This window comes from Podarcis bocagei, assembly GCF_964188305.1.
Source record: "Podarcis bocagei genome assembly, chromosome: 15".
Classification (NCBI taxonomy): Eukaryota; Metazoa; Chordata; class Lepidosauria; order Squamata; family Lacertidae; genus Podarcis; species Podarcis bocagei.
The window spans coordinates 333,707-851,573 of NC_138141.1; the positions used below are offsets into that span (position 1 = coordinate 333,707).

The 517,867-nt window shown below is 46.9% G+C and overlaps 6 protein-coding genes across 21 annotated transcripts; 1 reads left to right on the plus strand and 5 right to left on the minus strand.

The window, feature by feature from the left end:
- Window positions 1-97,077: 97,077 nt before the first annotated feature.
- LOC308573991 (indoleamine 2,3-dioxygenase 2-like) lies at window positions 97,078-165,817 on the minus strand. Of its 5 annotated transcripts, none has more exons than XM_081171457.1 (10): window positions 165,028-165,817; window positions 157,467-157,562; window positions 155,560-155,679; window positions 154,468-154,586; window positions 152,776-152,790; window positions 150,710-150,809; window positions 113,827-113,944; window positions 112,852-112,903; window positions 98,633-98,781; window positions 97,078-97,501 (listed from the first exon to the last, which is right to left on the minus strand). In XM_081171457.1, the coding sequence occupies exons 2-10, from the start codon at window positions 157,530-157,532 to the stop codon at window positions 97,149-97,151; spliced, it is 1,092 nt and encodes a 363-aa protein (XP_081027583.1). In that variant the 5' UTR covers window positions 157,533-157,562; window positions 165,028-165,817; the 3' UTR covers window positions 97,078-97,148. The 5 variants fall into 5 exon arrangements, with proteins under 5 accessions (XP_081027583.1, XP_081027580.1, XP_081027581.1 ...); XM_081171454.1 differs by lacking the exon at window positions 165,028-165,817 and adding an exon at window positions 162,862-163,448 and having other exon boundaries at window positions 157,476-157,562; XM_081171455.1 differs by lacking the exon at window positions 165,028-165,817 and adding an exon at window positions 162,862-163,447 and having other exon boundaries at window positions 157,467-157,539.
- A 685-nt stretch (window positions 165,818-166,502) lies between these two features.
- LOC308573981 (disintegrin and metalloproteinase domain-containing protein 2-like) lies at window positions 166,503-221,955 on the minus strand. Of its 3 annotated transcripts, none has more exons than XM_081171420.1 (21): window positions 221,628-221,955; window positions 220,998-221,065; window positions 220,014-220,075; window positions 219,014-219,092; window positions 217,574-217,650; window positions 214,326-214,503; window positions 213,018-213,074; window positions 210,459-210,530; window positions 209,390-209,556; window positions 204,416-204,497; window positions 203,029-203,162; window positions 190,362-190,542; window positions 188,583-188,678; window positions 186,860-187,058; window positions 185,985-186,090; window positions 184,499-184,682; window positions 182,886-182,966; window positions 173,221-173,332; window positions 169,811-170,018; window positions 167,602-167,634; window positions 166,503-166,681 (listed from the first exon to the last, which is right to left on the minus strand). In XM_081171420.1, the coding sequence occupies exons 1-21, from the start codon at window positions 221,683-221,685 to the stop codon at window positions 166,675-166,677; spliced, it is 2,241 nt and encodes a 746-aa protein (XP_081027546.1). In that variant the 5' UTR covers window positions 221,686-221,955; the 3' UTR covers window positions 166,503-166,674. The 3 variants fall into 3 exon arrangements, with proteins under 3 accessions (XP_081027546.1, XP_081027544.1, XP_081027545.1); XM_081171418.1 differs by lacking the exon at window positions 221,628-221,955 and adding an exon at window positions 221,187-221,376; XM_081171419.1 differs by lacking the exons at window positions 190,362-190,542; window positions 203,029-203,162; window positions 221,628-221,955 and adding an exon at window positions 221,187-221,378.
- A 1,599-nt stretch (window positions 221,956-223,554) lies between these two features.
- Window positions 223,555-345,686, minus strand: LOC308573980 (disintegrin and metalloproteinase domain-containing protein 2-like). Of its 9 annotated transcripts, none has more exons than XM_081171409.1 (22): window positions 345,499-345,686; window positions 341,655-341,734; window positions 335,090-335,151; window positions 331,656-331,734; window positions 319,863-319,939; window positions 306,827-307,016; window positions 306,483-306,548; window positions 295,662-295,733; window positions 291,179-291,345; window positions 288,558-288,639; window positions 252,013-252,152; window positions 250,602-250,800; window positions 247,389-247,478; window positions 245,647-245,845; window positions 244,178-244,286; window positions 240,033-240,216; window positions 238,423-238,503; window positions 237,142-237,259; window positions 235,709-235,868; window positions 230,855-230,899; window positions 229,239-229,323; window positions 223,555-223,657 (listed from the first exon to the last, which is right to left on the minus strand). In XM_081171409.1, the coding sequence occupies exons 1-22, from the start codon at window positions 345,542-345,544 to the stop codon at window positions 223,589-223,591; spliced, it is 2,400 nt and encodes a 799-aa protein (XP_081027535.1). In that variant the 5' UTR covers window positions 345,545-345,686; the 3' UTR covers window positions 223,555-223,588. The 9 variants fall into 9 exon arrangements, with proteins under 9 accessions (XP_081027535.1, XP_081027539.1, XP_081027538.1 ...); XM_081171413.1 differs by lacking the exon at window positions 229,239-229,323 and adding an exon at window positions 229,901-230,181; XM_081171412.1 differs by lacking the exon at window positions 345,499-345,686 and adding an exon at window positions 344,780-344,882.
- A 1,406-nt stretch (window positions 345,687-347,092) lies between these two features.
- Window positions 347,093-459,021, minus strand: ADAM9 (ADAM metallopeptidase domain 9). Of its 2 annotated transcripts, XM_081171385.1 has the most exons (22): window positions 458,866-459,021; window positions 419,524-419,621; window positions 418,474-418,538; window positions 417,076-417,154; window positions 413,390-413,466; window positions 409,411-409,600; window positions 408,577-408,642; window positions 407,554-407,625; window positions 405,647-405,816; window positions 402,368-402,449; window positions 401,600-401,733; window positions 399,851-400,022; window positions 398,136-398,228; window positions 395,987-396,182; window positions 395,306-395,411; window positions 393,813-393,996; window positions 379,319-379,399; window positions 373,473-373,578; window positions 367,722-367,860; window positions 353,767-353,866; window positions 351,668-351,807; window positions 347,093-349,925 (listed from the first exon to the last, which is right to left on the minus strand). In XM_081171385.1, the coding sequence occupies exons 1-22, from the start codon at window positions 458,951-458,953 to the stop codon at window positions 349,844-349,846; spliced, it is 2,520 nt and encodes an 839-aa protein (XP_081027511.1). In that variant the 5' UTR covers window positions 458,954-459,021; the 3' UTR covers window positions 347,093-349,843. The 2 variants fall into 2 exon arrangements, with proteins under 2 accessions (XP_081027511.1, XP_081027512.1); XM_081171386.1 differs by lacking the exon at window positions 379,319-379,399.
- A 20,467-nt stretch (window positions 459,022-479,488) lies between these two features.
- On the plus strand, window positions 479,489-483,501 carry TM2D2 (TM2 domain containing 2). The gene is made up of 4 exons (XM_081171473.1): window positions 479,489-479,726; window positions 481,770-481,857; window positions 482,063-482,178; window positions 483,003-483,501. Exons 1-4 carry the CDS (start codon window positions 479,506-479,508, stop codon window positions 483,214-483,216), a joined length of 639 nt encoding a protein of 212 aa, XP_081027599.1. The 5' UTR covers window positions 479,489-479,505; the 3' UTR covers window positions 483,217-483,501.
- Window positions 483,502-485,124: 1,623 nt separating this feature from the next.
- HTRA4 (HtrA serine peptidase 4) lies at window positions 485,125-496,061 on the minus strand (the record flags this gene model as incomplete). Its single annotated transcript, XM_081171523.1, has 9 exons — window positions 485,125-485,472; window positions 488,218-488,313; window positions 488,888-488,945; window positions 489,343-489,457; window positions 489,665-489,697; window positions 490,761-490,955; window positions 491,264-491,468; window positions 494,196-494,295; window positions 495,638-496,061. 9 exons carry the CDS (start codon window positions 496,059-496,061, stop codon window positions 485,307-485,309), a joined length of 1,392 nt encoding a protein of 463 aa, XP_081027649.1. The 3' UTR covers window positions 485,125-485,306.
- Between the last annotated feature and the right edge of the window lie 21,806 nt (window positions 496,062-517,867).

Below are 517,867 nucleotides of genomic sequence, written 5' to 3' on the forward strand. Positions count from 1 at the left end.
TACACAACCAAAGCAAAAAGGTATTTTGGCTAACATCTGCATAAAAGAATAATATTGGATTTCGCTTATTAAAAAGTAGTGTTCTTTGGTGTTAATGCACATTTACCCAAAAATCACAAAGTGAATGTAATGCGACCAAAATAAAGAAACACCATATTTCCGCTTCCACATGGGTAGAAAGAAGACGAATAAGCTTCGAGAGGGCTTATTTGAATTTGCATGGTGTTTTTTGGGTGTATACCAGAATCACCACCAAAGAAAGCAATAAAGTATTTTGCGTTCTATCTACGTAGGAGGAAGATAAAAACGCTCTGATTGGGATTATTTCAAATAGGTGTTTTGGGGGTTAGAATGCACATTCAACCAAAAATCGCAGAGCGAAATGTTTGTTATCAGCCCAAATCAAGCATAGACGTTTTAGTTAATCTCAATAGAAAGAGGACGAATAAGCTTGGATTGCTCCTTAGGTGTTCATTCACCCACAAATTCCAAAGCCGAAAGAAAGCAAAACATTTTGTTTTGGTTTCCATCTACATAGAAAGAGGAATCTTGGATTTCGCTTATTTCAAACCCAGAACACCTTTTTGCTTTGGTTAGGTAATTCTGGTGCACACCCAAAAAACACCACGCTAATTTCAACTATGATTCTATGATTCTATGAATTGAAATAAGCCCAATCGAAGCTTATTCGTTTTCTTTCTACTCATATGGAAGCGGAAATATGTCGTTTTGTTATTTTGGTCATTACATACACTACGATTTCTGGGTAAATGTGCATTAACTCCAAAGAACACGATTTTGAAATAAGCGAAATCCAAGATTCTTCTTTCTATGTAGATGGAAACCAAAACAACCTGTTTTGCGTTGTTTATGCTTATGACGCTTTGCTTTGCAGCTTGTGGGTGAATGAACAACGAAAGAGCAATCCAAGCTTATTCGTTCTCTTTCTATTGAGATGAACATAAACACCTATGGTTGATTTGGGCTGATAACAAACATTTCGCTCAGTGTTTTTTTGTTGAATGTGCATTCTAACCCCAAAAACAGCTATTTGAAATAATCCAAATCAGAGCGTTTTTATCTTCTTCCTACGTAGATAGAACGCAAAATACTTTATTGCTTTCTTTGGGGGTGATTCTGGTATACACCCAAAAAAGACCATGCAAATTCAAATAAGCCCTCTCGAAGCTTATTCGTCCTCTTTCTATTATTAACTAAAACACCTATGCTTGCTTTGGGCTGATAACAAACATTTGCGATTTTTGGTTGAATGTTCATTCTAACCCCAAAAACAGCTATTTGAAATAAGCCCAATGAGAGCGTGTTCATCTTCTTTTTATGTAGATTGAACCCAGAACACATTGCTTTGTTTGGGGGTGATTCTGGTGCTCACCCAAAAAACACCATATAAATTCCAACTATGATTCTATGATTCTATGAATTGAAATAAGCCCAATCGAAGCTTATTCGTCTTCTTTCTACGCATATGGTTGCGGAAATATGGCGTTTTGTTATGTTGGTCTCATTACATACACTTTGCGATTTCTGGGTAAAAGTGCATTAATACCAAAGAACCCGACTTTGAAATAAGCGAAATCCAAGATTCTTATTTCTATGTAGATGGAACCGAATACAACCTGTTTTGCTTTCTTTAGGCTTATTACACTTTGATTTGTTATTTGTGGGTGAATGAACACCGAAAGAGCAATCCAAGCTTATTCGTTCTCTTTCTATTGAGATGAACTTAAACACCTATATGGTTGATTTTGGCTGATAAAAAACATTTCACTCTGCGATTTTTGGTTGAATGTGCATTCTTTTTGCTTTGGTTGTGTGATTCTAGTGCAAACCCAAAAAACACCCTGTGAATTGAAATAAGCCTCGAACCTTATTCTTTCTCTGCATATGGAAGCGGAAATATGGTGTTTTGTCATTTTAGGCTCATTACACTCACGGCGATTTGTGGGTCAATGTACATTAGAACCAAAGAACACGACTTTGAAATAAGCGCAATCCAAGATTCTTCTTTCTATGTAGATGGTATCCAAAACAACCTGTTTTGCTTTGTTTATGCTTATGACACTTCGATTTGCAGTTTGTGGGTAAATGAATACCGAAATGCAATCCAAGCTTATTTGTCCTCTTTCGATTGAGATTAACTTAAACACCTATGGTTGATTTTCGCTGATAACAAACATTTCACTGCGATTTTTGGTTGAATGTGCATTCTTTTTGCTTTGGTTGTGTGATTCTAGTGCAAACCCAAAAACACCATGCAAATTCAAATAAGCCCTCTCGAAGCTTATTCGTCTTCTGGAAGAAGTATATGGAAGAGGAATGGTGTTTCTTTATTTTGGTCGCATTTTCACTTTGCGATTTTCACTTTGCGATTTATTTTATTTTGGTCGCATTCACTTTGCCATTTTGGGGTAAATGTGCATTAACACCAAAGAACTATACTTTCTATTAAGCGAAATCCAAGATTCTTCTTTCTATGTAGACGGAACCCAAAACAACCTGTTTTGCGTTGATTATGCTTATGATACTTCGATTTTCTATTTGTGGGTGAATGAAAACCGAGAGCAATCCAAGCTTCTTCTCCCTCTTTCAATTGAGATGAACCAAAACACCCATGCTTGATTTGGGCTGATAACATACATTTCGCTCTGCGATTTTTGGTTGAATGTGCATTGTAACCCCCAAAACACTTATTTGAAATAAGCCCAATCAGAGCGTTTTCATCTTCTTCCTATGTAGATGGAATCCAGAAGACCTTTCTGCTTTGGTAGTGTGATTCTGGTGCAAACAGAAGGGGAGGGAAACGGGCGGAAGAGCCTGTGCTGCAGCCATCTTGGGCGAGGGCAAGGGGGTACCCGGAAGGAGGTGCCACCGGAGGAGAGGCAAGAGGACAGGAAAAGGAGGGAAACGGGCGGAAGAGCCTGTGCTGCCGCCATCTTGGGCGAGGGCAGGCGTACCGGAAGGAGGTGCCACCGGAGGAGAGGCAGGAGGACAGGAAGGGGAGGGAAACGGGCGGAAGAGCCTGTGCTGCCGCCATCTTGGGCGAGGGCAGGGGTACCGGAAGGAGGTGCCACCGGAGGAGAGGCAAGCTGACAGGAAGGGGAGGGAAACGGGCAGAAGAGCCTGTGCTGCGACTTTGGGCCAGCAGAGACGTGCCGAGCCAGGCTGGCCCTCTCTCTTTCCCCCGCCCACTCTCTCTCGACCCTGCTCTCCCCAGGGGGCAGCCCTGCCCCCCGCCCTGCCCTCACCTGCCTTTCTCCCCCAGTGGTCTTCCTCTCGTGCCCCTTGGCGGAGGGATGGGGCGGGTAGGCCGCGGAAGTTTATATACAAGAATATACATACCTAGATATAGGTGTCCGTTTGTAAATAAATAAAAATAAAACGGATATATGTTGTCAGGGGTTCAGGAGCAGAGACGCAGAGAAGGGAGGAGACAGAGAGCGAGGGGGAGGAATACGAAGGAAAGATGAGTGGGGATGACGAACCGAGATCGCCGAGCTTATCCAGTGAGTCCGAGGATTCCCAGAAGGGAGCGCCAGCGGTCAGAGCAAGGGGGGAAAACAGGGGGTGTCCGTTTGTAAATAAATAAAAATAAATCGGATATATGTATATGTGTGTGTGTCAGGGCTGCCACTCAGTCCCAGCTCATATAGGACCACGCTAGCCAGCGTTCAGGTTAAAAGAGTCTTTATTGGATTACAGGTTCCATTTCCAAACTGCAATGTGCAGCCCTACTTCTTCTATGTCAGACCGGCGAAGACCCGTCTGAGTCTCCGCCTCTAGCACACCAGCTTAATACCCTAGCCTTGCTCCACCTCCTGCGCCTTTCCTTCCGTCTCTGGGTCCTTCTGCCCCCCGGGGTCTCTTCTTTCCTACTCTCTTCTGATGCGGACCCCCCTGACCCTTCCGCCTCCTTGCGGCGGGCTTTGGGACCTGGCTCACTCTCTGGGCTGCTTACTGCGCCAGCTTCCGCTACATTTGAACTTGGCGCGCGCGCCCAACTCTCCACCTTCCTCTTAATCGTTTCGTCGCTCCCCGAGGTGGGCGTGACTACTCCTGACTCATGCCCTCCCTCCTTCTGAAAGCCTCCGGAACCCGATATCTGGTCCCCTTCCTCCCCGCTGCTCCCGGCTGGGTACGTGGGTCCCGATCTCCAACTGCTGCTCTCTGATCCCTCTCTGGACCCTTCTTCCTGGGGTGTCCCCCTGTTTTCCCCCCTTGCTCTGACCGCTGGCGCTCCCTTCTGGGAATCCTCGGACTCACTGGATAAGCTCGGCGATCTCGGTTCGTCATCCCCACTCATCTTTCCTTCGTATTCCTCCCCCTCGCTCTCTGTCTCCTCCCTTCTCTGCGTCTCTGCTCCTGAACCCCTGACATCCATCCCCCCCTCGAAGCCCCCCCCTTCCCCCCTCCCCGCTTTCAAGGGTGGTTGCTGGGTGCTCCATCATCACAGGAGTGAATGCCGGATACAGTTCGCTCCTCGTCGCTGGCCGCCAACTGAAGATCTCCGAGTCTTCCTCCTCGCGTTCGTCAACGTTGAGCTGCTCCGCCTCCATTTCAGTGCCGCCGTGCTCGAAACCGAGATCCTCCCCGCACACGTCCATGTCAGTCTCTGCGTCGGTCGCTTGACCTGGCATCTCCAGCCACCTCCGGCGCCACTGCTCCTCTGGCCGATCGTCCCACCAATACGAGGTGTCGGACGCCGAATCCTCCGGTGACCCCTCTGGGGAACGTGTGCGCTGTGCGGGCTCCCCGTCCGAGTCGAAGCCATGGAACGTGCTGGAGGAAAGTGTGGGTGTGAACAGCCAGTCGTCGAAGAAGCCTGCTGGCATGGGTCTGTGTGGGAAAAGGGCATGAAACTCGTCCTTGAGCAGGGGTTCCTCCAAAGCGTAGTCTGGCACCCAGCTATTAGCACTGGCCCGGGTGCCCTCTCTGGCTAGGAGGTATTCCACTCCGTCTTCCCCCCATCTGGAGTCCAAAATCTCCGTGACTTCGTTGATGGGGTCCTGCTGTGGCAATCTCCCCGCCTCTGTCCGCTCCTGAGACGGACTCGGTGCTGTTCCTGGTTCCTGGAACCTGTGAGGTGTCCTGTAGGGAGTGAGCACCGACCTGTGGAACACCGGATGCATCCTGGAACCCTCCGGTAGCACCAGCCTGAAAGCTACTGGGTTGATCTGCGCCTCGACTTGGTATGGACCGAGTTGCTTGTGCCCCAACTTCTTTTTGGCTAACGATCTGGTCGGCACTGCGTGGGCTGCCAACCAGACCCAGTCTCCCACTCGGATCTCTTCGCCAACCCGCCTGTGCTTGTCCGCTTGCACCTTGTAAGCGTGCTTCGCTAGCTCCAGCTGCCGTCGGAGTTGATCGTGGACCTCCTGCAACTCAGACGCGAAAGCGTCCGCCGTCTGCGGTTCCCCTTCCCCCACTCTGTCCAGTCCCGGGAAGGTTCTGGGATTCCTCCCATTGTTGGCGAAGAACGGCGTCACCCCTGTGGACACGTGCTTCGTGTTGTTGTAGGCGAACTCGGCGAGCGGCAGGTAATCCACCCACGTCGCAGGCTGTTGATTGGCATAGCATCTCAGGTACTGCTGCATGATGGCATTGACCCTCTCCGCTTGCCCGTTGGTCTGCGGGTGTCTCGCTGATGTCAGGTTGATCTTGACGTTCAGGAAGCCCATCAGCTTCTGCCAGAAATTCGAGATGAACTGGCGACCGCGGTCGGACAGTATAGACCGCGGCAGCCCGTGCACTTTGAACACGTGATCTATGAACAGTTTGGCTGTTTGTTCTGCCGTGGCCACCTTCGCACACGGTATGAAGTGTGCCATCTTGGTGAACAAGTCCACCACCACTAGTACAGCTGTCTTGCCTCTCGAGCTGGGGAGATCCGTGACAAAGTCCAGGGCCACCCTCTCCCACGGTTCAAACGGCGTTTGCAGCGGTTCCAGCAGTCCCGCCGGTGGTTTGTGCACCGGTTTGGCCCTCTGGCAGGTGTCGCACCTTGCGACGTAGTCCGCGACTTCCCCTCTCAGTCTGGGCCACCAAAAGTCCCTTGCGACTAATTCCACCGTTTTTTCCGTGCCAAAGTGCCCGGCCGTGGGTGCGTCGTGCAACTGCTGCAGTACCTTGGCGCGAAGTTCATCTCCCGGCACGTAGATGGCCCCTTTACGTAAGAGCAAGCCGTCCCGTATCTGGAACTCGTCGCTCTTCGCTGTGCCCTTGTGCACCTCGGCCATCTTCGCCTGCGCGAATGAGTCGTCCTGCAACGCCCGCCGCACCGCATCCAGGTCTACTGTGGCTGAAGCGCACGCCCACGCAGCTGGCGCGAAGATGTGCATGGCTGCCGCTGGCGTCGCCTCTTCGAGGTATTGCGGTTTTCGGGACAGTGCATCCGCCATGATGTTGGTGTCGCCTGGGACGTACTCTATTCGGAAATCGAAGTCAGCAAAGAACTCCGCCCAACGTATCTGCCTCTGGTTCAGGAACTTCGCCGTGCGCCAGTGCTCCAGATTCTTGTGGTCCATGCAGACCTGCACCGTGTGCTTGGCGCCGATCAGGAAGTGTCTCCACGCCTTGAAGGCTGCATGAATGGCAAGCAACTCCCTGTTCCAGATGGTGTAGTTCTGCTCCGACTTGGTGAGCTTTCTGGAGTAGAACGCTCCCGGCCTCCAGACCCCCTGTGGGTCCCTCTGCAGCAGGACAGCTCCCACTGCTCTATCGGACGCGTCTGTCTCTACCCGCATCGGTCTGCTGGGGTCGATATGCAGCAGTTGCTCTTCCGACGCGAAGAGACGCTTGAGTGCCTGAAAGGACTGCTCCGCCTGCTCCGTCCAGATGAATTTCTTTTTCTTGGAGCTTAGCGTGTCCGTAATAGCCGCCGTCTGCATCGCGAACCCTTTGATAAACTTGCGATAGAAGTTGGCGAAGCCGACAAACCGCTGGACCTCCTTCCAGTTGCGCGGGCTCTTCCAATCCAACACCGCTCGAACCTTGGCGCTGTCCATGGCTAGCCCCTTGTCCGACAACTTGTAACCCAAGAAATCCACCTCCGTCGTGTCGAACTGGCACTTCTCCAGTTTGGCGTACAGTCTATGCTGCTGCAACCTCTCCAGCACATCCCGAACGTCCTGGTCATGCGCTTGCTGCGACTCGGAGAATATCAGGATGTCATCCAGAAAGCAGACGCACTTCTTGTAGAGGAGTCCCGCCAACACATGATGCATGAAAGCTTGAAAACAGTGAGAACCGTTTTGCAATCCAAACGGCATCACTCTGTACTCGTAGGTTCCCAGAGGCGTGAACATGGCTGTCTTCCACTCATCGCCCTCCCTCATGCGGATGAGATTGTACGCCCCTCGCAGGTCCAACTTGGTAAACACGCGTCCCTTGCGCACCGTCGCCAGTAGGTCATCAATCCTGGGCATGGGGAAATCAGAGGGCTTGGTCATCTTGTTCAAGAGGCGAAAATCCACCACCAGCCTTTTTTGGGGCGTGTCCTTCTTCTTCACAAAGAAAACAGGACTGCCCCCTACTGCCCTGGACTCCCGGATGAAACCACGCTCCAAATTGTGATCTATGAACTGTTTGAGTTCCTGTAGTTCATCCTCCGACATGGAATACAGCTTCCCCTTCGGTAGCGTCGCCCCTGGTAGGAGGTCAATCTTGCAGTCATATTGCCTGTGCGGTGGTAACTTGTCTGCCTCCTTCTCGCAGAAGACCTCCAGAAAGTCTGCGTATTTGTGGGGGACTGCTTGCAACGTTCCCAACTGCAGTTGTGATTCCTCCTCCTCTCCCTCCTGTTCGGGCAGGATGCAGTGTTCTGCGCAGTAAGAGGAGCCGAAGATCAGCTGTCGCTGGTACCAAGCCAGTGTCGGACTGTGCCTGTCCAGCCAACTCATGCCCAACACAATGGGTGTGTCCGACAGGCGGGTGACGTTAAAACTGATGACTTCCCTGTGGTTGCCAAGGCGCATCACCATTGGCGGCGTTTGCTTCACCACCTGCCCCCCCCAGCAACTCTCTACCATCCACTGTGACGACTTGCAGGGGCAGAGTGGCCGGTAATAGCTGTATAGCGTGCTGCTCCACAAAATCCTGTGCTATAAAGTCTGCGTTGCTTCCAGAATCCACAGAAAGCGGCACTTTGATAGTGACGCCATCGGGCAGCTGGAGAGATGCTGTGAGTTGCACTACTGGTTTGGGTGGGAGGGGGTCCGTGGGTTGCAAGATTGCTGGGGACTGCTTCAGTGATGCGTCTGGCTGGGCCCCAGTGCCTCTGTCTCCAGCCAGACATCGTCGTTTCCCTGCTGTTGTTCGCTGTGTTGCGTGGCCGCTTTCACCGTTGCGGAGGCTGCAGTGTGCTTGGAGCTCCTCTGGGGACACTCTTTCGCCAAGTGTTGAGAGCTGTCGCATATATAACACTTCCTGGTCCCTCTAGGAGGTTTAGTCTTGACTGCCGCCGGTGCAGGGGCTCTGGTAGCTGACTGAGCCCTGGCGCCTCCCACCTCCATAGGTTCCACTCCCCCTCCTGGCGGAGGTGTGGATTGCGCACGCGCAGCTTCCCTGGGAACGAAAGAGAAACTTCTCGCTGCTTCGCGCCCTCCACGTCCTTCGTCTCTGCACCATGGACGTTCTTCCAGCCTCACCCCCACAGTCAGCGCCCTTTGGACCACCTCCTGCGTGCTCCGGGGCCTCTCCCCCCTCGCAATTTCGTCTTTAACAGCACTGCTCAAACCTTCCCAGAAGAGGTCTCTGACTGGGGGTGAATCCCGGTCCCATTCTAAGGCACTGACCAGCGCAAAAAAGCGGGCGTGATACTGGCGTACGCTCGCCCTCCCTTGTTTCAGTCCATGAATCTCCCGTCGGGCAAGATCCACGTCAATGGTAGATAAAAAGCACGCATCCATCGCTTTGATAAAGGCATCTGCATTCTGAAGCGCCGGATCTTTATCCCTCCACAAATTGCGTAGCCACGCTTTCGCATCCCCATGCAAATGGGATAGTATAAACCCCACTTTCTCTTCCTCATCCCTAAAGTCTTTCGCCAGCAGTTGCAGTGCGCACATTACGTCTGCTCGAAAATTGGGGTACTGTTGTAAATTCCCATCGAAGTGAGCCACAAGCCCTCCTGCTCTCCGTGCCAACCCAACCCCCTCCGGTCTGGGTCCTGGCTGCCCATGCTTAACCAATGCTTCAAACCTGGCGTGGAGATCTCTGTAGGCGGCTGCCGCATCCTCCTCCCTTTTCTTGGATGCCTGTACCTCCGCGTTCAATTGGGTCACTGCCTGTTGCAGCGCTGAAATTTTCTCTGCTTCCGTCATCTCTGCCAACCGTTGTGAGCTCGCTCCCAAACACCAATTTCCTCCTCTCGCTGCTTCTGCCTCCGCTGCGAGGTATCAGGTGTCCGAAGCTTTAAAGAGACGGGTCTTACTGTCAGGGCTGCCACTCAGTCCCAGCTCACATAGGACCACGCTAGCCAGCGTTCAGGTTAAAAGAGTCTTTATTGGATTACAGGTTCCATTTCCAAACTGCAATGTGCAGCCCTACTTCTTCTAGGTCAGACCGGCGAAGACCCGTCTGAGTCTCCGCCTCTAGCACACCAGCTTAATACCCTAGCCTTGCTCCACCTCCTGCGCCTTTCCTTCCGTCTCTGGGTCCTTCTGCCCCCCGGGGTCTCTTCTTTCCTACTCTCTTCTGACGCGGACCCCCCTGACCCTTCCGCCTCCTTGCGGCGGGCTTTGGGACCTGGCTCACTCTCTGGGCTGCTTACTGCGCCAGCTTCCGCTACATTTGAACTTGGCGCGCACGCCCAACTCTCCACCTTCCTCTTGATCGTTTCGTCGCTCCCCGAGGTGGGCGTGACTACTCCTGACTCATGCCCTCCCTCCTTCTGAAAGCCTCCGGAACCCGATATCTGGTCCCCTTCCTCCCCGCTGCTCCCGGCTGGGTACGTGGGTCCCGATCTCCAACTGCTGCTCTCTGATCCCTCTCTGGACCCTTCTTCCTGGGGTGTCCCCCTGTTTTCCCCCCTTGCTCTGACCGCTGGCGCTCCCTTCTGGGAATCCTCGGACTCACTGGATAAGCTCGGCGATCTCGGTTCGTCATCCCCACTCATCTTTCCTTCGTATTCCTCCCCCTCGCTCTCTGTCTCCTCCCTTCTCTGCGTCTCTGCTCCTGAACCCCTGACACCTCCCTTCCCCCACTATTTCATATTAACAATATTTCTCTATTTTTACAGTGCCTCTTGAAATCCCACTAGAGTTGTGTTCACGCCTGTCAGGGGTTTAGGAGCAGAGGCAAGGGCAAGGGAGGAAACAGAGAGCGAAGGGGAGGAGGCAGAAGAAATGATGAGTGATGACGACGACCCGAGATCTCCGAGTCTTTCCACTGAATCAGAGGATTCACAGAAAGGAGCACCAGTGGCCAGGGCAAGGGGGGAGTTTAGGGGGGCACCCCAGGAAGATAGAGCCAGAGGGGACTCAGAGGAGAGCAGTTGGAAATCGGGACCAGCGTCACCGCCAGGGAGCAGGGAGGAAGAAAGGAGCCAGGGGGCAAGCGCTGGCAGCTCACCACAGGAGGGAGGGCATGAGTCAGGAGTGGCCACACCTCCATCGGGGAGCGAAGAAACGGTTAAGCGGAAAGTGGAAGGTTGGGCGCGCGCGCCAAGTTCAAATGCAGAGGAAGGCGGCGCAGTAAGCAGCCCGGAAAGGGAGCCAGGTCCTAAAGCCCGGCGCAAGGAGGCAGAAGGGTCCGGGTCAGCGTCAGAAGAATCCCGGAAGGAAGAAACCCCGGGGGGCAGAGGGACCCAGAGGAGAACAGTCAGGCGGAAAAGGTGGAGCAGGGCTAGGATATTAAGTTGGTGCACAAGGGGCGGAGAATCAGACGGAGCTTCGCCGATCTAGCTACTAGACGTAGAGTTGCACGCAGCAGCTTGAAAATGGAAACTGTAACTCAATAAAGACTTTTACTTAATGATCGCTGGCTAGCGTGATCCTCTGTGAGCTAGGATCTTCGAGCAGCTCTGACAACGCCGCATACGTTTTTCAGATAGGAACTTTCAGTAGGAACTTTCCCCAGTCTTCGATGAACTTTTGGTCTTTGCTGTATCTGATTTTCCCAGTTAATTTGTCCAATTCCGCATAATCTGTCAATTTCAGTCTCCATTATTTTATCGTCGGTATTTCCTCTTGCTTCCATTTCTGGGCCAACAAGATTCTGGCTGCCGTTGCTGCATATTGAAAGAGTTTACAGTCTTTTCTTCTTATGTCCTTTCCTAAGATCTCTAAAAGAAAAGCCTCCGGTTTTTTTGCAAAAGTCAGTGGCGTAGCGTGGGTTGTCAGCACCCGGGGCAAGGCAAGTAATTTGCGCCCCCTAACCCGTGGATTTGCGCCCCCTAACCCGTGGATTTGCGCCCCCTAACCCTAACCCCCAGATGTTGCGCCCGGTGCGGCCGGCCCCCCCTGCACCCCCCACGCTACGCCACTGGCAAAAGTATATCTTAACAGTTTTTTCATTTTATTGTATATCATTTCCCAAAAGCTTTTCACTTTCTTATTCCCACCTGTCAGGGCTGCCACTCAGTCCCAGCTCACATAGGACCACGTTAGCCAGCGTTCAGGTTAAAAGAGTCTTTATTGGATTACAGCTTCCATTTCCAAACTGCGATATGCAGCCCTACTTCTTCTAGGTCAGACCGGCGAAGACCCGTCTGAGTCTCCGCCTCTAGCACACCAGCTTAATACCCTAGCCTTGCTCCACCTCCTGCGCCTTTCCCTCCGTCTCTGGGTCCTTCTGCCCCCCGGGGTCTCCTTTTTCCTACTCTCTTCTGACGCGGACCCCCCTGACCCTTCCGCCTCCTTGCGGCGGGCTTTGGGACCTGGTTCACTCTCTGGGCTGCTTACTGCGCCAGCTTCCGCTACATTTGAACTTGGCGCGCGCGCCCAACTCTCAACCTTCCTCTTGATCGTTTCGTCGCTCCCCGAGGTGGGCGTGACTACTCCTGACTCATGCCCTCCCTCCTTCTGAAAGCCTCCGGAACCCGATATCTGGTCCCCTTTCTCCCCGCTGTTCCCGTCTGGGTACGTGGGTCCCGATCTCCAACTGCTGCTCTCTGATTCCTCTCTGGACCCTTCTTCCTGGGGTGTCCCCCTGCTTTCCCCCCTTGCTCTGACTGCTGGCGCTCCCTTCTGGGAATCCTCGGACTCACTGGATAAGCTCGGCGATCTCGGTTCGTCATCCCCACTCATCTTTCCTTCGTATTCCTCCCCCTCGCTCTCTGTCTCCTCCCTTCTCTGCGTCTCTGCTTCTGAAGCCCTGACATCCATCCCCCCCTCGAAGCCCCCCCTTCCCCCCTCCCCACTTTCAAGGGTGGTTGCAGGGTGCTCCATCATCACAGGAGTGAATGCCGGATACAGTTCGCTCCTCGTTGCTGGCCGCCAACTGAAGACCTCCGAGTCTTCCTCCTCGCGTTCGTCAACGGTGAGCTGCTCCGCCTCCATTTCAGTGCCGCCGTGCTCGAAACCGAGATCCTCCCCGCACACGTCCATGTCAGTCTCTGCGTCGGTCGCTTGACCTGGCATCTCCAGCCACCTCCGGCGCCACTGCTCCTCTGGCCGATCGTCCCACCAATACGAGGTGTCGGACGCCGAACCCTCCGGTGACCCCTCTGGGGAATGTGTGCGCTGTGCGGGCTCCCCGTCCGAGTCGAAGCCATGGAACGTGCTGGAGGAAAGTGTGGGCGTGAACAACCAGTCGTCGAAGAAGCCTGCTGGCATGGGTCTGTGTGGGAAAAGGGCATGAAACTCGTCCTTGAGCAGGGGTTCCTCCAAAGCGTAGTCTGGCACCCAGCTATTAGCACTAGCCCGGGTGCCCTCCCTGGCTAGGAGGTATTCCACGCCGTCTTCCCCCCATCTGGAGTCCAAAATCTCCGTGACTTCGTTGATGGGGTCCTGCTGTGGCAATCTTCCCGCCTCCGACCGCTCCTGAGACGGACTCGGTGCTGTTCCTGGTTCCTGGAACCTGTGAGGTGTCCTGTAGGGAGTGAGCACCGACCTGTGGAACACCGGATGCATCCTGGAACCCTCCGGGAGCACCAGCCTGAAAGCTACTGGGTTGATGTGCGCTTCGACTTGGTATGGACCGAGTTGCTTGTGCCCCAACTTCTTTTTGGCTAACGATCTGGTCGGCACTGCGTGGGCTGCCAACCAGACCCAGTCTCCCACTCGGATCTCTTCGCCAACCCGCCTGTGCTTGTCCGCTTGCACCTTGTATGCGTGCTTCGCTAGCTCCAGCTGCCGTCGGAGTTGATCGTGGACCTCCTGCAACTCAGACGCGAAAGCGTCCGCCGTCTGCGGTTCCCCTTCCCCCACTCTGTCCAGTCCCGGGAAGGTTCTGGGATTCCTCCCATTGTTGGCGAAGAACGGTGTCACCCCTGTGGACACGTGCTTCGTGTTGTTGTAGGCGAACTCGGCGAGCGGCAGGTAATCCACCCACGTCGCAGGCTGTTGATTGGCATAGCATCTCAGGTACTGCTGCATGATGGCATTGACCCTCTCCGCTTGCCCGTTGGTCTGCGGGTGTCTCGCTGATGTCAGGTTGATTTTGACGTTCAGGAAGCCCATCAGCTTCTGCCAGAAATTCGAGATGAACTGGCGACCGCGGTCGGACAGTATAGACCGCGGCAGCCCGTGCACTTTGAAAACGTGATCTATGAACAGTTTGGCTGTTTGTTCTGCCGTGGCCACCTTCGCACACGGTATGAAGTGTGCCATCTTGGTGAACAAGTCCACCACCACTAGTACAGCCGTCTTGCCTCTCGAGCTGGGTAGATCCGTGACAAAGTCCAGGGCCACCCTCTCCCACGGTTCAAACGGCGTTTGCAGCGGTACGAGCAGTCCCGCCGGTGGTTTGTGCACCGGCTTGGCCCTCTGGCAGGTGTCGCACCTCGCGACGTAGTCCGCGACTTCCCCTCTCAGTCTGGGCCACCAAAAGTCCCTTGCGACTAATTCCACCGTTTTTTCCGTGCCAAAGTGCCCGGCCGTGGGTGCGTCGTGCAACTGCTGCAGTACCTTGGCGCGAAGTTCATCTCCAGGCACGTAGATGGCCCCTTTACGTAAGAGCAAGCCGTCCCGTATCTGGAACTCGTCGCTCTTCGCCGTGCCCTTGTGCACCTCGGCCATCTTCGCCTGCGCGAATGAGTCGTCCTGCAACGCCCGCCGCACCGCCTCCAGGTCTACTGTGGCTGAAGCGCACGCCCACGCTGTTGGCGCGAAGATGTGCATGGCTGCCGCTGGCGTCGCCTCTTCGAGGTATTGCGGTTTTCGGGACAGTGCATCCGCCATGATGTTGGTGTCGCCTGGGACGTACTCTATTCGGAAATCGAAGTCAGCAAAGAACTCCGCCCAACGTATCTGCCTCTGGTTCAGGAACTTCGCCGTGCGCCAGTGCTCCAGATTCTTGTGGTCCGTGCAGACCTGCACCGTGTGCTTGGCGCCGATCAGGAAGTGCCTCCATGCTTTGAATGCTGCATGAATGGCAAGCAACTCCCTGTCCCAGATGGTGTAGTTCTGCTCCGACTTGCTGAGCTTTCTGGAGTAGAACGCTCCCGGTCTCCAGACCCCCTGTGGGTCCCTCTGCAGCAGGACAGCTCCCACTGCTCTATCGGACGCGTCTGTCTCTACCCGCATCGGTCTGCTGGGGTCGATATGCAGCAGTTGCTCTTCCGACGCGAAGAGACGCTTGAGTGCCTGAAAGGACTGCTCTGCCTGCTCCGTCCAGATGAATTTCTTTTTCTTGGAGCTTAGCGTGTCCGTAATAGCCGCCGTCTGCATCGCGAACCCTTTGATAAACTTGCGATAGAAGTTGGCGAAGCCGACAAACCGCTGGACCTCCTTCCGGTTACGCGGGCTCTTCCAATCCAACACCGCTCGCACCTTAGCGCTGTCCATGGCTAGCCCCTTGTCCGACAACTTGTAACCCAAGAAATCCACCTCCGTCGTGTCGAACTGGCACTTCTCCAGTTTGGCGTACAGTCTATGCTGCTGCAACCTCTCCAGCACCTCCCGAACGTCTTGGTCATGCGCTTGCTGCGACTCGGAGAATATCAGGATGTCATCCAGAAAGCAGACGCACTTCTTGTAGAGGAGTCCCGCCAACACATGATGCATGAAAGCTTGAAAACAGTGAGAACCGTTTTGCAATCCAAACGGCATCACTCTGTACTCGTAGGTGCCCAGAGGCGTGAACATGGCTGTCTTCCACTCATCGCCCTCCCTCATGCGGATGAGATTGTACGCCCCTCGCAGGTCCAACTTGGTAAACACGCGTCCCTTGCGCACCGTCGCCAGTAGGTCGTCAATCCTGGGCATGGGGAAATCAGAGGGCTTGGTCATCTTGTTCAAGAGGCGAAAATCCACCACCAGCCTCTTTTGGGGCGTGTCCTTCTTCTTCACAAAGAAAACAGGACTGCCCCCTACTGCCCTGGACTCCCGGATGAAACCGCGCTCCAAATTGTGATCTATGAACTGTTTGAGTTCCTGTAGTTCATCCTCAGACATGGAATACAGCCTCCCCTTCGGTAGCGTCGCCCCTGGTAGGAGGTCAATCTTGCAGTCATATTGCCTGTGCGGTGGTAACTTGTCTGCCTCCTTCTCGCAGAAGACCTCCAGAAAGTCTGCGTATTTGTGGGGCACTGCTTGCAACGTTCCCAACTGCAGTTGTGATTCCTCCTCCTCTCCCTCCTGTCCGGGCAGGATGCAGTGTTCTGCGCAGTAAGAGGAGCCGAAGATCAGCTGTCGCTGGTACCAAGCCAGTGTCGGACTGTGCCTGTCCAGCCAACTCATGCCCAACACAATGGGTGTGTCCGACAGTCGTGTGACGTTAAAACTGATGACTTCCCTGTGGTTGCCAAGGCGCATCACCATTGGCGGCGTTTGCTTCACCACCTGCCCCCCGGGGTCTCCTTTTTCCTACTCTCTTCTGACGCGGACCCCCCTGACCCTTCCGCCTCCTTGCGGCGGGCTTTGGGACCTGGTTCACTCTCTGGGCTGCTTACTGCGCCAGCTTCCGCTACATTTGAACTTGGCGCGCGCGCCCAACTCTCAACCTTCCTCTTGATCGTTTCGTCGCTCCCCGAGGTGGGCGTGACTACTCCTGACTCATGCCCTCCCTCCTTCTGAAAGCCTCCGGAACCCGATATCTGGTCCCCTTTCTCCCCGCTGTTCCCGTCTGGGTACGTGGGTCCCGATCTCCAACTGCTGCTCTCTGATTCCTCTCTGGACCCTTCTTCCTGGGGTGTCCCCCTGCTTTCCCCCCTTGCTCTGACTGCTGGCGCTCCCTTCTGGGAATCCTCGGACTCACTGGATAAGCTCGGCGATCTCGGTTCGTCATCCCCACTCATCTTTCCTTCGTATTCCTCCCCCTCGCTCTCTGTCTCCTCCCTTCTCTGCGTCTCTGCTTCTGAAGCCCTGACACCACCACACATGAAAGAACGTCCCTTCTTTTTCTTTTCATTTCCAACATTTGTTACACGTCTTATACATCTTTGCTAACTTTACAGGTGTGATGTACCATCTGTAAAACATTTTCATAACATTTTCTTTCAGTGCCGTGCATGCAGTAAATTTTATATTCTCTTTCCACAATTTTTCCCATTCATCAAATTGAATATTATACCCAAAATCTTTGGCCCACTGTATCATTACCGATTTAACCTCTTCATCTTTCGTATGTGTCAGGGGTTCAGGAGCAGAGGCAAGGGCAAGGGAGGAAACAGAGAGCGAGGGGGAGGAGGCAGAAGAAAAGATGAGTGATGACGATGACCCGAGATCTCCGAGTCTTTCCAGTGAATCAGAAGATTCACAGAAAGGAGCACCAGTGGTCAGGGCAAGGGGGGAGCCTAGGGGGACACCCCAGGAAGATAGAGCCAGAGGGGACTCCGAGGAGAGCAGTTGGAAATCGGGACCAGCGTCACAGCCAGAGAGCAGGGAAGAGGAAGAGCGCCAGAGATCAAGCGCTGGCAGCTCGCAACAGGGGGGAGGGCACGAGTCAGGAGTGGCCACACCTCCATCGGGGAGCGAAGAAACGGTCAGACGGAAAGTGGAAGGTTGGGCGCGCGCGCCAAGTTCAAATGCACAGGAAAGTGACGCAGTAGGCAGCCAGGAAAGGGAGCCAGGTCCTAAAGCCCGGCGCAAGGAGACAGGGAGTTCCGGGGGGTCGGCGTCAGAAGAATCCTGGAAGGAAGAGACCCCGGGGGCAGAGGGACCCAGAGGAGAGCAGTCAGGCGGAAAAGGTGGAGCAGGGCTAGGATATTAAGTTGGTGCACAAGGGGCGGAGACTCAGACGGAGCTTCGCCGATCTAGCCATTAGACGTAGAGTTGCACGCAGCAGCTTGGGAATGGAAACTGTAACTCAATAAAGACTTTTACTTAATGACCGCTGGCTAGCGTGATCCTCTGTGAGCTAGGATCTTGAAGCAGCTCTGACAGTAAGCTCCGTCTCCAAATTGTGGGCATCTACAGCCTCGAGGAGAGGAGAGAAGCAGGTGCCTACTAGCTAGCTCACGAACGGCAGACAACATGACGGCTGAGCAGCAGATAGAGGAACTCAGAAAAGCAGTGTCACAACTGAATGCCGAGGCTCTCGCATCCAGGAAGAGAGAGGAGGAGGCAGCTGCCGCCTGCAGGGATCTCCAGGTCAGGTTGGACATGCTTACGAAGCACGGGCAACTGACACCCAAACAGGAGGGAATTGGGTTGGCGAGACGAACAGGCGGTCTGGTCTCTCACTTCGATGGGAACCTGCAGCAGTACCCCAACTTTAGAGCAGATGTAATGTGCGCACTGGAACTGCTGAAAAAAGACTTTAGAGATGAGCAAGAGAAAGTGGGGTTCATCATGTCCCATTTGCATGGGGAAGCTAAAGCATGGCTGCACAATTTGTGGAGGGATAAGGATCCGGCGCTCCAAAATGCGGATGCCTTTATTAAAGCGATGGATGGGTGTTTCTTATCAAGCATTGACGTGGATCTTGCTCGGCAGCAGATACATGGACTGAAACAAGGGAGGGCCAGCGTAAGGCAGTATCATGCCCGCTTTTTCGCTTTGGTCAGTGCTCTGGAATGGGACAGGGATTCGGCTCCTGTAAGAGACCTGTTTTGGGAGGGATTGCACGGCTCTGTTAAAGATGAAATTGCGAGGGGGGAGAGACCCCGGACCACGCAGGAGATCGTTCAGAGGGCGCTAGCCGTGGGGGTGCGGCTGGAAGAACGTCCGTGGAGCAGGGACGAAGGGCGTGGAGGGCGCGAACCAGCCAGGGGCTCCTCCTTCCTTCCCAGAGAAGCAGCGTGTGCGCAATCCACGCCTCCACAAGGAGGAGGGGTGGAACCTATGGAGGTTGGAAGTGCAAGGGCTCAATCAGCAGCCAGAGCCCTAGCACCGACAACAGTGAAAGCGAAGCCTCCTAGAGGGAACAGGAAGTGTTACATCTGCGAGGATCCAGGGCATATGGCGAAAGAGTGTCCCCGGAGGCTCCACAAGCACACTGCAGCCTCAGCAATGGTAACTGCAGCAACGCAACAAGGAGGACCACAGCAGGGAAACGACGATGTCTGGCTGGAGGAAGAGGCAATGGGGCCCAGCCAGACGTGTCAGTGAAGAAGTCCCCGGAGATTTCACAGCCCATGGACCCCCTCCCGCCCAAACCAGTAGTGAGGCTCACCGCATCGCTCCAGCTGCCCAATGGAATCACCATGGACGTGCCGCTCACCATTGACTCGGGAAGCAATGCGGACTTTATAGGGCAGGACTTTGTAGACCGGCACGCTATACAGTTGCTGCCGGCCACGCTGCCCCTGCAGGTGGTCACGGTGGATGGCAGGGAGCTGCTAGGGGGGCAAGTGGTGAAGCAGACGCCACCAATGGTGATGCGCCTTGGGAATCACAAGGAAATCATCAGCTTCAACGTCACTCAACTATCGGACACGCCCATTGTATTGGGCATGAGTTGGCTGGACAAGCGCAGCCCAACGCTGGCTTGGTACCAGAGGCAGCTGATCTTCGGCTCTTCCTTTTGTGCTGAACACTGCATCGTCCCCCGGCAGGAAGGAGAGGAAGAGGAGTCACAGCTGCTGCTAGGCACGCTGCAAGCGATTCCCCACAAGTACGCAGAATTTTTGGAGGTTTTCTGCGAGAAGGAGGCAGACAGGCTACCCCCCCCACAGACCATATGACTGCAAAATTGACCTGCTGCCGGGGGCGGCGCTGCCTAAAGGGAAGCTGTATTCCATGTCTGAGGACGAACTGCAGGAACTCAAAGAGTTCATAGATCATAATTTGGAGCGCGGTTTCATCCGGGAGTCCAAGGCAGCGGGGGGCAGTCCTGTATTCTTTGTTAAGAAGCGGGACACGCCCCAAAAAAGAATTGTGGTGGACTATCGCATCTTAAACAGTGTGACCAAGCCATCGGACTTCCCCATGCCCCGAATCGACGACCTCCTCGCAAAGGTACGGAAGGGCAGCGTGTTCACCAAGTTAGATCTGCGAGGAGCGTACAACCTCATTCGCATGCGGGAAGGGGATGAGTGGAAGACGGCCATGTTCACGCCTCTGGGCACCTACGAATATAGAGTTATGCCTTTTGGATTGCAACATGGCTCCCACGTTTTTCAAGCGTTCATGCATCACGTGTTGGCCGGGCTCCTCTACAAGACGTGCGTCTGTTTCTTAGATGACATCCTGATCTTTTCGGAATCACAGCAGGAGCATGACAGACACGTCAAAGAGGTGCTAAGCAGGCTACAGCAGCATAGGCTCTACGCCAAGCTGGAGAAGTGCCAATTCGACGTGACGGAGGTGGATTTTCTGGGCTACAAGTTTTCTGACAAGGGGCTCGCCATGGACAGCGCCAAGGTTCGAGCGGTGTTGGACTGGAAGAGCCCACGCAACCGGAAGGAGGTCCAACGGTTTGTCGGCTTCGCGAACTTCTATCGCAAGTTTATCAAAGGCTTCGCTATGCAGACAGCGGCCATCACGGACACGCTTAGCTCCAAGAAAAAGAAGTTCATCTGGACAGAGCAGGCGGAGCAGTCCTTTCAGGCACTCAAGCGTCTCTTTGCGTCGGAAGAGCAGCTGCTGCATGTCGACCCCAGCAGGCCGATGAGGGTGGAGACAGACGCCTCGGACAGAGCCGTGGGAGCAGTCCTGCTGCAGAAAGACCCGCAGGGGGTTTGGTGGCTGGGAGCGTTTTACTCCAGGAAGCTCAGCAAGTCCGAACAGAACTACACCATCTGGGACAGGGAGTTGCTGGCCATTCATGCAGCATTCAAAGCATGGAGGCACTTCCTGATCGGCGCCAAGCACACGGTGCAGGTCTGCACGGACCACAAGAATCTGGAGCACTGGCGCACGGCACAGTTCCTGAACCAAAGGCAGATACGTTGGGCTGAGTTCTTTGCGAACTTTAACTTCCGAATAGAGTATGTCCCGGGGGACACCAACATCATGGCGGATGCTCTCTCTCGTAAGCCACAATATCTGGAGGACGCCAAGCCAGCGGCCGCCATGCACATCTTCGCGCCAACAGTGTGGGCGTGCGCTGCGGCAACAGTGGACCTGGAGGCGGTGCGGCGAGCGTTGCAGGATGACTCCTTCGCGCAAGCGAAGATGGCAGAGGTGCACAGGGGCACGGCAGCGACCGACGAGTTCCAGCTGTGAGATGGATTGCTCACTCGTAAAGGGGCCATCTACGTGCCAGGAGACGAACTTCGCGCCAAGGTACTGCAGCAGCTGCACGACGCGCCCACTGCCGGGCACTTTGGCAAGGAGAAGACGGTGGAATTAGTCGCCAGGGACTTCTGGTGGCCCGGAATGAGAGGGGAGGTCGCGGACTACGTGGCGAGGTGTGACACCTGCCAGAGGGCCAAACCGGTGCACAAACCGCCGGCCGGACTGTTGGAACCGCTGCAAACTCCGGTCGAACCATGGGAGAGGGTGGCCCTGGACTTTGTCACGGATCTGCCCAGCTCGAGGGGCAAGACGGCCGTGCTGGTGGTGGTGGACTTGTTCTCCAAGATGGCACATTTCATTCCGTGTGCCAAGGTGGCCACGGCGGAGTAAACCGCCAAACTGTTCATAGACCACGTGTTCAAGGTTCACGGTCTGCCACGGTCTACTCTGTCCGACCGGGGGCGACAGTTCATCTCGAATTTCTGGCAGAAGCTGATGGGCTTCCTGAACGTCAAGATCAACCTGGCGTCGGCGAGACACCCGCAGACCAACGGGCAGGCGGAGCGGGTCAATGCCATCATGCAGCAGTACCTGAGATGTTATGCGAATCAACAGCCTGCGACGTGGGTGGATTACCTGCCGCTCGCCGAGTTTGCCTACAACAACACGAAGCACGTGTCCACGGGGGTCACGCCGTTCTTCGCTAACAACGGGAGGCACCCCAGAACCTTCCCGGGACTGGAAAGGATGGGGGAGGGGGAGCCGCAGACAGCAGATGCGTTCGCGTCGGAGTTGCAGGAGGTCCACGATCAGCTGCGGCGACACCTGGAGCTGGCCAAACATGCATACAAGGTGCAAGCGGACAAACACAGAAGGGTTGGCGAAGAGATCCATGTGGGAGACTGGGTCTGGTTAGCAGCCCACGCAGTGCCGGCCAGGTCGTTGGCCAAGAAGAAGCTGGGGCATAAGCAACTGGGGCCCTACCAAGTCGAAGAGCAGGTCAACCCGGTGGCTTTCAGGCTGGCGCTTCCGGAGGGTTCCAGAATGCATCCGGTGTTCCACAGATCGGTGCTCACTCCCTACAAGGCAGCGCACAGGTTTCAGGAACCCGGAACGGCACCGAGTCCGCTCAGAGAAGGAACTGTGCACGCGGGAGTGGCACAGAAGGAACGCATCAACGAAGTCACGGAGATTTTGGACTCCAGATGGGGGGAAGAAGGGGTAGAATACCTTCTCGCCAAGGAGGGCACCCCGGCCAGTGCGAACAGCTGCGTGCCAGGCTACGCCTTGGACGAACCTCTGCTGAAAGACGAGTTTCATGCCCTCTTCCCACATAGACCAATGCCAGCAGACTTTTTCGACGACTGGCTTTTCACGCCAACGCTTTCTGCCAGCACGTTCCGGGGGTTCGACTCGGACGAGGACCCGATACGAGACGCCCGTTCCCCGGAGGGGTCACCCTCGGGATCTGCCTCAGAACCCTCGTATTGGTGGGACGATAGACCAGAGGAGCAGTGGCGCAGGAAGTGGCAGGAAGGTCCAGGACGAGCAACGCCGCCAGGAGGAAGTGAGGGAGAGACGGACATGGACGTTTTCGGGGACGACCCTGGTTTCGAGCACGGCGGCACAGAGATGGAAGCGGAGGTGACCGTCGTCGACGAGAGCAGGGAGGCAGAACCGGGAGACTTCAGATGGAGGCCCGCCACGGGAAGCGAACTGTATCCGACGTTCGTCCCTCTGAAACAGCAGCACCCAGTTCCCGCACCGGAAGGAGGGGAGGGGGGAACGGGGGGCTTCAAGGGGGGGATGGATGTCAGGGGTTCAGGAGCAGAGGCAAGGGCAAGGGAGGAAACAGAGAGCGAGGGGGAGGAGGCAGAAGAAAAGATGAGTGATGACGACGACCCGAGATCTCCGAGTCTTTCCAGTGAATCAGAAGATTCACAGAAAGGAGCACCAGTGATCAGGGCAAGGGGGGAGCCTAGGGGGACACCCCAGGAAGATAGAGCCAGAGGGGACTCCGAGGAGAGCAGTTGGAAATCGGGACCAGCGTCACAGCCAGAGAGCAGGGAAGAGGAAGAGCGCCAGAGATCAAGCGCTGGCAGCTCGCAACAGGGGGGAGGGCACGAGTCAGGAGTGGCCACACCTCCATCGGGGAGCGAAGAAACGGTCAGACGGAAAGTGGAAGGTTGGGCGCGCACGCCAAGTTCAAATGCACAGGAAAGTGACGCAGTAGGCAGCCAGGAAAGGGAGCCAGGTCCTAAAGCCCGGCGCAAGGAGACAGGGAGTTCCGGGGGGTCGGCGTCAGAAGAATCCCGGAAGGAAGAGACCCCGGGGGGCAGAGGGACCCAGAGGAGAGCAGTCAGGCGGAAAAGGTGGAGCAGGGCTAGGATATTAAGTTGGTGCGCAAGGGGCGGAGACTCAGACGGAGCTTCGCCGATCTAGCCATTAGACGTAGAGTTGCACGCAGCAGCTTGGGAATGGAAACTGTAACTCAATAAAGACTTTTACTTAATGACCGCTGGCTAGCGTGATCCTCTGTGAGCTAGGATCTTCAAGCAGCTCTGACACATTCCAACAATATCTTATACATTTTTGACCGAGTTTTATATTAATTGTTTATTATGTCTATTTGAAATTTAGATTCTTTTTCTACATAACCCCTTTCTTTTAAGTCTTTTTTAAACATTTCTGTCAGAGCTGCTTCAAGATCCTAGCTCACAGAGGATCACGCTAGCCAGCGGTCATTAAGTAAAAGTCTTTATTGAGTTACAGTTTCCATTCTCAAGCTGCTACTTGCAACTCTACGTCTAATGGCTAGATCGGCGAAGCTCCGTCTGAGTCTCCGCCCCTTGTGCACCAACTTAATATCCTAGCCCTGCTCCACCTTTTCCGCCTGACTGTCCTCCTCTGGGTCCCTCTACCCCCCGGGGTTTCTTCCTTCCTGGATTCTTCTGACGCTGACCCGGACCCTCCTGCCTCCTTGCGCCGGGCTTTAGGACCTGGTTCCCTTTCCGGGCTGCTTACTGCGCCGCCTTCCTCTGCATTTGAACTTGGCGCGCGCGCCCAGCCTTCCACTTTCCTCTTAACCGTTTCTTCGCTCCCCGATGGAGGTGTGGCCACTCCTGACTCATGCCCTCCCTCCTGTGGTGAGCTGCCAGCGCTTGCCCCCTGGCTCCCTCCTTCTTCCCTGCTCCCTGGCGGTGACGCTGGTCCCGATTTCCAACTGCTCTCCCCTGAGTCCCCTCTGGCTCTATCTTCCTGGGGTGCCCCCCTAGACTCCCCCCTTGCCCTGGCCACTGGTGCTCCTTTCTGTGAATCCTCTGATTCACTGGAAAGACTAGGAGATCTCGGGTCGTCGTCATCACTCATCTTTTCTTCTGCCTCCTCCCCTTCGCTCTCTGTTTCCTCCCTTGGCCTTGCCTCTGCTCCTAAACCCCTGACAATTTCATTTACTTGAAAGTAATGCAACCAATCATATACATAATCTTTAACTTGTTCAAATGGTTTCAATTTCCATTTTCCTCCTTCTTTAATTACCAATTCACCATATGTACTCCAATTACCTCTCATATTAATTTTCTTAACACTCATTACCTCCAGCGGAGATAGCCAATAAGGGACTTTTGGCTCCAATATATTTTTGTATCTATCCCATACTTCTATTAAAGAACTCCTGAAAATGTGGTTTCCCGCTCAGGCTTGTGCGATTTTGAATATGACACCTGAAGCTGGAGGATGCCCCACGGCGATTGGTGGAGCTGGGATTGGGCTGAGGTGGGTGATGAAGGTGGGGCTCACACAAGGCACCCCTAAGTGTCCGGGTCAGGAGGGATGACCATTGAGTGCCTCCAGGTCACAACCCTGTGTGGTGGGCTGAGGGGATGGGAATGAATCATCCCAATAACAATTTACACCCGGCTGGGTGTGAACGGAGCTGATTCAGCCCTCTCTTTCTCTCCCGATAAGTATTTTCTATTTTCTAGGGTGCTAGTCTCCGTCCAGGTGGGCGCCGTGCCACCCGCCTCGCAAGCGAGACTCTTCCGCTACCACTACCAGCTTTCCAGGGAGAAAGTGGCAAGTCAGGGTTTGCTTGGGCCAATGGAACTCCCTGCCAAAGGAAGAGCCTCCGGCACTTGAATCCACTGCCCACCTGACTCTTCTTTTCATCTCTCAGCTGGCACCGAGTTCTGGTTGGGCCTGGCAAGAAGAGAAGCTTCTGGTCGACAGCGGTGGCAAGTTTCAGGCAAGCCTTCTCAGAAAGTTTGGGGGCTGTGGGACTGCCTGCCACTGGAGTTGCTATAATAATGAATTTTCCTTATGTTATTCCTGTTAAACTCCTTTTAAAGGTGACAGTGTTTGTCCACTTTTGGGACTGCCTGCCACTGGATGCCCTATAAAGATATGGGGCTTTTCAGCATGAAAAAGAAATCCCAATGACCCTGTCAGGGGTTCAGGAGCAGAGGCAAGGGCAAGGGAGGAAACAGAGAGCGAGGGGGAGGAGGCAGAAGAAAAGATGAGTGATGACGACGACCCGAGATCTCCGAGTCTTTCCAGTGAATCAGAAGATTCACAGAAAGGAGCACCAGTGGCCAGGGCAAGGGGGGAGCCTATGGGGACACCCCAGGAAGATAGAGCCAGAGGGGACTCAGAGGAGAGCAGTTGGAAATCGGGACCAGCGTCACCGCCAGAGAGCAGGGAAGAGGAAGGGCGCCAGGGATCAAGCGCTGGCAGCTCACAACACGGGGGAGGGCACGAGTCAGGAGTGGCCACACCTCCATCGGGGAGCGAAGAAACGGTCAGACGGAAAGTGGAAGGTTGGGCGCGCGCGCCAAGTTCAAATGCACAGGAAAGTGACGAAGTAGGCAGCCAGGAAAGGGAGCCAGGTCCTAAAGCCCGGCGCAAGGAGACAGGGGGTTCCGGGGGGTCGGCGTCAGAAGAATCCCGGAAGGAAGAGACCCCGGGGGGCAAAGGGACCCAGAGGAGAACAGTCAGGCGGAAAAGGTGGAGCAGGGCTAGGATATTAAGTTGGTGCACAAGGGGCGGAGACTCAGACGGAGCTTCGCCGATCTAACCACTAGACGTAGAGTTGCACGCAGCAGCTTGAGAATGGAAACTGTAACTCAATAAAGACTTTTACTTAATGATCGCTGGCTAGCGTGATCCTCTGTGAGCTAGGATCTGGAAGCAGCTCTGACAGTAAGCTCCGTCTCTTAATTGTGGGCATCTACGGCCTCGAGGAGAGGAGAGAAAGCGGGTGCCTACTAGCGAGCTCACGAACGGCAGACAGCATGATGGCAGATAGCGGAACTCAGAGAAGCAGTGTCACAACTGAATGCCGAGGCTCTCGCATCCAGGAAGAGAGAGGAGGAGGCAGCTGCCGCCTACAGGGATCTCCAGGTCAGGTTGGACATGCTTACGAAGCAAGGGCAACTGACACCCAAACAGGAGGGAATTGGGTTGGGGAGACGAACAGGCGGTCTGGTCTCTCACTTCGATGGGAACCTGCAACAGTACCCCAACTTTAGAGCAGATGTAATGTGCGCACTGGAACTGCTGAAAAAAGACTTTAGAGATGAGCAAGAGAAAGTGGGATTCATCATGTCCCATTTGCATGGAGATGCTAAAGCATGGCTGCGCAATTTGTGGAGGGATAAGGATCCGGCGCTCCAAAATGCGGATGCCTTTATTAAAGCGATGGATGGGTGCTTTTTATCAAGCATTGATGTGGATCTTGCTCGGCAGCAGATACATGGACTGAAGCAAGGGAGGGCCAGCGTAAGGCAGTACCATGCCCGCTTTTTCGCTTTGGTCAGTGCCCTGGAATGGGACAGAGATTCGCCTCCGGTAAGAGACCTGTTTTGGGAGGGATTGCACGGCTCGGTTAAAGATGAAATTGCGAGGGGGGAGAGACCCCGGACCACGCAGGAGATCGTTCAGAGGGCGCTGGCGGTGGGGGTGCGGCTGGAAGAACGTCCGTGGAGCAGGGACGAAGGGCGTGGAGGGCGCGAACCAGCCAGGGGCTCCTCCTTCCTTCCCAGAGAAGCAGCGCGTGCGCAATCCACGCCTCCGTCTGGAGGAGGGACGGAACCTATGGAGGTTGGAAGTGCAAGGGCTCAGTCAGCAGCCAGAGCCCTAGCACCGGCAGCAGTGAAAGCGAAGCCTCCTAGAGGGAACAGGAAGTGTTACATCTGCGAAGATCCGCAGCATATGGCGAAAGAGTGTCCCCGGAGGCTCCACCAGCACACTGCAGCCTCAGCAATGGTAACTGCAGCAACGCAGCAGGGAAACGACGGAGTCTGGCTGGAGGAAGAGGCACTGGGGCCCAGCCAGACGTGTCAGTGAAGAAGTCCCCAGAGATTCTACAGCCCATGGACCCCCTCCCGCCCAAACCAGTAGTGAGGCTCACCGCATCGCTCCAGCTGCCCAATGGAATCACCATGGACGTGCCGCTCACCATTGACTCGGGAAGCAATGCGGACTTTATAGGGCAGGACTTTGTCGACCGGCATGCTATACAGTTGCTGCCTGCCACGCTGCCCCTGCAGGTTGTCACGGTGGATGGCAGGGAGCTGCTAGGGGGGCAAGTGGTGAAGCAGACGCCACCAATGGTGATGCGACTTGGGAATCACAGGGAAATCATCAGCTTCAACGTCACTCAACTATCGGACACGCCCATTGTATTGGGCATGAGTTGGCTGGACAAGCACAGCCCAACGCTGGCTTGGTACCAGAGGCAGCTGACCTTCGGCTCTTCCTTTTGTGCTGAACACTGCATCGTCCCCCGGCAGGAAGGAGAGGAAGAGGAGTCACAGCTGCTGCTAGGCACGCTGCAAGCGATTCCCCACAAGTACGCAGAATTTTTGGAGGTTTTCTGCGAGAAGGAGGCGGACAGGCTACCCCCCCCACAGACCATATGACTGCAAAATTGACCTGCTGCCGGGGGCGGCGCTGCCCAAAGGGAAGCTGTATTCCATGTCTGAGGACGAATTGCAGGAACTCAAAGAGTTCATAGATCACAATTTGGAGCGCGGTTTCATCCGAGAGTCCAAGGCAGCGGGGGGCAGTCCTGTATTCTTTGTTAAGAAGCGGGACACGCCCCAAAAAAGGCTTGTAGTGGACTATCGCATCTTAAACAGTGTGACCAAGCCATTGGACTTCCCCATGCCCCGAATCGACGACCTCCTCGCAAAGGTACGGAAGGGCAGCGTGTTCACCAAGTTGGACCTGCGAGGGGCGTACAACCTCATTCGCATGCGGGAAGGAGATGAGTGGAAGACAGCCATGTTCACGCCCCTGGGCACCTACGAATATAGAGTTATGCCTTTTGGATTGCAAAATGGCTCCCACGTTTTTCAAGCGTTCATGCATCACGTGTTGGCCGGGCTCCTCTACAAGACGTGCGTCTGTTTCTTGGATGACATCCTGCTCTTTTCGGAAGCGCAGCAGGAGCATGACAGACACGTCAAGGAAGTGCTAAGCAGACTACAGCAGCATAGGCTTTACGCCAAGCTGGAGAAGTGCCAATTCGACGTGACGGAGGTGGATTTCCTGGGCTACAAGTTGTCTGACAAGGGGCTCGCCATGGACAGCGCCAAGGTTCGAGCAGTGTTGGATTGGAAAAGCCCGCGCAACCGGAAGGAGGTCCAACGGTTTGTCGGCTTCGCGAATTTCTATCGCAAGTTTATCAAAGGCTTTGCCATGCAGACAGCGGCCATCACGGACACGCTCAGCTCCAAGAAAAAGAAGTTCATCTGGACAGAGCAGGCGGAGCAGTCCTTTCAGGCACTCAAGCGTCTCTTCGCGTCGGAAGAGCAGCTGCTTCATGTCAACCCCAGCAAGCCGATGAGGGTGGAGACAGACGCTTCTGACAGAGCCGTGGGAGCAGTCCTGCTGCAGAAAGACCTGCAGGGGGTTTGGAGGCCGGGAGCGTTTTACTCCAGGAAGCTCAGCAAGTCCGAACAGAACTACACCATCTGGGACCGGGAGTTGCTGGCCATTCATGCAGCGTTCAAAGCGTGGAGGCACTTCCTGATCGGCGCCAAGCACACGGTGCAGGTCTGCACGGACCACAAGAATCTGGAGCACTGGCGCACGGCACAGTTCCTGAACCAGAGGCAGATACGTTGGGCTGAGTTCTTTGCGAACTTCGATTTCCGAATAGAGTATGTCCCGGGGGACACCAACATCATGGCGGATGCTCTCTCCCGTAAGCCGCAGTATCTGGAGGAGGCAACGCCAGCGGCCGCCATGCACATCTTCGCACCTGTCAGAGCTGCTTCCAGATCCTAGCTCACAGAGGATCACGCTAGCCAGCGATCATTAAGTAAAAGTCTTTATTGAGTTACAGTTTCCATTCTCAAGCTGCTGCGTGCAACTCTACGTCTAGTGGTTAGATCGGCGAAGCTCCGTCTGAGTCTCCGCCCCTTGTGCACCAACTTAATATCCTAGCCCTGCTCCACCTTTTCCGCCTGACTGTTCTCCTCTGGGTCCCTCTGCCCCCCGGGGTCTCTTCCTTCCTGGATTCTTCTGACGCCGACCCCCCGGACCCTCCTGTCTCCTTGCGCCGGGCTTTAGGACCTGGCTCCCTTTCCGGGCTGCCTACTGCGTCACTTTCCTGTGCATTTGAACTTGGACCGACGAGTTCCAGCTGCGAGATGGATTGCTCATCCGTAAAGGGGCCATCTACGTGCCGGGAGACGAACTTCGCGCCAAGGTACTGCAGCAGCTGCACGACGCGCCCACTGCCGGGCACTTCGGCAAGGAAAAGACGGTGGAATTAGTCGCCAGAGACTTCTGGTGGCCCGGAATGAGAGGGGAAGTCGCGGACTACGTAGCGAGGTGTGACACCTGCCAGAGGGCCAAACCAGTGCACAGACCGCCGGCCGGACTGTTGGAACCGCTGCAAACTCCGGTCGAACCATGGGAGAGAGTGGCCCTGGACTTTGTCACGGATCTGCCCAGCTCGAGGGGCAAGACGGCCGTGCTGGTGGTGGTGGACTTGTTCTCCAAGATGGCACATTTCATCCCGTGTGCTAAGGTGGCCACGGCGGAACAAACCGCCAAACTGTTCATAGACCACGTGTTCAAGGTTCACGGTCTGCCACGGTCTATTCTGTCCGACCGAGGGCGACAGTTCATCTCGAATTTCTGGCAGAAGCTGATGGGCTTCAAGAACGTCAAGATCAACCTGGCGTCGGCTAGACACCCGCAGACCAACGGGCAAGCGGAGCGGGTCAATGCCATCATGCAGCAGTACCTGAGATGTTATGCGAATCAACAGCCTGCGACGTGGGTGGATTACCTGCCTCTCGCCAACTTCGCCTACAACAACACGAAGCACGTGTCCACGGGGGTCACGCCGTTCTTCGCCAACAACGGGAGGCACCCCAGAACCTTCCCGGGACTTGAAAGAATGGGGGAGGGGGAGCCGCAGACAACAGATGCGTTCACGTCCGAGTTGCAGGAGGTCCACGATCAGCTGCGGCGGCACCTGGAGCTGGCCAAACATGCATACAAGGTACAAGCGGACAAACACAGAAGGGTTGGCGAAGAGATCCATGTGGGAGACTGGGTCTGGTTAGCAGCCCACGCAGTGCCGGCCAGGTCGTTGGCGCAGAAGAAACTAGGGCATAAACAACTGGGGCCCTACCAAGTCGAAGAGCAGTTCAACCCAGTGGGGTGTCCCCCTAGGCTCCCCCCTTGCCCTGACCACTGGTGCTCCTTTCTGTGAATCTTCTGATTCACTGGAAAGACTCGGAGATCTCGGGTCATCATCATCACTCATCTTTTCTTCTGCCTCCTCCCCCTCGCTCTCTGTTTCCTCCCTTGCCCTTGCCTCTGCTCCTGAACCCCTGACATCCATCCCCCCCTCGAAGCCCCCCGTTCCCCCCTCCCCTCCTTCCGGTGCGGGAACTGGGTGCTGCTGTGTCAGAGGGACGAACGTCGGATACAGTTCGCTTCCCGTGGCGGGCCTCCATCGGAAGTCTCCCGGTTCTGCCTCCCTGCTCTCGTCGACGACGGTCACCTCCGCTTCCATCTCTGTGCCGCCGTGCTCGAAACCAGGGTCGTCCCCGAAAACGTCCATGTCCGTCTCTCCCTCACTTCCTCCTTTCGGCGTTGCTCGTCCTGGACCTTCCTGCCACTTCCTGCGCCACTGCTCCTTTGGTCTATCGTCCCACCAATTCGAGGGTTCTTAGGCAGATCCCGAGGGTGACCAATCCGGGGAACGGGCGTCTCGTATCAGGTCCTCGTCCGAGTCGAACCCCCGGAACGTGCTGGCAGAAAGCGTGGGCGTGAAAAGCCAGTCGTCGAAAAAGTCTGCTGGCATTGGTCTATGTGGGAAGAGGGCATGAAACTCGTCTTTGAGCAGAGGTTCGTCCAAGGCGTAGCCCGGCACCCAGCTGTTCGCACTGGCCGGGGTGCCCTCCTTGGCGAGAAGGTATTCTACCCCTTCTTCCCCCCATCTGGAGTCCAAAATCTCCGTGTCAGGGCTGCCACTCAGTCCCAGCTCACATAGGACCACGTTAGCCAGCGTTCAGGTTAAAAGAGTCTTTATTGGATTACAGGTTCCATTTCCAAACTGCAACGTGCAGCCCTACTTCTTCTAGGTCAGACCGGCGAAGACCCGTCTGAGTCTCCGCCTCTAGCACACCAGCTTAATACCCTAGCCTTGCTCCACCTCCTGCGCCTTTCCTTCCGTCTCTGGGTCCTTCTGCCCCCCGGGGTCTCTTCTTTCCTACTCTCTTCTGACGCGGACCCCCCTGACCCTTCCGCCTCCTTGCGGCGGGCTTTGGGACCTGGCTCACTCTCTGGGCTGCTTACTGCGCCAGCTTCCGCTACATTTGAACTTGGCGCGCGCGCCCAACTCTCCACCTTCCTCTTGATCGTTTCGTCGCTCCCCGAGGTGGGCGTGACTACTCCTGACTCATGCCCTCCCTCCTTCTGAAAGCCTCCGGAACCCGATATCTGGTCCCCTTTCTCCCCGCTGCTCCCGGCTGGGTACGTGGGTCCCTATCTCCAACTGCTGCTCTCTGATTCCTCTCTGGACCCTTCTTCCTGGGGTGTCCCCCTGCTTCCCCCCCTTGCTCTGACCGCTGGCGCTCCCTTCTGGGAATCCTCGGACTCACTGGATAAGCTCGGCGATCTCGGTTCGTCATCCCCACTCATCTTTCCTTCGTATTCCTCCCCCTCGCTCTCTGTCTCCTCCCTTCTCTGCGTCTCTGCTCCTGAACCCCTGACACTCCGTGACTTCGTTGATGCGTTCCTTCTGTGCCACTCCCGCGTGCCCGGTTCCTTCTCTGAGCGGACTCGGTGCCGTTCCGGGTTCCTGAAACCTGTGCGGTGCCTTGTAGGGAGTGAGCACCGATCTGTGGAACACCGGATGCATTCTGGAACCCTCCGGAAGCGCCAGCCTGAAAGCCACCGGGTTGACCTGCTCTTCGACTTGGTAGGGCCCCAGTTGCTTATGCCCCAGCTTCTTCTTGGCCAACGACCTGGCCGGCACTGCGTGGGCTGCTAACCAGACCCAGTCTCCCACATGGATCTCTTCGCCAACCCTTCTGTGTTTGTCCGCTTGCACCTTGTATGCATGTTTGGCCAGCTCCAGGTGTCGCCGCAGCTGATCGTGGACCTCCTGCAACTCCGACGCGAACGCATCTGCTGTCTGCGGCTCCCCCTCCCCCATCCTTTCCAGTCCCGGGAAGGTTCTGGGGTGCCTCCCGTTGTGAGCGAAGAACGGCGTGACCCCCGTGGACACGTGCTTCGTGTTGTTGTAGGCAAACTCGGCGAGCGGCAGGTAATCCACCCACGTCGCAGGCTGTTGATTCGCATAACATCTCAGGTACTGCTGCATGATGGCATTGACCCGCTCCGCCTGCCCGTTGGTCTGCGGGTGTCTCGCCGACGCCAGGTTGATCTTGACGTTCAGGAAGCCCATCAGCTTCTGCCAGAAATTCGAGATGAACTGTCGCCCCCGGTCGGACAGAATAGACCGTGGCAGACCGTGAACCTTGAACACGTGGTCTATGAACAGTTTGGCGGTTTGCTCCGCCGTGGCCACCTTGGCACACGGAATGAAATGTGCCATCTTGGAGAACAAGTCCACCACCACCAGCACGGCCGTCTTGCCCCTCGAGCTGGGCAGATCCGTGACAAAGTCCAGGGCCACTCTCTCCCATGGTTCGACCGGAGTTTGCAGCGGTTCCAACAGTCCGGCCGGCGGTTTGTGCACCGGTTTGGCCCTCTGGCAGGTGTCACACCTCGCCACATAGTCCGCGACCTCCCCTCTCATTCCGGGCCACCAGAAGTCCCTGGCGACTAATTCCACCGTCTTCTCCTTGCCAAAGTGCCCGGCAGTGGGCGTGTCGTGCAGCTGCTGCAGTACCTTGGCGCGAAGTTCGTCTCCCGGCACGTAGATGGCCCCTTTACGAATGAGCAATCCATCTCTCAGCTGGAACTCGTCGGTCGCTGCCGTGCCCCTGTGCACCTCTGCCATCTTCGCTTGCGCAAAGGAGTCATCCTGCAACGCTTGCCGCACCGCCTCCAGGTCCACTGTTGCCGCAGCGCACGCCCACACTGTTGGTGCGAAGATGTGCATGGCGGCCGCTGGCTTGGCGTCCTCCAGATATTGTGGCTTACGAGAGAGAGCGTCCGCCATGATGTTGGTGTCCCCCGGGGCATACTCTATTCGGAAGTTAAAGTTCGCAAAGAACTCAGCCCAACGTATCTGCCTTTGGTTCAGGAACTGTGCCGTGCGCCAGTGCTCCAGATTCTTGTGGTCCGTGCAGACCTGCACCGTGTGCTTGGCGCCGATCAGGAAGTGCCTCCATGCTTTGAATGCTGCATGAACGGCCAGCAACTCCCTGTCACAGATGGTGTAGTTCTGTTCGGACTTGCTGAGCTTCCTGGAGTAAAATGCTCCCGGCCGCCAAACCCCCTGCGGGTCTTTCTGCAGTAGGACTGCTCCCACGGCTCTGTCCGAGGCGTCTGTCTCCACCCTCATCGGCCTGCTGGGGTCGACATGCAGCAGCTGCTCTTCCGACGCGAAGAGACGCTTGAGTGCCTGAAAGGACTGCTCCGCCTGCTCTGTCCAGATGAACTTCTTTTTCTTGGAGCTAAGCGTGTCCGTGATGGCCGCTGTCTGCATAGCGAAGCCTTTGATACACTTGCGATAGAAGTTCGCGAAGCCGACAAACCGTTGGACCTCCTTCCGGTTGCGTGGGCTCTTCCAGTCCAACACCGCTCGCACCTTGGCGCTGTCCATGGCGAGCCCCTTGTCAGACAACTTGTAGCCCAGAAAATCCACCTCCGTCACGTCGAATTGGCACTTCTCCAGCTTGGCGTAGAGCCTATGCTGCTGTAGCCTGCTTAGCACTTCTTTGACGTGTCTGTCATGCTCCTGCTGCGATTCCGAAAACATCAGGATGTCATCTAAGAAACAGACGCACGTCTTGTAGAGGAGCCCCGCCAACACGTGATGCATGAACGCTTGAAAAACGTGGGAGCCATTTTGCAACCCAAAAGGCATAACTCTATATTCGTAGGTGCCCAGAGGCGTGAACATGGCCGTCTTCCACTCATCCCCTTCCCGCATGCGAATGAGGTTGTACGCCCCTCGCAGGTCTAACTTGGTGAACACGCTGCCCTTCCGTACCTTTACAAGGAGGTCGTCGATTCGGGGCAAGGGGAAGTCCGATGGCTTGGTCACACTGTTTAAGATGCGATAGTCCACCACAAGTCTTTTTTGGGGCGTGTCCCGCTTCTTAACAAAGAATACAGGACTGTCCCCCGCTGCCTTGGACTCCCGGATGAAACCGCGCTCCAAATTATGATCTATGAACTCTTTGAGTTCCTGCAGTTCGTCCTCAGACATGGAATACAGCTTCCCTTTAGGCAGCGCCGCCCCCGGCAGCAGGTCAATTTTGCAGTCATATGGTCTGTGGGGGGGGTAGCCTGTCTGCCTCCTTCTCGCAGAAAACCTCCAAAAATTCTGCGTACTTGTGGGGAATCGCTTGCAGCGTGCCTAGCAGCAGCTGTGACTCCTCTTCCTCTCCTTCCTGCCGGGGGACGATGCAGTGTTCAGCACAAAAGGAAGAGCCGAAGGTCAGCTGCCTCTGGTACCAAGCCAGCGTTGGGCTGTGCTTGTCTAGCCAACTCATGCCCAATACAATGGGCGTGTCCGATAGTTGAGTGACGTTGAAGCTGATGATTTCCTTGTGATTCCCAAGGCGCATCACCATTGGTGGCGTCTGCTTCACCACTTGCCCCCCTAGCAGCTCCCTGCCATCCACCGTGACCACCTGCAGGGGCAGCGTGGCCGGCAGCAACTGTATAGCATGCCGGTCTACAAAGTCCTGCCCTATAAAGTCCGCATTGCTTCCCGAGTCAATGGTGAGCGGCACGTCCATGGTGATCCCATTGGGCAGCTGGAGCGATGCGGTGAGCCTCACTACTGGTTTGGGCGGGAGGGGGTCCATGGGCTGTGAAATTTCCGGGGACTTCTTCACTGACACGTCTGGCTGGGCCCCATTGCCTCTTCCTCCAGCCAGACATCGTCGTTTCCCTGCTGTGGTCCTCCTTGTTGCGTTGCTGCAGTTACCATTGCTGAGGCTGCAGTGTGCTTGTGGAGCCTCCGGGGACACTCTTTCGCCATATGCCCTGGATCCTCGCAGATGTAACACTTCCTGTTCCCTCTAGGAGGCTTCGCTTTCACTGTTTCCGGTGCTAGGGCTCTGGCTGCTGACTGAGCCCTTGCACTTCCAACCTCCATAGGTTCCACCCCTCCTCCTTGTGGAGGCGTGGATTGCGCACGCGCTGCTTCTCTGGGAAGGAAGGAGGAGCCCCTGGCTGGTTCGCGCCCTCCACGCCCTTCGTCCCTGCTCCACGGACGTTCTTCCAGCCGCACCCCCACGGCTAGCGCCCTCTGAACGATCTCCTGCGTGGTCCGGGGTCTCTCCCCCCTCGCAATTTCATCTTTAACAGAGCCGTGCAATCCCTCCCAAAACAGGTCTCTTACAGGAGCCGAATCCCTGTCCCATTCCAGAGCACTGACCAAAGCGAAAAAGCGGGCATGATACTGCCTTACACTGGCCCTCCCTTGTTTCAGTCCATGTATCTGCTGCCGAGCAAGATCCACGTCAATGCTTGATAAGAAACACCCATCCATCGCTTTAATAAAGGCATCCGCATTTTGGAGCGCCGGATCCTTATCCCTCCACAAATTGCGCAGCCATGCTTTAGCTTCCCCATGCAAATGGGACATGATGAACCCCACTTTCTCTTGCTCATCTCTAAAGTCTTTTTTCAGCAGTTCCAGTGCGCACATTACATCTGCTCTAAAGTTGGGGTACTGCTGCAGGTTCCCATCGAAGTGAGAGACCAGACCGCCTGTTCGTCTCGCCAACCCAATTCCCTCCTGTTTGGGTGTCAGTTGCCCGTGCTTCGTAAGCATGTCCAACCTGACCTGGAGATCCCTGCAGGCGGCAGCTGCCTCCTCCTCTCTCTTCCTGGATGCGAGAGCCTCGGCATTCAGTTGTGACACTGCTTTTCTGAGTTCCTCTATCTGCTGCTCAGCCGTCATGTTGTCTGCCGTTCGTGAGCTAGCTAGTAGGCACCTGCTTCTCTCCTCTCCTCGAGGCTGTAGATGCCCACAATTTGGGGACGGAGCTTACTGTCAGAGCTGCTTCAAGATCCTAGCTCACAGAGGATCACGCTAGCCAGCGGTCATTAAGTAAAAGTCTTTATTGAGTTACAGTTTCCATTCCCAAGATGCTGCGTGCAACTCTACGTCTAATGGCTAGATCGGCGAAGCTCCGTCTGAGTCTCCGCCCCTTGTGCACCAACTTAATATCCTAGCCCTGCTCCACCTTTTCCGCCTGACTGCTCTCCTCTGGGTCCCTCTGCCCCCCGGGGTCTCTTCCTTCCGGGATTCTTCTGACGCCGACCCCCCGGAACTCCCTGTCTCCTTGCGCCGGGCTTTAGGACCTGGCTCCCTTTCCTGGCTGCCTACTGCGTCACTTTCCTGTGCATTTGAACTTGGCGCGCGCGCCCAACCTTCCACTTTCCGTCTGACCGTTTCTTCGCTCCCCGATGGAGGTGTGGCCACTCCTGACTTGTGCCCTCCCCCCTGTTGCGAGCTGCCAGCGCTTGATCTCTGGCGCTCTTCCTCTTCCCTGCTCTCTGGCTGTGACGCTGGTCCCGATTTCCAACTGCTCTCCTCGGAGTCCTCTCTGGCTCTATCTTCCTGGGGTGTCCCCCTAGGCTCCCCCCTTGCCCTGACCACTGGTGCTCCTTTCTGTGAATCTTCTGATTCACTGGAAAGACTCGGAGATCTCGGGTCGTCATCATCACTCATCTTTTCTTCTGCCTCCTCCCCCTCGCTCTCTGTTTCCTCCCTTGCCCTTGCCTCTGCTCCTGAACCCCTGACAGTCGTGTTCTTTGGTATTAAGGGACTTTTACCCAGAAATCGCAAAGTGTATGTAATGAGACCAAAATAACAAAACGCCATATTTCCGCAACCAAATGCGTAAAAAGAAGACGAATAAGGTTCGATTGGGCTTATTTCAATTCATAGAATCATAGAATCATAGTTGGAATTTATATGGTGTTTTTTGGGTGAGCACCAGAATCACCCCCAAACAAAGCAATAAGGTGTTTTGCGTTCCATCTACGTAGAAAGAAGATGAACACGCTCTGATTGGGCTTATTTCAAATAGCTGTTTTTGGGCTTAGAATGAACATTCAACAAAAAATCACAGTGCGAAATGTTTGTTATCAGCCCAAATCAACCATAAGTGTTTATGTTCATCTCAATAGAAAGAGAACGAATAAGCTTGGATTGCTCTTTCGGTGTTCATTCACCCACAAGCTGCAAAGCAAAGTGTCATAAGCATAAACAACGCAAAACAGGTTGTTTTGGTTTCCATCTACATAGAAAGAAGAATCTTGGATTTCGCTTATTTCAAAATCGTGTTCTTTGGAGTTAATGCACATTTACCACGAAATCGCAGTGTATGTAATGAGACCAAAATAACAAAACGACATATTTCCGATTCCATATGAGTAGAAAGAAGACGAATAAGCTTTGATTGGGCTTATTTCAATCCATAGAATCATAGAGTTGGAATTAGCGTGGTGTTTTTTGGGTGTGCACCAGAATCACCTAACCAAAGCAAAAAGGTGTTCTGGGTTCAATCTACATAAAAAGATGATAACGCTCTCATTTCAAATTGGTGTTTTCTGGGTTAGAATGCACATTCAACCAAAAATCGCAGAGTGAAATGTTTGTTATCAGCCCAAATCAAGCATAGGTGTTTTAGTTAATCTCAATAGAAAGAGGACGAATAAGCTTGGATTGCTTTTTCGGTGTTCATTCACCCAGAAATAACAAAGCAAAGTGTAATAAGCCTAAAGAAAGCAAAACAGGTTGTTTTGGTTTCCATCTACATAGAAAGAAGAATCTTGGATTTCGCTTATTACAAATTCGTGTTCTTTGGTGTTAATGCACAATTACCCTGAAATCGCAAAGTGTATGTAATGAGACCAAAATAACAAAACGCCATATTTCCGCTTCCATTTGCGTAGAAATAAGACGAATAAGCTTCGATTGGGCTTATTTCAATTCATAGAATCATAGAATCATAGAGTTGAAATTAGCGTGGTGTTTTTTGTTATTTTGTTCTCACATACACTTTGCGATTTCTGGGTAAATGTGCATTAACACCAAAGAACACGACTTTGAAATAAGCGAAATCCAAGATTCTTCTTTCTATGTAGATGGAACCGAAAACAACGTGTTTTGCTTTCTTTAGGCTTATTACACTTTGCTTTGTTATTTGTGGGTGAATGAACACCGAAAAAGCAATCCAAGCTTATTCGTCCTCTTTCTATTGAGATTAACTATGCTTGATTTGGGCTGATACAAACATTTCACTCTGCGATTTTTTGTTGAATGTGCATTCTAACCCAGAAAACACCAATTTGAAATAAGCCCAATGAGAGCGTTATCATCTTCTTTTTATGTAGATTGAACCCAGAACAATTTTTTGCTTTGGTTAGGTGATTCTGGTGCACACCCAAAAAACACCACGCTAATTTCAACTCTATGATTCTATGATTCTATGATTCTATGAATTGAAATAAGCCCAATCGAAGCTTATTCGTCTTCTTTCTACTCATATGGAAGCGGATATATGTCGTTTTGTTATTTTGGTCTCATTACATACACTGCGATTTCTGGGTAAATGTGCTTTAACTCCAAAGAACACGATTTTGAAATAAGCGAAATCCAAGATTCTTCTTTCTATGTAGATGGAAACCAAAACAACCTCTTTTGCGTTGTTTATGCCTATGACACTTTGCTTTGCAGCTTGTGGGTGAATGAATACCGAAAGAGCAATCCAAGCTTATTCGTTCTCTTTCTATTGAGATGAACATAAACACCTATGGTTGATTTGGGCTGATAACAAACATTTCGCTCAGTGATTTTTTGTTGAATGTGCATTCTAACCCCCAAAACAGCTATTTGAAATAATCCAAAGAGCGTTTTTATCTTCTTCATACGTAGATAGAACGCAAAATACTTTATTGCTTTCTTTGGGGGTGATTCTGGTATACACCTAAAAAAGCTCTGAGCTTCTTTCCAGAGGGTTGGACTAGATGACCCTTGGGTTCCCCTTCCATCTCTACTAGGATGCTCCCTGTCTCACTCTCACTCACTCACTCTCACTCCTCCTCTCCTTTTCCTGGCAGTTTCACCTTTTTCTGCACTCCTAGCTCGGAAGGGCAGAAGAGGCTGTGCTACCGCCATGTTGGGCGAGGGCAGGGGTACCGGAAGGAGATGCCACCGGAGGAGAGGCAAGAGGACAGGAAAAGGAGGGAAACGGGCGGAAGAGCCTGTGCTGCCGCCATCTTGGGCGAGGGCAGTTGTACCCGGAAAGCGGTGCCACCGGAGGAGAGGCAAGAGGACAGGAAGGGGAGGGAAATGGGCGGAAGAGCCTGTGCTGCCGCCATCTTGGGCGAGGGCAGGGGGTACCCGGAAGGAGGTGCCACCGGAGGAGAGGCAAGAGGACAGGAAGGGGAGGGAAACGGGCGGAAGAGCCTGTGCTGCCGCCATCTTGGGCGAGGGCAGGCGTACCGGAAGGAGGTGCCACCGGAGGAGAGGCAAGCTGACAGGAAGGGGAGGGAAACGGGCAGAAGAGCCTGTGCTGCGACGTTGGGCCAGCAGAGACGTGCCGAGCCAGGCTGGCCCTCTCTCTTTCCCCCGCCCACTCTCTCTCGACCCCGCTCTCCCCAGGGGGCAGCCCTGCCCCCCGCCCCGCCCTCACCTGCCTTTCTCCCCCAGTGGCCTTCCTCTCGTGCCCCTTGGCGGAGGGATGGGGCGGGTGGGCCGCGGAAGTGTATATACAAGAATATACATACCTAGATATAGGTGTCCGTTTGTAAATAAATAAAAATAAATCGGATATATGTATATGTGTGTGTGTCAGGGCTGCCACTCAGTCCCAGCTCACATAGGACCACGCTAGCCAGCGTTCAGGTTAAAAGAGTCTTTATTGGATTACAGGTTCCATTTCCAAACTGCAATGTGCAGCCCTACTTCTTCTAGGTCAGACCGGCGAAGACCCGTCTGAGTCTCCGCCTCTAGCACACCAGCTTAATACCCTAGCCTTGCTCCACCTCCTGCGCCTTTCCTTCCGTCTCTGGGTCCTTCTGCCCCCCGGGGTCTCTTCTTTCCTACTCTCTTCTGACGCGGACCCCCCTGACCCTTCCGCCTCCTTGCGGCGGGCTTTGGGACCTGGCTCACTCTCTGGGCTGCTTACTGCGCCAGCTTCCGCTACATTTGAACTTGGCGCGCGCGCCCAACTCTCCACCTTCCTCTTGATCGTTTCGTCGCTCCCCGAGGTGGGCGTGACTACTCCTGACTCATGCCCTCCCTCCTTCTGAAAGCCTCCGGAACCCGATATCTGGTCCCCTTCCTCCCCGCTGCTCCCGGCTGGGTACGTGGGTCCCGATCTCCAACTGCTGCTCTCTGATCCCTCTCTGGACCCTTCTTCCTGGGGTGTCCCCCTGTTTTCCCCCCTTGCTCTGACCGCTGGCGCTCCCTTCTGGGAATCCTCGGACTCACTGGATAAGCTCGGCGATCTCGGTTCGTCATCCCCACTCATCTTTCCTTCGTATTCCTCCCCCTCGCTCTCTGTCTCCTCCCTTCTCTGCGTCTCTGCTTCTGAAGCCCTGACATCCATCCCCCCCTCGAAGCCCCCCCTTCCCCCCTCCCTGCTTTCAAGGGTGGTTGCTGGGTGCTCCATCATCACAGGAGTGAATGCCGGATACAGTTCGCTCCTCGTCGCTGGCCGCCAACTGAAGATCTCCGAGTCTTCCTCCTCGCGTTCGTCAACGTTGAGCTGCTCCGCCTCCATTTCAGTGCCGCCGTGCTCGAAACCGAGATCCTCCCCGCACACGTCCATGTCAGTCTCTGCATCGGTCGCTTGACCTGGCATCTCCAGCCACCTCCGGCGCCACTGCTCCTCTGGCCGATCGTCCCACCAATACGAGGTGTCGGACGCCGAACCCTCCGGTGACCCCTCTGGGGAACGTGTGCGCTGTGCGGGCTCCCCGTCCGAGTCGAAGCCATGGAACGTGCTGGAGGAAAGTGTGGGTGTGAACAGCCAGTCGTCGAAGAAGCCTGCTGGCATGGGTCTGTGTGGGAAAAGGGCATGAAACTCGTCCTTGAGCAGGGGTTCCTCCAAAGCGTAGTCTGGCACCCAGCTATTAGCACTGGCCCGGGTGCCCTCTCTGGCTAGGAGGTATTCCACTCCGTCTTCCCCCCATCTGGAGTCCAAAATCTCCGTGACTTCGTTGATGGGGTCCTGCTGTGGCAATCTCCCCGCCTCCGTCCGCTCCTGAGACGGACTCGGTGCTGTTCCTGGTTCCTGGAACCTGTGAGGTGTCCTGTAGGGAGTGAGCACCAACCTGTGGAACACCGGATGCATCCTGGAACCCTCCGGTAGCACCAGCCTGAAAGCTACTGGGTTGATCTGCGCCTCGACTTGGTATGGACCGAGTTGCTTGTGCCCCAACTTCTTTTTGGCTAACGATCTGGTCGGCACTGCGTGGGCTGCCAACCAGACCCAGTCTCCCACTCGGATCTCTTCGCCAACCCGCCTGTGCTTGTCCGCTTGCACCTTGTAAGCGTGCTTCGCTAGCTCCAGCTGCCGTCGGAGTTGATCGTGGACCTCCTGCAACTCAGACGCGAAAGCGTCCGCCGTCTGCGGTTCCCCTTCCCCCACTCTGTCCAGTCCCGGGAAGGTTCTGGGATTCCTCCCATTGTTGGCGAAGAACGGCGTCACCCCTGTGGACACGTGCTTCGTGTTGTTGTAGGCGAACTCGGCGAGCGGCAGGTAATCCACCCACGTCGCAGGCTGTTGATTGGCATAGCATCTCAGGTACTGCTGCATGATGGCATTGACCCTCTCCGCTTGCCCGTTGGTCTGCGGGTGTCTCGCTGATGTCAGGTTGATCTTGACGTTCAGGAAGCCCATCAGCTTCTGCCAGAAATTCGAGATGAACTGGCGACCGCGGTCGGACAGTATAGACCGCGGCAGCCCGTGCACTTTGAACACGTGATCTATGAACAGTTTGGCTGTTTGTTCTGCCGTGGCCACCTTCGCACACGGTATGAAGTGTGCCATCTTGGTGAACAAGTCCACCACCACTAGTACAGCTGTCTTGCCTCTCGAGCTGGGGAGATCCTTGACAAAGTCCAGGGCCACCCTCTCCCATGGTTCAAACGGCGTTTGCAGCGGTTCCAGCAGTCCCGCCGGTGGTTTGTGCACCGGTTTGGCCCTCTGGCAGGTGTCGCACCTTGCGACGTAGTCCGCGACTTCCCCTCTCAGTCTGGGCCACCAAAAGTCCCTTGCGACTAATTCCACCGTTTTTTCCGTGCCAAAGTGCCCGGCCGTGGGTGCGTCGTGCAACTGCTGCAGTACCTTGGCGCGAAGTTCATCTCCCGGCACGTAGATGGCCCCTTTACGTAAGAGCAAGCCGTCCCGTATCTGGAACTCGTCGCTCTTCGCTGTGCCCTTGTGCACCTCGGCCATCTTCGCCTGCGCGAATGAGTCGTCCTGCAACGCCCGCCGCACCGCATCCAGGTCTACTGTGGCTGAAGCGCACGCCCACGCAGCTGGCGTGAAGATGTGCATGGCTGCCGCTGGCGTCGCCTCTTCGAGGTATTGCGGTTTTCGGGACAGTGCATCCGCCATGATGTTGGTGTCGCCTGGGACGTACTCTATTCGGAAATCGAAGTCAGCAAAGAACTCCGCCCAACGTATCTGCCTCTGGTTCAGGAACTTCGCCGTGCGCCAGTGCTCCAGATTCTTGTGGTCCGTGCAGACCTGCACCGTGTGCTTGGCGCCGATCAGGAAGTGTCTCCACGCCTTGAAGGCTGCATGAATGGCAAGCAACTCCCTGTCCCAGATGGTGTAGTTCTGCTCCGACTTGGTGAGCTTTCTGGAGTAGAACGCTCCCGGCCTCCAGACCCCCTGTGGGTCCCTCTGCAGCAGGACAGCTCCCACTGCTCTATCTGACGCGTCTGTCTCTACCCGCATCGGTCTGCTGGGGTCGATATGCAGCAGTTGCTCTTCCGACGCGAAGAGACGCTTGAGTGCCTGAAAGGACTGCTCCGCCTGCTCCGTCCAGATGAATTTCTTTTTCTTGGAGCTTAGCGTGTCCGTAATAGCCGCCGTCTGCATCGCGAACCCTTTGATAAACTTGCGATAGAAGTTGGCGAAGCCGACAAACCGCTGGACCTCCTTCCGGTTGCGCGGGCTCTTCCAATCCAACACCGCTCGAACCTTGGCGCTGTCCATGGCTAGCCCCTTGTCCGACAACTTGCAACCCAAGAAATCCACCTCCGTCGTGTCGAACTGGCACTTCTCCAGTTTGGCGTACAGTCTATGCTGCTGCAACCTCTCCAGCACCTCCCGAACATCCTGGTCATGCGCTTGCTGCGACTCGGAGAATATCAGGATGTCATCCAGAAAGCAGACGCACTTCTTGTAGAGGAGTCCCGCCAACACATGATGCATGAAAGCTTGAAAACAGTGAGAACCGTTTTGCAATCCAAACGGCATCACTCTGTACTCGTAGGTTCCCAGAGGCGTGAACATGGCTGTCTTCCACTCATCGCCCTCCCTCATGCGGATGAGATTGTACGCCCCTCGCAGGTCCAACTTGGTAAACACGCGTCCCTTGCGCACCGTCGCCAGTAGGTCGTCAATCCTGGCCATGGGGAAATCAGAGGGCTTGGTCATCTTGTTCAAGAGGCGAAAATCCACCACCAGCCTTTTTTGGGGCGTGTCCTTCTTCTTCACAAAGAAAACAGGACTGCCCCCTACTGCCCTGGACTCCCGGATGAAACCGCGCTCCAAATTGTGATCTATGAACTGTTTGAGTTCCTGTAGTTCATCCTCCGACATGGAATACAGCTTCCCCTTCGGTAGCGTCGCCCCTGGTAGGAGGTCAATCTTGCAGTCATATTGCCTGTGTGGTGGTAACTTGTCTGCCTCCTTCTCGCAGAAGACCTCCAGAAAGTCTGCGTATTTGTGGGGGACTGCTTGCAACGTTCCCAACTGCAGTTGTGATTCCTCCTCCTCTCCCTCCTGTTCGGGCAGGATGCAGTGTTCTGCGCAGTAAGAGGAGCCGAAGATCAGCTGTCGCTGGTACCAAGCCAGTGTCGGACTGTGCCTGTCCAGCCAACTCATGCCCAACACAATGGGTGTGTCCGACAGGCGGGTGACGTTAAAACTGATGACTTCCCTGTGGTTGCCAAGGCGCATCACCATTGGCGGCATTTGCTTCACCACCTGCCCCCCCAGCAACTCTCTACCATCCACTGTGACGACTTGCAGGGGCAGAGTGGCCGGTAATAGCTGTATAGCGTGCTGCTCCACAAAATCCTGTGCTATAAAGTCTGCGTTGCTTCCAGAATCCACAGAAAGCGGCACTTCGATAGTGACGCCATCGGGCAGCTGGAGAGATGCTGTGAGTTGCACTACTGGTTTGGGTGGGAGGGGGTCCGTGGGTTGCAAGATTGCTGGGGACTGCTTCAGTGATGCGTCTGGCTGGGCCCCAGTGCCTCTGTCTCCAGCCAGACATCGTCGTTTCCCTGCTGTTGTTCGCTGTGTTGCGTGGCCGCTTTCACCGTTGCGGAGGCTGCAGTGTGCTTGGAGCTCCTCTGGGGACACTCTTTCGCCAAGTGTTGAGAGCTGTCGCATATATAACACTTCCTGGTCCCTCTAGGAGGTTTAGTCTTGACTGCCGCCGGTGCAGGGGCTCTGGTAGCTGACTGAGCCCTGGCGCCTCCCACCTCCATAGGTTCCACTCCCCCTCCTGGCGGAGGTGTGGATTGCGCACGCGCAGCTTCCCTGGGAACGAAAGAGAAACTTCTCGCTGCTTCGCGCCCTCCACGTCCTTCGTCTCTGCACCATGGACGTTCTTCCAGCCTCACCCCCACAGTCAGCGCCCTTTGGACCACCTCCTGCGTGCTCCGGGGCCTCTCCCCCCTCGCAATTTCGTCTTTAACAGCACTGCTCAAACCTTCCCAGAAGAGGTCTCTGACTGGGGGCGAATCCCGGTCCCATTCTAAGGCACTGACCAGCGCAAAAAAGCGGGCGTGATACTGGCGTACGCTCGCCCTCCCTTGTTTCAGTCCATGAATCTCCCGTCGGGCAAGATCCACGTCAATGGTAGATAAAAAGCACGCATCCATCGCTTTGATAAAGGCATCTGCATTCTGAAGCGCCGGATCTTTATCCCTCCACAAATTGCGTAGCCACGCTTTCGCATCCCCATGCAAATGGGATAGTATAAACCCCACTTTCTCTTCCTCATCCCTAAAGTCTTTCGCCAGCAGTTGCAGTGCGCACATTACGTCTGCTCGAAAATTGGGGTACTGTTGTAAATTCCCATCGAAGTGAGCCACAAGCCCTCCTGCTCTCCGTGCCAACCCAACCCCCTCCGGTCTGGGTCCTGGCTGCCCATGCTTAACCAATGCTTCAAACCTGGCGTGGAGATCTCTGTAGGCGGCTGCCGCATCCTCCTCCCTTTTCTTGGATGCCTGTACCTCCGCGTTCAATTGGGTCACTGCCTGTTGCAGCGCTGAAATTTTCTCTGCTTCCGTCATCTCTGCCAACCGTTGTGAGCTCGCTCCCAAACACCAATTTCCTCCTCTCGCTGCTTCTGCCTCTGCTGCGAGGTATCAGGTGTCCGAAGCTTTAAAGGGACGGGTCTTACTGTCAGGGCTGCCACTCAGTCCCAGCTCACATAGGACCACGCTAGCCAGCGTTCAGGTTAAAAGAGTCTTTATTGGATTACAGGTTCCATTTCCAAACTGCAATGTGCAGCCCTACTTCTTCTAGGTCAGACCGGCGAAGACCCATCTGAGTCTCCGCCTCTAGCACACCAGCTTAATACCCTAGCCTTGCTCCACCTCCTGCGCCTTTCCTTCCGTCTCTGGGTCCTTCTGCCCCCCGGGGTCTCTTCTTTCCTACTCTCTTCTGACGCGGACCCCCCTGACCCTTCCGCCTCCTTGCGGCGGGCTTTGGGACCTGGCTCACTCTCTGGGCTGCTTACTGCGCCAGCTTCCGCTACATTTGAACTTGGCGCGCGCGCCCAACTCTCCACCTTCCTCTTGATCGTTTCGTCGCTCCCCGAGGTGGGCGTGACTACTCCTGACTCATGCCCTCCCTCCTTCTGAAAGCCTCCGGAACCCGATATCTGGTCCCCTTCCTCCCCGCTGCTCCCGGCTGGGTACGTGGGTCCCGATCTCCAACTGCTGCTCTCTGATCCCTCTCTGGACCCTTCTTCCTGGGGTGTCCCCCTGTTTTCCCCCCTTGCTCTGACCGCTGGCGCTCCCTTCTGGGAATCCTCGGACTCACTGGATAAGCTCGGCGATCTCGGTTCGTCATCCCCACTCATCTTTCCTTCGTATTCCTCCCCCTCGCTCTCTGTCTCCTCCCTTCTCTGCGTCTCTGCTCCTGAACCCCTGACAGTGTGTATATATGCAGTGCTTCTTTTCTAAAAAAAATGATTGGGGGTTGTCAGAGCTGCTCGAAGATCCTAGCTCACAGAGGATCACGCTAGCCAGCGATCGTTAAGTAAAAGTCTTTATTGAGTTACAGTTTCCATTCTCAAGCTGCTGCGTGCAACTCTACGTCTAGTAGCTAGATCGGCGAAGCTCCGTCTGATTCTCTGCCCCTTGTGCACCAACTTAATATCCTAGCCCTGCTCCACCTTTTCCGCCTGACTGTTCTCCTCTGGGTCCCTCTGCCCCCTGGGGTTTCTTCTTTCCGGGATTCTTCTGACGCTGACCCGGACCCTCCTGCCTCCTTGCGCCGGGCTTTAGGACCTGGCTCCCTTTCCGGGCTGCTTACTGCGCCGCCTTCCTCTGCATTTGAACTTGGCGCGCGCGCCCAACCTTCCACTTTCCGCTTAACCGTTTCTTCGCTCCCCGATGGAGGTGTGGCCACTCCTGACTCATGCCCTCCCTCCTGTGGTGAGCTGCCAGCTCTGTTTCCTCCCTTGCCCTTGCCTCTGCTCCTAAACCCCTGACAGGGGTACTCTCATTTTGACTCAAGAAAATCGCCATTTTTTAGTTCAAACCGGGAAAAATAAATACAGTAAATGGACAAAAGTACATTCACAAAATGTTTTATGCATTCCTCTGTGCCCCCCCCCCAGAAAAAAGCACTGTATATGTTCTGCCAAGGCCAGGGTTATTTCTGGATCTGGAGCCAATAAGCACACCAGTGGATGAAGAATAAGCAATGCTTTATTTGCATAAGGTTTTTTTGTTTTTTTATAATAAATTTTATTGATTTTCCATGCAATTATACATTTTTATCCAAAATACAACCAATTATCTCCTTTTTTGAACTTCCTTCAGCGTCTCTGATAATCATCCATATTTATAACTTTAATTACACATTCCCTTCTTTCGTATTGCCATTATACCTCCCTTCCCCCACTATTTCATATTAACAATATTTCTCTATTTTTACAGTGCCTCTTGAAATCCCACTACAGTTGTGTTCACGCCTGTCAGGGGTTCAGGAGCAGAGGCAAGGGCAAGGGAAGAAACAGAGAGCGAGGGGGAGGAGGCAGAAGAAAAGATGAGTGATGACGATGACCCGAGATCTCCGAGTCTTTCCAGTGAGTCAGAAGATTCACAGAAAGGAGCACCAGTGGCCAGGGCAAGGGGGGAGCCTAGGGGGACACCCCAGGAAGATAGAGCCAGAGGGGACTCAGGGGGGAGCAGTTGGAAATCGGGACCAGCGTCACCGCCAGAGAGCAGGGAAGAGGAAGGGAGCCAGGGATCAAGCGCTGGCAGCTCACAACAGAGGGGAGGGCACGAGTCAGGAGTGGCCACACCTCCATCGGGGAGCGAAGAAACGGTCAGACGGAAAGTGGAAGGTTGGGCGCGTGCGCCAAGTTCAAATGCACAGGAAAGTGACGCAGTAGGCAGCCCGGAAAGGGAGCCAGGTCCTAAAGCCCGGCGCAAGGAGACAAGAGGGTCCGGGGGGTCGGCGTCAGAAGAATCCAGGAAGGAAGAGACCCAGGGGGGCAGAGGGACCCAGAGGAGAACAGTCAGGCGGAAAAGGTGGAGCAGGGCTAGGATATTAAGTTGGTGCACAAGGGGCGGAGACTCAGACGGAGCTTCGCCGATCTAACCACTAGACGTAGAGTTGCACGCAGCAGCTTGAGAATGGAAACTGTAACTCAATAAAGACTTTTACTTAATGATCGCTGGCTAGCGTGATCCTCTGTGAGCTAGGATTCTGGAAGCAGCTCTGACAGTAAGCTCCGTCAGCATAAATTGTGGGCATCTACAGCCTCAAGGAGAGGAGAGAAAGCGGGTGCCTACTAACGAGCTCACGAACGGCAGACAACATGACGGCTGAGCAGCAGATAGCGGAACTCAGAGAAGCAGTGTCACAACTGAATGCCGAGGCTCTCACATCCAGGAAGAGAGAGGAGGAGGCAGCTGCCGCCTACAGGGATCTCCAGGTCAGGTTGGACATGCTTACGAAGCAAGGGCAACTGACACCCAAACAGGAGGGAATTGGGTTGGGGAGACGAACAGGCGGTCTGGTCTCTCACTTCGATGGGAACCTGCAACAGTACCCCAACTTTAGAGCAGATGTAATGTGTGCACTGCAACTGCTGAACAAGGACTTTAGAGATGAACAAGAGAAAGTGGGATTCATCATGTCCCATTTGCATGGGGATGCTAAAGCATGGCTGCGCAATTTGTGGAGGGATAAGGATCCGGCGCTCCAAAATGCGGATGCCTTTATTAAAGCGATGGATGGGTGCTTTTTATCAAGCATTGACGTGGATCTTGCTCGGCAGCAGATACATGGACTGAAGCAAGGGAGGGCCAGCGTAAGGCAGTACCATGCCCGCTTTTTCGCTTTGGTCAGTGCCCTGGAATGGGACAGAGATTCGGCTCCGGTAAGAGACCTGTTTTGGGAGGGATTGCGCGGCTCGGTTAAAGATGAAATTGCGAGGGGGGAGAGACCCCGGACCACGCAGGAGATCGTTCAGAGGGCGCTGGCGGTGGGGGTGCGGCTGGAAGAACGTCCGTGGAGCAGGAACAAAGGGCGCGGAGGGCGCGAAACAGCCAGGGGCTCCTCCTTCCTTCCCAGAGAAGCAGCGCGTGCGCAATCCACGCCTCCGCCTGGAGGAGGGGCGGAACCTATGGAGGTTGGAAGTGCAAGGGCTCAGTCAGCAGCCAGAGCCCTAGCACCGGCAGCAGTGAAAGCGAAGCCTCCTAGAGGGAACAGGAAGTGTTACATCTGCGATGATCCGCAGCATATGGCGAAAGAGTGTCCCCGGAGGCTCCACCAGCACACTGCAGCCTCAGCTATGGTGACTGCAGCAACGCAGCAGGGAAACGACGGAGTCTGGCTGGAGGAAGAGTCACTGGGGCCCAGCCAGACGTGTCAGTGAAGAAGTCCCCGGAGATTTTACAGCCCATGGACCCCCTCCCGCCCAAACCAGTAGTGAGGCTTACCGCATCGCTCCAGCTGCCCAATGGAATCACCATGGACGTGCCAATCACCATTGACTCGGGAAGCAATGCGGACTTTATAGGGCAGGACTTTGTCGACCGGCACGCTATACAGTTGCTGCCTGCCACGCTGCCCCTGCAGGTGGTCACGGTGGATGGCAGGGAGCTGCTAGGGGGGCAAGTGGTGAAGCAGACGCCACCAATGGTGATGCGACTTGGGAATCACAGGGAAATCATCAGCTTCAACGTCACTCAACTATCGGACACGCCCATTGTATTGGGCATGAGTTGGCTGGACAAGCACAGCCCGACGCTGGCTTGGTACCAGAGGCAGCTGACCTTCGGCTCTTCCTTTTGTGCTGAACACTGCATCGTGCCCCGGCAGGAAGGAGAGGAAGAGGAGTCACAGCTGCAGCTAGGCACGCTGCAAGCGGTTACCCACAAGTACGCAGAATTTTTGGAGGTGTTCTGCGAGAAGGAGGCAGACAAGCTACCCCCCCACAGACCATATGACTGCAAAATTGACCTGCTGCCGGGGGCGGCGCTGCCCAAAGGGAAGCTGTATTCCATGTCTGAGGACGAACTGCAGGAACTCAAAGAGTTCATAGATCATAATTTGGAGCGCGGTTTCATCCGAGAGTCCAAGGCAGCGGGGGGCAGTCCTGTATTCTTTGTTAAGAAGCGGGACATGCCCCAAAAAAGGCTGGTAGTGGACTATCGCATCTTAAACAGTGTGACCAAGCCATCGGACTCCCCCATGCCCCGAATCGAAGACCTCCTCGCAAAGGTACGGAAGGGCCGCGTGTTCACCAAGTTGGATCTGCGTGGGGCGTACAACCTCATTCGCATGCGGGAAGGAGATGAGTGGAAGACAGCCATGTTCACGCCCCTGGGCACCTACGAATATAGAGTTATGCCTTTTGGATTGCAAAATGGCTCCCACGTTTTTCAAGCGTTCATGCATCACGTGTTGGCCGGGCTCCTCTACAAGACGTGCGTCTGTTTCTTGGACGACATCCTGATCTTTTCGGAATCGCAGCAGGAGCATGACAGACACGTCAAGGAAGTGCTGAGCAGACTACAGCAGCATAGGCTTTACGCCAAGCTGGAGAAGTGCCAATTCGACGTGACGGAGGTGGATTTCCTGGGCTACAGGTTGTCTGACAAGGGGCTCGCCATGGACAGCGCCAAGGTTCGAGCAGTGTTGGATTGGAAAAGCCCACGCAACCGGAAGGAGGTCCAACGGTTTGTCGGCTTCGCGAACTTCTATCGCAAGTTTATCAAAGGCTTTGCCATGCAGACAGCGGCCATCACGGACACGCTCAGCTCCAAGAAGAAGAAGTTCATCTGGACAGAGCAGGCGGAGCAGTCATTTCAGGCACTCAAGCGTCTCTTCGCGTCGGAAGAGCAGCTGCTTCATGTCAACCCCAGCAGGCCGATGAGGGTGGAGACAGACGCTTCGGACAGAGCCGTGGGAGCAGTCCTGCTGCAGAAAGACCCGCAGGGGGTTTGGAGGCCGGGAGCGTTTTACTCCAGGAAGCTCAGCAAGTCCGAACAGAACTACACCATCTGGGACAGGGAGTTGCTGGCCATTCATGCAGCGTTCAAAGCGTGGAGGCACTTCCTGATAGGCGCCAAGCACACGGTGCAGGTCTGCACGGACCATAAGAATCTGGAGCACTGGCGCACGGCGCAGTTCCTGAACCAGAGGCAGATACGTTGGGCTGAGTTCTTTGCGAACTTCGACTTCCGAATAGAGTATGTCCCGGGGGACACCAACATCATGGCGGATGCTCTCTCCCGTAAGCCGCAATATCTGGAGGAGGCAACGCCAGCGGCCGCCATGCACATCTTCGCACCAACAGTGTGGGCGTGCGCTGCGGCAACAGTTGACCTGGAGGCGGTGCTACGAGCGTTGCAGGATGACTCCTTCGCGCAAGCAAAGATGGCAGAGGTGCACAGGGGCACGGCAGCGACCGACGAGTTCCAGCTGCGAGATGGATTGCTCATCCGTAGAGGGGCCATCTACGTGCCGGGAGACGAACTTTGCGCCAAGGTACTGCAGCAGCTGCACGACGCGCCCACTGCCGGGCACTTTGGCAAGGAAAAGACGGTGGAATTAGTCGCCAGAGACTTCTGGTGGCCCGGAATGAGAGGGGAAGTCGCGGACTACGTAGCGAGGTGTGACACCTGCCAGAGGGCCAAACCAGTGCACAGACCGCCGGCCGGACTGTTGGAACCGCTGCAAACTCCGGTCGAACCATGGGAGAGAGTGGCCCTGGACTTTGTCACGGATCTGCCCAGCTCGAGGGGCAAGACGGCCGTGCTGGTGGTGGTGGACTTCTTCTCCAAGATGGCACATTTCATTCCGTGTGCCAAGGTGGCCACGGCGGAACAAACCACCAAACTGTTCATAGACCACGTGTTCAAGGTTCACGGTCTGCCACGGTCTATTCTGTCCGACCGGGGGCGACAGTTCATCTCGAATTTCTGGCAGAAGCTGATGGGCTTCCTGAACGTCAAGATCAACCTGGCGTCGGCGAGACACCCACAGACCAACGGGGAAGCGGAGCGGGTCAATGCCATCATGCAGCAGTACCTGAGATGTTATGCGAATCAACAGCCTGCGACGTGGGTGGATTACCTGCCTCTCGCCGAGTTCACCTACAACAACACGAAGCACGTGTCCACGGGAGTCACGCCGTTCTTCGCCAACAACGGGAGGCACCCCAGAACCTTCCCGGGACTGGAAAGAATGGGGGAGGGGGAGCCGCAGACAGCAGATGCGTTCGCGTCGGAGTTGCAGGAGGTCCACGATCAGCTGCGGCGGCACCTGGCTAAACACGCATACAAGGTACAAGCGGACAAACACAGAAGGGTTGGCGAAGAGATCCATGTGGGAGACTGGGTCTGGTTAGCAGCCCACGCAGTGCCGGCCAGGTCGTTGGCGAAGAAGAAACTAGGGCATAAGCAACTGGGGCCCTACCAAGTCGAAGAGCAGGTCAACCCGGTGGCTTTCAGGCTGGCGCTTCCGGAGGGTTCCAGGATGCATCCGGTGTTCCACAGATCGGTGCTCACTCCCTACAAGGCACCTCACAGGTTTCAGGAAACCGGAACGGCACCGAGTCCGCTCAGAGAGAGAACCGGGCAAGCGGGAGTGCCACAGAAGGAGCGCATCAACGGAGTCACGGAGATTTTGGACTCCAGATGGGGGGAAGAGGGGGTAGAATACCTTCTCGCCAGAGAGGGCACCCCGGCCAGTGCCAACAGCTGGGTGCCGGGCTACGCTTTAGAGGAACCCCTGCTCAAAGAAGAGTTTCATGCCCTCTTCCCACATAGGCCAATGCCAGCGGATTTTTTCGACGACTGGCTTTTCACGCCCACGCTTTCGGCCAGCACATTCCGGGGGTTCGACTCGGACGAGGAACCGACACGAGACGCCCGTTCCCCGGAGGGGTCACCCTCGGGATCTGCTTCAGAACCCTCGTATTGGTGGGACGATAGACCAGAGGAGCAGTGGCGCAGGAAGTGGCTGGAGGGTCCAGGACGAGCAACGCCGCCAGGAGGAAGCGAGGGAGAGACGGACATGGACGTTTTCGGGGACAACCCAGGTTTCGAGCACGGCGGCACAGAGATGGAAGCGGAGGTGACCGTCGTCGACGAGAGCAGGGAGGAAGAACCGGAAGCTTTCAGATGGAGGCCCGCCACGGGAAGCGAACTGTATCCGACATTCGTCCCCCTGACACAGCAGCACCCAGCTCCCGCACCGGAAGGAGGGGAGGGGGGAAGGGGGGCTTCGAGTGGGGGATGGATGTCAGGGGTTCAGGAGCAGAGGCAAGGGCAAGGGAGGAAACAGAGAGCGAGGGGGAGGAGGCAGAAGAAAAGATGAGTGATGACGACGACCCGAGATCTCCGAGTCTTTCCAGTGAATCAGAAGATTCACAGAAAGGAGCACCAGTGGCCAGGGCAAGGGGGGAGCCTAGGGGGACACCCCAGGAAGAAAGGGCCAGAGGGGACTCAGAGGGGAGCAGTTGGAAATCGGGACCAGCGTGACCAACAGAGAGCAGGGGAGAGGAAGGGCGCCAGGTATCAAGCGCTGGCAGCTCACAACAGGAGGGAGGGCACGAGTCAGGAGTGGCCACACCTCCATCGGGGAGCGAAGAAACGGTCAGGCGGAAAGTGGAAGGTTGGGCACGCGCGCCAAGTTCAAATGCACAGGAAGGTGGCGCAGTAAGCAGCCCGGAAAGGGAGCCAGGTCCTAAAGCCCGGCGCAAGGAGACAGGAGGGTCCGGGGGGTCAGCGTCAGAAGAATCCCGGAAGGAAGAGACCCCGGGGGGCAGAGGGACCCAGAGAAGAACAGTCAGGCGGAAAAGGTGGAGTAAGGCTAGGTTAGTAAGCTGGTGCACAGGGGGCGGAGACTCAGACGGAGCTTCGCCGGTCTAACCCATAAGACGTAGAGTTGCACGCAGCAGCTTGAGAATGGAAACTGTAACTCAATAAAAGACTTTTACAAGTGACCGCTGGCTAGCGTGATCCTCTGTGAGCTAGGATCTGGAAGCAGCTCTGACAGCAGCAGTTGGAAATCGGGACCAGCATCACCAACAGAACGCAGTGGAGAGGAAGGGCGCCAGGTATCAAGCTCTGGCAGCTCGCAGCAGGAGGGAGGGCATGAGTCAGGAGTGGCCACACCTCCATCGGGGAGCGAAGAAACGGTCAGGCGGAAAGTGGAAGGTTGGGCGCGTGCGCCAAGTTCAAATGCACAGGAAGGTGGCGCAGTAAGCAGCCCGGAAAGGGAGCCAGGTCCTAAAGCCCAAAGCAAGGAGACAGAAGGGTCTGGGGGGTCAGCGTCAGAAGCGTCCCGGAAGGAAGAGACCACGGGGGGCAGAGGGACCCAGAGAAGAACAGTCAGGCGGAAAAGGTGGAGTAAGGCTAGGGTATTAAGCTGGTGTACATGGGGCGGAGACTCAGACGGAGCTTCGCCGGTCTAACCCATAAGACGTAGAGCTGCACGCAGCAGCTTGAGAATGGAAACTGTAACTCAATAAAGACTTTTACAAAGTGACCGCTGGCTAGCGTGATCCTCTGTGAGCTAGGATCTGGAAGCAGCTCTGACAATTTCATTTACTTGAAAGTAATGCAACCAATCATATACATAATCTTTAACTTGTTCAAATGGTTTCAATTTCCATTTTCCTCCTTCTTTAATTACCAATTCACCATATGTACTCCAATTACCTCTCATATTAATTTTCTTAACACTCATTACCTCCAGCGGAGATAGCCAATAAGGGACTTTTGGCTCCAATATATTTTTGTATCTATCCCATACTTCTATTAAAGAACTCCTGAAAATGTGGTTTCCCGCTCAGGCTTGTGCGATTTTGAATATGACACCTGAAGCTGGAGGATGCCCCACGGCGATTGGTGGAGCTGGGATTGGGCTGAGGTGGGTGATGAAGGTGGGGCTCACACAAGGCACCCCTAAGTGTCCGGGTCAGGAGGGATGACCATTGAGTGCCTCCAGCTCACAACCCTGTGTGGTGGGCTGAGGGGATGGGAATGAATCATCCCAATAACAATTTACACCCGGCTGGGTGTGAACGGAGCTGATTCAGCCCTCTCTTTCTCTCCCGATAAGTATTTTCTATTTTCTAGGGTGCTAGTCTCCGTCCAGGTGGGCGCTGTGCCACCCGCCTCGCAAGCGAGACTCTTCTGCTACCACTACCAGCTTTCCAGGGAGAAAGTGGCAAGTCAGGGTTTGCTTGGGCCAATGGAACTCCCTGCCAAAGGAAGAGCCTCCGGCACTTGAATCCACTGCCCACCTGACTATTCTTTTCATCTCTCAGCTGGCACCGAGTTCTGGTTGGGCCTGGCAAGAGGAGAAGCTTCTGGTTGACAGCGGTGGCTAGTTTCAGGCAAGCCTTCTCAGAAAGTTTGGGGGCTGTGGGACTGCCTGCCACTGGAGTTGCTATAATAATGAATTTTCCTTATGTTATTCCTGTTAAACTCCTTTTAAAGGTGACAGTGTTTGTCCACTTTTGGGACTGCCTGCCACTGGATGCCCTATAAAGATATGGGGCTTTTCAGCATGAAAAAGAAATCCCAATGACCCCTTTGGGACTCACTGCTACAGTGCCGGGGGGGCTTTGGAACTCACTGCCACTTTGAAATGCCTCTCTGGGCGAGGCGTTCAGCAGGTGGTGGGTTCGAATTCCTCCCTGGCAGGAATGCAGACTTAAAGCTGCTAGTCTGAACCCGTGTCTTGCGGTGGACAACATAGCGTACGCAGCCGGAGGTGGGTGCGAGGAGCAGTGCCAGGGGAGCAGCAAGGAAGGTGAAGAAGCCCAGCAATTGGTGGATCCAGGGTTTGAGAGACAGTATTTTTGCACGGCTTCTTTCCGGCCAGAGCAAAGAAAAGTGACCATGAGAGTAGAGATAATTTATTAAATTTATCTGCTTTATCTGGTTCAATAATTATAATAATTATAATTATTATTTAATTATTGTCAGGGGTTCAGGAGCAGAGGCACAGGAAAGGGAGGAAACAGAGAGTGAGGGGGAGGAATCCGAAGGAAATATGAGCGATGACAGCGGCCCCAGATCTCTGCGTCTTTCCAGTGAATCGGAAGATTCACAGAAAGGGGCGCCAGTGGTCAGAGCAAGGGGGCGCCTAGGGGGACACCCCAGGAAGAAGGGACCAGAGGGGACTCAGAGAGCAGCAGTTGGAAATCGGGACCAGCTTCCCCACCAGAGCGCAGTAGGGGGGAGGGGTCCCAGGTATCGGGATCTGGCGGCTCGCCGCAAGCGGGAGGGCATGTGTCAGGGGTTCAGGAGCAGAGGCGAGGGCAAGGGAGGAAACAGAGAGCGAGGGGGAGGAGGCAGAAGAAAAGATGAGTGATGACGACGACCCGAGATCTCCGAGTCTTTCCAGTGAATCAGAAGATTCACAGAAAGGAGCGCCAGTGGCCAGAGCAAGGGGGGAGCCTAGGGGGACACCCCAGGAAGAAGGGTCCAGAGGGGGCTCAGAGGGCAGCAGTTGGAAATCGGGACCAGCGTCACCAACAGAGTGCAGTGGAGAGGAAGGGCGCCAGGTATCGAGCTCTGGCAGCTCGCAGCAGGAGGGAGGGCATGAGTCAGGAGTGGCCACACCTCCATCGGGGAGCGAAGAAACGGTCAAGCGAAAAGTGGAAGGTTGGGCGCGCGCGCCAAGTTCAAATGCACAGGAAGATGGCGCAGTAAGCAGCCCGGAAAGGGAGCCAGGTCCTAAAGCCCAACGCAAGGAGACAGAAGGGTCCGGGGGGTCAGCGTCAGAAGCGTCCCGGAAGGAAGAGGCCACGGGGGGCAGAGGGACCCAGAGAAGAACGGTCAGGCGGAAAAGGTGGAGTAAGGCTAGGGTATTAAGCTGGTGTACAGGGGGCGGAGACTCAGACGGAGCTTCGCCGGTCTAACCCATAAGACGTAGAGCTGCACGCAGCAGCTTGAGAATGGAAACTGTAATTCAATAAAGACTTTTACAAAGTGACCGCTGGCTAGCGTGATCCTCTGTGAGCTAGGATCTGGAAGCAGCTCTGACAGTAAGCTCCGTCCCAACTTGTGGGCATCTACGGCCTCGCGGAGAGGAGAGAAGGCGGGTGCCTACTAGCGAGCTCACGAACGGCAGACAATATGACGGCCGAACAGCAGATAGCGGAACTCAGAGAAGCAGTGACACGACTGAATGCCGAGACACTTGCATCCAGGAAGAGAGAGGAGGACGCAGCTGCCGCCTACAGGGATCTCCAGGTCAGGTTGGAAATGCTTACGAAGCAAGGGCAACTGACACCCAAACCGGAGGGGATTGGGTTGGGGAGACGAACAGGCGGTCTAGTCTCTCACTTCGATGGGAATTTACAACAGTACCCCAACTTTAGAGCAGATGTAATGTGTGCACTGCAACTGGATGACATCCTGATCTTTTCTGAATCGCAGCAGGATCACGACAGACACGTCAAGGAAGTGCTGAGCAGGCTACAGCAGCATAGGCTTTACGCCAAGCTGGAAAAGTGCCAGTTCGACGTGACGGAAGTAGATTTCCTGGGCTACAAGTTGTCAGACAAGGGGCTCGCCATGGACAGCGCCAAGGTTTGCGCAGTGTTGGATTGGAAAAGCCCGCGCAGCCGGAAGGAGGTCCAGCGGTTTGTCGGCTTTGCGAACTTCTATCGCAAGTTTATCAAGGGATTTGCTATGCAAACAGCGGCCATCACGGACACGCTCAGCTCCAAGAAAAAGAAGTTCATCTGGACGGAGCAGGCGGAGCAATCCTTTCAGGCACTCAAGCGTCTCTTCGCGTCGGAAGAGCAGCTACTGCATGTCAACCCCAGCAGGCCGATGAGGGTGGAGACAGACGCTTCTGACAGAGCCGTGGGAGCAGTCCTGCTGCAGCGAGACCCGCAGGGGGCTTGGAGGCCGGGAGCGTTTTACTCCAGGAAGCTCAGCAAGTCTGAACAGAACTACACCATCTGGGACAGGGAGTTGCTTGCCATTCATGCAGCATTCAAGGCGTGGAGGCACTTCCTGATCGGCGCCAAGCACACGGTGCAGGTCTGCACGGACCACAAGAATCTGGAGCACTGTCGCACGGCACAGTTCCTGAACCAGAGGCAGATACGTTGGGCTGAGTTCTTTGCGAACTTCGACTTCCGAATAGAGTATGTCCCGGGAGACACCAACGTCATGGCGGATGCCCTATCCCGTAAACCACAGTATCTGGAGGAGGCGACGCCAGCGGCTGCCATGCACATCTTCGCACCGGCAGTGTGGGCGTGTGCTTCGGCAACGGTTGACCTGGATGCGGTACGACGAGCATTGCAGGATGACTCCTTCGCGCAAGCAAAGATGGCAGAGGTGCACAGGGGCACGGCAGCGACCGACGAGTTCCAGGTGCGCGATGGATTGCTCATCCGTAAAGGGGCCATCTACGTGCCGGGAGACGAACTTCGCGCCAAGGTACTGCAGCAGCTGCACGACGCGCCCACTGCCGGGCACTTTGGCAAGGAGAAGACGGTGGAATTAGTTGCCAGAGACTTCTGGTGGCCCAGGATGAGAGGGGAAGTCGCGGACTACGTGGCGAGGTGCGACACCTGCCAGAGGGCCAAACCAGTGCACAGACCGCCGGCCGGACTGCTGGAACCGCTGCAAACTCCGTTCGAACCATGGGAGAGAGTGGCCTTGGACTTTGTCACGGATCTGCCCAGCTCGAGGGGCAAGACGGCGGTGCTAGTGGTGGTGGACTTGTTCTCCAAGATGGCACATTTCATTCCGTGTGCGAAGGTGGCCACGGCGGAACAAACCGCCAAACTGTTCATAGATCACGTGTTCAAGGTTCACGGTCTGCCGCGGTCTGTTCTGTCCGACCGGGGGCGGCAGTTCATCTCGAACTTCTGGCAGAAGCTGATGGGCTTCCTGAACGTCAAGATCAACCTGGCTTCGGCTAGACACCCGCAGACCAACGGACAAGCGGAGCGGGTCAATGCCATCATGCAGCAATACCTGAGATGTTATGCGAACCAACAGCCCGCGACGTGGGTGGATTACCTGCCTCTCGCCGAATTCACCTACAACAACACGAAGCACGTGTCCATGGGGGTGACGCCGTTCTTCGCAAACAACGGAAGGCACCCCAGAACCTTCCCGGGACTGGACAGAATGGGGGGGTGGAGCCGCAGACTGCAGACGCGTTCGCGTCAGAGTTGCAGGAGGTCCACGATCAGCTTCGGCGGCACCTGGAGCTGGCTAAGCACGCATACAAGGTACAAGCGGACAGACACAGGAGGGTTGGCGAAGAGATCCATGTGGGCGACTGCGTATGGTTGGCAGCCCACACAGTGCCGGCCAGGTCGTTAGCGAAGAAGAAATTAGGGCATAAACAACTGGGACCCTACCAAGTCGAAGAGCAGGTCAACCCGGTAGCCTTCAGGCTGACGCTGCCGGAGGGCTCCAGGATGCATCCGGTGTTCCACAGATCGGTGCTCACTCCCTACAAGACACCTCACAGATTTCAGGAACCAGGAACGGCGCCGAGTCCGCTCCGAGAGGGAACCGAGCAAAGGGGAGTGCCACAGGAGGAGCCCATCAACGAAGTCACAGAGATTTTGGACTCGAGATGGGGGGAAGAGGGAGTAGAATACCTTCTCGCCAGAGAGGGCACCCCGGCCAGTGCCAACAGCTGGGTGCCAGGCTACGCTTTGGAGGAACCTCTGCTCAAAGACGAGTTTCATGCCCTCTTCCCACACAGGCCCATGCCAGCAGACTTTTTCGACGATTGGCTTTTCACACCGACACTTTCAGCCAGCACGTTCCGGGGGTTCGACTCGGACGAGGAACCGACAATGGACACACGTTCCCCGGAGGGGTCGACCGTGGGATCGGCCTCAGAACCCTCGTATTGGTGGGACGATAGACCAGAGGAACAGTGGCGCAGGAAGTGGCGGGAGGTTCCAGGTCGAGCGACGGACCCGGGAACGACTGAGGCGGAGATGGACGTGGACATGTACGGGGAGGATTTTGGGTTCGAGCACGGAGGCACAGAGATGGAGGCAGAGGTGACCGTTGTCGACGAGCGCAGGGAGGGAGATCCGGAAGTCTTCAGTTGGAGGCCCGCCACGGGAAGCGAACTGTATCCGACATTCGTCCCCATGACACTGCAGCACCCAGCTCCCGCACCGGAAGGAGGGGAGGGGGGGAGGGGGGCTTCGAGGGGGGAATGGATGTCAGGGGTTCAGGAGCAGAGGCGAGGGCAAGGGAGGAAACAGAGAGCGAGGGGGAGGAGGCAGAAGAAAAGATGAGCGATGACGACGTCCCGAGATCTCCGAGTCTTTCCAGTGAATCAGAAGATTCACAGGAAGGGGCGCCAGTGGCCAGAGCAAGGGGGGAGCCTAGGGAGACACCCCAGGAAGAAGGGTCCAGAGGGGGCTCAGAGAGCAGCAGTTGGAAATCGGGACCAGCATCACCAACAGAACGCAGTGGAGTGGAAGGGCGCCAGGTATCGAGCTCTGGCAGCTCGCAGCAGGAGGGAGGGCAGGAGTCAGGAGTGGCCACACCTCCATCGGGGAGCGAAGAAACGGTTAGGCGGAAAGTGGAAGGTTGGGCGCGCGCGCCAAGTTCAAATGCACAGGAAGGTGGCGCAGTAAGCAGCCCGGAAAGGGAGCCAGGTCCTAAAGCCCGACGCAAGGAGACAGAAGGGTCCGGAGGGTCAGCGTCAGAAGCGTCCCGGAAGGAAGAGACCACGGGGGGCAGAGGGACCCAGAGAAGAACGGTCAGGCGGAAAAGGTGGAGTAAGGCTAGGGTACTTAGCTGGTGTACAGGGGGCGGAGACTCACATGGAGCTTCGCCGGTCTAACCCTTAAGACGTAGAGTTGCACGCAGCAGCTTGAGAATGGAAACTGTAACTCAATAAAAGACTTTTACTAGTGACCGCTGGCTAGCGTGATCCTCTGTGAGCTAGGATCTGGAAGCAGCTCTGACAGTTAGCTCCGTCTCTCGTTGTGGGCATCTACAGCCTCGCGGACAGAGGAGAAGGAGGGTGCCTACGACTCAGCTCACGAACGGCAGACAATATGACGGCCGAACAGCAGATAGGAGAACTCAGAGAAGCAGTGACACGTCTGAATGCCGAAATACTTTCATCCAGGAAGAGAGAGGAGGACGCAGCTGCCGCCTACAGGGATCTCCAGGTCAGGTTGGAAGTGCTTACGAAGCAAGGGCAACTGACACCCAAACCGGAGGGGATTGGGTTGGGGAGAAGAACAGGCGGTCTAGTCTCTCACTTCGATGGGAATTTACAACTGTACCCCAACTTTAGAGCAGATGTACAGTGTGCACTGCAACTGCTGGACAAAGACTTTAGAGATGAGCAAGAGAAGGTGGGATTTATCATGTCCCATTTGCATGGAGATGCTAAAGCATGGCTGCGCAATTTGTGGAGAGATAAGGATCCAGCGCTCCAAACCGCGGATGCCTTTATTAAAGCGATGGATGGCTGCTTTTTATCTAGCATAGACGTGGATCTTGCCCGGAAGGAGGTGCATGGGCTGAAGCAAGGGAGGGCCAGCGTAAGACAGTACCATGCCCGCTTTTTTGCATTGGTCAGTGCCCTGGAATGGGACAGAGATTCAGCTCCAGTCAGAGACCTATTTTGGGAAGGATTGAACAGTGTGGTTAAAGACGAAATTGCAAGGGGGGAGAGACCCCGGACCACGCAGGAGGTCGTTCAGAGGGCGCTGGCGGTGGGAGTGCAGCTGGAGGAACGTCCATGGAGCAGGGACGAAGGACGTGGAGGGCGCGAACCAGCGAGAGGGTTCTCCTTTGTTCCCAGGGAAGCTGCGCGTGCGCAATCCACGCCTCCGCCAGGAGGGGGAGCGGAACCGATGGAGGTTGGCGGTGCCAGGGCTCAGTCAGCAACCAGAGCCACAGCACCGGGAGCAGTCAAAGCGAAGCCTCCTAGAGGGAACAGGAAGTGTTACATCTGCGAAAATCCGCAGCACATGGCGAAAGAGTGTCCCCAGAGGCTCCACAAGCACACTGCAGCCTCAGCAATGGTAACTGCAGCCACTCAGCAAGGGGAACCACAGAGGAAACGACGGAGTCTGGCTGGAGACAGAGGCACTGGGCCCAGCCAGACGAGTCAGTGAAGCAGTCCCCAGAGATTTTGCAGCCCACAGACCCCCTCCCACCCAAACCAGTGGTGAGGCTCACCGCATCGCTCCAGCTACCCAATGGACTCACCATGGACGTGCCAATCACCATTGACTCAGGTAGCAATGCGGACTTTATAGGGCAGGACTTTGTCGATAAACACGCCTGTCAGGGGTTCAGGAGCAGAGGCAAGGGCAAGGGAGGAAACAGAGAGCGAGGGGGAGGAGGCAGAAGAAAAGATGAGTGATGACGACGACCCGAGATCTCCGAGTCTTTCCAGTGAATCGGAAGATTCACAGAAAGGAGCACCAGTGGCCAGGGCAAGGGGGGAGCCTAGGGGGACACCCCAGCAAGATAGAGCCAGAGGGGACTCAGAGGAGAGCAGTTGGAAATCGGGACCAGCGTCACCGCCAGAGAGCAGGGAAGAGGAAGGGAGCCAGGGATTAAGCGCTGGCGGTTCACAACAGGGGGGAGGGCATGAGTCAGGAGTGGCCACACCTCCATCGGGGAGCGAAGAAACGGTCAGACGGAAAGTGGAAGATTGGGCGCGCGCGCCAAGTTCAAATGCACAGGAAAGTGACGCAGTAGGCAGCCCTGAAAGAGAGCCAGGTCCTAAAGCCCGGCGCAAGGAGACAGGAGGGTCCGGGGGGTCGGCGTCAGAAGAATCCAGGAAGGAAGAGACCCCGGGGGGCAGAGGGACCCAGAGGAGAACAGTCAGGCGGAAAAGGTGGAGCAGGGCTAGGATATTAAGTTGGTGCACAAAGGGCGGAGACTCAGATGGAGCTTCGCCGATCTAGCCACTAGACGTAGAGTTGCACGCAGTAGCTTGAGAATGGAAACTGTAACTCAATAAAGACTTTTACTTAATGATCGCTGGCTAGCGTGATCCTCTGTGAGCTAGGATCTGGAAGCAGCTCTGACAGTAAGCTCCGTCTCTTAATTGTGGGCATCTACAGCCTCGAGGTGAGGAGAGAAGCAGGTGCCTACTAGCGAGCTCACGAACGGCAGACGACATGACGGCTGAGCAGCAGATAGCGGAACTCAGAGAAGCAGTGTCACAACTGAATGCCGAGGCTCTCGCATCCAGGAAGAGAGAGGAGGAGGCAGCTGCCGCCTGCAGGGATCTCCAGGTCAGGTTGGACATGCTTACTAAGCAAGGGCAACTGACACCCAAACAGGAGGGAATTGGGTTGGCGAGACGAACAGGCGGTCTGGTCTCTCACTTTGATGGGAATCTGCAACAGTACCCCAACTTTAGAGCAGATGTAATGTGTGCACTGCAACTGCTGAAAAAAGACTTTAGAGATGAGCAAGAGAAAGTGGGATTCATCATGTCCCATTTGCATGGAGATGCAAAAGCATGGCTGCGCAATTTGTGGAGGGATGGGGATCCGGCGCTCCAAAATGCGGATGCCTTTATTAAAGCGATGGATGGGTGTTTTTTATCAAGCATTGACGTGGATCTTGCTCGGCAGCAGATACATGGACTGAAGCAAGGGAGGGCCAGCGTCAGGCAGTACCATGCACGCTTTTTCGCTTTGGTCAGTAGCCCTGGAATGGGACAGAGATTCGGCTCCTGTAAGAGACCTGTTTTGGGAGGGATTGCACGGCTCGGTTAAAGATGAAATTGCGAGGGGGGAGAGACCCCGGACCACGCAGGAGATCGTTCAGAGGGCGCTGGCGGTGGGGGTGCGGCTGGAAGAACGTCCGTGGAGCAGGGACGAAGGGCGTGGCGGGCGCGAACCAGCCAGGGGCTCCTCCTTCCTTCCCAGAGAAGCAGCGCGTGCGCAATCCACGCATCCACCAGGAGGAGGGGTGGAACCTATGGAGGTTGGAAGTGCAAGGGCTCAGTCAGCAGCCAGAGCCCTAGCACCGGCAACAGTGAAACCGAAGCCTCCTAGAGGGAACAGGAAGTGTTATATCTGCGAGGATCCACAGCATATGGCGAAAGAGTGTCCCCGGAGGCTCCACAAGCACACTGCAGCCTCAGCAATGGTAACTGCAGCAACGCAGCAAGGAGTACCACAGCAGGGAAACGACGATGTCTGGCTGGAGGAAGAGGCACTGGGGCCCAGCCAGACGTGTCAGTGAAGCAGTCCCCAGAGAATTTACCGCCCATGGACGCCCTCCCGCCCAAACCAGTGGTGAGGCTCACCGCATCGCTCCAGCTGCCCAATGGAATCACCATGGACGTGCCAATCACCATTGACTCAGGAAGCAATGCGGACTTTATAGGGCAGGACTTTGTCGACCGGCACGCTATACAGTTGCCGCCTGCCACGCTGCCCCTGCAGGTTGTCACGGTGGATGGCAGGGAGCTGCTAGGGGGGCAAGTGGTGAAGCAGACGCCACCAATGGTGATGCGGCTTGGGAATCACAGGGAAATCATCAGCTTCAACGTCACTCAACTATCGGACACGCCCATTGTATTGGGCATGAGTTGGCTGGACAAGCACAGCCCAACGCTGGCTTGGTACCAGAGGCAGCTGACCTTCGGCTCTTCCTTTTGTGCTGAACACTGCATCATGCCCCGGCAGGAAGGAGAGGAAGAGGAGTCACAGCTGCTGCTAGGCACGCTGCAAGCGATTCCCCACAAGTACGCAGAATTTTTGGAGGTTTTCTGCGAGAAGGAGGCAGACAGGCTGCCCCCCCCACAGACCATATGACTGCAAAATTGACCTGCTGCCAGGGGCGGCGCTGCCTAAAGGAAAGCTGTATTCCATGTCTGAGGACGAACTGCAGGAACTCAAAGAGTTCATAGATCATAATTTGGAGCGCGGTTTCATCCGGGAGTCCAAGGCAGCGGGGGGCAGTCCTGTATTCTTTGTTAAGAAGCGGGACACGCCCCAAAAAAGGCTTGTAGTGGACTATCGCATCTTAAACAGTGTGACCAAGCCATCGGACTTCCCCATGCCCCGAATCGACGACCTCCTCGCAAAGGTACGGAAGGGCAGCGTGTTCACCAAGTTAGACCTGCGAGGGGCGTACAACCTCATTCGCATGCGGAAAGGAGATGAGTGGAAGACAGCCATGTTCACGCCACTGGGCACCTACGAATATAGAGTTATGCCTTTTGGATTGCAAAATGGCTCCCACGTTTTTCAAGCGTTCATGCATCACGTGTTGGCGGGGCTCCTCTACAAGACGTGCGTCTGTTTCTTAGATGACATCCTGATCTTTTCGGAATCGCAGCAGGAGCATGACAGACACGTCAAGGAAGTGCTGAGCAGGCTGCAGCAGCATAGGCTCTACGCCAAGCTGGAGAAGTGCCAATTCGACGTGACGGAGGTGGATTTTCTGGGCTACAAGTTGTCTGACAAGGGGCTCGCCATGGACAGCGCCAAGGTTCGAGCGGTGTTGGATTGGAAAAGCCCACGCAACCGGAAGGAGGTCCAACGGTTTGTCAGCTTCGCGAACTTCTATCGCAAGTTTATCAAAGGCTTCGCTATGCAGACAGCGGCCATCACGGACACGCTTAGCTCCAAGAAAAAGAAGTTCATCTGGACAGAGCAGGCGGAGCAGTCCTTTCAGGCACTCAAACGTCTCTTCGCGTCGGAAGAGCAGCTGCTGCATGTCGACCCCAGCAGGCCGATGAGGGTCGAGACAGACGCCTCGGACAGAGCCGTGGGAGCAGTCCTGCTGCAGAAAGACCCGCAGGGGGTTTGGAGGCCGGGAGCGTTTTACTCCAGGAAGCTCAGCAAGTCCGAACAGAACTACACCATCTGGGACAGGGAGTTGCTGGCCATTCATGCAGCGTTCAAAGCGTGGAGGCACTTCCTGATCGGCGCCAAGCACACAGTGCAGGTCTGCACGGACCACAAGAATCTGGAGCACTGGCGCACGGCACAGTTCCTGAACCAGAGGCAGATACGTTGGGCTGAGTTCTTTGCGAACTTCGACTTCCAAATAGAGTATGTCCCGGGGGACACCAACATCATGGCGGACGCTCTCTCCCGTAAGCCACAGTATCTGGAGGACGCCACGCCAGCGGCCGCCATGCACATCTTCGCACCAACAGTGTGGGCGTGCGCTGCAGCAACAGTGGACCTGGAGGCGGTGCAACGAGCGTTGCAGGATGACTCCTTCGCGCAAGCAAAGATGGCAGAGGTGCAAAGGGGCACGGCAGCGACCAACGAGTTCCAGCTGAGAGATGGATTGCTCATCCGTAAAGGGGCCATCTACGTGCCGGGAGACGAACTTCGCGCCAAGGTACTGCAGCAGCTGCACGACGCACCCACTGCCGGGCACTTTGGCAAGGAGAAGACGGTGGAATTAGTCGCCAGGGACTTCTGGTGGCCCGGAATGAGAGGGGAGGTCGCGGACTACGTGGCGAGGTGTGACACCTGCCAGTGGGCCAAACCAGTGCACAGACCGCCGGCGGGACTGTTGGAACCGCTGCAAACTCCGGTCGAACCATGGGAGAGAGTGGCCCTGGACTTTGTCACGGATCTGCCCAGCTTGAGGGGCAAGATGGCCGTGCTGGTGGTGGTGGACTTGTTCTCCAAGATGGCACATTTCATCCCGTGTGCTAAGGTGGCCACGGCGGAGCAAACCGCCAAACTGTTCATAGACCACGTGTTCAAGGTTCACGCTCTGCCACGGTCTATTCTGTCCGACCGGGGGCGGCAGTTCATCTCGAATTTCTGGCAGAAGCTGATGGGCTTCCTGAACGTCAAGATCAACCTGGCGTCGGCGAGACACCCGCAGACCAACGGGCAAGCGGAGCGGGTCAATGCCATCATGCAGCAGTACCTGAGATGTTATGCGAATCAACAGCCTGCGACGTGGGTGGATTACCTGCCGCTCGCCGAGTTCGCCTACAACAACACAAAGCACGTGTCCACGGGGGTCACGCCGTTCTTCGCCAACAACGGGAGGCACCCCAGAACCTTCCCGGGACTGGAAAGAATGGGGGAGGGGGAGCCGCAGACAGCAGATGCGTTCGCGTCGGAGTTGCAGGAGGTCCACGATCAGCTGCGGCGGCACCTGGAGCTGGCCAAACATGCATACAAGGTGCAGGCGGACAAACACAGAAGAGTTGGCGAAGAGATCCATGTGGGGGACTGGGTCTGGTTAGCAGCCCACGCAGTGCCGGCCAGGTCGTTGGCCAAGAAGAAGCTGGGGCATAAGCAACTGGGGCCCTACCAAGTCGAAGAGCAGGTCAACCCGGTGGCTTTCAGGCTGGCGCTTCCGGAGGGTTCCAGAATGCATCCGGTGTTCCACAGATCAGTGCTCACTCCCTACAAGGCACCGCACAGGTTTCAGGAACCCGGAACGCACCGAGTCCGCTCAGAGAAAGAACCGGGCACGCGGGAGTGGCACAGGAGGAGCGCATCAAAGAAGTCACGGAGATTTTGGACTCCAGATGGGGGGAAGAGGGGGTAGAATACCTTCTCGCCAAGGAGGGCACCCCGGCCAGTGCGAACAGCTGGGTGCCGGGCTACGCCTTGGACGAACCTCTGCTCAAAGACGAGTTTCATGCCCTCTTCCCACATAGACCAATGCCAGCAGACTTTTTCGACGACTGGCTTTTCACGCCCACGCTTTCTGCCAGCACTTTCCGGGGGTTCGACTCGGACGAGGACCCGATACGAGACGCCCGTTCCCCGGAGGGGTCACCCTCGGGATCTGCCTCTGAACCCTCGTATTGGTGGGACGATAGACCAGAGGAGCAGTGGCGCAGGAAGTGGCTGGAAGGTCCAGGACGAGCAACGCCGCCAGGAGGAAGTGAGGGAGAGACGGACATGGACGTTTTCGGGGACGACCCTGGTTTCGAGCACGGCGGCACAGAGATGGAAGCGGAGGTGACCGTCGTCGACGAGAGCAGGGAGGAAGAACCGGGAGAATTCAGATGGAGGCCCGCCACGGGAAGCGAACTGTATCCGACATTCGTCCCCATGACACTGCAGCACCCAGCTCCCGCACCGGAAGGAGGGGAGGGGGAAAAGGGGGGCTTCGAGGGGGGGATGGATGTCAGGGGTTCAGGAGCAGAGGCGAGGGCAAGGGAGGAAACAGAGAGCGAAGGGCAGGAGGCAGAAGAAAAGATGAGCGATGACGATGACCCGAGATCTCCGAGTCTTTCCAGTGAATCAGAAGATTCACAGGAAGGGGCGCCAGTGGCCAGAGCAAGGGGGGAGCCTAGGGAGACACCCCAGGAAGAAGGGTCCAGAGGGGGCTCAGAGAGCAGCAGTTGGAAATCGGGACCAGCATCACCAACAGAACGCAGTGGAGAGGAAGGGCGCCAGGTATCGAGCTCTGGCAGCTCGCAGCAGGAGGGAGGGCAGGAGTCAGGAGTGGCCACACCTCCATCGGGGAGCGAAGAAACGGTTAGGCGGAAAGTGGAAGGTTGGGCGCGCGCGCCAAGTTCAAATGCACAGGAAGGTGGCGCAGTAAGCAGCCCGGAAAGGGAGCCAGGTCCTAAAGCCCGACGCAAGGAGACAGAAGGGTCCGGGGGGTCAGCGTCAGAAGTGTCCCGGAAGGAAGAGACCCCGGGGGGCAGAGGGACCCAGAGAAGAACAGTCAGGCGGGAAAGGTGGAGTAAGGCTAGGGTACTTAGCTGGTGTACAGGGGGCGGAGACTCAGACGGAGCTTCGCCGGTCTAACCCATAAGACGTAGAGTTGCACGCAGCAGCTTGAGAATGGAAACTGTAACTCAATAAAAAATTTTTACAAGTGACCGCTGGCTAGCGTGATCCTCTGTGAGCTAGGATCTGGAAGCAGCTCTGACAGTATGTAATGAGACCAAAATAACAAAACGCCATATTTCCGCTTCCATTTGCGTAGAAAGAAGACGAATAAGCTTCGATTGGGCTTGTTTCAATTCATAGAATCATAGAGTTGAAATTAGCGTGGTGTTTTTTGGGTGTGCACCAGAATCACACAACCAAACCATAAAGGTCTTTTGCCTTCCATCTGCAAAAAAGAATAATATTGGATTTCGCTTATTAAAAAGTAGTGTTCTTTGGTGTTAATGCACATTTACCCAAAAATCACAAAGTGAATGTAATGCGACCAAACTAAAGAAACACCATATTTCTGCTTCACCATGCGTAGAAAGAAGACGAATAAGCTTCGAGAGGGCTTATTAGAATTTGCATGTGTCAGGGGTTCAGGAGCAGAGGCGAGGGCAAGGGAGGAAACAGAGAGCGAAGGGGAGGAGGCAAAAGAAAAGATGAGCGATGACGACGACCCGAGATCTCCGAGTCTTTCCAGTGAATCAGAAGATTCACAGGAAGGGGCGCCAGGGGCCAGAGCAAGGGGGGAGCCTAGGGAGACACCCCAGGAAGAAGGGTCCAGAGGGGGCTCAGAGAGCAGCAGTTGGAAATCGGGACCAGCATCACCAACAGAACGCAGTGGAGAGGAAGGGCGCCAGGTATCGAGCTCTGGCAGCTCGCAGCAGGAGGGAGGGCTGGAGTCAGGAGTGGCCACACCTCCATCGGGGAGCGAAGAAACGGTTAGGCGGAAAGTGGAAGGTTGGGCGCGCGCGCCAAGTTCAAATGCACAGGAAGGTGGTGCAGTAAGCAGCCCGGAAAGGGAGCCAGGTCCTAAAGCCCGACGCAAGGAGACAGAAGGGTCCGGGGGGTCAGCGTCAGAAGCGTCCCGGAAGGAAGAGACCACGGGGGGCAGAGGGACCCAGAGAATGACGGTCAGGCGGAAAAGGTGGAGTAAGGCTAGGGTACTTAGCTCGTGTACAGGGGGCGGAGACTCAGACGGAGCTTCGCCGGTCTAACCCTTAAGACGTAGAGTTGCACGCAGCAGCTTGAGAATGGAAACTGTAACTCAATAAAAGACTTTTACAAGTGACCGCTGGCTAGCGTGATCCTCTGTGAGCTAGGATCTGGAAGCAGCTCTGACAGCATGGTATTTTTGGGGTGTATACCAAAGACCCCCAAACAAAGCAATAAGGTTTTGCGTTCCATCTACGTAGGAAGAAGATAAAAACGCTCTGATTTGGATTATTTCAAATAGGTGTTTTGGGGGTTAGAATGCACATTCAACCAAAAATCGCAGAGCGAAATGTTTGTTATCAGCCCAAATCAAGCATAGACGTTTCAGTTAATCTCAATAGAAAGAGGACAAATAAGCTTGGATTGCACTTTAGGTGTTCATTCACCCACAAATTCCAAAGCCTAAAGAAACCAAAACAGGTTGTTTTGGGCTCCATCTACATAGAAAGAAGAATTTGGATTTCGCTTATTTCAAAGTCCTGTTCCAGGGAGTTAATGCACATTTACCCAGAAATCGCAAAGTGTATGTGAGAACAAAATAACAAAACGCCATATTTCCGATTCCATATCCGTAGACAGAAGACGAATGGTTCGATTGGGATTATTTCAATTCATAGAATCATAGAATCATATAGTTGGAATTAGCGTGGTGTTTTTTGGGTATGCACCAGAATCACACTACCAAAGCAGAAAGGTCTTCTGGATTCCATCTACATAGGAAGAAGATGAAAACGCTCTGATTGGGCTTATTTCAAATAAGTGTTTTTGGGGTTACAATGCACATTCAACCAAAAATCGCAGAGCGAAATGTATGTTATCAGCCCAAATCAAGCATGGGTGTTTTGGTTCATCTCAATTGAAAGAGGAAGAAGCTTGGATTGCACAAATAGAAAATCGAAGTATCATAAGCATAATCAACGCAAAACAGGTTGTTTTGGGTTCCGTCTACATAGAAAGAAGAATCTTGGATTTCGCTTAATAAAAAGTATTGTTCTTTGGTGTTAATGCACATTTACCCCAAAATGGCAAAGTGAATGTAATGCGACCAAAATAAAGAAACACCATTCCTCTTCCATATTCTTCTAGAAGACGAATAAGCTTCGAGAGGGCTTATTTGAATTTGCATGGTTTTTTGGGTTTGCACTAGAATCACACAACCAAAGCAAAAAGAATGCACATTCAACCAAAAATCGCAGTGAAATGTTTGTTATCAGCCAAAATCAACCATAGGTGTTTAAGTTAATCTCAATCGAAAGAGGACAAATAAGCTTGGATTGCATTTCGGTATTCATTTACCCACAAACTGCAAATCGAAGTGTCATAAGCATAAACAAAGCAAAACAGGTTGTTTTGGATACCATCTACAGAGAAAGAAGAATCTTGGATTTCGCTTATTTCAAAATCGTGTTCTTTGGAGTTAATGCACATTTACCGAGAAATCGCAGTGTATGTAATGAGACCAAAATAACAAAACGACATATTTCCGCTTCCATATGAGTAGAAAGAAGACGAATAAGCTTCGATTGGGCTTATTTCAATTCATAGAATCATAGAATCATAGAGTTGAAATTAGCGTGGTGTTTTTTGGGTGTGCACCAGAATCACCTAACCAAAGCAAAAAGGTGTTCTGGGTTCAATCTACATAAAAAGAAGATGATAACGCTCTCATTGGGCTTATTTCAAATTGGTGTTTTTTGGGTTAGAATGCACATTCAACCAAAAATCGCAAATGTTTGTTAGCCCAAATCAAGCATAGGTGTTTTAGTTAATCTCAATAGAAAGAGGACGAATAAGCTTGGATTGCGTTTTCGGTGTTCATTCACCCACAAATAACAAAGCAAAGTGTAATAAGCCTAAAGAAAGCAAAACAGGTTGTTTTCGGTTCCATCTACATAGAAAGAAGAATCTTGGATTTCGCTTATTTCAAAGTCGTGTTCTTTGGTATTAATGCACTTTTACCCAGAAATCGCAAAGTGTATGTAATGAGACCAAAATAACAAAACGCCATATTTCCGCTTCCATTTGCGTAGAAAGAAGACGAATAAGCTTCGAGAGGGCTTATTTGAATTTGCATGGTCTTTTTTGGGTGTATACCAGAATCACCCCCAAAGAAAGCAATAAAGTATTTTGCGTTCTATCTACGTAGGAAGAAGATAAAAACGCTCTGATTTGGATTATTTCAAATAGGTGTTTTTGGGGTTAGAATGCACATTCAACAAAAAAAATCACTGAGCGAAATTTGTTATCAGCCCAAATCAACCATAGGTGTTTATGTTCAGCTCAATAGAAAGAGGACGAATAAGTTTTGATTGCTCTTTCGTTGTTCATTCACCCAACAGCTGGAAAGCAAAGTGTCATAAGCATAAACAACGCAAAACAGGTTGTTTTGGTTTCCATCTACATAGAAAGAAGAATCTTGGATTTCGCTTATTTCAAAATCGTGTTCTTTGGAGTTAATGCACATTCACCGAGAAATCACAGTGTATGTAATGAGACCAAAATAACAAAACGACATATTTCCGCTTCCATATGAGTAAAAAGAAGACGAATAAGCTTCGATTGGGCTTATTTCAATTCATAGAATCATAGAATCATAGTGTTGAAATTAGCGTGGTGTTTTTTGGGTGTGTACCAGAATTACCTAACCAAAGCAAAAAGGTGTTCTGGGTTTGAAATAAGCGAAATCCAAGATTCCTCTTTCTATGTAGATGGAAACCAAAACAAAATGTTTTGCTTTCTTTCGGCTTTGGAATTTGTGGGTGAATGAACACCTAAGGAGCAATCCAAGCTTATTCGTCCTCTTTCTATTGAGATTAACTAAGACGTCTATGCTTGATTTGGGCTGATAACAAACATTTCGCTCTGCGATTTTTGGTTGAATCTGCATTCTAACCCCAAAAACACCTATTTGAAATAATCCCAATCAGAGCGTTTTTATCTTCTTCCTACGTAGATATAACGCAAAATACTTTATTGCTTTCTTTGGGGGTGATTCTGGTATACACCCAAAAAACACCATGCAATTTCAAATAAGCCCTCTCGAAGCTTATTCGTCTTCTTTCTACCCATGTGGAAGCGGAAATATGGTGTTTCTTTATTTTGGTCGCATTACATTCTCTTTGTGATTTTTGGGTAAATGTGCATTAACACCAAAGAACACTACTTTTTAATAAGCGAAATCCAATATTATTCTTTTATGCAGATGTTGGCCAAAAGACCTTTTTGCTTTGGTTGTGTGATTCTGGTGCACACCCAAAAAACACCACGCTAATTTCAACTCTATGATTCTATGATTCTATGAATTGAAATGAGCCCAATCGAAGCTTATGTTAACCAAAAGACCTTTTTGCTTTGGTTTTGTGATTCTGGTGCACACCCAAAAAACACCACGCTAATTTCAACTCTATGATACTATGATTCTATGAATTCAAATAAGCCGTCTCGAAGCTTATTCGTCTTCTTTCTACGCAAATGGAAGCGGAAATATGGCGTTTTGTTATTTTGGTCTCATTACATACTTTGCGATTTCAGGGTAAATGTGCATTAACACCAAAGAACACGACTTTGAAATAAGCGAAATCCAAGATTATTCTTTCTATGTAGATGGAACCGAAAACAACCTGTTTTGCTTTCTTTAGGCTTATTACACTTTGCTTTGTTATTTGTGGGTGAATGAACACCGAAAACGCAATCCAAGCTCCTCTTTCTATTGAGATTAACTAAAACACCTATGCTTGATTTGGGCTGATAACAAACATTTGCGATTTTTGGTTGAATGTGCATTCTAACCCAAAAAACACCAATTTGAAATAAGCCCAATGAGAGCGTTATCATCTTTTTATGTAGATTGAACCCAGAACACCTTTTTGCTTTGGTTAGGTTTTTCTGGTGCACACCCAAAAAACACCACGCTAATTTCAACTCTATGATTCTATGATTCTATGAATTGAAATAAGCCCAATCGAAGCTTATTCGTCTTCTTTCTACTCATATGGAAGCGGAAATATGTCGTTTTGTTATTTTGGTCTCATTACATACACTGCGATTTCTCGGTAAATGTGCATTAACTCCAAAGAACACGATTTTGAAATAAGCGAAATCCAAGATTCTTCTTTCTATGTAGATGGAAACCAAAACAACCTGTTTTGCGTTGTTTATGCTTATGACACTTTGCTTTGCAGCTTGTGGGTGAATGAACACCGAAAGAGCAATCCAAGCTTATTCGTTCTCTTTCTATTGAGATAAACATAAACACTTATGGTTGATTTGGGCTGATAACAAACATTTGGCTTTGTGATTTTTTGTTGAATGTTCATTCTAACCCCAAAAACAGCTATTTGAAATAAGCCCAATCAGAGCGTGTTCATCTTCTTTCTACGTAGATGGAACGCAAAACACCTTATTTCTTTGTTTGGGGGTGATTCTGGTGCTCACCCAAAAAACACCATATAAATTCCAACTATGATTCTATGATTCTATGAATTGAAATAAGCCCAATCGAAGCTTATTCGTCTTCTTTCTACGCATATGGTTGCGGAAATATGGCGTTTTGTTATTTTGGTCTCATTACATACACTTTGCGATTTCTGGGTAAAAGTGCATTAATACCAAAGAACACGACATTGAAATAAGCGAAATCCAAGATTCTTATTTCTATGTAGATGGAACCGAATACAACCTGTTTTGCTTTCTTTAGGCTTATTACACTTTGATTTGTTATTTGTGGGTGAATGAACACCGAAAGAGCAATCCAAGCTTATTCGTTCTCTTTCTATTGAGATGAACTTAAACACTTATGGTTGATTTTGGCTGATAAAAAACATTTCACTCTGCGATTTTTGGTTGAATGTGCATTCTTTTTGCTTTGGTTGTGTGATTCTAATGCAAACCCAAGAAACACCCTGTGAATTGCAATAAGCCTCGAAGCTTATGCGTCTTCTTTCTCCGCATATGGAAGCGGAAATATGGTGTTTTGTCATTTTAGGCTCATTACACTCACTTGGCGATTTGTGGGTCAATGTACATTAGAACCAAAGAACACGACTTTGAAATAAGCGCAATCCAAGATTCTTCTTTCTATGTAGATGGTATCCAAAACAACCTGTTTTGCTTTGTTTATGCTTGATTTTGGCTGGTTGAATGTGCATTCTTTTTGCTTTGGTTGTGTGATTCTAGTGCAAACCCAAAAAACACCATGCAAATTCAAATAAGCCCTCTCGAAGCTTATTCGTCTTCTGGAAGAAGTATATGGAAGAGGAATGGTGTTTCTTTATTTTGGTCGCATTACATTCACTTTGCCATTTTGGGGTAAATGTGCATTAACACCAAAGAACAATACTTTTTATTAAGCGAAATCCAAGATTCTTCTTTCTATGTAGACGGAACCCAAAACAACCTGTTTTGCGTTGATTATGCTTATGATACTTCGATTTTCTATTTGTGCAATCCAAGCTTCTTCCTCTTTCAATTGAGATGAACCAAAACACCCATGCTTGATAACATGGGCTGATAACATACATTTCGCTCTGCGATTTTTGGTTGAATGTGCATTGTAACCCCAAAAACACTTATTTGAAATAAGCCCAATCAGAGCGTTTTCATCTTCTTCCTATGTAGATGGAATCCAGAAGACCTTTCTGCTTTGGTAGTGTGATTCTGGTGCAAACAGAAGGGGAGGGAAACGGGCGGAAGAGCCTGTGCTGCCGCCATCTTGGGCGAGGGCAGGGGGTACCCGGAAGGAGGTGCCACCGGAGGAGAGGCAGAGGACAGGAAGGGGAGGGAAACGGGCGGAAGAGCCTGTGCTGCCGCCATCTTGGGCGAGGGCAGGGGGTACCGGAAGGAGGTGCCACCGGAGGAGAGGCAAGAGGACAGGAAGGGGAGGGAAACGGGCGGAAGAGCCTGTGCTGCCGCCATCTTGGGCGAGGGCAGTGGTACCCGGAAGGAGGTGCCACCGGAGGAGAGGCAAGAGGACAGGAAGGCGAGGGAAACGGGCGGAACAGGCGCTGCGACGTTGGGCCAGCAGAGACGTGCCGAGCCAGGCTGGCCCTCTCTCTTTCTCCCGCCCACTCTCTCTCGACCCCGCTCTCCCCAGGGGGCAGCCCTGCCCCCCGCCCCGCCCTCACCTGCCTTTCTCCCCCAGTGGCCTTCCTCTCGTGCCCCTTTTTAGTTCAAACCGGGGAAAAAAATACAGTAAATGGACAAAAGTACATTCACAAAATGTTTTATGCATTCCTCTGTGCCCCCCCCCCCCCCAGAAAAAAGCACTGTATATGTTCTGCCAAGGGCAGGGTTATTTCTGGATCTGGAGCCAATAAGCACACCAGTGGATGAAGAATAAGCAATGCTTTATTTGCATAAGGTTTTTTTTGTTGTTTTTTTTTAATAATAAATTTTATTGATTTTCCATGCAATTATACATTTTTATCCAAAATACAACAAATTATCTCTGTGTGATTCTAGTGCAAACCCAAAAAACACCATGCAAATTCAAATAAGCCCTCTCGAAGCTTATTCGTCTACTGGAGGAAGCATATGGAAGAGGAAATATGGTGTTTCTTTATTTTGGTCGCATTACATTCACTTTGCGATTTTTGGGTAAATGTGCATTAACACCAAAGAACACGACTTTTTAATAAGCAAAATCCAAGATTCTTCTTTCTATGTAGACGGAACCCAAAACAACCTGTTTTGCTTTCTTTAGGCTTATTATACTGTATCTTACACCTACTGTTAACCAACCAACAGGCTGTCTCTGGGCAGACTACTATCTCTGAGGCAGACTTCTCTTTTCTGGGCAGGCTTCTTGGGAGAAGGGGGCGAGCCTGTTAGTCCACCAACGGGCAGCTCCACAATCCAGACCCGGTCCTACAAATGCAAAGTGACGGCACCCCCCAAGGCAGGGTGGGGCCTCTGCTCCCTGGGGGCAGAAAGAATCCATTAGTATGTGCCTGTGTGTCTATGCATTGCAGGGGATTGGACTGGATGACCACCAGGGTCCCTTCTAGCTCTACCATTCTGGGCTTCTACCTGTGTCTGTGTGTTTAGAAAGAAAAATTGCTATCGTGATTATAATTATAATAATGATTGCAATTTTTCTTATTGTAATTTTGATTACTTTTCTTATTGTAATTGTAATTATTAAAATTAGAATATATAATTAAATAATAATTATAATTATTATAATTATTGAACCAGATAAAGCAGATAAATTTAATAAATTATCTCTACTCTCATGGTCACTTTTCTTTGCTCTGGCCGGAAAGAAGCCGTGCAAAAATACTGTCTCTCAAACCCTGGATCCACCAATTGCTGGGCTTCTTCACCTTCCTTGCTGCTCCCCTGGCACTGCTCCTCGCACCCACCTCCGGCTGCGTACGCTATGTTGTCCACCGCAAGACACGGGTTCAGACTAGCAGCTTTAAGTCTGCATTCCTGCCAGGGAGGAATTCGAACACACCACCTGCTGAACGCCTCGCCCAGAGAGGCATTTCAAAGTGGCAGGGAGTTCCAAAGCCCCTCCGGCACTGTAGCAGTGAGTCCCAAAGGGGTCATTGGGATTTCTTTTTCATGCTGAAAAGCCCCATATCTTTATAGGGCATCCAGTGGCAGGCAGTCCCAAAAGTGGACAAACACTGTCACCTTTAAAAGGAGTTTAACAGGAATAACATAAGGAAAATTCATTATTATAGCAACTCCAGTGGCAGGCAGTCCCACAGCCCCCAAACTTTCTGAGAAGGCTTGCCTGAAACTTGCCACTGCTGTCGACCAGAAGCTTCTCCTCTTGCCAGGCCCAACCAGAACTCGGTGCCAGCTGAGAGATGAAAAGAAGAGTCAGGTGGGCAGTGGATTCAAGTGCCGGAGGCTCTTCCTTTGGCAGGGAGTTCCATTGGCCCAAGCAAACCCTGACTTGCCACTTTCTCCCTGGAAAGCTGGTAGTGGTAGCGGAAGAGTCTCGCTTGCGAGGCGGGTGGCACGGCACCCACCTGGACGGAGACTAGCACCCTAGAAAATAGAAAATACTTATCGGGAGAGAAAGAGAGGGCTGAATCAGCTCCGTTCACACCCAGCCGGGTGTAAATTGTTATTGGGATGATTCATTCCCATCCCCTCAGCCCACCACACAGGGTTGTGAGCTGGAGGCACTCAATGGTCATCCCTCCTGACCCGGACACTTAGGGGTGCCTTGTGTGAGCCCCACCTTCATCACCCACCTCAGCCCAATCCCAGCTCCACCAATCGCCGTGGGGCATCCTCCAGCTTAAGGTGTCATATTCAAAATCGCACAAGCCTGAGCGGGAAACCACATTTTCAGGAGTTCTTTAATAGAAGTATGGGATAGATACAAAAATATATTGGAGCCAAAAGTCCCTTATTGGCTATCTTCGCTGGAGATAATGAGTGTTAAGAAAATTAATATGAGAGGTAATTGGAGTACATATGGTGAATTGGTAATTAAAGAAGGAGGAAAATGGAAATTGAAACCATTTGAACAAGTTAAAGATTATGTATATGATTGGTTGCATTACTTTCAAGTAAATGAAATGTTTAAAAAAGACTTAAAAGAAAGGGGTTATGTAGAAAAAGAATCTAAATTTCAAATAGACATAATAAACAATTAATATAAAACTCGGTCAAAAATGTATAAGATATTGTTGGAATGGCATACGAAAGATGAAGAGGTTAAATCGGTAATGATACAGTGGGCCAAAGATTTTGGGTATAATATTCAATTTGATGAATGGGAAAAATTGTGGAAAGAGAATATAAAATTTACTGCATGCACGGCACTGAAAGAAAATGTTATGAAAATGTTTTACAGATGGTACATCACACCTGTAAAGTTAGCAAAGATGTATAAGACGTGTGTCAGAGCTGCTTCCAGATCCTAGCTCACAGAGGATCACGCTAGCCAGCGATCATTAAGTAAAAGTCTTTATTGAGTTACAGTTTCCATTCTCAAGCTGCTGCGTGCAACTCTACGTCTAATGGCTAGATCGGCGAAGCTCCGTCTGAGTCTCCGCCCCTTGTGCACCAACTTAATATCCTAGCCCTGCTCCACCTTTTCCGCCTGACTGTTCTCCTCTGGGTCCCTCTGCCCCCCGGGGTCTCTTCCTTCCTGGATTCTTCTGACGCCGACCCCCCGGACCCTCCTGTCTCCTTGCGCCGGGCTTTAGGACCTGGCTCTCTTTCAGGGCTGCCTACTGCGTCACTTTCCTGTGCATTTGAACTTTCCACTTTCCGTCTGACCGTTTCTTCGCTCCCCGATGGAGGTGTGGCCACTCCTGACTCATGCCCTCCCCCCTGTTGTGAGCTGCCAGTGCTTGATCCCTGGCTCCCTTCCTCTTCCCTGCTCTCTGGCGGTGACGCTGGTCCCGATTTCCAACTGCTCTCCTCTGAGTCCCCTCTGGCTCTATCTTCCTGGGGTGCCCCCCTAGACTCCCCCCTTGCCCTGGCCACTGGTGCTCCTTTCTGTGAATCTTCTGATTCACTGGAAAGACTCGGAGATCTCGGGTCGTCGTCATCACTCATCTTTTCTTCTGCCTCCTCCCCCTCGCTCTCTGTTTCCTCCCTTGCTCTTGCCTCTGCTCCTGAACCCCTGACAACGTGTAACAAATGTTGGAAATGTAAAGAAAAAGAAGGGACGTTCTTTCATGTGTGGTGGGAATAAGAAAGTGAAAAGCTTTTGGGAAATGATATACAATAAAATGAAAAAACTGTTAAGATATACTTTTGCCAGTGGCGTAGCGTGGGGGGTGCAGGGGGGGCCGGCCGCACCGGGCGCAACATCTGGGGGTTAGGGTTAGGGGGCGCAAATCCACGGGTTAGGGGGCGCAAATTACTTGCCTTGCCCCGGGTGCTGACAACCCACGCTACGCCACTGACTTTTGCAAAAAAACCGGAGGCTTTTCTTTTAGAGATCTTAGGAAAGGACATAAGAAGAAAAGACTGTAAACTCTTTCAATATGCAGCAACGGCAGCCAGAATCTTGTTGGCCCAGAAATGGAAGCAAGAGGAAATACCAACGATAAAAGAATGGAGACTGAAATTGACAGATTATGCGGAATTGGACAAATTAACTGGGAAAATCAGATACACCAAAGACCAAAAGTTCATCGAAGACTGGGGAAAGTTCGTAGATTATCTGAAAAACGTATGCGGCGTTGTCAGGGGTTCAGGGACAGAGGCACAGGTGAGGGGGGAGACGGAGAGCGATGGGGAAGAATCCCAGGACTGTGAGGAAGAGGAGGACAATGACTTGAGGTCTTCCATGAGTCTCTCAAGTGAATCGGAGGATTCCCAGAAGGGGGCGCCCCTAGTCAGGCCAAGGGGGTTCACAGGGGGGACAGGCCAGGGGCAGGGAAGCAGCAGGGAAACCCCGAGTGGGAGTGGGAGATCGGGGCCGGCTTCCCAACAGGAACGAAGTGAAGAGAGTGGAGTTCCCAGTGTGACACACGGAGCAGAGCAGGAAGGAGACAGGGGAAGGAGATCGGGGCAGAACGTCCTGCCGGAAGAGGCGGAGAGTAGTACAGGGAGTAGTGTAAGTGTCAAGAGGAAGGTCAGGGGTAGCGAACGCGCGCCAAGTTCAAATGTGGAGGCGCGCGGAAATGGAGAGAGCCCGGAGGAGGAGCCTGGCCCCAAAGCACGAAGGAGGGGGGAACAGGCATCTGAGGAATCCGCTTCAGGAGAGAGCAGGAGAGAAGGGACCCAGGGGGGCAGAAAGACCCTGCGGAAAAGGAAAGACAGGAAGAGGTGGACTAGCACAAGCCTCTTAAGCTGGTGTAGGGGCGGGACCGATTCAGAGGGGACTTAAAACGTCTAGGCTAAGAGACGCGGGGCTGCGCGCCTCGGTTGTGAAAGCAATAATGAACTGCAATAAACATCCTTGTATATAAGAAGAACCTGGCGTTGGTCTTTTGTGAGCTGAGACCTGAGGCAGCCCTGACAGTAAGTCCCCTCCCAAAGATACGCAAAAATTTTTTTTGCAAAGCTCACGAAGTTTGGCAGCCATGAGTATGGAGCAGCAGATAGCTGAGCTACGCAACACAGTCTCCCAGCTTACCACTGAGGTAGCGATCTCCCAGAAGAGGGGGGAAGAGGCGGAAAAGCGGTGCCAAGATCTGCAAGCCAGGTGGGATCATGCATGCCAGGTGGGGTTCCCGGGGGCCAAAGCTGCTGGAGTAGCACTGGGCAGAAGAGGAGGCAACTTGGTAGCCCACTTCGATGGGAACTTGCAGCAGTACCCCAGTTTTAGAGCAGACGTAGAATATGCGTTGCATTTGCTTCGCGACGACTTTAAAGATGAGGAAGAGAAAGTGGGTTTCATTGTGTCCCACTTGCATGGGGAAGCGAGGGCTTGGCTGCGCAATCTGTGGCGCGAGGATTGCCCTGCTCGAAGGGACTCTGATGAATTTATCAAATGCATGGACGCTTGCTTCCAGTCTAGCGTGGATGTGGATGTAGCACGCCAGCAGATGCATGGTTTAAGGCAAGGCAAGGCTTCAGTACGTCAGTACCATGCTCGCTTTTTCGCCTTGCTGAATGTGCTGCGATGGGAGAAAGATTCTCTGGCAGTCAGAGACTTGTTTTGGGAGGGGCTCTCTGGCCCTGTGAAAGACGAAATGGCAAGGGGGGACAGACCTAAGACCCTGGCAGACGTGGTGCAGCGGGCGCTTGCCATTGGAGTACGCCATGAAGAACGCCCTTGGCGCAATGAGGGGGGTAGCCAGCTTCACGCACCGTCTAGAGTGCCTCCCTTCTTTCCCAGAGATCCAGGACGTACGCGTCCCTCCCCTCAGCTGCAGGCAGGGGAGGAGCCGATGGAACTGGGGACTGCAAAGGCTCAGTCAGCAGCCGGAGCCCCAGCGTCCGGAGCAGTCAAGACAAAGCCTCCTAGAGGGAACAGGAAGTGTTACATCTGTGACAGTGGGACGCACATGGCCAAAGAGTGTCCCCAGAGGCTCCAAAAGCACACTGCAGCCTTAGCAACAGTAACTGCAGCAGCACAACATGAGGAGCAGTTTCAGGGAAACGGCAATGCCTGGCTGGAAGCTCAAATGCTGGGGCACAGCCAGGCGAGTCAGTAGGGCAGTCCCCAGCGCTTTTGCAGCCTACAGACCCCCTGCCACCTAAGCCAGTGGTGCAGCTCACTGCAACTCTCCAGCTACCTAATGGACGCACCCTAGAAGTCCCCATTACAATTGACAGTGGGAGCAACGCAGACTTCGTAGGGGTGCACTTCGTCAAGCAGCATCGCATAGAGCTCCTACCAGCCACGCTGCCTTTGAACGTCGTCACGGTGGATGGCAGGAAGTTGCTAGGTGGGCAGGTGGTGCAACAGACGCCACCCATGGTGATGCAGATTGGCAATCACTGAGAAATCATCAGTTTCAACGTCACCCGCCTGTCAGACACGCCTATAGTGTTAGGCATGAGTTGGCTGGATAGGCACAGCCCGACCATGGCGTGGTACCAGCGGCAGCTCACCTTCGGCTCGTCCTATTGCGCACAGCATTGCATCCAGACCGGTCAGGAGGAGGAGGGCCAAGAGGAGGGGCAGCAGCTACGTCTCAGCATGGCGCAAGCAGTACCCCTCAAGTACAAGGAGTTTTTGGAGGTTTTCTGCGAAAAGGAGGCAGACCAGTTGCCACCTCACCGGCCCTACGATTGCGCTATTGACCTCTTGCCAGGGACAACGCTGCCGCCTGTGAAGCTGTATTCCATGTCCGAGGAGGAGCTGCGGGAGCTCAGGGAGTTCATAGATCACAACCTGCAGCGGGGATTCATCCGAGAATCAAAGGCTGTAGGGGGCAGTCCTGTGTTTTTCGTGAAGAAGAAGGACACGCCCCAAAAAAGACTGATAGTGGACTTTAGATTCATAAACTCTAAGACAAAGCCCGCGGCCTTTCCCATGCCCAAGATTGACGACCTGCTCGCGACGGTGCGGAAAGGAAAGATATTCACCAAGTTGGATCTCCGCGGAGCTTACAATCTCATACGCGTGCGAGAGGGTGATGAGTGGAAGACGGCCATGTTCACGCCGTTGAGCACCTACGAATACAGAGTTATGCCGTTTGGTCTCCAGAATGGCTCCCACTATTTCCAAGCTTTTATGCACCACGTGCTAGCGGGACTCCTCTACAAGAAGTGCGTATGTTTCCTCGACGACATTCTTATCTTCTCGGAATCGCCGGAGGCTCACGAGAGTGACGTTAAGGAAGTCCTGCAGCGGCTACGGGAGCACAGGCTCTACGCCAAACTGGAGAAGTGCCAATTCGACGTGACGGAGGTGGATTTTCTGGGCTATAGGCTGTCCGACAGGGGACTAGCCATGGACAGCGCCAAGGTCCGCGCGGTGTTGGACTGGAAGAGCCCGCGAACGCGGAAGGAGGTCCAGAGGTTCGTCGGTTTCGCCAACTTTTACCGCAAGTTCATCAGGGGTTTCGCCAGGGAGACGGCAGCTATCACGGACACTCTCAGCTCCAAGAAGAAGAAGTTCACCTGGACGGACCAGGCGGAGCAGTCCTTCAGGAGGCTTAAAAGTCTCTTTGCGTCCGAGGAACAGCTGTTACACGTGAATCCCGGCAGGCCCATGAGGGTGGAGACTGACGCATCTGACAGAGCGGTGGGGGCCGTCCTCTTGCAGGAGGACCCGCAGGGGTACTGGAGGCCCTGTGCTTTCTACTCCCGGAAGCTCAGCAAGTCGGAACAGAACTACACCATCTGGGACAGGGAGTTGCTGGCCATCCACGCAGCTTTCAAGGCATGGAGGCACTTTCTCATCGGAGCCAAGCACACCGTGCAGGTCTGCACGGACCACAAGAACCTAGAGCACTGGCGCACGGCGAAGCTACAGAGCCAGAGGCACATACGCTGGGCGGAGTTCTTTGCGGATTTCGATTTCAGAATCGAGTACATCCCAGGCGACAACAATGTCATAGCAGATGCGCTCTCCAGAAAACCGCAGTATCTCGAGGAAGCGGCACCGGCGGCAGCCAAGCACATTTTTGCACCACAGGCGTGGGCGTGCGCTTCAGCCGCCGTGGACCTGGAGGCGGTGCGGCACGCATTGCAGGCGGATCCGTTCGCACAGTCCAAAATGGAAGAGGTGCGGAGAGGCACGGCGAAGGATGACGAGTTCCAGATACGCGACGGCCTGCTGACCCGTAAAGGTGCTCTCTACGTTCCGGGAGACGATCTCCGCGCGAAGGTTCTGCAGCAGTTGCACGACGCACCCAGCGCTGGCCACTTCGGCAAGGAAAAGACGACGGAATTAGTGGCCAGAGACTTTTGGTGGCCCCAGATGCGAGGGGAGGTCGCGGAGTACGTCGCCAGGTGTGACACATGCCAAAGGTCCAAGCCAGTGCACCAGAAGCCAGCGGGACTGCTGGAACCGTTGGAGACGCCACTGCAACCGTGGGAGAGGGTGGCGCTGGACTTTGTCACTGATCTGCCCAGTTCGCGAGGCAAGACGGCGGTGCTTGTGGTTGTAGACCTGTTCACCAAGATGGCGCATTTCATTCCTTGCGCGAAGGTGGCGACAGCGGAGCAGACCGCCAAACTGTTCATCGACCACGTGTTCAAGGTGCATGGCTTGCCACGGTCCATTCTGTCCGACAGGGGGCGCCAGTTTGTGTCCAGCTTTTGGCAGAAGCTCCTAGGGATTCTGCACGTCAAAATCAACCTGTCGTCGGCGAGACATCCGCAGACCAACGGCCAAGCGGAGAGGGTCAACGCGATCATGCAGCAGTACCTGAGATGTTACGCCAAACAGCGACCCGCGGCTTGGGTGGATTACCTGCCGATGGCTGAGTTTGCTTACAACAACACGAAGCACGCGTCGACGGGGGTGACGCCGTTCTTCGCTAACAATGGACGGCATCCCAGAACCTTCCCGGGGCTCGTAACGACGGGGGAGGGGGCGCCACAGGAAGCCGACCATTTCGCAGCAGAATTGCAAGAGGTCCACGACGAGTTACGGAGACATTTGGAGCTAGCCAAACAGGCCTATAAGGTGCAGGCAGACAGACACAGGAGGGAGGGGGAAGACATCCAGGTGGGAGACTGGGTATGGTTAGCGGCCCAAGCAATGCCGGCCAAGTCGTTAGCTAAAAAGAAGCTAGGACACAGGCAACTAGGGCCGTACCAAGTTGAGGCCAGGATCAATCCTGTAGCGTTTCGACTGGCCCTCCCCGAAGGTTCCAGAATGCACCCGGTCTTTCATAGGTCGGTGCTCACCCCTTACAGGGCCCCACACAGATTTCAGGAGTCAGGGACGGCACCAGAACCGAGCAGAGAGTCGCCCAAGAGGGGGAGGTCACCTAGGGACGAACCAATCAACGAGGTCACAGAGATTCTGGACTCGAGATGGGGGGAAGAGGGAGTAGAATATTTTCTCGCCAGGGAGGGCGCCCTGGCCAGCGCCAACAGTTGGGTGCCAGACTACGCTTTGGACGAACCCCTCCTCAAGGACGAGTTCCATGCCCTTTCCCCACACAGGCCCATGCCAGCACAGTTTTTCGACGATTGGCTTTTTACGCCCACACTTTCCGCCAGCATGTTCCGAGGGTTCTCCTCCGCAGAGGAGACGACGCCAGAGTCGAGCCCTCCAAGGGGATCGTGTTCGGGGGTGGACACCGACACTCCTTACTGGTGGGACGACCAACCAGAAGAGGACTGGCGCACGAGGTGGCGGATGGGTCCTTGGCAAGCAGACCCCACCCAGGCAACAGGGGGAGGGGAGGGCGTGAACACAACTCTAGTGGGATTTCAAGAGGCACTGTAAAAATAGAGAAATATTGTTAATATGAAATAGTGGGGGAAGGGAGGTATAATGGCAATACGAAAGAAGGGAATGTGTAATTAAAGTTATAAATATGGATGATTATCAGAGACGCTGAAGGAAGTTCAAAAAAGGAGATAATTGGTTGTATTTTGGATAAAAATGTATAATTGCATGGAAAATCAATAAAATTTATTATTAAAAAAAAACAAAAAAAACCTTATGCAAATAAAGCATTGCTTATTCTTCATCCACTGGTGTGCTTATTGGCTCCAGATCCAGAAATAACCCTGCCCTTGGCAGAACATATACAGTGCTTTTTTCTGGGGGGGGGGGGCACAGAGGAATGCATAAAATATTTTGTGAATGTACTTTTGTCCATTTACTGTATTTTTTTCCCCCGGTTTGAACTAAAAAATGGCGATTTTTCTTGAGTCAAAATGAGAGTACCCCCAATCATTTTTTTTAGAAAAGAAGCACTGCATATATACACACACATATACATATATCCGTTTTATTTTTATTTATTTACAAACGGACACCTATATCTAGGTATGTATATTCTTGTATATAAACTTCCGCGGCCCACCCGCCCCATCCCTCCGCCAAGGGGCACGAGAGGAAGGCCACTGGGGGAGAAAGGCAGGTGAGGGCGGGGCGGGGGGCAGGGCTGCCCCCTGGGGAGAGCGGGGTCGAGAGAGAGTGGGCGGGGGAAAGAGAGAGGGCCAGCCTGGCTCGGCACGTCTCTGCTGGCCCAACGTCTCAGCACAGGCTCTTCCGCCCGTTTCCCTCGCCTTCCTGTCCTCTTGCCTCTCCTCCGGTGGCACCTCCTTCCGGTACCCCTGCCCTCGCCCAAGATGGCGGCAGCACAGGCTCTTCCGCCCGTTTCCCTCCCTTTCCTGTCCGCTTGCCTCTCCTCCGGTGGCACCTTCTTCCGGTACGCCTGCCCTCGCCCAAGATGGCGGCAGCACAGGTTCTTCCGCCCGTTTCCCTCCCCTTCCTGTCCTCTTGCCTCTCCTCCGGTGGCACCTCCTTCCGGGTACCACTGCCCTCGCCCAACATGGCGGCAGCACAGGCTCTTCCGCCCGTTTCCCTCCCCTTCCTGTCCTCCTGCCTCTCCTCCGGTGGCACCTCCTTCCGGTACCCCTGCCCTCGCCCAAGATGGCGGCAGCACAGGCTCTTCCGCCCGTTTCCCTCCCCTTCCTGTCCTCTTGCCTCTCCTCCGGTGGCACCTCCTTCCGGGTACCACTGCCCTCGCCCAACATGGCGGCAGCACAGGCTCTTCCGCCCGTTTCCCTCCCCTTCCTGTCCTCTTGCCTCTCCTCTGGTGGCATCTCCTTCCGGTACCTCTGCCCTCGCCCAAGATGGTGGCAGCACAGGCTCTTCCGCCCGTTTCCCTCCCCTTCCTGTCCTCCTGCCTCTCCTCCGGTGGCACCTCTTTCCGGTACCCCTGCCCTCGCCCAAGATGGTGGCAGCACAGGCTCTTCCGCCCGTTTCCCTCCCCTTCCTGTCCTCCTGCCTCTCCTCCGGTGGCACCTCTTTCCGGTGCCCTCACCCAAGATGGCGGCAGCACAGGCTCTTCCGCCCGTTTCCCTCCCCTTCCTGTCCTCTTGCCTCTCCTCCGGTGGCATCTCTTTCCGGTACCCCTGCCCTCGCCCAACATGGCGGTAGCATAGCCTCTTCTGCCCTTCCGTGCTAGGAGTGCAGAAAAAGGTGAAACTGCCAGGAAAAGGAGAGGATTAGTGTGTGAGTGAGTGAGTGAGAGTGAGACAGGGAGCATCCTAGTAGAGATGGAAGGGGAACCCAAGGGTCATCTAGTCCAACCCTCTGCAAAGAAGCTCAGAGCTACAATTCCCAGGTCTTCTTTGGGAATTCTATGGGAAGTAAGAGTTTCTACATTCATGAGCATTCACTTAGAGTGCGCTCATGTTTTTACCTTTTATTGAAAGCGGCCACAAGTGACTTGGGTGGAGTATAAATAATAAAATTATACTGCTCCTGCTGCTGTTCTTCTCTTACCCTAACTCACATCCAACCCAATACCAAACCTTAACCCTAGTGCTCACCCTAACTCTAACCTAATCCTCACTCTAACCCTAAACTTAACCCAAACCTAAGCCTCAATCTAAACCTAATTTAACCCTAACCCTAAGTAATAAAATTATATTTCTCCTTCTGCTGTTCTTTTCTTACCGTAACTCAACCCCAACTTTAACTCCTAATCCTAATCCAACTCAAACCCAACTCTCACTGTAACCCTAACCTTTACCCAAACCTAATCCTAAACGCTTTGCTTCTTTTTGTGGTGTTTTGTGTTATTGCTTCATTTCGTAGGTCATGAGGCTTTCTTTGTTTCTTGTGGTGTTGCTTCATTTAGCAGTTTTTTAATGGGCTTTTGTGTTTCTTTTGGTATTGCATCATCTTCATAGGTTGTTTGGATTTCTGATTAATTTGCTTTGGATTTCTGGTAGCTCTGCTTCTTTATGATTTGTTTCTGTGTTTCTGGTGTTTTGGCTTGGTTATGCCAAAAAATTGAAGACATACCACCAGAAGCACAAAAACCAAGAAATATTCCCAAAATGAGGCAAAACCAGGAGACATGAAAACCAAGCCAAATCAATGGAAAAGAAACAATCTCACCCAAAACCGCAGAACCATTCAAAGTAAAAGAAGCAAAACAATTAAATGCAAAAAACAAGCAAAACCACCCCAAATTAAACAAATCAGCAGAAAACAAAAAAGCAGTAAAGCCACCAATTACAAAGCAATGCCACAAGAAACTGGAAACCAGTTTTTAAAAAGCAAAACCAGAAACTCAACAAGCATGCAATTTGTGGGAGTCCAAAAGCACTTCAAGCAACAGAAATTAACCAACACAGCATACTAGTTTTCACTTAGTCTTGGGTTTCTAGTGAATGTGCTTCGTTTGCAGCTGGCTTCATTTCTTTTCCATTGGTTTAGCTTGTTTTTTGGACTTTTGCTTTATTGCTTCTTTTGAGAAGTTTTCTTGTTTTTGCATTCTGGTGGTAATACTTTTGAATGCTTTGGGGGTTTCTGGTGAATCTGCTTTGTTTGGGGTTGGTTGGCTTCTTTGTCAGTTTCCATTGATGTTGCTTTTACATGGTTCTTCTGCTTCTTTTCAGTAGGTTTTTGTGTTTTTAGTGGTTGACTTCATTGTTGGAATGGTCATTAGACATTTCTGGTGGTTTTGCTTCATTTCTGGTGGTTTTCCTTTTATTCTTGGGATTATCAGATCTCATACAAATTAATATTCTCAAAGGTGCAAAACCCAAAAAACCTAGAAATGAAGCAAACTCACCATAAATCCAGCACCCAATCTGTTATGTACTAACCTTGGATCCTAGAATGCAACAACTGATTGGTCTTTTCCTGCAGGCCAATCAGGCTCCAAGAGGGAAGCAGAGTTAGCCAGTCAGACGGGACTCATTGTGTAAATAATGTATATAAAAGCCTGAGGTTGGGGGGGGGGCAATAAAGAGCATGAAATACATACAAGACTCTGAGTATATTTCACAATTGTAATTTATATAAAAGAATCTATGAAACGAAAACCACAGAAAAAATTCAACATAATCCCAAAAACAAACCAGAAACAACAGAAACAAACCACATCCACCAAAGATGAGAAAACCAATTGAATAGAAATTCAAGAAACTCACGCAGTAAACATCTCAGGGAAAAGCAAAATCACCCCCACACCATGCAAAACTAAGGTTTAACTGGCTTTGGGGTTTCTGCGCAATTTACTTTCCCCCTCTTTTGGGGGGTTTCTGGTGGTATTTCTTCTGCTTCTCACATTTCTGCTTCTTTTCAATTGGTTTTGGGATTCTGGTGAATTTGGTAATGATTTGATTAAAGTCTCTGTCTGGCAATTTTCCTTTTTCATGAATTCCTTCCTTGTTGGGTTTCTGGTATCTCACTTTTGGTTTTCACATTTCTCTTTGTTTTGCTACGTTTCAGGTAGTTTGCTTACTTTTTGGAATTATCCAGTCTCATAAAAATGAAGCAATATCATTAGAAGCTTAAAAAGCATGAAAAAAAAAAAACCCCAGGCACTAACCCTAACCCTGAATGTCCACCTATCCCCTGCCCTAGCCCTAACCCTAACCCTGATATTCTGGTCATCCATCTTGGGGCTAACAATCTGGTGAGGTAAATTCAGTTGAGATCACTAAATATCAGCTGTGCTTCCTCATCCCTGAGTTTATCATAGTTTGGTTTGGAATGTTGTAGAGGTGCTTATGGAGTGGGGGCAGCCTTCCTAAGAAGGTGGATGGGCTAATCATTCTACAACGATGTTTGTGTTTGAAAATGTGGGTGCTTATATCCCTCATGGCAGAATTATGTTCTGTGCCCCACAGTTGTATAGACCTGGTGGTATGCATCTTTCTGATTTGGGTTGTGATATGTTTTTTGAGGATCTGCAAAGAGCTCTGTTTGAGCTCTTGTGTGTTTGTGGGTGGAGGTGAACAAGCACACCTGCCCAGACTTACCAGTAATTTGATTTGGTTACATTGGTCGAATCTGACTAGTTTTGCCGATCCTCAAGTTGTTATATTTAATAAATACAACCTATTTATCCACTTTTGGTTGTCTTGACTCTTCCTCCTGATGTGCTAGGAACCACTCCGTTTGGGGGGCACTGCAAAACATGCGGTTTTTACTGCAAACATTTTGCCAGACTTTGGCCTTGATTTGGAGTGAATCAGGCAATGTTGGGTCTTGGGGTGACCTTATGACCCCTGTCACTTACTTGGTTTGTCGGGCAAAATGCTAAAAAAATTCTACAATGTCTGGCAAAATGCTACAAAACTTTTGCCAGACTTTGGCACCAGTTTGGAGTGAACCGGACAATGTTGGGTTTTGGATATTAATTATGAACCCCGGTTTGATGTATCAATTACTCTATGGGGTGTTACAAAATGTGGGGGTTTTGCTGCAAAACTTTTACCAAACATCAGTTGTGATGGGATCCCAGATTTGGGGTTTTGTAGTTAAATGAAGCATTCTTTCAGTGCTTCTCGGGAAATGTGCAGTTTCCGTCAGATCAAACTAATACTACTGGATAAAATGATATGGTTGTTGATTATCAGACAGTTCTCCCATTTATCAAGGAAAACGTCTGTTATGGGTGGCTTTTGCTTGGTGTGTGTGACTGTTGACAGACAGATTTGAAAAGGAACACAGCTTCCTCTGTTTGTCTCACAGTAACTTACTGGCCTTTTTGATTATGCAGTCGGCTCGCCCAACACTTCCAGCTGGATTCCGAGGACAGGAAATGATTCTGCTAAAGGCTTTCTGTGAATATACCGGTAATTCCAGTTGATTTGTTTTAATGGTCACATAAAGGCACTTTCTTTGGTTATAAAATGATGTTGTGAGTCTTATATCTGAGCAGTCAATAAACTCCCTCCCCCACAGATACGCTTGTCTTACTTCTTCTTCTGCTTAGCATCCATACTTACATGTTTGTTTAAAGAAAGACTAACCCCACCCCGAACCCCACCTCCAGCTTTCATTTTATTATTCTAGTGACTAGTCACTGTTCATAGCAACACTTGATTTTGTTCCTAGACAAACTGTCCTGAAAGACAGTTACTGTACTATGAACTACATGTGTCTTCTTGATATATAAGGTTGTTGCTAGTTTCTGCAAAACACTTCTTTATCTTTCAACAAGAAATAAATGAATAGGAGGCTGCCCTAAGGAAGAGGTGTGATTGCATCTGGAATATCAGACTCTCTGTATTTTTTTTTTTATTTACTTGATTTAGGGGTGGCCGCTTCACCCTCTGGTTATGCCCATGTCCCCAACTAACTGAGCTTCTTGGGATCATCCTGCCATGCTGTGAGTTACTACATTATCCTGCACTTTACAGAACCTTCCTTAGAGAATAAAAAACTGAGGCAAATTTCCAGTCTAAACAGGCTACACAAAAAGAAACAGCAGCGATTCTTTATGTTTGACTTGTGCTTGAGCGCCTGATATCTCAGAAAATCAACATCAGTGTTGGGGTGGGTGGGTCAGGGCATTTCCAAAATGTTATGACATATGGAGCCATGGATGTGGCCAAGGGGGACCAACTAAATAAAAATAAATAAAAATACATCGCTAACTGAGGTTCTGACCTCCTAACAAAAGGCCTGCCCCCACTAACAAAAATCCTGGCTACGCCCATGGATGAAGCCAACTACAGTAACTCTGGTTTTGTCCCCACCCAGAAGTGTAGCATGTGTGGGCCGTGGGGGCACAAATTTGTGTCAGGGGGCACAAACAGGTGCCCCCAAAGCAGGCTCCCTCATTGGTGCCTGGCTCTGTGTGAGAAGGAGCTGACCTAAGCTGCTTTGCTTCTGCTGGCCAGAGTTCTGTCCTTATGTTAGGCCTGACCCAGGGAAGAGAGCAGGAGGGTGGGTGGCCGCAGTGCACCTCGCTCCCAGTCACAGCAGCAGCTCCGCCTCCGGGTCACGTTTGACCTGGCGCACTCAAGGAGCCTGAGCAGCAGCTTCCCTGCCCCTCTCCTCCCCTGGACATGTGGGGCATGCCCCTCTCCCCTCGTTGAGTTCTGCAAAGGCAGCCTGAGACTGAGGAGGAAAGAGCTCACTGCTCATGCCAACCCTAGAGAGGATGTAAGAAAGAAGCAGGCTGTTGGAGGACAGCAGAGAAGCAATTGAGCTTGGTGGAGCAGTGCCCCAGTCCCCCTTAAGGATGAGCCTCCACTGACAGGGAGCAAGAAGGAATTTTAAATGGCGAAAGACAGGAGTGCCTGGCGTGCTCTGGTCCATGGGGTCACGAAGAGCCGGACACGACTAAACGACTAAACAACACAATATTGGCATGGGAACTACAATAGCTCAATGCTGCAATTTGTCTACCCTACTTAATATTTACCATTAAGGAAAGTATAAAGTCATAGAGTAAATCCTTTCAGCTTGTTGATGTGAAGCAGCAGACCTCAATCTGATACTGCAAATGTTATAGAATTATTGAATATTCAGAAGTATACCTCTCCACCACTCCTTAGTCAGGCTAGTTTTGGGCATTTATGGCAAGATTATCCCAAGTGGAAAGGAATAATGTATTTTCACTGTTATGTATTCAGTGGTCTGTCTTTGCTTCCCATTGTCTCAGGAATTGGGTAATTACCATCTCAAAGGAATGGCCAGACTACCAGGAAAGGCAATCAGATAAGGCATTATCAGATAACCTGGCAGACAGGAAAAACAACATTCAAATTTCTATTGTAGAAATTTCCCTTTTCTGTGATGTAGGTATGATGTTTGTGGGGGTGGTCTTGAGCTCCAGGGCAGGGAATTTCAAAATGGCAAGCACACATTGTTCGCGGTCCTCCTCCCCTCTCCTGCGTGTGAGAGGAGCACCCTGTTGCAACAGTTTAATAAAGATCAGGCTTACTAGCTGCTTTGCTTCTCAATATTCTCTGGTTGGCCTCTGTTATTTTCTCCTGCCGATGGAGAACCTACAAGGTTCTCCAATAAAGGAATAAGGGCAGATTTTGTTTACAACAACACAAAGACATCTGAAACTGTCGAATAAACTGCAAGAGTTTATGGAAAATTGCTTTCACACACTAAAAGTTCCCTGCAACTAGAAAGCCAGCAAAGCAGGGGAAAGGCTAGCTTTTTTAATTGACAAGTACCTTCTCTATGATGTGCTAGGCTTTGGTTTTTACGCATAGAAGTGTTATTCCCCACCTGTATCTTGAAGTAGTATGGTCCATTTGGCCACCTCATTCTGCTGCATATGGAGAGTGCTGGAATTTTTAATTCTTAAGGAAACATTGTGTCTATTTTTCCCACATGAGATGTTTCTTTACTTATATCAATAATGTTATGAAAGACTTGTAGCATGCTTCAAGCTGATTAGCACTTGGTGGCTGTGAAGCTTTAAATACAAAACAGACACATAGTGAAAGGATTTCTAAACGCTGAATTTTTTATTTATTTCACAGAGCAATTGCTTTCAGCTTTGCAGAGGAGCCCGTAGTATCCAAAGTACAGTACTTCCGTGAGAGCTGTGAAGCAGAGCTCCCTCCACTGGCTCTGCTGTGACAGGACAGCTCCCTCAGGCCTCCTCTCCCCACAACTGTTATCTGGGGCAGCCATCAGTGGGAGAGCTTTGCTGGAGGCCCAGCTCCTTCAGGCACCTCCAGCCCCTGAACTGTGCCAGCTGGTCAACAGAGGAACAACTCTTTAGTGATTTGTGACTGAGATTTGATATTCCTCTTCCCTCCCTGCCAGGGACCATCTTGCTTTGATTGCGTTTAAGTTGTCTGGTGGCCTTGTTGGCTGAACAGCGAGGCACAAATGTTCCAAATAAATAAATCTCTATACACAGTATAGAAAATTAGTGATCTTTGTAATGTGTGATTTTGTAGTACTACTTTGTAGTAGGGTGGCCAGATACCACATAGTATTTGAGCAAGAACAGAAGACCAAATAAGTGAATAAGGCTAAAACCGGGGTGGGGGTTGGTGCAAATGTGATTTACAAATTATGTGCTATAAGAAGCCAAGAAACCTCCTGCTGGGTCAGACCAAAAGCCAAGCGCCTTTCTTCCACCAGTAGCCAATCAGATGCCTCCAGGATAGCCAGCAGCAGCCCTCCCCAATTGTTGCTCCCCAGCAACTAGAATTCAGAGACATACTGCCTTTGTACAAGGATCTATCACTTCTCCTTTGGGCAGACCACTCCTCCATGATTTTGTCTGATTCCCCTATAAGCCAGTGACCATGAGCACATCCTGTGGCTTTTTAGTACCATGCATTCATTATGCACAGCATGAATAAATACTTTGTCCTATTCTGCTGCCCACTTATTCCAATCCAAATTGTACATTTTAAAAACTTCTCTATAAGTTAAGAATGCACATGATTTGCAGTGCATGTTTACTCAGGAGTAAAACTTAAGTTTAGTAGGACTTGCCTAGGAGTGTATATAAAACGACAGCCATATTCTGCTTTTGTTGGTCATGGGGAAATGCACTGAACTATTGATTCTATATGGAAGCTTCAGTTGTGAATCCTGCACTGCACTACATGACCCTTGGGGTGCCTTCCAACTCTACAATTCTATGAGTCCCTCCCCATGGTTGCTGACCCACTTTCTGGTGCCTGAGATTTCATCAGTTATTTTGCACACACTTTGAAGGCTCTTCTTTTGCTAGAATCCTTTTGCTGAAATGAAACCCTAGGTTACCCAGATGCTGAATTCCACATCCACCCTCTAAATTTTGATGGCTTTTCCTTCACTTGCCCCACCTAAGTCACGCTTGGTGCCAGACAAAAACAAAACTTTATGGTCCAATACTGTGGTGAAATTTATCAGTGTGAATTGTTTTCTTCATTTTTTTGGGAACAGATGTAGTGAAGCAATGGGGAAAAATAAGTGCCTGCTTACTGCTGACCAAAGGGAATATCAACAAGAATTGAAAAAGGAACTACAAGAAGTTGAAAGAGAACCTCAGACCAATGATCGAGAGGAAGATCCCAGAGCTGTATAAACCTATTGTGAAAGTTAACAGTATTTCAAGGTATAAGAATAGCCCTTTCCCCCACACGCCCAATAACCATAGCAAAATACAACATAGGACAGGGGTAAGCAATATGGTTCACTCCAGATGATCAGCCTCAGTTATCATGGCCAGTGGTCATTTTCTTCTTATTTATTTTAGGGGCTTATTCTAGTTTTAGGAAATATGAAAATCTGCCTCCACAGAACAGTTAAGAGCAGCTTCATGAAAAGGAGCTATCTACTTGCAGTGGATCAAATACTAGAGGATAAGCAAATGTTGTTTGAAGTTGAAAGATTTCCCTTCTTTCTGTACTCAACAATCACATCTTCTAAGGGAGGGGATATTGAAACTACTTGCAGAAAAACAGATATTTTATTATAAATTGACATGGATATTTGCACGCACAGAGAAAACAGCTTTGTGTTTTCTCTAAATTCTAAAGGCCAGTTCACAATATTGCATTGTCAACACAATGTTCCCTGTATGTATGTATGGGTATCTATGAAACTTCATCTGTGGATGTTTGACCATACCAAGCTCAAGGAAATGTTCCTGAATTTGCAACCCAAAGCCCCTTCTGCGCAATCATGAATTTGCATCAATGTTACATATAAGCACATTCACCAAGCAGCAGATACGAACAGTGAACCAAAACAAATCAACCCATTTTTTAAGCACATTCTATTGCATTTATTGTGATAAGAAACTTACAGACATTTGTATCTAGATTCCAACTTATATAAAATTATTGTAAAATTTTGCATCTCAAAATTTAGAGAAGTGTGAATTTTGAAGGATAGTGACATCTCAGTTCACTTTTTGCTGGCACTTATGGGCTCCCTAGCACCACATGGAGCTTGTTCAGAGCCCTGAAAAATAAAGCAAGGGCTTATTCTGGTTGCTTGGGAGGCATCTATTTTAGAGGGGGAGGGCAGACACTGCTTTGTGGTGGGGGGCATAGGAATTTTGCTAGCTTTTTTTGTGGGGTGGGTGAGAAAGTGGTAAACTGTGGCACCCATAATAGTTTCTTAGTTTTCCTGATGTGCTTCCAGGGCCAAAAAAGTTGTGCTTTATTTTAAGTAGGTAAAGTTAAGCCTATGTCTGGTTTAAAAAGAAACAGTTGCATCCAGTGTAGAGCTAAGTAACTCATGCTATCAGTGCAAGGACTTTCGCTTGCACAATGGAAACTCCCCTCTCTTCTCACTTCCCCTTGAATTTATTCTAGAGCACACACACACACACACACACACACCCCGAGCAGATTTGGAGAGGGCAGGGGTGCACATGGGAGCTGGGAATGGGGGGAAGTGCTGTTGCACAAGCGGAAATCCTTGCACTGCCACCTAAAGGTGAGAGCAGGAGAGAGTTTATATTTGTTCAACTGACAGCAGCCAGGGAGCAGATTGAGCAAGCTCCTAGGTCAATCTGGTGCTGCTGTGATGAGATGTATCCAGTTTCCATTTATATTATAGTAATTATTTCTACCTTTCCACCGATACATATAAATAAGCACAGAAACATTTTGTGCCAATTTGGTTTTGTTGTTGTTGTTTTTTTGGGTAGTGCTACGTCATTGGCCATCCTAGCTTAACCCCCAACGCAGAAAAAGTGCAAGCTTTTAAAAAGTTATAATTGCTTCTTTTGTCGTGTTCCGGACACTCTTGAGAAAGCTCAGAACCCCGGAGCCACCTGTCCCTCTCTCTTCCAGGAAAGATGGCGGGTTTGGAGAAGTGGATTCACTTGGCTTCGCTTTGGCGTTGCGAGCTGCTGAAATGATGTACTTGGTGACCATGGCAATGTGGTAGGTCCTCAAGTCAGAAAGGGCTGCCACACACATGTTATATGCAGAACAGAGCTTCTCCTTGCGAGAGGATAGCACATGACTCCTCAGTGGGGGAAGGGACTGGATTTCCTCAATGAAGGCCTGATGGTGAGGGGGCATGTACTCCCTCATTCCATGCAAAAATGTGGCTAGCAAAAGGACACAGAGAAGATGAGTGAGTAGGATTAATAGTTCAACAGTGTGTGTGTTAATAAATAAATATTGTACTGTTATGCAGCAGGAATGGGGGTGTTGCTGGACTCCAGCTCCCATCATCTCTGCCCATTGGCCATGCTGCTTAGGCTCATGGGAGTTGGGAGTCCAACAATGTCTGCAGGCTCAACATTTCCCCCATCCCAGTAATAAATAAAGGTCAGGATGATAAAACCATACCTGGTGAACTATACCATTTCAGACCACAGGTGGATAAACTGTGTGTTTGTCTCCTCTCTTTTCTGTGATCCTTTCCTACATTGGTAGCCAAAGTTGGAGCTTCAACTCCCCTAACCATTGGGCTATGTGAGCTAGGGATGATGGGAGTTGTCTACAGCATCTGAAGGGTGCTTATAAGGTGCATATTGACTGTGCATATTGAAAAGGGAAGTCTGGTCACCTATACGTGTGGGTTTCCATGCAACCAGGGTTCCCGATCATGAATGCATTGCCTGCTGCCATGTGTTGGAGGCTGGAGCCGTTGCTTCCTTGGCAGCCCTTCATCCAGCAGTACCGGCTTGCCCCCACAACTGCAGGTGCCTGGGGCCTCACGCAATCGCCAGGTTCCGCACAAATGCTGTGGGGCAAACACTCTACATCTCCATGAACCCTGGCATTTGCTTGCTATGTTATCAAGTGTGAGCGTGCACATGGTGGGGTGATGTAGCACGTGCACAGCAGGGCACCCACGGCTCCTCTACTGTGTCGCCTCTACAGTGGCCTCTCAGTGAATAGGGTTAGGGTTAGAGTTAGGAAGGAACTGGCAGCGGCTGTCCTCTGGGGTCTTCTGGGTTCTGCACCTGCTAAGCATGATTCAGAGTGGGCCCCTTCCCACCCCATGATGGAGTTTGAGTCCCATTTCAACTGTCAGGTAAGGCTGATTTGATCCCCCTCCTCTTGTTCTCAATCTAGATATTCACTCATTCCTTCTTCCCTGGGGCAGGGGTGCACCATTTTGTGGTTCACTTCAGCTGCCAAAATGTCTTGGGACAGCCCTGCCACAGGCCATCTACACAAACCACATGCAGTGCATGTATGTCTCCAGTTCATCAAAGCAACAGACTTACTGCTTTCCCTACAATGCTGGATTCCAAGAAGTTCGTCAAAGGTGTGCAGTGTGGTGCTTTGTGCTGCAGTCGCCCCAGAGTACACCAGAGGCTTGTCCGAGATACCCTCATAGATCAGCCCTTCTGGCAGGGCAGGATTGTCCTTCCATCTAAAAGGAAGTAAAGGCAGTGAGAGATTGCGTCTCAAGGAGCTGCATGGTAGATCCAATAAGCAGTAGTAATAATACTAGATTGTAATTATAGTAGTAGTAATAATAATAATAATAATAAATTTTATTTGTATCCCTCCCTCCCCAGCCGAGGCCGGGCTCAGAGCGGCTAACATCATAAAAACAACACAGTATGCATAAAAATAGACATCAATTAATTAAAATACACCTTATAATTAATTCAGACAAGTTAAAATCTGAGCAGGTGGAATCAGGTTGGAATTGAGAGTGGTTAATACTTGCCAGGACCAACTGTTTCCACTGATCATACCTGTGAGTGGGTTGGGGGCCTCTTTCAGGCTTGCTTTATACAAAGGAAAGTACCTAAGTTAAACTGCATCCTGCCCAAAGGCCTGGCGGAACAGCTCCATCTTGCAGGCCCTGTGGAAAGATGTCAAATCCCACAGGGCCCTAGTCTCTTGTGGGAGAGCGTTCCACCAGGCCAGGGCCATGGCTGAAAAGGCCCTGGCTCTAGTCAAGGCCAGTGTAATTTCCCTGGGGCCCGGGATCTTCAAAGTGTTGTTGTTAACAGACCGTTAGCAGAAGAGGTGGTCACATAGGTACAATTGTCCTAGGCCATATAGGGCTTTAAAGGTTTAAACCTGATCCTGTACTCCACTGGGAGCCAGTGCAGCTGGTATAGCACCAGATGAATGTGCTCCCGCGGCAAGAAGGAGTCTCACTGTGGCATTCTGCACACACTGGAGTTTCAAGGGCAGCCCCATGTAGAGTGAGTTACAGTAATCAAGCCTGGAGATGACAGTCACATGGATCACAGTGGTAAGGTCAGGGGGAGAGAGACTTAGCTTGACGGAGATGGAAAAATGCTGCCTTTTTTATAGCTGCAACCTGCGCCTCTATATAAAGGGAGGCATCGAAGATTACACCCAAACTCTTGATGGAAGGCGCAGGCACTAATTGCACCCCCACAAGGGATGGGAGTTGTCCACCCAATCCCATATCGTCCCGACCGAGCCAAAGGACTTCTGTCTTCAAAGGATTTAACTTCAACCAGCTCCCATGTAGCCACAACTTCCAAACATCTGATCAGTGTGTCTGGGGCCGAGCCAGGATGGCAGTCCATCAACAGGTAGAGTTGGCTGTCATCAGCATACTGATGGCAACCCAAACCAAAATTCCAGACAAGCTGGGCGAGGGGGCACATAAAGAAAAGCATTGGGGGGGGGAGCCCGTGTTTGTCCATAGACAGCAGCTTTCCGGGTCATGTGCCAGCATGGCTAAACTGCTTCTGGTGCAACAGGACACCATGATGGGTGCCAGAGTGCACAGAAATGTCATTTACCTTCCCACCACCTATTTATCTACTTGTGCTGGTGTGCTTTTGAACTGCTAGATTGGCAGAAACTGGGAGCCTTCTGATCGGCAAGCCCAAGAGGCTCAGTAGTTTAGACCACAGCGCCGCCTGCTCCCCTTTAACTATAGTAGTAATAGTACTGTTAGTAAAATAGTATTCTTTTATCGAAAGTATTTTTTATTAAACTCCACTCTCGACTCTGAGTATATTTCACTTTGTTTATATAACCCATATCACAATAGAGACCATGAGACCAACACATAAAAACTAAACCAAACCAAACCAAACCAAGAGTGGCATGGAATGTTACATTTACAATTGGTACAAGTGGAGAGTACCATCATAAGAAATGAGAGACCCAGAGGTGTGGCACACATGGCTTGCAAGATTTACAGAAATATAAATCTGTAGCTGCAGCGGCGTAGCGTGGGTTATCAGCACCCGGGGCAAGGCAAGTAATTTGCGCCCCCTAACCCGGGGCAAGGCAAGTAATTTGCGCCCCCTAACCCCTAACCATGGTCATTAATACTGACGGTTCTACTCTGGGGCAAACGTCGTGGTGACTACTGCCCTCCGTGGTGTTGTTTTTGCAATTAAAGGACCCCTGCCTCAAATAAAGCATCTTGGGGATTGGGGACTGGGATTTGCCAAGGGAGCTGGAAATTGCAGTTCAGTGGCGGGTCAGGGGGAGAGGGTCCCTTCCGCGTCTGGGTGCCGCGGGCCCCTTTGCGCCAAGACGCACGTCTTTGGGCGTCGCGGCGCAGCCTTCTCGGTCTCCCTCCCCGGCCCGGCTAGTCCCGACGCGGCTTCTTTCTGGCACGGGGAGGGGGCTTCTTTCTGGCGCGGGGAGGGGGCGGCTCTGGGGCCAGTGCGTCGGCCGGCCTCCGGCGCGGGTGGGGGGGCCGTCAGGGCGGGTGGGCGGTCTTGGCGCGCAGGCACTAGAGCGCCGCCGATGGCGTGTTTGGCGGGCTGCGCGCGTCCAGACAACGACCTGAGCCTGGGCGGCATGGCGCTTGGTGCCAGAGCCTCCGCCAGCAGCGCCCCGTCGGGAGACCCGGCCGGAAGGAGCCTCGAGCCGGCTGTCGGACGCGGTTGAAGCAGCCAGGGCGGCATGGCAGGCGGCGTGCACCCCCTGCACCCCCCACACGACGCCACTGCTCTCCGCCCCACCGCCAGGCTTCGGAGCAGCCTTCCGAAGCCTGGCGGCGGGAGAAGGTCTCTCCGCCCCACCGCTAGCCTTCGAAGGAGGTCCAAGGACAGTGGGGTTCCTGCTTCCTTGAGGAGGGCTGGCCAAACGCGCCCCCCAAATGTTGCGCTAGGTGCGGCCGGCACCCCTGGCACCCCCACGCTACGCCACTGTGTAGCTGAAACCATCAGAGGCACAAGGAGTACCAAGAATACAAGGTACATCAAGAATTTTTTTCAACCAATCAGATGTTGCTTTCCCCAAATTTATTGGGAGACTTGTGGAAGAGACAAATGTAGAATCATAGAATCATAGAATCATAGAGTTGGAAGAGACCACAAGGGCCTTCGAGTCCAACCCCCTGCCAAGCAGGAAACACCATCAGAGCACTCCTGACATATGGTTGTCAAGCCTCTGCTTAAAGACCTCCAAACAAGGAGACTCCACCACACTCCTTGGCAGCAAATTCCACTGTCAAACAGCTCTTACTGTCAGGAAGTTCTTCCTAATGTAGTTAGGATCCATTGCTCCGTGTCCGCTTCTCTGGAGCAGCAGAAAACAACCTTTCTCCCTCCTCTATGTGACATCCTTTTATATATTTGAACATGGCTATCATATCACCCCTTAACCTCCTCTTCTCCAGGCTAAACATGCCCAGCTCCCTTAGCCGTTCCTCATAAGGCATCGTTTCCAGGCCTTTGACCATTTTGGTTGCCCTCCTCTGGACACGTTCCAGTTTGTCAGTGTCCTTCTTGAATTGTGGTGCCCAGAACTGGACACAGTACTCCAGGTGAGGTCTGACCAGAGCAGAATACAGTGGCACTATTACTTCCCTTCATAGGCGCCGACTCCATGGGGCTTGAGGGGGCCCGAGCCCCCTCAAAAATTCGTTTGGGGGGCTCTGCCCCCCCAATAATCTCGGGCGCCCCTCCAGCAGAGCGCCACCGCCGCCCTTCCCTCAGCCCAAAATGCACAGGGTCGGGCTGCATGCCTCCTGCCCTCCCTCCTGAGCAAAAGCTCCACCCAATTTCCTTCGGAGCTGATTAATAGGCGCAGCACGCTCTCCCCTATTCGCTCATGAGGAGGCGGCGCCACTTTATCTGCATATTCATGAGCTTATTTATTATTCATGAGCTTTCGCGGGCTCCCCCAATCTTTTTTATAAGTCGGCGCCCCTGCTTCCCTTGATCTAGATGCTATACGCCTATTGATGCAGCCCAGAATTGCATTGGCATTTTTAGCTGCCGCGTCACACTGTTGGCTCATGTCAAGTTTGTGGTCAACCAAGACTCCTAGATCCTTTTCACATGTACTGCTCTCAAGCCAGGTGTCCCCCATCTTGTATTTGTGCCTCTCATTTTTTTTTGCCCAAGTGCAATACTTTACATTTCTCCCTGTTAAAGTTCATCTTGTTTGTTTTGGCCCAGTTCTCTAATCTGTCAAGGTCGTTTTGAAGTGTGATCCTGTCCTCTGGGGTGTTAGCCCCCCCTCCCAGTTTGGTGTCATCTGCAAATTTGATCAGGATGCCCTTGAGTCCATCATCCAGGTCGTTGATAAAGATGTTGAATAAGACCGGGCCCAAGACAGAACCCTGTGGCACCCCACTAGTCACTCTTCTCCAGGATGAAGAGGAACCATTGATGAGCACCCTTTGGGTTCGGTCAGTCAGCCAGTTACAAATCCACTGAGTGGTAGCATAGTCAAGACCGCATTTTACCAGCTTCTTTACAAGAATATCATGGGGCACCTTGTCAAATGCCTTGCTGAAATCAAGGTAGGCTACATCCACTGTGTTCCCTTCATCTACCAGGCTTGTAATTCTGTCAAAAAACGAGATCAGGTTAGTCTGACATTACTTATTTTTCAGAAATCCATGCTGACTATTGGTGATCACAGCATTCCTTTTTAGGTGCTCACAGACTGTTTGCTTAATGATCTGCTCCAGAATCTTCCCTGGTATTGATGTCAGACTGACTGGGTGGTAATTATTTGGGTCCTCTCTTTTCCCCCTTTTGAAAATAGGGACAACATTTGCCCTCCTCCAGTCTGCCGGGACTTCGCCTGTTCTCCAGGAATTCTCAAGGATGACTGCCAGTGGTTCTGAGATCACATCTGCCAGTTCTTTTAATACTCTTGGATGCAGTTCATCTGGCCCTGGAGACTTGAATACATCTAAACCAGCCAAGTATTCTTGTACTATTTCCTTTGTTATTCTGGGCTGTGTTTCCTTTGCTGAATCATTTGCTCCAAATTCTTCAGGTCGGGCATTGTTTTCTTTATTGGAGAAGACTGAGGCAAAGAAGGCATTGAGGAGTTCAGCCCTTTCTGTGTCCCCTGTTTGCATTTCACCATCTTCTCCTCTGAGTGACCCCACTGTTTCTTTGTTCTTCCTTTTGCTACGAACATACCCATAAAAGCCTGTCAGGGGTTTAGGAGCAGAGGCACGGGCAAGGGAGGAAACAGAGAGCGAAGGGGAGGAGGCAGAAGAAAAGATGAGTGATGACGACGACCCGAGATCTCCTAGTCTTTCCAGTGAATCAGAGGATTCACAGAAAGGAGCACCAGTGGCCAGGGCAAGGGGGGCACCCCAGGAAGATAGAGCCAGAAGGGACTCAGGGGGGAGCAGCTGGAAATCGGGACCAGCGTCACCGCCAGGAAGCAGGGAAGAGGAAGGGAGCCAGGGGGGAAGCGCTGGCAGCTCACCACAGGAGGGAGGGCATGAGTCAGGAGTGGCCACACCTCCATCGGGGAGCGAAGAAACGGTTAAGAGGAAGGTGGAAGGTTGGGCGCGCGCGCCAAGTTCAAATGCAGAGGAAGGCGGCGCAGTAAGCAGCCCCGAAAGGGAACCAGGTCCTAAAGCCCGGCGCAAGGAGGCAGGAGGGTCCGGGTCAGCGTCAGAAGAATCCCGGAAGGAGGAGGCCCCGGGGGGTAGAGGGACCCAGAGGAGGACAGTCAGGCGGAAAAGGTGGAGCAAGGCTAGGATATTAAGCTGGTGCTCACGGGGCGGAGACTCAGACGGAGCTTCGCCGATCTAGCTACTAGACGTAGAGTTTGCGCGCAGCAGCGTGAGAATGGAAACTGTAATTCAATAAAGACTTTTACTTAATGATCGCTGGCTAGCGTGATCCTCTGTGAGCTAGGATCTTCAAGCAGCTCTGACAGTAAGCTCCGTCTCTCCATTGTGGGCATCTACAGCCTCGAGGAGGGGAGAGAAACAGGTGCCTACTAGCGAGCTCACGAACGGCAGACGACATGACGGCTGAGCAGCAGATAGAGGACCTCAGAAAAGCAGTGGCACAACTGAACGCCGAGGTTCTCGCATCCAGGAAGAGAGAGGAGGAGGCAGCTGCCGCCTGCAGGGATCTCCAGGTCAGGTTAGACGTGCTGACAAAGCAGACACCCCGGCAGGAGGGAATTGGGTTGGCGAGACGTACAGGCGGGCTGGTCTCTCACTTCGATGGGAACCTGCAACAGTATCCCAACTTTAGAGCCGACGTACTGTGCGCACTGCAACTGCTGCATAAAGACTTTAGAGATGAACAAGAGAGAGTGGGGTTCATCATGTCCCATCTGCATGGGGATGCGAAAGCATGGCTACGCAATTTATGGAGAGATAAGGATCCGGCGCTCCAGAATGCGGATGCCTTTATTAAAGCGATGGATGGGTGCTTTTTATCAAGTATTGACGTGGATCTTGCACGGAAGGAGGTGCATGGGCTGAGACAAGGGAGGGCCAGCGTCAGGCAGTATCATGCCCGCTTTTTCGCCTTGGTCAGTGCCCTGGAATGGGACAGAGATTCGGCTCCTGTAAGAGACCTCTTTTGGGAGGGGCTGCACAACTCGATTAAAGATGAGATCGCCAGGGGGGAGAGACCCCGAACCACCCAGGAGGTCGTTCAGAGGGCACTGGCAGTGGGGGTGAGGCTGGAAGGACGTCCGTGGAGCAAGGACGAAGGGCGTGGAGGGCGCGAACCAGCCGGGGGCCCCTCCTTCCTTCCCAGAGAAGCAGCGCGGGCGCAATCCACGCCTCCGCCAGGAGGAGGAGCCGAACCTATGGAGGTTGGAGGTGCAAGGGCTCAGTCAGCAACCAGAGCCCTAGCACCGGCAGCAGTGAAAGCGAAGCCTCCTAGAGGGAACAGGAAGTGTTACGTCTGTGAGGAACCAGGGCATATGGCAAAAGAGTGTCCCCAGAGGCCCCACAAGCTCACTGCAGCCTCAGCAATGGTGACTGCAGCAACGCAGCAAGGAGGACCACAGCAGGGAAACGACGCGGTCTGGCTGGAGGAAGAGGCACTGGGGCCCAGCCAGACGTGTTAGTGACGCAGTCCCCAGAGATTTTACAGCCCGTGAACCCCCTCCCGCCCAAACCAGTAGTGAGGCTCACAGCATCTCTCCAGCTGCCCAATGGAATCACCATAGACGTGCCAATCACCATTGACTCAGGCAGCAATGCGGACTTTATAGGGCAGGACTTTGTCGACAGGCACGCTGTGCAGTTGCTGCCGGCCACACTGCCCCTGCAGGTTGTCACGGTGGATGGCAGGGAGCTGCTCGGGGGGCAAGTGGTGAAGCAGACGCCACCAATGGTGATGCGACTTGGGAATCACAAAGAAATCATCAGCTTCAACGTCACTCAACTATCTGACACGCCCGTTGTATTGGGCATGAGTTGGCTGGACAAGCACAGCCCAACGATGGCTTGGTACCAGAGGCAGTTGATCTTCGGCTCTTCCTTTTGTGCTGAACACTGCATCGTGCCCAGGCAGGAAGGAGAGGAAGAGGAGTCACAGCTGCTGCTCGGCACGCTGCAAGCGATTCCCCACAAGTACGCTGAATTTTTGGAAGTTTTCTGCGAGAAGGAGGCAGACAGGCTACCCCCTCACAGACCATATGACTGCAAAATTGACCTGCTGCCGGGGGCGGCGCTGCCTAAAGGGAGACTGTATTCCATGTCAGAGGACGAACTGCAAGAACTCAAGGAGTTCATTGATCATAATTTGCAGCGCGGCTTCATCCGGGAGTCCAAGGCAGTGGGGGGCAGTCCCGTATTCTTTGTTAAGAAGCGGGACACGCCCCAAAAGAGACTCGTAGTGGATTGCAGGATTTTGAACAGTGTGACTAGGCCATCGGACTTCCCCATGCCCCGAATTGACGACCTCCTCGCAAAGGTACGGAAGGGCAGAGTGTTCACCAAGTTGGACCTGCGGGGGGCGTACAACCTCATTCGCATGCGGGAGGGTGATGAGTGGAAGACAGCCATGTTCACGCCACTGGGGACCTACGAATATAGAGTTATGCCTTTTGGATTGCAAAATGGCTCCCACGTTTTTCAAGCTTTTATGCATCACGTGTTGGCGGGACTTCTCTACAAGACGTGCGTCTGTTTCTTAGATGACATCCTGATCTTTTCGGAGTCGCAGCAGGAGCATGACAAACACGTCAAGGAAGTGCTGAGCAGGCTAAAGCAACATAGGCTCTACGCCAAGCTGGAGAAGTGCCAATTCGACGTGACGGAGGTGGATTTTCTGGGCTACAAGCTGTCTGACAAGGGGCTCGCCATGGACAGCGCCAAGGTTCGAGCGGTGTTGGATTGGAAGAGCCCGCGCAACCGGAAGGAGGTCCAACGGTTTGTCGGCTTTGCGAACTTCTATCGCAAGTTTATCAAGGGCTTCGCGATGCAGACGGCGGCCATCACTGACACGCTTAGCTCCAAGAAAAAGAAGTTCATTTGGACAGAGCAGGCGGAGCAGTCCTTTCAGGCACTCAAGCGTCTCTTCGCGTCGGAAGAGCAGCTGCTTCATGTCAACCCCAGCAAGCCGATGAGGGTGGAGACAGACGCTTCGGACAGAGCCGTGGGGGCGGTCCTGCTGCAGAAAGACCCGCAGGGGGTGTGGCGACCGGGAGCGTTTTACTCCAGGAAGCTCAGCAAGTCCGAGCAGAACTACACCATATGGGACAGGGAGTTGCTGGCCATTCACGCAGCGTTCAAGGCGTGGAGGCACTTTCTGATCGGCGCCAAGCACACGGTGCAGGTTTGCACGGACCACAAGAATCTAGAGCACTGGCGCACGGCACAGTTCCTGAATCAGAGGCAGATACGTTGGGCTGAGTTCTTTGCGAACTTCGACTTCCGAATAGAGTATGTCCCGGGGGACACCAACATCATGGCAGACGCTCTCTCCCGTAAGCCACAGTATCTGGAGGACGCAACTCCAGCGGCCGCCATGCACATCTTCGCACCGACAGTGTGGGCGTGCGCCGCGGCGACCGTGGACCTAGAGGCGGTGCGACGAGCGTTGCAGGGGGACTCCTTCGCACGAGCAAAGATGGCAGAGGTGCAAAGGGGCAAGGCAGCGGCCGACGGTTTCCAGCTAAGAGATGGATTGCTCATCCGTAAAGGGGCCATCTACGTGCCGGGAGACGAACTTCGAGCCAAGGTGCTGCAGCAGCTGCACGACGCGCCCACGGCCGGGCACTTTGGCAAGGAGAAGACGGTGGAATTAGTAGCCAGGGATTTCTGGTGGCCTGGAATGAGAGGGGAGGTCGCAGACTACGTGGCGAGGTGTGACACCTGCCAGAGGGCCAAACCGGTGCACAAACCGCCGGCCGGACTGTTGGAACCGCTGCAAACTCCGGTCGAACCTTGGGAAAGGGTGGCCCTGGACTTTGTCACGGATCTGCCCAGCTCAAGGGGCAAGACGGCAGTGCTGGTGGTGGTGGACCTGTTTTCCAAGATGGCCCATTTCATTCCGTGTGCTAAGGTGGCCACGGCGGAGCACACCGCCAAACTGTTCATAGACCACGTGTTCAAGGTTCACGGTCTGCCACGGTCTATTCTGTCCGACCGGGGGCGGCAGTTCATCTCGAATTTCTGGCAGAAGCTGATGGGCTTCCTGAACGTCAAGATCAACCTGGCGTCGGCGAGACACCCGCAGACCAACGGGCAAGCGGAGCGGGTCAATGCCATCATGCAGCAGTACCTGAGATGTTATGCAAATCAACAGCCTGCGACGTGGGTGGATTACCTGCCGCTTGCCGAATTCGCCTACAACAACACGAAGCACGTGTCCACGGGGGTCACGCCGTTCTTCGCCAACAACGGGAGACACCCCAGAACCTTCCCGGGACTGGAAAGAATGGGGGAGGGGGAGCCGCAGACAGCAGATGCGTTTGCGTCGGAGCTGCAGGAAGTCCACGATCAGCTGAGGCGCCACCTGGAGCTGGCCAAGCACGCATACAAGGTACAAGCAGACAAGCACAGAAGGGTTGGAGAAGAGCTCCACGTGGGAGACTGGGTTTGGTTAGCAGCCCATGCAGTGCCGGCCAGGTCGTTGGCCAAGAAGAAACTAGGGCATAAGCAACTGGGGCCCTACCAAGTCGAAGAGCAGGTCAACCCGGTAGCTTTCAGACTGGCACTTCCGGAGGGTTCCAGGATGCATCCAGTATTCCACAGATCGGTGCTCACTCCCTACAAGGCACCGCACAGGTTCCAGGAACCCGGAACGGCGCCGAGTCCGGCCAGAGACAGAACAGGGCACGCGGAAGTGGCACAGAAGGAGCGCATCAACGAAGTCACGGAGATTTTGGACTCCAGATGGGGGGAAGAGGGGGTAGAATACTTTCTCGCCAAGGAGGGCACCCCGGCCAGTGCGAACAGCTGGGTGCCGGGATACGCCTTAGACGAACCTCTGCTCAAAGACGAGTTTCATGCCCTCTTCCCACATAGACCTATGCCAGCAGACTTTTTCGACGACTGGCTTTTCACGCCCACGCTTTCGGCCAGCACGTTCCGGGGGTTCGACTCGGACGAGGAACCGACACGAGACGTCCGTTCCCCGGAGGGGTCACCCTCGGGATCCGCCTCGGAACCCTCGTATTGGTGGGACGATAGGCCAGAGGAGCAGTTCCGCAGAAAGTGGCTGGAATGCTCAGGACGAGCAACGCCGCCAGGAGGAAGTGAGGGAGAGACGGACATGGACATTTTCGGGGACGACCCTGGTTTCGAGCACGGCGGCACAGAGATGGAAGCGGAGGTGACCGTCGTCGACGAGAGCAGGGAGGAAGAACCGGAAGACTTCAGATGGACGCCCGCCACGGGAAGCGACCGATATCCGACGTTCGTCCCTTTGCAACAGCAGCCCCCAGCTCCAGCACCGGAAGGAGGGGAGGGGGGAATGGGGGGCTTCGAGGGGGGGATGGATGTCAGGGGTTTAGGAGCAGAGGCACGGGCAAGGGAGGAAACAGAGAGCGAAGGGGAGGAGGCAGAAGAAAAGATGAGTGATGACGACGACCCGAGATCTCCTAGTCTTTCCAGTGAATCAGAGGATTCACAGAAAGGAGCACCAGTGGCCAGGGCAAGGGGGGCACCCCAGGAAGATAGAGCCAGAAGGGACTCAGGGGGGAGCAGCTGGAAATCGGGACCAGCGTCACCGCCAGGAAGCAGGGAAGAGGAAGGGAGCCAGGGGGGAAGCGCTGGCAGCTCACCACAGGAGGGAGGGCATGAGTCAGGAGTGGCCACACCTCCATCGGGGAGCGAAGAAACGGTTAAGAGGAAGGTGGAAGGTTGGGCGCGCGCGCCAAGTTCAAATGCAGAGGAAGGCGGCGCAGTAAGCAGCCCCGAAAGGGAACCAGGTCCTAAAGCCCGGCGCAAGGAGGCAGGAGGGTCCGGGTCAGCGTCAGAAGAATCCCGGAAGGAGGAGGCCCCGGGGGGTAGAGGGACCCAGAGGAGGACAGTCAGGCGGAAAAGGTGGAGCAAGGCTAGGATATTAAGCTGGTGCTCACGGGGCGGAGACTCAGACGGAGCTTCGCCGATCTAGCTACTAGACGTAGAGTTTGCGCGCAGCAGCGTGAGAATGGAAACTGTAATTCAATAAAGACTTTTACTTAATGATCGCTGGCTAGCGTGATCCTCTGTGAGCTAGGATCTTCAAGCAGCTCTGACAAAGCCTTTTTTGTTGCTTTTAACCTCTCTAGCAAGCCTGAGTTCATTCTGTGCTTTAGCTTTTCTGACTTTGTGTCTACACGTGCTGGCTATTTGTTTGAATTCCTCTTTGGTGGTTTCCCCCCTTTTCCATTTTTTGTACACATCCTTTTTTAATCTTAACTCAGTTAAAAGTTCTTTAGATAGCCACCCTGGCTTCTTTAGGCACCTTCCATGTTCCCGTCTCATTGGTATTGCCTGACGTTGTGACCTTCAGGAGCACTGTCTCCCTCCCCCACATTAGTCAGTTTAAAGCCCTCCTGATGAGGTTTCTGAGATTTTTGGCAAAAACATTCCTCCCAACCGTTGTGAGGTGCAGCCCATCACTTGCCAGAAGTCCATCTTCAAGAAACTGCAGTCCGTGTTCTAAGAATCCAAACCGTTCCTGTTTACACCATTTGCTAAGCCAGCTGTTCACTTCCACTATTTTCCCCCCTCTCTCTGGGCCACGTCGTTCAACTGGGAGGACAGACGAGATGACAATTTGTGCATTTAGTTGCTTCAATTTCCTGCTGAGAGCCTCGTAGTCTCTTTTGATCTTCTGGAGGCTATTGCTTGCAGTGCCATTGGTTCCCACATGTAATGTTAAAATAAAATAGAACGGAAAAAATGAATGCACAAAACCCAGAATAAAACCTCAATGAGTAAAAGCATAAAATAAACTTCGCGTTCTGGATCTCCCTGACAAGGCACAGCATTCTGTCTCAATGCAAATAGAAAATGTGCAATCTTCTTCAGAGTTGCATCTTCTCCCATAAATGAAATAACAACAGCAATATTAATAATAACATCCACTATATCTGCAAAGGAGCCAGCCTCTAGTTGCAACCCTGATTAGCAGAGTTTCAGAGCATTCTCTGGCTGCAACAGATGTGAATTGCAAAGCTTTCATACCTCTCTGCTTGGTGACACATTGCAGGAAATGTGCTTTAGATAGAAATGAGGATTGGGCTCACTTAGGACTCAAGCTGTATGCAGTCTCATTAGCCATCCTTTGCCACCTGACCCTACCAGATGTTAGGTGCGACTCTGGAGATCAGCAAGGCTCAATTTTTAGGCAGTTGTTTTATTAAAATGATCACACACATACACAAGAAAGAAAAATGCAAGCTGGAAAACCCACTCCTTTTCAACAGCTTGGAAGACCTTGCAGCATTCTGAGAATTTTTGCCAAGCAATGTGGAACTGTCGCTGGGAGACAGTTCTGTTCCTCTTAAAGGCAGAGGGCTGAGGCCCAATGGTAGAGCACTGGCTGAGTGTGCAAAAGGTCATGGGCTCCATTTCCAGCAAGAATTGGGAATGTCTCCTTTCTGGAACCCTAGAGAGATGCTGCCAGTTAATGTAGATGATACTGAGCACTATTGGGGAAGAGTAAGAATAAAAGAGCATAGGATCCTTACACAAAGTCAGACCATTGGCACACATTGACCATTATCTACACTGACTGACAGTGGCTCTCTAAGGTTTCGGACAGAAGTCTTTCTTAGCCCTACCTGGGATTGAACCTGGGACCATCTGCAGGCAAAGTAGAAGCTCTATCACTGAGAAACAGTGCACACTTCTTCAGATACCGAAAGCTCATACCAAGAACTAACTTAGTTGGTCTTTAAGGTGCTACTGGAAGGAATTTTTTTATTTTGACTATGGCAGACCAACACGGCTACCTATCTGTAACTGGATATATGATTGTTTAACATGATTGAGAATCGATCAGCCAGGGACTGAGGACTTTGAGAGTTTAAGATCGGAATGTGGAAAATATGAAAACAACAAGAGGGCAGAAATATAACTATCTGAGATGAGTTCTTCAGAGGTCCAGAATATGGGAAGTCCGTGTGAAATTTAATAATTAACAATTTGGATTGTAATTTGGTTGTTTTTTAATTTAATTTTAATTTTTGAATTGGATTATGATTTGATTTGTTATAAATTGGAGGTTCTTAATGGAAAATTAATAAAAATAAATTAAAAAATAAATAAATTCAGTGATTTGGATCTTTGGAGTCACTAAGGCCACTGGTATGTAATTTTCCACTCCCCTTTCTAGCAGCGAAGAGGAAGAATCCAGTGGCATTCACCAGTCTTTTGGGGTCTGTTAAAGACATTCCTCTTTCAACAAGCCTTTTAGGTTGAGATTTTTTATCCCAGTTAGTATCTGTAATGGATTAGAATTGATTTTATGTATGTGTTGTTGTTTTAATGTTTTTAATGTTTTAGCCGCTTTTATACAATGCATACAATTGTTTTGCATGTGCTTTTATTGCATTTTAAATAATTTCAAGATGCCTTGTGGGAAGCAATTCATAAATGAAATAAAAAGTTATCCTTGATGTTTTCACTGTGGACTCACCTCAACTTATTTTACAGGAAATGATGCATAAATGGAATCAAATGCATAAAGAAATAAGAGCAGCATGTGTGGCTGTTTCTAGAGTGTGGATTTTCTCAAGAGTGTACCCCTGCTTGTCCTCTACTCCTACTTGGAAAACGTTTGGAGAGTAAAAAGTATACCGTACATGCTGTACTTACCCAGAAAAGAAGATCCGTATCACACCGTAGAATATTGCAGGATCCACGTAATCTAGGAAGTGAAGCATAAAAACAAAAATAAAACTGGATCAAAAATAAATTTCACATTTCCAAAACTGGTAAAGTCAGTTTATTTATTAATTTTATTAAATTTATATGACACCCTTTCTCCAAAGGAGCCCATGCAGAAAACACATCAATACCAAAACAAGACTAGTGAGATTTCTTGAAACAGTTGAAAACAATATTCTAAAAACGCCAAAAAACTGTTCCTATTCTCAAATTATTCTCAGATTATTATTTCAGGGGTGCCAGGGGCAGGACTTTCAGCTCTCAAATGCTTGGGTAAACTGGAGTGTTTTAAAATTTCTCCTGAAAGCTAATAATGAGGGAGACTGACACACCTCACAATGGAGGGCATTCCACAAATGAATGTTTCACCAAGAAAGTCATGTGACAGGTCACTGCCAAGCAGGCAACCCTCAGTGGCTTCATTGGGTTTCCCGTGCTGATCCTATCCAGTGCTAGTTCTACTCAGAGCAAACTCATTACTAACTTAGGTTCATTCATTTCAATGGAACTACCGGTACTTTGAGTAGCTGAATCTGCACTTTCTTTTTCACAGGGCAGTAATATTCTCAGGAAGTTGAATTCTGTTGTCAGGATCACATCATGAGACTTTTCCATATTTCTGCACAGTCATAGTCTACACACACAACTGTTGTCTTTTAGATAGCCAGCCTGTGGTTCTTCAGGGGTCTTTGGACTCCAATTCCCATCAACCCCACCCAACATGAGCAATAATCAGGGATGATGAGAGTTGTATCCAACAACATCTGGAGGGCATTTGCTACTCCCATTTTAGAGTGCATATCACTTTTATGCTATTTTCTCCAGCTTTCTACCTTTTCTGTCCTTGTCCTATGAATGGCTGAGCAATAGTTTGTGAATGAAAATGGGAAATATCAAGCTTACCATGCATTTTCTTCAACACCCTGGCCATGTCTCTGAGACTGCTTGCCACATCCTGCAGTGCTTCTTCCAGGATTCTATTGTCAGGCTGAAGCATGCCATTAACCACCTGTGGCACTGCCTGTAGTAATAATAATAATAATAATAATAATAATAATAATAATAATAATAATAATAATAACAACAACAACAACAACAACAACAATAATAAATAAATAAACCTTTATTGTCACTACACCACCTGTGTGCAGTGAAATTAAATGAGCCCCTCCCCACACACAATGTAGGAGGCAGAGAGGGGTTGGATACAGACTTTTCATTCTAGAATCAAAGTGAACTGAGCACTTGTGCTTTCTATGCAATCCACACACAACTGAGATCCATTGCACATTGTTTTGCCCCCGAAAAGTGTTTCTTGAAAAACTAGCTTCATTCCAAAAACAAAAGCTTATTTGCAGTTTGATTCTGCATTGCCCTGCAGTAAGGCCACATTCACACTCATACATTTAAAGCTCTATGACGCCAAAAGTCATGGCTTCTCCCAAAGATTTCTGAGAGCTCTGACCTCTTAAGAGTGCTGAGAGTCATTAGACAACCCAAGCTCAGTACATAACAGTGTAAAACCATTCTGGGAATTCTAATTCTGAAAGGGGTCTCTCCCAGCAGTCTTAACAAACTAAAGATTGCATAATTCTTCGGGGGAAGCCATGACTGTTTAAAATTGTATAGTATATGGTGTGAATGTGGCCTGTGTCCATTTGAAAACAGATCAAAATAGACGGGGCATTTCTGGCAATGGAGTGTGTGTATCCACAATGATGTTGTGATTGCAATAATAGCTCCCTTATTCACCTAGGACATGTGCAGGCAAAAAAGGCTTGGGTAATCTAATCAGGGGGAGGGTAAACACACTCACCCTTGTGAATGGCACAACTTTCTGCAGTTTCTCATTTTACCACTCTTAAATTGACTTTACATTTTTGCTGCGATCTGAGGTATTTTTTTAAAAAGGCTCATGGACTTCCGGCGAGGCAAGATGGTGGGTGCCACAGCAGCATGGAGCTCCTGAAGACAGCCAGCTCCAACTGCGCTGCCTGGCTGGCCTCCAGTCTGCCAGGGCCGCCGCTGCTACCACCGGAGGGGAACCGGGAGTCAGCAGGGGAAGCCGCCAAGACTCTCCCCAGTGACCTTGGCCGTGCCGGTGTGGTAGTGGCCCAAAGGGCCATAATGAATGTGATAATATGAACCCCTATAAATCTTTGAATATGCTTCTAACAGAGAAGTTATGGTAACCTGTTGCTTTATGAAACTGATGATTTGGCAAGTTGCCGTGCCCCACTGGGACAGAAGGACAGCTAATACGTCAATCACAAAGATACAGTTCATAAGCTAGAACATAAGTTGATACATGGTGCAAATGGCTTCCCAACATGCATACTAACACAATCACGGTGAGAATCAAAGTTTAGTTAGCAATGCTTATTGCACATGTGTATTAAAGATGAAATGAGGTAATGATGTACATGATTGGTGAAAACTGAAATCCTTTGTTTGAAATGTTATAAATACCCCTGCCCAGACCCTTGGGCGGGGTTGCAGTTTTGCAAAAAGATTCGACTGTAACCTATTGCTTTGCAATAAACAACAATGGACTCCTAACTCCCCTTGTCTCTGAGTTTTATTGGCTTAACTCAGAAGATAAGCCATTTTTGGCTTACAACACTGGCACCCAGAGCACCCAGCCAATGCCCCAGCAGAGCTCCAGGGCCTGAAGGCCTCTGAAGCCAAAGGGAAAACAAAGAAAAAAGTGGCTGCCACCGACACCAAAGAAAGAGGAGAGGTAGGTGAGAACCAGGAGGGCCAGGGAGGATTTTTTACCTCTATTTTTTCTAACTCCTAAGAATTAAAATGGAGGTGCCCAGAAGGGAGACCTGAACAGGTCACTTCCTGGGATCGCCACTTCAGCCCTGATTTTCTGTCCTTCTAATTTTTATTCTATTATTATTATTATTATTATTATTATTATTATTATTATTATTATTATTATTATTATTTCTTCTCATTTTTGTATTAAATAGAAAAAAGAATAAAATAAAAATCTGAGTCCCTGTGTGTTTGTCTCTGGGGGGGAATCCTCCCTCCCCCCACCTTCCCATTACTACCATCAGCCTCTTTTAAAACAAAACTTTTCCATTCCCCCCTCCTTTCCCCCCTATTTTATTTTCCCCCTCTCAAAGCGAGTTTCTACATATATAGATATATTTTACTTTTATCATTTGATAGTATATATACTACTTCCAGGCACCACCACCTCAACATCTTCAGTTTCTTTTTTTCTCTTTCTTTTCTTTTTTTCGGTTTTGTTGTTTTTTGCTTTCTCTTTCCTTCTTTCTTAACTCTTAAATTTCCTACTGCCTCCTTCTCCTTTCTTTTATCTCCTCCCCTCCAACAAATAATAATAATTAAAATAATTAAAATTACAGACCTATATCTCCACACCCACTTTCAATAGTAACCCCCCTTTGTGGTCACCTACCTCATACATTCATAACTTGGACTTGCAATTTTTTAATCATTACTGTTATTATTTCCACCCTCCTCTCTCTCTCTCTCTCTCTCTCTCTCTCTCTCTCTCTCTCTCTCTCTCTCATTTTTTGGTCTTTATATTTTACTCTAACTTCCCTCCTTTTTTATCCCTTCTTTCCTCTTCCTCTTCCTCTCTCCCTTTTGTCTTTGTTTGGTTTGGTTTGGTTCCTGAACACAACCCTGCCTGTCTTAAATTTTTAACTCTCTAATCTCATTTCCCACCCTTAATTGGACCCACTCCTCCCCATTGTACGCACGGGGGTATCCAAAATTAACCCCCCCATCCTCCCTCTGGCCCCACCCCATCGGTCTCTTGCATCTCTGCCTTTTATGTCCCCCTTTTATGTCAACTGTTTGTCTGTTGGTTTACTTGTCTGTCTGCTTGTCTGTTGTGCTCTCAGTGCTGTTCACCAACACCACTGGGACAACTATGGAAACCCCAGAGAAGCCCTTAAAACACATCCCAGACATGACAAAAATGGCCATCTAATCCAGATGCTCTGTAAAAGCCACCAATCAATAATGTTCAGCAACCCAACAACACCTAGGAACCACCACTACCACAACTCCTAACCGTAACACGCTCTACACCAAAAGGACACCAAACCATCAAACCAAACTGATGCTCATCAAACCAAGAGCATCAGGGAGATCGAGATGGCACCAACCTGGGAGATGGTGAACAGCACTGAGAGCACAACACACACACCCAAATGACAACAACACAACAACAGAACGAGACCTGAGGGAAATGGAACTGAGATTAGCAGAACTACTGAAGATCACAGTGTCTCCCCTGCAGATAATAATCAGTGACCTGACCTCCAAAGTGGGAACTCTAGAGAACAAGAAGCAAATGCAAGAAAGAATAGTAGAGCAGTACCGAGAGGAAAACACATGTGTGAATAATAAATTGGCTGAACTGGTAAGCTCCCTGGAAACAGAAAGCACAGAAATGAGAATCAAACAAGTGGACATCTACAACTTTCCCAAAAAAGTGGGGGAGAAAAGCCTAGCAGACCTCATAGTACACTGGCTAAAAACCACAATTCCAAACCCGACACTCCCAGAGCTCTAAAACCCATGCTGAAAACCAACGCCCCCCAAAAAATATCATCATGTGCTTCGCCTGCTACAAAAATAAAGAAGTATGGAACAACCTCAGAAACTCAACCAATCTCTGAAAACCCCATCATGGCCTTACAGGATCTATCTCAGGAGACCCTAAACTGGAGAAAAAGCCTACCCAACATCTCCAACAAGCAGGGATCAAGTACTGATGGGGCTTCCCCTTCCACCTCATTGTAACAACCAACACAGCACAGCACACGTATACCAACATACCTAAAGCCCTGCAATTACTGAAGAACCTCGGACTCGACCCTCCGCCAGAATGGCAATCGACAGACTCACAAAGCGACAGCCATGACGAAACAACAACAAGTAATTGGATGACAGTAAAGAGGAAGAAGAAACCACAGACACGACATGACAATGCAAACCGGTACAGTCAAGCACTGCTCATAGAATCGTCCCACTGAATATACACACAAGACAACAAACCAACATCAACCAAATAAATCAAACCATAGTTTGACAACCCTGCAGCAACACAGCTGACAGACTAGTGACCCCCTCCCCCTTTTCCTCTACCCCATGCCAGTAATATTGGAAACACAACCAATACCTCCCCTGCCCCACACCTTCATAGAGATCCCCATTCCCACCCCCACCCCAACACCAACCCAGACAACATCAAATCACATTCCCCAACTACCACTGAAAGACAACCTCAAAGTAGAATCATACTGCCCAATCTCATTAATAAACCAAGACTAAAAGATATTCACATCAATTTGGGCCAACCGCCAAAAAAAATTCTTACACAAGTTAATAGCCCCAGACCAGACTGGCTTCATCCCTGGTTGCAATATAACAGACCCCATCAAGAAACTACTGAATCTGATTGAACACAGCTTCCACTGACAATTATGTCCCTAGACATCCTCAAAGCTTTTGATTGCTTAGAGTGGAAGAACCTATTAGCAGTACTAACTAACATGAAATTTGGTTCAAACTTCTTAGAAACCCTCAAACAAATATACTCCCGAGCCTCAGCAAAATGCAGGACTATCAGAATGGACTCTAATACCATAGCTATCCATAGAGGCACAGAACAAGGATGCTGTCAGGCTTTGGGGCTCAGCTTCCTCCCCCCTTGGCCATAGATAAGAGAAAGCAGTCTCTTACCAGTAACAGAATTAATAATAATAATAATAATGATAATGATAATAATAAATTAATAATAATAATAATAATAATAATAATAATAATAATAATAATAATAATAATAATAATATTTTGGGGCAGCTTCCAGCAAAGATTAAAAATACATTAAAATGTCACACATTAAAAACTTCCCTGAACAGGGCTGCCTTCAGATGTCTTCTAAATGTCAGGTAGTTGTTTATCTCTTTGACATCTGATAGGAGGGCGTTCCACAGGGCGGGCGCCACTACCGAGAAGGCCCTCTGCCTGGTTCCCTGTAGCTTTGCATCTCGCAATGAGGGAACCGCCAGAAGGCCCTCGGCGCTGGACCTCAGCGTCCGGGCAGAACAATGGGGGGGGGGAGATGCTCCTTCAGGTATACTGGGCCGAGGCCATTTTGGGCTTTAAAGGTCAACACCAACACTTTGAATTGTTTTCGGAAACATACTGGGAGCCAAGGTAGGTCTTTCAAGACTGGTATTATGTGATCTTGGCGGCCGCCCCCAGTCACCAGTCTCGTTGCCGCATTCTGGATTAGTTGTAGTTTCCGGGTCACCTTCAAAGGTAGCCCCAGATAGAGCGCATTGCAGTAGTTCAAGCGGGAGATAACCAGAGCATGCACCACTCTGGTGAGACAGTGTGCGGGCAGGTAGGGTCTCAGCCTGTGTAGCAGGTGGAGCTGGTAGACAGCTGACCTGCGCCTCCATGGACAGCTGTGAGTCCAAAATGACTCCCAGACTGCACACCTGGTCCTTCAGGGGCACAGTTACCCCATTCAAGACCAGGCCCACGCTCTGTCCCCCAAGAACAGTACTTCTGTCTTGTCAGGAATCAAGAATCCATTAGCTGCCATCCATCGTCCAACCGCCTCCAGGCAGTCGCACAAGACCTTCACCGCCTTCACTGGTTCTGATTTGAAAGAGAGGTAGAGCTAGGTATCATCTGCATATTGAGGGACACCCAGTCCAAACCTCCCAGCGGCTTCATGCAGATGTTAAAAAGCATGGGGGAGAAGACGGAACCCTGAGGGCCAAGGGGTCTGAACACTCATTCCCCACCACCACTTTCTGGACACAGCCCAGGAGGAAGGAGCGGAACCACAGTATAACAGTGCCCCCAGCTCCCAGCCGCTCTAGACGGTCCAGAAGGATGTTATGGTCAACCCCACACTTCCCCAGGAGTTTGTTCCAAATGAGTCCAGCCCCACACTCTAAGCATTGCAACAGGAGTCCTTTTGTAGCTGGGAGTGTGAGGGCCTGGGCCCCACCCCCTGGGTCAGCTGGAAAAGGCCTTGGAAGGGAGCAGGCCCTGCAGTCCTCACCACAGCCGATGGTTTAATGTTTAATGAATGCAACAAAAGAACAAGCGACCATTCTCAGAGTGCAGGTGCTCCCAATTAATGTTCCTCCCACTTCGCTCCAGTCACTTCTGTCCTCTCATCTCCTAGCCACCGGATCTCTCAACCACTGAGCACAGTGTTGGGATTCGCAGGATACTGGATAAGTCTGCAGGCTTCAACAGGATGATGCAATACTCTGCTGGGTCAGAGTGACTCAGCAGGAGTGTGATTAGTGTAATTGGCTATCACCTGTTTTAAAAAGGAAAGCCTGTTTAACAGGGTGGTGTGGTGGTTATGCTGTAGTGTGGTGGTGCTGTGGTGGAGAGTATTCCTTTGTAAGTACTCTGTATGGACTGTTTGTTTTGTAAATGCCTGTATATAGCTCACATAAAAAAAAAGGACTGCACTGAAAAACCTGGAACTCTTAGTGTTTTGCTGAAAACGCCGCGTGGAATACGCGACAGGGTTATGGGCCCAGCACGCTTCCGCTGCGCAAGAGTACAGGTGGCAGTTGTGGGTGCTGGAGGTGAGCTGCAGGGATGGAGCAGTCCAGAACTGGCGTGTTGCTGGAGAAGCTGACGGCCACGAACTACAGCACCTGGTCGGTCCGCATGCAACACTTCCTCAAGCGTGAGGGCCTGTGGAAGGTGGTGGAAACTCCACCGCAGCCCCCTGAGGAGGATGAGGACGACGATGAAAAGCTGGCACTAGCAGAGGCCCAGCTTGAAAAGGATGAGAAAGCTTTGGCTACGATCATCCTTGGAGTGGACGACAGCCAGCTAGTCTACGTAGCTGATAAGGTGACGGCAAGTGAGGCGTGGAATGCGCTCAAGGCTGTCCATGTGCGAGAGACAGCTGGCTCACTGATAACACTGACCAGGAGACTGTACCGGTGTTGGAAGAAACTGGGGGACTCCCTGGTAAACCACCTAAAATTCCTAACAGGCTGTTTCCAGGAGCTAGCCTTAAGAGGGAGGCCTGTGGGGGAAGAGGACAAAGTCTTTATAGTCCTGAGTTCCCTTGATGACAGCTATGATATGCTGGTCAACTCCCTCGAGTCTGTAGAGACTGATAAGCTGACTCTGGAATACGTGACCAGACGGTTGTATGCAGAGGAGGACAGGCGTGCAGAGCGAAAGATGACCTCAGCCCAGCTGTTGGAGCATCCCAGAGGGAACAACAGCCGGGAAGAGCAGAGGTGTCGGGAGCCGGAGAAACAGCCAGGAGGAGCTGCTGCAGACCAGCCGGTGGTCAACAAAGTAAGAAGGTGTTTTTGCTGCAAGTCCAGTGGACAACTGCTGCGGGACTGCCCGAGAAAGCAACAAAAACAGCAGACGCACAGGAGGCAGCAGAGAGAGAGTCTACTGCTTAGGTGTCTGCAGATGGTCAAGAAAATGAGGAGCTGTGGGTTCTGGACAGTGGAGCTTCTCAAACCTTTTGTAAAAGAAAAGGACTGCTAACTGATGCTAGGGCTTCAAAGAAAAAACATGTAAGTCTTGCTACGGGCCAGAAAGCTAATGTGGTTTGTGAGGGGGAGGTTGTGTTCCCACAGCTGGGACACACATTCAGGAATGTGTTGTGTGTGCCTAGTTTGCAAAACAATCTCCTGAGCATTCCTGATTTGGCAAAAGCAGGCTTTGAAGTAAATTTTGTGGGAGACCAGTGCCAGATAAAGCAAAATGGGGCAGTGTTGGCAAATGCTAGCCTTAGAACTAATATGTATGTACTGCAGTGTGAATCTAAGGTTGCGAATGTGCAAAATGTCCCGACCCATGATATGTGTATTCATCTCCTGCACAGGCGTCTGGCTCATGCTAGCTATAAGGTGCTAAACAAAACATTGGAGTTGTGTGGGGGGATGAAAAACATAAAAAGTTGTGATAATTACTTAGACTGCAATATCTGCAAGGAGGTTAAAAGCAGGGCTTGCCCAGTAGCAAGAGCAAGCCAGAGAGAAACCAAAAAACCACTGGAATTGATTCATGCTGATATAACTGGTCCTTTTCCACCAAGTGTCTCCCACAACAAGTATTGTTTAATCCTAGTGGATGATTTTTCTAGATTTGGCTGGGTCTATCCATTAAAGCAAAAGTCTGACGTTGCCCAAACTTTGAAGTTCTGGGTAAGAAGGGTAGAAAGGCAACTTGGTGAAAAGGTGTCCTCTATTCAATCAGACAGGGGAGGGGAGTTTATGGCAAGCTCCCTAAGAAACTGGTTGCGTACCCAAGGGATTAAACATAGGCTTACCAATGTGGCCACGCCTCAGGAGAACGGAGTAGCAGAGCGTAGGGGAGGTGTCTTGCAGACACAAATGAAAGCATTGTTAGCAGATGCAAATCTTCCAATTAAGTACTGGGCTGAAAGTATTAAGACCGCGAATTATATTGGGAATCGCTTGTGGTCAAGGGTACTAGATGACATACCCTATAAAATTCTCTATAACAAAAGTCCCAGTTTGCAACATTTAAGAATCTTTGGGACAAAGGCATGGGTTGACATACCTGTGAAAAACCGAAGAAATGGTGGGAAAAGGGCACAGCAGTTGCTATTTCTTGGGTATGAAAGTGGTACGAAAGCCTACAGGTTTGAAGATGATAAAAACCTTTTAAGTTATAGTCGATCAGCCAGCTTTAATGAGCAAAGAAATTGGCCCAAGATACATGCAAACCTGCTGCCAGAAAAAGTTTTACTGCCGAGCATACCTGATAAGGCAGCTGAAACAAAGCTAAGAATTGGCAGCTCTCCCAGAGAAACTGAAAGGGAGGAAGTAAAGGTTGAGCATTTTTCTCCAGCTGTTAGCATGGAACAGGGGAGAGAAGAAAGTGCAACAGGGAAAGGAGGAGGTAAATCTCCAGAGTCAATCCACCCCAAAAGCAGTCCTGAAGGTAGCCCAGGGGGTGAGATTAATGAACCAAGGAGGTCTGCAAGAAGTAATAAAGGTCAGCCTCCAGATCGTTATGGGTTCCCAGCCACCATAAACCAGGTTTGTGTAACTGAGCCAGAAAACTTTGAAGAAGTGCAAGAGTTACCTACTCTAGAGAAAGAGGCGTGGTTAAAGGCAATGCAGACAGAGTATAACTCTCTGCTAAACAACAATGTGTTTGTACCTACAGAATTGCCTGAAGGTAAAAAGCCCATAAGCTGTAAGTGGGTTTTTAAAGTGAAAAAGCTGGCTGATGGTAGTTGTCAGAGGAAAGCCAGGTTGGTTGCACGGGGCTTTACACAGAGGAAAATGATACATTATGATGAAGTGTTTGCCCCAACAGCAAAGGCTGAAACAGTAAAATCAGTTTTAGCAATGGCAAGTCTGAGGGGGTTAAAAGTTAATCATTTTGATGTTGCCTCAGCATATTTAAATGCTCCTATTGACGCTGAAGTATATTTACAGCAAATACCAGGTTATGAGCTAGAAAAAGACAGCATGGTGTTAAAACTGCAAAGGGCACTATACGGTTTACACCAAAGTGCACGTCTATGGCATGAATGCATAGACACAACTTTGAAAAAGATGGGATTCAAACAAAGCCTGGCTGATTCCTGTTTATATTCAGCAATGGTGCAAGGAAGTGTTTGTTATTTACTTTTGTATGTTGATGATATCTGTCTAATAACAACTGCACAAAAGCAAGTGTCTTGGTTTATAAACAGCCTAGGTAACAAATACAAACTGAAGTATTTGGGAGAGATTCAAAATTACTTAGGAGTAGAGGTTCAGAGAAATGAAGAGGGCGTTTACTCTCTGAGTCAGAAGGAAAAAATCGAAAAGTTACTGAAGACATATGGAATGGAGAGGGCAAATGAGGCTGACACTCCCATAACTACCCAGTACAAAAATGAACCAGAAGGGCAAAAATGTGAGAATGCAACAGCGTTTCATTCTCTGTTGGGTTCTCTGTTATATTTAAGTTGTTGGACAAGACCCGACATAACATTGGCAGTGCACATGTTAAGCCAAAGAAGTGCAGACCCGGCTCAGAGAGATTGGGTAGCACTTAAAAGAATCCTAAGGTATCTGAAAGGCACAAAAGATTACAAACTGGTACTGCATACAGGATATGATCAGCAAGTGTATGCATACGCTGATGCCAGCTGGGGGGACAGAGAAAATGGAAAGTCTACCACTGGCTATGCCATATATATTGGAAATGCCCTGGTTCAGTGGAAATCCCAGAAACAAACATTTGTTGCCACAAGTACTTGTGAAGCAGAGTACTCAGCCATAAGCGAATGTGTGTCACAAATAGAGTGGTTTGCTTGTCTAACAAAAGAACTTGGAATACCTTCTGAAATGCCAATCACTGTGCAAAGTGACAACATGGCTGCACAACAGCTTGCCAACCAACAGAACTTTAAAAGCAAAAGTAAACATATTGCGATAAGATACGGAAATGTGAAAAATGCTTTGGAAAGAAATGTGTTAAAGGTACAGCACTGTAACACAAAATGTAATGTGGCAGATTTGTATACAAAATGTTTGGATGCTCCTAAATTTCGAGACTTAAGAGAATTATTGGGTCTCAAGCCTTTGACTTAAGGAGGAGTGTTGGGATTCGCAGGATACTGGATAAGTCTGCAGGCTTCAACAGGATGATGCAATACTCTGCTGGGTCAGAGTGACTCAGCAGGAGTGTGATTAGTGTAATTGGCTATCACCTGTTTTAAAAAGGAAAGCCTGTTTAACAGGGTGGTGTGGTGGTTATGCTGTAGTGTGGTGGTGCTGTGGTGGAGAGTATTCGTTTGTAAGTACTCTGTATGGACTGTTTGTTTTGTAAATGCCTGTATATAGCTCACATAAAAAAAAAGGACTGCACTGAAAAACCTGGAATTCTTAGTGTTTTGCTGAAAACGCCGCGTGGAATACGCGACACACAGCCACCTTATCCTAGCCTTGGAACTGAGAGGCTGCACATCTTCTGGTGAGAGAGAGTTGGCTAGATCACTCTCTTCCCGTTCTTCTTGCTGTTCACCTCCCAGTTCTGCCCAACTATTGTCTTCCAAACTGTGCCACTCAGCAAACCATTGTTCCAAATCAACACTACTCCACTGCTTCTGTGGAGTTTTAGGATCCTGGTCGTGAGCAGGGGTAGGGGTAGACTCCCACCATTGCCACTGTCTCCCTTCCTATTCATCCTGGCTCTGGAACCCTTAGCAATCCGAATCCGAGCAGCCACACACAGGGAGTGGAAATAAAAGGCAGAACCTATAAATCAGGGCTCTTTGCAGGCGACATAATGGTTACAACCCCAGACCCCATAAACCCAGACCTCCCTAATCAGAGAACTCAACACATTTGCAATGGTGTCGGGCCTACAGGTAAATTTTGCAAAGTCTGAGGCTATGTGCTTCAACACACCCTCTCATACCCAAAAAGAATTTACTAACATCACCAAGATAAAACTTTGCCGTACCAAGTTCAGATACCTAGAGGTACAAATAACCAGAAACCTCCACTCCATTGTGGTGACAAATCAACAAAGACCTAAAGAGATGGAACAATACCAACTTCACTCTCTCCGACAAAATAGCCATGATCAAAATGTTCACCCTTCTTAAATTAACCTACCTATTCCAAATCCTCCCAATCAGGATTCCCCCAGCCCAAATGGCAGAAAAAATTATAGTCATTTATCTTCTCACACAAAAAACCAAGAATAAGCCCCAAATACTTGCACCTCCCTTCCTCAGAAGGAGGATGGGGAATCCCCAACATAGAAGCATATAACATCACCAACTAAGTACACCACATAATCCCGTATACTGGAAGATGAGGGGAAAAGGGGAAAAGGTGGATCCAGATGGATCCTCATGAATTCATATGATTTTTTTCATTCAAATTAAAGAAAACCACCATGATACTGTAGACCATGTCTACTGTAGGCAGCATCAAAAAAATCATGCATCCACTGTTTCGTGGGGCCGCAGGGGCACAAAAACATGGTTAAAAAACATGGATCCTTATGGATCCTCATAATTTCTGCACTAGATCAGCCCAAAGTCACCATCAGATCAAACATCATGGCCATGGGCACAGCATGCACCACAAAAATCACGGATCCATGGCTTCCATGGCCCGAAAACATGGTTTTGATGCACGGATCCTCATGGATCCTCACACTTTTTGCATTGGGCCAACCCAAACTCAATTTGAGATCACACGTCTTAGCCAGGGGCACAGCCTGCACCACAAAAAACTAGGATCCATGGCTTCCTGGCCACTCCATGGCCCAAAAACATGGTTTTGATGCACGGATCCTCATGGATCTTCACGCTTTTTGCATTGTGCGAATGCAAACTAACAGTCAAATCACACATCATGTGCACAGCCTGCACCACAAAAAACTCAGATCCACGGCTTCCTGGCCACTCCATGGATCCTCACTCTTTGCGCATTGGGCCAACCCAAACTCAACGTCAGATCACACATCATAGCCAGGAGCACAGCCTGCACCACAGAAAATTCGGATCCACGGCTTCCTGGCCATACCGTGGCCCATAAACGTGGCTTTGAAGCACGGATCCTCATGGATCCTCATGATTTTTGCACTAGATCAGCCCAAAGTCACCATCAGATCACACGTTATAGCAAGGAGCACAGCCTGCACCACAGAAAACTCGGATCCACGGCTTCCTGGCCACTCCATGGCCCAAAAATGTGGTTTTGAAGCACGGATCCTCATGGATCCTCACACTTTTTGCATTGGGCCAACTCAAACTCAACGTCAGATCACACATAGCCAGGGGCACGGCCTGCACCACAAAAATCATGAGTTGCACTACAAAAATCCCCAAAATGCTCTTACCTGCACTGTTAATGTCACCACTGGAACATTATTATTAGAGCCAATAGGAGAATGTATGACTATATATTGTATCAAGATATGGTTCATCTTCAAGAACAGATCAAATACATGCCAAAGTATTAAAGAGGAGAAAAAATATGAAACTGCTTACAGTGGTGCCCCGCAAGACGAACGCCTCGCAAGACGAAAAACTCGCAAGACGAAAGGTTTTTTCGTTTTCGAGTTGCTTCGCAAGACGAAATTCCCTATGGGCTTGCTTCGCAAGACAAAAACGTCTTGCAAGTTTGTTTCCTTTTTCATAAAACCGTTAATACCCAGGGTGCATTGCTTGAAGAGGTGCAGTTGCGACTTGACTTTGAGGAGCAACACATTGCACGCGGTGTGGTGGCCTTTTTGAGCTTTTTAAAGACTTTGCTGAATTTTTGAAGCTTTTCCAAAACTTCTTTTGCAGCTGTTTGGTAAGTTAAACTTTTAAAACTTTTTTGGGGGGTTTTGGATTTTGGGTTGGGGTGTTTAGAATTCAAGGACTTGGTGTTGGGGAGAGGTTTGCAAGAATCTGGGAGCTTGTACGGTTTTTTTCTGCATTTTTATGATTTTCTGTGACCATTGGGCCATGTTTTTTTTTTTTTTGGGAAAAAAATCTCGGTTTTGAATTTCTGTGTCCTGGGTGGCTGGGGGAACAGCTGGGGAGGGGTTTGCAAGAATCTGGGAGCTTGTGTGGTTTTTTTTTTTTGGAATTTTTATGATTTTCTGTGACCATTGGGCCATGTTGTTTTTTTTCAAAAAAAAATTTCTGAGTTTGAATTTCTGTGTGGTGGGTGGCTGGGGGAACAGTTGAGGAGGGGTTTGCAAGAATCTGGGAGCTTGTGTGGTTTTTTTGGAATTTTTATGATTTTCTGTGACCATTGGGCCATGTGTTTTTTTTTTCAAAAAAAAATTCTGGGTTTTGAATTTCTGTGTGCTGGGTGGCTGGGGGAACAGTTGAGGAGGGGTTTGCAACAGTTGGGGAGGGGCTGGGGGAACAGTTGAGGTTTTTGAAGACTTTGGTGATTTTTAAAGCTTTTCCAAAACTTTTTTTGCAGCCATTTGAGGATTTTGAAGACTTTGGTGATTTGCAGCCATTTCGTAATTTAAATTTTAAAACTTTTTTGGGGTTTTTTGGATTTTGGGTTGGGTGTTTGGAAGAACCGCCCAGCTGTTCTGGAGGAGGTCGAGAAGTTGCTGCTCATCTGCTTAGAAGAGAAGCAGCGTGCAGGGGACACAGTGACTGAGGCCGTGATTTGTGAGAAGGCCAAGGCCTTGCACGCAGACCTCATCCGGGAACAGCCAGGAACCTCAGGCGAGCCAGATGTCTTCAATGCAAGCAGAGGCTGGTTTGACCGGTTCAAGGCAAGATCTGGAATCCACAGCGTGGTCAGGCATGGAGAGGCTGCCAGTTCTGATGTTCCTGCGGCTGAAGACTTTTCAGCGGAGTTCCTTGGAGGTTGTGAAGGCTACGTTCCACAGCAGGACTTCAACTGCGACGAGACTGGGCTGTTTTGGAAGAGGGTGCCCAAAAGGACTTTCATCACACAGGAGGAGGCCAAGTTGCCTGGCCACAAGCCCATGAAGGACCGTCTGACCCTGCTCTTCTGTGCCAACGCAAGCAGTGACCTGAAGATCAAGCCCCTGCTGGTGTACCACTCGGAGAACCCACGGGCCTTCAAGAAACACAAGGTCGACAAGGAGCGGCTGAGTGTCATGTGGCGATCCAACAGCAAGGCTTGGGTCACACGTGTGCTGTTTGTGGACTGGGTCAATCTTGCTTTTGGCCCTGCTGTCAAACAGTACCTGCTGGACAACGACCTGCCGCTGAAGGCTTTGCTTCTGATGGACAATGCTCCTGCTCGTCCTAAAGGCCTTGAGGTGGACTTGTTGGAGTTCAGCTTCATCGGAATCATGTTCCTGCCGCCTAACACCACGCCACTGCTCCAGCCGATGGATCAGCAGGTCATCGCCAATTTCAAAAAACTCTACACCAAGGAGCTTTTCAGGCGATGCTTCGAGGTGACTGATTGCACCACCATTACCCTGCGGGAATTCTGGAAGGACCACTTCGACATCGTCACCTGCTTGAAGATGATCACCACGGCCTGGAACGGGATCAGCCAGAGAAATTTGAATTGCGCTTGGCGCAGCCTGTGGCCGGACTGTGTGGCACCAAGTGACTCTGATGCACCAGAGTCAACAGTGGTGCAGGACATTGTTGCCTTGGGGAGGACCATGGGCCTGGAGGTCACAGAGGAGGACGTCAGCGAGCTGGTGGAGGAGCACGACCACGAGCTGACCACCCAGGAGCTGGTTAAACTGCAGGCAGAGGTTGCGCAGGAGCAGGCCTCGCTGGAAGAGGAGGAAGCAACTGAGGAACGGCCGTCCTCCAAAGAACTGAGGGACATTTGGCAGAAGTGGAAGGAGGTGCAGGCTTTTGCAGAGCGGCACCACCCTAACAAGCACGTGGCACATGACCAAGCGAACACTTTTGATACGACGGTCATGTTGCCTCTCAGGGAGCTGCTGAAAAGGCGGATGAAGCAGCAGACCATGGACAGGTTCCTCAGCAAGAAGCAAAGAGTGGAAGAGGAACCTTCTTCGAGTGGTCCCCCAGAGTCTTAGAAAATGTAATGTATCCTTTTTTGATTTTTAAATGTTTTTCCTGTCATGTTTAGAAACTTAATTTATTGTTCCTTCAATTTTTGAAATGCTCTTTAAAGTATGTGTGACTTTAAAGAGCAGTTAATAAACTATTGTTGTACCAAATTTGGCTTTGATTTGACTTTTTTTGACCATAGGAACGCATTAATTGAATTTCAATGCATTCCTATGGGAAACCGTGCTTCGCAAGACGAAAAATTCGCTAGATGAAAAAACTCGCGGAACGAATTAATTTCGTCTTGCAAGGCACATACTATACATACTGTCAACTAATATCCAGATTCAAGAAAGACTGTATGGCAAACATTTAAATCAGTGAAAAGACGGAATTTGAGTCCATCATAACAGAGTTCTACCTTTTTGTGTAAAATTGATAAACTATTACTCAAATATGACACCGAGCCCGAACAAGCAAAACCTTATATGACAAAATGGATGCAAAAAGTTTGAGCACTTTACAGTGGAACAATGGGAACAATTACGAATAAAGGAATAAAATTTACTGCAAGTTAAGCCCTAAAACAAAATTGGTACAGTGGAAGCTCCTTCTTTGGAGGTCTTTAAGCAGAGGCTTGACAACCATATGTCAGGAGTGCTCTGATGGTGTTTCCTGCTTGGCAGGGGGTTGGACTCGATGGCCCTTGTGGTCTCTTCCAACTCTATGATTCTATGATTCTAAGCTCGGGTTGCAGACATAACCCATGACGGAGGCACGTCTGCAACCCACAGTGCTCGCATCCTGAAGGGCCGCATCTGCACAGGCGCCAGCGCAATTTGGCCCTTCTGCGCATGCGCAAGCAGCGAAACCCGGAAGTAACCCGTTCCGGTTCTTCCAGGTTTCCCGTGGTCCGCAACCCAAAAACACGTAACCTGAAGCAGCTGTAACATGAGGTATGACTGTACAAAAATGTTATTTCAATGGTATATAACTTTGAAAAATATACAGAAGATGAATAATGAAATGAATGGACATTGCTGGAAATGTCATAGATCTTAAGGAATCTTCTTCCATTTATGGTGGACCTGTGAAAAGACCAAAAGGTTTTGGAGGAAAGTTCATTTCGAAATGAACAAATGTAAAAAAAACCCCTAAATTTTCATTGGACCCCAAAACTATGCCGTTGGGAATAAAATCGTCAGTGGAACTATTTAGTTATATGACCACAGCAGTCAGAGTGGTGTTGGCTAACATATGGAAATCTGACGTATGTCCTGAAATAGTTGCATGGAAAGAGAAACTATCAGAATATGCAGTAATGGCAAAACTTGCCAATTTAGTAAATAATTGACTCATCTTTATAATTTGTATACAACTTAACAGAACTGTAACAAAATGAACATTTGTATGGATTTGTATAATAGACCTTAGTTACAAAAATATTTCCTGTTTAAAAATAGAAGCTTTGTGTGTGTATGGTAAAGAAAGAAATATATAGTAGAATAAATCTTGTCTGTCTGATCTAGAAATGAAATCATATTTTAAAATAATTCTTGCTTTAGATTTTTATAATCATATATGGTATTTCTCCAATAGCAAACAACCTAGAATTGGAAATAATATTTAGTACACTAACCTTTGTTTAACTCTTGATAAATGTCAGCTTGCTGAGTTATTTTGTACCATTGTGATTCAATGTTATATTTGCGCTCAACAAGGGAAACCCACATGACCTGAAGGTGTTGCTGTGCAATGCTAGGTCAATGATTCATAAGACCACTGCCATCCATGACTAAATCGTGGATGGAGGACTTGACCTGGCATGTGTAACAGAGACTTGGTTGGATGAAGCAGATGGTCCTGTCCTAGCTGCTGCTTGTCCACCAGGTTTCTCTTACGCACAGCAACCCAGGTCATATGGGCAGGGGGGTTGCAGTGATTTTTAGGAAGTCATTAGTCTGCACCAGGCGTTCTACTGGGAAGACCCAGTTTTCTGAGTGCATGTTCTGGAAGTTGGGCAATAGGGGCAGTACAGGATTCCTACTGGTGTACCAACCTCTCCGCTGCACCAAGGATTCCCTGCCCGAGCTGCTTCAGGTCGTGGCGGATATGCTCCTGGAGACAGCTAGCTTGGTTGTCCTGGGGGATTTTAACATCCATGCCGACACGACCTTACAAGGGGCCGCTCGGGACTTCGTGGAAAGCATGGCCTCCATGGGGCTGTCCCTGAATAAGTTTGGCCCAACTCATAGCCGTGGACATGCCTTAGACTTGGTGTTCACCTTATGGATTCACCTCTATGGATGTTGGTGATATGACACTAACTAGAAGCGAAACAAAAGAAGTGCCATGGTCAGATCACTTCCTGGTGCAACTGGACTTCTCCACAACCCTGCCCCTCTGCAGGGAGGTGGGACTGATTCGGATGGTCCGCCCCCGCCACTTAATGGATCCAATTGGCTTCCAGAGAGTGGTAGGGGATGCTTTATCCCAAGTTGATGGCCTTTCAGCTGATTCCCTGGTGGCACGCTGGGGCCCCAGTGGTAAAGACCCCAAGATCTCCTGCAACGATTTTGCAAAGTTTTTTGCAGATAAAGTGGCTCATATTTGGAAGAAGGTAGACACCACCGTGGGAGCAGGCCAGGGCGGGAGAGTGCTAGCATTTTGTCTGGTCAAGTTGCATGGAATCAATTTCAATCGATTACCCCCGAGAATGTGGACAGGCTGCTTGGATGTGTGAAACCAACCACCTGTCTCCTTGATCCTTGCCCATCCTGGCTAATAAAAGCAAGCTGGGAAGGACTGGGCGATGGGCTCTGCGGGGTGGTGAATGCTTCCCTCTGTGAGGGAGCATTCCCAGACCTGCTGAAAGAGGCGGTCATTAAACTGCTTCTTAAAAAAAACATCTTTAGACCTGGCCAGTATGGCCAACTATCGCCCAGTCTCAAATATTCCATTCTTGGGCAAGGTGATTGAGCGGGTGGTTGCTGAACAACTCCTTAGAGGATGCAGACCATTTGGATCCCTTCCAATTGGGATTCAGGTATCATAATGGGACTCAAACTGCCTTGGTCGCGCTGGTTGATGATCTCCGGCGGGCTAGGGACAAAGGTGAGAGCTGTTTCCTAGTTCTGCTGGATCTCTCAGCGGCTTTTGATACAACCGATCATAACATCCTTCTGGACCATCTAGAGCAGTGTTTCCCAAACGTTTTTGGGCAACGGCACACCTGTTTACTGAAAAAAAATCTCGCGGCACACCACCATTAAAGCCCCGCCCCGTGACGTCAGCGCGCAGCGTCACGCCGGGAGGATTTCCCCTCCGGTCCCATGCCTTCGTTTGGGGCATCGCTCCGGCTGCTCCCTCTCCCGCCGCGCAGGAGCGATGCCTCTCTCTGGCTCTCCCTCCGCGCAGGCTGAGGGAGGGAGGGAGGGGCGCGTGTGACCCGTCTCTGCTGGGAGACCAAACCCAGCGAGGCAGAGTCGCGCGGAGGCGCCCAGGCAGCGCTGCCGGCTGCGAGGAGGAGCGCCAGGCAGCAGCAGGAGGCGCGGCCTCTCCTCGCCGCCGCCGCCCCGCCTCTCGCCGCCCGACTCGCCCGCCTCCCTCCAGGCATCTCGCGGCACACCAGCCGGTGTCTCACGGCACACTCGTGTGCCGCGGAACACCGGTTGGGAAACACTGATCTAGAGGAGCTAGGAGCTGAGGGCACTGTTATACAGTGGTTCCGCTCCTTCCTCCTGGGCTGTGTCCAGAAAGTGGGGGGGTGAGTGTTCAGACCACTGGGCCCTTACTTGTGGGGTGCCTTGGGGTTCCATCCTCTCCCCCATGCTTTTTAACATCTACATGAAGCTGCTGAGAGAGATCATCAGGGGGTTTGGGCTCGGTGTCCATCAATATGCGGATGATACCCAGCTCTACCTCTCTTTCAACTCAGAACCAGTGAAGGCGGTGAAAGTCCTGTGTGAGTGCGGTTGGAGGATGGATGGCAGCTAATGGATTGAGGTTGAATACTGACAATACGGAAGTACTGTTCTTGGGGGACAGGGGGTGGGCAGCTGTGGGGGATTCCCTGGTCCTGCATAGGGTAACTGTGCCTCTGAAGGACCAGGTGCACTGCCTGGGAGTCATTTTGGACTGACAGCTGTCCATGGAGGCAGCTGTCTACCAGCTCCATCTGGTACGCAGGAGACTGTCTCAATAGATGCATGCTCTATTTATCTCCTGCTTGGACTACTACAATGTGCTCTACGTGGGGCTACCTTTGAAGGTCACCCAGAAACTACAACTAATCCAGAATGCAGCAGCTAGTCTGGTGACTGGGAGGGGCCACCGAGACCATATAACACATGTCCTGAAAGACTTACATTGGCTCCGAGTACATTTCCAAACACAATTCAAAGTGTTGGTGCTGACCTTTAAAGCCCTAAACGGCCTTGACCCAGTAGACCTGAAGAAGCGTCTCCACCCCCATCGTTCTGCCCGGCCACTGAGGTCCAGCACCAAGGGCCTTCTGGTGGTTCCCTCACTGCGAGAAGCAAAGCGACACCCTGTGGAATGTCCTCCCATTAGATGTCAATGAGATAAACAACTACCAGACATTTATAAGACATCTGAAGGCAGCCCTGTTTAGGGACATTTTTAATGTGTGACTTTTTAATGTATTTTTATTTCATTTTTTTGGAAGCCGCCCAGATGGGCAGGGTACTAGTATTAATAATAATAATAATAATAATAATAATAATAATAATAATAATAATAATAATAATAATAATATTACTTTGTAGGATTTGATAATCTTTATAGGTCTTTTAAATTTCTAATCTATATCTATCATCTATCTATCTATCTATCTATATCTATCTATCTATCATCTATCTATCTATCTATCCCCACCCCCTTTTCCCTTTCTGTACTTTCCTATCCTTATAAAATTGAATATATATATTTTTAAAAAATTCATGGCGCCACAGTTTTCTTGGTCGCCCCATATTCATTACCCTACCACCTATGCTGCTCATGGCCAGATCACTTTGGGGCACTGCCATGCTGTAAAAACATTCTCATGAAGCACAGATTCCCATGGATCCTTAGGTTTTTTAAGTTTGGTCATCCTGAAATCACTATCAAATCACACATGATGTATATGACCACAGAATGAATCACAAAAACCACAGAGCACAGCCAAGGAACAAACACTATATTAAATACTTTAATTAAATACTTTAATCCTCATGGATCGTCATGATTGTTAAATGGACTCCACCAAATTACATTGTAAGATCACACCAATGTCCATGGAATGACCAAAATAAAAACTCTATCTGAATGGTTCTGCATTAGCAAGAACATTGTATTAAAATGACATTCATATCCATAGCTTCCACTGTGAATAACTGGACCTGGAAATTTTTGATGCTACTAAACTTCAAGAATATCCAAGGCAGAGATTGTGATGATCTTACCTGTGAATGTAAATTATAAAACCAATTCAGCTACAAATGGTTTTGGGACAAAAGTTGGTTGCTTTGGGGAGGGGGTAATTATAAATGGAGGTTTAACTGCAAGTTTTCTTGCCAACAGATTTTGTCAGTGCAAACTTTGAAATAGGGGGTCTCCAACGTGGTGCCCATGGGCACTGTGGTGCCTGCTGACAGCTTTCCTGGAGTCCATCACATGTTTTTAGAAAATGAACAGGATTAGTGGTGAATTGTGTCCAGCATGGCTTCAGATTGTTCATAGTACATTTGGTTGGCTGCAGGGGCATACGAAGGGGCAGCAGGGGGTGGTACCCTGGGGTGCCACGCTGGGGGGAGGGTGACAGTACGGTCGCTGTACTGGCTGCCGCTCGTGTGGCATCTGTGTGGGATGCCGCTCTTGCGGCAACTGTACAGGCAACCCCTCTCGCAGCAACCATATGGGCCGTTACGGGCAGCTGCTCTCGTGGTGACTGTACAGGCTGCTGCTCGTGTAGCATCCGTACAGGCAGCCCCTCTCATGGCAGCCATACAGGCTGTACGGGCAGCCGCTCTCCTGGCAACCATACAGGCTGCTGCACATGTGGCGTCCGTACGGTCTGCCATGCATGCGCAGTCTGTACAGGACATTGTGTGTGCGCCCATCATCCAGGATTTGTTACCATATTATAGCTGCCACAAAATCTATCGGCATGCCACCAGAACCAGGGAAGCCTTGCCAGTTGCAGCTCACACAGTTGAAGCGAAATAAAAGAAGAGTAGATCAGGAAGAAAGTTCCCCAGACTGCAGGAAAAGATGACAATAGCTCTAGCATCTGATTCAGTGCAGGCTGCTGAGGGGTTGGACTCCTTAAGATCACCAACTGACTATGAGACACCTGGAAAGCACTCAACCTCAGATGACCTCCACTCCAAAAAGTGGGAAAGAGGATTTGACTGTGACCAATATTGATTCTTTTGATAGCAGCCCCATATTCTCAACACAAAGTGAGAAGTGTTTGGACAAATCACTGATTTGTACATCAGTTCCCCTATGGCACAACTGTACCCCACACTCAGTCTACAAACCATGGGACTTGTGGGTTCAGTTGCCAACATCTGTGTGTATGAATATGACATTAACACACTGAAAGGATCAAACTGGATAAATGACCACCTAATAGATGCCTTTCTTGCCTCCAGGGCGATCATGGCCAAAGAGCTAGGTCACGATGGAACAATTTTCCCACTTACTTGCCAATTCATGCAGATATGTCAAAGATTGCCAGTGCAAGCTCTGAAGAACTGTTTGAGATTTGGAGTGCTAAAGAAAGATGTTTTGATTATTCCAGTAAATGACAGAGAAGTCCACTGGATACTGATAGGAATCATTTTTAAAAGGAAGACCATGCTCTACCTAGATTCCAAACATGGATTGAACCACTCTGTGATTGATGCAATAACATCCTTCTTAGCATGTCTGTATGAGATGGATTCAAAATATCCCTATAGTTTTGCGGACTGGTCATTTTTTGCACCAACTGATGTACCCAGGCAAGGTAATTCCAGTGACTACGGTCCTTTCACATTTACCATTGCCCATCTGATTGCTTCTGCTGCCCTATTACAGTTCATACAAATGGATAAGGCTGCCATTAGATTGCAAAAGAATTATAGGATAGCAAAAGAATAGGATTGCAAAAGAAATAATACAGTACAGTGGGAAAACCTATTTTGAAGGACAAGACAAATATTTTCAAGTGGAAATTGATGCTGTTCCTCCCAAGAAGAGACAAATCTTGAAAGAGAGTCACATTACTGTGTCTCGATCATGCCCAGAGGGATGGAAGGATACACTAACCTATTGCTCAGATATTTTACCTTCCTTGTTTGAAGGCTGCTGGTCACTATGTTTCTTGAAGGAAGGGTGCAGGAGGCCCAGTGGTGACCTAACCATGGTTTACTGTGAAGGAAACTGCAAGGACTGGTACCACTGCTTTCGCATAGGCATTGATTCAAAAGATCTTCCAGAGGTTTCCGTGTGTCCAGACTCAATCCACTGTGGCCAAATAGATTTTGAAACTGCGAACTGTCATATTCCACAGTTTGCTATAATACAGCAACATCCAAACATATAGTTTTCATCATCATGGCAGGGGTGGTCCTTTTCCATAAAATTCTTATTCATTGAGTTGGTTTTTATATCCTGCTTTTCTCTACTTTAAGGAGTCTCAAAGTGGCTAAAAATCTCCTTTCCCTTCCACCCCTACAACAGACACCTTGTGAGGTAGGTGGGGCTGAGAGAGTTCAGAGAGAAGTGTGACTGGCCCAAGGTCACCCAGCAGCCTGCATGTGGAGGAGCGAGGAAGCGAACCCGGCTTGTTAAGTAGTGGGTGAACATATCAGACGACACAGTGATTCTTCAAACAGCTCTTGTTTATTCACAGGCCAGAACAGAACTGAAGGGTTCAGCCAGCCTGCTTATATAGAGCTCCACTAGAACACAGCAGTAACCATTTTCTGTAACTATCCAATCACTGAACGTCACTTTCGATCCCTTATTTGCATATGTGGACCTGAGTGAAAACTATCTACAGTATCCCCCTGCTGGCCCAGGGTGAGAACTTCAGTACATAACACGGCTCACCATAGAGTCCACCGCTCTTAACCACTACACCACAGAAACGTATCTCTTAAAACTCTGGAGCAAGCTGTTCAGTTCGGCCTCATAGTCATACTGATTTGTGGAGGGAAGGTTGGTGATGAGCAAGATCTGTTCCCATTTCCCAACACAGAGACCATAGAGCAGTTTCTTTTGGGGGCTGAACCTGCAGAGTGTTTCTGTTCAGAATTTCCGTGGCAGAAATTGGCTAAGTGCCTTTATAAACATTCAGCTTCTCAAATCGAACCCCATCATGAAACTTTCAGGTGTAGCTGTTGGAGGTGGAGGGCAGAGAAGGTGCTAGTCCTTACCTCCCTCCTCCCAGCCCCAATGGGCTGAATTCCAGGGCTTTTGCATGTAAAGGGCAAGCTTGTTCTTTACTTGTTTAGACTCTTTAAACTTGGGAACAGATATTTGGCTCCATGACCAAAATGACCAAAAGGGTCAGCTTCTAGAGGACTGGAAAGATGATGATTGTACTTCCCCTACCCTCAGCCCTAACTCCGTTGAGTATTTTTTGTTATGAGACTGAGCGTTTGGGGCGGATGCTGTAGCATTCTTATCTGGGGGCTTGGTGGAAAAACAGAAAAGTGACCCTCACCTAACTCTCCAATGCCCTTCAACAAGAATGCTGTAGGAAATATTGCTAAGCCCAAAGGGAGGTAAGAATTTGCTTCAGCTCACCTTGTTAATGGAAGAGCAAAAGCTATGCATGTGTCATTCTCCATCAGTCTGCTTTCAGGACTGATTTTAGAGCCCTCTTATATCAGGCCACATGGTCACTGGAGGTGCCCCATCATGCAGACTTGACTATCCACACAGGGACCATTTTTTTTTATTTTTTCTGATACTGGATTTTAAGTTACAGTTACATTTTTTAAAACAGCTGTCAGTATATCACACTGTATTCCACCTGCCTTCCAAAGGAACACGTGGCTCTCCCCACATAGCGGGTTAGGTTGATACTGCTGATCCAAAGTGATCAGTAATTTTTACGGTAGTTACGGTACAATCCTGCTTTCCCTTGTACCAGCTTACCTTGACTTCAATAAGGCTCTTGAACAGGTCCCCCATGATATTATTGGAAAAAAGCTAGTAAAATGTGAGCTAGACAAAGCTACTGTTAGGTGGATTTGTAATTGGTTGACGGGCCAAACCCAAAGAGTGCTCATCAGTGGCACTTCATCCTGGAAAAAAAATGACTATTGGGGTTCCACAAGGTTCTGTCCTGGGCCTGGTGCTATTCAATATTTTTATAAATGATTTGGATGATGGAATAGAGGGCATGCTAATCAAATTTGCAAATGACACCAAACTGGGAGGGGTTGCTAATACCCAAGAGGAAAGGGTCAGAATTCAAAATGCCCTGAATAGCCTAGAGAGCTGGGCCAAAACCAACAATATGGAGTTCAATAGGGAGAAATGTAAGGTACTACACCTGGGTAGAAAAAATGAAATGCACAGGTGGGGAACACTTGGCTTGACAGCAGTACCTGTGAAAGGGATCTGGGAGTCTTAGTCGACCACAAGCTGAACATGAGTCAACAGTGTGATGTGGCAGCTAAGAACGCCAATGCAATTCTGGGCTGCATCAATAGGAGTAGAGTGTCTAGATCAAGCGAAGGAATGCTAACATACTATTCTGGTTGGACAGACCACACCTGAAATACTGTGTCCAGTTCTGGGTACCACAGTTGAAGAAGGATATTTTCAAGCTGGAGCATGTCCAGAGGAGGGTGACCAAAATGTAAAAGGTCTGGATTCCAAGCCCTATGAGGAGAGACTTAGGGAGCTGGATTTGTTTAATCTAGAGACGAGAAGATTAAGGAGTGACATGATAGCCATGTTTAAATATTTGAAGGGATGTCATGTTGAAGAGGGAGCAAGCTTGTTTTCTGCTGTTCCAGAGACTAGGATGCAGAATAATGGATTCAAACTATGGGAAAAGAGATTCCATCTAAACATTAAGAAGAACTTTCTGACAGTAAGAGCTGTTGGACAGTGGAATATGCCACCTCGGAGTGGAGTGGAGTCTCCTTCTTTGGAGGTTTTTAAGTGGAGGCTGGCTGGCCATCTGTCAGGAGTGCTTTGCTTGTGTGTTCCAGCATGGCAGGGGGTTGGACTAGATGGCCCTTGCGGTCTCTTCCACCTCTATGATTTTATGATTCTATGAAACTAGCTAGTACACTGCGCTGTTCCATTAGATAGATATTGTTGCTATTTTTTAAGCTAAAGGTTGTGTACAGCTGCCATCTATTAGTCTTTGAGCCAGTGTGGTGTAGTGGTTAAGAGCAGTGGACTTGTAATCTGGTGAGCTGGGTTCGCTTCCCCGCTCCTCCACATGCAGCTCCTCACAGGGTGATTGTTGTGGGGAAGGAAGGGACAGGAGATTGTTAGCTGCTTTGAGACTCCTTAAGGGGAGTGAAAGGCCAAACTCCTCTTCCAAACTCTTTATAATAGTGACATTTCCCATAAATATGCTGAGACACAACCGAATAATGTTATAGATTTCATAGAATCATAGAATCATAGAATCATAGAGTTGGAAGAGACCACAAGGGCCATCGAGTCCAACCCCCTGCCAAGCAGGAAACGCCATCAGAGCACTCCTGACATATGGTTGTCAAGCCTCTGCTTAAAGACCTCCAAAGTAGGAGACTCCACCACACTCCTTGGCAGCAAATTCCACTGTCGAACAGCTCTTACTGTCAGGAAGTTCTTCCTAATGTTTAGGTGGAATCTTCTTTCTTGTAGTTTGGATCCATTGCTCCGTGTCCGCTTCTCTGGAGCAGCAGAAAACAACCTTTCTCCCTCCTCTATGTGACATCCTTTTATATATTTGAACATGGCTATCATATCACCCCTTAACCTCCTCTTCTCCAGGCTAAACATGCCCAGCTCCCTTAGCCGTTCCTCATAAGGCATCGTTTCCAGGCCTTTGACCATTTTGGTTGCCCTCCTCTGGACACGTTCCAGTTTGTCAGTGTCCTTCTTGAATTGTGGTGCCCAGAACTGGACACAGTACTCCAGGTGTGGTCTGACCAGAGCAGAATACAGTGGCACTATTACTTCCCTTGATCTAGATGCTATACTCCTATTGATGCAGCCCAGGATTGCATTGGCTTTTTTAGCTGCCGCGTCACACTGTTGGCTCATGTCAAGTTTGTGGTCAACCAAGACTCCTAGATCCTTTTCACATGTACTGCTCTCAAGCCAGGTGTCACCCATCTTGTATTTGTGCCTCTCATTTTTTTGCCCAAGTGCAATACTTTACATTTCTCCCTGTTAAAATTCATTTTGTTTGTTTTTGCCCAGTTCTCTAATCTGTCAAGGTCGTTTTGAAGTGTGATCCTGTCCTCTGGGGTGTTAGCCACCCCTCCCAGTTTGGTGTCATCTGCAAATTTGATCAGGATGCCCTTGAGTCCATCATCCAAGTCGTTGATAAAGATGTTAAATAAGACCGGGCCCAAGACAGAACCCTGTGGCACCCCACTAGTCACTCTTCTCCAGGATGAAGAGGAACCATTGATGAGCACCCTTTGGGTTCGGTCAGTCAGCCAGTTACAAATCCACTGAGTGGTAGCAGAGTCAAGACCGCATTTTACCAGCTTCTTTACAAGAATATCATGGGGCACCTTGTCAAATGCCTTGCTGAAATCAAGGTAGGCTACATCCACTGTGTTCCCTTCATCTACCAGGCTTGTAATTCTGTCAAAAAACGAGATCAGGTTAGTCTGACATTACTTATTTTTCAGAAATCCATGCTGACTATTGGTGATCACAGCATTCCTTTTTAGGTGCTCACAGACTGTTTGCTTAATGATCTGCTCCAGAATCTTCCCTGGTATTGATGTCAGACTGACTGGGCGGTAATTATTTGGGTCCTCTCTTTTCCCCCTTTTGAAAATAGGGACAACATTTGCCCTCCTCCAGTCTGCCGGGACTTCGCCTGTTCTCCAGGAATTCTCAAGGATGACTGCCAGTGGTTCTGAGATCACATCTGCCAGTTCTTTTAATACTCTTGGATGCAGTTCATCTGGCCCTGGAGACTTGAATACATCTAAACTAGCCAAGTATTCTTGTACTATTTCCTTTGTTATTCTGGGCTGTGTTTCCTTTGCTGAATCATTTGCTCCAAATTCTTCAGGTGGGGCATTGTTTTCTTTATCAGAGAAGACTGAGGCAAAGAAGGCATTGAGGAGTTCAGCCCTTTCTGTGTCCCCCCGTTTGCATTTCACCATCTTCTCCTCTGAGTGACCCCATTGTTTCTTTGTTCTTCCTTTTGCTACGAACATACCCATAAAAGCCTTTTTTGTTGCTTTTAACCTCTCTAGCAAGCCTGAGTTCATTCTGTGCTTTAGCTTTTCTGACTTTGTGTCTACACGTGCTGGCTATTTGTTTGAATTCCTCTTTGGTGGTTTCCCCCCTTTTCCATTTTTTGTACACATCCTTTTTTAATCTTAACTCAGTTAAAAGTTCTTTAGATAGCCACCCTGGCTTCTTTAGGCACCTTCCATGTTCCCGTCTCATTGGTATTGCCTGACATTGTGCTTTTACTGTCTCCCTCTTAACAAACTCCCAGCCATCATGAACTCCCTTTCCTTTTAGTATTACTGTCCATGGGTGTAATACCCAGCACTTCCCTAAGTTTTATGAAGTCGGCTTTCTTAAAGTCAAGAAATTGAGTCCTAGTATGCTTGGCTGCTCCTTTCCGCTGTATAGCGGAAGAGCATGATCACTCACGCCTAATGATCCTTCCACTTCTACCCCACTAACCAGGTCATCAACATTGGTTAGGACCAGATCTAAAATGGCTGTTCCTCTTGTTGCTTCTCCCACTTTCTGGACAATGAAGTTGTCTGCAAGGCCAGTGAGGAATCTGTTTGACCTTATGCTCTTGGCTGAGTTTGACGTCCAACAAATATCCGGGTAATTGAAGTCCCCCATTACTACTATCTCCCTTCCTTTTGCATGCTTGGCCATCTGTTCCAGGAAGGCATCATCTATGCCCTCCGTTTGGCTTGGGGATCTATAGTAAACTCCCACAATGAGGTCTCTGTTATTCTTCTCTCCCTTAATTTTGACCCAAATGCTCTCACATTGGCTTTGAGGTTCTAAATCTTGGATCTCTTCACAGGTATACACATCCCTGACATATAACGCCACTCCTCCTCCTTTCTTGTCTGGTCTGTTTCTCTGAAATAGATTGTATCCCCCCATTATTACATTCCAATCGTGGGACTTATCGCACCAGGTTTCAGTGATGCCTATTATGTCATATTTAGTTTGCTGTACCAAGAGCTCAAGCTCATCTTGTTTATTTCCCATGCTTTGCGCATTAGTGTACAGACATTGAAGTCCATTAATCATTCCCCCGTGTCTCTTATTTAAGGATTTTTTCCTCCCACCACTAGGTCCGCGTGCTGTTTGCTCCATTTGGTCTATGACATTTGGATGATCATCTTCATTAATTGATAGACTCCTACCTTCAGGAGCACTGTCTCCCTCCCCCACATTAGTCAGTTTAAAGCCCTCCTGATGAGGTTTCTGAGATTTTTGGCAAAAACATTCCTCCCAACCGTTGTGAGGTGCAGCCCATCACTTGCCAGAAGTCCATCTTCAAGAAACTGCAGTCCGTGATCTAAGAATCCAAACCGTTCCTGTTTACACCATTTGCGAAGCCAGCTGTTCACTTCCACTATTTTCCCCTCTCTCCCTGGGCCACGTCGTTCAACTGGGAGGACAGACGAGATGACAATTTGTGCATTTAGTTGCTTCAATTTCCTGCCGAGAGCCTCGTAGTCTCTTTTGATCTTCTGGAGGCTATTGCTTGCAGTGTCATTGGTTCCCACATGAACCAAGAGGAAGGGGTATTTGTCAGTGGGTTTTATGATTCCTTGCAGTCGTTCAGTTACATCTTGGATCTTAGCCCCGGGGAGACAGCACACTTCCTGAGACATCTTGTCAGGCCCACAGATCACTGCTTCTGTTCCCCTCAGTAGGGAATCCCCTATCACCACTACACGCCTCCTCTTGGGTTTGGTCGGGGTTCTTCCGTGAGCTGTGCGTTCCAAGGTCGCCTGCACATTCCCTGAGGACTGACTTTGCTGCTCGTCTTCATATACCTGATCGACTGTAATGAGGGAGAGATCCTCAAATGGAGTCTGCTCTTCGTCTTCCATGCTAGGGGAGAGGACCTCAAAGCGATTGTGTATTTCTAAACAATCAGAGTGAACCCTGGGCCTCCTACTTCTTTGAGTCACGTTTCTCCATATATCTGGCTCCTGTGTTGATGAACTAGCCTCCTTCTCAGGGGAGTCCCCTGTCTCCTCCTTGGTGGGGACGGTGTGCTCTGTTGCTTCCAAGAAGAGCTCCAGCTCTCTAATTCTTTGGAGCGTAGCTACACGTTCCTCCAGTTGCTGGACTTTGTCTTTTAAAAGGGCAATCAACATGCAATTGCTGCAGGTGAAGCTGCCTGCAACCTTTGGCAAGATGGCAAACATTGCGCAGGAATCGCAGGCGACTGCAGCTGTTCCCTCCCCTTCCATCTTGAGATCGTGTTGTTGGGGGTGGCTACAGAGGTCCTCCATCATAAAAAGCTTGAAGACAGGACAAATAACTTCGCCCACAAAAAAAAACCTAGGTCTCCCCCAACAAACGTTTGAGACTAGCTCCCCTAAATCTAAAAGATGGATATAACTGCACGCGCCGCTAGGCGCGCGCCGCTGCCCTACAAACTCTGATAAGCTCCTCCCACAGCTAATCCCCTGCCTCAACAGAAACCCTGCCCCCTCTGACCTTTACACAGGGAAAACAGCTAATCAGCCACAAGAAACACACACACACAAGAAAACCCTTTTTGCTCCTTCTTCTACTGCTGCCCTACAAACTTCAATGGGATTCATTCCAAGTTTATTCAGCAGTTTAAATGAATGGGGCACGGAAGTGCTTAACTGGTTCTTAAGCAGGGCCAAAACCTGGGGGAAGGAATCTTCAGTCTCTGCTGCAAACAGCAGGCAAACAGCAGGCACAACAACATTTTGTATGGAATGCAGAGCCAGTTCTTCTCATAAGCAAGCAAGGGGAGCCCCTGAGGTGCTGGATGCACCACTAGAACTGGCAGCATGGTGTGAGTACCAAGGTTGGTTTGCTCTCTGCATTTTTCCTGAAGTTGTTGAGCTGTGAAAATCATGTCCACTGTCCCCCTAGAACACGGGTGTCAAACACAAGGCCCGCGGGCCGAATCCGGCCCGCCAGACCTCGTCATGTGGCCCGTGTAGCCACCACCGGCCGCCAGCCTTCACCTTTTATTCTCGCTTTTTTTTTTTACCCAAGAAAGCCGCCTCTTCAGCGCATGCGCGGCAGCCTACAAGCCAGAGAATGTCTGCCCTCTAGCGGCGCCGGCCGTTCTACACAGGAAACCTCCACTTTACATGCATTCAGGAAACCTCCACTTGTTTTTATATTGAGCGCATGCCATCCTGTGATGTGACAGATCCAACGGCTGCCTGAACCCTTCTCTCCTGTACTGTAAGTCCTACAGATACAACCGGCCTTTTGAGGGTGACCAAACTGCTGATGCAGCCCCTGATGAATTTGAGTTAGACACCCCTGCCCTAGAAGGCTGAAAACCATTTTGGGATTCAGGAAGGGTCACCTCGGATAATGTTAAGAGACGGTTTGCAAGAATTTTGCCGGCCACAGCTAATAGAGAGATGCCTTGATAGTTTCCGCAATCAGTTCTGTCACCTTTTTTTTTTAAAAGAGATTGATAATTTTGGCATCCCTGAAGTCTGCTGGGATTGCTTCTCTCTCCCAGATTTTTTTTGATGAGCTTGTGAAGTTGTTGTGTAAATTCAATTCTACCCACTTTGAAGATTTCAGCAGGTATCTCATCAGGTCCACTGGCTTTGTTTTTCACTTCGTTAATAGCTGTACACAACTCTCCCAGATTTGGAGATACAGCAAGCTCATCTCTAATTTGTTTTTGAGGGATTTGTGAGAGGACCTCAGCAGCTATGGAGGAGTTGTGATTAAGGAGATGTTGGTAGTGTCCTTTCCAGCACAGTGCAATAGCTTCTTTATCTTTATCTTTATCTTTATCTTTATCTTTATCTTTATCTTTATCATCTTTATCTTTATCTTTATCTTTATCTTTATCATCTTTATCTTTATCTTTATCTTTTACAAGTGTGGTACCATCTGCTGAGCGTAGGGGGCATATGCCATGATTTGTGGCTTTAAAGAAACTCTGTGCATCATGAGTGTCGGCTAAGTGCTGGATCTCTTGAGCTTTTTTTTATCCACCAGGTGTTTTTTAGTTCTCTGGTTCTTAGCATTGGCATAGGTTTTTTTTTCTTAGTGGCACAGTTTCTTTCTCTTTGCCAGATCTGAAATGCCTTCCTTTTCTTGTCAATCATGCATTTAATCTCACTGTCATTCTCATCAAACCAGTCGTGGTGTTTCTTGGTTTGGTATCCAATAGTTTGTTCACAGACTGCAATAATGGATGTTTTTAGCTTGGCCCAGTGTTCCTTAATGTTATCAGGGAATTCTGAAAGCAGATGGTCCTTAAGAGTCGTTTGGAAGCAATCTCGCTTAATGGGAACATGAAGGGCTTGAGTGTTCATTTTGCGCCTTGGTTTTCTTCCCTGAAGCCTGCGTTGAGGTATGATCTTGATAGCCATCGTGGTGTGTATTTGTTGGTGATCTGTCCAGCAGTCGTCGGCGCTCGTCATAACTCTGGTAAGGAGCACATCACGTTGATCTTTAGCATGGACAATAACATAGTCTAAGAGGTGCCGGTGGTTTGACCGAGGATGCCTCCATGAAGTTTTAAATTCATTTTTCTGTCAAAAGAGTGTTTTGGTAATAACAAGGCTGTGCGTTGCACATATCGACAAAAGTAAGATTCCATTCTGGTTGCTGTTGCCAACTCCTTCTTTCCCAATAGTCCCAGGCCACAGATCGAAATCTCACCCAACTCTTGCATTAAAATCACCCAGGAGGATAATTTTATCTTCCTTAGGTGTCTCTGATAGGATTGTATCCAGCTGAGAGTAAACATTTTCTTTAATGTCTTCACTGGCATCCAGTGTTGGTGCATAAGTGCTTATAATAGTAGTTTATTGGTTTTTTGTGAACTTTATTCGAAGGGTTGAGAGTCGCTCATTAATGCCAGTAGGGACTTCTGACAGGAGCTTCACAAGGTTGTTTTTCATAGCGAAGCCTACCCATGTATTCAATGTTCTTGTTCAGATAGACCTTTCCAGAAGAATGTGTAGCCTCCTTTTTCTTCCTTCAGTTGTCCCTCGCCTGCTCTTTGAGAGTCTTGAAGCACTGCAATATCGATGTTAAAACGTTGCAGCTCTCTTGCAATGATGGCAGTTCTGCGTTTAGGACGTTCGCTGTCTGTGTTATCTGACAAAGTCCATATATTCCATGTTCCAAAGTTCAATTGTCTTTTACGACCCCTGGGTGGTGACCCCACTGGGCGCGGTAATCCAGTCAGGGAAAAAGGGAGGCAGACTATGTTTAGGGCACCGTTTCCAGCCCCTTCCCCTTTTCGGGGTGAGCAGAGTGGATCCTAAAAAGGGCTGCTCAGTCATGGATACAGCTGTTGAGCTGCTCAACTGCCTCGTTCCATGAGTCAGAACAACTGAATCTGTATCCACTGCCCATGTGTCGGTTCATGACTAGGGGCTTCCAGATTTCACATCCCTGCCCCCCGTAGACATTTGCTGATCGCCATGGGGGGTTGGGTTTGGGGGGGGGTTGGGTTGGGTTTTTGGAAGAGTCCTGTGCGTGAATTTGTTTTATGTGTGTAGATCAGTGCACGCTGACCAACGCACAGTCTTCGCAGTAGGGCTCTGTTCTGATGGCATGAGTAGTCACGACGAACTGGTGGATCCTATCTGCTGCAGCCTTCATCCACCTTCACAGCCGTTTTAACACACTGCTTGTTATCATGTGGAATGATATTTTTTAAACCAGCAACTGGAGAAATAATTTTTTTATTTGACTGTATTACTAATGTAATTATCTGGAAGTAATTGGTGCTGTTTTGGGGGGAGGTTGGGGAAAAACTGTATTTGATTGCTTGTATTTGATTGCTTGTATGTTGTTCTTATATTCAACTAATAATATATATATATTTTTTAAAAAGTAATCAAATAACAATGGGAGGACTCTGGCTTCTGGCGATGAGATATAGCGGCCTCCCAAGAGATCGGACAGCCAGTTGTGCCAGTAATTCAGGGTTAAATGAGGGCGGGGGGAGCGGAGGCAGGGACACTGGGTGATGTCCAAAGTCAGTCTCATCAGCCAGGAGTCTCTGTTTCCTAAAAATTAAAAAGATTTGGCAAAAAAACAGGTGTGTTCTAAAAGGAAAGAGTTAAAAGAAAAATCTGCTAAACTACACAGTCGCTGGAGGCCAAGTTTCGGACTTCAAAAAGACTCCTATCTTGTCATCTTGGTGAATGAGGTGAGAGGCTGTCGTGTTTTTGTATTCGTTATATCTGCTATTTCATGATTTGGCGAACCTCACCAAGAAAGTATTAATTATCCAAAGCAAACACAGGAGCCATAAAATAATTGGACGTATTGGCATCATCACAGTCTTCGGCGGAGAGCCCTGATCAAAATTGGCAGAGTAAGATCAGATATGATCAGATTAGCTCAGGCTGAGAAGGGAAGATGGTGACGGGAAACTCTGATGTAGAAAGAAAAAGGACATGATCAGAAAAAGTCTCCTTTAAGGGGAGGTGATTGGAGATTTTTTTTAATTGGAATTACAAAAGGAGTGTACTTTACAGAGGATGCATTTGCTTGCATGGAATATTATCATACAGTTTGAAAAGAGAGTGATGGAAAACTCTGGATGCCTGCCAGCTGTCTGAGGGCCCTGGAACGCTGGGTTTTTATGGGGAAACCGAAACAATCTTTGTGTAACTTACGGATTGCAAAGTCAGTCCTACAGTACATTTGAAATATTGGCTGGTTTGGAAAGATCAAAGACAGTGCAAAGTTCCAAATTAACTTCAACCTCGGATAGAAGCCCAGAGCCTATTAAAACTAAGCAGAAAAAGGAGGTGTAATCGAAGGAGGACTGTGCTTCGAAATATTAAGACCGAGAACAATGTGGGAAAAGCCCCCTGCGTGATTATAGAAATAGGGAATGGTTAAATAAAACAAGATAATGAGTTATACCAGTGACCGACTGATTGAGAGTGGAGATTGTCAACATCAGGATTGGAAAATTGTGAAGTAACAAAGAAGATAGTGGAAAGATAAAGGATGAACATGGGAAGTCCGATTGAATTAATTAATTTGGACTCTATAATTGACTGTATTGGTTATTGTTTTTGAATGTGGTAATATTTGGCCTGATTTGTTATTAATAAGAATTTTTCCCTCTTTATTGGAAAATGAATAAAAATTATTTACAAAAAACAACACTAACAACATAGACTATGAGATTAACCTCACCTAATGGACCAGAATGTGGTCTAAACCTCCCTTTAAATCCATATCAGTGAAAAGAAAAGAACTCATTCTGAATCTTACTTATAGGTGGTACCTAGCACCATGTAAAGTAACGCTAATAAGCCCGGGAACCTCACCAAAATGCTGGAGAGGATGCACCTCCACAGGCACATACCTCCACATGTGGTGGGAATGCCCTAAAATCCAACCTTTCTGGAGATCAGTCCTGCAAGAGATATGCAAAATAGCTAAACAGGTATTAGAACTCATCCCTGAACTGGCCCTACAAGATCATAATGACCACTCGCATTATATAGAGCTTATAACACACCTATTCTCAGCAGCCAGAAGTATCATAGCCAGACACTGCATAGACCAATGGTATCAAATAGTATGGGAAACAGCCTTACTAGAAAAACTAACCAACAAACTGAAACTGACATGGGGACAAATAGAAGAAGACACCTTCACCCTGGTTTGGTTCCCCTTTATCACATACACAGCCCAACAAGAGAAGAACAAGAATCCGCCAACAGCATTCAAATCAATCTGGCTAACCTGATCCAAAAACACACACACACCTCACACACAAAAACAAATTCCACTACAACCAACCACACTGTAGGCCAACTCTCTCACCACCAAAGGAATACAAGCAAATAGTAAAGAGAACCCACACAAGTGACGCTGACACAAAACCCCACACATACACTAAGTAGAACAGAAGCATTGCCACCCCACCCCACCCCACCCCACCCCACTCACCATTCCCCCTCCCCCTTTTCTTCCTAACACTAATGTTTCAACAAATGAAACTGATCTGTAGAAAACGTAACTTGAAAAAAAACAGACATTGCACATGTGTAAACCAAGAAATTTTAAATAAAAATATACAGTGGTACCTCAGGTTACAGATGCTTCAGATTACATACACCTCAGGTTACAGCCTCCACTAACGCAGAAATAGTACCTCGGGTTAAGAATATTGCTTCAGGATGAAATCACGTGGCGGTGTAGTGGCAGCGGGAGGCCCCATTAGCTTAAGTGGTACCTCAGGTTAAGAACATTTTCAGGTTAAGAACGGATCTCTGGAATGAATTAAGTTCTTAACCTGAGGTACCACTGTATTTTTTAAAAAGAGGCAAGTTTGAGGACAGGCAGGTGACTGACACTCCCAAGACTTTTGCAATTAAGAAGGAATATTAGAATCATAGAATCATAGAATCATATTGCTGCATGGGATACATAGAATATTGCTGCATGGGATACCATAAAAGCCCCAGGAAAGTTTTTGCAACAGTTTTGTCTTTGTATCGCAATGAAGATTTCTTGGTTTTTTAAAAAAAAGCTCATGAGAATTCTTCAGCATTCTGGTGCTAATATCTCCTAAGAAACATATGTTGGCTTGTAATTTTTACTAATGTACACTTTTTTGCAAGCAATAATATAATGCATTTTTATAAACATTGTTTGACTGGAGAAGTGCATTACAAAATTCAAAGAAGTGTGCACAAAGAACACCTATGTTTTGGTTTGCATATTATTTCAAAAAGCGTGTATTTGGTAGATTTGTCTTCAAATGCTAACTTAATCAGATTTCTTTTTCATCTCTGCTCATAAGGCACCCCAAGAAAAAGATGCCAAATAATTTGGGACAGACATTACCTTGATCCCAGGTGCGGCAGCTTTCTCAACTAGAAAAGTGACGAGAATGAAGCCCCTGAGGCTTGCTCCACCAGGCAAGCAAATGATGGGTTCCAGATTCCTGTGGGGAAGGCAGAATTGAAAGCCTAGAAAATACAGTACAATTTAAGATATTAAGTGCTAGGGCATGGGAGACTCTTATGAAAGTCAAAGGTAGAGAGAAATGTCTGTCCAAGACACCCCACCTCACATCAGTTGATTGACTGGTGGGTCATCCCTCGGAGCAAGACTGAACTATATTTTGGAAAAAAAAAAGAAAAAAGAACAAATTCCCACAAATAACCCAGAGATGAATTTTAAATAAAAAGACACAGCATTCTATGCAAGAGCTAAAGGACACGTTCTACTGAGGTAAGCAACCCCCCCCCCACTGACTCTCCCCTCCCTTCTCCACAGCACCAGACGAGCCCTCGTGGCTGCTTACCTGTGTTTTGCGAGTGGCAGGGGCTGGCAGTGGTAGAACGATGAGTGGCGCCTTGGGTGGAGGGCTCCGGAGAGGCGCGCGAAAGGGCTCCGGAGAGGAGCCGGCAGCAACAAAGCCCGAATTGAGCCTGCTTACAATGGCGGCCGCTCAAGCGCTAACACTGCTGCTGCTGGCACCAACAAAGCCCAGCCCCCTTCCTCTCAGCTCTAGGCAGGGCAGGGAGAAGCCAGGAGGAGGGTGGGAGGAGCCGCCACTGAATACATGCGCTGGGGCAGCCTGAATGATCAGATCCATGCCGATCCACACGGTGACCGTCCACGGGCCAGATCCAGAAGGCAACTGGACCAGATCCAGCCCCCGGGCCTTAGTTTGCCTATCCATGATATATGATGTCAGCTGAGGGGCAGGGGGCACGGTTTTGGGGGAACAGCCCCATGGGCCAAAAAGGGGGCCTGTTGGACCAAGTTTGGCCTGTGGGTTGTGAGTTCCCCACCCTGGGACTAGTTTTTTTTACTGCAGAGGTCAGTGTAAGCAATGAGAGGATGAGGTGGCAAAAGGGAACATTGCAGCTACCTAATGTTGTAGATTTCTATAAACCCTCCACCCAAGGCTAACACCAGAATGCTGGTGGAGAAACAATACTGCACCACAAAATTATATCTGAGCTGTAGTCTGGTGACAGGTTTTACTTACCGTATTTTTCGCTCTATAGGACGCACTTTTCCCCCTCCAAAAAATGAAGCGGAAATGTGTGTGCGTCCTATGGGGCGAATACAGGCTTTCGCTGAAAGCTGGAGAGCGAGAGGGGTTGGTGCGCACCGACCCCTCTTGCTCTCCAGGCTTCAGGAAGCTATCCGCAAGCCTAGAGAGCCCGCGGGAGTTCCTGCAGGGCTCCCTAGGCTTGCGGATAGCAGCCTGCATCCTGAAGCCCGAGGCACGCTGAAGCAGCGCGCCCCGGGCTTCGGGCAGATATCCGCAAGCCTGAGGAGCCCGTGGGCAGCCTGCACCCCGAAGCCCGAGGCACGCTGAAGCAGCACGCCCCGGGCTTCGGGCAGATATCCACAAGCCTGGGGAGACTGGCACGACTTCCCGCCGGGCTCCCTAGGCTTGCAGATAGCAGCCTGTTCTGGGGGCTGGGGTCAGGGGAAGCTCGGGCTGGGGGGGAATAATTCCCCCCCTTTATCCCCCCCCAAACTAGGTGTGCCCTATGGGTCGGTGCGCCCTATGGGGCGAAAAATACCTAGAAAATTAAATTTGGCTTACTAAATTAAGCAGAGCATAGTGCCCATAAAACAGCTAAACACAAACTGTTTTCTACCAGTGTACTGTAATGTTAAAAAACATTGGGTTGGAACCAAAGAGAACTGGATTCAGATCACAAAACTCACAAGGTTGTTTTAGGGATATGAATGGAAAAGAACTCAGCCTGAGCACCTTAGGATCAAAATGTAATAAATCTATACAGACACAAATGCAGAAAGAATATTTCTCAGAAGCATTCAGATATAAACTACTGTTGCAGCTGTTTAACTTCAAGCAGTCTGAAGAGTGACCTCAGCAGACTTTGAACGAGAAAGGCAAGCATCATTTCCCGAATACTTACTCAATTTCTAGAGGCCTTTTGACAGATTGGGTTATCAACAGCAAACACACATGGAAAGGAAATAGAAAGATCCAAGTCAGTTGCTGAGCAAAGTCCAGTCCAAATAATAGCACTGGTTTTTTTTCCTGAAAACCAAAATCTCCCCAAATGCCCTGTCTTGCTTGCAGCAGTGGCACAAAAACAAAGCAGAGACTTCCTCTTTTATTACAGACTTCCCAAGGTGTATTCAATGCTAGCCCTACTCAGAGTAGACCCACTGAAGTTACCATAGTGCCGATCTTATACAGGTCTACTAAAAAATAAGGCCTATTGAGTTGAATGGGCTAACTCTCAGTTAACTAGCAATAGGATTGCAGATCCAAATGGTTATTTATTATTTGTTATTGAAAACATTTATAGGCCACCTTTCTGAATTTGAACTCTCTTTGGTGGCTTAGGTAAAGGTAAAGAGACCCCTGACTGTTAGGTCCAGTCGCAGACAACTCTGGGATTGTGGCGCTCATCTTGCTTTAGTGGCCGAGGGAGCCGGCGTTTGTCCGCACACAGCTTCCGGGTCTTGTGGCCAGCATGACTACGCCACGTCTGGTGAAACCAGAGCTGCGCCGTTTACCTTCCCGCCAGAGGGGTACCTATTTATCTGCTTGCACTTTGATGTGCTTTCAAACATGATAACAATTCAAACATCTGAACATCTAAAACCAACAGTTTAAAAATGTAAAATAGAAGAAAAATGTCTACCAAAAACACCCCTGTAAATACGCCTGAAAAAAATATTTTTTACACAACCCTACCCAACCCAAAATATAAAAGCACAATTCATCAAAATTGAAAGTACCTTTCTCAGCATAGGAGTTGAAAATTTTAAAACTGCCATCCCTCCCAAGGTACTGATCAAAGCTTTGCCATCTCAAAATTTGAATCATTATTGGCTGCACATGGTTAGGGTGATCAGCGGGAGAGAGAGAACCCTCCCACTATTCCCCTGCACCTTGGATAGGCCCTGGTCTGCTCTGGAAAGTATTGCCCATATTAAAAAAAAAAATTGGGGACAATCACTCACACTACGAATACAAAAAACACGACCAATTTCTTGTTTCTCTATCATCATCAAACAAGTGTTTGAAGCTAAATTTTGAAGCTAAATTTTTGAAACTTAAGCAATTAGAAGTGTAGTGATGTGACTGCTAATGTGATGATATTTGTTACAGGCTATTTTTATTTGATTAACAAATGCTATCAAACAGATGTCTCAGATCCATGTTTTAAATGGTACAATGGTACAAATACAATAACTTAATAACATAATATATTGTTCTGTACTCTGTGTCCCATTCTGGACACTTTTCAAACTTGAAGACAAAAACAATATAGTCGTATAGGAATCTGTGATGTTGTAATGTGTACTTGACAATGTGAAAAAAAATTAAAATCATACTATTTTTCTGTTTTTTTAAAAAAGTTGTGCAGTAGATGGAACATCCAACAGTGTATTTATGCTAAACCTGCACAAATTCCTTCAATGCATCTATCGAAGGTGCAGGAGCCAGCCTGTGTCCTCTGTCCATCTGGTCACCCTTCATCTGATGAAGCCATATTAGTTGTGTGTGTCAGTTGACCTAAGGAGTGTAGCTCAGGCTGATGGCACCAACTTTATATCCATTAAGGCCCAGGTGTCCTCCTTCTTATACTTACCCACAAGGATTCCTTTTCTTCCAGTTTACTAAAACAAAATCTGCATGAACCAGGATTGGAGGTAATCCTAACACCCGAGAAATCTCCACGAAGGGGATGGCAAGGTTTTGTGGCAAGACCTGGAAATCAAAATGGCAGCAAGCCAATTCATGCTCTCCCAAAGATGTAGCTGTTTAGTTAAACCTGTTATCATGAGAATGCTGCACTGTTGTGCTGCCCCTCAAGGCTTTTGCACAGTGTTTCTGGCTAAATGTTCCCTTTGCAATGTTATTGGCGCAATCCTGCAACATGCAGCCAGACATAGTGTTGCACCCTCATCACAGAATGATGTGGCAACAGACTCTGGGGCACAGCCGTTGAATTATTCATTGTTTCATTATTATTACTACTGCCTCCAAGTGACTAGGCTGCTTGTGCAGCTTAGGCTCACCCATGCAGTACTGTAGCATCTTTCGGACTCTATAAACTGAGCTACACAGTTGCTCCCCATCAAGGCTTGTTGGAAGAAGTGGGAGAATAAAAGCTCTTCGCAAATCCACTCTAATATATGAATGATGTCATATTTCAGGGCAGCTAGAACCTTGAACCCAGGAACAGCTGGGAAAAGGACAGTGCCAGCTCCTTGTGGAGACAAACCTGGGCATTTGCCTGGACTCCAAGACCCAACTCTCTAACATCAACCCTATTTTTCACTTTGTACAAAATATCAGAGAAGATCAGGTGCAGCCTCAAATTTTCCCAGTTTGCATGTCCCACCTGACCACTTCCAGGTAAAAGAGAGTGTTGGTGAGGACACCATGCTCCTTTGAGCTCTTCCCCAGGTCCCGGAGTCACAGAGTTCACTATGAAGAGGGATTCATTGTTAAACCACCTTGGGAACTGGAAAGGGAACAGGGGTCTCTGAACAGTTTTCTCCACCCTTAACAAACTACAGCTCCCATAATTCTTTGGCGAAAACCATAACTGTTTAAAGTGACATAATAGCCTTTTAAATGCATGATGTGAATTAGTCCTAACTTCCAATCCACAGATGAGTTTGGGATGTATAGAAGATCAAATTCTTCAACATCCCTAAATGGGTATGGACAGTACCTTTGCAGTACCTTTTTCACCATCCTGCCAAACGTAGCCCATTGTGATGTAGCTAAGGACCAAGTGGGCTAGATACAGTTCTCTGTGTCCTTTGAGATACTGGCTGCTTAGCAGAGGCATCTGTTAAGACAGTTACAGGTTACATAAAGCTTTTTTTTTTTAACATATTGTTATGTAGTTGGTGAAACTGCTGCTTCTTTCCATCATAAGTGCCATAAGCCACTAGCTCAGAATTCATGTACACACATTCATCACTTGATGTCTGCAACACTGAGTGGTGTTTTGCATGTGTAAATTACTGTAGTCCTAACTTAGTCCCCAACTACTGACAGAACCTGCTCATCACTCCGCTTGCACAATTTTCAATAGAGTAAAACCACACATTCATCTAAGAATGAATAACAAAGTTGAAAGAGATGAAGCAATACAGTGGTACCTCGCAAGACGGAAAACTCGCAAGACGAAAGGGTTTTTGTTTTTTGAGTTGCTTCGCAAGACGATTTTCCCTATGGGCTTGCTTCGCAAGACGGAAACGTCTTGCAAGTTTGTTTCCTTTTTCTTAACACCGTTAATACAGTTGCGACTTGACTTTGAGGAGCAACTCATAGCACGCGGTGTGGTAGCCTTTTTTGAGGTTTTTGAAGACTTTGGTGATTTTTGAAGCTTTTCCAAAACTTTTCCAACACCGTGCTTCGCAAGATGAAAAAAATCGCAAGACGACAAAACTCGCGGAACGAATTAATTTCGTCTTGTGAGGCACCACTGTATTAGAACCAGACATTAAATTCTATCAACCATGTAGAAGGTTGCTTGAAAGTAGATTGACTTGGTGGGGGAAAGAGGACTAGATTCCTGCACCTTTAATAATTGTGTAAAAAGGGTTGCGGCACTCATCTTGCTTTATTGGCCGAGGGAGCTAGCATACAGGGAGCTGGGTCATGTGGCCAGCATGACTAAGCCGCTTCTGGCGAACCAGAGCAGTGCACGGAAACACCGATTACCTTCCCGCCGGAGCAGTACCTATTTATCTACTTTCACTTTGACATGCTTTTCAACTGCTAGGTTGGCAGGAGCAGGGACCGAGCAACGGGAGCTCACCCCGTCACAGGGATTCGAACTGCTGACCTTCTGATCAGCAAGTCCTAGGCAAGTCCTGCATCCCTAATAATTGTGTAGAAAAGGTCATTTCAGCAGGTGCAGCTTGTGCAAGAGCAGCTAGACCTGCTGAAATCAGGGGTGTTCTGGCGGGGGGGGGGCTGCCCTGGGTACCATTCCAAAATGCCCACCCCCGATCGGTGGCACCCCCTGGGGTGCACGCAATACCCCTGGGATGCCTTAAATACCTGTATCATGATATTTTAACACCCCATTCGTAAGAGCAGGCTTCCTCAAACTCAGCCCTCCAGATGTTTTTGGCATACAACTCCCATGATCCCTAGCTAGCAGGACCAGTGGTCAAGGATGATGGGAGTTGTAGTCTCAAAACATCTGGAGGGCTGAGTTTGAGGAAGCCTGCCTAAGAGCATGGTCTGCAGGTTGTTTCTCTGCTAATGCACTAGTGACCTCTAGAGGAATTCACTCTGCATTGCAGATATGGAAGCAATTGGTTCTTCTAATTTGCATCAGACTAAGAAGCACACCTGCATCTATACTTCTTTTTTAAAAAACAACAACAAGGATTAGCACACAAATGTCTATGCATTGCTTTGAGGCTAATAATGAAAAGTGACACTTTGACCTAAAATGTAGAAGGAAGAGTGAAGCTAACCAGAGTTTGATTAGCTGGCATGTTCCTCTTGCATTTCATTTATATCCCTACTACTTCCACCAAGGAACTCAAGGTGGCATGTGGTTCCCCTCCTCACTATTTTATCCTCACACCCTCTATGGGATGGGGAATGCAATACCTTGTTCACCTGTGAGCGAAGTTGATGGTTCTCAATAAGGTGAGGCAGGCTGTGAGCGATCTCCATCCAAGGGCTATAGAAAGGAGGAAGATCTTTCTGATAAGAAGAAGAAGCAATTATCATTAATCAGGAATACTAGTTCATTGTGGGTTTTGATATAGGCCAGAAAGATGAAAACAGAGCTGTGTATAGGCCAAGAACTTATGCATTGCTAAAAAAACAGGAGGTAGACTCACACAAAATTTGCATATGCTAAATTATGTATGTAGATGCACATTTAGAAATAACTGCTAAAATAGAAATAGAAATACAGTTCATCTCCCCCTAGTGACCAGGTCACTTGTGTACCTGCTCAGTCTGCTGTCCAGGTACTCACTCTTGATGGGCAACTTCAAGGCCCTTTGACTCCCTTCTTATGGCTTTTCAATCTTTAAACCAGACTGGGACCAGCCAACAGAGGACCATTCACTGTGAAGTAAAATACATACCTACCCTACCTGCATACTTTGTGACAGGATGCCGACTTCCCCCCACATTGGGGGTGTGTGCATTCCGTGATGCGTCCTGCCCCTGCCTAGCATGTGAACACTGGCACGCTGAGCTGGGCTGGCGTCCGACTCCTGCTGCCACAATTGCCAGCACTTGTAGGGAAGGGGGAGAGCAGAGTTGGGCTCCTTCTCCCTGATCAGCAAGGAGCTGTGCTCTGCACTCAGCCTCCTTCAGCCTGTGCAACATCAGGTGGAGAGGAGGAGGAGCGGGGCCACAGGATTTGGGCTTCCTTGAATTTTTGGGGGGAGCTGAAGACCCCTCAGCCCACACTACTCAGCACACCTGCTTTTTAACCCTCTAAGGCAAAGACCACCAGCCACCAGACATATGCAAGCACTCCATTGAGGACTTTGGGCACATTCACACCATACATTTAAATCATTCTAACACCACTTTAAACAGGTGTGGGTCCCCCAAAGAATTTTGAGAGTTGTAGTTTGTTAAGGGTGCTGAGAACAGTTTGGAGCCCCTTTTCCCTTACCAAAGCTACAATTCTCCACGAAGAATTGATTGTTAAACAAATGTGGAAAGAATACAACAAACATCTCCTTCTAGCTCTTTCAAGGTTTCATTAAGTTTGATGGATTGTAGTGTGTGTGTGTGTGTGTGTGTGTGTGTGTGTGTTGGGACTATTGGTCTGAGACAACAGATTCTCTTATGTAAAGTTTCACTTTCTTTCCTTTCATTTTTATGTGTCTGAGGAGTCTTTTTGTTTGTTTTTAAATCCCCTAACACTGAGCTTTCCTCCCCTCTTTTCAGGCACAGTCCACACTCCAAGCATCCTCCTTTTTTGCTCCAGAGCTTTTCCCACAAAAACTCACTCTTTAAAGCTCAATCAGAGCAAATGGCACACTTTAATTTCTGTTTGCTCCAGCTGAACACTATAGATGCGGAAAGCTTCAGGGAGGAAAAAACAAACCCATGCTCACAAACAGAGCTTTTTAAGTACTGTATGGACAAGTGCCTGAAAGGAGGGGAGGAAAGGTAAGTGTGATAAGCCCTATGTTAGGTATTTCTATGTTTTATACTGTAAACAGTCCTGTGATATAAATAAATAAAATAATAATAATGCCTGCTGAAAAATTTTCTATTCCACCTCACTTGTGAAGAATATATATTTCAGCAATAGTACTTTGGTTTCTGCTCTTAACTTTTTATATGGTTTTTATTGTATTGGTTTTATGTATAATTGAGTTGGCCAAACCCCGGCAGTGCTGGAATCATTTGCCTAATGTGGGTCTTGAACCCACGACCCTGAGATTAAGAGTTTCATTACCAACTATATAAAATCCATATTATATAAATAGTTAGTAATAAAGTACTATAAATAGTAATATAAATAGTCTACCAACTATATAAATGGTTTTAAATGTTTTAATTGCTTTTAATTTGCAGCACCTTAAATGGTGGTTGTTGTTTTTTATAATATTATATTATTTCATTATTTTATTTTTGCTTGGGGTGGGATAAGCATTTATTCAGCACTATTGTTTCTTGGTTTGGTTTGGTTTGTTTTGTTCTGTTTTGTTTTATTATTATTATTCTGTTAAATTATTATATAGTTTGTATTTTGCTTTTTAAGGGGAAGGGTCATGGCTGCCTGGGAGTGGGCCTCAGCCAATAGATTGGGTGGGGCAGGTTCCACAGGGGGGGATGTATTGGGACACCTGATCTCAGTGATCACGGGCAGGAGGAGGAGTTATGCTAAGACCAGACCATGTCATTACCGAGGGAGGCAGGTTTAGTCGTTGTTTGAGGACTATCCCTGCCTCTAGGTCTGGTCCTGACCAGAAGGATACAGTAATCAGCAAGGGAAACCCACATGACCTGAAAGTGTTGCTGTGCAATGCCAGGTCAATGATGAATAAAACCACTGCCATCCACGACCTGATTGTGGATGGAGGATTTGACCGGGCATGTGTAACAGAGACTTGGTTGGATGAAGCAGATGGTCCTGTCCTAGCTGCTGCTTGTCCACCAGGTTTCTCTTACGCACAGCAACCCAGGTCATATGGGCAGGGGGGTTGCAGTGATTTTTAGGAAGTCATTAGTCTGCACCAGGCGTTCTATTGGGAAGACCCAGTTTTCTGAGTGCATGTTCTGGAAGTTGGGCAATAGGGGCAGTACAGGATTCCTTTTGGTGTACCGACCTCCCCGCTGCACCAAGGATTCCCTGCCCGAGCTGCTTCAGGTCGTGGCAGATATGCTCCCGGAGACACCTAGCTTGGTTGTCCTGGGGGATTTTAACATCCATGCCGACACGACCTTACAAGGGGCCGCTCGGGACTTCGTGGAAAGCATGGCCTCCATGGGGCTGTCCCTGAATAAGTTTGGCCCAACTCATAGCCGTGGACATGCCTTAGACTTGGTGTTCACCTTATGGATTCACCTCTATGGATGTTGGTGATATGACACTAACTAAAAGCGAAACAAAAGAAGTGCCATGGTCAGATCACTTCCTGGTGCAACTGGACTTCTCCGCAACCCTGCCCCTCTGCAGGGAGGTGGGACCGATTCGGATGGTCCGCCCCCGCCACTTAATGGATCCAATTGGCTTCAAGAGAGTGGTAGGGGATGCTTTATCCCAAGTTGATGGCCTTTCAGCTGATTCCCTGGTGGCACGCTGGAATGCGGAGTTAAGCAGGGATATTGACTGTCTGGCTCCAAAGCACCCTCTCAGATTGCATGGAGCCTGGAGACAGCCCCGTGGTTTCCCCCGGAGCTGAGGGTGATGAAACAATCGTTGAGACGGCTAGAGCGCCGGTGGCGGAAAACTCATTCTGAATCTGACCGGACACAGGCTAGAGCTCAACGTCGAGCCTACCAAGTGGCAATGGCGACGGCGAAGAGGGCCTTCTTCGCCGCCTCCATTGCATCTGCAGAAAACAGCAGCAGGAGACTTTTTCAGGTGGTTCGCAATCTATCGGAACCACCTGTACCACTGGGGCCTGGTAGGGACCCCAAGATCTCCTGCAATGCTTTTGCAAAGTTTTTTGCAGATAAAATCGCTCAGATTCAGATTTAGGCCTGGCCAATTTGGCCAACTATCGCCCAGTCTCAAATCTGCCATTCTTGGGCAAGGTGATTGAGCGGGTGGTTGCTGAACAACTCCAAGCACGCCTGGAGGAAACGGACCATTTCGATCCCTTCCAATCGGGATTCAGGCCTCACCATGGGACTGAAACTGCCTTGGTCGCACTGGTTGATGAACTCCGGCGGGACAAAGGTGAGAGCTGTTTCCTAGTTCTGCTGGATCTCTCAGCGGCCTTTGACACCATCGACCATAACACCCTTCTGGGCCGTCTTGAGGGGCTGGGAGCTGGGGGCACTGTTATACAGTGGTTCCGCTCCTTCCTCCTGGGCCGTGTTCAGAAAGTGGTAGGGGGGGATGAGTGTTCAGACCCCTGGGCTCTCACTTGTGGGGTGCCTCAGGGTTCTGTCCTCTCCCCCATGCTTTTTAATGAAGCTGCTGGGAGAGATCATCAGGGGGTTTGGACTGGGTGTTCATCAGTATGCAGATGACACCCAGCTCTACCTCTCCTTTAAATCAGAACCAGTGAAGGGGGTGAAGGTCCTGTGTGAGTGCCTGGAGGCGGCTGGAGGATGGATGGCAGCTAACAGATTAAGGTTGAATCCTGACAAGACAGAAGTACTGTTTTTGGGGGACAGGGAGTGGGTTGGTGTGGGGGATTCCCTGGTCTTGAATGGGGTAACTGTGCCCCTGAAGGACCAGGTGCGCAGCCTGGGAGTCATTTTGGACTCACAGCTGTCCATGGAGGCGCAGGTTAACTCTGTGTCCAGGGCAGCTGTCTACCAGCTCCACCTGGTACGCAGGCTAAGACCCTACCTGCCCGCGAACTGTGTCGCCAGAGTGGTGCATGCTCTGGTTATCTCACGCTTGGACTACTGCAACGCGCTCTACGTGGGGCTACCTTTGAAGGTGACCCAGAAATTGCAATTAATCCAGAATGCGGCAGCTAGACTGGTGACTGGGAGTGGCCGCCGGGACCACATAACACCGGTTCTGAGAGATCTGCATTGGCTCCCAGTATGTTTCCGAGCATGATTCAAAGTCTTGGTGCTGACCTTTAAAGCCCTAAACGGCCTCGGTCCTGTATACCTGAAGGAGCATCTCCACCCCCATCGTTCAGCCCGGACATTGAGATCCAGCGCCGAGGGCCTTCTGGCGGTTCCCTCATTGCAAGAAGTGAGGCTACAGGGAACCAGACAGAGGGCCTTCTCGGTAGTGGCGCCCACCCTGTGGAACGCCCTCCCATCAGATGTCAAAAAGATAAATAATTACCTGACATTCAGAAGGCATCTTAAGGCAGCCCTGTTCAGGGATGTTTTTAATATGTAACGCTGTACTGTTTTTAACACTGATTGGGAGCCGCCCAGAGTGGCTGGGGAAACTCAGCCAGATGGGCGGGGTATAAATAAATAAATTATTATTATTATTATTATTATTATTATTATTATTATTATTATCCATATAAATCCATATTTTTTATAAATAAATGAAAAATAAAATCTGGGGTTAGGGGAACAGGGTAACCACACATTTACATTCTCTGCTGCATTTTGTTTCCACTGTTAACCCAACTGAGAATGTCAGCATGCTTAGGCTCCTCCTGAAGTATTGCTTTCTCCCTTAAAAGCCTTGGTCATTTACTCCAGCCAACCTCCCAGCCTGCCTTTTCTCACAATCCTGTGATGAAACATTAGTGATTGAATTTGGTAAAATGCATGTCAATCCCCTGTAGGTCTCTGATCTCTCCCTACCTGCTACACACACACCGCAACCCCCTCCTGCTCCAAGCATCTCATGCAGCCACCATGTTCCTACCAGTGGATTTGGAAGGAGGAAGCCATAATCTTCAGAAATATGGAATCTCCTCAAAATGAATGGCAGCTGCTCTTTCGTGCGCTCAGTGTTCACCTCCATCATTAACAGTGTTCAGCCAGAGTCAGGAACTTGATCTGGAAATGAAGGGCCTTTGCCGCACTGGGTGCTAGATTCAAATCGGCTACGGATTCAAATCGGTATGTGCTGTGCAGGCAAAACCTTTCCTTTGTGACTCTAGGTATCAAACCTTTGGACTGGGTGGAGCACCCTCAGTGACCAATGGTCAGTAAAGCTTAGTAAACAACATTGAAGGTTGCTGATAAGTAGATCTAGATACGGGGGGGGGGGGGGGCTGGCCACCAGTGGCCTGTTATAGGATCACCATACAGGGAAGTTAGTTTGGTTGGTAAGGAAAATGGCACGGAGTAATGCAGCTTCTTAGCATCTACTGTATGGACTGGTATCCAGTTCAAAACTTAGAATACCAACAATTAGCTTAGGCACCCACTGTAATAAGATGGGATGTAGCTTACTGGCTAGGGTGGTTTTTTAAAAAATAAATTGCATGAAGATCTTTCAATTGATACTAGCCTCAGTTGCTGGTGCTTGTATCGAGGCAACTTCATGTTTAGACTACTGCAATGTGCTCTATGCTCTCCCTTGCAGCTGATCCAAAAGCCTGCTGATGGTGCAGAATGCTGTGGGCCAGCTGGTTAGTGGTGCTGCTTACGGGGCACTTTTCACACCCATGCTAATGGATCTGCACTGACTGCCTCTTAGCCATTGAGCAATTTTTGATGTCTTGTTACTTACATACAAAGCTTTCAAGAATTCTAGAACAGATCACCTGAAAGACTGGCCTGGTAAGGGTAGTAAGATCAACAAGTAGAACTGGGTTGGTCTTGCCATGGCCTAATGATTATTGGCTTCTGGTTATATGGAAGTGTCCGTCCCCCCCATCCCCCCCCCCCCCGTGGCACCAGTATTCCAGAAGGCTGTAATGTGAGAAGCCCCCTCTGTATGGGCATTTCATTGTCTTTTGTAGATGCATCTGCATATTCCCTTGATCTCTTGGCCAGAGCCTCCTGCTTTAATTACTGTGTTGTTCAACGGGTTTGTTTTTATTGTACAATTCAATTATGGATGCTTGTACTTAATTTTTTTTTAAGAGCCCAGGGCAGCAAACAAGTCATAAAGCAATAAAACATTCAAAAATAGTATTTAAAACTATTCCAGTATAGATGCAAACTGGGAAAAATATTGCAGTAAAAAGACTTGTTGGAAGAGATGGCACCTAATATTCCGTGAGAGGGTATTCCAAAAAGTAGGTGTGTCAACATTAAAGGTGCAATTGCTACACCATGTAGAATGAACCTCTTGATAAGATGGAATCTGCAGGCCATCATCTGTCGAGCACAGCAAGTGGTTGCGAATATAAGGGGTCAGACAAGTTATATAGGGCTTTATACACCAAAACCATCATCTTGAACTTAGCCCTGTAGCTACTTGTCAGCCAGTGCAATTTTTTCAACAGCAGAGTAATGTGTTGGTGAAATCCTGCCCCAGTGAGTGAAAATTTGCGCCACCTGCAACTTCTAGGGCAGGCTATCTCAGTCCAGAAACAGCTGTAGCTACTTCACCAGCTGAAGCTGGTAAAAGGCACTCTTGGGCACTGAGGTCATCTGTAACGAAGTAACGAAGATGGAGCCAGGAGCAGCCCCAGACTACGAACCTGCACTTTCAGGGAGTGTGTAACCCCATCCAAAGCAAAAAAATCACCCATTATCCAGAGTTTGTGACTCAGTCACAGCACCTCAATCTTGCTAGGATTCAAAGTCAATTTACTGGCCCTCATTCAGTGCACCACTGAGTCCATGCACTGCTCCCATCTCACTCTGCCCATGCATGGCCTTGGAAAGAAGGTGCTGCTGCAGAGACCAGCAGTCCTCCTAGTAATAACCACCACTCCCCTGGTCTTATAAAACTTTCTGGCCCATCTCTACCATCTACCAGAAAAAGCACCGTTCTCAGGCTGATCAAAGACCAGGACCAGTCGCTCCCAGAAAATGTATCCTTTTCCCCCTAAGCTGAGCCCAACCACCCTCACTCCATGCAACCAGAGTGGAGGCTGGTCTGTAAGGGTGAATAGGGAACTGCCCCACCAACCTCGGCCTGGCTTCGTCCAGTAGTTGCCTGCCTTTTCACTTGTAGCTAGTCAGAGGATGGTTCTGCTTGCCATTGCCTCTGGCTCCGCCCAGTGGCATAGCATGCATTGCCAGTGCCCAAGGGTGGTGCAGGTTTTCCGCCCATCTGGTGGACTGAGGAGCTGGGCTGAGGGTGCGTGAGGAGCCCGTGTGGAAGGTGGAGGGAGCCCAGGAAGCACATGGCTGTCAGCACTGCTGGTGGTGGTGGCGGTGCCTGCACTTCTTCTCAGTCTGGTGCTGCCTCCTGTCCTCTCACTGCCTCGGTTGGACAGCTTTGGCCACTGTGGAGGCTGGAGAGGACTATTGGCGTCACCACATGTGGCAGCGGCAGCGGAGAGCGTGGGGCCTTGAGAGCGGTGGCTCCTTCGTCTTCATCTGTCAGGGAATGGTCTGAAGCAGAGGATTGGAAAATGCATTCTGAGGCAGAGCAGCTTCTCTTAGAAAAGGAGCTGGAGGGGGAAGATCCCCCCCCCCATTTCTAGTGGCTCAGAAGCAGAAAGAGACACATACACAAAGCAGATTAGGCAGGAGATTAGACAAGAGAAACAGAAGGGAGGGGATAGATAGGAGAGACATCATTAGGGAGTGTGGGGGACCCTCCCTCCCCACAAACTAGGAGATCTGATGTATTAGAGCACAAAGGATGCAGAGAGGAGGAGGGACTTCCTGTTGGAACCTAGGATGTTGCGGAAGATGGAAAGGGGAAGAATTAGAGTAGACAACTCTACAATCCCTCCTGGTGGAGGGAGGTGGCTTTTTGCTTGCAACCTGATGCCTGAATAAAAAGGACTATAAAATATAAATTGCTCGTTAATTCTTATCTGTGAAGTACTGAAGGGGGAGGTGGACTCTCCACACATGACACACTCCCTCCTCAGTGGGCAGCAGCAGCACTGCCCCAACTCCCTCTATCTCGGCCGGGACAGGCAGAGTGTAGGTGGAGGTAGAAAAACATGGGGTGGGGGGGGGCAAGCTGGCAGGCACCTGTGCTGGGAGAGCTCAGGGCTGCTCTTGCACACCCTGACATTGCCCACTAGCCATGGCCCACCACCACTGTTGCTGTGGAGCATGGAGCATGGCCATCGCATGGCAGCAGGGCATACCCTGGGGAAGAGAGGAGAGCATCTGGCTTGGAACGTGGGCAGGTGGCTGCTGAGTCAGCGACCGGGCGAGGTGGCAGTGGCTTCTGGCACCCTCCCTTCTTCCCTCCCACGCATGGGCTGCCCCAGCCCCGAAGCCCCGGCGGGAGGGGGTTGCCTCCCTGCAGCTCTGGAAGGCAGCAGGAGCTCAGCCACATGGCCTGTCATGAGGGCACCTGGTTGCACCCCCTCAGAATTTTGCACCTGGGCCCCCGCCCTTCTGCCTCCCATGCTACACCAGTGACTCCCCCAGTTGTTGATCTCCCTGCCTTCCACCCAAACACATACTTTAAACTAATTTTAAGAGAACAAATACACTTTATCGTAGAAACAAACAGAAGCAAGCAGCAGTCACATTCACAGCAGAAAGAACGATTCTAATTAAAATATTTTCATGCATTGTACTTCATGGAGAGAAGAACAGGAACTTCTGTAACCTTTTGGCAAGCCAGGGCTTCTGCTGTCCTTACCTATACGCTGTGGTGCAGAGCATAAAAAACAGAGCAGAGAATTACCAGGAATATCCATCAAATATACTGCTTCAGTTGCTGTACCTGCTTCTTGTTACTACTGCTGGTAATTACTATGTTATAGATTTTTGTGGGGAAGGGCCTAAACCCTAGAAATTAATGAATGGTAGGATTTTGATTATTTGGTATGTTGAGAAATACAAGCTGCAGAGGAATTCCTGAGCTAGCCTATGCCAAGCTAGGTCCATTAAGAAACAATTCAGGGCCATTGAGAGCCATTGACAAGACAAGAAACCTTCCCACCAGAGAAAAGGATTTGGAAGATTGCCAGGGTAACAGGTGTGAGGACACAGGAAAAGAGAGTTTTTAGCAGGGTGTTCTGGGAAGGAGGAAGACTGGAATCCATCTTGGGCAGGATGGCAGGAGGTGCAATAGGTTCAAGTTACAAGAAAGGAGATTACTACTGAACATCAGGAAGAACTTTCTGATAGCAACAGCTGTTCGACTGTAGAACGGTCTCCCTCAGGAGGTGGTGGACTCTCCTTCCTTGGAGGTTTTTAAGCAGAGGTTGGATGGCCATCTGTCATGGATGCTTTAGATGAGATTCCTGCCTTGCAGGGGGTAGGGTCCCTTCTAACTCTACAATTCTAGAGACCCTCCTAAGACCCTCTTGGGGTGTTAATGCTGGGATCTCCTCCGTGGTTTTATATAAAGCATATATCATAGAGAACACCACAGTCTGTGCTGTCCCTCATTCTGAGGAAGCTGAACCCTGGATAAAGGCCTGGAATCCCTGGAATCTTGCACCACTCAGAGATTGGGGTGGTGTTCAATGCTATCAAGTACAAGCTCCACCCTAGAACCCCTTTAAAACAGAGACAACAAGAAATTAGAATACACATATAGGGTTATGTATAAGAAATCTACCTTGCAGTCTGTGGCTGATGAACTTGTTGAGATCTAAATTGAAAAGGGGAGGAAAACACACTGTTCAAAAATAATATTTTAGGGTACATGAAGACATCTCCCAAAGCTTTACTGCCCAGGTCACTGTGGGTTGTCATCAGGAAGCCAAGTGTATGCATTTGGCTGTACCACTTCAGAATAAAAAAAATCCTTCCAGTAGCACCTTAGAGACCAACTAAGTTTGTTATTGGTATCTGAAGAAGTATGCATGCACATGAAAGCTCATACCAATAACATAGTTGGTCTCTAAGGTGCTACTAGAAGGAATTTTTTTATTTTGTTTTGACTACAGCAGACCAACATGGCTACCTACCTGTAACTTGTACCACTTCAGGTTTTATATCAGGGGTGGAAAACCTCAGGCCCAGGGGCTGGATGTGGCCCTGTGGACCACTCCATCTGGCCCTCAGGACTCTCCTTAGGCCACACTCCTCATTGGTTCTGCTTGAGTGCTTTTGTCTGGCTTGATCCTCCCCCTCCCCCTCCCCCCATTGAACAGTGAAAATACATCTTGCTTCCCTGGATGGAAAGAATGCATGTGATGGTGCTTGCCTTTAAACCTCTGATTTTGTGTGTGTCAGGAATGTGTGACCTGATGTACAAAGATAAGAGTCACAGCTGTTGTTCCACCTACTTTCTGCCTGTGGCTATGCCCTCCACTACCATTAGACCCCTGGAAACTGGCCCTTGGCTTCAAAATGGCCCCTCACCCCTGCTTTAGGTAATGGTGGGACTGCATGTTTGCTCCCCCATGTGTGTGTGTGGGAGGGGGAGTTTGAACTTTAGGAAAATTGCTTGTTAGGGAAGGCTTGTCTTCTTCCCCTAATCATAGACTAAAGCGCGAGTTCTCTCCCTGTGAGTCTTGAGATAAACTAAAGCACGCACCAGACTGGATGCATTCACCTCACCACACTGTATCTGTCAGGGTGGGGAGTGTCATGTCTAAAGTACTGGTCCCCTCCTGCCAATAGGTGGGCAGAAGAGTAAGGAAGGATGTAAGAAACCAGGGTTCAATGGTGTAAAATGTGCTCCTAGGGAATCTCAGAAGCATCACTCAGCCCAGTCTGATACCTGAATCACAACTGGTTTATTTTATTTATTCCTTCCCCTCTCCACAAGAGTCCAGGGTGGCTCCAGGGGTAGCAGCATCAGGGAGGTACCATGCAAGCTATCCCTGGAGGAGGGATCAGTTGCTTAGTGTGGGGGGAGGGGGGGAGGACATTGCCCAGGGAGCATTTGTCTGAGACGGCGTGACTAGGCGCCCCCACAACAGGCTCCCTCATCAGAGTCTGGCTCCAGCGCATGGGCGTAGCCAAGATTTTTGTTGGGAGGGCAGATCTTTTGTTACAGGGCGTAGAACCTCAGTTTGCTATGTCTTTTTTTGTATGTCTTCTTATTGATTTTTTTTTATTTGGAGGGGCCACTGCCCCCCCCCCCGTCTACACCCATGCAACAGCGAATGGAGGAGTCGCAGCTTCCTCACACAATGGCCCAACAAGTCAAGGGGTCAAGCCAGACCTAGGGGCAGAGAGAGGCTGAGGCATGTGAGGCACCTGGCGGCTCGGAAGCTCCAGCAGAGAGAGTGGGCGGCAACACTGCTGCTCATGCTCCTGGACTGTGGTGTGCAAGTGCACCCCCTGCACTGCATTGTGAGCCAAGCCACAGGGCTCTCCCTCGTTCTGCCCCCACCCCCCTCAGGGCTGCCCATGCACTTGTCCCACAAAGCATTTGCATTCACTCCACCACTGGTTGGGATGGTGAGAGGCAACATGCTGTGAGCTGGTCTACTGTGCAGTTGCAAGGAGGACAGCTGTTTATTGCCCTGGCAGCAGACTGAGAAACTGTATTTAGAGGAGAAAATACAATAATATGTAGTGATAATATGCAGGGAAAATGATTATTAGTGGACCCCACAAAAGGGAGGATAGAAGACAGAGAATTTGGAGAAGTCTATGTTTTTGGATTGTATTTTTCTTTTGTGTGAATGAAAAACTAAATTGTAAAACCAATAAAAATTATTATATATATAAAAAAGAGAAACTGCATTTACAGGTTACAGAAGTGGCATACACCTCTGGGAAAAGGAACAACTGTGTGGGGTCGGGAAAAGTTGGGAAGCACATTTGCACCAAATGCACCAATTTGATCATTAGGCAAACAAAGCCGTTACCTTTTCGTATCATAACCTTTTCCTTCCTCTTCTTCCTCTTCTGCATCTTCCTCCTCTTCCTCCTCCCCTTTCACATTTGAGAAAAAGTCCCTCAATTTTATGATCAAGATGACCGAGCCAATCAGGACAGGCAGGAAAAGGAAAAAGCTAATCAGGAGCCAGTTTCTTGTAGCTGTACCAACGTTGAGAGTTTCGTCTACAGTTGTAGCTAGCAAGGAAAATAAAAAATAAAAAAAGAATGTTATACACTCCCCATTTCTCTGAGCAGTGTGCCAGAGCAGGAGTCAGAGACTTGGATCTGTCTTTCTTGCAAAAGTTGCAGGGGCAGGGGCCAAAGAACTGCGTTCAACTGATGTTAAGCTTTGGACAGACCAACAAACTTAAAATTAAGAACTCACCAGGCCTAGACAGCATCCATCTTAAGAAAGAAAAATGTGAAGCCCTGACAATCAGCTGGGATTGGTTGCACTAAAGCAGCCAAGGGGGCTGACAGAAGCACTTTTTCTGCAGGGGACTTCCGGGTTGGCGCCATCGCCAAATGGCGGACTCCCTCCGAGCTCCGGAGGGAGTCTGCTCGGCAGGGGCTGGGTCCTACCGCGCCGGCGACGCGGGGACCCTTAAAAACCATGGGCATGGAGCCCGTGGACATGGGGACTCGGCTGGCACCGCTAGCGCCCTCCCGACTCGTGAAGGAGCCTTTTTAAAGGCTTCGGATCGGGTGCCGGGGAGTGGCGTGGTGCTTTGAGTCCATTGCTTCCCTTGACGAGCGCAGCCGCATGCCATTCAACGGAGAGCGCTGACTTCTTCCATTGGAAATTCGGACTATCAACAACAACCCGTGAGTAATTGGGAAACCGGGTACAAAAGGAGAAAAAAAGAATTTTTTTTCGGATTCGGCACGAGCGGGGGTGATTTAAAAAGGAAGTCAGTCTCCCCCCCGATTGTAAACATTCTAAAACAAGGACTGGGTAACCAAGATCGAAAGAGAAGTTTATTGCTGATAAAAATCATTAATTCCACGATGGGAAATTACAAGAATTGTGCTGGAGGAGAAGAGTGGAGGGTGAGAGGGAAAATGCAACCCCCCCCCCTGGGAACCGGGGCGATTCGTAGAGCCTGGCGAAGAGAGACGGAGACTTTGACAGCTGTCAAAGTAGCTGTCAAAGCTGGAGAATATAAAGAGGACTTTGTTACAAGGATTTTGCTGGTTAATTCTGTTACAATTTGACACAATATGGATATAAACTGTCGGAAAATAAGGAACAACAATTTGACTTTTGGATTAGAGGATACAAAGTTACTACAATCCCCCTAGAGGGGTTTCGGGACATTACAAGTGGTCGTACGTGGAAAATCACTCTGGGATTCGCACAGGACTTATCTTCTGGGAAAGCTGCAAAACTGAAACAGTATTTTGTCTACAGAGGTGTTTACATTAAAAGGAGACAATAGAATTTTCTATTGAAGAAAGGAAGGGACTGGACGTAAGTTTTTGTTCCTGAACAACAAACCTCTGTAGAGATACCAGATCTCGGAATAAGAACGTTTTAGCAGCTGAATAAGACAAGAAACCTGAGAAAGTAAGGAATAAAAAGAACAAAGGACTAACTACGACACGGAGAGAACAATGGGAGGAGCAGCAAAGACCAAGGAAATTAAAGGCCTCTATTAGACTGGATTTCTGAAGTTAAACATCATTAAAATAAATAAGTTAAAAGAAAACCGGCAAGATGGAATGGGAAAAAATCTGGCCATGGACTTGAGACCTCCAGGCTGACAACATATAGACTGATGGACATGGGGAATTCAAACCGGGGAAGAGTGGAGGGAGTTTTGGAATCCAAAGGCTATGTAACCATCTTTTTGAACCTTCTTATATTATTTTTTTTATCTTTTATTTCTTTATATAACTTTTGTATATCATGGTATTTTGATTTGACATGTTTAAAAAAAGGGAATTCGTGGAAGGAAATTGGGGTGGATCTTGGGGAAAAATCTTTTTTCTTTTTCTGTTAACGATGAGGGATGATGGTAAGATTGTATAATTTAAATTGGTTAATGGGTTAAACATATTAAGTTTTTTAACTGGGAGTGAGAGCTTGTGGAACCAAACTAATGAAAGGGGAATATAGTCGGGAGGGGGAGGAGGGAGTCCTAGAAAGAAGGTAATGAAAGTAAGGCTTTAAATATTTTCTATCTTTTCTTTTCTGTTATATTTCTATATTATTGGAAACTCTAATAAATATGATTTTTTTAAAAAAAACAGAAGCACTTTTTCTGCAGAAGATGGTTGTTGATGGCCCCTTTCCTGCCTCTCTCCACCTGGCCCAGGGCGGGGCCTGACTGGCCTCATAAGGACTGCTGCTGCGGCTGCTGCTCAGCAAGGACTGGGGTATTTTGGGGAAAGTTTTGCTGTTGTTACTGATATTAACTGATATTAACTTTTTGTATCTTTATTTTTATGTGGAAATTGTTCAGTTTGATTATGAAGCTTTTAATGTGCTTTTTTTTTTTTACTACTTTGCTATATTTGTAACTATGTAAATCTTTCATCTGGTAAGCCATCTTGAGCATTGTTTTAACTGTGGAAATGCAGCATACAAATAAAATGATAATGATGATGATGATGATGATAATGATGATGAAAAGGAGCCTCTTTGATGGTATGGTACTGAAATCATGTCTTCCAAAGAGGATGCTGAAACCACTGATCAGCTGATCACCAGATTCATCAACCTCCTTTGCACTTGGACTGATGTTAACTGATACCATTATGACATCAGGTGAATGACTGGTGGGTGGTTAAGCCCACCTGTCAGAGTTGGCCCAGGAGGTGGAGAAGATGAAGATCTGGCCAGATCCAGTTTTCCACTCTTGCAACAGACAGGGAAAATCATTTAATGGTCAGCCAAGACAATCAGCAGTTGGGTGTTGGAGAGCTTGGGATGGCCTTACTGAGTCATCAACAGACACTCCTCATGATTGTTGTGGGTTAAACCACAGAGCCTAGGACTTGCCGATCAGAAGGTTGGTGGTTTGAATCCTCGCGATGGGGTGAGCTCCCGTTGCTCGGTCCCTGCTCCTGCCAACCTAGCAGGTTGAAAGCACGTCAAATAGGTACCGCTCCGGCGGGAAGGTAAACGGCGTTTCCGTGTGCTGCTCTGGTTCGCCAGAAGTGGCTTAGTCCAGCTGGCCACATGACCTGGAAGCTGTACGCCAGCTCCCTCGGCCAAGAAAGCGAGATGAGCACCGCAACCCCAGAGTCGGTCACGACTGGACCTTTACCTTTACTGTTATCTGCCAAACAATCCTCCACATGATATATTGTTTAAAACTCATTCTGCTTATGGACAAATATGAACTAAAATTAATAAAGTTATTTTTAAAAACAAACCAAGAAACCAACTCACCACTTCGAAATGTGCTGTCAATGCTTCCACCCAAGCCTCCTCTATCTTCCATCGTGCAGTCAGGGGGGGCCCACCCCATATTGCAGTGGCAATTTCCTTTATTGTTGCATACCTGGATTGCATGGGAAGGGGAGGAAGGAAGCCACAATAATTTATTTACCAGAGTCCAGACTTCCCAAGATAGCCCTTTCAATATTTTGGATTACTGCTTCCAACAGCTGCAGTCAACATGGCCATGCAGAATGGAGCTCAATGGAGTTGGAATAAACAAAAAAACAAACAAAACAAAACAAAACAAAACAAACAAAGCTACTTATTCCAGAGCCATAGCCGGGGGGGGGGGGGTAGCCAAGGTTTTTTTTTTTGCTTTGTGTGAAGCTTCCAGTGGGGCACTATTGAGACTGTGTGTGTACACAAATGTGTGTGGGTGATTTGTGCCAAACTGGGTCTTTGACCCAGGTGAAATAAAGCCTAGCTTTGCCCCTGCTTATACAAAGATATAGAAAAATACAAACCCATTACAAAGTATCTTTTTATAATATGTTAAAATAAACAGCTACTTAATCTAAAAAAGAACAAAGGAGAAAACAAAAAGAAAAGTAAAATCTAAAGAAAGAGAAAGAGAAATAAAAGATTAAGGAAATATTTAAAAAGATAAAAGGCTCTCTGTTCTGCTGCTATATATAGTATTTACTCATTAAGATCAAACTATTCTATTTTCTGTCTTCTGTAAACTAGTATTTACATAAGAAATTTCCAATGTTTTCGCTAATTAAACATGTTAACTTAACCCATCTGAACCAAGTCATTCTGCATCTTTCCATCTTTGTGCATATAGCAATCTCCAATAATCCCATTGGAGTAATCTTCCATAATCCTTTTCCAGTTGGGCTGATTTCCTTAAGAATGGATACGTTTGATCTTCTTGCAGTCCATGGGACTCTCAAGAGTCTCCTCCAGCACCATAATTCAAAAGCATCAATTCTTCGGCGATCAGCCTTCTTTATGGTCCAGCTCTCACTTCCATACATCACTACTGGGAAAACCATAGCTTTGACTACACGGACCTTTGTTGGTAGGGTGATGTCTATGCTTTTAATGATCCTGTCTAGGTTTGCCATCGCCTTTCTCCCAAGGAGCAGGTGTCTTTTAATTTCGTGACTGCTGTCACCATCTGCAGTGATCATGGAGCCCAAGAAAGTAAAATCTCTCACTGCCTCCATTTCTTCCCCTTCTATTTGCCAGGAGGTGATGGGACCAGTGGCCATGATCTTCGTTTTTTTGATGTTGAGCTTCAGACCATATTTTGCGCTCTCCTCTTAGAATAGAATATAATAGAATAGATTCTTTATTGTCATTACACAAGTGCAACATTGTACAAGTGCAACGAAATTGGATGCCATCCCTTAAAACATCAAAAGCAAAACAACAACAACAACCAAACAAACCACATTCCAGCCACACCCACACCACACCCATCAAACTCTTTCACCCTCATTAAAAGGTTCTTTAATTCCTCCTCATTTTCTGCCATCAAGGTTGTGTCATCTGCATATCTGAGGTTGTTGATATTTCTTCCAGCGATCTTAATTCCAGCTTGGGATTCATCCAGCCCAGCCTTTCACATGACGAATTCTGCATATAAGTTAAATAAGCAGGGGGACAATATACAGCCTTGTCGTACTCCTTTCCCAATTTTGAACCAATCAGTTGTTCCATATCCAGTTCTAACTGTAGCTTCTTGTCCCACATAGAGATTTCTCAGGAGACAGATGAGGTGATCAGGCACTCCCATTTCTTTAAGAACTTGCCATAGTTTGCTGTGGTCGACACAGTCAAAGGCTTTTGCATAGTCAATGAAGCAGAAGTAGATGTCTTTCTGGAACTCTCTAGCTTTCTTCATAATCCAGCGCATGTTTGTAATTTGGTCTCTGGTTCCTCTGCCTCTTCTAAATCCAGCTTGCACTTCTGGGAGTTCTCGGTCCACATACTGCTTGAGCCTTCCTTGTAGAATTTTAAGCATAACCTTGCTAGCGTGTGAAATGAGTGCCATTGTGCGGTAGTTGGAGCATTCTTTGGCACTTCCCTTCTTTGGGATTGGGATGTAGACTGATCTTCTCCAATCCTCTGGCCACTGCTGAGTTTTCCAAATTTGCTGGCATATTGAGTGTAGCACCTTAACAGCACCATCTTTTAAAATTTTAAATATTCCAGCTGGAATATTATCACTTCCACTGGCCTTGTTATTAGCAATGCTTTCTAAGGCCCATTTGACTTCACTCTCCAGGATGTCTGGCTCAAGGTCAGCAACCACACTACCTGGGGTATATGAGACATCCATTTCTTTCTGGTATAGTTCCTCTGTGTATTCTTGCCACCTCTTCTTGATGTCTTCTGCTTCTGTTAGGTCCTTTCCACTTTTGTCTTTTATTATGGTAATCTTTGTACGAAATGTTCCTTTCATATCTCCAATTTTCTTGAACAGATCTCTGGTTTTTCCCATTCTGTTTTCCTCTATTTCTTTGCATTGCTCGTTTAAGAAGGCCTTCTTGTCTCGCATTGCTATTTTTTGGAATTCTGCATTCAATTTCCTGTATCTTTCACTATCTCCCTCGCATTTTGCTTGCCTTCTCTCTCCCGCTATTTGTAAGGCCTCGTTGGACAGCCACTTTACTTTCTTGCATTTCCTTTTCATTGGGATGGTTTTCGTTGCTGCCTCTTGTATAATGTTACGAGCCTCCATCCATAGTTCTTCAGGCACTCTGTCCACCAAATCTAAATCCTTAAACCTGTTCCTCACTTCCACTGTGTATTCATAAGGGATTTGACTTAGATTGTGTCTTACCGGCCCAGTGGTTTTTCCTACTTTCTTCAGTTTAAGCTTGAATTTTGCTATAAGAAGCTGATGATCCGAGCCACAGCTCCAGGTCTTGTTTTTGCTGACTGTATAGAGCTTCTCCATCTTTGGCTGCAGAGAATATACCGTAATTTTCGCTCCATAACACGCAGTTTTTTGCTCCTAGAAAGTAAGGGAAAATGCCTGTGCGTGTTACGGAGCGAATGCACTCGACCGGAGCCATGGCTGCCGTCAGTCAAGCAAAGCGGAGCCGCTTACAGGGCTTTGCACGGCTCTAGCTTTGCTTGCTTTACAGCCAGGAGGAGGGGGAGGAGCTGAGGAGGAGGGAGGGAAGGAGAGCCATGCCAGCAAAGCGGGCAGCAGCCGCTTACACGCGAGGAGGGACAGACGGGAGCCATAGCAAGCCGGGAGAAGGCAGGCAGTTCAAAGCCAGCAGGCGCTTTTAAAGTAGCCGGCAACAGCTGCTGCAGCCTCAGCTAGCAAAGGTCCCAGCGCTCTCTAAATGGAGCAATGAGGCTGCAGAGGGACAGGAGAGCTTGGATCAGGAAGGATAAAGTTTAAGCAACCAGCAGCAAAAAAAACCAAAACCAACCTGGAGCTCTGAGCCAGGAGCGCAGTGAAAACCAGGAAGTAAAAGAAAAGGCTATCCCCCCGCTTCTCAGCTGTTTTCAGGCAGGATAGATTTGAGCATTGTCTGGGTCCTAGTGCCCCTACTGCTTTTTGTGCTCCATTCTATTGCTGCTGGTGGCTGCTTATCACTCAAACTGAACCTGATACCAGTAGCCACCTGTACAAACAAAGTAGAAGGCTGCAAGGAGGAGAGCTTTTACACAGCTAATGGCAAATCCCCTGCAATCCAAGTCCTCCTCACTTGCTCAAATCTATTCTGCCTCAAAACAAGGAGCAGAAGAAAAAGGCTGCAAACTGTTAAATGGAAAAAACCCCAGGCACAGGGCAAATACCTTAAGTATACCTTTAAAGCAACAGTGCTCTTTCCCTCCCTGCTCAGCTCGCAGAAAAGCTGCTTCTCCACCCACCCCACGCGTGCTCCTTATCCCTTGAGTGCTTTTCCTTCCATCCCCACTTAAAACGTGGTTACAAAGCACGGATCCACATGGATCCTCAGGATTTTTGCACTGGGTCACCCCAAACTCACCATCAGATCACATGTCCGTGGCCACAGCATGAACCACAAAAATCATACATCTACTGTTTCATTTAGAATATTTTTTTCTTGTTTTCCTCCTCTAAAAATTACGTGCGTGTTATGGTCAGGTGCGTGTTATCGAGCGAAAAATACGGTAATCAATCTGATTTTGATGCTGCCCATCTGGTGATGTCCATGTGTAGAGTCGTCTTTTGTATTGTTGGAAAAAGTGTTTGTGATGACCAGCTTGTTCTCTTGGCAGAACTCTATTAGCCTTTGCCCTGCTTCGTTTTGAACTCCAAGGCCAAACTTGCCAGTTGTTCCTTTTATCTCTTGACTCCCTACTTTAGCATTCCAATCCCCTATAATGAGAAGAATATCCTTCTTTGGTGTCATTTCTATAAGGTCTTGTAAGTCTTCATAGAACTGGTCAATTTCAGTTTCTCCAGCACCAGTAGTTGGTGCATAAACTTGGAGTACTGTGATGTTAAAAGGTCTGCCTTGGATTCGTATCGAGATCATTCTATCATTTTTGAGATTGCATCCCAGTACAGCTTTTGCCACTCTTTGTTGACTATGAGGGCCACTCCATTTCTTTTACGGGATTCTTGCCCACAGTAGTATTCACCCATTCCCGTCCATTTTAGTTCACTGATGCCCAGGATGTCAATATTTATTCTTGCCATCTCATTTTTGACCACATCCAACTTACCAAGGTTCATGATTCTTACATTCCAGGTTCCTATGCAATATTTTTCTTTACAGCATTGGACTTTCCTTTCGCTTCCAGGCATATCCGCAACTGAGCGTCCTTTCAGCTTTGGCCGAGCCGCTTCATCAGCTCTGAATCTACTTGTACTTGTGCTCCGCTCTTCCTCAGTAGCATGTTGGACACCTTCCGACCTGAGGGGCTCATATTCCAGCGTCATAACTTTTATATGCCTGTTGTCTTTGTCCACGGAGTTTTCTTGGCAGGGATACTGGAGTGGCTTGCCGGTTCCTGCTCCAGGTGGATCACGTTTGGTCAAAACTCTCCACTATGACCTGTCCATCTTGGGTGGCCCTGCATGGCATAGCTCATAGCTTCTCTGAGTTATTCAAGCCCCTTCGCCACGGCAAGGCAGTGATCAATGAAGGACTTTTAACCTTTATTAAAAGCTGAATATTAACCTTTAAAATCTGCTGTATCAATGGATGTATTTGTATGCAATATTTTTTAGCCCTTTTACATGTCCACCCAGCATGAAAAAAAGTCCCTTCATGTTCTTGGCATTTCCAGCAAACATTTAAAACATCTTTATACATTCTGAATAGTTTCTTAGTAGTTAAATACCAATGATACATCATTTTATGGAAATTCTCTTTACGATCATAACACAAAGTAAATTTTAAACCCTTAGTCCACATATGTTCCCATTGTTCCATCTGTATATTCTAACAAAAATTTCTTCCCCATTAAATCATGCATTTTTAAAATTAATTTTATTGATACCATTCATATACCATTCACATTAACACAGCATACAGAAAAAGAAAATAAATTCCCATCACCGCCAAAGCAAAAAGAAGAGAATTAATACATCAACTAATAACTTTCAAAACATAAAATAAACATGGTCTTTTTCTATTGACCAGACTTCCCGTCTATTCCTTATTACAGATTCTGTATTATTTGTAATATCCTTTGATCCATTCATAGGTTTTACCACATTCTTAATACTGCTACTGAAATTATTCAAATGCAGCAAATGACCTTAGACTAACTAGACTAATATATTTTTAAAACTTCCCATTTTGAGATAAATACCTGTTTTGGTTTATTTTTTATTTTTTTCTGACATGCTAATTTCGCGTATTCAGCCAATTTTTGACCATTCTAATATTGACGGGACTTTATCACTTTTCCAATTTGCCGCAATGAGAACTCTTCTGCTACCGTAGCATATAAGAAGATCTCTTTAGCCTTTTTAGGAATATCTGAATCTGTGATGCCCAAAAGCAAAGCTTCTGGTTACCTATTGAAAGATATCTTTAACATTTTTTTCCAATTCTATGTGGATGTCCTCCCAAAATACCTTGAGTTCTTTACCTGGCTTTTCTTTTCACCTCCAGCAGTTATTTGGGACATTTTTCATAGAATCATAGAATCATAGAGTTGGAAGAGACCACAAGGGCCATCGAGTCCAACCCCCTGCCAAGCTGCTCTCCCTGTGCAAAGGTCAGAGGGGGCAGGGTTTCTGTTGAGTCAGGTGATTAGCTGTGGGAGGAGCTTATCAGAGCTTGCAGGGCAGTTTGAGCCAACTTTTAAATTTAGGGGAGCTAGTCTCAAACGTTTGTTGGTGGAGACCTAGGTTTTTTTTGGGGGGGTTATTTGTCCTGTCTTCACGCTTTTTATGATGGAGGACCTCTGTAGCCACCCCCAACGACACGTTCTCAAGATGGAGGGTGAGGGAACAGCTGCAGTCGCCTGCGCTTCCTGCGCAATGTTTGCCATCTTGCCAAAGGTTGCAGGCAGCTTTACCTGCAGCAATTGTATGTTGATTGCCCTCTTAGAAGACAAAGTCCAGCAACTGGAGAAATGTGTAGCTACGCTCCAAAGAATTAGAGAGCTGGAGCTCTTCTTGGAAGCAACAGAGAACACCGTCTCCACCAAGGAGGAGACAGGGGACTCCCCTGAGAAGGAGGCTAGTTCACCAACACAGGTGCCAGATATATGGAGAAACGTGACTCAAAGAAGTAGGAGGCCCAGGGTTCGCTCTGATTGTTTAGAAATACACAATCGCTTTGAAGTCCTCTCCCCTAGCATGGAAGACGAAGAACAGACTCCATTTGAGGATCTCTCCCTCATTACAGTCGATCAGGTATATGAAGACGAGCAGCAAAGTCAGTCCTCAGGGAATGTGCAAGCAACCATGGAACGGACAGCTCACGGAAGAACCCCGACCAAACCTAAGAGGAGGCGTGTAGTGGTGATAGGGGATTCCCTATTGAAAGTGGGAGAAGCAACAAGAGGAACAGCCATTTTAGATCTGGTCCTAACCAGTGTTGATGACCTGGTTAGTGGGGTAGAAGTGGAAGGATCATTAGGCGCGAGTGATCATGCTCTTCTGAAGTTTACTATACAGCGGAAAGGAGCAGCCAAGCATACTAGGACTCAATGTCTTGACTTTAAGAAAGCCGACTTCAAAAAACTTAGGGAAGTGCTGGATGAGATCCCATGGACAGTAATACTAAAAGGAAAGGGAGTTCATGATGGCTGGGAGTTTGTTAAGAGGGAGATAGTAAAAGCACAACTTCAGGCAATACCAATGAGACGGAAACATGGAAGGTGCCTAAAGAAGCCAGGGTGGTTATCTAAAGAACTTTTAACTGAGTTAAGATTAAAAAAGGATGTGTACAAAAAATGGAAAAGGGGGGAAACCACCAAAGAGGAATTCAAACAAATAGCCAGCACCTGTAGACATAAAGTCAGAAAAGCTAAAGCACAAAATGAACTCAGGCTTGCTAGAGAGGTTAAAAGCAGCAAAAAAGGCTTTTATGGGTATGTCCGTAGCAAAAGGAAGAATAAAGAAACAGTGGGGTCACTCAGAGGAGAAGATGGTGAAATGCAAACAGAGGACACAGAAAGGGCTGAACTCCTCAATGCCTTCTTTGCCTCAGTCTTCTCCGATAAAGAAAACAATGCCCGACCTGAAGAATTTGCAGCAAATGATTCAGCAGAGGAAACACAGCCCAGAATAACTAAGGAGATAGTACAAGAATAATTGGCTAGTTTAGATGTATTCAGGTCTCCAGGGCCAGATGAACTGCATCCAAGAGTATTAAAAGAACTGGCAGATGAGATCTCAGAACCACTGGCAGTCATCTCTGAGAATTCCTGGAGAAAAGACGAAGTCCCGGCAGACTGGAGGAGGGCAAATGCTGTCCCTATTTTCAAAAAGGGGAAAAGAAAGGACCCAAATAGTTATCGCCCAGTCAGTCTGACATCAATACCAGGGAGGATTCTGGAGCAGATCATTAAGCAAACAGTCTGTGAGCACCTAGAAAGGAATGCTGTGATCACCAATAGTCAGCATGGATTTCTGAAAAATAAGTCATGTCAGACTAACCTGATCTCGGTTTTTGACAGAATTACAAGCCTGGTAGATGAAGGGAACACAGTGGATGTAGCCTACCTTGATTTCAGCAAGGCATTTGACAAGGTTCGACAGTGGAATTTGCTGCCAAGGAGTGTGGTGGAGTCTCCTACTTTGGAGGTCTTTAAGCAGAGGCTTGACAACCATATGTCAGGAGTGCTCTGATGGTGTTTCCTGCTTGGCAGGGGGTTGGACTCGATGGCCCTTGTGGTCTCTTCCAACTCTAGGATTCTATGATTCTATGATTCTATGATTCTAGGTGCCCCATGATATTCTTGTAAAGAAGCTGGTAAAATGCGGACTTGACTATGCTACCACTCAGTGGATTTGTAACTGGCTGACTGACCGAACCCAAAGGGTGCTCATCAATGGTTCCTCTTCATCCTGGAGAAGAGTGACTAGTGGGGTGCCACAGTGTTCTGTCTTGGGCCCGGTCTTATTCAACACCTTTATCAACGACTTGGATGATGGACTCAAGGGCATCCTGATCAAATTTGCAGATGACACCAAACTGGGAGGGGTGGCTAACACCCCAGAGGACAGGATCACACTTCAAAACGACCTTGACAGATTAGAGAACTGGGCCAAAACAAACAAGATGAACTTTAACAGGGAGAAATGTAAAGTATTGCACTTGGGCAAAAAAAATGAGAGGCACAAATACAAGATGGGTGACACCTGGCTTGAGAGCAGTACATGTGTAAAGGATCTAGGAGTCTTGGTTGACCACAAACTTGACATGAGCCAACAGTGTGACGCGGCAGCTAAAAAAGCCAATGCAATTCTGGGCTGCATCAATAGGAGTATAGCATCTAGATCAAGGGAAGTAATAGTGCCACTATATTCTGCTCTGGTCAGACCTCACCTGGAGTACTGTGTCCAGTTCTGGGCACCACAGTTCAAGAAGGACACTGACAAACTGGAACGTGTCCAGAGGAGGGCAACCAAAATGGTCAAAGGCCTGGAAACGATGCCTTATGAGGAACGGCTAAGGGAGCTGGGCATGTTTAGCCTGGAGAAGAGGAGGTTAAGGGGTGATATGATAGCCATGTTCAAATATATAAAAGGATGTCATATAGAGGAGGGAGAAAGGTTGTTTTCTGCTGCTCCAGAGAAGCGGACACGGAGCAATGGATCCAAACTACAAGAAAGAAGATTCCACCTAAACATTAGGAAGAACTTCCTGACAGTAAGAGCTGTTCGACAGTGGAATTTGCTGCCAAGGAGTGTGGTGGAGTCTCCTACTTTGGAGGTCTTTAAGCAGAGGCTTGACAACCATATGTCAGGAGTGCTCTGATGGTGTTTCCTGCTTGGCAGGGGGTTGGACTCGATGGCCCTTGTGGTCTCTTCCAACTCTATGATTCTATGATTCTATAAATTGAATAAAAGGAGCTCCTCCTAAGCTGCTCCTTGAAAAACTGCCTTTCCCACATATCCCTGGAGAGGGGATGACTACTAAACATATTTGCAAAGCAATATGCCACATATCTGATACTATTAGAAAAATAATGTTGCTTTTACTCACTCCTTTCCTGTTGCACTTTTTCACTGGATCACAAGTTGTTTTTAATACAGACCTATCCACACACTTCTGGGTCATGCAAACCTAAAAAATAAAATTGGGACCACTTCAGGCAAAGACGCAGCCAGATGGAATAATAGCCATGAGAGACCTTTGCCCTTTGAGGCTGGACACACATACATACCTAAGTAACTGACAGAGGAGACTGGAGGGGAGACAGATTGCATGCAGAGGGAAAGAGGGGGATTGTACACCTTTTCCATATACCCCTATCATCTCAATTTTAACAGGTAATATGCATTTATTATTTCTATTTGTATGCTGCTTTCCTACATAATTGTGCCCAAAGTGGCTCAGAACAGAACAGCATAAATGCATATCAATACAGTGGTACCTCGGTTTACAAACTTAATCTGTTCTGGAAGTCCGTTCTTAAACCAAAGCGTGCTTTCCCATAGAAAGTAATGGAAAATGGATTAATCCGTTCTAGACTATGAAAAGCAACCTCTAAAACAGCAATTTAACATGAATTTTACTATCTAAGAAGACCACTGATCCATAAAATGAAAGCAGTAATCAATGTTCTGTACTATAAATAAGACAGTATTGTAGATGATAAAAATTAAAATAATTATTTTTTCCTTACCTGCACTGATGGTAGCCATAAAACGAAAAACAAGCCACAATCACTAAAATGAAAAAGTCATGCAAACACAAACGCAAAAAATAGCAAAAACAAAAGCACCAAGTATCACCTCAGAACACTGCAATCAGAAACAGAAGGCTTTAATTACGACGAGGGGGGGGGGGACTCAGATGAGCAGCGCAAGGGCAGAAGCGGGAGGGAAAAGGCTTAATTACTATGCAGGGGACTCAGATTTGCTGCACAACAGGAAAAACGGAAGCTCGGGAGCACGTTCAGCTTCCGGGGCAAAGTTTACAAACCGGAACATCTACTTCCGAGTTTGCAGCATTCGGGTTCTGAGTTGTTCATGAACCGGGCAGTTCATAAACGGAGGTATATCATTACAATAACAGGTCATATCTGCAGTATGCTACCACTTTAAACAATTATGGCTTCCCCCAAAGAATTCTGGGAGCTGTAGTTTTGTTAAGGGTGCTGAGAGTTGTTAAGAGATCTCTACGCCTCCCACTCCAGAGCTATAATTCCCAGAACAATGTAACAGTCAATCCCTCTTTCCAGAAAACTCTGGGAATTGTAACCCCATGAGGGGTACAGGGGTATATCATATAGTGATAGGTTGGGAAGTCTGTACAATGCATGATAAAAAAGTATGTTGTGTAAATAGAAAACTTGAAAATGTGTGTGTGTGTAGCTTTGATGACTTTAAAAGGGATTGAACAAATTCACGGACAGATCTAGCCAGTGGCAACATGGAGAGACAGCACGCCACTGAATATACCAGACCCTTGCTAATGCACATCCCACTGCCTTGCTGCACCACATCCCAGAGCAGTTGTTTGCTCCAGTTCACTTTTGCAGGATAGAGACCCCAACATTCCTGGCAATTTGTCCACACCAACAGAACTGCACTATCCAGACCAGAAATCAAACCTGTTGGGACTGCTTCAGAATCCATGCTTCAGATCCTTACCTTATTATCCCCACAGATGGAGCCATCACGAACCAAGAATGGGTCCTTCACTCCCGGCCCTTTCATGTAGTCCAAAGTGACACACAAGCGATTCTGCACCTTTGCATAAATTATCGCTGCATTTTCGATAGCATAAGGCTTTTTACCTGGATATTCACACACCAGCTTGCCACACTTGAGGTCCCTGCAAAAGAAGCATGGGTGTGTGGGAGGACTCACAGGTGATATTAGATGCCTAGAAGAATGAATCTCCCATAACACAGCTATTGGAGCACCTACAGGTAAAGTGTTGGTTCATTGCCAGAATTCCTGAAAAAGAGAATTGCATGAGCATAGCTCAAACCAAGCCTTATTAGGAATGGTTGAAGGAGCTGTGTATGTTTAGCCTGGAACAGAGGAGACTGAGAGGAGATATGATAGCCATCTTCAAACATCTCAAGGCTGTCACATGGAAGAGGGAACAAGCTTGTTTTCTCCTGCTCTGGAGGATAAGATTCAAGTTACAAGAGAGGAGATTCCAACGAAACACCAGGGAAAACCTTCTTACAGTGAGAACTGATAAGACAGTGGAACTTTGGGAGTTCCTTTGGGAGGTTGTGAACTTGGAGGTTTTTAAGCAGAGGTTGGATGGCCATCTGTACAGATGCTTTAGCTGAGATTCTTGCATTGCAGGGGGCTAGATTAACCTTGGGACCCTTCCAAATCCACAATTCCATGACCCTACAATTCTATTAGAATTGACCTGGAAATATGCTGCCAGTAAGCAGCACACAGGCCAGCAAAGCCATATGGTGATGCTTTGGACTACAATTCCCATCAGCCCAAGCATCACAGGATTGGCTGGAAATGATAGGAGGTGCAATCCAAAACACATGGAGGACACCAGATTCGGAAAGGTTGTGTAACCATTTGGTATGCTGGTTGTTCTAGTCCAGGTGTGGGGTACATTTGGCTCTCCAGATGTTGCTGAACTACAGGACCAATCAGCTCCAACCTACGTTGTTAATGGCCATTGCTGCTGCATTGTACTGCAGCAGCAACTGGAAGGCCAAAGTTTTTTCACACCTGTTCTAATCTGCTCCTCATAAAACTGCTGAGAAGGCTATTTTGGTACTGGACTGGAACACACCAGATTGCCAGTTATGTCGAACAGAACTCAGGCACTATATAACAGTTATAACAGTAGTTTAACCAAATTTGTGGCTTTTGCATGAAAGAGGGAGCCATATTTCTAGTAGTTTTACCACATCTCTTGTTTGCCTGGACTATGGCCTCTGTATCATGCTGTTAAGTGATGCTGATTCAAATGAGTTTTAGCACACATCAGGTGCAGGTGTGTGACAGAATAAATTGTACCCTGTATATCCACCCTGTAAAACTTCCTGCTGCACAAACACCGCTGCTTTGGGCTGTATTCCATAAATGCTCTTAGTGGTAGGAATGTGACCTTCTCATCACACAATTTCCATTTTTGTTCAAAACGTACTGCCACTGACAGTTCTCATATCCTTTGGCAGAGGAACCACAATGTCCCATCCTGTCCTTTTGACTGTTGATTTCCTCATAACACTGAGATGATCCACTTTTTGAATCTGCAATATAGATCAGAATTATTATTTATTGATATGAAGCATTTTCATCCTATTCTTTAGCAGCAGTGGCAGCAGCAACAACAAACGGTTTCCAGAATGGCACAGAAATATCATTGATAAGATGGTTCCTGCTCTCAGGCTTACAATCTAAAAGACAAAAGGAAAAAGGGATTGAGAGGGAAGTGGAGAGGAAGAAAGCTCAGGTACTAGTTCTTAGAACTTACAACATTCTTCTAATGATTACCGTATTTTTCCGTGTATAAGACTAGGTTTTTCCCCTTTAAAAAATGTCAAAAATTACGGGGCGTCTTATACTCTGGGCCATCTCCCCCCATTTTTCTTAAATCTGAGTCCCCAAAAATATACATGGGTGCGTCTTATACATGGGGCCGTCTTATAGATGGAAAAATACGGTAGCTAGAATGGAATGATTCAGTGGGGAGGAACCAAACCTGTTGGGTCTTTCAGATAAGCAGACAGAGAGGCCCCACAATCCCATTGCTCTCTTTCCTGAGGCTACAGATTAGGACATAATGCTCTGTAGTGGCCTGTCAGACACCTCAGAACACTCTTTGCTACCCCTGCCAGTCACTGAAAAGGGATGCATGAGTAATGTACACAGCAGCTTCAAGGAGACTGCTGCATCTCTTGAAATCTGCCGGATTAAAAATCAAAATCTACTAGTCTGAATACTGGGTGAGGTGTGGGGAATGAAGGACAGAGAAGGAAAGAGAAGGGAGAGATGAGAGAAAGAGCTGCTTTCAGTTACCTTTTCCAAATACTTTGCGGCACCACAAATCTGCACTTTGGCATGTTCCTTCCATGCAAATCCCTGTCTCCCCCTCACAATTCTGTCCATCCTGGACATAAAAATTCTCTGTGCACTCAGCAGAGGTACCATTGCAGTATTCCTTCAGATCACAGTATTCATCTTTAGTGCCTCTGCATAATGTGCCTTTTGCTTTCAACTGGCAGGAAGAAAAGAGAAAGGAAAGCTCTGAGTTGCATTTCAGGCCTCTGAGACATTGATCTCTGCAGGCATTTTGGCACATACTTAGACCTCAAACTCTGCTTTGTGTGGATGCTACCTTCTCCTTGATAATGTGTGGTCAAGACTGGGGGGAGGGTCCTGCCATCACATCAGCATTGTTTCCAGCACTCTATGAAGTGGTGCAGGGCAGGGAAACAGGGTTGTTTTTGTTGTTTCTGCTAGTAATTGTAATAGTAATAGAACTTGTCAGCTGCTTAGTGAAAGCACACAAAACATTTCCTTGCAACTTAGAACAGTTCTCAAGAGCATAAGCACAGGTAAAGGAACACATTAAAACAAAAGCATGCAATTTTGTAAAATCCACAAAACAATCCCTAGAAATAGCAGCGAGCAGTTCGAAAGCATGCAGTGCAAGTAGATAAATAGATACTGCTCCAGCGGGAAAGTAAATGACGTTTCTGTGTGCTGCTCTGGTTTTGGTGTTCCATTGCACCAGAAGCAGCTTAGTCATGCTGGCCACATGACCCAGAAAAACTGTCTGTGGACAAACAACGGCTCCCTCAGCCAGTAAAGCGAGATGAGCGCCACAACCCCAAAGTCGTTCGTGACTGGACTTAATTGTCAGGGGTCCTTTACCTTTACCTTTATATTTGGCTAATGAAATAGTGTCACACCCCAGCTTCACATTCATGTGACCAAGGAGAAGGGAGTCCAGCCTGCTCCCTAATGATGGACTCTTTAAGCCTACTTTTCTTTCAAACATGTTTTGTTCACACCCTTAAAATACATAACACAGATTTGTATGAATAACAATACCCACTGAATAGACTGAAATTACATAAAACAAGAAATCTGATCCCTTTCATACATCAGTAGTATGACCATCTCGCTGTATTACAACTCCATCAAAGAAACAATCCACCTGGGTGATTCCACGTTCTAGCATTATGAAAGAGAAACTCTCTATCCACTGTCTCCATATATTCTGCTTCTTAATCATGGATCCTATTCCTCAGCAAAGGCCCTTTGGAGGCTGCTTGTGGCTTTATATATCTCATTGGTTTCCTTCAGATTTGTTGAGCTTGCCTCCATATTCAAAATTTGCTCTGCATCCCTCACCATCCTACAACCCTGCTTTGGGGAATAGCTTGAACACAAAAGGTCTCAGGTTCAATCCTCAGTATCTCCAGGTAGGGCTGAGACTGTCCCCTGTCTGAAACCCTGGAGAGTGCCTGCCGGTCACTGAAGACAAGATTGAGCTAAATGGGCCAATAATTACACAAACTTTGCTGTCTTTACAACCCCATTCATTCCAATGAAAAATAAACAAAGCACAAACAGTGGGGAGGAGGTGTAAACAGTTTTGTGAATCGAAAGCAACAGTAACAGTGAACATTGGACTGATTTCCATTCTGGACACGGGACAAACAAGTGAACATGGATGATTCTGTCAGAACTCTCTGGCATCTCTAAGAGGGCATGGGGCTTGAGGCTAGCTTACCCTGCAATACCTCGACCAGCAACAATCACCATGGGCACAGGCTTTCCCTCTTCTCAACAGACAATTTGGCTCACAGCATGGATTGCTTTCACATTCCTGGAAGGGGGCAAATGGGATAGCAGGAGTCAGGAACCTATAGACACATTGCAGTCCACTTTGGTAGAAATGTTGGAAGGGCCAGGTGATCAACTTCATTACTCCACCTCACCCCACTATGCAAACTCAACTCACACAAAGGAAGCATCCCAGCTGGTGGTGACCTGTGACAGGGCCTTATTGGTGGTGGCTCCCCATTTGTGTAACGGCCTCCCTAATGGGGTGTCAATCTCCTTCATCATCAGCTTTTAGGAAAATTTTTAAAATACTCCTGTTTCAATTTGGGCATTTGATGGCTGAAAGACCTGTCCCTGGCAACCCCAAAATTATCAGCAATTATCAGCAGGCATTTTAAGTAAGCTTTCTGTTTTATCCACTGTATGATTTCTAGCAATCTGATTAAGTGGTACAAAAACCACCGAAATAAATGTAAATAACACTGACAGTCCCCAGGCCTTCCTTCTGGCTTGCATAACATCTGAAAAGGGAGGAAGAAGAGAAAGACACACAGCACACAATACTTCCTGGACACAGGGGACTGTGCAAACCACACACACAGCCTTCCCTGGGGTGCGATTTCAAGATCCATCCAGGAAGGGAACATTCCTTTTGCCAATGGGTTCCACAAACACTAGTAGGCAGCAGCAGCTTTCCAGAGGCTTCCAATCCCAGGAAAGGGACAGAGGAGGTAGCTTGAGCCTCACCGGAGTGTTTGGAGTTCCAAGGCAAAGTTCAGATAGACGTTATTATTATTATTCAGAAATCACCTTTTACATACATGTCTTGAGGTGGTAACAGACATATAAAAACAGCTAAAATAGTTTTTTGAACAGTACAAAAAACAGTCATACATAGGTTTTAAAGTAATACAAACTGAACACCTAAGGCAGAGACCTATTCAGGCAGCTGGAAAAGTGTGGAAGTTAGGAAGGCCGAGTTGTTTTGTGCAAACTGCCTATCTCACCAGCATTCCCCTTGTGACCTAAAAGTGTACATGGTATTTTGCTGCCCTTTCTTAGCATCTGAGCTATGATCTCCCTGGGTTTGGTTTATCTATCGACTGTGTTGCATTGCAACTGGCTGCCAATGTGTCAGTGTGGGATCAGTTATTTTTTTTCCTTCTCCCACTGAAGGGGAACTGTGTCTGCATGGGCGTATTCGGGGGGGGGGGCTATGCTCATGTGGGTCTAGTCAGTGTCTGGATGGGAAAGAGCCTAGGAACTGTCTTGGTTTTCATGATGAAAGAAAGGCACTGAGTGACAAGTTAACTGTATATAAAAACATTTATTTTTCATGTTTCATTTATTTATTACATTTGTTTTCTCAACCTTCCACCAAAGGATCCCAGCATGGCAAACATGTCAATGCTAAAACAATACTATTAGAACTTTAAAAAAAAAATTAATCCTTTAAAACTCTTAAAAGCAATAAGCAATTCTCAAAACTAATCACTTCTAGGCTGCTAAGGACAGATATTTCAGCGATCAAATGTCTGGGTGAACAGGAGGAATGTTTTAAATTTTTTCCTAAAAGTTAATAACAAGGGAGATTGAGGCCCTCACTAAGAGTGCATTCTGCAAACAGGGGAACACCACTGAGAAGGCACAGATGTGGCTTATTTAAGTCACCATTAGCTCGCTCTCCTTTATTTGCTCTTCTTTCTGGCTTCTCTTTCTAACAAACCTTTGCTGTGCCACAGTCACACTGCTCCCCGTCTTCCACCACTTTGTTTCCGCAGTAGGGGGCTCTGTACATGAGATCCATGCGTGGCTTGTTCAAGAGGCACTGCGATGCTCCGGACTCCAGAAAATTCCGGAAATCTTTTATACTGCAGCTGCTGAAGGACTTGATGCCGCTGGCCTGCCTGTGGGCAATAGGCAGTAGAGAAAAGCTTCCATAGCACAGAAAACCATGCCAAAGGTGGTATGATGTTGTGGGGAAGACAGACTAAAGACACCCAGATTTATGCGTTTTCTACCTCCAAGCTGATTTGCCCAATGAAGAACCCCTTGAGCTGGTCCAATACATTTTGGCACCTGAGGTGAACCACAAACTGGTGCTCCGCTCCCCGCCAGGGAAGAAAGTGAGAGTGAAGATTTGCATCAGGAATAAGTGTGAATAAATATCTACATCACAACCAGTTGCTCCTGGGGATCCTGCCACCTGAGGCAGTTGCCTCACCTTGCCTCAAGGGTGCCTCAAGGGTGCCTTATCTATTAAAAAGTTTGTGGAGCGAAATGAACAGTGTCTTTTATTAGAATACCCAGCAGAAAGTGACTTTTAAAACAATGGATATAAGGTTGAAACCATGGGCGAAGCTATAGTCTCTATGTGTCAGTGTAAAACAGTTTCCTTTTTCCTGTGGAACCGTGTGTAAGGAGAATCAGCAAAAAGTGGATTAGACTCAACTGGGAGTTGAAATACTATTTTTCTTTTTGCTTTGTTTCTGGTAATACGTTGCCCTGTTTGGTGGAGGTAACTCCACTTCCCCCATTTCCCAGCGATTGGGGTGAAAATTGGATTAGGCGTAGAAGAACTGAAGATAATATTTTGTATATTTCCTGTTTGATAGATTGGATTACTTTTACCGTTTTTACATTTTCCTTATATTTACCAGTATCGTTCAACTGAATCTACCCCCCTTGTGGATTACAATTAACATCCAGGACTTTGGTCAGGAAAACAAAATTGTTTTGAGAACAGGCTTCCTTATCTACTGCAGGCAGACTGAGAAGTTAAAAAGAGCAGTCTGAGACAAAGGCTGACAGAGATGAGGGGGAAGGGGAAGGAGAGAAAGAATAGGGAAGCCACTTAGTAGTTAGAAGGAGCTATTACACAGACCTGACTATATTTTTTGGAATACCTCCTCTATACCTAGCTATCTCATCCATTAGATATAGGGAGGGGAGATAGGAGGTGAAGTATTGAGGTTGGAAGAAACGACACAGGACAATAATAATAAAGGATATAAGAATAAAAAAATAAACATGGCAGCAAATAAACCACCGTCTGGAGCAGGAAGCTCAACAACAACACCAATTCTGGACCCATTTCAGTCCAGCTTTTGCCCTGGTTATGGGACCAAAACGGCTTGGGTCGCCCTAACAGATGATCTCCACAGGCAGCTGGATTGAGGTGGGTCAGAACTGCTGATTCTTTTAGACCTGTCAGCAGCCTTCAACATTGTCGATCACGAACTTTTGGACCACCACCTTGCCGACATGGGAATTCAGGGCACAGTCCGACAATGACTGTGCTCCTTTATCTCAGGTCGGGGTCAGAGGGTGGCTCTAGGGAGGGAGTTGTTGCCGCGGCACACTTTGGTGTGTGGAGTCCCGCAGGGCGCAATCCTTTCACTGATGCTTTTCAAAATCTTTATGCGCCCCCTTGTTGAGATTGTCCAGAGCTTTGGGCTGGGTTGTCATCAATATGCTGATGACACCCAGCTTTATCAGTTGATGGACGGCCGCCCTGACTCGGCCCCGGACACACTGACCAGATGCTTGGAAGCTGTGGCTGGATGGCTGCGTGGGAACCGGTTGAAATTAAATCCTTCAAAGACAGAGGTCCGCTGGCTGGGTCGGGACGACATGGGGTTGGGGGGCCAACTCCCATCTCTTGCAGGGGCTCAATCAGTGCCAGTGCCTTCTGTCAAGAGCTTGGGTGTAACCTTCGACACCACTCTTTCCATGGAGGCGCAGGTTGCAGCCACAGCAAAGGTGGCATTTTTCCATCTCCGCCGTATTATGCAGTTGGTCCTTTACCTTTCTCGCCCTGATCTGGCCACAGTGATCCATGCGACGGTCACCTCCAGGGTTGATTATTGTAACTCGCTCTATGCAGGGCTGCCCTTGAAGCTGACCCAGAAACTCCAGCGGGTGCAGAATGCCGCAGCGAGGCTCCTTACGGGGTCCTTGCCACAGGATCACATTCATCCAGTGCTTTACCAACTGCACTGGCTCCTGGTGGAGTACAGGGTCAGGTTTAAGGTGCTGGTTTTGACCTTTAAAGGCCTATGCGGCCTAGGACCTACGTACCTACGGGACCGCCTCTCCTGGTATGCCCTGCGGAGGACCTTAAGGTCCACAAATGACAACATTTTGGAGGTCCCAAGTCGCAAGGTGGTTAGATTGGTCTCAACTAGGGCCAGGGCCTTTTCAGTACTGGCCCCGACTCGGTGGAATGCTGTCACAAAAGAGTAGGGCCTTGTGGGAATTGACATCTTTCTGCAGGGCCTGCAAGACAGAGCTGTTCCGCCTGGCCTTTGGTTTGGACTCAGTCTGACACTTATGTTTCCCTCCCCTTTTGGTTTTGATCTATGGGTTATTATTAAAATGAGGCTGCATTTTAAATTGTATTTTTAACCTGTATTTTAAATTGTATTTTCACTATTATGTTTTTATTGTAATTTTACTGGTGTTAGCTGCCCTGAGCCCGGCTCTGGCCGGAGAGAGCAGGGTATAAATAAATTATTATTATTTTTATTATTAATATTATTATTATTATTAACTCAAGGAAGAAGAGGATCTGCTCAGGATACAGATCGTAAGACTGAAATTGCAGATTTAATTTTAGATCTGAAGAAGGACATTAGGGAACAAACTAAGGCTCTTGAGACGAAAATGGATGGAAAGATGGAGGACATATCTGTACAGATAAAAGAAATGTCAACAAAAACAACAGTTTTGGAAAAATCAGTACAGGACTTAAAGAAAAAAACACAAGAGTCTTGAGGATACGTCTTAAAATATAAAGGTAAAAAGTACAGATGCAGAGACCTGGCAGAAGCAGATAAGTTTTGGAGAAGATATCAAAAAGAATGAGGAGGGGAGAGACCTGAAGAAGAATTGAAGGAGTGGTTGGAGGCTGTAGTGGAGGAAATAAAGGTGAAAATAATGTACAAGAAGATTTAATTTGTATTTAATTTTTTGATAAATTAAAAAATTAAAGGAAGATGGAGCTGAAAATTTTAATGTGAAATGTAAATGGACTAAATGATAAAAAGAAAAAAAACAGAATATATGTTAAAGGAAAAAAATTGGATATGTTTGCAAGAGATGTGTCGAGAAAGAGTGATAGTTGTTCAGGGAAGAGTGATAGTTGTTCAGGTGATGTCCCAAGGAGAAAAAATGGTGATTGTGGGAATCTATGCACCAAATGAGAGAAAATTGGAATTTTATAGAAGAGAAAATGAGTTTATGGACCAAAAAATGATTTTGCTGGGAAATTTGAATGGGGTGGTCTCACCGGATATGGACAGAATAAAAAAGAAAATTAATTCTAAGGAAGGGAGACTACCTGTTACTTTCTTCAAACCAATCAAGGTTGAGAATTTTAATTGACGGATGTTTGGAGATTCAAACATCCATTAGGGAGAGAGTATACACATTTCTTAAAACCCAATTAATCTGCAGGCCATATTGACTCGATTTAGACAGTAAATGACCTCTGTTAAGAACAAATAAATAATAATAATAATAATAAATTTTATTTATATCCCGCCCTCCCCAGCCGAAGCCAGGCTCGGGGCGGCTAACAACAATAAAATAGTAAAGGTAAAGGTACCCCTGCCCATTCGGGCCAGTCTTGCCAGACTCTAGGGTTGTGTGCTCATCTCACTCTATAGGCCGGGAGCCAGCACTGTCCGCAGACACTTCCGGGTCACGTGGCCAGCGTGACGAAGCTGCTCTAGCGAGCCAGCACCAGCGCAGCACATGGAAACGCCGTTTACCTTCCCGCTATAAAGCGGTACCTATTTATCTACTTGCACTTAGGGGTGCTTTCCAACTGCTAGGTTGGCAGGCGCTGGGACCGAACGCCGGGAGCGCACCCCGCCGCGGGGATTCGAACCGCCGACCTTGCGATCGGCAAGTCCTAGGCGCTGAGGTTTTACCCACAGCGCCACCCACATCCCTACAATAAAATAGTACAACATTCTAAAATCATTTCATTATAAAATTAATTCAAATCAAATTGATGGCAACCATTGGGCTAGAGTTCTGTGAAGATTGCCAAAGGAGGGAGTCAGGCTGTGCCCTGACCAAAGGCCTGGTGGAACAGCTCTGTCTTGCAGGCCCTGCAGAAAGATGTCAAGTCCCGCAGGGCCCTAGTCTCTTGTGACAGAGCGTTTCGCCAGATCGGAGTCACAGCCGAAAAAGCCCTGGCTCTAGTTGAGGCCAGCCTAACCTCTCTGTGGCCTGGGACCTTCAAGATGTTTTTGTTTGAAGACCGTAAGTTCCTCTGTGGGACATACCAGGAGAGGTGGTCCCGTAGGTACGAGGGTCCTAGGCCGTATAGGCCTTTAAAGGTTAAAACCAGCACCTTAAACCTGATTCTGTACTCCACCGGGAGCCTGTGCAGCTGGTATAGCACCAGGTGAATGTGATCTCGCAGCGAGGACCCCGTAAGGAGTCTTGCCACAGCATTCTGCACCCGCTGGAGTTTCTGGGTCAGTCTCAAGGGCAGCCCCACGTAGAGCGAGTTACAATAACCCAGTCTGGAGGTGACGGTTGCGTGGATCACAGTGGCTAGGTCAGGGCGAGAGAGGTAAGGAGCCAACTGCTTAGCTTGGCGGAGATGAAAAAATGCCGCCTTTGTCAGCAGCCTTCGACATGCAATCTGCGCCTCCATGGAAAGGGAGGTGTCGAAGATTACACCCAAACTCTTAACGGACGGTGCTGGCACTAATTGCACCCCCGCAAGAGATGGGAGTTGCCCCCCCATCCCATATCGTCCCATCCCAGCCAAAGGACCTCTGTCTTCGAAGGATTTAACTTCAACCGGCTCCCACGTAACCACCCAGCCACAGCTTCCAGACATCTGGTCAGTGTGTCTGGGGCCGAGTCAGGATGGCCATCCATCAACAGATAGAGTTGGGTGTCATCAGCATACTGATGGCAACCCAGCCCAAAACTCCGGACAAGCTGGGCGAGGGGGCGCATAAAGATGTTAAAAAGCATCGGGGAGAGAATCGCACCCTGAGGCACTCCACACACCAAGGAGTGGCGTGATGACAATTCCCCCCCAAGCCCCACCCTCTGTCCCCGACCAGAGAGAAACGAGCGCAGCCATTGAAGGACTGTGCCCTGGATCCCCACGTTGGCAAGGCGGTGGTCCAGGAGTTTGTGATTGACCATGTCAAAGGCTGCTGACAGGTCTAGAAGAATCAGCAGCCCCGACCCGCCTCGATCCAGCTGCCTGCAGAGATCATCTGTTAGGGCGACCAGAGCCGTCTCAGTCGCATGACCAGCGTGGAAGCCGGACTGGAATGGATCCAGAGCCGATGTTTCATCCAAAAACCCACCAAGCTGTTCAGCAACCGCTCTCTCAATCACCTTACGCAGGAATGGAAGATTTGAAACCGGGCGGTAATTTCATAGATCTAAGGGATCTAATGATATTTTCTTTAAGAGCGGGCGCACCACTGCCTCCTTCAGTTCCCCTCGGAATGTCCCGGTGCCAAGGGACAAATTGATGATATCCCCTAGGGGGGCCCGCACCTCGTCTGGGCATGCTCTAATCAGCCAAGACGGGCACGGATCAAGAGGACAGGTGGTGGGCTTTCCAGCTCGGAGGAGTCTGTCCACATCAGCTGGGGATATCTGGACCCGAGGACAGTCGAGGGGCTTCCAGTTCTAGGCTGTTATCTCTGCTAGTACCCACCAATCCCCCTGACAGATAAGGTTTTGTGGATGTTTATAATTTTTTTTTTGAAATGATGAACTTCGGGTAATCCTTTCTTAGAGGTATAGAAGCTATTTATTCAGACCTACAGGCAAAGTTAATAGTAAATAATGTAGTAACAGAAAAATGTAATATAATGAAAGGAACAAGGCAGAGTTGTTCCCTGTCCCCATTATTGTTTATTCTGGTACTGGAGACATTGGTGAGGAACATAAAAGCAGACAAAAATATTAAAGGTATTACAGTGAGGCGCAGATCATACAAACTTAAGGCATTTGCAGATGACCTGGTAATAACAGTAGAAAACCCCTTGGGAAGTATACCAAGGGTATTGGATAAGATTAACCAATTTGGCCAAGTCACATGTTTCAAATTGAATAAAAATAAAACTAAATTGCTGGTAAAAAATATGACAGAACAGAAGAAAACGAATTGAGAAAGCTAACAGAGTTGGGGATGGAAATTAAGGTGAAATATTTAGGGGTGCGGTTGACAACAAAGAATATAAACATTTTTAAAGATAAGTATATAAAAGTTTGGAATGACATCAAAAGAAATATGGAAATATGGGGAAGAATGAAATTATCATCATGGGGAAGAATCTCAGTAATAAAAATGAATGTATTGCCAAGAATGTTATTTCTATTTCAATCTATACCGAAAGTCAATGGAACAGGACTCTTCAAACAATGGCAATATATCCAAATTTATTTAGCAGGGGTAGAAATTTAGGATTAAGTATAAATTATAAATTATTAACAGATGCTAAAGTAAGAGGTGGATTCGCCCTACTGGATTTAAAATTATATTGTGAGGTGTCTTGTTTTTGTTGGCTATGAGAATGGATGACATTGAGGAATCCAGATATCTTAGATCTGAAAGGTCATGATAATAGATTTGGGTGGCATAGGGAAAAGCTAAAGTTCATAGGAGATTTCTAAACCATATTATTAGAAAATCAATTTATGTTGTTTGGGAAAAATATAATAATTTATTAGAGAACAAAACCCCATGGTGGCAGTCACCATTAGAAGTGTTGTCAGATTAAAAAAAATATGGAAAAAGAATAGGCAACATTTAGAGAGTTGTTAACTGAGGAGGAAAATCAATTGAAAGTAAAAAAAAGTTTGAAGACATAAGACATCTGTTAACTGATTGGCTCCAATACCATCAATTAAATGACATTTTTAGGTTGAATAAAGGAGTTGATTTTGTTAAAGAATTTTTGAGTTTGCAGAAAGAATTGTTGGAAAATAATGAAAAAGTTCTGTCAAAAATGTATAACTTGTTGCTGGAATGGGAAACAAAAGATGGGGAAGTAAAATCTGTAATGGTATACTGGGCAAGAACAGCTTCTGGTCTGTTTTCTGCTCAGAATGGCAGCACCATCTGAGTTGTCCTCATAAAGGCAACCGGTTCGGGGCTGCTCTGGGCTGTGGGGGAGAGTGTTTTGGGCTCAACACCCCCCCCCCAAAAAAATCCCACAGAAGAGTGGGACTTTGAGGGGATCCAGCGGAGTGAGATAACAACCTCCCTACAACCTGTAGCTGTCTCCAGCAGCGAGCGGGTTCCCACAGCTTGAGTCCGCTCAAGGAAACATTGTGCTCAGCAGCGAAAGTCTCAAGCCACCCCGAAGATAAACAGATCTTCCAAACAAGGTAACATTACAACAAGAAATTATAAAAGAAGATCTGGGATGCAATTAACAATTTGGATGAAAACAGAAACTAAAAAGGAAGTCAGCTTCTGTTCTCTGAAGGTCAGGCTCTGCACCAGAGATTTGTGAATGAGAACAGCCTCCGGGAGGAATTTTAACCCTTTCAAACTGCAACTTAGAAATACTTTAAAGATCTCCCTTCTGCTGGAATGTGATTAATTTAACTGAACTTAATTATTGAACTTTTGAGAAGGGGAAGTGCACAGCTATATTAAGGATAGTTTGAATGTTTGAAAATAAAAAAAAATCACCTTGGAATTCCACAATTGGAGCCGAAGCCAAGCAGGAGAACACTCAGCCAAATTTGGGGGTACCCCAAGGGGGGCAGAGTGCCTGGAATAGCTGGAGTTTTAAAAGTGGAACTTTAATCAATTGGTGGAGACCAGGGTGCAGCATTTCTCTTTGATTATCTTTGTTGCTCATTTGGATTATAATGATATTTGGACTATAATGATATTTGCATTATTCTTGCTATTATTCTTTTTTGCTTCTAGTCAGCAAACACCAAATTGGGATTACAATAAGCACCAAGCTTGGCTGGATTACAAGTTTACAATTTTACAAGTTGAGAATAACTTTTCAATACCAGAACTTAAAGATTGACCCGTTGGGCATCCCTGTAATAAACAATTTGCTTAATGGGAGAAGTTATGGAATGAGGATTTAAAATTTACAGCCTGCTGTACATTAAAAGAGAATTATATGAAAATGATGTATTTGACTCCTACAAAACTAGCAAAAATGTATAGGAACATAGGTTGGAAGCGTAAAGTTAAAGAGGGTACATTTCATCATATGTAATGGACCTGTAAAATAGCTAAAGCCTTCTGGGAAATGATTTATAATGAACTGAAAAAAATGTTTAAAATAACTTTTGTTAAAAAACCAGAGGCCTTTTTACTAGGTATAATAGGAGAAGAATTACCGAAGGATAAGAAAGTACTGTTTATGGTGAATTGGGGGCTTATAAAGACTATTTTCTTTTCTTAAAGTTGCAAGCTTTGGCTGCTACTGTGTCCCCCTAGAGGAGGTTTGACATTGCTACAATAACAACTGGGGTAGGGGAATTTTCCATTCCAAAACAAATTCTAGCCGTGGGATCAACCTTGGACTCCCATGAGAGTGTTATGGCAGATGGAAGAGGAAAGTTAGAATTGACTCAGGAAAAAACTACTAGGTCTGGCAGACCCTATCGGACAGATACTGCGTCGCAGCGAAGAGCTTCAACATCTGGCCCTTCTAGACCATCTGGATTACCAGGGGCTGCACCTCCACAAGTTAAATTAAAAGTAATGTCGTCCGAAGACGTTTTGGCTCAGGCACTAAGGAAAATTAATGAATCTTTGGAAAATTTAACAAAACAAGTAGCTGAAACAAATAAACAAGTAGCTGAAGCATAAGTTAAAATTGACCAAAACACTACAAGCATTAATAATTTGGGACAGAAGGTGAATACCAACACAGAGTCTATTGAATGGAAGCGAAAGCTCAGAAAAAGCTCAATATGGAGGTCAAATGGCCGAAATATTGGGAAATTCTGGAACAAGTTGGAGATAGACTGAAATTGCAGAGTTTTGAGAAACTAAAAAACAAAGTGCGAGACTGGCTTAATTATTATCAGATAATGGAGGCATACAATTTGGACAAGAAAACTGGCTTTCAGGTGGAAAAATCAAAATTGGAAACAGAACTGTTAGAACCCAAAACTAAGAATTTGTCAAGAATGTATAACTTGCTGTTGAAATGGAATACTCAGGATGAAACGGTGAAATCTGCTATGATTAAATGGGCACAGGATGTTGGACATAACATAATGATGGCTGACTGGGAACAGTTATGGACCACAGGTATGAAATTTACGGCATGTAATGCCTTAAGAGAGAATATTATGAAAATGATATACAGGTGGTACATGACACCAGGCAAGCTTGCAAAGATCTATCATTTGCCCGATTATAAATGTTGGAAATGTAAAGAAACTGAAGGTACATTCTTTCACCTTTGGTGGACGTGCCCAAGGATTAAGGCTTTCTGGGAGATGATATACAGTGGTGCCTCGCAAGCCGAAATTAATTCGTTCCGCAAGTCTCTTCGTCTTGCGAGTTTTTCATCTTGCGATGCACGGTTTCCCATAGGAATGCATTGAAAATCAATTAATGCGTTCCTAGGGAAACCGCCTTCAGACCAGGTCCGGGGACAGTCTGTCCCCGGACCTCTTCTGAAGGCTGGGGGGGGGGGACAAGGGCTTTTCTTCCCACCCCCAGCATTTTAAAAACCCCGGGACAGCGGAGGACTTCTCCGCTGTCCGGGCGATCTTAAAATGCTGGCGGGCGGCATTTTAAAATCGCCCCGGGACAGCGGAGGACTTCTCCGCTGTCCGGGGTGATTTAAAAGCCCCTGGGAAGGCAGGCAGGGGGGACAAAGACTTTCGCCCCCCGCCCGCCTTCAGAAGGTGTTCCCGCCCCCCCGCCCCGCTTCGGAGCAGCGTTCCGAAGCGGGGCGGCTGGGGCAGGTGTTACGCCCCCCGCCCCGCTTCGGAGCAGCGTTCCGAAGCGGGGCGGCTGGGGCAGGTGTTCCCGCCCCCCGCCCCACTTCGGAGCAGCGTTCCGAAGCCGGGCGGTGGGGGCAGGTGTTCCCTCCCCCCCGCCCGGCTTCGGAGCACCGGGAGAAGCGATCCCCCCGCAGCCCCATGCTTCAAAAGAGGTCTGGGGGCAGCGGGAAGCGCTGTCCCCAGACCTCTTTTGAAGCAAGGGGCGGTGGGGAGAAGCGATCTCCCCGCAGCCCCTTGCTTCAAAAGAGGTCTGGGGGCAGCGGGAAGCGCTTCCCGCTGTCCCCGGACCTGGGGCTGCGGGGAGAAGATCGCTTCTCCCCGCCGCCCCTTGCTTCTTCAAAAGAGAAGACCTGCTGTCCCCGGGGCAAGCTTCGTTTTGCGAAGCAAACCCATAGGGAAATTCGTCTTGCGAGGCAACTCGAAAACGAAAAAACCTTTCGTTTTGCGAGTTTTTCGTCTCGCGAGGCGTTCGTCTTGCGGGGTACCACTGTATAATGAAATGAAAAAGGTATTTAAATATACCTTCCTGAAGAAACCAGAGGCCTTTCTCCTGGGCATAGTTGGCCAATTGGTGCCAAAGAAGGACAGAACTTTTTTATGTATGCCACAACGGCAGCAAGAAAACTTATTGCAAAGTACTGGAAGACACAAGAGCTACCCACTCTGGAAGAATGGCAGATGAAGGTGATGGACTATATGGAACTGGCGGAAATGACTGGCAGAATCCGAGACCAGGGAGAAGAGTCAGTGGAAGAAGACTGGAAGAAATTTAAAGACTATCTACAGAAATATTGTAAAATTGATGAATGTTATAATGATGTTGGATAGAAATTAAGCGGTTTTCAGCTGTAATATTATAAGGGAATATGAAAAATGGATTATTTAGGTAAAAATTTAATGTCATAATATTTTAAAATTAAAGACTAGGATACACAAAGAGGGTAGGGATTTGCTGAACCAAAAAACCGAATTGGAATACAAAAAAGGGAGGCGTGAGGAGGTCCGGGAAATAAGCTAATGAAAAATAAGTAATGGAAAGATGGAGTTGATTTTAACTATTTTTTATTTTGTACTTTTTTCTTTTTTTCATTTTTATTTTGTAATACTTTGAAAATCTTAATAAATATATTATAAAAAAAGAAAGAAAGTACTGTTTATGTATGCGACAACAGCGGCAATAATACTATTTGCCCAGAGACGGAAAGAAGAAAGAGCCCCATCGAATTAGATGCAGTTAAAAAAGGAAGCTACATTTTGGAAGCCAAGGGAGGGGTGGAGGGAAGTTCAGGGAACCCCATAAAGGTACTGATATGGACTATGGTTTAATGTAAACGTGTGTGTGTGTGTGTGTGTGTGTGTGTGTGTGTAAAAAATTGTGGTTTTTTTCTTTTTGAAACCTTGAAAAGAAGGAGGAGGAGGAGGAGGAGGAGGAGAAATACCCCCCTCCCCCACATCCTTATGTGTGGGAAACCAGCGGGACAGGGAGAAAGTTTGGCTAAGGCCCTTCACCCTGAAACACTGCTTTAAGTTTATTTGTCTCAGTTAACCTGAGGTAGGGAATATTTTTCAGCCAAGGACCACATACCCTTCTGGACAACCTTCCCAGGGGCTATAGGCCAGTGGAGGCCAAGACTCGGTGGAGCAACAAATGTGAACTATGCCTTGGTAAGGCAGGGCAAGTTTCTATGCCTATGCCTCTTTTTCCTCTCTCTGGGCAAACAAGAGGCACCTCAGAAATCAAGGGCACATTCCAGACCTGTAAAAACACATAAGGTACAGAACAAAGCCACTGAGGGCTTTGGGGGAAAGGGTGTGTGGTTGCACCACGATGACCACCTCACCCCACTCTGACCAGTAAGCAGCAGCAACCCACCAGTCAGGAAACTAGTGGGCACTCCTGATGAGCTGCTCCCAATTGCTTGGCACATTTTTGGGGGGAGAGGGGGATCGGCAGGACCCGGGGCTCTCTGGCAGAATGCCTGCCATTAAAACAGGTGGCGGAAGTGTGGGGAGAGCTTGCCTGCTTCAGGACCCTTCTATGGTGCTGCCCTTCGCCCTCTCAACCTTTCCACCCCACCCTAGGGGAGAATGGCAGCTGTTCACTTCTGAAGGCAGTAATGGTGTACCATCAGGGGACGGTTTCAGTCTCTATTGCCTCTTAGAAGGCTGGGAAGTGGCTAGGATAGATTAGATAGATAGTTTATCTAACAGACAGCTAGACGGACCTTCCCCAATCTTGACCCCTCCAGACCAGCATGGCTGTTCTATCCTGGGACTAGTGGGAGCTGTAGTCCAAAGCACTGGGAGGGCACCAGGTTGGGGAAGGCTGACACTGATAAAATAACCAGGTTTCGGCTTAGCACCATGCTAATGATGAACGAAGCAACAAAGGCTCTTACACAGCATCGGTACTCATTAAGCAAGTGCCTGGGCAGTGGCATTGTCTTGAGTTGTCGAAGAACAGTCCTAGGCTGAATCCCAGCAGCTGTGCCACAATCACAGAGAAGGTCTCCAGCGTAATCCCATTTTCATACTAAGTAAGAGCACATGAACATTAATGGCTGATAGCTATGAATTACTACCATTACTACTACTACTACTACTACTACTACTACTACTACTACATCTTTATTGTGCATGGGGGCTTTAAAGGGAACAAGAGTACAGGCCTTTGCCCCAAGGAGCCTGGGTTTAGAACTCTGCTTGGTGCTTTGGGCAAAATCGCTACTCAAAACCTTCTTGTCAACCTCTCCCAGGAGCCTTCAGTTTGCATGCAAGCTGAGACGTCAGGGACAGGAAGAACACAAAAAAATGGCAAAAGCAAGAAGAAAAAACTCTGAGGACCAGAACTGTGTGTGGCCTAACAATTGACCTTGTAGGAAGATGGGGGGTGGGACCTAGGGAGAGGCGTGATAGCATTCACATGCACAAAGATATCCCCTTCACAGGTAAAACCCATGGACCTATCTCAGGCATATTATTAAGTATTTGGCCTGAGCTTTGGTGAGGTGTTAATAATTTGTTCTTCCCATGCTATTCAAAGTAATTGACCCTCACTTTCCTAACTGCTGGTCTGCTTCTTTTATAAACTGGATTTGCTGCACTAAAGCAACACTTCTAGGAGTAATAGACAAATAAAAACCAACAAATCACCAGTTCTGGAAGGTGCTCTCAAAGAACTCAAAAGTGAAATTGCCGCTCTTCTAAAAAAACAACCACACCCATAACTTATCCCTCAGATCAGTCTGTGTACCTGAGGACTGGAAAGTATCCAATGTAACACCCATTTTTAAAAGGGATCCAGGGGGGGTCCTAGAAATTACAGGCCAGTTATCTTGGGAAAACTGGTGAAAAGTTTTGTTAAAGATTAAAAAACCAACAAACTTTACTGAAGCACAGCAGCATGGCTTAAGCAAGTCCTTTCTTACAGACCTATTGTGAGTTCTTTGAGAGCATTAACAAACATACAGATAAAAGTGATCCAGTTGATGCAGTGTACTTGGACTTTCAAAAAGCTTTCAACAAAGTCCCGGCACTTCACCGAAGACTTCTGAGTAAGCTTAAGAGTCAAGGAATGAGAGGACATTTCTACTCCCCACCCCCACCCCATGGTCTCAAGGGTGCTCAGAGTGCCTAGCAATTATTTACAGAGCAGAAACATCCACTTCAGCTGTAGTCATGTGTTTAACCTCAGGTCTAGTTTGGCCCAAAGTTTTCAGACATCACAACTTTTAAGAAACCAAGAACAGTTCAGCAAGTGAATGAGCACAGTACATGCAGTCTTACCATGGCAACTGCTGCAGAAGAAGGTCTGTGGCACATCTTTCTTGCAAATGTTGACCCCACAGAATCACCCCTGTTCCTGTAGCTGGGGTGAGGAAGAAAGGAATTATGCTTTTGTTGCAATTAGCACCTTAGCAAAAAGCATAAAAGGAACACTTCCTTACATAACAGCTCTTTTGGGGGGAGCAGGGGCAGGCATCTGTGTGCTTTCCTGGGATGCCTCTTCCAACACCACCCAAAAACCCACATGGGACAGCTGCGCATTCCTGCATTGCAGGAGGTTGAACTAGATGATCTTCAGGGATCCTTTCAGCGCTACAATTCTGATTCTATATAGCAGAGGAGGGAAGGAGTGACCTGTCTCTTCTCTGCCAGCCTGCTCACTGTGTGGACCTGTGAAAAGGATCTAGGAGTCTTGGTTGACCACAAACTTGACATGAGCCAACAGTGTGACGCGGCAGCTAAAAAAGCCAATGCAATTCTGGGCTGCATCAATAGGAGTATAGCATCTAGATCAAGGGAAGTAATAGTGCCACTGTACTCTGCTCTGGTCAGACCTCACCTGGAGTACTGTGTCCAGTTCTGGGCACCACAATTCAAGAAGGACACTGACAAACTGGAACGTGTCCAGAGGAGGGCAACCAAAATGGTCAAAGGCCTGGAAACGATGCCTTATGAGGAACGGCTAAGGGAGCTGGGCATGTTTAGCCTGGAGAAGAGGAGGTTAAGGGGTGATATGATAGCCATGTTCAAATATATAAAAGGATGTCACATAGAGGAGGGAGAAAGGTTGTTTTCTGCTGCTCCAGAGAAGCGGACACGGAGCAATGGATCCAAACTACAAGAAAGAAGATTCCACCTAAACATTCGGAAGAACTTCCTGACAGTAAGAGCTGTTCGACAGTGGAATTTGCTGCCAAGGAGTGTGGTGGAGTCTCCTACTTTGGAGGTCTTTAAGCAGAGGCTTGACAACCATATGTCAGGAGTGCTCTGATGGTGTTTCCTGCTTGGCAGGGGGTTGGACTCGATGGCCCTTGTGGTCTCTTCCAACTCTATGATTCTATGATTCTATGATCAGAGGAATTAACAAAAGATAGAACAGGATTTCCTGACAGATCTGTAAGCATCGGGCTCTAGAGTAGATCAGCAAGGATTCTGCCTCCCAAATGTTTAGCAACAATGGGGGGTTTGCCACCTTCTAACAGGCCACTTTCACATCATGCATTTAAAGATACCACTTTAAACAGTCAGTGCTTCCACCAAATAATCGTGGGAGCTGTAGTTTGTTAAGGGTGCTGAGAGTTATTAGGAGATGCCTAATCCCCTCACAGAGCTACATATCCTAGGGTTCCCTGTGACATGAGATTGTTCTGCAGATGGTTCTCCAAATAACTCTCAGCACCCTTAACCAACTACAGTTCCCAGAATTCTTTGGTGGAAGCCATGACTGTTTAAAGTGATGCTTTAATTGTGTGAATGTAGCCTGAGATTGCTGAGAAGAAGAAAGCTTGGGTGGCTTATACATTTAAAACTGCTATGTGCTTTGCACACAGAAGGTCCCAGGTTCCGCCCTCAACATCTCCATCTACATGTACCACTCAGGATCCTTCTTCGGAGATTCCCAGAGAGGCACTGGCAACCAGGGGTGTACAATACTGGGCTCAGTGGACTTAGCTTCTTACCTGCATCCAGAGCTCAAGGACCACAGCTCAGTGGCAGAGCACCAAAGTTCAATCACTGGAAGCATCTCCAGGTAGCAAGCAGGTGATGGGAAAGAAACCCCTTCTTTGCCTCATGTCCTGGAGAGATGCTGCCCATCAATATAGACAACACTGATCTACATGGACCAGTGCAAGTCCATATAAGACTGCTTCCCAGAAGTCCTTGGATACTTGCTTCCCTCACATGCCTCTTTGCTACCAACCATGTCCCTCTCTCCCCCTTCATGGATCACTGCCTTGCCGTGGCAAAGGGGCTTGAATAACTCAGAGAAGCTATGAAGAATGGGAAGAACCAGAGATCTGTTCAAGAAAATCGGAAATATGGAGTGCTAAAATGTCGAGGTTATAGAAAACAGGGGATTACAGCTGTAAAAGATTAAGTAAAAGAAAAGAACAAGGGAAAATTAGATAAAATTAAGGTGGAGGATTTGCTGAAATGAATTTTAGAATTGGGATGCAGAAAGGGGAGGTATGGGGAAGTCGGCGAAGTAAGGTTTAAGAAAAAAGGATTTGAAATTATACATGTTTGTTTATGTGTTTGTATGTTTGTATTGTGTATTGTCTGTGTTTATAAAAATTGTGAAAAACCAATAAAAAAATTTATAAAAAACCAAGAAAATCGGAAATATGAAAGGAAATTTCGTACAAAGATTACCATAATAAAGGACAAAAGTGGAAAGGACCTAACAGAAGCAGAAGACATAAAGAAGAGGTGGCAAGAATACACAGAGGAATTATACCAGAAAGATATGGATGTCTCGTACACCCCAGGTAGTGTGATTGCTGACCTTGAGCCAGACATTCTGGAGAGTGAAGTCAAATGGACCTTAGAAAGCACTGCTAATAACAAGGCCAGTGGAAGTGATGGTATTCCAGCTGAACTATTTAAAATTTTAAAAGATGATGCTATTAAGGTGCTACACTCAATATGCCAGCAAGTTTGGAAAACTCAGCAGTGGCCAGAGGATTGGAGAAGATCAGTCTACATCCCAATCCCAAAGAAAGGCAGTGCTAAAGAATGCTCCAACTACCGCACAATTGCACTCATTTCACACGCTAGCAAGGTTATGCTTAAAATTCTACAAGGAAGGCTCAAGCAGTATGTGGACCGAGAACTCCCAGAAGTGCAAGCTGGATTTAGAAGAGGCAGAGGAACCAGAGACCAAATTGCAAACATGCGCTGGATTATGGAGAAAGCTAGAGAGTTCCAGAAAGACATCTACTTCTGCTTCATTGACTATGCAAAAGCCTTTGACTGTGTCGACCACAGCAAACTATGGCAAGTTCTTAAAGAAATGGGAGTGCCTGATCACCTCATCTGTCTCCTGAGAAATCTCTATGTGGGACAAGAAGCTACAGTTAGAACTGGATATGGAACAACTGATTGGTTCAAAATTGGGAAAGGGGTACGACAAGGCTGTATATTGTCTCCCTGCTTATTTAACTTATATGCAGAATTCATCATGCGAAAGGCTGGGCTGGATGAATCCGAAGCCGGAATTAAGATTGCTGGAAGAAATATCAACAACCTCAGATATGCAGATGACACAACCTTGATGGCAGAAAGTAAGGAGGAATTAAAGAACCTTTTATTGAGGGTGAAAGAGGAGAGCCAAAATATGGTCTGAAGCTCAATATCAAAAAAACGAAGATCATGGCCACTGGTCCCATCACCTCCTGGCAAATAGAAGGGGAAGAAATGGAGGCAGTAAGAGATTTTACTTTCTTGGGCTCCATGATCACTGCAGATGGTGACAGCAGTCACAAAATTAAAAGACGCCTGCTTCTTGGGAGAAAAGCAATGACAAACCTAGACAGCATCTTAAAAAGTAGAGACATCACCTTGCCAACAAAGGTCTGTATAGTAAAAGCTATGGTTTTCCCAGTAGTGACGTATGAAAGTGAGAGCTGGACCATAAAGAAGGCTGATCGCCAAAGAATTGATGCTTTTGAATTATGGTGCTGGAGGAGACTCTTGAGAGTCCCATGGACTGCAAGAAGATCAAACCTCTCCATTCTTAAGGAAATCAGCCCTGAGTGCTCACTGGAAGGACAGATCCTGAAGCTGAGGCTCCAATACTTTGGCCACCTCATGAGAAGAGAAGACTCGCTGGAAAAGACCCTGATGCTGGGAAAGATGGAGGGCACAAGGAGAAGGGGATGACAGAGGATGAGATGGTTGGATGGTGTTGTCAGAGCTGCTTCCAGATCCTAGCTCGCAGAGGATCACGCTAGCCAGCGGTCACTTTATAAAAGTCTTTATTGAGTTACAGTTTCCATTCTCAAGCTGCTGCGCGCAACTCTACGTCTTAAGGGTTAGACCGGCGAAGCTCCGTCTGAGTCTCCGCCCCCTGTGCACCAACTTACTAACCTAGCTTTACTCCACCTTTTCCGCCTGACCGTTCTTCTCTGGGTCCCTCTGCCCCCCATGGTCTCTTCCTTCCGGGACTCTTCTGAAGCGGACCCCCCGGACCCTCCTGTCTCCTTGCGCCGGGCTTTAGGACCTGGCTCCCTTTCCGGGCTGCTTACTGCGCCACCTTCCTGTGCATTTGAACTTGGCGCGCGCGCCCAACCTTCCACTTTCCTCCTGACCGTTTCTTCACTCTCCGATGGAGGTGTGGCCACTCCTGACTCGTGCCCTCCCTCCTGTTGCGAGCTGCCAGCGCTTGATACCTGGCGCCCTTCTTCTCCCCTGCTCTCTGTTGGTGACGCTGGTCCCGATTTCCAACTGCTCCCCTCTGAGCCCCCTCTGGACCCTTCTTCCTGGGGTGTCCCCCTAGGCTCCCCCCTTGCTCTGGCCACTGGTGCTCCTTTCTGTGAATCTTCTGATTCACTGGAAAGACTCGGAGATCTCGGGTCGTCGTCATCACTCATCTTTTCTTCTGCCTCCTCCCCCTCGCTCTCTGTTTCCTCCCTTGCCCTCGCCTCTGCTCCTGAACCCCTGACAGGTGTTCTTGAAGCTACCAGCATGAGTTTGATCAAACTGCGGGAGGCAGTGGAGGACAGAAGTGCCTGGCATGCTCTGCTCCATGGGGTCACGAAGAGTCGGACACGACTAAACGACTAAACAACAACAACACAATGTCCCTCCCTCACATGCATGGAGCCCCCAACTGTTTGGACTGCTCTTCACAGCCCTCTCCCTCTCTCCTGCCTGCCCAGCACTTTGGCCATGTTGCCCACTCAGGCAACACCAAAGGCTTTAATACAGGCATTCTTTAATAACGGGGGGGGGGGGGGGAGACACACTCCTTACACAAACAAGAATGCCACATCGTGGGGTCGTAGAGCAAGGTGGACCAGTTTCCAGTCCACAAACTTTTCCAGTAACTCATTGGCTGTCCCTGTGGTGGAGATTTTATCCCTGTCTTTCCAAAACTCCATAGAGGACAGTATAATCTTCATGTTGAGTTTGTAAAACATCTGAAAATAGGAGACATATGGTTAAGTTCAATAGAGGCCACAGGCTTTACATGTTCAGACTTCAGTTCCCAGCTGGAGGAATTATTCATCATCATCATCATCATCATCATCATCATCATCATCATAAATACGCCCATCGGGCTGGGTTTCCCCAGCCACTCTAGGCGGCTTCCAACAAAATATTAAAATACAATAGTCTGTTAAACATTAAAAGCTTCCCTAAACTTCCCTAAACCCTAATTTCGTATGGAATTATTTACCGTATATGCTGCTTTTTTGAGTAACATTCACACAATGTTATACAGAACATAGTGGTTTTTTGTTGAGGGGGCTGTGGGGGTTGGACAAGCTTTTGGGGGCAGAGCCAGGAGACATCATGAATCTGGGATGGGTTCATTCATTCATTCATATGATGGGTGACATTTTTTAAAACTGACTTTTCTCAGTTTTATTTTATTTTGTAATAATTTTTTAAAATATCCATACCAAACAATATTACAAAAATAAGATTGATTAAAGTATAAATATATACTAGCACACACCCCTCTACCTTTGAACAGTATTTCAGGATTTGCATGACATTTCTTTAAAGCAAAAGATAGTAAACAAATAGAATAATCTTCTGCTTAACATTAATATTCAATCTGCCATGTTAGATAAAACTATTTTTCCTTTACAGCATTCATTGTTTTTAGACCTACAAAACCAAGGCTCCACATTTCATTATCTTAATTTTGAGTAACCTTCTTCCCTTCTTATTTTCCCTTAAAAGACCAAACCATTCTAGATGTAGCAGCAACTGTTCTACCAGATTCTGGACTATTTATAAATATATTTAAATAGATCTGGGCTGTTGTGCCCAGCACAACTTTGACTCAGGCTGTTTGTTGTCATTGACTTACCGTGTTGATAAAGCTGATGAGCTGAGTGATTTTCTTCATCACAACATCTTCATCTGAACCCATATAGTCATACTGGGAAAGAATAAGATTCTCTCATTAGCCATTGCATCAGGCTCACTGAAGATGCTCTAAGCCAGAAGCCACATTTTCTGGACCAGGATACACATTTCAATGTGCTGTGGCTGTCAGGCTCAGGATGGCTGCTGGTGCCACATCTAAAACAGAGCAAGCAAGAGCTGTTTGACAGTGGGACAGACTAGCTTGGGAGGTGGAAGAATCTCCTTTTCTGGGAGGTTTTTAAACAGAGGTTGGATTCTTTAGCTGTGGTTCCTGCATTACAGTTGGTTGGATTACATGACCTTTGAGGCCCTTTCCATGACGACAAAGGTGAGTAAGATTATGGACTTCTTCACGACCCTTCCCCTCTGCAGGGAGGTGGGATCCAAATGGTTTCCAGAGAGTGGTAGGGGATGTTTTATCCCATGTTGATGGTCTCTCAGCTGATTCCCTGGTGGCCCACTGGAATGCGGAGTTAACCAGGGCTATTGATTGTCTGGCTTCGAAGTGCCCTCTCTGATTACACAGAACCCGGATAGCCCCCTGGTTTTCCCCGGAGCTGAGGGGGATGAAACAATCGCTGAGATGGCTAGAGCGCCGGTGGCAGAAAAGTCATTCTGAATCTGACCGGAAACAGGTTAGAGCTCAATGTCGAGCCTACCAAGTGGTGATAGTGACGGCGAAAAGGACCTTCTTCACCGCCTCTATTTCATCTGCAGAAAACAGCAGGAGGAGACTCCTTCAGGTGGTTCATAATCTAATGGAACCACTTTCACCATTGAGGCCCGGGAAGGGCCCCAAGATCTCCTACAATGATTTTGCAAAGTTTTTTGCAGATGTCACTCAGATTCAGAAAGAGGTAGACTCCACCTTGGGAGCAGGGCCAGGGTGGGAGAGTGTTAGAGTCCTCTCTAGTCAAATTGCATGATATCAATTCCAATCCGTTACCCCCGAGGATGTGGACAGGCTGCTTGGACGCGTGAAACCAACCACCTGTCTCCTTGATCCTTGCCCATCCTGGCTAATAAAAGCAAGCCGGGAAGGGCTGGGCGATGGTCTCCGCGGGGTGGTGAATGCTTTTCTGTAAGGGAGCCTTCCCAGATCCGCTGAAAGAGGTGGTTATTAAACCGCTTCTTAAAAAACCATCTTTAGACCTGGCCAATATGGCCAACTATCGCCCAGTCTCAAATCTTCCATTCTTGGGCAAGGTGATTGAGCAGGTGGTTGCTCAATAACTCCAGGCATGGTTGGGGTGTGTGGACCATTTGGATCCCTTCCAGTCGAGATTCAGGCCTCATCATGGGACTGAAACTGCCTTGGTCACGCTGGTTGATGATCTCCGGCAGGCTAGGGACAAAGGTGAAAGCTGTTTCCTAGTTCTGCTGGATCTCTCAGCAGCCTTTGAAACCATCAACCCTAACATCTTTCTGGACTGTCTAGAGGGGCTGGGAGCTGGGGGCACTGTTATACAGTGGTTCCGCTCCTTCCTCCTGGGCTGTGTTCAAAAAATGGTATTGGGGGATGAGTGTTCAGACCCCTAGGCTCTCAGTTGTGGGGTGCCTCAGGGTTCTCCCCCATGCTTTTTAATATCTATATGAAACTGCTGCGAGAGATCATCAGGGGGTTTGGGCTGGGTGTTCATCAGTATGCGGATGATACCCAGCTCTACCTCTCCTTTAAATCAGAACCAGTGAAGGTGATTAAGGTTCTGTGTGTGTGCCTGGAGGCGGTTGGAGGATGGAAGGCGGCTAACAGATGGAGGTTGAATCCTGACAAGACAGAAGTACAGTGGTACCTCGGGTTAAGTACTTAATTCGTTCCGGAGGTCCGTTCTTAACCTGAAACTGTTCTTAACCTGAAGCACCACTTTAGCTAATGGGGCCTCCTGCTGCTGCCAAACTGCCAGAGCACAATTTCTGTTCTCATCCTGAAGCAAAGTTCTTAACCTGAAGCACTATTTCTGGGTTAGCGGAGTCTGTAACCTGAAGTGTATGTAACCCGAGGTACCACTGTACTGTTCTTGGGGGACAGGGGGCAGGCGGGTGTGGAGGACTCCCTGGTCCTGAATGGGGTGACTGTGCTTCTGAAGGACCAGGTGAGTCCTGGGAGGGCTGGGAGTCATTTTGGAAATCCAACCGGATGGGCGGGGTATAAATAGTAGTAATTTATGATGATGATGATGATGATGATGATGTGTGGAGAAAGTGGGCAGAGAGCTTTTCCTCCTACTCTCATTATCCTAGAACTCAAGATGTTTCCCCTCCACTGCCAGACATAGGAGACTGGGAATTGCCCATGTTTTGTCACACTAAAATCCTGCTTGAAAGCTTCCCATGGGCATCTTGTTGGCCACCATGGGAACGGGATGCTGGACCCAATGAGTCTTCTCTTCTTATGTTTGTATATGAAGAAAGAACATACTTCTGAAAACCTTGTAATGAAAGCTTGAAGTGATGTACGTAGTGGGGGGGGGGCAACAGGGAGTCCTTCAAATAAACCTACCAATCCCTTGGCCACAACTATGTGCATTTCCACATATCTCGTGGTGCTGAAGTTAACCTATTGTAATTCAAGAAAGAACATACCATTACTGCACTCATACTAACATCATGAAAAATTCACAGGTAGAACGCTAAATGCTGCTGAAACAGAATTCAAAATGTAGGTGAAGTATCTGGCAGATTGGGGTTGCATCAAGGCCTGGAGAAATGCGGGGTGGGTTCCCAGGCATTGGTCATACTGGCTAGGGCCAGTAGGAACTGTAGTCCAACATTTGGTGGGGGAGCACAGCTTTCTCATGGCTCAGCTAGGAAGACCAATAGCCTGATTCTCTATTCTCAACATGTTAATTCAAAAGAATTATTTAAGAGAAGGCATTACTGTTTAAACTGGCATCATAGTGTTTAAAATATATGGTGTGAATGTGGCCTAAGACAAGGATGGGGAATGTTTTTCAAACCGAGGCCACATTCCTTTCTATGCAACCTGCCAGAGCCGGACACATAATTAAACCAAGGGCCCATTAAGCAGCCAGGCAACCAGAGCCAACCACACTTGGCCAGCTTTCATAAGGTTTTAGTTGGCTCCACCTCTCTGGAGAGACAACATCTGTTGCTTCAGCAAGGCCCTTTGGAGCTGTTTTTCACTGGACTCTGCTGGCTTCCTTAGATGTGGACAGCATTTTCACCTTTTTATTTCTTGATTTTGGAGTCTCCCTTTAAGGTTGCAATCCTGTGCACACTAATCTCAGTCAAAACAGTGGTACCTACTTCTGATGAAACATGCACAGAATTAGGCTGCAGAGGTGAGCATCACACACAGCTTGCTGGAGACGCTAAGCTATGAAGCTGCTCAGAGAGCCAGCAGGGCATCATAACTGTCAGTGTGAAAGCTGAGAAGAAGAAAAGCAGTGTTCTGCCAGAGTATATGCTTTCTAGGAGGTCAGAAAAGGAACAGCTCTATTGACGGGGGCGGCGGCAAGGTTTTGCTCCTGAAAGTCAAGCAACAGGCTTGTGGGACCTGCAGTTGCTTTTAGGGTGCTACTTAAGGTCCATATTGCTTTCTCTGTTGACTGTGGACTCACCTCTGTTCTGCATCCACATGTATATGGACAAACATTTACAAGCACTGAAGTCTTGGGGCGGGCGCAGTTCTCATCGAAAGAAAGCTGGCCTTGAAAAGGCTTCTCCCAGGAACTCCTACTGCTTAGGGGAGGGGGGGGCAGGAGCATGTACATGCATGGATGCACATATTACTATTTTGTTTTGGATCTATAAACACAATTTTATTTAAAGAAAAAAAAGCACTCACTGGTATTCCTGATTCTACCCTTGGCGTTATTCCTGAACTCCATCTAATGGAATAATTCTGTTCAGAAAGTGGACGCTCTGCATCTTCATATTCAATCTGATAAACAAGATGCTGAAATCCAGAAGCAGATTCAACTGGCTCAATTCCGTAGCTGCTGTTCTCAAACTGCAACAGCCCACTGGTAGGAGGAAATAAAGTGGAAAAGAAGCCCCCCACCCCAAAAAAATGTTGATGGTGCAAACTGTGACTTGGTAGCCAAAAGCTAAATTCCCATTTCAGTCCAATGCAATGCTTCAGCTGGTGGGCAGGGAGTTCAATCTGACTTTCTGCAGAGACTGGCTGTGTGAGCAGCCAATCCAACTGTGTTTCTACATATGACCTACCACATATGGCATCAGCGTGGAGCACATAGGCATGGTTCATGGGGAAAGGTGTTTAGGCCAAACAGAAAGACCTAGTGGGCCAAATCTGGTCCACAGTCTGGAGTTTGCCCATCCCTAATATAGGAGAAGATGACATGGGATGGAAATAATCCCATTTGAAAGAAAACTGAAAAAGACAGCCTTTTCCCTGAGTACTAAACAAAAACCACAGAGCCCAGGGCTTGCCAATCAGAAGGTTGGCAGTTCGAAACCCTGCGACAGGGTGAGCTCCCGTTGTTCAGTCCTAGCTCCTGCCCACCTAGCAGTTCGAAAGCATGTAAAAGTGCAAGTAGATAAATAGGTACCGCTCCGGCAGGAAGGTAAAAGGCGTTTCCGTGCGCTGCTCTGGTTTCGCCAGAAGCAGCTTAGTCATGCTGGCCACATAACCCGGAAGCTGTCCACGGACAAAACGCCAGCTCCCTCAGCCAGTAAAGTGAGATGAGCACCGCAACCCCAGTCGTTTGCAACTGGACTTAACGGTCAGGGGTCCCTTTACCTTTACTGACTAGAACACCCGACTATTCTGTTGTATCAGGTGTGCATGTTATGGCAATCCATATAAAATGAACAGATCCTCAGTGTGTGTTCAGAGGAACTATTTGGGAAATGTATACTTGAGACTGCATGTAACTGGTGAGTAGAAAATGTTGATATATGTTGTATGTCAGTTATAAAAGGCAGTTCAATTTACACCTTGACTTTTACCATGTGTGTGTTTGTGAAGAGGCTGATTCATCCATGCCTAGTTATACTTTGCCACTCTGGCTTATTAAGCAGGATGTCCAATTTCAGTGGGGTTATCCTTTCTCAAAGCCCTGGAGTGCTCTGCAGGCAGCTGAACTTGGGACTGAGGAACAAAGGGTTCTGTTCAAGAATAACACATAGGGGACTTCCGGGTTAGCGCCATCGGCTAATGGCGGATTCCCTCCGAGCTCCAGAGGGAATCGGCTCCGCAGGATTAGGGTCTAGCCGCTGCGGCGACGCGGGGACCCTTAAAAATCACAGGCGGTGCAGCCTGTGAACCTGGTGACTCGGCGGGCACCATTTGCACCCCCCGAACCGCGAAGGAGCCTTTTAAAAGGCTTCGGAATGGGGGACGGGGTGAGTGGCGCGGTGCTGAGAGTTGACTGCTTCTCCTGCAGAGTGAAGCCGCATGCCATGGTCTGAGAGTGCTGACTTCTTCTTGTGAACAATTGGATTTTAAAGCAGCAACCCGTGAGTAGTACGGAAATTGGATTTGTAAAGAAATATTTTTTTTTTTGAATTAGGCATGATCGGGGAAGGCGCAAACAGGAAGTCCGTCTCCCCGTCTTGTATATAATCTAAAGCAAGGACCAGCTAACTAAGGTCGAGAGGATTTTTTCTTTTTATTGGGTAAAGACATTAATTTCACGATTTGGCAGTTTAAGTAATCTTACTGGAGGATAAGAGCTAACTTTGGGAGTTGAAGTGCCACCCCCCCGGACCTGGGAGTGATCCGCGAGAGAGCCTGTTGAAGAGATATTGAAGAGCTTGACAGCTGTCAAATTAGCTGTCAAGACGGGAAAAGAGAACTTTGTTTTCTATTGTCTCTGCTGGTTATATTCGTTATAATTTGGCTATATTTTGTTGGAAACAAGGAAAAACTGATACAAACTAACTTGATTTTTGGATTTGAACTGGAAGGAATACTAAGTAACCAAAATCCCTCTAGAGGGGGTTTTGGGACATTACAAGAATGGCTGAAGGAGGGAAAATTCAAGCTAAATTGGACAGAGTTTTTTTTCTCTTGGGAAAGTTACAAGGCCAAATTGATGTTTTGGCTACCAACGTTGCAACTCTGGACTTAACAGTAAAAAAATTCATTGAATTTGATAAGGACTTGATCCAGGAAGCTCATGCAGCTGCACAAGAGGAGAAATTTGAGAACTTTGAGAGTGTGGAGAAAGAGATACCGGTACATGTTGTTTCTGAGGAAAAGGAAGGAGGAGATGTAATGCTACAGATGACAAAGGAGAGCCAGAGGCCTGACATGATGGTTATAAAGGAAAATAAGAACTTGATGATGAAAATCTGGTCCGAGCTGGAGATTGAAGAATGGAGAGATCTCATTATGTGGAGATCTGAAGACCCAAGGATTACAAATTTGATCAAGGTGAAAGTTGGAGCTTTGGGGACATTTGGACTTGAAAGGAGTAAGAAACGAGATTTGGGCTCCACTTTTAAGTATGGAGGTCTGGCTGGAAGAAACACTGTCCCTATCGGGCCAGAGCGTCTCCGAGATCTGGTGTTTAATACTAAGGACTATCAAAAAAACCGGCAGAGAGGAACTGAGAGAGAATTAAGAGCCTCAGACGTGAGATCTCCAGGCTGATAGCAGATTAAGACTGATGGACATTTGTTGGGGATTGAAACCGGGAAAGGGGATGGGGTGGGGTTTGGGGATCCAAAGGGTGCATAATAATCTTTTTTCTTTTTATTCTGTTTTGTTATTAGTATGAAAAGTGGGGAATTCGTGGAAGGGAATTTGGGTCGACTTTAGAAAAAGGATTTAAGATTTAAGAATGAGCACTGATGTATAAATTTTGATGTTGTAAAACTGGTTTTTTAAATTGAACTAAATATAAAAAGGTTAAAAATTGGGGATAAGAACTTGTTGAATTAACAATTTGAATTGGAATATAAGAAGGGGAGGTGTGAGGGAGTCAGGGAAATATGTTATAGAAAAATAAGGATTGTAAACTGTATATGTTTTCTTTTTCTTTTTGGTTTTTTAATGTATTAAAATGGAAAATTCTTAATAAATATCTATTTTTTTTAAAAAAAAGAATAACACATAGGTCTCACCTAAGCCCAAGGCAGGTGCTGAGCATCACAATGGAATCAGTATAGCCTTCAATGTAGCCTTGATAGTAGCAATTGCGCTAGAAAGAGTAATCAGAACAATTTACCTACAACCAGGGGGCAACTCAAAAGTGAAATACATACACTGCTATATGAAATCCAATCCTAGAGCACACAATTCAAATTAGAGGTTAACAGGCTAAATTTGGGGTTGTTACCTAAAACCAAACTACGCAGTTACTCACCTTTCCTCTTGGGCTGACCAACTGCAGTTTCCCTTCTGGTCACAGTCAGGGTTGATGCTCACGTGGACAGTCCATTGAAAGCTGCTCCAGCAGCACAGAGAGTGGGGTATCTAGGCTTGTTTACAAAAACCCTCAGGTTGAGTTTCCTGGTGACATGTACCCACAAAGCACTGATTCCCCACTAGCTAAGGTTTCTGGATATGTGCCTACTCCATCAAGTGGGAAAAGTGTGTGGGGAAAGTGGAATGCAAAAGCAGTGGGTGAGAAAGGGTGAAGTGTCAGAAATATAAAATTTCCAGAAATGTGTATGTGGAAGGGGGTATTTCTAGAGGAAGGGGTAAACTATGAACTATGAAGAACGACTGAAATAGGTGCAATGTTTATTTTTTTTTACCACACCTAAATTTATTTTTACTGCTTCAACATTTGGTATATTTGTGGAATTTAAGCACCTCAGTTTTCTACAAGCAAAATTGTGACTAGAACCATTTGTAGTTCACTCCCTTCTGTGGGTCTTGGCTAGAGCTCAGTTTTTACTTGAACTTGCAGATTTTTCCTCGAGTCTTTGGTATAACAAGGCTATTCTAGTATCCCATCTCCTTCAGACCTTTTTATAACACAGCAAAGTAATGCAATAAGCTGCAAGTTTCCCTGTCTGCAGCAGGGGCCCAATGCCATAGTCATGTTGAGGATAGAAGACAAAACCTCAGAAAGGAAGGGGTCATGTCAAAAGGAGAGTTGAAGCAGGGCATTTGCGGCTAGTACCCCCAAACTAGACACAGATGCAGCTATCCATTGCTTCTCCGCTGAATATTGCCTAACCATGGGTGCACTGGAACCCGCATATGAATTTGTGCGATGGGCCAGGCCAAAGGTGTTGAGCTTTGTTTAGGGCAACCAGCCGCCAATTTCAGGTCCCACCCTGCAGCACCTGAAATGACCAACAACTGCCTTGATCCTCCCCACCCCCGGCTACGCTAATGTGTGGCACACTCGGTGTAAGGATGTCTGTTTTTATTTGAAAGGATGCGTGCTTTGAATATTCCCTGCCTTCTTAATTATTATCAACATATATATTTTAACTAATCAGTTAAAACTACTATAATCTATTTTTTAAAAATTGGTTGGCAGGTCTAATGTAGCTCAAACGATAGCCACTCAAAGAGAAACCTGTTTCCTACACCTGAGAGAATCTTACCTGAATGGGAGGAACAAAAGACACTGCTGACCCTCCATGGCTATACGTATAAACTCTGAAATCATTGGTTAAAAAGGATCTAAAAACAAAGCATAAAAAATACATAAAGGTGGCACGGAAAAAAGGGAAGGACAAATGGTCCAGAAAGTTACAACAGTGCCTGCTGTCATGTCCTGACATGTGACAGTGACTCAGAGCAGTGTCCAACTAATGCGCACCATCAGCACAAGGAGTTCCATGATGTGGACATGGAGCCCGCAAGGCCTTTTTGGGTGTCTCTTAGCAACATTTAAGAAAAAGCATCTTAGCCTCCCAAAGTGCTTCTGCATGGCTGGAATGTGTTACTGAACTGTTATCACAACCTCTTGCTTGCCTGGATGAAGGTGGGGGGGGGGCGGAGCAGGTGTATGAACCTTTGAATTTTGCATGGCTGGCACGTCTGCCACACAAGGGTGCACCCATTATTTGTTGCTGGACCCGCCACCCCCACCCCACTGGCATGCAGCTCCAGAAAAGCTGCCCTCTAGGGAATGAGGTCCTTGGGCCTTTATAAGGGGAGCCTCTCCCCTTCTGTTACAACATTTTACCTTCTCAGCAATTCTGTGCACTGGCTGGCAGAGGTACCTTTGTGGGCACATTTTAAATGCAAGAAGGTTTTCCCAGAGGCTACATAGGAGCCAGCTCTTAGGGGCCAAGGTCCCACAAGTTGATAGGCATTGTCATTCAAATGGTCTGTGTGTGCTGCATCATGGGATCAATTATTCAGGGCGGGGCTTACCTGCACCCCATATTTTATTCAAATTGGCAGCCTAGGAGGCTATTAAGATTTGCTTTTGAAAGTAAGCTTGTTTTCTTTACAGAGGAGAGCTGAGTGCTTTGTCCCCTCTCTTCCTCAGAAAAGCTTTCCAGGAAATCTTTCTAGACACTACCAGGATTTATTAAAAAAGATTGCAATGTCTTATAGAATGGGCGGCAAATCCCAGTTATTTATTCTACTCACTGTTGCTTCAGATGAATGATATATGGCTTTCCATTTATATCAATATCAAAGGTCATCCTTTCCTGCAATAGGCAAAGGGTTAATCATGCTATAGTTTTTATTTTGTTTACACATTAAACTCCAGCCTACGCAAAGAATTTGTGCACACTCCCCATGGTACAGATGGTAAAAAGTGGTACAGATGAAGAACAGATTTTAACAAATGGCTTGCTGCCACTGCAAGCTAGAGTCATTTCAATCATGAAGCTCAGTACAGAAATTTAAATTAATAATAGTAATAATGGCTTTAGCTGGAAGTGGGATTAGAACAGTGGTTCCCACGCAGCGCTTTACAATGCTACAAATGGGATCCACAGCAAAATGTTGCAGCATATGTCCACCCCTAAGAGGAGTGCTCCTGTTCCTGTCTCTAGGCTACCTGCAAGAGGAAGCTTGTTCACATTAGTGGGGGAACTTTTTTCTTGCCCTCCCCCGCTTCCCCAAACATAAGCATTTATCTTTATGGGATGATGTGGGAGTTGGCTTAGTTCTGCACAATGTGGCAGTAAAAAGGACAAGGATGGGGCAAAGTTCTCCAGGAACTCTACACGTTTGCGCAGTCTCAGTAAGCCATAGCTTCACTAACTGCCTCGTACAAACCAACTTGTCTGCTGCTGCTCAAATTAACATTGTTGGTTTTAAAAGTTAGCATTTTTTTTAAAAAAAAAAACTTTTAATTTAGGGCTGCCATACAGCCAGATTTTCCCAGACATTAACAAGATTTCAAAGGCGAAATTGTCATCCAGGGGGAATTTCCGAAAGGTGGTGCTTTGTCCTGGATCTTAACGCAGGTCTAATGAAAAATTGAGGTCAATAATTTTGGGGTCAACAACTTTCGGGATGTCCTGGTTTTTACTTTTTGAAATATGGCAACCCTAAAAGCAAACAGCCTTGACAGGGCAGTCTGGAATGAAAGGTCAGGTAGAACATAATCAAACACAATACCGTATTTCCAGTGACGTAAGATGGGATCCTCTGAGGAACAGTCACTTGGAGGAATGTTCGCTGAGACCCTAGACAGAAGAGACCCTTCTATAGCCATTTATCCGTGAATACACTGCACTTAGATAAGCTCTGGGTGGGCACTACAGGGAAATCATTTTGCAAGAATTTTCAGCCCCCTCAACCAATTACCGTTTTTCAGCATATATGGCATGGAGCCATGACAGCTAAGGTGGCAGATTTGAATGTATGTCCGTCCGTCCGTATGTATGTAACTACACATTTGCAGTGTAGCTGTGACTTTTTCAAGGGCAGGGGTTTAGGGGCCAAGGAAGGCGGCCTTCGTGCCCCTCAGCCTCATCCTGCAGCCAAGAGGCGCCGCCCCCGGAGCAGCTTCTTCCTCGGCTGCTGCGCTCGTGCGGGGCCGCAGCTCCCCCGCGCCGGGTCAGGCCTGGCCTGGGGAGCAGAGCAGCAGAGGGGGCAGCAGCGCGACCGCCCCCCGCTCGGCCCCCGCAGCGCTTCCCGGCCCTCTCGGGCAATGCGCACGGATGGCGCCTGGATACGGAGAGAAACGGCGGCGGCCCCTCCGAGGAGCCAGGAAGAAAGGCGGGGCCCCGGGGGCAGCAGGCTCACCCAGCGCAGAAACCAGGCACACGCTGCGCAGCGCCAGCAACAGGCCAAGCAGCGCCATGGCGCCCCTCGCTCGACCCGCAGCCGCCGGCGACCAGTAACGGGCGCCGAGGAACTCGAAGGCGGGGCCCGGGAGAAGGGCGCGCTGGCGCCGCCGCGGGCCAACGGCTGCCGGGCGGGGCGGAGACGCGCGAGGGGCCACGTTGCGGGCTGCCTTGGCCGAGGCGCCGGGGCTGGGAGAGGGGTGGGGCGCGCGCAAAAGGGGCTCGGTTCTCGCCAACGTGCCCCCTTCCTGCTGCTTTTGCGGATTGGGCAAGAACCGCTCATCCTGAGCCGGCGTTTGGATTCATCAAAATGTCTATAAACAAGTTTGAAAAAGCCATGATTTCTAATATATGAGCGTGGTGCAGTCGAGCACGAGGCTCTTAATCCCAGGGTCGTGGGCTCAAGCCCCACATTGGGCAAGATTCCTGTGTTGCAGGGGATGGACTAGAAGAGCCTTGCGGTCCCTTCCAACTCTGAGCATGGGAAATGAGGGGCAGATGGAGCTCAACAACCTGGGAGGGTATGTAGGAGAAGGAAAACTGATCTGAAATCTCTGCTGCCTTGCAAGTCATCATGGGGAAGAGAATGCTCAGGAGAAACCCCACACAAATCTCTGAAACAGATGGCACCTTGCAGTGGCGTAGCGTGGGTTGTCAGCACCCGGGGCAAGGCAAGTAATTTGCGCCCCCTAGCCCGTGGATTTGCGCCCCCTAACCCTAACCCCCAGATGTTGCGCCCGGTGCGGCCGGCCCCCCCTGCACCCCCCACGCTACGCCACTGGCACCTTGTACACCTCCGTCCGGCAACTCCTGCAGCCAAGCTGGTGCTTTCCTTTGGACCCCATCAGCGAGGCCAAGAGGGGGACCCTGCCATCTGGGCAGCCCAGGCTTGTGCCTTGGCGTGGTCACTTTGGTGCTTGCCAGTGCAGCTGTTTGACTTGTCGTTTCCACAGACATCAGGCTGGTGGCTGTGGGTAACGGGAGGCCTGACTAGAGGGAACCCAGAACGGGGAACCTCAGGCTCCAGGTCACATGCGGCCTTCTAGATCTGAGCGTCTTCCCAGGCCGCACCCCTCACCAGCCCTGCTTTGCCACCCTTTGTGTGTGTTTGCGCCAGGCTTCAATGTGTCCTCGAACCCAAATTACCAGGACAGGTACCAGAAAAGAGGAGCTGCCCTCAGTAAATTAGGTTGGATGGGTCATAAGATTTGCACTGCCATCCTACTCCTCTCCCAGAATCACCTAGTTTAGCAGTAGTGTGTAAGGCAACAAAATTTCATTCACAAACAAAAATTCATGTAAAGCTGGAAGAAGGGGATAAAGTAATTGTTTCATTTCTACTTCCCACACAGCTGGTAAGCCTAAGAGCTGGCGGGCGGGGGGGGGGGGCAACTTTAGCTGTGAAGAATGCTTGGATGTGTGCCTAAGAATACAAGCTTTGCTTTTAGGTAGAGCTTTGATGGGTAATTGACAGTACTTGCAGCAAAGCAAACCTTTCCCTTGTCACTGTAATCTGCATGATTAGGGGGAGCTTCATTTCTTAATATGTGCCATGAAAGAAAGCTGAGGGAGCAAATAGGATAGTAGGAAATAGCAGCCAGGGAGCAGGAGGCAAAAGTGCCTGTTACCCCCTTGCTCCCTCTGGCAGAAATCCCTGGCAGAATTGGCATCTATTTCCTCGAAGAGAGATTAGCTCACTGCTGGTTTTCGTTGCTTGGAGTTGGCAGATGAAGAGGCAGTAAAAGCAAGGAGGAAGGCAAAGAGGCTCTTGGAACAAGCAGTAAGCCCCTATTGGGGTGTAGGCCACAGCATGTGCCTGCTGATGCCGACCCATAATGAAGCCCCTGCATGCTGTATACAAATGCAAAGAAGGACCTGAAGAACCATTCACAGAATAATTTTCACCTGTTTATTAAACAGCTACAAGTCATATAAACAGCAGGAGCCTGACCCAGGTCTGGTCACATCGTGTCTTCTTGGTTGCTGAAGCTACTCACATGCCAGGGGCAGCAGGAGGGAGAGAGGAGAGAGGAGAGAAGACATGATGGAGCAATACAATAAGGAGAATCAGCAAAATTTAGCGCCACCCAGAAAGATGGAGAAGAGATTGGAAAAACATCCTTCTCCCACAGAAGCCTCTCCACTCCCTGCACAATCTTTGAAATTTCTGTACAATGGCTGGCCCAAGACACTCGGACTCCTAAGGCAAACCACAAACTGGCATCTCCTTCATCTACATCAGAACTGGGGGAATAAAGCTGTGCATTGGGGAAAAGAGTTGGAGGAAACCTGTTTGCCAAGAGGCCGCTGGGAAACACAGATCTGGCCTCCAAGGAGTAGTGTCACTGCCCCCACAGCAGCAGCAGGGGGTGATGTGTACCTTGGAGGCCAGATCTGCTGCCCCCATGAATCCTACTTTGTACCTTACCTATGAGAGGCAAGATCTAGTTTTGTGGGGCTTTGCCTGGAAGTGCTGCTGCTGTTATGAAACAGTTCCCCAAGCAATGTCTGTCACTGCTTTGTTCAGCCTTCACCAAGGTGGTGCCCACCAGATGTTTCAGACCACAACTCCCTTTAGCCTGGCATCAAACAGCCATGCTCACTAAGGCCAACAGGAGCTGCACATCTGGAGGGCACCACCCTGGTGAAGTCTGGCAGAGTTTTAGGTGTGCCATTTAACCTTGTTGAATTGATGAAACCACGTGAATTGAGAAAACAGTATCTAAACAATTAGAATGAATATTATCATATATATGCAGTTAAAATTGAGTAATGACGATTAATAATATACAGTGGTACCTTGGTTCTCAAACTTAATCTGTTCTGGAAGTCTGTTCCAAAACCAAAGCATTCCAAAACCAGGGCACACTTTCCCATAGAAAGTAATGCAAAGAGGATTAATCTGTTCTAAAAACAACCCCTAAAACAGCAGGTTAACATGAATTTTACTATCTAACAAGACCATTGATTCATAAAATGAAAGCAATAATCATTTGATTTAATCATTATGAAGTGTGTTGATTAAGGAATTTATAATAAGTATATTGACAAATCGTATTAACTAAGTTCTAGGACATAAAGGGTAACAAATCTCGATTCAGGATCTGAGATAGTAGGGAGGACAAGGAAAAATATTGATTGACAAATATTTTAAGAAGTTGGTAATCCAACTTAGATTAGAGTATTTAATAATACATAAACGCCAAATGCGGGAGGAATAATTGAACAAATACTTCCCAGAGCTCTCTGAATAGAAACAATACAGACCTGAGGGTATTTAAAGTACAAAAATATCAAAGGAACTTATTAAGACTGGGACAAAGCTTATATTCATGTGTATATAGAGAAGCAACTAAAATGACTTCCAAGAAATTACAGTGGCCTCTTCAGGAGCTCCAAGATGCCAATCAGTGGTGGAGTTAGATGCGAATGCTGATATAAGAGAGTTGGTTATTGGAATGAAAAAATCTGTTGATGATAAACTTGATTCCATGGGCAACAAGATTGAGCAAAATTCAAAATTAATAATGGACCTATCTGCACAGCTAAAAGATCTGAATATTAAAATTAGGGAGATAGAGAAAAGGGTCCAAGATTTGAAATCTAGAACTAATAAACAAGAGCAACTCTCGAAGGAAAAAAAACAATAAAATTTAAAATGAGAGTAAAGGGCTGAAAAAAGGCCAAGACGTTATAAATGATGAGGTAATAGAATTAAAGAGAATATAGGAGAAAATGTTAGATCAAATCGCAATTCTCGAGATGCACTAAAGGGAGCTTATTCTATGCTTTCAGGGGATCCCAGAGATGCAGAATGAAGACATTGAAACCAAACTGACAAAAGAATTAGCTAGATGGCTCGGAGTCCAAGAAGAAGAATTAATAATGGACATAGATAAGATCTTCAGAATAAAATCTGAAAGAACAAAGACGAATAAAGGATCAGGAACTGTATGGTCTTTTTTAATTCAAGACTACTGAAGGATAAAGTACTCCAGAAAAGGAAGTTGACAATAGATGAAAGGAATATAATAATTCATAAAGAAATATCAAGAAGACTCCTTTAAAAAGAGAAAATTACAAGACATTAACAGATGCTTTAAAAACCAACACAATAAGATACAAATGGGAATTCCTGGAGGGGATATTTAGGGAAGTTCTGGAGAAAATACAAGAGAGAACTGGGAGGAGAATTCATGCAGGAGAGAGAAGCGTTAGAAGCTACAGGAGAGGAGTAAAAGCAATTCTTATCAAGAGATACAATAAGATGTAACCCACTAGATTAAATCTATATTTATTCTATATATTTTTCTGAATCCAATTTGTAATTGTTATTTGATGAATTTGAACATTATCTCGTAGAATATCAATGGTTTAAATAATAAAAAGAAAAGGAATAAAACCCAACATATCCTAAAAAAGAACTGGGACATTATCTGTCTTCAGGAAACACATATAGCCAAGAAGCACAAGAGAGTTTTGGTAAATAAGAAACTAGGGGTAGAATTTATAGCTTCAGATTTACATAAAAGAGAGGAATCGTTATATACATAAACCCAAAATTAGAATCCAAATTAATATTTAAAGACAATGAAGGACGATTGCTGGGTGTGCAGTTAACAAGAGGCAAAGAAAAATTAATACTGGTGGGTGTGTACTTTCCAAATGGAAACAAATCAAAATACGTTAAAAAACTAGAGGAAAGATTATTGGAACATAACAATGAGGACATGATTCTTATGGGAGATTTTAATGGGGTCACTTTGTTGAACCTTGATAGAACAGAAAGAGAGAAAACATCTAAGGAAGGAAAATTCCCAATTTTCCTCCCAAATGGTTGAAGATCTGAACTTAGTAGATGCTTGGAGAAATAAACATACAAATGAAAGACAGTATACATTCTATTCCAAAGCTAAAAAATCTGCAGGTCGAATAGATGGAATATGGATATTGAATAGTTTAATGACACTAATTAAAAAAACAGAGATTCAACCCAAATCCATTTCAGACCATAGAAATCCATTTCAGACCATAGAGAATCTATTGGTGAACAATCCAAAAAACAAAACCGCAAACCAAAATATTAAAATATTGCAATCCCAACTATCAATATTCTTAAATGATGAAATAGAGAATAACATCAAATGGATGAAACAAAAGAATTTTGAATTTGCTAACAGACAAGGCAAACTGTTTGCGTGGTAATTAAAAAAGAAACAAAGAGAAAAACAAATTGATAAGATAGTAGAAGACGGTAGCGTAATCGACAAACAGGAAGAAATAAATAATTGCTTTTAAAGATATTTCAGGAAGTTATATAAGATAGGAACGGAAGGAGAACATGACATAGTGAAATACAAGGGAAAGAAATTCCCAAAATAGCACAAGAGAAACTTGAACAATGAAACTCGCCAATTACCAGGAAGGAGATACACCAGGCAATCTCGAGTTCTAAGCTGGGCAAATCCCCAGGCCCAGATGGACTTCCTGTAATCCATTACAAAAAAAAAAAAGGAAGAGATTATAGCCCCCCCCCCCACTCATGAATAAAATAATACAAGCTAGGAAATGCTAGTCAACACCTAGAAGGCTATCAATAACCTTTCTTGGAAATTTCTAAGGAAAGTGATTGACCTATTCACAACGGGAGAGTGATTTACCTCGGCTATAAAGGCCATATATGAGAAACAGAAAGCAAATCTAATGATCAATGATGGGAAAACAGAATACATTCCAACAGAAAAAGGCACAAGGCAAAGCTGCCCACCCACTCTCTCCTCTACTTTTTGTATTAACCCTAGAAATATTAAATTTGGAACTGAGGAAAGAAGAAGAAATTAAAGGGATATCTTTAGGTCAAAAGACTATCAAATTGAAAGCTTTTGCAGATGATTTAATTTTAACAGTAGAAAACCCGGAAACGAGTATTCCCAAAGCGTTGGAAAAGATAACAGAATTCGGAGAGGTCTCTAGCTTCAAACTTAACAGATCAAAAACAAAGCTTATGGTTAAAAATATACAGGAGCAAGAGAAAAAGGAATTGCAGGAAAAAAACAGGGTTGTCGATAGTGAGGAAAAACAAAATATTTGGGAATTGACATTTTTGATGACAATTATAAAAAAACCTGGAATGAATTATTATTTTTTTGGTAGAAATTTGGGCTAGACTGAAATTATCATTTTGGGGAAGAATCTCAGTAATAAAAATGAATATACTCCCCAAAATGCTCTTTCTTTTTCAAATGATGTCGATTATAGCGAAAACAGAATGCATTGAAGAATGGAGGTAAGATCTGACAAGGTTCATTTGGCAGGGTAAGAAACCTCGTATTAAATACAAATTACTGACAGACAGGAAAGAAAGAAAGAAAGAAAGAAAGAAAGAAAGAAAGAAAGAAAGAAAGGGGTTTCCACTACCAAAATTAAAAATCTTTTATCAGGCAGTGTTTAATTTGGATGAGGGATTGGATTCTACTAGAGAAAACAGATATTTTGGATTTGCAGAGTGTCAACAACAGATTTGGGTTGCATGGCTACCTTGGTTATAAGAAGGTAAAAGCTCACAAGAGTGTTCACCAACCATATTGTAAGGAATGCATTATATCAACCACTAATAGAACCAAAAACACCATGTTGGTTGTCCCCATTAGAGGCATTCACAGTTAAAAAATTAAACATGCAAAGCAATTGGGCAACATATAGCCAATTATTAAAAGAAGACCAAGGACACCTGAAGTTAAAATCATTTGAGGAGATAAGACATTATCTTCCTGACTGGCTCCAGTTCCATCAGTTAAATAACGTATTTAATGTGGATAAAAAACAGGATTTGAGAAAGAAGAATCTAAATTACAAAAATACTATCAAAAAGCAATAAGAAATTATTATCTAAAACCTATGATTTGCTGTTTCTTTTCTTATTTTCTTTTGAATTTTTTGTTTATAGCAGCCAGACTAGTACTGGCAAAAAATTGGAAAGGAGATACTATCCCCACAAAAGAAGATTGGTTAAATAAACTATGTGATTCTGTAGAACTGGCAAAGTTAGCAGCTGCCATAACACACCAGACAAATCAGAAACAAAGGAGTGAATGGTAAATGTTTTGAAGACTATAAGAAAAAACACTGGTCTAAGGATAACATGTTAATATGCATAGATTAAGTATGTAAAAGCTGAAATAGATAGAATAGATATACTAGGAATATCAGGGACAAGATATAAAAGATGCAATGGTAAAAAGACTGAAAAAATAAAGAATGTTGAGTTTTTTTGGGGGGGAAGCCACAGGGGGGGATTTGTATATATGTTTTTGTTTTGTTTATTTTATTTTTTATGTTAATTTTTATTTTTTGTGTTTTTTAAGCAAGAAAACAAAAAGAAAAGAAAGCAATAATCAATGTACTGCAGTCACACAATCAATCAGTAGCTGAACTGGGTTCCACATAGTCACAAAAACAAAAAGATCCGCAAAAACACAAAATAAATAGCAGAAACAGACAGACCTCAGCGTAACACTCAAAACGGAGCATCTTTGGTTTCCGAAAAATGTTTGCAATCCGGAACACTTACTTCCGGGTTTGCAGTGTTTGGGTTCCAAGTTGTTTGAGTACCAAGGCGTCTGAGAACCAAGGTACCACTGTAAGAATGTATAATGCTGTAAACAAAAAATTCAAAAGAAAATAAGAAAAGAAACAGCAAACATCACTGCAATTAATAGGACAGTATTTAATGAGTTTTTTGTTTGTATTTGTAGTATTTATATATTTATGATCTATAATTTAAGGAGACTCATAGTCATATACAGTGGTACCTTGGGTTAAGTACTTAATTCGTTCCGGAGGTCTGTTCTTAACCTGAAACTGTTCTTAACCTGAAGCACCACTTTAGCTAATGGGGCCTCCTGCTGCCACTGCGCCGCCAGAACACAATTTCTGTTCTCATCCTGAAGCAAAGTTCTTAACCTGAAGCACTATTTCTGGGTTAGCGGAGTCTGTAACCTGAAGCGTAGGTAACCTGAAGCGTATGTAACCTGAGGTACCACTGTATTCCCACAGAATAGCAAAAGTCATGAACATTTTTTAAAAATTCTTTGGAATCCTGCCTGACAGTCCCCTCCAGGAGACAAACAAAATTCCTCCTTGTTTAGAAAGACTTTGGGTTGTGCGACTGATTCCTACATGCGGTATGATCCATCCCAACTCATGTTCCATGTCAACCACAAGTGAACCCACCTCTTTGGGTTGCTTTGGCTGACTGGCTCAACCTTGGTGTGGCACAAACTCTCATCTTCTGCATCACAATCCTTCACTCAGTGCAGTGATCAACTGGAGGCTGATGGCTGTTCTGGGGTGTCTGTGACTCTGCCTGTTGCATCTTACACTCTTGGCCTTGGAGAACCTTGGGTGTGCCCTGAACCTTTGTCTCGGCTTAGGACGAATGTGAGTGCTCTTTGAAGGCCCCCTAAGCCCAGAGCTATATGGGTGCTGTGTTGTGGGGGTTCTCCTGTGTTGTGCTAAAAGAACAACAGCTGTGAGTTCAAGCAGTCTGGCTTCTAGGGGTGCCTGGAGACTAGCAGTAGAGGGCTGACTGCTGGCTGTGCCACTGAATCTGCCATTGGGGACAATGATGCACATTGTGTGTCTGATGATGCAGTGGGTGTGCTAGGAGCAGGACTTCTTCATTATGAGTCCATTGGCTGCATGTGGGTGCAGCCTGTGGGTATCCTTGCTGGTGGAATCTAGGAATAGTAGGCTTTGATGGTTTTCCAGGAATGCTGTGTCTGTGACTATTAAGCTGACTTCTAATTTTTGGACTGGTGTGTTTTCCCCTCCCAGGTAGAGTGAGACTGAATAGGAGATATGACAGTTATTTCGCTGGCAGAGCAGCAGAATCACTCTCCGGCCACCCCCATGCACACCCCCTGAGTAAAAGACTGCTCTGCCCATGTTTGTTTTCATGGTCTTATTTTACTGTGTGTTCCCTTGAGGCTCCTTGGAAGGAAAGGTAATAAGCAGATTTTGCAGATAAACCCAGCCCATCCTTAAATGGTGGGAAAAACTAGACAATTTAATCCATGTTTCACTATCACAAAGGGAGAAAATAAATTAGGGAGTGATCCTTTTCTAGACTGCAGCCAGCTCTGGAAGGAAAATTAATCAATATACTTTAAGTTAGTTGAAGCTTACCTTGTTTTGTCTGACATGCTATATTCATCAGATCTAGTATAAGATCTAAAATGTAATGAGAATTAAGATTACTTAACCTTAATTACATACAGATAAACATACCTCAGTTTTGTCATGGAGTTAGCTTTACTATAATGTCTGAAAGTTAATTATAATTATATATACTAGGGTGGGCAACCTATGACCCTTCAGAGGTTGCTGGACTACACCTCCCATCTTTCCTGACCACTAGCCACCATGGGTTGTTGAGGTACAACAGCACCTGGAGGGTCACAGGTTTCCTATCCTTGCTTTTCTTTCTTTTGTTGTTGGACATCATCTCCCTCCAGTATGGCCAAACACACCTGGAGGGATACAGCCCCCCTTCCCTGATATATACTAACAGCAAACTCCTATCTTGCAGGGCAGCAGTTGAAGAAGGAGCAAAAAGGGTTTTTCTTGTGTGTGTGTGTGTTTCTTTGTGGCTGATTAGCTGCTCTCCCTGTGCAAAGGTCAGAGGGGGCAGGGTTTCTGTTGAGGCAGGTGATTAGCTGTGGGAGGAGCTTATCAGAGCTTGCAGGGCAGTGGCGCGCGCAGTTTTAATTCATCTTTTAGATTTAGGGAAGCTAGTCTCAAACGTTTGTTGGGGGAGACCTAGGTTTTTTGTGTGGGGAGTTATTTGTCCTGTCTTCACACTTTTTATGATGGAGGACCTCTGTAGCCACCCCCAACGACACATTCTCAAGATGGAGGGGGATGGAACAGCTGCAGTCGCCTGTGGTTCCTGCGCAATGTTTTCCATCTTGCCAAAGGTTGCAGGCAGCTTTACCTGCAGCAATTGCATGTTGATTGCCCTCTTAAAAGACAAAGTCCAGCAACTGGAGGAACGTGTAGCTACGCTCCAAAGAATTAGAGAGCTGGAGCTCTTCTTGGAAGCAACACAGCACACCGTCTCCACCAAGGAGGAGACAGGGGACTCCCCTGAGAAGGAGGCTAGTTCACCAACACAGGAGCCAGATATATGGAGAAACGTGACTCAAAGAAGTAGGAGGCCCAGGATTCGCTCTGATTGTTTAGAAATACACAATCGCTTTGAGGTCCTCTCCCCTAGCATGGAAGACGAAGAGCAGACTCCATTTGAGGATCTCTCCCTCATTAAAGTCGATCAGGTATATGAAGACGAGCAGCAAAGTCAGTCCTCAGGGAATGTGCAGGCGACCTTGGAACGGACAGCTCACGGAAGAACCCTGACCAAACCTAAGATGAGGCGTGTAGTGGTGATAGGGGATTCCCTACTGAGGGGAACAGAGGCAGTGATCTGTGGGCCTGACAAGATGTCTCGGGAAGTGTGCTGTCTCCCCGGGGCTAAGATCCAAGATGTAACTGAGCAAGGAATCATAAAACCCACTGACAAATACCCCTTCCTCTTGGTTCATGTGGGAACCAATGACACTGCAAGCAATAGCCTCCAGAAGATCAAAAGAGACTACGAGGCTCTGGGCAGGAAATTGAAGCAATTAAATGCACAAATTGTCATCTCATCTGTCCTCCCAGTTGAACGACGTGGCCCAGGGAGAGAGGGAAAAATAGTGGAAGTGAACAGCTGGCTTCGCAAATGGTGTAAACAGGAACGGTTTGGATTCCTAGATCACAGACTGCAGTTTCTTGAAGATGGACTTCTGGCAAGCGATGGGCTGCACCTCACAACGGTTGGGAGAAATGTTTTTGCCAAAAATCTCTGACTAATGTGGAGGAGGGAGACAGAGCTCCTGAAGGTAGGAGTCTATCAATTGATGAAGATGATCATCCAAATGTCATAGACCAAATGGAGCAAACAGCACACAGACCTAGTGCTGGGAGGAAAAAATCCTTAAATAAGAGACACGGAGGAATGATTAATGGACTTCAATGTCTGTACACTAATGCACAAAGCATGGGAAATAAACAAGATGAGCTTGAGCTCTTGGTACAGCAAACTAAATATGACATAATAGGCATCACTGAAACCTGGTGGGATAAGTCCCACGATTGGAATGTAATAATGGGGGGATACAATCTATTTCAGAGAAACAGACCAGACAAGAAAGGAGGAGGAGTGGCGTTATATGTCAGGGATGTGTATACCTGTGAAGAGATCCAAGATTTAGAACCTCAAAGCCAAAGTGAGAGCATTTGGGTCAAAATTAAGGGAGAGAAGAATAACAGAGACCTCAGTGTGGGAGTTTACTATAGATCCCCAAGCCAAACGGAGGAAATAGATGACGCCTTCCTGGAACAGATGGCCAAGCATGCAAAAGGAAAGGAGATAGTAGTAATGGGGGACTTCAATTACCCGGATATTTGTTGGATGTCAAACTCAGCCAAGAGCATAAGGTCAAACAGATTCCTCACTGGCCTTGCAGACAACTTCATTGTCCAGAAAGTGGGAGAAGCAACAAGAGGAACAGCCATTTTAGATCTGGTCCTAACCAATGTTGATGACCTGGTTAGTGGGGTAGAAGGGGAAGGATCTGAAGTTTACTATACAGCGGAAAGGAGCAGCCAAGCATACTAGGACTCAATTTCTTGACTTTTAGGCAGTAATACTAAAAGGAAAGGGAGTTCATGATGGCTGGGAGTTTGTTAAGAGGGAGATAGTAAAAGCACAACGTCAGGCAATACCAATGAGACGGAAACATGGAAGGTGCCTAAAGAAGCCAGGGTGGCTATCTAAAGAACTTTTAACTGAGTTAAGATTAAAAAAGGATGTGTACAAAAAATGGAAAAGGGGGGAACCACCAAAGAGGAATTCAAACAAATAGCCAGCACGTGTAGACACAAAGTCAGAAAAGCTAAAGCACAGAATGAACTCAGGCTTGCTAGAGAGGTTAAAAGCAACAAAAAAGGCTTTTATGGGTATGTTCGTAGCAAAAGGAAGAACAAAGAAACAGTGGGGTCACTCAGAGGAGAAGATGGTGAAATGCAAACAGGGGACACAGAAAGGGCTGAACTCCTCAATGCCTTCTTTGCCTCAGTCTTCTCCGATAAGGAAAACAATGCCTGACCTGAAGAATTTGGAGCAAATGATTCAGCAAAGGAAACACAGCCCAAAATAACTAAGGAGATAGTACAAGAATACTTGGCTAGTTTAGATGTATTCAAGTCTCCAGGGCCAGATGAACTGCATCCAAGAGTATTAAAAGAACTGGCAGGTGTGATCTCAGACCCACTGGCAGTCATCTTTGAGAATTCCTGGAGAACAGGCGAAGTCCCGGCAGACTGGAGGAAGGCAAATGTTGTCCCTATTTTCAAAAAGGGGAAAAAAGAGGACCCAAATAATTACCGCCCAGTCAGTCTGACATCAATACCAGGGAAGATTCTGGAGCAGATCATTAAGCAAACAGTCTGTGAGCACCTAGAAAGGAATGCTGTGATCACCAATAGCCAGCATGGATTTCTGAAAAATAAGTCATGTCAGACTAACCTGATCTCGTTTTTTGACAGAATTACAAGCCTGGTAGATGAAGGGAACGCAGTGGATGTAGCCTACCTTGATTTCAGCAAGGCATTTGACAAGGTGCCCCATGATATTCTTGTAAAGAAGCTGGTAAAATGCAGTCTTGACTATGCTACCACTCAGTGGATTTGTAACTGGCTGACTGACCGAACCCAAAGGGTGCTCATCAATGGTTCCTCTTCATCCTGGAGAAGAGTGACTAGTGGGGTGCCACAGGGTTCTGTCTTAGGCCCGGTCTTATTCAACATCTTTATCAACGACTTGGATGATGGACTCAAGGGCATCCTGATCAAATTTGCAGATGACACCAAACTGGGAGGGGTGGCTAACACCCCAGAGGACAGGATCACACTTCAAAACGACCTTGACAGATTAGAGAACTGGGCCAAAACAAACAAGATGAATTTTAACAGGGAGAAATGTAAAGTATTGCACTTGGGCAAAAAAAATGAGAGGCACAAATACAAGATGGGGGACACCTGGCTTGAGAGCAGTACATGTGTAAAGGATCTAGGAGTCTTGGTTGACCACAAACTTGACATGAGCCAACAGTGTGACGCGGCAGCTAAAAAAGCCAATGCAATTCTGGGCTGTATCAATAGGCGTATAGCATCTAGATCAAGGGTAGTAATAGTGCCACTGTATTCTGCTCTGGTCAGACCTCACCTGGAGTACTGTGTCCAGTTCTGGGCACCACAATTCAAGAAGGACACTGACAAACTGGAATGTGTCCAGAGGAGGGCAACCAAAATGGTCAAAGGCCTGGAAACGATGCCTTATAAGGAACGGCTTAGGGAGCTGGGCATGTTTAGCCTGGAGAAGAGGAGGTTAAGGGGTGATATGATAGCCATGTTCAAATATATAAAAGGATGTCACATAGAGGAGGGAGAAAGGTTGTTTTCTGCTGCTCCAGAGAAGCGGACACGGAGCAATGGATCCAAACTACAAGAAAGAAGATTCCACCTAAACATTAGGAAGAACTTCCTGACAGTAAGAGCTGTTCGACAGTGGAATTTGCTGCCAAGGAGTGTGGTGGAGTCTCCTTGTTTGGAGGTCTTTAGCTGAGGCTTGACAACCATATGTCAGGAGTGCTCTGATGGTGTTTCCTGCTTGGCAGGGGGTTGGACTCGATGGTCCTTGTGGTCTCTTCCAACTCTATGATTCTATGATTCTATGATCTGTGTTATTATGCAGCTGAAATGGCACCTCTGACGCATCAGCAGACTCAGATGAACCCCAAGGGGAAAGGGAATGTGGAGGCGACCATGTCTGAAGACTGCATTCTGTTGCAGGTCCTACTTGTCCAAATTGTTGATGGACCAGAAGATTTCAGGTATGTACAGGGCAGGCCCTGATAAACTGCGGCCAAGGTGACTTACTCAGAATCGCCTAGAGACTCGCTGTCATCTGTGCAGTACTTGCTGATTCGTGCCCATTTGACAATCAGGATGGCTGACCCAACCACAATGGGCAGAAAGAGAAATATGCTCAGGAGCACCCACGTCCGCATGTTGTCTTCTATGACTCTTTCTGTAATATCTAGATGGAAACAAATTTCACAGCAAAGACTGAACCAGGAGAGCTGTCGCATTAGACATTTTTAGCGTGGCATTGCCCAATGCTCCAATTTTATAGATTTTTTTTAAGATTAGAAAGCAAACTCTTTCCACATTGCTAAAACAGCAACCAGAAAGGTTTTTTATTTTTAAATTAGCATTATTGTGGTATAAAAATGTAATATTGTAGTAACACAGTTTTATAGCACCATTCCTCTCTTTCATTTAAAAAAATAGAGAGGTGGAAAAGTGTTAAATTAAAAGACCATTTAAAAATATATAAATTGGGGTTATAAAATGGCATCCTTCACAAAGGTCATAGTGAATGTGTACTGAGCTGCAGACAGAAGTTATGTCAAATCCACAGGTGTCTGAGGAACATAGCAGGTTATACACATAGAAAAATGCCCTACTACTAATGATGTAGGAAATCAGTTGCAGTTCTGCTTGCAACTTACAGCAGAAAAGCAGTAACTGGGTAGCACTAGGAATGTGTTAGCTTCTTTCTCTGCAGTGCTCTCTCTCTCTCTTCTGTGTCTAAGTGCTATCCTCATGTGCAGCTCCTGTTCCTTTCACTGGAGTTTGGGCAAGAGTGTCTCCTGGTAGAGTGTCTCCTGTGCTTCAGGGTTATTACAAGCAGAAGAAGGTATTGTTTGGATTTTTCATTCTGGCACCAATAAGTATTGTTCTGACCCAATTAATTGTAAACCCACACTGACTTTGTACTAGTCCACTGGGATTCAGCTGGCACATCAGAATGCACAAGTCCATCACAGCCTGGTTTAGGGAGGGGCAGTAGTACTAAAACATTTGCTTTTCACTTTTGCTCTTTGAAAGAGAACTAGAAAACAGGGATGGAGAGAGGGGTTAAATCTATACTGAAAATTTTATACTAGCTTCACTGCCACCCTTCCCCCATTTCCTGGGAATTGCAGTTTAGTTTAGGTACTAAGAATTCTGAAACATTTCACTCACACTCACTCTCATAAACACACAGCCTACAATCTTAAAGTTCCTTTGGAAGAAGGAATGATTATTAAGCTAATGTGCTGTCACTTCTTAACTTGTTCTTTCTGCGTTGAGAAAGACAGAAAATTCAAGGGAAGAATAAAGAGGGGAATGAATGGGTTGAAACATAAATCAAACCCAGTCCCATGGTTTCAGGTTGAGGTGAAAGGTGGGTCCTAATTCTAAACAGTTTGGAAACTACTGCAGCAGAGCTATTTGTCAGGATGGAAGGTCCTGCTTTTACTGACCAGAAGCCAACATGCGAAGCCCACTGTCAATGCTTCCTCCTAGGGGGCCTCCTTTTTCCTTGCAATTTGGAGGTGCCCATCCTGGATCACAGTGGCAGTTTCTTTTGTTGTTGCAAATCTGAAGGTGGGGGAGGAATAGCAAACATTTACTCCTTGCTTACGTGCTTTATCTTAAAAAGAAAAATATGCTTTAAGAAAACATTATTATTCTTATTACTTCCTGAGTAGGGCCTCAGTTCTAGTCTAAAATAAAATTAAGGATAAAGTAGTAGTAGTAGTAGTAGTAGTTGTTGTTGTTGTTGTTATTATTATTATTATTATTATTATTATTATTATTATTATTATTATTATTATTATTATTTCATTATTTGTACCCCACCCATCTGACTAGTTTGCCCCAGCCACTCTGGGTTGCTTCCAGCATATATAAAAACATAATAAAACATTAAACATTTAAAAATTTCCTATACAGGGTTGCCTTCAGATGTCTTCTAAAGGTTGAATAGAATATCCCCTTGACATCTGATGGGAGGGTGTTCACAGAGAGGGCACCACTACTGAGAAGGCCCTCTGCTTAGTTCCCTGTAACCTCACTTCTCGCTGGGAGGGAACTGCCAGAAGGCCCTTGGAGCTGGACCTTCAAAGGTAGCCCCACGTAGAGTATGCTGCAATAGTCCAAGCAAGAGATAACCATGGTATGTACCGCTGTAGTGAGACAGTCCGCAGGCAGGTAGGGTCTCAGCCAGCGTACCAGATGGAGCAGGTAGACATCTGCCCTGAAAATAGAATTAACCTGTGCCTCCATGGACAGCTGTGAGTCCAAAATGACTCCCAGGCTGCGTGCCTGGTCCTTCAAGGGCACAATTACCCCATTCAGGACTAGGAAGTCCTGCCCACTGTCCCCCAGAAACAGTACTTCTGTTTTGTTGAGGTTCAACCTCAACCTGTTAGCTGCCATCCATCCTCCAACTGCTTCCAGACACTCACACCAGACATTCACTAGTTCCAATTTAAATGGAAGGGATCCAAATTTTCCACATCCTCTAGACATGCCTGGAGCTGTTTAGCAACCACCTGCTCAATTACTTTGCCTAAGAATTGAAGATTTGATGATAATTGCCCATAATGGCTGGGTCCAAAGGGAATCAGCTGAGAGGCCATCAACAGGGGAACGCTTCAGGCACTCAAGAAAATACCAAATAGTTTCTGAGGGAAAACACCACTGTCTCCTTTTTATAGCTGACACACTAACACGGAAAATATAACATTCATTTTACTTACTCCATGCCCAAAGCACTTTTTTGTAGGATCACAATCATATTTCAGGACGCCATACTTTTCACATACTTGTTTGATACAAACCTTTTAAAAAAGCAATAGCATTTTTCAGTTTTCAGAAGAGTTGCTGCCCTGCAACAGAACTTTTGCGTCCACCAGACCCCATCTATGAGTGCTTCCAGACAGGTGTTTATTGTGAGATCTGAATGCAAGATTTTTCCAGTGTATGTACAACATCATCTGCATCCAAGTGCTAGTCTGTATTTTCCCCTCCTCCATTAATCCAGATCTACCCTTTTTACAGGAAAACCGCATTATAATGGGAGGTTGTGGGGTGGGAAACAAGATGAAGCACAATGCCCAGCTTTCATCCCATCCTCTTGTCAAGCACCAATGTCTTAAAAACCTTTTCCTCTTCCTGTCTCCTCCACCTCCTATGAAAGTCAGAGGGCAGCTAATGAAGCCAGCAGGCCGATTCAGGAGTGAGTGGCAAGTGGCTCCTAGGGGCAGTACAAGCTTGGGGGGGGATAGTGGTCACATCTCTGGCTGCTGCTACAAGCAGCTATTTTCTCACTTGCTTCCCCTTTTTCAATCAGCAGTAGTAGCAACTCTTGCTTGGCCTCAGCCTGGTGCAAGAGGAAAAGGAAGAGGAAGAACTGGAGGAAGAACACCATGGCAGTAGGGGTACTCCAAATGGGCATATGGAGAGCCACCAGAAACCTGCAGCTAGCCCTGCATCATCCCCAACTGAAAGGAAGCCTAAACATGTAAATACCTGAAGGGAACTTTAGGCCAGGGACAAAGAACCCTTTTCAGGTCAAACACCATGTTCCCCCCTGGCCAGTCTTCCAAGGGCTAAAGTGGATGGAGCAAGAGAGATGACAGAAGCTGGCCATGCAAGTCTGTGGCCATGCTGTGTGGGTTGACATGCGCACCCCTCTCTCCCTCTTCCACTCAGGCAAGCAAGAGGTGTCAGAACTGCTCAGGGACATGTTGCAGCCAAGCAAGAGCAGTCCAGGAGGGCACAGGGCAAGGCCAGCGAGAGGTTAGATCTGTGGAGGGGGCATAGCCTGAGGAGCCCTGAGTCCCCCCCCCCCTGCTTTCGGCACTTATGAACAAACAACATCTAATTGCATTTGCTGATTTCCATCTCTGCTTCTCCCATCGCTCCTAGCCCATCATACCTGTCTCCTCATAGCTGAAATTTAGATTTTAAGTTCTTCAAGCATGAGACCAGTGGTCTTCCTTTTGCTTATAGAATCATAGAATCATAGAGTTGGAATAGACCACAAGGGCCATCGAGTCCAACCCCCTGCCAAGCAGGAAACACCATCAGAGCACTCCTGACATATGGTTGTCAAGCCTCTGCTTAAAGACCTCCAAAGTAGGAGACTCCACCACACTCCTTGGCAGCAAATTCCACTGTCGAACAGCTCTTACTGTCAGGAAGTTCTTCCTAATGTTTAGGTGGAATCTTCTTTCTTTCTTTCTTTCTTTCTTTCTTTCTTTCTTTCTTTCTTTCTTCTTTATGCTGCTCTCTAGGACACCATACGCACTGGTGACAACATTTAAGTAACAGTAATAGTCATGCTGTGTCAGATTGTATCACTTACCTTTTTAGTTCCACATTTTGTACCATCTTTCACCAGCATTGGGTCCGGAAAGCCCTCTGGTTGTTGAAGGTCCAGAGATATACAAAGGGTATCTTGAAAAGGAGTGTACAGAATTGGAATGTTCATGTCAACATAAGGCTTTCTGGTTGGATAGACGCAAATTAACTTTCCACATTTGATATCCCTATCAAAGGCATTTGGAGAAAAGAACAGGATCACACATTTGCAAAGAGTTGGGGATTATGTATTGGAAATGTTTTTTTACCTCCAAAATATCAGATTTAACAACTGAAGTATATTTTTGAACATGTTACCTAAAAATGCATGCTTTTCATTACACAGATGACATGTGGGAGGGGCTGCCATTCCTCAACCTTTGAAACATCTGGCATCAAAGATTACTGCCCAACAGTTTGTGCCCAACGGATTTATTTTGGTATATGTTAATTTGTTGTTGTAGTATGGTTTTTCTCTATTGATTTTCTTATGTGAACTACCTTATAATCATTTTGGTGAAAAGCAAGCTACAATTAATTAATTAATCCTTCCTCTCAATCCATTTTTCTTTTGTGTTGTGTCATTTATTTTTTCAAATTAGTTTTTATTAAAGATTTTATTGTGTAGCAAACAAATAGACAAAAAAGTACATATAGTGTCTCTACTTTCAATTCATAGTTTTTTTCACAGTTCATTAACATTTAGTACTAGACCCATATGCGATTGGGGGACAGGAGAGAGGGAAGGGGAGAGAGAGGAGGGGATATTGATATTTTGTTCTGTTGTGTAGTTTGTGCAGGGTTTTTATGTCAGCATCATGTGGGTAGGTCCTCTATATATTTATTCATTTATGATGGCATTGCGAGAGATTTGAGTGTCCAACGCTCGGTTGATTGTGTTCAGTTAGTTGCAGTGTGGTTTGTTTGGTTGTTTGTATGTATGTGGGTATGGGGTTGTTGGGTCAGATTACCCATATTGATTCTTATGCTGTTGGGGTGGGGAAGAGAATAGATCATTGTCTTGTTGTGCTGTATATATGATAAAGGGGAGCCACACCCGTGCTACTTTAAGTTTGTTGGTTAACTTTTCTAATAGGGCAGTTTTCTATACCTTTTGGTACTCGTGGTCTATATTCACTCCTGATAGGTCATTTCAGTGTCTAGTCATGGTGTTTTTAGTTGCTGAGAGTGTGACTTGTCATGTGAGTTGTTCCTTGGAAGATATTTAATAGGACTAATTCTGGAGTTGCTTCTATTACTTGTTTTGTTATTATGCAGATTTCCTGCAGCACTGATATACAAAAGGATTAAATTTGGGGGCATTCCCACCACATGTGGAGGTACGTGGCCATGGAAGTGCAGCCTCTCCAGCATTTAGATGAGGAAGTGCCAGCTTCCATCTATAGATAAGTTTCAGAATGAGTTCTCTTCTTTTGGCTGAGATGGATTTAAATGATGGATTTCACCACATTTTTGACCATTGGATGAAGTTTATTTCATATTCTATGTCATGCTCCTATTAGTCTTTAATTGTGGTGAGGGGTTTGTACTGTTTGTAGTGTAGAGTTTTATATAAAGACCTACATTGGCTCCCAGTACGTTTCCAAGCACAATTCAAAGTGCTGGTGTTGACCTTTAAAGCCCTAAATGGCCTCGGCCCAGTATACCTGAAGGAGCGTCTCCACCCCCATCGTTCTGCCTGGACGCTGAGGTCCAGCACCGAGGGCCTTCTGGCGGTTCCCTCATTGCGAGAAGCAAAGCTACAGGGAACCAGGCAGAGGGCCTTCTCGGTGGTGGCGCCCGCCCTGTGGAACGCCCTCCCATCAGATGTCAAAGCGATAAACAACTACCTGACATTCAGAAGACATCTTAAGGCAGCCCTGTTCAGGGAAGTTTTTAATGTGTGATATTTTAGTGTATTTTTGGTTTCTATGGAAGCCGCCCAGAGTGGCTGGGGAAACCCAGCCAGATGGGCGGGGTACAAATAATAAATTATTATTATTATTATTATTATTATTATTATTATTATTATTAATAAAATATTTGTAGATACCACTCCTTTGCTGTGTCTCTCTGTTGTTAGGAGTTTTTCAATGTTAGTCAGTGCCCTGATGGCTGCTGCTTTTGGTGCTGTGTTGTTTAAGAAGGGGTGTAGTTGGTGGTAGGTCAGTGTCCCTTAGTTTGTCTTGTATTTTTTGGGCTGATATGGGGTTGTCATTTTTGTGAAACTGGGTTAGGTGATGTAGGCCTTTAGCTAGCCAGGTCTGGCAAATGAGCGGTGGGTGGGGTTTATTCCAGTCTATTGACATTTCCACGTTCCAAGGCAGAAAAGCCCTCAGTACCATATGCAGGAGACAAACCACAGGCTTGGGCTATTCCCTTGGTGCTCTGCTTGTGGGCTCTCGGTATGAAACAGAATGCTGGACTAGATGGACCTCCTGTCTGACACAGCAGGCATAAGAGAGCCTTGTGTTCTTATTTATTATGGGCAGTATTCAACTTGCACATCCAAATATCACAAGGGTTTAAGCTTGCACAGTAGAACTTCCCCCACCCACACACCCCAAAAATCTTCAGAGGGCTGGGGAAGAACACAGAGCAGATTACTAGGTGCTTGGTGGGAGGAGAAAGTGGTGAGTTCTGTTGGGTGACTGCTGCTGGGAGGCTGAGAGGAGACAGGCCCAGCAGGCAACATGACAAGACGGACTGTAATTGTAAGGGACCTGATTTAGCATCAACTTATCTTTTTCATCTTTTTTGGTAGTTCCCTTTCCACCCTTGCAAATCTAGAGATGCAAGGATAATGTTTTGTACCTCAATGTCCTGTTCTCCTCCTACAGGCTGGTTGTTACAGCAGGTAAAGGTAAAACGTTACGGACCCCTGGATGGTTAAGTCCATCCAAAGGCAGAGCTCATCTTGCTTCAGGCAGAGAAAGTTGGCGTTTGTCCACAGACAGCTTTCTGGGTCATGTGGTCAGCATGACTAAACAGCTTCTTGCACAATGGGACACCGTGACAGGTGCCAGAGTGCACAGAAACACCATTTACCTTCCCGCCACAGCTGTACATATTTATCTACTCGCACTGGTATGCTTTTGAACTGCTACGTTGGCAGGAGCTAGGACAGAGCAATAGGAGCTCACCCCATCACGTGGATTCAAATCGCCAACCTTCTGATCGGCAGACCCAAGAGGCTCAGTGGTTTAGACCACAGCGCCACCCGCGTCCCTTGTTACAGCACCAGAGACAGAGCCTGGTGTGCAACTTGCTCCAAGAAGACTTTGAAAAGTGGTAGATTTAGGGCAGCGTGATTGGTTCCCCTGCCCAGGGCACAGAAGTCAAGGGTGCACCTTCTCACCTCCTTCCCAAAGCTTTGTAAGCACTGGGCTTTGGGAAGGAGGCGTGAGGGCTCTGATAGGACCCTAGAGTCCTCCTGCTTTCTTCCCAAAGCCTAGTTAGCACTTGTCCAGCTTTAGGAAGGAGGTGGGAGGGAGACTTGTGCTTCCTTCCCAAAGTTTGGTGCCTCCCTTCCCCGGGTTTTGGAGGGCAGCTTTGGCTGGAGTGGGGAACACGTCAAATTTGGGCCTCACACAGGGCACCATATTACCAAGATCCGCCCCTGCTTGGAAGTGAACTGAGGGCTTGTAAACCTCTGTCTCGAGGCTCTGCTCCCTTTGGGGAACTAGAATCTCCTAAAGGGCCTGAAAATAGGCACTTCTTCAGTGTTCCATGACCTTCCATTTGGTGTGCTTCTTGCACCGTTGGACTGACAGTGTGGGAGACACTGTGTTCCTTGGTCTTGGGGGAAGAGATGCCCATGACAATCCTGGCTCCAGCACCATGGGCCTTGATGCTGTGGGATGTGGTTCAGCAGACACCTGACTGTCAACCACAGTTTAGTGGGACTGACCACCAGCATCAAGGGTCAGTGTCAGAAACCCAGTGCCGTCCCTCAGCTAGTGACACAGGAGCCTCCAACTGGGTGTCCTAGTCCCTGTGGATCATGACAGCCCACGCCACCTGGCTTTACAACAGTAAAAACATGCACCATACAATAGAAGATGCCCAAGCCGCAAACCCACAAACATCCTGCCACACTTCTCCCCCTGAAAAAACTATTTCAGTTTCTTCTGTTTCCTAATCACATACCGAAAAGAACAAGTCTTAAATCCCTTTCGTATGTCAATCCCACAGTGTCCAAATCTATCTGTCTGACCATTAATTTCTTCATAACATGCTTGAGGAGCACTTTTTGACTCTATAAATATTAAAAGGATTTTGATTAGAATAACTAAAATGAAACATTTAATAGTTTTCTTTTAGCAATGCTCTTAACAGATACTTTCATATGTGTACAAACAAATCAGTCTGATGCATAAATTGGATTTGCCTCTGCAAATAATGAATGTTAGCCCTGAAGGTGCTGCAAGACTGTTGTTTTCACTGAAGCAGAATTATTTAGTTATTTAAGATATCTTCTTCATGCAGCACATAGTTAAACAATGGAGATCGCTGCAAGATGTAGTGAAGGCCACCAATTGAGATGGATTTAAAAGGGGATTTGCAAAATTATGAATGGTAAGTCTATAGATAGCTACTAGCTATGATGGCTCTATATACAGTATAACTTCTACTTGTAGGCTTCCTATAGGCATCTTGTTGGCTACGGTGAGAACAGAATCCTGACTAGATAGGCCTTCGGTCTGATTCAGCAGGATCCCCCATAAAGGCATTTGATGAAGGGCTTCACCAAAACAACATAACTGAACAGGTTGCCATGGTAACTAACAGCAGTTTGGCTTGTGCCTAAGTGCAGTTAGGTAGCTAGTAGGGTGATTTTAAAGTTGGCATAAAATGCATAAACCTGGTCATACCAGTCAGAATTCTGGTAGCCATTTTCTGCACTAAGGAAGAAGAAGCATGCCTTGGAAACCAGCCACATTGGGACTAGGTGCAAATGTGGAAGGCAGAACAACTGACACTATGGGCTTCCCCCTCCAGCCAGCTCAGGCGAAAGGGCATATGTGTCAGGAGAGCCCCCCAAACAGGATGTGGGGGGAGGAGGGGGGAGAAGGTTTCATCTGCCAAGCAGAAATGCTTGCATTGTTATGGAACAATCTAAATACAGTGGTACCTCGGGATGCGAATGGGATCTGTTCCAGAGCCCCGTTCGCATCCTGAATAGAACGTAAGATGCGACTGCGCGTCTCTTGTGTGCACGGGTCGCGTTTTGCTGCTTCCGTGCATGCACGTGATGTCATTTTGACCATCTCCGCATGCGTGAGCGGCGAAACCAGGAAGTAAACGCACTCTGTTACTTCCGGGTCACCGTGGAGCGCAACCCAAAAATACTTATCCTGAAGCATATTTATCCCGAAATATGACTGTACAGCAGTGTGACGCTGAATTCTGCTCAAAGAGTTCAAGAGAAACCCAGGACTCATTCAACGGGCAAACTGGTATAAAAGCTGAGGAAAGCTCATGGTATAGGTATGAGTGGGCATGCACACACAATTTGGTTACAGAAGGAAGCTGCTTGCTTCCTTGGTTGTTCTTTTTAAGAGTAAATATTTCATTTTGTTTTTAAAAGAAGCCAAAAAGCAAGTTGTCTCACTTACTTTCACCAAAAAGATCCTGACACTGTAGATCAGCTGCCTGACAGGATCCACCATAACAGTAGCCAGCATTAGAAGCACAGCTATAGCCATTCTGGGCATAAACATTGCTTGGGCAGGACGCCGAACTGCCATTGCAGTACTCAGGGAAATCGCAGACACTATCTACAGCTGCTCTACAGATTGTGTTTCTTGGCTTAAACTAGGTGAAAAGGAAAAGGAAGAAGGAAAGTATCGATAGCTTTTTTCACGGAGGACTACAGCTAGGGTTGAGGAGGATTCCTGTTGACTCCACAATTTGCAGTTAACCTTCCCATTTCATTATCCTCAGATTTATGCACAGGTCCTAAAGTTGTTTAAGCCACATAAACACAGGACTGAACAGGGCACATGCCCACACAGTCCTTACAAGATAGTCTAAGGCCTGTCTCTTTCTTTAACTCTTAAGAGGTTGTAGGCCGCTTAGAGCAGCTCCGTAGCCAAACACAACATGTGGGAACCATATGGGAAAAAGTGGCTGCCTACCTATGGTGTCTGACGTCTTTTTTCCACTCATTGTACAGAAAAATGTGCAGATGGCATGCTAGCATGGTCTTCCTGGAGGCTGTTTATTGCCTCAATATGAGTATTTATGTGCATGTTTTACATATTTAGTTCCTCATATTCCACCCTTACTTTAAACACAAGCACAGAGTGGTTGACAATGCTGTTGGGGATTGCTGTAAAAACTAGGTCATTTGTTCTCAGAAAATTGATATCTATGTTAATTATTGACATGAGTTTGGGGAGTTGCCCACTACCTGCAAGGTCAAAGAAATGAAGTGACAAGTGCCAGAGTGCACAGAAACGCCGTTTACCTTCCCGCTGCAGCAGTACCTATTTATCTACTTGCACTGGTGTGCTTTCAAACTGTGAGGTTGGCAGGAGCTGGGACAGAGCAATGGGAGAAACAAGGCTTTGATGAAGAATCCCCTGGGAAACAGATTGTGGGGCTAGCTTCCTGAACCATTAGTAGTAGTAATAGTATCATTTTATTATATATATATATTTATTTATCTCTTCCCTAGAGATTAGTGAAGCCCTGCCTTGGGCTGAGCAGAGAGTCTCTTCTGCCTGAAGGCTAGATGAGTTGCCGCTGAAGGTATAATTTGAGTGCAGTGAGCCATCTTTGATCAGTAACTGCATTCCCTGTTGTGGCTGCAGCCTTTGGGGCATTTGTTATGAATTGCTATATAGTAGCCTGGTGGCCATGTGCATTGCTTTGCAATCAATAAAACCATCTCCTTTTTGTGATTTGGATTTCTCCTACATGGTCTGCAGAACTCTGGTAAACCTTCACACTCACCTGTGTCAGTGCTTACATTGCTGCTGAGATCCCGAGATTCTTTCCCTACCCTTGAACAACGTCAGCATTTAATGCTGATATGGAAATCCTCAAAAGTGGCATTCCATCTTTAAAGGAAATTCTTCCTTGATCTAATTGCAGTTCAAAGTTAATTAGCATCTTACATCAGGCTGCAAATGGTTGTAACTAACTAAGTTCTACTCACAGTAGACACATTGAAATTAATGAAACTAAGCTAGCCATGTCCATTAACTTTGATGGGTCAGCTTTGTGTAGGATGAGCATTGGCTGCAACACAGAGGTTACGGAGATAAAATTCAGAGGAAGTGGTAATGTCAATTCAAACAAACTGAGGTGAATGTGTGGCCAAGGCAGTGAAGAGAGTACTTTAGCATCTTACCTGACAGTTTTCACAGCACAATTCGTTGCTGCACACTGCTCCACGGAGAAACGTACATGAGCTAGTACAACATTTACTGTACTTACATTCCTGAAAACAAAAATCATACAGCTTTTTGTTTGGGGTCAGTAAAGAGTTTAGACAATGAAAAAAATGAAAGTGAAAGCTGAAACTCCAAAGCTTAAGGCCAACAGGGCACTCTATTGTTTTATCTTTTTTTGTAAGCTTTGAGGTTTGTTTTACAATCAAGCAGTGTATGAATTTTATTAAATAAATAAATGTAAAGGTTTATACATGGAATCTTCTCAAATCTTTTCTGCTACATCATGCTTTTTTACACAGAGGAATTTCAAAATACAGGAAAGGACAAGAGGGAAAGGTTGACTTCAAATTTTACTCAAATAAACCTGATTATAATACTATTTTTAATATATGAACCACTTCCCAGAGGTATTTACAAATATATATCAGTTACAACTATTATATATAACAAAAATCTTAGTATATACAGGTATTTAAATAAAAATAACAGTCTAAAACAACACCAGCACATAACATTAAATCAGTTCAGATTCAATATAGACATCAGCTGGGATAAAGATATCCATTTAGAAGGCTTGTTGAGATATCAGTTATGAGATTCTGTCACCCCCACCCCACCCCACCAGCAACCAAGCTGCCACTATCAAGAGTATTATGAGCAGCCTGGGGGAGGAGGGGTGCTGTTTAATCATTCCCTTCCTGTAGTTTGTATGTAGATCATCACCCCCTTATTTGCTTTTATACTCAACAGAGGGGGGGGGGATAAAGGTTCAATGTATCTTTCTTCCTATAGGGAGATAGAATGCTTCGGGACGGCATTTTTTTGCCCACTTTTCAGTCATTGTGGGAAAATGGGGCACATGGTAATGTTTAGCTCCCTCTTCTGGGGGTCCTTTGGAGCGTCTTTAGCATGGGGTCTTTCCGGCCCTGCTGCCTGGAATTCTATAGATGGGAATATTCAGAATCAATTCCAAGTTCTTCTGCATATGGGGCATGTGATCTGTCACTGACTACCCCTTGATGCAGAAGAGAGAAACCGCTCACCTGGGGCTCTGGATGGGCAAAGTCTGCTGGATGGTGTGGCCGTGGTGGGTCCAGGGATGCCACCATTTTCTGCTGCAGCTGGGGGAAGGAGTGGTTACCTGGCATCACCCCACCTCCATCTGCAACAGCCTTGCAGGTATGGGCAGGCAGTGCCTGTAGGTAGGGCCAAATCAATGGCAGGGTTTGGAAGGCTGCATCCAGCCCATCCCTGGCCTATTTAAGAGAGCAGCCAGGTGCAGGTCACCCTCTTGCCTTATTGTCACTGGATTTTCCACCCACCCAGTTAGGGACTGCTCAATGGGAAAGTGGGCAAGTGGCATATGAACCTTGCTGTGATTTACTCGGCTGTCGTATTTGTGGCCAGAGAGGAATTTTCTCCTGCAAGCAAACTGGCCGCTTTGCAGGTTTTCATCTACCTCATAGCAACCGTCGCAACTTGGGTAGATGAGGCATTGGACTGGATCCTTAGTCACAGGGGTACACCGTTAGAGGTGTCCAGGAAAGGTAACTCTGTCTGGGAGCCCACAGGGGGAACGATGGGCCAATACACCTCTACAAATGGTGGCCTGTGTGGAGTCAAGACACCCAATCTACATTGGGGGCAACTCCCCAGCACAGAATGGAACCCACTGGGTCCATATCAGGTAGCAGACAGGCTGCCTGATCAGGATACATGCCCAGTGCCTTAGCCAAACCTACTCTTTCCTGTGATCAGTGAAGTTGTGACCTTATTCAACCCAGTCCCAGTCTGCTGTGTCCATTCCTGTGGACCCCCCTGCACCTGCAGCAGCCATTATGTGCCTGTGCCAGCAATGTGTACAGGCTCTAAGGAGGAGTAAGGACCACCCTCTGGTCTGGTGATGAAAACAAAGGATACGGTTCTGTGGTTGGTGGGGAAGTCATCTGGGGAGCACCTTCTCAATTTCACATTGAAGCAGTTGGAAACCCAAAGGCAGGCTGGAGCCCTCAGAGGCCTTCCCGGGCCCTCACAACTTCCCATCCCCTTGCTCTTCCCTCCACTGAAAGAATATTTGTTGAGCCAGTGGAAGGGAGAATGGGGTACCTGCCATAACAGCTGTAATACAGCTAAAAGGGGAGCCAACAACAGGCAGAACCAACTCATTCTGGTTTTGTCCCCATCCCCATCCTTGCTGATTTATCCAAGGGACAACATTGAGAGTGAGAGGAAGCCGACTGTCATCCCATGGACTAGTTAAAAGGTGGGCAGGTGAGGGGGCACTGAGGTTGGTAGAGCAAAGCCTCATTTGCCCTTTGAACCAGCCACTGCTGCCTGCCAGTTTTCAATTGATAAAAAAACAGTGAGCTACAGAGAGGACCTGTTTCTTGTGCTTGCTCAAGAAATATACTGTCTTGAGATGGCACCAAGAACAAGGAATCTGACAGCTCGTTCGGTAGAGCATGAGACTCTTAATCTCAGGGTCATGGTTTCAATGTTGGGCAAAAATATCCCTGCATTGCTGGGGGTTGGACTAGATGACCCTCATGGTCCCTTCCAACCCTACAATTCTGTGATTCTCTGACTTTCATCTTAATTCCTAGGCAGATATATATTGGTCCCAAAGCTAACCTGGTTCTAAGCCGATGAGCTTTTTGTACTGTTATTTGGATATAGGGTTAGTTTTAAATTCCTGACAGTAAACTGGTCTTCACACATATATATGGTCTCCTGTTGGCTTTGGTTGGCTTTTCAAATAACTGCTACATAGTTTCTCATTTGATAACCATGTTGTTTTTAAATTTCCAAAGTTGTGCTAGAAGAGAATGCAACAAGTATTTTTCCAATTTAAACACATCAGGAGCAGGCAAAAACAACCAGAAGGGCCATAGCTTAGTGCTAGAGCATCGGTTTTGAATGCAGAAGGTCCCAGGTTCAATCCCCATCATCTCCAGGTAAGCTCGGTTTAAGGCAGCTGCCAGTTTTCCAAAAGGGGTGTTTGCAGCAGCCCTGGAGGCTTCCCAGAGCAAAAGTGGAAAGCAGGCACAGGTAGGTGGGAGTTATTCTAAATGTCTGCTTCTCTGTTTAATTTAAATAATCAACCCCAAACCCCTGGAATAGGGCAGAATACACATTCAAATGAACAAACTTGGAAAACAGGAGGTACTGACCTCTTCAGAGCCACAGTCACACTTCTCTCCAGCTTCCAGAACACCATTCCCACAAAGCGCTTTGCTTCTGGCACTTCGCTTCTTATAAAACAATTTTAAATTAGGTCGATTAGAGAGGCAGTGGGCTCCCTTGAATTTAATGAAATTTTGGAAGTCCTTAATGCTGCAGCTGCTAAAAGCTTTAATTCCACTTGAAAGTCTAAAACATAGTAAGATGAATCTGCTATTATTATATGGCAAGCACAAATACACACACAACATATTTTGTTATAAAAAATAAAAACAAGAGCTCCTTTGTTCTTATGCATGCTGAATGGAGGGCTGCCAAGTGCCGCAGGAGACCAGGCCAGTCTCTGAAACCTGGAAGGTGACTTGAGCAAACTTTTTTTTTTTAAAAAAAAAATTATGGAGTTTTCAAGAAGTTTTGTTACAGTCTGCACAGTTGCAGACACGGTTCCAAGGCATCATATTGAAGCACTATAAGGTAGGAGCCAATTATTAAAAATGAGTATTTATTTTGTCCTACTTTCAGCTGGTAAACATCCACACCATAGATTTAAAGCACATGACTTCCCCCAATTATCTGGGAACTGTAGTATACCCCTCACAGAGCTACACTTCACAACCACAAAGTATAGTTTCCAGGATTCTTGGAGGGAAGCCATGTGTTTTAAATGTAAGTTGTAGGTGTTTTGCAATTATTGAAAGAATGCAAAAGACCTGAAAGAACTTGCTGTCAAGAGGCAAAAGGAGAAATGAGTGCACACAGCATGACCCCTCTTTAAAACCACCTCCAATTATCTTGAGGGGGGGAATAGCATAAGTCTCCAGTATTAAGCAAGGTTTACCCTTTCTACTTACTGGTTTTTTTCCAGTTACATTTGGTACAAAATGATAACAGCAGATACCAAATCTATCAATAGCAGTGGAAGATTTTTGGCTCTTCAAAGTTTGCTAGTGCACAAGCCCTATTTATACACAGGTATAGCAGAACTTCACCCCTTATGGCAGGAGTGGGGAACATCAGACCCACGGGCATAAATTAGGCTTTCCTGGCCTCTGAATTTGTCCCAGAAGTTGAGGAGAAGTTTTTAATGTGTGATGTTGAATTGTGCTTTTACTATTTTTTGTTGGGAGCCACCCAGAGTGACTGGGGCAACCCTGTCAAATGGGCAGTAAATGAATGTTGTTGTTGTTGACGACAAACCACAGGAGATAAGCCTGTGCCTGTTCTTTGATGGTAATCTGCAGAAGAGTAGCCACCATTTCTGTTATCTCCAATCTCTGTACAGTGCTGAGATAGGAGATGAGCTCTGCTGCTGCCTTCCATTATCAAAAGTACAAGCAAAGGCTTATGTATGTCCAGTCCTAACATCTATGAGCTGCTTAGTGCAATAGTCATCGTACTTACACTGCTTCCGTGTTCATTATGCAGACAAAGCCTCCTGGGCACTTGCACTCTTTGCCATTGTCATATTCCATCCCCAGGTTAAGGCCCAGCAATTGAGCCAGAATGACGGAGAATGGCTCTTTGGTCATGGACTTCTGATACTAGAAAGAAGAGGGAAAACTTGAATCAGGAACCAGATTTTTCCACCCCATTATGGGAGACTAAATGCAAACAAGTCTCTTTGGTCCGTATTTTAGGAGTGTAGTGGAGTTGGGAAATCTTGGTATGTCAAACGCTGGTTCACACAGCAGTGAGGCATTGTGGGAGAGATAAAACTGTTGCTTTCTGGGGAATGGGTGTCTGGTCTCTTTAAACGTAAAAACTCTCTGCCGCTAGAAGTGTGAGTCAATTACTTCTTGACTCTAGGCAGGATGAGATATTATCTGATTTGAAGACCCTGGCACAGCTGGGGGTTTGAGTGTGGATTGGGTTGTAAAAAGGTGCAGGAGGCTATCAAGTAATTTACAGCTTGGAAGCCTGGTAGTGTAAGAAAGGCCTGGGAATGAAGGGAGAGCCTTTTTGATCTCAAGGTCTCTGAACCTAATCAGAGTTCAGCTGTGCCATCTCCTGACAACGAGGAGATATAGTGTCATCATACAACCATTGGTAAATTGGTAATTAACCTAAAGAAATGATTGGTCCCTAACCTGCCCTCCACCTGGGTTTTCAAGGATAAAGGATTTGAAGAAGAAGAGTTTGGATTTGATATCCCGCTTTATCACTACCTGAAGGAGTCTCAAAGCGGCTCACAATCTCCTTTCCCTTCCTCCCCCACAACAAACACTCTGTGAGGGGACTTCCTGTCGAGCCCAAACCTGCTGCAAGTGGGAATTTTCCCAGCTGGGAAATTCCATGCTTTTGGAGGGAAAAGGGGGTGTTACAGGGCGCAGTAACCCCCCCAAAATACCCTCTGTAGAGAATATAGAGGGCCTGCCTGATGGACTATCTGGATTATAATGTGATTTTGATGGGAGACATGAATGGAGTGGTATCTACAAATATGGACAAGGCACAAAGACAGGTAGTCACTAAGGATGAGATGAGATGACAGACAACTTGGACTTAGTTGATATTTGGAGAACAAAGAACCCCATGGATAAAGAAGGAACCTTCTTTTCTGAAGCCAATATGACATGGACAAGAATTGACCAAATATGGGTAACTAGAGGAATGGCACCAAAGACAAGAAAAGTGGAAATCTGCCCAAAAACCTGCTCCGACCATAATGCTGTTAAGATGGAAATGAAACTAACACCAACTGGCTCCTTTAGATGGAGGATGAATGACACCTTATTCAGAGATGAATAAGTGCTTAAGAAGGCCCAAAAAACCTTGAGAGATTATTTTGAGAAAAATATGAACACCAATGTGGAAAAAAGAGGAAGGAAGTTAAGATAGAAAAAGGGACACGACAAGGTTGCCCAATCTCCCCATTGCTTTTTATATCGGTCCTGGAGGTTTTGCTGAATATGATAAGAAGGGACCAGTTGGTTTGTGATGGCCTGGGATTCCGAGTCTGAGAGCGATCCGGAGGAATCCCAGCCGGCACAGGAGTCCCCGCCTCCAGGGCCGGCTGAACTGGGGCAAGGCCTAGATGCTGAGGAAACTCAAGAGCAGACACCAGGTGAAGCCATTCTGGCCCCAGAGGTGCTGGAAGACTCAGTGGCCACAGGTGAGCCTCCTCCAGGGCCCAGTAACCCTTCGGCCTCTCCTGATCTGCAGAGGCTTAGGGCAGAGAGGCGAAGGGAACTGGTTGCCCCCAGGAGGAGTGCTCGCCTTAAGGCCAGAGTAGGCGGGGCTCCTGGGGGTCGGGACCGCCCCTGACCTTAGAAGAGGATAAAAGCCCACTCATCCCGGCCCCAGGTTGCGGGAGCAACGTCGTTGTTGGCTTCGGACCTTCCTGTGATCCTGATCCCTGCTCGGCCTCCTGTTCCTGACTAACCGGTACTCCTGTTCCCTGCTCGGCTTCCTGTTCCTGACTATCCAGTACTCCTGTTCCCTGCTCGGCCTCCTGTTCCCGACCATCCGGTGTTCCTGTTACCTGCTCAGCCTTCTGTTCCGGCGTTCCTGTTCCCCGCCCGTCTCTCTGCATCGGACCTCGCCCCGCTTCGTGTGGACTCTGCTACACTCACGGTACCTTACCCCCGGGACCAGCACAGTTTGCTCCCGCCACACCCGCACTCCCCCTTCGTAGGGGTGCGTTTGGGAAGAGCCAGAGGCCATGGAGGACCAGGCGGCTGCACTGGTGACTTTGGCCCAGGAGAACCAGGCCTTGACCCACACCGTGCAGCAGCTCAGTGACGCGGTCGTGGCACTTCAGCAACGCTTAGAAGCCCTACCGGCTCCTGGGGCCGACGCCCCGGCTCCTGGCAAGTACCCAGTGGCTTTGCCTGAGAAATTTGATGGAGCCCCGGCCAGCTTTCCTATGTTCCTGGCCCAGGCCAAGTTGTATATCCAGGGGCGAGCCCGGAACTTTCCTGACGACCGCACCAAGGTGCACTTTTTGATTAGTTTGTTAAAGGACCAGGCGGCCAAGTGGGCGTTGCCGCTACTCAGGCAAGACTCCCCCTTGCTAGCAGACTATACGGGATTTTGCAATCGTTTGGAGGCCGCGTTCGGCAACCCCCAGAAAGGGAGTCAAGCCAACCGGGCGATTCGGCGTTTGAAACAGGGCAAGTCCACGGTGGCCGCATATACCACGGAGTTTCGGCTGTTGGCACAGGACTTGACCTGGAATGATTCGGCACTGCGGGACCAGTACCTCGAAGGGCTTTCGGACGAGGTACTGGACCAGTTGGCCACAATGGAACGCCCCACCACGCTAGACACTCTCATTCAACGGAGTCTACAAATAGACGACCGGTTGGAGGATCGTCGTCAGGCCCGGGGTCGCCGACACTTCCAGTTCACGGCACCAGCTTTTTCCGGCAGCCCCACGGTCACAACTGATTTAACAGAGGAACCTATGCAGCTCGGGGCAGTGCGGCCACGCCTTTCCCCCGCAGAGAAGGCGCGGCGTCGGGAGGGAAATCTCTGTCTTTACTGTGGCGGAAGTGGACACTTCGCTCGGTCTTGCCCTGAGAAACGCCAGCCGCAGGGAAACCGCCAACCCCAGTAGCTGATGGCCCTAGCTACCGGGGGTCCCAAACCGCACAGAATGGGGCCGCACCAATTGAATTACAACACCTTATGGTTCCGGTACATCTATACCCTCCAGGAGGGCCATGGATTCTTACCCATGCGCTGGTGGATTCGGGCGCAACCCGCTCTTATATGGACGCTGCTTTTGCTGCCCAGCATCGGGTGCCACTTCGGAACAAGCCAGAACCGGTGCAGGTGGAGGCAATCGACGGACGGCCCCTGCGTTCGGGTGCCGTCACTCAGGAGACCCAGCCCCTGGTCCTGTGCCTCCAGCAGCACCGTGAGATGCGAACTCTGGATATTGCCTCCATGCCCCGGTTCCCCCTGGTGCTTGGGATGGACTGGCTGGAGGCTCACAATGTGCGGATTGACTGGGTCAAACGGACTGTACACTTCCCAGACCCCAGTTCTCCTGCTGAGACTGAGATGCTAGCAGCTGCGCCCACTGAGGAGGTTGCGGCAACGCTCCCCGCTGAATACCGGGACTATCACGACGTGTTTGAGGAACGGGGAGCAGACCAGCTGCCGCCGCATCGGTCCTTTGACTGTGGCATAGACCTCCAGCCCGGAGCGCCTCTACCGGTGAGTCGCTTATACTCGTTAACAGAGCCAGAGCGCAAGGCTTTACAGGACTTCTTGCGCAAGAACCTGGAGCGTGGGTTCATTAGGCCTTCTACCTCGCCCACTGCTGCACCAGTGCTCTTTGTTAAAAAGAAATGTGGGGAGCTCCGCCTTTGCCATGATTACCGGGCCCTGAACAAAATTACCATCCCGGACCGGTACCCTTTGCCCCTTATTTCGGAGTTACTGGAGCGGGTGCAAGGGGCGCAGGTGTTCACCAAGCTAGACCTCCGGGGTGCCTACAATTTGATTCGGATCCACGCCGGGGACGAGTGGAAGACCGCATTTGGGACCCGGTACGGACAGTTCGAATACCTGGTTATGCCCTTTGGTTTGTGCAACGCGCCTGCTGTGTTCCAACGGTACATCAACCACGTGTTCCAGGACTTGCTAGACAAGTACGTGGTGGTGTACTTGGATGACATTCTGGTGTACTCCCGTGACCCGGCGTGCCACGAAGGCCATGTCCGGACCGTGCTGCAGCGCTTGCGCGAGCATCGTCTGTACGCAAAGCTCAGCAAGTGCGAGTTTCATCAGCGGTCAGTGGACTTCCAGGGTCACCGACTCTCACCAGGTGGGGTGCAGATGGATCCTGGGAAGGTGGCAGCGGTTCGAGAATGGGCGGCACCTCGGAACCGCAAGGACCTACAGCGTTTCCTGGGGTTCGCCAACAATTACCGGACCTTCATTGCGGACTATGCTCACCGCACCACCCCGTTGACCCGACTACTGCGCCCCAAGACGTCGTTTTCCTGGGACAAGGAGGCGGAGGAGGCGTTTCAAGGGTTGAAGGCCTGTTTCCAGAGAGCGCCAATCTTGCAACATCCGGATCCTTCTCGACCCTTTGTGGTAGAGACTGACGCCTCCAGTACGGCTCTCGGTGCCGTCTTGTCTCAGCAGCATGGACCGGAAGCGCCACTTTTACCCTGCGCCTTCTATTCCCGCCAGCTCCTCCCAGCGGAGCGTAACTATACCGTGTGGGAGCGGGAACTACTGGCCATCAAGGTGGCCTTTGAGGTTTGGCGCCATCATCTTGAAGGAGCACGACACCCGGTGGAGGTGAGAACCGACCACCGGAACCTGGAATACCTCCAGACCACCCGCAAGCTGAACCAAAGACAGATCCGGTGGGCGTTGTTCTTTTCCCGGTTCCAGTTTCGGATCCGCTACATCCCTAGCTCTCAGAATCAGAAGGCGGATGCCCTGTCCCGGAAACCTGAAGACAACGCAGACATGGTACAGCAAGCAGAACCCACCACGATCCTACCTCCGGCTGCATTCCTGGCCACCCAGGAGGCGCAGCCACTGCAGGTTCGGGTGCGGGAACAGCAGCGGGTCGACGCTTCGGCCCAGGATCGTCTCCGGGAGCTGGCTGAAGGGTCCAGTCCACAATATCCGGGGCTGGTCCTGCATCAGGGCCTGCTGCTGCACCACGGTCGTCTGTACGTCCCGCCAGGGCCTCTACGGCTGGAGGTTCTCCGGATGGCCCATGATGCCCCAGCAGCGGGGCACTTTGGACGGTATCGGACCACCCATTTGGTCAGTCGGGAGTTTTGGTGGCCCCGCCTGAAGGCTGACGTGGCTCGCTACGTTGCTGGTTGTGATGTCTGCCGTCGCGCCAAGGGTCCTACCGGGCGACCCCCCGGCCTACTTCAGCCATTGCCAGTTCCACCGCGCCCTTGGCACACGGTTTCGTTGGACTTTGTAGTGGACTAACCCTCGTCTCGTGGCTGTACCTGCCTTCTGGTTTTCTCCGACCATTTCACCAAGATGGTACACTGCGCTCCCTGTCCATCTGTACCCACAGCCAAGGAAACTGCGCAGCTGTACCTTCAGCATGTCTTCTGCCTGCATGGACTACCTGAGCGCGTGGTGTCCGACCGGGGCGTTCAGTTCACATCCCGGTTCTGGCGAGCATTACACCAGACCCTCGGGACAGAGGTCTGCCTCTCGTCAGCCTACCACCCACAGACCGATGGCCAGACGGAACGGGCGAACGCGGTGCTAGAGCAGTACCTCCGGTGTTACTGCAGCTACCAGCAGGATGACTGGGTCGACCACCTGGCATTGGCGGAGTTCGCCTATAACAATGCGTTGAATGCGTCCACCCAGCAGACCCCGTTCCAGGCCAGCTATGGTTATCATCCACGGCTGTTTCCAGAGGTGCTGCCGGCATCCGCGGTCCCGGCAGTGATGGAGTGGCTTCAAGAGCTCCAGTCCCAGCAACAGCTTTTGGTGGAGCAACTGCACCAGGCCAAGGAAGCGTACAAAGCCCAGGCCGACCGCCACCGCCAGGTGGGGCCGGAACTTCGCGTCGGTGACCTGGTTTGGCTCTCCACTCGCCATCTCCACCCTTCTCGACCTTCGCGGAAGCTGGACGCCCGGTTCACCGGCCCGTTCCCTATCGTGAACCAGGTCTCGCCTGTGGCATTCCGTCTCCGGTTGCCAGCACACCTGAAGGTTCACCCAGTATTCCACAGGTCCCTTCTGAGTCCGGTGGCCCCACCCGACGAGTTCCACCCGAACCGTCCCCGACCGCAGCCAGTTTTGGTGCAGGGAGAGCCTGAGTACGAGGTGGAACGCATTCTGGACTCCCGATACCGCAGGGGAAGGCTGCAGTATCTCATTGACTGGAAGGGGTATGGGCCAGAGGACCGTTCCTGGGAACCAGCGGCCAATGTCCACGCGCCTGCCTGCATCCGAGAGTTTCATGCGGCGTACCCCGGCAAGCCGGGTCCGGACCCTCAAGTGAGGGGGGGGGCCTGGGAGGGGGGATGGTGTGATGGCCTGGGATTCCGAGTCTGAGAGCGATCCGGAGGAATCCCAGCCGGCACAGGAGTCCCCGCCTCCAGGGCCGGCTGAACTGGGGCAAGGCCTAGATGCTGAGGAAACTCAAGAGCAGACACCAGGTGAAGCCATTCTGGCCCCAGAGGTGCTGGAAGACTCAGTGGCCACAGGTGAGCCTCCTCCAGGGCCCAGTAACCCTTCGACCTCTCCTGATCTGCAGAGGCTTAGGGCAGAGAGGCGAAGGGAACTGGTTGCCCCCAGGAGGAGTGCTCGCCTTAAGGCCAGAGTAGGCGGGGCTCCTGGGGGTCGGGACCGCCCCTGACCTTAGAAGAGGATAAAAGCCCACTCATCCCGGCCCCAGGTTGCGGGAGCAACGTCGTTGTTGGCTTCGGACCTTCCTGTGATCCTGATCCCTGCTCGGCCTCCTGTTCCTGACTAACCGGTACTCCTGTTCCCTGCTCGGCTTCCTGTTCCTGACTAACCGGTACTCCTGTTCCCTGCTCGGCCTCCTGTTCCCGACCATCCGGTGTTCCTGTTACCTGCTCAGCCTTCTGTTCCAGCGTTCCTGTTCCCCGCCCGTCTCTCTGCATCGGACCTCGCCCCGCTTCGTGTGGACTCTGCTACACTCACGGTACCTTACCCCCAGGACCAGCACATGGTTAAAGGTATACAGGTCGGAGCCAAACAGTACAAATTGAGAGCATTTGCAGATGACTTAGTATTGACATTACAGGAGCCAGAATCTAGTACTAAAAGAGTTTTAGAACTGATTCAAGAATTTGGTCAGGTCGCAAGGTTTAAGCTGAATAAGTCAAAACCCAAGGTTTTAGAGAAAAATTTAACACCAATTGAGAGAGAGAGGTTTCAGAATGAGACAGGTTTAATAGTGGTTAAGAAAGTCAAATACTTGGGGATTAACATGACAGCAAAAAATGGGAATTTATTTAAAGATAACTATGAAAAATGCTGGGTTGAAGTGAAAAAAGATTTAGAAATCTGGTCAAATTTGAAGCTTTCACTGCTAGGCCGTATTGCTGCGATAAAAATGAATGTATTGCCTAGAATGTTGTTTTTGTTTCAAACATTGCAAATTGTGGACAAAATGGATTGTTTCAAGAAGTGGCAGAGAGATATTTCTAGACTTGTCTGGCCGGGCAAGAAGCCTAGAATAAAATTTAAAATACTAACAGATGCAAAGGAAACGAGGTGGATTTGCCCTGCCAGACTTGAAACTTTACTATGAATCAGCAGCTTTTTGCTGGTTGAAAGAATGGCTGCTTCTTGAAAACGCAGACATTTTGGATTTAGAAGGTTTTAACAACGTATTTGGATGGCATGCATATTTGTGGTATGATAAGGTCAAAGCGCATAAAGCATTTAAAAACCATATTGTCAGGAAAGCATTGTTTAATGTTTGGATAAGATACAAGGACTTATTGGAAAATAAAACCCCAAGGTGGCTGTCACCGATCGAAGCGAAAGCTCTGAAAAAGCTCAATATGAAGGTCAAATGGCCAAAATATTGGGAAATTTTGGAACAAGATGGAGATAGATTGAAATTGCAGAGTTTTGAAAAACTAAAAAACAAAGTGTGTGATTGCCTTCATTATTATCAGATAATGGAGGCATACAATTTGGACAAGAAAATCGGCTTCCAGGTGGAAAAATCAAAATTGGAAACAGAATTGTTAGAACCCAAAACTAAGACTCTGTCAAAGATGTATAACTTGCTATTGAAATGGAATACTCAGGATGAAACGGTAAAATCTGTGATGATTAAATGGGCACAAGACGTTGGACATAATATAATGATGGCTGACTGGGAACAGTTATGGACCACAGGTATGAAGTTTACGGCATGAAATGCCTTAAGAGAGAATATTATGAAAATGATATACAGGTGGTACATAACCCCAGTCAAGCTTGCAAAAATCTACCATTTGCTCGATAACAAATGTTGGAAATGTAAAGAAACTGAAGGTACATTCTTTCACCTTTGGAGTACGTGCCCAAGGATTAAGGCTTTCTGGGAGATGATATATAATGAACTGAAAAAGGTATTTAAATATACCTTCTTGAAGAAACCAGAGGCCTTTCTCGTGGGCATAGTCGGCCAATCGGTGTTAAAGAAGGACAGAACTTTCTTTTTTTTAATAAAATATTTATTAAAGATTTTAAACAATATAACACCAAACACATAAAACACCATCACCAAAATGAAAAAAATACACAGAACAAAAGAAATACAACATAATTAAGTTTCAAAAACCAGATTTCCATAACCTTCTTTTCAGACCCCCTCACATCTCCCTTTCCTGCGTTCCCGTTTACAAAGTCATGTTCAGCAAAACTTCACCTTCTCTCAAATCTTGTTTTAATTTGTACCTTTCAAATATTATGTCTCCAATTTTACCCTTTGTTATCAAATATATAAATATTTAAACTTGACATAATATTAATCAAATTTCATCTTTGTTCTTATAGTTCAGTTATTTTCATACTTCTTTCTACTAAATTACTAATGCCAAGTTATCTTTCTATCCTGCATCATTCTAGCATTCATACAATTTACAGTACTTTTGCAAATAGTCCTTAAATTTCTTCCAGTCCTCTTCCACTGTCTCTTCTCCCAGGTTTCGGATTCTGCCAGTCATTTCTGCCAATTCCATGTAGTCTATCAGTTGCATCTGCCATTGTTCCAGAGTGGGCAAATCTTCTGTCTTCCAATGTTTTGCAATAAGTATTCTTGCAGCTGTTGTCGCATATATAAAAAAAGTTCTATTCTTCTTTGGCACTCTCTGGCCGACAATACCCAAAAGGAAGGCCTCTGGTTTCTTAAGGAAGGTATATTTAAATACCTTTTTTAGTTCATTATAGATCATTTCCCAGAAGGCCTTAACCCTTGGGCATGTCCACCAAAGGACATTTCCAACACTTATTGTCTGGCAAGTGACACATTTTTGCAAGCTTGACTGGGGTCATGTACCACCTGTAAATCATTTTCATAATATTTTCTTTCAAGGTATTGCATGCCGTGAATTTCACACCGGTGGTCCATAACTGTTCCCAGTCAGCAAACATGATGTTATGGCCAATGTCTTGCGCCCATTTTATCATAGCTGATATAACCGTTTCATCCTGAGTGTTCCATTTCAACAGCAAGTTATACATTCTTGAAAGTACCTTAGTTTTTGGTTCTAACAGTTCTGTTTCTAGTTTCGATTTTTCCACCTGGAAACCTATTTTTTTGTCCTTATTAAAAACTTCCCTGATCTGGCCATAGTGTAACCAGTCCCGCACTTTATCCTTCAGTCTCTCAAAACTCTGCAATCTCCATATATCTCCATCTTTTTCTACTATCTCCCAATATTTTGGCCAATTGGCCTCCATATTGAGTCTTTTCTGAGCCTTAGCTTCCATTGGTGACAACCACCTTGGGGTCTTACTTTCTAATAAATCTTTGTATCTTGTTCAGACATTAAACACTGCCTTCCTGACAATATGGTTCTTAAAAGCTTTATGAGCTTTAACCTTGTCGTACCACAGATATGCACGCCACCCAAATACATTGTTGAACCCTTCCAAATCCAAAATATCAGTGTTCTCTAGAAGTAGCCAATCTTTTAACCAGCAGAAAGCAGCTGATTCATAATACAGTTTCATGTCTGGCAGGGCAAGCCCCCCTCTTTCTTTAGCATCAGTTAGTATTTTAAATTTTATTCTGGGCTTTTTGCCCTGCCAGACAAATCTAGAGATATCTCTCTGCCACCTCTTGAAACATTCCATCTTGTCCACAATCTGCAAAGTCTGAAACAAAAACAACATTTTTGGCAATACATTCATCTTTATAGCAGCAATTCGACCCAACAAGGAAAGCTTCAGTTTTGACCAAATTTCTAAGTCCTTTTTAATTTCTGACCAACATTTTTCATAATTATCTTTGAATAAATTCAAATTTTTAGCCGTCATATTAACCCCTAGGTATTTCACCTTTTTAACCACATTTAAATCTTTCTCCTTCTGAAACCTTTCTTTTTCTAAAGTTGTCAAGTTTTTCCCCAAAACCTTAGTTTTCTGCTTATTTAATTTAAATCCCGCCACCCGACCAAATTCTTGAATCAGTTCTAACACCCTTTTCGTACTAGATTCTGGCTCCTGTAATGTCAAAACCAAGTCATCTGCAAAAGCTTTAAGTTTGTACTGTTTAACTCCGACCTGAATTCCTTCAACCAACCAGTCCCCTCTGATCATGTTCAAGAGCACCTCCAGGACCGAAATAAATAACAATGGGGAGATAGGGCAACCCTGTTCTGTTCCTTTCTCAATCTTAAACTCTTCTGTCACCACATTATTAACTATCAATTTTGCTTTTTGTTCTGAATAAATTGCTTCTATACCGTTTTCAAACCCCCGTCCCACTCCCATCCCTTTAAGATTTTTCTTCATAAAATTCCATGAGATATTGTCAAAGGCCTTCTCTGCATCAATGAAAATCAATACTGCTTTTGTATTGGTGTTAGCTTGCAAAAGTTCCAAAATGTCAATGATATTCCTTGTATTGTCAGACAAATGTCTACCTGTGAGAAAGCCTGCCTGGTCTTTATGAATCACTTCATTTAGCACTCTTTTTAATCTATTTGCTAAAACATCTGCAAAAATTTTGTAATCCACATTTAAAAGGGAGATGGGACGGTAGTTATTAAGTTGTGTCTTTTCAGTTTCAGATTTAGATATCAATGTGATGAAAGCTTCCTTCCACGACTCCGGTGCCTTCTTCCCTTCCATAATCTCATTGCAAACCTCTTTCAATGGTTGAATAGTCTTTTAAAGTCTTATAATACTTAGAGGTAAGCCCATCCGGCCCTGGAGATTTGCCGAATTGCATGTTCTGAATGGCACCTTCAATCTCTTGTTCTGTTATTTTCATAGAATCATAGAATCATAGAGTTGGAAGAGACCACAAGGGCCATCGAGTCCAACCCCCTGCCAAGCAGGAAACACCATCAGAGCACTCCTGACATATGGTTGTCAAGCCTCTGCTTAAAGACCTCCAAAGTAGGAGACTCCACCACACTCCTTGGCATCAAATTCCACTGTCAAACAGCTCTTACTGTCAGGAAGTTCTTCCTCATGTTTAGGTGGAATCTTCTTTCTTGTAGTTTGGATCCATTGCTCCGTGTCCGCTTCTCTGGAGCAGCAGAAAACAACCTTTCTCCCTCCTCTATGTGACATCCTGTTATATATTTGAACATGGCTATCATATCACCCCTTAACCTCCTCTTCTCCAGGCTAAACATGCCCAGCTCCCTTAGCCGTTCCCCATAAGGCATCGTTTCCAGGCCTTTGACCATTTTGGTTGCCCTCCTCTGGACACGTTCCAGTTTGTCAGTGTCCTTCTTGAATTGTGGTGCCCAGAACTGGACACAGTACTCCAGGTGAGGTCTGACCAGAGCAGAATACAGTGGCACTATTACTTCCCTTGATCTAGATGCTATACTCCTATTGATGCAGCCCAGAATTGCATTGGCTTTTTTAGCTGCCGCGTCACACTGTTGGCTCATGTCAAGTTTGTGGTCAACCAAGACTCCTAGATCCTTTTCACATGTACTGCTCTCAAGCCTGGTGTCACCCATCTTGTATTTATGCCTCTCATTTTTTTTGCCCAAGTGCAATACTTTACATTTCTCCCTGTTAAAATTCATCTTGTTTGTTTATAGTTTATAGTTCAATATTGTCTTATTTTCTTGAGATAGTTTTGGTAATCCGTTGTTTCTTAAAAATTGGTCTATCTCAGTCTCTTTTTGCGGCCCTTGGGTATAAAGTTGTTTAAAGTATCTCTGGAAACATTTTCTAATCTCCACAGGTTCTGAATGTTTCTCCCTTCAACCTCTAGGTTGGTAATCGTATCCAGTTGCTGCCTCTTTTTCAACTGCCATGCTAGCAGTTTTCCACATTTATTTGCCGATTCAAAAGTCCTTTGTTTCATTTGTTTGATTTTCCATTCAACTTCCTGATTTATCAATTTTGAATATTGTGCTTGATAGAGTTTAATTTCTCTCAGAATCTCCTGTGACTTTGGTTTCAATCTCAACTTTTTCTCTCCTTCTTTTATTTTCTCCAAAATCTTATCTTTTTTCTCATTCTGAGCTCTTTTCTTTATCGTACTCTTTTTTCCACTGTAGTTTTCAAATTTATTTCAAAATAGTCACTCAGAGTCTTTTGGGCCTTCTTAACAATCTCCTGGTCTCTTAATAAGGTGTCATTCATCTTCAATCTAAAGGAGCCGGTTGTAGTTAGTCTCATTTCCATCTTTACTGCGTTATGGTCGGAGCAGGTTTTTGGGCAGATTTCCACCTTTCTAGTCTTAGGTGCCAGTCCTCTAGTTATCCAAATTTGGTCGATTCTTGTCCATGTCATTTTGGCTTCAGAGAAGAATGTCCCCTCTCTTCCCAAGGGGTTCTTTGTCCTCCAAATGTCCACCAAGTCCATATTGTCGGTTAGTTCAAAAAAGGTTTTTGGCAGTCTGCCCTCTTTTGTTATACTTTGATTTTGGGCTTTATCCATGTTCGTAGACACCACCCCGTTCATATCTCCCATCATAATGATGTTGTTATAGTCCATAAAGTCCAACATTGTCTCATGCAGCTTCTTGTAAAATTCCGATTTCCCCTCATTCGGTGCATAAATTCCCAAATTAAAAATTTTTCCCCTTGCGTTTGCACTTCAATTGCCAAAATTCTTCCTTGCTCATCTTTAAAAAGGAATTTTGGTGACAGGCTCTCCTTTGCATATATCACAACTCCTCTCTTCTTCACTCGGTCCGATGAAATACATTCTTGACCCAGTCTCTTGTTAATTAACACTTTTCTGTGGAGCCTAATCACATGTGTTTCCTGCAGACAGATAATATCTAATTGTTCCTTTTTTAATAAATAAAAAATCCTCCTTTTTTCCGGGGAATTACAGCCATTAATATTCCAACTTAAAAGCTGCAGAGACATCCTGGACAGTTCTATTCTCCCTTTTGTGGTGGTGTCTTTTTCTCCTGGTCTTCAGGCCCCAAAGGTGTAGGTAACAGTTTTGGTAGGTCAGAACCTGAGGCTCCCAATTCTTCTACAGTCCCTTTCTGAAGGTCTTCTCCGTGGTCATTCAAAAACTTTTCCTTATCTTCAGCTGTTTTGATTTTCACTTTTTCCCCTCTAAAGGTAAAAGATAGTCCCTGGGGAAATTCCCACCTAAAAGCAATTGTATTGCTTCTCAGCAATTTAACAAGGTCTGCGTAGCAAGATCTAAGTTCCAATAGATGTTTCGGAATATCTTTGTAGATTTCCACTCTCAAATCCTGAATTTCAAGTGTTTTTTGGAAATGTGTACTCAGTATTTTATCTCTTTCCTCCTTTGTTCTCAGAGAAATCAGGCAGTCTCTAGGCCTGCCCTTCTTCACTACTTTTCCAAGTCTGAATGCGCTTACAATTTTAAAATCTTTATCTTCTTCCAAAGGCCAAAATTTTGTAAATTCTTTTGTCAAATAGTCAATTAGGTCCCCTTGTTCAAGTTCTGGGACTGACCTCAATCTCAGATTATTCTCCTTGCTTCGTAATTCTATCATAGACAGATAGGCCTGCTGTTCACCAATCTGCTTGCGCATAGGTTTGACTTCCTGTTGTACGGCTCTGCTTTCTGTTTAGCCTCCTCAGCTATTTTACGATTTTCTGTGGTAGCTTCAAATAACTTCCCAATTGATTGTGCGTTTAGAGCCACTTGTTGAGTCAGATTGTTAACACTAGCTATGTTTTGATCAATCTTAGATGATTGTTCAGATACTTGTCTGCTCAGGCCTTCCAATTTTTCAAATATTTTATCAAGCACTGAAGGGGAATCCCCTCCTGCAGCCATTCCTTCTGGCCTGACTTTCTTTATGTATGCTACAACAGCAGCAAGAATACTTATTGCAAAGTATTGGAAGACACAAGATTTACCCACTCTGGAAGAATGGCAGATAAAAATGATGGACTACATAGAATTGGCGGAAATGACTGGCAGAATCCGAGACTAGGGAGAAGAGTCGGTGGAAGAAGATTGGAGGAAATTTAAAGACTATTTACAGAAATATTGCAAAATTAATGAATGTTAGAATGATGTTTGATTGAAGTTAAGTGGTTTCTAGCTGTAATGATATAAAAGAATATGGAAAAAATTGGATTTTTAATAGGTAAAAATTTAATGCTATAATATATTAAGATTTAAGATCAGGATAATAAGGAGGGGAAGAAATTGCTGAATTAACTAATTGAACTGGAACAGAAAAAAGGGAGGTATGAGGAGGTCAGGAAAATAAGGATATGAATGTAAGGTATGGAAAGATTGATTCATTGTTTTTCTTTTTTTCTTTTCCTTTGTAAGTGTTTTTACTTTTTTATTCTGTATTTTGTATTTTACATTTTTCTTGTATTTTTATTTTTGTTTTTTTATTCTTGTATTTCTTGATTTTATGTAATTCTTTTCTCTGAAATTTTAATAAATATCATTAAAAAAGAGAGAGAGAATATAGAGGGTCTGGTTCCCGGCAAGCCAAATCGCAAATCATCTGGCCATCAAGTAGCTTCTGTAGGAGTGAAGAGAACGGCAGAGAGATAAGCGGCAAAGGGGAAGCCATAAACTATCCTTCAAAGGCGCAGCCCCGAACTTGCAAGGGAAGCGGCCAATTCTCAAACCTAATAAATTCGGACCTAATTGGAAAGGAATTTGAAGCCTAAAGGTTAAAGAAAGGTTTCGGAGCAAAAGAGAAACAACAAAGGAGGTCAGCTGTATCTGCAATCAGAACGGACGCAGTAATGTCGGCAGATCGGGAGAGCAGTGTGTGAGTAATTCCTAGCAGCTACAGTCGCTTTCTCTTCTAAAACCTTTAAGAAGTTACAGAGTAACTGAGAAATTAGTGAAAAGAGTAAAAACAGAAGAGGAAGTAGAAAGTTATTTTATTGCGAAGTTTGATAAATCTTTGATGAAACGGAGGACTTTAAGGGAGAAATATTGAAAATGTTTGCAGAAATTAAAAATGACATAAAGCAGAGTGAAAAAAATATAGAAGCCAAATTAGAACAAATGGATACAAAGATTGGAAAAATGGATAAAAAAATTGATGAAACAGTAAATGAACTTTAGGGACAATTAAAGGACGTGACTAAGAGGACACAGAAATAGGAAGAGGGGTTGAAATGGACAAAACAGGAAGTGAAGGAAGTGAAGCGAGAAGAAGAGAAAATGAAAGTGGAAATATCAGAAATTAACAAAACACAAGAAGTGTTGGATGCGATTGCTATGAGTGAACTGAAGCAGCGGGTGACTAATCTAAGGTTGAGAGCCATGCCAGAGGTGCAAGGTGAAAATATTAAAGAGAAATTGACAGCAGAGATAGAACGATGGTTAGAGCTTCAGCCGGAGGAGGTAGCTAAAACAGTTCAAAATGCATTCAGAGTGAAGACAAGAACAACTAAGACACGGAAATTCCCAGGAGACTGCTTGATTACATTTAAGGACAGAGAAATGAGAAACATGATTTTACAGAAGAACAGAGAAAAAAGATTTAACATTGATGGGAATTATATAATTATTTTTAAAGACGTTCCTATAAGGCTGTTGAAACGGAGAGACTCATATAAACCATTGGTGCAGATCTTGAAGAAGAATAAGATAGAATTCAGGTGGGAGTTTCCGGAGGGGATCTCTTTTTTCTACAAAAGTAAAAAACACAACCCCTTCATGGATCACTGCCTTGCCGTGGCGAAGGGGCTTGAAGAACTCAGAGAAGCTATGAACTACGCCAAGCAGGGCACACAAGATGAACAGGTCATAGTGGAGAGTTTGGACCAAACGTGATCCACCTGGAGGAGGAACCGGCAAACCACTCCAGTATCCTTGCCAAGAAAACAACATGGACAAATACAACAGGCATATAAAAGTTATGACGCTGGAAGATGAGCCCCTCAGGTCGGAAGGCGTCCAACATGCTACTGGGGAAGAGCGGAGGGCAAGTACAAGTAGATCCAGAGCTGATGAAGCGGCTGGGCCAAAGCCGAAAGGACGCTCAGTTGCGGATATGCCTGGAAGCGAAAGGAAAGTCCAATGCTGTAAAGAAAAATATTGCATAGGAACCTGGAATGTAAGAACCATGAACCTGGGTAAGTTGGAGGTGGTCAAAAATGAGATGGCAAGAATAAATATTGACATCCTGGGCATCAGTGAACTAAAATGGACGGGAATGGGTGAATTCAGTTCGGATGACCATCACATCTACTACTGTGGGCAAGAAACCTGTAAAAGAAATGGAGTGGCCCTCATAGTCAACAAAAGAGTGGCGAAAGCTGTACTGGGATGCAATCTCAAAAATGATAGAATGATCTCGATACGAATCCAAGGCAGACCTTTTAACATCACAGTAATCCAAGTGTATGCACCAACCACTGGTGCTGAAGAAACTGAAATTGACCAATTCTATGAAGACTTACAACACCTTATAGAAGTGACACCAAAGAAGGATGTTCTTCTCATTATAGGGGATTGGAATGCTAAAGTAGGGAGGCAAGAGATAAAAGGAACAACTGGCAAGTTTGGCCTTGGAAATCAAAACGAAGCAGGGCAAAGGCTAATAGAGTTCTGTCAAGAGAACAAGCTGGTCATCACAAACACGCTTTTCCAACAACACAAGAGACGACTCTACACATGGACATCACCAGATGGGCAGCATCGAAATCAGATTGATTATATTCTCTGCAGCCAAAGATGGAGAAGCTCTATACAGTCAGCAAAAACAAGACCTGGAGCTGACTGTGGCTCAGATCATCAGCTTCTTATAGCAAAATTCAAGCTTAAACTGAAGAAAGTAGGAAAAACCACTGGGCCGGTAAGATACAATCTAAGTCAAATCCCTTATGAATACACAGTGGAAGTGAGGAACAGGTTTAAGGATTTAGATTTGGTAGACAGAGTGCCTGAAGAACTATGGATGGAGGCTCGTAACATTGTACAGGAGGCAGCAACGAAAACCATCCCAATGAAAAGGAAATGCAAGAAAGCAAAGTGGCTGTCCAACGAGGCCTTACAAATAGCGGAGGAGAGAAGGCAAGCAAAATGCGAGGGAGATAGTGAAAGATACAGGAAATTGAATGCAGATTTCCAAAGAATAGCAAGGAGAGACAAGAAGGCCTTCTTAAACGAGCAATGCAAACAAATAGAGGAAAACAACAGAATGGGAAGAACCAGAGATCTGTTCAAGAAAATTGGAGATATGAAAGGAACATTTCGTACAAAGATTACCATAATAAAGGACAAAAGTGGTAAGGACCTAACAGAAGCAGAAGACATCAAGAAGAGGTGGCAAGAATACACAGAGGAATTATACCAGGAAGATATGGATGTCTCGTACACCCCAGGTAGTGTGGCTGCTGACCTTGAGCCAGACATCCTGGAAAGTGAAGTCAAATGGGCCTTAGAAAGCACTGCAAATAACAAGGCCAGTGGAAGTGATGGTATTCCAGCTGAACTATTTAAAATTTTAAAAGATGATGCTGTTAAGGTGCTACACTCAATATGCCAGCAAATTTGGAAAACTCAGCAGTGGCCAGAAGATTGGAGAAGATCAGTCTACATCCCAATCCCAAAGAAGGGAAGTGCCAAAGAATGCTCCAACTACCGCACAATTGCACTCATTTCACACGCTAGCAAGGTTATGCTTAAAATTCTACAAGGAAGGCTCAAGCAGTATGTGGATCGAGAACTCCCAGAAGTGCAAGCTGGATTTAGAAGAGGCAGAGGAACCAGAGACCAAATTGCAAACATGCGCTGGATTATGGAGAAAGCTAGAGAGTTCCAGAAAGACATCTACTTCTGCTTCATTGACTATGCAAAAGCCTTTGACTGTGTCGACCACAGCAAACTATGGCAAGTTCTTAAAGAAATGGGAGTGCCTGATCACCTCATCTGTCTCCTGAGAAATCTCTATGTGGGACAAGAAGCTACAGTTAGAACTGGATATGGAACAACTGATTGGTTCAAAATTGGGAAAGGAGTACGACAAGGCTGTATTTTGTCTCCCTGCTTATTTAATTTATATGCAGAATACATAATGCGAAAGGCTGGGCTGGATGCATCCCAAACTGGAATTAAGATTGCTGGAAGAAATATCAACAACCTCAGATGACACAACCTTGAGGGCAGAAAGTGAGGAGGAATTAAAGAACCTTTTAATGAGGGTGAAAGAGGAGAGCGCAAAATATGGTCTGAAGCTCAACATCAAAAAAACGAAGATCATGGCCACTGGTCCCATCACCTCCTGGCAAATAGAAGGGGAAGAAATGGAGGTAGTGAGAGATTTTACTTTCTTGGGCTCCATGATCACTGCAGATGGTGACAGCAGCCACGAAATTAAAAGACGCCTGCTTCTTGGGAGAAGGGCAATGACAGGCCTAGACAGCATCTTGAGAAGTAGAGATGTCACCTTGCCAACAAAGGTCCGTATAGTTAAAGCCATGGTTTTCCCAGTAGTGATGTATGGAAGTGAGAGCTGGACCATAAAGAAGGCTGATCGCCGAAGAATTGATGCTTTTGAATTATGGTGCTGGAGAAGACTCTTGAGAGTCCCATGGACTGCAAGAAGATCAAACGCATCCATTCTTAAGGAAATCAGCCCTGAGTGCTCACTGGAAGGACAGATCGTGAAGCTGAGGCTCCAGTACTTTGGCCACCTCATGAGAAGAAAAGACTCCCTGGAGAAGACACTGATGCTGGGAAAGATGGAGGGCACAAGGAGAAGGGGGCGACAGAGGACAAGATGGTTGGATAGTGTTTTCGAGGTTACCAGCATGGGTTTGACCAAACTGCGGGAGGTAGTGGAGGACAGGGGTGCCTGGCGTGTTCTGGTCCATGGGGTCACGAAGAGTCGGACACGACTAAACGACTAAACAACAACAACAAAAAAACACAAACATACAAGCGCAGAGGAAGCTAGCAAGTTTCTGAGGAGATATAAAGAATTAAGATCAGAGGAAGAACTAAGAGGAGCAGCAATGGGAGCAGGAGGCGTGGGGGAAGGTGGACCGGGAGATGGAGAAGAAGAGGACGGAAGAAATACAGAAGAAGAAGAAGAAGAAGAAGAAAGATTATAAAATTTAAATTAAATTTATTTAATTAGGATGTCAAAATGGCACTGAAATTATGGAATTGGAACATTAATGGGATGAATGATAGGAAAAAACGAAATAAAATTGGACAATATTTAAAAAAGGAAAATTTGGACATTATATGTTTACAAGAAACACATGTGGCAAGAAGACATAAAAGAGTTTTGATCAATAAAAGATTAGGAAATGAATTTATATTGTCAGATAAAAAGAAAAAGAGAGGGGTTGTATTGTACATAAGAAACAAAATTGAAACTCAGCAAATCTTTAAAGATGAAGAAGGAAGTATAATTGCAGTCCAGATCAAGTGGCAAGGCGAAAAAATAATAATTGTCGGGATCTATGCACCAAATGGAAATAAGACTGATTTTTACAAAAATTTGGAAGAAAAACTGTTTGATTATATGGACCAAAAAATTATAATAATGGGAGATATGAACGGAGTAGTGTCAATGGATATGGACAGATTGAGAGCATCAGGGATGAGTAAAGAGGGAAAACTACCAAAAACCTTTTTCTCAATGATAAAGAACTGTAATTTAATAGATTTAATTTTTAAATTTAATAGATATATGGAGACTAAGACATCCACTTGACAAACAGTTTACGTTCCATTCGGAATCAAATCAGTCAATGTTGAGAATTGATCAGATATGGGTATCTAACGAATTGACTCCAATAATCATACAAGCTGAAATTCAACCAAGAGTAATTTCAGATCACAATCCAATCAAATGTGAAATAAGAGGTTATGAAGAAAGAACTTTCAGGTGGTGAATTAACGATTACCTTCTAGATGATCAAAAAAATTTAGAGGAAGCACGAAAGAAGTTGGTGGAGTACTTTTCGAACAATTGTAATAAGGGTACAAAAATGAATGTAGTGTGGGACGCCAGCAAGACGGTGATGAGAGGATTTTTTATACAACAGAACTCAATTAAAAATAAAAGCAGAGAAAAAGGCAAGAAGGAAATCTTAAAACAAATAATGGACAATGAACAAAAATTAATCAAGAAACCAGATAATTTAGACTTCCGGGTTAGCACCATCGGCAATGGCGGAGTTCCTCTGACCGGGAGGAACCCGCTCCGTGAAAATCGGGTCTTGCCGGCGCGGTGAAGGCAGAGACCCTTTAAAAATCCCAGGCGGAGGAAGCCTGGGAACATGGGATTCGGCTGACACCAGGAGCGCCTCCCCTACTCACAGGGAAACCCCTTTTCGGGGATCCGAAGCGACGTGGTGTGAGCGGTGCGGTGTTTTGAATCGACTGCTACTTTTACGGAGTGAAACCGCACAGCCGTTGCCGGAGAGCGCTGACTTTTTCCTGTGGACAATTGGACTCTAAACAAGTACCCATGAGTAAAACGGAAAATTGGATTAAGAAACATTTTAATTTGGCACCGAAGCAGGAAGGTTCTAAACAGGAAGTCCGCCTTCCGCTTTTTGTAAATAGACTGAAGCAAAAATTTGCAAGCTAAAGTCTGGAAAGTCGCATATAAAGGACTAAATTTCCTTCAGTTATAACCATCAAAACCCCTTTGGGAAGCAGGAGAAAAGGGGGGAATTTTGATTGTTCAAGCCTGCAGGAGAGAGAGTAAAGAAAGATAAATTTCCACTGTCTCAAACCTGGGAACAGGGTGCCAGAGACAGAAATTCTTGGGGAAGTTCATTGACTGTGAATGGAACGGTTTTTTTTGACAGATAGTTAAAAAAAAGAGAAACAAACTGATTCCAATGTTGCCTTTTGCAATCAAAAGATACAAAATATATGAAAAATGAAAGTAATTTTCTTTTGTTGGACCTGTTTACAAAAGATGGATACAAATAGAAATTGTCTCCTCTAGAGGGAGCTTGTTAAATTGTTGCTGGAGTCGATTTTACAGCTGCAAGATTAGGATCGTGAGACTAGACTCGCCTTGAATAAAAATGTGTTTAGAAGTAGTTTTGGTGCTTGCTTTTTGCAAGACAAGTGCTTTGTTGGAGCAGATGCATGAGAAGATGGATTTGATGACTGTTGCAGTCAAAAACTTTGGACAAACGGCGAATACCCATATAGAAACCATCCAGGAACCAACTCAGGAACTTGTTTTGACAGGGCAAGTGCAAGTGCAGAAGATAATGGAGGAGGTCACTGTTGAACCTCAAGTAACACAAATGGAGAGACCTGAGGCCCTGCAGGAGCATAAGCCGCTGTTCTTGAAGATTGAATCTGGAGTGGGCCGGGGGGGGTCTGGAGTTGTGGGGGCTTTTAATTTTGGAGGGTCTTTGAAATATGCTTTTAAATACCTTTTGGACTACAGTGCTGAGTGTGGGGAATGAGACTGTGGGGAATGGGCTGATCTGCTGAGGGGAGATGGAGATATCTTTGGGTCAGAGTCTCCCCAAGTCCTATTCCTCAATGAGAAAGGAAAGAAACTAAGAAAAAGATCAACAGAAGACAAGGTAAAGTGCAGGTATAAACAAGAAGAAGATCTGCAGAAGGGGCATGGAAGAGACTTAAGAGCCTCGGACACAAGAGCACCAGGTTGATGGACTAGATAGAATGGACAGTAAGGACTGACATAACCCAAGATCAGGAAGAAGAGACGTTGGATGAAGATTGGAAGAAAGTTTTTTTTAAAAAATAAATATTTTGAGAATTAGTGTAAAACTAATGAGTATTAGGGAAAATGTTGGAATGAAACTATTTGGCTTTAGTAGAAATGATATAAGGAGTTATGTATAAATAAATATTAAGTTTTAAGCTTTAATGTATTTTATGGTAAGATAAGGTTAAAATAAATTAAGGTAAATTGAATGACAGAACATAGTGAAAGATAGCAAGGATTTGCTGAGTGAATTAATATGTTAGACCATTAAGATAAATTACTTAACAAAAATTGAGAAAGATGGAAAGAATTTGCTGGAAAAATTAACTAAACTAGAATACAAAAAGGGAGGTGTGAGGAGGTCGAGGAAACAAGCAAATGAAAGATAAAGATATGGAGTATTGGATGTGTGTTTTTTATTGTTGTATTGTTGCATTGGTTCTTATGTTTCTTATTTTACTTTTTAATGTATCGAAATGTATGTCTTGTTGAATTTTTTGTTGTTTTCCTTTTTTCTTTTTTCTGTAATTTCTAAACCTCTTTTTTTAAAAAAGAAACCAGATAATTTAAAAATAAAACAGACCATAAAAACTCTGTAAACACAATTTGCAATGATAATAAACAAAGAGGTGGAATAAAAGCCGCGACAAAGAAACTTTGTGTCAGGGAACTGACATCAGAGGCACGGGAGAAGGAGAGGGTCTCTGATTCTGCAGGAGAAGGTCCCAGCGCTAGGGGGAGACTCAGCTGGGAAAGAGGGGAAGAGAATGAGTGTAACACCAGAGATCCAGGAGAGCAACGGGACAGGGAGGTGCAGGGGCTCCAGGACTCTTCGTTGGAAGTTAGTGAGGAGAGCCCAAGCACCCCGCTGCCCACGCCCACCCTGCGCAGGAGACTCCCGCGCAGTGAGAGGCGGAGACGCTTAGGCATCAAACAACTCTTATGTTGGCAACGCTTTAAGAAACACCCACAGACAGATTCTACGAGTGACTAAGGGCAGCCACGCTGAGATGGGCTGTGCAGTTCGGAGGGTTTAACCAGGCAATCCGATGCTCAAACGGGGCAGGATTACGCACGAGTAACTCCCAACCACTACAGCAATCTGTCTGTCACTGAAAGTTGCTTGTGCGCAACAAGCAGAAGGGAGCATCATGAGTAAGACCCGAGAAGTCGGAGCCACGAGAGGGGCGGCTGGAGGCCAGTCGCTGGAGGAGAGAAACCGCGATTTGGAAGAGCACATAGCCATCCTGACGGCGAGGCTGGACGAACGACGGTTGCTGGATGCTCAGGGGAAACCCACCCCCATAGCGAGGAAGGTACCGGGACTGGTGCACAAGTTTGGGGGAAAGCCCCAAGAGTATGGGGCGTTTAGAACAGAAATAGAATATGCCTTGAAGCTGCAGCAAAACGATTTTGAAAATGATGCAGCCAAAGTTGCTTATATTGTGGGGCACTTGCAGGACGGGGCGAGAGAGTGGATTCGACCGCTTATGGCGACGCAGAATGACGCCATGGAGAATCTACCGAAATTCTTTGAGGCGATGGACGCTATGTTCAGTAGCGATGTGCAACAGAGTGTGACCAAACGGGAACTGCTGAGCTGTAAGCAGGGAGAAGGGTCAGTTAGAGACTATTGGTCACGTTTTGCCATGATCGTGCATCGTCTGGGGTGGCAGCTGGACTCGGAACCCATACAAATGCTATTTGAGGAGGGGTTGTCACCAACGGTCAAAGACGAGCTTTCGCGCGCACCCCGCCCACAGTCTATGGATCAGCTGACCAAGGCAGTCCTTGCGACTGGCGTAAGACAGGAAGCGCGGGCTCAAGAGAGGCGGGAAGGGAGAGAGCAGCGTTGTCATGACTACCGCATTCCTAGAATACCTAGGCAGCCTTCCCCGCCGGCGGAACCAATGGAAATAGGCGGTGCGCGCGCCCAGGAAGTTTCAAACTCCAGCGAGAGTCGCAAAAAGGAGGGAAAGGATGTAAAAACGACCAAGAAATGTTTCCTTTGCCAACGGCCAGGACATTTTGCCAGAGTCTGCCCACAAAGAAAGGCCTGGCAAGGGATGGTGGGGGCCGTGGGGGGCGAGGAGGAGGAACCCCAGACTCCAGAGCAGGGAAACGGAAACGCTTGGCTGCCAATCAGCGGGCACAGCAGCCGAGCCAACAACCAATGAATGTGCCCAAACCAGATTCTCCAAGAGCAGCAATTGCCATTGAGGTGGTGCTTGAACTCCCAAATGGGCACCCGGTGAAGGTTCAGGGTATGCTGGACTCAGGAAGCTCATGCAACTTTTTTAGCAGGGACTTTGCCTTAGAGCATCAGCTTCACCTGCTACCTTTGGATGCACCTCTGCAAGTAACCACCATTGATGGGAGGGAACTGATTGGGGGGGAAGTTACCCACCAGACCCCACCGATGAGAATGAGAGTGTCTAGGCACTCAGAGACAATCGCCTTCCACGTTGCCTCATTAGCGGGTCCCCCAATAATATTAGGGATGAGCTGGCTAGCGGAACATGATCCGGTGGTGGCGTGGCATCAGAGGACCGTCAGCTTTGGGTCTGACTACTGCCTGCAGCACTGCCTAGGCGGGGAAACGCCAAGGATGAGCGTAGCCAGAGTGGCAAGCACTGCAGTGGAGGGTAAAGGGAAGGTGCCACCACAATATGCTGATCTGAAGGAGGTTTTTAGTGAAAAGGAGGCAGATAGACTGCCACCCCACAGGCCGTTCGATTGCCAGATCAATTTGCTCCCTGGGGCACAGCTGCCGGTGGGTAAGCTGTATGCCATGTCAGACAGGGAGATGAAGGAGTTACGGGACTTTATCGACAAGAACCTAAAGCGAGGGTTTATAAGAGAGTCAAAGGCAGTGGGGGGCAGTCCAGTATTTTTTGTGGACAAAAAGGACACTGATAAACTGAGGCTGGTTGTGGACTTCAGGGCGGTAAATTTGGTGTCAGAACCTGTGACTTTCCCTATGCCCAGAATTGACGACATTCTGACGAGTGAGGAAGGGAAAGATTTTCACCAAGCTAGACCTTAGGGGGGCTCACAACTTAATCCGAATGAGAGAGGGAGATGAGTGGAAGACCACCATGTTCACACCCCTGGGGGCCTTTGAATATCTTGTTATGCCTTTCGGATTAGTCAGGCTCCGCTTGTTTTCAAGCGTTCATGCACCACGTGTTGGGGTCACTGCTTTACAAGAACTGTGTAGCATTCCTGGACGACGTCTTGATATATTCAGAAAATGAGGAGCAACATGTGAGAGATGTCAGGGAAGTGCTACAACGCTTGCAGAAACACCAGTTGTGGGTCAAGCTAGAGAAATGTCAGTTTCATGCCCAAGAGGTGGAGTTCCTGGGGTACAAGTTATCTGACAAAGGCTTAGTGATGGACCCAAGCAAGGTGCAAGCAGTATTGGAGTGGAAAACCCCAAAGACATGAAAGGATGTGCAGAGGTTCCTAGGTTTTGGCAATTTCTACAGGAAGTTCATCAAGAACTTTGCACACTTGATGGCGCCAATCACGGACTGTCTCAGTAGTAAAAGAAAGTTTGTGTGGACGGAGGAAGCCCAGCAATCCTTTGCAAGATTGAAGAAGGCGTTCGCGTCGGAAGAACAATTACTACATGTGGATTTGGAGAAACCACTGAGGTTGGAGACGGACGCGTCAGACAGAGCCATCGGGGCGGTTCTGTTTGCAGCCAGGACTGAACAAGCAAGAATGGAAACCGTGCGCCTTTTTCTTGCGGAAGCTGAGCAAGTCGGAACAAAACTACACCGTGTACGACCGAGAACTGCTAGCAATTTACGCCGCCTTTCATCGGTGGCGCCATTTACTGATAGGGGCGCAGCACAAGATCCAGGTCTGCACAGATCACAAGAACTTGGAATATTGGCGGACAGCACGGGTGCTCAACCAGAGACAGATTCGCTGGGCGCAGGAGTTTTCCAAGTTTCCCTTCGAAATCCAGTATGTGCTAGGCGAGCAAAACGTGAGAGCAGACGCGCTCTCGCGGAAACCAGAGTACTTCGAAGGAGAGGGGCCCGACACGTCATACCTGAGGACCGATGGGTGTGTGGGGGTACTCTAGTGCAGTGTTTCCCAACCTTGAGCCTCCAGCTGTTTTTGAACTACAATTCCCATCATCCCTGACCACTGGTCTTGCTAGCTAGGGATGATGGGAGTTGTAGTCCAAAAACAGCTGGAGGCCCAAGGTTGGGAAACACTGCTCTAGTGGGCATGAGAGAACTGGCAGGACTCACTAGGGACGATGAATTCACACGAACAAAAATCAGGGAACTCCAAGAGGGGAGGGGAGCACCAGAGGGGTTCAAAGAGAAGGAAGGGGTGTTGTACTACAGGGGGGCGATGTACGTACCGGGGGGGCTCTAAGAAGAAGGGTACTCAAGCAACTACATGACACCCCCACAGCGGGGGACTTTGGGCAACACAAAACCATGATGCTGGTGACTCGACAATTTTGGTGGCCACGGGTGAGGGAAGATGTACGCGAATATGTAAGAGGGTCAGAGGGGAACGCTGCCAGAGGGCCAAAGGGGAACACACTGTACCAGCAGGTTTGCTGGAACCCTTACCCACACCCAACAAACCCTGGGAGGTGGTGTCAATTGATTTCATGACGGATTTGCCCAAATCGAGGGGGAAAACAGCAGTGATGGTAGTAGTCGACTTGCTAACCAAAATGTGCCATTTCATCGCCTGCTCACATGCGGTGACGGCGGAAGAAACGGCACGGTTGTTTGTAGAAGACATTTTCAGGCTGCATGGCGCCCCCTTGAGGGTTCTGTCAGACCGCGGAAAACAATTTACTTCCCGGTTCTAGAGGAAGCTCATGAGCCTACTGCAAGTCGAGGTCAGCTTCTCGACAGCGAGACACCCAGAAACCAATGGGCAAGCGGAGAGGGCAAACAGCGTACTCCAGCAATACTTACGCTGCTACGTGAGCAAGAGGCAGAATGATTGGGTAGAGAAACTAGCGTTAGCAGAATTTGCATACAATAACGCTGAACATGTATCCACAGGAATAAGTCCATTTTTGGCCAATTATGGGTGTCATCCCAGGGCATTCCCGGGTAATGAGGAACAGAGCTGGAGTGTGCCAGCAGCTGAGCAGTTTGTGGAAGAAATGGAAGCGTTACATCAACAGCTCAAGATGAACCTAGAAAGGGTCAAAGCCAATTACAAGAAGCAAGCAGATAAACACCGAAGGGAAGGGGAAACCATAAGGGTGGGGGATCGGGTGTGGTTGTCCACTCAAGGGTTACCCTTTAAGGGAGGGTGCAAGAAGTTGCAACCCAGACGACTGGGGCCATTTGAAGTCATACAACAGATAAACCCCGTGGCGTTCATGTTGCCCGACAACATGAAAATACATCCCATGTTCCACAGGTCCTTACTCTCACCACACAGAGAGGGGCGGGAATTCGAGGGGCGGGAGGTAGAAGTCACACCACCACCACCAGTAGAAGAAAGGGAACACCAAGGTTCGGCCGCAGAGATAGTTGATTCAAGGTGGCGAGGTCGGCAAGTGGAGTACTTGGTGGCGTGGGAAGGAGAGCACTGGTCAGAAAACACGTGGGTGCCCGCAGAGGCAGTTGGCGACGAGCATATGGTGGAAGTGTTCCACCAACGGTTCCCAGATAAGCCCCAGCCCTTAGAGCGATTCTGGGAGGAACAATTCGGTACCACAGAGGAGGAAGAGAGTTTCGAAGGGTTTTCAGAATCCGAAGAAGAATCGGATTGGGAGGGTCATTCCTTGGGTGGGAACCGTAGCAGGTGGGAAGAGGTTTTCGCACCCACAGATGAGGAGGACAGCTCATTCCGGGGTTTTCTTGGCTCACCCACCAGAGCAGAGGCTACAATAGAGGCCGCAGGTAGGAGGGGGAGTGAAGGGGGCCCTGGGAGGGAGGTGGATGTCAGGGAACTGACATCAGAGGCACGGGAGAAGGAGAGGGTCTCTGATTCTGCAGGAGAAGGTCCCAGCGCTAGGGGGAGATTCAGCTGGGAAAGAGGGGAAGAGAATGAGTATAACACCAGAGATCCAGGAGAGCAACGGGACAGGGAGGTGCAGGGGCTCCAGGACTCTTCGTTGGAAGTTAGTGAGGAGAGCCCAAGCACCCCGCTGCCCACGCCCACCCTGCGCAGGAGACTCCCACGCAGTGAGAGGCGGAGACGCTTAGGCATCAAACAACTCTTATGTTGGCAACGCTTTAAGAAACACCCACAGACAGATTCTACGAGTGACTAAGGGCAGCCACGCTGAGATGGGCTGTGCAGTCCGGAGGGTTTAACCAGGCAATCCGATGCTCAAACGGGGCAGGATTACGCACGAGTAACTCCCAACCACTACACTTTGAGTTTGCAAACAAATCAGGAAAATGGCTGGCGTGGCAAATTAAGAAAAGAAAGGAGCAGAATACAATAAATAAAATCATCATGGAAGGTGAAGAGATAGTCAATCCAAAGGGTATTAGGAAAGGATTCTTGGACTTTTACGGTCATTTATACAATAACAAAGAGAAAAATAATATGAGGAAAATAGAAAGATTCTTAAAAGAAAAAAGGTGCAGAAGATCCCGACAGAAAAGAAAGGCTGAACGCCCCTATAGAAATGGAAGAGGTTAAAGAAGTCATAAAAGAGTTGAAAAAAGGGAAAGCTCCAGGACCAGATGGATTTACAGCAAGTTATTATAAGGAAATGAGACACATCCTGTCTACACCACTGAGAGAAGTTATGAATAATATTCTTAAGGACAGAGAAATGCCGGAGACGTGGAAAGAAGCTTTTATTACACTTATTCCAAAACAAGATTTAGATTTGACTCAAGTTAAAAATTATAGGCCTATTTCATTGTTAAATACGGACTATAAAATCTTTGCAAGTATCTTAGCAAAGAGGTTGAAAAAGGTGTTACAAGAAGTTATACATAAAGATCAAGCAGGTTTCCTTCCTGGCAGACAGATGAAGGACAATATAAGGAATATAGTCAATCTGTTAGAATATCTGATAGCCAGGAATGAGAAACAAGCAGTGTTAATATTTGTGGATGCAGAAAAGGCCTTTGATAATATATCTTGGGATTTTATGTTTAAAAATTTAGAACACATGGAGGTGGGGAATGAATTTTTTAATGGAATAAAAGTGATATACACTGAACAAAGAGCTAAGCTGATTGTAAACAATATGACTACGGAAGAATTAAAAATATCAAAAGGTACGAGACAAGGATGTCCTCTTTCACCACTGTTATTCATAATGGTTCTGGAGATTTTCCTAAATTCAATAAGGAGAAATGAAGCAATAAAAGCTGTGTCAGTAGGCTGGAATGAATATAAAGTAAAAGCCTTCGCTGATGATCTGGTAATAACAGTGGAAGAACCACCAGAAAGTTCAAAAGTTGTTTTGGAGGAAGTTGAACAATTTGGTCAAGTGCCAGGGTTTATATTGAATAAGAAAAAAACTAAAATGTTAGCAAAAAATATGGATCAAGGTATGATAGAAACAATGCAACAACAAACAGGGATAGAAGTGGTGAAAAAAGTTAAACACTTGGGAATCTGGTTAACCCCCAAGAGTATTGATTTGTTTCAGAATAATTATGTGCCAGTGTGGAAGGGAATAAAGAAAGATCTAGAGGTGTGGGGCCGAATGAAGTTATCCTTTTGGGGGAGAATTTCAACGATTAAGATGAGTGTGCTGCCAAAGATGTTATTCTTACTTCAGACAATTCCAATAATTAAGGGGACAGTGATATTTAAAGAGTGGCAAAGAGCAATTTCAAGATATATCTGGCAGGGTAAGAAGCCAAGAATTATGTATAAGTTATTAACGGATGCGAAAAAAAGAGGAGGCTTTGCCCTGCCAGACTTGAAATTATATTATGAAGCTTCATGTCTCTGTTGGTTGAAAGAATGGATAAAGTTAAAAAATACTGAGTTATTGGACTTAGAAGGTTTTGATAACAGATTTGGCTGGCACGCATATCTATGGTGTGAGAAAAGAAAGATTCATAAAGGCTTTGAAAACCACATCTTTAGAAGATCTCTCATAGAAATATGGGAGAGATACAGAGGCTTATTAGAATCAAGAACTCCCCACTGGCTATCTCCGTTAGAAGTTATGAGTCTTAAGAAAGTCAACATGAGGGGGAACTGGATTACATATAAAGAATTGATTATAAAGGAAGGAGGAAAATGGAAAATGAAACCCTATGAAGAAGTGAAAGAGTATGTGTATGATTGGTTGCATTATTATCAGGTTAACGAAATGTTTAAAAAGGACTTTAAAAAAAGAGGTTATGAGAAAAAAGAATCGAAATTTCAAATAGAAATAATAAACAATGAAAATAAAATTTTGTTCAAGATGTATAAAATCTTGCTAGAATGGTATACAAAAGATGAGGAAGTTAAATCGGTTATGATACACTGGGCCAGAGATCTGGGTTATAATATACAGTTTAACGATTGGATAAAACTGTGGAATGAAAATATAAAATTTACGGCATGTACTGCGTTAAAGGAAAATGTTATGAAAATGATTTATAGATGGTACATCACACCCGTGAAACTGGCAAAAATGTATAAAACATGTAATAAGTGTTGGAAATGTAAAGAAAAAGAAGGAGCATTTTATCATATGTGGTGCGACTGTAAGAGGGTGAAGGGCTTCTGGGAAATGATATATGATATATAATGAGATGAAAAAGATGTTGAAATATACGTTTGTTAAGAAACCAGAGGCTTTTCTTCTAGGAATAGTAGGAAATGAAATAAATAGAATGGACTGTAAACTTTTCCAATATGCAGTAACAGCAGCGAGAATATTATTGGCCCAAAAATGGAAACAGGAACAACTGCCGACGCTCGAAGAATGGAGAATGAAACTGATGGAGTATGCTGAACTGGACAAACTAACAGGAAAGATCAGATATATACGAGATCAAAAGTTCATTGAAGACTGGGGGAAATTTTCAGACTATCTGAAACGTGTATGTGATGAGCAAATAACGCTAGTGGGATTTCAAGAAGTTCTGTAAATGATAGAGGACTATTGTATTGATGAAAACTAAGTGTGTGAAGGTTTATAAAATGCAATATAAAATTAGGAAACGCGTATTTAAAAATTTGAATAAGGGATGATTGTCAGAGAGGTTGAAGGAAGTCTAAAAGAGAAAATATGTGATAAATTTAGATTGGACACTATAAATGTATATTGGAAAACTTAATAAAATTTGATATTTTTTTTTAAAAAAAAACACTCTGTGAGGTGAGTGGGGCTGAGAGACTTCAGAGAAGTGTGACTGGCCCAAGGTCACCCAGCAGCTGCATGTGGAGGAGCGGAGACACGAACCGGTTCCTCAGATTACGAGACTACTGCTCTTAACCACTACATTCAGATGCAAATTGCAAAACATCTTGCCCTGGTACTTTGCCTGAGGGCGTTTAACCAGTGAAAGGACTCCTGACTACTCGCTGTGCTTTGAACTATTGTTGATGTGTGAGTATGGTTTTTAGTTAGCTATATTTTACCATGTTTTTATTTTCTGTTTGTAACTTCTAAGAACTGTGCAAACCTTTTGAGTAGCTTTTTCAATAAATTTGGAAAAGGACTTTTTGCCTTTTGTATTCTGTGCCTTTGCTCAGAAAAGCTGAACTGGTGCCTGACCGTTTGGACACCTACCAGTTGAATTAATGTCTGCGTCATGGTAAAGTGACTCAGGGCTGGGTAACCTGGTAAATATCGAAGGGAGGTTCTCCTCCTCGAACACCATTTGAGGGTGGCCCAGGAAAGGAGGTGATGGCAGTTTTACCGTTTGACTTGTGATTTGCACCAACTAGTGAACTCTCCCACATCCCTGCCAAGTTCTGCCGGTGTCTAGGAGGAATGGTCGGGGGGGGGGGGTTAGAGCTTCTCAGTATTTAAGCTCATTTTGTAGAACCTAAGATCATATTAAAAGGGACGCAGGTGGCGCTGTGGGTTAAACCACAGTGCAATAAATGTTATGTAATATGCAATGCCAAAAATCTCAGAAATCTCATCAGGAGGGCTTTAAACTGACTAATGTGGGGGAGGGAGACAGTGCTCCTGAAGGTAGGAGTCTATCAATTGATGAAGATGATCATCCAAATGTCATAGACCAAATGGAGCAAACAGCACGCAGACCTAGTGGTGGGAGGAAAAAATCCTTAAATAAGAGACACGGGGGAATGATTAATGGACTTCAATGTCTGTACACTAATGCGAAAAGCATGGGAAATAAACAAGATGAGCTTGAGCTCTTGGTACAGCAAACTAAATATGACATAATAGGCATCACTGAAACCTGGTGGGATAAGTCCCATGATTGGAATGTAATAATGGGGGGATACAATCTATTTCAGAGAAACAGACCAGACAAGAAAGGAAGCGGAGTGGCGTTATATGTCAGGGATGTGTATACCTGTGAAGAGATCCAAGATTTAGAACCTCAAAGCCAAAGTGAGAGCATTTGGGTCAAAATTAAGGGAGAGAAGAATAACAGTGACCTCATTGTGGGAGTTTACTATAGATCCCCAAGCCAAACGGAGGACATAGATGATGCCTTCCTGGAACAGATGGCCAAGCATGCAAAAGGAAGGGAGATAGTAGTGATGGGGGACTTCAATTACCTGGATATTTGTTGGATGTCAAACTCAGCCAAGAGCATAAGGTCAAACAGATTCCTCACTGGCCTTGCAGACAACTTCATTGTCCAGAAAGTGGGAGAAGCAACAAGAGGAACAGCCATTTTAGATCTGGTCCTAACCAATGTTGATGACCTGGTTAGTGGGGTAGAAGTGGAAGGATCATTAGGCGCGAGTGATCATGCTCTTCTGAAGTTTACTATACAGCGGAAAGGAGCAGCCAAGCATACTAGGACTCAATTTCTTGACTTTAAGAAAGCCGACTTCATAAAACTTAGGGAAGTGCTGGGTGAGATCCCATGGACAGTAATACTAAAAGGAAAGGGAGTTCATGATGGCTGGGAGTTTGTTAAGAGGGAGATAGTAAAAGCACAACGTCAGGCAATACCAATGAGACGGAAACATGGAAGGTGCCTAAAGAAGCCAGGGTGGCTATCTAAAGAACTTTTAACTGAGTTAAGATTAAAAAAGGATGTGTACAAAAAATGGAAAAGGGGGAAAACCACCAAAGAGGAATTCAAACAAATAGCACGTGTAGACACAAAGTCAGAAAAGCTAAAGCACAGAATGAACTCAGGCTTGCTAGAGAGGTTAAAAGCAACAAAAAAGGCTTTTATGGGTATGTTTGTAGCAAAAGGAAGAACAAAGAAACAGTGGGGTCACTCAGAGAAGATGGTGAAATGCAAACAGGGGACACAGAAAGGGCTGAACTCCTCAATGCCTTCTTTGTCTTCTCCGATAAAGAAAACAATGCCTGACCTGAAGAATTTGGAGCAAATGGTTCAGCAAAGGAAACACAGCCCAGAATAACTAAGGAGATAGTACAAGAATACTTGGCTAATTTAGATGTATTCAAGTCTCCAGGGCCAGATGAACTGCATCCATGTTCAAATATATAAAAGGATGTCACATAGAGGAGGGAGAAAGGTTGTTTTCTGCTGCTCCAGAGAAGCGGACACAGAGCAATGGATCCAAACTACAAGAAAGAAGATTCCACCTAAACATTAGGAAGAACTTCCTGACAGTAAGAGCTGTTTGACAGTGGAATTTGCTGCCAAGGAGTGTGGTGGAGTCTCCTACTTTGGAGGTCTTTAAGCAGAGGCTTGACAACCATATGTCAGGAGTGCTCTGATGGTGTTTCCTGCTTGGCAGGGGGTTGGACTCGATGGCCCTTGTGGTCTCTTCCAACTCTATGATTCTATGATTCTATGAAATTATACAACGGGTTTTAGAATAATTGGCATTACTTTTCAAGGTAGTAGATGACCACCAGAGGCTTAAAAGGAGCAGCAGATCAGGAAGAGTGTTTATTTTACAGCCACTCTGCAGCCTCCCCAAATTCCCACACTTAGAATCATAGAATCACTTGAAGGAGGCTTTTTCAGATCAGGGAGTGTGGGCAGGCTGAGAGGATGGAAAGGCACTGGATAAATGCTTAATGGAAAGAAAAACACACCTTGCAATGTTAAGATAAACTCAACAGACACCCACTGAAACAGTAACAAAATTCTAAAGTAGCCTGAGAATGAGGCAAAGAAATAATAATGGAAGGCTCTTTCAAAGGAGAAGAAAATTTTCCAGAAAGTGGAGGACAGGCTTCAGCACAGCACTCACTAGAAGGAGGAGAGGAGAATGAATGAATGAATTTATTTCCTGCCCATGTGACTGGGTTTCCCCAGCCACTCTGGGTGGTTCCCAACAGAATTAAAAGCACAATAAAACATCAGACATTAAAAACTTCCTTAAACAGGGCTGCCTTCAGATGTCTTCTATAAGTCAGATAGTTGTTTATTTCCTTGACATCTGATGGGAGGGCGTTCCACAGGGCAGACGCCACTACCGAGAAGGCCCTCTGCCTGGTTCCCTGTAACCTCACTTCTTGCATGGAGGGAACCGCCAGAAGGCCCTCGAAGCTGGACCTCAGTGTATATACAGAAGGTAGTGGTGTGTTTGGGTGCTGAGCTACATCACATCCTATGCTTTACTGTGGCGACATAGGCAAGGTGTTCACTGATGCAGGCATGGCTTGCAGAATAGCAAGTTTGGCTGTCAACAGGAGTGTGGTCAGGGATTGCAGGGGCACAGAATGAAGTGTGCCCCTCCCCATCCTGTCCAGTCTGCCAGCATATGGTTCTGCTGGTGTACTAGGAGAGCTTTTGTTATACGATATCTTTATTGTCATTGTCCCATGCAGAACAATGAAATTGAAAAAACAATGAAATTGAAAAAAAATTCGTAGCATTTCTGAAATGCGAGGAGCTTGTTTATGTTAAAGTTTGTGGGTCGTATATGTTTTGACCCACTGAGTCTGCTGCAACGGCACTGCAATAAATTTGATTTATTGCCACTCCGACAAACTTCCAATGGCGCCCACATGCTTCCACTCCACATGTTGCCACTCTCCTCAGTTACCGAATAATAGCAGAGTTCACACGCAGCAGAAAATGGCTTGTCTGTGTCGACGTGGTGTCTTGAATAACACAGCTCCGACACCAGTGCTTCTAATCCAAAACTCTTTATTTAGTAGCACTCAAAACAGAAAAGAAAACCTGCAGAATCCAGTTGCATGTTCTCAGCTTTCTGCCTCTTAACAAAAAACGAAACGACCTTGCTAAAGTTCCCAGGCAGAGTGCTCTCCAGAGAGAGCTCAGCCCCCAGAGCACAGATCAAAGGAACAAGCATGGATCATGTGGGCAGTGCACCCAGTTGATAAGAATGCTCCTGGAGTGTTAACCCCTGACAGTCCAGAACCATAACAATTTAGTGTGCAGTTAGACACAGTATTAGGCAGCTGGAAAGCTGATAATGTACAGTCCTAAAAAATGGTGTCGGGGTAGACATGTTAAGCATATGCACTTATTACACACTTATATGACCGGCAATGTCAGGGACAACATGTACAAAAATTATATAAGGGAGGAATGGACTCTGTTTCTGTCAAATCCTAAAGCCCTCTGCCAGCATGACTCCAGTACAGGATTATATCCTAAGCTACTGAATGCAGCTCCTCCAAGAATTGCACTGGAAAACAAATACCCAGAGGCATGTGACTTATACTTACAGCAGGAACAGGCAACCTGTAGCCCTCCAGATGTTGCTATTACTAATCTAATCTTATCTATCCATCCTTTTATGGCAAAATAGGCTTTGCAGTGGTTTACGATGTATAAAAAGCAGTTACAGAAATATAAAAGTATAAACATCCATAATTAAGATATGCAATAAAACAATCCAAACAGCAATTAAAAGCGGCTTAAGTTGAGAAACAAGTGCCTCTTCAAAAGTTGGCAGAATGCCAATACCGATTGGGTCTCTAAGGTTTCAGTAGGGCATTCTTGGATACCAGCTTCTACAATCCCCAACCAGCAAGGACAATGGTCAAGGAACATGGGGGCTGTAGTCTCACAACATCTGAAGGGTCACAGGTTACCCAACCCTGCAATACCTAAATCCAAGACAGGCAACAAGACACTTCAGCTAAGAAAGTTCAGCGATACTGTACCAGAGCAACTCCTGCATCAAAATTCCGGAGGCACAGCTTCCCCATAAATCCTGCTCCTACATAATTAGGTTTCTCCCTGTAACTAAAACACAAAAGTAGATGGTGGGCCATACACTTTGGAGTAGCCAAAGGGATTGTGTCTTCAAAACAAATGGCAAAATCTTCACATAATCAAGAAGCTGTGGAGAACATTACATACACAGTGGCCTTCTCAGATCTTGTTACCAAGCTGGTCCCTTCCACCATCATTTGCCCACAATCCCAGGTGAGCAATCTGCTATTTAGCTCTAACATCTGCTGGAATATTTCAGCAGAAGGGAAACATGTTCCTGGCAGGGGCCTCTGAGCTGTGCTTCTATGCTTTCAATTATCTCTGCTTGCTGTCCACTGGTTGTGGCTTTCTGTACCTACCACTCAATCAGGGTGAGTTTTTAAGAGGAGGGATGGCAACATTTTCTTGTGCAGTTTCTGTATTGCATCTATGACAGGTGCTTTGCCAACCTGCTGCCATCTAGCTGTTTGGGATTACAGCTCTCATCAGCCACAGTCAACAGATAGCTGGGTAGGATAGAAGCTGTAGTCCAAAACATCTGGAGGGCACCCGGTTGGCAAAATCTCTCTCTCTCTCAGACCCTTCTGCTGGAGTTTTCTCTTATGTCTTAAATTGGCTTTTCCTACAGTTGTCCAAAGATGCATTTGATTTCTCTTCCATATGCTGCCCCACATCAAGAGCATTTAACGTGGCACAACTATTATTTGATATGAGGACATTTTTCATCACATCTTCATCCAAGGAACTCAGGCAACTCTGTGACAAAATGCTTCGTGAGGAAGGGGCATGATATAAATATTGCACTGGATTCAACTAACTGGTCCAAACTTGTGCAAAGACTTAAACCAGCACAATGGGGCTTTCTCCCCTCTGCCCCCATGCCCTCTGATTGGCTGGAGGCAGGGTCCAGAGTGCTCCAAGAACAGCATAGAGGGGAGGGGGGAGATGGTTCCATGGGGCAAGCAAAAATGCTTGCACTGACATAACATTTGTAACAGCACAATGCTGGATTTATTCCTTGATAAGCAAATACAGAATGCTGGCCCAAGATACTTCAAGGCTGAAGTATCAAGGCTGAAGAGGAATCTGGAAATGGATCTCTCTGGTTTAACTCTGGTATGCTATCTACAACACAGTGACTGATCATAGGCATTTTTTATTTTAGCTTTACCTATGGAAAGGTTGGTTCACTGCCTTTGGCCAGCTGCTGCTGCTCTTGCAATGCTATTTTTTTTAGTTAACTGCACAAAAAGGCTGAAAATCCTTTGATCCTAATAGCATAATTCCAAACCCAGAAGTAGGTCCCATTAAGCTCAACAGGGCATGCTCCTAGGAAAGTAGGCAGGATTTCCACTAACTGGTCTTAGGGCTGACATTAATACATAGTTTCCTTCGTAAAACAGGAGTCAGCCACATGAAGCAGGGAATGGGGCAGCGACAAGGCAAGGTGACATTAACAGCCCTTGCAGGGAATTAGTACAGGAAAAAGGTTACCCCCCCCCCCATCAGCCATCAGGGCTGTCACCTGCTTTTCCCATATGAAGCCCATTAGAGAGACAATACACCATAACACTCCCAGGTGCTTTTGCAGCCCCTTTTCAACATGCAGCCAGGCCCATCTAGTGGAACATCCTGTTCTCATAGTGGCCAAGCAGGATCTCAATGCAAGAGCACTCTTCTCACTTGTGAGTCCCACCAAGTGTATTCAGAGGCGTTCTACCACTGACAGTGGAGGGAGAACATAGTTATCATTTTCTAGCTGCTTGAGTTATTAAACAAAAGAAAACATGTAGTCTCATCCCTCATACCACCATGAAAGTATTTTTTAAAAAAACTACTACATTTGGGATGATTTTTCAGTGGGAGGGGGGAATTCTGCACATGGAATGTGCAAACAACAAGTGTAAAATGTGAGCACATGCACAACGGCTATATGAAGTGGACTAAAACTGATCTGTCTATCCCTAGTTTTAACAGCACTGCATTTTGAGGAAAGGCTATGTTATTTATATCTGCTACCTACTCTAAGGAAGAAATATTGTTAAAGGGCACAATGTTCTATAATAAATATTTCAGTAAAGGGTAAAAACTATGGCTCAGGGTGGAACACCTGCTTTCCACACAAAAGGTCCCAGGCTCAATCCCCGCCAGCTCCAGCTAAGTCTGAGAAAGACGCCTCTCTGAAATCTTAGAGAGCAGCGACACTGACTCGGGCCCCACACTGTGGGTGCCCAGCATGCCCCACCCAAACTGTGACGTCATGACGTAGTAGTGCAGGGCATGAGCTTCAGCAGTGAGGTGACTGGACCTCTCCCACCCAAACACCACACTCTCTTCCACCCTCCGCCCAAACTCCACATTCTCTCTTCGACTGGGTGTGGTGTCCACGCGCCTGCCCCTGCATTTTGTGGCTGCCCAGCCCCTATATGTGAAATCTTGTGGGTGCTTGGGCACCCAGAGCCCCAGGGAGATAGCGCCTATGTTAGTGAGTCACTATCTCTCAGTGTATATGAGTATGCATGCTATAGCAATATTAGAGTGCTTTATATGAGAAAATATACCTCCTTACACTAACAAAAGTGCCAGATCATGAGGCCGTAGAACAAGATATGAATTTTTCCAACGTAAAAATTTTCGTAGTAACACATCGGGCTCTCCTGATGTTGAGATTTTATTATGGTCCGTCCAGAATTCCAAAGAAGATAGAACAACTGTAATGTTAAGGCTAGAAAATATCTGAAAAGATGGAAGGAATGCAAACTCAAATAAAGGCAGGGAAAAATACATGTTCAGTGGTTCCATCTTAATTTTCGACGAATTCATCATAAAGATTTGGGTGATTGTAAGTAAGAGCCTGGTCCTAATTTGTGCCAGAGCTCACCAGTCTGCCATTACACGTGCAAGAAGCCAGGGGCTCAGGGCTGGTGTGCCCATGAGGCAAATGTGGGAGTGGCCGCAGGGAGGCAGCCTCCGGACAGCTGGAAGGGGCACCACAGTACACACATTGCGACACACACACTGTCTGGGTGCATGCCGATAGTGGGCAGTGAGTGGTGAGTGCTGTGACAAATAGAATCAGTCACCCATGTCCTGGTATCAGATAATTCAATCTAAGCTTATTAATCTGTAGGTTTGTTAGTAAGGAGTGGCCATTCAGACAAATGTAAGGTAGCTGCCTTCAGGATGGGGTATAAGATGGCGATAGTAATCAGGTTTCAGCAACATGTTATATTACATGTAACTTAAGTGTTAGATGCAGGTTTCTGATGAGTAATTTTTTTGTATTGAACCTGCTGGAATCTTGTACATATGCCAATAATAATACTAATAACAATCATCATCATAATAAATTTATTATTTCTACCCCAGCCACTCTGGACAGCTTTCAACAGAACATTAAAAACAGAATAAAACTTCAGATGCCTTCTAAAAAGTCAGATAGTTGTTTATTTCCTTGACATCTGGTGGGAGGGCGCTCCACAGGCCAGGCACCAGCACCGAGAAGGCCCTCTGCCTGGTTCCCTGTAACCTCACTTCTTACAGTGAGGGAACCGCCAGAAGGCCCCCAGCGCTGAATGATGGAGGTGGAGGCGCTCCTTCAGGTATACTGGGCTGAAGCAATTTAGGGCTTTAAATGCCAGCACCAACACTTCGAATTGTGCTCGGAAACATACTGGGAGCCAATGTAGGTCTTTCAGGACCAGCCACTCAATAAAGGTTTGAGAATGAGAATGAGACTTCCAGACTGCATGCACATATAGATCCTTGCGCTCAAATGCTGCCCCCTCCCCATTCCTCTTTTAGCGTGTCCACTTGTGGTTTTAAACTGAACAGAGACTTCTGAACTGGGGAGGTTGGTTAGTTTGAACTATGGTTTGTTAACAAGTCAAGATCCCACACCAAGGTTTGATCCTGGTTTGTTTCAACAAACAGTACTTTTAACTAAACAGAGTTCCTCCACCCCACCTCACCCTGGTCCCAGTTCAGACATAAAAGAAACTCTAATTAGTTTGAAATAGGAAGCAAGTAGCTTCTGATCTCCTTCTCATGGCTGTGCCAGAAGAGGGGAGAGAAATAAAGAGTGTGTGAACCCAAGGTTCACTGCTACTAGTGTGAAGTGTTAGGGGTAGCCAGTGTGGTGCCCTCCAGACATTGTTGAACTCCCATTCTCTTAAACCAGTGTTTCCCAACCTTTTTTGGGCAAAGGCACACTTGTTTCATGAAAAAAATCTCGAGGCACACCACCATTAGAAAATGTTTAAAAAATTAACTCTGTGCCTATATTGACTATATATAAAGTAACTCTCTCTAATAGGAATCAAATAAACACAAAGAAAGTATTTTATAATTATTCAGCACTGTCATTCTCCCATCTGCCATCTGAATTGGTACTATTCTGGGTCAACTTACTCTGCTGCATGTGTAGATGAAAATGGCACCAAGTGTGGGGGAGGGGGCAGAACAGGTTTCAGATACAGGATATTAAGCATACACGTACTTCAGATTGAACTGGTTGCTTGCTTTGCAAGTTTTCATTTCCCAAATGACTGCCTTGGCAAGCGCAATACCTACCAGGCTCAACGCCGGTCTCGCGCTGCCGCTTCCAACGCTCTCAAGGACCCGGGAGGAGGAAGGCGTGAAGGGAATCCCGAAGGCGTGAAAACCTCGCGCATGCGCAGGCCTTCCGCCTGCGACAGCCCAGTAGGCCGACCGAAGTGAGCGGCGATGGGATGTGGGAGGGAGCTCGCTCGCCGCCCCGCGTGTGCCTATGTGGGGCACGTTACAGCCCCGTGACGTCAGCGCCACGTAGGCAGCCAGGCAGGCAGACGGCGAGAGCCCCGCGCTGGGCGGCCTCTCCTCGCCGCCGCCGCCCCGCCTCTCGCCGCCCGACTCGCCCGCCTCCCTCCCACGGCACACCAGGCAATGTCTCGCGGCACACTAGTGTGCCGCGGAACACCGGTTGGGAAACACTGTCTTAAAACATTGGCCATGCTGGCTGGGACAGATGTGAGCTGTGATCTAACAACTGCTGGAGCACCTCTGTGATAAACTGTGTGTTGGCATCATCTGTCTCGAGAGACAATGGAGTGTGCCTCCAGATGTGATGTCAAACCGCTGTGTTAGCAGCACTGAACTGACCTCCCTGGGACACAAGCTTGGGCAGTGCGACTGGAGGTCCTGGGCTGCCCAGATGATAAGATCCTCCTCTCAGCCTCACTGATGTGCTCCAAAGGAAAGCGGAGCAAGGCGTTTGGCACCAGCTTGGCTGCAGCAGCTGCTGGAAGGAGGTGTACAAGGTGCCATCCAACTGTCTTAGGGATTCCACTCTGGATTTGTGTAGGGTTTATTCCTTAGCCTTTTCTTCTCTCAAAGATATCCCACAAGGCAGCAGAGGTTTAGGAACAGAGTTTTCCTTCTTCCCAGGTTGATGAGCCCTATCTGCCCCTCACTTCCCTCTACAACACATGCAGAAACCGCCTTCTTGACTGTTGGACCCCCTCTTGGACTCATCTGCTCAGTCTGCTGGAGCCTGCTTTGTATGCAGGGGAAGTCCCTAACTCAGTGTTTCCCAACCGGTGTTCCGCGGCACACTAGTGTGCCGCGAGACGTTGCCTGGTGTGCCGTGGGAGGGAGGCGGGCGAGTCGGGCGGTGAGAGGCGGGGGGGGCGGTGGCGAGGACAGGCCGCCCAGCGCGGGGCTCTCGCCGTCTGCCTGCCTGGCTGCCTACGTGGCGCTGACGTCACGGGGCTGTAACGTGCCCCATATAGGCACACGCGGGGCGGCGAGCGAGCTCCCTCCCACATCCCATCGCCGCTCACTTCGGCCGGCCTACTGGGCTGTCGCAGGTGGAAGGCCTGCGCATGCGCGAGGTTTTCGCGCCTTCGGGATTCCCTTCACGCCTTCCTCCTCCCGGGTCCTTGAGAGCGTTGGAAGCGGCAGCGCGAGACCGGCGTTGAGCCTGGTAGGTATTGCGCTTGCCAAGGCAGTCATTTGGGAAATGAAAACTTGCAAAGCAAGCAACCAGTTCAATCTGAAGTACGTGTATGCTTAATATCCTGTATCTGAAACCTGTTCTGCCCCCTCCCCCACACTTGATGCCATTTTCATCTACACATGCAGCAGAGTAAGTTGACCCAGAATAGTACCAATTCAGATGGCAGATGGGAGAATGACAGTGCTGAATAATTATAAAATACTTTCTTTGTGTTTATTTGATTCCTATTAGAGAGAGTTACTTTATATATAGTCAATATAGGCACAGAGTTAATTTTTTAAACATTTTCTAATGGTGGTGTGCCTCGAGATTTTTTTCATGAAACAAGTGTGCCTTTGCCCAAAAAAGGTTAGGAAACACTGCCCTAACTCACCAAGGGGTTGAGACCCATTAGCTACCCTCACCTGGTTTAGCCAGCCAGCCAAAGCTGTTCCTGGGGTGTGGCCACTGTTGTATGTTGACAGCTTCTAGGAACCACGGGTGAGAGCTGAGTGCAGGGTGGCAACTAAAGTGGACAAACTACCCCAGAAAGAGCAAGATGTGTCCCCTACCAAAGGTACTACCCCTCCCCTAACATTCCATACACCCCTGTGTTAAACCATGGTTTAACATTATGTCCTAAAAGCATCAGACATGCCAACCTTGTCTTCTATTGTAGGGAAAGTACTACTGAAACCATGCATGCTGTTTAAGTTAGTCAAAACTAAGTGGGGTCTCGATTTAAATGGAATGTAATCTATACTAATTTAACTGGATCAAGACCTAATTATCTGATATAACAGAACATAATGATCAGTGTTGGCCATTTAATTATTTGCGTACATTATTTATATGCTCCCTTTCCAAGAGGAACATTTTATGTAACATTGTAATGTTTAAATAAGATCACGAGCCATGACCTCATGAGTGTGCATGTATTCCTATCATCCAATGCTATGCAATTACTTTCCCAGAACATATGCTTGCAAGACAAGGCTGTTAAGAGTGAGAGCCAAGTGAAAACATCCAAGTGGCTCTTGTTAGTACAAAAGAAAAACAAAACATGGCAGTCACTTACACTGTTGACAAAACCAATAAGCTGTGCTATGCTGTCGGTTACAATTTCTCTGCTTCCACCCATAAAGTTGTACTGGAGAGAAAAACAGTTGTGTGCATCATAGCAAAAATAAACAATAAAACAGACAATAGTTATGGTAGACTGCCAGTGTTGGCAACAGAACACTGGGCCACATGCAACTTGATATGACAGATGAACCAGACGTTGGGCCAGGCATATATGGAAAAGAGATGTGAAGTGATTTGAATGCACTTAGAGCTCGCCTTTCTGTGCATGTGCGTCTGTAGGATAGCAGTGAATCGAACAACCTTAGCAGGGTGAGATGGTCTTCAGGGTCCTCAACAACCTCCTGTCATGCTTCAATTGCAGTCTACTGCTAATAAGCTAAGTGAGTATATGGTGTTATCTCATTTTATACTCAGGAGTGGCCTTGCAAACGAGATTAGATTGAGATAAAAGGGCTAGGCCAAGTTGACCCTATATGCCAAATCTCACCATCTAAGGCTAACACTCTATCCACTACACCAGTTTCCAACCCATGTGCCATGGCACCCTGGGGTGCCTTGAATGATGGTCAGGGGTGCTGTAGGCACCTTCCCTCCCTCCTCTGATGCCCTCTTGCATCTCTGCCTCCCAAAGGCTTGCACAGCTGTTTGTTGCAGCAGCCTGGCTACAAGCTCCGCAAGCAAATGGTGCCTCTGAGGCTGGCCAGGGGATGCTGGTTGCCAGGAGCTGAGGCGGCCTCAGAGTAAGCAAGCAAGTGGGTGAGGGAGCCCAGCCAGCCAGTCCACCAGCCCTTATTGTTGAGAATGGCTGAACAAGTAGGAAGCCAGGCAGGCAGGTGCCACGCTGGCCTTTCTTGTGCTTGCTGTGTGCAATGCCTTTCTGGGAGCTGAATGCCCAGCGTCAAAGGGAGACTTTCCACCCTGCAGGCCTGGCGCCACCCACGGCTGCCTCCCAAGGTGAGTAAGGTGCTGGCCTCATGCACACCTTTGGCCGGTCTCCACTGGGCTGCTAAGGCTGGGGGCATCCTCTTCCCAGGGCCTCTTTGGGGTAGTTCAGAGACCAGGGGCAGTCACGGCAGCTGCCTAGAGGACTCCCAAGGAGAGGTGGCTCCCTCCAAAAGGGAGGGTGTTCGAAAAGGGGTGAGAGGCTGCTGACTCTGCAGGCAAGGGGTGACATAACTGGGCTTCTGAGGCTTGGAGTGTGTTTCCCCACAGTGCAGCTGCAGAAAGAATGTAGTTGGTCAAGGGAACATGGACTCAAAAAGGTTGAAAACCTCTGCAATGTGGGATGTGAAACACATAGCAGTCAAGTACAACATTCCTAGAGTGAACATGATAGAGGATGCTTTCTACCAGCCAGAAGAAAACTTCCTGTTTCCTCCTGAGCTGGGACAAACTTCCTCTGCATGTGACTAGAGGAGGGCATGGTCTAATCCGGCCCCCTCTCTGCCTGGGAACAAAAGCAAGGCAGGGAGCACATCTCTCTCTCTCTCTTTCGGCTCTTCTCCATTTTGTTTTTCTATGTGTGAGGAGAAGTGACTGCTTGTTTGCAGTCACTTAGGAACTAACTAACTCCTTTATGGGATATTTCCACATATGCAATATACTTTTGTAACATAAGTCTGCTTTCAGGGATCCAACTGTGAACTGAATGAATGTGAGTAAACTACATTTATATTGACTTTAATAAGATTGTTGTGTTTATTTTTTTTAAGAGGGACAAGAAGGGATCCTACCAGAAGAGCTGCCAGCTGATCGCGCACCATCACAGTTCAAGGTCTCTTCGTCGGAGAACACCTCGGTACATCAAAGGCAGGGAAAACTGCTCCAGTGTAGCGTGCCCCCAGGAAAAACCTCAAATCGAGCATGAGGTCGAGCATGAGGATGTGGGATCAGGTGGGCATCAAAAGCGGGATCCCCCCTCCCCGGTAAGCTCTGTTTTGAGCTCTGAGATCGAGGGGGTTGGAGCTGCAACGCAACGGATAGAACGCTTCCTTTGATGGTATGAAGCTGCGAGACTGTGAGGCATTAGTGGTCAATTCTTCCAATGCTAAAATCATTTAAGGACTGCACTATGAGTACCCTTTATATTTGGATTAAAATTTGGAACAATCTGGGCATGGGTAAGGGAATTTAAAAATGGAAGTCAGTCCCTACCCACTGATAGAATGGGAAAGCAGAGACATTTCTGAAGCAAAGAGAAAAGATCTAGAGATTTTTAAACTTCCAAAGACTGGATCTATTAACCCCCCAAAAGCAGGTGAAGGGGGGGAGGATTTAACATTACTGAAATACCTGCAAAAGCTCTTTAAAAATGTATTTTAAAAGCCGCTTGACTCTCTGGAAGCGGTGACCCGGTCAGAGTGGCAAACAGCCATTGTGATGTAACAATAGAAGGAATGCTTGTTACTTTCGTTTCCTACTTGGATATTTTGAAGTTGCTGCAGCGGTCAAACTGAAACATTTTAACCCTTAAAGTGAAAACTGGCAACATACCTCTATCTGAATTGCTTGAGGAGTGAAAAAGGAAAATAAATAAGAACGGCAGGTTGGAAAAATTGGGACTGTATTTTAACTGCTTTGTCCTGCAAACTGGAGCTGTTGTCTGACTTCCATCTCATTACTCCTGACTGTTTTGAAATAAAAGTATCTTTGGAAATCTGAGTTACTAGCGGTGCTATGGCGGGTGAGCCTGGGAAAAAGCCACAAACAAGAAGAGACTCTAAAGACCAGGCTTTCCAAGAGCAAATATTGGAGTTTATGAAAGATAATAAGCAGGGTCTGCAGAGTCTTGCAACAGAGGTCAGAGCTAATACGCTCTGTCTCCAGGAATTTAAAAAAGACTTTGGAATTCTGTGCAAAGACCTCCAAGAGGTTAAATAAGAAGCTGCAGGTTTACAGAAAAGACTATCAGAGATTGAAGCTGTTAAACTTTCAGACTTAAAAAAATTACAGGAAGAGGCCCAAACAGCAATAGCTTTTTTACAACTTAAGGAAAGAGAGACATATCTTCGTTTGAGAGGCCTACCAGACCTTGGAATCTATACACCAAATGAGGGCAAACAAGGAAATTTGAAAGAGTGCTTGGTCCAGGAATTTGTGTCCTTTTGGGACCTAACAAAGGAAGAGGTGGAACCCACAATTATAAAAGCCTATAGATTTGGACCCAGAGGAAAAAAGGACTCAACATTTTATATGATTGCCTGGTAGTCTTTCAAACAAAGGATCAAAGTGATAAAACTTTGGGATTGCATTACAAGAATTTTGAAGTACAACAACATTCAATTGTTTTATTTAAAGAAATCCCAAAATTTTTCTTAGCAAAAAGAAATAACTATTTGGATCTTACAAGTGCATTGAGAAGAAACAATATCTTCTTTCGATGGGAATTTCCACAAGGCCTTTCATTTAAATACCAGCAAAGGAAACTTCGAATCAGGTCAATTGAAGAAAAGAGAAAAGAACGCTAGTGATTTTGGATTTGACACAGGAGCAGGAGTTGGATCAGCTATAGGTGCAGGTCTGGGTTCAGGATCATGACTTGGGGCGGGAGTCGGACCTCCAGATTTGGACTGAGATAATATGGCATTAAGAATTTTATCTTGGAATGTGAACGGACTTAATTCACGGCCTAAAAGAAATAAAATTCAACATGTGCTGATAAAACAGAATTTAGATGTGATATGTTTACAAGAAACTCATGTAATAAGAACCCACAGGAACGTTCTGCAAAATAAAAAATTAGGCCAGGAATTTATCTCTTCAGATAAGGTTAAAAAAAGAGGTGGTGTGATTTATGTTAAAGAGAAATTGAGTCCCAAAATGATCTTTAAGGATGAAGTTGGAAGATATGTTGCAGTGGAATTGACAGTACAAGGCCAAAAACTCTTGATGCTTGGAATCTATACACCAAATGAGGGCAAATAGGAATTCTTTAAAAATTCGTAGGCCACCCTTACGGATTACCTGGATTACAAAATTATCATACAATCATAGAATCATAGAGTTGGAATAGACCACAAGGGCCATCGAGTCCAACCCCCTGCGAAGCAGGAAACACCATCAGAGCACTCCTGACATATGGTTGTCAAGCCTCTGCTTAAAGACCTCCAAAGTAGGAGACTCCACCACACTCCTTGGCAGCAAATTCCACTGTCGAACAGCTCTTACTGTCAGGAAGTTCTTCCGAATGTTTAGGTGGAATCTTCTTTCTTGTAGTTTGGATCCATTGCTCCGTGTCCGCTTCTCTGGAGCAGCAGAAAACAACCTTTCTCCCTCCTCTATGTGACATCCTTTTATATATTTGAACATGGCTATCATATCACCCCTTAACCTCCTCTTCTCCAGGCTAAACATGCCCAGCTCCCTTAGCCGTTCCTCATAAGGCATCGTTTCCAGGCCTTTGACCATTTTGGTTGCCCTCCTCTGGACACGTTCCAGTTTGTCAGTGTCCTTCTTGAACTGTGGTGCCCAGAACTGGACACAGTACTGTCCAGTTGAGGATGAGGAAGTTAAAGGCATAGTAGTGGGAACTAAACAATATAAGTTAAAAGCCTTTAGTATTGACTTTACAGGACCTTGAAACCAGTGCAATCAAAGCACTGAAGATAATTCAAGAGTTCAGACAAGTTGCAGGTTTCAAATTGAATAAGAATAAAACCAAAGTCTTGGGTGGGGGTGGGGGAATAATGATACATGAAAAACTTAATTTAGAGGAAACCACAGGGCTGAAGTTTGCAAAAAAGGTGACGTATCTGGGTGTAAATATGATTGCAAAAATTTGAATTTGTATAAAGACAATTATGAAAAGTTATGGAAGGATATCGAAAGAGATTTGGATATCTGGACAAGGTTGAAATTATCTTTGTTGGGACGAATTTCAGCGGTAAAAATGAATGTATTGCCTAAGTTGTTATTTTTGTTTCAAGTTGACAACTTGAATTGTTTTAAGGAATGGCAAAAGGAATTATCTAAATTTATCTGGCAGGGGGGAAAACCCCAGAATTAAGTTTAAATTATTAAGAGATGTGAAAGAGAGAGGGGGTTTCTCCCTGCCAGATTTAAGTATTTACTTTGAAGCAGCATCCTTTTGCTGGTTGAAAGAATGGTTTTTGTTGGAAGATACAGATGTTCTAGATTTGGAAGGTTTTGATAATGTATTTGGTTGGCATGCATATTTATGGTATTGTCAGGGGTACAGGGACAGAGGCACAGGGAAGGCAGGAAATGGAGAGCGATGGAGAGGAATCCCAGGAGAGCGAGGAAGAGGATAGCAATGACGCAGGGGATTCCATGAGTCTCTCCAGCAAATCAGAGGATTCCCAGAAAGGGGCACCTGTGGTAAGGGCAAGGGGAGCCCCGGGGGGAAAGTGTCAGGAGCGGGGGGCCAGCAGGGGACCCCAAAGCGGCAGCTGGGAATCAGGGCCAGCCTCCCCACCAGAGCGCAGCGAGGGAGGGGGAGGGTGCAGTGTGTCAGAGGGAGCAGCTCCGGCGACAGAGAAAGGGGAGGGATCAGAGCAAGCCGTTCTCCCGGAAGGGGATGAAAGCAGTGAGGGGAGTAGCATAACTGTCAAAAGGAAGGTCAGAAGTTGGGCGCGCGCGCCAAGTTCAAATGAGGAGGCGCGCGGGAGAACAGGGAGCCCGGAGGAGGAGGGGCCAGGACCCAAAGCCCGCAGGAGGGGGCAGGAGCAGTCTGGAGACTCCGCTTCAGGAGAAAGCAGGAGGGGAGGAACCCCGACGGGCAGAAAGACCCTGCGGAAAAGGAAAGAGAGAAAGAGGTGGGGCAGCGTTAGCTTATTAAACTGGTGTAGGGGAGGGACCGATTCAGAGGGGACTTCTAATGTCTAGGAGAAAGAGACACGGGGCTGCACGCCTCGGTTGTGGAACCAATAATGAACTGCAATAAACACCCTTGTATATAAGAAGAGCTTGGCGTTGGTCTTTTGTGAGCTGAGACCTGAGGCAGCCCTGACAGGTATGATAAGATAAAAGCTCACAAAGGATTTAAAAATCATATAATTAGAAAATCTTTGTACAATGTTTGGATAAGATATAAGGATATGTTAGAAAGGAAAACACCAGATGGATATCACCATTGGAAGCTAAGACCCATAAAAGGTTGAATATGAAAGCCACATGGTTGAAGTATAATGATATTTTGATGGAAGTAGGGGACCAATTTACATTGAAATCTTATGATCAATTGAAAGATAAATTAGATGATTAGTTTCAGTACATCCAGATAAATGAAGCATTTAAAGTGGATAAGAAAATTGGTTTTCAAACAGAGAAATCCAAACTGAAAATGGAATTATTAGATACAAAAATGAAAAACTTATCCAAGATGTATAATTTATTGCTGGAATAGCATACGAAAGATGAACAAGTGAAATCTGTAATAACTGAATGGGCTAGGGATGTGGGGCACAATATTATGATGGTGAACTGGGAGAAATTGTGGGAAAAAGGAATCCAATTTACAGAATGTAGTGTATTAAAAGAAAATTTGATAAAAATGATGTATATATCGTGCTTAACACCAGTGAAGTTAGCAAAAATGTATCATACTCATGATAATAAATGCTGGAAATGCAAGGGAAAAGAAGGAACCTTTTACCACATGTAGTGGACGTGCCCCAAGGTAAAAAGACTTATGGGAAACGATTTATAATGAACCGAAAAAAGTGTTTAAAAACACATTTATTAAGAAACCAGAAGCCTTTTTACTTGGTATAGTGGGGGGGGTGAAATCCCCCAAAAGTATGCTCCTTTTTTCTGTATGCCACAACAGCTGCGAGAATATTACTAGCAAAGAACTGGAAGAAAGAAGATTTACCAACTATTGAAGAATGGCAGATGAAGATGATGGACTATATGGAACTTGCTGAACTGACTGGGAGACTCCGGGACCAGAGAGAAGAGATGGTGGGAGAAGATTGGAAGAAGTTTAAAGAATATTTGAAAAAAAAAGTTAATACAGTGGTGCCTCGCAAGACGAATCATAGAATCATAGAGTTGGAAGAGACCACAAGGGCCATCGAGTCCAACCCCTGCCAAGCAGGAAACACCATCAGAGCACTCCTGACATATGGTTGTCAAGCCTCTGCTTAAAGACCTCCAAAGTAGGAGACTCCACCACACTCCTTGGCAGCAAATTCCACTGTCAAACAGCTCTTACTGTCAGGAAGTTCTTCCTAATGTTTAGGTGGAATCTTCTTTCTTGTAGTTTGGATCCATTGCTCCGTGTCCGCTTCTCTGGAGCAGCAGAAAACAACCTTTCTCCCTCCTCTATGTGACATCCTTTTATATATTTGAACATGGCTATCATATCACCCCTTAACCTCCTCTTCTCCAGGCTAAACATGCCCAACTCCCTTAGCCGTTCCTCATAAGGCATCGTTTCCAGGCCTTTGACCATTTTGGTTGCCCTCCTCTGGACACGTTCCAGTTTGTCAGTGTCCTTCTTGAATTGTGGTGCCCAAAACTGGACACAGTACTCCAGGTGAGGTCTGACCAGAGCAGAATACAGTGGCACGATTACTTCCCTTGATCTAGATGCTATACTCCTATTGATGCAGCCCAGAATTGCATTGGCTTTTTTAGCTGCCGCGTCACACTGTTGGCTCATGTCAAGTTTGTGGTCAACCAAGACTCCTAGGTGTTGAATAAGACCGGGCCCAAGACAGAACCCTGTGGCACCCCACTAGTCACTCTTCTCCAGGATGAAGAGGAACCATTGATGAGCACCCTTTGGGTTCGGTCAGTCAGCCAGTTACAAATCCACTGAGTGGTAGCATAGTCAAGACTGCATTTTACCAGCTTCTTTACAAGAATATCATGGGGCACCTTGTCAAATGCCTTCCTGAAATCAAGGTAGGCTACATCCACTGCGTTGCCTTCATCTACCAGGCTTGTAATTCTGTCAAAAAACGAGATCAGGTTAGTCTGACATGACTTATTTTTCAGAAATCCATGCTGACTATTGGTGATCACAGCATTCCTTTCTAGGTGCTCACAGACTGTTTGCTTAATGATCTGCTCCAGAATCTTCCCTGGTATTGATGTCAGACTGACTGGGCGGTAATTATTTGGGTCCTCTTTTCCCCCCTTTTTGAAAATAGGGACAACATTTGCCCTCCTCCAGTCTGCCGGGACTTCGCCTGTTCTCCAGGAATTCTCAAAGATGACTGCCAGTGGTTCTGAGATCACATCTGCCAGTTCTTTTAATACTCTTGGATGCAGTTCATCTGGCCCTGGAGACTTGAATACATCTAAACTAGCCAAATATTCTTGTACTATCTCCTTAGTTATTCTGGGCTGTGTTTCCTTTGCTGAATCATTTGCTCCAAATTCTTCAGGTCGGGCATTGTTTTCTTTATCGGAGAAGACTGAGGCAAAGAAGGCATTGAGGAGTTCAGCCCTTTCTGTGTCCCCTGTTTGCATTTCACCATCTTCTCCTCTGAGTGACCCCACTGTTTCTTTGTTCTTCCTTTTGCTACAAACATACCCATAAAAGCCTTTTTTGTTGCTTTTAACCTCTCTAGCAAGCCTGAGTTCATTCTGTGCTTTAGCTTTTCTGACTTTGTGTCTACACGCGCTGGCTATTTGTTTGAATTCCTCTTTGGTGGTTTCCCCCCTTTTCCATTTTTTGTACACATCCTTTTTTAATCTTAACTCAGTTAAAAGTTCTTTAGATAGCCACCCTGGCTTCTTTAGGCACCTTCCATGTTTCCGTCTCATTGGTATTTACTGAAGTTGTGCTTTTACTATCTCCCTCTTAACAAACTCCCAGCCATCATGAACTCCCTTTCCTTTTAGTATTACTGTCCATGGGATCTCACCCAGCACTTCCCTAAGTTTTATGAAGCCGGCTTTCTTAAAGTCAAGAAATTGAGTCCTAGTATGCTTGGCTGCTCCTTTCCGCTGTTTAGTAAACTTCAGAAGAGCATGATCACTCGCGCCTAATGATCCTTCCACTTCTACCCCACTAACCAGGTCATCAACATTGGTTAGGACCAGATCTAAAATGGCTGTTCCTCTTGTTGCTTCTCCCACTTTCTGGACAATGAAGTTGTCTGCAAGGCCAGTGAGGAATCTATTTGACCTTATGCTCTTGGCTGAGTTTGACATCCAACAAATATCCGGGTAATTGAAGTCCCCCATTACTACTATCTCCCTTCCTTTTGCATGCTTGGCCATCTGTTCCAGGAAGGCATCATCTATGTCCTCCGTTTGGCTTGGGGATCTATAGTAAACTCCCACAATGAGGTCTCTATTATTCTTCTCTCCCTTAATTTTGACCCAGATGCTCTCACTTTGGCTTTGAGGTTCTAAATCTTGGATCTCTTCACAGGTATACACATCCCTGACATATAACGCCACTCCTCCTCCTTTCTTGTCTGGTCTGTTTCTCTGAAATATATTGTATTCCTCCATTATTACATTCCAATCATGGGACTTATCCCACCAGGTTTCAGTGATGCCTATTATGTCATATTTAGTTTGCTGTACCAAGAGCTCAAGCTCATCTTGTTTATTTCCCATGCTTTTCGCATTAGTGTACAGACATTGAAGTCCATTAATCATTCCCCCGTGTCTCTTATTTAAGGATTTTTTCCTCCCACCACTAGGTCCGCGTGCTGTTTGCTCCATTTGGTCTATGACATTTGGATGATCATCTTCATTAATTGATAGACTCCTACCTTCAGGAGCACTGTCTCCCTCCCCCACATTAGTCAGTTTAAAGCCCTCCTGATGAGGTTTCTGAGATTTTTGGCAAAAACATTTCTCCCAACCATTGTGAGGTGCAGCCCATCGCTTGCCAGAAGTCCATCTTCAAGAAACTGCAGTCCGTGATCTAAGAATCCAAACCGTTCCTGTTTACACCATTTGCGAAGCCAGCTGTTCACTTCCACTATTTTCCCCTCTCTCCCTGGGCCACGTCGTTCAACTGGGAGGACAGATGAGATGACAATTTGTGCATTTAGTTGCTTCAATTTCCTGCCGAGAGCCTCGTAGTCTCTTTTGATCTTCTGGAGGCTATTGCTTGCAGTGTCATTGGTTCCCACATGAACCAAGAGAAATTAATTCGTTCCGCGAGTCTTTTCGTCTTGCAATGTTTTTCGACTTGCGAAGCACGGTCCGTTGCAACTGCGCCTCTTCAAGCGGCTTTAAGAAAAAAGCGAACAAACTCACAAGACGTTTTCGTCTTGCGAAGCAAGCCCATAGGGAAATTCGTCTAGCGAAGCAACGCAAAAACCGAAGAACCCTTTCGTCGTAGAAGATAGTGTATTTTAAAATAGTATTATATGTATGGGATAAAATGTGAAGATTTTTATGCTAAAAGTAAGTGTGATTTTTAAAAATGGTTAAAAATTATGATATATATAAACTGCTAAAGATGAGGTAAAATGAAAATCAGATAGGAAGGACTTGGGGAAGCTCACCTAACAATGTTTAGAAAAAATAAGGATAAGACAAGAATTTGTTTGTATTGTTTGTTTGTTTTTTCTGTTTGTGCTGTTTATTTGTGTTATAAAATGAATATTTTTTGGGGGGGAAAAAGAAAGAAGGGATCTTACCAGGAATCCTATATATTTAGAGGCTAAAACTAGCCTGCAACAAGTTGTGCGTTTGAAAAGGGAATGTTGAAACTCTGCTTAGATATAGAACTTGCTAACACAAGTTAGGAAGGATATCATTAAACAATATATCCTCTCTTGCCTCTCTGAACATTCCCACATGCACAACACTATGCTTGTTAAATGAATTGCCCTTGCAGTTTAAGAAGATGTGTTTCAGGTGGTCAGTAACTTACCAAATCCTTATCCAAAACGATATATATTTCTATGTATCTGTGTACTTTAGTGACATCTGACAGTGGCTGAGGAAAGACAAAATAAATCACATTTAGTAATCATTTTTGTATTTTGGTCCCGGAGCTTTTATAATGCAAAATGGCTTAACGTTAGCAGCAGATTACTAGAACCAAGCCTGTATCAAGCTGCCCCACTGAAAAAAATCACTTCAAAAGCTGTGCATTGCATCTGTATTGTAAGCCTACTAATCTGAGTTCTCAGGGAGGACTCCAAATAAAAAATGATTATTGATGGTAATCAATAAAGTCCAGTTTAAGAATGAAAGAAACCTTTTAGCACTTACCACAGTATCTGAGAGCAGCTTATAAGGCATGCCCTCACTCCCCAGTTGTCTTTCTGTAGATGGCAAATCTTCTCTCCTAAGTGGACTCTGGAGGTTTTTGTTGTTTATCTGATAAATCAGGTGCTCAAAATTAGCTGAGGATTTCAAATGCTCAATTCCATAGCTGACATTCTCAAACTGCAACAGCCCTCTAGAAAAAATAGAGAGTACTAGCCAAGGTTCAAGGAGACTACAGTGGTACTTCGGGTTACATATGCTTCAGCTTACATACGCTTCAGGTTACAGACTCCCTTAATCCAGAAATATTACCTCAGGTTAAGAACTTTGCTTTGGGATGAGAAGAGAAATCATGCTCCGGAGGCAGCGGCAGCTGGAAGCCCCATTAGCTAAAGTGGTGCTTCAGGTTAAGAACAGTTTCAGGTTAAGAACGGACCTCCGGAACGAATTAATGATGGTGTTTCCTGCTTGGCAGGGGGTTGGACTCGATGGCCCTTGTGGTCTCTTCCAACTCTATGATTCTATGATTCTATGATTCTAAGTACTTAACCTGAGGTACCACTGTACAGGAAAAGTGAGCTTAATTAACCTCAAACCCGCTGTGGGATGCTAAGAATGTTTTTCATTACTCCCTTTATGCTCTGAGCACATGATACTCCACCTCACACACAGTGGCTTTCTGATCGCTCCCAAACAAGCTCCCATCCCTTATCTTGCACCTCACCTCCACTTCTCGGTGCTCATGTCCCAGTAAAATCCTGCCCGTGACTTTTGTCTCACCTTGAACACTCTCAGTCCCTTGAACACATCCTGCCCCACCCTTTTCCCTTGGCTGCCCTTTGATGATGCTCTTCCTTTGAAAACTAAGGGCTTAGTCACGCTTATCTTTGGTCCCTCTCTTTCAGGCAGGGTCCACTGCTTTAACGCTCCATGTCAGAGCAGTTTCCTGCCCACCCCAAGAATTTGCCGGGGGGGGGGGACACTTGTTAAAGATGAATCAGTGCAAACATCCATTTGGGTTTTCCACTGACTGACATTTGCTCCAGATGAGCTTTAAAGAGTGTGTTTTCACAGGGAATGCTCCAAAGCTAAAAACAGGTGCTCAGACACAGAGCTTTAAATTGTGAGCTGTGTCAGGAAAGAGCAGAGGAAAGATAAGTGTGGATAAGCCCTAAATCATTCCAAGAAGACATTATAGAGAAGCAAATGGCTGGCATAAGGACTGCCAATCGCTGGAGTTTGCTAGTCCTGTGTTTGGGCGCACAGTATCTTAGGGTGCTGGCCATCTCCTCTGGATACCTCATACAGGGACAGGGGTATTTGGCTGTCTGCTGGAATGCTTAAGCAGGGCCTCCACTTATGCTTATGCTCAGCCTGCATGTTTGTAAATAAGCTCAAATATTACAAAACCAAGTAAGTCTACAGTGATTTCCTTCCAAAGGAGACCAAAACTGGGTAGGCCCCACACCTGGGAACTTTCCACTGCTCAGAGAAGAGTAAATATCTTGGGCTGCTGTGAACTTCCACTCAACAAAGTCAGGAATGTGAAGCACAATGATGGGGATGGGAGAGACAGGACATATACTGCATGTACTTTTGTGAAACATCTGGTGCCTGGATTATGCCTGATACGGACCGAGGAGGGGGGGGGTGCCTGTTTCCCCCTCTTCTTGACTGACCGAGGCGATGACCTCAAGGGTGCCACCGCACACCCACCCTCAAAACCCCTTCACCGTTGCACAAGCACCACACTTTTCCCAGACCCTTTCCCGAGCGAAATAAGCTCGAATATCTATAAATATATTCTCTATCTTTCCTATGCCTATCTGCGCCCCATACTTAGAACGAGTAGACCGAGTGTTTCTCTTCTCCGCTTATTCCTATGGCCGCGCTTTGGCCAATCACAGCCATGCATTCGTCCTGCAAAGAGCTAGCTCCAGGAGCTCCTGCACGCCTCATTTCACTCCTAACAAGTTGCGGACGGCCCCCCGCTGTGAGAACAATGGATCCGAAACCAGGGACCTCGTAAACCTGTCAAAATCTAGTTACAATGTATCCATTCTGCTTCCGCCTGCCAAAATGTATCCATTCTGTTCTACCTTTTACTCTACAGTACGGAATAGCCTGGAAACCTTTGAAATCTTTAAAAATTGATATAAAATCGACCGTAGCTCCGATTTCCTCACTCTCGGTGTCATTCAACTCAGCTCTCCCTGGACTCCATGATGCTGTCCCTACTTCCATAATCCCCAAAACGGCGGGTCACGTACGCAGGAACTTCCTAATCCTGCCAAATCGTTTCGCCAAACCCTTCCTCTAGGCAATATTAAGTGGCAGACGATGCATATCTCTGACCCATTGTCTTGCCACCACCGGTACTTGATAAATGTTTATCTATGCATATTTCTCCCTCCGCATATTCCCCCTCCCTCATCTGAAATGTTAATGAATGTGATCCCACCCCTTCCATAATCTATTCATGACGCGTGAAATGTATTCATGATGTAACCCACGAAACATGACCTTCTCATAATGTATTCATGACGTTTCCTGCACTGTATTCTGGGTTATGGAGGGAACTTTTAAAAGTCTATGTCACCCCATGCTCGGGGTTCAATGCCACTTTGAACCTGTTGCGCAATAAACTCGGATCTTCGTATTTTGCTCCTGTGTCCGGCTGAGCTCCTTTCTTCTCCGCTAGGACCCGCGGACTTTGTCCGACGAGCTGGGTGGCTGTGCCCTCACGCACCCAGATTTTACCGTAACATTTGGCGCCCAACGTGGGGCGGAAGCGTTCTCCCGTGTTGCTGACCGGGGGCCCCAGAATCTTCAGCCGGCACCGGGCCATTTTGCTCGGGAAGATCCTTTGGACCTCCGGCCATCTTCCGGGCGGTAATCTGAAGCCCCAGAGTTCAGTCGGGGAGCAAAGAGGGATCCAGCCGGCTTGCTCACCGATCCCGGGATCATCGTAGAAGACGCGTGAGTATAGGAAAAGGAAATCCAGTGCACTGGTGGGAAGGGGGTGGAATCTCCTGGCAACTGAATTCTCTGCCCTCCTCTCTATCGCTCCTTCTCGCCTGTATCTTGGTCCAAGTGGTGAGAGAGACCGTGGACTGCCGCTCGACCCGAAAGGGGGGTTCTGAGCTCTATCTCTTTCTCCTCAAACTCTCCAGCCAGCCGCACCGATTGAGAGTCCGAAAGTAAGACGGAGAGACCCGGCTTGGAAAGACAGCCGACTCTCTGCAACGGGCATCTCAGTCGAAAGCAAGGGGTTGGAGTTCTTTTCCGAACTTCCCGAGCGCCCTTACGGAGGGGGCAGGAAGGGGTCTTGCTTTCCTATCAATCAATCCCAGCCGCACCGGTCGGGCCACGTAACACGTGTATCGTGCGTGAGTCCGCTTCCGAAAGCAAGGGGGATTTTCCGTTCGGAACCTATCCAGGGATCACCCGATCTGGCATCGCACTACGCGAGCGTCCAGTAGGGCCCCTTTTCCTGAGAGTGTGACGATAGGTAGGAGGTTGCCAGGAGGGATAGCCCATGAGGAATTGGGCGGGACCGGCAGAGTGGAAGGAAACCCCAGGTTATAGGAAATAGAGAATTGTAAAGGGAACATAAGAATCAGGTAGAAAGAGCTCTCAAAACTTTCTCTAAGGAAGTTGCCAAGCAGCTAGAGACCCCGCTTTACTATAAACCCCAGCGTTAGGCATACCAATTCCCTAGGTATACCAATCCTTACCGACCCCTCTCTCCCCTCTTTCTGTCTAGACACGCGTGAATAAAATGGGTACCCAGGCCTCTAAGCATGAACGGGCTCGCTCCGGGAGGAAGGCTTCAAGGAAGCCATCTGAATCCCAGAGGGACCCCGACTCCCCCCTCGAATTCGTCATCTCCTATTGGAAATCTATTCCCGGGCATAAGTTGCTGTCGAGACAGAAGTTAGAAGATCTCTGTAGAGACACTTGGCCCGCCGGAACTGCCTCCGCAAAACCAGAGTTACGCTGGCCAAAGGGTGGCTCCTTTAACGAAGACCGTCTACAACATCTTAAAAATTATTTGTTAGAGGAAAAGCCCCGTCAATTGGAATACCTGGCCACCTTCGAGACGGTCAAAGGGCTGCTCCAAGGCACGAAAGGAACAACGACCTATCAGCTGCCCGTCTTAAGTCATGGAAGGTCGTCCTTGCCCCCCCCCATACGAGGGATACCCTGGAGAAGAAGACTCCATAGAACAAGCGCTCATCCCCTTCTACTATAGACAACCAATTCCACCCGCCCCAGGGGGTCAATCAGATAGCGATGAAGACACACGGGAACCAGGGGCACGGGGGGGCACGAGCCCACGAATAACCAGGCAGCGAGCTAAGGAGATTCAGAACGCTACCCCAGAAGGCTCAAACCCTGTAGCTCTGAATCAGCGAGCTAAAGAAATACTAGAGGCCACCTTGAGAGACCCTAGCCTCTTAGAAAAACTTAAAGAGACCCCGGGGACGTCTAAACAGACGGAATCCGCAGCCGTCCAGATGCCCTTAAGGGCCCTGCCAATCCCACCCCTCCAGCCGGATGGACCTCCTCGGATGGTGTACACTCACCAACCATTTTATACGGCAGACCTGGTAACCTGGTCGAATCAAATGCCATCTTTAAGAGATGACCCGGATAAGTGCCACCGTCAGGTCAGCGCTATTTTTTCGACCCACAAGCCGACTTGGCCAGACGTTCATGTTCTCCTAAATGCCCTTTTCAACGAAGCCGAAAAGGCAGATATTTTAGCCAAGGCCGGGGAAGCAATCGAACTCCCGAACTACCAGGCAGGACGCCCACGAGGTGTTGAGGCACTCACAGCCCAATGCCTACGCACCGAACCAACCTGGGACTATAATACCACAGACGGAACATGGTGCTTAGATTTATTCAAGAAGGCAATATTGGACGGCATTAAGGCTGCTGGCCAGCGTACAGTCAACTGGACTAAAGTCCAAACTGTGTTACAAGGGGCCAATGAACACCCATCCGACTATTACACCAGGCTAGTATCAGCCATCAAGACCTGGGGAGGGATCGACCCAGATAATCCTCAACACGAGGTCATTGTGAAAGGCTTCTTCAAGGATCAAGCCTGCCCTGATATTAGAAAAGCCCTAAACCTGCAAATAGGGTATGATGGAAAGAGTATTAGCGAAATCCTCTCCATCGCAAAATCCGTCTTTAACTCCCGAGACGAGAGGAAGAAGAGAGACCCCAAGCCCGAAACGGAACAGATCCTGGCCCTTAGCATGGAATCAAACTACGGCAGGGGCAGGGGTTTCAGTCGAGGAAAGGGAGTCCGGGGAGGAGGACCACCGAACCCTCATAGACCATGGGGACCAGCCGCAGGAGGGTGTTTTTACTGCCAAGAGGAAGGACACATTAAAAGATTCTGTCCCTACCTCAACAATGTGACTCGTGAAGTACATTCCAACACGACCTACGGGTACCAAAACCAACCTCCTGTGCCCTACAACCCTCGAGCCGCCCCAGCCTCTTACAACCCACCGCTCCCGAATGTCCCTACTAAAACGCAAACACCCCCGCAGGGACTGAGAACACAAATGCCGGCGATAACTCCGTCCACCCACCCTTGGGCAAACGCCACTGCTCCACCTCTACACCCCCCTAACCAACCCCCTCCAGACGACCAACAAACGTATTGACAATCAGAAGGGGGTCCCGACCAAACTCAAACTATCTGTCCAGTCCTAACGCTATCCTCCGAAGACCCATTTTGCACCATAGAGATAGATGGCCATCCTTATCAATGCCTACTGGACACCGGGGCCACATACTCCACTTTAACGGACAGTCACCTGGAACCAGGTTCAGAAACAAAAAAGGTTATGGGTCTGGATGGGATACCCCGCACATGTCCCCTATCACGTCCAACTAAAGTTACCCTCGGACCTCTACTCGCCGAGCATACCTTCCTCTTAACCAGTAGTCCGGTGAATCTCCTCGGAAGAGACTTACTCTGCAAACTAAACGCAACAATTAAATGCTCCCGAGAAGGTATCTACCTATATATGCCTGAAGACTCCATCCCTGAATTTCAAGGAATGATGGAGGAAGTGAAGACAGATAGGCAGTTTCCCGAACTCCCTCCCGAGCTGGAGGACAATCTACCCCCCTCTCTATGGGGCACCGAGTCAACCTCAGTAGGCCTCCTCCTATCGGCTGTCCCGGTAAAAATTACTTATAGGACTGACCTACCCTTCCCGTGTACTAAACAATACCCCTTACCCAAGGAGGCCATTGAGGGGTTAACCCCGATGATAGAAGACTTTCTCGAAAAGGGGATCCTGGTTCCTTGCGCATCCCCATGCAATACACCTGTACTACCAGTAAAGAAACCGTCCGCCGAGGGAGCCCCAGTCCGATATCGCTTCGTCCAGGATTTAAGATTAGTAAATCAATTTGTAATACCCCGTCACCCAGTAGTGGGCAACCCGAACTCCCTCCTAAATGCCATACCCGCAGAAACCAAGTGGTATACCGCTGCAGATCTATGCTCCGCCTTCTTTAGTATACCATTAGATCCAGCTAGCCAATTCCTCTTCGCCTTCACATGGGGACCCAGTCAATTAACCTGGACAAGGTTGCCCCAGGGGTACGTGGAGTCACCCGCAATCTTCTCAGCAATCCTACACCAAGATTTACAAGATATACACCTCCCAGCCAGCTCTGCTCTCCTTCTTTATGTAGATGACCTGCTCCTTTGTTCTACCAGCGAGGAAGCGTGCAAAACAGACACCAAGCACCTCCTTGCCGAACTAGCCAGGAAGGGACACAAAGTGTCACCAAAAAAGCTACAATATTGTAAGCAGGAAGTAAAGTACCTTGGCCACATCCTAGGGGTGGGCACCCGAAGCTTAGCAACAGATAGAATAGAAGCAGTTACAAAAATCCCCCTTCCCAAAACCAAGCGACAACTACGAGGATTCCTAGGAATGGCAGGCTTCTGTAGAGCCTGGATCGCAGGCTACAGCGAAATAACGAAACCGCTGTCTGCCATGACCCGCCAAGACCACCCCGACACCTTAGTTTGGGAAGAAGAAGCATACAAATCCTTTGAACGATTGAAACGGGAACTAAGGTCAGCCCCTGCGCTAGGCTTACCCGACTACAGAATCCCCTTCAACCTGTTTATCCATGAGCAAATGGGGGTAGCCTCAGGGGTACTGACTCAACCTTTCCGGGATAAAGAAAGACCTGTGGCATATTACAGCCTACAATTGGACAATACAGCAAAGGGGGCAGTAAGCTGCCTGCGAGCTATAGCCGCCGCGGCAACCCTCCTCGAAAAAGCTCAAGAAACAGTCTTGGGGCATGAAATCATTGTTCATGTTCCCCACTCCGTCTCCACCCTCCTAACTCTAGGAGGCTGTCATCACTTTTCAAATTCCCGACTAAACAAGTATGAAGCCCTCTTGCTAACCCCATCAAACGTCACCATAAAAAGAGTCAACTCCCTTAACCCAGCCACCCTCCTACCCCTCCCCGACGATGGGACCCCACACCACGACTGTGCCACAATAGTCCGTCAAGCCGAGAAACCCAGGGAAGACCTCGATCACCTACCCTTGGAAAACCCGGACCTTGTACTCTACACAGACGGCAGCTCCAGGGTAGTAGAAGGGGAGAGGAAGACGGGGTATGCTGTAGTTACGGACTTTGAAGTCTTAGAATCCAACCCGATCAACCCACAATATAGCGCCCAAGCTGCAGAATTGATAGCGCTCATACGCGCCTGCGAACTCAGTGAGGGCAAGCGGGCCACCATCTACACGGATAGCAAATATTGTTTCGGATTAGTCCACACCACTGGTCAAATCTGGCTACAAAGGGGCTTCCTAACAGCTGCAGGCTCTAAAATATCACACGCTGCCCTAGTGGAGAGGCTACTGACCGCTATCCACATGCCCGATGCAATCGCAGTCGTTCACTGTAAAGCACATACCCGAGGCAGGGACCCAGTTTCAAGAGGCAACAGACGAGCCGATAACGCGGCTCAAGCAGCCGCACTCCGCCCCCCCAACCAAGAATCAGAGTTTCAAGCCCTACAGATCCCACTCAATGTAGATCCCACACAGATTTACAAAGAAGCCCCCGAGGAAGAAAAGACTCTCTGGCGCTCAGTGGGTGCAGTCCAACAAAATGATATTTGGGTCCTCCCTGATGGCAGGCCCATCCTTCCAAAATTATGGGTTTCAAAATTGGTGAGGGTTCTCCATCAACAAACGCATTGGGGAAAGGGGAGACTGATAGAACATGTTAAGAGATCCTGGTACGCACCAGGCTTGGCAGTCGCGGCCACAACAGCATCAAAGAACTGTATTACCTGTAGTTCCTACAACCCCAAACGACAACCCAGAGCGCCCCCAGGGGCCAGACTATGGGCATTCGTCCCTTTCGAAAGCCTGCAACTAGATTTTATCGATCTGCCACCCTGCCAAGGCTTCAAACATGCCCTCATCATAATAGACAAACTCTCTTCCTGGGTAGAAGGATTTCCCTGTAGGAAGCCAACTGCCTCTGTAGTAGCCAGAGCCCTTCTGCAGGACATCATACCCCGATTTGGGGTTCCCCGCCGACTAGACAGCGACAGGGGAACCCATTTCACGGCTCAAATAGTACAATTAGTCGCAAAGGCACTACAAATAAAATGGGATCTTCATACACCCTATCACCCACAATCTTCGGGCCAAGTAGAGCGCATGAACCAAGAAATTAAAATACAACTTGGCAAACTCTGTAGACTAACTGGACTAAAGTGGACAAATGCTCTCCCATTGGTTCTCCACAATATACGAAGTGCCCCTACCGGACCCTTGAGACTGTCTCCGTACGAACTCCTATTTGGGAGACCCCCTCCCGTCTATAATACTCTATTTCCCCTTTCGGAGCTCGAACTAGGGGAAGCAGAACTTACTAACTATGTCATTCAGCTCCAGACGCAGCTACAGCGCCTCCACCAGTACGCAGCCATCGAAGGACAGAACCTGCCCATCGACGTGCAAGCCCACTCCTTCGATCCCGGCGACTGGATCCTCATCAAAGTTTATCAAAAGGAACCCCTTCAACCCGCCTGGGAGGGCCCCTACCAAATCCTCTTGACATCACCAACCGCTGTAAAGGTAGGGGAGAAGAATTCGTGGATCCATCACACCAGGTGTAAGCCCGCGCCACCCCCTCAACAGACGGAGGAAAACCCCGGCGAGGACTTCACTTTCTCGACCCCTCCCACACCACCGACCTCGTACATCGACGACGACGAGGAACAGACCGGACCAGCAGATCGGGGCCAAGATCGGGCTCAACAGACCGGACCAGCAGATCGGGGCCAAGATCGGGCTCAACAGACCGGACCAGCAGATCGGGGCCAAGACCGGGCTCAACAGACCGGACCAGTCGCCACGACATCCAACTGGACATCTGAGATCGTCCCTGACACCGACGCTCTCAAATTACGTCTCAAACGCGCTTGACACCTCATCTGACAGCTCCGTTTGACAGCTCCCTACGTCACCGCTCCATCCTGCCTCATCTGACAGCTCTGTTTGACAGCTCTCTACGTCACCGCTCCATCCTGCCTCATCTGACAGCTCCGTTTGACAGCTCCCTACGTCACCGCTCCATCCCACCTCAACTGACAGTTCCGTTAACAACCGCATTTTGACAGTTTACGACTTCCGAACTACCTCTCTCCCTACACGCACACCTGCCATGGGTTTTGCCTGCACCGCCCTTCTCCTCGCCACCTTCTTCAGGACCACGTCTGCCTCATCAAACCACTGTACAGGATTACAAACTGACTATCACTTCTTGGATTATCACGAGGTCGAGACAGGGGGAAGGTCTAACCCTGACAGAATGGGGGACTTTGATTTCTGCCTTCCTGAGTCTCGGACCCTACTGCGCCACTCTCTAGTACCCCGACTCACCAATGACGAATACTGGGAACTTTTCATCCGAAACAAGGACCTACGCCGCATTGGGTCTGCTGCCCTCACTCTGGACCATTCTTCCTACCGCCTGACTTGCCATAACGGGACTTATCTCCTATACAAAGGTGGGGAGATCACGCAAAGCCCGAACTGGACCGAAGTCGAGATAGGAGGGGCCTCCCACGCTTACACGGACTCCAGTCGCCCCTCTGGAAACTTGATTTTCGGATTCCAGTGTCTTCTCTCCACCCCAGAGACCCGGAAACCTCAACTCCAAGGTCTCTGCCTGCGGCGGTTCTGCTGTTTATGGAACCTTGGGGTCACCCGTGATTGGAAAGGGGCCGAATATCTAGAGGGTTGGCACCATCCCATACACCCTTCACGCCCCCCCTCCTGGGATCACGCTGGACCCCTGAGATGCGGCGGAATCGCCAGAGACCGGCAACTATTAAATACCACCGACCCACTCCATCCAGTCGGTACAGCACCTAGGCAATTCGGCACAGACTCTGCACTCCCGGGAGAGGACCTCCTCTCTTCCTGGGAGCAAAATTCCTACATTAAACTTCTCAGCCAGGTGGCGAAAGAAGCACCCTACCCAGACTGCTGGATCTGTGCCCACGCACCCAGTCACCTCCAGCAGAGCCTCCCACTTGTCCCAGTACCAGTGACTTTGGAACAATTTCGCTCTGGAAACGTTACGTCCTGGAATTTAACCGCACTCAACTTGACGCATCAGTACCTCTACCTTACAGGCCCTACAAAGGGACCCCTTTGCCGCCGCTTCTCCGGAGAAGGAACTTTCATTGGGTCCAGTACGTGTACCTCCACTCTAGAAATCCTACCAACTGGACTAGTCACCATCACCAACGCTAGGGGTCCCCGGACTTTCCCTAACCTCACCACTGCCTGGGCCGCTGTCGTGGGACACCCCTCCGACTGGAAGCCCCAAGTCACGGACTCCATGCTGCTGCAAACCTTTGCTTCAGGCAGAATGGAGTCTTACCTCAGCGGCTTATTCTGGGTATGCGGACATCGCGCGTACACATGGGTGAGCCCACACATGTCCGGATCCTGCTTCGTCGGCTACATTGTCCCCGGAATTAGGATACTTCCACACCTACCCCCCGGAAGACAAAGAAATAAGAGGGAACAGAAAGAGCTGTCAGACCTGTCAGACGCCGCTGCGAATGGAGAGACCGTGGGCCGAGCGCTTTTCCCCGCCTACGGTGCCGGCTCAAACCACGTGGATATTCTCCGACTCACCGATATCCTCCTCAAATTCATGCAAGAGGCAACCCAGATCACAGACTCCCTAATGTCGGAACTATCCGAGGTAAGACAATTGAGCCTGCAAACGAGAATCGCGACAGACTTCCTCTTGTCCAGTCAAGGAGGCACCTGCGCATTAATAGGCACAGAGTGCTGTACATATGTGACTGATCAGACCTTAAACATAACTGGGCATTTAAATAACATTCATGAGCTAGCAGGGAAGCTCCACGACATCCAGCATGAGGGGCTCTCCGATGTGGACTTATGGGGATGGTTGCCCAAGCTGGGATGGCTCAAGCAACTCTTGAAAGTCGTGTTGTTTATCATTTTAACTGTTTTCCTTTGTGTCTCCATCCTGTGTTGTACTATGCATTGTATTACCCCTTGCTGCTCTCTCCTCCGTCATTCTGCTTCCACTGGTTCCTTTCCTCTTCGAGCCTATTCCCGCTCCCGACATGCCCCCACCTTCCCAGACTACGTACAGATGAGACATTTGGGAGAAGGAGAATATGAGATCACCGAGATTTAGTGCTCCAATGGTGCGGAGAAAGGATTTGCAAGTTCTTACAGAACTTTAATGCAAATCTATCTCCGAATGGGGGACTGATACGGACCGAGGAGGGGGGGGTGCCTGTTTCCCCCTCTTCTTGACTGACCGAGGCGATGACCTCAAGGGTGCCACCGCACACCCACCCTCAAAACCCCTTCACCGTTGCACAAGCACCACACTTTTCCCAGACCCTTTCCCGAGCGAAATAAGCTCGAATATCTATAAATATATTCTCTATCTTTCCTATGCCTATCTGCGCCCCATACTTAGAACGAGTAGACCGAGTGTTTCTCTTCTCCGCTTATTCCTATGGCCGCGCTTTGGCCAATCACAGCCATGCATTCGTCCTGCAAAGAGCTAGCTCCAGGAGCTCCTGCACGCCTCATTTCACTCCTAACAAGTTGCGGACGGCCCCCCGCTGTGAGAACAATGGATCCGAAACCAGGGACCTCGTAAACCTGTCAAAATCTAGTTACAATGTATCCATTCTGCTTCCGCCTGCCAAAATGTATCCATTCTGTTCTACCTTTTACTCTACAGTACGGAATAGCCTGGAAACCTTTGAAATCTTTAAAAATTGATATAAAATCGACCGTAGCTCCGATTTCCTCACTCTCGGTGTCATTCAACTCAGCTCTCCCTGGACTCCATGATGCTGTCCCTACTTCCATAATCCCCAAAACGGCGGGTCACGTACGCAGGAACTTCCTAATCCTGCCAAATCGTTTCGCCAAACCCTTCCTCTAGGCAATATTAAGTGGCAGACGATGCATATCTCTGACCCATTGTCTTGCCACCACCGGTACTTGATAAATGTTTATCTATGCATATTTCTCCCTCCGCATATTCCCCCTCCCTCATCTGAAATGTTAATGAATGTGATCCCACCCCTTCCATAATCTATTCATGACGCGTGAAATGTATTCATGATGTAACCCACGAAACATGACCTTCTCATAATGTATTCATGACGTTTCCTGCACTGTATTCTGGGTTATGGAGGGAACTTTTAAAAGTCTATGTCACCCCATGCTCGGGGTTCAATGCCACTTTGAACCTGTTGCGCAATAAACTCGGATCTTCGTATTTTGCTCCTGTGTCCGGCTGAGCTCCTTTCTTCTCCGCTAGGACCCGCGGACTTTGTCCGACGAGCTGGGTGGCTGTGCCCTCACGCACCCAGATTTTACCGTAACATGCCAGAGACAGATAATTGATTTAGGCTGTTGAAATCTCTTACCTGAGCCCATAACAGGTGCTGAGTATTGCAACAGAGTTTGGGAATCCTTGTATATATCCTTGATAGAAGCATTCGCGCTAAAGTTATTTTTTAAAATTAGAAAAAAGCAATTGATACAGCATTTACACAATTGAAATTCTCTATTAACTAGCCTTACAGGCAGTTTTTAACCCTCACCCTCCTGCCCCACAGTTTCAGTCCCCCCAGAATTGTGCTTCTAACCATCTTCTGTCCGTTCATGTCAATGTGCCAGTGACAGCTTGTCTTAGAAAGAGAGAACTTTCTAAGTTATTTGTGCTGTTATTTGTGCTGTTCATGTGAATTATTATTATCTATAACACGGCTAACACCCCAGAGGACAGGATCACACTTCAAAACGACCTTGACAGATTAGAGAACTGGGCAAAAACAAACAAGATGAATTTTAACAGGGAGAAATGTAAAGTATTGCACTTGGGCAAAAAAAAATGAGAGGCACAAATACAAGATGGGTGACACCTGGCTTGAGAGCAGTACATGTGAAAAGGATCTAGGAGTCTTGGTTGACCACAAACTTGACATGAGCCAATAGTGTGACGCGGCAGCTAAAAAAGCCAATGCAATTCTGGGCTGCATCAATAGGAGTATAGCATCTAGATCAAGGGAAGTAATAGTGCCACTGTATTCTGCTCTGGTCAGACCACACCTGGAGTACTGTGTCCAGTTCTGGGCACCACAATTCAAGAAGGACACTGACAAACTGGAACGTGTCCAGAGGAGGGCAACCAAAATGGTCAAAGGCCTGGAAACGATGCCTTATGAGGAACGGCTAAGGGAGCTGGGCATGTTTAGCCTGGAGAAGAGGAGGTTAAGGGGTGATATGATAGCCATGTTCAAATATATAAAAGGATGTCACATAGAGGAGGGAGAAAGTTTTTTTTTTTGCTGCTCCAGAGAAGCGGACACGGAGCAATGGATCCAAACTACAAGAAAGAAGATTCCACCTAAACATTAGGAAGAACTTCCTGACAGTAAGAGCTGTTTGACAGTGGAATTTGCTGCCCAGGAGTGTGGTGGAGTCTCCTACTTTGGAGGTCTTTAAGCAGAGGCTTGACAACCATATGTCAGGAGTGCTCTGATGGTGTTTCCTGCTTGGCAGGGGGTTGGACTCGATGGCCCTTGTGGTCTCTTCCAACTCTATGATTCTATGATTCTATGATTCTATGATTCTATGATTCTATGATTCTATGTGTACACTCCCATTCATCTGAGGATCACAGGGCAGTTGTCAATGTAAAAACACAAAAATAGATAGTACAGTAACAATAGATAGTAACAAACAATAGATAGTAACAAACAAAAACAATAACCACCACCCACCATTTAAAAGGCCATAGATTGTTTAATCAGCCAAAGGCCTGGGAGGAGAGGAATATGTTCTTGCCTGGCAGCTAAAGATATGTGACAAAGCTGCCAGGTGAGCCCCTTTGGGAGAGCATTCCATAAGCAGGGAGCTACCCCAGCCATTCTCATGTTGCTGCCCTCTAGGTAAAGGCAAAGGACCTTGGATGGCGACTATGGGGTGTGCCGCTCATCTTGCTTAAGGCTGAGGGAGCTGGCATTTGTCTGCAGACAGCTTTCCAGGTCACGTTGCCAGCATGACTAAACTGCTACTGGCACAATGGAAACACCGCGACAGAAGCTAGAGCGCACAGAAATGCCATTTATTGTCCTGCCGCAATGGTACCTACTGTATGTATCTACTTGCACTGGTGTGCTTTCGAACTGCTAGGTTGCCAGGAGCTGTGTCAGAGCAGTGGGAGTTCACCCTGTTGTGGGGATTTGAACTGCCAAACTTCCAATCAGCAAACCCAAGAGGCTCAGTGATTTAGACCACAGCACCACCTGTGTCCCTTTACTTTACCTTTACCTGCTGAATTCTGCACCAGGTGAAGATTCTGAATCGTCTTCAGAAGCAACCCCACATATAATGGGTTGCAATAATCTAAGCTAAAGGTTACCAGAGCATAGTTTGCAGAAGTTAGGCTATGCCTGTCCAGATAGGGGCACAGCTGGGCACTCAATGCAACCGAGGCCACTTGAGCCTTAAGCGGTAGCAATGATCTAGAAGCACCCCCAAGCGTGTACCAACTCCTTCAGAGCAAGTGTAACCCTATCGAGAGCAGACAACCTCCCAGCCATCTGCTCTAGGGAACCACCCACTAAAGGTGCCTCCGTCCTATCTGGATTGAGCTTCGGTTTGTTGGCCCTCATCCAGTCCATTACTCAGGCAAGACAACAGCCCAGCACTTCCACTGCCTCATCTGCAGATGTAAAGGAGAAGCAGAGCTGTGTGCCATCAGTATATTGCTGACAATGTACTCCAGAACTCTGGATGGCCCCCTTAGGACCCATTCCAGTGCATGGTATGTGGGTCTGCTTTGAAAGATGGTCCAAAAAGTGAAGCAAATACATAACAGAGCAACTAGGTTACTAACTGGGCCTGGACATACAGAAGAACGCTTTTCACCAGCATAGCTTCCTAGCTCTCCATAAGTTTTCACACCTAATTCAAGGTGCTTGTTTTGACTCATAAAGCCTCAAGCCAAGTTACCCGATGGAGAACCTCTCCTTGTACCATCCCGGATGCCCAGGATCTGAGATCTGCCTGGCAGGTCTTTTTGGTGGTACCATAGCCATATGCAGCTGAGCTACCAAAACTTTTAATGAGGCTTTCTCAACAGAAACCCCACCTCCCTGCCCCTGGTTGTGGAACACTTTTGCTCCTGAGCACCAACAATGGTTAGCTTTCAGGACCAGGGCAGACATCGTGATGTTATATACAAAACTGAATTATGAATTTTAGATGCTTTAATATTTCTATGACTATTTTGTGCTGCTTAACATGAGGCTCCTCATGAGGCTGGAGGAATATTGCCTGGCTGTGAGTGTGAAGGCCGCTCCCTACAAAGTAATACTAAAAGGAAAGGGAGTTCATGATGGCTGGGAGTTTGTTCAGAGGGAGATAGTAAAAGCACAACGTCAGGCAATACCAATGAGACGGAAACATGGAAGGTGCCTAAAGAAGCCAGGGTGGCTATCTAAAGAACTTTTAACTGAGTTAAGATTAAAGAAGGATGTGTACAAAAAATGGAAAAGGGGGGAAACCACCAAAGAAGAATTCAAACAAACAGCCAGCACATGTAGACACAAAGTCAGAAAAGCTAAAGCACAGAATGAACTCAGGCTTGCTAGAGAGGTTAAAAGCAACAAAAAGGGCTTTTATGGGTATGTCCGTAGCAAAAGGAAGAACAAAGAAACAGTGGGGTCACTCAGAGAAGATGGTGAAATGCAAACAGGGGACACAGAAAGGGCTGAACTCCTCAATGCCTTCTTTGCCTCAGTCTTCTCCGATAAAGAAAACAATGCCCGACCTGAAGAATTTGGAGCAAATGATTCAGCGGAGGAAACATAGCCCAGAATAACTATGGAAATAGTACAAGAATACTTGGCTAGTTTAGATGTATTCAAGTCTCCAGGGCCAGATGAACTGCATCCAAGAGTATTAAAAGAACTGGCAGATGTGATCTCAGAACCACTGGCAGTCATCTTTGAGAATTCCTGGAGAACAGGCGAAGTCCCGGCAGACTGGAGGAGGGCAAATGTTGTCCCTATTTTCAAAAAGGGGGAAAGAGAGGACCCAAATAATTATCGCCCAGTCAGTCTGACATCAATACCAGGGAAGATTCTGGAGCAGATCATTAAGAAAACAGTCTGTGAGCACCTAGAAAGGAATGCTGTGATCACCAATAGTCAGTATGGATTTCTGAAAAATAAGTCATGTCAGACTAACCTGATCTCGTTTTTTGACAGAATTACAAGCCTGGTAGATGAAGGGAACGCAGTGGATGTAGCCTACCTTGATTTCAGCAAGGCATTTGACAAGGTGCCCCATGATATTCTTGTAAAGAAGCTGGTAAAATGCGGTCTTGACTATGCTACCACTCAGTGGATTTGTAACTGGCTGACTGACCGAACCCAAAGGGTGCTCATCAATGGTTCCTCTTCATCCTGGAGAAGAGTGACTAGTGGGGTGCCACAGGGTTCTGTCTTGGGCCCGGTCTTATTCAACACCTTTATCAACGACTTGGATGATGGACTCAAGGGCATCCTGATCAAATTTGCAGATGACACCAAACTGGGAGGGGTGGCTAACACCCCAGAGGACAGGATCACACTTCAAAACGACCTTGACAGATTAGAGAACTGGGCCAAAACAAACAAGATGAATTTTAACAGGGAGAAATGTAAAGTATTGCACTTGGGCAAAAAAAATGAGAGGCACAAATACAAGATGGGGGACACCTGGCTTGAGAGCAGTACATGTGAAAAGGATCTAAGAGTCTTGGTTGACCACAAACTTGACATGAGCCAACAGTGTGACGCGGCAGCTAAAAAAGCCAATGCAATTCTGGGCTGCATCAATAGGAGTATAGCATCTAGATCAAGGGAAGTAATAGTTGTTGTGTATTGAGTCAAAGGATTTTATATCTGTATTATTATTGTCTGTATTTGCATTAGGGTAAAGTAACTGCCTTTTGGTTTCAGAGGGTACAGCTACTATTGGTCCATTTAAGCTGCTGTATTTGGATCCTCTGTCTTATTGGTTTCCTCCAAAAGGCAGGACTGTGATTGCCTGATATTGTTCCCTCCAAAATGTATCCTTTATAGCTAGTCCCCTGTCCCTATAAATGTAGCTTTCCCCTCCTCAGTCTTCAGTCTTGTTTGCTTTAATAAAGAAGTGTTACTAGAGAACTGTCTCCAGCATATTATGTCAAGAGAGCTGAAATCACAAACCCCACGTCACAACAACTGGCGACGAAGGTGGGATCCGGAATGCTGAGGAGTGGTTAACCGCAGCCCTGCCTCAGAGTCCGGATTGCAGCTAAGAACAAGACTCACTGGCCAGCTGAGAAGTTGACCCTGCCACAGGACAATGGAGAGTCCAAGGGTATTGGAGCCCTTCCAGCCATCAGAGCCCCACACGTGGGAAGACTACGTCGAACGCTTCGAGTACTTCGCAGTGGCTCAAGGGATCACCGGTGCCAGCAAAAGAAGGGCCACATTCCTGAGCTACTGTGGGCCTGAGACCTTCAAGCTGGCCAAGGCGTTGCTTGCTCCAGCGAAGCTAAGTGAGACATCTCTCAAAGATATTCTTGCCTGTCTAACAAGCCACTTGGCGCCTACTGAGACCAAGATGGCCCGGCGGATGGAGTTTCATAAGAGGCAGCAGCGTGCTGGGGAGTCTGCATCTGCATTTCTAGCTGAACTGCGGAAGCTTGCTCAGCACTGCGACTTCCAAAATCTGGAAGAGACTCTCCTGGATCGGTTTATCGGTGGTCTGAGCAGCAAGAAAGCCAGAAGACGCATCGTGGCTAAAGAAGAGGTTACCCTTGCTTCAGCCTTGAAGGAGGCCACCGCCACGGAGAATTATGAAAGAGAGGAGCTTGATGCCAGTCGCAAGGCCCCTAAGCCACAGACAGAAGTTGTGCATGCCATGGACGAGCTAGAGGCTACTCTGAGCCAGAGCCCAGTCCGTGGGGTCGAGTCATTGCCTCAGGCCTGCACAGTGCACAAAGATCACCGAGGCAGGTGTCCAGGTTGTGGCGGAAACCATGAGCGGAAGAGTTGTCGTTTTCGGGATGCTATGTGCTGGACGTGCGGGAAGACAGGTCACATCGCCAGGGTCTGTAGATCGGCGGCGTTGGGAGCGACAGGAGCACCTAGACTGGAGCATCGCAGACCGCCCACAGCAACCCATTTTCTAAAGGACTGCCACTACGTAACGGAGATCAACGGGAGGGTCGTGCAGTTCCCAGCGCAAGGCAAGGCACGCGTCAAGGTGAAGATTGAGGGTCAGCAGTGCGACATGGAGGTGGACTCCGGATCTGGATTCACTATCCTGTCGGACCAGACCGCGAGGACATTCTTCCCTAGGGGTAAGTTGCCCCCTCTGGAGCCCTTCCCGGCAACCTTGCAGTCATACTCAGCGGGCCGCATCCATGTTATGGGAATGTGTGCCGTGAGAGTTCAGTTCCGGGACAAACAGGCTGTACTCAAACTGGTGATTGCGAAGGGCAGTCGCCCCAGTCTCCTGGGCACTGACTGGTTCCCCGCCCTGGGACTGAGTATATCAGGGCTTAATTCAATCCAAACCTGCCCTGAGATGAGTGAGGCATTATGCAAAGAATTTGCTGGTCTCTTTAATGGAAAACTGGGTTGTTATAAAGGGGCCCCTGTTGACTTCGAGTTGGACCCTGGGGTGGCCCCAATCCGACTCAAACCAAGGCGAGTGCCATTTGCACTGCAACCCAAGATCGAAGCAGAGCTGGATAAATTGGTCAAGCAGGGAGTTCTCTCACCCGTGGACTCTGCTAAGTGGGAGACTCCAATCGTCACGCCCCTTAAAGCAAATGGGGAAGTCAGGATCTGTGCAGATTACAAATGTACTATCAATAAGGCACTCAGGGGAAACTCATACCCCATTCCAGTCGTATCACATCTGTTGGCTAAACTGGCTGGGGGCAAGGTGTACGCCAAAATTGACCTGGCACAAGCTTACCAACAGCTGCCAGTAACCCCACAATCAGCGGAAGCACAAACTATTGTCACACATAAAGGGGCGTTCAGAGTTAACAGATTACAATTTGGAGTTTGTGTGGCCCCAGGGATTTTTCAAGGGCTCATGGAACGCCTGTTAAGAGGTCTGCCGGGGGTCTTGCCATTTTTTGATGACGTTTTGATTGCTGGAAAAGACCCACAGGAACTGGTTGCGCGTGTCCGTGCAGTGTTGCTCAAGTTCAAGGAGGTGGGGTTGCAACTGAAAAAGGAAAAATGCAGTTTTGGGGTGCCAGCTGTGGATTTCTTGGGGTTTAAAATTGATGCATCAGGCATCCACCCCACAGATGCTAAGATTAAGGCCATCATCGAGGCACTACGACCACAGAACAAGACGGAGTTGCAGTCATTCCAGGGCCTTATTAACTTTTATCATTCGTTCTTACCCCAGAAAGCTTCGGTAGCTGAACCATTACATAGACTGTTGCAGAAAAAGAATGTGTGGCGATGGGGGCAGGGGCAGCAGAAGGCTTTTGACTCCTTGAGAGGAATGCTGAGTAGCAGGAGCGTCCTTGCTCATTATGATGAGTCAAAGCCGCTGGTCCTGGCATGTGATGCCTCTCAATACGGCCTGGGGGCGGTGCTGAGTCATAGGGAACCGGATGGGTCGGAAAAGCCCATCTCTTTCTATTCCCGTACGTTGTCGCCCACGGAGCGCAACTATGCTCAAATTGACAAAGAGGCGCTTGCAATTGTGGCAGGAATCAAAAAGTTCCATGATTATGTGGTCGCCATTTCTCCATTGAAACGGACCACAAACCACTGTTAGGCTTGTTCAACCCGAACAAACAAACGCCACAAATTCTCTCCCCCAGAATGTTGCGTTGGTCTATATTCCTGAACGGGTTCCAGTACACTTTGACCCATGTGCCGGGGAAACGGTTGTGCCACACTGATGCGCTGAGTCGATTGCCCCTCTCTGGCGGGAGCAATGAGGATCCCGCTCCAGCGGAGCACATAATGATGCTGGAAACACTTCCGGGGGCTCCTGTAACGGCTACTGATATAGCTGAGAAAACGAGGAAAGATGCTGTTCTCTCCCATGTGCTCACTTGGGTGGGGAGGGGGTGGCCAGGTGGTCCGTATGAAGACAAATTCAGGCCTTATGCAACAAGGCAGCATGAGTTGTCCGTGCATAAGGGGTGTCTCCTGTGGGGAGATAGGTGATCATCCCAGCACCACTGAGAAACAGGGTTCTTGAGACGCTTCACATGGGACACCCGGGAATGGTCAGGATAAAGTCGCTAGCCTGATGTTATGTGTGGTGGCCTGGAATGGACCAGAACATAGAACAATGGGTACGAACATGCAAGGCATGCCAAGAGGTGAGGCCAGAAGCGGCCAGAGCACCAGTCCACTGGTGGGAGCAGTCCAGATCTCCCTGGAGCCGGCTGCACTTAGATTTTGCTGGGCCATTCCAGGGGAAGGTCTTTTTGGTTATCGTCGATGCATATTCCAAATGGTTAGAAGTGGCGATGGTCCCTAGCATGACATCAGCTAGCGTAATCAAGGTGTTGAGGCAGCTGCTTGCAACCCACGGGTTACCTGAGACCATTGTATCAGATAATGGGGCAGCTTTTGTATCCCAAGAATTCAGGGCATTCTTGGCTGATAACTTCATAAGAGGGGTCACATCCGCGCCCTTTCACCCACCCTCCAATGGGCAGGTTGAGCGCATGGTAAGAACAGCCAAAGAATCCATTGCGCGCTTAATGGAGGGTAACTGGTCAGCTCGCATCGCGCGAATGTTATTTTTGCAGCATGCGACGCTGTGTACTGCGACGGGCAAGTCGCCAGCTGAGCTGCTCTTGGGTAGGAGACTGGTAACGGTGCTGGATTATGTCCACCCGGATAAAATGCCAAACCGTGATTCAAGAGCAACCCCCCAGGCTGAGACTGACACAACAAGGTATCTCGCCCCTGAAGATCTGGTCTGGGTGAGGAACTATTCACGAGGTTCGCGGTGGGTGTCTGGTGTGGTCACCCGGGCTAGTGGACCTGTGTCCTATTATGTGACCTTGGAAAACGGGCAAGTTTGGAAGAGACATATAGATCAGCTGAGGCGCCGGGCGCTCAGCAGGGAGGAATCAGATAATTCACCCCGGGCTAACAACGCAGAGCGACAAGACCAGAGTGAAAATGGCCCAGAGGTGCAGTCACCAGGGGCTTCAGCTAATGAACCAGGGTCTGCTAGTCCTCATGATGACGAGGTACAGGTAGGGGACCCTGAGATGTCTGGGACTCCATCTGTTCCTGACGAAACCCCTATAGCAGCCCCTCTACCACAGGTAACACCCAATCCAGAACCGGCAACACCTGTTGTCAGGAGGTCAAGTAGAAGTTGTAGGACCCCACGGTACCTGAGAGATTACGTCTGCTGTGCTCACTGGGGGGGAGGGGTGTTGTGTATTGAGTCAAAGGATTTTATATCTGTATTATTATTGTCTGTATTTGCATTAGGGTAAAGTAACTGCCTTTTGGTTTCAGAGGGTACAGCCACTATTGGTCCATTTAAACTGCTGTATTTGGATCCTCTGTCTTATTGGTTTCCTCCAAAAGGCAGGACTGTGATTGCCTGATATTGTTCCCTCCAAAATGCATCCTTTATAGCTAGTCCCCTGTCCCTATAAATGTAGCTTTCCCCTCCTCAGTCTTCAGTCTTGTTTGCTTTAATAAAGAAGTGTTACTAGAGAACTGTCTCCAGCATATTATGTCAAGAGAGCTGAAATCACAAACCCCGCGTCACAACAATAGTGCCACTGTATTCTGCTCTGGTCAGACCTCACCTGGAGTACTGTGTCCAGTTCTGGGCACCACAGTTCAAGAAGGACACTGACAAACTGGAACGTGTCCAGAGGAGGGCAACCAAAATGGTCAAAGGCCTGGAAACGATGCCTTATGAGGAACGGCTAAGGGAGCTGGGCATGTTTAGCCTGGAGAAGAGGAGGTTAAGGGGTGATATGATAGCCATGTTCAAATATATAAAAGGATGTCATATAGAGGAGGGAGAAAGGTTGTTTTCTGCTGCTCCAGAGAAGCGGACACGGAGCAATGGATCCAAACTACAAGAAAGAAGATTCCACCTAAACATTAGGAAGAACTTCCTGACAGTAAGAGCTGTTTGACAGTGGAATTTGCTGCCCAGGAGTGTGGTGGAGTCTCCTACTTTGGAGGTCTTTAAGCAGAGGCTTGACAACCATATGTCAGGAGTGCTCTGATGGTGTTTCCTGCTTGGCAGGGGGTTGGACTCGATGGCCCCTGTCATCTATTCCAACTCTATGATTCTATGAAAGCCCTTTCTACCTGGCCTAGGGGGCAGGGCCCACATTCACCCAGCCCTACTTTGTTAAATATGCATTCTGTAGTTGACCACCTTTGTAATGTTTTATTTTGAAATCTTTAAGATAACATTTTACGTTGCTTTGACTGTATTTATACTCTATATTTTACTTTCTTTAGATTTTTTTATTTATGTTTTATTGATTTAATATGCTGTAAACCACTTTGGGACGCGGGTGGCGCTGTGGGTAAAACCTTGCTGATCGTATGGTCGGCGGTTCGAATCCCCGCGACGGAGTGAGCTCCCGTCGTTCGGTCCCAGCTCCTGCCCACCTAGCAGTTCAAAAGCACCCCTTAAGTGCAAGTAGATAAATAGGGACCGCTTTATAGCGGGAAGGTAAACGGCGTTTCCGTGTGCTGCGCTGGTGCTGGCTTGCCAGATGCAACTTCGTCACGCTGGCCACGTGACCTGGAAGTGTCTTTGGACAGCGCCGGCTCCCGGCCTCTTGAGCGAGATGAGCGCACAACCCTAGAGTTGGTCACGACTGGCCCGTACGGGCGGGGGGGGGGGGTACCTTTAAACCACTTTGAGATTTTTCTTAAAACTATAAAGTAGTATAGAAATTAATATAATATAATATAATAATAAAATAAAAATAAATTTTGTTGCGACCCACCAGGCAATCATTTTGAGGAAGAACAAGATCTTATGTATACCACTTAGGAGGGTTTGTTATGATTATTTGGTTCATACATTTATTTAAATAAATAATAATATTTTATTTTATTTTTACAAATAAGTAGCTTGGAACCAAGTTACTTCAAGGGCTGCCTCTTCCTGCACGAACATACCTGACTGTTGAGAACTTGAGGCAAGGTGTGGGAGGCAACTGGGGGGTGGGGGGCGTTCTGCTGTGAAAGCCCTCCTTTGGAAATTGCTCACCAGAGAAGCTTCCCCATCACCTCTTACAAATGTCATATGCATTTTATTTTTTTACTTTCCCCCAGGCTTTTTGCAATGTTCAGACTGAAGGGTTTATCTGATCTCAAAATGCCCTTTCCCCACAATCTTCTTCTGTAGTGAAGTTAAATCTGTATTGTTACACGCCACCCCAATCTCCATGAGCAGTGTGATATTCCAGGGGTTGCAGGCACACTTTCCTTTTGGGAATGAGGCACAGTGGAGAATGGGGTGTCTTTATGATATATGGTTTATTTATACATACATACAATCTGATTCTAGATGGGTGGGAATCCCAGCATTGCACCCCAAGAGGATCTCTTGTGTGTCAGATTTTAAAGAGACCTCAGCCGTAACTCTGCATATCTGCCTTCTGCTTGCCGCTTCCAGACTGGAGAGGATTTTCCTCCACGCTCACTTCATGCTTTAGCATCTCCCACCCCTTGCCCCACTCCCCACCGCCTTCAAGTTTGCAAAACCAACACTTTCTTTCTGTTTGCCTACTTTAGGCCCAAGGAAATTCTGAAATTTCTTCTACCCAACTGTGGCATTGTTTTTGCTAACTACCCCCCCCCATGCAGCTGGCATAGCCTCTGCTTTGCTGCTTATCACTCTTTCTGACTTCTCTGCCAGGGAATTCTCCATCAGGAAAAATCAGGGTTAGCCTGTATTTTACACTGCTTTTTTTGCGCGGGCGCGCGCGCGCGCGGGGGGGGGGGGCTGAATCTGGCATGCAGGAATTTAGGAGAGTCATGGTACCCCACACACCCATAACAATATTGTATTGCCTCAAAATTTTGTACACTGCTTTTGTATATCTGACAAGTGGTGTACAAACACTTAAAATCAATCAAGCAATCAAGAAATGACATCCAAACACAATTAAGAACCTTTACCTGAATATGTGGGGAATTGGGGTGGACAAAGCCTCCTTGGTTGTAAGTATAAACCAAAAAGTCATTGGGCAAAAATGTTCTGTGAAGAAAACAACAAAGTGATATTTATGTTGGCATTGCAAAAAGAATCACTGACTGCCCTCTGGGGAAAGTCTCATAGGGTTGGGTTGAAGAGGTAACTAATGAAGATCCCCTAGGATGCTGTACTTTGTCTTTGTCAGCTAGCAAGCTAAGAAAAAGAAAGAGGGGATGCTTCTCAAATTTGCTGGCAGTGCTAAGTGAAGAGGTACAGCATGCATAAATACTAGTAGCAAACTGCCTATCACAATGATGGAGGCAGAGATCTTTACTGCAGTGCTTCCCATAAGTGAGGCCCAGATCCCCTTGAGAGGTTGTGGGCTCTCTCTCATTGGGGGTTTCTAAGCAGAGGGTGAATGGCCCTCTGTCATGGATGCTTTAGATGAGATCCCTGCATTGCAGGGGGTTGGACTAGATGACCCTTGGGGTCCCTTCCAACAATATGGTTCTATGATTCTATGATCACACAGTGTCAGGAAATGGAGGGAAGGTTGTTTTCACCACAATGTTGTCTCCCTTTGCAGTGGTTTGCTTTTCCTGTCTCCTTGATCCTTGCCCATCCTGGCTCATAAAAGCAAGTCTGGAAGGGCTGGGCAATGGGATCTGCGGGGTAGTGAATGCTTCCCTCTGCGAGGGAGCCTTCCCAGACCCGCTGAAAGAGGCGGTCATTAAACCGCTTCTTTAAAAAAAATCTTTAGATCCAGCAAATATGGTCAACTATCGTCCAGTCTCAAATCTACCATTCTTGGGCAAGGTGATTGAGCAGGTGGTTGCTGAACAACTCCAAGCACGCCTGGAGGATGCGGACCATTTGGATCCCTTCCAATCGGGATTCAGGTCCCATCATGGTACTGAAACTGCGTTGGTCGTGCTGGTCAATGAACTTCAGCCGGCCAGGGACAGAAGTGAAATCTGTTTCCTGGTCCTGCTGGATCTCTCAGCCGCCTTTGATCCAATTGAACATGGTATCTTTCTGGACAGTCTTGAGGAGTTGGGAGCTAGGGGCACTGTTATACAGTGGTCCCGCTCCTTTCTCCTGGGCTGTGTTCAGAAAGTGGTGTTGGGGGATAAGTGTTCAGACCCCTTGGCTCTCAGTTGTGGGGTGCTTCAGGGTACTGTCCTCTCTCCCATGCTTTTTAACATCTACATGAAGCCACTGGGAGAGATCATCAGGGGGTTTGGGCTGGGTGTTCATCAATATGTGGATGATACCCAGCTCTACCTCTTTCAAATTGGAACCAGTGAAGGCGGTGAAGGTCCTGTGTGAGTGTTTGGAGGTGGTTGGAGGATGGATGGCGGCTAACAAATTGAGGTTGAATCCTGACAAGACAGAAGTACTGTTCTTGGGGGACAGGGGGTGGGCGGGTGTGGGGGTCTCCCTGGTCCTGAATGTGGTAACTGTGTCCCTGAAGGACCGGGTACGCAGCCTGGGAGTCATTTTGGACTCACAGCTGTCCATGGAGGCGCAGGTTAATTCTGTGTCCAGAGCAGCTGTCTATCAGCTCCATCTGGTACGCAGGCTGAGACCCTACCTGCCTGCGGACTGTCTCGCCACAGTGGTCCATGCTCTAGTTATCTCCCACTTGGACTACTGCAATGTGCTCTATGTGGGACTACCTTTGAAGGTGACAAAGAAACTGCAATTAATCCATAATGCAGCAGCTAGACTAGTGACTTGGAGTGGCCGCCGGGACCATATAACACCAATCCTGAGAGATCTGCATTGGCTCCCAGTATATTTCCAAGCACAATTCAAAGTGTTGGTGCTGACCTTTAAACCCCTAAATGGCCTCGGTCCTGTATACCTGAAGGAGCATCTCCACCCCCATCGTTCAGCCCGGACAGAGATCCAGCACTAAGGGCCTTCTGGTGGTTCCCTCATTGCGAAAGTTGAGGTTACAGGGAACTAGACAGAGGGCCTTCTCAGTAGTGGCGCTCGCCCTGTGGAACGCCCTCCCATCAGATGTCAAGGAAATAAGCAGCTATCCTATTTTTTAAAGACCTCTGAAGGCAGCCCTGTTTAGAGAAGTTTTAAATATTTAATGCTGTATTGTTTTTAAACACTTGATTGGGAGCTGCCCAGAGTGGCTGGGGGAAACACAGCCAGATGGGCGGGGTATAAATAATAAATTATTATTATTATTATTATTATTATTATTATTATTATTATTATTATTATTATTATTATTATTCCTCCCACTGGATTGAATGGTAACCATTAATTTCCAAAGAAGAAAGCCAAGGAATGTTCTCAAGAGACAACATAGGGCAGTGATGGCCAAACCTGGCCCTCCAGCTATTTTTGGGACTACAACTCCCATCATCCCTAGCTAACAGGACCAGTGGTCAGGGATGATGGGAACTGTAGTCCCAAAACAGCTGGAGGGCTGAGTTTGGCCATCACTGCCACAGGGTGTCTGATGTACTTGGCAATTAATAAGCAATGTACTCTGAGCGTTATTTCTTCATTGATAATATTGTACCGTATTTTTTGCTCCATAAGACGTACTTTTTCCCTCTTAAAAACTAAGGGGAAATGTCTGTGCGTCTTATGGAGTGAATGTGTGGTCCCTGGGGCTGGGGGGGGGACAGACCCGGGCTTCCCCCGTCAGCCCCGACAAGCTCTGGGAGCAGCGGGCAGGTTGCGCGCAGAATGTGCGCTGCTCCCTGAGGTGCTCTTTGGGGCGGGGGGGGGGGACCCGGGCTTCCCCTGCCAGCCCCGACAAGCTCGCATGTCATCTCTCTTTTCCTTTTAGTGCCACAGGCCTTTTAGATTCATTCATTTTTAATCATTGCTGGAATTTTTTCTACCATGCTGATTTCTTTGGAAGTTGCATTGTTATGTAAGTGTTGCCATTTTTTTTTATTGTGTTACTACTACTACTACTACTACTACTACTACTACTACTATTGGGCTTCTTTAACCCCTTGTAAGCCATTCCAGGAGCTTGCTGCTGAATAGTTTGGGTAAGATGCTTCCTAAGAAATGAACAAATAAATCTTTTTGGGGCGCTTTTGTCTAGCGCAGGCATGGTGCGTAAATTGAGAATTCTCATACTGCCTATGACCTTCTGGACAGTTCTGAGCAAAATAAGACTGATGGCCCTGTTGAGGTGGTAGTGGACTAGAAAAGGCCCAGTCTGATCACCTTCTGGAGCTAGCCATTATGGACTACTGAAATCAAAATCAGGTGCAGATTAGTAAGTGGCCTGGCTCACATGTCACACTAAGCCAAGCCATGGCTCTCCAGGGTTTCAGATGGGGGTCTCTGCCTAGAGACACTGGACCTTCTCCATGCACAGCACATGCTACAGCCTTTCCATAAGCCAAAGGGTTAAGAATAGGGAGTCACTTACTGTTGCTGCAGGTGAATTGTGTACGTCTTCTTTTTTATTGTAATCATGTAAGTCTGTGTGCTCTGGACAATTCAAAACAAAACAAAACAATCAGTCAGAAGGGTATGTAGAAACAGTATTTTTACAAATGAAATGAACAGTCTCTATTGAAATGTATTTGATGATGGCAGAAAAGCTATGGCAGTGGTTCGCTGAGCCTCTTATCTGTCAGAGAGGCAGTTCAGGACCCAGGGAAAGAAAAGAAGTTTCACTGATGAAAGAAGGAGGCAGGGGCCTGAGAAGGCATTTGCGGGAGTGGGGGCAGGGGACTAAACCCTAGAAATAAATGGTAGGGTTTTGATTAGCTGGAGCATTGAAGGGAAGATTGCAGGCCGGTGGAAAAATACAAGCTAAACTTCCTTTCCCAGCCAAAGCGTCACCTGGGATAGCAAAAGGTGTTGATGGCCCACCTGAGAGGAATCTTTGGCCTGGGCAGATGGAAGGTTGCCAGAGTAACTGGCTGTAAAGTGTCAGGAAAAGAGAGTCTTGAAAGCAAGGAGTGCTGGGAAGAAGAAGGTGGGGAGAATGAAAAGAGAGATCCATCCTGGGCAGGCTGGCTGGGAGAGGTGCATTGGAGTCTAGTGCTGCACTGCTGTAGGGGACAAGCTTCTCTTAAAATGACCAAGCTGTAAGGTCTGGACTCTCTCCATGCAGACAGAAGGTGTAAATAGGTGAATAAACCTATTTAAATAGGCGAGAGTTTGCAGGGCAGCAGTTGAAGAAGGAGCAAAAAGGGTTTTCTTGTGTGTGTGTGTTTCTTTGTGGCTGATTAGCTGTTTTCCCGGTGTAAAGGTCAGAGGGGGCAGGGTTTCTGTTGAGGCAGGGGATTAGCTGTGGGAGGAGCTTATCAGAGTTTGCAGGGCAGCGGCGCGTGCCTAGCGGCGTGCGCAGTTATACCCATCTTTTAGATTTAGGGGAGCTAGTCTCAAACGTTTGTTGGGGGAGACCTAGGTTTTTTTTGTGGGGGAAGTTATTTGTCCTGTCTTCAACCTTTTTATGATGGAGGACCTCTGTAGCCACCCCCAACGACATGATCTCAAGATGGAAGGGGAGGGAACAGCTGCAGTCGCCTGCGATTCCTGCGAAATGTTTGCCATCTTGCCAAAGGTTGCAGGCAGCTTTACCTGCAGCAATTGCATGTTGATTGCCCTTTTAAAAGACAATGTCCAGCAACTGGAGGAACGTGTAGCTACGCTCCAAAGAATTAGAGAGCTGGAGCTCTTCTTGGAAGCAACAGAGCACACCGTCCCCACCAAGGAGGAGACAGGGGACTCCCCTGAGAAGGAGGCTAGTTCACCAACACAGGAGCCAGATATATGGAGAAACGTGACTCAAAAGAAGTAGGAGGCCCAGGGTTCACTCTGATTGTTTAGAAATACACAATCGCTTTGAGGTCCTCTCCCCTAGCATGGAAGACGAAGAGCAGACTCCATTTGAGGATCTCTCCCTCATTACAGTCGATCAGGTATATGAAGACGAGCAGCAAAATCAGTCCTCAGGGAATGTGCAGGCGACCGTGGAACGGACAGCTCACGGAAGAACCCCGACCAAACCCAAGAGGAGGCGTGTAGTGGTGATAGGGGATTCCCTACTGAGGGGAACAGAAGCAGTGATCTGTGGGCCTGACAAGATGTCTCGGGAAGTGTGCTGTCTCCCCGGGGCTAAGATCCAAGATGTAACTGAACGACTGCAAGGAATCATAAAACCCACTGACAAATACCCCTTCCTCTTGGTTCTTGTGGGAACCAATGACACTGCAAGCAATAGCCTCCAGAAGATCAAAAGAGACTACGAGGCTCTCGGCAGGAAATTGAAGCAACTAAATGCACAAATTGTCATCTCGTCTGTCCTCCCAGTTGAACGACATGGCCCAGGGAAAGAGGGGAAAATAGTGGAAGTGAACAGCTGGCTTCGCAAATGGTGTAAACAGGAACGGTTTGGATTCTTAGATCACGGACTGCAGTTTCTTGAAGATGGACTTCTGGCAAGCGATGGGCTGCACCTCACAACGGTTGGGAGAAATGTTTTTGCCAAAAATCTCAGAAACCTCATCAGGAGGGCTTTAAACTGACTAATGTGGGGGAGGGAGACAGTGCTCCTGAAGGTAGGAGTCTATCAATTAATGAAGATGATCATCCAAATGTCATAGACCAAATGGAGCAAACAGCACGCGGACCTAGTGGTGGGAGGAAAAAATCATTAAATAAGAGTCACGGGGGAATGATTAATGGACTTCAATGTCTGTACACTAATGCGCAAAGCATGGGAAATAAACAAGATGAGCTTGAGCTCTTGGTACAGCAAACTAAATATGACATAATAGGCATCACTGAAACCTGGTGGGTTAAGTCCCACGATTGGAATGTAATAATGGAGGGATACAATATATTTCAGAGAAACAGACCAGACAAGAAAGGAGGAGGAGTGGCGTTATATGTCAGGGATGTGTATACCTGTGAAGAGATCCAAGATTTAGAACCTCAAAGCCAAAGTGAGAGCATTTGGGTCAAAATTAAGGGAGAGAAGAATAATAGAGACCTCATTGTGGGAGTTTACTATAGATCCCCAAGCCAAACGGAGGACATAGATGATGCCTTCCTGGAACAGATGGCCAAGCATGCAAAAGGAAGGGAGATAGTAGTAATGGGGGACTTCAATTACCCGGATATTTGTTGGATGTCAAACTCAGCCAAGAGCATAAGGTCAAATAGATTCCTCACTGGCCTTGCAGACAACTTCATTGTCCAGAAAGTGGGAGAAGCAACAAGAGGAACAGCCATTTTAGATCTGGTCCTAACCAATGTTGATGACCTGGTTAGTGGGGTAGAAGTGGAAGGATCATTAGGCGCGAGTGATCATGCTCTTCTGAAGTTTACTATACAGCGGAAAGGAGCAGCCAAGCATACTAGGACTCAATTTCTTGACTTTAAGAAAGCCGGCTTCATAAAACTTAGGGAAGTGCTGGGTGAGATCCCATGGACAGTAATACTAAAAGGAAAGGGAGTTCATGATGGCTGGGAGTTTGTTAAGAGGGAGATAGTAAAAGCACAACTTCAGGCAATACCAATGAGACGGAAACATGGAAGGTGCCTAAAGAAGCCAGGGTGGCTATCTAAAGAACTTTTAACTGAGTTAAGATTAAAAAAGGATGTGTACAAAAAATGGAAAAGGGGGAAAACCACCAAAGAGGAATTCAAACAAATAGCACGTGTAGACACAAAGTCAGAAAAGCTAAAGCACAGAATGAACTCAGGCTTGCTAGAGAGGTTAAAAGCAACAAAAAAGGCTTTTATGGGTATGTTCGTAGCAAAAGGAAGAACAAAGAAACAGTGGGGTCACTCAGAGGAGAAGATGGTGAAATGCAAACAGGGGACACAGAAAGGGCTGAACTCCTCAATGCCTTCTTTGCCTCAGGAGTGTGGTGGAGTCTCCTACTTTGGAGGTCTTTAAGCAGAGGCTTGACAACCATATGTCAGGATTGCTCTGATGGTGTTTCCTGCTTGGCAGGGGGTTGGACTCGATGGCCCTTGTGGTCTCTTCCAACTCTGATTTTATGATTCTATGATTCTATGAAACCATAGCTTTTATAGTTACAACTCCACAGCCTCTTCAATTCTCCAAAGGACCATAGACCCTGGGTGAACCCCTGGAATCTTCCTACCGCTTGGCAGAGAGCGGGGCTGGTGCCCAACTTCTGAAACAGAAATCAAGGCAGCTCAGGCTTAAATGGAGATCTCCTGAGGAATAAGGAAGCCAGGTTGAAAAGCCTGCTAAAAAACTAGGAGAGAGAACAGGCAGAAAGGAGAAGTAATAGTACATTGATTTGAAATAGCCAGTCAGATCTCTGGTTCCAGGTCTAATTAATACTTTGATTAAAAAAAGGATCCCTGCAAAGAGTACATGGACATGTGGGGCTCCTGCAACAGGTGAGGGAGTGAAAATGATGCTAAACAAAACAGCAGCAATGATTATGATGGGGAAAAGGGGAAACTATCATTCTAAAATGATATTTAATAATGTTTGCTTTGACCCAAAGATTCTTATGCACAACTGTAGAGTGCACACATAGCTGTACCTGAGGATCTCTGCTCATTCACTCACCTGGAGGACCTCAGGTGTGGAACATGAACCCTGTTTGTGGGTTTCCCAGAGGTATCTAGTTGACCCCTGTGGGAAACTTAGCAAGACTCTGTTTAACTTCTTAATGTAAAACAACTTACAACACAACCCTCACTATATCTACTCAAAAGTAAATCCAATTAATTCAATGGCACTTACTCCAAGGTAAGTGGGGTTAGGATTTCAGCCTTGGTCAACCAAATGATGTTTCTTGCCTGTGTCTGGGGCCCAGAGAAGCCAATGGGGGGGGGGGGAGATTTGACTGGAAGGAAATGAAACTCCCCATTTTCTGGTGCTTCAACTCAGTTGCTCACGGGTATCATTGTCACAAGTACAAGGGTAACCGTTTTCTAAATCCACTCACAATGAGTCAGGAACAGCAAAGTGGAAAAAGAATCCCACAGTGCAATCTCCTGAAGTCTACCATACCCAACAAAAAAATTTGAAAAGGAAAAGTTGCATTCAAAGCACAACAGCCTCCTGCCGCTCAGAATGAAAATGTGTGGTCACATTCATTTGCTAAATAAATACAGTGGTACCTTGGTTTATGAACTTAATCCATTCCAGACGTCCGGAAGTCTTAAGAACGCTGCAAACCCGGAAATAGGTGTTTTGGTTTGTGAACTTTGCCTTGGAAGCAGAAAGCATGCTTTGGTTTAAGAATGCTTTGGTTTCAGCATGCTTTCCCATAGCTGCGGGGGACTCAATTTACAAATGGAACACACTCAACAGGAAGTGAAACATGTTCTGCTTCCAAGGCAAAGTTCACAAACCAAAACACCTACTTCTGGGTTTGCAGCGTTCTTAATCCAAGTTGTTCATAAACTAAGCTGTTCTTAAACCAAGGTACCACTGTACAATGGCCCTGACTACAGCTTTTCAAAGACCGTAACATTACAGATTGTTCCAGTTATATAAGGGTTTTGGACTTGTACTCCTTTCACTTCTGTATGCTGTTAATCAGTTGGGTGGAGAACATGTTGATGTCATGTAACAAACAGTGGGGGGGCTTCATGCTCTGGCACCAGGGGCGGAGAGCAGGCGGGGCGCTCAGCACGGGCAACCACTATGACACCCTGGGGATTGCGCTGCCAGGGGCGGGGCGCTTCCCCCGCACTCCTCTTCCTCTGTCAGTGGTGACAAAGGTATTTGAGAGCAGAAATAGTAAAGGAGTCTAGAAATGTTGTGATATGCTGAAAAGCTGCAGAATCATTTAGCATGCTGAATCACTGTGACTCATCTTGAGGATGACACATTCTCTGTACAGTGGTGCCCCGCAAGACGAATGCCTCGCAAGACGGAAAACTCGCTAGACGAAAGAGTTTTCCTTTTTGAAGGTGCTTCGCAAAACGAATTTCCTATGGGCTTGCTTCACAAGACGACAATGTCTTGCGAGTTACTGCTGGTTTTTTCCCCTCCCCCCCCCTTTTCTAAGCCGCTAAGCCGCTTATCAGCTGATCTGATCAGCAGATAAGCCGCTAAAAGCCGCTAATAGCGCTAATCCGTCAATGGGCTTGCTCCGCAAGACGAAAAAACCGCTAGACGAAGAGAATCACAGAACGGATTCTTTTCATCTTGCGAGGCACCACTGTACATAAAAGTATTGTATCTGCTTGCAGGCAGACTCAGTCAGTGTGTGTGTGTCTCTGTGTGTGAAGGTGGAGCCTGTGCTCTGTGAAGCCTGTGCTCAATGGAGACTCTGTGTGACTCAGTAACTCTGTGTATGCTCTGAAGCTAGTTTAATCTTCTGTTCACTATGCTGTTGTTTACAAACAAATTTATTTTATCTCAGTAATGCTTTTATTCTTTTACTGAAGAAGACTCTGCATTATTAATTTACACTGTGCGTCAGCTGATGTTGGATGAATTAAGAACCCCTCCCTTTGACTTTGGGCATATGGGGATAGATTGCTCTAACTTGCCAGAAACATTTGGAAGAGACCAACAAGTGTTATGCTTCCTCTAAACCACATACAGCATCGTGAATACAAAGAAAATGGTCCTGTTGATAACACTCTTCATCTCAGGGGTTTGTATGATGATGGAACAGGTGGATGGCAATCACTCTATGGCTGCTTGAAATTCTCTGGGTGGGTGGAGTTCCCTTACACAAGGCCACAGGTGCCAACTTGAATAAAATATGAGGGGGCGGGCAGATAAGCCCTGCTTGTCAGGAGATAAACTCACAAAAGTGACTCACACAAAAGCAGTGGAGGTGGAGCCCTCCGCCTCAAACTTTTAAAGGAACCTTTTCAAATGCTAGAGTCAAGTATGCCTCCAGTTTTAACTTGGAGTAAAGCATGCGTCAGCAAGCTTGGGAAATCACTGTGCAAAATATAATCCACTGAGGAGGCGTTTACTCCATAGCACAAATTTTTGAATAAGTATGTTTCTTAATTCCAAATACCTCATCTGGACCTAGACCATCTTCAGTCATGTTGGATGGAATTTTCTTTGGATAAGTAATATGCAAAAAGGTTTGACAATCTGGAGAGAAAGAAAAATGCTAAGAAGTTAATCACCATTTAATTTCTACAAGGCACAAATGTCACAGCACCTTAAGACACCTAAGAATTACATCCAATCACATTCAGTTGCACATTCTGAATTGGCTGGGAAGTGGCTGAATCCCACCTGAAAACAGTGAGTCTGGAAACACCCTTAATGATATGTGGCAGGTTACACTCAAAACAAACCAGTCTGGAGATTAGATTGCAGCCTGCTTGTGTTGCAAAAATCAATGTTTGGGGCTGAAAGAAAAACTCAAGCAGCAAAAGAGGAAAACAAAGGGTTTCATTTTGCAAGCCAGCAAAATAGGCAGCAGAGGAATACAGTGGTACCTCGCAAGACGAATGCCTTGCAAGACGGAAAACTCGCAAGACGAAAGGGTTTTTGGTTTTTTGAGTTGCTTCGCAAGACGATTTTCCCTATGGGCTTGCTTCGCAAGACGGAAACATCTTGCAAGTTTGTTTCCTTTTTCTTAAAACCGTTAATACAGTTGCGACTTGACTTCGAGGAGCAACTCATAGCACGCGGTGTGGTAGCCTTTTTTGAGGTTTTTGAAGACTTTGGTGATTTTTGAAGCTTTTCCAAAACTTTTCTGACACCGTGCTTCGCAAGACGAAAAAATCGCAAGACGAAAAAACTTGCGGAACGAATTAATTATGTCTGGCGAGGCACCACTGTAAACTCCAAAGTCTGCGCCCAACCGCTAAAAGGGGGGGGGGGCTTAATATACATTTCTGTTATCTCCTAAGGCAATGCATATGCATAAACTGAGCCAACTTCTCCTATCCTAGGCTACATCGCCCTATTAGCATACAATTATGGTTTTTCCTTAATGAATATACATTGAGCAAGCGAACAAAGAACTCTCTCTAAGCAGCACCTTGCTGCACATGATCTCTTTGCATTCCATTCTATATGCCTGAGAGAACAGGGCCTCTAAGAATGTGTATCCAGGAGATACACGGATGCAAGGCTGTCCATGGTACAATAAGAACAAAGACAGCTCCTGTCCCTATGGAGACAGAAAATCATCCCTTTCTTATGTAGACACCTTTGGAATGTAGACACTTTATCACAAGATAAAGCACTTTTATAGAAACAATAGGAACAAGGCCGCTCCTTAAACACAATTAGAGAGGCCTAGCCTGGTTAGTTAGCTGAGCTTATAGGTCTCTATGTGCATCACCTGGGAACAGGGGGCTGCCTCTCTAAGAAATTCTATATACATTGGCGTCATATAAATTAGGATTGCTAACCAAATAGAGATGTAGGAAAGACAAACTCTTGTGCCTTTATCTGTACCTTTCTTCTTTCTTCCATCCCCCCAATTTATTAAATTCTTACAACATATAATGACATTGTACACGAGTAATAAAATATCCCACCCTAAGCCAGAAGGTAAAACATCCAACATAACATCCAAATAATACAATAAGTTCTTATCCCAGACTACCATTTGTATAGAAAGCGATAAACAGTCCATTAACCAAAAAGTTTTAGACTGTTTTCATTTCTAGTCATATGCATAAAAAATGTAAAATGTGAAAACCCAATAAAAATCTTATTAAAAAAATAAAAAATAAAATAAAAAGCTGTACCAATCTGTTACAAGAGTATTTATGTTTCAAACCTTATGCCAATTTTATTCATTAGTCAATTTCCCCACAAGTGCTATTTGCCATATTTTATTGTACTAATTTGTCAGAGATGCACCCTACAACTTCTTCTATGATCTCATTATGAGCGACTATTAAAAGAGAACTTAGAGGTTTGAGCAGTACATTAATATAATCGCCCATGAGAAGACTGAGCAGCATCACCTCTGGACATTTTGAGACAATTTGAGATTGCTTTTATTTTAACAAATACTTTCCTCCCAGAACTTTCCCACCTCAAATATATGTTGATATGAGCTTAACTTCCTGCAACAGCTTGGTGAGCGGGAAGAACAAAAATGGGCTGATTGTATTGGTGTGAGATACCATTTTTGCACTATTTTAAGTACTACTTCTATGGGACGTGGGTGGCGCTGTAGGTTAAACCACAGAGCCTAGGACTTGCCGATCAGAAGGTTGGAGGTTCGAATCCCTGCGACGGGGTGAGCTCCCGTTGCTTGGTCCCTGCTCCTGCCAACCTAGCAGTTTGAAAGCACGTCAAAGTACAAGTAGATAAATAGGTACCACCCTGGCGGGAAGGTAAACGGTGTTTCCGTGCGCTGCTTTGGTTTCGCCAGAAGCGGCTTAGTCATGCTTTTTATATATATATATATAAATTTTTATTGGTTTTACAACATTTTTTAAACAATACAAACAAGTAAAAAGACAAACAAACATGTATAATTTCATAACCTTTTTTCCGTAACCTTCGTTTCTCGGACTCCCCCGTACCTCCCCTTTCTGCATCCCTATTTACAGAATTATTTCAGCAGCTTCTAAGCAATTTTGTCAAATATATGTCCTCTTAGTCCTTTCTCTAACTTAATCTTAAGTCTCTGTTTCCCTTTTTCTCTGAACACCTCGGCATTTTAGCATTCATCAATTTTATAATAGTTCTTAAGATAAATTTTGAATTTCTTCCAATCCTCTTCCGCCGTCTCTTTCCTCTGATCACGGATTCTGCCAGTCATCTCAGAAGCGGCTTAGTCATGCTAGCCACATGACCCAGAAGCTGTACACCGGCTCCCTCGGCCAAGAAAGCGAGATGAGCGCCACAACCCCAGAGTCGTCCCTTTACCTTTACTAAGTGCTACTTCTAAGTGCTTAAGGGAGAAGGGCCCTGGGCCAGGGGTAGTTTTAATCTCTGACATATCCAGGTAGGAGTGGGAGAGATTCTTCCCTGAGATCCTGAAGAGCTGCTGCCAGTCAGTGTGGACAGTACTGAACTAGATGGACCAATGGTTTGACTCTGTTAAGGCAGCTTCCTAGGTTCCTATGTTTCAAGGCAGAGCCAGATTTTAAAGGACATTTCCTCCACACTGAGGTCGACACCTCTTCCTAGATAGTAATCTGACAACTGGATACCCACATCTGCCTTAAACCGTCTGTTGTACCCATCTCTATTAGGATGTGTTCCGTGTGGGGCTTCCCTCGGGACTGAGCTGGAAGCTGCCGTGAGGGCAGAATTCTGCAGCGCGAGTGCCGACAGGAGGGAGGCCTGCGCTCAGAGATCGGCACCGGCTGCTGATCTGCTCCCAGGCCAAGATCAAGGCCTTGCCCCACTTGTGCCCAGGGGGCCGCCTTGACGGGTGGACTTGGGCCCACATCTTGCTCCTGATCCTTTCCTCTCGAGATCAAGCAGGCGCCTGCACAAAGCCTTCCTGCTCAGAGACGCTTGGAAAGCTGAGGCAATCCGTTTCAGTATTTTAACTTTTGTATGTTTTAAAGCAGGGTTGTGACATCTTCTCAGGGTTACCTTTTTGTAAACCGCGTTGAGGGTTTTTAAACAATCAGGCAGCGTATTCATTTTATGATGGACAGCTAGGTGCTCGGGCCTTTCTCAACCTGGGGTCCCCAGGTGTTTCTGGACTACAACTCCCACCATTCCCTAGCTAGCAGCCTAGAGGACGGGGATGGTGGAAGTTGTAGTCCAGCGACGCCTGGAGGCCCCTAACTTGATAAAGGCTGCCTGGTTCGGACGCTACTTGGGCTTGTCCCACAAATAAAGATCGTGGGAGAACCGCTGCCCGTCCGGGTAGGGGGACGGGGCGCGCGTGTGAGGGAGCCCGGGTCGGGCCTTTCACTCACCGAGGCCCGCGGCGAAGAGGAGCAGCGCCGCCGCCAACAGCTTCATGGCGACGCGGCTGTCCAGCGGCCTCTCCGCTTCGCTCTAACGGTCTCGCCTGGAACGGAGAGCCGCCGCGCGGGGAGGAGGGCTAGGAATCCTCCGGCTCAGAGGGCGAAGCGCCGGGGCCCCGCTGGGCTTTGAGGTCCATTCCCCTCGCTCGCGCACACACGGGTCTTTTCTGCCAACCCCGACCTGCAAGAATGCGGGCCGACGCCGCGGGGCCCCTGTCGAAAGAGACCAGGTGACCACCCGACACGCGTCTTCTTCCTTGACTCGAGTTCCGTGGGGTTCACTCCCGTGCCCATCAAGGGCGCCCGGATGCAAGAGGGAATAGCTAAACAGTAGTATTTCAGTATTTTATTATTGCAAGCCACCCCAAGAACTTTTGCATGGCGTATAAATGTTCATAATAAAACCAACTAGGAGTACCACCCCAACTGAGGGAAGCATCACGCACGCAAAGCAGATAGATAGATATTCCCATTTAGACCGAATAGCTACATTCCTATTGGGGAAGATGGCGACTGGGTCCTCCTGGTGCCAAGTCCAGACCTTCTCTACTCGTCCTTCTTGCCATTGTCTTTAAACCAGGCAGGCACTGCAAAGCCTTTCACATACAGTGGTACTTTGGTTACAAACTTAATCCATTCCCGAAGTCCGTTCTTAAACCAAAGCGTTCTTAAACTAAGGCGTGTTTTCCCATAGCAGTGGGGGACTCAATTTAAAAATGGAACACACTCAATAGGAACAGATAGGTAGCCGTGTTGGTCTGCCATAGTCAAAATAAAAAAAATTCCTTCCAGTAGCACCTTAAAGACCAACTAAGTTAGTTCTTGGTATGAGCTTTCGTGTGCATGCACACTTCTTCAGATACACATGCACACGAAAGCTCATACCAAGAACTAACTTAGTTGGTCTTTAAGGTGCTACTGGAAGGAATTTTTTTTATTTTGACTCAATAGGAAGCGAAACATGTTCTGCTCCCAAGGCAAAGTTCACAAACCGAAACACCTACTTCTGGGTTTGCAGCATTCTTAATCCAAGTTGTTCATAAACTAAGCTGTCCGTAAACCAAGGTACCACTGTACTCCATAATGAAGCACACTCCCACACCCCCAATTTAAAAGTTTACTCAAAAGTAAATCTGAGTTCAGCTCCCCGTTACAGTGGTACCTCAGGTTACAGATGCTTCAGGTTACAGATTCTTCAGGTTACAGACTCCTCTAACCTCGGGTTAAGAACTTTGCTTCAGGATGAGAACAGAAATCGTTGGGCGGCAGTGCAGCAGCGGGAGGCCCCATTAGCTAAAGTGGTACCTCAGGTTAAGAACAGTTTCAGGTTAAGAACAGACCTCCAGAACGAATTAAGTTCTTAACCTGAGGTACCACTAGATACGAATAAAGTGTTTTGAGCACACAAGAAATGTGTATATGTTATTGAGTAGGATTGTGTCAACCTTTCCCATCCACCAGCAAATTTGTAGCTGGTTTCCAGACCAGAACAGTAAAAACTTATTGGTAAGTATACAGTTTTGCAAATATCGGGGAGACCACAATAGTTCAAGTATTTTATTATTGCAACTGCAGACATATATTTATATAAGAATATATGCAAACACTGTTAAAGACTTCTTTTTTTGCAAGAATTATGAAGAAATTTACCAAACAAGCATATGCTGAATATTTGCCGCCATGTGGGAATAATTCTTAGCATAATTTAATACAAAGTGTTTCATTCTCTGAAGCTATTGTAGCAGACGTGTCTGTAATGGTCCTTGCACATTATGAAATTCTATGATTCTATGAACAATATACTATCTAAGCATAGCACACAGAGAAATCCTGCCACCTCAGCTAATCTTAATCTACAGCTCCCAGTCTAAAATAATCTCTTTAGCAGGTACATCTTTAAAAAATCTGGCTTAATCAACGGTGCAAGGATTGATGCAATTCAATCCAACAAGATTTAGCCAATGTAAACATCCTGACTGACACGAAAAGCAACATAAAAAAGAAAAAGTGATGAAATATGCGTACAGTATACTGAATTCTTCAGCAGGCTGCTAGGGTTAAAGTGCTCATAACAGTTTCAATGGGCTTAAATAAAAATGGATTTTGCACCAAGGCTGGTGCTCTCACACTAAAGATGTTGCAGCAAGTGTGCTGAGTTGAAGTGTGTGCAAAGTAGCTGGAAAGTGCATACTGACTTTGCAGGTTAATATGCACAGTCAGCAGTTATGATCACATTCCCAACAGCAAACACACACACACACACACACACACACACACACACACACACACAAATGAGAAACATCAGCAGCTCTTAGTAGTAGCTTGCATGTGTGTCTGAAGGCCACATTGGAAATACATCACTAGAACTAGATGGAAGAGTTGCCACTAATTTGCATGTCATTAGCAGTATCTGCATAGCATCTTCCTGAGTCTGACAAATGCCAAACTGTAGAAGCAGCAGGATTGCTGGTAATGGTGGAAGAACCTGTGGCATCTCTGCACTAGCCCACAGAGATGTTTTGGTAGACAGATACCAAAGATGTATGAATCAACATACATTGAATCTGTGCTTTTGCCATCACATACTCAAGCACCTCTCTGCGTTTCAATTAATGTTTTGTTTTTAATTTAAAAGCTAGAATACTTGGACTCAAGAAAATTCATGAAAGCTAAATATAAGTGCTTTGTGAACTGTGAGCAGCCCACTCCCCAGCCTAGTCCCCAAAAAGTGACTTTCTCGTACCTTTGTTTTGAATAACCATTACTGGCAAATTAGAAAAAATTATTCCTTAACCTAAAATTGTTAAGTAAAACTTTCCTAACATCATTTTTATTATTATTATCTACAGTTTAGTGTCAGCCAGCGCACAGTTCAAACTGTCTATGTTTTAAAATGTGTTAATAATAAACATTGAGACATACTATTAAAACATATAAACATGCTAACAATACATTTCATCTTCTCGCAATAAGTAGATTAAGGCTGAAATCCTACACTCACCTACCAGGGAGTAAATCCCAGTTGGCTTACTTCCAGATAACTGTGTCTAGGATGGTGCTGTGTGGCTGCCATCCTAGACATTTTTATCTGGAAGTATGTCTCACTGAACTCAATCGGGGGGGGGGGGTTCTCCACCAATTGGGATTTTTCTTGGTGTTTCCACCTTGTGCCTTTTAGTTACGTGCACACAAATAACGAACTACAGTCCAACATGAGTTTTGACTTTTTGTGTACAGGTTCCCACACATAACAACCTGAAGCTATTGATGTTCATAGAAATGTGCTGGTCTGATTTGAACTGCAATTCTTAACACCTGCCTCTACACAACTACAGGTCGGGATGGCCCACCCATGAGGCAAGGTGAAGCAGCCACCTAGGGCAGCAGGATCCACTGGGGGAGCAGATTCTGATGTGGATCTTTCCTCCCACCTTCCTTGTTCCTGATATAGATCTTCCCTCAACCCTTCTTCCCTGGCGGGGAGGGGAGTGGTATTTTGGGGTCTGCCTCAGGTGCCAAAATGTCTTGGTATGGCCCTGACTATAGGTGAAGACAGATGTAACATTTAAAAAGAAAAGTCAATCATAGTGTGAGCTTGGCGTCTTCTCAGCTTTGCAGTTGAATGACTCATACACATGCCAGTTCAGCTGCCATGCTTCAGGCTGCCCTTTTCTGTTTTTAAAAGCTTATATATGTCCATTGCTAGTCTTAGTCATTTTTTTAAAGCAGAATTTTTTACAAGCGCAAAATTGCTCCAGATTTTGGAGGTGGGCTTTTGGGGGACATCATAAGTTCTGCCATTCAGTGCTAATCATAAGCTGGTCTCTGTTGCAAATGCAGAATATATGCATCTTTTTGAAAAATATCGATTTAGATTAAAAACAGTAACATTTCCTAATTGATCCTAATTGATTTCCTACTATCTCTAATAATGTTATGTCTGTCTTCACTTAATGTTTTGTTCTCTATAAAAACAGCCTGGGAGGGGAACCCCACATACCATGTATGATTAAATATAACCCTAAAAAGGGGGAAAGTACAGTTAACACCCAGAAAGTGACCCACTTCTTCAGCAATGTCACCCAACCGCAGCACAGAGAGTTTTCACAGGCCCAGTGGTTTCAGTTCCCGGAGCTTTGGTAGAGGTATTTGCTTGTTAAGTTTACATTCCTTGGTATTGCATTTTGTTCCATTTCTTAGCCAGTGCTGGGGGGAAACAAAAGCTTTCAAGGGCCACTTTATGCGATTTATGGCTCTGCAATCAGGGTGGGTTGTGAAGGAAAAATCGGCAGTTTTATACAGGAGGCAGTGGTGCAGGTCGAGAAGGGTAAATTGGTTCCTGAGTTTTTGCAGTCTTCAGCACAGGGGGTGGAGGCCTGCAACAAAGGATGAAGGGTCAAATGTCAGCCTGTTTGTTGACTTATCTGCCTTTTCATCAATTCTGTTTGAATCGGCCTTCCCCAAATTGGTGCCCTCCAGACAGTGCTGGCTGGGGCTGATAGGAGTTGTAGTCCAAAGCATCCAAAGAACCCCAGGTTGTGGGAGGCTGGTTTAAATAAATATGCATGAAACATGTTCCCAGCATTCATTTTTCCCAAGTGCTGATTCAGGGATGGGAGAACTGTGTTTCTCCATAGGTTTGTGGACTACAGGAGTGTATGAGGTGTTAGGGGAGGTGTAGAACCTCTGGTCCCCTTCATGGATCACTGCCTTGTTGTGGCAAAGGGGCTTGAATAACTCCAAGAAGCTGTGAGCCATGCCGTGCAGGGCCACCCAAGACGGACAGATCATAGCCGAGAGTTTAGACTAAATGTGATCCACCTGGAGAAGGAACTGGCAATCCACTCCAGTATTTTGCCAAGAAAACTCCGTGGACATAAAAAAGGAGAAGCTTTGAGAAGAAAGTAAGTTTCCAAGGCATGCTCTGGTTCATGGGGTCATGGAGAGTCGAACACGACTAAGACGACTAAACAACAGAAGAACCTCTGGTGAGAGACACGTCATGCTCCTTCTAGGGTAGTTTGTCCACCTTTGACCCCACTCAGCTCTCACCTGTGGCTCCTAGAAACTGTCAGCATGTGACAGCAGCCACCCCCCTGGGAAACAGCTTCAATTCGCCAGCTAAACCAGGTGAGGGTAGCCAGTGCGTCTCAAACCTTTGGTGAGTTAGGGTCTTCTGCTGCCTGTGAAGACAGGCTCCAGCAGATTGAGCAGACAAGACCAATAGTGGGTTTAATCTTCAAGAGAGGATTTACACACATTGCTGTAGAGAGAAATGAGGGGCAGATGGGCCTCATCCACCTGCGAAAGAAGCCCATCTAGGAGAAGAACCACTTTGATCCCAAGCCTACGCTGCATTGTGGAACATCTTCAGAAGAACAAAAGGCTAAGGAGTAAACTCTACACAAATTCAGAGTGGAGTCCCTAAGGCAGTTGGATGGCATCTTATACGCCTCCTTTGGGCAACTCCTGCAGCCCAACTGGGCTAAACGTCTTGCTCGGCTTTCCTTTGGTCCACATCAGAAAGGCCAAGAGGGGGGTCTTGTCATCTGGGCAGCCCAGAACTTCCATACACACTGCCCAAGCTTGCACCTCAGAGAGGTCTCTTTGGTGCTGCTAATGCAGCGAAAATAATGTGATTTGACCTAACCCTTGGAGGCGTACTCACTTATCTCCTGAGACAGACAGAAGACACACAGGTGGACTACAACTCTCATCAACCACAGCTAGTGTGGGCAGCAATGGTGGGAGTTGGACCAGGGCAGGGGTGCATGGACACAATACTGAACCTAATCATGCTTTATCAGACCTAGTATCTGAACTAGCCAATGTGCAAACAAACTATATTTATTATTATTGATCACAATTGTATTGCTTCCTTCCTCCAAAGGAGCCCCGGGCAACTTATATGGAGTGATGCCTTTTGATCCTCATAACTTTGCAATATTATGCAAAGAGTTAATTGACTGGCCTAGGATGGCACAGTGAGCTTTGAAGCTGAATCAGGATTGGAACTCTGCTCCAAGCCCAGCCCCTTGAGCTGCTTCTAGCTCTCACACAAGAAAAACTATAACCCAGAACCACAAGCTGTGACTTCCTCTGCATTGCCGCTACCAACCTCATTGGGATGCAGTGCTGCTCCATGGATGGCCCCATGGCTGTCGGAGAGGGAAGGGGAGAAGAGTAGTGATAAGTGTCACAATACGGTTGCAGATTAGCTGTGTACGCTGGCACAGGGTATCTATTTGCTTGTGTGCTCTGCAAGGAAACCAGTGTAAGCAAAGGTTATTTTTAAAATATAAAGTTCACTAGTGAGGATTCTGTTAAGTGGCATGAGTTGATGGTACCCAGAAACAGCCACACACTTCATTTTCAGAGTCCTTCAGTAAAACACAGCAAGCGTTACAGCTGTGGCACTGGCGGAGGAAGGGGGGTGCGGTGGGTGCAGCCCGCCCCGAGTGTCATCCCTGAGGGGGGTGACATTGCCATCCCACCCCCACCCCCAGGACACTTGCCACGGGCGGTGCCCCCCGGGACCTGGGTGCCAGAGCAGCTAGCTCCGCCTCTGCTTGGTGGCAAAACACATGTGCAGGGAAAGTAGGTTAATTCCTGCCCAGAACCCTGAAAAGCCACTGTCAGCCATTGCATATTTATTTTTATTTTAAAAAGTGTATACAGTGGTACCTCGGGTTAAGTACTTAATTCGTTCCGGAGGTCCATACTTAACCTGAAACTGTTCTTAACCTGAAGCACCACTTTAGCTAATGGGGCCTCCTGCTGCTGCCACGCTGCCAGAGCACGATTTCTGTTCTCATCCTGAAGCAAAGTTCTTAACCTGAAGCACTATTTCTGGGTTAGCAGAGTATGTAACCTGAAGCGTATGTAACCTGAAGCGTATGTAACCCAAGGTACCACTGTATACCAAATGACTGTAGTAGGACCTCTAAGCAGTTCACAAGATGATCAATAAAAAATGATCAATAAAAACAACTATGTGAATACAATTAAAATTAACAGTATTTTTAAAAAAATACAACAACAGTCAATATCTTGCAATCTAGATAGGCTTGCCTAAACAAAAATGTTTTAAGTAGGTGCCAGAAAGAGTACAGCAACCATGCCTGCCTGGTGTCAATGGTGTAGGTGCTGCCACACTAAAAGATTGATTCCTTACAACTGCAGAAGGAGTGTTCTGTGGCACCTGAAACAGAGCCAGTTCCACAGACCAAGGCAGTAGAGCATAAGGTGATCCCACAAGTGAACTGGCCCCAAGCCATTAAGGGATAAAACTTGGAATAGATGGACCAGCTTCCTATAGTCCCAAGTATTTTCTGTGTCATTTTCCTCCACCTTGTTCTGACCCACTTCCCAAGGCTGTGTGTGGATCCTCTCCTGTGTTTTTCAAAAGCTCCCTTTCCTTCCATAACAGGACCAGGCCCCGTCTTGAAGTAAAATTATATCCCAGCTCAAGATTATGATTTGTCCAAGCTGCTTCACATTATTCTGCCTGAAGGACAGCATTCTGCAATGTGACCCCCTCCAGATGTTTTCATCTGCAAGCCATGCTGACATCTCAGGCACACCAGATGAGGAAGGACCACTATCCGATGTCATCCTGCCCCCACACTCAGGTCATCAGGCTTTTCTCGTTAAAGCACTTGGCTTCCTTCTCCCAAAGAATCCTGGGGGCTGTAGTTTGTTAAGGAAGCTGGGAATTCTTAGCTGGGAGCATGTAATTGCGGGGAGGGGCAGGCAGGGATTCCCCAATGGAAAATTCTCCAGATTTTCACTGTGTAACAATTCCCAATATTGAGGGAGAGGTAGGGGTGGGAGGGGAGAACCACACCCGCCACTATTTGGACCGGGGCAGAAAGCAGAGAGGCCAGAGCCAATGGCAGGCAGAGCCAACGAATTCCAGTGTTTCCCCCAACTTTCTCCTGCCTGCTGAGTTCTACAAGGGCGACACTGAGAAAGAGGAAGCTGTCAGCCAGGGCCTCTTCTCTCTGGACCAGATGCAAGGGGAAAAGCTGGCATGTGGGAGCTGGCTGAGGTTGGTGGAGCAGGGCCCATTTGCCCTCATAGCCCTGCCTCCCCTGAACCACATCAATTGCTGGTACGTATTTGTAGTGCAGCTATGGCTCCTGTCCATTCTAAGTGGCCTTCCACCACTTTATTATTCCAAGCCCCACTGCTAGTCAAGATCAGGAAAGCTCTTACCATAGGAGCCGACATGTCCCTTGTAGAATAGGGAATGTTTGGTGGGTAGGAAGCATGTACAGACTCCTGCGTCCTATTGTCTGACCTTCTTCTGAAATGCCTAAATAAAACAACACAGATTGATTGATGACATCCTATGCAGGCCTGTAGACACCTTGCTATACTCATATAGAGCATTCTTTACATAGCCCAAGTTGTTCATTTGCAGTTCTGCTTGTGGCAAAATTTCCACACCAAATTTGGAACCCATAGCTTTCTTAAAATAATAATAATAAAAATAGTAATAGTAATAATAATAATAATAGGGTTGACATAATTTTGAAGAGCAAAGAAGAGGACACATTTGCTGACTTCCCCTTTTATTATGGATCACTATGACGACTCTCATTTTACATACTCATGTAAAAGAGTATGTGTCCTGGAAAAGGAGGACATATGGCAATCCTAATTTATCAATTAGATTTATATACCACCATTCATCATAAGATCTCAGGGGGGTTCACAGAACGAAATGATTTGACCTGATCCGAGTAGATTCCCATGATTGGTAAGCTATGTCTGGAAATATTCAAGCAAGAACTTGGATATCGGCTTCAGCTTCAAACATGCAAACCAAACTGGTTTATACAAAACAAATGTATCTGCCAGGTAAAGATGCAGCTGAGCCAAAATGGGTTTGCAGCTGAATGCCCAGAGCCATGCAAGTCCCAACGACCAGCTGATTCCCAGCAGTGGAACCAGTCACCTGGTGTAATTGTGGCATTGGTGATTACCAGGTCAGTTGCCCCTCTTGCCTGGCAAACCTGGTCTGCCAGGAGTGGGGGAGAGAAGGGTCATGCACCCTATTCCTGTGATACAGAGAAGGCGTTTAAGCAAAAGATGCGTTCCTCAAAGATCTGTCGCGTATTCCACGCGGCGTTTTCAGCGAAACACTAAGAGTTCCAGGTTTTTCAGTGCAGTCCTTTTTTAATGTGAGCTATATACAGGCATTTACAAAAGAAACAGTCCATACAGAGTACTTACAAACGAATACTCTCCACCACAGTACCACCACACTACAGCACAACTACCACAACCCCTGTTAAACAGGCTTCCCTTTTTAAAACAGGTAATAGTCAATTATACTAATCATACTCCTGCTGAGTCACTCTGACCCAGCAGAGTATTGCATCATCCTGTTGAAGCCTGCAGACTTATCCAGTATCCTGCGAATCCCAACACTCCTCCTTAAGTCAAAGGCTTGAGACCCAATAATTCTCTTAAGTCTCGAAATTTAGGAGCATCCAAACATTTTGTATACAAATCTGCCACATTACATTTTGTGTTACAGTGCTGTACCTTTAACAAATTTCTTTCCAAAGCATTTTTCACATTTCCGTATCTTATCGCAATATGCTTACTTTTGCTTTTAAAGTTCTGTTGGTTGGCAAGCTGTTGTGCAGCCATGTTGTCACTTAGCACAGTGATTGGCATTTCAGAAGGTATTCCAAGCTCTTTTGTTAGGCAAGCAAACCACTCTATTTGTGATACACATTCGCTTATGGCTGAGTACTCTGCTTCACAAGTACTTGTGGCAACAAATGTTTGTTTCTGGGATTTCCACTGAACCAGGGCATTTCCAATATATATGGCATAGCCAGTGGTAGACTTTCCATTTTCTCTGTCTCCCCAGCTGGCATCAGCGTATGCATACACTTGCTGATCATATCCTGTATCCAGCACCAGTTTGTAATCTTTTGTGCCTTTCAGATACCTTAGGATTCTTTTAAGTGCTACCCAATCTCTCTGAGCCGGGTCTGCACTTCTTTGGCTTAACATGTGCACTGCCAATGTTATGTCGGGTCTTGTCCAACAACTTAAATATAACAGAGAACCCAACAGAGAATGAAACGCTGTTGCATTCTCACATTTTTGCCCTTCTGGTTCATTTTTGTACTGGGTAGTTATGGGAGTGTCAACCTCATTTGCCCTCTCCATTCCATATGTCTTCAGTAACTTTTCGATTTTTTCCTTTTGACTCAGAGAGTAAACACCCTCTTCATTTCTCTGAACCTCTACTCCTAAGTAATTTTGAATCTCTCCCAAATACTTCAGTTTGTATTTTTTACCTAGGCTGTTTATAAACCAAGACACTTGCTTTTGTGCAGTTGTTATTAGACAGATATCATCAACATACAAAAGTAAATAACAAACACTTCCTTGCACCATTGCTGAATATAAACAGGAATCAGCCAGGCTTTGTTTGAATCCCATCTTTTTCAAAGTTGTGTCTATGCATTCATACCATAGACGTGCACTTTGGTGTAAACCGTATAGTGCCCTTTGCAGCTTTAACACCAAGCTGTCTTTTTCTAGCTCATAACCTGGTATTTGCTGCAAATATACCTCGGCGTCAATAGGAGCATTTAAATATGCTGAGGCAACATCAAAATGATTAACTTTTAACCCTCTCAGACTTGCCATTGCTAAAACTGATTTTACTGTTTACTGTTTTGTCCCAAAGATTCTTAAATGTTGCAAACTGGGACTTTTGTTATAGAGAATTTTATAGAGTATGTCATCTAGTACCCTTGACCACAAGCGATTCCCAATATAATTCGCGGTCTTAATACTTTCAACCCAGTACTTAATTGGAAGATTTGCATCTGCTAACAATGCTTTCATTTGTGTCTGCAAGACACCTCCCCTACGCTCTACTACTCCGTTCTCCTGAGGCGTGGCCACATTGGTAAGCCTATGTTTAATCCCTTGGGTACGCAACCAGTTTCTTAGGGAGCTTGCCATAAACTCCCCTCCCCTGTCTGATTGAATAGAGGACACCTTTTCACCAAGTTGCCTTTCTACCCTTCTTACCCAGAACTTCAAAGTTTGGGCAACATCAGACTTTTGCTTTAATGGATAGACCCAGCCAAATCTAGAAAAATCATCCACTAGGATTAAACACTACTTGTTGTGGGAGACACTAGGTGGAAAAGGACCAGTTACATCAGCATGAATCAACTCCAGTGGTTTTTTGGTTTCTCTCTGGCTTGCTCTTGCTACTGGGCAAGCCCTGCTTTTAACCTCCTTGCAGATATTGCAGTCTAAGTAATTATCACAACTTTTTATGTTTTTCATCCCCCCACACAACTCCAATGTTTTGTTTAGCACCTTATAGCTAGCATGAGCCAGACGCCTGTGCAGGAGATGAATACACATATCATGGGTTGGGACATTTTGCACATTTGCAACCTTAGATTCACACTACAGTACATACATATTAGTTCTAAGGCTAGCATTTGCCAACACTGCCCCATTTTGCTTTATCTGGCACTGATCTCCCACAAAATTTACTTCAAAGCCTGCTTTTGCCAAATCAGGAATGCTCAGGAGATTGTTTTGCAAACTAGGCACACACAACACATTCCTGAATGTGTGTCCCAGCTGTGGGAACACAACCTCCCCCTCACAAACCACATTAGCTTTCTGGCCCGTAGCAAGACTTACATATTTTTTGTTTGAAGCCCTAGCATCAGTTAGCAGTCCTTTTCTTTTACAAAAGGTTTGAGAAGCTCCACTGTCCAGAACCCACAGCTCCTCATTTTCTTGACCATCTGCAGACACCCAAGCGGTAAACCATCCTCTGCTACCACTTGTGCTTCCGCTTTTTTTGTTGTTTTCTCGGGCAGTTCCGCAGCAGATGTCCACTGGACTTGCAGCAAAAACACCTTTTTACTTTGTTGACCACCGGTTGGTCTGCAGCAGCTCCTCCTGGCTGTTTCTCCGGCTCCTGACACCTCTGCTCTTCCTGGCTGTTGTTCCCTCTGGGATGCTCCAACAGCTGGGCTGAGGTCATCTTTCGCTCTGCACGCCTGTCCTCCTCTGCATACAACCGTCCGGTCACGTATTCCAGAGTCAGCTTATCAGTCTCTACAGACTCGAGGGAGTTGACCAGCATATCATAGCTGTCATCAAGGGAACTCAGGACTATAAAGACTTTGTCCTCTTCCCCCACAGGCCTCCCTCTTAAGGCTAGCTCCTGGAAACAGCCTGTTAGGAATTTTAGGTGGTTTACCAGGGAGTCCCCCGGTTTCTTCCAACACCGGTACAGTCTCCTGGTCAGTGTTATCAGTGAGCCAGCTGTCTCTCACACATGGACAGCCTTGAGCGCATTCCACGCCTCACTTGCCGTCACCTTATCAGCTACGTAGACTAGCTGGCTGTCGTCCACTCCAAGGATGATCGTAGCCAAAGCTTTCTCATCCTTTTCATCCTCCTCAGGGGGCTGCGGTGGCTCTTCCACCACTTTCCACAGGCCCTCACGCTTGAGGAAGTGTTGCATGCGGACCGACCAGGTGCTGTAGTTCGTGGCCGTCAGCTTCTCCAGCAACACACCAGTTCTGGACTGCTCCATCCCTGCAGCTCACCTCCAGCACCCACGGCTAGATAACTGCCACCTGTACTCTTGTGCAGCGGAAGCGTGCTGGGCCCATAACCCTGTCGCGTATTCCACGCGGCGTTTTCAGCGAAACACTAAGAGTTCCAGGTTTTTCAGTGCAGTCCTTTTTTAATGTGAGCTATATACAGGCATTTACAAAAGAAACAGTCCATTCAGAGTACTTACAAACGAATACTCTCCACCACAGTACCACCACACTACAGCACAACTACCACACCCACTGTTAAACAGGCTTCCCTTTTTAAAACAGGTAATAGTCAATTGTACTAATCATACTCCTGCTGAGTCACTCTGACCCAGCAGAGTATTGCATCATCCTGTTGAAGCCTGCAGACTTATCCAGTATCCTGCGAATCCCAACAAGATCCCCTTTCTAGATCATTCTCCAAGGGAAGATGGGGAGGGAGAGAGAGCATAGTTGCTGAGGATGGTAACAAATCCTTAATTACAGAGGCATTTATTTAAACTGGCACAAACCTTACACAATTAGGGGAAAGAGGGGCACATTGATGCACCAACAATATTTCAATATCAAGAAATGTTATTCGTGTTGCCACATCACTAAAACATGTCTATACATGTGTGAGTACAACAGTTACAACCGCACTGCCCGCCAATTAGCCGTTGGTGTTTGACAAGAGTAGGTGTGTTTTTAGCATGGCCAACTAAAAAATTACGTGAAATGTAAAAGTGTTCCAACACTGTTTTACGTCGTTTAGTTAAGATTTAAAAATACCATAGGTACTGTAAGTTATTCAACTCAGTAATCAGGATTACACGTGATTTTTAAATAAGTTCAGTGGTTTTATTTTTAATAAAAATTTTATTAGGGTTTTCAAAAAGTTTTTTAGACAAACACAACAACACACAACACACACATAACAAATATAATTTTACAATCTTAATTTCTTAACCACTTTCCCGGACTTCCCCCACCTCCCCTTCTTACATCCCTGTTCCAATAATTAACTCAGCAAGTTCTTATCCCCAAATTATCCCTTATTAACATTTTACTTAAATTGTCTTAATTTATCAAATTTAAACTTCTAAAACCTCTTTTCAATACATAACATTTACCCCTTTTTCTAAGGTCGACCCAAGTTCACTTTCACGAGTTTCTCAATTTTTTAAATTATTACCCAACAACTTATCCAAAAAAAACGTATAATTATATCCCTTTGGACTCCAAAATCTCCCCTCCCCCATCCCCGGTTTTGCTCCCCAAAAATTGTCTTTCAGTCTATCAGTTCTCAGCCCGGGTCTATCACGTCCGAGGCCCTTAAGTCTCTTTCAGTCCCTTTCAGCGGGTTTTGTTGACGGTCTTTCATGTTGAACATCAAATCTCGGAGCAGCTTTGACCCACTAGGGTCTGTATTTTTTCCAACCAGGCCTCCATATTCAAAGAAAAGGTCCAGATCCTGTTTCTTGATCTTTTCCAATACCAGTGTCCCAAATGTCCCAAATGCTTCAATTTTCACCTTTATCAAATTTGTAATCCAAAGATCTTTCGGACTCCCCATAAGAGGGAGTCCCCAATCTTCCTTCTCCATTTCAAACCAAGTTTTCATCCGAACCTTATTTTCCTTAACTTCCATCCTGACAGGCCTCTGGTTGTCCTTCTCCACCTGCCACATTTCGGCTCCTCCATTCGACTCCTCTGAAACAACACAAATTTCTTCTTCTCCAACTGCAGATTCTTTTTGAATCAATTCCTCACCGATTTCAACAGAGTTGTTTACTTTAGAGTTCAAGGTTGTAAGATTTGTAGCCATAACATCACTCAACTCTTGCAATATTCCCAGGAAATGAAACACTCTATCCAACTCTGCTTGTACTTTTCCATCTGCAGCCATTGTAGTATCTCAGAACCCCCTCTAGAGGGATTCTGGTTACAGTATCCAACAGTCAGGTTATTTTGATCTTATTTCTTCTTTCCAAAAACTTAAAGTCCAATATAACAAAGATAACCGGTAGAAATAGCACAAAGCCAAATTTCCTGACTTTGACAGCTCATTTGACAGCTGTCAAACTCTATTTAAGTCCTCCACAGACTCACTCTCGGGTCGCTCCCGGATCCGGGGGGGGGGGGGTTTGAACTTCAACTCACACAGTCGATTCTGATCCTCCAGCACAAAACTTATATAGCCAAATCGTGGAATTAATTTTTTTTATCTCAACGAGAGAAAAACAGTCTCAACAACCTTAGTTATCCGATTCTTGCTTTAAAAATGCCTGCAAAGGGGGGGGGGAGGCGGACTTCCTTTTAGCACCTCCCCCGGTCGTACCGAATTCAATTAAAAGAAATTTTAAAGTCCAATTTTCGTATTACTCACGGGTTGTTACTTTTAGAACCCAAATGTTCAAAGAAGAAGTCAGCGCTCTCCGGCCATGGCTCGCGGCTTCACTCCGTAGAAGAAGCGATCCACTCACAGCACCACGCCGCTCTCCGTCATCGGCTCTGAAGCCTTTAAAAAGGCTTCTTCGCTGGTCGGGGAGGGCGCAAATGGTGCCCGCCGAGTTACCAGGTCCACAGGCTTCCACGCCTGTGGTTTCTGAGGGTCCCCGCGTCACCGCCGCGGCAGGGCCCGTCTTCTACAAAGCCGATTCCCTCCGGAGCTCGGAGGGAATCCGCCATTTGCCGATCGCGCTAACCCGGAAGTTCGGTTTTATTAATAATTGTTAGTTTTTTTGAAAATGCCTGTTGGGGCACTTTGATACACTAAGCCTGGAGTCCTGTCTAGCACATTGATACATATAAAAGTGCCCCGCTAGTGTACAATAGTGCCCCAATATACAAGTTTGCATGAAATCTCTAAAGTCAATAAATCTGAAAAGAAAAAACTTGTTTACTATGTGGCCAAAGTCATTTCTAAATATAATATGACCGATTATCAAGTGTCATATCTCAGGAAAAAAACAGGATCTTGTATGTTTGTCTTCCCCATTGTAGAAGATAAGGCAAGTGTTGATTCCAAGAATGTTGTTTTGCCGTTGCCAAAACCAAATTTCCCAAAGGGTAGACTCCACCGTGGGAGCAGGGCCAGGGCGGAAGAGTGCTGGAGTCCTGTCTAGTCATGTTATATGGGATCAATTCCAATCTGCTACCTCCGAGGATTGGATGAGTGAAACCGACCACCTGTCTCCTTGATTATTCTGGCTAATAATAGGGAGATTGGAAGGGCTGGGCAATGGGCTCTGCGGGGTGGTGTATACTTCCCTCTGCGATAGAGCCTTCCCAGACCCGCTGAAAGAGGCAGTCATTAAACCACTTCTCAAAAAAAATCTTTAGACCTGGCCAATATTGTCCAGTGTCAAATCTTCCATTCTTGGGCAAGGTGATTGAGTGGGTGGTTGCTCAACAACTCCAGGCACGCCTGGAAGATGCAGACCATTAGGATCCCTTCCAGTTGGGATTCAAGCCTCAACATGAGACTGAAACTGCCTTGGTCTTGCTGGTCGATGATCTCCGGCGGGCTAGGGACAAAGGTGAGAGCTGTTTCCTAGTTCTGCTGGATCTCTCAGTGGCTTTTGACACCATCGACCATAACATCCTTCTGAACCGTCTAGAGGAGCTGGGAGCTGGGGGCACTGTTATACAATGGTTCCGCTCCTTCCTCCTGGGCTATGTCCAGAAAGTGGTGTTGCGGGATGAGTGTTCAGACCCCTGGGCTCTCACTTGTGGGGTGCCTCAGGGTTCCGTCCTCTTCCCCCATGCTTTTTAACATGAAGCCTCTGCAAGAGATCATCAGGGGGTTTGGGCTGGGTGTTCAGCAATACGTGGATGACACCCAGCTCTACCTCTCTTTTAAATCAGAACCAGTGAGGGCAGTGAAGGTCCTGTGTGAGTGCCTGGGGATGGTTGGAGGATGGAGGCTAACAGATTGAGGTTGAATCCTGACAAGACAGAAGTAGTGTTCTTGGGGGACGGGGTGGGTGGGTGTGGGGGACTCTCTGGTCCTGAATGGGGCAACTGTGCCCCTGAAGGAGCAGGTGTGCTGCCTGGGAGTCATTTTGGACTCACAGCTGTCCATGGAGGCGCAGGTCAATTCTGTGTCCAGGGCAGCTGTCTACCAGCTCCATCTGGTACACATGTTGAGACCCTACCTGCCCATGGACTGTGTCGTCAGAGTGGTGTATGCTCTCGTTATCTCTCGCTTGGACTACTGCAATGCGCTCTACGTGAGGCCACCTTTGAAGGTTACCCAGAAACGACAACTAATCCAGAATGCGGCAGCCAGACTGGTGACTGGGAGCGGTCACCGAGACCACATAACACCGGTCTTGAAAGATCTACATTGGCTCCCAGTATGTTTCCGAGCACAATTCAAAGTGTTGGTGTTGACCTTTAAGGCCCTAAATGGCCTCGGTCCTGTATACCTGAAGGAGCATCTCCACCCCCATTGTTCAGCCCAGATACTGAGGTCCAGCACCGAGGGCCGTTTGGTGGTTCCCTCACTGCGAGAAGCCAAGTTACAAGCAGCCAGCCAGAGGGCCTTCTCAGTAGTGGTGCCCTCCCTGTGGAACGCCCTCCCATCAGGTGTCAAAGAGATAAACAACTATCTGACATTTAGAAGACATCTGAAGGCAGCCCTGTTTAGGGAAGTTTTTAATGACTGATATTTTATTGTATTTTTAATCTTTTTTGGAAGCCGCCCAGAGTGGCTGGGGAAACCCAGCCAGATGGGCAGGGTATTAACAACAACAACAAAAACAACAATATTACTATTTTTTGACTAATGTGAGTTCTTACACTTTTAAAGTTTTTCCAAAGTTTTCTTTTTAATGGATAGGTGTTTGAGGAAAGATTAATATAAATTTTGATGTTTTGTTAAGAAAACCTGCCATAAAGTCTATGATATGTGTGAAACACTGTACGTTTTGACATATAATTTAGATTTTAAACAACAAATTGTAAGGCTGATTATGATCTCTCACAATAAAAATTATTTTTGCAAATAATTACCATTCTTATACAATTTACGCTTTGTATCGAAGTTCCCCATTGGTGGGGCAGAATGCTACAAAACCCATTTTTTACTCAAGTCATTATATTCTCATTATCTTCTAACTTTAATGGTTCTTATGATTGCTATTATAATATTGATTAGTTATGTCATGCATCAAGCCAAAAATTTTATTATTTTACTCATTAAAATATGAGATTGAATTTTTCTGTATCAATCTGCCCCACTTCCCCTAACTAACAAAGGTCCAAGTTCGCATAAGCTGAACAGAGTGAAGTTATTCTGCCCACACCAAACGGTACAGAATGCAAGAAACCACATTCCACACTCTATGCCCACAGTGAGGATGGTGTGATCATGGAAGTTGATTAATCCTTCACCTGCACTAACATTGACAGAGTAATTCTCTGGCCTGCAGGCACTAGCATCCCTTCCTGTGCCTCCTCTGCTACCTACGAAAGGTCTCAATAAATACCCCCTCAAAATTCCACAATGCACAAGATTCTTCCTTGCTAGTTCCTGTTGGCTCAGCTTGTTCTACACAGAACAGGCAACCTGTAACATACCCAAATTTCACTTAACCCCAGGATTAAGTGTGCGAGGGTGGGATGCCAGTACCATCTTGATCATAGAATCATAGAGTTGGAAGAGACCACAAGGACCATCGAGTCCAACCCCCTGCCAAGCAGGAAACACCATCAGAGCACTCCTGACATATGGTTGTCAAGCCTCTGCTTAAAGACCTCCAAAGTAGGAGACTCCACCACACTCCTTGGCAGCAAATTCCACTGTCAAACAGCTCTTACTGTCAGGAAGTTCTTCCTAATGTTTAGGTGGAATCTTCTTTCTTTCCCTCCTCTATGTGACATCCTTTTATATATTTGAACATGGCTATCATATCACCCCTTAACCTCCTCTTCTCCAGGCTAAACATGCCCAGCTCCCTTAGCCGTTCCTCATAAGGCATTGTTTCCAGGCCTTTGACCATTTTGGTTGCCCTCCTCTGGACACGTTCCAGTTTGTCAGTGTCCTTCTTGAATTGTGGTGCCCAGAACTGGACACAGTACTCCAGGTGAGGTCTGACCAGAGCAGAATACAGTGGCACTATTACTTCCCTTGATCTAGATGCTATACTCCTATTGATGCAGCCCAGAATTGCATTGGCTTTTTTAGCTGCCGCGTCACACTGTTGGCTCATGTCAAGTTTGTGGTCAACCAAGACTCCTAGATCCTTTTCACCTGTACTGCTCTCAAGCCAGGTGTCCCCCATCTTGTATTTGTGCCTCTCATTTTTTTTGCCCAAGTGCAATACTATACATTTCTCCCTGTTAAAATTCATCTTGTTTGTTTTGGCCCAGTTCTCTAATCTGTCAAGGTCGTTTTGAAGTGTGATCCTGTCCTCTGGGGTGTTAGCCACCCCTCCCAGTTTGGTGTCATCTGCAAATTTGATCAGGATGCCCTTGAGTCGATCATCCAAGTCGTTGATAAAGGTGTTGAATAAGACAGAACCCTGTGGCACCCCACTAGTCACTCTTCTCCAGGATGAAGAGGAACCATTGATGAGCACCCTTTGGGTTCGGTCAGTCAGCCAGTTACAAATCCACTAAGTGGTAGCATAGTCAAGACCGCATTTTACCAGCTTCTTTACAAGAATATCATGGGGCACCTTGTCAAATGCCTTCCTGAAATCAAGGTAGGCTACATCCACTGCGTTCCCTTCATCTACCAGGCTTGTAATTCTGTCAAAAAACAAGATCAGGTTAGTCTGACATGACTTATTTTTCAGAAATCCATGCTGACTATTGGTGATCACAGGACTTCGCCTGTTCTCCAGGAATTCTCAAAGATCACTGCCAGTGGTTCTGAGATCACATCTGCCAGTTCTTTTAATACTCTTGGATGCAGTTCATCTGGCCCTGGAGACTTGAATACATCTAAAGTAGCCAAGTATTCTTGTACTATCTCCTTAGTTATTCTGGGCTGTGTTTCCCTTGCTGAATCATTTGCTCCAAATTCTTCAGGTCGGGCATTGTTTTCTTTATCGGAGAATACTGAGGCAAAGAAGGCATTGAGGAGTTCAGCCCTTTCTGTGTCCCCTGTTTGCATTTCACCATCTTCTCCTCTGAGTGACCCCACTGTTTCTTTGTTCTTCCTTTTGCTACGAACATACCCATAAAAGCCTTTTTTGTTGCTTTTAACCTCTCTAGCAAGCCTGAGTTCATTCTGTGCTTTAGCTTTTCTGACTTTGTGTCTACACGTGCTGGCTATTTGTTTGAATTCCTCTTTGGTGGTTTCCCCCCTTTTCCATTTTTTGTACACATCCTTTTTTAATCTTAACTCAGTTAAAAGTTCTTTAGATAGCCACCCTGGCTTCTTTAGGCACCTTCCATGTTTCCGTCTCATTGGTATTGCCTGACGTTGTGCTTTTACTATCTCCCTCTTAACAAACTCCCAGCCATCATGAACTCCCTTTCCTTTTAGTATTACTGTCCATGGGATCTCACCCAGCACTTCCCTATGTTTTATGAAGTCGGCTTTCTTAAAGTCAAGAAATTGAGTCCTAGTATGCTTGGCTGCTCCTTTCCGCTGTATAGTAAACTTCAGAAGAGCATGATCACTCGCGCCTAATCATAGGCGCCGACTCCATGGGGTTTGAGGGGGCCCGAGCCCCCTCAAAAATTCATTTGGGGGGGCTCCGCCCCCCCAATAATCTCCGGCGCCCCTCCAGCAGAGCACCATCGCCGCCGCTCCCCCAGCCCAAAATGCACAGGGTCGGGCTGCATGCCTCCTGCCCTCCCTCCCGAGCAAAAGCTCCACCCAATTTCCTTCGGAGCTGATTAATAGGCGCAGCACGCTCTCCCCTATTCGCTCACGAGGAGGCGGTGCCACTTTATTTGCATTTTCATGAGCTTATTTATTATTCATGAGCTTTCCCGGGCCCCCCAATATTTTTTAAAAGTCCGCGTCCCTGCACCTAATGATCCTTCCACCTCTACCCTACTAACCAGGTCATCAACATTGGTTAGGACCAGATCTAAAATGGCTGTTCCTCTTGTTGCTTCTCCCACTTTCTGGACAATGAAGTTGTCTGCAAGGCCAGTGAGGAATCTATTTGAACTTATGCTCTTGGCTGAGTTTGACATCCAACAAATATCCAGGTAATTGAAGTCCCCCATTACTACTATCTCCCTTCCTTTTGCATGCTTGGCCATCTGTTCCAGGAAGGCATCATCTATGTCCTCCGTTTGGCTTGGGGATCTATAGTAAACTCCCACAATGAGGTCTCTGTTATTCTTCTCTCCCTTAATTTTGACCCAGATGCTCTCACTTTGGCTTTGAGGTTCTAAATCTTGGATCTCTTCACAGGTATACACATCCCTGACATATAACGCCACTCCTCCTCCTTTCTTGTCTGGTCTGTTTCTCTGAAATAGATTGTATCCCCCCATTATTACATTCCAATCGTGGGACTTATCCCACCAGGTTTCAGTGATGCCTATTATGTCATATTTAGTTTGCTGTACCAAGAGCTCAAGCTCATCTTGTTTATTTCCCATGCTTTGCGCATTAGTGTACAGACATTGAAGTCCCTTAATCATTCCCCCGTGTCTCTTATTTAAGGATTTTTTCCTCCCACCACTAGGTCTGCGTGCTGTTTGCTCCATTTGGTCTATGACATTTGGATGATCATCTTCATCAATTGATAGACTCCTACCTTCAGGAGCTCAGTCTCCCTCCCCCACATTAGTCAGTTTAAAGCCCTCCTGATGAGGTTTCTGAGATTTTTGGCAAAAACATTTCTCCCAACCGTTGTGAGGTGCAGCCCATCGCTTGCCAGAAGTCCATCTTCAAGAAACTGCAGTCCGTGTTCTAAGAATCCAAACCGTTCCTGTTTACACCATTTGCGAAGCCAGCTGTTCACTTCCACTATTTTTCCCTCTCTCCCTGGGCCACATCGTTCAACTGGGGAGTCACTGCCATTCAGAGTAAGCAACACTGAGATACTTGACCAAAGGTCTGACTTCTCCAATTGTTTTCTGACAGCGTGCAGAGAACAAAACAAGACTGGCAAACTGGGGGAAACTGACTGGTGTTCAGTTGGTTCTAGAAAAACCAAATCTTCCCCATTTTGCAGAATACACAATGCAGAGGGACACATCCAATTTTGGGAATGTAACACACACACACACACACACACACACACACACACACTTGCTGCCAGTGCTCCTCTTTTACCTGTGTTGCGAAGCGGCATCCACAAAGAGCTGGCAGGGGCACTGACTTCCAGTGAGATATCACAGGATCTCGTGTGCTGTGCGAGATCTCGTGAAATTTCAGTGAGATCTCATGAGATCTTGCTGCAAACCAGCACTGTTGCAGGCAGCCACTGCCTCTTAGGCTTCTACCGCTCAAGGCAGGCACCTCACCTTGCCTCACCAGTGGACCGGGCCTGGCACCAGTGCTGCACACAGAGCCTTTAAATGCTTTTGTTCTGCCAAATAATTCCTAGTCAGCTTTCCACGCAGCAGTGGGGATGGACAGAAAATACTTACCCACAACAAGCCTCTATCAATGGCATTAGGGATGACACCAACTGATTCCTCGCAAGGTAAGCGAAGAGCAAAAGCAACAGGAGAGGGAGAATAAGGCAGAAGAATGCCAGCAGCCAATTTCTTGTGGTGTTATCCACATCTGAAAGAGAGAATAAACAAAGAAAGAAAATTAGTAACAACAGCAACAATGGTTACCTTTCTGCAGGGTGGGAATTACAAACTTCCTCAACCCCATTGAGGGAGAAAAGGAATGCTGTGAGCTTGTTAAATCAGTCAACAGTTTATAACCTCTGCTCTTTTCAAACCCAATGCAGTTTACAAATGCGTATAATGCACATAACAAGATTAGTATTGGTCATTTAAAGTAGCTGAGTCATTTAAAGTAGCTGGATTCTTTATGGACATGTTGGTAATCTCAGTACCCTTTCTTCCCATTGGGCAGAACATGGAAAAGCAGGGCAAGCTTACTTTTTACTGAGCACAACTGACTCCAGGGATGGCCATGGTGGTGCCCTCCAAGTGGACTCGACTACAACTCCCATTAGCTCCAACCACTATGACCTATGGTCAGGGAGGATTATGGCTGTTGTTGTACAACAGCTGCAGTTTACCACGTTGGCTACCTCTGGACTAGACTACTGACTTTGCTTTTCTCCCATATAATCAAAATGTAGATTTGCAGTGCCTCATTACAAAGAGCAGGGAGGGAGGCAAGAGAGAAGACAGCTTGCCCAAGAGCAGTGGCTATGGCATGGGAGAGAGAATAGACGGAAAGTGGTGTTGGCGTCTGTGTTGCATCCCTCTCTGCTATTTCTTTTTGTAACCTGTCATGTTGCCTTCAACATGAAGCTCCAGATTCAATGTATCAACAAGCAAACAACATCCATTAGCTGCACTTCCCGTTCTCTAAGTGAGCAAGCTAACTGGACAGGTTTGCTCTTAAGGTTCAGCTCGTCTTTAAGGAACAGCAACATCTACCATCATAGCAAGTGTGTGGAAAGGGAGCTGCAAAATAAGCCTAGAAATACGGGTGGCCTGTGTGCCAGGGAGAGTTGAGAAAGGGAAGGAGGAGGGAGGGGAAATGGGGTGCAGGTGAAAATGGGGGTCACAGCAGAGTTGCCAAAAAGGAGAGAGTAGGAGACATAGAATCATAGAATCATAGAGTTGGAATAGACCACAAGGGCCATCGAGTCCAACCCCCTGCCAAGCAGGAAACACCATCAGAGCACTCCTGACATATGGTTGTCAAGCCTCTGCTTAAAGGCCTCCAAAGAAGGAGACTCCACCACACTCCTTGGCAGCAAATTCCACTGTCGAACAGCTCTTACTGTCAGGAAGTTCTTCCTAATGTTCCTGACATGGAGAAGATAAAATTGGGTAAGAAAGGTGATGCAGAATGGTGGCTTTATTATTGGGCAGAAAGTGAAGAGAGTGCCTGTTGGCTGCAGGGTGAGCAGGGAGGAAGATGCAGGAGGTGGTTGCTGTTGTTCATTTATGCCACGCCTTTTCCCCTGACAGGGACTCAAGGTGGCTTAGAGATAAAATAAAAACACCTAAAAGCATAGGGGGAAAACAATGGAACAATAATAGAATTACTTTAATCTACATTATATTTACAACGGTATTTGTTGCCTCAAAGGATGCTGTGCCAGTCTTTACCTTGTGCATAATACCCACCACAAAAATCCACCACAAAAAGTCTAATAGCCCATCAATCTAATTGTCTTCTCCAAGAGAAACTTGGATTGCATAAAAAAATCAACACTAAAAATTGTTACCAACCTTTTTATGGAATTGGGTCTTTAGGAGCAAATGGATCTTTATAATGTATCTGGGACCTTCTTCTATACCTTTGGGGGAGGGGTTGCTTTTTTGTCTGAATTTAATACAACATGCAGTGCAGTGTCTGTGCTCAAACAATAAATGGTAAGTTAAGCGGCAATGTTGCAATATTATCCTAAGTCAAAGCAAAGACCCTAAAAGCACTCCTTCATCAGTCACATATCTGAAACACAGTGAGTGTGAACAATATGCAGGAAGTCCTTGTTGTGTGTGCAATTCCTGGCTTGGGATTTTGCTTTGCTTTTTAAATAATCACGGTTGCCGTTACTTAACAGAACAGCAGTCAAAGAAGTAGCAGCCTATCAATGTCAAGTTACAGAAGAGCTATATAAAGAAATCCAGATAAATGTTGTGGAAATATGTGCCATATGAAAGGGCTTTAGTGATGATAATCTGGTGTTTTCCTTTCTTTCCCCTCTTCCCTTTCTCCATTTCCCCTTTCTTTTCTGTCTGGGCTTTGCTGCTTATATTTTACTGTCTCTATGTTATGTGCAAGAATAGTGTCTGTATGCATAAAAGGCTCAGCTGGGTTGGAAGTCCACAACTTGCCTAAGAAAAACATGCCTAAGGAAGAGGACTAGTAAAAATGTTTAAAAAGATATTGTTGGAGAGTAATTTTGTGGACTTGTTATTATGGCATTTCATATCCCAGCTTTTCTCCAAAGAGCTTGAGGTGTGTCCATACTTCTCAATGTTATCCTCACAACAACCCTGTGGGGTGGGCTAAGTGACAGCAACTGGCCCAAAGTCACCCAACACGCTTCATGGCTGAGTTGAGATCTGAATACTGGTCTCTTCCAGGTCCTTACTCTTAACTGCTTCAATTGCAAATGTGTTATTGTAGCTGTCTCTTTGTATTTTTCATGCTTCCTCATTTGTTTGTGGGGGTTTTGAAATGGGCACAAGAGAGTGAAAGCCTTCGAGACAGACTGTGGTGTACACATTTTTTTTATCACTGACTTTAATTTTTGCTTCTTACTGCCATTCAGCTCCCACCTTACAATTTTCTCCTGCATATACCTGCCAACTGAGAATTCACTTCATGCACCTGACAAAGCAGACATGAGCTTAAGTCATAATCAATTTGTTGGACTCTTGAGGCACCAAAAAATTCATTGGTTATTTTTCCACATTTTTTTCAAAATAACATGTGCATGAATTTGGAATGGTCATAGCTCAATTACAGAGCACCTGCTTTGCATGCAGAAGGTCTCAGGTTCAGTCCATGGCCTCTCTAAGGATCCCTGGCTGAAATTCTGGTGAGCATCAAGCAATACTGATCTAGGTGGATAAAGCAGCTTCCTCTGTCCCCAATGACTTTTGCAGAAAGTTGGCCCAGGACAAACAAAAGCTCTGGAAGTTGTAAGATTCCCCCCACCAATCCAGAGGCCCCAAGTTTCCAATGGCTGGTTACCCAAAACCCAAGCTCCTCTTCCCATGGAAAACAAAACCAGAGAGGCACAGTAAGCCACCACCATTTGAATGAACTTTATTACGGTCATAGACCAGGATTAAGAAAAGCATATAGATAAAATAGCAGTTGGGATTTTTGACCGATAATTGTTAGGGCAAATGAGGACAAGGAAACAGGCATAAAACATCCGAATAAAATGCAAGATTAAACACAGATAATGGGTGGATAAAAAACTAATAATTAAAACAGATAAGAGCTAAAAACCAGCAAAGACACGCAGTTAAAACAACTGTAAGAGCATAAGAACTAAAAGACTCGCAGATAAAACAACTAAGAGGCTGCAGAGTGTCCTTAAATAGAGGACACTCACAACGTTAAAAACTACTGTGCAAATATGGTTAAAACGGACAATTAAAACAATATACAACACTAAATTTAGAAACAATGTACAGCAATAAACTATCCCAGGGAGTTGACTTAGAGTCACCCATGGAACTGTGTTTGGGGCTTTTCATGCCGGACTATTTTGAGTTGGGCGATGGTCTGCGCCTACAGATCTGTAGACAGAATCTGGCGACCATCCAGGTCTTCTTCTGATCTTTGTCTAACAGCAAAAGGTCAAATTTTTGCTTTTGCGGGAGGTCGGCGAGCCTCACCAGTAGGGGATCCATGATCTTGCTAAGTGCTCTTTCTAAAAGGGACATCTAAAGAACAAGTGTTCTGGGCTTCCTATCTCTCCCAATGGACAGGTGCAAAGTCTCTGAGAGTACGGGACCCTTCTAAAGGCTCCATCCAGGACCAGCGTGGGAAGAGCCGAGCTTCTGGCGAGTGTAAAGGCCCTTCTTGCATTTCTAGATACAAGAAAGAAGAGATATGCTGCCGGTGAGGCTATATATCTCTCGATTTCTCCAGTTCTATAGTTGGGGCACGTTGCACAGTCCTGCTGTCTCTTGGTGTCTAATATTCTTTGCCAGACCGTAGCTTTTGCCTGGTCCAGACCCAGACTTAGAAGGGCTTGAGGGGCAAAACCCAATTTCTGGAGGGTGTTCAGAACTGCAGTCTGCCAGTCCGACTGTAATTGGTCGCAGAGGATCAGTGGGGCTATTCCTCGGGGGAGCAGATTCAATGTCAGCCATTTGTAAATTGATGTTAAGAAAATGCTAGCCTCCACTCCCATCATCCCCATTTCCAATCTCACCCATGCATTTGAGACACATCTGGGGACTTGGAGGAGAGCTCTAAGAAGTCTGGATTGAACTCTCTCAAGTGGGGAGAAAGCAGAGGAAGGCGGCCCAAAAAGGAACCATAGAGGAGTTGTGCCAAAGTTTTGGCCTTGTATAATTGTAGAGCTGCGGGGACAAAGAAACCTCCTTGTGCTCTGAAGAATTTAAGGATACAATTTGCGGTTTTTTCCGCTGAACTCCCGATGGAGTTTATGTGTAGTTTGTTGGTTCCTGAGGCCTGTACCACCATTCCTAGATACTTGTAGTTTGTGACTTGTTCTAATTTATGACCTTGGAGTTCCCAGCTTCTAAGCTTTGGTTTCCCCCCAAAAGTGAGTATCTTGATCTTTTGATAGTTGATTTTGAGATGTTCAGATTCGCAGTATGCTGCGAGCTTTCTTAGTGCTCTTTTGAGTCCAATGGGGGTTCTGGATAGAATGACCGCATCATCGGCATATAGCAGGACCGAAATATGCCGATTTGCAAGCTTCAGCGGGTGGAGTTCTGAGTCATTGAGTGCAGATACTAAGTTATTTAGATAGAAATTAAATACTAGAGGGCCAATAGGCACCCTTGCCTGACTCATTTGAAGGTTTTATTGGGTGCGTTTGGTGTCCTAGGCGGCTGCACCTGACTCTAAGAGCCGTGTTTGTGTGCAGTGCCTGAATTAGGAGCAGGAACCTTCTATCTATATTGGTACCCTGTAGTCTGTCCCAGAGTCTGGTTCTGGAGACTGTATCAAATGCTGCTTTTAGGTCAACGAAGGCAGCGTATAGTGAGGCCTGCCCTCCTGATTTGTATTTGTCGATGAGATGTTGTAGCGTAGGCAGTGATCGGTCGTGGACCTTCCGAGTCTGAAGCCTGCTTGTTCTATTGCCAGGATATCTTCATTCTCTAGCCATTCTGTAAACTTATTAAGGAGGTGCTTTGCGTAGAGCTTACTGATCACACTTAATAGGCTAATCGGCCTATAATTCGCTGGGTCCCCTCTGTTGCCCTTTTTATAGATTGGGACTATTATGGCTGTTCCCCATTCCCTTGGGATGCAGCCAGTGTCATCTATGTAAGTGAAGAGGGTGGCTAAGAAAGGTGCCCACCAATCCGCCTGTGCTTTTATCATTTCTGGTGTAATGCCGTCTGAGCCTGGGGCTTTGGCCGTTTGTAAGCCACCACCATACCAGCCAAGGAGGACTTAAGCTACTTGGAGCAGCTGTCATTTCCCAACCTCCATGCGTCACCAAAGACAGGAAGGTGTGTGGTTCAGGTACTTGCCATTGTATGGAGGTCCACTGTCCAGACTGCCGCCATATCCTTTGGCATCACAGTAGGGAGGGGCCCACCCCGGGTGACAGTGGCAGTTCTTATTGCTATTGCACACCTGTTTGGATGAAAAGCAGCAAGCAAAGAGTGAAAAATAAATACAGTAAATGGACAAAAGTACAAAGAACATAAAGGTAAAGGTAAAGGGACTGACCATTAGGTCCAGTCGTGGCCAACTCTGGGGTTGCGGCGCTCATCTCGCTTTACTGGCCAAGGGAGCCGGGGTACAGCTTCCGGGTCACGTGGCCAGCATGACTAAGCCGCTTCTGGCAAACCAGAGCAGCGCACAGAAATGCCGTTTACCTTCCCGCCAGAGCGGTACCTATTTATCTACTTGCACTTTGACGTGCTTTCGAACTGCTAGGTTGGCAGGAGCAGGGACCGAGCAACGGGAGCTCACCCCGTCGTGGGGATTCGAAACACCAACCTTCTGATTAATAATAATAATAATAATTTATTATTTATACCCCGCCCATCTGGCTGGGCCTCCCCAGCCACTCTGGGCGGCTTCCATAAAAACCAGAAATACAGTAAAATGGCAAGTCCTAGGCTCTGTGGTTTAACCCACAGCATCACACGCGTCCCACAAAGAACATTACTCATATTGAAAACATACATTACTCATATTGAAATACTGCCCCTCAATGAGTACAAGCTTTCATCAGTAAAACACCACACATCCACTTCTACACTGCTTCACACATTAAACTATGGGTAGGCAAACTAAGGCTCGGGGGTGGATCCAGCCCACGGATGGTCCAGGAATCATGTTTTTACATGAGTAGAATATGTCCTTTTATTTAAAATGCATCTCTGGGTTATTTGTGGGGCATAGGAATTCCTTTTTTTTCCTTTTGAAAATATAGTCCAGCCCCCCCCCCCCCCACAAGGTTTGAGGGACGGTGGACCAGCTCCCTGCTGAAAAAGTTTGCTGACCGACCCCTGCATTAAACACTTGTTTCTGTCTGAGACTCGGGAAACATCATGACAGGAAATGAGGCTGCCATCGGGGGTAGCAGCGGAACTGACGATTCGCCGTGCTAGAGAAGAAACTATTTTTTTTTAAAAAAAGTTTAGTTTCTTCTCCCATTAGATTCTCAATTTTTTTAGGGGTTTGAATACCCCTGCGTCTCCCCAGGAAAAAAGCACTGAGTAATACCATATTATTATATATCAATGGAAATATAATTTAATGAAGAATGTAATGCAATGACTTTTATGAATGATTATTAAAACAGCAGTCATAAAGAAGAAACCTGAAACACAGAAAAAATGAGATATACAAATACCCTCACCATTTCAGTTAATACTTAGTTGAGTAACCTTTAGCTTTAATTACAGCCTTACAACGCCTTCCCATGGAGTGAACCAAGTTTTTTAGTCCTGCAGCTGTTATAATGTGAAACCAAGATGGAATTATTGCCTCTATTAATTGGGTTTTATTGCTGGGTTGCTTCTGACTAGCAAGTTTCTTTAGTCGGCTCCATAGATTTTCAATTGGGTTAAGGTCTGAGCTATGTATTTGGGGGCATTTACATTCCCATTAATGACGCAAATTCTGCCCACACCTTTTGCTGTCATACAACCCCAGATCATAACACTATCTGGGTGTTTCACAGAAGGATGTAAATCTTCTCCAATTCTTCACCTCACATATTTCATGCCATCACTACCAAGCAAGGAGATTTTGGTCTCATCACTCCAAATAACACTGTCCCATTCTTCTGCTGTCCAGTTAACATGGGTTTTAGTCCAGTTTAACCTTTTCAACCTTTGTTTGAGAGATAACAATGGCTTTTTCCTTGGAATTCTAGCATTTAGACCATATTCCTGTAGTCTGCGCCAAACGGTCCTTGCACTCAACTTCACATTACATTGCCCCATGTCATCTTGTATAAACCCAGATGATTTTCTTCTGTCATGTAGCCAGTTTCTCAGTTCTTCTATCGTCACTTGCTGTTGTGAACCCTTTCCTACCTTTACCAGTCTGATTTTGTAATCTCCTTTTACCTCTTCAAAAATTTAGGAATACCACCTTTGGTTAAGTTTCCACCAATTTTTCTTCTAATTTCTTCATAACTGTAGCCTTGTTCACTTAATAGTACTATTTTACATTGCTTTCTAGGTGACCAGTCAACTCTTTGCACCATTTCTTTAATTATATTATGTTTTACAAGAACACAAAAACCCCAACCAACTTGATAGCAATCACACAACACACTGACAAATGTCCTCCTCTCAGCTCCAGTACATAACATCAGTAGCTGAATCCTATTGTGACCTGACTGAATCACTGCCAAAACAAAAGGGGTTAAGGGAGACTTAGAAGTGTGGAGAAGGATGAAATTAATTCTTTGGGGAAGAATATCTGCTGTAAAGATGAATGTGCAACCTAAAATGTTTTTATTTCAAACAATCCCGGTGATCAGAGGAGTGGGTCACTTCAAAGAATGGCAATAAAGGTAAAGGTACCCCTGCCCATACGGGCCAGTCGTGTCCGACTCTAGGGTTGTGCGCCCATCTCACTTAAGAGGCCGGGGGCCAGCGCTGTCCGGAGACACTTCCGGGTCACGTGGCCAGCGTGACTAAGCGGCATCTGGCGAGCCAGCACCAGCGCAGCACACGGAAACGCCGTTTACCTTCCCGCTAGAAAGCGGTACCTATTTATCTACTTGCACTTAGGGGTGCTTTCGAACTGCTAGGTGGGCAGGAGCTGGGACTGGAAGACGGGAGCTCACCCCGCCGCGGGGATTCGAACCGCCGACCATGCGATCGGCAAGCCCTAGGCGCTGAGGTTTTACCCACAGCGCCACCCACGTCCCCAACCTAAAATGTTGTTTTTACTTCGAACAATCCCGGTGATCAGAGGAGTGGGTCACTTCAAAGAATGGCAACAAGTATTATCAAAATTTATCTGGTGGGGGGGTGGAATCAAGAATCAAATACAAGCTTCTAAAAGATACAAAAGAAAGAGGTGGTTTCTCTCTGCCAGATTTGAGATTATATTATGAAGTGTCCTGTCTATGTTGGTTAAGGGATTGGAATCTGTTGGATTGGAATCTGTTGGAGAACACAGATTTATTAGACTTGGAAGGTTACGATAATCAATATGGATGGCACGCATATTTTATGGTAAGTAAAAGTGCATAAAGGATTCCTGAATCACACAATAAGAAAATAAATTTATGAGTTTTGGAACAGATATAAAACATTGGAACGTAAAACCCCTTGGTGGCTCTCCCCAATAGAAATAATAGTGGTAAATAAGTTAAATATGAAAGGAAAGTGGGCCACGTATAGAGATTTACTGATAGAGATAGTAAGTCAGTTAAGATTAAAAACATTTGAAGAAGTAAAAGAGTTATTGATGGATTGGTTGCAATATCACCAGGTAAATAATGTGCTTAAGGAGGATAAAAATGGTTTTGACACAGTAAGATCTAGGTTTGAGATAGATTTACTGGATGACAAGCGGAAAATACTTTAGAAAATGTATAAATTATTACTGGAATGGCATACCAAAGATGAAGAGGTTAAATCTGTGATGATACATTGGCCTAAAGATTTTGGATATAATATTCAATTAGAATCATGGGAAAGGTTATGGTAGGAAGGTATTAATTTTATTGCATGTAGTGCACTTAAAGAAAATGTTATGAAAATGATGTATAGATGGTATTTAACACCAACTAAACTTACCAAAATGTATAAGACGATAACTAATGAGTGCTGGAAATGCAAATAAAAGGAAGGTATCTTTTACCACATGTGGTGGACTTGCAAAGAGGTAAAGGCTTTCTGGGAAATGCTATATAATGAGTTAAAGAAAATGTTTTAAAATGCTTTTGTTAAAAAAACAGAAGCCTTTTTATTTGGTATAGTGGGTGAAGAAATCCCAAGGGAAGATAAAAGACTGTTTGTGTATGCAACAACTGCGGCAAGAATTCTTTTAGCCCAAAAATGGAAACAACAAGAAGAACCAACAAAAGAAGAGTGGCAGATGAAGATGATGGACTTTGCAGAACTGGTTGAAGCTGCCAGGAAAAATCTGAAACCAGCAAGATCAAGCATTCCAAAAGGATTGGAGCAAATTTCTACGGTATATTGTAAGCAATTGACATCACTAGCAGGGTTGTTTGAAGACTTGTAATGAGAAATTCTCTACCTTTCTGTTTTGTTTAGTCGTTTAGTTGTGTCCGACTCTTCGTGACCCCATGGACCAGAGCACGCCAGGCACTCCTGTCTTCCACTGCCTCCCGCAGTTTGGTCAGACTCATGCTAGTAGCTTCGAGATGGTGTCCCACCATCTCGTCCTCTGTCGTCCCCTTCTCCTTGCCCAGCATCAGGGTCTTTTCCAGGGAGTCTTCTCTTCTCATGAGGTGGCCAAAGTATTAGAGCCTCAGCTTCACGATCTGTCCTTCCAGTGAGCACTCAGGTCTGATTTCCTTAAGAATGGATATGTTTGATCTTCTTGCAGTCCATGGGACTCTCAAGAGTCTCCTCCAGCACCATAATTCAAAAGCATCAATTATTCGGCGATCAGCCTTCTTTATGGTCCAGGTCTCACTTCCATTCTACCTTTCTATATTTATTTAAATTTTGAGTTATTTTTTAATGCAGGGGTCAGCAAACTTTTTCAGCAGGGGGCCGTTCCACTGTCCCTCAGACCTTGTGGGGGGCCAGACTATATTTTGAAAAGAAAAAAAAAAGGACGAATTCCTGTGCCCCACAAATAGCCCAGAGATGCATTTTAAATAAAAGGACACATTCTACTCACGTAAAAACATGCTGATTCCCAGACCATCTGCGGGCCAGATTGAGAAGGCGATTGAGCCGGATCCGGGCCCCGGGCCTTAGTTTGCCTACCCATGTTGTAATGTGTGTAATTAGAATCGGAAAACGTACAAAATGCAGTGATATAAAGTTTAATGTTGAAAGCCATGAGGTGGGGGGGGCGAGTTAATAGGCTCTAAAGAGCCAGGGATGTAAAGTGGAGTGCTTTAAAAAATGGAAAATAAATAAAAATTATATATTGTGGAAACCTAAGCAAGTTGTGCTTCCTTTTTCTGGTTATTTGGCTGTAACTTTTGATAGAATTCAGATAACTGAACAAACATTGTTGCATTACATTCTTCATTAAATTATCTTTCCATTGATATATAATTTTATGGTATTACTCAAAAAGAAAGTGGTGTTATGAGCCATCAAATCTCGGAATTTCACTTTTTCCAAAAGGTTTCCACAATTTTGGCCATTAGTGTAGTATGTTTAGTGTTAGGGTTTTAGTCTTATTGTAAGTTATTGTAAGTTTAATTAAGTCTGCTGCAACTGGATTTCTTATGGACTGTGCCAGTTCTGAAGATATATGGATTTGTGATTATTATGCTCATTTACCTTCAGTAGTAAAGCTCTGCTGGATGAAGTACCTCCCGTCTATTTTGGGGGAGTCCTGCAACATGTTTCAGTTTTTGCGAACTATATGCTGCAGTCTGCTCTGGATCAATATGAGCAGCATCAAATAACAAGCCAAGTCCACCCATCCAACCCCTGACATAATGCAGGTAGATAAGGGCAGAGCATCAAAGGAACAACCAGAAGCTTGAAGGGAGCTCTCAACTGTTCCTTTGCTGGAGCTCCTACCTGTCCGTCATTCAATGGAACCATGTCTCCCTCCAGCACCTTCTGAAAAAAGGGGAAAGGAAGGCCCAAGAGAGGAGGTCAGAACAAAACAAAGCATCAAGTCAGTAACCCCTGGAGAAAGCACGGTCTAGAAATCCGGCGTGGTTTTGTCAGCTTACCCCTCGTCCATTGCACTGATGCTCTGCATTGCAGCTGTAACCCAAAACAGAGACATCAACACATTGGTAGTGCTTACATATCTGAAAGAAAGGACACACAAATCCATTATGATTGGGACTGCAAACCTTAAATTCAAGTAAGTGATGTGTCTGCCCAATCTAAAGTTTCATTTCTAAAGCTTTCCTCACAGATCAAAATCCCCTCTCTTGCAAATGATCTGTTAGGATTAACAAGGAAAACTCACACAATGGGCCACCTGAGACATCCACTGCACATTTGGTGGGCCGCTCTTAACAATCCGTAGCTCCATTAAGCAATCTACAGACAGAACTGAGAGCAAAGTTATACCCTTCCATTTGACCGATGAGAAAGCAAAAAGCAGTTCTCGCATTTGATCCAGGATCCTTCAAAATGAGAAGAAGCTGTAGCAGGTACCTCTGCCTTGGAGCGTGAAAGGAGTTCTGCCCCCTCAAGAAGGGTACACTCGGGACTTCCAGTTAAGGCAGCACGGCGGACGCCATGGCAACGAGCAGCTCCTGAAGCCAGCCAGAACTTACAAAGCTACCTGGCTGGATCCTGGGCTGCTGGAACTGCAGCTGCCAGCGCCGCCAGCACCGATACTGGAGAGGAACTGGGGGTGCCTGGAACAACCGCAGCCCCCCCCCCTGTGACCTTGATCGAGCCGGGACCAAGGGCATCCTGCCAGCCGAGGTCAGGAGGATCTCGGAGCCAGCACAGAAGCAGGAAGCAGGAGGGGAAGGAGAGAAAGGAGCCAGACCCCACCGCTTCTGCCTCCACCACCCCCAGAGGGAAACCGGGGCATCTGGTGCGCCTACCGAGAGAGCCACAGCCTCCATCCCCCCCAACAACCCAGCGGAGCTCCGAGGCTGGAGGGACCTCGGAGCCAAAGCAACAAAGGGAAAAGGGGGGGGGGAGAAAAGAGGAGGAAGGGAGAGAGGAGCCCCGACCTTGCCGTCACCATCGAAGAAAGAAGAGGAGAGCCTGTTTGTCGGTCTGTTTTTGAAGGGGGAGCCCTTTCTTCCCCCACCCCTCCTTTAAAACAAAACTTTTCCCCACACCACTGCCACTGCTAGTTACCTCTCCCTCCCCCACCCCTCCTCCTCCTCCTCCTCTTCTTCTTCTCCTCCTCCTCCTCCTCCTCCTCCTCCTCCTCCTCCTCCTCCTCCTCATTTCTCCTCTTCCTTCTCTCTTTTTCTCCCCCTCCCTCTCTCCATCCCCCCTTTCCCCCTCTCTCTCTTTAAAGAAAACACATACATACACACATACCACTGTATTATACTTTTCCCTCTCATACTATAGCTAAAACTACCGCTGCAATCTATTACCACTGTTATTACTCTACTTTCTCTCCTTCTCTCTCTTTCTTTCCCCCTTCTGTCTTCCCCTCCCTTTTATTTTACTCTAATTTCCCCTTCCCCCTCCCCCTCCCCCTCCCCCTTTCTTTTTCTTTGTTTCTTTTCTCTTTTCTCTTCTTCTTCCTCGTTTCCCTCCACCTTTTGCCTATATTCTGTTTTGTCTGGTCCTGTTCCTGAACACATTCCTAACCCCACCTTCCACCTTAATTGGACCCTAGTACCCCTTTTGTGTATATGAGTGTGCAGGCGTGTACACACAGGTGCAGCCACAAATAACCCCCCCTAAAACACACATTTCCCCTGGCCCCACCTCTCTGGTCTCTTGCATCTCTGCCTGCTAACCCCCCACCCTTTTATGTGAACTGTCTACCCCCCGCTCTGGCAGCACCGCTGAGGCGACCACAGCCTAGACTCAACACAAATGGCCACCTAATCCGAACGCTCTGTAAAACACCAGTCAACGATGCCTGTTCAGCTCAGCAACCCAACAACATCCAGGAACCATCACCACCACAACGCCTAACCGCAACACGCCCTACTCCAAGAGGATGCCAAGCAGGCCTCAAACCAAAACCATTAGGGAGATTGAGATGACACCAACCAGGGACATGGCAAATAGCGCTGAGACCACAACACCCCTTCAAGATGACGACCACCCAACAACTAAACGAGATCTGAGGGAAATGGAAGCGAGATTAGCAGAAACACTGAAGGCCACAGTGGCTCCCCTGCAGATATTAATCAACGATCTAACCTCCAAAATGAAAGCTCTAGAGAACAAGAACCAAATGCAAGAAAGAATAATAGAGCAATACCGGGAGGAGAACGCACGCATCAATAAGAAATTGGATGAACTGGTAAATCACCTGGAAATAGAAAACACAGAAATGAGAATCAAACAAACGGACATCGAAGATCGCAATAGACGTTGCAACATCCACTTCCACAACTTTCCTGAAAAAGCAGAGGAGAAAAGTCGAGCAGACCTAATTGTACGCTGGCTGAAAGATACAGTCCCAAACCTGACACCTGAGGTAGACGACCCGGAGAGGACTCACAGAGCCCTAAAACCTATGCCAGTGCCCCCCCTCCCAAGAAACATCATCGTGTGCTTCACACAGTACAAAAAGAAGGAAGAGGTATGGAACAACCTCAGAAACTCAACCAACCTTCGATATGGAGACGCCCCCATATTGGACTTACAGGATTTATCTCAGGACACCCTAAATCAGAGAAAAAGCCTACGCCTGTGCACCCAGTGTCTCCAACAAGCAGGGATCAAGTACCGATGGGGCTTCCCATTTCGACTCATCGTAACAACCAACACAACACAACAAACAGCTACCAACATACCTGAACCCTTGCAACTACTGAAGAACCTCAAACTCAACCTTCCACCGGAATGGCAACCGACAAACCCACCAAGTGACAGCCACAACCATGACGAAACAACAGCAAACAACTGGATGACAGTAAAGAAGAAAAAGAAACAACAGACAATGCAAACCAATACAGTCAAGCACCACGCACAGAATCATCCCGCTGGCCATATGACACAAGAAACCAGACCAAGATTAACCAAATCAACTCATCGCAGATGGACAACCCTACAACAACAACTTCAGCTGAATGAAGCAACCGGAAAAAAACACAAACGAAGGAGTGGTGATTCTCCCCCCCTTCCCCCCTCCTCTCCCCACCGAACATAGATATAGTTAACACCATCAACATCCGCCCCCAGCCCTGCACCTGCACAGAAATCCCCACCCCAACACCAGTCCAGACCTCAAAACACATTCCCCATCACCTAACAACCTATAACCCACACCTTCAGCATCCCCCTACTCCATACTAAGGAAAAACAACTCCAACCTTAATAACACAACCCACAAAAAGGCTAAAATATGATGCCCAATCAGCACAATGGTGGCGCCAGAACATACCAACACCCACATCCTCACCCCAACACACCAATGATGTTGCTAATAACATTGGCAACATTGCTTATGAACCTTATACCCGACATTGGCGTCACAAAGATGCTTCACCCCATCTCACTGATCATCCCCTATCGCAAACAACAGGAGGGATGGCCTGTCCCTGTACATGGCCCTCCACACCAGCTGAGACCTAGGACCAACCAGCTAAATGCCAAATGGCCCAAAATACCCCAAACAAACACATATATGACTACATATAGGAAACTCTCTACAACCTACCCCCTACTCTCTACCCCAAATCTAACTCTAACCCCACTAGTCCCCCAATCACCACACTCTAGATCAGCGCAATCCTAATGGTTCATTAAACAATACAGTGGTTGGGAAACCCCATCAAAAGAAAATGTATCACCTCATACATAAACACCATGAAACTGCACATCACCTTCCTACAAGAAATACACAACCCACCCAAAGGGATCAAACTCCTGAGTGACCCCCACTTCAGTCAACAGTGGGTTGCACGGGGCTCAGGGAAAGCCCATGGCGTAGCTATAATACTTAGTGGAGACCTGAACTCCACTGCCACAACAGTCCTAAAAGACAAAAAAGGCATTCATTTTCACTAAAGGGACACTAGATGGCAAAATTAAACTGACAATCGGCTCCATATATGCCCCAAACTCAAAACAACTAGAATTCTTTCAGAAGACACTAAACAAGTTCCTCTCCTTCTCTGAAAGGGAAGCAATCCTAGGATGTGACCTCAACCTAAATATGAAAGGCATATGCCTGAAAAACATTCACCCTACAACCCCATGGGCAACCTTCCTTTGAACGAAACCCCCAACAACTAGGGACTCTTACAAGTTACTAAGAAAGTTAAAAAACAGGTGCCTCTACGACATTTGGGGTGAGCAAAACCTGGGAGACACGAGCCATACATTCCAATCCGGATGCCATGGTACAACGTCCAGACTGGACAGCATTCTGCTCACACAGGGTCTAATCTCCTTAGCGAAATCAAAAAACATAGGTAACATTAAAATCACAGATCACGCTCCAGTTGAAGTCACCGTTAAAATAGGAGAGGGAACACAAACCACCCCATCATGGCCCTTCAGCCCCATCCTAGAATCATAGAATCATAGAATTGGAAGAGACCACAAGGGCCATCGAGTCCAACCCCCTGCCAAGCAGGAAACCCCATCACAGCACTCCTGACATATGGTTGTCAAGCCTCTGCTTAAAGACCTCCAAAGTAGGAGACTCCACCACACTCCTTGGCAGCAAATTCCACTGTCAAACAGCTCTTACTGTCAGGAAGTTCTTCCTAATGTTTAGGTGGAATCTTCTTTCTTGTAGTTTGGATCCATTGCTCTGTGTCCGCTTCTCTGGAGCAGCAGAAAACAACCTTTCTCCCTCCTCTATGTGACATCCTTTTATATATTTGAACATGGCTATCATATCACCCCTTAACCTCCTCTTCTCCAGGCTAAACATGCCCAGCTCCCTTAGCCGTTCCTCATAAGGCGTCGTTTCCAGGCCTTTGACCATTTTGGTTGCCCTCCTCTGGACACGTTCCAGTTTGTCAGTGTCCTTCTTGAATTGTGGTGCCCAGAACTGGACACAGTGCTCCAGGTGTGGTCTGACCAGAGCAGAATACAGTGGCACTATTACTTCCCTTGATCTAGATGCTATACTCCTATTGATGCAGCCCAGAATTGCATTGGCTTTTTTAGCTGCCGCGTCACACTGTTGGCTCATGTCAAGTTTGTGGTCAACCAAGACTCCTAGATCCTTTTCACATGTACTGCTCTCAAGCCAGGTGTCACGCATCTTGTATTTGTGCCTCTCATTTGTTTTGCCCAAGTGCAATACTTTACATTTCTCCCTGTTAAAATTCATTTTGTTTGTTTTTGCCCAGTTCTCTAATCTGTCAAGGTCGTTTTGAAGTGTGATCCTGTCCTCTGGGGTGTTAGCCACCCCTCCCAGTTTGGTGTCATCTGCAAATTTGATCAGGATGCCCTTGAGTCCATCATCCAAGTCGTTGATAAAGATGTTGAATAAGACCGGGCCCAAGACAGAACCCGGTGGCACCCCACTAGTCACTCTTCTCCAGGATGAAGAGGAACCATTGATGAGCACCCTTTGGGTTCGGTCAGTCAGCCAGTTACAAATCCACTGAGTGGTAGCATAGTCAAGACCGCATTTTACCAGCTTCTTTACAAGAATATCATGGGGCACCTTGTCAAATGCCTTCCTGAAATCAAGGTAGGCTACATCCACTGCGTTCCCTTCATCTACCAGGCTTGTAATTGTGTCAAAAAACGAGATCAGGTTAGTCTGACATGACTTATTTTTCAGAAATCCATGCTGACTATTGGTGATCACAGCATTCCTTTTTAGGTGCTCACAGACTGTTTGCTTAATGATCTGCTCCAGAATCTTCCCTGCTATTGATGTCAGACTGACTGGGCGGTAATTATTTGGGTCCTCTCTTTTCCCCTTTTTGAAAATAGGGACAACATTTGCCCTCCTCCAGTCTGCCGGGACTTCGCCTGTTCTCCAGGAATTCTCAAAGATGACTGCCAGTGGTTCTGAGATCACATCTGCCAGTTCTTTTAATACTCTTGGATGCAGTTCATCTGGCCCTGGAGACTTGAATACATCTAAACTAGCCAAATATTCTTGTACTATCTCCTTAGTTATTCTGGGCTGTGTTTCCTTTGCTGAATCATTTGTTCCAAATTCTTCAGGTCGGGCATTGTTTTCTTTATCGGAGAAGACTGACGCAAAGAAGGCATTGAGGAGTTCAGCCCTTTCTGTGTCCCCTGTTTGCATTTCACCATCTTCTCCTCTGAGTGACCCCACTGTTTCTTTGTTCTTCCTTTTGCTACGAACATACCCATAAAAGCCTTTTTTGTTGCTTTTAACCTCTCTAGCAAGCCTGAGTTCATTCTGTGCTTTAGCTTTTCTGACTTTGTGTCTACACGTGCTGGCTATTTGTTTGAATTCCTCTTTGGTGGTTTCCCCCCTTTTCCATTTTTTGTACACATCCTTTTTTAATCTTAATTCAGTTAAAAGTTCTTTAGATAGCCACCCTGGCTTCTTTAGGCACCTTCCATGTTTCCGTCTCATTGGTATTGCCTGACTTTGTGCTTTTACTATCTCCCTCTTAACAAACTCCCAGCCATCATGAACTCCCTTTCCTTTTAGTATTGCTGTCCATGGGATCTCACCCAGCACTTCCCTAAGTTTTATGAAGTCGGCTTTCTTAAAGTCAAGAAATTGAGTCCTAGTATGCTTGGCTGCTCCTTTCCGCTGTATAGTAAACTTCAGAAGAGCATGATCACTCGCGCCTAATGATCCATCCACATCTACCCCACTAACCAGGTCATCAACATTGGTTAGGACCAGATCTAAAATGGCTGTTCCTCTTGTTGCTTCTCCCACTTTCTGGACAATGAAGTTGTCTGCAAGGCCAGTGAGGAATCTGTTTGACCTTATGCTCTTGGCTGAGTTTGACGTCCAACAAATATCCGGGTAATTGAAGTCCCCCATTACTACTATCTCCCTTCCTTTTGCATGCTTGGCCATCTGTTCCAGGAAGGCATCATCTATGTCCTCCGTTTGGCTTGGGGATCTATAGTAAACTCCCACAATGAGGTCTCTGTTATTCTTCTCTCCCTTAATTTTGACCCAAATGCTCTCACTTTGGCTTTGAGGTTCTAAATCTTGGATCTCTTCACAGGTATACACATCCCTGACATATAACGCCACTCCTCCTCCTTTCTTGTCTGGTCTGTTTCTCTGAAATAGATTGTATCCCCCCATTATTACATTCCAATCGTGGGACTTATCCCACCAGGTTTCAGTGATGCCTATTATGTCATATTTAGTTTGCTGTACCAAGAGCTCAAGCTCATCTTGTTTATTTCCCATGCTTTGCGCATTAGTGTACAGACATTGAAGTCCATTAATCATTCCCCCGTGTCTCTTAAGGATTTTTTCCTCCCACCACTAGGTCCGCGTGCTGTTTGCTCCATTTGGTCTATGACATTTGGATGATCATCTTCATTAATTGATAGACTCCTACCTTCAGGAGCACTGTCTCCCTCCCCCACATTAGTCAGTTTAAAGCCCTCCTGATGAGGTTTCTGAGGTTTTTGGCAAAAACATTTCTCCCAACCGTTGTGAGGTGCAGCCCATCACTTGCCAGAAGTCCATCTTCAAGAAACTGCAGTCCGTGATCTAAGAATCCAAACCGTTCCTGTTTACACCATTTGCAAAGCCAGTTGTTCACTTCCACTATTTTCCCCTCTCTCCCTGGGCCACGTCGTTCAACTGGGAGGACAGACGAGATGACAATTTGTGCATTTAGTTGCTTCAATTTCCTGCCGAGAGCCTCGTAGTCTCTTTTGATCTTCTGGAGGCTATTGCTTGCAGTGTCATTGGTTCCCACATGAACCAAGAGGAAGGGGTATTTGTCAGTGGGTTTTATGATTCCTTGCAGTCGTTCAGTTACATCTTGGATCTTAGCCCCGGGGAGACAGCACACTTCCCGAGACATCTTGTCAGGCCCACAAATCACTGCTTCTGTTCCCCTCAGTAGGGAATCCCCTATCACCACTACACGCCTCCTCTTGGGTTTGGTCGGGGTTCTTCCGTGAGCTGTCCGTTCCAAGGTCGCCTGCACATTCCCTGAGGACTGACTTTGCTGCTCGTCTTCATATACCTGATCGACTGTAATGAGGGAGAGATCCTCAAATGGAGTCTGCTCTTCGTCTTCCATGCTAGGGTAGAGGACCTCAAAGCGATTGTGTATTTCTAAACAATCAGAGTGAACCCTGGGCCTCCTACTTCTTTGAGTCACGTTTCTCCATATATCTGGCTCCTGTGTTGATGAACTAGCCTCCTTCTCAGGGGAGTCCCCTGTCTCCTCCTTGGTGGGGACGGTGTGCTCTGTTGCTTCCAAGAAGAGCTCCAGCTCTCTAATTCTTTGGAGCGTAGCTACACGTTCCTCCAGTTGCTGGACTTTGTCTTTTAAAAGGGCAATCAACATGCAATTGCTGCAGGTAAAGCTGCCTGCAACCTTGGCAAGATGGCAAACATTGCGCAGGAATCGCAGGCGACTGCAGCTGTTCCCTTCCCTTCCATCTTGAGATCGTGTCGTTGGGGGTGGCTACAGAGGTCCTCCATCATAAAAAGCTTGAAGACAGGACAAATAACTTCCCCCACAAAAAAAAACCTAGGTCTCCCCCAACAAACGTTTGAGACTAGCTCCCCTAAATCTAAAAGATGGGTATAACTACGCGCACCAGTAGGCGCGCGCCGCTGCCCTGCAAACTCTGATAAGCTCCTCCCACAGCTAATCCCCTGCCTCAACAGAAACCCTGCCCCCTCTGACCTTTACACAGGGAAAACAGCTAATCAGCCACAAAGAAACACACACACACACAAGAAAACCCTTTTTGCTCCTTCTTCAACTGCTGCCCTGCAAAACTTAACAAAACAAAACTTCCCTAAAGCCCCCAAAACAGTCCAATAAGGGCTAAGGATGCTCAGTAACTATCACTCTATCGATAAAAAAAACGTAAAATGTGGAGGAAGTGGAATGGAGTATCCTGGAGATGGGTATGACTGGATGGTGGGAGCTCTTCCAACAAACCCTTTTAAGTGGAGATCTTTCCCAGTCTGCATCTGTGCTGGAATTGTTTGTAAGACGGTTTTATTTTTACTGTTTCATTGAATGTCGTTTGCTGCCCTGGGCTCCATTGGGAGGAAAGGCCAGATTTTCATAACGGTACTATAACTCTGAACAGGAGCGCTCCTGCTAGGAGATGAGGGTGCGTTGCAATATATCCTAACTACAAACAAACAAATTAGAGAGAGTCTCACAAAAACTCTACAAAACTACTTCAAGGAAAATGATGTAGACAATATAACAAACCCCCTCAAAAATTAACAAAAATAGAACAAGACATCACGGCCCTCTCACCACGCTACAAACAAACAGGATGTAAAAAACTTATTCAACTTATAGAACAAAAAAGGAGAGAACTAGACTCCCTAGAAATCAACAAAACAATGATCAGCATTCTATACTCTAAACAATGTGTCTATAAATATGGAGGGGAAACTCCAGACTATTAGCAAATAGATGTAGGAAAATAGAACTCAAAACAAGAATACACTGCATCACCAAAAAAGATGACAACATAACATTCTCCCCCAAAGAAATAACCTCAGAATTTGCAGAATTATACTCCAACCTATACACTTCCCATAGCCCACCTGAGAAGGAAATCAGAAAATTCCTAGCAGAACTGACCATGCCCACCTTAATTGATGAGGAGCAGGAATTCATGGACAGCCCTATCACCCCAGAGGAAATAGATATGGTCCTCAAAAACCTGAAACCACACAAAGCCCCAAGCCCAGACTGCTTCACAGCAGAAGTCTATAGGAAATTCAAAGAACCCTTGATGCCCTACATGACCCGCCTGTTCAATGACATCATGAAAGGGGGCCCCATCCCCAAAACCTGGACCCACTCCAAAATAGTCTCCATCCCAAAACCACTGAAAGACATCCTCAAAGTAGAATCATACTGCCCAATCTCATTAACAAACCAAGACTACAAGATATTCACATCAATCTTGGCCAACCGCCTAAAAATCTTCTTATGCAAGTTAATAGCCCCAGATCAGACCGGCTTTGTCCCTGATCGCAAGTACTGAACCTAATCAAACACAGCAAGGCACTGTCAATTATGTCCCTAGACATCCTCAAAGCCTTTGATTGCTTAGAATGGAAATACCTATTAGCAGTACTAACTAGCATGAAATTTGGCCCCAACTTCCTATAAATCCTCAAACAAATATACTCCCAAGCCTCAGCAAAATGCAGAACTAACAATATGGGCTCTAACCCTATAGCAATCCAAAGAGGCACAAAACAAGGATGCCCATTGTCTCCCTTCTTATTTATCCTGGCTCTGGAACCTTTAGCAATCCGAATCCGAGCAGCCACAGACACCAAGGGAGCGGAAATAAAAGGCAGAACCTATAAATTAGGGCTCTTTGCAGATGACCTAATGGTCACAACACCAGACCCCATAAGCACAGCAACCTCCCTAACCAGAGAACTCAACACATTTGCAATGGTGTCGGGCCTACAGGTAAATTTTGCAAAGTCAGAAGCTATGTGCTTCAACACCTCTCTTCACACCCAAAAAGAATTCACTAATGTCACCAAGATAAAACTTTGCCACACCAAGTTCAGATATCTAGGAGTACAAATAACCAGAAACCTCAATAAGTTATTACCACCACAACTACAAGCCCCTGTGGCAACAAATAAACAAAGACCTAAAAAGATGGAACAACATGCATTCCACCCTCTCAGACAAAATAATCATGATCAAAATGATCACCCTCCCAAAACCAACCTACCTATTCCAAACCCTCCCAATCTGGATTCCCCAAACCCAACTCCGCAGATGGCAGAGAAAACTACACTCCTTTATCTTCTCAAACAAATACCAAGAATAAGCCCCAAATACCTGCACCTCGCCACCTCAGGAGGAATAGAATCATAGAATCATAGAGTTGGAAGAGACCACAAGGGCCATCGAGTCCAACCCCCTGCCAAGCAGGAAACACCACCAGAGCACTCCTGACATATGGTTGTCAAGCCTCTGCTTAAAGACCTCCAAAGAAGGAGACTCCACCACACTCCTTGGCAGCAAATTCCACTGTTTGGCAGCAAATTCCACATGGGGAATCCCCAACATAGAAGCATAGAAACATTGCCAACCAAATACGCCATATAATCCCATATATACTAAAAAATGAGACAAAACAATGAAGAGGGAAACAATTGAAAATACCTGCACCACAGCATACCCACTCCTCCCAAACAAACTAAGGAAAATTCCCACAACACTTAACAGGTACACACAGACCATGCTCAAAGCATGGAAAACAGAAATAGGCAAACTATCTCCAACTCCATCCCCACTAATTCCCCTGGCATACCACCCATTATTCCATCACGCAGCACAAAACCTCCAGATAAAAACCTGGCTTATATTGTCTAATGTTGTTGTTTAGTCGTTTAGTCGTGTCCGACTCTTCGTGACCCCATGGACCAGAGCACGCCAGGCACTTCTGTCCTCCACTGCCTCCTGCAGTTTGATCAAACTCATGCTGGTAGCTTCAAGAACACCATCCAACCATCTCATTCTCTGTCGTCCCCTTCTCCTTGTGCCCTCCATCTTTCCCAACATCAGGGTCTTTTCCAGGGAGTCTTCTCTTCTCATGAGGTGGCCAAAGTATTGGAGCCTCAGCTTCACGATCTGTCCTTCCAGTGAGCGCTCAGGGCTGATTTCCTTCAGAATGGAGAGGTTTGATCTTCTTGCAGTCCATGGGACTCTCAAGAGTCTCCTCCAGCACCATAATTCAAAAGCATCAATTCTTCGGCGATCAGCCTTCTTTATGGTCCAGCTCTCACTTCCATACATCACTACTGGGAAAACCATGGCTTTTACTATACGGACCTTTGTTGGCAAGGTGATGTCTCTGCTTTTTAAGATGTTGTCTAGGTTTGCCATCGCCTTTCTCCCAAGGATCAGGCGTCTTTTAATTTCGTGACTGCTGTCACCATCTGCACTGATCATGGAGCCCAAGAAGGTAAAATCTCTCACTGCCTCCATTTCTTCCCCTTCTATTTGCCAGGAGGTAATGGGCCCAGTGGCCATGATCTTCGTTTTTTTGATGTTGAGCTTCAGACCATATTTTGCGCTCTCCTCTTTCACCCTCATTAAAAGGTTCTTTAATTCCTCTTCACTTTCTGCCATCAAGGTTGTGTCATCTGCATATCTGAGGTTGTTGATATTTCTTCCGGCAATCTTAATTCCGGTTTGGGATTCATCCAGCCCAGCCTTTCGCATGATGAATTCTGCATATAAGTTAAATAAGCAGGGAGACAATATACAGCCTTGCCGTACTCCTTTCCCAATTTGGATCCAATCAGTTGTTCCATATCCAGTTCTAACTGTAGCTTCTTGTCCCACATAGAGATTTCTCAGGAGACAGATGAGGTGATCAGGCACTCCCATTTCTTTAAGAACTTGCCATAGTTTGCTGTGGTCAACACAGTCAAAGGCTTTTGCATAGTCAATGAAGCAGAAGTAGATGTCTTTCTGGAACTCTCTAGCTTTCTCCATAATCCAGCGCATGTTTGCAATTTGGTCTCTGGTTCCTCTGCCTCTTCTAAATCCAGCTTGCACTTCTGGGAGTTCTCGGTCCACATACTGCTTGAGCCTTCCTTGTAGAATTTTAAGCATAACCTTGCTAGCGTGTGAAATGAGTGCAATTGTGCGGTGGTTGGAGCATTCTTTGGCACTGCCTTTCTTTGGGATTGGGATGTAGACTGATCTTCTCCAATCCTCTGGCCACTGCTGAGTTTTCCAAACTTGCTGGCATATTGAGTGTAGCACCTTAACAGCATCATCTTTTAAAATTTTAAAATTTTATTGTCTAATAGACTTCTACAAAAATAACAAACATTTGTCAACACAAGAAATTCGAGACAAACAAGAAGACACCCAAATGTCCTGGCTAGTAGTAGTAGTAAAATCAGCAGCAACTAGGTAGTAAAATCAGCAGCAACTAGGCCCCTGACAACCTTCGAAAACCTCCTAACAACAAAGGGACATGGTAAAGGGATGGTATCTGCAATATACAAAATACTATTCCAAAATCCCACAAATTCCCTAGACACAATCAAAAAACAATGGATGACATAGGCTACAAGATTAACCCCACTCAATGGACCAAAATGTGGTCTAAACCCCCCTTTAAATCCATATCAACAAAAAGAAAAAAACTCACTCTAAAAATCACCTACAGGTGGTACCTAAAACCAAGAAAACTAGTGCTAATACGCCCAGGAACCTCAGCAAAATGCTGGAGAGGGTGCACCTCCACAGGCACATACCTCCACATGTGGCAGGAGTGCCCCAAAATCCAACTATTCTGGACAACAGCTATATGAGAAATATGTAAAATAACTAAGCAAGTATTAGAAATCACCCCAGAATTGGCTCTACTAAACATCTTCCTTGGGACGCGGGTGGCGCTGTGGGTAAAACCTCAGCGCCTAGGACTTGCCGATCGCATGGTCGGCGGTTCGAATCCCCGCGGTGGGGTGAGCTCCCGTCGTTTGGTCCCAGCTCCTGCCAACCTAGCAGTTCGAAAGCACCATTAAGTGAAAGTAGATAAATAGGTACCGCTGTATAGCGGGAAGGTAAACGGCGTTTCCGTGTGCTGCTCTGGTGCCAGTTCGCCGGAGCAGCATCGTCACGCTGGCCACGTGACCTGGAAGTGTCTGCGGACAGCGCTGGCTCCCGGCCTCTAGAGTGAGATGAGCGCACAACCCTAGAGTCTGTCAAGACTGGCCCGTACGGGCAGGGGTACCTTTACCTTTACCTTAAACATATTCCAAGACAATAATACATATCTACACCACAAAGAATTCATAACCCACCTACTTTCAGCAGCCAGAAACATCATAACTAGATACTGGAGAGACCTGTCAGGAGTAAGCATGGACCAATGCTACCAAATAGTATGGGAAACAGACCTACTAGAAAAAGTAACCAATAAACTGAAACTGACACGGGGACAAATAGAAGAAGACGCCCAGCAAGACAACGATAAAAATCCACCAACAGCATACAAATCAATATGGCTAACCTGATCCAAAACACCCACCCACCCCACTCATACATGAAAACAAAGACCACCACAGCCAACCACAAATGAACAGCCACACCCTAGGCCAACCCCAACCTCTCTCACCACCAAAGGAACACAAGTGAACAGCAGAGAACCCACACTAGCAATGCTGACACAAAACCCCACATATATTAAGTAAAATAGAAACATAACCACCCGACCCCACCCATCGTTCCCCCCTCCACCTCTTTCCCCCTATTCTTCCTAATGTCTCAACAAATGAAACCAATTTGTAAAAAAAAGAAGGAAAGTGTTATGTGGGGAAAAATATGAGAGAGAGACATTGCACATACCTTTGTAAATCAAGAAAATCTTTAATAAAAATACATTAAAGAAAAAACAATGGTCCACCTGAGAACTTTCCTGCTTTACCTTTCCAGGGGCACATTTGGTGCCTTCGTTCACCATCCCTGGATCTGGTACGTCTGATCCCAGCTGGAAGTCCACACCCCAACAGGTGTTACCTTGGATGGGAGACTTGATAATGGCAGGTTCAATTCCAAAGACAGGAAGGGTTTGCACATTCTCACATTGTAGTTTCCCACACATGGCGTTCCTGTGGCAATATGGCACGGCAACTTAAATCACTGACAGTTAATTTCTGAAAGTATGCACAGATCATTATTGACTTAGGTTTTTTGAGGCTTAGTAGGATTAAAGGAAATATACACTCCTGGATGCTAATTGTGGGCTAATCATAAGGAAAACATCTGTTTGTGCAAAACGTATTAATGACATAGTGGGTTTGGCAAAACATCACGCTCCTCCAATGAAAGGACGGGGGAGAAATGCATGGCCCTAATCCAGGGGAAGCCAACATGGTGCCCTGCAGACATTTGCACTACAGTTCCCACCGGTCCCATTCAACATGGCCAATGGTCAGCAGTGCTGGGAGTTGTCGTCCAAAACATCTGGAGGCACCAGGATAGTGATTCCTGCCCTTATCTGTCAAATGCAATAGGAATGAAAAGGGCAGGGGCAGTTGGGGCCCGTCCACCTGGGACAGTGAGCTCATCTAGGAGAAGAAACACTCTGATCCTAAGTCTCTGCCTCTGCTTGTGGGACAGGCTCAGGAGTAAACCTTGGATGGCGCCTTGTACGCCTCCTTCAGGCAACTGCTGCAGCCCAGTTGGTGCCAAATACCTTGATCTGCTTTCCTTTGGACCACATTAGCAAGGCCTAGAAAGGGGGTCTTGTCATCTGGGCACGTACCAGCTATTGGGCAGGCAGGCTGAGCAGCCGGGGGAAAAGGCCCAGTGCACCTCTTTGGGGCTTCCCGTGCCCCCACTGAAGTCCTCTTCAGGCTTCAGGGAGGGTTTCCTCGTGAGCCACAAGGACTCTCCAGCCCTCTCCTGCCATTTCCAGGTTTCATTCAAGCTATTTATTTATTTTCTGGCACGACACGTAGACATGATCATGTGTGAATTGATTGTGCATGGGGGGGGGCAGCAGCTGTGCAGAGCAGCCTTCTTTTGACAAGCTACTTATTGAGCAATCTTTTTGATTTGCTTGCATAAAAGAACCTTTCGTGGAAGTCAGATTATGTCCAGGCTTTGTTGAGCATTTGTTCTTATTTTGTTTGTGGGCAGTTACAGGAAAATGAACATTCATCATGATTTCATCCTGATTTGTTTGCGCAGTTGTTATATGTTAATCATCCATTTGTTTCACTTTTCATGCTTTCCCTGTCACTTTCCTAAACACAAAAAGTCTGTGTTGTTGCTTTCTAAAGTAGATTCGTAACAACAGAGCACTTTAAGCTATTTTAATTGTGCAAACCTACATTTTCAGCATGTGACTTAATCCACCCCCTAAGGCACCGTCAGTCTGGAGGTGACCAGGTTTTCCTTGCCGCACCCACTTACCAGCTCGAGCACTTCTTATAGTCATGCCCATGGTAACCGCAATTTCCAAACCTGTCACCTTTGGAATTCACTTCGGAAAAGCAGATTTGGGGAGCAGCCTTTGCTTCTGCAAAACACAGATTTGGGAAATCAGGCTTGCCCAGCTCCTTTAGCCTTCTGGCAGGACCAGCAGCATAAAATAACAGAAGACCCATTTTCTGCATCAAGAAGAAATAATAATAATAATAATAATAATAATAATAATAATACAACTAATGTGTGCTCCAGGTTGCAGTGGGGAGGGCAAGATAGCCTCCAATGGCCCCCTCCCTCACTGCGTCTGCCACCTCATTGCCCTTATCACCTCCAGTTGTTCCTCCTCCTCCTGCTTGCTTACTGCAGAGAGCCAGTGAGCAAGCCGGCAGCAACTGCCTCTCGCTGCTGTTGCTCCTCCTCCTCCTCCTCCTCCTTCCCACCACCGTCTGAGCCAGAGCAAGAAGATGAACAAGCAAGCAGGTGAAAAGAAGCAGCAGGCCCGGGGGGCTCTTGGGGGGGGGGGCTCAGCAGATGCCCAACTTCGCTGTCCCTTGATCCCAGCCTTGCAGAAAAGCAACAGAAATTGTCATGCAGAGGCATGACAATTATCCCTTAGGATAATGTCTGTTAGCTGTTCCTTGTGGAGAAGCAAACATAACTCCTTACTTGGCCCAAAGATGCCCTGGCACTGGGCATTGTAATACTGGCAGAGACCGTTGTAGCAGTAAGCCTCGTCTTTGTGGCAAGGGTGCCCGTTCTCAATGGTGACGTCTGGAGGGCAGAACTGTGAAGTTCCATTGCAGAACTCAGGGAGGTCGCACTCACTGGCCCGCTCACGGCACTCTGTGCCTTTGGACAGGAACTACGAAAGGGAGGCAGGAAATGTACCAGCGTCAACCTGCTAATACCCACTGTGGGCAATATACCAAAACTATCAACAAAGTAGATTAAACCTCCCACTGACTTCACCCCATAATAGTCTAGCATTTATGCAGCACAGGTCACCTGTCCAAAATATTGTGTTCCTCCTCTGTAATCTTTACATCATCCTCTATGGTAGGCTGGCATTATTATTCCCATATGGCAGGTGGAAGCTACCTAAATGCTCTCCTCCTCCTCATTTGTTTAAAGAGCTTCTTCTTGTTCTTGGTCTTAATGTTTTTAGCAACGTGCTCCTCAAATTCTTTTTAAGCATTTATGAGACCCTCCTTCCCCCACAATCACTTTAGAAGCTATCCTACCACCTTTAGGGATCTAAGCAGCAATAGTCCCAGTTCAAGTGCAGCCTGTCCCTTTTGTACAGGCCTGGATTGACCAGAATGTTCCTCAGTGTCTAACAAATCCAGTGCTCTCCTCCCAACCCCACTGCCTCATCCACATGCCTCTCCAGCTGACCCTGCAAGGGGAACTGGTAGCATTTCAGAGAAAGCTACCTTGGAGGTCCTGGCTTTCAGCACCGTACCTATCAAACGCCATTTGGCTTCCAGGAGCTCACCTCTACATTCCCCCATGTCATTGGTGTTAACATGCATCACAACCACTGACTCCTCCCCAGGACTATCTTCCAGGCTCCTTAGGCCATGTGCCATATGTGCAGCCTTCATGCCAGCCAGGCAGTTTGCCCTGGGGTATCTTTGCGCACCACACACCCAAATATCTAGGTTCCTGATGACTGATTCCCCACTATCACGATCCCTGCACTCCTTGCAGATGTATTCTCTTTGAGAGAGGATAACAGTTTGTCCCATCTCAAAGAATGTTTACCTGTTCCTCAGAGAAGGACTCTCCTTCCCCAGCACCCTTCTTCTTCCTGACAGGAGGGGAGCTATAATCGCAGGAGTGCGACTCTGCTGTAACGCTCATGAAGGTGTGGTGTCAGCCACCAGCCACTTTGCCTCTCTGAGCTTCTCCAGACCTGCCAGCCTGGCCTCAAGGGATCAAATGTGCTGCTGGAGACCCAGGAGCTCCTTGCACCCTGACACACCCATGACCTTTGTCTCACAGGGAGACAGTCGTACATGGAACAGACAAACCCCCCACATACAAGCACCAAAGCATTAGAACCAAAGCATTAGATCTGCTCCAAAATGTTCTCAATAGGCTTGCAATATGTCTGGAAAATCCCTGACATGTCCTGGTTTTCAGGTGTAAAAATGGCATTGGGGGGAATTTTGCTGAATTGGCAAAATGTCAGGAAAAACCCATGTGTATGGTGGTTTCCAAAAAAAGCCAACCAATTTCAGTGGTGTCAGGAATTTTACTTTTTTAAATATGGCAACCCTAGTTTTCAGAGGCAAATAGTAATGAACTTGGGATCGCACACAACTGCCCTGATATTGGCAAGAGCACAGATAAATCATGAATGCCCAATGAAATGGACGCCTGGGGGGCCTTAAGTCTAAACATGGCATCAAAGCAGCCAGACTTTTAACGGTGAGTACCTGCAAACTGACACATTTGCACTTGGCCATGGTTCGTCATAGTGTTATGTACAACCTGGCCATGTAGTGAGATGTCTAAGATTCAAATACTCTAGGAAAAAATCTTCTCTAGCATAATATTTAATTACCATATCCCATTTATTTCAACTCAACTTGTTCTAAGAGAAGCACATTTAGAGTTGCGGACTATTTCTTTATCACATGTCAAGGCTGCAATCCTCCACACACTTACTCGAGAGCAAGCTCCACTGAACTCAGCAGGACTTTCTTCTGAGTAAGCATGTGTAGAATCATGCTGTTAGAGACGCAAGTCCCTGTAGAATTTCCTCCTGCCCTGCAGTTTCTGGCAATAACTTGGGATCAGTGAGTCTTACATGACAGTTGTGACAGCAGTCTCCATAACCACAATCAGCCCCAGGGTGGAGTCTACAAGTTCCTGCCTCACAGCAAGGATCAAACTGGCATTCCTGAAAAGTTAGGAGAGGAAGGGGAAAAACAGATGAGAAAGGAGGCTACTCTCAGGCATTTCCAACTGGTGCTTTTTTTCTAGAAAACTAGGTGCAGGTCCTCACCATGAAGTTGTTACAGTAAGTGCCACACTTTTTAACAAAAAAAGAGAGGTCCCAGTACCGTCTGAAAAAAAGCATTAATGCCATTTTAATCTTAAAACTCGAATGTTGGCCTTATACAGGCGTAATTAACCTTGGACCTGAAACAATTCCTAAACCAGGGATGAGGAACCTGGCCGTGGCTGATGGGAGTAGGAAGTCCTACACCACATCCATTAAACCATGGGCAGGGCTGACAGGAGCTGCAGCTACATCAAATCCAGTTCAAACCATGGTTAAAGACTGGCCCCAAAACAGGACATAAAACTATGGTTTGAAATGGATTTGCCACCAAATTATGGTTAAGTGTTGCTTCTGTACTGTGCAAACCACAGTTAAAGGAGGTGCCCTCCAGCACCTCTTCATTTAAAAACTTCTTCCATTAGCTTCTATTGACTACACCAGCTCCAGGCTGAAATTTTGAGGGGCCTGATCCAAGTTCAGATGTCATGGCAAGCCAGAGTCATTTCCTCCTTAGCCCAGCAAAGGGCAGAGCAGAGGGGAAGTGAAAGAGGTGCTTTTGAGCTGTGTCCTGGTGGGCACAAAAGCACCTCTTTCACTTCCCCTCTGCTTCTTTGTATTAAGCCACAGCTAAAACTAACTGTGGTTTAACACAGGTGAGGCTGAACTCCAGCCTATGGGCTGAATTAGATCCACCTGTCCTCTCCAGTTGGCCTGTGAGGCTGTTATGACCAAACCATGCCCACCTGCCAGGTATGGGGCAGGAAAGGAGAGGGTGGGCCACAGTGGAAATACATATTTTAAGAAAGTTAGGCCAACAATCAATAAATCTAAAGGACTTGCACCTCTCCTTGTGGTATAAAAGCATGTGGACTTTGGTAGCAGCAGAGAAGATAACACAACTAAGAGGTCTCCAACGGGTGTGAAAAATCCAGAGCACTTCTACAGAGTCTGGCGGAACTTTAGTTTGCATGTTTCTGATTCTGATGTGCTGAACAATATAAGTACATCATAAACAGATGAAGGGTTTGTGTGGAAAGGCGAGCAGATTCCCTCCTATACGTCTAATATGCACCAAGACAAAGCCCCCGCCCCCACTCCACTGACAGGTGGGTGGCTGGAGGGCAGAGAACTCCCTCCATTTTGTTTGCATGCATGCTGAATGGATATCACACCCACTCAAAGGATCTTTTTGGCCGCCCCCTGAAGCACTCTGCGATGGTGGGTGAGTTGCTCTGAGAGAGAGTGCCATATCCCACACCAGGTTGCTTGCAGAGGGGGAGCAGAAGACTTCCCATGCCATGCCACTGTCATTCTGGCAGCCACCAGGAGCAAAGATAATAATGTTCCATGTTTGATCTTGGGATTCAAGGAGCTTCTCAGAGAAGACAGTGCTAAAGAGGGATCTAAGACAAGAGCATGGCCTGTGGTAGCAGACGCAAGACCAGAAATCCTGAATAGCCGAAACTTCAAACCTGCCAAAAGAATTCTGTGTTGGTGACATCACACCCGTTACTAACCTCTGATGTTCCACAATCACATTCCTCTCCAGCATCTACTAGCTTGTTGCCACAGTACGGGATGCTATAGGTTTCCTCAGGCCTGGGGATATTGAGGAGGCAGCTCCCACCCTTGCTCAGAGTTAGCTTTTCAAAGTCTTCCTCGCTACAGCTGCTGAAGTTCCTGGCCCCTCTGCAAGCATGGAATATTAAAAAATAGTCCTTACATTGGGCCATGCAAACTCTAGGGCAGCCTTTGCCCACCTGGTACCCTCCAGAGGTTTCGCCCTAAAGCCGTATTCACACACAATCTATGTAAAGCACTGTGATATCACTTTAAACAATCATGACTTCCCTCAAAGAATTATGGGAGCTGTAGTTTACGGGTGCTGAGAGTTGTTCAGAGGCCCCCAAAACACCTCCCCAGAGCTACAATTCCAAAAGTCGTTTAGCAATCAATCCCTCTTCACAAGGAATCAAAATAAAATCACAAGACTAGGGCAGGTCCTAAAAATATAGCTCTCAAGTGTCAAAGGGCATGTATACAAAGCAAAGCAAAATCCAGTTTATACCAGTTTCACCAACATGGCTCCTGCCTTGGATCAAGGAATCCTGGGAACTGTAATCCAATAAGGGTGCCAAGAATTCCAAAAGAGGTGCTTGGACTCCTATCATTTGACTGCTGTTCCCAGAGTTCCTAAGGAGAAGGGATGGGTATTAAGTCACTTGAAAGCCACAATGGAATGACATTCTAGGGGGATTGTGCAGAAGAGACACCACAGAAAAAGAATCACAGAGAAGGAAGTTTGCACAGCTGCACCGTCTCTCACGTTTGATACCTGGCAGCAGTTGTTCCATCAGGCTTTCTTTGAACTGTTTCCATCCCAGCTGGTTGTTTGAAGGACTGTAACTTTAAAACCTGGTGCCTAAACTTGCTTTTCTTCTCTCTCCCCCCCCCCCCCGCCCCAATCCCTGAGGACTGAGCTTTGTAAGCCACTTTGAGAGCTTTTTTAGTTAAAAGAGAGGTAAAAAATGTTTTGGGCATTATGAAGACACTTAATTTATGTATAAGATCTGGCATTGCTTGTTGGGGGGGGGGTCCCCACTCTCATGTGCTATGGAAGGAAGGATTCTTGGCTTTACAGTAGTTCTTATTTTTATTATGTTCTGTATTTTGTTTCTTTTATATTGTATTTTTATGCTGTGAACTGCTCTGAGATCTACAGATGAAGAGCAGTATGTAAATTTAACAAATAATACCAATCTGTTTAAAAAGAGAAGATTCTCACTCACGTGGCTATGTTTTTGAAAGGATGAAAGCAGCATGGAAATGTTCCCATGGCTGAAATTCAGGGGTCCCTATGTTCAGAGGTTGCTCCCCCTTTGTCTCCTGCAGCCTGTGATTACATCCCTCTACTCCAGGGATGGAGAACCTCAGGCCTCAGGGCCAAAGGCAGCCTTCTGGGCCTCTCTGTGGGGCTCCCAGGACTCTTCCGGCCACAGGCCCTTCCTAGCCACATCCCCTACGGACTCTGTCTGACTGGACCACGCCCTTGCACCCTGATCATGCCTCTCACTTCCCTGGTTGGAGGCAACGTGCGTGTGGAGACCCATTGCTCTGTTGACTTTTGCTTCTGGCCCCTCATGCCCCTGGCATGTTTCCCCCAAAAGGTTGCCTGTAAGGGAATGCAGCTGTCCAGTTGGAAAAGGTTTCCCAGAGTTGCTCTGCCCAAAGGCCTTCTGCAATAGGTCCAAAAAAGAGTTACGTACGATGCTCCAGAGTTCATGATACAGTTTTCTGAACCACAGTCACACTTCCTTTCATCGTCATGGTTCATTCCTAGGTTGTGGCCAAGTTCATGAGCAACGATCGATGAAAACATCTGCACACTGATGGGCCCAAACTAGAAAACAACACAAAAATAACAAGCACACACAAGTATGTAATAAAAAGGGGTCCCAAAGTTCTGGCTTGGTTAGAGAAACTATTGTGTAATCACTTAGGGGGAAAGTATCACAAGCCTTTGCTCTCTTCTTTCAGCCTTGGGTGATTGAAGTACCAGCACACAAGAAACCAGGCAGAGCAACCCAACTCCCCCCCCCCCACGCAAGGCTGGGCAAGGAGTGTCTGGATTAGGCATACGCAGAGGTGTTCCCCTGCTCTGCTCTCCCAACTGAGCTGGCCTTCCAGCTGCCCCCCAGATGTGTGGCCTTGGAACAGAACATTCTGAGGGAGGGGGATGAGCCAGCTTGGGATCCACAATGGCACTGGGCCCAATTCTCACCCCCGCCCCTTTCACCACAGTTGCCATGAGCAGCTGGGTTGTGAATGCAGCAGTGGTCCTGCCACTCTGCCAAGTCCTAGCAGTGGGAGGGGGGGACTTTGGAATACACCCAAACCAAATGCCCCAAAATAAAAAGAATAAACCCAATGAAAACGGAGCACCTGGATCTCAGCCAGACCCACCGCAAACCCCTTTTGCCACAAAGCTAAGTTTCCACCTTGGTTCATTGGAGAAGCAACGGATGTTGTCTTACCACATTAATGCCTCCGGCGTGGCTCTTGGAGCAGACGGTACCCACGTAAGCCATCCCTGCTGTGCCACCAAATGCTTTCTTCCTGAAATTTACACACAGGAAAGAGTGCCATTAGTTTCTGCTGCAAGCAGAATTGTCATCTCCCATTTAAATCCCAAACAGTAATGCCAGCAAAGAGCGGGGGGTAAGGTCACTTTCAGTGTCTGGGCACTAGCTAAAAGGAGAATCACATTCTTAATAAAAGCCTTTAAAACTATGGGGAAATGGGGGGCGGGGGGAGTCAGGATAAGCAAATAAGTTTAAAATATTCAAGACTAAGAATAGTAAACAAACCAACAAAGTATATATACATACATGTGCGTGCGTGCATCTATTAGCACCCCCTAACAACAACAACAACAACAATTTTATTATTTATACCCCACCCATCTGGCTGGGTTTCCTCAGCCACTCTGGGTGGCTTCCAGCAGTCTGGATTAGTTGTAGTTTCCAGGTAACCTTCAAAGGTAGCCCCACATAGAGCGCGTTGCAGTAGTCCAAGCAGGAGATAGAGCATGCATCACTCTGGCAAGACAGTTTGCAGGCAGGTAGGGTCTCAGCCTGCATACCAGATGGAGCTGGTAGACAGCCGCCCTGGACACAGAATTGACCTGTGCCTCCATGGACAGCTGTGAGTCCAAAATGACTCCCAGGCTGCGTACCAGGGGCACAGTTACCCCATTCAGGACCAGGGAGTAACCCACACCAGCCCGCCCTGTCCCCCAAGAACAGTACTTCTGTCTTGTGAGGATTCAACATCAATCTGTTAGCTGCCATTCATCCTTCAACCGCTTCCAGATACTCACACAGGACTTTCACCACTGTCAGTGTTTCTGATTTGAAGGCGAGGTAACCCCCCCCCCCTTGATCTCTCGCAGCGGCCTCATGTAGATGTTAAAAAGCATGGGAGAGAGGACAGAACCCTGAGGCACCCCACAACTGAGAGCCAAGGGGTCTGAACACTCATCCCCCACCACCACTTTCTGAACACGGCCCAGGAGAAAGGAGCGGAACCACTGTATAACAGTGCCCCTAGCTCCCAACTCCTCAAGACCGTCCAGAAAGATACCATGTTCAATTGGATCAAAGGCCGCTGAGAGATCCAGCAGGCCAGGAAACAGATTTCACTTCTGTCCCTGGCCGGCTGAAGTTCATTGACCAGCACGACCAACGCAGTTTCAGTACCATGATGGGACCTGAATCCCGATTGGAAGGGATCCAAATGGTCTGCATCCTCCAGGCGTGCTTGGAGTTGTTCAGCAACCACCTGCTCAATCACCTTGCCCAAGAATGGTAGATTTGAGACTGGACGATAGTTGGCCATATTGGCTGGGTCTAAAGATGTTTTTTTAAGAAGCGGTTTAATGACCACCTCCTTCAGTGGGTCTGGAAAGGCTGCCTCGCAGAGGGAAGCATTCACCACCCTGCAAAGCCCATCGCCCAGCCCTTCCCGGCTTGCTTTTATTAGCCAGGATGGGCAAGGATCAAGGAGACAGGTGGTCGGTTTCACTCTTCCAAGCAGCCTGTCCACATCCTCAGAGGTAACAGATTGGAATTGATCCCATACAACGTGACCAGACAGAACTCTAGCACTCTCCCACCCTAGCCCTGCTTCTGAAGGAATGGGTCTCCCAAACCCAAAACTGACTGTGCAGGCAGTTTGAAACTGCACCAAAATCCCTATTTTTCCTTAGCTAAAATGCTTTAACTTGAGCTCTTAAGCCAAAACCCAGCTGTATAAACAAGTGCTCAAAGCTCTCTCCCTTATCAGTCCATGAAGGCCGGTAATGACAGATGGCTTTGTCCATTCCAAAGTGGAACAGGGATGACACTCTGGGCTTTATCTTACATCCTGACCACAAAGACGCACAGACCTAGTCTGGGAACAGCCAGAATGTGTTCTTAGAGTTGGTGAACTCTTGCTCCAAGATAAGAGTATAAGAACAGGAATACCCTTTTATGGTCAGAAGTACAGGAAAGAATACCCTTTTATGGTCAGAAATACAGGAAGGAATACCCTTTTATGGTTAAGAATACTGGAGCAGGAACATATGTGATGTCAACCTGTGTGTATAGGCTGACGTGGTTAGATTCCTGGGGAAGGAGGGAGAGGGTGCCTGGAGGATATATATAGTGCATGAAATTTCTCATTTCTTTGGACTTGCTGTGGACTGACCCCACAAGTGCCTTTCTGCTGTTCCGGAGGGCAGAAATAAAGAACTCTTTCTCTGAACCAACCCTCAGTGTCATTTGACTTCCTTCCTCCTGTCCGGGAGCAACGCAGACCCAATCGGTGAACTCCAATAAGGCTACACTTCCACAGTGGAGTCTATCTCTTTCCAAATCTGAGCAACCTTATTTGCAGAAACCTTTGCAAAATCATTGCAGGAGATCTTGGGGTCCTTACAGGGCCTCAATGGTGAAAGTGGTTCCATTAGATTGTGAACCACCTGAGTCTCCTGCTGCTTTTTTCTGCAGAGGCAATAGAGATGGTGAAGAAGGTCCTATTTGCCATCGCTCTCTCCACTTAGTAGGCTCAACATTGAGCTTTGACCTGTGTCCAGTCCAATTCAGAATGAGTTTTCCACCACTGGTGCTCTAGCTGTCAGCTCTGGGGGAAACCAGGGGGCCGTCTGGGCTCCATGCAATCAGAGAGGGAGCTTCAGAGCCAGTCAGTCAATAGCCCTTGTTATCTCTGCATTCCAGCTGGCCACCAGTGAATCAGATGAATGGCCATCAACATGGGATAAGGCATCCCCTATCACTCTTTGGAAACCATTTGGTTCCATTAACTGGGGGAAGTGGTGGACCATCCGAATTGGTCCCACTTTCCTGAGTGGGGGGTGGGGGGAAGGGTCGTGGAGAAGTCTGGTTGCATCAGAAAGTGACCCAACCATGGCATTTCTTTTGTTTCACCAAAAACTTGCAGGAGTGCAATGAATTATATTCAAGGGAAGCACTAACTCATTCTGTTAGTGCAAGGGGTAATATGTGCAAAGCTGGGTGCCCCACTGGCGGCTTCATTTTGCACTATTTGCAGCTCCCAAATCAGGTGGTATCGTCACGTACAGCTGATCTATAGCACTGCAGCATTTTATAGTTGACTATAATTGTTGTTAGCGACTCTGGTTTGTGCACAAGCATAAGAAGGGGTGGGATAAATATTTGCACAACTTCCATCATCCACCTCTTTTTGAAGTTCAGGGAAAAGAGTAGGAGGAAAACCCCCACAGATCTTACAGAACAAACTGTGCACTGTCATGTCTTTGGCGCGGGACAAGCTCCTGCTCTCGCCACTGCACAAAGTTGGCAAGAACGTCTCCTGCACCTCCTTCCAGGCGGATCTTGTTTTCCTGAGTCCAGATCTCCAAGCCAACCAACACGATGCGGATGTTCAGTGCTATGTACATCTGGAAAGCAAAGAGAAGAAAGGAACAAGTAAGAGAGGGCTGGGGAATGTTTTCTATCGCAAGGGCCCCATTCCCTCAGAGGTAACCCTCCAAGGGCCACACGGCAGACAGGATCCTAGCCAAAAGTGGGTGAGGCAGAGGCAAAAGGGCAGAGAGTAACAGGGGTGACTCACTGTTGTGCAGTGTTAGGCTCTGTTCCAGTGATAGAAGCGTCAGAGGTTTCAGCACTCACCCTGCAACCACGGCTCTCCGTCCTGCACCCAGACAAGCAGGAGGCATTACTTAGGACAAGGACACCGTACAGAGCCTGTCAGGGCAGCCACCTTTGGACCCATGAAATTCTCCAGGAACAGAATGCATGCAAGCATGTAGAGTCTCTTCCTAGGAGCATTTTAAAAGCTTTTGCTTTTTTTTACCATGCATACACAGTAAACTAACTAGCAGCTCCAAGCAGCTGTGAAATGTTTAAAGAGAATCACGTCTCCCCATGCCCCATTGCCATCCCCTCCCTGTGCACACTGAATAGAGAATGGAAGCTCATCAGAAAGCACACATAGAGCCATTCCACATTGAAAGGCCTGGACAAAGGGAGGGATCCCAAAAAAGAAAACCAAAAAGATAATGCAGCTGGATGCCAAGCAAGTCTTCCTTGGCAAGGCATTCTAGAAACCTCAAAATAACATATTTGAGTTGTCATCCTAATTATTATGTTTCAAATACATGGCACACACAACAAAACTGCTGCATCTTGAACTGGGTGTGGAGAGGGCAGCTGAATTAGACACAGCCGTGGGCAGCCTGAGGCAGGAGCAGCCATCTTGAGCTGCCCGTAAAAGCAAGTCTAGAGTGAGAGACTAGGACAAAGTCTGCTGCTGCCAGGAGCTCTTCTCATTGTGAGACTTCTGTGGGTGAGCTGAGAGTTGGTTTGGACCCTAGGTGAGAACAGGGTTACAATGTTACATTGTTATTGGCATCTGTCTGTCTCAAGAGAAAATGGAGTGCATCTCCAGGGGTGATGTCAAACCGCTGTGTTAGTAGCGGCTGTCCAGACGTCAAGATCCCCCTCTCAGCCTCACTGATGGGGTCCAAAGGAAGGCAGAGCAAGACGTTTGGCCCAGCTGGGCTGCAGTAGTAGCTGGAAGGAGGTGTACAAGGTGCCACCCATCCGTCTTAGGGACTCCGCTCCGGATTTCTGTAGGGTTTCCTCCTGAGCCTTTCCTTCTCCCAAAGATATCCCGCAAGACAGCAGAGGTTTAGGATCAGAGTTTTCCTTCCCCTGGATGGGCTCCCTTCCCAGGTGGACAAGCCCCATGTGCCCCTCACTTCCCTCTCCAGCACATGCAGAAACCGCCTTCTTGACCGTTGGACCCACTCTTGACCTCCTTTGCTCCATCCGCCAGAGCCTTTGCACGCAGGGAAGACTTTAGCTCACCAAGGGTGATCAGAAGGAAGATGTTTTATATATATATATATATATATATATATATATATATATATATATATATATATATATTGGTAACTTTGTATTGATATAACATTTTGAACTGTGTATTTTTGAAATATTTTGTTAAAGTTGTCTGTTGTTGCTTCCAGTTTTTGCACAGTTTTTTGGTATAGAAATGAAATAAAATAATCACACCACTTTGAAGAAAGGGCAGGTAAAAGTAAAAGGAATAAAAATACATGCATATTTTGGCACAATTCATCAACTCTGAGTATCATAAAGCTTTCACTTACACTATCAAGGTAGTTGACCAAATGCACCATCTCTTCTGTAACAGCAGTTTTATTCTGGCCCATCAGCTGATACTGAAAGAAAAGCAAACATTTATGCACGGACGGAAATGGGACAATGAAGAAAACAAACAACAGACAGTGCTAGCAATTCAGAGCCTGGTGCTTTAAAAAGGTGGCTAAGGCCAAAAGTGTGCTTAACAGATTTTGAATGTTGCCAGTCTCCAGAATGGAATCATGGAGTTGGTGCAGGTTTAGAAGTAAAGATAGAAATTTTGAATGGTCTGCATTTACTTCTCTGCTGTCTCCCATCCATGCAAGGACCCCTAACAGTTAAGTCCAGTTGTGAACGACTCTGGGTTTGCGGCACTCATCTCGCTTTACTGGCCGAGGGAGCCAATGTTTGCCTGCAGACAGTTTTTCGGGTCATGTGGCCAACATAACCTAAGCCGCTTCCTGGGCGAAACCAGAGCAGCGCACGGAAACACTGTTTGCCTTCCTGCTGGAGTAGTACCTATTTATCTACTTGCACTTTGACGTGCTTTCGAACTGCTGGGTTGGCAGGAGCCAGGACAGAGCAATGGGAGCTCACCCCATCACAGGGATTCAAACTGCCAACCTTCCGATCGGCAAGCCCTAGGCTCAGTGGTTTAGATCACAGCGCCACCCGCATCCCTCATCCATGCAAGACTTCATAGCAAAACCAAGAATTTTAGGGCTTTGGGAAAAGGAGGTCTCAGCTGATAATTTGGAAACACAGTGACTTAAAGGAAAACAATGTTTATGTAGGGATGGGAGATGAAGCGTATCTCAGAGGGGAAGGGGTGGAACAAATGGAAGAACCACAGAAGCTAACTGGACCCATGTCTCGACCATTCATAGTGGGAAGGGTGGAAACAAAGTGAAGAACCAACAGAAGCTAACTGGACAGTTCTCAGTGGTTCAGGGATGGGGTGAGGGTGGCTCATCCCCCAAAATCTGCAGTTCAGCTGCACACATTCTGTTAGCACAAGTGCAAGTCCATACCCTTTCTTTGTCCACGACTATAAAGAGCTCCACATATCTTGTCTGTAGGAGATGCCTCTTTTTCTCCTGCCAAGGAAAGGGAGGGAAAGGGTGTAAGAAACAAAATCTTATCCCCTGACTCATAAGTAAAAATGGGGTGATGTCACTCTGATCCATATTCGCTTTTCTGCTCACACCACAACCGCACTACTGGGGAAACATACCCAAGACACAAGAGTGCCAAGGCATTCCAAAGAAAAGGCAACAATTCTCTTTTGTATCAGAATCTGGCCAGGATACACTCAGTCTGACCAAACAAAACAAGAACATGAGAAATACTTAAAGCTCATTTGTTTATTTTTATGACTTAAAATATTTATATTCCACTTTTCAATTCACAAACAAAAAATTGAAGGCGGAATTAAGCATGCATTATTCACATCCAGGTAATTTTAGGATTTCATCTCAAACTGGGGGGAGGGGAGAAGAGTGATGGCAGCTGAAATCTAACAACATCTGGAGGGCCACAGGTTCCCCATTCTGTTTTTAGCTCTCATGGGCAGTGACCAGAACAAGATGAACAGAATATTGAGCACTCCAGAGCGGAGATTTATTGCCCCTACAAACATCTGTCTCATGGCTCTGTCTCTATGGCTCCTTGCACTCCTTTCCCTCAGTGCTACCCAAGCCACCCAATTAAGTTCTACTTAAAGTAGACCCATTGAAAGGAGTGTAACTAAGTTAGGCATAAACCTCAGTGGGTCTACTCTGAGTGGGTCTACTCTGAGTAGGGCAAGAATTGGCTACAACCCTTGGAATCTGCTCAGACCTTCAAGGTCATCACAGGACACTCACTCTCAGCCGCTGAGTCTCGCTGGCGGGGTGCTGAGGATCTCTTCCTCCCCACTTTTCTTCAGGAAGCTGGCACCGCATGTGATCCTCATCTACCTTCACGTTCTTCAACCGGTAGATCACGTGTTTGGTGCCTGAGGGCGGATCTAGAGGCTCAATTCCATAGCTGATGCTCTCAATTTGCAATAATCCCCTAGCAATGACATTAATTCATGTGTCAGAATCCCTGGGATGCATTCAGCATAGTGCTAAGGAGATCGTTCTGCCCGCAGAAGCATTCCGCTTGCCTGACAGAACCATCTCCCCTCTCCACCTCCCCATCTCTCCCTGTGCTGTTCTGGGGGTTCTCCTGACCCCCCAGAGCGGATTTGATTTCGGGGAAGTCCCATTATACCATAGGCCTCATTGCTTGAATACAGCCCATTGCTCCCAAAGTATGTGCTGGGATGGGTGAGGATCCTAAACGAAAGCACTCACCTCTGTGGAAAGGAAACCAGGCTTCTGATTCAAATGTGCAAAAACAGCATGAAACACTGTATAGTCCTTCCTGGACAGTATTACAGTACTTCAAACTGCAGGTTCAGAAAAGGACAACCAACAGGACTTTTATATGCGCAAAGGTGGAAGGACTCATTATTATCAACAATGAAAGAATGTCTGTTAAAACTAACAGACTTAGCTGAGATGGAGAAACTGACATGTTTAATCAGAGAAAAGTCATTGTTAATATTTGTTAAAGATTGGAACCCTCTCATGAACTTTTTGCATGAAAAAGAAAAAGAAGTAATGGTATTTGGATTTGAGGATTGAAGATGATGTTTGTTTTAAAAAGTGGCTTTGTGAGGTGTTATGCTAGATTGGACAAAGTGAATGATGTTTTTACATAGCGGAAATGAGGAAGAATAAGAAGTTCTTTTCATTCTGAATCTTATTTCTCTCTCTTCCTCTTTTAACCTCTTTTCTATTCCTTTTTTAAAATTTCTTTTTCTTTCACCCCTCCCCCTTTTGCGTTTCTATTGTATCTAGATAAAAATCCTGGTTTGGTGTGTTGTTTTTTTTAAAAAAGGAGAAGATCTTAAGCTGCATATTTCTCTCCATAAACCTTAATAAAATTTATAATAATAATAAAAGGGTAACCAAAATAATCAATGGGATGGAGGCTTCCTGTTTCCGGTGGTGAGAAATGGCTGACTCCGATATGATTGGATCCCAGCCGTGCCGGTAATTCAGGGCTGATATGGGGGTAATTAGCCCTGGCAGACTCCCCAGGGTGGGGGAAGACTGTCTCATAGACCCACAGACTGTCCAAGATTGTCAGCTTGCATCAAGGTGCAAGCGGCATGAAATTGGGTCCCAGAGCACGACACGGCTGGCACTCTCTGAAGTCCCTCTCATAGCCGGAAATATCTGTTCGATAAAATAATTGGATTTGGACAACAAACAGACATAGTCTGGACCGAAGAAGACTAAGAAAAAACCTGCAGAACTGTACAGCCCCTGGTGTTTAAGCTCGGACTTCAAAGAGATTCTCTTCATGGTGCTTGGATTACGGAGGTGTTTGGTACGTCCTTTTTCTCTTCTTAATATCTACAGTTGGTTTTCTATGCCAAGCCTCATCAAGAAACTTATTTTTTTTAAAAAAGAAAAAAGAGTACAGATGGACTTCTATTAATAATTAAGTATTCAACTGTTGCAGCTCTACTCGGACTTGAAAGACTTGATAAAGATGAAAGAAGAAACAAGATGGCGCTTGTTAATATGATGCAGCACGGAAAAATGAGAATTCCTCTCATTTTCAAGGGAAGCAGGAAATATTTGCTGACTGACTTTGTAATGACTTGAGATAACAATTTGGGACAACATATAGTGCAGCTGTTTGCAGAAGTTTATCATTATGGGTGAGAGAGAAGGCTGAATGGATGTCTAGCAGCCCCCCGTCTAGGGCCCAGAGGGGGGGGGGGTTGTGTGGTCTCTGAGAGGCTGATCAATCGCCAAATGACATATATATGTGGACTACAGTTCATTTACATTGCAATATTGCAAACAGTCTGCCCAACAATCTATAGTAACAACTCAACAACGTGGAAGGTACTGTGTCATACCAAAAGAAAGGTTTGGACAACAGCCCGGATTGGAGTGATTTAACAAATTGGGAGCTGCTGCGTCGTTAAACTTCAAAGGATAAACATGGGCAACAGCCTGGATTGGAAGATTGGAATGAAGTCAGGAAAAGCTGCGCTGCTAAATAGACAGTTGAAAAAATATATATTTACAAATAAAGCTGTATTCAATGGATGAAAGGATATGTGATTTTTGACATGACTGAGAATCGCATAGCCAGGGATGGAGAACTTTAAAGTGTTAAGATCAGAAGGCGGAAAATATGAAAGCAAAGAGAAGAGGCAGGAATGAAGATTTGGAGAAATGCTTCAGAGGTCCAGACTATGGGGAGCCCGGAAAAATTAATAATTACAATTTGGTTTATTTTATTTTATTTTATTTTATTATTTTAATTGGATTATGATTCAGATATCTTGATTGGCTGTTTTTATTGGAAAACCAATAAAAAAATTTTTTAAAAAAATCGATGGGATGGAGTGAGTGTCCCAAGAAGAAAGTCTGCAGCCTCTGGGACCTTTTCATTTAGAGAAAAGGCAAGCAACTGGTGACATAACAGAAGTTTATAAAAATTATGTGTGATATGGAAAAAGTGGACAGAGAATGTTTTTCTCCCTCTCTCATAACATTACAGATCAGTGAAGCTGAATGTTGGAAGATTCAGGACAGATAAAAGAAAGGACTTCTTCCTGCAGCCAGAGTTCTACTATGGAATCCACGCCCACAAGAGGCAGGGGTGGCCACCAACTGGGGTGGTTTTAAAAGTGGATGGGATAAATTCATGGCCTGATCCTGCTATCTTCATTTCTTATGGAGTGTGCCTGTTGAATGCTGGGTCACACACATGCACCAACCAAGCCTACCCACATATGAAAATCTAGAATGCAAGGGAGAATTCCCTCTCACTGAGCAGCTAGCTGTTCTATATGCTCTTCAGCTATTGGGTATGTATTCTATTTTATTTTATTTATCCCCAAGTGATGTACATAATGAAATTATCAATAAAACACTGTACTGTCAGGCTGGATAACGGGAGGCCAGGGTCCAAATGACCACTTAGCCACAAAACTCTCCAACTGATTCTAAACCAATTGCCATTTCTAAGCCTAACCAACTTAACAGCGCTGGCGTGAGGATCAGATGGGAGGGGAGGCAGGGAGAACCACTTCCGCCTCCTCAAGAGCCTCAGTAGAAAGGCCAGCTGCTCGCCTGCTCTGGAGGATTCAAGTTACAAAAAACGAGATTCCATGTAAACACCAGGAAGAACTTTCTGTTTCACTCTCTTGGGAAGTTGTGGGCTCTCCTTCCTTGGAGTTTTTCAAGGAGAGGCTGGATAGCCACCTACCATGGATGCTTTAGTTGAGACTCCTACACTGCAGGGGGTTGGACTAGATGTCCCATGAGATCCCTTTCAACTCTACAATCGATCGTTTTATGAAATACAATTAATTAATCAATTAAGGCAGCCTGACCTTGGCTAAGAAGGACAAGACACAGTGCTGCAGGGTTGATGGAGAAAATGTCTATGGAGCCAGAATGTCTAGAAGCCCCAGGAGCAAAGGGCAAAAAGGAGAAGTTGCTGTGGCTCACATTGGGAGGGGGGGAGCGTTTCCCAGCCCAGGGGCTGCATTCCCTCACAGGCCACTCTCTGGGTATTGCGTACCAGTGGTGGTGGTGAGGAGTGTCCAGAGACAAAAAGAGGAAGGAGTCATGAAAATGACTGTATTTGACTCCCAGGCCTGAGGATTTGTACCCCTGGTTTCAGAGGCCACCATCAGTACACAGAAAGGCAGGTTACTTTGAGGGAGGGGCAGCCACTATTCTGCCCCCTCCCCCCAAAAAAGCACAAGAACGTATCACTTACCTGAGTCCAGAGCAAGTGCTGACAGCGACCAAGGAATCCGCTACTCCTTTTACATATCCATGATAGTGGCAGTGATCCTGAATGGGTAGAAAACAAGGGGGTGGAATTAAGGAATGATTGCATGCAGCGTTCCTTGTTGCTCACAGTGTTGATACCACAACGCTCTCATGAATCAAGAAAATGAGGTGTTGCTATTTTGTGGGTTGGACTCTTTTGCATACCTGTTGATTCAGGTCACCCTTTTAAAATGGATTTGGTCTCTTGAGCAACAAGCCTGCTTCTACACACACACACACACACACACACACACACGCATGCACGCACACCTTTTTCAGTTAAGGAAAGCACCAGGGAAATTCCCTAGAAAATGTAAGATAATAATGGCTCATATAACTTGTCCACAAACAAATCAGAATGGCATTGTAGAACTTCTCTGCAAACGCTGTGCAGACACATTGGGAAGAATGCTCAGCAAACATGCCCTCTGGAAGCAATGTAAGGGTACAGCTAAGTGTGAAGACATGTGATAGCAGATTCTCTGTAGTGACACCCCAACTATGAAATTATCTCCACGCTCAGGTACACACAGATGTCAGCTACATTTCTGAGTTTCCAGAACCAAGTTAAGACACATCTATTTACCAAGACATTTGGTGAATTTAGTGGAACTGTCCAAGGTCCTACGATTATTATGAAATGCTACTGTTTCATTGTTGATAATGGCTTGTTTGATGTGTGGAAGCAGCCTTGGGATCTACTCCGAAGGAAGGCAGCTTAGGAGTTCTACAAATTGAGACTCTGCACAGACACCTACTCCCTCGACCTGCCACCTGGATCAGGGCAATTTACCCTGTGTTGTCCCAGGGACCAGACACCCACACCAGAACCACCTCCAAAATAATTCACGGATGGGGCTATCTTTTTTTAAAGGGATTCAAATCCTATTTTGTTATACAGCTAGGAAAGCTAGGACTCTCCCACTTAACACATCAGGTAGGATCCGATCCTCCTGCTTAACAGCTGTTAATCAGGAGGGCCCATTCCTGGGGGTGGGGGCTGCAGCTGCTTCATATTCAAGGCAAATATCCTCTCCTCCACTGCCCCCCAGGACCGGGAGGGGCTTGAAGAGACAGGAATGGCAGCAACTTCCATGCAGGAGAATGTCATGGCTGAAGTTTTTTGAAGGGAGAAACTGTTCAGAACTGGAAAGTACTGGTCTATTCCAGTGTGTCTGTAACTGTTCATTTCTGATGAAACAGTAGGACATGTTATGAGTTACCCTGTATTTTCTTGATAAGTTATCTCAAGGACACTGAGCCAGAAGATATATAGCAGTAGTTCAGGGAACTGCCTGGTTATTCCTACTTTTGTTTTCTTCTCTTCGCATCTTCTGAGTTTCTATACATTTATTCTTGAGGGGTTTTTTTTGCTGTAACTAAGCCTAATCCTTAATAAAAAATTCCCTTTGCTAATGTGTTTTGACTCTGTGTGATTTATTGAAAACCAACACATCCATTCCACCAAGCTTCTGCTACTCTGCTCTTCCACAAGAGAAGGAGCGCCTTGGGACTTAAGGCCAAATCTCGCAGATTGCTTGCGCATGCATGCGCACCATCCAGTGAGGGTACATAAGTTTGGGTGGAGGCATGGTCACCCTGCTGCTTCAGCAGTCCAGTTGGGAGCAGAAGCCAGTGGAGGGGATGCCAACTGCTTAGCCGCCGGAAGCACTGTGCACCTTTGTAAGAAAAACACTGGGGCTCAACTGGATTAGTAGAATGTCTGTCATCTGGTGCGTGGGGATTCTGTGTTGTGCTCCAGAACTGGCCCTTCCCTTTGGGTGTCCAGTTCAATTCAGTCCAAGAGACCAAGTGTTCTTCTGGCCCCAGGATGTGCTTTTAGTCTCTCTCAGACAGGATGTCATTGTGTTACAGTTTTCTTTATTATTAAAGCTTTGTTTGAGCCTTTACTTTGCTGAAAGAAAAGCAACTCTGCTGAAGAATGGTGGAATATCCTAAACTGGGAGAGTGAGGGGATATTCCCAGTCTCACAGGAGGATTAGTTTTCTTTTTCGCCCCCACCCTCCACAACATTCCTTAGGAGCTACCCTAAGGGTGCACTTTGCCAATAAAGAATTAGACTGCAAGCTGTCTGTCCTTCTTGGGCTGCGTGTGCTTGGAACACCAAGGGGAGCCCCAAAACATCTGGAGGGTCACAGTTCCCCCCTCCCTGATGCAGAAAGAGAAACCTATCAGTGTCTGTTCGACAATTGTAGCTAAATAGAACCTCCAAGTTCAGCAGCAGTATATCACTGAACACCAGGTTGTGTGATGGGTCTGGAAGCCTTTTGCAAGAAATACCTCTGTTCACTCATAGATATATTTACAGTCTTTATTTACACACATATTTACAAGGTACAGGACATAGCTTCATGCATCCGAATCCTCGGTAGCAGATCCAGGAAGTGGGAGCTTTCGGCTCCTCCTCCAGCAGAGGAGCTTGGGAAGCCCCAAGCGCCTTATTTGTTCCCTACGTTTTAACCCCCTTCTGTCCTGTGCTGAAGGAATGGGCATTGACTCTCCCTCTGTCTCTGAACTGGTCGAGTGGTGTTGATGGTCTCCTCGCCGCTTGAGTTCCTTCTGCTTGCTTGTCCTCCTCTCCCTCTCCTGTCTTTTCTAACGGCTCCCGTTCTTCCCCCTCCCTCAGCTCCAGGGACAGGTTGCTAGTCAGCAACCATGTGACAGGTGATGACCTTTCCTCCCCATTTGGGGGCTTCCTGGAGGCCTCTGAGTAGCCACTGTGGAAAGCAGTGAGCTGGGCTGGAGGGACTCATGGTCTGAACCAGCAAGGCTCTTCTTCTGTGCTATGCAAACATGCAAAACAAAGAAAGGAAGGGGGGGACTCCCACAAAGGGACTATTTGCTTACAACAACTAATTAGCCAGCAAAGCCAACATGGTAGAGACATAGGAAGCCCCCAGTCATTTTACCTCAGTAGTGTCCACACTGACTGGCAGAGGTTCTCCAGGATTTGGGGCAGGAACCTTTCCCAGTCCTACTGGAGATGCTGGGATAGATGCTCTACCATCCAATTACATAACAGAAACTGACTTCCATCTCAATAACCACAACATCACCAGGCAGCCAGAGTTTAGAGACACACATCTGGAAGGAACTCGCTTGGCGGGGGAGGGGAGAATGCCACACAACACCTGGAAGCTGACAGAGTTTTGGAGCTGTTAGGAAGTAAGCATGATCTCCAAGACCTTTGGAAATACAAGCAGGGTGCTAGGAAATGTCTCACAAGTAGCACTGGGGCCTATGAGCATGTGAATGATGCCATCCACATTCAAGCCAGGGCTTTAAAAAAATTAAATGCCAGGTTAAGGACAGGGAGCGGCCAGTCCTCAGGAACACAGCAGGTAGTGAGCAGGCCATGGAGAAGACTTGCCTTTACCTTGCAGTGGTATTTTTCTATATTCAGGGAGGGTGTTCAAACATCCAACCCCCAATACCACTCTTGCAGACACAGCAGCCCTCAGCCCTATTCCTACATCTCAGGCAATTGAACTCATTTGCCCTTGGCTCCCACTTGTGCCTTGAAAATCTTTGCCACTTTACTCTCCAGATGCCGGCCCAGCAGGAGGGAGAGGCAGGCTCCCAAGAAATGTATTTGAAAGGAAAACATACCTTGAGATCCAGAACCTCAGAACGCAGCGAGCCGTCAGCATTGTAAGTATAAACTGTGAAGTCTTTGGGCACAAGGACTCTGGAGGAATTGGAGAGGGAATTATGGGAAGAAACGCATTAGGCAACAATTGTTTTAAAGATTAAGGAAAAAATGCGGAACCAGCAATGTTGAGTTGCAAAGTTGGAAGGGAGCGAGGAAAGGCAGGTTCAAAAGCCAGTCTGCTAAACCACCTGAACCCCCTCCCTGCCTTCAGAGTCTTGTTTTTCAAACCCTCCCAAGACAGTTTTGAAAAATAAGCAAAAAAGTACAGCATTTAACTTAAGCAAAATTAAAAACGTGAAAATTAAGAATGTTCTTAGACCTCATGCTTAATCAAGAACGAACAGTAATGATACCTCATTAAAACCAGGATTAGTTATAAACTCCCCTCTTTTCTTTTTATCACTACCAAACAACCCTCTTTCAGAAAATAAACAAAATATTATAAAAATAATAAATGAGGCTTTTTAAAACTTTTGAAAAAGAAGTGCTTACACAGAACTGGACCTGGAAGAAGAATGAGGAAAAAGTAAAGATTTGCAAACAGAAGGCTGTGAGAGCATGGAATCAGAAGGGGGGGGAGAGAGAACTGTTGCTTTTATAATTCTATCCTTGCATTTATGGTATATTCTAAATGAAATCATAAAGATTTTTTTTAAACAAAAAGCAGCAGCTGGAGAAATATCAGTGCATTTCACTATGAATGGAGAGTGATCACACACATTTGATGTAGCTGTGTCCCCCCCCCTTTTATAATATACATTACAACAAATGGCCTATTGCAAACCACATGTACAGATTAATAACCTTTAAGGAAAGTTGCTTTCTTTACCAGAAATAAGCCAGCCTGTCACCATGATGGCCAAGCCAAAAGTGCTTTGCTGGTGTTTAGTATGGAAGCCGAGGGGGTGGGCAGAGAAATCAAATCAACCAGTTGTTTCCTTTGGAGGGCTCTCAAGTGACCTGTAGACCAGGGGTCAGCAACCTTTTTCAACAGGGGGTCGAAACCTCAACAGGGGGTTGAAATCTCAGACCTTGTGGGGGGCCGGACTATATTTTTTTTTGGGGGGGGGGGAATGAACGAATTCCTATGCCCCACAAATAACCCAGAGATGCATTTTAAATAAAATGACACATTCTACTCATGTAAAAACACGCTGATTCCCGGACCACCCAGATTGAGAAGGCGATTGGGCCACATCCGGCCCCTGGGCCTTAGTTTGCCTACCCATGCTGTAGACTAAGCCCTGTACAGGTCACTTTCAGAACCAGGGAAAAGAGCCAAACAGACCAATTTAAACTCAGAATAGCCAGGAGGAAGGAAAACAGCCCAGTGCAGCTGGAAAGGAGTCACTTACTTGTTTTTTTCTAGTTCAAGTGTATACTTTGTTCCTTCAACATCAACTTCAAAAGATAGTTCATCCTCAAAAGAAGAAGGGATAATCAAGCAACCTCTCTGGGAATCCTCAATTAATTATCAACATGTTCCGAACAATCCAGAGATTCCCAGTCCTGTCCCCCCCCCCCCGCCTAGCAAATACACCCTTGTGTGTATAGTGGAGGTGCATCACCCACCCTTTCCATACATACACATTACACAAAGCAGTTTACATCCATGAAAATCATAACATGAAAAATAACAACACTGTCAGCAATATAAAAATCATAGTGTAACAACCACAAATTAAAAGGATAATAATATCAGCAGAGAAAATGCACTTTCCCACTAAAACCCACTAAGCTAGACCAACAAAAGCCTGATTGAAATTGCTCTGCAAGACATAGTAGCACCCTGTTTATGTTTTTCTCTCTGAATGCTCAGCTTTGGGTGCATTTTCTCTTTATTTAATGAAATAGTTGCAAAACCATCAACTGGCTTTGTATGTCAGGTATGGGGAACCACATTTTTAGGTTCTTTTTTCAAAAGCTGTTGCATTTTTACAGTGGCGGGTGAGGAGGCCCTTGTAAGTTTTTCTGCCTCAGTTGCCAAAATAACTTGATCAGTTATGCACCATGATGTAGGGAGAGGGAGACTATGTGCTCTTCACCTCATTCAGCCAAATGTCTCAGCCCTGTGTACTGTTGACTTCATAAACATTAGACAATAGGTGCTGCTCACAACAAGCTTCTGTAACAAATATGCAGCTCTCTCTCTCTCTCTCTCTCTCTCTCTCTCTCTCTCTCTCTCTCTCACACACACACACACACACACACACACAGAGAGAGAGAGAGAGAGAGAGAGAGAGAGAGAGAGAGAGAGAGAGTTTAGTCCTAGGCTGCCCTGAACCCTAGGCAGCTGTACCATTCAGGAAGCACATCCATGCTTAATTATTTCACAGCTGCTTCCGGATGATGTGTACAAAAAGCGGAAAGCAACATGCTGATGATGAAATCCTGCTCTGAAATACCTCTGCTAGCCTGGATGTCAGCACATCACGGTGTTTTCTTGTTATCCTCTTGGGGACAATAATTTCGTAAGCAGACAGCTGAGATAATGGCTGAAAACCTAGAAAGATACAGGGAAATGTTAATGGATGAAAACACTGTCAAATTGATAAAGTCAATGAAACCAGATAGCTTATCCACAGGTCCCTGAGTAACAGCAGCAAAAGGACTAAATGAACCTTAAGACAGCTGTTGGGCACAAATTTGATAGCTTTAAGATCAGCACATGGATGCCACAGGCTGAAACAGTTTAACAGTCATTCGTTCTCCACATGAAACCATCAGAAATGACTCCAAGGGCACTTACTCAGATACGTTATGGGGGTTGTTATGTAGTGTAGTTTCACCCTGGGCCAACAGGGGGATACTGTATATAGTTTTCACTCAGGTCTGTAGATAGTTTTCACTCAGGTCCGCGGCAGTTAGTTTAGGCGGGAACTCTGAGCTGTTGTGGTTACAATGTTGACAGCCGGCTGCCTATAAATACAGGCCGGCTGAGCTGTTCGCAGTCAGTTCTATTCCAGCTTATCTTAATAAAGAGCTACTTGAAGAAATCGCTGTGCCGGCTGCTATGTCAACCCACTATTTAACACTGGCGACGAAGGTGGGATTGGATGGACATCAGAGCACAGCCAGATGCGGCCAGCCTCTGAACTGAGCTGAATCACAGAGCGAAATCACTGAGCGAAATCACTGAGCGAAATCACTGGGCAGAACCAGTTCAGAGCTGACTGTTCTGGCTAGAGCACTGTGTTCCATCCATCGCCCTTCACGCCGGCATCGGAATCATGGCTTCATTTGTGCCTCTACCGCCGTTTGCACCAGCCTCTGAGTCATGGGACTCCTACCTCGCTCGGTTCGACTGCTACCTCCAAGCCAACGAGCTGACAGCAGTATCAGTGGATCGGAAGCGGGGCCTATTCCTCAGCCTCTGTGGGCCTGAGGTGTTTGAGACGGCCCGAGCATTGGTTGCGCCTGAAGCAGTCCAGGCAACACCATGGGACACGATCCAAGAGAAGCTCCGCAACCACTACGCACCAAAGCCGTCCAAGATTGCTGCCCGCCATGCGTTCTACCACCGGAACCAGGCAAAGGGGGAGTCAATCAACAACTACGCCACCGCCCTGCGACAGGCTGCAATGCACTGTGAGTTCCGAGACTTAGACGATGCCCTGATGGATCGAACCGTCTGCGGGGTCCGGGACATCCATCTGCAACGGCGTCTCCTAGCCAAGCCAGACCTCACGCTACAGAAAGCCATTGAGGAGGCTGTGGCCTCAGAAGCTGCTGAACGCTCCGCCCAGGAGATCCGCAAGTCCAGCAGCCCGCGTCTTGCTAGGGGGCCAGTTCCGGTGCATCATGAAGAGGCCAGCAGTGATGAAGCATCCTCCAGTGAAGACGATGACGTGCACCAGACAAAGCGGGAGCGCAGGAAGCTCCAACAGAAGTCCAAGGGCCAACCGGAATGTGCTGGCTGCAGAGGCGACCATTCCCGTGCCAAGTGTCGATTCAGAGATGCCATCTGTAGGAGGTGTTCCAGAAGGGGCCACATCGCTAAGGTCTGCCGATCGGCTCCGTCTGACACCCCCCCTTCATCGACTCGCAAGTTCAAGTCTTCACTCCAGTCTGCCAAGGAAAGTTGTTTCGCTCTCACCAACTGCCGCTGCCCGTCTGGAACCACGATTGGCCAAACCGACTCGTCTACGCGACGCAAGCTGAACGTCACGGTGCTCATTGAAGGAGCTCCATGTGACATGGAGATCGACACCGGGTCTGCCCTGTCCGTCGTGTCATGGAGCACCATCAAAAGACTGGTACCCAGAGTATCCAAAAGGCAACTCGACTCTCACCGCGTACACCTGAGAGACTACCAGGGAAACGACATTCCCGTGGTAGGCGTTGGCCGGTTCCGGATCGCCTTCAAGGATTTTTCGGGCCTGCTCCGGTTGGTGGTGGTCGAAGGTCAGCGGCCAAGCCTCCTAGGGCTAGACTGGTTTGATGCCCTCGGCCTGGAAGTCACCGGCATCAACTGCATCTTTAACGCAGAGACTGAGGGTCTGGTCAAAGACTTTGCCGAGGTTTTTGACGGCACCTTGGGACAATATACTGGTACGCCCATCTCCTTTAGCCTTGATCCACGAGTCGCCCCCATCAAGCTTAAGCCACGCCGGGTTCCCTTTGCTCTCAAGGCTAAGGTGGACGAACAACTGGACAAACTGATCGCCCAAGGAGTTTTGGAGCCCGTTGACCACGCAAAGTGGGAAACCCCCATCGTCATGCCTGTCAAGCCAGATGGGTCGGTGAGAATCTGCGCTGACTACAAGTGCACAATCAACAAGGCACTTCAGCAGCACGCTTATCCAGTTCCTGTTGTCCAACACCTGCTGCATTCCCTGGGTGAGGGTAAGGTCTTCGCTAAGCTGGACCTTGCCCAAGCCTATCAACAACTGCCAGTCGATGATGCCACTGCTGAAGCCCAGACGATCGTCACCCACCGGGGGGCATTCCGTTGCCGCCGGTTGCAGTTCGGGGTGAGTGTGGCTCCTGGCATCTTCCAAAGCCTTATGGAGCGTCTCCTGCAAGGGCTTCCGGGCGTGGTACCATATTTTGATGACGTCTTGGTGTCTGCAGAATCACACCAGCAGCTGTTCGAGCGCCTCCGTGCCGTGCTGACCAGGTTCCAGGAGGCCGGGCTCAAGGTAAAGAGGGAGAAGTGCCTGATTGCCGTTCCACAGGTAGAGCTCCTGGGCTATCTTATCGATGCCTCCGGCCTTCATCCAACCACATCCAAGATCCGCGCTATCCAGCAGGCCCCCACCCCAAAGGACAAAACGGAGTTGCAGGCATTCCTGGGGCTGCTGAACTTTTATAACATGTTCCTGCCCCACAAAGCCACTGTGGCTGAGCCTCTTCACCGACTCCTTAGCACTAAGACGCCTTGGGCCTGGGGTCATCGAGAGACGGCGGCCTTCAACGCGGTCAAGGCTCTCCTTTCTTCAGACAGTGTGCTGGTACAGTACAGTGAATCCAGGCCGCTGGTCCTTGCCTGCGACGCCTCACCTTTTGGCATCGGTGCTGTCCTTAGTCACCGTTTCCCAGATGGAAGAGAAGCACCGCTCGCCTACTTTTCCAGGACACTATCTCCGACGGAACGGAATTACAGCCAGCTCGACAAGGAGGCATTGGCACTTGTGGCTGGAGTAAAGAGGTTCCATGAATACCTCTATGGCAGGACTTTTGACCTCATCACTGACCACAAGCCACTCCTGGGCCTCCTCGCCGGTGATCGTCCAACTCCACCGGTCCTCTCACCACGCATGCTGCGATGGACTGTTTTCCTGGCTGCCTACCACTACCGGCTCATCCATCGCCCGGGGAAATCGATGGGCCATGCCGACGCCCTCAGCCGTTGCCCTCTTCCAGCATTTGTGGAAGACCCGGCTCCAGCTTCATCGCTCCTTCTGATTGAGGATCTTCCGGCAGCGCCTGTATCGGCTGCCACTGTGGCCTCCGCGTCTGCCCAGGATCGCACCATCACCCGGGTGCTCAACTGGGTGTGGAGGGGGTGGCCACAAGGGCCTTTTGCATCGGAGTTCCAGCCCTTCGCAACCAGACAACATGAACTCTCAGCTCATCGCGGCTGTCTGCTGTGGGGAGACCGCGTCGTGATTCCCCAGGGACTCCGTCAGCGCGTCCTGGAGGCTCTGCACGTTGGCCACCCGGGAATTGTCAAAATGAAGGCGTTGGCTCGGTGTTACGTCTGGTGGCCTAATATGGACGATGCCATCACTGCCTGGGTATCCACCTGTCAAGCGTGCCAAGAGTCGAGGCCTGCACCAGGGCAGCAGTTGAAGAAGGAGCAAAAAGGGTTTTCTTGTGTGTGTGTGTTTCTTGTGGCTGATTAGCTGTTTTCCCTGTGTAAAGGTCAGAGGGGGCAGGGTTTCTGTTGAGGCAGGGGATTAGCTGTGGGAGGAGCTTATCAGAGTTTGTAGGGCAGCAGTTGAAGAAGGAGCAAAAAGGGTTTTCTTGTGTGTGTGTGTTTCTTGTGGCTGATTAGCTGTTTTCCCTGTGTAAAGGTCAGAGGGGGCAGGGTTTCTGTTGAGGCAGGGGATTAGCTGTGGGAGGAGCTTATCAGAGTTTGTAGGGCAGCAGTTGAAGGAGCAAAAAGGGTTTTCTTGTGTGTGTGTGTTTCTTGTGGCTGATTAGCTGTTTTCCCTGTGTAAAGGTCAGAGGGGGCAGGGTTTCTGTTGAGGCAGGGGATTAGCTGTGGGAGGAGCTTATCAGAGTTTGTAGGGCAGCGGCGCGCGCCTAGCGGCGCGCGCAGTTATATCCATCTTTTAGATTTAGGGGAGCTAGTCTCAAACGTTTGTTGGGGGAGACCTAGGTTTTTTTTTGTGGGCGAAGTTATTTGTCCTGTCTTCAAGCTTTTTATGATGGAGGACCTCTATAGCCACCCCCAACAACACGATCTCAAGATGGAAGGGGAGGGAACAGCTGCAGTCGCCTGCGATTCCTGCGCAATGTTTGCCATCTTGCCAAAGGTTGCAGGCAGCTTCACCTGCAGCAATTGCATGTTGATTGCCCTTTTAAAAGACAAAGTCCAGCAACTGGAGGAACGTGTAGCTACGCTCCAAAGAATTAGAGAGCTGGAGCTCTTCTTGGAAGCAACAGAGCACACCGTCTCCATCAAGGAGGAGACAGGGGACTCCCCAGAGAAGGAGGCTAGTTCACCATCACAGGAGCCGGATATATGGAGAAACGTGACTCAAAGAAGTAGGAGGCCCAGGGTTCACTCTGATTGTTTAGAAATACACAATCGCTTTGAGGTCCTCTCCCCTAGCATGGAAGACGAAGAGCAGACTCCATTTGAGGATCTCTCCCTCATTACAGTCGATCAGGTATATGAAGACGAGCAGCAAAGTCAGTCCTCAGGGAATGTGCAGGCGACCTTGGAACGGACAGCTCACGGAAGAACCCCGACCAAACCCAAGAGGAGGCGTGTAGTGGTGATAGGGGATTCCCTACTGAGGGGAACAGAAGCAGTGATCTGTGGGCCTGACAAGATGTCTCGGGAAGTGTGCTGTCTCCCCGGGGCTAAGATCCAAGATGTAACTGAACGACTGCAAGGAATCATAAAACCCACTGACAAATACCCCTTCCTCTTGGTTCATGTGGGAACCAATGACACTGCAAGCAATAGCCTCCAGAAGATCAAAAGAGACTACGAGGCTCTCGGCAGGAAATTGAAGCAACTAAATGCACAAATTGTCATCTCGTCTGTCCTCCCAGTTGAACGACGTGGCCCAGGGAGAGAGGGGAAAATAGTGGAAGTGAACAGCTGGCTTCGCAAATGGTGTAAACAGGAACGGTTTGGATTCTTAGATCACGGACTGCAGTTTCTTGAAGATGGACTTCTGGCAAGTGATGGGCTGCACCTCACAACGGTTGGGAGGAATGTTTTTGCCAAAAATCTCAGAAACCTCATCAGGAGGGCTTTAAACTGACTAATGTGGGGGAGGGAGACAGTGCTCCTGAAGGTAGGAGTCTATCAATTAATGAAGATGATCATCCAAATGTCATAGACCAAATGGAGCAAACAGCACGCGGACCTAGTGGTGGGAGGAAAAAATCCTTAAATAAGAGACACGGGGGAATGATTAATGGACTTCAATGTCTGTACACTAATGCGCAAAGCATGGGAAATAAACAAGATGAGCTTGAGCTCTTGGTACAGCAAACTAAATATGACATAATAGGCATCACTGAAACCTGGTGGGATAAGTCCCACGATTGGAATGTAATAATGGGGGGATACAATCTATTTCAGAGAAACAGACCAGGCAAGAAAGGAGGAGGAGTGGCGTTATATGTCAGGGATGTGTATACCTGTGAAGAGATCCAAGATTTAGAACCTCAAAGCCAATGTGAGAGCATTTGGGTCAAAATTAAGGGAGAGAAGAATAACAGAGACCTCATTGTGGGAGTTTACTATAGATCCCCAAGCCAAACGGAGGACATAGATGATGCCTTCCTGGAACAGATGGCCAAGCATGCAAAAGGAAGGGAGATAGTAGTAATGGGGGACTTCAATTACCCGGATATTTGTTGGACGTCAAACTCAGCCAAGAGCATAAGGTCAAACAGATTCCTCACTGGCCTTGCAGACAACTTCATTGTCCAGAAAGTGGGAGAAGCAACAAGAGGAACAGCCATTTTAGATCTGGTCCTAACCAATGTTGATGACCTGGTTAGTGGGGTAGATGTGGATGGATCATTAGGCGCGAGTGATCATGCTCTTCTGAAGTTTACTATACAGCGGAAAGGAGCAGCCAAGCATACTAGGACTCAATTTCTTGACTTTAAGAAAGCCGACTTCATAAAACTTAGGGAAGTGGTGGGTGAGATCCCATGGACAGCAATACTAAAAGGAAAGGGAGTTCATGATGGCTGGGAGTTTGTTAAGAGGGAGATAGTAAAAGCACAACGTCAGGCAATACCAATGAGACGGAAACATGGAAGGTGCCTAAAGAAGCCAGGGTGGCTATCTAAAGAACTTTTAACTGAATTAAGATTAAAAAAGGATGTGTACAAAAAATGGAAAAGGGGGGAAACCACCAAAGAGGAATTCAAACAAATAGCCAGCACGTGTAGACACAAAGTCAGAAAAGCTAAAGCACAGAATGAACTCAGGCTTGCTAGAGAGGTTAAAAGCAACAAAAAAGGCTTTTATGGGTATGTTCGTAGCAAAAGGAAGAACAAAGAAACAGTGGGGTCACTCAGAGGAGAAGATGGTGAAATGCAAACAGGGGACACAGAAAGGGCTGAACTCCTCAATGCCTTCTTTGCCTCAGTCTTCTCCGATAAAGAAAACAATGCCCGACCTGAAGAATTTGGAGCAAATGATTCAGCAAAGGAAACACAGCCCAGAATAACTAAAGAGACAGTACAAGAAAATTTGGCTAGTTTAGATGTATTCAAGTCTCCAGGGCCAGATGAACTGCATCCAAGAGTATTAAAAGAACTGGCAGATGTGATCTCAGAACCACTGGCAGTCATCTTCGAGAAATCCTGGAGAACAGGCGAAGTCCCGGCAGACTGGAGGAGGGCAAATGTTGTCCCTATTTTCAAAAAGGGGAAAAGAGAGGACCCAAATAATTACCGCCCAGTCAGTCTGACATCAATACCAGGGAAGATTCTGGAGCAGATCATTAAGCAAACAGTCTGTGAGCACCTAGAAAGGAATGCTGTGATCACCAATAGTCAGCATGGATTTCTGAAAAATAAGTCATGTCAGACTAACCTGATCTCATTTTTTGACAGAATTACAAGCCTGGTAGATGAAGGGAACTCAGTGGATATAGCCTACCTTGATTTCAGTAAGGCATTTGACAAGGTGCCCCATGATATTCTTGTAAAGAAGCTGGTAAAATGCGGTCTTGACTCTGCTACCACTCAGTGGATTTGTAACTGGCTGACTGACCGAACCCAAAGGGTGCTCATCAATGGTTCCTCTTCATCCTGGAGAAGAGTGACTAGTGGGGTGCCACAGGGTTCTGTCTTGGGCCCGGTCTTATTTAACATCTTTATCAACGACTTGGATGATGGACTCAAGGGCATCCTGATCAAATTTGCAGATGACACCAAACTGGGAGGGGTGGCTAACACCCCAGAGGACAGGATCACACTTCAAAACGACCTTGACAGATTAGAGAACTGGGCAAAAACAAACAAAATGAATTTTAACAGGGAGAAATGTAAAGTATTGCACTTGGGCAAAAAAAATGAGAGGCACAAATACAAGATGGGTGACACCTGGCTTGAGAGCAGTACATGTGAAAAGGATCTAGGAGTCTTGGTTGACCACAAACTTGACATGAGCCAACAGTGTGACGCGGCAGCTAAAAAAGCCAATGCAATTCTGGGCTGCATCAATAGGAGTATAGCATCTAGATCAAGGGAAGTAATAGTGCCACTGTATTCTGCTCTGGTCAGACCACACCTGGAGTACTGTGTCCAGTTCTGGGCACCACAATTCAAGAAGGACACTGACAAACTGGAACGTGTCCAGAGGAGGGCAACCAAAATGGTCAAAGGCCTGGAAACGATGCCTTATGAGGAACGGCTAAGGGAGCTGGGCATGTTTAGCCTGGAGAAGAGGAGGTTAAGGGGTGATATGATAGCCATGTTCAAATATATAAAAGGATGTCACATAGAGGAGGGAGAAAGGTGGTTTTCTGCTGCTCCAGAGAAGCGGACACGGAACAATGGATCCAAACTACAAGAAAGAAGATTCCACCTAAACATTAGGAAGAACTTCCTGACAGTAAGAGCTGTTCGACAGTGGAATTTGCTGCCAAGGAGTGTGGTGGAGTCTCCTTCTTTGGAGGTCTTTAAGCAGAGGCTTGACAACCATATGTCAGGAGTGCTCTGATGGTGTTTCCTGCTTGGCAGGGGGTTGGACTCGATGGCCCTTGTGGTCTCTTCCAACTCTATGATTCTATGATTCTATGATTCTATGCACCACCGGCAGCTAAGGGACACACCTGGGAGACGCCAAAGACACCCTGGTCGAGGGTACACATCGATCTGGCTGGCCCCTTTCACGGCCGGACCTTTATGGTAGTGGTGGACGCCTATTCCAAATGGCTGGAGGTCGCCCTGATGCCCTCCACCACTACCGAAGCTGTCATCCGGGTGCTGCGAGGCCTGTTTGCAACGCATGGGTGTCCTGATGTCCTTGTCTCTGACAACGGACCGCAGTTCACGTCAGGCACGTTTGAGCGGTATCTTTTGGGACTGGGCATCCGCCATGCCCTAACGGCACCTTTTCATCCATCCAGCAACGGGCAAGCGGAAAGAATGGTGCGCTCGACAAAAGAGGCACTGGCGCGCCTGGACCGGGGAGACTGGCATGAGCGGGTCGCCGAATACTTGTTCGTGCAGCACATCACTCCTCATGCGGCCACAGGGAGGAGTCCTGCTGAACTGCTTATGGGCCGCCGCCTCAGGTCACCGCTCGACCGGCTACACCCAGACTTTGCCGTGGCTGAACCCCCAGGCTGTGCCAACGCACCACGGTCATTTGTCCCAGGAAATCAGGTCTTTGCCCGGAACTATGTGGGGGACATTCCTTGGGTGCCAGCCACAGTAGTGGGAGTCACTGGACCTCGCTCGTACCAGGTGGCACTCGAAGACGGACGTTTGTGGCGACGGCACATAGACCAGCTTAGGCGCAGGGTTGGCGACTTAGACACTACCGAGGTGCCCCCAACTGCGCTTGCAGCTCCAGAAGAGACACGTACAGATGGCGAGGCCCCACCTACACCTCCCTCGCAAACTGCCAGCGTGGAGCCGAACCAAGCCGTCTCAGAACAGACTCAGACCACTCCACTTGCGGAGGCTCCACCCACAGCAGCGGATCCAGGGGAGTTGGTTCCAACGCCACCTAGGGTCGCACCACAGCCTCAGCGAGAACTGTGTGGCCCTCCGGACTTGGCTACCAGTCCCCGGCGGTCTGGCAGAGTTTCCAAGCGCCCAACTCATTTAAAGGACTACGTTGTTGGACAGGTATCACTGTTGGTCTAAGTATGGGAAATGTAACCGATATGCTTTTGTGCCTAATTGAACCATTACGCGTAGTGCTGTATATAAGGAAACCATTACGATTGTAACTAACGCCTTATCTCGGTGGGGAGGGGTGTTATGTAGTGTAGTTTTCACCCTGGGCCAACAGGGGGATACTGTATATAGTTTTCACTCAGGTCTGTAGATAGTTTTCACTCAGGTCCGCGGCAGTTAGTTTAGGCGGGAACTCTGAGCTGTTGTGGTTACAATGTTGACAGCCGGCTGCCTATAAATACAGGCCGGCTGAGCTGTTCGCAGTCAGTTCTATTCCAGCTTATCTTAATAAAGAGCTACTTGAAGAAATCGCTGTGCCGGCTGCTATGTCAACCCACTATTTAACAGGGGTAATTTTGTTTCTGTTTTCTGGGATCAAGTGCTGGGGTTCTTTTCCTTGGAGAAGCTAACACATTAAATTAAGGTCACCCAGGGATCTGCTGCACCACAAGATTTTGCAGCCAAATTGTGCCCTTGGTTTTTTTTACTCAATATGAACACTCATGCTATGGGTTGCCTCATTACACCTAAGCACGATTTCATTTGGAAGAATTACAGAACTTATTTGGCTCTTTGCCTCCTCCTCCTCACACCTTTCAAGCTTCTTCTTTTCTTTTTCTGCTATTCCACTAATATTGGGTTTTCGTCCCCTCAGGGGGACCAAACCCCTTAGGTTTTCATATGGGTTTTCTTCAAGTGTGTTTTTTGTCCTGATGGTTCATGTTATACGAGGAGCCAATGTGGGGTCATGGCTAGACTTTGATCTAGAAGAAGCCCTCTGGGTGACTTTGGGCCTGTCACTGTCTTTCAGCCTAACCTACCTCACAGGGTTGTTGTGAGGATGAAATGGAGGGGAGAAGCATGTGACCACCTGGAGCTCCTTGGGGAAAAATTGGGATATAAATGTAGTCATAAATAAATAAATAAAATTTATTTTAAAAAGAAAAGACTAAAGAAATGGTTCTGCAAGGCAGAAAGGGATCACTTGACAGGTAATTTTCAGCATCCACACCAAACTACAATTCCCAGGATGCTTTGAGGGTAGCCATGCCATTATTGGTTGTAAAGGGCTTTCTTCCATGCTTTGCAGGCCTGGTGGAAGTGCTCTCTCTCTCTCCCCCCCTGCTTCCCCCATGAAACCCTGGTCTTTATAGCGGAACCAGAGCAAAGAGCAATCCATGAAAAACCCAGTTGTGCTTCAGCTGTTGCAAGGAAAGCTCCAGGGCAACAAAGACGAGTACTCAGATATGGAGCTTTACAGCATGGACTTGTACTTGAAGAGTGGGGCAAAGGAAAGTGGGGATGAGCCCCATGTCTGTTTGGTAAGATACAGTCAAACAAAAAGAACAAGGCTGGACTTGATAAATATGCGAATAAAAAAACAGAGGCAATCAGTTAAAGATTTCACCTTCTACCTTCCTCGGTAACTTAGCTGGAATTTCAGATGAATCCTGTCAGCCAAAGTACTTCTGGAATGACCTCCCCATCTGAGGCGGTCCATGCTCCCCACTTTATTGCTCTTTGACAGGTGAAGAGACACCTCTTTGCCCAGGCCTTTGGGGAGGGCTAAGTGGCACCATATTTGATTATGCTCTTTGTCTGTTGATGTCATCTGATTTTACTGCTGCTGATTTAGAATAGAATCATAGAATCATAGAGTTGGAAGAGACCACAAGGGCCATCGAGTCCAACCCCCTGCCAAGCAGGAAACACCATCAGAGCACTCCTGACATATGGTTGTCAAGCCTCTGCTTAAAGACCTCCAAAGTAGGAGACTCCACCACACTCCTTGGCAGCAAATTCCACTGTCGAACAGCTCTTACTGTCAGGAAGTTCTTCCTAATGTTTAGGTGGAATCTTCTTTCTTGTAGTTTGGATCCATTGCTCCGTGTCCGCTTCTCTGGAGCAGCAGAAAATAACTTTTCTACCTCCTCTATGTGACATCCTTTTATATATTTGAACATGGCTATCATATCACCCCATAACCTCCACTTCTCCAGGCTAAACATGCCCAGCTCCTTTAGCCGTTCCTCATAAGGCATCGTTTCCAGGCCTTTGACCGTTTTGGTTGCCCTCCTCTGGACACGTTCCAGTTTGTCAGTGTCCTTCTTGAACTGTGGTGCCCAGAACTGGACACAGTACTCCAGGTGAGGTCTGACCAGAGCAGAATACAGTGGCACTATTACTTCCCTTGATCTAGATGCTATACTCCTATTGATGCAGCCCAGAATTGCATTGGCTTTTTTAGCTGCCGCGTCACACTGTTGGCTCATGTCAAGTTTGTGATCAACCAAGACTCCTAGATCCTTTTCACATGTACTGCTCTCAAGCCAGGTGTCACCCATCTTGTATTTGTGCCTCTCATTTTTTTTGCCCAAGTGCAATACTTTACATTTCTCCCTGTTAAAATTCATCTTGTTTGTTTTGGCCCAGTTCTCTAATCTGTCAAGGTCGTTTTGAAGTGTGATCCTGTCCTCTGGGGTGTTAGCCACCCCTCCCAATTTGGTGTCATCTGCAAATTTGATCAGGATGCCCTTGAGTCCATCATCCAAGTCGTTGATAAAGATGTTGAATAAGACCGGGCCCAAGACAGAACCCGGTGGCACCCCACTAGTCACTCTTCTCCAGGATGAAGAGGAACCATTGATGAGCACCCTTTGGGTTCGGTCAGTCAGCCAGTTACAAATCCACTGAGTGGTAGCATAGTCAAGACTGCATTTTACCAGCTTCTTTACAAGAATATCATGGGGCACCTTGTCAAATGCCTTGCTGAAATCAAGGTAGGCTACATCCACTGCGTTGCCTTCATCTACCAGGCTTGTAATTCTGTCAAAAACCGAGATCAGGTTAGTCTGACATGACTTATTTTTCAGAAATCCATGCTGACTATTGGTGATCACAGCATTCCTTTCTAGGTGCTCACAGACTGTTTGCTTAATGATCTGCTCCAGAATCTTCCCTGGTATTGATGTCAGACTGACTGGGCGGTAATTATTTGGGTCCTCTCTTTTCCCCTTTTTGAAAATAGGGACAACATTTGCCCTCCTCCAGTCTGCCGGGACTTCGCCTGTTCTCCAGGAATTCTCAAAGATGACTGCCAGTGGTTCTGAGATCACATCTGCCAGTTCTTTTAATACTCTTGGATGCAGTTCATCTGGCCCTGGAGACTTGAATACATCTAAACTAGCCAAGTATTCTTGTACTATCTCCTTAGTTATTCTGGGCTGTTTCCTTTGCTGAATCATTTGCTCCAAATTCTTCAGGTCGGGCATTGTTTTCTTTATCGGAGAAGACTGAGGCAAATAAGGCATTGAGGAGTTCAGCCCTTTCTGTGTCCCCTGTTTGCATTTCACCATCTTCTCCTCTGAGTGACCCCACTGTTTCTTTGTTCTTCCTTTTGCTACGAACATACCCATAAAAGCCTTTTTTGTTGCTTTTAACCTCTCTAGCAAGCCTGAGTTCATTCTGTGCTTTAGCTTTTCTGACTTTGTGCCTACACGTGCTGGTTATTTGTTTGAATTCCTCTTTGGTGGTTTCCCCCCTTTTCCATTTTTTGTACATATCCTTTTTTAATCTTAACTCAGTTAAAAGTTCTTTAGATAGCCACACTGGCTTCTTTAGGCACCTTCCATGTTTCCGTCTCATTGGTATTGCCTGACGTTGTGCTTTTACTATCTCCCTCTTAACAAACTCCCAGCCATCATGAACTCCCTTTACTTTTAGTATTACTGTCCATGGGATCTCACCCAGCACTTCCCTAAGTTTTATGAAGTCGGCTTTCTTAAAGTCAAGAAATTGAGTCCTAGTATGCTTGGCTGCTCCTTTCCGCTGTATAGTAAACTTCAGAAGAGCATGATCACTCGCGCCTAATGATCCTTCCACTTCTACCCCACTAACCAGGTCATCAACATTGGTTAGGACCAGATCTAAAATGGCTGTTCCTCTTGTTGCTTCTCCCACTTTCTGGACAATGAAGTTGTCTGCAAGGCCAGGGAGGAATCTGTTTGACCTTATGCTCTTGGCTGAGTTTGACATCCAACAAATATCCAGGTAATTGAAGTCCCCCATTACTACTATCTCCTTTCCTTTTGCATGCTTGGCCATCTGTTCCAGGAAGGCATCATCTATGTCCTCCATTTGGCTTGGGGATCTATAGTAAACTCCCACAATGAGGTCACTGTTATTCTTCTCTCCCTTAATTTTGACCCAAATGCTCTCACATTGGCTTTGAGGTTCTAAATCTTGGATCTCTTCACAGGTATACACATCCCTGACATATAACGCCACTTCTCCTCCTTTCTTGTCTGGTCTGTTTCTCTGAAATAGATTGTATCCCTCCATTATTACATTCCAATCGTGGGACTTAACCCACCAGGTTTCAGTGATGCCTATTATGTCATATTTAGTTTGCTGTACCAAGAGCTCAAGCTCATCTTGTTTATTTCCCATGCTTTGCGCATTAGTGTACAGACATTGAAGTCCATTAATCATTCCCCCGTGTCTCTTATTTAAGGATTTTTTCCTCCCACCACTAGGTCTGCGTGCTGTTTGCTCCATTTGGTCTATGACATTTGGATGATCATCTTCATCAATTGATAGACTCCTACCTTCAGCAACACTGTCTCCCTCCCCCACATTAGTCAGTTTAAAGCCCTCCTGATGAGGTTTCTGAGATTTTTGGCAAAAACATTTCTCCCAACCGTTGTGAGGTGCAGCCCATCGCTTGCCAGAAGTCCATCTTCAAGAAACTGCAGTCCATGATCTAAGAATCCAAACCGTTCCTGTTTACACCATTTGCGAAGCCAGCTGTTAACTTCCGCTATTTTTCCCTCTCTCCCTGGGCCACGTCGTTCAACTGGGAGGACAGATGAGATGACAATTTGTGCATTTAATTGCTTCAATTTCCTGCCCAGAGCCTCGTAGTCTCTTTTGATCTTCTGGAGGCTATTGCTTGCAGTGTCATTGGTTCCCACATGAACCAAGAGGAAGGGGTATTTGTCAGTGGGTTTTATGATTCCTTGCAGTCGTTCAGTTACATCTTGGATCTTAGCCCCGGGGAGACAGCACACTTCCCGAGACATCTTGTCAGGCCCACAAATCACTGCTTCTGTTCCCCTCAGTAGGGAATCCCCTATCACCACTACACGCCTCCTCTTAATATAGGTCTTGCTTTACTCTGGTGCTGTTGCTTTTTAAATTTCATTCATTGTGGTTTTAATATACTTCTTTGCCCCACCCTGGGGTCTTGAGGTGAAGAGAGGGCTATAAATACTTGAAATAACAAAGCAAGCAATCTAAAGCCAAAAGAGCCACAGCTAAAAACACTGAAACAGGGAGCGGTCAGGCTGGCTCATCCCATGGAAATTGCTGAAAGGGGTATGTGGACATTTTGCTTCATAACTTTTATTTTAGGAAGACCAGAGACCTACTTTGCTTTTGATTTTTAATGAAAGCTTAGAGTCTGGAGCGCATGCTGTTTATGTGTGCTCTATATTGATACCACAGGTACCTGCCTCTCTGTTCAGTATATCCAGCATCTTTGCTAGTGAACAGCAACTAGCCACATATAACACTTCCTCCACTCAAGGTTGCAGCCTGGAGAATCTGCTTTTCATTCAAAAAAGAAAAGAAAAGGAGATCTTCAAGGAAAAATTACAAGGAATTATACATAACCTGCAGTTTGGACCTCAGAGTGCAAAGAACTACAGTGAACTTGAAGCCCACATTTCCACTTTGTTACGTTCAGATGAAATTGTGTCCTTCACTCCTTAAAGCATGTCACATCCAAGTCTCACGTTAATCCAAGTCTCAAAAACATACCAGGATTTCAGCACTCAGCATTTTCACCAGCAAAGCTGAGGAAAACTGCTACTGAACAGTAACATTTGCAGGTACTAAGGAGGTGTATTGGAGATTACTTTTCCTTATTAAGTACAATTTAACTACATGCATGAGAAAAATAATGCTGTAGCTATTATAATAAAAATATATGGTTCAAGTTGGAAGGTTAGTGAGTCCACAACACTGTCATGATTAACTTCCCTAAGGACCAGTTCTCACTGCACTTGTGCGGCTTCCTCTTTCCCCCCACAAGCACTGTCTTCAACATCCCGACCCTATTTTTGAAACTACTTCTCTCTGCCACTCAGCTGCCCCACATTGCACCTGTTTTGACTTCTCCCCCTGCTTCTGCAATCCTGCTTACATCTGGAACATGGCAGCAATAGACACCAGCCCACCTTGCAGAAGTGGCGCTTCTGCAATTACAACATACAGTATTCAAAGCATTTGCAATGTGGAGGTTGGTGCTAAGCGGCTCCGGCTAATGGAGATTTGGTGAGAATCTATAGATATTCACAGCAAATTGCTCCAAGCAAAGCAGTATGTCTGCCAAGTGTAGATGAAGTGATTCATCTCTCATTTGCACATTTTAATTACAGTCACCTGGGGCACATAATAAATTAATCTTACTTAGCAGGTTTGCCTTGGCTTAAACAGCCCTATTCATTTTATTTATTTCAGAAACTGTTTCATTAACTGCTTTATTAATAATAATAATAATAATAATAATAATAATTTTTTATTTATACCCCGCCCTCCCCAGCCAAGGCCGGTCTCAGAGCGGCTTACAAGCAATAATAAAAACAAGATGAGTGATTACAACTTAAAAACAAAAATAAAATACAACATTAAAATAATGGAACATTAAAATATTAAAATGGAGCCTCATTGCAGGAGAAGGAAAAGAAAAAAGAAAAAGGGGGCGGAGGGAATCAAATTGGCTCCAATCCAAAGGCCAGGCGGAACAACTCTGTCTTACAGGCCCTGCGGAAAGAGATCAGATCCTGCAGGGCCCTGGTCTCATGAGACAGAGCGTTCCACCAAGTTGGGGCCAGTGCTGAAAAGGCCCTGGCTCTGGTTGAAGCCAATCTAACTTCCTTAGGGCCTGGGACCACTAGGGTGTTGTTATTTATGGACCTTGAGGCTCTCCGTGGGGCATACCAGGCGAGGCGGTCCCGTAGGTACGAGGGTCCTAGGCCGTGAAGGGCTTTAAAGGTCAAAAGCAGCACCTTAAATCTGACCCTGTACTCCACCGGGAGCCAGTGCAGCTTGAAAAGCACTGGATGAATATGCTCCCATGGCAGAGACGCTGTGAGGAGCCTCGCTGCAGCATTCTGTACCCGCTGGAGTTTCTGGGACAGCTTCAAGGGCAGCCCCGCGTAGAGCGAGTTACAGTAGTCAAGCCTGGAGATGACTGTCGCATGGATCACTGTGGCCAGGTCGGGGCGGGAAAGGTAAGGGACCAACTGCTTGATGCGGCGAAGGTGGAAAAATGTCGCCTTGGCTGTTGCTGTGACTTGCGCCTCCATGGAAAGGGAGGCGTCAAGGACTACACCCAAACTCTTAACGGAAGGCAATGGCACTAATTGGGCCCCCGCAAGAGAAGGGAGTTGGTCCCTCATCCCCATGCTATCCCGACCTAGCCATAGGACCTCTGTCTTCGAAGGATTTAGTTTTAATCGGCTCCCACGAAACCATCCAGCCACAGCTTCCAAGCATCTGGTCAGTGTGTAAGGGGCCGAGTTGGTGTGGCCATCCATCAGTAGATAGAGCTGAGTGTCATCAGCATATTGATGACAGCCCAGCCCAAAGCTCCGGATAATCTGGGCAAGGGGGCGCATAAAGATGTTAAAAAGCATTGGGGAGAGAATTGCGCCCTGCGGCACTCCACACACCAAGGAGTGGCGTGACGACATTTCCCTCCCTAGTGCCACCCTCTGTCCCCGACCAGAGATAAAAGAGCACAACCAGTTACGGGCTATGCCCTGTATCCCCACGTCTGCAAGGCGATGGTCCAGAAGATCATGATCGACCATGTCAAAGGCTGCTGACAAATCTAAAAGGATCAGCAGTCCTGACCCGCCTCGATCCAGTTGTCTACGGATATCATCTGTTAGGGCAACCAGAGCCGTCTCCGTCCCAAAACCAGGACGGAAACCGGACTGAAATGGATCTAATGCCGATGTTTCCTCCAGAAACCTACCAAGCTGTTCAGCAACCGCTCTCTCAATTACCTTACCCAGGTATGGAAGATTTGAAACTGGGCGGTAATTGGATAGGTCTAAGGGATCTAATGAAGCTTTCTTTAAGAGTGGACGCACCACTGCTTCCTTCAGTTCCCCTGGGAATGTCCCCGTGTCAAGGGACAAATTGATAATTTCAACCAGGGGGGTCCGCGCAACATCTGGACACTCCCTAATCAGCCAAGATGGGCACGGATCAAGGAGGCAGGTGGTGGGCCTACCAACTTGGAGGAATCTATCCACATCAGTAGGGAGTATCCGATCGAAATGGTCCAACACTGGACCTGAAGTCAGTCGAGGGGCCTCCAGTTCAGTCACTGTATCTAAATTGGCAGAGAGGTCACGGTTAACTATTTATTTCAGAAACTGTTTCATATACTGCTTGATTGAAGTATATACATAAGTATATACTGAAGTATACAAAAAGTTTTTTAAAGCAGTTTACTATGTTTCAACATAAATCTGGAGGGCCATTCCTACCCCCATGGTTAATGTGGAAGCAGTGTCATGCAGTTCTGTGAAAGATGTAGTCAAAACTTGTCCCTCAGCCCTGGGATTCGTATGTTATACCTACAATGCCAGTCCCTTATTCTTACCTTTAATGTCCTGCAGGACGGACAGGGAACCTGTGGCTCACCAGCTATGGCGAGGGGAGCATGAGTGGGGTGGCATCGCTCACTGCTGTCCCACTCAGCACCGTGAGGCTATAGAGCAACATGGCCCTACCTACACTGCCGCAGTCAAAGAGAATAAAAAAATTGTACAGTAGCACCTTAGAGGCCAACAAAGTTTGTTCTGGGTATAAGCTTCTTCAGATATTTAATTTTAATATTTGGTAAGAGTAAGAACCTTTTCCCCTTTTAAGGAGTGTGGTTTGCCAAGGAAATTCAGCATTCCAAGTTCATTCATGCTGAAGTTTATTTGTGTCAAAGCTAATTTCTATTTCAACCCAGCGGGCACAAGGGACATTGCTACGTCTGTGCTCGGCACTTTGGGAGGCACCAATCAGAAGACTGCCAAAGCACCATTCCTTCTCCTGCCCCCCCCCCAAGCTTTGGGAAGTGTGTTTTACAGGCTTTCCTTGGCTGTGCACACCAATTGCCTGCAGGAAACAGGTCACACAGCCAAACGGAACAGCATTTAACTGCCACCCATCAGCTGAAGTGCAAGGGTTAAAGCTTGTGTTTGCCACAGGTAACTGTTCTCTGGGAACAGACACCCAAAGCCAATGCAGAATTGTTGGCAGAGAGAAGCAAAGGGAATGATGATGATTTTGCATCCATTGCCCCGGGCACTCATGGCTCTGCAATCAGTACAGGTCCCACTTGTGCCCAGTAGGAGTGGAATCATTTTAATCACAAGTCAACAACACATGGACAATTTATACAGACAGACTGCTAACTGAGACTCCCTTTAAATCTAGTTCCTGGTGAAGATTTTGTTGGAACATGCCACATACCTGGCGGTTTGTCAGCTGTTATTTAAAAAAATTCTGGACTTCCAGCTCTGTTATTTAACAGTGTATCAAATTAAGCAGGATCAAATTAAGAGATTTCCACGGCCTTTCATTTTATTTTTCAAAAACAATCCTATGCCTCAGGTGTTTATATATGATTAGGCCTAAACGTTCTACAACCAATCATGCGATAGTCCTTTACCATCTGGCACGGAAGTACTCGTCTCCCCCCCGCGGCTACCTTTGTGCTGCCTTCCTAGATCTAAAGGCAGCCTTTGACAGCGTTCCTAGAAATATTCTTTGGGAGAAACTTGCGAAACAGGGCATTGATAGAAGACTCTTATGGCTTATAAGCCAGCTCCACGAAGGTACCCTTGCCAGAGTGAGACTTACTCCTGCGGGCGACCTCACAAATTCGATACCAATAAACAAGGGAGTGCGCCAAGGATGTATATTGGCTCCCTGCCTATTCAACCTATTCATCAGCGACATGCGAGCACCCCTAGTCAACTCATCTCCAAGTACACACGCGCCTAGACAAGCGGATTACCGCTGTCCACTCCTTCTATACGCGGACGACGCAGTAATTCTATCTTATACACGTGTTGGACTAACCAGAGCTCTGAAGATCTTTGCCACGTATTGTCAACTCAACCAATTAACCATCAACCATGCTAAATCTAAGATCCTGATTTTCGCCAGAAGTCGGAGATTATACGAATGGAAGCTTGGTGGAGCAAAAATAGAGCAAGTCCTAAAATTTCAATACCTAGGAGTTATTTTTCAATACAATCTGGGGTGGAAAGCACAAATTCAACACCTACTTAACAAGGCCAAAACTCTGTCATATGCGCTCCTCCGATTTTTCTTTTCGGATGGAGCTTTGCATGTTCCCTCGGCCCTAAAGGTGTTCAAGGCAAAAGTGGTTCCCGTGCTTGCTTATGCTGCCCCGCTCTGGGCCGTGATGACAGATCTTACTCCTCTTGAGACTCTGCAAAACCAATTCCTACGTCGGCTCCTAATGCTCCCCCTGTGCGTAAGCAACGCAGCCATGCAATTAGAATTGAAGATCGCATCCCTAGAAACCTGCCTGTGGAAGCAAGTCTTCAATTATTATTATTTTTTTTAAAATTTTTATTGGGTTTTCCGCTTTTAAAAAGACAATACAAACACAACAATAACACAAGACACAAACATGTATAGATTCAGCAGATCCTCTTCTCATAACCTTGTTCCCTGACTTCCCCCCACCCCCCCTCGTGCATCCCAATTCCCAAGATTATATCAGCAAGTTGGTATTTCTCCTCTTAACCATCTTATTCATTTTGTTGCCTCTTTTCTAATAAAAAAATTGGTTTTCCTAAGTTGGACCCAAGTTCTCCTCCATCGATTTTTCATCTTGTCTTGAATAAAAGTCACATTAACCAAACATGAAAGTCTTAAGAGTTTTTAAGAATCTCCTCTTCCCTCCCTCCCATCCCCGGTTTTTGTCCCTTCCCAATAAAAATCCAAAGTCAAGATTCTCAGCCTGGGTTCCTCACGTCCGAGGCTTTCAAGTCCCTTTCAGTCCCTCTCCGCCGGTCTCGCTGGTTGTCCTTTATGTCCGTCGTCGAGTCTGGAAAAAGATCTTTCACCATCAAAACATATTCTCTTTCCACAAGGAGATTTGGAAGCAACTGCTGGAGTACTTCCACAAAGCCTGTATCCTCAAAGTCAAAATCCAAAAGGAGGCCCCAATCATATTTCTTTATTTTAAGTTCCTGTACATATTGTCCCAGAACCTCCTCCTTCTTCTTCTGCATCTTTCGCAGACTTGTGGTAGATGTGTTCCCAGAGTCTCCTTGCTTGTGTTCCACAGATGTCAGCTTTTGATTGTTGCTTCCCAAGGTTACTTTCTCTTTTTCTTGTTTAGTCTCTTCCACCTCTGTAGACATTGTTTCCCATTCAGCTGTGGATTCTTTCTCATTCAGGTCCTCAATACAAACAGCAGAGTTGCCTGTTCCCAAGGTCATAATGTTAAGTTGTTTATTCATGGCTAAGCTCTGCTCTTGTAAGGTTCCCACCAATTGAAACATCCTTTCGATTTCCACTAGTAACTTTCCATCCACAGCCATTGTATCCATTGTAGTTTCACAGAATTCCCCCTAGAGGGAATCTGGTTACTTATTAGTCTTTTCTCCAACAGTCCTTTAGCTTGTTATTGTTACTTTGTTTCCAACAATTTTAACTCAATTATAACTCGTCTTAATCCAGAGGGATCTTAAATAGTGATTTTTCCGCTTTAAACTGCCCGTTTGACAGCTTTGACAGCTGTCAAACTCCGCAGCTCTTACACAGGCATAAAGGCAGGACGTTCCCGAGCCCGGGAGGGGGGGTTGTTCAAAACATAAAGAGGGTCTCCAAAACTCCACTCTCCAGCACAAAATTTCCTTTAACTAAATCTTGAAAGTTAGTGTCCTTTTTAACTCACCCCACCAAGGGTAGGCTCTCCAGCTTAGCTCTTATGTCGTTGCTTAGATCGTCTGCAGGGGGGGGTGCGGACTTCCTTTTAGCACACCCCCCGGTCGTCTCCAATTCAGGGAAGAATTTTTAAAGTCCCAATCCGTTTTACTCACGGGTAATTCTTTCAGTCCAAATTTTCAAGGAAGCAAGTCAGCGCTCTTCAGCCATGGCACACGGCTCCGCTCCGCTGGGGTAGCGGTTTACTCTCAGCACCACGCCACTCTCCGTATCCTCTCCGTAGCCTTTAAAAAGGCTCTTCGTGAATCGGGGAGGGCGCTTAAGGTGCCCACCGAGTCACCAGGTCCTCAGGCATCCGCGCCTGAGGTTTTTGAGGGTCCCCGCGTCGCCGTCGCGGCAGGACCCGTCCCTAGCGGAGCCGATTCCCTCCGGAGCTCGGAGGGAATCCGCCATTAGCTGTTCGCGCCAACCCGGAAGTCCCCCAAGTCTTCAATTATTGGTTATCATTGTGGCACAGATTACCAGACCATTACCTTGTCCAATGCTTATGGCGAGATGAATTCTCCAGCCTTTGGTCTAGTAGAATTCATGCCAAACTCCTGAGTTACGGAATCTCTCCCTTAGATTCCCTAAAACTAGATCAAATCACTGCTCGAAGACTGATCCGCCAAAGACTGGACGACATCGATTTACAGCAAAACTATACGCTGGGGGGAGGTGTTTGTTCGCCCCAGAACATTGGTATCACTTTAACTTACTGCGTTCCATCATACCTCTCCTCCCTTTCGTCTGTTGCCCATAGGCTGGCCTTCACCAAAGCGAGGTTTAACGTTTTCCCCTCCAATGTCATGAGACATAGATTCTCAAAGGGACAAGCCTCCGCCATGTGCGAATGTGATAAGGAGACGCCGGAGTCGCTTCAGCACATTATGTTCACTTGCCCCTTGTTTAATGTGCCACAGGCAAATTTGTTGGGATCAATCATACAGAAGCTAGAGGGTACCCCACCAAAATTCCACCTTGCCCAAATCCTGCAGGATAAGGATATCCATACGACCCTGAAAGTGGCTAGGTTTCTGGTCGCTGTCCTTACCCAAAAGCGCTGCCAAGGAGCACTACAAGCTAATTAAGGCGCAGTATGTCATTCCATCTTACAGTATTTTATTGTTATAGTGATGTTTTAGCGGCTGTTTTTTCCCACGTGCACAAGCTGTTATTTATGTCTTGTTTTTAGCTGTATGGGCCTATGGCCGTAATAAATAAATATCTATTCTATTCTATATGATTAGGCCTGGAAACGATGCCTTATGAGGAACGGCTAAGGGAGCCGGGCATGTTTAGCCTGGAGAAGAGGAGGTTAAGGGGTGATATGATAGCCATGTTCAAATATATAAAAGGATGTCACATAGAGGAGGGAGAAAGGTTGTCTTCTGCTGCTCCAGAGAAGCGGACACGGAGCAATGGTTCCAAACTACAAGAAAGAAGATTCCACCTAAACATTAGGAAGAACTTCCTGACAGTAAGAGCTGTTCGACAGTGGAATTTGCTGCCAAGGCGTGTGGTGGAGTCTCCTTCTTTGGAGGTCTTTAAGCAGAGGCTTGACAACCATATGTCAGGAGTGCTCTGATGGTGTTTCCTGCTTGGCAGGGGGTTGGACTCGATGGCCCTTGTGGTGTCTTCCAACTCTATGATTCTATGATTCTATGATTATGCATTATTCCAAACTTATACTGAACTTAAATAATTATTTCCAACTAGACACTGTTTTTTGTTTTTGTTTTACCTTCTGTGTCAGCACATATAAATTAGTCTTGCGTGATCCCACACAATTATCTCCCATCAGTCCCAGTCAGCATGCTCAACAGTCAAGGAGGAAGGCAGATGTAGTCCAAAACATCTGGAGAACATCTTGATGAAGACTGCCTTGGGGTGTGGATGGCCAAACTGTGGCTCAGCAAACACAGGTAGCAGACAAATATTTCTAGCATGGCTCTCAGGCAGCTGAAAGGATAAGTCCAGGTTACAAAAACCAGCACTGACATTTGGCCTTCAACCAAGACTGTAAGACTCTGGTCAAAGACTGTCAGGCTTCCCACCTTTGGCCTTTAATGATCACAGCAAAAGAACAAAGCAACCATTTTCGGAATGGTGGTGTTCCCAATTAAGGATTCCACCCACTTCCCCCCTAGTCACTTCTGCGCCATGCAACCCGATCTTGCAACCACTTTGCTTTCTGGGCTGCCGAGTCGGTTGACTCCCTCTCTCCCAGTTCTTCTTCTCCTAGCTGTTCACCCCCCAGTTCGTCTTCAGAACTATGTGCCTCTGCAAACCAATGTTCTAAATCTATACTGTTCCACTGCTCCTGGGCAGCTTCAGGATCCCGGTCAGGAGCAGGGGGAGGGGGAGGCTCCCACCATTCCTCATCAGAGCAGTACTTCTCAGCCTGGTCTCTCACAAAAACTAGCTTTCCTGGATGGATATTGCAAAAGGATGAGGGGGCTGGCGGCTGAAGGACCAAATTCCTGTTCCTAAAATAAGCCCTAGTGCCAGAACATGCTGCTACAAATACCAACCCTCCAGACCTTTTTTGCTTTTTGGTTAGCAAAAATGCACTCATGTGAACAGCAGCTGTGGCCCAGGAGTCTCCACTTTCTGACCTCTCCAGGAAGACATGTCCCAGGATCACAGGGTGGCCATGTGTTCTGCTTTACAAAGGTCTGGTTTCCATTTGAAGGCATCCTATATTAGATGGGCTGTTCAGTCCATGTTCGCTTAAAGAACCCAGGGAGATGGGGGCTGGTTTGAAGTTGCCCAATGCCATGCGCATGTCCTAGTTTGCCTTCTTTTCTGGCCATGTGCAAATGGCAGGAGCGCACACAGGAGGCCATTGTGCTACCATTGAGAAGCAGATAGCACAGGCTGCATAGGCAGTATGGGACATTGGCATTAGTGCACCAGCTATGCTGCCCAATGATGAACCGGAAAGAGCTAAGGCACTCTGGGTGTCTGGGAGGGATCACAGTTCCCCAAACACTCAGTCGCCCCCCCCCCCAACTCAGAACTCTCTGGACACCCCCTGAGGTAAAGAGATGTTATCGAAGAGCGAAGCAGGGCCTGGGAAGGCTTATGCCAAAGTGCAGGATTGATACCGGCCTACCAGGTAGTGGGGGCAGAAAAGGTGCTGCTCTTAACAAAAACAGTTCCTGCCTTGACTTTAATAACTTTGGCCTTTGTTCCGTCTCGAGATGGAGACAGGGTTCTAGGATTGAGGCTCTGTCAAGGAGAAGGTCACCCAGGCTTATCCTCCCAGCCAATGGTGACTAGAGAAGGCCCAACGACTGCCACACGTGAACAGAGTTTGTACCCTACAACACCTTACAAAACCTCCTGCAGTTTCCAGGGGTTCCCTGGCAAAAATGCCAGGCTTCCTCAGCAACTGAATCAGAGAAGAAAGGCAGAGGTTTAAAAGGCAGAGAGATTCAAAAAGAGAGTCAAAAAGCAACAGCAAAATTCAATTGCCTCTGTAGGGGGAAGCGGGGGACTCTGTCCTTCCCTTGGGTAGTGAAATAAATATGTTGTGCAGGTCAAGCTGCTCTTTGGATAATTGTAAATTACATTCTCTTATTATTCCTCCATAAATATATCATAGACGCCCCCCCCGTCCTTATAGACCAGGGGTCCCCAAACTTTTTAAACAGGGGGCCAGTTCACTGTCCCTCAGACACTGTTGGGGGCCGGACTATAGTTTGAATTTTTTTTTAACAAATTCCTATGCACACTGCACATATTTTATTTGCAGTGCACAAAAAGATCCTTATCTGAAACTGCTGCCAATCAGTGTAGGCGATACTGAGCTAGGTGGAACAATGTTTGGAAACTTGCTTAGGGCAAAAGGGTAGGAGGCTGAGGACATCTGGAGAGTGTGGCAGCTGGATCCAGCCAAAGCTCACTTCGCCTGGAGCACTCAAAGTGCGGACATGCACGATCTGTTCTCTCCTCCTATTTCCCAATTCCCAAAGAAAGGGAAGCGAGAAGGAGGGCGGGGCGGGGCTCACCTTTTTCTCCTTCCTTCCCACGGAACAAACCAGCGGAGGGAGGGAGGCTGGAGGGCTGCTGCTGCTACTGTTGCCACCTCAGGAAGAAAAGGCACGGGAAAAGGGGGTGGGGAAACGGCAGCCTTGCCCTGACTGGCTCCAAGGGGAGAGAGATCCAGCCAGGGAGACATAAGTACAGGAAAAGGAGCCGAGTTTCCCCCAGAGGAAGTGTGGGAGGGGGCTTGGAAGCATCGCTGAGAGCGAGCGGGACCACATTCTGAAGGGGAGAGGGGGAGAGAGTTAAAGCTCGAGGGGGGGAGAAGAAAGCTGACCCCCCCCCCGTCACCTGGGATCCCCTGCTCTCTTTCCCCAAACACTCCCAACCTGGAAAAACGAAAGCAGCCGAAGGGGAGGTGGCGCAAAAGAACTCGACTCAACAGAGCTGGGGGGGAAATGTTTTGGAAAATAATAATAAAATATGTAGCTGCTGCCTCCAGATTGAACCCCTGGGAGGATTGGGGCCCGGAACAGAAGGAAGAGAAGCAGCACCCACCCCACTCTACAAAACAAGGCAGGCTGGCGAGCAATGGTGGCCAGCACACGACACTGCTCTGTGGGGCTTTCGGCATGGCGCCTCCTCCTCCGAGGAGACCCGCAAGTGGCAGAGGCGGCTGCCAAGGTAGGGGCGCTGCGACACAGCCAGATCAGATCAACGCCCGCCCTGTTTGTTCATGAGCAAGGGCCTCAGAGGTTACCCTGGTTTCAAGCGCGTTTCAGAGCTTGTAATGGAGAAATGGGGCAACGGTGATCCTGCACCTCCTTCCATGTGGAATAAGGCGACGGCGATGGCTCTGCCTGGGCGGGCCAGGTTCAGGACCCTGGTGGGCCAGATGTGGTCTGCGGACTGTAGTTTGAGGACCCCTGTTATAGACTGATCATCTCAAAAGGGCTCTTACTGCACATTCTATGATCAGGAAACCCATCTAAGAAGTCTGAACTCACTAAACAGATTAATTGAATCTGTTTGTGTTTTGGTTTTAGGCATCCTCTTTGTTTTTGATGTGTACTTCCTCTGTCCTTAATTTGTCCAAACATCTAAGCAATTACAAGTCTATTTAGGAGATGCTGGCATGAGAGCTTTTCCTACTTCCTGTTCTATACTATGAATAGGAATAGGGGCAATCAATTTAGTTTACATTTAAAGGCAAACCTACCTAACTCGGACTTTCCAGAATAATGCACAAACTGAAACACAGCTATCCTCTAAAAGCTGCACTTCTCGAAATTTTGGAACCAAAAGAATACATACAAAAATACATATTTTAGGGTAGGTGTGCATAAAAATGCATATATTCATTAAAATAACATGAAAAATACATTATATTAGAGAAAACTGCTAATCAAAAAAGTGTGTGTTAAGAAGAATTGCATATAATTTCTCTATTAAGAGAAATTCAGAGTAAAATGTTGGTGAATTTTTATGAGTTTTAAAAAATAAACAAATCACAAAATGGTGTTGAAATATGGAGAACTGAACTTTCAGGACAGACAAAAGGCAGCCCTTCTTCACACAGCTCATGGTTATGAAGGAATGGGTTTCCCAAACCCAAAACTGACTGTGCAGGCATTTTTAAACTGCACCAAAATCCCCATTTCTCCTTAGCTAAAATGCATAAACTTTAGCCGTTGAGCAAATGCAAAACAAGAACACAGCTCTCTCCCTTATTAGTTTGACGGCAAGACTGGCCTTGACTTTACCAGTAGAACAGATACAGACATATCTTATGTTCTGACCACAAATGACGGGGAGACCCAAGTCTGGGACTAACGCCAGAGCATGTTCTCGGAAGTAGTGACCTTTTGCTCCAAGATAGGAGTAGGAACAGGAATATCCTTTTATGGTCAGGAGTGCAGGAAGGAAATAATAATAATAATTTATTATTTATACCCTGCCCATCTGGCTGGGCCTCCCCAGCCACTCTGGGCGGCTTCCATAAAAACCAAAAATACAATAAGATATCACACGTTAAAAACTTCCCTGAACAGGGCTGCCTTAAGATGTCTTCTGAATGTCAGGTAGTTGTTTATCGCTTTGACATCTGCTGGAAGGGCGTTCCACAGGGCGGGCACCACTACCGAGAAGGCCCTCTGCCTGGTTCCCTGTAGCTTTGCTTCTCGCAATGAGGGAACCGCCAGAAGGCCCTCAGCGCTGGACCTCAGCGTCCGGGCAGAATGATGCGGGTGGAGACGCTCCTTCAGGTATACTGGACCGAGGCCGTTTAGGGCTTTAAAGGTCAGCACCAACACTTTGAATTGTGCTTGGAAACGTACTGGGAGCCAATGTAGGTCTTTCAAGACCGGTGTTATATGGTCTCGGCGGCCGCCCCCAGTCACCAGTCTAGCTGCCGCATTCTGGATTAGTTGTAGTTTCCGAGTCACCTTCAAAGGTAGCCCCACGTAGAGTGCATTGCAGTAGTCCAAGCGGGAGATAACCAGAGCATGCACCACTCTGGCGAGACAGTCCGCAGGCAGATAGGGTCTCAGCCTACGTACCAGATGGAGCTGGTAAACAGCTGCCCTGGACACAGATTTGACCTGTGCCTCCATGGACAGCTGTGAGTCCAAAATGACTCCCAGGCTGCGCACCTGGTCCTTCAGGGGCACAGTTACCCCATTCAGGACCAGGGAATCCTCCACACCTGCCCGCCTCCTGTCCCCCAAAAACAGTACTTCTGTCTTGTCAGGATTCAACCTCAGTCTGTTAGCCGCCATCCATCCTCCAACCGCCTCCAGACACTCATACAGGACCTTCACCACCTTCACTGGTTCTGATTTAAAAGAGAGGTAGAGCTGGAAATCCCTTTTATGGTTGAGAGTACCAGAGCAGGAACATATGTGATGTCAACCTGCATACATAGGCTGACGTGGTTGGAAGGAGGGAGAGGGTGCCTGGAGGATATAAATACTGCATGAAACTTGTCATTTCTTTGGACTTGCTGTGGACTAATCACGCAAGTGCCTTCTGCTATCCGGAGAGCAGAATAAACTCTTTCTTTGAACCAACTCGGTGTCATTTTGACTTCCTTCCTCCTGTCCCGGAGCAACGCAGACCCAATCAGTGAACTCCAATAAGGCTACATTTCTTGGTGCTTTGGCCGGGAATCCGTGTTCTCCGAGGACAGGACGAAGGACCGAGACGTCACTGCTAAGCAAACAGCTGGGTCGGCGTTGGTGGCTCCAAGCACGCACCCTGCCATTTCTAGGGGGAGCCCCCACGCCGTACCTGAGTGGAGACGCAGCAGAGACGGAAGACAGACAGCAGCTGCACGGGAGAAGGGTACCCAGGGGAAAGGTAGGCTCCACAGCTTGTTTTGTGGGAGTCAGGGGTTTGATCAGCCCCGCCCAGTAGGAGCAGTAGGGTGCCGCTGGGTTCAACCAGTAGAGAGCAGTAGTGTGCCACTGGTTTGCCGGTAGAAGAGCAGTAAAAAGTGCCACCGGCTTTGGGAAGTTTATGGGTAAAGGGTATTGGGGAGGTGCAGGGGGGTTGTATGTGTATGGGGGTTTGTATGTATGTGTATTTATTTGTGTATGGGGACACTCCAGTGAATGTTTTGAGTGGATGAGACGTTGGGGCTCAGAGCCACTGACGAAGCGAAGTGTGGTCCTTGTAAGGTGCGGTTCCTAGCGACACGAGTCCGTCTAGGCCACTGACAGGACACGGAGAAAGGTGACTGAGTGGGAAACAACGTTAGGTGGACGGAGTGTCCCAGAGGTTAAGGGAAAGAAAAGAAAAAAAAGAAAAAGTAAACCAACCCCCTTGCAGTGTTTGTTCTTTTTGGACAATTGGAAATGTCAAGCTACAGTTGAAAAAAACCCCTTTAAGCTCCTTTCTGTATTCTGGCAGTGACCAGCATAGGTGCGTCCAGTTGGCTTGTATTATATTGGCAACATGTGGGGTCCGGGGAAAAAAAAAAGATATGTGCTCTGCAGAGGCGCCAGGAATAGAACCCTGCATGAAGGGGTTCTCAATTCTGCCACATCTACTGTGCTGCATCTTAGGGGGTTGGGAAACAGACCTTAAAACACCTAGAATCTTGCAGAGTACAAGTATATATATATTAAAAAGTATTATTTGGTCTTTAACATTAAAAGTGACATGAGTTGCTAATGAGGTCAAATTTTATATTTTCATGATAAAGGTAGGAAGGTTTCAATTACTAATAAAATCATGTACTGGTTTCAGAATTTGAATGTCATCAATTCACTGTGCTTTGAGCTACTTGGTATATTAAGATGTTTTTGTTAATAAGATTGTTTCTTATTGACTCTGTTGCATAAGGTACCCTGGTGGATTTAGAAACCGCTTGTTAAATGTTGATCAAAAGTAAAAATGTACAAATGTATGGGAAAAGGTAGTGTTGTCAAAAGGGATGGGGTTTTAGCCCCCCCATCCCATGTTCAGACAGATGAAAAGAGAAGTGAGAGGGTTACGGGGACAAAGCAGTAAATCATCCCCCTTGCAGTGTCTGTGTTTAACACAGAAACAAAGACGCTATGCAGCCCTTGGTGGAGTCTGGAAACCAGGTTAAAATGGGGCCAGAGAACACTCAGGAAAATTACAAGTTACCAAATATTGCATAGCAGGCCAACCCCCTAGAGCAAGAGTACCTGTGTCATTTAATCATATGGCCTCTTTTGTTATCATAGAGGTGGTTCTGTAAATTTGACACACCTTTACATCTTGCAGGTAGCAGCAAAAGGGAATTTGCAATACTTGCAGACCTGTGTTTTAAAACTTAAAGGGGCGTGCAAGTTAGATTTTATTATAAATCTCAGCTCAGTTTAAAATAAGGAATAGCACACTATTTGATACCAAAATTGATTTTTGCACTACCTTTCTTCTGATATATTTTTGAAATGCGTATAATTTTTATTTGTAAAAGGGATGAACAATTGTATGCAGAAGGTGAAGTAGTGGTCTGGGCTGGAGAAGGTAGAGGGAAGTAGAAAAGAAGGTGAGAGTGTTTATGCTGATTAGTATTAATGAAATTAATATATTAAAATGCTATTATTGAGAGAGAGAGTTTACTAAATATAGTAAAAGCTGAATTGCATAAAGGCTGTGTGTGACCAGCGGCACACTTAGTCAAAGTCTTGCATGTGCTGTTAAAATGCACTCAGATTATTGGTTGAGGTTTTCATGAGTAAAAACCAGCTTTTAATGAATTCTGAATTAAGAATTAAGAATATAATATATTATGGAGCAGCCCTCTTTTTGGCTGGCTGGACAGCTAACCATCCATAAATTAACAGCAAGAGTAGGGACCTGGAATATTGTTTGTGCTCTTTTTAGTATGTCCCTCCCATGAAAGATACTCCTTGGATATCTATTAATTGAAAATTGAGGTGGGCCTTTTTGATTTCTAAGTGTACATGCCAGGAGAGGTCTTAGGCAAAATAACTTTTATTTCCCTGTTCACATTAGGCTGTGGAAAGTGTCCAATGCTTTGAAATTTTCCTTCTCTGAGACACACATATACTCAGGGTACTTGCCAGAATCAAAAGGTGTCAAATGCATTAGTAACAGCAGAATCAAGATGTTGATAGACAAAATACCCCAATGCTTATTGATAAGGTGATTCCTCCTAGGTTTCTCTTGGGTGAAAGGCAATATTGAACAAAGTTACCTTATGTTCGGTTCCTTTGAAGGAAAAGAAATGCTGCTTTGAATAGCAAATGTGTGTATTGGGAAACTGGGACCTTAATTCATAACGCAAATAACACACACCAAGCAAGAGGCCCCACTGTCTGTGTTCATTCGTTAGTGGTTTGTGCCCTTCTTTGTGGTTTCAAATATGGAAGTTATCAGGCACTTCTTCTTATCAGGGCTGCTAATGTCATATGCTTTCGTAGCCTTCTCCGACATGGTGGTGTTCCCTAAAATGTTCCTAGTGCTCTAGGTCAGATATATAGTTTCACATTATGAAAAGGAACAAGCAGGAACCTTTCCCCTAAACGGTGTCTTGGTACCTGCTCTCTCAAACCCCCCCCCCAATCTGCTCTACATAGGATTGAATTAAATATATATGGGGAAAAAAGAAAAAAGTTGGTGTTAAAGAGTTCAGTTGCACTCTGTCTCCTTCTGTGTGTAATATACAGATGCAGAAATGAGTTTATATTTAGTCAGCATGAGTTGCTTATTCCTCCTGTTTAATAGGAATACCCTTTCTGACTGTCATCATATGTTTTCGTATAAGAAAATTCAGCCATACAGCAGGTAGCACTTAACTTATTGTTGTACCATAATTCTAACTGAACCACTGTCCCAAGTCAATTAAGTACGTGAATATGTATATCAAGATTAAATCATTTGCAGATAAATAATAGATAATCATAGAATCATAGAATCATAGAGTTGGAAGAGACCACAAGGGCCATCGAGTCCAACCCCCTGCCAAGCAGGAAACACCATCAGAGCACTCCTGACATATGGTTGTCAAGCCTCTGCTTAAAGACCTCCAAAGTAGGAGACTCCACCACACTCCTTGGCAGCAAATTCCACTGTCGAACAGCTCTTACTGTCAGGAAGTTCTTCCTAATGTTTAGGTGGAATCTTCTTTCTTGTAGTTTGGCTCCATTGCTCCGTGTCCGCTTCTCTGGAGCAGCAGAAAGCAACCTTTCTCCCTCCTCTATGTGACAACCTTTTATATATTTGAACATGGCTATCATATCACCCCTTAACCTCCTCTTCTCCAGGCTAAACATGCCCAGCTCCCTTAGCCGTTCCTCATAAGGCATCGTTTCCAGGCCTTTGACCATTTTGGTTGCCCTCCTCTGGACACGTTCCAGTGTGTCAGTGTCCTTCTTGAATTGTGGTGCCCAGAACTGGACACAGTACTCCAGGTGAGGTCTGACCAGAGCAGAATACAGTGGCACTATTACTTCCCTTGATAGGGAAAACTGGGAAGGACTGTCCTACAGTTTATTCAAAAGGTCAATCAACTTTCAAATGCAGCCCAACAGAACACCCTTTCGCAGTAAATATTCTGCAGAAAGAATTTAAAACAGAAGCATATCTTAAAAGGCAAAGGTAGGATAATCACGGTAATATGCTACCTTCCAAGAGGATCTCATTCTTTTGTGATTTAATCTCTGCTTGCAATTTGTGTGTGTGTATTCTACAATCACATTTATCCCTGAGGAGAGCCAGCATCTGGTACATGTTTTGTATGTGCTTTTAAGCTTTCTATTTGTGTGAATGATTTCAGATGCCAGATCATCACCTGTGTTACCTTGTTAACGTACTTCCTCTTTGTGTCAGTGTCACACACACACACACACACACACACACACACACACACACCAAAAGAGAGAGAGAGGGAGGATGAGAGGGGGGAATGATGTTGGGATTGAATAATTTAGAATGGACTTAAGAAAAGGAGGTGAAGTAGACAAAAGGACAGTAAAAAAGGGGTGTTTCAGTATATAAGATCATATAGCGATAAAGTGGGCCTTTGGTCCTGAGGGCAGCAGAGTACAGGGATGGGAATTGGCTGAAGAAACAGAAGGCATTAAAGGGGTAATGGGGCCCTTTGGATGTCCAGCAGTCCTTTGTTGGGCTCAAATTGTCGTATTGTGTGTGTGTTGAATATATGCTATATGGTGATTTGTGGACCTAGTAGGTGTCTAAAGCCATTTGCACATGGTGAAATATGTTTTTATCAAGGTAATTTTATCAAGGTAATTGTTAGACCCTGTTGATGACCAACCCATAGCCTATTTGTCTGGAAAATTAACCACTATGGAACAAGGTTTGCCTCCCTGCATGTGAGCAGTAGTGGCGGCTGCCACTGACTAAAAGAGAACCGACAGGTTCACCTTTGGACAAGAAACTACGTGCGTCACTCCTCATGCTGTGCCAGCATTGGTGGACATGAAAGGAACTTATTTTTCTATCCCAAGCAGAGATGATGAAGCGCCTAGCAGCTGACTTATACTGCCCATGCACCCGCGGTTGCAACTGAGAATTACTGAGACTCTTAACCTGGTTACCTATGGGAGAGGATGGGCCTCCAACACCTGACTGCATATATTCCAGCAGGCCTGATTTGAAGGATGAAGCAAACCCCAGGCAGTATGAGATTGGACTGCTACGATTGATCTACACCAACCCCTTCAACTCACCATCTCTCGGTGCCCTACAGACACCGCCTCATGCTTCTCCTCACCGCATCGGCTCGGCGCCCACCAGACGACCGCCCTGCTGGTGCCACCCCTGGAAACTGGCATCTCTACGCACGGCAAGAGAAAATTCCAGTGTGGACTAAAAGAGGACATTTTCTTTTCTTTCCCCTTGAATGAATATGTAGCTTTGTATATTGCTTTGTGGGAGGTACCCCAGGTATTAGAAGAAGGAAGGTATTAGGAAATAGATATATATCCCTGTGCCCAAATGATGCAGGTAGGGCTGAGGGGGGACATAGTTTTGGCCGGGATGGTGATCTTCTTATTTCTGGCCATCACTGCGCCCACACCACTTAAGGTAACCCAGCGGCTAATGAGAGAATGGGGTGCCCGCAAGACGCAGAAATGGAAGCCTATTCTGCAAAACCGAACCAATTGCACGGTCTGCACCCGGGACCTCTCGCACTCTGTGACCTACAGATGCTTTGGGAGGAGTACCCCTCCTGTGCCTTGGAATGAGTCCTCAGTTACGGCCCCAATTTTGGGTTCCGCCGGATTTTGGGCTGCATTAAATTTGACAGAAGGAGCCTGTGGCTTTAACATTTCTGACCATGGTGTAGCTATTCGACACCTGGCAACAGAAAGAGAGAAAGTAGCCCATGCTCCTGTCCCAACCAGGAAGGGATGGGACATGTCTTGGTTGACTGAGTGGCTTCCAAACCTTGGGTGGCTTAGAGGACTTGTAATGATGTTAATGGACTAATCTTGCTTCTTTTCTGCTCCTGTATACACTGCTTAATGCAATGCTTGCAAAATATGATGCGTAAAATGATGTCACGAATGATTCGGCCCCAGATTATAGCAGTGACACGAGAATACCAGCCAGTACCTTGGGACGAGCCGAAAGGCTGTCCAAAAGAAGAGGAGGAAATGAAGGAATGGGTTTCCCAAACCCAAAACTGACTGTGCAGGCATTTTTAAACTGCACCAAAATCCCCATTTCTCCTTAGCTAAAATGCATAAACTTTAGCCGTTGAGCAAATGCAAAACAAGAACACAGCTCTCTCCCTTATCAGTTTGACAGCAAGACTGGCCTTGACTTTACCAGTAGAACAGATACAGACATATCTTATGTTCTGACCACAAATGACAGGGAGACCCAAGTCTGGGACTAACGCCAGAGCATGTTCTCGGAAGTAGTGACCTTTTGCTCCAAGATAGGAGTAGGAACAGGAATATCCTTTTATGGTCAGGAGTGCAGGAAGGAAATCCCTTTTATGGTTGAGAGTACCAGAGCAGGAACATATGTGATGTCAACCTGCATACATAGGCTGACGTGGTTGGAAGGAGGGAGAGGGTGCCTGGAGGATATAAATACTGCATGAAACTTGTCGTTTCTTTGGACTTGCTGTGGACTAATCACGCAAGTGCCTTCTGCTATCCGGAGAGCAGAATAAACTCTTTCTTTGAACCAACTCGGTGTCATTTTGACTTCCTTCCTCCTGTCCCGGAGCAACGCAGACCCAATCAGTGAACTCCAATAAGGCTACAGTTAAACTATGGAACTTGCTCTCACAAGAGGCAATGATGGCCACCAATTTTGATGGCTTTAAAAGAGGATTAGACAAGTTTATGGATCCGTGGTTCCTTCTCCACAGTCGCAGGCAGCATCCTTCTCAATGCCAGTTCCTGGGAGCCGCAGGTGGGCAGAGGGTGGCACTTGCGCTCAGGTCCTGCTCGTGCGTTTCCCATCAGAGACATCTGGTTGGCCACTGTGAGAACAGGAAGCTGGACTAGATAACCCATGGGCCTGATCCAGCAGGACTCTTCTTATGTTCAGGAGCTTCAAATTCCAAAATGCACCCTGCCTATACAAACTGCCTATACAAATAGGGTGGGCCTCCCTCCAATATTATAATCATGAAAACAGCACCTCAAACAAGGGTGAGGAACCTCAGTTAGACCCAGCAGGGATCCTAATGTGGACCACAAGATGGTTCTTCCCCAGCCCTGCCCACCTGCTTCGTATCTGACATCTGACATTAACGTTTTTTCCTCTGGGAGCAGAGCCTGCATTTGGCACCTTAAAAATTTGCTACCATATGTCAGCCGATCCTTGTCTATCCCTGCCAAAATGGGGAGGGGGCTACATTCAGCACTGAATTTAAAGATTTGTTATTTTATGTAAATTGCTTTGGGAATTCTTGCTAGGCCAGCAAAGTAGCATAAAAATGTATTTATAAATAAAATAGATAAAGAGGTTCCAGGTTAAAGGGCCTGGATGGGATAGCCCCTGGGAACCACATGAAGAACATGGTGTTTCATGGTGGAAGAAATGTGGGATATGAAAGAAGGAGGGAAGGAAGGAAACCTTTAAAGTGTTGTTAAAGTCACTGAACTTAACTGTAATATATGCCATTTTAAAGCCCGTGCTTTGTAGTTGTGGGGTGGGGGGTGGAAGAAGGTGGTGGAAGAATCAAACTGCTATTATCCCATCACAGGAACACAGGAAGCTGCCTTATACCAAGTAAGACTGTTGGTCCACACTGACCAGGATTTCAGGCATCCCCACCAGGAGATGCCATTGGAGACGGAACTTTCTGCATGCAAAGCAGATGCTCTGTCCCTGAGCTATGGCCATGGCATGTCAAATGACCAGCAAATAATTAAAAAATGGCGACCAAGAAAATGAGCTGTAAACTAGAAGTCCCCAGATCAAAACTCACTTCTGCCATGAACAACTATATAGGCAGGTCTCTCTCTCAATCCCCTCCCTCTCACAAACTATGTAGCATTTCACAGGTTGTTATCATGTGTATTTTATTGATTGATAGAAAAAAATAGTTATATACTGCTGTATCATAAAGATATATCACAGCAGGTTACAACATTATAAAAACATAAAACCAAATAATAATATCATAAAGAGTTAAAAGCAAGTTAAGGGCAAAAATAAAATAAAAACAAGTACTGAGTTCTCATATGCCCTAACACTCTATTGAATAAATGCTATACAAGGGGAACACTCTACCCTGCACTGGCGTGCCTTCCATACATTTCAAAGTGATCTCAACAGCAGAGCTTCCAAGCAGCTTGAGCCCCCCAGGAAGCAGCCCCAGAAGGACAAAGGGCACTGTCAAGAGGATAAGCCCCAGTCGGAAACAGCAGCTTCCCTATTGGAACCAATTGCTGCGGAATAACAGCAAAGAGGAAGGCTGCATTCAAGCTGAGCTCCTGGACTTCTCGAATCATCTGACAAGCCACTCTGGAAAATAGGGTGCTGAACTTGGTCTGATCCACCAGGGCTCAGGAATACCTTTTTTGGTATATCGCTGTGGGTTAAACCACAGAGCCTAGGACTTGCCAATCAGAAGGTCAGTGGTTTGAATCCCCACGACGGAGTGAGCGCCCGTTGCTCCTGCCAACCTAGCAGTTCGAAAGCACGTCAAAGTGCAAGTAGATAAATAGGTACCCCTCCGGCGGGAAGGTAAACGGCGATTCCGCATGCTGCTCTGGTTCGCCAGAAGCGGCTTAGTCATGCTGGCCACATGACCCGGAAGCTGTACGCCGGCTCCCTTGGCCAATAAAGCAAGATGAGCGTCGCAACCCCAGAGTCGGTCACGACTGGACCTAATGGTTAGGGGTCCCGATACAACTTTGAACCAAGATACGGGGGGAAATACGTCCAACCCCAACCTCCCCAACCAGCCACTGCAATAGCATCCTGTGGAGCCCATCCAAAGATTCCTTCTAGAACTGGTCCACTTCCTTGGAACTCCCTTGCACTGCACATCAGAGAATCACCTCCTCTAAGGTGTTCCTGATTTTTAATACTATAGAATCATAGAAATGTAGAGTTGGAAGAAATCTCGGGGTCATCCAGTACAACCTCCTGCAATGCAGGAATCTCAGCTAGATTTTATAACCAACCTCTGCTTAAAAGCCTCCAGTGAAAGAGAGTCCACAACCTACCAAGCAGTGACTAGGGGGACTACATTGGTCCCCAACATGTTTCCAGTAAATTAGAGTATTAAAGTATTAATCTCTGGTGAATCCTTCCCAAAGCCTGGGAAGCTTTTGCTCAGCTTAAGGAAGGAGGCACAATGCTCACATGAGACATCACAATGTCACGACGGCACCCCAACCCCATTGCCCTCACAAGCTGGCATCTCTGGCCCTGTTCCCCTACAAAAAAATTCACTGCACGCCCCGTGGGAGACTGTCCCACTGGCAAACCACTCTAATGGTCAGAAAGTTTTTTTCAAATGCTTAGTTGGAATCTCCTTTCTTGTAACTTGAAGCCATTGGTTCAGGTCTTAGCTCTTGAACAGGAGAAAACAAGCTTACTCAATCCTCCATGTGACAGCCCTTAAGATATTTGAAGATGGCTATCCTATCTCCTCTCAATCTCTTTTCCAGACTAAACATTTCCAGCTCCTTCAACTGTTCCTCACAAGGCTTGGTTTCCAAACCCTGGATCATATTGTTCGTCCTGCTCTGCACACCTTCCAGCTTGTCAACATCCTTCTTAAATTGTGGTGCCCAGAACTGGACACAGTATTCCATGTGTGTTTTGACCAAGTGGTAATACGACTTCCCTTGATCTGGATACTAGACTTCTGTTGATGCAGCCTAGAATAGCATTAGCTTTTTTTGCTGCTGCATCTGTGGACTCATGTTCAGCTTGTGGTCCACCAAGACCCCTAGATCCTTTTCACATGTACTGTTAGTAAGCCAGGTGTCCCCCATCTTATATTTGTGTATTTGGTTCTTCCCACCTAAGTGCAGAACCTGACATTTGTCCCTATTGAAATTATTTTTATTAGCTTGGGTCCAGTTCTCCAATCTGTTAAGGTAATTTTGAATTCTGATTCTGTCTTTTGCAGCATTAGCTACCCCTCCCAGTTTGGTGTCATCTGCAAATTTGATGCGCATGCTCCCAATATTATTTTAAACTTTGTATATTTATATTGTTTTTATATATTGAATTGTTTTAACTGTTTTCAATTGTACAACGGTTTCATATATGACTTACTAGATTGTAAATGGCTTCGGAATGCCTTCTTGGAAGGGATTCTTAAAAGAAAGAAAGAGCTTTTGCCTGCCCGCAATAATTGACCAAACATTTCCCTGCTCTCTTATACAGAAGTTCCCCAGGCGCTGCTCCGACCAAGGCTTGCTTAGAGTGCCAAGCGCGCGCGCCCGCAGGATCTCCAGGACGGCGAGTCCCCTCCACAGGCGGGCGCGGGTGAGGCATCCCGGCTTCCTTGCCAAGGTTCCCGAGCGGAAGAGGGAGAAGAGGGTGGCGCTTCTGCCCAGGGGATCCGCGGGGAAGGATCGGGGAGGGGGAGGCTTGGCTCTCGCTCCTCGGAGATCCCCGGCTGGCGCGCGCCGAGGGGCGGGGAGGTCGCCGGCCAAGGAGAGCTCCGACGCTCGGAAGGAGGGGAAGGGAAGGGGGTCCGGACTCACCTGGCCGGTCGGCCTGCGCAGGCAGCGCCCCGAAGAGCAGCAGCAGCAGCAGCAGCCAGCAGCTCCGCGCGGCCCGCACCATCCCCATCCCCGCGCCCGGATCGGGGCTCCGAGCAGCGGCCCCTCCGCTTCTGGAGCGTGCGCGGCGCGGCCTCCCAGTCCCGGGACCACCCCCGGGGAGGAGCCGGCTCCGCCCCGCCCGCCCGAGGGCGCCGGAGGGCAGGACGACGAAGCGGGGAAGAGCGGGAGGGCCAGCGGCCCAGAGGTCCGGCCGGCGGAGCAGCGCAGCCGCCGACGAGAGGACTCTCCCGACATGGACACGCGGAGCCCCGCCAGACGCGCGTCCCCTTGGAATGCGCCCTCGAGCCGCCGCCGCCGCCTCCGTTCGCTTGGCTGTTCTGTTCTGCTTGGGGGTTGGAATATTCCTGGAGCCCCAGATGAAAAAAATGTCTGTTTAAAAAAGGAAATGCATATATAACTGAAGGCAAATTAGTCAAGGCTTGGTAGGCATTTACTAATCTGAAATATTAAGGATTGAAAGACCGTAGTACAGTGGTACCTCAGGTTACAGACGCTTCGGGTTACAGACTCCGCTAACCCAGAAATAGTACCTCGGGTTAAGAACTTTGCTTCAGGATGAGAACAGAAATCACACGGCGGTGGCACAGCAGCAGCAGGAGGCCCCATTAGCTAAAGTGGTGCTTCAGGTTAAGAACGGACCTTCGGAACGAATAAAGTACTTAACCCGAGGCACCACAGTACCGTGTTTCTACTCAGCTCTTTTAAGAACACAAAAAGCCTTGGGTTAGATCAGGGATTGAAAACCTGAAGCAAAAATGCATTTATAAGAGGGGGAACTGTTTGCAAAAATGTGTCTTATTAGATGAAATGCTTACAAAAATGCTGTTGAATTTTATGGCGAACAATGCAAAAATATGGTGATCTAAACTGGAAAGAACTGAAGGAAACTAAACTTGAGAGATCCAGCCATCCCTAGTATGAAAGAGGGAGAATTTTGGTTCCAGTGTGGGCATTAAGGTGTTGGGGTAAAAGCAGCCTTTCATTCAGTACTTCTCAAACTGGTGGCCCACAAAGAGAGGAACAAGGAGTTCACTGACCTAATACTGTCAGTTGACTACTTATTGTGGGATATTAGGCATTTGGCAAGTTAGCTATGAAGCTAAGAATGCCCTTGAGGAGGTACCCTTTTTAATCGCATCTTCTGTCTGATAGCAAAGATGACAATGAAATGCCTCTTGGTTCCCTATGGTGTGGCTATCTGGAGACACACAACAACAAACAAACAAACAGCTTATTTAAGAACAGGCATCTCCTGCCCAGCCTTGCACTTCCTGCCACCAGCTAAAAACTGGATCTTGCTTTGTGTACAGACATTTTCTGTGTTTGTCTTATTTGTCTAAGTAGCATCTGGTTGGGTGCTGCTGAGACAGGATGCTGGTCCTTTGGTGGTCCTTTGGTCTGATGCAACAGCAGCACACTTCTGAAGTTCTAAATTTAACTTTAAAGAAACAACATCTGGAGCTGTTTGGGCTTTCATCATTCAAATGTACAGAACCACCCCTCCCTCAAGTCAAAACAAGGGCCTCATTCCCTTCCAGATAGCATTCTGGGGTGCTTATTCCAGTGGTGGGCAACCAGAGTGAAAAAAGAAAGCAGAGCAAAGAATGTGACCTTTCTACAGCGAGTTGCAGTCGCACAAAAGCAAGATGGTTCAATGCACACACCTCTGCTTATCCTCTGTCCAGGCAAGCAAGAGGCAGCATCACAATATAATATGCACTGTGCAGAGAATAGAGCAGGAAGATTACTTCTATAGATCTGGACACTATACTTTTGTTCATGCCGCAGCCTAGAATAGCATTTGCTGCTGCATCACACTGTTGATTCATGTTAAGCTTGTCTACTAAGACCCCTAGATCCTTTTCATGGATCTGGCAAGCCAGATGTCACCCATCTTATATTTGTAAGTGTAGAACCTGTTGAATTTCATTTTGTTACATTGGGGCTAGGTCTCCAATCTGTTAAGAGCATTTTGAATCCTGATTCTTTATTCTGCATTAGCTACCCTTCCTAATTTGGGGTCATCTGCAAATTAGATGAGTATTCCCTCAATTCCTTCATCCAAATCATTTATAAAGATGTTGAACAACAATGGGAATATGCAGAACCCTGCAGCACCCAACTTGTCATTTCCACCCCCAAGATGACGAGGAACCATTAAGGAGAATTCTTTGGATTTGGTCAGTCAACCAGATACAAATCCACCTAATAGTTACATTATCCAGCCCACATTCTACCAGCTTCTCTGCAATAATATAATGGACTTTGTCAAGAGCCTTGGTCAAATCACGATATACTACGTCCACAGCTTTCCCCTCATCCACTAATCTTGTAACTCTTATAAAAAAAAATGAGATTCATCTGGCATGATTTGTTTTTGAGAAACCCTTGTTGGGTTTTTCTAATCACAGCATCCTTTTCCAGTGCTTGCAGGCTGAGTGTTTAAGTATCTGTTAACAGGAAGCCATTAAAAGCAAAACAAGTAAACTAATAAGAAATAATTGTTGTTTAGTCGTTTAGTCGTGTCTGACTCTTTATAACCCCATGGAGCAGCGCATATATTATAGCCATGTTCAAATATATAAAAGGATGTCACATAGAGGAGGGAGAAAGGTTGTTTTCTGCTGCTCCAGAGAAGCGGACATGGAGCAATGGATCCAAACTACAAGAAAGAAGATTCCACCTAAACATTAGGAAGAACTTCCTGACAGTAAGAGCTGTTCGACAGTGGAATTTGCTGCCAAGGAGTGTGGTGGAGTCTCCTTCTTTGGAGGTCTTTAAGCAGAGGCTTGAGAACCATATGTCAGGAGTGCTCTGATGGTGTTTCCTGCTTGGCAGGGGGTTGGACTCGATGGCCCTTGTGGTCTCTTCCAACTCTATGATTCTATGATGCAGCCCAGAATTGCATTGGCTTTTTTAGCTGCCGCGTCACACTGTTGGCTCATGTCAAGTTTGTGGTCAACCAAGACTCCTAGATCCTTTTCACATGTACTGCTCTCAAGCCAGGTGTCACCCATCTTGTATTTGTGCCTCTCATTTTTTCCCCCCAAGTGCAATACTTTACATTTCTCCCTGTTAAAATTCATCTTGTTTGTTTTGGCCCAGTTCTCTAATTTGTCAAGGTCGTTTTGAAGTGTGATCCTGTCCTCTGGGGTGTTAGCCACTCCTCCCAGGTTGGTGTCATCTGCAAATTTGATCAGGATGCCCTTGAGTCCATCATCCAAGTCGTTGATAAAGATGTTGAATAAGACCGGGCCCAAGACAGAACCCTGTGGCACCCCACTAGTCACTCTTCTCCAGGATGAAGAGGAACCATTGATGAGCACCCTTTGGGTTTGGTCAGTCAGCCAGTTACAAATCCACTGAGTGCTAGCAGAGTCAAGACCGCATTTTACCAGCTTCTTTACAAGAATATCATGGGGCACCTTGTCAAATGCCTTGCTGAAATCAAGGTAGGCTACATCCACTGCGTTCCCTTCATCTACCAGGCTTGTAATTCTGTCAAAAAACGAGATCAGGTTAGTCTGACATGACTTATTTTTCAGAAATCCATGCTGACTATTGGTAATCACAGCATTCCTTTCTAGGTGCTCACAGACTGTTTGCTTAATGATCTGCTCCAGAATCTTCCCTGGTATTGATGTCAGACTGACTGGGCGGTAATTATTTGGGTCCTCTCTTTTCCCCTTTTTGAAAATAGGGACAACATTTGCCCTCCTCCAGTCTGCCGGGACTTCGCCTGTTCTCCAGGAATTCTCAAAGATGACTGCCAGTGGTTCTGAGATCACATCTGCCAGTTCTTTTAATACTCTTGGATGCAGTTCATCTGGCCCTGGAGACTTGAATACATCTAAACTAGCCAAGTATTCTTGTACTATCTCCTTAGTTATTCTGGGCTGTGTTTCCTTTGCTGAATCATTTGCTCCAAATTCTTCAGGTCGGGCATTGTTTTCTTTATCGGAGAAGACTGAGGCAAAGAAGGCATTGAGGAGTTCAGCCCTTTCTGTGTCCCCTGTTTGCATTTCACCATCTTCTCCTCTGAGTGACCCCACTGTTTCTTTGTTCTTCCTTTTGCTACGAACATACCCATAAAAGCCTTTTTTGTTGCTTTTAACCTCTCTAGCAAGCCTGAGTTCATTCTGTGCTTTAGCTTTTCTGACTTTGTGTCTACACGTGCTGGCTATTTGTTTGAATTCCTCTTTGGTGGTTTCCCCCCTTTTCCATTTTTTGTACACATCCTTTTTTAATCTTAACTCAGTTAAAAGTTCTTTAGATAGCCACCCTGGCTTCTTTAAGCACCTTCCATTTTCCGTCTCATTGGTATTGCCTGACGTTGTGCTTTTACTATCTCCCTCTGAACAAACTCCCAGCCATCATGACCTCCCTTTCCTTTTAGTATTACTGTCCATGGGATCTCACCCAGCACTTCCCTAAGTTTTATGAATTCGGCTTTCTTAAAGTCAAGAAATTGAGTCCTAGTATGCTTGGCTGCTCCTTTCCGCTGTATAGTAAACTTCAGAAGAGCATGATCACTCGCGCCTAATGATCCTTCCACTTCTACCCCACTAACCAGGTCATCAACATTGGTTAGGACCAGATCTAAAATGGATGTTCCTCTTGTTGCTTCTCCCACTTTCTGGACAATGAAGTTGTCTGCAAGGCCAGTGAGGAATCTGTTTGACCTTAAGCTCTTGGCTGAGTTTGACATCCAACAAATATCCGGGTAATTGAAGTCCCCCATTACTACTATCTCCCTTCCTTTTGCATGCTTGGCCATCTGTTCCAGGAAGGCATCATCTATGTCCTCCGTTTGGCTTGGGGATCTATAGTAAACTCCCACAATGAGATCTATGTTATTCTTCTCTCCCTTAATTTTGACCCAAATGCTCTCACTTTGGCTTTGAGGTTCTAAATCTTGTATCTCTTCACAGGTATACACATCCCTGACATATAACGCCACTCCTCCTCCTTTCTTGTCTGGTCTGTTTCTCTGAAATACATTGTATCCCCCCATTATTACCTTCCAATTATGGGACTTATCCCACCAGGTTTCAGTGATGCCTATTATGACATATTTAGTTTGCTGTACCAAGAGCTCAAGCTCATCTTGTTTATTTCCCATGCTTTGCGCATTAGTGTACAGACATTGAAGTCCATTAATCATTCCCCCGTGTCTCTTATTTAAGGATTTTTTCCTCCCACCACTAGGTCTGCGTGCTGTTTGCTCCATTTGGTCTATGACATTTGGATGATCATCTTTATCAATTGATAGACTCCTACCTTCAGGAGCACTGTCTCCCTCCCCCACATTAGTCAGTTTAAAGCCCTCCTGATGAGGTTTCTGAGATTTTTGGCAAAAACATTTCTCCCAACCGTTGTGAGGTGCAGCCCATCGCTTGCCAGAAGTCCATCTTCAAGAAACTGCAATCCGTGATCTAAGAATCCAAACTGTTCCTGTTTACACCATTTGCGAAGCCAGCTGTTAACTTCCACTATTTTCCCCTCTCTCCCTGGGCCACGTTGTTCAACTGGGAGGACAGATGAGATGACAATTTGTGCATTTAGTTGCTTCAATTTCCTGCATCAATAGGAGTATAGCATCCAGATCAAGGGAAGTAATAGTGCCACTGTATTCTGCTCTGGTCAGACCTCACCTGGAGTACTGTGTCCAGTTCTGGGCACCACAGTTCAAGAAGGACACTGACAAACTGGAACGTGTCCAGAGGAGGGCAACCAAAATGGTCAAAGGCCTGGAAACGATGCCTTATGAGGAACGGCTAAGGGAGCTGGGCATGTTTAGCCTGGAGAAGAGGAGGTTAAGGGGTGATATGATAGCCATGTTCAAATATATAAAAGGATGTCACATAGAGGAGGGAGAAAGGTGGTTTTCTGCTGCTCCAGAGAAGCGAACACAGAGCAATGGAGCCAAACTACAAGAAAGAAGATTCCACCTAAACATTAGGAAGAACTTCCTGACAGTAAGAGCTGTTCGACAGTGGAATTTGCTGCCAAGGAGTGTGGTGGAGTCTCCTACTTTGGAGGTCTTTAAGCAGAGGCTTGACAACCATATGTCAGGAGTGCTCTGATGGTGTTTCCTGCTTGGCAGGGGGTTGGACTCGATGGCCCTTGTGGTCTCTTCCAACTCTATGATTCTATGATTCTATGCTGGTAGCTTTGAGAACACGGTCCAACCATATCGTCCTCTGTCGTCCCCTTCTCCTTGTGCCCTCCATCTTTCCCAACATCAGGGTCTTTTCCAGGGAGTCTTCTCTTCTTATGAGGTGGCCAAAGTATTGGAGCCTCAGCTTCACGATCTGTCCTTTCAGTGAGCACTCAGAGATGATCTTAAGAATGGATAGGTTTGATCTTCTTGCAGTCCATAATTCTTGCAGCACCATAATTCAAAAGCATAAATTCTTCAGTGATCAGCCTTCTTTGTGGTTCACCTCTCACTTCCATACATCACTACTGGGAAAACCATAGCTTTAACTATACGGACCTTTGTGGGCAAGGTGATGTCTCTGCTTTTTAAGATGCTGTCTAGGTTTGTCATTGCTTTTCTCCAAAAAGCACGCATCTTTTAATTTCGTGATTGCTGTCACCATCTGCAGTGATCATGGAGCCCAAGAAAGTAAAATCTCTCACTGCCTCCATTTCCTGCCCTTCTATTTGCCAGGAGGTGATGGGACCAGTTGCCATGATCTTCGTTTTTTTTGATGTTGAGCTTCAGACCATATTTTGCGCTCTCCTCTTTCATCCTCATTAAAAGGTTCTTTAATTCCTCCTCACTTTCTGCCATCAAGGTTGTGTCATCTGCATATCTGAGGTTGTTGATATTTCTTCCGGCAATCTTAATTCCAGCTAGGGATTCATCCAGCCCAGCCTTTCGCATGATGAATTCTGCATATAAGTTAAATAAGCAGAGAGGCAATATACAGCCTTGTCGTACTCCTTTCCCAATTTTGAACCAATCAGTTGTTCCATATCCAGTTCTAACTGTAGCTTCTTGTCCCACATAGAGATTTCTCAGCAGACAGATGAGGTGATCAGGCACTCCCATTTCTTTAAGAACTTGCCATAGTTTGCTGTGGTCAACACAGTCAAAGGCTTTTGCATAGTCAATGAAGCAGAAGTAGATGTCTTTCTGGAACTCTCTAGCTTTCTCCATAATCCAGCGCACGTTTGCAATTTGGTCTCTGGTTCCTCTGCCCCTTCGAAATCCAGCTTGCACTTCTGGGAGTTCTCGGTCCACATACTGCTTGAGCCTTCCTTGTAGAATTTTAAGCATAACCTTGCTAGCGTGTGAAATGAGTGCAATTGTGCGGTAGTTGGAGCATTCTTTGGCACTGCCCTTCTTTGGGATTGGGATGTAAACTGATGTTCTCCAATCCTCTGGCCACTGCTGAGTTTTCCAAACTTGCTGGCATATTGAGTGTAGCACCTTAACAGCATCATCTTTTAAAATTTTTAATAGTTCAGCTGGAATATCATCACTTCCACAATATAGCTGCAATTAAAAGAAAAACCAAAAATTCTGGTTTTTGAGAAAAGATTCTCCCCGTGTAAATGGGAACTAGATGGCCATAATCTAGAGCAGACTAAATATTTCCACCCCTTCATGGATCACTGCCTTGCCGTGGTGAAGGGGCTTGAATAACTCAGAGAAGCTATGAACCATGCCAAGCAGGGCACCCAAGATAGACAGGTCATAGTGGAGAGTTTTGACCAAACGTGATCCACCTGGAGCAGGAACCGGCAAGCCACTCCAGTATCCCTGCCAAGAAAACTCCATGGACAAAGACAACAGGCATATAAAAGTTATGACGCTGAAAGATGAGCCCCTCAGGTCGGAAGGCATCCAACATGCTACTGAGGAAGAGCGGAGCACAAGTACAAGTAGATTCAGAGCTGATGAAGCGGCTGGGCCAAAGCCGAAAGGACGCTCAGTTGCGGATATGCCTGGAAGCAAAAGGAAAGTCCAATGCTGTAAAGAAAAATATTGCATAGGAATCTGGAATGTAAGAACCATGAACCTGGGTAAGTTGGATGTGGTCAAAAATGAGATGGCAAGAATAAATATTGACATCCTGGGCATCAGTGAACTAAAATGGACGGGAATGGGCGAATTCAGTTCGGATGACCATCATATCTACTACTGTGGGCAAGAATCCCGTAAAAGAAATGGAGTGGCCCTCATAGTCAACAAAGAGTGGCAAAAGCTGTACTGGGATGCAATCTCAAAAATGATAGAATGATCTCGATACGAATCCAAGGCAGATCTTTTAACATCACAGTAATCCAAGTTTATGCACCAACTACTGGTGCTGAAGAAACTGAAATTGACCAGTTCTATGAAGACTTACAAGACCTTATAGAAATGACACCAAAGAAGGATGTTCTTCTCATTATAGGGGATTCAAAGTAGGGAATCAAGAGATAAAAGGAACAACTGGCAAGTTTGGCCTTGGAGTTCAAAACGAAGCAGGGCAAAGGCTAATAGAATTCTGTCAAGAGAACAAGCTGGTCATCACAAACACTTTCCCCAACAATACAAAAGACGTCTCTACACATGGGGTTCCTGATACAACAAAATGCCATAAAGAAGAGAAGGCAAAATGAAAAGAAAAATAAAATTTTGGAGAAAATAAAAGAAATTGAGAAGAAATTGAGAGTAAATCCAAAGTCCCAGGAGATTTTGAGAGAAATAAAATTATACCAAGTACAGTATATGGAAATAACGAATCAGGAAATAGAATGGAAAATTAAACAAATGAGACAAAAAACCTTTGAATCAGCTAACAAATGTGGGAAACTGTTAGCTTGGCAACTGAAGAAGAGACAAAAATTAAACACTATTACAAACCTAGAAGTGGAAGGAAAGAGTATACATAACCCAACTGAGATTAGGGACTGTTTCCAGAGGTATTTAAAAAAATTATATACACAAGAACCACAGAAAGAGATGGACATAGATCAATTTTTGAAAATAAATGGATTACAAAAAATCTCTCAAGAAAGTAAGTTAATGTTGAAGCAAAAAATATCTGATCAGGAGGTAGAAGGTGCCATTCAAAATATGCAATTGGGCAAATCTCCAGGACCGGATGGGCTGACTTCTAGATATTATAGAACTCTGAAAGAGTGGTTATTGCAACCTTTGAAAGAAGTCTGCAATGAAATACTGGAAGGGAAAAGGGCACCAGAATCGTGGAAAGATGCGTACATTACACTTATACCGAAAACAGAGACTGAAAAGACTCAGCTTTTAAGAACTACCGCCCTAAATCGTTACTTAATGTGGATTACAAAATTTTTGTGACATTTTGGCCAAGAGATTGAAAAAAGTATTGGTGGAAGAGATCCATAAAGACCAAGCGGGCTTTCTCCCAGGAAGACACTTGTCTGATAATGTGAGGAATATAATAGATATCTTGGAAAAACTAGAAGTTAATATAAACACCAAAGCAGCTTTGATATTTGTGGATGCGGAGAAAGCTTTTGATAATATCTCTTGGAGTTTTATGAAGAAGAATCTGCACAGGATGGGGGTAGGCCAAGGTTTTGAAAATGGTATAGGTGCAATATATTCTGAACAAAAGGCTAAACTAATTGTAAACAATGTGGTTACGGAAGAATTCAGAATAGAAAAAGGGACACGACAGGGGTGCCCAATCTCCCCACTGCTTTTTATATCGGTCCTGGAGGTTTTGCTAAACATGATTAGAAGGGACTGGTCAGTTAAAGGTATACAGGTCGGAGCCAAACAATATAAATTGAGAGCATTTGCAGATGACTTAGTACTGACGTTACAGGAGCCAGAATCTAGTATGAAGAGGGTTTTAGAATTAATTCAGGAATTTGGTCAAGTGGCAGGCTTTAAACTAAACAAGTAAAAAACCAAGGTTTTAGAGAAAAACTTAACACCGATTGAAAGAGATAGGTTTCAGAATGAGACAGGATTAACTGTGGTAAAGAAAGTGAAATATCTGGGAATTAATATGACAGCCAAAAATGGGAATCTGTTTAAAGATAACTATGAAAAATGTTGGACGGAAGTGAAAAAAGATTTAGAAATTTGGTCAAATTTGAAGCTTTCACTGTTGGGTCGAATTGCTGTGATAAAAATGAATGTATTGCCGAGAATGTTGTTTCTATTTCAGACATTACAAATTGTGGACAAGATGGACTGTTTCAAGAAGTGGCAGAGAGATATTTCTAAATTTGTCTGGCAGGCCAAGAAGCCTAGAATAAAATTTAAGATACTGACAGATGTAAAGGAAAGGGGTGGATTTGCCCTGCCAGACTTCAAACTTTATTATGAATCAGCAGCTTTTTGCTGGCTGAAGGAATGGCTACTTCTTGAAAACACAGACATTTTGGATTTAGAAGGTTTTAACAACGTATTTGGATGGCATGCATACTTGTGGTATGATAAGATTAAAGCTCATAAAGCATTTAAAAATCATATTGTCAGGAAAGCTTTGTTCAATGTTTGGATAATATATAAAGATTTGTTGGAAAATAAAACTCCAAGGTGGCTGTCACCAATGGAAGCAAAAGCTTTGAAAAAGCTCAGTATGGACGCCAAATGGCCGACATATTGTGAGATTTTAGAGCAAGAAGGAGATAAACTGAAACTGCAGAGTTTTGAAAAATTAAAGGATAAAGTGAGAGATTGGCTCTATTACTATCAGATAATGGAGGTATACAAATTGGATAAGAAAATTGGCTTCCAGGTGGAAAAGTCAAAACTAGAAACAGAACTGTTAGAAACCAAAATTAAGAATTTGTCAGGAATGTATAACTTGCTGTTGAAATGGAATACTCAGGATGAAACGGTGAAATCTGCTATGATTAAATGGGCACAAGATGTTGGACATAATATTATGTTTGCTGACTGGGAACAGTTATGGACCACAGGTATGAAGTTTACGGCATGTAATGCCTTAAAAGAGAATATTATGAAAATGATATACAGGTGGTACATGACCCCAGTCAAGCTTGCAAAAATCTATCATTTGCCCGATAATAAATGCTGGAAATGTAAGGAAACTGAAGGTACATTCTTTCACCTTTGGTGGATGTGCCCTAGGATTAAGGCTTTCTGGGAAATGATATATAATGAATTGAAAAAGGTATTTAAATATACCTTCTTGAAGAAACCAGAGGCCTTTCTCCTGGGCATTGTCGGCCAATTGGTGCCAAAGAAGGACAGAACTTTTTTTATGTATGCTACAACAGCAGCAAGAATACTAATCGCTAAGTACTGGAAGACACAAGATCTACCCACTCTGGAAGAATGGCAGATGAAGCTGATGGACTATATGGAACTGGCAGAAATGACTGGAAGAATCCGAGACCAGGGAGAAGAGTCGGTGAAAGAAGACTGGAAGAAATTTAAGGACTACTTAAAGAAATATTGTAAAATCAATGAATGTTAGAAAGATGTTGGATAGAAATTAAGTGGTTTCTGGCTGTAATGCTTTAGGAGATATGAAAAAAAAGGATTATAAATGGGTAAAAATTCTATGGTAAGGATTTGCTGAACAAACAAACTGAATTGGAATACAAAGAAGGGAAGTATGAGGAGGTCGGAGGAAATAAGGATATGGAAGTTGTATTACTGGAAATTGATGTGTGTTTTTAATTGTTTATTATTTTGTATGTCTATTTTTGTATGTTTTGTATGTTGTATGTTTATATTCTAAATTTTTTAAATAAATATCTTTTTTAAAAAAAGACGACTCTACACATGGACATCACCAGATGGGCAGCATCAAAATCAGATTGATAATATTCTCTGCAGCCAAAGATGGAGAAGCTCTATACAGTCAGCAAAAACAAGACCTGGAGCTGACTGTGGCTCAGATCATCAGCTTCTTATAGCAAAATTCAAGCTTAAACTGAAGAAAGTAGGAAAAATCACTGGGCTGGTAAGATACAATCTAAATCAAATCCCTTATGAATACACAGTGGAAGTGAGGAACAGGTTTAAGGATTTAGATTTGGTGGACAGAGTGCCTGAAGAACTATGGTTGGAGGCTCGTAACATTATACAAGAGGCAGCAACTAAAACCATCCCAATGAAAAGCAAATGCAAGAAAGCAAAGTGTCTGTCCAATGAGGCCTTACAAATAACAGGGGAGAGAAGGCAAGCAAAATGCGAGGGAGATAGTGAAAGATACAGGAAATTGAATGCAGATTTCCAAAAAATAGCAAGGAGAGACAAGAAGGCCTTCTTAAATGAGCAATGCAAAGAAATAGAGGAAAACAACAGAATGGGAAGAACCAGAGATCTGTTCAAGAAAACTGGAGATATGAAAGGAACATTTCGTACAAAGATTACCATAATAAAGGACAAAAGTGGTAAGGACCTAACAGAAGCAGAAGACATAAAGAAGACGTGGCTAGAAGACACAGAAGAATTATACCAGAAAGATATGGATGTCTCATACACCTCAGGTAGTGTGGTTGCTGACCTTGAGCCAGACATCCTGGAGAGTGAAGTCAAATGGGCCTTAGAAAGCATTGCAAATAACAAGGCCAGTGGAAGTTATGGTATTCCAGCTGAACTATTTAAAATTTTAAAAGATGATGCTGTTAAGGTGCTACACTCAATATGCCAGCAAGTTTGGAAAACTCAGCAGTGGCCAGAGGATTGGAGAACTTCAGTCTACATCCCAATCCCAAAGAAGGGCAGTGGCAAAGAATGTTCCAACTACCGCACAATTTCACTCATTTCACACGCTAGCAAGGTTAAAATTCTACAAGGTAGGTTAAGCAGTATGTAGACCGAGAACTCCCAGAAGTGCAAGCTGGATTTAGAAGAGGCAGAGGAACCAGAGACCAAATTGCAAACATGCGCTGGATTATGGAGAAAGCTAGAGAGTTCCAGAAAGACATCTACTTCTGCTTCATTGACTATGCAAAAGCCTTTGATTGTGTCGACCACAGCAAACTATGGCAAGTTCTTAAAGAAATGGGAGTGCCTGATCACCTCATCTGTCTCCTGAGAAATCTCTATGTGGGACAAGAAGCTACAGTTAGAACTGGATATGGAACAACTGATTGGTTCAAAATTGGGAAAGGAGTACGACAAGGCTGTATATTGCCTCTCTGCTTATTTAACTTATATGCAGAATTCATCATGCGAAAGGCTGGGCTGGATGAATCCCTAGCTGGAATAAAGATTGCCGGAAGAAATATCAACAACCTCAGATACGCAGATGACACAACCTTGATGGCAGAAAGTGAGGAGGAATTAAAGAACCTTTTAATGAGGGTGAAAGAGGAGAGCGCAAAATATGGTCTGAAGCTCAACATCAAAAAAACGAAGATCATGGCAACTGGTCCCATCACCTCCTGGCAAATAGAAGGAGAAGAAATGGAGGCAGTGAGAGATTTTACTTTCTTGGGCTCCATGATCACTGCAGATGGTGACAGCAGTCACGAAATTAAAAGACGCCTGCTTCTTGGGAGAAAAGCAATGACAAACCTAGACAGCATCTTAAAAAGTGGAGACATCACCTTGCCAACAAAGGTCTGTATAGTAAAAGCTATGGTTTTCCCAGTAGTGGAATGTGAAAAGTATGGAAGTGAAAGCTGGACTATAAAGAAGGCTGATAGCCAAAGAATTGATGCTTTTGAATTATGGTGCTGGAGGAGACTCTTGAGAGTCCCACGGACTGCAAGAAGATCAAACCTCTCCTTTCTGAAGGAAATCAGCCCTGAGTGCTCACTGGAAGGACAGATCGTGAAGCTGAGGCTCCAGTACTTTGGCCACCTCATGAGAAGAGAAGACTCCCTGGAAAAGACCCTGATGTTGGGAAAGATGGAGGGCACAAGGAGAAGGGGACGACAGAGGACGAGATGGTTGGATAGTGTTCGCGAAGCTACCAGCATGAGTTTGACCAAACTGCGGGAAGCAGTAGAAGACAGAAGTGCCTGGAGCGCTCTGGTCCATGGGGTCACGAAGAGTCGGACACGACTAAACGACTAAACAACAACAACAAATATTTCCAATACCTAGAGCTTTTATTTAATCACTCAAAGTCCTGGAATTACCACTGGCAGACCGCCTATCAAAAGGTGGAGTTAAGGAAACTTGTTATACTCTGATTCTTTTTTACAAGGGGAGGTCAGTATGTTCCATCAGCCATAAGAGTATTTAATGCAAAATCGGTTTCACAACTTCTCTACGCTTCAAACGTCTGGTACAACGGTTCGTTTCCCTAGTTAGACGGGTTCCAGGCAAAGTTTCTTTGGTCCCTATTACAGGACCAAACTGTGTCCCAAATTCAATTCTATTTTTGGAAACAGGTGAATGCCCACTCTCCACTAAAGCATGGTGGGCTGCCCTGAGATACTGGCTCAAGATCTCAGTATTTGGCCTGGGGAAGGAATTATTTCTACATTTAACCAACGAGGAGTTTATCAGCCCATGGCTGAAAACTATGGCCAGAAAAGCCACCTTGATTGGACTGCCATCATCCCTCTTGTATCATCTGGGCTATGATACCGCCCTTGAAGCCCTGAGGCAAAGGCTCTGGGACATTTCACATAGCGACCTGTGATCTCAATTTCATGTAATCTGTGGCCCAGTAGCAGCAGGAATCCAATATGGGTATGACTTTCAGATACCCTCATATCTTAGAAACCTGTCTGTACCAACCTATCAGCATTTATTTAGCACAGTCAGACTAAATGTATTTCCTTTGGAAGCTCTAAATGGTAGGCTGAGAGGCATCCCTTAGCAGAATAGGCTTTGTTTATGTTCTCAGGACGTCGATTGCATTAAGCATATCTTACTGCATTGTGGGCAGTACGAGCAAGAAAGGGACCAACTGATCAAACCCCTACTGGCAAATCTGCCAGGAAAATCTGAAGCCTCCCATATTAAATCTTTTGGATGATTGGTCTAATGATATTACACTGGCCATGGCAAAGTTTCTTTCAGAAATCAAAAAAAAAAAAACAAAGATCATCAAGCTCAAGACAAAACAAAATGACCGCCTCGGTTTCTCTCTGTTTTGTGGTTGGCTGTTGTCAGGGCTGCTTCCAGATCCTAGCTCACAGAGGATCATGCTAGCCAGCGTTCACTTTATAAAAGTCTTTATTGAGTTACAGTATCCAATTTCAAACTGCCGCATGCAGCCCTACGTCTTATCAGCTAGACCGGCGAAGCTCCGTCTGAGTCCCCGCCTCCTGTACACCAACTTAATAACCTCGCCTTACTCCACCTTTTCCGCCTTGCCCTCCTTCTCTGGGTCCCTCTGCCCCCCGTGGTTTCTTCCTTCCTGGACTCTTCTGACGCTGACCCCCCGGACCCTTCTGTCTCCTTGCGGCGGGCTTTAGGACCTGGCTCCCTTTCCGGGCTGCTTACTCTGCCGCCTTCCTGTGCATTTGAACTTGGCGCGCGCGCCCAACCTCCCACTTTCCGCTTGACTGTTCCTTCGCTCCCCGATGGAGGTGTGGCCACTCCTGACTCATGCCCTCCCCCCTGCGGCGAGCCGCCGGATCCCGATACCTGGCGCCCTTCCTCCCCACTGCGCTCTGTTGCGGACGTTGGCCCTGATTTCCAACTGCTGCTCTCTGAACCCCCTTTTGTCCCTTTTTCCTGGGGTGTCCCCTTAATCTCCCCCCTCGCTCTGGCCACTGGCGCTCCCTTCTGTGAATCTTCCGATTCACTGGAAAGACTCGGAGATCTCGGGTCGTCGTCATCGCTCATCTTTCCTTCGGACTCCTCCCCCTCGCTCTCTGTTTCCTCCCTTGCCCTCACCTCTGCTCCTGAACCCCTGACATCTGTCTTAACTGTATTTTGTTCTGAAATTGTTCTATGGGTCTTTGGACTGCAATAAAGATTTATTATACAGTCATACCTCATGCTACGTTGTCAGGTTGCGTCCCACGGCGACCTGGAAGTACCAGAAAGGGTTACTTCCAGGTTTCGCCACTCGCGCATACGCAGTAGCGCTAAACCACACTTCGTGCATGCGCACAAGCACCAAATTGCGCCATGCACCTTTGCAGATATGGTGCTTCGAGTTGCGGGCTTTTCACGTTGTGAACGGGCCTCTGGGACGGATTCCATTCACAACCAGAGATACCACTGTAAATATTGTAAGATGGAAAATGATGAGATGTAAAATGAAAAACTGCAAAATGCATAAATAAAATAAACTTCTCCTACTCACCTTTTCTCAAAACTAAAAAGTCCTAAATGCTGCAACTTTTCCACATACGGGAGTCACTCCAACCCCTTCGATTGCCCTTTCAGAACCCTTTCCAACTCTCTAATATTGTTACAGATTTGGAGTAACAGAGTATGGGGTTACAAGGGCACCTATAACTGCTTGAGTTAGTGAATGTTGGAAATTAATAAAATTATTTATATATAAATTTATATAATATTTGGAGAAATGAAGGGAAAATGCCAAGCCATTGAAAAACACAGCAGGCTAAAGCTTTTTCAGGCCAGGGCCTCACTTGGCATTGAAGTCATTAAGAATGACAAAAACGTGCTGGAAACAAGTCATTGATTAAACTGTCAATGGAAACCATCAACAAGGCAGAAGGCTCTGCCAGTGAGTGGAGGAGATTGCCACTGTGACGGTGTGTGTGATGTCACACAAGAAAAATGTGTGCATTCGAAATTTTGTGGTTAGGGAAGAAGTAGGGAGAACTGCATGAGTTGCTTTGAAGGCCAGAACCATCTTGGCATAGTGGTTGATGGCAGGCTGAGAGAGAGGCACACACACATAGATGTCTGGGAATCCAATGCTGGTTTGCTGTGAAGGACTGGCTCCTCCTAATATATGAATCCTGTGAAATCTCTCTCCATTGAAAACTTCCGGTGTAAATATGTGTAAATAAATCATATTTCAAAGAAACTGCATTCTCTGCCACACTTCATTTCCCCCAAAGGCACCTGGTTGAGTGCCAAGACCCTTTGGAGTCTGGGGCACTGCTTGGCAGATTGGGGTGGCCAGTAACATTATCCTTTTTGGGTGAGGTGACCAGAACGGTACACAAAATTCGTAATGCAGTCACACCATAGTTTTGCATAACAGCACTATGAAGTCAGAGGTTTTACTTGTTGGAGAGAGGTTTGGAAGAGAGATCCTTATTCTCCAGAATAAGGGTTAAGCAGAATGGTGATTGCTCCAAGCACATCTAAACTGGTTACATTTACATCTGCCCTCATCCACTTTTAAACAACATTTCCCATGAAAATACTTGGCCAGAATAAATCGCGGACACCTAGATTTGCAAATAAGTGAATGTTTTATTCACAGTTTTTAGAAGTGGCACCAAACAAGTCTCTGTCCTTTTGGCAATAAAACAAAGATAAAAAAGGTTCCAAATGACTTTAAAACAGATATTGCAGTCTTTGGGTTAGAAAGTTGCAGGTTTTTAAATCTCCCCTTTGGAGATATTCAGTTCATTTGGTTTTTCTTTCAACTGGGAGCAATTGTCTGCATGACTCCTTGTTTGCTTGTTCCAGGAAGCACAACGAGAAAAGACTGAGAACCAGGATGGTGGGGAGCAGAGGCTGCTGCAAGCCTGCTAAGGCACACTCACTCTGGTAAAGAGCTTACAGCTCAGGTTAACCCTTTCATGTTTGCAAGTGTGAGTCACTACAGTAATTGTATATTACATTATTTTCAATTCTTTTCCTAATGACCCCCAGCATGGAATTTGCTTTTTTCACAGCTAACACACACTGGGTCAGCACTGGCTTGGGCACTGTTTCAGTGGACAGTGCAGACCTTTGGTTGGACCAAGCTGCACTTTACTTTTGTTCTGGTCTGAACTCACATTTTGTAGCAGACAAGCTTTCTGCCAGTGTGCAGCCATCAAATAAGCAGCTTGCTCCCACATCAGGTAGCCCTGGTTTATTATATGGTTTGCAATAATACTTGCATTCAGCAGCACAGTATCTTAAACAGCTTGTCACCAGCAAGTGCCTTCCCAAACACTGGTGGCCTTTCCAGGTTGCTGCTACAGTGGTACCTCGGGTTAAGTACTTAATTTGTTCCAGAGGTCCGTACTTAACCTGAAACTGTTCTTAACCTGAAGCACCACTTTAGCGCCACTGGAGCACAATTTCTGTTCTCATCCTGAAGCAGACTGGAGGAGGGCAAATGTTGTCCCTATTTTCAAAAAGGGGAAAAGAGAGGACCCAAATAATTACCGCCCAGTCAGTCTGACATCAATACCAGGGAAGATTCTGGAGCAGATCATTAAGCAAACAGTCTGTGAGCACCTAGAAAGGAATGCTGTGATCACCAATAGTCAGCATGGATTTCTGAAAAATAAGTCATGTCAGACTAACCTGATCTCGTTTTTTGACAGAATTACAAGCCTGGTAGATGAAGGCAACGCAGTGGATGTAGCCTACCTTGATTTCAGCAAGGCATTCAACAAGGTGCCCCATGATATTCTTGTAAAGAAGCTGGTAAAATGCGGTCTTGACTATGCTACCACTCAGTAAATTTGTAACTGGCTGACTGACCGAACCCAAAGGGTGCTCATCAATGGTTCCTCTTCATCCTGGAGAAGAGTGACTAGTGGGGTGCCACAGGGTTCTGTCTTGGGCCCGGTCTTATTCAACATCTTTATCAACGACTTGGATGATGGACTCAAGGGCATCCTGATCAAATTTGCAGATGACACCAAACTGGGAGGGGTGGCTAACACCCCAGAGGACAGGATCACACTTCAAAACGACCTTGACAGATTAGAGAACTGGGCCAAAACAAACAAGATGAACTTTAACAGGGAGAAATGTAAAGTATTGCACTTGGGCAAAAAAAAATGAGAGGCACAAATACAAGATGGGTGACACCTGGCTTGAGAGCAGTACATGTGAAAAGGATCTAGGAGTCTTGGTTGACCACAAACTTGACATGAGCCAACAGTGTGACGCGGCAGCTAAAAAAGCCAATGCAATTCTGGGCTGCATCAATAGGGGTATAGCATCTAGATCAAGGGAAGTAATAGTGCCACTGTATTCTGCTCTGGTCAGACCTCACCTGGAGTACTGTGTCCAGTTCTGGGCACCACAATTCAAGAAGGACACTGACAAACTGGAACGTGTCCAGAGGAGGGCAACCAAAATGGTCAAAGGCCTGGAAACGATGCCTTATGAGGAACGGCTAAGGGAGCTGGGCATGTTTAGCCTGGAGAAGAGGAGGTTAAGGGGTGATATGATAGCCATGTTCAAATATATAAAAGGATGTCACATAGAGGAGGGAGAAAGGTTGTTTTCTGCTGCTCCAGAGAAGCGGACACGGAGCAATGGATCCAAACTACAAGAAAGAAGATTCCACCTAAACATTAGGAAGAACTTCCTGACAGTAAGAGCTGTTCGACAGTGGAATTTGCTGCCACGGAGTGTGGTGGAGTCTCCTACTTTGGAGGTCTTTAAGCAGAGGCTTGACAACCATATGTCAGGAGTGCTCTGATGGTGTTTCCTGCTTGGCAGGGGGTTGGACTCGATGGCCCTTGTGGTCTCTTCCAACTCTATGATTCTATGATTCTATGATTCAATATTTATGGGTTAACAGAGTCTGTAACCTGAAGCGTATGTAACCCGAGGTACCACTGTACTTTGCAGTTTGGATTTAACATATCAGCAAATTCAGGTTTCTGCAGTATAATCAGAACTTTTGTGGTAAGGAAAGTGATGGGAAAATACAGCCGAAAGTATACAACATATAATAGTCCTGCAAGTGAATCCGAACAAATGTTCAGTGTGCAGTTGACATCCTATAACCTGTCCACAAACTATAGACCCTCCAATGCAAAAACCTGGACTATTTGTCTCTTCAACCAAGGTACAGCAATACTGAAGAAAATTACCCATAATGTAAATTTATTACAAGGGAATACTGTTTCATGGTTGGGCCCTATTTCATAGGCCAATACATCAGATGTGAAAAATACATGTCACCTACCAAAAACAGGTTTGGCCTCTTTTGTGCCACAAAGGACTTTGTCCTTTTTACTTTTTGTTACTTCTTTTTAATGAAATGTCTGTATATTCATGACCTTATTATATCTGTCCTATGTCGGAAAGAATGGTGGGTTGTTGTTTTTTGTATATGCTGTTATCTCTTTTTTGATGTTCCTATATATTTGAAAACGCAATAAAAATAATTTAAATTTAAATATTTACTTATATACAAACTTTCTGCAAACGTAGCCGGACGGATGCTTTAGCAGCAGCTCCTCGGTAATGACTCGAGACCATTTGAAATTCAGACACCGGGGAGTGAAAAGCCGGCAAGGTTGCGCTAGAGGCGCAGCTGGACTACAATTCCCAACTTCCCTGAGCGCGGCTGGCTGTACTCCTACAGCGCCCTTCCGGCCCTATGACGCCTTTCCCCTCCGCCGGAAATGCGCGCGGCGCGGCCCCCTACCCGTTTCCCTCGCCTCCGACTGGCTAGCCGAGAATCCCCTTTCCTGATTGGCGGAGAGGGCGGAGGCGAGGCCGGGGCGGAGCGCGGCTTTTCTGGGGAACCGGCGAAGGAGCTTCTGGGCGCGGCGGCGGCCGCCATGGCGGGCCGAGGGCCACCGCTTTGCTACGCGCTGCTGTGCGGGCAGGCGGCGCTGCTGCTGGGCAACCTGCTGCTCCTGCAGGGCGTGCCGCGCAGCCTCCAGCACAACGCCACCCTCGGCCCCGAGCAGCCCGACCCGGAGCCCCCCGCCAGCGCCGGAGGCGCCTTCTCCTGCCAAGGCCACGGCCCCCACGGCCCGCTCGTGCGCTGCGACCACCTGTAAGATTCCCGCGAGACTTCCTGGAGGGGGGGCGGGGAGGCGGCCATCTTCTCCCCCTCGCCGGAGCCTGAGAGGCGGCTTCCTGGCGCAGCTCGGATTGGCACCCTGGCCTCTCCCCGGCCCAGTCAGGCAGAGGAATATGGGAAGGGAGTTAAAAGGATATGGGGCCCAGGAGGCGGGTGAGGTCCGGCTGGGATCTGCGACTGGGCTCGCCGAGGCCAGGGATCAGATCCTGCCACAGCCATGAAACTCGCTGGGTATCCTTGGGTGGTAGAATCGCAGAACTGTAGAGTTGGAAGGGACAGTGAGGGTCATCTGGTCCAACCCCCTGCAGCAGGGCAGGAATTTTTGCCCAACCTGGGGCTCGAACCCACAACCCAAGAGGCCTCACAACTTCTCAGTGTTGCTGGGAGGATAAACGAGGAGAGGAAGAACAGTGTTTGCCACCTGGAACTCCTTGGAGAAAAAGGGGGGTCTAAATGTAGTAAAAAAAATTAAAAATACCTTGGCATACTGTCTTGGCAGGTCTGCTTGGCAGAGGTGTGTCTGGCTGGCACTGGCCAGCTGTCACATTAAGCAGCCTGGAGGAATGCAGGGGCAAAACTAGGCTCAATTTCACCCGGGTGGGAGACTCAGTATGGTACCCCCTCCCCCATGCATTTGTGTACTTACACACAGGCTGAGAGCCTCAATGGTGCCGCTCTGGAGGCTTCACCGTCCTAGGGTAAAAAACCCCAGCTAGCCCCCACCCCCTGGTAGCTACAGCCCTGCCCTAGGGCACTGTTGGAAATTTTAAATTGTGTCCTGTAGTTTCTTGCTGCCCGGTGTGGTGAGGGCCAGAGGAAGCATCAAAATTGGTTGGCCCTGGTGGGTGTTCAGAAGTGCTGAGGAGTGCAGTGAGGACTGCAAGGTTAGGCCACAACCTCTGGGGGCAGGAGTCAGGATCCACAGGGGCAGTAGATCTGGCCTCCCAGGAATGTATAACCAGTGCTACAGTAGCAACTGCTGTGGTGTGTTTCTTGGAGGCCAGATCTGCCACTTCCCCTGCCCCATGCTGCCTCTACAGTGGCATCTTGGTGAATAGGAGTTGTTGCTGGTTTCCTCCCATCCCAGGGAGGAAATGGCAGGGGCTGCTCCTGGGGTCATAATTTGAGGCCGGTGGAGGGTGGCACAGTGTTTTGCTGCTTCTCTGTTGCCAAAATGTCTTGGAATGGTCCTGGGTACAGTGATAGACATTGTGACTTAAGGCGCATTCACTCCTACACTCTAAGGTCAACTTTAAAAAAAATTACTTCTGTACCGATTGCATTGCTTTAAAAAATCCAGACAGAAACTTCAGCAGTAAAGGACTACCGGTATACTGCCAGCTCAGAGTAGGAGTCAGCTGAGATGGTGGTTTAAACACAGATGCAAATCCAGTTGCTACTGGCGTAAACTGCTGCTTTCTGGGCACACAGGTGTGAAAGCTCCTTAGTTTAGTTTAGTTCAGCTTTTGTGTGAAGAACTAAAGGGGTAAGGATGGAACACAAAGGGTTTTTTAACAGTGGAAGGCTGTGGCTTGTGCATGGAAGGATGAGTGGTGCTGGGGTGGAAGACAAAGGCGTTGCCAAAGTCTAGGGCTGGGATATGAATCGGAGCAAACTGGAGGCAAGACAAAGGCCTGGAGGGGAGTGGCAGAAGTTGATTTTGGGCAAAGAGAGCGGATGGTTGATGGGAAAGGGAGAAGGGAGTGTGTTGGAAATGGAGTATTAAACTTGATAGCAGGTGTCTGGGGTCAACGATGAAAGGTTAGGTGCAAGCAGTAAACTGCCCCAGTTAGGAAGGTACAGTATGCTGGAGAGGCTGCTATGGAAGCAGACTGGAGAAGGGATGGGGTTAAATTGATGCTAGCCTGATCAATCTAAGGAAACTGGGGAACATTCATGAATTACTGCTGTGCTCTGACTTCAGCCTTTGTTCCAGCTCTTGTTCCTTGGTGCTTCTGTACTTAACTCTGGAGCACTTCTTCTCAAAATCAAACTCACCTTGTGGTTTATTTGCAGACCTGAGGAGTTTGTAGAGTGTGAGGCTCCCATGGATCATGGTGGAAATGCAAGTGCACGAGAGGAACTGGGCTACGGATGTCTCAAGGTGGGCTCAAAAGGGATTATTTTGCTACTCTAACATTAGATAAATGTCTGGCAAATTTGGGGTAGGGATAAAGAGAGGCTCGATTTCCTGCTCCCTATGTTCCAAGATAAATTTATTCATTATGGAAAATGTATACTTAAAACAAGGAATCTAGCCCAATAAATTCTCAATTCTGTCCGCTGTTGTTGTTTTGTCCCTGTAATAGTTTGGTGGTCAGGCATATAGTGATGTGAGCCACACTCAGGTCCAATGCAAGGCACTGGATGGTATTGAATGTGCAGGCCAGCGGACCTTTCGGCGGGGGAATAAGCCATGCATAAAGTGAGTTTCCTTTTTGCTTTGTTTCTTGAGATTATTGAACCCAGAATTCCTTTGCAACATTCATTGTGTGACAGGCAGTGCACGGGCTCACCCCCACTTCTCTTTGTGCCATACTTTCTAGCCACAGCTCTATGTCCAAGCTGCCTTTTTTTGGTCCAGCTATGACACGGACGTTGTTTGCCACTGAATCGGAACAAACATCAGTTTTCCGCGAATTGCAGGTTGTTCCAATTCAGAGGTAAACAGCAGGTTTTCCTGGGGAAAATGGCAGGACAACAACAACAAACTTCTTGAAAATGGACCTAGAGATCATGGGCCTAGAAAGCGCAGCACAAATGGAAGTGTGGATGAGTCCTATACAAGACAGATCTGACTCTCCTCTCCCATATTGTGTCTTACCGACTTCAAGTGTAAGGAACTATTCTTGCTCACAAACTAAGAGTAAATGCAGGTCTCTTCAGTGCTCCAGCCAAGGCCTATGTAGGCACAGTCTAGTACAGGGGTAGTCAACCTTTTTATACTTACTGCCCACTAATTCATCTTTCCTGATGGTAAAATTTCCTTACTGCCCACTAGTGCTCGATGGAAGGAGGATTCAGCTTGTGCCATAGAACCCCCTACCACCCACCTAGAATCCTGAAATGCCCACTAGTGGGCGGTAGGGACCAGGTTGACAACCCCTGGGCTAGTACATTTTAAGTACAGTACATAGAGATTCTGTGCATGCTTCTTTATGCCCATTAGAGGGAACTGTTGTACAGTGAAGGCAAGGGTAGATACCAGCTCACCATGTGAAAGTTTTATTCAATTTTGTTCTCTCTCAGATACACGGGGCACTACTTCATAACTACTCTCCTCTACTCCTTTTTCTTGGGCTGCTTTGGAGTGGATCGCTTCTGCCTGGGGCACACAGGCACAGCTGTAGGGAAATTGCTCACTCTTGGAGGACTTGGGATCTGGTGGTTTGTGGACTTGATTCTTCTTATCACTGGGGGACTGATGCCCAGTGATGGAAGCAACTGGTGTACCATTTACTGAAAGTCTACAACTCTGACTGGACCTAAACCAAAGAAGAAATGGGAGGAGATTCTTTGTTCAGCTGGAGGTCTAATGTTTGGATCGTGTCTTGTAGCAGGTATAGAGGTGTACTCATTTTGCTGTGGAATGACATCCTTCTAAAATGGAAATACCAGAAAAATGCAAACCATAATTCTGCTATACATACCTCATTGTCTTGTTTAAATGGAAGCTATGCTTTCCCCATCCACAAGGACCTGAGAAGACTTCTGCCCTGTAGAATAAACCTCAAAAATGGATTTACAACTGTCATGAAGATATTGAAGTTCTTTATATCCTTACACACTTGTATACGCTCTAGGAGGTGCTTACCCTACTGTGCTTAATCCTAGTTCTCATTGCTATACACTTTAGAAGAGATTTTCCAAATAAGTTTATGCCGCCTATATTAGCTGAAAATACCTAGTGAAGTTGATGTAACTGCAAAAGTTACTTTCTTGTTTGATTTTAGCTCACGCTGGCAGGACTGTTTTCCCATAAGAATGTTGGCCCACAGGTCCACATGAGGCAGGATGCTCCCTTAAGTTTCCCTTTCTTGTAAAAGGATGTGAAGTCTTCGGGATTGCTTCCTCATTCTCTGTTAATCTTATATTGTGATGGGATGTGGGTGAAGTAGTTATCTTGACATTTAGCAATGCCAAGCCCAATTTATTGCAGAACTTCAGAATGTTTTTGCAAAGCCAGAGAAACCCAAGTGTAGTAAACCGCCCTTCCCTCCCCAAATGGCCATTTGCTGGCTCATTTTAATAAAGTAGGGGAATTGGACTATTTTCAGTATCAGCCACAATTTAAATTGCAATTAATGAGGAAGAATGCCTCTTCTCAGTGTGTTAGACTCACAGCAGCACCTGATTAGTCTTTCCTAACCTCTATTTAAGTATGTTCTAGTGACTAATGATCAGTCCATGCTGTAGGTCAGGCCTGTGGCTGTGTGTGTGTGTGTGTGTGTGTGTGTGTGTGTGTGTGTGTTAAAGCAACTACCAGCATGTGTACTTTTCAGTAACAGCATGTAAAATGTATTTCCATGTTGAGCAGATGCAGGGGTTTTTTTTTAAACTGATGGGTAAGAATAAATTTTGGAGATCTTAAACTTAAATGTGTAACTATTTTAATCTTGTTTTGAATTTGTTATAAAAATTATGTTCTAGAGTAATAACTGGAAGTGGTATGGGGATGGGTATTCTGAAAAGCTTGATTGTTCCCATCAAGAGATTGGCAAGTACTACCACTTGGAGCAAGGGTCAGCAAACCTTTTCAGCAGGGGGCCGGTCCAATGTCCCTCAGACCTTGTGGGGCTGGACTATATTTTTTTTGGGGGGGGGGATGAATGAATTCCTATGCCCCACAAATAACCCAGAGATGCATTTTAAATAAAAGGACACATTCTACTCATGTAAAAACATGCTGATTCCCGGACCGTTTACGGGCTGGATTGAGAAGGCGTTTGGGCCGGATCCAGCCCCTGGGCCTTAGTTTGCCTACCCATGACTTGGAGAGTAGGTGCTTAAATAGTTACAAACACCTTGGAGGAGATACTTACCTATCATATTTTGCCTTTGCTTCATGGTGTTGGGAAGGAATATCCACAAGATATTCTCAAGACTAAAGTGGCCTTAATGGCACCTGCCAGCCCTGCACCTGGATAGGTCTGTATTAAACTTAATTCTTGTATTGCAGGCAACCTCCAACATTTGGCACACCTTCAGCTCTTCAGTTGGCACACTAGAAAACGGGATGAGTCGAGTTAAATCTCTGTGTGTAGTAGGGGCATTGCACAAGGTGACCTTCAACCTACAGAGATCTGTGATTGAAAGGAATTCCTACCCCCTGCTTAACTGTTTTGTCTCACTTAAATGAGTATTTTTAAAAAAAAAAACAAAGAAAATGGCTTGTCCATTTTCTATTTGAAATATTTGATTTGTTCATACTGGAAAACTAAGAGTTACAAGTATGCTTCCACTTTGTACAGTTCTTTCCTAAACTGTTTCTGATAAGAGTATACAGCAATTTAGGATTTCAACACAAACTTTTTCTGCAGAGGGCACCTTTTTTTAATCAATTTCATCAGGTGTAACTGTCACAATGAGATCTTCGTTTCCTCGCCGTACAACAATGGAGAGGGTGTCACTGTTTTGAACAGTGTCTGTTACATCTCGGGTTGAAGTGACTGTTTTCCCATTAATTGCTGTAATGACATCACCATCTTGCAAGCCAGCACTGCAACCAAAGACAGAAATGTTAAAATATAGGAAGCATTTGATTATGGCACACTTACTTTTTATTGTGGCCAAACTGTTAGATAGCCTTAGTTTCCCCTTATCAAGTACTCTTTCAGGTTGGCCCCTTCCTCCTACTGCACACATAACTTCTAAAAGAAGCACAGGTTGCTTTGGAAGAAGCACTGCAGGGACTCTTGTCTTAGGAGAGACCTTACCACCTTCAGTGGCCATGTGTCAACATGGGAAGCTTTCAGAGTACTGGATGTCAGTACAAAACTTCTTTGGGCTAAAGGGAATTGTATGAACATCTGCCCTCAGGGCTGCATCACAGCTGTCCCTATAATTCAGCATAGAAAGTGTATGAGATGCATTCACATTTTGACAGACAAGCACCTGGGGTGGAAGCAGCTGCCCATCATCTGTCCCCAGGAGAGTGCACTAGGGCTGGGCGATAACTGGTTTTCAATATTGCGATATATCACCAGCTAAATATTGCGATATATCGTATCAAAAAAGGAAGGAACTACGGAGAGGCAAACAGGACAATGTCCTGGCAGCTGCTACTACTTAAGGGTCTAAAACTGATAAATTCTTATACAGTGGTACCTTGGGTTAAGTACTTAATTCGTTCCGGAGGTCTGTTCTTAACCTGAAGCACCACTTTAGCTAATGGGGCCTCCTGCTGCCACCGCGCCGCCGGAGCACGATTCCTGTTCTTATCCTGAAGCAAAGTTCTTAACCTGAAGCACTATTTCTGGGTTAGTGGAGTCTGTAACCTGAAGCGTATGTAACCCGAAGTACCACTGTATTTACCTCATGGTACTTTCAGCAGCAGGCAAGCCAGAATGCATCCAAATGAGACTTTTGGTTTTGGGCTTGGCTACCAAATGGTGGTAATCAGAACAATCCAAAGTTTGGTGATGTGTCATAGCGAATACCAATACTCTGGGACTTCCAGCAGGCCTGCTAGGAGGCAGCAGCGGCGGCAGCCTGGCAATGGCAGAATCAACGATCGGGGGGGGGGGGGGCAGTGGCAGCCTGGCAGTGGCACAATAATCAGCAGCCTGTGAAGCCTCACCGTGGTAGTGGACAGGGGCGGCAGAAGCGGTGGCAGCCTGCGAGGACTTGTTGCGGTGGCTGCAGTAGTGGTGACCTGCAAGACCTTGTGGCAGAGGCAAAATCGACAATGGCCTGCAAGGCCTTGTCATGGCGGTGGCAGTAGTGGTGTACTTGTGAGGCCTTGCAGTTGTGGCAGAAGATGGCAGAAGCAGAGGTGGCCTGCAAGACCTCATTAAGGCAGGCTGCCACAGCTTCTGCCATCGCCTACCACTACTGCCAGGAGAGCTTGCAGGCCACCACCACTTCTTGCCACCATGGCGAGGCCTTGCAAGCCCCACAGCTGGTGTTGCCCTAAGGCCTCGCAGGCTGCCACTACTATTGGTGCCATGCGTTGCCGCTGCAAGGCCTTGCAAGATGCCGCTGCTACTTCTGCCCCCTCCCATTATCGCCATGAGGGCTTGCAGACTACCACTGATTGTGCCGCCACTGCGAGGCCTTGCAGGTTGTCACCGCTATTGCCGACATGTACTGCGGTCATGGCAAGCTGTTTCTGTCTCCTAGCAGGCCTGCTGGCAGTCCCAGATTTTTTGTATTCACTATGACTCATCACCGTACTTTGGAGTGTCCTGAGTGCCATCATTTGGTAGCCAAGCCCAAAACCAAAAGTCTCATTTGGATGTATTCTGGCTTGCCTGCTGCTGAAACTGTGTGTGTGATGCCATTTATCTGTTTTAGTCCCCTAAGTAGTAGCAGTTGCCAGGACATTGATAACACTGCAGTGTTTAGCTGGTGAGTTAGCGTGATGTTTAGTTGGTGAGATATTGCCTAGCCCTTACACACATTGTGATTCGCAATCTGTTGCCAGCTCAAATATGGAACAAGACAATGAACTTCAAACTGGTTTTGGCTGATACATCAACATATTGCCCAGCCTAGTGTACACCCAGAATATTAGGTTTTGTTTTAATTTTGCTTTAAAAGTGTTACTGTAAAACCACCTTAAGTTTGTTCTAAAGTTGGAAACATAGTTTGCACACTTTGTGATCTTCACTCAGGTCTTTCTCTGTACAGCAGCCTTCCCCAGCCCAGTGTCTTCCAGATGTTTTGGACTACATCTCCTCCAGCAGCTGGTACTGATGGGAAGCTGTTGTCCAAAACACCTGCAGGCTGTTAAGACATCCTTTCTGCAGGGAACTCTTCTACAGCTGCCTCAGTCTGCCCTAGTTTCCTGCCCGCCTTGGGGATTAACACAGAGGGGTCTAAGTGGGTAGGCTGTCCCTGGGCTATTTCCTATCTAATTATTCCTGCTCCTAGAAGACTCGTGTGAGCCATGGTTATGCAAACAGTTTAGTAAATGCACCTCGGTACAAATCTTCATAAAGAATATAGCGTTTCTTTCTTAAGGGACTTAAATCGATGCATGAAATATGGGGGGGGGGGTGCTGAACGAAGCTGACTTATAGCATAGGTGTGTCCCTGTGGCCAAGATCCAGTTCTGTGCTGCAGTTTTGTTTTTAAACATTTTCTGCAAGAACTTGGGTAGCACCATACTATCATTGCAGAGAGAGTGTGTGTGAGAGAGCAGCACCTCTAAATCAGAAACATTCCCAGAGAAGCAAGGCAAGCACTCTTACTTTCTATCCAATCCCAATAGCATATGGGTGGGTAGAAATGAATATTTTACCTTGCAGCTGCTGTTCCTTGAATCACTTCGTAGACATAGACACCCGAGCTCAGGTCTGGGAAATCCCTGTCCCGTCGTCTCAGTTCATGGATGAGACTAAGGGAAGAGATCAGGACAGTATAGTCAATCAGGTGGTCTACCCACTAAATGCAGAAATCCCAAATCTAATCAAAACACTGTAGGTGTTTAGCAGCACAACTGAGGTGAGTATAACAAGCCACGGCCTCCCCCAACCCCTCCCCCCACAACTGGTGATAGTGCTGCCAGGAAACATCCCTGCCAGCAGGGGACGCTACATGGGCACTGGTGGTGGGTGTGAGGAGACTGCACACCCTTCACTAGTGTGAATTTGTCTGGGCAGATAGGGTGCCCTACTGCAGCTTGAAAGAGGAACTCTGAGGACATCACCACCATCAACATTTCCCCAAGTTTTACCTATTGAGCAAATGTAAAGTTTCCCACTTAAGCTGACTAGGTGGGAAATAATGGTTTAAAGGGCAGGTTACAGAACAAGGATCCTGAGTGACCACTAGCAAATGAGTACTCAAATAACTTTATTTGGGGGGGGGGGGCTTCAATCATGCAATACTAACATGAACTTGGCCTAACACTGAGAGGCCAGGCGGGAGCTACACAGGTGAAAGACAGGGGTGTGGGACTGAGGACTTACTTGAAAGTGAGAGGGAGCATTCGGAGTCCCAGGTATTTTTTCTTGGGTCTGATCTTCCCTAGAGAGACATGAGAGTTAGAAGCATTCTCAACAAAGTCATGAAAAGAAAGGACAGGTTGGGTCTGGCCCCCTCTCTCTGTTTACACAAAGGCCTAAACAAGCTGGTGTTCCCCTGCTCTGCACTCAAAAAAAAAAGGACAGAGCGATTGTGTGAACTAGACAGAAGGTTCTCTGACAGCCTTAAAAACACGTCTATTATATATTCATAAGAAAGTGGGAATCTCCTTTCCAGGGATTCAGAGAAGAGTCTTTACCTGCTCTGCCTGGAGATGTTAGCAATTGATCCTGGGGTGCAAAGCAGTTGCTCCCGCTGAGTTACAGCCGTTTCTACTGCCTACAGGGAGTGTCTGTGTGGGAGCCCTACCTCACAAAACAAGAAACAGGCTTCCTATTACCTTTCATGTAGCGATTGTGATAATCTTCCAGGAACTGGCGGATTCGATCAGAGGGGATGGCAAAGGAGATGCCGGCTGTGACCTTCAGGGTGTTCATTCCAATGACTTCACCATCCTAATGGAAAGAGAGCAGCTGTTGTGGCCAAACGGAAGGATTTCCATCCCCTTTCACACCTTTTTTTCTCTTATCACATTATTTCCTCTATAAATGTATCTTTTTTTAAAAATACACACAAAAAAATACAGATAGTGGCTAGTGGAAGAAAAACACTTCAAGTTTAGACAAAAATGAGGGGTGAGAAAGAATAAAATAATAGCTTACCAAGTTTACCAATGGCCCTCCAGAATTCCCATACTGCAAAAGAGAACAGAATTGAAGGGGGGGGGGGGTTTAATCAATGCATTCCAAATCCACTTCTTACAGAATTCCCAGGTGATGGAACATTTGCCAGTGCGCTTCCAAAGAGTTTACAGCCCATTTTGCTTACAATCATCAGAATTTTCTTAGGTTTGTAGTGTGTTAAGTCACTCCCTAAAAAAGCCCCAGCCTCTGACTGACTTGGCTTCAGCTTCTCAACCATCTGCTCCCACCCCAGGCCCCACCTGTGCTTCTGTGCACTCATGGGAACAGTTTCTCCTATAGAACGTAAGGTCCCTGACAAACACATTTCAAAGAAGCAAAAATGTATATGTAAAATATGTGTCTGCCTGAATATCCAAGTGGGTCAGGACAGATCCACCATCCCTGTACAACCTTGTACAACCTGCTTGTAACACGACACAATGTCAGAGGACCCATTTTTCTCTTGCAGCACGGCAAATTGTACAACCATGGAAACTCAAAGGCCAAGCAAGCATTGCTTGAAGTTACTGCTGATTGGTGCTGACTTGAATCCCCCCTTGGGCAGGGTCCCCACTGGTCTCAGCAGGCTTGAAGTAGCTGCCAATCCGGTGATTTGTGCTGCTTCAAGCTCCATTTCCTGGCAGGGCTTGGCTGTGCTATGGAGTTCCCCGTGGATATCTCATTGGGCAGGCTGTCACTGGCAACCGACTGACTGGTACAAACGACAAGCCTCTTTACCAAGGAACTATCAGAAGCACCCTTTAAGGCTCCCAATGGCATGTTGGCAGTCCTACAGGTATTATGACGTTCAGGTGGGGCAGGTGAGTGTGGTTTCGAGGGAAACTCAGGGGCCAACTTTGGCTTGGAGGCTAGAGGTTCCCCAAGCCTCAAAGAATCCCTCCTCATTCATTTCTACCCACTGCAAGATCAAAGAGAAGGCGGGCAAGCATGCAAGACAGAAGGAGAAACCCAAGAAGAATGGCAAACCAAAACTTCACCAAACTTTCTGGCAGCAATGCTACTGACTGCCCCATTTGAGCTGGAGGAGCGTTCCCCCCCCCCCCGAGTCTCTTACATTTATAATGGCGTCAGTCTGGATGTATTCCATGTCAGAGTCCTTAAGGCCAAGCTCCTTCCCATCTCTCTGCGTGCTGCTCACAATTCCCGTTGTCACAGTGTTTTGAAGGGAGAAAGGGCTGCCCAGAGCCACCACAAACTCCCCAGGACGCAGCTCAGAGGACTTGCCCAGCAGGAGGATTGGGAGGGCCATCTGCACAGGGTTTAAAATATGGTTTTTATTTTTTAAAGGGGTCACTCACCTGGTCCCCTGTGGCAATTCAGATTAGTTTGTAGGCAGAGAAGCTACCATTGTTTCTTCCTGCCCATAAGTAGCTAGTGTGTGGACCGGCAGGCTTGAGAGGCAGCAGTTGTAGTGGTCTTCTTCGATTCTGCTCTCTCAAATTCCAGCCCAGTTTATGGAATGAATTCTGCCACCCTCTTTACACCACTGTAATATGATAAGATAGAGTCTGAGCCTTGGGGTTTTTTTGCCCTGCTGAGAAACAAAGCCGTTCTCACCTGGGGGTCTATTTTGATCAGGGCGATGTCCAGTTTGTGGTCAACATCTTTCACCTTGGCATCAAACTGGTGGCCATTCTGGAGCTCCACTTTGATCCTATGCTTGTTGGTGAGAACATGGGCATTGGTGAGGATCAGGCCATCCTCGGACACAATGAAGCCCGAACCGCTGGATACCAGGACTTCTTGGTTTGTGTAAGGTGACCTGCCACAGGGTCACACAGAGACAAATTCACTACTGCTAGCCACAAAATCTGCATTCATTCATTTATCATTTCAATTTGTATCCCACCCTTCCTCTCAAAGCCCAGGTTGCCGAACACATCAGCAACAGACTAATACAATTAAAAATAAAATTAACGCATGTTTAAAACAGGTAAAACAAAGGTCTGAGCAATGAGGCTGGAGATATAGCATGTTTAGAGCAGTGAGACTCTTTCCCCTGCCTAGAAATCAGCCCAAATGTAACCTTTCCTTCCTTGTGACAAGCTTGGGGCAAGTACAGTATGAGGGAGAAACATATCCACTTCAATGGGAAGAGGCGAGCAATGCAGGAGTCTGACGGCCAGCATCTGTCATGCCACCAACATACCTATGTTACATAACAATTTTGCAACATCCATAAAAATGTTTGCTTTTTTTTAAAAAAAGTAAGAAAATAGCATGAGGTGAAAGCTGAATGCATGAAAAAACACACACAACCAAACATACCATGTGTTTTAAAAACTGTTTGGCCTGTCCAGGAGGAAAAGCAAGACTCACACATTTCACCCAGCATCTCTCATCTTGCTGGAAGGTCTGCACGTTGCAGAAACTTGCAAAATCAGGACAAATCTAGGCTTATGCTGGAAGTGAAGAGCCTGCTCTGCAAATACTGTATCTGTCCTACTCTTTAGCTTTTGATTAACAAAATACAAATAGGTACCAAAAACATCTGAAGTCAGCCCTGTTTAGGGAAGTTTTTAATGTTTGATATTTTATCGCTTTTGAAATATTCTGTTGGGAGCCGCCCAGAGTGGCTGGGGAAATCCAGCCAGATGCGCGGGGTATGTGTGCAATGTATGTAATGTATGTAAGAATGAATGAATGAATGAATGAATGAATGAATGAATGAATAAATAAATAAATAAATAAATAAATATTAACAACAACAAGCTTTCCATACAAGACAGCAGAGGAGAGGAGAGGAGGATGACCTTCACATTGCAAATCATATTTAAGAGGAAAGCTCTTTAGGCATATGAGCTTCTGCAAATCTAACTAATTCCCAGATAGCATCCATGTTTGTACCACCCAATAGTTCAAAGTTTGATATAAAAACAAGAAAATAAAGGGAAATGATGCAGCTTAGTGACCAGGTACATGTTTTGCTTACAGAAGCTCCCAAGTTGAGTCTCCAGGTGGCTGATGGGGTCTTCTGGAGCTAAACAAGGCTTTGGTCATAATCCAATACAGTGGAACCTCGGGTTACATACGCTTCAGGTTACAGACTCCACTAACCCAGAAACAGTACCTCGGGTTAAGAACTTTGCTTCAGGATGAGAACAGAAATTGTGCTCCGGCAGCGCGGCAGCAGTGGGAGGCCCCATTAGCTAAAGTGGTGCTTCAGGTTAAGAACAGTTTCAGGTTAAGAATGGACCTCCGGAACGAATTAAGTACTTAACCCGAGGTACCACTGTACTAAACTATATGCTTAAGCCTATTGATTATGACATTACGCCCATTGAAAGTTGTTTCAGATCTGTTCCTAAGTTATCCATGCATAGTACTTCTGACTATACTATATCCTATCAGACAATAACTCAAATAAAAATTAAGCCAAGCTTTAATCAGGGCAGTCAGCTATTGGAAATATTTGCCTTCAAATTGCTTAGTAATCCTATAATCAAGCAGTGGATCTATTTCCAAGTCAAAAGCTCTTCTAGGTGGAAGATAACGTATCAGTAAATTTTAAGTAATTCCCATCCATCCTCATTTGAGGGCAATGGAGAGAAATTAATTACACCAGCTCCATGCTGGTGCGGCCTGAGAGGAATGGATTTACTTTGGATTACGGAGATCCACCATCAGCTCTGCCTTGCCCTTCAAATGCCCAGTTTGAAGCTCTCGAGCTCTTCCTCAGGGGCCACACCAAGGCAGTGCTTTTCTGCTGGCAGAGGGCACACCTCCACCATCTCCTAAAACCATCCAGCAGGAATCACTAGGGAGATAGTGTTGCAGCCTCAATCAAGTGCCTTCATATTACATAGCTTAGTTGCACTTTGCAGGCTTTGTTGAGCAATCAGATGGATTAATTGATTAAAAATAATATTTGTACTGACTGGAAAGGTGCCTCTGAACTGGAAAACTTTTTTTAAAAAAATTGATGGTTTCTGACTTCTAAAAACTGCAATGGCCATATTAGAAAAGGCATTCTCTCTCACATTGCATGGTGCCCTGCTGCTGCACAACCATGCATTGTTTAAAATATGGTTACATTATTCAAAAACTGTTTTTATTTACAAACAAATGTATGCATATTCAATTGATTCATTAATCATTTAAAACTCATATGATGAACTGACCAAGATTTCTTAAACCAAGTGACCAAGGTTCAATATGCAGCTGTAATAAAATAAAACAAAAGTGTGCAAGCCGTGGTGACTATGTCTTAAGCATCTCCACACAAGACCACCCTTCCCCCAGGCTGAAAATGGCCTCATTCACTGCTTTGGCTGAAGCTCCTGGCTTTAAAGCAGGCATAGGCAAACTCGGCCCTCCGTTGGGACTACAACGATGATGGGAGCTGTAGTCCCAAAACATCTGGAGGGCCGAGTTTGCCTATGCCTGCTTTAAAGAGCTGGGAAAGGCAGCTCCTATAGCGCCACAGTTGACCAAGGAATAACCTCTGCAAAAAAAGTTAATGGGCAGACAAGTGGCTAATGGAGCTTACCTGCGGAAGAGTTCCAAGTGCACGACGGCAGGAGCAATCTTCTCCACCACGTCAGCAATAAAGTTGAACTTGTACCGCAGACTGTTGGGATCCACAAGACCTGTGAAGCAAGGGATGTGTCTGGCACTTGTCCAATACAAAGTTGGATCTCAACATGCTCTGCAAGCAGGGACAGGCAAACTTCAGACTGGCAGGCTATCTTTTGTTTTTATACTGGATCCCAGAGAGCCTCTAGCTGGAGCAGGATGCAAGAGAGCAGTGGAATGGCAACATATTCTTAGAAATATGGAGCAAGGGGCCTCTGGGCATATGCTTAGCCCAGGCATTTGTTTTCAGTCCTGTCACATGAAAAGCCACTCCTGGTTTTCCCCTACAGCTGCTTTCTTTCAAAATTAGGGAGCTGAGAGGAGTCTTGCTTACCTACTGTAAATCACCACAAGGCTATCGATAGATCCACTCTCCCCTGCTCTACAGCAGAGGTTCCCAAACTCCACCCCAGCCCCACCTCATGGACCACTTAAAAATCATTTAATGATTTTTCTGTCTGTTGCAGCAACTGTAATGTACATTGTATTTAACTGTATTACAATTAATAATATGAAGATTAAAGATTAATATGCACTACAATAAATGTGCCATCTCCCATGTTCAGCCACAAAGCCAGACATGTCACAGAACACCTGGAAGAAGTTTGCAGACCAAGTGTGGTCCATAGACCATGGATTGAGATTGCCTGCTCTACAGTCTAGAGTTTGCACTTGACACAAAAGAAATACGCAAAGGACACATAAAGTGTATGCAGAAAGGATCAAAGTGGACCAGATTTTATTGGATTGCAACTCCCCTCATCCCTAGCCATTAACTATCCTAGCTGATGGGAATTGTAATACCTGTGCCAAACTCTGAAGAGTACCTGGGTAGAAAAGGCTGCTGCAGGCAACCTTGGGTTAACTAGAGGAAAAGTGCAAACTTCTAGAACAGCTTCCTAAGGGAGTCAGTTCATAGGGGACAGATTCCTTCCTTTTTGCAACATTTGAATAAGCTAAGAATTCACTTCTAGCATTTGCAGGAAAAGAGGAGCCCAAAATTCTAACTTGGGGCTCAGCAGTTGAGACGAAGTCACCTCGAGCAATCCATCCATAAACTCAGGCGCCAGTCCCCCAAATAGCTTCACAGACGTTCCTCTTCTGAGGACTCTGCACTTGTTCCCGAGTGGCTGAAGCCGGGAGCGGACTCCGCTGAGAAGCGCAAGGCTCGAGTCGGGAGATGATCTGCCGACAGTCCAGCCCCGCGTTGCCCCCGAGAACAACCCGCCGCCGGGCAGCAGCTCCCCGCCCTGCTGTCTCCCCTGCAGCTGGCCTTCCCAGGTCGACTGCCGGCTCTCCCTCCTCGGCCAACCCGACTGCTGCTTTGAAAGCTCTCCCAGCCCGGGCATCTCGTACCTTTTTCTCCGCAGCCGCCCTTCTGGACGGCGATGACAGGCAGCTCCCTCCGACGGCCGGCCTGCTGGTTCTCGGCGCGCAGGTGGCACAGGCTCCGGTAGGTGCGCCCGTCGCTGCCGCACACGGCCAGCGGGGACTCGGCGCACGAGCAGGTGCCGCGCGCGCCGCCTCCGCCCGGCGGCCTCCGGCAGGCGAGTCCGCGGGCGCAGCGCCCGCCCGGGGCGCACGGCTGCCCTTCCCCGCCCGCGCACTCCCAGCAGCAGCCGCAGCGGTCGGGCCGCAGCTCCCCGCCGGCCGCCGAGCACGCCAGCGCCGAGCGCCCGGGGCAGCGCTCCGGCTCGCACGTCGGCGGGCAGGGCGGCGACGGGGCGGCCGCCACGGCCAGCAGCGCCCCCAGCAGCCAGCGGAGCCGCGGAGCCGCCATGGCCAAGAAGGGGCCCACCTCTGCTCGACGGCCGCGCCGACGGCGCCTTATAGCCCGGGAGGAGGCCGGGCGGGCGGGGAAAGGGAGGCCCTCGGGGCGCAATCGCAGGAGGGGGCGCCGGCGAAAGGCTGCGCGCACTGTCCAAAACAGAAAGCGAAATGCTGAATATATTCATTCATTCAAGGGTCAAGCACATCGTTTTAGAAATTTCTTAAATATAGAATCATAGAATCATAGAGTTGGAATAGACCACAAGGGCCATTGAGTCCAACCCCCTGCCAAGCAGGAAACACCATCAGAGCACTCCTGACATATGGTTGTCAAGCCTCTGCTTAAAGACCTCCAAAGCAGGAGACTCCACCACACTCCTTGGCAGCAAATTCCACTGTCGAACAGCTCTTACTGTCAGGAAGTTTTTCCTAATGTTTAGCTTGAATCTTCTTTCTTGTAGTTTGGATCCATTGCTCCGTGTCCGCTTCTCTGGAGCAGCAGAAAACAACTTTTCTCCCTCCTCTATGTGACATCCTTTTATATATTTGAACATGGCTATCATATCACCCCTTAACCTCCTCTTCTCCAGGCTAAACATGCCCAGCTCCCTTAGCCGTTCCTCATAAGGCATCGTTTCCAGGCCTTTGACCATTTTGGTTGCCCTCCTCTGGACACGTTCCAGTTTGTCAGTGTCCTTCTTGAACTGTGGTGCCCAGAACTGGACACAGTACTCCAGGTGAGGTCTGACCAGAGCAGAATACAGTGGCACTATTACTTCCTTTGATCTAGATGCTATACTCCTATTGATGCAGCCCAGAATTGCATTGGCTTTTTTAGCTGCCGCGTCACACAGTTGGCTCATGTCAAGTTTGTGGTCAACCAAGACTCCTAGATCCTTTTCACATGTACTGCTCTCAAGCCAGGTGTCCCCCATCTTGTATTTGTGCCTCTCATTTTTTTTGCCCAAGTGCAATACTTTACATTTCTCCCTGTTAAAATTCATCTTGTTTGTTTTGGCCCAGTTCTCTAATCTGTCAAGGTCGTTTTGAAGTGTGATCCTGTCCTCTGGGGTGTTAGCCACCCCTCCCAGTTTGGTGTCATCTGCAAATTTGATCAGGATGCCCTTGAGTCCACCATCCAAGTCGTTGATAAAGATGTTGAATAAGACAGAACCCTGTGGCACCCCACTAGTCACTCTTCTCCAGGATGAAGAGGAACCATTGATGAGCACCCTTTGGGTTCGGTCAGTCAGCCAGTTACAAATCCACTGAGTGGTAGCATAGTCAAGACCGCATTTTACCAGCTTCTTTACAAGAATATCATGGGGCACCTTGTCAAATGCCTTGCTGAAATCAAGGTAGGCTACATCCACTGTGTTGCCTTCATCTACCAGGCTTGTAATTCTGTCAAAAAAGAGATCAGGTTAGTCTGACATGACTTATTTTTCAGATATCCATGCTGACTATTGGTGATCACAGCATTCCTTTCTAGGTGCTCACAGACTGTTTGCTTAATGATCTGCTCCAGAATCTTCCCTGCTATTGATGTCAGACTGACTGGGCGGTAATTATTTGGGTCCTCTCTTTTCCCCTTTTTGAAAATAGGGACAACATTTGCCCTCCTCCAGTCTGCCGGGACTTCGCCTGTTCTCTAGGAATTCTCAAAGATGACTGCCAGTGGCAAATATGAGTGTAGGTTGTTTTGCACAGGAGGAAAAAATAAGCCTTAGTGTTGATTTTCCGGTCGACTCCACTCCTGATCACTTTCTCAAGGATTGAAACTGCAGGGCAAGAAAATAAGGCGCTATAGTGATGATTAGCAGAGTTTGTAGTCAAACTAGCGGCAGTTAGGCATCTGGCACGGCAAAGGGCTTGGGCAAGACTGTCTAGATCAGACCTTCTTAAATTCTAGTCCACAGATGTTGTGTGGTCTGGAACCCTTTTTGAGGTGGCCCATGGAAAGGCCCTGATGCCTGGCCCTGCATTGGTAAGCCAGTGGAGGTCAAAGTGGCCTCAGGCAGCCGACTCTCTGGGCCAAGAATAAGTAGACTCTTCCCACCCCCCTAACATTTTACCAGTTAAAACAGTGGTTCTCAAGGGTGAGGAGAGGATGGCAAGTTGGGCGGAAGATTCAAGGGCAATCAAATCCTTGAACATTTCAGTGTGGTATGATATTATAAAGTAGTCGTGTACTGTGTTATAAATCAAGCACTGCTGATTGTTGTTTCTTTTTGTTTCCCAATATCTTATCAGTAAAAAGTTGAGTGTGGCGTGAGCAATTTTTTTTCTGAAAGTGTGGACCAGAGAAAAAAGTTTGAGAACCAACAAATTAAGAGTCCTTTTTCAGTGGCTTGGCTTGGGCCCTCCCTTTCCACAATACAGCACACCTTTTTTCATGTTGCCAGTGCTGAAGAAAATAAATATGCCTTTAACTTTCTCAATATAAAGGCAAGATTTTGGTTTTTAAAATACAATTAATGTATGTTTTTTAGGGGGGGGGAGTTTATTAAAGGGCCTGTCATGATGAAGACCACCAGCAATTTTCAAGGATTCGGTGAAGGAGATACCCTTGAGATCATTTTACCTTAGGAGTGGGGAACCTCAGGCGTTGGGGCCAAATGTGGCCCTCCGGACTCTCCGTCCCAGGCCGACCCCCTCTCCAGCCCTGGGAGTTCTTTTGGGCAGCTGGAAGATGTCCTTGAACTGTGATGATCCCTCTTGCTTGCCTGGAGGACGGAGAGGTGACCTTCGTGTTCACTAAATGTGGCCTACTTTGCAGAGATGAAAGTCCCATCCTTTGTTCTACCTCCAAAGGTGGGATATTGATGTAGAACAAGTAAGAGAACAACAGGAGGCATTCCATTGTTTTAAAACTGGATAGGCCACCCCCACCCCCCAATAGTGAATAGGGGAGGCACAAAGCATTGCTTTTCTGAACTGGTATTCTGCAAGTTGCATCAGACAGCCTTTGAAGCACTTCGGACTGAATTGTGCCCTTTTCTGAAATGTTGAATCAGGGTCTGAACCAAATACTGTGCTTGGTAAATAGCCCTCATTTAAACTACATACCCTGCACCCTCTTGGAGTGGTTACATAACCAGTTTTTGTCGCTGCTAAGCAGGAAAATACTAATTTATAATTTGCATGATTTAAAAAGTAATGACATCTTAAATTACTCCATACAGCCAGGGCAGGAAGAAAAACACATTAAAATGTTCGTTCTGTTTTATTAAAACAGTTATCCCCAATTACTTGTTTGGATCAAGCAATTGTACCACATAAATTTTGCTCAGAGAAAAAAAGTACTCTTTCTACAGGAGCGCAATTCACACCTGAGAGTTATTAGTGGGAGTCCCATAGCTAAACGTACAAACAGTTCCAAACCCTTTTTCTTAATAAAACAAGAAAACACAGTTTTGATGATGAATCGGTTTGTTTTTTCCTTGAACCCACTGGGTGGATGCTTGGCAAGGAGAGAAAAATTATTACAACTTCATCCATCTGTAAGCTAAATTAAGACACATAACTTGGATTTGCTTCAACAGGATCACATCCAAGCATTTTGGTTTAGGCAGATTCTGGACCAAGTGACAGTTCCACAGATGCAAAGCAAGCAGCATCATGTGATTTTAAACAGGTTTACTGGGCAGTCCTGTTGAATTCAATGGGCTTGCTCTCTCGTAAAAGTGGGGCCTAGGCCTGCAACCTTATAGACAAGGGAAATTTCTCTCCTCTGGCTCAGCCAGACACAAGAAATGACTTTTCCACACGGTACGAAAAATAATAGATGAGGCCCACTGCCATAAGACTGGCTTAGGGGTTTTCAAAAGGAAACTGGGTAATCATGGTCTTGAGAGCTAAATGAAGTCAGACCTAGCAGGGCAGCAGTTGAAGAAGGAGCAAAAAAGGTTTTCTTGTGTGTGTGTGTTTCTTTGTGGCTGATTAGCTGTTCTCCCTGTGCAAAGGTCAGAGGGGGCAGGGTTTCTGTTGAGGCAGGGGATTAGCTGTGGGAGGAGCTTATCAGACCTAGCAGGGCAGCGGCGCACGCAGTTTGATCCATCTTTTACATTTAGGGGAGCTAGTCTCAAACGTTTGTTGGGGAGACCTAGGTTTTTTTCTTGTGGGGGGAGTTATTTGTCCTGTCTTCACACTTTTTATGATGGAGGACCGCTGTAGCCACCCCCAACGACACGTTCTCAGGATGGAGGGGGAGGGAACAGCTGCAGTCGCCTGCAGTTCCTGCGCAATGTTTGCCATCTTGCCAAAGGTTGCAGGCAGCTTTACCTGCAGCAATTGCATGTTGATTGCCCTCTTAAAAGACAAAGTCCAGCAACTGGAGGAACGTGTAGCTACGCTCCAAAGAATTAGAGAGCTGGAGCTCTTCTTGGAAGCAACAGAGCACACCGTCTCCACCAAGGAGGAGACAGGAGACTCCCCTGAGAAGGAGGCTAGTTCACCAACACAGGAGCCAGATATATGGAGAAACGTGACTCAAAGAAGTAGGAGGCCCAGGGTTCGCTCTGATTGTTTAGAAATACACAATCACTTTGAGGTCCTCTCCCCTAGCATGGAAGACGAAGAGCAGACTCCATTTGAGGAACTCTCCCTCATTACAGTCGATCAGGTATATGAAGACGAGCAGCAAAGTCAGTCCTCAGGGAATGTGCAGGCGACCTTGGAACGGACAGCTGACAGAAAAACCCCGACCAAACCTAAGAGGAGGCGTGTAGTCGTGATAGGGGATTCCCTACTGAGGGGAACAGAAGCAGTGATCTGTGGGCCTGACAAGATGTCTCGGGAAGTGTGCTGTCTCCCCGGGGCTAAGATCCAAGATGTAACTGAACGACTGCAAGGAATCATAAAACCCACTGACAAATACCCCTTCCTCTTGGTTCATGTGGGAACCAATGACACTGCAAGCAATAGCCTCCAGAAGATCAAAAGAGACTACGAGGCTCTCGGCAGGAAATTGAAGCAACTAAATGCACAAATTGTCATCTCGTCTGTCCTCCCAGTTGAACCACGTGGCCCAGAGAGAGAGGGGAAAATAGTGGAAGTGAACAGCTGGCTTCGCAAATGGTGTAAACAGGAACGGTTTGGATTCTTAGAACACGGACTGCAGTTTCTTGAAGATGGACTTCTGGCAAGTGATGGGGTGCACCTCACAACGGTTGGGAGAAATGTTTTTGCCAAAAATCTCAGAAACCTCATCAGGAGGGCTTTAAACTGACTAATGTGGGGGAAGGAGACAGTGCTCCTGAAGGTAGGAGTCTATCAATTGATGAAGATGATCATCCAAATGTCATAGACCAAATGGAGCAAACAGCACGCAGACCTAGTGGTGGGAGGAAAAAATCCTTAAATAAGAGACACGGGGGAATGATTAATGGACTTCAATGTCGGTACACTAATGCGCAAAGCATGGGAAATAAACAAGATGAGCTTGAGCTCTTGGTACAGCAAACTAAATATGACATAATAGGCATCACTGAAACCTGGTGGGATAAGTCCCACGATTGGAATGTAATAATGGGGGGATACAATCTATTTCAGAGAAACAGACCAGACAAGAAAGGAGGAGGAGTGGCGTTATATGTCAGGGATGTGTATACCTGTGAAGAGATCCAAGATTTAGAACCTCAAAGCCAATGTGAGAGCATTTGGGTCAAAATTAAGGGAGAGAAGAATAACAGAGATCTCATTGTGGGAGTTTACTATAGATCCCCAAGCCAAACGGAGGACATAGATGATGCCTTCCTGGAACAGATGGCCAAGCATGCAAAAGGAAGGGAGATAGTAGTAATGGGGGACTTCAATTACCCGGATATTTGTTGGACGTCAAACTCAGCCAAGAGCATAAGGTCAAACAGATTCCTCACTGGCCTTGCAGACAACTTCATTGTCCAGAAAGTGGGAGAAGCAACAAGAGGAACAGCCATTTTAGATCTGGTCCTAACCAATGTTGATGACCTGGTTAGTGGGGTAGAAGTGGAAGGATCATTAGGCGCGAGTGATCATGCTCTTCTGAAGTTTACTATACAGCGGAAAGGAGCAGCCAAGCATACTAGGACTCAATTTCTTGACTTTAAGAAAGCCGAATTCATAAAACTTAGGGAAGTGCTGGGTGAGATCCCATGGACAGTAATACTAAAAGGAAAGGGAGTTCATGATGGCTGGGAGTTTGTTAAGAGGGAGATAGTAAAAGCACAACGTCAGGCAATACCAATGAGACGGAAACATGGAAGGTGCTTAAAGAAGCCAGGGTGGCTATCTAAAGAACTTTTAACTGAGTTAAGATTAAAAAAGGATGGAGACTTCCGGTCGGTGCCAGTGCTTAATGGCGGTCCTACCTCCGAGCTCCGGAGAAGGACTGCTTCGCAAGTTCGGGTCTTACCCGCTACGGCGAGCGGGGGACCCCTAAAATCCCAGGCGCTGAAGCCTGAGAACAAGGAGACTCGGTGGGCACCTTCGCGCCCCCCGGTACCGTGAAAGAGCCTTTTTAAAGGCTACGGATCGACATCGGGAGAGAGCGCGGTGCTGAGAGTCGCTACCCAGCCTGCGAAGTGAAGCCGCGTCGCCATAAGCGGAGAGCGCCGATTCCTTCCTGAAAAGAAAATTTGGACTGAATTCCCCTGAGTAAGAGCTGGAAAACAATCGGGACCCTTTAAATTTCAGAAATTGGGCTAAAACGGGGAGATTTAAACAAAGGAAGTCTGCCTCCCCCCGACTGCATGAAAGTGAAAGCAACGGAACTCTAAACTTGCATCCGTTTAGACCTGCTCTTTGATCATATAAACCGGACATTTAGACCCTTGATCTCCCCTCTAGCAAGCAGGGCAGAGGGGAGGTGAATTTGACTAACAACTGCATGATTTATTTGGAGGAAAAAACCTCTGCTATCTCATCTATTTGAAAGCTTGAAACGGTCTGCCTTTTTAGTACACTGATCTGACTTTTCCCTGTGAAGTGACACTTTGATACAAAGTTTCCACAGTGCCTGACTTTTGTATATTATAAGAAGAAACAGTATAAACAGTATACTGGGCAACTGTGGCAATTGGAAGTTATAAGACTTTAGCAACATTGACTTTGACTGTGTTAATCTCCTTTCTTTTTACATCTTGGACTGTCTCCTTTGTTCTTGTATTTGGAAACTTCCTTCTATGGCCATTTTGATTTGCTCCCTCTAGAGGATAAAGTAAAGTCCGGCACGGCCTAAGACAGTGGAATTTTCCAAGGGAGAATAAATCCCGTGGGAATTGACCTTGACATGAGTGGATCACAAGAAGAGATAGTTACAAGAGCCAAGATCAAGCAACAACAACAACAACAACAGTTGCAGCTGCAACAAGCAAAGAAAAGAGGCTCAATCTCAGGCGCAACAGCCGGATTAGCTGGAACAACAGGACAAGACAAAGGAGCAGCCGCTTCTATGGAAGCTGTGACAGAAGCTTTGCTTAAGATAAACCAGACTCTGGAGTCTCTGACAAAACAGACTTCAGAGAACACACAAAAATTAACAGAAATATCAACAAGATTAAACCAGAATACAGAATCTATAAACAAACTGGTCGAGGAGAACGCCACCACGCGTCAAATTGCCGAAGAGGCCAAAGCCACTGCTGGAGAGACGCAGGAGAAATTAGAGCCACTTGCCAAGAAGGTCTATGAGCATGATGCAACTTTGGCCTTGTGGGAGTTACAGAGGAAAGAGAGGAACTTAAAATTAAGACTGATTCCGGAGAATGAAAAAGACAACCTTGTGGAATATTTGACACGGGAGTTTGCGGATTGCTGGGACCTTGAGGAAGACGAATTCAAAATCACAACTGCCTTTAGACTGGGTAAAAAGCAAGATAGAAAGACACCGAGAGATTGTTTGATCACACTCAGATCTAAGGAGGAAAGAGATAAAATTTTAGGACTACACTTTGAAAAGGCCTTGCAAATTGGAAATTCAGCTGTACAGATCTTTAAAGACATACCAAAATACATTTTGGATTTAAGAAACTTCTACAAGGACTTGGTTCTTTTGTTAAAGAAAAATTCTATCCGCTTCAGGTGGGAGTTCCCACAAGGACTGTCATTTGACTACAAGGCAAAGAAAGTGAAAATAAAGACAATTCAAGATAAAGACAAATTTTTGGCAAGATACCAGGAGGACCTACAGAAGGGGACTGTGGACGTACTTGCAGAACAGAGGAGAGCACTGGATATCCTGAATCTCTCGTTTGGACAAAAACCACCACCATCAGAAGAAGAGCAACAACTTGGAGCTGTTGGAGAAGCCTTAAGAAAATAACAAGATGGCTTTGCAATTCCTTAGTTGGAATTGTAATGGACTGAATGGGCCTTTGAAGAGAAGACAAGTATTTCATATTTTGAACAGAGAACAACTGGACTTGATATGTTTACAAGAAACTCACATAACCAGAGCCCACAGGAGATTACTCACAAATAAAAGGCTAGGACAAGAATTTATTTCATCAGACAAAGTTAAGAAGAGAGGAGTGGTAATATATGTGAAGGAGAAATGGGCTCCAAAAATGATATTCAAAGATGAACAAGGGAGATATCTGGCTGTGGAGATACAAGTACAAGGAGAAAAATTTCTAGTTGTTGGAATTTATGCACCAAATGAAGGCAAATCTGACTTCTTTAAGAGACTTCATGAAACTTTGACGGACTATCTGGATTACAATATGATAATCATGGGAGACATGAATGGCGTGGTCTCCACTAATATGGACAAGGCACAAAGACTAACAGTCACTAAAGAAGGGAGACTCCCTAAGACTTTTTTCGAAATGACAGAAAACATGGACTTGATAGACATTTGGAGAACAAGGAACCCTCTGGAGAGAGAGGGAACCTTTTTCTCCCAAGCAATGATGACCTGGACCAGAATTGACCAAATCTGGGTTACTAGTGGACTGGCTCCAAAGATTAAGAAAGTGGAAATCTGCCCAAAAACTTGCTCCGACCATAACGCCGTGAAGATGGAGATGAAACCCACAATAACTGGTCAATTTAGATGGAGAATGAATGACACCCTCTTTCGAGATAAGGAGATTCTCACGAAGGCCCAAAAGACCCTAAAAGACTATTTTGAAATAAATTTGAGGACCGACGTGGAGAAAAGAGTGATCTGGGACGCAAGTAAAGCGGTTATGAGAGGATTTTTGATTCAACAAAATTCAATAAAGAGGAAAAAACAAAATGAGAAAAAAGAGAAGATATTGGAAATGATAAAGGAAGGAGAGAGGAAATTAAGAACAAAACCAAAGTCTCAGGACATTTTAAGAGAGATCAAGTTATATCAAACTCAATATATGGAATTGATGAACCAAGAGATTGAATGGAAGATAAAGCAAATGAAGCAAAAGACTTTTGAATCAGCAAATAAATGTGGCAAACTTTTGGCATGGCAATTGAAGAAAAGGCAGAAACTAAATACAGTTACAAGCCTAGAGGTGGATGGAAAGAACATATCTAAACCCAATGAAATTAGAAATTGCTTTTTAAGTTACTTCAAAAAACTCTACACCCAAGGCCCGCAAAATGAAGAAGATATAGACAAATTCCTTGGAAGATATGGATTACAAAATATCTCTCAGCAAAGTAAGATGGACTTGAACCAGAGAATCTCAGAACAAGAGATAGAGGCTGCCATTCAGAATATGCAACTGGGCAAATCTCCGGGACCAGATGGACTGACTTCTAGATACTACAAATCGCTGAAGGAATGGCTGATTCAACCACTAAGAGAAGTTTGTAATGAGATTCTTGAGGGAAAAAGGGCACCTGAATCGTGGAAAGAGGCATATATTTCACTCATACCAAAGTCAGAGACTGAAAAGACCCAACTCAAGAACTACCGCCCAATATCACTCCTTAATGTGGATTACAAAATTTTTGCAGACATTTTGGCAAAAAGATTTAAAAGAGTTTTGATGGAGAAGATTCATAAAGACCAAGCAGGCTTTCTCCCTAAAAGACACCTAGCAGACAATGTAAGGAATGTAATAGACATCTTGGAAAAGCTGGAGGTGAATATAAACACTAAAGCAGTATTGATCTTTGTGGATGCGGAGAAAGCCTTTGATAACATCTCTTGGAGTTTTATGAGGAAGAATCTTCATGGGATGGGGGTAGGCCAGGGTTTTGAGAATGGTATGGCTGCAATATATTCTGAACAAAAAGCTAAACTGATTGTAAATAATGTTGTGACTGAGGAACTTAAGATAGAAAAAGGAACACGACAGGGGTGCCCAATTTCCCCATTACTTTTCATCTCGGTTCTGGAGGTGTTGCTGAATATGATAAGAAATGACCAGCAGGTCAAAGGTGTGCAGGTCGGAGCTAAACATTATAAGTTAAGAGCGTATGCAGATGACCTAGTATTGACTTTGCAAGAGCCAAACACTAGTACGAAAAGGGTCTTAGAAATAATACAACAATTTGGCCAGGTAGCTGGATTTAAGTTGAATAAGCAAAAAACTAAAGTTTTAGGGAAAAACCTAACAGATATGGAAAAGGAGAAATTTCAGGAGGAAACAGGTTTGACAGTGGTCAAGAAGGTGAAATACCTAGGGGTTTATTTAACACCTAAGAATGTCAATTTGTATAAGGACAATTATGAAAAATGTTGGTCAGAAATTAAAAAAGATTTAGAAATATGGTCAAATCTGAAACTGTCAATGTTAGGCCGAATTGCAGTAATTAAAATGAATGTATTGCCTAGAATGTTATTTTTGTTTCAGACCTTGCAGATTCTTGACAAGATGGAATGTTTTAAGAGGTGGCACAAAGACATTTCGAAATTTGTCTGGCAGGGCAAAAAGCCCCGAATTAAATTCAAAATACTGACGGACGCTAAAGAAAGAGGGGGTTTTGCCCTGCCGGACCTAAAATTGTACTATGAGGCAGCAGCTTTTTGCTGGCTGAAAGAATGGATGCTCCTCGAGAACACGGACATCTTGGATCTGGAAGGTTTCAATAATGCTTTTGGTTGGCATGCATATCTTTGGTATGACAAAGTTAACAGTACTTTTAAAAATCACATTGTTAGAAAAGCATTATTTAATGTTTGGATAAGATATAAAGACCTATTGGAAAATAAAACCCCTAGATGGGTGTCACCAGTGGAGGCTAAAGCAGTGAAGAAACTCAATATGGAGGTCGGATGGCCGAAGTATTGGGAAATCTTAGAACAGGATGGAGACAAGTTTAAACTACAAAGTCAGGAGAAATTGAAGCACAAAGTAGAAAATTGGTTTCAATATCGCCAAATAATGGAATTTTTTAAACAGGATAGGAAAATCGGTTTCCAGGTGGAGAAATCAAAACTAGAGACCGAATTGTTAGAACCCAATACTAAGAATTTATCTAGAATGTATAACTTGCTGTTGAAATGGAACACACAGGATGAAACAGTTAAATCGGCTATGATTAAGTGGGCGCAGGATGTTGGACACAACATTATGTCAGATGACTGGGAATGGTTATGGAACACCGGTATCAAATTTACGGCATGTAATGCCTTAAAGGAAAACATTATGAAAATGGTTTACAGGTGGTACATGACCCCAGTCAAACTGGCAAAAATCTACCATTTGCCCGATAATAAATGTTGGAAGTGTAAAGAGACTGAAGGTACTTTCTATCACCTTTGGTGGACATGCCCGAAGATAAAGGCCTTCTGGGAAATGATCTATAATGAAATGAAAAAGGTACTTAAATGTACATTTCCTAAAAAACCAGAGGCCTTTCTCTTGGGCATTGTCGGCCAATTGGTGACAAAGAAAGATAGAAATTTCTTTATGTATGCCACAACAGCAGCAAGAATACTCATCGCAAAGTATTGGAAGACACAAGATTTACCTACTCTGGAAGAATGGCAGATGAAAGTGATGGACTATATGACATTGGCTGAGATGACAGGCAGAATCCGTGACCAACGAAAAGAGACGGTGGAAGAAGAATGGAAAAAATTTAAAAGCTATCTTAAGGACTACTATAAACTGAATGAATGTTAAAATGTTGTGGTTGCCAGAAGCAATAGGGTACAGGGATACAAGGTTAGACAATAAAAGAGGACTAAGATGACAGAGATTAGAAAGTAACAATTGGGAGTTGCTAGTTCAAATATGTACATTGGGATGCAGAGAGGGGGGGGTATGGGGAAGTCTAAGAAAAGAGGTTTATGAAAATATCTTTGAAACTATTCGTGTATGTTTGTCATTTTTTGTGTTTGTTTGTTTTTCTTAAAAATGTTGTAAAACCAATAAAAATTTATTAAAAAAAAAAAAAGATTAAAAAAGGATGTGTACAAAAAATGGAAAAGGGGGGAAACCACCAAAGAGGAATTCAAACAAATAGCCAGCACGTGTAGACACAAAGTCAGAAAAGCTAAAGCACAGAATGAACTCAGGCTGGCTAGAGAGGTTAAAAGCAACAAAAAAGGCTTCTATGGGTATGTTCGTAGGAAAAGGAAGAACAAAGAAACAGTGGGGTCACTCAGAGGAGAAGATGGTGAAATGCAAACAGGGGACACAGAAAGGGCTGAACTCCTCAATGCCTTCTTTGCCTCAGTCTTCTCCGATAAAGAAAACAATGCCCGACCTGAAGAATTTGGAGCAAATGATTCAGCAAAGGAAACACAGCCCAGAATAACTAAGGAGATAGTACAAGAATACTTGGCTAGTTTAGATGTATTCAAGTCTCCAGGGCCAGATGAACTGCATCCAAGAGTATTAAAAGAACTGGCAGATGTGATCTCAGAACCACTGGCAGTCATCTTTGAGAATTCCTGGAGAACAGGCGAAGTCCCGGCAGACTGGAGGAGGGCAAATGTTGTCCCTATTTTCAAAAAGGGGAAAAGAGAGGACCCAAATAATTACCGCCCAGTCAGTCTGACATCAATACCAGGGAAGATTCTGGAGCAGATCATTAAGCAAACAGTCTGTGAGCACCTAGAAAGGAATGCTGTGATCACCAATAGTAAGCATGGATTTCTGAAAAATAAGTCATGTCAGACTAACCTGATCTCGTTTTTTGACAGAATTACAAGCCTGGTAGATGAAGGGAACGCAGTGGATGTAGCCTACCTTGATTTCAGCAAGGCATTTGACAAGGTGCCCCATGATATTCTTGTAAAGAAGCTGGTAAAATGTGGTCTTGACTATGCTACCACTCAGTGGATTTGTAACTGGCTGACTGACCGAACCCAAAGGGTTCTCATCAATGGTTCCTCTTCATCCTGGAGAAGAGTGACTAGTGGGGTGCCACCGGGTTCTGTCTTGGGCCCGGTCTTATTCAACATCTTTATCAACGACTTGGATGATGGACTCAAGGGCATCCTGATCAAATTTGCAGATGACACCAAACTGGGAGCGGTGGCTAACACCCCAGAGGACAGGATCACACTTCAAAATGACCTTGACAGATTAGAGAACTGGGCCAAAACAAACAAGATGAATTTTAACAGGGAGAAATGTAAAGTATTGCACTTGGGCAAAAAAAATGAGAGGCACAAATACAAGATGGGGGACACCTGGCTTGAGAGCAGTACATGTGAAAAGGATCTAGGAGTCTTGGTTGACCATAAACTTGACATGAGCCAACAGTGTGACGTGGCAGCTAAAAAAGCCAATGCAATTCTGGGCTGCATCAATAGGAGTATAGCATCTAGATCAAGGGAAGTAATAGTGCCACTGTATTCCGCTCTGGTCAGACCTCAGCTGGAGTACTGTGTCCAGTTCTGGGCACCACAATTCAAGAAGGACACTGACAAACTGGAACATGTCCAGAGGAGGGCAACCAAAATGGTCAAAGGCCTGGAAACGATGCCTTATGAGGAACGGCTAAGGGAGCTGGGCATGTTTAGCCTGGAGAAGAGGAGGTTAAGGGGTGATATGATAGCCATGTTCAAATATATAAAAGGATGTCACATAGAGGAGGGAGAAAGGTTGTTTTCTGCTGCTCCAGAGAAGCGGACACGGAGCAATGGATCCAAACTACAAGAAAGAAGATTCCACCTAAACATTAGGAAGAACTTCCTGACAGTAAGAGCTGTTTGACAGTGGAATTTGCTGCCAAGGAGTGTGGTGGAGTCTCCTTCTTTGGAGGTCTTTAAGCAGAGGCTTGACAACCATATGTCAGGAGTGCTCTGATGGTGTTTCCTGCTGGCAGGGGGTTGGACTCGATGGCCCTTGTGGTCTCTTCCAACTCTATGATTCTATGATTCAAATACAGCAGCAGTTGGAGTTATCCATCACCTTTGTGAATCCTTCCTGTTAAGATTCCCAGAAGGATGTATCTGGCTGACCCTTTTAAGCTATAGGTGAGGCAGTTGAAAGTCAAGGGATCCTGACTTCCGGGTTGGCGCCATCGATAACGGCGGATTCCTTCTGAGTCTCTGAGGGACCAGCTCCGCGGGATCGGGTCTGACCGCTGCGGTGAAGCGGGGACCCTTTAAAAATCACAGGCGGGTGAAGCCTGTGAACGTGGGGACTCGGTGGTCACCTTTTGCGCCCCCCCCCAAGTTGCGAAGGGACCCTTTTAAGGGCTCCGGAGCAAGACGGGGTGAGAGGCGCGGTGCTGAGAGTCAACTGCTTCTTCCGCGGAGTGAAGTGGCATAGCCGTTATCGGAGAGCGCTGACTTCTTCCTGGGACAATTTGACTTTGAAAGCAACTACCCATGAGTAGGATTAAATTGGACTAAAAGAAAAAAATAAGCTAATTCGGCACCAAAGCGGGAAGGTATAAACAGGAAGTCTGCCTTCCTTTCTTGTAAATAGATCAAAGCAAAGAGACTGTAAGCGGAAACTTGGAAAGACGTTTGAAAAAAAAGACTTAAATCTTAACATCTGGAAAGCGATCTCCCCTCCGGATTGCAGGAGAGGAGGGGGGAAAGGTTTGAACTGTATTTATCTGCAAAAAAAGGGGGAAAGGAAGTTAAAATCCACCGCCTAAAACCTGGGAACGGACTGCCCTGCTCTGTGGAAAGCCTATCGGTAAGCAGAGGACTTTTGACATCTAACTCTGCAAAAGAGATACAGTGTTTCTGAACTTCTCCTGGTTTTAAAGTAACTGATTAAGTGCAACTGAAACTGTTGTTTTTTGTGAATTGGGGGACTTATAAGGACTATTTTCTTTTCTAAAAGTTGCAAGCTTTGGCTGTTACTGTGTCCCCCTAGAGGAGGTTTGACATTGCTACAGTAACAACTGGGCTAGAGGAACTTTCCATTCCAAAACAAATTCCAGACGTGGGAACGACCTTGGATTCTCATGAGAGTGTTATGGCAGATGGAAGAGGAAAGCTAGAGTTGGCGCAGGAAAAAATTACTAGGTCTGGCAGACCCTATTGGACAGATCCCGCGTTGCAGCGAAGGGCTTCAACATCTGGACCATCTGGAATACCAGGGGCTGCACCTCCACAGGTTAAACCAATGGTTATGTCGTCCGAAGACGTTCTGGCACAGGCACTTGGAAAAATTAATGAATCTTTGGAAAATTTAGCTAAACAAGTAGCTGAAACAAATAAACAAGTAGCTGAAGCATCAGTTAAAATTGACCAGAATACTACAAGCATCAATAATTTGGGACAGAAGGTGAATAGCAACACAGAGTCTATTGAAAAATTATTACAGGAATCTGCTTCGACCCGAAAGAAGCAAAAGATATAGCAACTGCTACTCAAGAGAAGATACCGCCGGTATATAAGCAACTTGAGGACCACGGTTTGACATTGTCTATGATTGAATTGAAAGAGAAACAAAGATATTTAAGAATCAGGGCTGTACCAGAACGCGAGAAAGACAATTTGGCTGATTTTCTTATGCAGGAATTTACAGATTTCTGGCAACAGGATTTGGGGAAGAATTTAAGATAGTGAGTGCATTTAGACTTGGAAGAGGAGGAAGGAGGAACAAGGTGAGAGACTGCTTGATTACCATTCGAACAAAAGAGGAAAGAGACAAAATCTTGAATCTGCATTACCAAAAGACTTTGGAAATTTACGACTCAAGTGTGGAGATATTCAAGGACATTCCAAAACATCTTTTGGACTTAAGGCTCAATTACGGAGATCTGGTTGCCCTGCTGAGAAGAAATAGAATCATCTTTAGGTGGGAATTCCCTCAAGGCCTGTCCTTTAAATATAAAGGAAGAAAGATAAAAATAAGATCAGTCAATGACAAAGATAGGTTTCTGAAGGATCACGGAGAAGATCTACAGAAAGAAGTGGAATCCGGAGAAGAGCCAAAAGCACTGGAAAAAGGAATACTAGATATAGCAAACTTATCTTTTGGATTGCATGGCCCAGAGAAAGAGACACCACTGACAGAACAAGAACAGACACTTGGCACAGTTGGAGCTAAAGCGAAGTAACCCCATCATGGCTCTGCAACTGTTAAGTTGGAATTGTAATGGTTTGAATTCTCCTCGGAAGAGAAAAAGTGTTTTTCATTTATTAAAAAAGTAACAATTGGACTTGATTTGTTTACAAGAAACACATGTAACAAGGTTGCACAGGAAACTACTGATTAATAAGAGATTGGGACAGGAGTTTATCTCATCTGACAAAGTTAAAAAAAGAGAAGTTGTGATACATGCAAAGGAGAGACTATCACCGAAATTAATTTTTAAAGATGATCAAGGAAGATTTTTGGTAATTGAAATTCAAGTTCAAGGAGAGAAATTTTTGATAGTAGGAATTTATGCACCGAATGAGGGGAAATCTGAATTCTTTAAAAAGTTGCATGAGACCTTATTGGATTATTTGGATTACAATCTGATTTTGATGGGGGATATGAATGGAGTAGTATCTACAAACATGGATAAGGCACAAAGAGAGGTAGTTACCAAGGATGGTAGACTACCAAAAACATTTTTTGAGATGACAGACAATTTTGATTTAGTGGACACTTGGAGAACAAAGAACCCCTTGGGAAGAGAGGGAACCTTCTTTTCTGAAGCTAAGATGACATGGACTAGAATTGACCAAATATGGGTAACTAGAGGAATGGCACCAAAGATAAAGAAAGTGGAAATCTGCCCAAAAACCTGCTCCGACCATAATGCGGTAAGGATGGAGTTGAAACTAACATCAACTGGCTCCTTTAGATGGAGGATGAATGACACCTTATTTAGAGATGAAGAAGTGCTTAAGAAGGCCCAAAAAACCTTGAGAGATTATTTTGAGATAAATATGAGCACCAATGTGGAAAAAAGAGTAATCTGGGACGCAAGCAAAGCTGTCATGAGAGGGTTCCTGATACAACAGAACGCAATAAAGAAGAGAAGCCAAAATGAGAAGAAATCAAAATTTTGGGGAAAATAAAAGAAAGTGAGAAGAAATTGAGAGCAAAACCAAAGTCGCAGGAGATTTTGAGAGAAATAAAGTTGTATCAAGTACAATATATGGAAATGATGAATCAGGAAATAGAATGGAAAATTAAACAAATGAGACAAAAACATTTGAATCAGCTAAAAAATGTGGGAAATTGCTGGCCTGGCAAATGAAAAAAAGACAAAAACTAAATACTATCACAAATTTAGAAGTGGAAGGAAAGAACATACATAATCCAACTGAGATTAGAAACTGTTTCCAGAGGTATTTTAAACAACTATACACACAAGGCCACAGAAAGAAATGGACATAGACCGATTTCTGAAGACAAATGGATTACAAAAAATCTCTCAAGAAAGTAAATTAATGTTGAATTATAAAATAACTGAACAGGAAGTAGAAGGTGCCATCCAAAACATGCAATTGGGCAAATCTCCAGGACCGGATGGGCTGACTTCTAGATATTATAGATCCCTGAAAGAGTGGTTAATACAGCCTTTAAAGGAAGTCTGCAATGAAATACTGGAAGGGAAAAGGGCACCAGAGTTGTGGAAAGAGGCGTACATTACACTTATACCGAAAACAGAGACTGAAAAAACTCAGCTTAAGAACTACCACCCCATATCACTACTTAATGTGGATTACAAAATCTTTGCAGACATTTTGGCCAAGAGATTGAAAAAAGTGTTGAGGGAAGAGATCCATAAAGACCAAGCGGGCTTTCTCCCGGGAAGACATTTGTCTGACAATCTGAGGAATATAATTGATATTTTGGAAAAACTAGAAGTGAACATAAATACTAAAGCAGTTTTGATATTTGTGGATGCGGAGAAAGCCTTTGATAATTTCTTGGAGTTTTATGAAGAAGAACCTACAGGGGATGGGGGTAGGCCAAGGCTTTGAAAACGGTATAAGTGCAATTTATTCAGAACAAAAGGCTAAACTAATTGTAAATAATGTAGTGACGGAAGAATTTAAGATAGAAAAAGGGACACGGCAAGGTTGCCCAATTTCCCCATTGCTTTTTATATCGGTCCTGGAGGTTTTGCTGAATATTATTAGACGGGTTAAAGGTATACAGGTCGGAGCCAAACAGTACAAACTGAGAGCGTTTGCAAATGACTTAGTATTGACGTTACAGGAGCCAGAATCTAGTACCAAAAGAGTTTTAGAACTGATTCAAGAATTTGGTCAAGTTGCAGGATTTAAGTTGAATAAGTCAAAGACCAAGGTTTTAGAGAAAAATTTAACACCAATGGAGAGAGAGGTTTCAGAATGAGACAGGTTTAACAGTGGTTAAGAAAGTTAAATATTTGGGGATCAACATGACAGCAAAAAATGGGAATTTATTCAAAGACAACTATGAAAAATGCTGGGTTGAAGTGAAAAAAAGATTTAGAAATTTGGTCAAATTTGAAGCTTTCACTGCTGGGCCGTATTGCTGCGGTAAAAATGAATGTATTGCCTAGAATGTTGTTTTTGTTTCAAACATTGCAAATTGTGGACAAAATGGACTGTTTCAAGAGGTGGCAGAGAGATATTTCTAAATTTGTCTGGCAGGGCAAGAAGCCTAGAATAAAATTTAAAATACTAACAGATGCAAAGGAAAGAGGTGGATTTGCCCTGCCAGACTTTAAACTTTACTATGAATCAGCAGCTTTTTGCTGGTTGAAGGAATGGTTGCTTCTTGAAAACACTGACATTTTGGATTTAGAAGGTTTTAACAATGTATTTGGATGGCATGCATATCTGTGGTATGATAAGGTCAAAGCACATAAAGCATTTAAAAATCACATTGTCAGGAAAGCATTGTTTAATGTCTGGATAAGATACAAGGACTTATTGGAAAATAAAACTCCAAGGTGGTTGTCACCGATGGAAGCAAAAGCTCTGAAAAAGCTCAATATTGAGGTCAAATGGCCAAAATATTGGGAAATTTTGGAACAAGACGGAGATAGATTGAAATTGCAGAGTTTTGAGAAATTAAAAAATAAAGTGCGAGACTGGCTTCATTATTATCAGATAATGGAGACATATAATTTGGACAAGAAAATTGGTTTCCAGGTGGAAAAATCAAAATTAGAAACAGAACTGTTAGAACCTAAAACTAAGATTTTATCAAAAATGTATAACTTGCTGTTGAAATGGAATACTCAGGATGAAACGGTGAAATCTGCTATGATTAAATGGGCACAAGATGTTGGACATAACATTATGTTTGCTGACTGGGAACAGTTGTGGACCACAGGTATGAAGTTTACGGCATGTAATGCCTTGAGAGAGAATATTATGAAAATGGTATACAGGTGGTACATGACCCCAGTCAAGCTTGCAAAAATCTATCATTTGCCCGATAATAAATGTTGGAAATGTAAAGAAACTGAAGGTACATTCTTTCACCTTTGGTGGACGTTCCCAAGGATTAAGGCTTTCTGGGAAATGATATATAATGAACTGAAAAAGGTATTTAAATATACCTTCTTGAAGAAACTAGAGGCCTTTCTCCTGGGCATAGTCGGCCAATCGGTGTTAAAGAAGGACAGAACTTTTTTTATGTACGCTACAACAGCAGCAAGAATACTCATTGCAAAGTATTGGAAGACACAAGATTTACCCACTCTGGAAGAATGGCAGATGAAGCTGATGGACTATATGGAACTGGCAGAAATGACTGGCAGAATCCGAGACCAGGGAGAAAAGTCGGTGGAAGAAGATTGGAAGAAATTTAAAGACTATCTACAGAAACACTGTAAAATTAATGAATGTTAGAATGATGTTGGATAGAAATTAAGTGGTTTCCAGCTGTAATGCTTTAAGGGAATATGAAAAATGGGTTGTTAATAGGGAAAAATCTAATGTTACTATTTTAAGACCAAAGATTAGGATAAACAAAGAGGGGAAGGATTTGCTGAGCCAACAAATGGAACTGGAATACAAAAAAGGGAGGTATGAGGAGGTCCAGGAAACAAGCTAAGGAAAATAAGTAATAGAAAAATGGAGTGGTTTTTAAACATTTTTATTTTGTATTTTTTTTCTTTTTCATTTTGTATTGTAATATCTTAAAAAAATCTTAATAAATATCTTATATATATAAAAAAGTAAGTCAAGGGATCCTTTGTGAAAAGGTCCCTCCAAAACAAGCTGCCCAAGTGAAAGGAGATGTTGAAGTCTTTGCGGATTCGAGCATTTCAGCAAGGCTTTCAAAGGAGAATGTTAGGGTGTGGATTGTCCTCATCATGGGTGTAGAGACGCCATCTCCTATTAAGCACCTCTGCTCTGAGTCACATGCAGTAGAGCTTGCACAATACATTCAAAACACTGAGGGGTTCAGAAACTTATTCAGGGACAGCCCCATGGAGGCCATGCTTTCCACAAAGTCGCAAGCAGCCCTTTGTAAGGTTGTGTCAGAATGGATGAACCTAGCTGCCTCCTCCACAAGAGGTCCAGAGGGTGGCAATATGAGAACAGGCTTTTTCTGCAGTGGCTCCCCATTTGTGTGGTGCTCTCCCCAGGGAGGTCTGCCTGGCACCTTCATTCTACACTTTCAGGCACCAGGCAAAAACATTCCTCTCTAATCAGGCCTTTGGCTGACTGACATCTGATGCCCTTTTAAAATGTGTTGTGGAAGTGGGTGATTATTGGATTGTTTTTTGTTTTTATTCAGTATTTTGTGTTTTCATATTGTGATTTTATGTTGTGAACCGCTCTGAGACCTGCAGGTATAGGGTGGTATACAAATTGAATAAATAATAATATTAGAAAGTGTGGCTTAAGTGGAAAACTGCTCAGAACTGTGCTATCTAGGCATGGGAGAAGCAGGCTGTTGGAGGAGCCCCAGAAGCTGTTGCCAACTCTTACTAATACAGAGCAATGCATTTCCAATTTCCCTGCACAGCCAGTGAAGTGCATGGCATCTTAGAGCTCAGCTGCCTAAGATTAATGGCTGCCATTTCAATTTATTAACAGCAACATAGCTGGAATTTCTAGCCCCAATGTTTTTGCTTCACATTAAATCTATAGATTCAAGAAAAGGCAAGGGCAAGCTGTAACACGCTAACCCTGTCCTGACCTGGTTTACTCAGGAGGTTGCATTGACTTCAATGAGGCTTCCCTGAAGGTTGTGTGCTTAGGAGTGAGGGGGAGGGCCACCAATCCTATGCAAACTTAAGTGGGGAGTGAGCCCTATTGAAGTTGTATTTCAAAGTAAACACACAGAGGATTGAGTGTCCTGTGCTCAAGGCAGCCTTCCTCAACCTGGCACCCTCAAGGTGTTTTTGACCAAATCTTCCACCACCCCGACCATTGGCCATGCTGGTTGGGACTGGTGGGAGCCAGAGTCCAACAACACCTGGAGGGGGATTCCGGCTTCAGGGCTCTTCTCCCTGATGTTCCTGTCTAAGCATACTTACATGATAAGTTAAGTCCACTAAAAGAAACCAACAGGGTTTCAAATTAAGACTACA

What these genes read in the sequence shown, in the direction of transcription:
- ADAM9 (XM_081171385.1), bottom strand. Translation starts at nt 458,953, where the DNA reads ATGGGGATGGTGCGGGCCGCGCGGAGCTGCTGGCTGCTGCTGCTGCTG. An exon ending in TGCGCAGGCCGACCGGCCAG is followed by an intron (nt 419,622 to 458,865) that starts GTGAGTCCGGAC and finishes GTATCTTTCTAG; the next exon opens with GTTTTCAGCCATTATCTCAG. An exon ending in CTGAGGTTCTGGATCTCAAG is followed by an intron (nt 413,467 to 417,075) that starts GTATGTTTTCCT and finishes CTACCCATTCAG; the next exon opens with GATCACTGCCACTATCATGG.
- TM2D2 (XM_081171473.1), top strand. Translation starts at nt 479,506, where the DNA reads ATGGCGGGCCGAGGGCCACCGCTTTGCTACGCGCTGCTGTGCGGGCAG. An exon ending in TGGGCTACGGATGTCTCAAG is followed by an intron (nt 481,858 to 482,062) that starts GTGGGCTCAAAA and finishes TCCCTGTAATAG; the next exon opens with TTTGGTGGTCAGGCATATAG. An exon ending in GGGAATAAGCCATGCATAAA is followed by an intron (nt 482,179 to 483,002) that starts GTGAGTTTCCTT and finishes GTTCTCTCTCAG; the next exon opens with ATACACGGGGCACTACTTCA.
- LOC308573980 (XM_081171409.1), bottom strand. Translation starts at nt 345,544, where the DNA reads ATGAAGCTGTTGGCGGCGGCGCTGCTCCTCTTCGCCGCGGGCCTCG. An exon ending in AGCACCTGTTATGGGCTCAG is followed by an intron (nt 307,017 to 319,862) that starts GTAAGAGATTTC and finishes TATTTTTTCTAG; the next exon opens with AGGGCTGTTGCAGTTTGAGA. An exon ending in CAAAATGTGGAACTAAAAAG is followed by an intron (nt 238,504 to 240,032) that starts GTAAGTGATACA and finishes CTTTTTTAAAAG; the next exon opens with GTTTGTATCAAACAAGTATG.
- LOC308573991 (XM_081171453.1), bottom strand. Translation starts at nt 162,963, where the DNA reads ATGATGGAGGTGAACACTGAGCGCACGAAAGAGCAGCTGCCATTCATT. An exon ending in TTCGCTCACAGGTGAACAAG is followed by an intron (nt 155,680 to 157,466) that starts GTATTGCATTCC and finishes CTGTCTTAACAG; the next exon opens with ATGCCTCTGCTAAGCAGCCA. An exon ending in GGTGTTGAAGAAAATGCATG is followed by an intron (nt 112,904 to 113,826) that starts GTAAGCTTGATA and finishes TTCACTTCCTAG; the next exon opens with ATTACGTGGATCCTGCAATA.
- LOC308573981 (XM_081171418.1), bottom strand. Translation starts at nt 221,277, where the DNA reads ATGTGTAGTTACATACATACGGACGGACGGACATACATTCAAATCTGC. An exon ending in TCATCAGCTTTATCAACACG is followed by an intron (nt 209,557 to 210,458) that starts GTAAGTCAATGA and finishes TCCTATTTTCAG; the next exon opens with ATGTTTTACAAACTCAACAT. An exon ending in CTTCTGCAGCAGTTGCCATG is followed by an intron (nt 203,163 to 204,415) that starts GTAAGACTGCAT and finishes GCTCTTACTTAG; the next exon opens with TATGAAAATGGGATTACGCT.